This window comes from Antechinus flavipes, chromosome 4 (assembly GCF_016432865.1).
Source record: "Antechinus flavipes isolate AdamAnt ecotype Samford, QLD, Australia chromosome 4, AdamAnt_v2, whole genome shotgun sequence".
Lineage (NCBI taxonomy): Eukaryota > Metazoa > Chordata > Mammalia > Dasyuromorphia > Dasyuridae > Antechinus > Antechinus flavipes.
The window spans coordinates 197,729,181-198,223,944 of record NC_067401.1 but is presented as its reverse complement, the minus strand read 5'-3'; the positions used below and the strand labels follow the sequence as shown (position 1 = coordinate 198,223,944).

General features: G+C 35.6%; 1 protein-coding gene and 1 pseudogene across 4 annotated transcripts; both read right to left on the bottom strand.

The window, feature by feature from the left end:
• Positions 1 to 10,195: 10,195 nt before the first annotated feature.
• ZFAND3 (zinc finger AN1-type containing 3) lies at positions 10,196 to 334,580 on the bottom strand. Of its 4 annotated transcripts, none has more exons than XM_051996857.1 (7): positions 334,557 to 334,580; positions 333,627 to 333,923; positions 236,119 to 236,159; positions 110,913 to 111,095; positions 94,698 to 94,763; positions 52,574 to 52,741; positions 10,196 to 16,083 (listed from the first exon to the last, which is right to left on the bottom strand). In XM_051996857.1, exons 2-7 carry the CDS (start codon positions 333,695 to 333,697, stop codon positions 15,929 to 15,931), a joined length of 684 nt encoding a protein of 227 aa, XP_051852817.1. In that variant the 5' UTR covers positions 333,698 to 333,923; positions 334,557 to 334,580; the 3' UTR covers positions 10,196 to 15,928. The 4 variants fall into 4 exon arrangements, with proteins under 4 accessions (XP_051852817.1, XP_051852818.1, XP_051852815.1 ...); XM_051996858.1 differs by lacking the exon at positions 334,557 to 334,580 and adding an exon at positions 334,018 to 334,104; XM_051996855.1 differs by lacking the exon at positions 334,557 to 334,580 and having other exon boundaries at positions 333,627 to 334,178.
• Positions 176,355 to 176,470, bottom strand: LOC127563543 (uncharacterized; annotated as a pseudogene).
• Positions 334,581 to 494,764: the final 160,184 nt, after the last annotated feature.

Genomic DNA, 494,764 nt, shown 5'->3' with positions numbered 1-494,764 from the left:
AACAATACTGTATGAGGATGTATTCTGATGGAAGTGGATTTCTTTGACAAAGACTCAGTTTCAATTGATAAATGATGGACAGAAGAAAGAACACTGGGAAACGAATGTGAACTATTTGCATTTTTGTTTTTCTTTCCCAGTTGTTTTTACCTTCTGAATCCAATTCTCCCTGTGCAACAAGAGAACTGCTCGGTTCTGCAAACATATATTGTATCTAGGATATACTGCAACATATCTAACATATATAGGACTGCTTGCCATCTAGGGGAGGGGATAGAGGGAGGGAGGGGAAAAATCGGAACAGAAGAGAGTACAAGGGATAATGTTGTAAAAAAAAAAAATTACCCTGGCATGGATTCTGTCAATATAAAGTTATTATAAAATAAAATAAAATATTAAAAAAAAAAAAAAGAAAACTCATCTTCCTAAGTTCAGATCCACCCTTAGACACTTAACCAGTGTGATCCTGGGCAAGTCATTTAACCCTGTTTGCCTCTGTTTCCTCATCTGTAAAATGAACTGAAAAGGTAATGGCAAAAGACTTCAGTATCTTTGCAAAAAACAAAAACAAACCCCAGGAAGAGTTGGACAGGACTGAAGTAGTGTTAAGATCCCTGAGGCTCACGAATGGGGTGGTGGTGGGGAGGACACACAGAGTTGACTCTACAAGCAAGCTCTGTGTTTAACGGTTTTTTGGTGCTAGAACCATTCATCCCTAAGCTTCGGCCTTTCTCTGGCATTTCACTGCCTGTGACATGAAGTAGAAGACCAGACATGTCAACCTCATCCCCTCAATGACATGCTGATGGATGCTGAACAATTGGCTCTCCTGGGAGTAGGGGAGAGAGGGGGAGGGAGTCTGCTTGACATACTTGTAAGTTTAATGTATGTTATTAATATTTTCTTCATCACTTTCAACCAAAACAATAAATCAAGCCCAAATTTGTAGCATTTGTGGATTTTCCAGAGTGCAAATGCTCACACTAAGAATTTAAAGATTAATTTTCAAGAACCTGGTGCAAGCTGGCTTCAGCGCACCCCTACCTCCATTCTTGTAAAACCTTTGCCGTCTCCTGTGCCATCTGAAGAGTTCTTCTTCAGTCTGAAGGGTGAAAGCTAGGGATTCCCACGCACAGCCAGGAAGTGACAACAGCCCCTCAGAAACGGTGCTAGATCCAGAAAACAATCTCTTTGAGAATGACTGATTCCCTTCTTCCTCTTGCTGAAAAACCTGAAGATGACTCTACAGACTCTACAGCCTCTCAGAGAGGCTGAGTCTAAGATGTACTTTCTGGTGGCTGTGACTCAGTTATGATCATTTCAGATATATTTCTGCTCTTTTTTCCCTTGCTCTATCCATGTTCATGAGGGCCTCAAATTAGACCTTACTTGGGCTTTCAGATGCAAGCCCTTATGTAATTTATATTTTAAATATAAATATACTTAAAAGGCCCATTGCTTTAGCATTAATAGCTAGCCTGTCTCTTCTATGGAAGTCCTTAAGTGCCCCTAAAGAGCTACAATAGACAGGGATGACATCTGTGAGGGGAAACACCAGATAGAGCTGAACTTTGGCTATCCCGGTCCCGAGTTTCTTCCTGACCTCAATGGGGACAAAGAGAGCTCAGCTCTGACTACAGTACTACCATTCCTAGCCTCTTGAGACACTCAGATCTCCTTGGATCAAGTTCTTTCCTCCCTCAAATTCAATCAAAATACAGCTAGGATTTTTTTTTCCCAAAAAGAAACTTCACTGGCTAGTTTTCCTTGGGGTTTCGAAAGGGAAACAAAACAGAATAGAAAAGAGCAGACCCTATAAATTTGCTGACCAAACAGAAAACTTATCCTAGAACAACTATAGTCTAGAGAGACAGCTCAGTGTTGAAGCTAAAGGGCTGGTCACAGTGAAGTCTTCTCAGAAGACCTGGCTCCAATCTATTTAAAACTATCAGCAAGCAATCATATGTAATAAGCTCAGGGGTGAAACAAGGCTGCCCACTATCACCATTACTATTCGATATCGTATTAGAAATGCTAACTTTGGCAATAAGAGTTGAGAAAGAGATTAAAGGAATTAGAGTAGGCAGTGAGGAAACCAAATTATCACTTTGCTGATGATATGATGGTATACTTGGAGAATCAACTAAAAAACTGTTAGAGATAATATACAACTTTAGCAAAATAGCAGGATACACAATAAATCCACATAAGTCATTAGCATTTTTATATATTACCAACAAAGCCCAGCATCAAGAAATACAAAGAGAAATTCCATTTAAAATGACTGTTGATGGGGCAACTAGGTGGCAAAGTGGTTAGAGCACCAGCCCTGAAATCAGGAGGACCTGAGTTCAAATCTGACCTCAGACACTTAACACTTCCTAGCTGTGTGACCCTGGATGAATCACTTAACCCCAATTGCCTCAGCATAAATAAAATAATTATTGATAATATATTTGGGAGTCTTCCTACCAAGGCAAAGTCAGGAACTACACGAACGTAATTAAAAAATGCTTTCTACATAAATAAAGTCAGATCTAAACAATTGGAAAAAATATCAATTGCTCTTAGATAAGCTGAGTAAATATAATAAAAATGACAATACTACCTAAATTAATGTAGTTATTTAGTGCTATACCAATTAAACTCCCAAGAAATTATTTTACAGAGCTAGAAAAAATAATAACAAAGTTCATTTGGAAAAACAAAAGATCAAGAATTTCAAGGGAATTTATTAAAAAATGCAAATGAAGGTGGCCTAGCTGTACCAGACCTAAAATTGTATTATAAAGCAGCGATCTTCAAAACCATTTGATATTGGCTAAGAAATAAACTAGTAGATCAGTACAAGTTAGGTTCACAAAACAAAATAGTCAATGACTATAGTAATCTAGTGCTTGACAAACCCAAAGGCCCAGCTTTTGGAATAAGGACTATCTGACAAAAACTGCTGGGAAAATTGGAAACTAGAATGGCAGAAACTAGCCATTGAGCCACATCTAACACCATATACCCAGACAAGGTTGAAATGGGTTCATGATCTGGACACAGTGATATCATAAGCAAATTAGAAGAACAAAGCATTGTTTACCTCTCAGATCTGGGGAGAAGAAAGAATTGTGGCTAAAGAAGAATTGGAACTCATTATTAATCATAAAATAGATAATTTTGATTATATTAAAAAGTTTTATATTCAAGGGTTCTGATAAAGGCCTCATTTCTAAAATATATAGAAAATTGACTCAAATTTGTAAGAATTCATGCCATTCTCAAATTGATAAATGGTCAAAGGGTATGAACATACAATTTTCAGATGAAGAAATTGAAACCATTTCTAGTCATATGAAAAGATGCTCTAAATTGCTATTGGTCAGAGAAATGCAAATTAAGACAACTCTGAGATACCACTACACGCCTGTCAGACTGGCTAAGATGACAGGAAAAAATAATGACGAATGTGGGAGGGGATGTGGGAAAACTGGGACACTGATACATTGTTGGTAGAGTTGTGTACTATGCTCAAAAAGTTATCAAACTGTACATATCCTTTGACCCAGCAATATTTCTATTGGGCTTATATCCCAAAGAAATCTTAAAGGAGGGAAAGGGCAGCCCTCTTTGTAGTGGCCAGAAAGCCATCAATACCCAGAGAGAGACCTTCCTCTGTGGACCACAACATAGCATTCTCACTCTTTTTGTTATTTGCATTTTATTTCTTTGCCTTTTTGATCTGATTTTTCTTGTGTAGCAAGATAATCGTATAAATATGTATTTATTGGATTTAACATATTTCTACCATGTTTAGCATAAAAAAGACTTGACTTCAACAGAGGCCTGCCTCTCACGTACACTGATCAGTTTAGCCATTTCAGCTCTGGGGTCCCCTGGACAATCCTCCAATATGATCAGATATAAAGCAGCCATTGATTTACATGGGCAAAGGATCTTTCTTACTGTGAGGTTCTTATATGAGTAAAATCACTGAAGGAAAGAAAAAAGGCAAAAAAAGGGAGGGAGGGAGAGAGAAAGGAGAAAAGAGAGGGAGGAAGGAAGGCAGAAAGGGAAGAAGGAAAGCAAAGGTAGGGAGGGAAGCAAAGGAAGAAGACAAAGAAGGGAGGATGGAAGGAAGGAAGGAAAGAAAGGGGAGGGAGAGAGGGAGGAAGGGAAACAAAATGAAAAAAGGAAGTGAGGGAGAGAGAAAGGAAGGAAAGAAAGAAGAGAGGAAGGAAGGAAAGTAATGGCATCCAGTAACTCTAAGGTAAATGAAAATCCAGATTTTTTTCCCATCTGAATTTGTAGACCCCCACCTTGAAATCTGCCTATAATTCTTGGGCTCATGGTGAAGACTCCTTACACTAAGCTTTTGTTCCTTTTTAAAGGGATACCTCTGGTTTTCACCTCTTTGATAGAACAGAGATGACTGATAATCCTTTGGTTCAAGTGAAATGAGCATCTCTGTCCTGCCTCAGATTACCACTTCTTTATCCCTTTCCCCTTCCCAAGATTCTCTTCAGCAACTTCTTTTGAGCCCCTCCATCCCCTTTCCTCAACATTAATGTCCAGGAAGCGATCATTCCCAGAATACTACTGTAGTTAAAATTTCTACATCCAAAGACCCAAGTTTCTGTAGGACGACACATAAAATAATGTAACACACTCCAAAGTGAGCCTAACTATGGCCGTCTCTAAGAAAGGACAGGAAAGTTGTACTGTCCCAAGCATGCTCTGTGGCAAGAAGTCATACTCTGCACATGTTAGCATAAAAAATAAAATAAATTTCCTTCTTGTATTCAGATTTCTAGCTCTCTAACAGAGTAGCTGTTTTTGCCACCACCAGAAATGCAAGTGACTGGTGATTAGGACTGTCACAAACAACCCAGAGGTGAGGATTAGAGTACAAGGAAGTAGAATCCTAGAGTTTCTAATACTGTCTGACTCCTATTAGTAGTAGTAAACTGGAAGGGAAGACAACTTTCTCTCATTGTTCTTTTCCTGTTTTCTCCTAATAGAAACTAGCTCCTGGGGATACACGGACACACACACACACACACACACACACACACACACACACACACACACACTCTCTCTCTCTCTCTCTCTCTCTCTCTCTCTCTCTCTCTCTCCCCTTTGCTTATTGTTTGTTTTTTTCTCCTCTCTTCTCTCTTCCCCTTTGTAGTTCCTTTGTAGCTGACTATTTATAGTGCTCAGAATCACTTGGTTGTTCACAATTATTTCAAATAACATTACTTTTAGTGTATACAGTCTACTGTATATGCAGCATTCATTCTTCATTATTTCATGCAATGAAAAAATGCAAGTCTTCCCCCCCCCCTCCCAGGTAATTGGGGTTAAGTGACTTGCTCAGGGTCACACAGGTAGGAAGTGTTAAGTGTCTGAGATCAGATTTGAAGTCAGGTCCTCCTGATTTCAGGGCTAGTGCTCTATCCACTGATCCACCTTTTGCCCCTACATGGTTTTCTAAAAATCAAGCTCCTCCTCATTTTTTACAGCGCTATAGTTGTCTATCAATTTTATATCACAACTTATTCAACCATTCCCAATTTAATTTCCAATTCTTTGCCACCACTAAAAGTTGTTATATTTTAGAATATGTTCTTTTCCTTTTTTTCCCTGATCACCTTAGGAAGCAGACTTACTAGTGGTATTGATAGGTCAAAAGATACACATAGTTTTATAACTCTTTGGCTATAACTCCGGATTGCTCTCCAAAATGGTTGGATCAGTGTATTCTACTAACAGTGTATTAATGTCCCAATTTTTCCTTATTCCTTCCAATATTTGTCATTATCACTTTAACCAATCTAATAGATGTGAGTTGAGATTTAAAAATTGTTTTTATTTGCATTTCTCTGATCAATAATTCATGTGACTATAATTTTGATTTCTTCATCAAGAAAATTGCCTGTTAATATCCTTTAACCATTGTTCAATTGGGGATCAAATGTTTTTTTTAACATATTTAAAAAAACATTTTATAAAACAAAGTTCATATAAATATAAAAATATTTTTAAAAATTTTAAAACATACTTTTTTAAAATCATGTTAACAAGTTTTCCCTAATAGTTCCTTTCCATCTCTTTAGCGATAAGTGTTATTCTCAACTGACTTCTCTATTGTTCTTACCTTTACAGCATTTATTTTTTTTTTTTTGGTGATTATCTAAATCTTATGGTTGATCCCAAAGTCTTATTATTAAATAACACAAAACCCTCCTATTTTCCATAAGTACTCTTTCTTGAATCCCCTCTCCCCCCCCCTTCCTTCTGTTCTCATTTTTGGGAGGAAGAGAGATACCTTGAGTATCCCCCTCATCTTCATTTCACTTTCGCCCCCACCACTGGAAAAAGAAAAAAAATTCTTGTAACAAAGGTACATGGACAAGCAAAAACAAATCTCCACAATGATTGTGCTAAAAATGTTATATTTTGCATCTTGAATCCATCACCTCTGTCTTGAGACAGGTATTACGTTTTATCCTTGGGTTTCTGGGTTTCGTGAGAACCATTTTATTGATTAGAGTTTCTGAGGCATTCAAAATTGTTTGCATCTGGTTATGATTGTAGCTAATAAGCTACCAATCACATAGAGATGAGAAAACTGAGGTTAGGCAAGGTTAAAAGATCTCTAGCCCAGTGATGGCCCCTGTTCTTCCTGTCTATTGTCTGATCCTTGTGCCTGGGCTCAGAGCCTCTGGCTAAGGTCCTTCCTGGAGAAGAGCCAGTGAATTATACCATTCACGGGAAGAATGGCTGGGTCAGGATTTAGGAAGCCTGAGCTTGAATTCTGGTTCTGACATTACTACCTGGGTGTCCTTGAGCAAGAAATTTTCGCTCAATCTCAAATCTTTGTCTGCAAAATTAAGGGTTAGGACCACATGACCTAGAAGCCATCTCTTTCAGCTCCAGTTCTGTGACTGGCCTCCCCAGTTTCCTCTTAGCTCAAGTAACAAGAGTGCTAGGAGAATCCAGAAGATATGAATTCAAATCCAGCCTCAGGCACTAAACTAGCTCTCTGTAAGATCCTAGGCAAGCCAATTAATCTGTGTGCCTCAGTTTCTTTATCTGTAAAACTGAGATAGTAGTAATACCCCCGTCCCAGGATTGCTGAAAGCTGGGAGCTCATGTGAGCTGTGACTGCTAACACTTAATAGGCACCCGTGTTAATAGGCGAGTATACATCCTTTGTAAAGTACTTTGTAAATGTTGAGGTGCTGTAATATGGGGAGGGGGCAGAGCTGCAACCCACCCAGGATAGTAAATGACTTGACCGATATTACTCGCAGTTTCTGGTAGATGGAAGCTCAGGACTCTGCACTCCCAGCTCCCCTCCCCACCCCTTCTCTCCTCAGCTCACCCCAAATGCTCCCCTGGCCCCAGGGCTTGGCGGAAGATGGGGAGAGGCTGAGGGAGGCCGGCCATCTCCCGAGGTAGGGAGGCCCGGCCAACAAACGGCTTCCCTAGTCCATTAAACTTAACGAGGCATTTTATCGCCGGGCTGGCCGTTAAGTTATCGCTGCGTCGCCGAGATGTGTTAACATAATTGATGTCAGTCGCAGGGTCTAAGAATTGTCTTGTTTTCTAACAGTTTAATCATCGAAACATAGGAGACACGTCCCCGGATGTAATTTTAATGTCTAAGAGTCTTTTGGGCCGGCACCCAAAGACTCCCTCGGCCAGCTCCCCTCCCTTCTTCCAGACCTGGGGGGAGGGGACGGTCCCGGAGGGTCCGCGCGCGGCTGGGAGGGCGGCGGTCAGCCTCTGGGCACGTTTGTGCCTACTCCCAGCGTCTGTGCTATTCTTTCCCTGGCACTGCCCCCCACTCCCTCCCGAGAGTCGGCAGTTAGCCCTGGCCGAGGCCGGGGGAGACCCCGGGGCCGGCGGCTGCGCGCAGCCCAGGGCTCTGTCAGGCCGGGGCAGCGAGGGATGCCGACCTCCACCGGCTGCCACGGAGCCCACCTGCCCTCCGGGAAACCCCGCGAAGAAGGTGTTAGCTTCCCCGGAAATGAGAGGAGGCCCCAGCCTGAGCTCGGAGGCGGCGGACTCAGGCAGCTCGCGGGCTCATCCACTGCTTGTTCCAGGTGCTCCCCTGGACCCATTGACATTCGCCCTTCCCCCTGCCCTTGGCAAAAATGCCCATATTCAGAAATAAAGGAATTGATTTATGATTCAAACTATTCCTCAAGAAACTCTCGGCCTTTTGGTCCAGAAGGATTGGGCAGCTAGAATTTCCGTTAGGTTGTAGAATTGGCTTTTTACTAACAATCGACCTCCTGATTTCTCTGCTCCTGGGAGAGATCTGTCCCCTAAGGTGCTCGCTTACTTCTCTGGACCTCAAGTTCTTTCTGAGTAAAAAGGCGTTGGAACAAAACTACGGAACTTGAAAGACCGGGAAATTAAGATGACCAAGCTTAGATAGGAGAAGACACCTCCCCGCAGAGGAAGGAGGATGGGTGTCTCATACTGACTGAGGTCTTAGTTGATTTTGCTAGTCCCGCCCCCCCCCATCCTCTTTTTATTCATTATTTAGGGAGTAGCTCTTAGGGAGGGGGAAAGGATACATTATAGCACTAAGTGACCTGCAAACAAAAAATATCAGATTAAAAAAAAAAAGAAAGCGGTCTCTTTCAGGGTGGAATCGGTGGTCCTGGGTTTCCTAGATTAGTTTCCGAGAAGGGGTCGGGGCTGTCTGGCTCACTGCGCCCCTTCTTTTGCCTCTTTCCCGTTTCCCATCTTCCCTTCTTTTCCCTCCCCCTCCTTTCCCCCTCCCACCCCCCGCTCCAGTCCGTCGTACCTTCCCCTCCCGCAGCCTCATTCCGAGAGCCCCCAGGGTCCAGCTCGGAGTTGGAGGCCACATTAAGATCTGATTCTGTCCCCGGGCCTGCGAGCACGCACGTGGCCGGGAGGCGGGGGCGGGGGAGAACAAGCCCGCGTCCTCTGATTGCTCCGAGTGATTCCGCCGCACGCGCCCCCTCGGGTCCGGGCGGCCGCCCTGTGCCCGAGCACGGCGCGCGCGGCAGGAGGCTGCGTCTGCGAGCCGGGCTTCGTGGCTGGCTCGGCTTCTCCCCCGGCAGCGTCGGGCATCCTTGTTAGCCGGGCCGCGGGAGCCGCGGGCAAACTGATGGCTTTGCCGCCAGGAACATCTGAGCCTCGGCCGAGGGCGCCGGGGCCGGTTCGGAGGCTCCCGGCAGGAGGGGGGGCAGACCGCGGGAGCATCTAGCGCTCTATCCTCCCTTCCTCGGCTCCATCCTCCCTTCCTCGACCCTCCCCTCTCTGCCTCCTGCACTTCTGACCCATTTGACCCCAGACTCGCCGTTGCAATGGACCGAGAAGCTTAGTCAGGATGTCCCTGAGCAGGGCGGCCACCGCCCCAAGCAGCCCCGGCCATGGAGCTCACCCAGAAGCCGGTTAGGGCAGTGGGCACGGTTTTGGCCGAGGCTCGGGAGCAGGGGAGAGACGGGGAGAGCCCGAACTCCTACGGAAGGCGGGGTAGGGAAGGTCCCCTCGGCCTGCGCCTTTTTCTGTGGGGCAGAGGCCGGGGGCGCGGTAATGTAAGCGGGGCAACGGGCACGCCTCCACTGAGACCAAAAGACCTGGGTGGCGACTTGCAAACGAAGCCAATTTTCATTCGGCCGCGTCCTTCCTCGGGGGCCTCTGTCCTCCCCCACCGGCCTAGGGTGTCCCCCCAGCAATCCCACTATTGGTTAGCCAACAGCTAACTCGGACAGCTGCGGCCGGAATGGGTCATCCCTACCCTTCCCCGCGGCAGCAGGAGGCCTGGGTTTGGGGCCGGGAACAGTTCATGAGGGGGCTGGGCCCTTCCTCAGGCACATTTTAGAGCGCCCCCAGTTGGGTGCGGTGACTCTTCCCTACACTTAATCCACACCCAGGTTAGGTAGAGTCTGATGGGAAGGGGATGACTTTGAGGTCCGGTGGGCAGAGGCGGCGGCTGGCTACCCTCCCCCACTCTGATTCCCACTGAGGCAAGAGCCCCGTACTTCCCATGGGGAAGTCTAGACTGGGCCCGGGGCACCCCGACGTTGTGAGATTGGCCAGGAATCCTGGGGGCAGGGACTTGAGAGACCAAAGAGAATAGAATCGAGAGGGCCTAGGATGATCTCACCTTCGGCCCCAGGGGAAAGTACGGAGACCTTGGTTTCAAATTGTGGCTCACTCATTCATTCAACAAACATTTATTATAAGTGCCTCCGGGAGAGGCACTGTGCTAGGCTCTGGAGATACAAAGACAAAAATGAAACAGTCCCTGCCCTCAAGGAGCTTACATTCTAGTGTAAGGAAACAACATGTACACAGATAATACAAAATATATATACAAAGTAAATACAGAGCAATTTCAGTTGGGAGTGTGGGGAAGTAGGGTCAGGAAAGGAAGGCCTCTTGTAGGAGGTGGCACTTGAGCTAGGCCTTGAAGGAAGCTAGGGATTCTAAAACGGAGAAGAGAACATTCCAGGCACAGTGGCCAGAGACAGCAGGTCATGGCTAAGGAACAGCAAAGTTGGCCAATGGGACTGAAATGTAGTCGATGAGGGGGATGCCACGTGAAATAATTCTAGATGGGGCTATAAATGCCAAATGGTCAAGTTTGCATTTTGTCCTAGAAACAATAGGGAGTCACTGACACTAGGAGGGGGTGACACAGTCAGACCTGTGCTTTGAGAATATCAATTTGGCAGCTATGTGATAGACTTGGGAGTGCAGGCCAGAGACCACTTAAAAGGCAATTTCGGCAGTTCAGGTGATGATGAGAGCCTGAACTGAGGTGGTGACTGTGCGTGTTGAGAGGGACTCAGATATGTGACGTGGAGGTAGAAAGGACAAGATTTGGCAGCTGGTCAGATACGTGGGATGGAGAGTGGAGGGTGAGGTTGCAAACCTGAGCAATATGGAAGGAGTGATGTTCTTGACAGAAATGAAGAAATCAAGAAGTTGAGCTTAGGGGAAAAGATGAGTTCCATTTTGGACACCGAGTTTGAGAGGCCAATGGGGCCTTCGGCCAGAGAGGTCGGACAGATGATTGATGCAAGACTAGAGCTTGGGAGAGAAGTGAGGGCTGGAGAGAATCTGCATAGAGAAGGCAGATCCCTTGGGAGCAGAGATCGCCATTAAGAGTCATAAAAGTTGACATTTATATAGTGTTTTAGGCTTTGCAAAGTGCTTTACATACATTATTTTACTTGACCCTCACAATAATCTGGTGAGTTAAGTGCTATTATTCCCATTTTACAGATATAGAAGCAGGCTCAGAAAGGTTATTAAATGACACGCACACTGTCACACATCTAATGTTAAAAAGTAGAATAGAATCCACTTCTCTCCTGTCTTCAGGTTCTGGCACTTTCTCCCATCTGATCATGCTTACCTCACCCTTGAGGCAAGAACCCAAGATGAGACAGGCTGGTGGACGTTAGGGACCAGACTAAATCAGGAGAGAGCAATGACATGAAAACCCAGGGAAGGTGGGGACTGGGACACTTATTAGCCATTTCTGCAGAGGATCACGGCTCAACTTCTCTGAACTCATTTCGTGTATAAAAGGGGAATCGGTAATATAATACCTACCCTACTTTTGAAGACCCCTACCTACCAAGGGTTCAAGGATGCTTTCTAATTTTAATTTCAGGAGCGGGGATGGGGAAGGAGGAATGAAAATTTTCTCCCTAAGTAAAAACCCTGATCCTTCTCACCCCATGTAAAGCCAAGTCCTCATGATCCTTACTCTGGGGCTGGGAGGCAGTTCCCTGATACACTGATTTGTGACAGCATTCTTAACTGGGCTACACTAGGATAAAGATAAGGCATAGGGAATGACTGACAAAAGCATTTATTAAGCCCTTACTATGTGCAAAGCACTTTGCCAAGTACTTTGGATACAAATAGAAAAGGGACAGCCCTGCCCACGTCACCACTCCCTGGGGCCTCAAGGACCCAGGGATTTCTGGAATCGTGCTGATTACAGTTAAGGAAATTAAAATGAAGATATTGTGAGGAATGAGGCAGAAGACTGGCCTGGGAGCCAGGAAACTAGTCCTGGTCCTAGTCCTGGATCTGTCAGGAACTTGCACTGCAAGTTTGGCCAAGCTAATTCTGCTGAATGTTGTGAAATGATTGTTTCACTATACTCCTTTTTGGATGGAGAAACTGGGGTCTTTACATTTTTGATGTTAATCAAGTGTCTGATGTGTGGATTTCTATTTCCCATCCGGAAGTCTGGTGTGCTGATACGGTTAAGTTGATGGCTCTGCCATGATCAGTTTTGAATCAAGGAGCTATATAGTTCTCTGAGACAGAAACCTGTTGCTCAGCACAGGGATCCAGAGGAGAACCATAGGCTAAATCCTTCTTGATGCAGATGGAGATAAATGTCACACATGGAGACTTCTCCCCAGGGCCTACAGATGAGCTCGAGTCAATGGGGGCAACCAGAGTCCCCAGGAGAGTGCTCGGGGCTGTAGGCCAAGGAAGCGAATGCAGACAGAGGAGTTGGGTGAGGGTGAAGGTGCAGAGGGTATGACATGTTTCTCTATGTCATTACCCAAAGTTGGTTTTGGCTCAGAGGCAGGTCACAATCCTGAGATTTGGTTGGTGAGAAAGAATAATAGGAAAAAAAGCGGCCCATCATCTCCCTCCACCCCCCACTTTAGCGGCTGAATCCCTCACTAACCTACTCCTCCCACTACCTAAAGCCCAGAAAAGCAAGAGCCCCATATAAAATAAAACTTCAGGTTGGGCATTCAACTAGGCCAAATGGGATGGAGAGGATGTTGCCGGCCTGTGCTGCAAAGCAGAGACTTGGGGCTGTAGAAGAGACTTGGGTAGTGAAGGACACTCCCAGATCTGAATCCAAGGCAGTGCTGGCAGCAACATCCACTGTCCCAGGCCCCTCCTCCAGGGGCACATCACCCCCCCCACCAGGGCTGGCATCCTGGGACTACACATATCAGTCTCTTCCCGTCTGCTAAGGTAGCAAGAGTCTCCTCCACAGTGGGGGTGGAACAGAGAGTTCACAGGTCAAAGAACATTAAGCACTGATCTAAGAAAACTTATTGGGTGTTTTTTGCTTTGTCTTCTGGACCAGACCCCACCCAGCAGAGATAGCCAGGCACATATTTGCATGACTAGGAGATCTAGTGGGAAATGAGATCTCATCATTCACAAGTGAAAATAATTCTAACAAGTCTCCAAGTTTTCAAATTTCTATGCCAATTAAGTGTAGAGAACATGGGCTCTCTCTGAGCTCATTATAAAACTTGAGACCAGAACTTGGGTGGGGACAGGCACCAGACTACATCTAACCACACCCACCACCATCACAGAGCCTGGGCTGCTGGACATCTGGGCAGTTCTGAATAATGAAGGAGCTCTCAGATGGCAGGGACAAAATGTCAGCGGTGTTAAGTCACCACTGAGAGTCAATTTACCAAGATCAGATCACCCTACAGAAAACTTAGGGTCAGATACACCTACTACAAAGGACATTTTTGCAACTGATGACCAAGAGATAAGTTCTTGTCAGAACAAAAAGCCTTTGCCTTGGTATGGGTTCTGTGATTTGCAGCTCCCCAGATGGCCCCTAGTAGGCCTGGGGCCCGTCCAGAGAACTGGTGAAATAGAGAGGAATTCAAACTTTAATCTGATTGGTTTAATGGGTACTTTTTTTTTTTTAAACCAGGAGGAGAAAAAAGGAATAAAGTTACAAGATTATTTTAATATTTTCACAATGTTAAACTAAAACGGAGTTCTAGGCTACGTGTGTTAAGTAAATCTAGAACACAAAAGGGTTAAATAAAATTTTGTTTCCTTTTAAAGTTACAAGAATTTAAGCTTTCCTTACATTTAACAAACTTCATAGAACAAATACTTCGGAGGAACTACCTCTTTCCCCGGACCCAACTTGACTGTCAATAGAGTGAACATTGTCCATAATGCACTAGGGCCTAATTTGCCAAGGCAGCATCTCCCCTGTAGTGCCCAAGTGGGCACAGTGAAAGGGCAGTGAATGGAAGATCTTGGGAGGCAATGGGAGAGCTGAGGTCCTGCATCCTCAGAGCGACACGAACGGGATGCTGCTGTAGATAAGCTTAGTGGACAGTGTGCACTGAGACTGTTTTAGAACAATGGTAGGTGTGGGGAGCACACAACCAGGTCTCTTCCTTCTCAACTGAGGAAATGATACCGTTATTATGAAAATTATTAAGGTTGAAGATTTTTATAGTGGATTTTTTTTTTTGAGAGGGGCTCAAAGGAAGAGGGGGAAAGAGCATTATTTCCTATTTCCCACAGACTTTGGATTAAGAAACATTTCTAATTCCCAGATCTTTCAATGTAGTTGATTTGTATCACTGGCCTCTTGTTTTTTAAAACCTAAGTTGCTGGGGTTACTTTAGTAGTCTAAGTGTAGGGAGACCCAAAGTGGCCTCTTATTGTCCACAAGATTGAAATGGTTTTCGAATTATATCATTTTTCCTTACTCAATATTTCAAGTTCCAGATGATCCTAATCTTTTTTTTTTCTTCTCCACCCATTCATTTCCAGTCTTCATTCCCATTCCCTCTCCTCTCCTCCCCTCCCCATTTCTGCTACAGTACCTGGTTGATAATTCTCTTGCAACTCAGGGAAAACAAGCCAATTCCCTGCTTCCCTTTTTGCCCATCTAGTCCAACCCCACCCAGCCTTGGCCTATGCAATGAAACTCAATGAAACTTCCCAGTGCTCACCTTAGGAGATGTGACAGGACCCTTTTGCAATTTAGGCCCTGCAAGTGTGCTCAAACTGTCCCTGGCTACAAGAGTTGCTATCAGGAGATCCAAATTCTCCTGATTCTAAGTAACATGTTGTATTCTCCAACTAGGAGGCTGCATAGATTCAGGTGATGAGCCCATATGACTATCTTGGTAACACTTTGAAGATGAAGAGACAACCTGTGAGGGCAGCTGCTGCTCCTTCATTGTTCTCCAACACTGTTCCTGACTTCTGTTTGCTATGAAATATGTCTCCCCTTCCACCCTACCTCCCCTGCCCCCAGCCATGCCCATGGCTGCTGTGCTGTAATTTAGCCTTACGAATCAATTCTCAGATACCCACACCCAGCAAATCGTAAATAAGAAGTCAGTCGGGTTTCAGTTTCCCTGGTCTGATAGAGAATCTATAGATCCTAGGTAGAAAGACGTATTTTGTAGACTAGTCTGGGGGCTAATATTTAAAGCAAGGCTCTCTTTTTTTTTTTCTCTTCAAGTGTCAAGACAGATTTCCCATGCTAAGTCTGGTATAAAAGTTTTCACCCTCCTCCCTCTGCCCCCATCTTTCCAGCCTCCTGGGAGTTCCCCTGGGGGGAGTTCCCCCTCTCCAGCTTCTAGCTCTACAGTCACCTTAGCAGCCATGAGCAGCCCAGGCATGAGGAGCCAATCAGGAGCCCTGGCTTCTGGGGGCCGGGATTAAGGACAAGTGAAGAGGTGAAAAGGCTGTACATTAAACACAGAGTTTCTGGCAAGGCCATGTGCGTCTCAGGAACTGTTTTAAACACCAGTTTCTACTCCTCTATTTACTTAAAAGTCTCCGTCTGGACCATTTTCAGCTTAAGGCTTTTTATAAGTTTTGACTCCAGCAATGACATCTGCTTATTTTGTTTTAAATCCACTAGCCATGCTCAAAAAAAAATATTCTTCATGTTTTAATTTTATACAGTGGCTAGCAGGCACCTTCGTAACCAGCCAGAAATCAATTTCAACCACCATCAACCCCTAAACTACAGTACCAGGACGGCTGGCTAAAGAAAGGAAACGGATTGGCTGTAGTCTGAAACGTGCCCAGTACAAGGTGTCTGGCTGACTCTGTCCTAAATAAGGCTAACATTAGTGAACTAAGAACAGGGTTTGGCTGCCAAGCTTCGCACTCAGGAGCAGCCCTCCCCAATGCGCTGGCAGGATCTCCCCACTTTCCGGTCCAGTTTCACCATTTTCAGGATGGCTTCCTCGCGGCCGCGGCCCATGTGGTCAAACGTACAGTCGTGCTGCTCAGGGAGGCGGTGTAACATACAAAATACATAACCTGTAGAGAAGGAGAGTTGGAAACAGGCTATTAATGGAATTATTCAACCTGGAAATCCCACTCTGGTCCTGAATACTGGGGACAGGAGTGTGTGTGTCGTAGTCCGATTTTCTGAAATTATCTGATTTCACAATGCCCTCTTACCTTGATGGGTGTCCAAGCCCATCAGAGTTCTGAAGGTCTAGGAGCCCAAGGTGCCGCTGAAGTGAGATGGGAAATGTACAAGCCCCAAACCTCAGTGCCTCCAGAGGTCAGCTCAGCATTTTCTCTGACACAGGGGAGTTACATAAAATCTATCACAAGACACACCATCTACCAGGACATGCTATCTCTAGATAGTAGAAGAGGAGGGAGGAATAAACACATATTTATATAATTGCTCAAATTACATTTTGCCTCCTACATAGTAAGGGCTTAAGGGATGTTGGGAATAATGAAATTGCAACTGAGTAAGAGACTTCATAAAAAAAAGGATTATTTTGAAGTACCAGAAAAAAGTATTGCAAATAAATGCAGAAGGGAAAACCATTCCCAAGGGCTAAAATAGCTTCAATGATCTGCTTAAAAGAACCCACAGCCCTCAAATACCACCTTGCAAGAGGAAGTGGTCATGCTTGGGACTTACAGTCAAAGCAGACACTAAAAGCCCTATTATTCCCATGGGGCTGGGGCAAGGGAGACAAAGGGGAAGGGAAAGATGGTCCTATATGGTATATTTGTATGGGAAAAGGATTGGTGGTAGTTTGGAAGAGGAGCCACCTGAAAAAGATTATTAAAGATGAAATACCTTCCAGAAAAAGGTGAGTACCCCTACATTAAGGAATCAATTCATATTAAAAGACAGCCAAAAGACAAAAGAAAAGAAAAGATCTATTTCCCCTAGGATTGCAGTTCTCAGTTCTTCATTTTTCTGGGCAGGAGTAAATTGTTTAGTCCCAAGAAGCCTTAGCTGAGGAGTTTTTTGGACAGGAGTACATCCTTCACCATTTCAACCTCCTGGCAGTGTTCCCAAAGAGGTATGGTCTTTGGAGACAATAAGAATTATGAGGAACTGTAAAAATTTCTAGACCATGGTTTGCCCCACTCCAGTCATTCCTTTCAAAAACTTCCTCTAAAATCACCTTGTATTTCCCCTCCCCACTGCTTAGGCATCTCCAAACCACATCCTCCACAAGAACAAAAATTTTGTGGCAGCCATTTTTTGTAGTGGCAAGAAACTGGAAATGTAGTGGATGCCTATCATTTGGAGAATGGCTGAATTAAGTTATGGTATATGAATATTATAAAATATTATTGTTCTATAAGAAAAGACCAGCAGGAGGATTTCAGAAAGGCCTGGAGAAACTTAAATGAACTGGTGTGAAGTGAAATGAGCAGAACCAGGTAAAAACTGTACACAACACCACCAAGATTATGAGATGATCAACTGTGATGGACCTCGGCTCTTTTCAACAATGAGGTGATTCAGGCCAATTCCAATAGACTTGTAATGGAGAGAGTCATCTGTATCCAGAGACCAAATGTGGATCACAATATCGTATTTTCACCTTTTTGGGTTTTTTTGTCTCTCATTTTTCCTCCCTATTGATCTGATTTTTCTTGTGCAGTACTATAAACGCAGAAATATATTTAGAAGGATTGCACATGGTTAACCTATATTGGATTACTTGCTGTCTAGGGGAGGGGAGAAATAAAGAAGAAGAAAATTTTGGAACACAAGATTTTGCAAGCATGAATGTGGGAAACTATCTTCGCATGTATTTTGAAAAAGAAAAAGCTATTGTTATTATTTATAGCAGTTACCTACTTCAATAGCCTTCTCTCATATTTCTTCTAGTTTGTGTATCCTATTCTAGCCAAAAAGAAAAACCATGTCTCTTCTGGTCTTTACACCATCTCCTTACTCCATATTCTTCACTCAATATAGCTCCTGCCTTTGTTCACACTGTTCCTAATATAATCAAATGCTACTCTCCTGTAAAATTTTCCATGACCTGACTTTCCCACTCAACTGAGTATTTTTCTTCTTCCTACACATTTATCATATTCTAACAAGCACTATATCATTACCTAAGTGGGTCTATTCACTTTCATTAAATTATGAACTCAGTAAAGACAGGGACGATTGTCAAATGAATATTAATACCCCACAAAAACTTAAAGATCGTATTCTATGTATGCTGGAAATAAAATGATAAACAGCATGGGGACATCCTAAAAAAAACTGGGACTGATCTTTACCTGTTTACCTAGACCACCTACCTCAGTTTTTTAAACCTGGACTAAGTTTGTATATTGAGAGAAGTGATCAATGCTAACTCTGTATCAGTTTTGCCCCCAAACATTATTAACTTGTTATTCTAGGAGAGAAGGGTTTGACTCCAAACGAGACTGGTTTTAGGGAAAAGATGAAATTTTTATCTCTTGAGAAACAAGAGTTCCCACTTGATCTCAAAGCAAAGTGAAGATTAGTAAGTTTACATGGTATATTTACTGATAAGTTCATTACTTGAAGATATTAGATACCAGTTGTCTTTATCCTAAAGGATTACACTGTGGAAGCACAACAGTCTCGATATGCACACTCCATCTAACAAGCAAAATAATCTTTGGCTGCATATCTTTGACAGTCTTCCCAGGGGTTCAGAGGACTGGCAGGCAGGGGAGGGAGAGAAGTGTTTCAAGTGGAAGTTTCAAGTGGTGTTGGTTACTATTTTTTGTCACTAGCTAGTGGACTTTTTCTTGTGCTTCAAAGATTGGAGAAAAGAGCACCTGTCCCATTTTCCTTTTCTCTCCCTTCTTTAGGACAGCAAGCAAACTGAGTCAAAAAAAAGTCCCAGAGTCCCTCCTCTCCTTTGATGAATTGTGCTAGGTTAATAAGAACAGCAGGAAATAGATTGCAATGGGAATTAAGCTTGGCTCTTGGCAGTGCTTAATAACCTTATTAGTCAAGGGTAGGCTGAGGGAGAGAAAGGGTGTAAGGTCTTGTCCTTCCTGGACTAATTCTTCACTTCCTTTTCCTCCCCAAGCTTACAGTCCTTTCCTATCACCAATCTCAAAGCTGGCTGCTGACTTCCCACACTGGAAGGATAGATGTCACACCCAGGAGGAAAAAAAAGGCTGGCTACCTTAATAAAGAGTTCTCACTCCTCTACAAAAGCAATGATTAGAACACTGAAGCCACCACTGATTTGCCCCCATTTTCCTTAGCCATTATAAACTCTGGTGACTGCAGCTCCAGGATGTTCTATGTCAAAGGACCATGCTTCCCCGAAAGCACACCTACTCTTCCATACTCTGGGGTCTGCTTTTTAAAAGTAGCAAAAACAAGATAGGTTATCATAGCAGACCTATGACAATTAAAATAAATTTTAATTTTTTAAATTAAATATTAAATTAATATTTTAAATTAATTAAAATAAATGGCATTGCCATTCACTAGTGAAAAGTCCAGAGAAGTTTTAGAAAGTTAATTTCCCATCAAGACATTGCACAAAGGTTATTAGCATAAATTAAGCTCAATTCTCTTTCTATCAGGATTATTCACTGAAAGTGTCATGGCAACAAGAAGATTATATGATGCACAAGAAGATTATACAATGATCAATTCTGATGAATATGGCTCCTCTAACAATGAGATGATTCAGGATAGTTCCAATTATCGTGTAATTAAGAGAACCATCTTGGTGTACCAAGAGAGAGGATTGTGGGAACTGAGTATGGACCACAACATAGCATTTTCACTCTTTTTGTTGTCATTTCCTTGCATTTTATTTTCTCTCATTTTTTTCCCTTTTTTGAGCTGATTTTTTCTTGTGCAACATAATATTTGTATAAATATGCATGTATATATTAGATTGAACATATATTGGATTACTTGCCATCTGGGGAGGGGATAGAGGGAAAAAATTTGGAACACAAGGTTCTGCAAGGTAAACGTTGAGAAATTATCCATGCATATGTTTAGAGAATAAAAAGCTTTAATTAAAAAAAAGAAAAGAAAAGAAAGCAAACTACATCCTGGAACTTGTCCCAAATGCTGAGTGTGTATCATTGGCTGGAGACAGTCAGTAGCTAAATATATTTTCATATTAGATAGGTATAACAGAGCCTGTCTGAGATCACACATTCCTGGGGGACTAAAGAACACAGAGGAGGAGACCGGGGTGATCAGTAGATTTTAAGTATTTTTTCTAACTGCCCAAAAATCTGATTCCAAAACCACGGAAAGTATCATGAACTTTCAATTCTACTCATTATTCTTTGAACTTCAGAAGCCAAGATGATAATGAAAAGAAGAGTTCAAGTTGGTGGGAGGACAGCATATCATTGTTAACTAAATGATAAACAACACTCTAAAATCCAAAGATAGAAATGTCTAGTGCTCTTTCTCCTACATCATACTGGCTTACAATAATTTTGAGGGGAAAAATGCTGTGGTGGTGATGGCATGATTCAGTCCCCCTCACAAAAAAAAAGATTAAGAATCAAAAATAGTAAGCTAACATGGCAAAGGGAAATTGCCCAGGACTTGAGAGTTTGAAAATGTAGGATCAAAAAATCCATTATTTCCATCTGAGTGAGGTCTAACTCCAGGCAATTGCTCTTACCAAGGCTGTTCTGTCCTGATTTCTGCTCCTTGGTCAATACCTGCAACAGCCAGCCGATAATTTCTGGACAAAAAGACTGTAATGAAATCTTGATCCAGAGAGTACAGAAAAAAAAAAAAATCACATTTAGGCTGGGCAGCACTTATGATCTATTTTGGGTGAAACTATGAGAAGATTAAGAATTTATCTGAAATGACCAGCAGGATGAATACAGAGAGGCTTGGAGAGACCTACATGGACTGATGCTAAGTGAGATGAGCAGAACCAAGAGATCATTATACACTTCGACAACGATATTGTATGAGGATGTATTCTGATGGAAGTCGATTTCTTTGACAAAGAGACCTGAGTTTCAATGGATAAATGATGGACAGAAACAGCTACACCCAAAGAAGGAACACTGGGAAACGAATGTGAACTATATGTATTTTTGATTTTCTTCCCGAGTTATTTTTACCTTCTGAATCCAATTCTCCCTGTGCAACAGGAGAACTGTTCGGTTCTGCAAATATGTATTGTATCTAGGATATACTGCAACATATTTAACATATATAGGACTGCTTGCCATCTTGGGGGGGGGGGGTGGAGGGAGGGAGGGGAAAAAAGAAACATAAGCGAGTGCAAGGGATAATGTTGTAAAAAATTGCCCTGGCATGGATTCTGTCAATACAAAGTTATTATTAAATAAAATAAAATTTAAATTTAAAAAAAAAAAAAAGAAAACATTGAGAGGGGAGCGTCAGTTGGAGATTGAGAAGCCATGAGTTGGAGTTGAGCTAGAGGCAGAAGCTGGAAGAGCTAAAAGACAAAGTGCAAAAGCTCTTGGAACCAAGGAGGGAGAGAGGCCTCTTAGAAAGCTAACCAGGCCCAAGGAAAGAGACAAGACTTGGAAGGAGAAAATAAACGTTTGGATTTTATCAAAAAAAAAAAAAAAAAAAAAAAAAAGAAGTGCTATTTCTTAAAGACATTCAAGGAACTGGTCCTGGAATCTCATCTTAGATATAAATTATGGTCAGCTAGGTATAGATCGAAGAGATAGCATATTTGAGAAAACATACATTTATAGGTTGTTTTCCTTGACAAAATATAAGCTTCTTTAAGAAAAAAAAAAAAAAAAAGAATTTATCTGAATAGTCTGTTGCTACTTTTAAGAATGATTTTGAGTTTTGGGCTTAAAAGTAAAATGCTCAAATATAGATAAAAGATGGCATCTATGGCCCAAGACACACCTTGTGCACATATTTACTGAACTGACCATTTTAGGAACCAATGTTCAAAAGCCCTTTAGACAAAGGGCAGGACATACCAAATGAAGCCGAGCAGGAACAAATTGCAAACAAAAGTTTTAGAGGTATATCACAAATACTAGACATCTCAAAAGTATTCCTGTTACCCTTCCAAAGATTGGCCAAGTTCAGGAAGCTAATTTGCAAAAAAAAGAAAAAAATTGTGCCTGGCTGGGACAGGGTTTCTGTCTTGTCACAAGGCTTAGAATCTTATGATTTAAGAGATAGGTCGAACAGATTTAAAGAGGTATACAAAGAATCCTATTAGTGGGGAAAATGAAAACTAATGTTTCGTTCAAACTATTAAGCTCCTATGGAAGAGGAGGACAGACATCCCTGAACTGGATTCCACATTCAAGGGAAGATGCTTCTAAAGGAGGGAAGAAAAAAGGCATATGGATATGAAAAGTGAAAATCTTGTCCCGCACAGTAGAATCAGGACACTGATTTGTTGTCCTAGATGAATTTAGACCCCTCTTGCCCCCAAATGAGTCTTAGGATTCAGCAGGCTCTGGAGAAGGACTAAACCAGTAACTAGGAATAATACTTCAAGCTATTCTAAAATTAAATGAATGTAGAAGAATTACATTGTGGCTCATTCTTCTAAGACTAATAACTGTTTGACTCAAAGAAATTCTAGAAATGTTGTTTAACCTGAACACAACATCTAATGTGACCTATAGCTTTCAAGATAAATGTTTGAAACGCTTAAATTTTAGACAATCTCTTTCTACAACAAAATCTCCTTTCCTCTGCAACAGGAGCATGAATATTGAAGAATGCTTTATTCTATGATGGCACACCTTTGGAAGTAATTCTCACAAATGCTATCATTAGCAGAAGATGATACAATATACCCAGAGCATTTCTGTAAGTGCTATAAAAATTATAACAATATTTCCACTTCACTAATCTGAAAAAAACCTGTAATACTTTGAGATTTTGATTCAGTAACCACAGAAAAAGTGCAAAAGAAAAGACTTTATGCTCCATTTAGTATGAGGGCAGGAAAAGCTTTTGAATGGGTTTAAGAGGTGAGAAGCTAGGTAGACAAGACCCTCTTGTTTTTCTCTTTCCCCCCTCTCTCCTGTCATCTTCTACTTGGCTAACAAGAGTTAAGTATAGAAGGGGAAAAAAAGGTATAGGAAAAAACAAAACTCTTCTGGGGATAGAAGCCCTTTAGATCTTCAGGACAAAGTTACTGGAGTTAAAGCTCAGTGAGGATAAAAGCTAGACTTTTCCTTAAGATACAGAATCTCCTTCTTACATATCATCAGCCCTACTCCACAAAGACATACTCATTGTGAAAGAACTGATAAATACCAATATTTCCCCACAAAATGTTATGTCTATCTTTTCTTCCTTTCCTTCTGGAACACGGATTAAATTTTCCCTAAAAGGAGAATGGCCAATTTCTCTGACAAACTTTAGTCACATTAGGTCATTAAAAGGTTCCCATCCATGAATCCTCTAGTATTTCCATGTCTTGCCCTGATGACTAAATAGGTTTTCCATCTGGAGATGGGGATTGGGATAAAAGTATTTAAACTGTGGGTCTCATTCCCATAAGAGGTTAAGTTATCGAATATGAGGATTGCAAAAAATTTGGCAAGGTATAAAATATTCTGCCAAGACTTAATTCTTTATGAAAAAATAAATAAGCATATCCGTCTCATTAATATGAAAATTTGCTTTCATCTTTTAATAAATGGTAAATTTATATATGTATACCAAAGACTTGTTTTAAAATAAATTTCTTTATGAATAATTATCAGCAAATGTTTGATTTATATATCTATTTTATATACCTTTGTATCTGGGGTCACGTAAAAATTTCTTGGGCAAAAAGGAGTTGAGAATGGAAAAAATTTAAAAAGCCCTGGATTAGGGGATGTCAGAGAAACTAAGTAGCACTCTATCCTTGTTGCATAGCCTTGCTATGTTAGGGCTTTTTTTGTTAACTGTTCAATGGCTTCTGAGTGCCTCATTTTGTTCTAGCACAAAACAGAAATTGAGACAATGCTGTCACTAGAGCTGCCTCCATCAGTCACTCACCTTTCCTCAATTGTAGAGTGACTAGAAAATACCCTGGACTTAGAGTCAAAAGACCCAAACTAAAGTTCCTGCTCTAATAAGGAGAAGAAAGTTGTTTCCTCTATCTTGGCCTCAGCTCTCCCCCTCCCCCCTTTATAAGGTGTTGTCCAAGTGGACAACATAAAAATAATAAAAATAAAAGAGACTGAACTAAGTCTCTTTTAGCCCTGACATTTTATATTGAATGCTTCTACAGTTATGACTAAGGGCCCTTATGTCTCTGTTGTAGATGCTGAAGTTCCTGGCACGAGAGAGATCCTGTGTCACAGGATTGTGACCCTTCAGCCACAGGCTTTTCAGTTAAGACAGGGTCTTTTTGAAGACTAGCAAAATTCAATGCAAAATGCTTATTGACCCTTCCTCTTCAAAGTCTGTTATTTCATACTAGAGTTGAGGGTCAGAGATCCCTTGAAATCCCTTGGAAAGAGTAAATAGAAATTAAGCCAAAAAACAAAAAAACAAACAAAAAAACCACTTTGAGCCTTTGACATTTTTTATTCAATTTCAGCTTTGCAGAAATTGTTTGCCAGCTTTATTTTTGACTAAGAAGGAACTGTTTGTTGATGCCAGAACTATATAACTCCTGCCACTTTTGGACTTAAATTAATTACTTGTTTCTTTGCAGACACTCCATCTGGAGGCTTCTCAAAAAGTGGCCCTTTTAATAAAATGATAGACTTTTGTTCCAGGTCAAGATTCAGCTCCAGATGCTCTGGTATTCACTTGATTCACCTCACTTGCAAGAAATGCTTTTATCATTTTTTGAATTCTGAATTGATAAAAAGTTCAAGGGGAGCCTAAAAATGTTGGCCTGCCTTTAGGACAGAGATATTGTAAAGAAGACAGGCTGTTTCACAGAATGAGATTGACATATGTACTTACGCAGTTACATGGCTGTCCACCTCTTTCCATTTACTAGGATCTCAGAGTATATGCAAATTAAAAAGGAATGGGACTAATAGGATCTGCTATGCTGATCTAAAAGCATTCTGCCTGTTGTTGTTTTCTAGTGGGAAGACCTCTAAGCAAGGAAAAACATTTTTGTATCTAAGGAAATCCATATTAACACTTTTCACTCTTGGCTCATTAAAGTTCACTCAGCTTTGATTTCTTGTTTAAAAAAAAAAAAAAAAAGAAAAGAAAAAGAAAAGAAAAAACCTCTAAAACCCAGACTACAAGGCAACCCATAAAAGTGAACATCTAGCTCAACATGTCTGAATGACCTGTTAAGCTCATTCCAAAAAAGAATCACATCTCTATAGCAAGATAAAGGTTCCTTATAGCTCAAGACAGCTAGCTGACCTCTTAGCTCATTTGTAAGTACATGTTAGAAATAGCAGGTGGTCATAGGAAAGCTTATTGGAAAGCATGAGCCATTTATATACCCACAAGCAGCAATCCCCTGGATTACACCATAGCCGCTGACCCAATGCTTGAGGCACAATTTGTAGCACAGAAATGTATTAAAGGATCTTAATGTGTTTTATTTCACCAGGCCTATGGTACAAGCAAAGCAACTGCAGGTGCCCCGGGAATAAAGCACATCTACTTTACATTCAGCTCCATTCTTGGCTTTGCATGATACAGAGAAAAAGTCATTAAGCTCCAAGAACTGGCCTGGGTTCCTGCCTGGTTGTGCTATTTGACATGTATCCTACTGGGGTGGGAGCAGGTAACTAACGGGATAAGAAAAATTCTACCAGAAGTTTCCCTGTGGCTTGAGACTGCTTATCGAGAATCAAGTGACGGTGAAACCTCTCAGCCCCCACCCCAGCATAAAGAAGAATTGACATTTTAGAAAAAAATATACAATCCAACTTTTTAATAAAGCTACTAAATCATACTGAGTCGATTCTAAAACAGAGGCAATCAGCTGTTTTTCCCCCAAATCAATTAAAAGGCCAGTTAGATAAAAGATAAATGGTAGCACAAGAAATAATATGATACAAAACAGCTATGACAGCTTGTGAAAAGCTCTTCATCTCTAGCTCTAAGGATTCTGCTACAATCTAGTACATTCCCTGGGTATCTCCCACCAAGGCTCTGAGAAAGCTGATGACAGTAGGACAAAAAGTTATGCTACTGTCCGGCTTAAGGAAGCTCCCAACATGTACACACTGCCACTTTAAAAGCATAAAAATATTTGCCACAACTGCTGACACATTCTTTATCTCCAGACAACCCTAAAATTATCTCTTTCCTTTCTTCTAACCAGGAACAATCATCCTATCCCAGTACCATCTCTTCAAACAGCCTGCACTTTATACAATGTTCACTGGAGAAAAAGGCCCTGTTCCCTATCCCTATCCACTCTGCTATTCCTCCTTTCTGGAGAGCTAAAAACCACAAGTGTGCAATGAAATCTGAATTGCAAGAAGCCCACTTTAGGACAATTCTTTCACTCCTTCCCAACAAGGAAGAGGAGACAGTGTACACATTATGCTAAATTATTTTATCTAGAAAAAAACGAAGATTTAAAAACCAAGAGAAACTGGCTCTAGGCATTTTCTGCCACAGGAATAATAATTTGCTCTTTTGTTCATACCATTCCAGTAGCTGAGAAGTAAGACATCAATTAACTCTTTGGTGTTAGCATCAGCTTTCAATTGGTCAAAGCTAGAAGGTGCTTGGCAGTGTAGCCAGTGGTTTGGTTCCTAAGTTTCTAAGTGCTTCCTTCCACCTCATTACCATCACACTAGTAGCTCCAATAGGCTGGCTGTACCAGCAGATGTGTTCTGCTATTCTGCTGAACTTATTCTTTCAGGACTTTTTTCTCTGATTTGTCTGACTTTCCTTTCAGCATTTCATTGCCCTTTAAAAAATTCTTTTCAAACTAAGCAGAAGCACCCTAGAAAACTACCAACAAAGCTTTGGCTGAATGGAAGGATGCTCTTTTTCATCCAGAACCCCAGCTGAGGCTGTCTTGGGTCAGAGGGTAGCATGGCTGCACTCTGGAAAATTCTTCTAGAATTATTTCTGTGGCTGGTTGAGTCATCATCAGGGCACTTACACACACACACACACACACACACACACACACACACACTCTCTCTCTCTCTCTCTCTTCCTGCCCAAATAACAGAAATAGAAGTTTTAGGGTACTTCTAAATTGCAAATGCCAAACTAAGATTTCTGTGGCCGGGAGGAAAAAAGAGGAAAGTTATCACTTGTATGTAGCACTTACTCAGCATGCTAATTAATGGGAACTCTGTGGAAAAGAACGGAGTGAAGGTGGTTATTTCTTTCCTTTTTCTCCCTGTCCATCATCTTCAAACACAAACCATTTCCACAGAAGGCAGTGGGGCAGAGTAGAAAGATTGCAAGTTATTAGATTTAGATTTTGTTCCTGGCTTGGGGACCTTGGAGAGAAGCTTATTTTTCTTTTCTTTCCAATACAGGGTGCTAGAAAAGCAACATAGTGTTGGGAAGAATGCAAGACTAGAAATCAAGAGAATTGGGGTCTAGTCTAGACTTAGTCTTGAACTTGCTGTGAGACCCTGGATACCATTCTGGATTTGAAAGGAAGAAGTTGAACTAGTTCCTCTATAAAGTGCTTGTTAGCTCACATCACATTGTATTCCTATTGTCTTCAAGGTAGCACAGGATTCTTCTCCACCAATTCACATATCAAGATGAGGATCTTCACAAGTGACATGCGATATCTCCTGCTGCTCCCACCCAGACAGATCCCCGGGGGACACCTCTGTGCTTCTGGAGAAGAGACAACTCTTTTCCCTTCTAGCTCTGGGTCACCTTTTCTGAACAATTAGAACTGAGGCATGAGCTTCCTTTTTCTGAACATCATGTGGAGGTATATAGGCTTCATGACATGCTTGCCACTACCATGAACACCTGCCCTTGATGATGGCTAGAAATATATAATCAAAAGAAAGGTGACAAGAAATCTTTGGTCTGTGATCAAGGTTTCTGATCACAACATACAGATTTTTGGAGAAATATACAGAGAAGGCATGAGGCAGCTCAGAAAGTGTGTTTGGGATACCCTGAAGGGAGAAGGACAGGTTTTTAAAGACAGAAAAATACTGTGGAGACTCCCTAACAGGTATGGTAAGGGATTCTGCAAGCCTCTTTCAGATATAAAACCAGAGGATTTTTGTTTCCAAGTTCAATCATGTATTGCTTGTGTTTCAAAGTGTTTTGCGTCTATTTTCCTAGAGAAAGAAAAGCTGGTAGCTGTTAGAGACAGGATGAAGGAAAGTTTTCTAAAATCTTCTAGATTGTAGAAATTTTGCAAAAACAAACAAGGCTTTGGCCCAATCTATCAATATCAAGCCTACTTTGAGAGTTTATTTTAGAGAAGGTATTCATAAAATTTATCTTGAAGATAATATTCCAGAAAACTACTTCAAAATATAAAGATGTTCCTAAATAACAAGCTTTAAAATTCCACAAAATTTAGCTTTTCAATTAAACTGGAAGGATAGGAATTGGAGAAATCCCTGCTTCTTAGGTGTCTGAGTTTATTTAAATGCTTCCTCCCCAATCCAGACAGACAGATTTCCTTAGCTGTAGATGAATTTCATTTTTGAGGCAACAAGAGGTCAAATTTTTAAAAATTAAGAGTTATTTGGTGGAGTAGAATCGATAGATGTTAGGGAGCTCCCAGACTGAAAGCAAGTAAATTTGCCTGCCCAAGATTTGATTCCTGTTCCACATTTTAGGGAGAACTGTGAATGCAGTAAAGATGGATGGGGAAAAAGGAAGCAGGTAGTTTTCTAGGAAATTTAATCAAATTTCCAACTACTAGGCATGGGTAAGGAGTTCTATGGTAGAGAAGGAAAATCCTCTAATCTGGAGAAAGCACATTTATTATGTGCACCTGGATTCCTGTGTTAAAAGGGACAAGACAAATAAATACATCATTTTCAACTTAATACCACATTTGTACTATGTATGCATTTAGGTATAAGGAAAGAAAAATTTCTTATAACTGGCATTAAGTTATGGTTTTAAGAAAAGGTTTAATGTTGTTTGACAATGATCTCTTTAGTTGGATATAACTGTCTAGAGAATAAACAAAAAGGCTTCCATCTACTTCTAATTATCCAGTAGATACAGAAATGTAGTTGTACATAATGTAAATGACACTAACTAAAAACTATTTCTATCTGGTTTGAAAATGAATCAAAACATTTCAAAACAGAAGACTGTATTCCTTAATTATTGTTTTCAAATGGCTAATTTAAAAAAGTTTGCTTTTCTTGACCATCTGTTGGGGAAGTATCCCTCAGACATATGCAAAATGCAATGAAAATGACATCTTTGAATTTAAGAAGTAATCTATTCCAGCACAAAGAATTGAGAGGAGATATATTTCTGTGGTTATGCACCAGCATCCTGACATTCTGAATAGCAATTTCCAGATCCCCCTTACTGGAGACAGCTATCCAAATTCAAAGTACAGATAGCTTAAAATGGGGTAAGCAAGGTAAAGCAAGTTTGGCAACATTGTATTTTAAATATGATTGCTTTTTTCCCAGGGTAAAGTGTAGCATATACTTTAAGATCAATCATGTCTTCTTTAATTTTAGGGATGCCCCAAACCTAATGTTTGCTTACTCATAACACTATTACCTTCTAGCTATACCGGTGAGCTAAACATGACAGGACTGAAGACAATGAAGACAGGTTTCTGTACAAACAGATCAGTATCCTTCTGCTACCATATAAGTAAATATTGTATAAGTCCCTTTAATCTGGAGCCAAGATCACTTAGTCTATCCATTTTCAATTCCATATCTCTCTTCTTCCTTTCCGTTTCTTTCTCCTTGAGAAAGCTATCTTCCTTTCTTTTTCCTTTTTTTTTTTAAATTTAAACATCTTTAACATAGACTGTCTCAATTTTAATCCATTCTTTTATCTTCCTCAATAGTACTTTATTTTTCCAACTACATGTAAGGATAGTTTAACATTCATTTTTGTCAAGCTTGAATTCCAATTTTGCCCCCACCTCCTTTCCTAACTTCTATCCCTCCCTAAGCCAGCAAGTGATCTGCTATAGGTTATATATATATAATCATTTCAAATATCTCTGTATCTGTCATGTAGTGCAAGAAAAATCAGAACAAAAGGGAAAAAACTATGAGAAAGAAAAATCAAGCCAAGAAAGAAAGCATTAGTGAAAATAATATGCTTTGATACACCTTCAATCTTAATAGTTCTTCTGGATGCAGATGGCATTTTCCATTCCAATTTTATAGGAATAGTCTTGGATCACTGTGTGGCTGAGGAACGCTAAGTCTATCATCGTTGATCATTCATAATCTTACTGTTACAATGTACAATGAGCTTCTCCCTCTGCTCACATAGCATCAGTTCATGTAAGTCTTTCCAGGCTTTTCTGAAATCAGCTTCCTCATTTCTTATAGAATAATTATATTTCATTACCTTCATATACCATAACTTATTTTAGCCAATCCCCAAATGATGGGTATCCAGGGTATCCACTCAATTTTCACTTCCTTGCCATGATGAAAAGAGCATTTTTACATATGTCGGTCCTTTTTCCTTTTTTATGATCTTCTTGGGATATAGACCCAGTAGTGACACTGCTGGACCAATGGGTATGCACAGAACTTTGGGCATAGTTCCAAAATATTCTCCAGAATGGATAGACTAGTCCAACAATGCATTAGTGTCTCTGTTTTCCCATATCCTTTCCAACATTTATCTTTTCCCTGTGATCTTAGCCAATCTGAGGTATGAGTGTCTTAATTTGCATTTCTCTAATCAATAGTGATTTAGAGCATTTTAAATATGATTAGAACTCTTTTTAATTTCTTCATGCCATTTATCAGTTGGGGAATGGCTTGTATTCTTATAAATGTGATTCACTTTTCTATATATTTTAGAAATAGGGCCTTAATCAGAAGCATCTATGTAAAAATTGTTTCCCAGCTTTCTGCTTCCCCTCTAATCTTGCCTATATTAATTTTGTTTGTGCAAAGCCTTTTAAATTTAATGTAATCAAAATTATCCATTTTGCATTTCATAATGTTCTCTGATTCTTCTTTGGTTACAAACTCCTCCCTGTTTGACAGGGAAACTGCCTTGCTATATATAATCTGTTTATAATATCAACTTTTATGTCTAAATCATAAAGTCATTTCAACCTTATCTGCCTAGTTTCTGCCATATTATTTCCCAGTTTCCCCAGCCAATTTTGTCAAATAGTGAGTTCTTATCCCAGAAACTGGAATTTTTGAGTTTATCAAACACTAGATTACTGTAGTCATTGATTATTGTGTCTTGTGTACCTAACCTATTTCACTGATCCATTATTCTGTTTCTTAGCCAGTACCCAAATGGTTTTGATGACCACTGCTTTATAATATAGTTTCAGATCTGATATGGCTAGGCCACCCTCCTTTGCATTTTAATTAATTCCCTTGATATTCCTGACCTTTTGTTCCCTTCACTTTCAACTCTACAGTCTAGCTTCTGAACCCATCAGTCAACAGAAAATTCTCTCCCCAAAGTCCTCAATAATTCCTTAATTTACTAAATCTAAGACTTTTTCTCACTTCACACTCTTTCTAGACACTCTCAAGTTATCCTTTGATAGTATCAATTAACCTCTTTTCTTTGATACTGTCTTCTCTTTAGGTCTTCATGACATCATCTCAGGCTTGGGCTATTTAAACAATAGTTGGTTGGACTTCTAGCCACAAGCCTTCCTTCAATGCCTCCTCTAGTCAGCTGGCAAACCAATGTTTCTAAAGCAAAGATTTGAATCCTCTTTTCCCTTGTCCACTCTTCTCCCTCCCTTCTATTCAATAAATTCTCTGTTACAGCTAGAATCAAACATAAACATAACTTTTGCCCTGCTCCCTCCTCCCCCAGTTTTCTTCTTACATTGTATTCTCCCCACATGGATTCTGTGATCCAGTGACATTAGCCTCCTTGATGTTCCTCAAACAAGACAATCCATTTATTTCTTGACTCCAAGGATTTTCTCATGCTGTTCCCCCCATGCCTAGATACTCTCTCTACTCTTCAATTCTGCCTCTTAGCCTTCTTAAAGTCCCAACTTTTCACCTTTTAGGAGAAAAAGTATTTTCTGATCCTCTAGTACTTTCCCTTAACTGACTATCTACAATTTATAGTGTGTGTGTGTGTGTGTGTGTGTGTGTGTGTGTGTATCTTATTTGTTATACAAAACCTTCTTTGTATCCTCAGGACTTAGCACAGTGTCTGGCATGGAGAAGGAACTACATAAATGCTGAATGACTGATAGGTGCCACCCTGGAGTCTTACTCTTCATATCCAATCAGTTGCTAAATATGGTCAATTCTGCCTTTGTACCACCCCATATCAGACCCTTCTTCCTGCCGACCACTGTGACCCTGGTGTAGGGGTCATTATGTCATGTCTGGACTATCCCAAGAGCTTCCTGGCTGGTCTCCTTGGTTTCCTGACCTCTCTCTGCTCCAGCCCTGATTCCATTTAGCTGTCCTGAGCTTTCTCTAGTACCAGTCTGATAATGCCATTTCCCTTCCATTCAGTAAACTTCAATGGCTCCTTAACATCCCCAGGTTCAAACATAAAATCTTCAAGCACCAAAGTAGTGCTCCAGGCAAAGAGGCAACCAGAGGAGGCAGGGGAGCCGGGACCCAGCATACAGCACAAGCTCTACTCAACTCCCTGAGACTGGTACTGCATCATTCACCCATTCCATTACAGTTGAATAGAAGCACCAGTACCTACAAAAACAAAGCGCTCCATTCTAAGTGCCCAAGGAAAACAATCATGAACCAACAACATTCACTATTTTTTATCCATCCAACAAACCTTTCTTGAGCATCTACTAGAGTACAGAGTTCTGTGAATATAAAACAAGATCTTATATAAACCAAGCCAAACTGATAGAAACTTATGTAGAGATGCACCTTTAAGAGAGAGATTATAAAATGCTCCTATCTTGGTTAAGACTGGAGAATGATAGAAGGGAACAAAAGGCAGCCTGTGATACAAAAGGAGTAGAGGAGGAGGAGGAAAGAGAACATGCATTTATGTGCCAGGTACTGTGCTGAGCCTTTGCAAATATTGTCTCCTTTGATCTTCATAAAAACTCTATGAAATGGGTACATTTGAGTCAATTCTATTACTTCCTGCCACAGGTACCCCCTTCCCTAAACAACTTCTCTCTCTTTTTACTCTCTTCTTCAAATATCCACCTGCACATTAATTTTCTCTTTTGTTATGGGCAAAGACCTAGATTGGAGGTTCAGTTGTCCTACTATCTACCTGCGTGCCTTTGGCCAAGTTATCCAAACCTTTCTGAAAATGAAGGAATTGAACAATGAATAAATGAAAACCCATATTTAACACTCGGTGTGTGCACAGCACAGAACTAAGAGCTAGGATAGAAGCAGAAAAGTCATACAGTCCCTGACCTTCAGAAGCTGCCCTTCTAATGGGGGAAACAAACACACATGGAAAGTCTCATAGTCCCAAGAGTGCAGGAGGCAGACTGGTCGCTAAAATAACCAAATCTTTTTCTAATCAACTACTATCTAGCCATGCCTTGTCTGTAATGGACTTCAGGAACTAAATTTTTGAACCAAAGTGTAAGATGTGACATTTTTTGGGATCCTGATTGTGTCACCCACCGTCAATTTATAAAATAAAGGGGCTGAATATGACTTCTACTTCTAAATATATTACTCCCACACTTCCCACAACACATTTCTTTCTTTTTTTCCTTCTCTTTTTCTTTCTTTCCTTTCCAAAATATTTCTGCTTCCCCTTGTGGAAAACATAAATCTATTTGGTCTCACCCGGAAACAATACTCAGCCCCACCAAAGGCCCTACAGAGTTTGCTTGACTGCTCTCATAAAGGTGAGCAGAATGCCCTATTCAGGAATTCCCAAGCAGCAGTGTAATGTACACATGCATACATACATAGATACACATACAGGTGGAAAAGTCATGGTTGGTCATGTTGATTGTCATTCATGCCAGGTTACAAGGAAGAAAGGAGGGACACCTGCTGATCATCTCTATGGCAACCAGAACAAGCTTAATCTGCATCCTAGATTCTGATTTTATGCTTAAATTTAGAGGTCAGGCAGAACAACATCTATATAGACAGTTCTTGAGTTACATAAATTTGCATTTTGCAAATTTGACTTTATCCACATTCCAAAAAAAAACAAAAAACAAAAAACAAAAAACAAAAAACAAAAAACAAAAAACAAAAAAACCACAACTAAGTTCATTTTACTCTACAGCACTGTGCTCCCTCTGCACCATGGGCTTCTCTTACACCCCCCCCCCCCAATAAAAACTTTCTACAAGTGAAAGCAGAAAAATGGGGGTACTGAGAAGACTTTTGCCCCAGTTTACCCAGTCTGATCCCAGCATGGTCTTCCTCTCAGTCCTGGCAAGATCCTCACACATATAGTCCCAGTTCCATGTGCTCTTCCTTCTGCTTTCACCTCTTCATCCCCAGCCCCCACACATCCTTGAGCCTTGTGTAGACCTTCTTGCTCCACAGGCCTATGACCCATATCCTATCTCTTTCTCTTCCCCTTGTTTACAGGCAAATCTACATTACATAAAAACAGTTCTTTGTAGAGGCCTTCTGAAACTGCCCACTTACATCAGGGGAGAACATTGCAGAGACAAAGTGATATGGAAAACTGTAGTTTCTAAATAAGTCCAGCTAACCTATTTGTTCTTCCCTACTATGTGCCACATATATCCCTTTTGCCTCATCAAGCCAAGCCTTCCTCCTCCCCGCTTCATATCCCAATTAAATTACCTGGAAGATAGACTCAATTGCTTTCTTATTGTATAGTATAGACAGAATCTATGACCTCATTAACTATGTTAACCCAGACCTATCAGTTGGGGCTACATGATGAAATAGCTCTCACTGTATCTTCTAAGTAATGTTGCCTCTAATTCTATTTTGGGGGGTTGATGATTGGGTGGGTAAATAAGAGGGGATGGATTATATTCAAATAGACATCATGCCTACTAGTAAGATTAGCTCTTTAGTACTGCACGGTTTCAATTGCAGAAGCCTGGGCAATTTGAGTTTGTTTGGCCCCATGTCAATGTCTATGAGTTGACACACACATAACTTTTATTGTGGAGGGTCAGATAGTATTCTATCTCTGAGCATTTGAATTTATCCAGAGATCTGAACTTTCTTGCTACAATAGCTTTCTACATAGGTTTTCCCAAAGGTTTCAAGGCAAGTTATCTGTCCAACCAGAGCTTCAGTAGACTGAACTCAATGTCAGCAACAACAAATTTTCGTACTGATTACAACTGCTATCCTATTGTTACATGCTAAATGATCATTTGGGATTATTTCTGGCAACAGGAAGAAGCTGTAAACTAACAAGCAGCGGATTTCCCTCCCATTTACTATCTGGAAGCCACTCATGAGAGGAAAGTGGCTTCCATGGGACAATATGATCTGCAGTGTGTTAGGATGAAAGACCTTTCTGGTAGCAGAAAGAATTTCACTGATGGTGATGCCTTCAGAGGAAAGGTGCTATAAAAGTTTATTCTAATAAATCAATGATTCAGGTATATTGCTGTGTTATTAGTCCAAAAGACATCAGATTTCTTGAAGGAATGTTGAGTAAACGCAAGTTCTAAAAGAATTTAAAGATAAAGATTTGCAAAGAACAAGAGAGATAGAGGGTCAAAACATGCAAGTTAAATCATTATTATAAAATATCCCATAGTGACAGGTATCAATTAAAAAGCAAAGATGACAAGAACATGATTCCTACCCCCAAGAGATGCTTAAAGTCTAGATTACGAAAGAAATAATGCTCATACAAATCAAACAGAAAACAGGTTAGTAAAATTCTTTACAGAGAGTAAGTGGCATGTATTTTTTATTATCCAATGTTATACACACAAGAAAACAGAAAAAGGAAAGCTCAACATAGGTGAGTAATCAGGAAAATTTTTCATAGAGATAGTATTAAGATTTGAGGCTTTGGGGGAAATGTAAATTAGTTCTGGATAAAAAATATGAAAAGGGGAGAATACTTTGGGAACCAAAGACAGCATGAAGAGAGGCTTGCTGTGAGACAGAATCAAGGAGCAGTATGACATGAGTAGACAAAGCATATGTTAAGTGCTTACTATGTTAACCACTGAGAATACAAGAAAACATAGCAATATTTACTCTCAAGAAACTTACATTCTAATAGAATAAAGGGGACTAAGAGATTAATAGAATAAAAGGAATAAAAATAATAGAAAGCAGGAAGAAGTACAAATGGTTACCTCATCAGGAAGAATATGTCAGGCAAAAAGAAAAAAGGAAAGGGAGTTTGAAAGACAGTCCAAGCATAAGTAAGGTCCACCATGACTGGAGTCCTTCCTAAAATGGTGGTCCTCAGGAGGCAGAATCACTAATTAGGACAAAGAACCCTAAGGGAAGAGGATTCTCCATGGTAGCAATGCAACAGGGTGAGGGAATGGTCCAGAGACACAATCTACATTTGAGTGAGAACAAAAAAATTGATAGGAGAGAATGAGTCTGTTTAAAGGAGGGCTTTAGATTCTAACGCTATAGACTTCCTAAGAAAGACAATAATGTAAGTCCCCAAAGTGGGAAAAGGTAGAGATGCAGAAGCAAAAAAGCAATCCTATTCTGGTGGTAGAAAATAGAGTAATTTGCACAAAGTAAAAATCTGTGAAAGGGGAATCAAAAGAAATGAAATGGGTAAATCATAAAGCTATGAATGCCAAAGCTCTAGAGATAAAATTTAAAAAAAAAAAAAAAGTCATCCATGAGAATCAATTTGCCTCTAGATTTGATTCAAATAACCTATCAGTGGAACGAAATAAAAAAAACTTTCTTCAAAAAAACCAGATCTGACACAAATGTACACTTTACAATCTAAGATGTACACATCTATGTAGAAAACTGTCAAATTAGGGGAGAATAGGAGGAAGAAGAGTACAATCTGATAACACTTTTTGTTGGTTTTGTTCAGTTGTGTCTGGGTCTTTGTGACCCCATGAACCACAGCACACCAGGCCCTTCTATCTTCCCCTTTCTTTCTCTTAGTCTGCCCAAGTTCATGGTCATTGTTTGCATAACACTATCTATCTCATCCTCTGAAGTCAACTTTTCCATTTTCCTTTGTCTTTCCCAACATCAGATCTTTTCCAATCAGTCCTGTCTTCTCATTATGTAAACAAAGCATTTAAGTTTCAGCTTCAGTATTATGACCTTCCAGTGAACAAACTGAACTAATTTAAGTATTGACTGATCTGATCTCTTTGGATAAATATAAAATTAGGGGAAAAAGATAAATAACACTGAAGAATTACAGAACTCTGAAGTTAGAAAGGATCACGTAGTTCAATACTTTTGGGACATTCAGCGAAGACTAGATGTTATCAGATTTTGAAAATAATCTAATTTTTATTAATTTTGTTTTTATACTAGTATATGTATATGCGTATACACACACACGTAAATATAACACATATGTGTGTGTGTGTTTTAAACAGGATGTCCAAAAAGTCTTGGAGCAGTACCTAAATCCTGCACCAAAACTTTGGATTCATCATGTATTTTGAAGTGAAGTGATATGAAAAACAAAGCTTTAATACTTCAATAGCTATTTAAACTTAAATAGCTTAAAGACATCCTGTATAACCTTCTCTTCTCTCTTTATAAGAGAAAGTTTTTAAAAAGGAAAACAAACAAAAACAAACAGTTCTGCAAAACTAACCACATCAACAAAGTCTAATAGCATATGTTCAGCATATACTCTATGTAGAGAGCCACAGACAGTGGGGAAACCCTTGGTGAGGTATAAGACCATTTAGCCCAGAGGAACCTGCTAACAATGTCTGGTTTGGCTCTCACCTTTCCTGAGATGTGGCAGTGGGAGATGGGATGGGAGGGGTGTGTGATCATCTGTGTCTTATGTGAAGCAAGGGCTTCACATACTTAAAGTAAAGAAAGGCATTTACATATCAATAGCAACATGTTTTTAGTTAGCACTTGCAGTTTGCTGAGATGATGTAATGGTTCTATAGCTAGCACATGCTCAGTATGGTGTAGTAACATAGTTGTACTAAGGTATTTAGGGACTTGAAATAAATGGACTCCATCTTTGACCATTCTCATGGGTCCCTGCTTTATCACTCCTCCACTAAGAACAAGGATTTGGATTGGTCCCAAGATCCTCCAGAAAGCTAGTCCGGAGGGCATATTTTTGGCACCCTAGTTTGGGGACTCTAGAAAACATGGTACATTTTGGTGCCCAACAGGTTATTATCATCTCATATGAAGAGATCTATCCTGCTGGTCGTAATTAGATCCCCAGCAGCCACTAGCAGATGGCTCCCATGATAAATGGTGCCCGAACAGGGACACAACAAAGCACAAGAAACAAAGAAGCAGCAGTGCTCAAGAACTGTTCGTAAGTAGGATCCTCCCAGGAGAGTTCCTTCACTAACTTGTAGGGAAGGAAAGTGGGTTACTTAAGGAACTCTCCTGGGAAGGAAAGGGAGAAGAGACCCAGTAAGACTTTTTCAGTGAGAGTAATTAAAATGGGCCCTCACATCAAAAGGCCAACCAGGAGATGGATGAGGGACTTAAAAAAGTGCTTACAATCCAACTTCTCCTGTTTGTCAGAGTTTGTCTCCATGACATCTCACAAGATTCAACACCTGCTATAGCAACCCTGCAACCATCCAGAGGAATAGGACAGAAAAGACTTTGACAATGCTATCTGCATTTCTCAGCATGCAGACTCAGATAACAGCCACTTCACAATATTAAACAAACTTAATGACTATGTTGTTGAGGGGAAAACAATTGTGTTCCCATAAAACAGAAAATGGGGAATTGTTAAGGACCACACCTAAGTGTGGAGGAGGCAAGTCAATTCGCTTGGAAAGCCTCCACAACTGTGAATCATAACACACTTGAAGGAATTGCAAACCAGATTTTACTGACACAGATGTTGCTTGTGAATTGGGAATGAAATAAATCTGAGACAATCAGAAAGAGGAGGGAGGTCAGAGAATACAACTGCCTCTCAGTATCCTTGTACTGGTACCAATCTCTCACATGAAGGGATCTATTCTGCTGGTCAGAATTAGATCCCCAGCAGCTACTACCAGGAGGCTCCCATAACACCCAGCAGCCATTAGTAGGTTGCTCCTGTAACAACTCTACACCCTCTGAAAAGAAAATAAGCATTTATTAAAATACCTATGCTGTACCAGGCACTGTGCTAAGCACTTTAGATCTGTATCATTTGATATAAATATAATAATTTTTTTTCCAAACACATGCCAACCTTGTATCCCAAATTTTCCTTTCTTGCATAAAGAGCATGCAATCCAATCTAGGTTAAATATCTGCAATTCTTCTAAATAGATTTTCATATTTGTCATGCTACACAAGCAAAATTAGGTTAAAAAGGAAAAAAAAGCAACAACAACAAAAAGTGAAAATACTATAGCTTTGATCCACATTCAGTCCTCATAGTTCTTTCTTTGGATGTGGATGGTTCTCTCCATCTCAAATCTATTGGAATTGTCTTGAATCAACTCATTATTGAAAAGAGCCAAGTCCATCACAGTTGATTACCACACAATCTTTTTACTGTGTACAATGTTCTCTTGGTTCTACCTCACTTTACTTAGCATCAGTTCATGTAAGTGTCTCAGGCTTTACAATCACACAACTATTCCGAAAGGTAGATTATCCCTATTATATAGTTGAGGAAACTGAGGCAGACAGAAGTTAAATGAGCTAGTAAACATCTGAATCAGAATCTGAACTCAGAGATCTTCCTTACTCCAGGTCTGTTGATTGTGTTTCATACCATCCTACAGCAAGGTGGTGTGTGGAAAAGCAAATTTTGTCATTATAACTACATGTTGTTCAGTTTTCACTTTTTTTGTTCTTTCTAGTTACATTAATATGGTAATGATATATTGTTTTCCTAATTGTGTTGTCTTCATACAACATATCAATTCATTTAAGTTTTTTCAATTTCTTTGAAATTTTTAAATCATTTCTGGTGGTAGAGTTTTGTGATGTATCAAAATTTACTTAACCATTTCCTAAATGAAGAAGAGAGGGAGAAATTAAATTAATCATTACAATAGGAATTTTGAAAATCAAAGAGATCATAAAACTGAAAGCAGAAAAAAACACTATAACAACTATGGAATTAAAAAAAAAAAACCAGGAGATTAAAACTTGGCAATTGATAAACCCTAAGACTCCAGCTTTTGGGATAAGAATTCATTATTTGACAAAAACTGCTGGCAAAACTGGAAAATAGTATGATAGAAACTAGGCATTGACCAACATCTAACACTCTATACCAAGAAAAGGCCAAAATGGATTCATGATTTAAACATAAAAGGTGACACTATAAGCAAATTAGGAAAACAAGTAACAGATCTGTGGAGAAGGAAGAAATTTATGGCCAAAGAAGACCAAGAGAATATTATGAAATGTAAAATGGATAAGTTTAATTACATTAACATTAAACTGAAAAAAGGTTTGTACAAACAAAACCAATGCAGCCAAGATTAAAAGGGAAGCAGAAAGTTGGGAAAATTTTTTTTTACAAATGTGTTTCTGATAAAGGCTTCATTTCTAAAATACAAAGAGAACATATGGAGAATTTATAAGAATACAAGCCATTCCTCAATTAATAAATGGTCAAAGGATACGAACAGACAATTTTCAGGTAATAAAATTAAAGTCATTTCTAGTCATGTGGAAAAAAATGCTCTAAAACTCAATCACTACTAGTAGAGAAATGAAAATTAAGACAACACTGAGGTACTATTTCACATCTCTTAGACTGGCTAAAAGGCAGGAAAAGATAATGATAAATGTTGGAGGATGTGGGAAAATTGGAACACTAATATTTTGTTGGTGGAGTTGTGAACTGATCCAACCATTTGGAGAGCAATTTAGAAGCCAGCTAGATCTGTATCCCAAAGAGATCATAAAAAAAGAGAAAAGGACTCACATTTGCAAAAATGTTGTAATAGCCCTTTTTGTAGTACCAAGGAACTGGAAACTAAGTGATTGCCCATTAGTTGGGGAATAGCTAATAAAATATGGTCTATGAATTGTAATGGAATATTATTGTTCTATAACAAACGATGAACAGGCTGATTAGACTTATATGAACTAATGATAAGTAAAGTGAGGTAGAACCAAGAGAACATTGTATACAGCAACAACAAGATTATGTGATGATCAACTGTGATGGACTTGGTTCTTTTCAATAATGAGTTGATTCAAGGCAATTCCAGTAGATTTGTGATGGAGAGAATCATCTACATCCAGAGAGAGAACTATGGGGACTGAAGGTGGATCAAAGCATAGTATTTTCACTTTTTGTTGTTGTTGTTGTTGTTGTTGTTGTTGTTTGTCTCTCCCCTCTCTCCCCCCCCTTCCAATCCCCCTCCCAATTTTGTTTTTTTTTCTTTCACCTTCTGACCTGATTTTGCTTGTGTGGAATGACAAATATGAAAATCTGTTTAGAAGAACTGCAAATGTTTAATCTAGATTGGATTGCAAGCTCTTTATGTTAGAGAGGAAAATTTGGAATATAAGGTTTGCATGTATTTGGAAAAATAAAAGTTATTTTAAAAAATGAAAATGCTCCTTAAAAATAATAAGAGAAAATTTCAAAACTACTTTGAGGATTTACCTTATATTCATCAGAAATGGAAGGAAGAAAGGAAGGAAGAAAAGAAGGAAGAAAATAATTGTTGAAGAGAATCTGAAGCTAGACACTCATTCAAAATCAATAGAGTTACGAATGGGTCCAATTAGTCTGAAATGCAATTTAGAATCATACTAAAAAAAAAAAATCACTTTTTTATATCCTTTGATTTAGTGATACCACACTAGGTATACTTCAAAGAAATCAGTCAAAGGTATGTGTACACAAACATTTAATTAGCAGTATTTTGGGGGACAAAAGAGGAGTGCCTGTCAACTGGGGAATGGATAAGCAAATTATAGCATTTGAAAATAAGAGTATCATTGTGCTATTTAAAAAATGTAAGAGAAAATCTTCAGAAAAACTGAGGACTCTTAAGTGAAATGATACAGAGTAAAGTAAGCAGAAAAGAATCACATATATATGCATGCATACATATGTCACACACACACACACACACACACACACACAAAATATTCCCAATCTCCTAGGATTTCCACAATTATGTGGAAGAGGAAAAAGGCTCCTCTTGCTTGCTTTCCAAGGGGAAACTTAGGGCTAATTAATAGAAATTAGAGGGAAAGATAATATATAATTGAAGACCTGTTGGATGTGGCTTTAAAGAATCTAAGCTCACCTCCACAAAGTGGAGGATATTTGACATACCCAAATCAAAAGAATCACAAATAGGAGAAAAAATTCTTAACTACTATTATTTTCCAAAAATACAATGGGGCTCCCCCCTCAGTAGTTACTGAGCTCCCTGTTTTACTTACAGGTAATTCCAAAAAAAAAAAAAAATGCTAGATGAATACCTCTCAGAAATACAATAGAAAAGATTCTATTAGAAAGGAGGTTGAACTAGATCACCTCTGAGGTCATTTCAACCTCAAAGATCTTAAAACTCTTTAAAGTATAATAGGTTTTTATAAGTGGGGAATTAAAGGCTCCATGATAAAGGCCAGAATGTATCCAAGATGCCAAAGTTCCTTGATTTTCAAAAAGTCTTTTTTAGTAAGCTCTATCCCCTCTTCCTAGAGAAGATTTAATTAAAGACATAAGCCTATCCAATAATTTTAACTAAATCAAACATAAAATGCTATCCCTATCTGATCGTATGTATCTTACTTGATTTTCTTCTACAGCAATGAAAATGCAAGGCAGATAAGACTAGTGTAAAAAATAAGTAAATAATGATAAAGTTTCCTAGAGAAACCTTCCAGAAATGCTACTGTAAACCACTAGGGTCTTTATACCTCCCCACCCTCTCTGGTCTTCTGACTCTTCAAAAAGGTACATTATTTTAGTCATGTGGCCACTAATCCCTTTGCCAAAGTCAAAATCAATTAGTAAAGTTTTTATAAGAATTTTTTTAATTAATAAAACAAGCTATCCATCTGTTTTTTACTTCAATTTTTCTGAACTCAAACTTCTCTCCTAGGTTGACAGTTAAAATGTTACCAATGTTAAAACACTGTATTTAAGTGCTATAAGAAGAAAAAATACAAAATCAGAGGGAATTTGTCTTTCAAGAATTTACAGTCTAAGTAATAAATCAAAAGATTAAAAAAATGTACTTAAAAAAATGACAAACAAGTATTAACTGCAGAAATACTGCAGAACTGAAATTTGGCCCTTCCTAATTTGAAATCTGTGGTAAGTTAAGTTGGATATAATTTGCCTTCATATTATCTCTGAAGAAAGATGTTGGTAAGCCAATTCACAGTGTCAACAAGACTGTAGGAAGGTAATTGCAGAATCTCAAAACTGGGTCTTGCTAAGAAAAAATTGTTTCTATAGGATGTAAGAGTAAACACAAGCATAGCTTATGTATCAACTGAATATTAAGAGACTTATTTGTAATAAAAATCTTTATATGACTTTTGATCTTTTCTCCACTCAGGTATATTTGAAACATAGCTTATTCCTATGGGATATGGGAAATGAATGATGGAGAAAAATTCATCAATCGAAAATAACTTTAAAAAAAAAGCTCAAGGGAAGGACCAATAGGCTTTCTGGGAGAGCTGTTGAATATATGAGGCAAATTATCACTGGAATGTTAATTTGATATTTTTCTGATCCTCCTTTGCATATAAGAAATCAATTTACACCAAGTCCAAAGGCTTGTTTGCTGCATATTCTTGCTAAGCATTTCAAGCTGTTTTCAACAGAATATAATGGACATAATCTTAACCTTGTGTATATTTGCTGTCTCTTGAGCTGATAAAATCTATTCTACACCATTTCCAGTCAGTCAACTAGAATTTATTAAGTGCTTTTCACTACTGTTGGTTTGCTTGTTTTTTTCTTTTTTCATTTTTTCCCCCTTTTTGATCTGATTTTTCTTGTGTGAAAATATGTTTAGAGGAATTATGCATATTTAACCTATATTGGATTCCTTGCTGTCTAGGGGAGGGGGTGGAGATAGGGAGAAAAATTTGGAGCACAAAGATTTTGCATAGGTAAATGTTGAAACTATCCTTGCATATACTTTCAAAAATAAAAAGCTGTTATTATGAAAAAATTTTCCTGAAGAAGTCTCAAAAAAAGTTGAGTGTTCTGGCTCTGTCCTGGGCCTTCTTCTCTCAGTGACATCATTAGCCTCCCAAGTATTTTATACTGTCCATAGTTATTTCAAATGGAATTTCTCTATCTTTTTCTGTTGGACTTTTTGGCAATATGCAGACTTACTTACATGAACTGATGCTGAGTGAAATGAGCAGAACCAGGAGATCATTATGCACTTTAACAACAATACTATATGATGATCAATTATGATAGACATGACTCTCTTCAACAACGAGATGAACCAAATCAGTTCCGTTTGTTCAATAATGAAGAGAACCAGCTACACCCAGCGAAAGAACTCTGGGAAATGAGTGTGAACCACAACACAGCATTTCCACTCCTTCTGTTATTGTCTGCTTGCATTTTTGACTTCCTTCTCCGGTTAATTTTACCTTATTTCTAAGTCCGATTTTTCTTGTGCAACAAAATAACTGTATGGATATGTATACATATCCTGTATTTAATATATACTTTAAGATATTTAATATGTATTGGTTTACCTGCCATCTGGGGGAGACAGTGGGGGGAAGGAGGGGAAAAGTTGGAACAGAAGGTTTTTGCAAGGGTTAATAGCGAAAAATTACCCATGCATATATCTTGTAAATAAAAAGCTACAATATAAATTTAAAAAAAAAAAAGAAAAGAAAAAAAGAAAAAGGATTTTCCTTTTTCCTTTAGGGTTAGAGGGGGATAGAGCTATAATATTTTTGCAACTCACTCAAACCAATCCATCACTAATATTTCTTAAAATCAAATCATTCTACCGCAAGTTTAGTTTAAGATAAAGTGAACATGCTGCAAACTGACAGAATAAACAAGAATGGTTTGCTTTTGTACCAACTGAGATTTTTCACTTCAATAATCTGGGGCATCGCCACTTACTCCCTCCAATCTTGTAAGTAGTGATAATCATGCTCAATGTGTATTCTTCAAATGTGAACCTAAAATCAACCTATCCTTTTCCCAAGTCATCATTCAGAATGTTACCAGCCAGAAGGCCCAGGGAAGACTCATTAGCTGGGGTTCTCATTGTGAATGTAAAATTTATTCTAAAAACATAAAAAGTAGTTGTATTGCTTTGGAGATTAGTAAAATATTTCTAATCCTAAAAGGAAAGAGAAGCATACCTTTTAAATCACTGTTTAAAAAAAAAAAGTAAAAATTTATGTGCTCCCTTCTCCCATGTTGGTGTTTTTAAATTAACTATGTGGCTTAGAAAAGTAGTATTTTGGGATTTAAAAAGTCCTGCTACCATGCCAGCCAAGCTCTGTCTGGAGAATCTATCTCTAGTGACCCCAATTCCCTTTCAGAATTAAAAAGCCCATGACTCAGTTCAACTGCAGCAGAAAATCACAGGTAATTCTGGTGACAATAGCTAGATTGTAGTACAATATACTTTAGAGTGTTCTTGTTTTACTGTTCGATTTGGAACATTCTTGTCTGATTAGAAAATAAAATAAATAAGCACATTTTTGTTTTTATTTTCCTTATTGAGAAGGCAAATTGTGGATTTTTTATGCAACATAGGAGATCACACCTTAGCCTCACCACATACCTTGTTTAATTGGTAGCTGGAGTGATTTCATAGGAAATGGGTGTTACTTTAGTATTGTTGATTTAAAGGTTACCCAGTTACAGGGAGACAGACAATGAGAATTCATCTTAAAATTTCACCTACTCACTGAAGCCTGCAGAGTGTCTTTGCAATTAACAATTCCCATCACCTCTCCCAGTTTCCTGTGTGAGAAGGCTGAGAACTCATCTTACAAATTGCTCTTTTGAAGATCAAAGGGAAGCTGAATGTGTCTGTGTGTGCTCTCGATGAGATTGTAATTTAATGGAATTTTTAGAGAAGGCTTGACTGGCAGTGTGTTTGGATGACAGCCCTAGGGCGAAGGATTCAGGGGAGCTTGGGCCACTCTTCCCTTTGGAGCATTTTCCCTGCCTTTAATTGGCACCTCATTAGAAATTAATGAAAATGACATCCTCTGTTCTTCCTGCTCTAGGCATAGAACACTACAAAAAGGCCTATCACAATTCATAACACATTCAATTTATATAGCAATGGCTCAAGCATTATTTATGAGAAATGAATTTCTTGTCAGCAGTTAATAACCTGTATAGAGTGGAAAGGGATTGGAAGAAAAAGATTGTGAATGCATAAAAAAAATTTCCTATGTTGAAAAAATATTTTGAGTTCAAACCAACTTCTAGAGTTTTTCAATAGTAAATTGAAAGGGCGAAGGATTCAGGGGAGCTTGGGCCATGTTCTCCTCCAAACCTTCCAGGACAGTGAAGTGTATCTCTATAACACCAACATTATCAATAAACTGATTTTCACAATGACAACACTCCTTAGAAATAATACCAAGTGTTAAATGTTTGCCCTAAATTGTCCAATATTTTCCCTGAGGTTATCACCTTCTCTTAAGAAAAATCAAGTAACACTATTGACTTGGAGATTTTTAAGGAAAGTAAAAACCTAGCTAGGTGGCACAATGGATACCTGGGCCTAGAGTCAGGAAGATTCATTTCTTCCTGATTTCAAATCCAGCTTAAGATTCTTATTAGTTGTGTTACTCTGGAAAATTTCTTAATCTTGTTTGCCTCAGTTTCCTTATCTGTACAATGAACTAAAGAAGGAAATTGCAAACCACTGCAGTATCTTTGCCAAGAAAATACCAAATAGGATGATAAAGTATCAAATACGACTAAAATAACATAAAAAAACAAATAGGATTTTTAAAAACAACAAAAATATATTGCTGCTGGTGGCCTAATTCATGTTTTGAACTTTCCCTAGGCAACCTGATACCTAGAAACTTGGCTTTGAAACCTAGCCCACCTCTACTTCTGGTGGAAGAATCAAGCTCCCCAAACAACAGTCACAAAGTTGTTATTTCTGAACTTCACAAATAGCCCATTTGAATCTGCGAAGAATATAGACTTTTAAAATATCTTGATGTGAAAGCTCTAGGAATTCAAGACTCCCATAATATGTCAGGGTGAACAGCCACATAAGAATATAATAGACACAGCCAAAGTAGCCCCTCCTGAAAGTATACGCTTATCTCTAATATGTACATCTAATATGATACGAAAAGTATCAGGTTACTGCCAGAATGTTTGGTGCTGAAATGTGGATTTTCTTGTTTGCTTGAGAATGATGAATAGTATTAATCACTGCCAGAGGCAAAAGAGCACAGTTGATGATCCACCTTGTTTGATCCACTATGGCCAATCCTGTGTAATATCAAGGATTCAGTTATTCTTAAGAAATACAGGTGTATGAGGGTAAAGAAAAATCCTGTGTTTCTAATATGGAAGTTCAAGGAACACATTTCTAAATCAATAGACAAAACCAGTTGGAGAGCTGCAACGGGTGAAATGATGATACACGACAACATAATGTGTACCTCAATGAGCTAATTAGGCTGTTTAAGGAGCCTCTTTTGTGAAAACTAAAGCATAGATTCAGAGACCAAGTCTGGAAAAACTGTCATGAGATCCCTTAGGGATTCAATAGCTAGACACAGAACTATTGCAGAATCCCGATACCAAGAGCAAATAACCAAACCTGAATAAATGACACTACAGCATAAGTGTGAGATATAAATGACATAGGATTCAAACTAGAGAATAGTGTTATACAGTGGAAAGAGGGTTTAATTTGGAGTTTTAAATCCTCATTATGCTAATCTAATACTTTGCCCCTCTGGGGCTTATATCCTCATCAATAATTTGAGGGATTGGATTATTTGTTCTCTAAGGACATCTATGATTCTATGTGTATTATGTACATATGTGTATATTTATGACTAATTAACAAACATCAAATTTTGGGCATTTCACTAAGTATTTAAAACCCCAAAATAATTGTAAAACAGTCTCTAAACTGGGTGGAGGAATAGGACTGACATTGAGGAACAGGGGGAAGGGACACCAAATTTAAAATATAAATATAAAGTATGAACTCAAACTATTTTGAGAGGATGGAATGTGCTAGCAGCTGTGGGATCTCATCTGGGCAGCTTCTGCTTTTGAACCATGTTCCAAGCTTCCTACTTTCCCACTTAGAGCATTTCAGTAATAAAAGTAATAGTAAAAGGGTTTGATTTTTCTTATTTTATCAAAGTGGAGTGGTAGGGATGGAGATTACAGGAAGAGAAGACAGATCATTTAAAAATAAAATTTGAAGAAATCAAGCCATTCTCTAATTGATAAATGGTCAAAGGATATGAAAAGACAATTCTCAGATGAAGAAATTGAAACTATTTCTAGCCATATGAAAAGATGCTCCAAGTCATTATTAATCAGAAAAATGCAAACTAAGGCAACTCTGAGATATCACTACACACCTGTCAGATTGGCTAGAATGACAGGGAAAGATAATGCGCAATGTTGGAGGGGATGTGGGAAAACAGGGACACTGATACATTGTTGGTGGAATTGTGAACACATCCAGCCATTCTGGAGAGCAATTTGGAACTATGCTCAAAAAGTTATCAAACTGTGCACACCCTTTGATCCAGCAATGTTTCTACTGGGCTTATACCCCAAAGAGATACTAAAGAAGGGAAAGGGACTGTATGTGCCAGAATCTTTGTGGCAGCCCTGTTTGTAGGGACTAGAAGCTGGAAAATGAATGGATGCCCATCAATTGGAGAATGGTTGAGTAAATTGTGGTATATGAATGCTATGGAATATTATTGTTCTGTAAGAAATGACCAGCAGGATGAATACAGAGAGGACTGGTGAGACTTACATGAACTGATGCTAAGTGAAATGAGCAGAACCAGGAGATCATTATACGTCAACAACGATACTGTTTGAGGATGTATTCTGACGGAAGTGGATCTCTTCGATAAAGAGAGCTAATTCAGTTTCAATTGATCAAGGATGGACAGAAGCAGTTACACCCAAAGAAAGAACACTGGGAAATGAATATAAACTGCTTGCATTTTTGTTTTTCTTCCCAGGTTATTTATACCTTCTGAATCCAATTCTCCCTGTGCAACAAGAAAACTGTTCGGTTCTGCACACATATATTGTATCTAGCATATACTGTAACCTATTCAACATGTAAAGGACTGCTTGCCATCTGGGGGAGGGAGGTGGAGGAAGGGAGGGGAAAAATCGGAACAGAAGTGAGTGCAAGGTTTAATGCTGTAAAAAATTACCCTGGCATGAGTTCTATCAATAAAAAGTTATTAAAAATAAATGAATGAATAAAAAAGAAGATAGCAAAAAAAAAGAAAGAAAGAAAAGAAAAGAAAAAGAAAAAAGAAAAACAAAAAAAAAGAAATCAAGCCATTCTCCAATTGATAAATGGTCAAAGGATATGAACAGACAATTCTCAGACAAAGAAATTGAAACTATTTCTAGCCATATGAAAAGATGCTCCAAGTCATTATTAATCAGAGAAATGCAAATTAAGGCAACTCTGAGATATCACTACACACCTGTCAGATTGGCTAGAATGACAGGGAAAGATAACGCGGAATGTTGGAGGGGATGTGGGAAAACTGGGACACTGATACATTGTTGGTGGAATTGTGAATACATCCAGCCATTCTGGGGAGCAATTTGGAACTATGCTCAAAAAGTTATCAAGCTGTGCATACCCTTTGATCCAGCAGTGTTACTACTGGGCTTATATTCCAAAGAGACTTTAAAGAAGGGAAAGGGACCTGTATGTGCAAGATTGTTTGTGGCAGCCCTCTTTGTGGTGGCCAGAAACTGGAAACTGAGTGGATGCCCATCAATTGGAGAATGGTTGGGTAAATTGTGGCATATGAATGTTACGGAATATTATTGACTATCACTGACCACTGACCCCTTGACTAATGCTGCTCTTTATACTTGATATGTATGATTCCTTGAAGGTAGAGGCTTTGTAACTTTGAATTCTGTTTATATAGTCTCCAGGCATACAAGCCTATATTGACTTTTTCTTTTTAATTTTTAAATTTTATACAAAGCTACAGCTGAAGAGCCTGATTCAGGATGGTATATGGAAGCACAGTGGGCAGTACAATGAGAACTGATATTCTCTCTTCCTTGTTAAGTTTCTATGGAGAGGTTGGGGTCAATTCCTTTTTTACAGTGCTACTTAGGCAAAGAAGTCAAGGTTTCTCTTGAAGACACAGAATTCAGTCAGAACAGATGCCCCTATAACTAACATCTCTCAAATACACATAAGTAGAAACACCATCTAGTCACTTAGTCCCTTTGGCATTTATTTTAAAGTAATATAAGTTGAACTGTTAATCAAAATTTAATTTTTTACAAGTTTACAGTGAGAGGTGCTTTCTGCTGAAGGCTATAAAAAGGAGTCACCTTATCAGATGTTACCACTATTATGCTCTTATACAGGGGAGAAGGAAAAGGCTAAAGCTGATTTTCTCACAGAATAGGTCTGAGGCTTTTAATCTGTAATTCTGGCCTGGACAGCAGAAGTTTTAAAAGCAGAAAATAAAACCAGACCCTGTGAAATATTATGCTGGCCTAAAATACTATAACTAGCAGATTTTTGTCCTTATGTGACATGATACATGTGGCCAGAAGGAGAGGAGGAATGAATCTAAGTTTTGTACTGCTGTGATCAGGCAAAAAGTTTCTCTTGCAGCAATGATAAGAAGTTGGCATTATACACTAGAGTGGTTACACACTCTACCAAAACACATGAACATTTTAAAAACATTTCTGATGTTAGGCAAGCAACTCCAAAGAGTGATTAAAAGGTACTAATGTTTTTAGAAAAAAAGTTTGATTAAAGTAATTTGGGGAAGAAATTGACTTTTTAAACTAAGAAACCTGGCCTTAACACAAGTTCATTTAATTTGCTATTTATGGATAAATGATAGTATTCACTCAACTATTTTGGCATGTTTCTAAATTAGAGCACTCAGACTTAATTTCCCTCATACTGGTAGAGGAAAGAAGACCTAGAAGTGTAGGAAACAGGGAAAAGTCGAGAGTAGTTATCAATAGCTAAGTACCATAAATTTAAAGTCACTTGTGTTCTATAAATTGAAGGTAAAACTGAATTTTAAAAACAAAGCACAAAATCCCCAAATTCCTCTAAACCAGTCTTGCAGACAAATGAGAAAACCTGCCAATTCACTAAAATTTAAAATAACTCCTAAACAGATACACCTGCTCATTATCTTCACCTTGGTTTTAATCAATGCAATCGTATAACCTAAAAAAAAAAAAAAATTGCTCCGTAGCTGCATGAAGAATAGGACTTTAAGTGCTAGAAATCATATTTCTCATTTTTATTAAAGGTCTTCATTGACCTCTAACATGGTCTTTTTTTTTTTTTAGGCCTACTATAGTTTCCATCAGGCTTTGGCTTTGTTTGAATAACTTTTTTTTTTTTTTTTAAAGTAAATCTGACAGCCTGAGGCATTATTCAAAGTGCACTCAATTTGGGAAGTATAGTGATTGTGAGACAAGGATAGTAAGGACAATAAGAAACAGACCTTAAGGACAAACCACAATAGGGAATCAACAAAGGAAAAATTTCTATTAGAAAGTCTTCTGGTGAGCTCGGTATTCTATATGTGGAATGATCAGGACTTTGCAGGAAGAGAAAAGAAATCTTTTAATTTGAGTTCTCATAGGCAGGGAGGTCCTACAGTGATACCATGAACTTACACTTAGAGAGTTGTGAGATTCCTACCTGTTAAGCTGAACAGTGGCCCTATTCTCTAGACAGGATTGTAGAATTGAGGGGAAAGTTTGTTCAGAAGGCTTGTACTAGAGAACTGTTCGGTTCTGCAAACATATATTGTATCTAGGATATACTGCAACATATCTAACATATATAGGACTGCTTGCCATCTAGGGCATCTAGGGGGTGGAGGGAGGGAGGGGAAAAATCGGAACAGAAGCGAGTGCAAGGGATAATGTTGTAAAAAAATTACCCTGGCATGGATTCTGTCAATAGAAAGTTATTATAAAATAAAATTAAAAAAAAAAAAAAAAAAAAAGGAAGGCTTGCACTGCAGAGCAAGGATGATGCCTTAGCTCTTGTTCTCTCTCTCTCTCTCTCTCTCTCTCTCTCTCTCTCTCTCTCTCTCTCTCTCGGCAACATTTCTCCTCCAGGATCTATGTTTGTTTAGTGTAAAGGGATAAACACTCACCCCTCAAGAAAACCTTGGCTCCTACCTCCCACTTAAGGAGAAGGATACTCACCACAACGACACGATCCCAGTTCTTGCTGGACCAACTCGAGTTTCGTCTGGCACTGGAAGCAGCGGCGCCGACTCTTTTGTTTAGAACGGCCGGCTTCCTCAGGTCGGTCATTGCTGTCCAGTAGCCTTGGCCGCTTCACTGGGGAAGCCTCACTCTCAGACTGTGAATCTGCCCAGAACACAGATGTGGATATATTGTTAATCCTTGGCCAGTGAAGTGAGTCAGAAATTTAAGGTACTACTTGGTTTTTATCTTAGGCTGTATTCAGAATCCAAAGTTTTGTCTTATGACAAAAGATTCTGATTTTATCTTAACTTCGCTACTCAACCTCACATGACAAATTTAAATCTCTAGGCTTTTTTCAGGTAGGGGAGAAGATGGCTAAATAAAGTTTCAAGATTAAAAACTTGAAACAAAGTTTATTATTAGTCAAGTCTTTATGAAACCTGGAAACCTGAAAGCTACTGGATAATAGCAGGGGGTGAACACAATTCCTTCTTCCCCAATCCAACCCCTTATATAACCTTCAATATTTGCTACAGGCTACTCAATTGGCTCTAAAGATCTAATGGAACCATACCTTGGCACATCTCTGCACACCAAAAGCCCCAGCATAGTGTCTTGGTTTTACACTTGTATTACTGCTGGTACCCTAGAAATATTTTAGCATTAATCATCCTACCCAAAAAGCATGTCTACTGTGTTCACAAAGCATTTCACTCACACAACCACTAAGTAAGGTTAATAGTACAAGTATTATCATTCTTATCACATAGGCAAAAATACAGAAACTTAAGAAGTGCCTCGTCACAGCACTAATTTAAACCTCAGGTATTTCGACTATTTAATTCTATTTCATTAGCTTCTTTTTGCTACTTTTTCTGACTTGGGCAACTAGGTGGCACATAGAGTGTTGGGCCTGGAGTCAAGAAGACTCATATTCCTGAGTTCAAATCTGACCGCACACACTTTGTAACCATGAGCAAGTCACTTAATCCTCTTTGCCTCCATTTTCTGTAAAATGAGTTGAAGGAAACAGCAAGTCACCCTAGAATTTTTGCCCCCAGAAAACCTAAATGGGGTCATTATGAAGAGTGTAACATGACTGAACAACCTTTTTTTTGACGGTACATTTTCTTTCTTGGTTAAAAAAATGCTAAATCAGATGTTTCTACTTCCAAATACCTATAGGTAAATGATGGCAGGCATTTAGTATTAATGCCTCATATTCACTGGGAATTTTACATTTATTCTACTACTGTTGCTCTGATAAACCTGAAATCAGTAAATATTCAGTAATGAAGATGTACTTGTTTCACATTCTAAAGTAAATGGCTTCAAAAAAGTGACATTGGTATCATGACACTAGTAATAGTAGCTGATGTTAAAACTATGGAAGAATACTGACAAGAAGACTAGGCAGGTTTTTTTTTTAGCCTTAAACAAATTAAAATACAAAAATATTCATTAACCATGCAGGCTCCAAATACCACCCACATCATTTAAGCAAAGGTAGTACGTATTACTAAATTATACAACCCCTACTGCAAACCTCTACTTATTTTACAAGCCAATATTGCCCACTGAAGATGTAAAGCGGGGGGGAGGGGGGGGGATTCTGTTTAAGAACTTTTCTAGTAAGAATTTCTCATTTGTCCAACTCAGTGTCTCCTTTTAGTGAGTCATCCACCCTAATTATTTTCTTACATGAAGATAGTTTAACAGGTTTTTCTCTGAATTCTTTTTGAGTAAACTTGTAATTAACTTTATATCTCAAGAACCTTCTCCAAGACTCACTATGCTGACTATATTGTATGAACAGCTTTCAGGCCCTCTAGTACCTGGCTTTGATATATAAGACATACCATTCTCAGCATTTATAAACTACCACCCCCTCCCCCCCAAATCTCATTTAGTTCCTTTTGTAATACATGATATTTCCCCCTCAATACAAACCCACAATCCAGGTTTCTGAAGAAAACAACTGAAAGCAAGTTCAGTCTCTGTCCTGACTCGCTAAAGGAGCTGCCCAAGGCCCAAGCAAGGATGCCTAACTGTTGATGTGGTGGGATAGGCAGCCTACCTTACAAGCCTCTTATAGTTCCTCCCTCCCTTCCTCTGAGGACAACAATTTAAATGTAAATGATTACAGAGCAGCCAGCCAAACAGAATTCTCCGTGTATATCCAACATTGCTCTCCAGGGGGCCTTTTTTCATAGACCAGCAATGGTGCCATTTGTATTAATAACCTTATTTAGATATGCTTTCTTAAAATAGACGGATAAATTATAGAGAAAAGAAAGTAAGGAAAAATGTGTTTTGAGATGAAGATCTAATCTGGAGAACACTATAATTATTCGCATAGGACTTGGGGGTGGGTACAGCGGCAGTGCCTGAATAAGATGGAGAAATGGGGGAAGGAAGAAAAAATAATGGAACCCTTCCAATATAATGCTGTTATTTTGAGGAGGCCAGCATGCATAGCACTTGGAAAGGGGGAAGGAAATGGACGTGTTCAAACTAGAAGCCTCTTTAGTCATATTAGACAGTAGAATTAAGGGAAATCCCTGATCATGCATATATTTCAGATTCAAAGTTTGTTTTCAAAAGTAGTGGCTCCATAAACATCCCTCAAATTACCCAATGTGCTATCTAATCACCTTCATGTCCTAAGAGACGTGATGAATGATGAAGGCTAGGAAATCAGTTATATTAAGTATAGTAAAGAAAAAATGTGGCTAGCTAGCAGATTATGTGAGAAACACCCTGAGGGATTTTAGTATAAGTTTATTATTTTCAATGTATATGCATCTTAACATAATGAAGATGGTCATGATTTTTAGAACAAGGGGAAAAAAAGAGTTTACTGTACTCTGCATTTGTCAGACCATATTTTAGATATGACAACTGGGAATCACTGTCATTTGAGGAAGGTTGAAGGAACAAAGAATATTTAGCTAACAGAAGAGTTGATTTCTCAACAGGTTACTTGACTTTTTGAGAGATAAGCTGAAAAGATTTCCAATTCTGGTAGGAATTGAATTACACAGCCTTTGAGATTTCTTAAAACTCCAGAATTATTTAATCCCCTCCTCCCCCAAATTAAGCTAAAACAATTTTCTCTTTTTAAGTAAACAAGATAGTTACCCTCTGGGAAACGATATAAAACAGAAAATAATCTTATTGTATATAATTAATGTTTTGTGTTTGAGCATTCGTACTTTAAAATTACCTGCTACTTTGGCATTGAATGCTGCCTCTTCGCGAGACTCCCCACTGATAAATGAGCCATTTTTGAACCATTATCTAACATACCAGAAATATGATGATGTGCATTTTATGCTGAATTTTTCCATTTTTAGTTCATAAGTAGTACAGAGACTACTGGACATTTACTCTTAAGTTTTACCCAATTAATCCAGCACCAAACAGACCTTCAAATGGGCATTTCCCATTTTCAGATTTCCAGCTGAACTAATTGTCCTCCAAACAGGCCTTAAAACTGAACCTCACAATCCTGACAATTTAAAGCTAAGCCTGAAACCGAAGGCTAGCACATTATGGTTTTCAAGCATATGAAAAGTAGATGTTGAAAATTTTGACAACAAAACAAATAATGTATAATTAATTGAAGTAGCATTTCACTTGTTAAATTTTAGAGAAATTTTTTTGGGAGGGGGAAAAAGTGAAGGGGGTGAACACAGGCCTATTACAAGATTGCTATTATGGAATACTTTCATTTAGTAGATGTTCTATGAACTGAATGCTAAGGGGCCTCTAATGCCCCCTACTACATATAGAAAGATAAATGATTTATATAGATAAATAGATAATAGATTTATATAAAGATAAATGATTTATATAAATTTTGTAAAAACATACTTTACATACTACCTATTAAAGGTGACTATATCACAGATAACTTTCCAGAAAAGTAAACCACTCTTTGGCACATCATTCAACAATGTTTTAATAACTAGAAATTAATGAAATTATGCTTGCAAAAGAAATTCACATCTCCTCTGCTAATTAATGACACTATATGCCATAGGGTAGATTGCCTAAATGAGAGAAACAAATGTCCAGCATATGGGCTTCTAATTGCATAATAATGGGTTAAATGATTCAATTATAAATTTAATGCCAATTACCAAATGACTAATCTAAAAGATGGAAAAGTCAAAAAACAAACCACAAAATAAAACTAGATAATATTAAAGATATGAACTATCATTTTCTTTGGAGAAAACTAAAGAAATCGTTGTCTTCCTTTGTCACACTGGAATAAATTTAGAGGGCTTTGAATTTTTACTCACAAATGCCACCATGGTTACTATTAATTACTTGAACAACAAAATGGGGAGAGAGGAATGATCACCTACTAACAGAATGTGTACTTGTAATAGTGAAATATATACACAGAGAAAAGAAGGTGAACTGCAGTCTCTTTTATATAGCTCTAAGTGTTGGAAGGAATAAGTCTTGATAGCAAGCTCATTAGCCATGAAAAGCTTTGAAGAAAAAGGCTAAATTTTTTTTCAAAAATCAGGAATTATGAGTGTTTTCTAATTACAGAGATTTTCAGAGATCTAATATAGCTAATTCCCAAATGTCTTTTTGTAGATTAAAAAAAAAAAAGCTGGCCAGAAAACACATAATATCTGTATGTGGAGAGACTGGTGCCATTAATGAAATCACCAACTTACAAAATTGTTCAGATCCCATACCAAAATAAACTAACCTAGATGGTCATCCATCTTCCTCTTTATTTACTGAGTGGGAAAGACAAGATATCAAATCCTCATAGTAATATAGTGACATGATAAAAAGAAAAACAGTCTTGACCTATTTATGATTTTTTCCACTACCTAGTCAACATCATATCTTGAATGCAATTTCTCTTAAAACTGGCAATAGACAAATATAGTTTTAAAAAATGTATTCTTTTGAAAGAAAAGATTTTTCTAAATATAATTTCCTAGTCAAACTCAGAAAAATGTTCAAAGGTCCACAATTTGGAAACAAGTTTAATTACCTTGTGTGAATGCAATAGTTACTTCCTTTAAAATTCTGTTTTGTCTTCAATAGAAATTTATATTTGTTCTTTACTGTCGCTGTTCTTGTCTTTATTACTCATGTTTTCTCTCCCAAATTCCCAAATAAATTGTGTCAGGCCTGTCAGAATTGAATCTCAATCTCTCTTAATCTCCTGTCAGTGTTGGAGTTGGCAGCCTGCATACACCTGGGGCTGCTAACCACTGCTGTGGCTTGCCTGACATCTCGGGTGGGCTGTTAGCCTTCTGTACAAGTCTGCACTCACAATTCAAAAAATGAGTGGGGAGAAGCCAAATGGCAACAAAGAAAAGAAAACCCTTCTCTATGCCCTTCCCCCTGCGTCTCTCTCCTTATTTCTAAGAAAGAAAGATGAATCTGTTTAATCTTGGGCTCGATGACAGCTTTTGAGGCGCTCAATCAGTTTTTTTAGAACCTATCACAGTCTCTTGACAGATTGACATTTATGATCCCGACTGCCTGTGCAAACATCAGTAAGAGCAATAATTAATGAACCCTCACACATCACTGCTGTCTCTCCTCAGACCATTTAAAAGAAGCTTAAGCTGTTAAAACCTCTGTCCATGAAGAAAATGACACACTCACTGAAAAAACTGATAAGACTTCAAAAATTCTGTTTTATAGGCATTTTCTTTCTGTTCTGTATCCCTATGCTTGCTTGGTTTACAAAATATATGCAGTGCTTAGATTCATAGCCTTCTTGGCATTTTACACTCTGTTATGAAATTCTTTAGGGAAGAATTCTCATTATCCATTTTTTAATTTTTAATTTTTGTCAAATAGCAATGATTTTCCTCTGGCTTCCACTTCAATGTCTTCCTAATGTCTCCAAATGAACATATTTTAATCTAGGAACAATATGTTTGTTAACTGACATGATATAGACAAGAAAAACACATATCTTTGGAATGGGAGAAGCTTGAACACTTTATGGAACAGGTTGTCTCTTTTCATTAAACAGATGATAATGGTGATAGGTTTGGCTTCAAATATTGGTAATTGGACCTAAGATGCTATGTCCTAGATAACAACTATTTTAAAGGTCAGTTGTTCTCAACCCGTTAGACAGTGTTACTTTAAACATTAATCATTTTTCCCCCTAGAGGGATGGAGGATGGAGGAAAGGCATCCTTTTTTCCCCGGAAATTATCTTGCTAATAAATATATTGGTATGCTTTCCAGGGAGTTCGAAAGTGTCTTTCTACTGAAATCACAACATGGCAATAATAGCTTCTAACTCTTGCTGCCTGCTAAGCCCTACAATCTGTTCTTCCTTTGCTAGGGTCAGAAAACATTAGTAGAGGATACCTGTAGTGCTTCTCAATTTCTATTAATTAGCTAGATAGACACTGATTCTGCTGTCTGTGGATACTATTGGACAGCTGGGACATATGATGTCCTAACTCAATGAATTCAAAGGGCTGAAGTTTTCTGATGCCTCTTCCTACCATACATGTGACTATAGGACACAAAGGTCTTTGGTTCTTTAAGGGTGTTAGCCTTTTGTTTTGTGGTAAGATAGTTTTAAAGAGCATCAAAAAACACTGTTACCATGAGATGATAATCTCTACTCTTCAGAAGGCAAGTATCCATATACTCAAAAGATAGAAAGTTTTTGAACTAGGTCCCCTTCCCTGCCTCCCTCCCCATCCCCATCCTCCAGCTAAATATGAAATCTGAAGGCAGCTTTGATTATGACTTCACCAGAGGATCAAATACAGGAAAAAGCCAAAGAGCTGGGAGGTGTGCAGGGATGGGTAGGGGAGGAAAAAGTCTCTGAAAAACATAACCAAGATAGGTTGGGAAGGGATCAGAAAGTTCAAACCCATTTTATCTATTTTCCATCATATTTTGGGCTAGAAACATACTGATTAATGTCATCATATTGGAGACTGATTATAGTCAAAGCTAGGCACAGGTGTGCTCAAGTTCTTAACCCAAAGGCATAAAAGAAAGATATTCTATTATTTAAAGTACCTTTCCAGCAACAGGAATTTTAGGCAAATTTAATCAACTTAAGTCTGCTTCTTCCCTTACTTTCCATACCTCAAAATAATTCAAGAGTCTAGATGTAAAGAACCCTGGGAAGCTGTTTGTACTACACAATATCTTGCAGTTGAATAATTTTTCCACTGAAGAAAACAACTAAGATACCAACACACAAGCCTATATTGCAAAGTTTTAACAAAGTTTTAAAGGGTTTGAAGGGATACAATATTTTGATAGTACTGGATATCCCACTACAGAAGCTCCCTTCCACTAATACAGGTCAGCAATTTCTTTCTAGAGTTAAGGCTAGAAAGTTGCCTGAAGAACTAAGAAGTCAATTTATCCACCATTACAAAGTGATCACCCAATTAATGTGTGTCAGAGGCAGAGCTTCAACTCAACTCTTTCCTGACTCTTTCTGTTATTGCATTTTTTCTCTTAATTGTTATTACAACATAAACTTTCCACTACCTTAAAGTCCTCATTTCTTCCCACTCCAATGAATTCCTTCACTTATCCTCCTTAAAGTCTCTCAACCCACCCAGCATCAAACCCAAGTTAATGTACATGCTTGTCTTATGTAATGTACATAATGTCTTATGTCTGAGTCATACTTTTCCTCCTTCATATCTTCATATACTCTCCCATCTTGTCTTTCCACGACCATCTCTTCAAAAAGGTTTCTTCTTTAGATCAAAAATAAAAAAATCAAAAGTAAAGAAAACTTCAAATGGCAGTTACCATCATGACCCCATGATATATATGCACCCAAGACACTTTTCTGTTCCTAAAGGAACAAATTTCTCATAAAATAGTATCTAAACCACAGATGGCAAAAATTGTGAGCAGAAAGGACACCAAAATCGGACTCAAAAGATCAATACAGATTCTGCTAACTAGATCTCTATTATAATGGAGAAGTTGTGGATAGTGGGAGGAGAGATGATAGAAAGGGGGGAGTAAAGAGGAAAAAAGACTAAATGAGACCTTTAAGATCAAATCACATGAAATATAAAATGTTTTAAGAACTTAAGTACAATAAAAATGAGCTATTAAGGTCTCTTCAAACTAAACTCCTATGACTGTGACAAATATTTGTAACTTATATTAATCTGTGTGTGTGTGTGTGTGTGTGTGTGTGTGTGTGTGTGTGTGTGTGTGTGTTTTCCAGGTCAGGAATGCAGTTTCAAGTCTTCAACACTGAAAAATTATTAATAGTTATTGATTATTTACCATATTCTGCAAAGAGATCTTAGCAATGTATATACCAGCATTCATTCAATCACTCAGATACATAAAGATGTCTAGATAACAATAGCTAATTGTCCTAGACTGATTATTATTACATAAAGCCAGTGAAGATTTTATTTTTTATAACTAGATAGGAGAAAAATTCTTGATTAGTAGTGAAAAAGAACAAATAAATGAATGAATAAATAAAAGATATTACAATTACATAAAAGAGCTTTTGCATCGTTAAAACAATGTAGCTAAAATAATAACTACTGACTAGGGAAAAAAAACTTTAAACATTTGATGAGAAGCAATGTGGTATAGAGGGGAAAGGCAAGATTCAATGCCTGTGTGACCTTGAACAAGTTACTTAACCTGTCATCAGTTCCCCCAAAAGCTCTCAAGAATATAAATTGTAGAACTGCCGATCAGTGTCAGAAGGACTCCGTTTACTAGGTATTATGCTACAACACTGAAATCAGAGATTTGGACCATCACTTCTCTCTGACCCAGCCCCTATTCCCAAATCTTTTTAACAGTTCAGCACCAGAAATTTAAAGAGAATTGATACAATTATGTAAGATTTTAGTTTCACTCCTCAATAGTTGAGTGGTTAAAGGAGGCAGTTTTCACAAGGAAAAACAACTATCATCTGAAAAGTTTTTCTAAATTATGAATCCCAATATATGTATATTAAAATTAGTAGGAAATATCACTTTGGAGTCATAAAACTGGGAAAGATGACAAAAGAAAGAAAAACTTTATATTGGTGATACTTTGGGGAACAATTATATTAATGCACTGTTGGCAGAAGGTTGATCTGGACTATTTTAGAATTATACATTAAAAATTACCAAATTATTTATATCTCTTGAAGCAATGGTCCTAATAACTTTATATCTTAAAGAAGTACATGTAGGAAAAAAAGATACATCTGTTAAAAAATATTCATAATGGCATTATTTGAAATAAACAGCTAAAAGTTGAGAGAAAAAAACACAACTATGTATCTAATGTGATGCATTAGACTGCAAGGTCCTTGAGGACAAGAGTTCTTTTGCCTCTTTGTATCCCTAGCACTTAGCATGGTGTCTGGAATATAGTAGGTGATTAATTAAATCATAATACGTAGGCTGTCTCAAAAGTCTACTAGTGCAATTTTATCTTGTAACCATGTTAAATTGCACTAAGACTTGTGGAGGAAGAAATTTGTGACCAAAGATGAACTAGAGATCATTATTGATCACACAATAGAAAATTTTGATTACATCAAGTTAAAAAGTCTTTGTACAAACAAAACTAATGCAAACAAGATTGGAAGGGAAGCAACAAACTGGGAAAACATTTTCACAGTTAAAGGTTCTGATAAAGGCCTCATTTCCAAAATATATAGAGAACTGACTCTAATTTATAAGAAATCAAGCCATTCTCTAATTGATAAACAGTCAAAGGATATGGACAGACAATCTTCAGATGAAGAAATTGAAACTATTTCCACTCATATGAAAGCGTGTTCCAAATCACTATTGATCAGAGAAATGCAAATTAAGACAACTCTGAGATACCATTACACACCTGTCAGATTGGCTAGAGTGACAGGAAAAGATATGGATGAATGTTGGAGGGGATGCAGGAAAACTGGGACACTGATGCATTGTTGGTGGAGCTGTGACCGAATCCAACCATTCTGGAGAGCAATCGGAATTATGCCCAAAAAGTTATCAGACTGTGCATATCCTTTGATCCAGCAGTGTTACTTCTGGGCTTATATGGCAAAGAGATACTAAAGAAGAGAAAGGGACCTGTATGTGCCAAAATGTTTGTGGCAGCCCTGTTTGTAGGGGCTAGAAACTGGAAAATGGATGGATGCCCATCAATTGGAGGATGGCTGAATAAATTGTGGTATATAAATGTTATAGAATATTATTGTTCTATAAGAAATGACCAGCAGAATGAATACAGTGAGGCTTGGAAAGACTTACATGAACTGATGCTAAGTAAAATGAGCAGAACCAGGAGATCATTATATACTCCAACAATGATACTGTATGATGATATATTCTGATGGAAGTGGATTTCTTTGATAAAGAAAAGATCTAATTCAGTTTCAGTTGATCAATGATGGACAGAAGCAGCTACACCCAAAGAAAGAACACTGGGAAATGAATGTAACCTGTTTGCATTTTGGCTTTTCTTCCCGGGTTATTTTTACCTTCTGAATCCAATTCTTCCTGTGCAACAAGAGAACTGTTTGGTTCTGCTCACATATATTGTATCTCAGATATACTGTGCCATATTTAACATGTATAGGACTGCTTGTCATCTGGAGGAGGGGATGGAGGGAGGGAGAGGAAAAGTCAGGACAGAAGTGAGTGCAAGAGATAAAAAAATTACCCAGGCATGGGTTCTGTCAATAAAAAGTTATAATTATTAAAAAAAATTGCACTAAGATTCTAAGATTTTCTATATAAATACAACGGATAAAACAATGTTGTAAGATTCAGATATGAAGAATTTTAAGTATTATTGAAAATTATTTGAAGAGACAGAATGAAAAAATGAAAAAAAGTAGATGCAAAGAAGAATATACCCAGTAGACTTTGAGTTTAAATGATATTATTATTCTGGGAACAAGGATGCTATTATATTCACCTCATTAAAATATACATTTTTCCATTTTCTTAACAAAGGTAAAATAAGAGTAGTGCATTCAGAATCACATATTAAACACTCTTGTGCTGTTTGACTGAGTTTTCAAAAATAATTTGTTATTTCAGTGTTGATGCTTATTAGCAGTTTTCAAATAATTTATCAGTAATGAAAATGAATTCATCCTCTCTCTTCCAATGAATTTAACACTTTTTAATGAAGGGTTCCTGGGATTTCAAAGAGAGGTCACAAGTATTTTTGTTATTTTTTTTTTTTTTTGCATAGTTAAAATATTTGAACACAGAAAGGTGTTACAGAATTATATGACCACCTCTGCACTGCAAAGAATCATGATAAGAATATCATCACTGGATATGAACTGGAAAAACCTCAGATTCAAATACCACCTTACTACCTATGCTGTCTTGTAAAAACACAAGTTTTATAGACCTCCTTTTTATTTTTCTTCTTTGTAAAAGGAATAAGGGTTTTTACTTTTTGTTTTTAATTTTTGAACAGATAGTTTTTAATGTTTATTTTCATAATATTTTTAGACTAGACTCCTGACATTGGAATTACTGGGTTAATTAGTATGATTTTAATTAATTAATTTTTAATAATAGCTTATTACCTTCAAAATATATGCAAAGATAGTTCTCAACATTCACCCCTGCGAAACCCTATCTTCCAAACGTTCTCCTTCCTTTTCCCTCATCCTCTCATATTAAATGTGTACAATCTCTCTACACAAACTTCTACATCTATCATGCTGCACAAGAAAAATCAGAAAAAGAGGGGGGAAAAAAAGCAAGCAAACAACAAAAAAACATAAAAATACTATGTTGCAATCCATATTCAGTCCCCACAGTCCTCCCTCTGGATGCAGATATAGTTCCCTTCACATCACGTGTCCACTGGAAATGGCCTGAATCACCTTATTGATGAGAAAAGGGCCATACCCATAAGAGTTGATCATCACATAATGTTTTTTTAATTTTCTTTTTTAAAAAGCTTTTTATTTTTAAAACATAAGCATAATTTTCAATATTCACCTTGCAAAACCTTGTTTTCTGAAATTTTTTCTCCTTCTACTCCCCTAAATTGCAAGTAAACCAATACATGTTAAACATGTGCCATTTTTCTATATATATATATATATATATATATATATATATATATATATATATATATATATATATATATATATATATATATATATAAAAAGGAAATGGCTACCTGTACAGCATTATACTAGAGTTCAGGGGGGAAAAAAGAAGGGAAAAAAAGCTTTGGTTTTCAAGGAACTTATATGCTACTGGGAAACAGCAAGACAGCAATTAGACTAAATATAAGATTATGAGAGAAGGAAGAAAGCTCTAACTACTAGGGGGATTTCCTATAAAAGGTATCATCTGAGTTGTCCGAGAATTGGCCAAATATAAATCTAAGCTGCAGAGAAGTAAGAAAACTGAAAAAGGCAATTGGATATTAAGATATCATTAGCCACTCAATATTTGTCATGCCTGATATCTAAGACATTTAGGGAATTCATATAAATATATGAAACCAAGAACTATTTCCCAATAGATAAGTGCCTAAAGGATAAAGAAAGTTCCCAAAATAAGTACTATAGGTTGTTAACAATCATATGAAATCCCAAAAGAAACAAATCAAAAAACAACTCAGGTTTCAGTTCATATCCATGTTGTTGGAGTTGTGAATCAATTCTGGTAGACAATTTTGGAGTGGTGCCAAGAGAATGATAAATGTCCATACTCTCTGAACTCAGAGATGCCATTGTCAAAGCATAGAGACAAAAAAAGTCCCATATCTTCCCAAAATATTCACAGAAGCACTTTTTTTTTTTGTGGTAGGAAAGAAGAATATAGAAAAATGGCACATGTATATATATATAGACATATATATATATACACACACATATATATATATATATATATATATATATACACATATATATATACACACATATATATATATACACACATATATATATATATATATATTTCCCCAATTATCATGCTGAACAAGAAAAATCAAATCAAAAGGGGAAAAAATGAGAAAACAAAATGCAGGCAAACAACATACTATGTTGTGATCTACACTCAGTTCCCACAGTCCTCTCTCTCTCTTGGTGCAGATGGCTCTCTTCATCACAAAACCACTGGAATTGGTCTGAATCACCTCATTGTTGAAAGGAATCACATCCATCAAAATAATCACAATCTTTGTTGCTGTGTACAATGTTCTTTTAGTTCTGCCCATTTTATATAGCATCAGTTCATAAAAGTCTTTCCAGGCTTTTCTGAAATCAGTCTACTCGTGATTTTTTATAGAACATCATTCCATAACATTCATATACTGTTCCCCAACTGATGGGCATCTACTCAACTTCCAGTTCCCTACCATTACAAAAAAGGGCTGTTACATTTTTGTATATGTGGGTCTTTTCCCCCTTTTTTTGTGATCTCTTTGGGATAAACACCCAAGTAAAGACTCTGCTAGATCAAAGGGTATATGCACAGTTTGACAGCCCTTTGGGCATAAAGGAATAAAGAGTTTTAAATAAATCCAAAACTTAAGACACTTACTGTGACTCTGAAAAAATTGGAGAGCAGGTTCACCACAAACGTAAAACACTGCATATAGTTATTTACATATATGTAGGTCCTACTATGTGACAACTATTGTCCTAAGTGCTGGAAGAACAGAATACATGGGATTACTGTCTATGAAAGAGAAAGAAGACAGACACAGATGGAAATTTAGGCTTTGTAAAAACAGGTGTCTTGCTTTAAAAAAATAAAAAGGAAATGGCTACCTGTACAGCATTATACTAGAGTTCAGGGGGGAAAAAAGAAGGGAAAAAAAGCTTTGGTTTTCAAGGAACTTATATGCTACTGGGAAACAGCAAGACAGCAATTAGACTAAATATAAGATTATGAGAGAAGGAAGAAAGCTCTAACTACTAGGGGGATTTCCTATAAAAGGTATCATCTGAGTTGTCCGAGAATTGGCCAAATATAAATCTAAGCTGCAGAGAAGTAAGAAAACTGAAAAAGGCAATTGGATATTAAGATATCATTAGCCACTCAATATTTGTCATGCCTGATATCTAAGACATTTAGGGAATTCATATAAATATATGAAACCAAGAACTATTTCCCAATAGATAAGTGCCTAAAGGATAAAGAAAGTTCCCAAAATAAGTACTATAGGTTGTTAACAATCATATGAAATCCCAAAAGAAACAAATCAAAAAACAACTCAGGTTTCAGTTCATATCCATGTTGTTGGAGTTGTGAATCAATTCTGGTAGACAATTTTGGAGTGGTGCCAAGAGAATGATAAATGTCCATACTCTCTGAACTCAGAGATGCCATTGTCAAAGCATAGAGACAAAAAAAGTCCCATATCTTCCCAAAATATTCACAGAAGCACTTTTTTTTTGTGGTAGGAAAGAATTAGAAACAAAAGTGGGTATTTCCCCCCAATTTAGGAAGAGCTAGATACATGACTTTAATGGAATACTGAAAGATATAATTAATGTATATAAACAATGAATTCAAAGAAATATGAGAAGATACACGAATTGCTTTAGCAAGTAAAAAGAACCAAAAAATAATCCACAAAATGACAATACAAATAGACCCAATTAAAGGAATATTGTATAATTATAATGACCAAGGTTTAACCTGGAGAAGAGTCTGAGAAACAAATTTCTTTCTCTCTTACTGCAGAAGTAGCAACTTTACTTTGTGACCCTTATGGAGAAAGTTGCTGCTATCACTACCACCACTACTAAATGCCAAACAACTGCTAGTGATGGGCAGGTTAAGCCAAAAGATTAGGAATAGAAGGATTACCCCTTTCCTAACCAGTGCTCCTACTTCTAACCTGGACCAGACGCCAGAGATGTAACCCACTGGAGATACCTGACACAATTGCTTCTAGAGAGGTGCTACTGCCTCCACCTTCCCAGAATTCATGGTTATTGAAGATCCCGGAGAAAAAGTTCTCACTACTAAAGCATTTGGCATTTTCAAATAGTTCTGCATTAGAAAGAGATATGGCATTATCAATGGAAGTGGAATTAAGATTCATTGTCATTTGTTTTGCCACTGTGTCCTAAGGACTACTGGAGAATTTGCAGCTGAAAATTCCTATGTATCATTAGCATTTAGTAAAGTACCTTGCAAATAATGTTTAATAAATTTATATTTTTTCACTCATTTATTTTTTTCTAGTTTATCCTACAAATTTCACTGAGTTGTCATTACCTTGATTACTATGATTACGGCAACTAGGTAATAGTCCCTCTAAAAGTGAAAATTGTAATATATTCATGCCTTCTCACCTCTAACTTCTAGAAATCCTTTAGAAGCCAACCAACAAAATTGCTTATCTTTCTACAGATCTCCTGACATCAAGTGGATACCAATGAAACACACAAGGTTGTCATCTGTTATTTTTAACTATGTGATCTAGTTATCTTCTTTCTGATTATACATCTTTGATTAAATCTTTCACTCCATTTCTTAAATGTAATTCTTCTCTGACAAGTTGTAGCATTCCTAATTATAACCAAAAATATAGATCTTTTGAAAGCACCCTATGGGATCCAAAATCTGATACTTAGGAGACTATGATTCAGAATTATATAGATCACTTGAAGAATTGTGTTGTTAAAAATAATAGTTTTTACTTCAAGAAGAAGCCTAAGTTCACTAAAAGCATTGCATAATTTCCCTAATGCAATCTATCCTGACTTCTTATTCATTTCTAAAAGAGGAATATAAATAATGAGAAGCAGCACATTTGGACTCTTAAACATCGCAATCCAATGTATTACAGATAAGAGCTGAGATGGTACCAAAGAAAATGAAGAAAGGCAGAGAAGCTGGAACAAATAAAGTATATAAAAAGGGAGGTCTGTGTTAGAAGTGAATTTTCAGGGCACTGAAGAGCTGAGTCTTCTTTGAAAGACATCCAACATCTGCAAAAATCAGTGACATTATTACAACTGAAAAATGCTATCAGAAAAAAAGTAATAACTACTGACATGAAAAAAAGATTAACTCCAATATTACAAAAACTGCTTGAAAAAACATTGTAAAAAAAGAAGTGCTACAAAATTTCTTCTCTGATACATCAAGGAGAGTGAAAACAGAGAAAGAAAACTATAGACCAACATTCTTAATAAAGATTGATGCAAAAACTTTAAATACAATTTTGACTAGGCGAGAAAAATAACATCATAAAGATTATGAATTATGATCAGGTTGTTTTTACACTAGTTTGGTAAGAATGATTTCAATACTGGGCAAACAAAAAAAAAATCTGACTTTATTAATAATAAAAATATTAACAGATAAAAGTTTTTAACAAGATGACTAAGTTATTCCATTTGAAAACACTGGAAAATATAAGAATAAGTCAATATTTTCTTATTATATGAAGTAACTATCTAAAACCAGGCAGGAGTCAGAATTTTCTGTAATAGAAATAAATTGGAGCATTTCCAACAAGTTTGGGGTAGATTAAGGACATCTCATCACCATTATTATTATACTGCTAGAAATGCTAGCTCTAGTTATTAGACAAGAAAAATAAATTGAGGGGAAAAGCACATGAACAAAATTACCACTTTTTCCAAATAATATGATGGGTTATTAGCAATTTTAGGAAAGTTACATAATATAAAATACATGAAAATTATCAGCAATTCTTTATTTTACCAACATATTATGCTATATAAGAAATAATGAAGGCAAAAGTTCCCAGAAATTTGGGAAGATATGTATGAACAGATGTAGAATGAAATCATGCAGAACTAGGAAAACAATGGTAAAAACAATATTATAAAGACAAATAATTGTGAAAGACTTGAGAACTAGATCAATGCAGTGGCTCAACCACAATTGCCATCTGCTGACAGAAAAACTGAAGGGGTTCAGTATGCAGATTTAAACTTCTTTTTTTGTCCGGGGGATGGGAGGGAAGAGAAAAGAGATATTAGTTTAAAGGGATGAGAAAATTTTTTTGGTTATTGTTATTATTGTTGTTTTTGTTTTTTTGCTTAATGGTACATGTTTATAATATTTGCAAGTAGGTGGTACAATGGATACAGAGGCAGGTCTGGAGTCACAAAGTTACAAAGACCTGAGTTCAACTCTGACCTCAGATACTTGCTAGCTCAGTGATCTTGGACAAGTCATGTTTGTCTCATTTTTCTCATCTGTAAAATAAGCTGGAAAAGATAATGACAAACCACTCCAATTTCTTTGCCTAAAAAATCCCAGAAAAGGTTCATAAGGAGTTGGACACGATTGAAAACTAAACAATGACGAAATATTTATAAGAGGAGAGGTGAGAGAGATGGTAGATTTCAATTGACTAAAAAAAGTTAATTAAAAAATTGTAAACCCTTAAATCTAACTCTCCTCCTTTGTACAAAAATTTTATGACAGTATACATTCCTGAACAAATCAGATTATGTATGTACTCTATAAAATTTTAAGCACTACATGCTAGATATATTACAGTCTATACTATATAATATATCACATCTTTACAGTCACTTAACTAAAGAGATGAACACGGGCACACACAAGATCCTACAATTATTGCTTTTTGATTATTATAAAAGCATTTGACTTGGTAGTATAAAAATATCATCTTATAGATTCTTTTCCAAAAAGGTTTGCACATGTCAAAAATGTCCTGAAAGACCCAAAGAGATGACTTTATACATTGATTTTATATAAAAAATCTACTAGCTTTCCTGATTTTCTTTTAAGTCTCAATTAAAATCCCATCTTCAAAGAAACAAATGAATCTATATCCCTTTAACTATTATTAAGTTAATAAAAAAATAGAATACATCAGCTTCTCTGTGTGTATATATATAATATATAAAAACAATCCTGGTTGACCAAAGGGCAAGTGATCTGAAGATTATGTTCTGTATTGTAAATGACATTTTGTCCTCAATAAATCTTTCCTTTTATAATCTGCTTGGGAATTTAAAAATATGTTAAAGCTTTGATTTTTTAAACATATCATATTACATCAATATAGAAAATAAGGTAAAGATGTAAAACAGAAAAGAGATGAAGTTAAAGAGAAAGAACTGGACCTAAAAAACTGCATAGCCAAGTCTCTTTCTTCGTTTCTTCAACTAACAAATGACCAATGGAACTACAAGGATACAAAATCTTTTCCATTGCTTAAGAAATTGTGTCCTGCTTAAGTTTAGTCAGAAAACTCACATCTGTAACAACTAGAAATCACTTTGTCCAAAGGAACATACAAGAATAATAAAGTTTCACGAAATACTTACATATTTAGGTCTATTTACATTTATGCTTGTGAATAAGAAGGCTAATATCTCTACCAACTCTCATATTCCTCATTTATATTTTAAAAGCACCATAAGGGAAAGAACAGTCTTTCTAGCATTAGAATTTTATATTTTAACGAGTTATAACATATACACGTACCCCAAAATATGTGATAATGACCAGATATTCAAACTGAGCCAATTTCTTATAGAACATTTCTGAATGAATGACTTATAAAATGAACTGTGTCAATGATACCTCTTTCCTACTAGACACATTTCTGTATCTGGATAGTACTTTAGGGATGTGTTTGGGTAGTACTAATCTGATGGCTAGAGAGCTTAAAGAAGCTTTTTAGGGCAAAGAGAATAATTTTAGTGCTAGCAGTCTCCTAATAATATTTGGGGAACATAGCATTCCAAGTATCCCCTTTTTGGTTCCTAAAAAAAGGAGTAATCTGCCAGGGGTTCATCTTCTCTAGCCTTATGTATATCTTTTGCCATGAAGAAGTGAGTATTTTCCTGCATGGATAGTTACATCAAGGTAGAAAAACAAACCTTTGTAGATGTCTTATTAAAAGACACTACACTTGGAACAGAAGTTTTTGTAAGGGTCAATGTTGAAAAATTACCCATGCATATGTTTTGTCAATAAAAAGCTATAATAAAAAAACACTAAACTGAAATGCACTAATAACTCTCCTCCAAAATGCAAAACCAAACCCCATACCCTTTCATGTAACCATCTCACCCCTGTATAGCTTAATTACCCTCCCAGTGGGTGTTTTTAATCTTCAAATTGTTTTGTCTTTATGACTTACAATGCAAGCCTCTAGGGTAGGGGTAGAATCTTCTATGTTTAGTACTCTGCTGGTACACAACAACAAAATAATAATAATGAATATCTCTATAACAGGTGACAAGCTGCTAATGATGGTAATCTTGCAATGAGATACTGTCACCCTGTGGGTTGCTCTATCAGCTTAATGTAAAGGGAAAATATGTTTAAGCTGTTATATTTTGATAAAAAAAATCAGCTTGAATGCATATTTGAATAGATGCTAAAATTAAATAGCTGATTTGTTTTTAAACTATTTTTGTTTCTAATTTAGCTGCAGCTAAATTCAGTTTCTCTATCTTCCCATAAAGATGTAGCTTTTAAACTCCAATCCTCATTACTCCTAGTGTATACATATCTCCTGATCCCAGGAGATGCAATTCTGTTTTTTGGTCAAAGGGGGAAGATTTGGACCTGTGAGTTCATCCAGGTAAGGAACATCTCGTATGGAAAGTATGTCCAATGATGCAGATTGGTAATCTATAATTTATAGATTGGTAATTTATAACTTACTGTCTTGAGAGTTTATATGACTTAACCATGGACAAATAAAAAGATATAATTATACATCGGAGAAAGGATATTTAACTCTGACTTTCCTGACTACTCTTCTTTCCCCCAGCTAAATGGCACAGTGGACAGAACACTGGTCCTGGAATCAGGAGGACCTGAATTCAAAACCAGCCTCAGACATTTAACAGTTACTAACAGCATGACCCTAGGCAAGTAACTTAATTTTATTTGCCTCACAAAAAAAAAAAAAAATTACATATTACTTCTCTTAAACTTCTATACCCTATCCTAATTCTATAGACTTGAAGCAATACTAATGCTCATTAGTGCAGGAGAAAAACTATAAAAACCAATGAAATTGCATTCATTTAACATTAAGTACCTAATATGCACAAAGCCATACAACATTACTCCCTTTTTTACTCAAAGTATTCTAGGATCCAGCCAAGTTGACTTTCTGCGAGTCTCACATGATCCTAATCTCTTCTGGTCTGTGCCTCTGCCTTAAATATTCCTCACACAGGGAATACTATTCCTCCTCTTCCTCAACTCACAAAATCCAATACTATCTTCCACATGATGTCTTTGCTGTTCCATCACCCACTCCTAATTACTCTGAATTTAACTACTAGGTATTTTTTTTTCTGTACTTCCCCCAAATTTCTGAAATATTTGTTTTATTAGACTATAAACTCACAAGAAGTCTTTCATTCTTATTTGTATTCTCAGAGCCTGATAGAGAGTAAGCACTTAATGATTCCTACTTGTTGGATATAGATAGATCTGTGATACAGAGTACCTCTAGTAGCTGTGTGGACAATGTTGGGTTTAGAGCTAAGAAGGCCTGAATTCCAATACAGTTCCAGGCATTTACTGGCGATTCTGGCAAGTTAATGTCATTTGTCGGCCTCAAGTTCCTTCACTGTAAAATGGGGGAAAATAATAGCAGCTATCTATCTCACAGGGTTGTTGTAAGGATCAAATAAGGTAAAATGTTTCAAAAGGCACATAGCACAGTGCCTAACACATAATGGACATTTAATAAATGCTTATTCCCTTCCTATTCAAAAGACAGATGGTGGCCTGTTTGTACTATACTATATTTTATTGCTTGTGTTAGTTGTTGTTGTTCAATTGTTTCAGTGATGTCTGACTCTCTTCATGACCCTAAGGTTTTCTTGACGAAGATACTTCTCCAGCTCATTTTATAGATGAGAGAACTGAAGCAATGAGGGTGTAGTGACCTGCCCAGAGTCACACAGATAGTAAGTCTCTGAGGCCAGAGCCAAAATTTTATGCACGATGGCTGCCCCCTAGCGGCCCCTCTTGTTTATCTCCAAAAAATTTACACACACACACACACACACACACACACACACACAGAGTTTATATTTGATAAATATCAAAAGATCTATGAAGAGAAGAGGAGCTATGCATGAGCATTTATTAATCATACATTTTCTGCTGACATTCTTTTTATACTGAAAAATTCTTTGTTGACAATCAAACCATAAACATTTACTAAGTGCTTAGGTGTATATGCTGGGCCTGATCTGTTCATGACTCACTGAGTGACTCAACTCTTAATTCTAGATTTTCTCTTTCATTCTTCTCCCCAAATAACATGGCAACTCTGAAGGCAGGGGCTGTCTCTCTTTTTGCTTCTGTTTGTGTTCTCACTGTTTATCACAATAAGCACTTAATAAATGCTAGTTAACTACTGTGGCATTCCATTGTTTGTCATATACCATTACCATAAAAACACTGCAAAATTTCCAAAGACAAACATACAGCATGCTTTGAGCCAAAGTTCTCTCACAAAATCATCAAGGATCTTTTCTGATTCTATCAAGGACTACCTTCTTGGAAATGAGCCTTTTTAAAGAAAAGTTTTGTATTACCAAGTTATATACTTTTTCAGTCTACAAAAAAGCCCAATATTTTCTATGTTTTCAAGTCAACTGTGTGACTATAAAGATACAAATGAAAAAAATTGGGACTATTTGCCAAGAGTTTCTCTACTCCCCTCTTCTTCATCTTCTATACCTCTAACATTGTTCCTCCACTATTTTCCTCCTTTATGCTAGTATCTGAGGATGAGACAGTCCTTCTAAATATAAAAGTCAAACCCTCTACCTATTTTGATCCCATCTTCTCCAGTAGATTACCCCTACCATCATTCCTACAGCTTTCTCTAACCTCTTGTTGCTCTAATGGCTAATTCTTGATCCACATCCTCTTTTCTCTCTGCAGTATGATAGGCCAATCATCTCATCTCCTCCTGGATATTCACTCTTCTCTCTTGGTTTTTTTTCTCACCTGAGTGACCACTCCTCAATTTCTTGCTAATATCTTGTCATATCTAACAATTTGTTCTCCACAGTACTGGGCACTCCTTTGCTCTCTCTAAACTCTTTCAGTTTATCTCAATGGTTCTTTTGGACTAAAATATAATCTATATCCAGTGATTCCTAGACCTATTTGTTCAGCCATAGTCTCTCTCATAAACTATAGTCCTGTATCATCAACTGCAACATATCCAGAATAGAATTATTCACTCAAAAGCACTCCTTTTCTGAACTTCTCCATTACTATCAAGAGTTCTACTATTCAGGGCAGCTAGGTGCTGCAGTAGATAAGAGTACTAGCCCTGAAGTCAGGAGGACCTGAGTTCAAATCTGAACTAAGACACTTAACATTTCCTAGTTATGTGATCCTGGGGCAAGTCACTTAGGCCCAACTGCCTCAGCAAAAAAACAAACAAAAAAAGAGTACTACATTCTTCCATTTACCCAGCTTTACAATCTCAGTATCATCTTCCATTCCCTTTTTTTATTCACTATACAGATCCAATCAATTGCCAAATTCTGTGATTTGTTTCTTCTCTCACATAAATTCCCTTTTCTTCCATTCATATAAGCACTACTTAGTCAAGGTCCTCATCAGTTCTTGCCTAGATCAGCTTTAAGGCCATCTTTACTTTCATCCTACATAATACTGCCAAAATAATTTTCCTTAAGCACAGATCTAACCATGACTCCCCTGATCAACCAACTACAATGACTTCCCATTACCTCTAGAATAAAATATAAACTGTTTAGTTTTTAAAGTGCCACATTACCTAACCCCAAACTATCTTTTCATACACAGTGGATATTACTCTCCTTCCATTCTGTGATCTAGTCAAACTGGTCTCATCTCTCTGTTCCTCCTTCAAACATGACTCTCCATCTTTCAAGCTTCTACATTCTCCATCACAATGCTAGAATATGTTCTTCTTCCATCTTATTAAGGCCCTTCTCCTTTTAAAAAACAAGTCAAATATGGAAATATGTTTAGAAGAATTGCACAGATTTAACCTATATTGGATTGTTTGCTGTCTATAGGAGGGAATGGGAAAAGGGAGAAAAATTTGGAATACAAAATGAAGGTTGAAAACTATCTTTGCATGTATTTGGAAAAATGAAAAGCTATTTAAGGAAAAAAATACACAAGTCAAGTCGCATTCCTGTATGAGTATATATTGATTTAATTTGGATAATCTTAGTGAGTTAATACAGTTTTCTATAACTTCATTCCCTGCAATAAATGTTGATGTTAAGTTATAATTATTTTCATGATAGTTTATAATTATTTACCACAAACAAGGTGAGATGTGATTAACTAGCTGCCCACCCCCATGAAACAATGTTTCTGGTTGCCATCAAACTTAAAAACCAAATCTATCAACTCTTCTATATGCCTTTTCAAGGAGAAGCTGTGGGCTGTGCCTTTTATCCTTACATTAAGGGTCAATCTGTCTTCAAGAAAGTTGAAAATAGCCATTACCTCAAAGGATAAGTGGTCAAAAATTATGGGCAGTTTATGGGCAACTGTATGAAAGACCGCTCCAAAGCAGAAATGATCAAACTATGATACATGCTACATGATAGATAGTACTATACCATAAGTAACAATAAATATTAAAAATTCAGAGAAGCATAGGAAAACATATGAACAGATGTGAAGAAAAGCAATCGTACAATGATTTCAACAACATAACTTCAAGCAACAAAAATTATAGAAATCATGAAATTAGACGCTATATAATTATAATTGGGTCCAAAGGAGGATAAGAAAATGCATTCCCTTCATTCTTTTGCAGAAGTGGGATACAAGGAAAGGGAGTACTACATATACTGTGAGCTTCAATAAACTGATTAGTTCTGCTAAACTGCTTTCTGTATCTACTCTCCTTTTCATCTTAGAAACAAAATGGTGCAATGGACAGAGTGCTCGGCCAGAGGTAAAAAAAAAAAGACTTAAGTTTAAATCTAGCCTCAGATACATTTTAGCTATGTGATCTTGGGCAAATCATTCAACTCTGCCTCAGTTTCCTCAACTACAAAATAAGGATAATTGTGTCTACCTCCTGGGGTTTTCTGAGAAACAAATAACCTAATATTTGTAAAGTGTTTGGTACAATGCCTGATACATAGTGAAATCAATGCTAGATATTATTATCACTTTTTATAAAGTGGTAGTTCTCAGTAGAGGAAAGGAAAGAATCTATTTCAAAATAACATTGAAATTAAAGCAAAAGAGAGTAACAGAACTATTTTTAAAAATCTACAAGGGCAATATGTACAGACACAGAGGCTTATGTGATGTAGCCAAGAGTGAGTGCTAAATTAGGAGTCAGCAGAGTTGGATTTACATCCAACATATTAAACTTAATAGCTGGGTGGCAAATCACTTAAGTTCTTGGAACTTTCTATCTTCTTATCTACAGAATGAATCAAATGAAATAAGTCTGAAAGATACTCTGCTAATCTTAAAACACTATATGAGTATTTATTTATTCATTCACTCATTCATTCATTCATTCATTTATTTATTTTTGCTAAGGCAATTGGGGTTAAGTTACTTGCCCAGCGTCACACAACTAGGACGTATTAATTGTCTGAGGCCACATTTGAATTCAGGTCCTCCTGACTTAAGGGCTGATACTCTATCCACCACACCAACTAGCTGTCCTCAACACTATATAAGTATTAAAAATTATTATTATATACATAAGTTATTATAAGACTACAAGAAAGAAGCAAAGAAGAGAATTAGATAAAATGTTTCAGGAAAATCTGAGGTAGTTATTTTTCAATATAGTGGGGGAAGAAAACTAGAGAAAAGGCTTCATGGAAGACATGGTATTTGAACTGAACCTAAGAGAAGATGATTTCAGTGGTAAAGACATGGAAAGACTAAATCCCTGGCACAAGAAATAACTTGTAAAAATGCTGAGAGTACAAAATGGAGAACATCCTTCATGTCTGTAACACAGATTGTGTAAAAGGGAGAAATCTGATCTCAAATAAAACTGAACTAGGTTTTAAAAGCAAAGAAACAGCTGTGCTGGGCAAGTTTCTCAAATGACAACAGGGAGGTTTCCAGGAAGAGATCTATTTGTGCTCAAACAAAAGCACTGAGTATTCAGTGGATGTCAAGAACCGAGTTAATAGTTCTTTGCTATCAGTCTAAGGAAGAATGCAGAACAAGTTGCACAGAACTTTAATATGAAAAAAAATTTTTTTTACTGATGTGCTCTTTTCTAAGAGCTGCAGGAGTGAAATTAAGGGCAGGGAATTCCCTACTTTCTTTTCAACTAAGAAAATAACATTACAGATTATATTTGAAACAAGTTAAAGCAGGTTTTCCTAATTTCTAACTCTGTAAGAATTGTGAATTAACAGGACATTCACAGATGAAAACTCTGGTTTCATCACCAATGAAAAAATGAATTTTTGACTCAGACATTTCCACTGCTAAGTAAATAATTCAAGTATTACCTTACAGAGATGTTGTTGAGATCAATGAGATCCATAACCAATGAAAAACACTTTGTAAACCAAAAAGAGTGATTTAAATGCAAACTATTATTATTATTATTATTATTACTTCTGAACTATATTGAGGTATTAAAGGTTTTTTTAATTTTTAATTTTATTTTTTGCTGAAGCAATTGGGGCTAGGTGACTTGCCCAGGGTCACACAGCTAGGAAGTGTTGAGTGTCTCAGGCCAGATTTGAACTCAGATCCTCCTGACTTCAGGCCTGGTATTCTATCTACTGTACTACCTACCTGCTCCTGAGGTATTAAAGTTAACACCCTACTGAGCTTTATGTTTCTTAAATTAATCCTTGCAAATTAAGCTGATTTCTAGCTTCATTCAATCATTTCCTCATATTTGTACCAATAATGGTTCTAGGGAAAAAAAGACATCCAAAGAAAGATCCAATTTTAGTTTTCTAGAAATGGATTTATTATTAGGAAGTCAAGATTTGGGGGAGGAAAGAAAAGACAGGAATGAGCAATGCTCTTTTATTAGTTGTAGGAATGGTCATGTAAGCTAAACTAGTAAACAAATATCTCTGGCAAGGTGCTTTTTAATCTTTTTAATATTTTATACTACTGATCATCTTTTCTCTCTTCATGGACACTCTCTGCTATCTGAATTTTCACAATACTACTCTCCTCTGACATTTCCTTCTGTTACTTTAATGGCTCCTGTGTGGTGTTCGTGTTCTCTCTCTCTCTCTCTCTCTCTCTCTCTTTTTGAATCTTCAACATTACAGTGCTCCTATTTGTGCATCTTCCCTAAAGTTCGATTCTGGACACTCATTTCTTCTCTCTCTATATGCTCTCAATTACTTTATCAGTAATCTGAGATTATCGACTCTGTGCAAATTGCTGTTTATCCATTGTTGTTTTGAAGAGAACCAGAACATCAAGAAGGTGATGGCATGATCTGCAAAATGAATTGGATTTAAATGAGGCAAGGCTATGCTAAGCCACCAGCCTCACTTTCTCCTCTGAAGCCATCTGGGTGTCCAGTGGGCAAAATATAGATCCACATGACTGAAGAGGGCCCCAGATGATTGGATAAATAGGAAATAATTAAAAGAGGGAAAGCACTGTAATTAAGAGTTAAAAAATAATATATAACAATAATACTTCTGTGTACCTGTTGAAAGTAATAAAATATATGCTCACTGAAGGCAAAGACTTTTATTTCTATTTAACTCCATCATATAACATAGGTCCTGGTAAATAGTGATTGTAAAAGGTTAGTGCCTCAAATTTAAAATTACAAAGGAATTTCTTTGCAACATTCTTAAGGCCTAATTATATTGCACTTTTGGACATATAATCAAATGGCTACATAGCTATAACATCCTTGGAGAAAAAGCAATCCAAGTTTCTCAGGCTAAGAGAGAAAATGGCTCTGATGCATTTCTTTTGAGTGGATACTGGCTGGCTAAAAAGTTAAAAACAAAAAATAAAGCCCCTATATTCTTTATTTTCTGCTAAGATAACCAAGACAATGAGCTCAACTTTGAGTAAAATAATACAAAAGATGATTCAGTCTTTCCATTAAAAACACACAGATAGAGACACACAGATAGAGACAGACAGAAACACACACACACAAACAGGGAAGGGAGCAAAGATAGGAAATATATAGCATATGACTAATTCCCTTGTCCACTAAGTTAATGGAGATGTGGTTGAAATTCTCAACTGTGATTCTGCTACTTGGAAATAGTTTTCTGAAATTCTTTGGGTGGATACTGGTAATGAAACAGAGAATTCAGAGCATAAGGCCAAATAAGCTTTTATAACAGTATATATGTATGCTCTAAAAATAATTATACATCTGTAGTGAAGGCTGGATAACTGAATCCTTAGAAACATTTGCCTGTTTGAATAACTAATCACAATATAAAATTCCCCATGACAGAGATGGTTCCAAGATTAAATTAGTTGGTTTTAACCATCAAAAAGTGAGTTTATTAGATGCAGTACCAATAAAGAACAGTGGATAGAATATTGGCATTTGAAACTGACTAACAGGTTGGAATTCTATCTCAGGACACATATTAGCTCTGTGACTATAGGAAAGTCACTTCAACTAAGACTCAGTTTGCTCATCTATAAAATAAGGATATTACCTCTTTAATACCTACTCCAAAGGGTTGTTTTATGATTCAAATTAGTTAACATACACAGTTTTTTTTTTTTTGCAAACTTTAAAGGAATATAGAAATACTGTTATTATTGCTATTTTTTAAAAGTTTTTTTGCTTGCTCTGAATGCAGTGACTACTCTTATACCTTGGAATTTAACCATGAAAAATATTCTCCACTCTCCCATGCCAAGATACTTTTTGTTTGTTTTCCCACAGGGAAAAAAAAACAAACAAAATAAAACCCAAAGTTCTCAATAACAGTTAAAAAACTCAAAATACTTATTTTTGTAGGCTAGTTTGTGAAACCCCAATATAAGAAAAAAATGTTCTTTGCCACCACTTTAAATCCTTACCACCAGGCTCCTCAATAAGGATAAAGTTATAGAGGGGAAGCATCATTTTCCAAATAACCATTGTTCTTAGCAAAGTGCATGAGATGCTACTAAATTCTCTAGGAACCTCAGTGTTCAGAATTCTGGATATAATACTCTAAAGCAAATCAATTCAGCTAAACTCAATGGCTTACAGTTTGCAGACACTTTTCTTCCCTTCTTGGAAAACTTACATGTCACATGTAAGTTGCTATGGTTCAACAACTCTATCTGCCAATTCATCAAAGGAAATTAGCCAGGTATTCTCATATAACCTATCTTACTTTGGGCATTTGTCCAAAGGCGAAAGAGGGTGCAATGGAGCAGCATGCTGTATTTGTAGTTAGAGGTATTTGGTTTAAAAATCTGCCACTTATTCCCTATGCGGCCTAAAGGAAATTGCTTACCCTTAATGGGTCTCAATCTCATTGTAAAGTGAGGGTAGGCTCGACTTCTAATAATCTTTTTCCGTTCTAAATTCATCATTTATAATCCCTGTTAGCCACTTTTATCTTGTTATTTCAAATATGAAGGCTATTCTCCTTGGCAAAGAAAATTGATACTAAATAGGAAACAAGCAGTTTCTTTTCTTTTCTTTTTTCTTTTTTTTTTTTTTTTTAATTAAACTGAATCACCACACTATTGAATTCATCTTTGTTCTGCTGATCCCATTCCTGACTTTCTGGACTTCAAAATTGTGTCTTTACTATGATTTCATCCTAGAATTTTCTTCTGCATCTGGAGATCTCTTACCCTGGAACATCCCAGCACTCTTCCTGCACCTCACAGTGGATCTCTCACAAGGATCAATCCCTGTCACCCAATAAGGAGGTCTTCCCATTGCCTCAATTTTATGAAGGGGCCAAAATTAGACTAATTTTATTTCCATCTAGTCTTTGGTTCCTGACTTTCTGAACTTCATAATTATGTCCTAGGCAACTTCATATCTTGCCCGCCACCCCCTGCAAACAATGAAGAGACTTTTTCTTTTATTTGTATTTGTACTCCCAACACTTCGCCTACTGTTAACACACAATTAAGTGCATAATGCGCTTGTTTCCTTCCTTCCTTCATTTCCCAAAAAAGGTGAATTACTATTATTTCAGATCCTGTTACCAATATAGTTAAAAAAAATTTTTTTTTAATTCCTTGGATTGCCTGAGCTTTAGCTCTCTGATTTTATTTTTACAGATCTCTGCTATAAAATGATATGTATTGTGCTATAGTACCTTGATTCCTTCATTCATATACACACACACCCATAGTCCTTTCAAAAATTAAGTGCTGAATTCCTTATGCCTCCTACATCAGTCTCCTCAAACAATCCCCTGTTCCCCCTGCATCAGAATTATTTCTCCTTGTCTTCAGAATTTCATTCTTGAGAGTTTTCCATCTCTCCTGGGTTGACTTTTCTGTTCTTTTCTTGCTGAGGCAATTTGGGTTAAGTGACTTGCCCAGGGTCACACAGCTAGAAAGTGTTAAGTGTCTTAGGCCACATTTAAATTCAGGTCCTCCAGACTTCAGGACTAGTGCTCCATCCACTGCACCACCTAGCTGCTCCATGGGTTGACTTTTCTTAAGAATTTTAGTTCACTGGATTCTATTTTCCTCTCCTATTTGAATATTTTCAGCTATCTTAAAACCTGTGGTCAAACTATGGTTTTCATTTACATCATTACCATTATTTTCCTTTAAGATTCTTAAAATTTTCACTCCAGCAACTTCCCCATTAGTGAAAACTTCAGATGTATAGATATACAAATTCCTATATCATTACTATTTATCATATTTCTGTGCCAGACTTGTGACCTGGATTCCCAATATCTATTTCTTCATTCCATCCAAGTGGCTTGTAGCATTATACTTTGGCTTTTCTTCTTTCACTGATTTCAATGTTTTCCATTATACTTCACTCTCCTGGATTTCCTCTCGTTATCTTCTTAATATATAAAATGCCATATAATACTACTACATTTTAGCCTCCTTTTTCTTCTGTCTTTTAACCCAACAAGTTTTCTTTTGAATAGGTTTGAGCCACCCAAAGCCTTATTCAAGTCATGGATTTCATCCAACAAAGTTTCAGTGATAATTATACCTTCTTTTGTGGTAATCTTTGACAAAAGCATAGGAGATGCTGAAGGTCCAGATAACAGACCAGTCTGTTTGCATTACAAGTTGTATAAAGGAAAGTAATGAGAGATAAGGCTGGAAATGAATGCTATAAACAGGCTGTGTGGAAGGCCTTGACTGCCAGGTTAAAATACCTTAAGTTATTTCAGTAGACCAAAAAGAGTCCTTAGAAGTTTTTGAGAAGGTGACTGGCAGAAATGGTGTATCAGGAAAATTAACAAGGTAAAAGTGAAAGAAAAGCCTAAATCAGGGAGGTGAAAACACATTAGTGATTACAATAAGCAAGGCCCCTAAAACAATATTCATTTGCAAAACGGCTTCCTTTCCAACAAAGGTATCATTTTGTTCCTGGGTTTTTCAGGCTAGAAACCTAGAGAGCCATCTAATTCTGACCCATTCTAATGGGTCAGATTATTTAATGGACACTGATAATTTGAAATGTAAAACAATCCAAAAATGAAATCTTTTATAATGCTAAAACCTACTTTATCTTTCAAAGTGTGTAATGGTCACATATCAGATTCTCATACCTGCATGCAACTTTCGGATAAGGACTAGTAGTGATTCTTTGGCAACAATAAAACAACAACAAAAACCTGGTGCTTTCTTTGGGTCTGAATGTTACCATTTTTAAATAAGCTATCTATTTAAAAAAGCATTAAGTAACCAACACTCATAAACACTCAGAATATTTATAAACTCAACTCTCTAAAAATCAATCAAAGCTTCTTTTCAAAAGTATACTTTCTCTGGGCCTTTTCTACAGATGTCACCTACCACAAAAGTTTAATGAGGAAGATTCAGAAAAGGTTAGTGACCAAAGAGAAGCATTCCATTTCAATTTTCACCAAGTGCTTATGTGACTTTTGGAATTTTTTCCAAGATAACATTTACAGTTTTCAATTCAATGATAATTGCTATTGGCATAGTCCTAGCACTAAGTTTCTTCTACATTTTAATACATCAAAATGGGCTGGATCAATCTTTCTACTAACTTAAAGTGACTAAATTCCAAACATTTCCCTATGTCTTTATAAAAAAGGAAAAAATCCACTTTCATATGTACTGTTTCTAATGAGCCTAATAATCTACTTTTCCCATTTTTCTTCTGCAAATACATTTATCTATGTAGTTAAGAGTACTGCTTATGTTTGTGTATTACTTTTTTTTTTTTTTTTAATCAGTATAAACTTAGGTACATTACTTTTGCAGGGCTATGTCTTTGACATCTGTAAAGACTGTGTGGGTACATTCCACATAGGCATCAACTTCTGAAGCCATGATTTAGAACCATGATAGGTTTCCAGGGATCAGATGGCTGGCAATACAATAAGTTTATGGCCTTTAATTAGCCATGATTGTAAAATATTTTTGAAGGCCTATCCAGAGGTCGGATATCTTAGGAAATGGAGACAGGCACAAGAAGTACAAACACTGGCCCACCTGCTGGCAGGAAAGGCAATGGAATTGTCTCTCAGATAGATGTTTGAGTGAGGAAAATGGATAATACAACTCATCTTAGAAACAAGCTGCAAGATGAGGCAGTAAAAACCCATCAACATACATCATCCTATCATGGTACAGTGTCGTCCTCCAGCCTCTATTAGCCCTCGCTGCATCAGCGCAAGTCCCAGACACTTTATCCTGTTTATAATTGCTGATGAGCAGTAATAAGGCCTCCATGCCTCAGCTCCCCTCCGTTCCACTTCAGCACCCACCTATTAGGTAATAACTTTTATTTACAGCCTCGCTTGATGCGCTGTTCTATTAGTACAGCCAAGAACTGAGTAGGATAAAAAAAAAAGTCTCTTTAATGGGCAGTATCATTGCAAGGCTTGGATGATTTATAATGTAGCGTTGTGGCTGTTCTTTCACCACATTCTTCCTGCAGCTTTGGGAAGGTTGTGTTTCTAACACACTGCCCTCCAATAGCAAGACAAGAAAGACAAGACTAGCTAAAATAGCAAATGCAACCCTTCCTCTCTCCCAAAAAACAAAAACAACCTCTCAGACGTGCTAAAGGGGAAAAAAATTATTAAAACTCTTTTGATAATCTTTTTAATAATGTTAGTTCAGATACTTTTGCCTCAAAAGAGAAAAAGAATATCTAATTAATGATAGAGCATGGCTTTTCCTCCTTACTAAGATAAAATAAAGAACTTTAAAAGCAGATTTCAGTTGTAGTTGCATCAAAGAACGAAGTAAACTGAATTTTCACAAAGCATACCACCTTCAGCAACCCAATACTAAAATCTCCCTCCATACTCTATAGCATCTTTTTAAAATTTTTTTTTGCTTTTATCCTATAGCTCTTCAAAAACAAAAATCTCTTCCCAAGATTAATACTCTGGCTTAATATTCACTTAACTACTAAGGTTTCCTACAAAAGAAGGAGAATCTGGCTCACACATGTACATTTACATTGGCATTTGAACACATAAATATGTCTATTAATATTATGGATCTCCAAAATGAGTGGCAGAACAATAGAAAACAAGGAAGGCTCTCATTTTTATTCAATGGTTTAATTAAAAATAGCAAGTCTTCCCCCTCTGACCTTTCTTGAAATCTCAACATTAGCTCATTTACTTTATATATTAAGTATTTCAATCAAGTCATCTTCTCATAGTGATTCAATCCCCTAATTCTTCCCTTTCAACAAAAGAGATATTTAGGGAGGCAGACTGGTGAGAAGGGGGAAAAAAAAAAAACCTGAGAAAATAAACTAAAAGGAAGCAAATGATGTTGCTACCACCAGACTTTCTAACCCAGTCATTTGCTCACTATTTACACAAAGGCTATGATGTTCACATGAGGCACATATAAGACATTACCACAATCTACTGTAAGGAACTGTTTCTTTTCTGATAAACTCTTTCAAGGAATATTTTAGAAAGAGACATTCATACCCCAGGCGTGCGCTCTGCATTCTTGTCCAACAGACTGATTAAAATTAAAAATCTAAATACCCACATGTGAAGAATCAGTTGAATTCTTATGGGACCCTGGCTAATAAGTGTAGAAGGTAAACCAATTTTTTAATACTTTTTTCTCCTTTCCCTGACAGATTTACTGTTTTGATCTTTCTTCAATAGTTACATTAAATGCTAATAAAAATGAAAGGTTTATGTCTTTCTTAATATTCTCCTGATGGGAACTTGCATATTACACAAGTAGGTCAAATTTCTAATTTTCTGCCTCAAATGCTGATACTGCAGACCTGAGGGAAAAACTACACTTGGGAAAGGATATAAATGCATGCATCTTATATAGCAGAACTCAAAAGTTCAATAGAGCAGGGAAGAAAGTGCAATTCTTAAGGTTCCCTATTCTGTAGTCACTACCTTCCCGCTGTAGGGGTGATTTTGAGAGTTGAACTGTTAACTGTTAACCATGTAAACTTACTCTATAAGAGAGAAAGCCAGTGACTGTAGATATTTCTAAGATTTACAGAACCACTCTGAATTAACACCCACACCCTTTAGCTTCTATTTCAATGTAAAAGATCCTGGTAACAAACAATACTACAATGTAATGTTTCCCTTTAACTGATTCCTGAACACTGGAATGGGCTTGCATCTATCTAGCAAGCACATCAATTTTCTCTTAACTCCCAGGTGAAAGGGATTTCTTTACTCAGTTTTGTGAGCCCAATAGGATCTCACAGGCAGACTGCTGAAGAATAGCATAAAGACAGGGCTTAGGAAACAATGAACATTAAAAAACTATCTCAAAAGAAAAAAAAAATTTTGAAACAAAAAATGAATCCGTTAATGGACACGTATACTGAAAATAGTGGCAGGTGACCAATTCCAACCAAAAACAAAAAGATAACTTGTAGAACAAACAAACAGTCTTAGTGTCCAGCTGCCTTAACCTCAGGCAATACTGCAGCTTTCTGATGGCACTACAGATAGTGATTTAATTTGTGACTTGGATAATTATGATCACATTTTTAAACAGCATTTACTCCCCCAATCATTTTTCAATCCATTAGAGAAAGCAGTATATATTCAATATATGATGAAACTTAGTTAAAATAGGTCAACATTAACAATATGCAGGAATGTAATAAATAATTGGAAAAACATACTGGAACTGAAGTCTGCTAAGCCTAAGTCAAGTCTGCAAACATAACTTTCTCCCCCAATCATTTTACTTCTTTTGTGAAATAAAAGTCTTCAGTGTTTCAAGAGGAGCTATAAAATGTAATGGCAAAACAAAGCTCTGTATTAGGGGATAACAGTGATAGACTAGGGAGCAATTTCTCTCCTAGGTACATCCCAAAGGTCACTCATTCTATTTACTTGTGAAATGCAGTGAATGACCCCATTTATATGGGAGAACATAGGAAACAACTAGTCCAGTCAGCCATAGAAGTGAATGAGATTCCACATCCCATTTTTCAAGGCCATTGCTAGAGAGAATATATCCAAGCTAGAAGATACCTTTTCTCTGATCTTCATACTCTCAACATAATTTAATTAAATTTAGACCTCATCAACAACAAACTGATAAATGAGGGGATTCCTAGTTTACATAGATTGTCTTAAATAGCAAAACCCTCAGGTATAACTTGGAGTTACAGAAGAATGAAAACCTTGGCAGGGTAAAGTATTGTTTCCTTTACAGAATATTTGGGACCAACAAAAATCTGCAAGAATTAACAAAGAAATGTGCAAAACAAAGTGAGCTCTTTGAAAGAATATGATCTCTCCAATAATTTCAAATTGTGACATCCTTTGATTCTCAAATTCTTTAGGGAAAAAAAGAGTCAGTTTCCGATTTGGCAATACTTTTGACTCCTTCCTAACTAAACATATTTAGGGACTTTGAAAATTGTTTTTAAATGCAAATTATTCTATCTGCATTGACAATCTGAGGTTGCAACTGATTTTTGTATCTACTAAGCCATACACTTGTTCTAAAATTGTTGCTCAAATGAACTCCCTTTACCAATCCCAATGACAAGGGCAAAATGGAAATACTAAAAAAGCATTGATAATAACATTATGCCCTTTATCTGATTCCTGAACACTGGAATGGGCTTGCATCTATCTAGCAAGCACATCAATTTTCTCTTAACTCCTAGGTGAAAGGGATTTCTTTACTCAGTTTTGTGAGCCCAATAGGATCTCACAGGCAGACTGCTGAAGAATAGCATAAAGACAGGGCTTAGGAAACAATGAACATTAAAAAACTATCTCAAAAGAAAAAAAAAATTTTGAAACAAAAATGAATCCGTTAATGGACACGTATACTGAAAACAGTGGCAGGTGACCAATTCCAACCAAAAACAAAAAGATAACTTGTAGAACAAACAAACAGTCTTAGTGTCCAGCTGCCTTAACCTCAGGCAATACTGCAGCTTTCTGATGGCACTACAGATAGTGATTTAATTTGTGACTTGGATAATTATGATCACATTTTTAAACAGCATTTACTCCCCCAATCATTTTTCAATCCATTAGAGAAAGCAGTATATATTCAATATATGATGAAACTTAGTTAAAATAGGTCAACATTAACAATATGCAGGAATGTAATAAATAATTGGAAAAACATACTGGAACTGAAGTCTGCTAAGCCTAAGTCAAGTCTGCAAACATAACTTTCTCCCCCAATCATTTTACTTCTTTTGTGAAATAAAAGTCTTCAGTGTTTCAAGAGGAGCTATAAAATGTAATGGCAAAACAAAGCTCTGTATTAGGGGATAACAGTGATAGACTAGGGAGCAATTTCTCTCCTAGGTACATCCCAAAGGTCACTCATTCTATTTACTTGTGAAATGCAGTGAATGACCCCATTTATATGGGAGAACATAGGAAACAACTAGTCCAGTCAGCCATAGAAGTGAATGAGATTCCACATCCCATTTTTCAAGGCCATTGCTAGAGAGAATATATCCAAGCTAGAAGATACCTTTTCTCTGATCTTCATACTCTCAACATAATTTAATTAAATTTAGACCTCATCAACAACAAACTGATAAATGAGGGGATTCCTAGTTTACATAGATTGTCTTAAATAGCAAAACCCTCAGGTATAACTTGGAGTTACAGAAGAATGAAAACCTTGGCAGGGTAAAGTATTGTTTCCTTTACAGAATATTTGGGACCAACAAAAATCTGCAAGAATTAACAAAGAAATGTGCAAAACAAAGTGAGCTCTTTGAAAGAATATGATCTCTCCAATAATTTCAAATTGTGACATCCTTTGATTCTCAAATTCTTTAGGGAAAAAAAGAGTCAGTTTCCGATTTGGCAATACTTTTGACTCCTTCCTAACTAAACATATTTAGGGACTTTGAAAATTGTTTTTAAATGCAAATTATTCTATCTGCATTGACAATCTGAGGTTGCAACTGATTTTTGTATCTACTAAGCCATACACTTGTTCTAAAATTGTTGCTCAAATGAACTCCCTTTACCAATCCCAATGACAAGGGCAAAATGGAAATACTAAAAAAGCATTGATAATAACATTATGCCCTTTATCTGATCAATGTAGTCATCCGAGATTAAGAATGAAGACTGACTTATTAGCTAACTAATCACAGAAGAAACTTAAGTCTTTCTTTTTGTTGGTGGTGTTAGTCATGTGTAACTCCTTGTGACCCCATTTAGGGTGGTCTTGGTAGACACGTGATTAGATGTGGTCATCATGTTCAACAGAGACAGCAAAGATTTGAAGTATCATGACTTAAAGACAAATAGCATTCCCCAAAAAGATTTTTTTAATAGCTTTAAGACAAAGGGAGATGTTAAATAAGGTAAGGTGGGAAGAAAACTTTAAGCTCATTAAAAACAAAAAGGGTCTCATTCAATACTCACTAACAGACAATACTCATTCATTGAAAAATCTATTGGTCCCAATCGTTTCACCATAATACGAAAAATTAAAGATTAAGTAAATTAAGCAAATTAATTCACCAAATGTCAGAAACCATACAAATGAGAATTTTTTAAAAAATCATTTAAAAAAATGTTTAGAATTGTTCCTTAGAATTATTGAGTCTTAGCAAAGATTTAGTTTATTCATTTCTGTAACAAGACTCAAAAAAAGATGATAACCTATAGGTTTCAAAGAAAATAATTAAATTCATCATGCTAAATGGAGGAGTTCTGTCTCTAAGGATGCTAACTGAGATTGGGGTTGTTTGTGTTAACATTATAGTTTTCTAAAAAGTAGGCTCTTAAAAAAAATAAAGGTCAAGATTGGTGACTTTTTAAAAATTTCAGGCAAAAAAAAGTGCAATCTTTCTTGAAAGTTCTTAGCACTGATTCTTCTTCAAGGTAAGAATTTTCAATTAGAAGTATAACTAACCTAACTTAAATAAAGACTGGGAGAAAATGCCTTGATCCTCCTCTTTAATTCTTAAAACTGTAAAAGCCAAGTGCAATATAGTGAAGAAAACTATTGACTCAATTAACAAAAGTGGATATTTTCTCTCATTTTTCTTGTTAGTGTACTTCCCAAATGTTAAATAAACATCTACTGTACATATAACTCTATACAAATTCAGCAAGCACTTCTTATAAAGTATCAAGTTTTGGGAAGCACAAAGACAAAAACCAAACAGTACTCTCCCCAAAGAGCTTTATACTCAACTTCTGGAAAAACAGAAGATGTTCACGAGGTAAGTAAAAATAAAACACATATATAATAAACACAAAGCAATCCAGGTAAAGAAAAAACATTAACAAGGCACAGAGGGGAACAGAAGATTAGAGCCACCCTGTGTACAAAAAAGCACTTGGGGTAAACCCTAAGGTGGAAGTGAGGAAGAAAAGTGTTCCACATCCAGATGACAACATCTACAAATACAGAGAAGTAGAAATATCATGTATGGAATAGCAAATAGATCAATTTGGCTGTTACAAAAAGCATGTGAAGGGAATATATAGAAATATTCTAGAAAGGCAGATTTGAAATCATACTGAAGTGTTTTGAATGTAAACAAAGGGATTGGTACTTTACCTTATATGCAACAGGAAGCCATTAAAATGTTTCCTCATGTTTGTGATATGGTCAGATTTACGTTTTAGTTATATCAATATGATGTGTAGGGTGAGATTAGAGAAGATAAGAGTCTGCTAACAAGAATACCAATAAGATACTATTCCAATAGTGAGACATGAAAAAGGGTGGCAATGTTGTGAATAAAGAAAATAGTTTAGATGTGAGAGATGTTGTGAAAGCAGAGATGAGAAACTTTGGCAATTGAATGGATATGGTGATGGAGATGGGAGTTTGAAAGATAAAAAGAAAAGTGTGAAAAGTTGAGGAAGTTGCTGAAGTTGTAAACCTGGATGTTTGGCAGAAAAGTGGTACACCCATCAAAATAGTGATGTTAGGAAGAAAGAAGGTTTTAGCAAAGATGATAAGTTTCCTGGTGAAGTGGAAGGTGGAAACGAATGGAATCATCAAACCAGAAGAGGTCCTAGGACAGCCTGGAGTGAAATCCAAACAAAAGGGTGGGGTATAAATGATAGATGGCCCAGCAAAGAAATATGACATAATAAACCAGCTCATACAGTAGATTTCTAAACAACTCAGTAAGAGTTGTTATAAAAACCCAGCCAAGAGAGGGTTATTCAGAGAAGAAAGTGGCTGACATTGCTGAGAGGTCAAGAAAAATGAGGACTCGGAAAAGGTCATTAGACTTTGCAGTTCAGAGACTAAAAACCTGAGAGACAACAGTTTTAGTAAATCATAAGTAGATCATGAGGAGATGAAAACTAATTGGAAGTTAGAGAAATGTAGGCAATGAGGATAGACAATATTTCCTATGTATCTGGCTATGAAAGGAGAAGGAATTTTATATGATAGTTATTTTACGGACTGGCAGCATCAAGTGGATTTTTTTTTTTTTTTCAAATAGGAGTAATCTAGGTTTGTTAATAAGCAAGCAGAGAAGAAGTCATAGATAAGGTGAGATCTGAAATAAAAAAGGGGAGTAATCCTCTTTGGGATGGGATTGGAAAAGAATGGGATTAAAAATACAAAGTTTGGTCTCAGATTTTGAGATATGGCATGAAGGAAATTAACTCAATTTTTTCAGTAAAGTAGGAATTGAGGTTCTTTGTTGAGAGGAAGAGGAGAAAAGGTGGTACAAGTTGTCTGATCAGAAAGGAAAAAACAAGTTTAGAATAGGTGCTGTAGATTACATAATAGGAGACTCATAAGAGAAGAATAAAATGACTACTAGGCTGCACAAGTTCAGAGATTATTAGATAACAAATTCATTGTGAACCCACTCAGCAGAGTTTCATGAAGTTTCCTAGAAGGATTAGTGATAGAGGAGAACAATATAGATAATATTGGGCTGGGGTTTGAGAGGAAGAAGTAATGGTGAAGAAGAAAGACACGTTTAAGAGAGATGAAGCAGAAGATACTAAGAAAGGTTTTCATTAGGTACAGGATGTTCAAAATTCCAATGAAACCATGACAAGGTGACAATTTGACCAAGATTATAACCAAGTTCCTGTGTGACTGATGTCAATAAATTAAAGAGTTCACAAGAGTTTAGGAAGTTGATGGAACAAAGGGACCAGGGTATTCAAGAGGTCAACATCATACGTGTTGATCTCTGCAAGCAGGAGGGGGGTCAGGGTGGAAATTAAGTGAAAAGCATGAACCAGATAATAGACTCACTGAGAATAATCCCACACAACTAGAGATCAGTAGATGAGTGTAATAAGGAGTGGAGTTGCTTCAGGGATGGCCCAAGAAGTGTGCCTCCTCTTCCTCCCAGTTGATTATTTCAGGAAACATGAAGGGAGAAGCCAGACCTGGAGAAGGAGGCTAGAGCTATCACCCTGTAGGATGGCTGGGATTTCTACTGGCAGAATATAATGAACATATGAAGAGGTCGTCTAGGGATAAAGGGATTTTATAAAAAAAAATAAATAAATTCTGAAGGCATGATGGAATGGAGCAAAAGAGAAGCTGGACTGTGGAATAACAGGGCTATGATGAGTAGGGAATTAAGCATGAGCACAGAGAAGAGAGACGTAAGATTTTTGTCTCAGCAGCTGTTCATAAAGAAAAGGGGAACTGAAGCTAGAAAGTTTTTCATCATAGAATGGTGAATAACTAGTTGATATTAGTAACTAACTAATTAACTCCTCTCTCTTCACAGAATATGGAGTCAAAGATATCTTCTGATACCATCCTGCTGTTAAGCAATGTTGGATGGATATGTCTTTTTTGTCCCATTTGGTATGAGCATGACACAATTTATCTTTTCCTAGGGCACTGCACATCCTTGCCCCACTCTAGAATCTCTAGAACCTTAACAGAATAGTACTGCCATCATGCTCATATGCAATTCCACAAAATTGACCAGTTGTGAGGGAAATTAACCTGACTTTTTCCAAAAGAAAACTACTAAATTCCTTAGAAGCAATATTATGGAGGGCATTCTGAAACAAACTAAAACAGATTGACTACTCTAAAACTGAGGGGGGGGGGGGAGAGGGGGGAGGGAATGATGTTGCTAAATCAAAACAAAAAAAAAATCATGTGACAGTGGTTAAAAAAATTTTTTTTAATAAGTTAGCAGAGTTGTTGCAATTTCTGATAGAGAACTTTAAAGAAAAGATTTTGACAACTATGAAAAATACCTTGGTTGTGACCTTTGGAAGAACAATATAATTATTTTGAATTTTCCAAATACAATCTGTGAGATATTTTAAATAGCAAGCTGGCTTATTAGAAATGGGAAACACTGTTTAAAATAAATTAAGCTATGGAGGAAGAGAGCATTAGGCATTATTTCTGCTCTTTGGAAAGCTACAGATTTCATGACTTCGTGTTTAATAAAAATGCCACAAATGCACAAGGCTGTTTCCACCCTTGTGAGTAGAATAAGAAATCACAAAATAATATAAGAATGAGTGACTGAAAAGAACCACTATACTACAATGGTCAGGTCAAAATACTTATCAAATGCACCACAATCTCTCTCACTCTCTGGTACCCATTCTTTAAATAACAGATTTTTCTGCAGTTTTCTCTTTGTTCAGAAAAAGTAGCAACATGTCAAATACCAGGCAAAAAGCAATATTCCTTCTAAGCTTCAGGCCTGTGCAACATTCTTCACATATAAATCACTTGAGAGGAAGCCAAGAAACAAATATATGCAAGCATTCATATCCATGAAGTCAAACCCTACTTCCTGTTCTGGGGCCAACAGAAAATAATCACTGGAGAGGATTCAAACATACTTGAGGGTTTTAAACATCAGTTCTGATGCTTAAAAAAAGCTAATATTTATATGACGCTTTAATATTTGCTAAGCAGTCTACACAAATTATTAGATCGTCACCTTGTGAGATTGGTGCTAAAAGCAGTTCCTCTTTTTACTGGAGTTTTTTACTTTTTACTGGGCTTGTGATGATATTGGTGTTGGCAGTTCTTGAGGAGGAACTTCATCTACCAATGTAGATGAAAATATCTCTGCAATTTACAGTTGGAGAAAATTGCCTGAAGCCCAGAATGCCTAAAAGATCTCTCTGATCTTCTGACTATGTCCACACAGGTTAAGTGTCAGAGGCAGGATTTAAACCTGCATCTTCTTTATTCCAAATCCAACAATCTGTCAACTATTCCAAGGTGCCTTTGAGAACAGCAATCTGATCTCAGGCAGACACTTAACCTCCTTGGAGCTTCAACTTTCTCATCTTTAAAATGGAGATAATAATATTTGCATTATGGAGTTGTGAAGAAAGCACTTTGTGACCTATAAAGGTGTTTCATAAAAGAGAGTCATTATCATCAACTTAGTTGATATGATCCCATGAACAATAAATACTGTGATCTTTGTACTGCTACTTCCAAGTCATTTCAATCATTTCAAAAATCAAAGAAAAAGAAAAGAAATGTTTGAAAGTACACCATATGCACTTCAGTACCTAGACAATGGAAAGACTTTAGAAATGAAGAAATGATGTACATACCTGTGCCACAGGATCTTTTGGTTGGCGTGATTAATGAGACATGAGCTATATCTGTGCATGGCCCACCTAGAAACAAAAAGGCAGGGACATCAGTCAAGTAGCAGTCTCTATGAGTCTGCATGTTTGGAAGCAGGGGAAAATGCAATGGCAACATAACTAGGAATATGTGTGACCTAATTTTCCATTAAATGTGCTAAAAGAACTATGAAAATATAAGTTTAGTTTGGCTCTTAAGTAACAGCCCCATACTTTGTCTATATTATACCATCTTAGTTAGCATTCAGTATTGTCGGTCAATAAACACCAGGCACTACTACAACATGGCAAGCTTGCACTGTGCTGTATTCCCCAAAGCTTACAAAGGTCTCAGGAAATTCACAATCTGACTGTGGAGAAAATATGCAAACTATGTATATATAAACAACATACAGGACACACTGAAGATAAACAACAGAAGGAACTACCATTAAGGATGATCAAGAAAGTTTTCTGGTTGAAGGTATGATTTTAGCTGGGACTTGAAAATTGTCAAGGAAGTAGTGATGGGGAGGGAAGAGAATTACAGTCATGGAGGACAGAAAGAAAATGCAAAGTTTGATGGAGTGACTTACAGGAGGAACAGTAGGGAGACCAGTATGTCAATGGATAGTAGAATATGTGGGGAATTATTGGGGTTAAGGAGTAGAACATTTAAGAAGACTGAAAAGGTAGAAAGGGACCAAGTTATAAAAGACTTTGAACACTCAATAAGATTTTATATTTAATCTTGGGGATAACAGGAAGTAGTCTCTAAGAGGTTACTGATTGGGAGAGATGATGAAATATGATAAGAGTCAAATCAGTGCTTTTAAAAGATCAATTTGATAGCTGAGTAGAGGATAAACTGAAATGGGTAGAGATTTGAGGCAGAGACTAACCAGTAAACTATTTCAATAGTCTAAGCATGATATGATGAGGACCTATACTAGAAGGGCAATGTCAGAGGAGAGATGCTATAAAGGTAAAATCGATGAAACTTAGCAACAGACTGGCTGTGTGTGAGAAATTAAGGAGTTGAGATGAAAGCCTTGGATAACTGGAAGGATAATGGTAACCTAGACATTAATATGGAAATCTGAAAGAGAGGTGAGTTTGAAGAGGAAAGATAATGAGCTCAGTTTTAGACTCATTTAGTTTAAGTTATCTATTGTAAAGCAAAAAAAAAAAAAAAAATTAAAAATGTTATCAAATAATATATTTATATAATACACATACATAAAAACATTCAAGCCCAGAAAAGAATGAGTATATCTAAGAGCAGTATTTTTGCTCTTAAACAATGATTAAAACTGCTATCCCTTTTGGCCTGAGTTCTCTTAAGGGTAAAGACCAATCATTTCAATGATGTAAGGATCTTTCCATTTTGGAAAGTCTTCATTGATGAAGAATCAAAATTTGGTCTGATAGTCACCAGAGGACTGAGAGAATTTAAATGATTTGTCCACAGTCATATGGTTAGTATGTATCAAAAGCAGGACTTAAGTTTTTAAAACGCCAGTTTTCAATCCACTATGTCATTCTCCTTCTCATCAAGCAATTATAAATAATGAGGCTTGGTTTAAAAGGGAAATTTTCTCAAGAATAACAAACTAGTTGAGGTCTATCTTAAAGTGAAGAATATTGTGTTTAACTGGGAAATTTCATACTCAGAGAATGAGAAAATGTTTAGAACCGAAAGCACCATTAGAGATCAATTAAAAAAAAAAAAAACTACTAATTTTATAAATGAGAAAAATGAAGCCCAGAATAGTGAAGTCATTGGTCTAAGATTTATAAAGCAAAAATTAGCCTGATCCATTTTTCAGCAGATGGCTTCATGATATTAATTAAGATACTATGTAACTAATTCCCACTCCCCAGTAAAACACTGGAAAGGATCTAAATATTTTTAAAACTGCTACACAGTTCTAATTTGAGATAAGACTCTCAGCCTTCATTTCTTTATTTGTCAACAAAGATAGTAGTAAATATGGATGAAATAATTTCCAGCTCAAAAATGTTCTGATTCTGAGTCCTGAATTTTTGAGATTCAATTTTCTGGGCACTCCTGCATGTATACCATAACAAGATATTTCTTTACAAAACACATTTCTAAACAGATAGAATCAGAATCAGTGAATAAGGATAAAGAAGCACTGATTAAAATTTGTAAATCTGAAAAAGCCAGAGCAAAAGAAGCATGTGCCAACCAAAAAGAAGCATTTATTAAGTGCCTATATGTTATGCTCTATACTAGGAAATGGAGATACAAAAACAAAAACAGAATAGTTCCTGCCACCAGATTTCTGTATTCCAAATCAGCTAGGGGAGAAAAGGACACTATGCTATTTATAAATCAAGTCTTTTCTTTGCCCTCCCATCGATGCACATGGAAGAGAGAAGTCAAGAGTCTTAGAACTTATCATACCCTTACATTTTATCTCCTCAACTGGAAACTTCACAAATCAGGATCAGCATAGCAGCATCCTTCAGAGGATGCAGGATATAGCAAAAGAGAATGGAAGAAAAAGAATGGTAGCAAAATATCCAGTTCAATTCACCTGGTATTTATTAGATTCCTATTATTTGCTTAGCATAGTTCTAAATAATGGAGAATGTTTTAAAAATTTCACCACACTCAAGAATTTTGTGGCAGAGATGAAACTCAGACAAATAAAAGATATAATATATAGGGTGTCCCTGAAAGTCTTAGTACATTATATAGCTATTCAAAGCTTCCTGATAAAATTGCATAAGTTCAATGAAATCAAAACAAAAACTGCTGAAAGAATGTAACTGAGTTAACCAGAATAAAGTACTATGTAACTGCTCATAATTTAAAATGCTATAAAGTTTATAATTATAAATTATAATTATTAGATTCTTCATCTAATTTGGAGTGAGAGTATTTACCACTATTTTTTTCTCCCTCTCCTATACACTGGATTTCTGTAGGTTGGCAAATAATTAACTTTGAGGCTACCTAGCACATTTCAAGATGCATCATCATGAAAGAGTTCTCTAGAGACCTTGTTAAACTAACAATCCAAATTCAATGTATTCACTCTATTAAAGTACAAATAAAACCACAGTTGAGCTAAGACAAAATGATAGCAAGTGTAACTGACAGTAACAATACAACCCAACGTTGATAATTGGTTAATATTATAAACAGAAAGATTGTCATTAAGTCCAGTCCAGTTCAGTTCACCATTATTATGAAGTGCCCCATAATTCAAAATGAAAACAGGATTCTCTAGGGAGCAGGAGCAGTGAATTTATCAACAATATATTGTCTTTAAAGATATCCTCACTCCCAAATCAATCCAGCTGCTACAGAAAATTATGATTTTATCTACTTTTAAAACAATTAGCATAAAGTCAACATCATTAAAAAAATAGTAAGACAAGAAAATTGAAGGGATGCCTTTCAAACTATTTACAATAAAGAAATATGAAAAGTGGTTACATATTTCTAATGAAATGGCTGTTCTAAGTTGGAAATGATTAATATAAGAGAATGAAATTTTCTCATCCCTGGATTTTTTTGAACCACAACAAGACTTGGAAAAAATGTCTATCAAAGTTGTTATGAAAACAACTTTCCCCAAAATTCCATTCACTCATTAGTCATTTTTACCTAGTTTTGTAACTGATCTAGCTAGGGAGTATAGTGCTGAGGATCTATTTATAAGGAGATTAGCCAGACTAGGGAGTCAGTTTGGTGTAAATGGAAACAATGCTGCAACTGGAATAAGATTCTGGGTTCAAAATATAGCTCTTTCATTTATAGCATTGTGGTCTTGATCAAGTCACTTTATTTTGCTTTCTTCATCTATAAAAGGAAAAGGTTGAAGTAGGAATCTTCTAAGATTCCCTATGCCTCTAGAATTAGGGCTCTAAAAATAGGATATGCTTTTCTAGGACTTTCAATCATTTATTATATGTGAGACATGATTTAAATACAAAGACTGTAGAGATTAGTTCCCAGATATCATTAAAATCCATTGAGGTTTTAACCATCTTATTTCACTTAAATTTTCATTAAAAGCTTTTCTCTTCACTATGATAAATCTCTGGGGAGGTAAGAGAAAAAAGGCAGGTAGCGAAGGTAAGGCCAGCCAAACCACAGCTGAGCTAATTCTCAACCAATTGTGATAGTTTCTTGCATTTTTTTCTCTCTCAAACATATGAAACTCTTGATCTGTTTTCCTGTTTTTGTACTTTCTGGGGACATTCAATGGAAAGATACTATCTGGCAAGAAGTATTTTATCTAAAAATATTTTACTTTTGTGTGATATATCAAGTTTCAACTATTTAAACTTTGAAATGTGCTTACAAATAATGCATAGTGTATGAGGTTTATAACCAGTTAAGTTTGAATGCCTTCTGTACTCTCATCTAGCATTGCTTTTTGTTCTTGTATTAAAGTTGTCATGCATAATGCAGTGCCACTATGGATCCCATTTACAATTTCACACAGTAACTATGATGCTGAATTCTTTTGTTGTGCTCCCCCAACAAGTATAGATCTTTATACCACATGCAATTGGATAGCATTTTCCTGCACAAACAGTTCTAATTTCAATCCTGAAGAAGATAACAGTAGAGGTCAAATCCGCATATTCAGTGCATGGCAACCAGTAATAAAAAAGGAAGGTTAAGTAAATATATTCTATTAAATATCCACATTCACATCTCAAGACAAAATGGGCAGATATTTAAATTTTCATTCATACCATACTACAGTTATACTGTCTACATCAAGAACCACAGATTTGCTAGCATCAACTAAAAGGAGATTGATGCTTAAGGAGAAAGTGGTCCAGATAGCAACAGTATATACTATCCAGCAAGGGTTTTAGTTACATAAAAGCTAAGACTTATCCCATACAGAAGTAGCATTGTCTTTTAACATTGAAAATGCATACCAAAAACCTTCACAGTCTGTTAATGTAGCTGCAATGTTTGGTTATTTTTGGCTCCTAGTATCACTGGTCCTCCTTGGCTGCACTAAAAATATCAATTAGGAAAAACGGATTGTCAAGCAGTCAGTCAGCTAAAAATTGCCTTTAGCTCAATAATCAAACATTTTACTGCTGATCTCCTGTAACTCTGTAAAACATTAATACACAAAATAGCCATTCCTTTTGCAGATTTATTACAATTCAATATTCTTGCTTAATTAACATGACATTTACATAACAGAGTCTAATTAATTTCCAACTAAAGGCACTGTGGACTAATTAGAAATGCATCATCCCTTGTAAGTAGCCTGTCAATTCTACTTCATCATAATCTGTTGTATCTTCAAACATTTTCAACACCATTTTCTTAAAGGGAGATTTGTATAGCAGGTACAACTATTCCCCAGCACTCAGAGAAGATGAAATATTTAATCAGCAAAGTTTTTGACAGTTTTTTTGGGGAAAAAAAATCTTTTTAGTACAGATACCATTCATTTTTAGCTGGTTCTGTTAAAGAGTTTTACACATCTTTTTGAAAATCAAGGAAACACTTAATCATTTCTTTATTAATGACATTTTCTTCAAAAATCTTTAAGGCATTGATAATTTTAGAATTTAATACTGACTGAATTATTAAGGAACAAATAAATCTGAGCAAGCAAGAGATGAGGAATAATTTAGGAAAATTGCTCCTCCTATTTCCAATCATATTCTCAAACTTTAATTCAAAGTTTGCTTTTATAAGAGAAGAGAAGAGAAATATAATGAGGAATCCAAGAAAGAATTCAGCAGAGATAGCAGCCCTTCTTTTTCCATCAGATAAAAACTCAGAATTAAACCACTGGCAAAGATTATTACTCAATATAGACTAAATAAAATGTTAAGAATTTGTTTGAATACTAATCCCATTTCACCACATGATTCTGGAATCCATGAATGGATCTATATCAATTCAGTAGCTTCAGAGTGGGTTAAACTTGTCCTGTGGCGATTACTTTGCATACAGTGTGTGTGTATGTGTGCATTTAGAGAGCAAGAGAGAGAGAGAGAGAGAAAGAGAGAGAGAGAGAGAGAGAGAGCGAGCTAGAGAGAGCGTGAGAGCGCAAGCACTAGGCAAACACTATCACTCCCTCCCAATCAGCTCACTCTCTCTAGAGGAAGAAAATAAGTTTTCCAGATTTCTTCTTATTTCCATAGAAGTTACAATAAGTAGTGGATTGTAAGATAAAATTGGCTATCTTTTCAATTTGTCCAACATGGGAAGATTCTTTAAGGGATAAAGACCTACAAGAGCCTTCTTTGGCTATTACCACAGTTAGTAATTCACTCTGGAAGCCATTTGCAATGCTAATAGCAAGTATGACTAACACCTGAGAGATCAAGAGCAATTACCAGGATCATATTGTCATTTGGAAATGAACTGATTCAATGAACACAACGTAAATTAAAAGAATAGAAAACAAAACTGAACAATATTTATTCAAGGCTGGCTCTGAAGAAGAGAAGAAAAAAGATCTTTGGATGGAGAATACTTTGATTTGAGTGCCTTTTTGGTTAATTTTGTTTTTTCGTGTGTGTGTGTGTGTGTGTGTGTGTGTGTGTGTGTATGACAGAGAGAGAGAGAGAGACAGAGAAAAAGTTTTTCTAAAGAGTAGTATAATGACGACTAGAAAAGACTGGTCATGTTTCTGACATAGATTATTTAGGAGTTAATTTTTTTGATTCTTTCATACTATTGCATAACTTGGTTGATAGACAATGGTCATTGCAACTGGCAAAGATAGCCAATGATACTTTTTCTCTCTCTCAGTGAAACTGTTTTTTCTCTCACCATATAAACTGCCAAAGTGAAAAATGGACAAACTCTGAAGTCATAATTTCACACCAGGATAACTACATCACTTCCTCATGGAAGGAAGAATGAAAACATCAAACACTTGCTTCAATGAGAATCTAAGAGGTCCCAGGCATTCTTTTTTCTTTTCAAATCAATTTTTTATATAGCTTCAATTTCATGTTTCATCTGATGCTGACTAGGTAAAATACACAGCCACAGTAAGAATTCATTGCTCAGTTGTTCTATACTAGTAGTATTTCCATTACTAAATTATTTTAAGATTATTAAAGTTTTATATATAGGATTCCAAAGGATTTTTCAATATATAAAAACTAAAATCCCACATACAATTAAGTCCTGGAAGGTTAAGTGAAATGTAAAACATGCTACCATCTAGTGGTCTAAAACTGAAAAAAGTTATATTTTGGAAGGTCAGAATGCAAAAGGACTAATTATGTTTTCAGACAATCTTCTTGTAATAGTAAAACATCTGGTTGTCACTTCATCAATTTCCATAGCTGTTCTGCTCAATTTAGATATTTATATTAAATGAAATTAAAATGTTCTCTTAACTCTCTTAAGATGTTCATGTTTGGGTTTTTTCAGAAACACAAAAATGGTTTTCATAGCAACAGCAATAGAACCCTTTCAACACTGAAGGAGTTTTTAATCTTCTGACCTAGTCAAAGGCAGAATATTTTAGTGTCCTCAGAATTCCTGTCCTGTCTCTTGCTGAGAGAGGACTGCAGTGCCCTTTTTTTTGAATGGAAAGGGGCTTTGTGCATGCCCTTCAAGAAAGACTTCACAAAAGAATAGAAAAGATTACTTTCAATTCAGAACCAAGACATTATTAGAAAGGTTCTTTTTTTTTTTTTTTAAAGAATTCTGAAGAAACTCTTCTGTCTTCTTTATCCCTTCTGTAAAATTGCTGTTGTATATCAGCTGGAAGCAATGAGAGATATATCACTACAAGAGCCTTGTTTTGGCACTAATCTTAGAATATACCACATATTAGGTTATTTAGGAGGACAAGAGATTTTTAACTTTTACATTACTCCACACACCTCTCCTCCTTCTCCCAAAACAATCCAAAATATATATAAAGAATGGAAGATAGTGAACAATTCCATTTAACTCATTTTCATAATTAATAAAAAATTAAAGAGACTTGATGATGAAACACATACTCACAAATTCCAGGAACACCCATTCCCTTTTTGGTATGATACTACCCTTGTCACCAGGAACTACATTTCTATACATAATTAAAATGAGTCTATGTAAAGCAAAAGGGGTAACACTTTAAAAAACCAAACAAAATTCTGCAATTAGAGTCTAGTTTCCAGTCTCACATCTTTGAATCATTCAAGTCTAGAATCTATTTAAAACAAGCACTATGTGAATGTTTCTACATCTACCTAAAAAGTAAACAATAAGACAGACTATATGGAAGAAAGGAGGAAGGGCTGAAGTTGTGTTAAATATGATTGTTCACTGTGACCTTTACTTTCACAGCAAAGCAAAGAACATCTTTCAAAATTAGCACATAATGATATCTATTTGTGGGAAGTCATGTCATATATATTTGCATACTCTGCAGGGCATCTTTGCACATTTACAGCAAAAATGAACTGGTCTTTAGTTGTTTCAGAAGGAACCTAGATGGTAAAAAAATAAAAATAAAAACTAAAACTGGGATCTGTCCACCTGGCTGCTCCAGGCAAGCAGTCATGTGCAAGGCTAAGAAAGAGATGCCACTTTAAAGTCAGACTTCTGTCATCTGAAACTGAAGAACTGCTTCAAGTCAAATATTCAATCTCAAATTCCAGTACAGAAATGAATATTTTCTTTAACTGTTGGGGCTATAGTACCAATGACTGGAACACAGGTAGATTGCTTGATCAAGAGCAACTTGAATAAAAAATGCAGAAAGAAATGTTTTTTAATCGAAGTCTCAAAACACCAGAAGTTACCGAACAAAGGTAAAACTATACAATTAGTCTAAGCTCCTACCCAAGTTATAATCCTACCTAAAAAATGCCCAAACAAGTGGCCATTTGACTTTTGCTTGAAAATCTCCAATAAAAAGGGATTCACATTCCCACAAAACAGCTTATTCTACTTCTGGAAAGATGGAATTATTTTTAATATAGGCTTGGGTGAAGTCTGTTTAATCCATCATTTCACATTCTGGGACCAAGTAAAGCATGTTTAATCCCTCTTTTACAGGAAAATCTTTCAAATGCTTCAGAGATATCATTCATCATCTGTCCTTTCCTAAGGCTTTTCTTCTCCTTGATAGAAACCTACTTACTTTTGTCCATTTTCATGTGACGTGATTTCAAGTTCCCTCATCATCTTGAACTACCTTCTTTAAACAAACTCCTGACCCTTTTAAAACATAATGTCCAAAACTGGTTGCCAGACAAGGAACAATGGGGATAAAATAAAATACCATAAATGCCTTTGCTTGGGACATTATATTTTATTAATTCAGATTAAGATTAGGAACCCTAAAAACCTTAGCTAACATCCTACACTGCTGTAGGAACTTAGAGAACTAATCTAATAAATGTAATTTCTATAATCACATTATTGATAAAAATGTTGAAGAGAACAGGATAGAAAGCAATCTAACAGAAAGGAGTTGATAGCCTGAAAAGATATAATGCTCTCTCTTGTTCTATTTAGGGACAACATTATTTTTATCAATATAGGTGATGCAGGCAAGAGAAGACTGGTGGATGAGAAATCCAAAACAATATCTAGTAATCTTTGGATTCCATCAGTCAACCAGTTTGGAATCCTCTCAAATATACTATGATCTTTCCACAAAGCTATGTAAAATGCCTTCTAGATACATTACCACAGCAGGTCTGGTATTCTTTCCAAAAAAGAAAATGAGGTTAGTCTGGCATGTTGTCTTCTTAAACTTTTTAACAAGAATCTTCTCCAAAGTGATTACAAACCATATCTTTAATAATCTGTTTTGGAGGTGGTTCTCAAAGTCACTCCTCAGGAAACCACTCTTAATCCAGTCCTAAATAAATTAGAAGATATCAAAGAAATACAAGATACAGCCTCTATTCACAAAATTACAGTCTCATTGCAGAAACAAAATATACACAAGATAATGCATAATTAAAAGTCAAAATTAGTGATTAGATCAAATGAGATAATATTTTATTAGCACAATGCCTCACACATAGAATATTCTTAATAAGTGCTTGTTTCTCCCTTCAAAATTAGTAGTACAGAAAAGCATTAGTTTAAAAATTCAGAGAAATGAAAGTTCAGTATGGATTGGGTAAGTTTGAGATGGACAATAAAGTTTAGAAACAATCTGAATAGATAGGCAGAAAGTGGAGCAGAAGGCATTTTAGATATGGGGAAAATAACAAACAAAGGTTAGAAGCAGTAGACTGTTCTGGGGATGATAAAAAGATTAGCCAGGTTCACTAGAATTTTCAGGGTGGGCAACAATATGAAATAGGCATGCCTAACTCAAGAGATTATGCAAGTTGTTGTGATGCCAAAATGAGGGTCTAAATGTTCTGTTGGCAGTAGGAAGTTATAGATGATTCTTAAGTAAGACAAAAAAGTTAGGATTTTTAGGATTAAACTTATGCTTCTCCTTTCCAATTTAAGGGAAGACAAGTAAGTGGCAAAACAGAGAATTGTGGTATAAAGAAAATTACGTTTGCAATTAGAGAATCTGAATTTGAATCCCAACTCTACTAGCTACCACCATTGTAACCTTGGACAATTACTCTCCATGTCACTAAACCTCAGTTTTGTCACCTAAAAATGATAAGGCTGGCTTAAATGACCTCAAATGACCTCAATTCTAAATCCTGTTGCCCTATAAATGTTTTAAGTTGGTATGAAGATATAAAATATATGTTCCTGCTATTCAAATCTCAAAGGTTTAGGACAAGTGATATAGGGGATGAGATATTAGGGAAAAGATTTCAGTCTATAGATATAATTTACTAAATGCCATTATTATTAATAGTTATCTGGCCTGTGGGACCAGCAGATAAGATTTCTTTGGAAATAACCTCATCCACATAGAAGAGAATGCGGCATCTTATACCTCAGACTGCCCTAACTCTAGAGAACTGGATATTCTAAACCTTTTTCTTCTCTAACTCCAAACATATAAAGTTTAATGTGTACAGAAATAATACTTTTATTAATTTGTTTTTAAAAAATCATATCAACTTGGCACCTATCAGAAACTCTACCATGCCTTGCATGCTAGTTTGGAGATGTTCAAATCTATACTTACAAGAAATGAAGATAATAATGCCAAACAAAAAAAGTGAAAATGACTCATAAATTGAAAATCCTCCCATGATTAAAAAAAAGTACATTTAATTATCATAATACTAATAAACCTCTGACAAAGTATGATGATAAATTGATTTCAGATCTCTATAGAAAGATGCTTTGATGTGCCAAATTTAAATCAAAGTCTTAACAAGACCATATGGATCTTACGATGAAAACTAGAACATTTAAATAAGTTCCAATCCAGTTAGCATTATAGAAGAGGGGGACTGGAAAAGAAATACTTCATCTTGAATAATTTTTGTAAGAAAACACTGCTGAATGCGTTAGTCCTTTTACAATTTGACAGAGATTAACTTAATGCTCTCATACATTGATTCTCCCTGAATTACAGTCATTCTATTCAATGCAGCATGCAGCTGTACATCATCATACACTGCACTGCAAAATATCAATCTTCTTAGAACATGGCTCTAATGAAAGCAGTATGCTTTACAGAACTAGTAACAAGATAAATAAATGTATTTAAAAAACACCTTTAAATTAAAATCAAAAGAGACATTTCAAGTTTGGGCATTCTTCATTATGGGAAAGAATTTTCCACTTTGAGACTATTATATATCAAAAAAGCTCCATCTGTTGTATAATTATCTCTGATAAACAGTAAGATGCTTTGAGCTTCATTAGAGAAAAGAAAGAGACAAAGAAAACTGTAAATAAATCTCACCACTATATTTCACATAGTGCCAGCCCAGCAGGAAGTTATATGATTTTTTTTTAAGGTACTATTTTCCAAATGCTTTACTAGAAGAAACTATCCCCCACTTGCCAAATATTTGGTCCCTTGGATTTGATAGTCTATCTAAATGTTCACCCAAAAGAGAGAAAACAGTTTTTATTTCTGAAAAGCTCAGGAATTTAACATGTTTCTCATACACTTGTCCTGAATATCAACATCAGTGAAAAAGAACAAAATCTAATTTAGTCCAATGGTAACAATGCTAGTTTTCCAGAAGAGAGGTCTAGGTTTGTGAAACGTAAATGAAGATTTCTAGCCATTGAAGCCCAACACAAGGCTCAAGACTTAAGGAAGAACCTACCAAGGACAAGTTATAATATAACCCTTACCATCATCACCATTTATATAGAGCTTATTATGTTCTAGCCACTATAGTAAGTGCTTAAAATTATCTCATTTGATCTTTTCAACAACCCTGGGAGGTAAGTGCTATTATTACACCATTTTACATATGAGGAAATTTGAGGCAGAAGTCAAGTGATTTGTCTAGAGTCACACAGCTGATTGAGGCCAGATCTGAACTCTAGTTTTCCTGACCTGAGACCTAGTGTTCTATGCACTGTACTTCCCCAAAAGAGAAAACCTGTAAAGAACAGGATGGGCAACCAGAAAATAAGTCCTATAGAAACAACAATAAATTTCATTATTCAAATTAATTCAATTTTGAACACTGTCATCAAACCTACTATTGAAAGTCCCACTAAGCACCTACTATGTCACAGGTCCTATGATGAAATATGTTACTGAAGATGGTCAAAAGTAACATTGTCAAGTGAAAAATTAATCACTAAAAATTAATAAATTTTTCTGAAACATTTTGGTAGTATTCACATCCATTTTAGTCTTTGTGGTGGCTATTTTCACCCACTGTGCTTATCTTGTTTGACTATATTGTAAGATGATCTCAGTAGTCTTTACAGCACTAACTACTCCACAAAGTCTTTACTTTATAGACAGTACCTAATATTCCAAATAAATGCTTAATTAGCTTTTCAGAAAAATATGACAAAAATAAATGCTCCCTGATTTGGAACTATGCTCAAAAAGTTATCAAACTGTGCATACCCTTTGATCCAGCAATGTTATACTAGGTTTATATTCCAAAGAGATCTTAAAGAAGGGAAAGGAACCTGTATGTCCAAGAATGTTTGTGGCAGAGCTCTCTTTATAGTGGCCAGAAACTGGAAACTGAGTGGATACTCATTAATTTGAGAATGGCGGAATAAATTGTGGTATACGAATATTATGGAATATTATTGTTCTGTAAGAAATGACCAACAGGGAGATTTCAGAAAGGCCTAGATAGACTTACATGAACTGATCCTGAGTAAAATGAGCAGGACCAGGAGATCAGCATATACTTCAACAACAATTCTATATGATGATCAATTCTGATCTTACTGGGAATGGTTGCAATTTGTCCCCATTACATATGATGCTTACTGATGGTTTTAAATAGATGCTACTGATTATTTTAAGGAAAAGCCCATTTATTCCTATACTCTCAAGTGTTTTTAATAGGAATGGATGTTGGATTTTATCATGATGATCAATTCTGAAGGACCTGGCCCTTTTCAACAATGAGATGAACCAAAATCAGTCCCAATAGAGCAGTAATGAATTGAACCAGCTACACCCAGGGAAAGAACTCTGGGAAATGAGTATGAACCACTACATAGAATTCCCAATCTCTCTATTTTTGTCTGCCTGCATTTTTGATCTCCTTCACAGGCTAATAGTACCCTATTTCAAAGTCCGATTGTTTTTGTACAGCAAAATAACTATATGAATATATATATATATATATATATATATATATATATATATATATATATATATATATATATATATACATATATTGTATTTAACATATACTTCAACATATTTAACATGTCATTGGTCAACCTGCCATCTGGGGGAAGGAGTAGGGAGAAAGGAGGGGGAAAATTGGAACAAAAAGTTTTGCAAGTGTCAATGCTGAAAAATTACCCATGCATATATCTTGTAAATAAAAAGCTAAAATAATAAAAAAAAATAATAATAAAATTAAATGCTCCCCACTGGGGATTAAAAGTGCCTAGAAAATTTTTATCTATAGCATTTTCGCTCTTCCAAACACCTCACTGGAATATTTTAAGGATGATTTGGTCACTTTCTTCCATAAAGGAGAATTAAGAATCAACTCTATCTGCAAACATATGCTTTCAATAAAAATCCTGTAGGTAGGAGAGAGGTAGTAAACAAGTTTTCTTTTGGGTTTGTCTGATCTACATTTCATGCTATTTTCTTTTTTATAAAATATTACTGGAAATGATAAGTGGTTTCCCTCCCCAAACATTTGAAGTAATAAAATTCTGAAACATTTATTGTTTTTGTAGATACTGTATTAAGGACAAAAATATTCAAGAAACTCCTTTTTTTGGAAGAGCAAAGAAAGGATGACAAAGTTACCCAAGAGAGTAAACAAGGTAAAATGGACCTGTGTAGAAGAAACAGAATAATCATGGGTTTTAACACTTGTGAATTTTTTTATTAGTTTGATTTACTTAATCTTCAAAACTGACATTTCATCATTAAATGCTTTGTTTTCTATACTATCAATGCTTTTATTCCTTCCTTATTCTAAATTATTTTCAAGATAAGAATGTATACTTGTTTTCTCACTACTTCCTTTTAATTCTTTCCAATATACTCAGAAAACAAAACGTCACTGGGTAAACCCAGAGGATCCTCTCATTAGAAATGATTTGTGAAAATAATCCTCACTATAAACAAGTCCAATATTTTTGCTTACATACAATTTTAACTAATCTAGAAATGCTGCATTAAATAAATCAGTACCTAACTTTGAAGCCTTAAGTACCCAACTCCTAATCAGGATGAAGCTATAAGATACATTTACTACAACAAAATATTCAAAATGAAATGTGCAATCTGCTTAAGTCTTCCAAAGTTTCTCCAATTTCTCATCTTTCACCTATTTATTCTAAATACTTTTAAAACTGGAAGCAAGAGTTCTAACCACAGGGCTTCCAAGAGCCCTTTCAATCCTGAGATTCTGATTCCATTCACCCAATTTTTTATTCCCTATATTAATACTTGCTGCTAACATTGTACCTGAATTGTTCTGTTGCCATCAAGCTTATTCATCTCAATTTTATTCTATTCTAGGTCCCCCCCTTCCAACCAACTTTTGTTGTTTAATCCTATTTCAGTCGTGTGTTATCTTTTAGTGACCTCATTTGAGGTTTTCTTGAGTGATTTGCTATTACCTTTTTCAGCTCATTTGGCAGATGAGGAACTAAGAGTTGGAAGTTTAAGTGACTTTTTCAGGATCATACAGCTAGTAAGTGTCTGAGGCTGTATTTGAACTCAGGTTTTCCTGACTCCGGGTTCAGAGTTCTATCCTAATCCAACTACCTTTACTGCTTACCTCTACAATATCCTATGACACACCTTTTCTGTTATATTTTTTGTATTTTCCCTTCTATTTGAAACTGGGCTTTCCCATGAAAGCATTTTTACTGCAACCCTCTCCCATCTCAAAATCTCTTTACTTTTACCCATCATTCTCCGATATTCTTTTCTTACTATATTACCCCTCCAATGGTACTTCTAAGTTTGCTCCTAGAGACACCACAGATCACAATCTTACAGGCCAGAAATGACACATATAGTTGACCAGGTACTTTATACCCATTATTTCAATTGAACCTCTCAACAATCCAAAAGCAGTCCATTTTACAGATAAGAAGATTAAGGGCTCAGAGAAACTGGCCTTGGTCACATAATTAAATGCCAGAAGCACCAACCCAATTCAAACTCTCAACTTGGGTCTCTAAACACCAAATCCAGGTTTCTTCCCACTCAAACAAGCTACCTTTTTCTCACAGATAAACTGTAATATTTCTCCCTTTACTGGCTTTTTCTTTAGATCTAGAAACAGCTCTGCTCTTAAATATAACAATAACCACAAACACAAACCCTGCTCATCTCAAGGGATGTTTTCTAGAGAGCCAGGACCTCTTGTTCAGATCTCTTATCCGCTCAGAACTCTTAACTACAAGGCATCACCTGTACCTGGGAGGTGGAGGGAAGAAGGAGAGGGAATGTTCTCACTTACTCCTAACACATTCTACCCCTCCTCAACTTCTTCCTAACTTCCAGATTTCTAGGATTAGGTTTCTTGCTCTATTTTCTCTGAAGAGTATTTCTACTTGGACCTGGGCACCAAAAGAGAAGAGGTATTGGTCATAGGCTGTGCTCCACCCTTCTCCAACTTGAGGGGGTAGGGACTTACACTCCTCTTTGCCTGTGGAAGTTACATTCAATTCTGTCGAAAGCTGCTGCTGGTTGGAGTTAACAGTCGGTGTAGTTAAAGAGGTATTGCTGTTGTCACTGTTCATTTCTCCGGAAAACAAATCTGATTGGCTGTTGCTTGTACTGGGAGTGGAGTCATCATCTGGTTGTTTCTTCTGAAAATCTAAACAGAGGAAAAGTTGAGAAAATGATGTCAATTCAGAGAACCATTAAGAGTATACTTCACCTACTTGTAGAGAAACGATGGACCCACTGATGTATAAAATATATCCAGTCACACATGGTCTTGACTATATTTTGTTGTTACAAGGGTGGAGTTTATCAAGAAGCAAAGTATTATTTAATAAAAGCACCAACAAAACTTTTTTTTTAAAATAAAGTAGTCAATAAGCATTGTTGTAGATGCTTTGGGGACCAAAAGACACTGATAACTGGCTCTTTTGGGTTCCTCCAAGAACTTTTAATTTAGTTGGAAATTGAAAAACACAGAAAAAAAGCTAGAGAATAATATATAAAAATACAAAAAATAAATGTGATAACAAGAAGTCTAGAAATATGAAACTTTGCTTCCCTACTTCATCACTCAGATGCCTGCTTATCTTATTTAGAATAAGTTCTCATATTTAAAATAAGTCCTCAAAGAGTAATTTTAAAGCTAAAAAGAATCCTGGGTGTGCCTAGTGAGGAAAAAGTAGACCTAAGGACCTAGCTTGACCCCGTCTTTAATCTCAGGCTCACACATACCCAGCCCCCTAATCAACAATCCCCAACAGGATGACCCAAGGAGAAGTGACCTACTGCATTTGCTACCAAGGACAGTTAGGTGGAGCAGTGTTTTAGACTATCAGGCCTAGAGTCAATTCATCTTTGAAGTTATCAAATATGGCTCCAGACACTCACTAGCTGTGTGAATGAGCAAATCACTTAACTCTGTCTCAGTTTCTTCACCTGTAAAATGAGCAGGAGAAGGAAAATGGCAAACCACTCCATCTTTGCCATGAAAATCTGATGGCATCACAGACATAACTGAATAATATTTGAACAACAATGGCTTGAAAACGTATGCTTTCTTCACAATCAGCTTCTGCTTTTAGCTTTTACTTTCTGCTGTTCTCCTTGCTGTTGTTGTGACATTTAAAAAAAAAATACTCTTTATCTTAGGTTTTCATAAGTACTTCAAGTTCTTCTGAGAAAAGCTACCACATAAAATGTAATGAAAATACTGTGATAATTGTGCTTCCTCAAAGTCTGTCATGTCATTACTTCATCTCAACCTTATATCAATTAATCTTTTTTTCTCTCCCATAACAATTTTTCTAAGGTATTTAACACAAATTAAGACTGCAAAGAACAGTAGCTGAGTCACAGCTGTACTATGTAATCTTCATCTTCCCTTATAGCATCACATACTATTATAAGATTTAATACAGCTTTAAAAAATTCAACAAATATTAAAAGGGATTAATATACATCCTAAGAAAACATCTCAAAATGACACTATCTTCAATAAGTTTACTATGTTCTAGTGCAAGAATACAATATTGTACACAGACAAGTAAAAACAAAATAAAAACAATAATTTTTAACAAAATAATTTAATAAGCATTAACAACTAGGGCTGAAGGAAGTTAATCTTGAAGGAGATTAGAAATTCAAAGCCATAAAAGAGAGGAAGTGCACTCCAAGCACAGAGAACTCATCTGTACAAAGGGTATAAAAAAGCAAACTAAAATGGTGAATTTGGGAAATAACTAGTTGGACAGTTTTACCAAAATGTAGTGTATGTAATGGGGAATAATATGAAATAAAGCTGAGAAAATACCTTGAAATCAGAATTAATCAGAATTAAGCTTTAAATATTAAGCTTGTATAGTTTATGAATTATTCAAGATTAAACAAATCACAAGAGATTTTTGAGCAAGAGATAATATAGTTAGATATGCAACCTAAGAACATTAATTTGGTACTGATATGGAAAATAGACTGGAAAGGAAAGGACCTGCAACAAACAAGGAAATCAAGTAGAAGGTCACTATATTAACAATTGAGATGAAAGGTGACATGGGCTATAAGTATAGTAGATTATAGCAGGCTGTACTAATGGAGATAAGGGTACCGATAAAAGATATTTAGATAAGATTTTCAACTAATAGAAGATGGCAGGTGAGGGACAGGAAGGATTAAAGGATGACTCAGAGATTATAAACTTGGGTAAACTGCTAAAAGAAGATAGTGCTTTGAAAAGAAATAGGAAAATTAGAAAGATGAGATTGGCAGAAATATTTTATCTTGGGTATATTCAATTTGAAGTGTGTTCTTTGATAATATCCGATTGGAAATAAACATTAAGTACAACAAATTGATGCCAAATATGGTGCAAGAGTTCAGAAGAAAGATACAAATATTTTAAAAATGGATATAAAGATTTGGTAGGCAAATAGGAAGAATAACAATCCAAAAACAACAAAAAGTAATATTTCAAAATTACAAAGAAGTATGATCCCACAGAAGAGGTATGAGAAGGGGGATGAAAACCATGCTTGAGCAAAAGATGATACAAAGAAGACTTTTGCTGTTCAGCCATTTCAGTCATGTTTGACTTTTTGACCCTATTTGGGATTTCATTGGCAAAGACACTAACGTGGTTTGCCATTTCCTCCTTCTGGTAATTTTCTAGATGAGAAAACTGAGGCAAATGGAGTTAAGTGATTTCCCCTGGGTCACACAATTAGTAAATGTTTGAGGTAAGATTTGAACTCAGAAGATGAGTCTTCCTGACTCCAAGCCTGGTACTTTAGACATTGTGCCACTTAGCTGCCCACAAAAGAGATTAAGAAACAGCAATTAAATATAAAAAGAGAACCAGTGGAAAGAATTGTAATGGAAGCTAAAATAATAGTCAAGTAATCAATATCAAAAACTACACAGAGGACAAGAATATGATGAAAATCAAGAAAAAGTCATGGAAATTTTCTTTTTCTTTTCCTTTATTAAAGCTTTTTATTTTTCAAAATTTACGTGTGGGCAATTATTCAACATTAGCCCTTGAAAAACCTTGTGTAACAATTCTCCGTCCCCTTTCCCCCACTTCTTTCCCTAGATGGCAAGTAGTCCAATATATATTAAACATGGTAGAAATATACAATTATCTTGCAGTACAAGAAAAAAATCAAATCAAACCAGGGGTGGGGGGGTGGGAGGGAGGGAAGGGGGTGCAAAATAAAATGCAAGCAAACAACAACAAAAAGTGAAAATGCTATATTGTGAACCAAACTCAGTTCCCACACAGTCCTCTCTCTGGGTGTAGATGGCTCTTTTCATCATTGAACAATTGGAACTGGTCTGAATCATCTCATTGTTGAAGAGAGGCACATACATCAGAATTGATCATTATATAATCTTGTTGTCATATAAAACAATCTCCTGGTTCTGCTCATTTCACTTAGCATCAGTTCATGTAAGTCTCTCCAGGTCTCCCTAAAATCATCCTGCTGGTCATTTCTTACAGAATAATAATATTCCATAACATTCATAGACCATAATTTATTCAGCCATTCTCCAGCTGATAGGCATCCATTCAGTTTCATGGCACTACAAAAAGGGCTACTACAAATATTTTTGCGTATGTGGGTCCTTTCTCTCCTTTAAGATCTTTTTGGGATATAAGCCCAGTAGAAGCACTGCTGGGTCAAAGGGTATGCACAGTTTGTTAACTTTTTAAGCATGGTTCCAAATTGTTCTCCAGAATGGAGATCTGTTCACAGTTCCACCAACAATGTATTAAGTGTCCCAGTCTTCCCACATCCCCTCCAACATTGATCATTATCTTTTCCTGTCATCTTAGCCAATCTGAGAGGTGTGTAATGGTATCTCAGAGTTGTCTTCACTTGCATTTCTCTGATCAATAGTGACTTAGAGTACCCTTTTCATACAACTAGAAAAAGTTTCAATTTCTTCATCTGAAAATTGTGTTCATATACTTTGACCAATATACTTTGACCATTTATCAGTTGGAGAATAGCTTGAATTCTTATAAATTTGGTCAATTCTCTATATATTTTAGAAATGAGGCCTTTATCAAAACCTTTGAATGTGAAAGTGTTCTCCCAGTTTATTGCTTCCCTTCTAATCTTGCCTGCATTAGTTTTGTTTGTATAAAAACTTTTAACTTAATATAATCAAAATGACCTATTTTGTGATCAATAATGATCTCCAGTTCTTTTTTGGTCACAAATTCATTCCTCCTCCACAGATCTGAGAGGTAAACTATCCTATGTTCTTCTAATTTGTTTATAATATCATTCTTTATGTCTAGATCATGAACCCATTTCGACCTTATCTAACCATGGAAATTTTCAAGAAATTGCAGAGCAGAGCTTTAGTGATCACTTCTACATGTAAGAGTAAAAACAAAATGAAAAGGTCAATGAAATGTTTGAGAGATTATTAATATATGTATTGAAATCACTGAATAAGAAAGTAGGAATTGGAGAAAAGACCATGAAAACCAGAAATTGAATACCCTGAGAATGACAAGGACAGAAGTTTATTACAACATACCTATATTTAAGTGATCTAGACTTAGGGAGTTAATTTCAAGAGAGGTAATGGTAACAAGGTAATGGTCTAAAAGCAGCAGGGGGGAATGAAGAGAATGTGGATTTCTTCTGGTCCAGTTGTATGGTAAAGAGAATGGTGAGGAAGAAGAGAAGAAAAGGGGTGGGAGGGGAAAGGAGAGAAGGATTTGCACTACTTTGTAGAGCCAAGGATGGAAATTTCAGAGGGTGCCAGAAGAATGTGTGTGAGAATAAGTTTAAAAGAATATAATTAGGAGGTAGAGGGAAACAAAAAATGTTGATTGAGACCTCCAACGTCCAGATTCCTGCATGGAACTATTAGAACCTCTGGTTTTTCACTCCAAATACAAGGGGAACTGTGGGTTGACTTCAATCTGGTATCTAGTTCAGTTGTCTGGGTTGGATCAAATAGTTAAGGGTAAGCTTGTGGCCTCATAGCAACATAACCAAAAATGACCTCCCCTTTCCTCTCCTCTTCTCCCGAAAAGCACTCAGCATGTGGAATAAAGAGTCCTTTAGAAGGGCTGGTTCTTTTGGTATCCCCAACTATAAATAGGATTTCTGGTATAATTGCTCAAGATTTCTGTTGCTTTTTTTTTTCTTTTTCCCCCATCACCAGAGGCTCTATTCAAAATGTTAACAGTACAAAATGGGAAGAAGATTGAAGCACATTCTTCAGATATTATCACAGAATTTTGGAAAAGCAAAAAATGTCCCCACGGTCACAGAGTGACTCATAGATCTGGACATCAGTGTATTGAAGTCATTCATTTTTGATCTAAATATTTATTAAGTATCTAGTACATATATAAAAGGTACTCAATGAGGCACTTGGAATGCAGAAAGGAAAAATGCAATTTTGTGCTTCCAAATAATTTAAAAGGGAAACAGAGTTGAAAGATACTTCTAAAATCATATAATCTTCATTTTATACATAAGGTATTCAAAGACCAAAGAAAATACAAAACCACAAAAATTTGAGCCCACATCCTCTCAGTCCAAATCCAATACTTTTTCCAATGCATTACATTGTGACATGTACACTAATATATATAGCACAGAATAGAAAGTAAAATGGGCAAAAGAGAAAAGCAAAGTGCTTTCAGAAATTTTGAAGAAGCAATCATGTTTAGTTGACAGAGATCTCAGAAAGCACCACTGAAAAGATGGTAGCTGAGCCCTGTAGGAAAAATACTTCCAATGGGCAGAGATAAAGGCATGTACTCTAGGCACAAAGGAACTGCCTATACAAATGCAGTGAAGTAGAAGGGGGTTTGGACTAGATCAAGGGCTCTAATTTGTTTTTGTATCATGGGACCCTCATTCCTCCTCCCCTTGGCAATCTTGGGAAACTTAATAGATCTTTTTGGAATAATGTTTTTAAGTACATACATACAAAAGAGTTACTAAAGAAACGAAATTACATTGACATACAACTATTAATTAAAAAAAAAACAAGTTCATTAACCCCAGGATAAGAATCCCTAGATTCTAGTATTAACATTATAAGATACTATACTGTTAGGCGAAGATAATTTATCCTTTTCATTCTGACTCTTGGGTTAACACATGGTGTTTCTCCTTTTAAGTCTCCTCTTCCTTCCATCATCCAACTTGTTCAAAGTGCCCTTTAGTCATGAAAGAGCAAACTGGATTAGTATCTCTCATTACAAATATAATTGCTGGCTGAAAGATAAGATTAGAACTCTCAGGTTACCTTAAACAGCTAATAGAGGGGGTAACCTAAAGCTGAAAGAAAAGATATGATTACTCTACCAGTCATACAAATATACAAAAACATCCTAGGCCTAGAAGCAGGATCACTAAATAAGGGTAAATTCAGGCTGGATGCAGCAATGCTTTGATTTCCAGTACATATTTATCTTGCATTTGACTGCTCTTAAAAAAGTCAAAAACTAAAATCCAGAGAAGGAAAACAATTCCTATTACTGTATTGTAGTGGAACTCCTTGCATTTTTGTAAATCATTTATTTGATCTCTGTTCACAGATGCCAACTGTCACTTAAACTTAATGTACAAACTTTCAAAAAACATTAAATTTTCACAGAACCTTTTGCTTTATTTTCCACTTTTTATGAATCCTCGGTAAATTAAAACAAAATAAAGGGGTTTTTTCCCCCATTCTTACAAAGAGGAAAAACTTGGTATTTATGGCTAGATATAGTAAAAGAAAGCTGACTAAACTTTTATAGAAATAAAGCTATGAAGCCTGAGCTGAGACTTGTGAATAAAGCTTTTCAAAACAAACTAAATCCTCAGAACCAAAAAAAAAAAAAAAAAAAAGTTATATTTTAGATTCTGCACCAACTAAAATGGTCATATGGTATCATTGTCAAAATTAATGTTCTGGCAGACCCACTTCTGCAAAACAAGACCAATTAGTTTTCTAAGATTTACTCTTTATGTATTGACTATTTTCTCCAAATTTAAATGTCATCCACAGATCCAGCTTCCAGCTTCAAAACATACTAAAAATGGCTGATATATATGAGTAACCATCTGTCTTAATAATGTGGACCAGACATACTGGAGAAGTTTAATTAGGATCTTGCTTAATCATAAAAGATTCACTCTCAACACACTTAAGTTCCATCCTTGATGCTAGTAGGTTTTTAATATATTTCACTTTTCCAAGTACCCTAAGCTGTGAGCTTAATTTTAATGCTTTTTTCAAAGGCAGAGAAAAGAAGCAACAAACACAAAAAGCAACTCTGAAACACTTCAAAAATATTCTTATCATTCCTAAACTTAGTTTAAAAACAAATTCTCAATTTTCAATCCTAAAAATGTGTCTATAAAAAGTTTCAAGGTATGGTATTTACCCTTCAAGACTAAATCATGTACCCATTTTGACCTTATCTTGGTATACTGGTGTGAGATGTTAGTCTATGCTGAGTTTCTGCCATACTATTTTTTAGCATTCCCAGCAGTTTTTGTTAAATAATGAATTCTTATCCCAGAAGCTAAAGCCTTTGGGGTTTATCAAACAAACAATAGATTACTATAATCGTTGACTATTATGTCCTGTATAACTAAACTATTCCACTGATCCAACATTCTATTTCTTTGTTATCAAACAGTTTCTATGATTGTGACTTTATAATTTTAGATCTGGTTTAGCCAGGCTACTACCTTCCTTTATATTTTTCCCCCATTAGTTTCCTTGATATTCTTGATCCTTCTTCCTGATGAATTGTTAATATTTTTTCTAGCTCTATAAAATAATTTTTGGTAGTTTGGTTGATATGGAACTGAATAAGTACATTAATTTAGGTTGAATTTAATTTTTATCATATTAACTTGGTTTACCTATGAGCATTTTTTCCAATTATTTAGATTAGGAAAAAAAAGAGAGAGCTGGGAAACAATTTTTTTACAACCAGTGTTTCTGCTAAAAACTTCATTTCTAAAATATATAAAGAACAGTCTCAAATTTATAAGAATACAAGTCATTCACCAATCAATAAATGGTCAAAGAATATAAACAAGCAGTTTTCAGATGAAGATATTAAGAAGCAAGCTGTTTACAATTATATGAAAAATACTGTAAATCATTACCGATTAGAGAAATGCAAATGAAAACAACTCCAATGTACCATTTCACATCTATTAGATTGGCTAATATGACAGAAAAAGAAAATGAAAAATGTTGGAGAGGATGTGGGAAAACTGGAACACTAATTCATTGCTAGGGAAGTTATGAACTGATCCAACCATTCTGGAGACTAATTTGGAACTATTCCCAAAGGGCTGTAAGACTGCCCTTTGATCCATCAATACCATAAGTAAGTCTATATCCTACATGTACAAAAATGTTTGCAGCAGCTCTCTTTTTGGTGACAAAGAATTGAAAATTGAAGGGAGGTCCATCAACTGGGTAATGGCTGAACAGATTGTGGCTTAAGAATGTAATGTAATACTATTTTTCTACAAGAAATGATAAGCAGGATAATTTTAGAAAAACCTGGAAAGACTTACATGAACTGATGTAGAATGAGGTCAGGAGAACACTGGATGTAATAATAACAGCAAGATTGTGATAGTCAACTTTGATAAGCTCTTCTCAGTAATACAATGATCTAAGACAATTCCAAAAGACTAATGATAGAAAACACTATCCACACCCAGAGAAAGAACTATGGAGTCTAAATGCAGAACAAAGCATTTTTTTGGTTGTTTTTTCCCTTTTGTTGTCATTTTTCTTTTACAACATGACTAATGTGGAAATATGTTTAATATTATTGTACATGTAAAACCTCTATCAGAGGAAGTGGATTTCTTTGACAAAGAGACCTAACTCAGTTTCAATTGATGGACAGAAGCAGCTACACCAAAGAAAGAACACTGGGAAACGAATGTGAACTATTTGCATTTTTGTTTTTCTTCCCCGGTTATTTTTACCTTCTGAATCCAATTCTCCCTGTGCAACAAGAGAACTGTTCGGTTCTGCAAACATATATTGTATCTAGGATATATTGCAACATATCTAACATATATAGGACTACTTGCCATCTAGGGGAGGGGGTGGAGGGAGGGAGGGGAAAAATCGGAACAGAAGTGAGTGCAAGGGATAATGTTGAAAAAAATTACCCTGGCATGGATTCTGTCAATATAAAGTTATTAAAAAATAAAATAAAATATTAAAAAAAAAAAGAAGAAGAAGAAAGTATATGTTAAACTAAAAAAAAAAAACCCTCTATCAGATTGCTTGCTGTCTGGATTGATACTATAGGTTCTCCTAGTTTTCCAAAATAGAAAGCCCTGTACTGGACTTTTCATTGAAGAATTTTCTTTCTAATTCTTAATAAAGTTCTCAAGATTCCTTAGTTGGCATAATCAGATTATTTCACATTGACTGAGAAATGCTACACTGAAGATTCTATTTTGCTCTATGTTGCAATCAGAGATAAAACAATGATATAACTCAACAGTGATGATGAATCAAGTTTTTCCTTTTTTCCTCATCCATATTCCTAAACCTTCATGATGCAGGTAAAACAAGTTCTCTCATGAATACTGACCAGATCTAAATAGTTGTAAAATTAATTTCTGTATGAGAGTTAAGACTCAATTCTATGTAGCATCCAAATATTAGGCACTTCTGCCAAACACAGATGTTACAAAAAATTATTTCTAAGCACATGCTACTAATCATTTTCTTCGTATTATTCATCTAGTATGACAGGACCCAAAAGATCTCTTAAGATCCGATCCTTCTTTTCTGCTTAGAATTAAACTGTTTTAAATTATCAACTCTTGTAGTCATCTCTCTGTAGATCAATTAATGTGAATGCAGTAACAAAAGATATAACAGCCTAAAACTAACTTCAATTCTTAAAAAATAAATAAATAAATAAACCGAACCAGAAATGGACATTGTAGCTAATAAATACAGAGTTCAAACTCCTGCAAGCAATCTGGTTTTTTGATTAATTGATATTATCATTGCTTACTTCTTACCACTGATAATATCACTTTACTAATTTGCAGGACATAAATTAACATGGTAACATTACAGCAAATATCTAATAATCCATTAATATGACCATAACATGCACAAAATATTTCTTTAATTTTAGTCTAACTTCAAAAAAGATGTATCTGAATTTTTTTTTAATTTGGAAAATTTAAGTCTCCTGAAAAATATGTTGTTCAAAAAAATTCTAACAAAACAATTGAATATAAATATACAATCAAGGAACTATCCAATTAAAATGAGCAAAAATTACAGCTCAGGTATCTACAAGATTTTTTAAAAAGGGTTGGGGGGAGGAGAGTGGTAGTGGTAAGGAACCAAATAGGAATTCAAAGAAGGTACCTGATAAAAAAATTTCAACTCCTTTTTCAACATCTAAACACATTGGCACTATCTCTAAACATTTTAACCTCCTCCATAATAGTGTGTTCTATGAATCATTACCACAGAAATATATGACATTGATTACATGGTAAAAGTAAAAATGGAAAAATCAAGTTTATATACCATCAGATTAATTTTAGTCCAAACAAGGCCTGAAACAAATTATACTAGATTCCAATGAAGTTGAGCTTCAGAAAAATAGACAAAAACACATTTCATTTATCTGGCATCTAAGATTAACCAAACTACTCTGGGAAAGTTATGTGAATTAGATTATAGTAGAATCTATTGTAGTTTCATTAAGATTTAAGTATTTTAATACACTGGAATTTCATTAAGCTGCTATTGGCTTAATCAGAATAATATGTCAGTTTTAAAAAACTGCTCTTTTCTGGGCCTTATATAAGGTTCAGTAGCTAATAGAAAAATGCCAAATAACTTAAAGGTGGCTAATTCAAACTTTCCTGCATTTTAAATTATTTAATTTAGTCTTTTATTTTTCTCCTTTCATATTGGCTTTGGTGGAGAGAAAGGAGGAAAGGGGGAAAGCAATATTTAGGGTAGGAGAGAAAGCAGGGAATCTTGAGAAGGGAATTAAACTTAAGGAACAAAGTATAAACTAAGGGACCAAAATCTACTAAGTACTCAGCATCAAAACCATTCTGATTCATCAGATATGAGAGAGTATTGCATGTACAGAAGTACACACACATACAAAGTATATTCTATTTTCCACTTGAAAGCTTTTTCTTTTATTTTGATCCTTAAATGTCACAGGAACATCATCTACCTCCATGTAAGACTAATTTGTTATTAAAAGGCGATGAAGAAATAACCATAATCTATCTAGAGATAGAAAGCTAACAAGCAAAAAGATTCCATAGGCATACCAGAATATAACAAAATAATTTGTTATAGCATAGATCTAGATAAGCAAGCCACATAGATGGTAAAGAAATATTATCATGAATCATATGCTACTAGCTTGGGCTGGTTAAAGAAGGGGAGCTTGGTAAATGAAGAATGACTCAAGGCCACAGTTTCAGGGCCAGTCAAAGGAACCTCCATCACTATAGTCTACAATTTCCTAGTACAAGAAAGAGACATACTCATTCTATTGCAATTATTTCCTGGAGCCTAGGTAAATGACATACATAGCAGCAGAATGCCCAAACGCTACACACCACCAGGCTGATGCTGTAGATGTTTGTCAATACAGAACCTCTGGGTCTGGACTAGTGCTGCCATTAATGAAGAAGTTATGGAATCCCTGAAAGCTTCCAATAGGAAGTAAGTGGCAACAGCTTGATTTCCAAGCCTTCCAGGCCTTCCAGCCCTGGGGGAACACCAATGGCCAACTCTGTCTCTTCTTTCTTTGCCATGCCCTTATATTCTTTGTCCTTTCCATTTTGAAGAGGACCAACGACATCATGTGTGATGTTCTGACTTGTAATTGGATGGATAAAGTAAGATAAAAGATGCTTGTTCCTTAAAAGGAAAATTATGGCAAATCTGGACAAAACACTAAAAAAAAAAAAAAAAAAAACCAGGAATACCACAAATCACTGACAAAGTTCCAAATAGTCAAAGCCATACTTTTTCCAGTATCAATGTACAGTTATGAGATTTGGAATATAAGGAAAGCTGAACACTGCAGAACTGACACTTTCAAATTGTAATTTTAGTGAAGACTTTTGAGAGTCCCTTGGATAAGTAGATCATCAAATTAGCTAATACTTATCAGGCTACTCTCGCTGGAAGGTCAAATATCAAAACTGAAGCTTAAATATTTTGGTCATGTAATGAAAAGAAGGAATTCATTGGAAAACATCCCAATGTTGGGAAAGATTGAAATCAAAAGGAAAAGGGGATGGCAGAGGGTAAGATGGATAATGTTAAAAAAAAATAACAAATATGAAGGTGGACAGACTTTGAGAGACAGTGGAGAATAGAAGGGCCTGCCTGGCATGCTATGGTCCATGAAGTCATGAAAAGTTAAGACAAGATAGATGATCAACTGAACAAGGGGAATAGGCATGTATATTAGGGAGGTAGGGCAGGTATTTGGACTGATATCAGAGTAGGCGCTATTTTACTGATGGGATGATTGGATAGGATATAAAGCACGTTTATGGGACTTGGGGTTAATATTAGTGAATTTTCTTTCATTCACCAACCAAAAAGAACCACCTAGTCTCAGAGTAAAATACTAAAGCTACTGAAATTAAAAGATGTGTGAGAGGAGTGGAAAGAGAAAAGAAGCACAAATCCAAAAAAGATGATGATTTGGGAGGCTGATGCTCCAAGGGAGGAAAAAAGGAACAATGGCGAGGTAGTAGAACACGTCCATGTCCAAATAGGTATGTTCCATTCTGTATCTTCAATATAGATTCTTTTTTTTTTTTTAACCAGAGGAGGGGTGTCACAAATTGAGTCTTTCAAAATTGTCATTACAATGTTCTTGTCATTATATAAATTGTTTCTTTGTTCTGCTCATTTCATTCAGTCAGTTCATATAAGATTTCCCTGGTTTCAAAAAACCATCCTTTCTGTTCTTTCTTATAATAAAATAATATTCCTTTGTATTCAGTCATTTCCCAATTGATGGATTTCAGGAAGCAATCTAACTTACTGAAAAGACACTACTGTCAACATAGTGGGTAAAGTTTGCTTGTTTGCAAGAAAATGTCTAATAAAGACCCAAGAAAAATATATTCTGATAATAACAGACAGTGATATGATATTAAAGTCTACAAAAACTGAAAATTTGTGAATCATAACCTTGCAGAGTTTATTCTGGGCACTCTGATTATGCTGGAGTATTTTTTTTTTTAAGTAATAGGTAGAATGGGAGAAAAGAGAAAGAATTTCAATTACGGATCCTCCTACATACAGAATTCTCTTCACTGTCCATCTTGCCAAACTCAGGAGCTAATAATGAACTTTGCCATTCAAAAATATTTATTTTAAACTAATTTTTCTTGTATATTCTCCACAAATCCAATTTAAATGGTACATTTGCTTTATTTTTAGTCAGTAAGATTCACATCTTCAAAATATCTGTATCCAATAAAAAGTCATGAGGCTTTTCACAAAAAGCTAATGGGCTAATATGCTGAGCTAAAGATGAGACTCTTCTACTTTATACTAAATGAAAAGCTGTATTTCCCTCTAATTTTAATGGAAAGTATCATTTCTGTTCAATAGCTAAATAAGTAACCAGAGTCAACACCCAAGGCTACTCTCCCAAACAATTAGGTCCATAATTTTAAGACTTATGAAACTATGATTTATATAAACCAGATCCCTGTAAATATAAGTTAATTTTGGAATAATAAACACTAGGACAATTACAAGAATATTTGTTGTAAGAATCATGAAAATATGGAAATGGTCTAGTATAATCCATATAAGAGATGTGGACCTTCCTATTCTTCAAGTCATCATTGCACTCCAGCCTGCAGTTGTCTCTAAACTCTTTCTTTTAAGAGCTTTTTTTTAATTTTCAAAACATATATATAGATATTTTTCAACATTCACCCTTGTAAAATCTTGTATTCTGATTTTTTCTTTCTCCCTTTTTCTATCCCCCTTCCCTACATGATAAGTAATCCAATATATGTTAAACATGTGCAATTCTTCTATACATATAACACAATTATCATGTTGCAGAAGAAAAAGCAGATCAAGAAGGGAAAAAAAGGAGAAAGAAAACAAAATGCAAGCAAACAACAACAACAAAAGTGAAAGTACTGTGTTGTGATTCACACCCAGTCCTCACGATCCTCTCTCTGGGTGCAGATGGCTCTCTTCATCACAAAGCCATTAGAACTGGCTTGAATCACCTCACTGTTGAAAAGAGTCATATCCATCAAAATTGATCATCGTATAAACTTATTGCTGTATACAATGGTTTCCTGATTCTGCTCACTTCACTTAGCATCAGTTCATGTCTCTCCAGACCTCTATGAAAGCAATCTGATGATCGTTTCTTACAGAACAATAATATTCCACAATATTCATACACCATAATTTATTCAGCCATTCTCCAGCAGATAGCATCCAGTTTCCAGTTCTTTGCCTCTATAAAAAGGGCTGCTATAAATATTTTTGCACATATGAGTCCTTTTCCCTTTTTTATGATCTCTTTGGGATACAAGTCCAGTAAGTGTGCATAAATTCTTTAAATGAATTAAGAGAATTCATCTGAAGCCCTTCTGATCAATGTCACAATCCATGACCCAAAAGATCCAAATTCTGGAATGACAAGGAAGGAGCCTCAGACAACAGAGATTGGGGGGAAGAGGGAGTTTCCATTCAACTACTCATGCCAGGATTTCTATTCGACTAAGTCTAGATATTCTGTGACAGGCATCAGAAAGAATTCCTAGAAGGAATGACTTATGATCTTGTTATGTACAATGGTGCTATGGATCATAGCACGCCAATACTGTCTAAAGAGTTTTCTGAGCATCATAACTTATACAATGATGTAGAAAGATTTATCCCATTGCTGGTATTTTGTTATATATAACACTGTTTTGGGAAAGGCTAGTATTTTGCCAAACCCAACTCAGTTTTTTAGAAGAGACATTTAACTAAAAGTAACCAACGGATATATCTCCTAAGATACTGCTGCCAGCAGGATTTTATTGATAATTCAATAAAGAGGGTCCTCTGGATAATTAAATAAAAACAAAAGGTGAATTCTTAAAATCTGATATTGTGTTAGATAGTAATACCAGTTTTATGGACAACATAAGTGAAGTGTAATTAAAGAAGAGAATGTAACTTATTTTTCGATACAATTTATTATACAAAGAGCTCTCCAAGAAAAAACACTATTACACAAGGGAAGAACTTGGAGCCTAGAGTTTCTTAAAATTATAAACCTTTTTTTTTAAAGGTTTCACATTGATTTGGTTTTAGAACACTGAATTTGTAGTAATCTATAAATATCTTGACACTTATAAAAAGCCTTTTTATTTTTAAAAGATAAATGATTTATTTCCTGTCTTTAGAATAACCATCTGTAGTATCAGAGAAGAAAATGCAGACATCTTTACAATAAAAAAAAAAAAAAAATCATACAGTACCTGGATCTTTCTTTTTAAAACCCTTATGCATGTGTGTGTGTGTGTGTGCACGTGTGTGTGTATGAATGTATGTATGTATGTATGTTCATCCTCTGTGATTAACCAAGTCAAGATGTTGGGTTCAATAGGAAATAACAGTATTTGTGAACCTTCTTTAAAAGTTTCAAAATAAAAATGTCAATTCTTAAGTAAATGTGCGCACGTGTGCGTGCACACACACACACACACACACACAAAATCTTTGTTGCTTAGAAGCCAGTAGGTATGATCTAAATAAGCAAAATTAATTAGAAGAAAAACTACTTTTTAACATTATAATAAAGCAAGATCAGTGACAACTGTTTTATTTTGAAAATGAAATCTCAGTGTAAATAAACATGAGAAAGAGTTCCATAACAGAGTCCTTTCATTTTTTTTTTAATTTAAGAAAGTACTTCAATCTTTATTATTCTTGAGAAATATCTTTCAAACTCAGTTGTGGTTTAACAGAAAAAAGACTAACTTTTAATACATGAATAAAATTTCCATAGCCTCATGCATCAAAATGTCAAAAAACCACAAGAAAGAAAAACTGACCTACATTTATGAAGTCCCCAAAGGTCAATATGAAATCAACTTTTCAGTAAAACCATAAGGTGTAAAAACTTCATTTCCACTAAATTTTGAGTATAAAACACTGATCAGAGGGGCAAGGCATCTATTCTGAAAACCCTTGTCATGATAAAGAACACCAGATGTACAAATAAAAAGTTTTTGCATTATTTATCCCCAAAATGTAAGCCACTTGAAAGCGGGGACAGTTTAAGTTTTGTCTTTGTATTCCTAGTACTAATCACAGAGGCTGGCATATAGAAAGTAAACTAATTATTAATAAGTTTAATAGGTGCATGTTAAGCTCATTTCTTCCCAAACAGTATGTCTAAGAATAAAAATGAGTTTGCACCATATTAAAACAATAAGCATTTGTTAAATGCCTACTGGGAGTCAAATATTGTGCTAGGTACTGAGGATACAAAAGACAAAAAAAAGCTCCCTATCTCTGAAAAAGCTTATATTCCACTTGGTTAGCCCCATGTAAACAACAAAAATAAATAAATAAATAAATAAATGAATGAATGAATGAATGAATGAATGAATGAACGAATGAATGAACGAATGAATGAATGAATGAATAAATAAATGAATGAATGAATAAATAAATAAAAAGCACAAAGAAATTAGATGCAAAATGGTGGAGATAAAATACTGATGGAAACTTCCTGTGGAAGGTAGTGATCATGCTGTCCTAAGGGATAGAAGTACAATCAGGCTGAGAAAAGTTTTTAAAGCCAAAACAGAAGGGTCCATAACATATAGTTATTGTCATCAGGTAAATGTGAATTTCAAGAAAATTATTTTGGTAGCTGTGTGGAGGCTGCACTGAAGTACAGAGAGATCTTGACACAAACATTTGGGAAGGATGAAAACACTCTTAGCTAGGCAAGTAGAGGGAGCAAGCAAAGAGAAAGACTAAAAAGACTAGGGAAAGCTACACTAAAGAAGTACACCTGAGCAAAAAGGACAGAATACATTCAAAGGGACGGGAAAGAAATAGAGTTGGGGATGGTTACAAAAGTACATGAAATTGGAAAGTATGCTGACTTCAGGGAAAGGTAGTAGTCCAATCTGGTAGAAATGCAAAGTACTTAAGAAAATATAAATGAAGCAAAGTTAGATAAATAGGCTGAATTAAAACTGTGGAGTTAAATATGAGGTTAAGGAGTATATATTTTACTCTAGAGACTAACAGAACAACTGAAGATTTTAAGTAGATATACAAGATCATATCTGGATTGATGGGGATGGTGGAGGGGAAGAAGAAAACAAGATAAGGCAGGGAGATCAATTAGGAAGATATAATAGTAGATGTAAGAGAAGAATCTCAGCTGGGTTGGTAGCTGTATAAGTAGACAGATTTGAAAGATAGGGAAGTAGGATAAATGGAACTCTGCACATAATTACAGAATGTTGGTGAAAGTGAATCAAAGATAATTAAGGTTTTGAATAAGAATTACCATAGAGATGATGGTATTATCCCTATTCCCTATATAATCCCTAACAGAAAAAGGGACATTGGGCAAAGGGGAAGGGGTAGAGGAAAACTGATGATTAACTCCATTTCATATCTATTGAATTTGAATTTCCAGGTTTACATCAAATATTGAGATACAAATGGAAAATATGAAAGAAATCAAAGTTAGCTAGACATATTTGAATATTATATCTAAAAAGAGTAGAAGTACAGTTTTATGAATAGAGAACTATCTTTGGAGCCCAAAAGATTCAAGTCCAAGTCCTACCTCAGACACTTACTAGCTATGTGACTGGGGACAAGTCACATAAGCCTGTTTGCCTCAGTTTTCTCATCTTTAAAATAAGCTGGAAAAGGAAATGGTAAACCACTCCATTATCTTTGCCAAGAAAAAAAGAAAAACAAAACAAAATCACACACACACACACACACACACACACATACACACACACACACAGAGTCAGGAAGAACTGGCCATGACAGCAGTAAGAACAATTCAAATTTACAGCTGCAAAAACTCACTTTCCCCAAACTTATGACCTCATAACACTAAATTAGGCAAGTTAGCACTCTAATGGAGTTTGAGCACATTTCATTCTGCTAAATATAGCCCCCGTTCTTCTCTTTTCAGAATTGTTGGGACACTAGTCTCATCTGGTACCATGCACATCCCCCTGACTGTTCTTCTGCCAGTTTATCATTTATGTTCTACCCCTCTATGTATGGGTATACCCAAGCATTCTATTTAACAGAGGTCTATCTGTCCATTCACATCTGGGTGGCCCATCTCAATGCTTCTCAACTATTCAATTATGATTTCTGTTTACTCCCTGAAGTTGTACCTCTTTAAAACTCCAGCTCTGCATCAACAATGCCAAATGAATGTCCTGAAGGAATCTCAAAATCGGCATGAACACAACAGGATCCACAATACATGCCTTTTCCTAATATTCCTTTTTCTGCTGAGGGAACCATAATCCAGAGACACAGGTTTAAAATTTGGAGATTCTTCCAACTCTTCCCTTTCTCTAACCTTATCCTCATTCAATTGGCTGTCAAGATTTAATGGTGCCACTTCTGCTATATACTTCACATCCATCTCTTCTTTCTTCTCTACTGAATAGCGGTACCACTATTTCAGTCCTTCATCTCCTCTCATCTCATCTAGGCCATTACAACAACCTCTTAATTGATTTCCCAGACTTTGATTTTACCACTTTCCAACTAATCCTCAAGGATTACCAAAGTGATGTATGATTCTGTGCTAAGAAATTCCAATGGTTCTCTCCTGTCTACTGGAAAAAATTCTTCTCTTTGTTTTAAAAATAAAGGCTCTTTTAAACTCCCTTAAAAAATAGAGAATAATGGATAGAATAAAACCTAACACACATTTCACAATTTCACCAAGGTGGACTCTTTGATGTTCTCCATAAATAACATTAATTCCTATTTTGTGCCTGCACAGGTTTTCCTTCCATACCTGCAATAACGATCCTCTAGTATAAATCTCAGTTAAAGTGCCACCTTTTATGTGAAGCCTCCACAATGTCTACTAGAATTTACTTATTTACTTTGTATACATTTTGTATTTAATTTATTGAATAAATGATAGTCAATAGATTGTAAACTCCCTGAGCACAGGGATTGTGCATTTCTTTTTTATATGCTTAATACCTACTTTACTGCCAGAGATAACACGGTTGAAATGTTCATAGCAAGAATCAATAAATGACATCTGGAAAAGATAATTTGTTGGGTTAGGACGGAAGAATCGGATCTGAAGATAGCTGATACTAACCCAGCTTTGGCCACAGGTCTAATTTTGTATCACAATAACAATTATCTTCCTTTTTCCATTCTGAGTTTAGATTAAGATCTTTCTGATTTTAGCTCTTTAATATATTTTGGGGATTGTAATGTTAAAAATGTAAATTAGAAGAGAAGCCAGTTCTCATTATTTTTTTTAAAATGGTCTGAATTTGTAAGTAGATTGAACCCAAATTAAAATATAATGGAGAGACTTATACTTATAAAAGCAAAAAAAAGGCAACCAAGCCAAAGCAAAAATAATGTCCACTCCATCTCTAAAGTGGGGAGAAGAAATTTAAGTATAATTCTTCACTCAAAAATAAACACTCTCAATAAAAATCTCCTTAAAAGGTTAATGATATCATATATTTATATTAATAAATGTTTCTAAGAATTTATTAATACAACAAAAAGTATTTTCAAAATTTTACTTTTGAAGTACCTTTTTTTTAGGAAAAGATTTTTTAACTTTTCTAAAAAGTTTTGCAAACTTTCAAATACTACATCAAGATTTTTAGAATGGAGTATGAAGCTTCTTCCTAAATATCTGAATTTTTAATTCTAAGTGTTTTGTAAATTGTCTTTAGATGAATGTCTAAGAAGATACAGGAGTGGGGGCAGCTAGGTGGTGCAGTGTTTAGAGCTAGCCCTGAAGTCAGGAGGACCTGAGTTCAAATCTGATCTCAGACACTTAACACTTTCTAGCTGTGTGACCCTAGGCAAGTCACTTAACCTCAATTGACTCAGGAGAGAGAAGGGGGGTAAGGGGGAAAGGAACAGAGAAGATATAAGAGTATCTTATGATTGACTGACTTACCCCCTGAAAAGCTTCAAGAGACAAAATATTAAAAAGTACTTGCTACTTGAGCCACCCACAGCTATTCAAAGCACAGTTGCTAATTGTGTACTGAGTATAACAAATATGAACATTCCCAAAGAAAACTAAGAGGGGGATCGCCATGTAAAATTCAGTACAAATAATGGAAGAATAAATAATCCTTCCAGACAGAGTCGAATGATTACTTTAAGATATAGACTGTCACATTCATGCTGTTCTAATTACTTAGTAAAGCAAACCTGCAGACAATTACAGTGAGCCCTGAGAAAATTGCAAGCTTGGTCACAAAGGTTTCAATGAAGTAAGTAGAAATATTGTTAAGTAACCCGTTTTATTAAACATATCTAACAAGATACTGAACCAAAGTGTTAACTCTAGATAGGAAAAGCAATATGATGACATAATAGCAAGGCTCCTTTATCTTTTTCCTCTTGAAACCACTTTTTGCCCAAGAAATTTTTAATGACTCCAGATATATAGATATATAGATTAACAAATCCAACATTTATTGATAATAAAACATAAATTTGTTTTAAAAAGTCTTTAATATGCATATTAATTTTACCTTTTATTAAAGATGAAAGCAAACTTGCATACTAATGAGATGTGCATATTTATTTTTATAATCTTGGCAGAACACTGGATAACTTTTACTATTGCCAATTTTTTTATAACCCCCTGTAGGGTTGGGACCCACAGTTTAAGAAGCTTTGATATAATAGTGATAAGGTTTAGATTTAGGGAACCAAAATGAAATTAGGGTTTCTGGTGGTTGGGGAGTTAAATGATAAGGTCTAGTGGCAGGTTTGGGGTTCAGGGAACCAAACAGAGAGATTTGGTTCCCCTACATTCGGCGCAAGGATAGAGAGTTTTGGGGACTCCCTTCTGGTGGCACAGAGGTTCTCTGTAAAAGAATTTACAGACCCGAAAACCTAGATTGATAAAAGAGGTTTATTATGGGGATTGGAAATAAGGTTAGACATCCTGACAGAGAGGCATAAAGTCTGGTTAGGAAATAGGTGAGGATAAAGAGAAGATAGCACTGGAAAGAGTATTCCAGTGGACAGAAGCTCCTTGGCATAGTATGGCATAGTCTGGCATGGCATGTTTGGAACCTCTGCAAAGAGAGGGTTTTAGTTTGGCTCTTTTTTATAATGGGGGCTTTAGCTGAAGGGAACTTGTGAATGGAGTCCCAAGTTGGCTCATTGCTGGGTTTCAGCTTGAGCTGGAATTTGAATTGAATTCAATGAGTTTCAGGACTGAGCCCATCTAGATCACTAGGATGAAACTGTTTATCCCTCAGGGCAGGGTCCCTCACTGAGGCAGAGTTGAAGGAGATTTTCTCCTTTAAGGGTTTTTTAGAATTTCAGGGTCCCCTCCTCCACAGCAGAAAGAGAACTCTGGATGAGCAGAGGGGAAGAACACTGAAGATGGATCCACCATTAGGTGGAACCCTCTATTCAGAAGAGTTTCATGACTATAATTCTAGGAAATATTCTTAATTCTTTGCAAAACTAAAATTTTTTATTTCAAAAAAAGGTTCTTTAAAACAAAACAAAAAAGTAGGGATGTTCACTATGGTTCAGTATTTATTTTACACAGGCTTAAAGTCCTGTAACAGACTGAACCAAGTCCAAATGAAGTAGTCACTTTCTATTTTCTTGACATCTTAGCCCCAAAGGCCAAGGATTATGTATTTTCAAATTCAATTCCTGGAATTCAGTTCTTGAACTACAAGCATTTCTTTGTTCCTTTTTTGCTGTTGTACTTAAATGAAATCAAGGGAAGTTATTTTCATGCCTTCTATTTCTCTATAACACAATAAAATTTCCTGATGAACTTTTCCCTTATGATACATACATTATTAACCCAGTACTTTGAACAATGGCTAACATTTTTTGCACTTTTGTAACCCCTTTTTCTAGTCTGGTGAAGAACAAAATAACTTTTTAAAAGTACATAAAAATAAAAATAAAAAACCAGCGATACTGAAACAAAGTTATCAAAACATTTAAAGAAATTCATGACTCCAAGATTAAGAACACTGGATTACAAGAATTATTCAATATGGGTACTATTCTCACTTTTCCAGAATACAGTAAATAATCCTAACTGTCCTTTAGAAAACAAAACAAAATCTGTTATTAAAGAATTCTTTAGATCTTTAGTTAAAGATTATTCTTATTTTACATACAATTTCTACACATTGGGTTTCAAACTCAAGGCAAATTATAGTAACAAATTAAAAATGAGGAACAATCATAAGTGCTAAACACAGGGTAAAAACCCTATTCTAAGTGCTGTATTAATATGTATGATGAGAGAAAGTCATCAAAAAATTTTGTTTAGTATATTACAGAATAAGTCTCATGTGATCTTCTTCCATCAAATGAAACAACAAAAACTGGAACATTAGCTTGGCATAGTGGATTAGAAATTCTACCTTGCCTAAGAACCAAGACCCAGACTAAAGTCAGACCTCTGATAAAAACTGCCAATGTAAATCTGGGAAATCACAGTGAAACATTATGAAATTGTAGAAAACGTGCTTCCCAACATTGGAAGAGAAATTTCCTCATATGACAAGTATCAATTATACAAGTAAAACTACAAGTTCAGTCACTATTCCTAAATATTTGTAATACACACACACACACACACACACACACACACACACACACACACACACACACACTGGGGGGGAGGGGAGAAGAGAAGCCATTTCCCAATTGATGATCATTTTCTGAAATTTCAAGTTCTTTGCCACTTAAAAAAAAAATATATATATATATAGCTGTGTTATAAATAATTTTGGATATATGGCGTCCTTATCCTTTTATTTTAATTTTTTTGATGGAATAGGTCTAGTAGCAGAATCACTGTATAAACAGTGTGCACTGCTTAGTGATTGTGAGGGCACAGTTCCACATTTATTTCTAGAATGGCTGAACCAATCCATAGCTCCACCAACAGCATATTATATATACCCTACCCCTCCTTTTACAGAGATTTCTAAACCAACCTTTTCAAGTAAAATTATCCTTCCCATTTAGATATATGTCCTTGAATGTTCAACTCCAGTTTGAATAGATGATTTACAAAACATATGCATGGGTAATTTTTTTCAACAATGATCCTTGCAAAACCTTTTGTTTCAAATTTTCCCCTTCTTCCCCCTCCCCTTCCCCCTCCCCCTAGCTGGCAAGTAGTCTAATAAATGTTAAATATGTTAAAATACATGTTAAATCCAATATAGGTATATGTATTTATATAGTTATCTTGCTGCACATGAAAAATCAGATCAAGAAGGAAGAAAAAGAAAAATCGAGAAAGAAAACATGCAAGCAAATAACAGAGAAAGTGAGAATGCTATGTTGTGTTCCACACTCTGTTTCTATGGTTGTCTCTCTGAGTGTAGATGGCTCTCTTCATCACTGCACAAGTGGAACTGGTTTGAATCATCTCAATGTTGATCGTCATATAGTCTTGCTGTTGCTGTGTACAATGATCTCCTAGTTCTGCTCATTTCACTTTGCATCAATCCCTGTAAATCTTTCCAATACTCTCTGAAATCATCCTGCTGGTCGTTTCTTACAGAACAATAATATTCCATAACATTCATATACCATAATTTATTCAGCCATTTTCCAATTGATGGGCATCCACCCAGTTTCCAGTTTCTTGCCACTACAAAAAGGGCTGCCCCAAATATTTTTGCACATGTGGATCCTTTTCCCTCCTTTAAGATCTCTTTGGAATATAATCCCAGTAGAAACACTGTTGGGTCAAAGGGTATGCACAGTTTGATAACTTTTTGAGCATAGTTCCAAACTGCTCTCCAGAACGGAGATCTGTTCACAGTTCCACCAACAATGTATCAAGGTCCCAGTTTTCCCAAATCCCCTCCACATTATCTTTTCCTGTCTAAGAGTTGTGTAGTGGTATCTCAGAATTGTCTTAATTTGCATTTCTCTGATCAATAGTGATTTGGAGCACCTTTTCATGTGACTACAAATAGTCTCAATTTCTTCATCGGAAAATCGTATTCATATCCTTTGAACATTTATCAATTGGAGAATGGCTTGAACTATAATATAATATATGTTATATTATAATAATATAATAAGTTTATATTATTTGAATCAATTCTCTATATATTTTAGAAATGAGGCCTTTATCAGAATCTTTGGATGTAAAAATGTTTATTGCTTCCCTTTTAAGTAGATGATGATCCTTAAAGAGATAAAGAATCCTTCATGTATCTTCTTTCCTCTCTTCTCCTATTCCATTTTCTAGATACAACTATTTTTCTATCCTAAAAATCTTTTAACATTGAATCCAACTGTTACTTTAAGGATTTTCATCAGTATGGATTATTGAAGTGAGATATTTGGAACACTAGACCAAGACTATATCTGACAAATGTTGGAAGCATTACATAAATTCAAAGCTTCTAAATTTTTAGAACAAAAACAAATTTTCCTCCTCTATTCAGTCATTTCTATCCTGGGTTTAGTGATATCATTTTAAAAGATATCAAGCAATTAGGGATGAGGCATGCCTAAATAACATTAACTAGAAAGTATATATGCTATAAAATATTTTGGAGATGTGATGGTTTAAAAAAAATTAGGATCTTACAATTCCAAAAAAGGTTAGGAAGCATTCATATAGATCTATTTAGAATGGCACATAGGAAATGTTATATAAATGTTCATTACTGTCATTATATAAATTCTAGAGACTTAGTGACTGTTCTCATGTGTCTCCAAAGACAGTTCTTGGAGATCATGGTCTGTTTTTGCCTTCCTTTACATCTCCAGCAATTAACACAGAGCCTGATAAACTTAAAAAAAAAAATTATATTACACACACACACACACATACATACACACACTGGCTTGAAATCCAAATTTGAGAGTAAATACAGTTCCACATAAGTCATTTTTTAAAAAGTAAATTCTTGGGAGATAACTAGAAACTAAAGTTGAATGTTCTGAAGCTTAGAAGAGAAAAACCAAACAAAAATGCTAAGAATAAGGGTAGAGAGCAAATTTATAAGATGAATTCTAACTTCTGAATATTATGAAACCAGTGGACAGAAAGATCAATCATACATGTTAAGTGGAGAAATTTTAGGAGGCAATTTTTAAATCAATTTAAAGAATAAAAGTGAAGAAGTATGGGTTCCATACTTCAATGCTTTCCTTTGTGAGTCCCTATTTTTTTCTTGATGTGCAAAAATACACAAACAGCAAAAAACAAACAGAAAAACAATCAAATACTAAGCCAGGCTCAGATTTAAATTTTATTTTACTGACTTACTCTCAGATTTAGATTTTCATCTTAACTGACTTACTCATTGACCACGGCAGCTTCTTGGTATAAGAGATAGAAGACTAGGTTCAATTGTGACTTCAGATGTTTCTCAGCTACATGACTTGGACCAGTTAAGTCATTTAATCGTTTTGCCTCACTCAGTTTGGGAAATCAGGTTAACAACAGCATTTATCTTCTGAGGGTTACTCTAAGACTCAAACAAGATACAGATAAAACACTTTACACAGTGGCACATAGTAGATTCTGCATAAATGTTTATTCCCTTCCTCTTCATCTTTCTCCCAAGATTATTAGGAGAATTAAATGAGACAGTATCTGTAAAATACTTAGTACAATGCTCAAAACATAACAGGTACTAGAGCAAGATAGTAATTTTCTTGTTACAAGAAATGGGGATAGAAGACAGAGAAAGAAACTTCTGTTGGCATGCCATGGGTATTCATCACAATTATCCAAGATGATTAATTTAAGTATAAGAGCTATTTCTGGGATTTCTGGGGGGGAAGGGAGGAGGGGATGGCTAATTTATATTAAACTCTATAAAAATAATTCCTTATAGGTAATATGTGAAAGAACCAGACCACTAGAAGTGTCTTTAACTTCAAGTCTGTCTCTCCTCCCAGATCTCTTAGCTTTTATATACTCCATTATAAGTACATCATCACAGGTGTTAATCTTATAGAACTGTACTAAGTCCATGTAAACTAGAGAATCCTCCTAATTCCACTGAGTTAACACCTTGTTGTAGGATTAAATCAATCATACTGAACTAGAGAACTCACCTGTTAAACTAGATAACCATTGTTTTATCAATTCCACTGAGTTAACACTTTGCTGTAGAAATAAATCAGACTGAGCCTTAAGTATATTTCTTTAGAGTTCCTGCCCTTTACAGTAATAACAGAACTTGATCACAATTTGAATTAGAGAATATAGCCCCAGATAGCATTTTTAAAAGTAAAGAAAAAGCAAAATCAGCTCAACAGACAAAATTTATAATGTAAGTCGTCTGCAGAGGTCTATGAAATCCATCAATGATAAATAAACCAGTGGCCATGTCAAGGGATTCACCAACACCATAAGCCAAGGGTAAAAGTCACAACTTAGAATTAAATCACGGGCACATTAATTTTGTCCCCATTCTGCTGCCATGCTGAGGAGGAAGAGTCAATCCATGTATTCTTTACTACTCATAAGTCAAAGGCACTTTTTGTTGCAATGCAATGGGAGATAACCTCTTGAACTTAATCAAGCAGATCTACAGTTGCCTGAGGAAATTAACTCAGAACAAGGACATCAAAATCTTATAGTAAATATAAAATAGAACACAACCTAATGTACTTTCACATTTCTACTTGTTAAAGAAGCTGTGAAGGAGTGCAAGTTTAAGAAGATAAGTAGAAAAAAGAAAAATACCTTTAAAATTGTACCACCACACACACAATTTGTCATAATATAAATATAAATATAAATATAAATATATATATATAAGTAGCTAATAATATTTTCATATGATCAGAGATTTAGAAAGGGGTCTCAGGTGCCACTTATTCCAAGCCTCCACACCACAACCAGTAAGCACGTAAAAAACACAATTGAGAAATGTTGAACTTTCTTATTTAAAACACAGAATTTGGGGTACAGTACAAAGTCTGATTATAGTTACCATAGACTAAAAATTTAAATCTTCCACATGAGAGAATCTCTAATGGATAAAAGGGGGAAAAAAAGCAATGAATTTGGCAGATCCTGGATTTTGTGATTTTTCTACGTCAATAATATAAAGTACAGTCATACTATTAAAAGAAAAAAAGTGGACTAGAACTCAAAAGATCTGGGATTTGAATCCCACTGTTACTTAACACCCCCCTAGGACCACTTCAGGTCTCATTTTCTTGAGTGTAAATCTAACAGTATTGGAAAAAAGAACTCTTTGAGACATTTCCTGCCTCTATAACTATGATTCTCTAAAAAATGGGGAACTGAAGGCAAACTCCAAATGTTCTGCAAGCATATGAGCTTTCTGTTAAAAGAGGATTAATGGAGAGAATTTACACTGCCCATACCATTAGGAGAAATAACTAGGTTTATCAGAAAATGACATTCAAATTTCATGAAATGATGTCCTCTATAGAAGGAGAAACTGATGCTGCTCCAATGATGAGAATCAAGTCTACTTTGATATTTATCAGAGGAAAGGGAAAAAAAGCAAAAGCAAGTTCAGTCTTTGGTTTCAGTCAGCAAAGTATCTCACAGCCAGAAAACAATTCGTGGTAGAGTCACAACTGAGTCAGTCCTCTATTCCTCCCACCAATATCTAGACTGGTTTTATAGCCTTTGTTAAGACCATTAGTCTTCTGTACAAATATTAGTATTTTATACCTATTAGGCAGTCAGCCAGGAAGAAAGTTTTTCTTCAAAATTTTGCTTCAATTCTCTCCCTCTACTATTGAAAGCTAGTTAAGTTGTGAGCATGCACTCCCATACCCCACTTGGTTTTTCCAATCTTAGCATATTTATTAATATTTTACAAACAATTTCAGAACAGTATGTACCTATTTTAAAATGTTGTTGTATAAAGAAGTGTCTTAAGAAGAGTGAGCTATTGCTATACACAGATTCACAATGGAAAATAAATTTAATATTGAAAAAGAACACTAGATGCCCCACCTGATCTGCGGATCAGCTCCTCCTACCTATAATGAGGCAGCTTAGACTAGTGGGATGGGCAGTGGTTTTGAAGCCTTTGGGTGGTACCATTTTTGCCATATATAACACTGTACACATATCTCCAGAGACCTCTGTTTCTTCTGCAAAATGAGGGGGCTGTACTAGATGATCACTAAAGTTCCTAGTTCTAAATCTATTTACCTCTGATATCAAACTTAAGACTCAAAAAAAAAAAAAAAAAAAAAAAAAAACCAAGACTGTGGTCTCATTAGGGCTGAATTCATTCTTATATGGCAGGATAAAAGGAGTTTGAAAATTCATATTTGGAGGGGAGCCAATTTTGAGGAAGAAATCAGGCCATAATATCTGAAAGCTGGTTGTACATTGATTAATAACAAAGAGGAAGGGATAACATGATTACCAACTTCAAATATTCTAAGAGTTATAACAAAGAAAAGGAATGAAGACTTATTTTACTTGGTGTCAGAAAATCAGTATCAACTCAGAGTTACAAGGAGAACAATTTTTAATTCAACACATAAAACACATAAAAGCAGCCAGTTAGCTTGCTATATAAACCTTGGGGAGAGAGGGGAAAACAGAAGAATTAGCAACTGAGGCGATAAGGAAAAGACATATATCAGGTGGATTTGAGTTAAACTTAGCATTCATTGTATTAAATAGAGTTAAGGAGAGAGTACATTCAAAGTGGTCAGACTATGCCAAGGCAAAAGAGTAGAAAATAAGAATGAATCATGAGAAACACTAATATTATAAACAGGATTCTTTCAAGTTCTTGACCTCCTAAGTCCATTCCACTCTAAATCTATAATTCTGTGATGTGATGAAAAATGTCCATTAGTGTGAAGTCAGGGTTAGCTCCCTGGAGGCCTCAGAATCAGCCAGTCAGGATAAGCAAAAGTACTTGGTCCTTGTCCTCCTCCAAAGTAACTTTGGCTTGTCTTACTCCACCCCCTAATCTCTTCTATGATTATCTGTATACACCAAAAGATAGAGCCAGCACAGAATCCTGAGAAGGGCCATTTTTCCAAGCATATGCTAATAGAGTATTGTCCAATGTAAGTAATTAGCCTTAAGTGCTCGGTTATCTGATTCCAGTGCACCTATTCAGTTTCAACCCTTTACACATTAAGAATCACGAAGCTCTGGGCTCTTCCAGGAATGATGAAATAAAGAGATGAAATGCTTGCTTTGAAACAAAATTATAATCAACACACTAAACTTAGCTTGCCTCCTCTTTCCTTAAGAAATCAGTCCCCAATTCAACGATCTTTTAATAAGTGCTAATGCTAAGGACTAAGGATACAATGACAAAAACTCAAACAAGTCCTATCTTCAAGAAATTTCTATTCTTTTGGGGAATAAACAATAGGTACATGTGAGTAGCAAAAAATAAAATATTAAAAACATTTTTAAAACAAGAAAATATTGTGTATTATATAAATAACAAAATTCAAAAAGCTATATGACCGAGCAAATCATTTAATACTTCTATCCCAGTTTACTCAAGTATAAAATATAAATTACAGTAATTTCTACTCTACCTTGCACTCCTCAAATTCCCATCCCATCATTGTTGAAAGTATCCAAAAGAGATAGTTATAAAATACTTATTAAAAACCTGGAGCACATAGTTGCTTAGTTGTTTTCCTTGCTTCTTGAAGAGGATCAAAAAGATACCACTATGTTGGGAGCAAGATATGACATGTCCAAATGTAGCTGATCAAACCAATACAAGCTTGGCCAATTCTACCACAGGCCAGGCATAATGGTACATACAGAAATGTCTAAATCTGTACAGCTTTTGTTCTTTTGAGCAACTGCAGTTCTGCTTTACTTATAAAGCACGGAGCCGTCTTGGATGTGGGTACATAATGCTAGATGATCCTGTGTCAAGTATCACAAAGAAAAGGATTTCAAAGTTCTCTTAAAATTTTCTTCTGATCTTTCTGTGAACCCCTATCTTTCTTTTGCAAGTTCTCTGTCAAAGTCTTTTGGGCAAATATTTGTCATGGCCAGTTTATCACAATTGTGTTCTGTGCAACAGAGTCTGAATGCTTGGCATTCAACTCAAGAAAGGATCTCAGCAGACCTACATGAACTGATGTTAAGTGAAATAAGCAGAACCAGGAGATCATTATACATGGCAACAACAAGACTATACAATGATCAATTCTGATGAAAGTGGCTCTCTTCAATATTGAGATGATTCAAACCAGTTCCACTAGTTCAGTAACAAAGAGAGCCATCTACACCCAGAGAGAGAACCATGGGAACAGTGTATGGAACACAACATATCATTCTCTCTCTCTGTTATTTGCTTGCATTGTGTTTTCTTTCTCTTCCTTTTTGATCTGATTTTTCTTGCACAAGATAACTGTATAGATATGTGTACATATATTGGATCTAACATGTATTTCAACATATTTGACATATACTGGACTACCTGCCAGCTAGGGGAGGTGGTGGGGGGAAGGAGGAGAAAATTTGCAACAAAAGGTTATGCAAGAGTCAATGTTGGGAAAATTACCCTTGCATATGCTTTGTAAATAAAAAGCTTCAAGAAAGGGGGAAGGGAAAGGGGGAGGGGAAGGGAGAAAGGAAGAAAGGAAGGGGGAGAGAAAGGGGGAGAGGAAGGGGGGAGGAGAAAAGAGGGAGAAGGAGAGAGGGGGAGGGAGAGGGGAAGGGGGAGAGGAAAGGGGAAAGGAAGGGGGGAAAGGAAGGGGGAGGGAGAGGGGAGAGGAAGGAGTGGAGGAAGAGAAGGGGGAGGAGGGAGAGGGGAAAGAGGAGAGGTAGAGGAGGAGGAGGAGAGAGAGGGGGAGGAGGAGGGAAGAGGGAGAGGGGGAGGAGGAGAGAGGAGGGAAAGGGGGAGAAGGAGGGAAAGGGGGAGGAGGAGGAAGGAGGGAGAGGAGGAGGAGGAGGAGGAGAGGGAGGGAGGAGGAGGAGAGGGGGAGGAGGGGGAGGGGAAGGGAGAGAGGGGGAGGGAGAAGGGGGAGGAGAGAGGGGGAGGGAGAAGGGGGAGGGAGAAGGGGGAGGAGAGAGGGGGAGGGAGAAGGGGGAGGGAGAAGGGGGAGGGAGAGGGGGAGGGAGAGAGGGGGAGGGAGAAGGGGGAGGGAGAGGGGGAGGGAGAGAGGGGGAGGGAGAAGGGGGAGGGAGAAGGGGGAGGAGGGGGAGGGGAAGGGAGAGAGGGGGAGGGAGAGGGGAAGGGGGAGAGGAAAGGGGAAAGGAAGGGGGGAGGAGAGAGGGGGAGGGAGAAGGGGAAAGGAGAAGAGAAAAGAAAAGAAAAGGAAGAATTTCAGCGCCCAATAACATCAATTTTCTTAAACAATTCAAATAGAAGAGATTCAGTTTCCTGGAATGGCATTGATATACTATCCCAGCTTTCACAGGCATACAACAACGAAGTCAGCTCAATGGTTGAGTAGACTGTACTTTCAGAGTCTCTCAAAAATCCAGCTAGCTCTGGTAAAGTATGTTGTTTGCTTTATCATTTATGTGTATTCTCCCTGTAAAGTATGTTGCCAAGGTAAGTGAATTTTATCTACACAGCATTCAAAATGTCTTCATTTGCTATAACCAAAAGGTTTCATGTATGGGTGGTGTGGCGCTGGGTGACTGGCTCTGGTGTTTCTTGGTGCTGTAAGCCCAAAATTAGAACAAGTTGAAGAGAACTGATCCAACTCTGTTGTATCTCAGCTTCAGGGGCTACACTGAGTGAGTGTATAACCATCGACAAACAAAAACCATCTCTTTCTCCTCAATGATCTTAACTTATAGCCTTTTCAAAGTTAAATAATTTACTCAATGAATTGATTCACCATCAAAACTGATCTTGCAGTCTTTTTTCATTCCTTTTTGAAGGCTTCTAACATTACTGAAAACATCTAAAAAGCATGGGAGCAAGCATACAGTTCTGCTTCACTCCACTGGTGGTTAGGAAAGCATAAGAGCACATAGTAGTCACTTACTTCTTTTAGGGAAAAAAAAAAAAAAAAAAACATTTCCAGAGAGGAGGACTCTAGGAAATAGGAGAGAACAGAAGAAGAGAGGAAAGGGGAGAGAGAGAGAGAGAGAGAGAGAGAGAGAGAGAGAGAGAGAGAGAGAGAGAGAGAGAGAAGTGAGTACAGATTTTCTGTGGGAAATGTTACTTGAAATGATCCCTGAAGAAAACTTGGTATTCTACAAGGCAAAAAGGAAAGGAAGCTACTGAAGAAATGGAGGACAGCTTTGCACAGATAGGAGAATGTTGAAAAGAAAATAGGCTTAACTGGCCAGAATCCAGAGTGCACGAAGAATAACATGCAATTAAGTCTGAAAAGGTGGCTGGAGCCAGACAAAGAACTTGAGATTTTAACTGAGAAGTAAGAACTACTAGAGCTTCTTAAGTAGAGTATCAACATGGTAAGATCCATGCTTTAAAAATATTAATTTGACAGCTGTATAGATGGATTGATTTAGAGAAGTATTATGATTAGTGAACTATTCTGATAGTCCAGGTAACAGATGATAAATGGTCTGAACTTGAGTAATGGTAAATGAGTGGGCAGAATTGACAAGGCTTGTCCTTGACTAGATGCAAAGGGCATTTTATTGCTTTCATTAACATTAACATTGAAAGAAATATTAAATAATAGTGGACAGAACTGGTATATCCTTGCTTTACTCCTATATTTACTATGAAAGCTTCTAGTATTAATCTAATGTATATGATACTTGCTTTGGATTATAGATTATTAAATTTAATTTAAATTAAAAAGACCCTTTTATGTCTATAAATATTGTAGGGTTTTAGCATAAAACCAACTAAGTAAACTAGAGTATTTACTATACTTACTAATTTAGCTCTGAGGCTGTGGGGAAAGTCACAACTTCTGCTGACTCAGTTTTCTTATCTGCAAAATTGGAATAATACCATCTACCTAGAAGAATTGTGGGGATATCAAATGAGATAATACAAAATATACAATACACACACACACACACACACACACACACACACACACAACACTGTTCTTTTCTGTTCAAAAGCTTTTACAACATGAAGTGAAATTGTGGTTGTGGATTTCTGTTTATTTATATTATTTACATTATCACTTAAATAATGTTGATTTAAATTACACTGATTGTGTTTTTCTAATGCTGAATCACTCTAGCAGTCTGACAGGACTTTATTTAAAATTTTGAACTAAATTTCATTAATGATATTGGCCTTTGATGGTTCTTTATAATTTCCTTCATTTAGATATTAGCACTATATATAGCTCATAAAAGGACTCAACTATACTCATTTTTTGAGAATAAATTTCATAGTATTGGGAACAAATTATGTAGTATTTGTTCTTTAATAGTTGTTATAATTCTCCTGTAAATTCATTAGGACCAGTTTTTCCTTTAGTAGTTTCTTTACTACTGTTTAGCTCTGTTGTTTTTTTCTGAAATTATATTATTTAAGATATCTATTCGGTTTGAGTATTTTCTATTTCTAAAGGTAATCCACTATTAATTTTGAAGCTCTCAGTTTTGTTAGCATATCATTATACATATTAAATTCTGATAAGATTTTTTAAAAATTTTCTTCTATTTTTATTGTGATTTCACCTTGCTTATCTGATTTTCTGGCCTCTTCCTTTTAATTCACATAGCAAAAAAGTTTATGAATCAGCTTTTAGTTCCATTTAATACAAGACAGAAAAGAGGGTAGGAAAGGAGGAAGGAGAAGGAAGAGAAGAAGGGAGAGATAGAGAAGAAATGGAGGGGAAAAATGTTACAAAAGTACAAAATAGAAGCGTGATCCCAAAAGAGGATATATGAACAGACACTTCCTACTATTTCTCTGAAGAGATAGGAAGGGTCTATGTATATGGAACACTGTTGGTTTATTTGGGATGTACTAAGTTAGTGGGTTTTTTTTTCCCCCTTTTCGTTCTCTTTAATTTTAAAATTATTTTTTGTTATATGGAATGCCTCCCTAGAAAAATGGGGGGAGAGAAGGGGAAGAATAGAAGAGAAAAAATTAGGTAGCATAAAACCAAAATATATAAAATAAAAATTTATTTTGGAAAGAGAAAGATAAAAGAAAAGGAAGGATTGACTCCAATGTAATTAAATATCAGGGTAGCAAGTTAAATCTCTCAGAAATTTGATTTTCTCATCTTTAAGAAGGAGATTTTAAAAACTGTCTATATTATTACCTATCTCACGAGTTGTTTTAAAATTTTTTGCAAAGCATTTTCCTTCAATATAACTATGTAACTAAAAATTTTATTATTAGTAGCATGAATTGATCAATCTGAACATTTGGTTTAATTTTCTGTTTGTACAATTATTTGACTAACTAAAGACAAACATTTACTGTGAAATAAGAAAATTTTAATTACAAATTTAAATTGTTGCTATCTAGAATAGAATCTAGAATTTAGGATAGAAAAGTGTAATTCAAAAAACAAGTATTTGTAGAAACAGGCTGCTCTATATTTATATGCAAGATGGACTTTATTAAAGCATAAGAAATATTATACATACTACCAGTGGGTAGGGAAAGTTAACTTCCAGATTTAATAATATATAGCAAGCCTCACTCTAAATTATAAAAAAAAAAAAAACATTAAAATCAAAAATTATTTGGTTCTGAACTAAGATAACCAAAAAGATCTTTTAATAAGCAAGAAACTGAAAGAATCACAATTAGCAGTCCAACATTTGAAAAATTTAAGAATAAGCAGGTTAATTATGTCCTTTTAAGCAAGAATGGCTAATAAAACTGGAAAGCAGATTAACAAAAATAAAAATTTGACATCTTACATCATAAATCATATAAAAGCTCCAAATGGATAGACCTATGACTGGAGTTGAATTCTTAACCAAACAAATGGACAGAGAACAACTGTATAAAATTAAGTCAGCTTGCACATATCTGCAACAAAGATTATAAATAAAAACTTTCCATTTAAATTCTACAGAGAACTGATATAAATAACTCCAAGTTATTATATACATATCTAATTAATCAAAGGATAATACAATTTTCAAAACAAGAGTTGCAATCTATAAACATGAAAACATGCTCCAAATCACAATAGCAAAGGAAGCCAAAAATAAAACATTTCTGAGGTTTCTTCTCATTACAAATTGATCAAGATGAACAAGAATCAGAATAAAGGTTCGCTATCTGACAATATTCAAAAAAGTACTCTGAGAAAAAGTGTCAAAGAGCATTCATCAACTAGTTATCAGCTAAACAAACAATGATTTGTTATTGACAGGATGTTAAATTGTTCAATAAGAAGCTAGAAACATTGGGAATTTGGGGAAACATAGGCTGATTTGTACAAAGGTAGGCAAAACTAAATAAGACTTCAAGGAGAAACACAATATGTATTAAAAGTACACTAAAATCTAAGTTGGAAAAAATCAAAATGAAAGTACAGGTGAAAAAATTTTAAAAGAGCCTCCTCCTTTCATGGCTGAGAGATATAGGATGATTAGAGCAGACTAATGTATACATATGCATAATATATACATACATTATAAAAGTTTCTCCTCCAATTGATAAATGGTCAAAGGATATGAACAGACAATTCTCAGACGAAGAAATTGAAACTAGTTATAGACATACGAAAATATGCTCCAAATCATTATCAGAGAAATGCAAATTAAGACAACTCTGAGATACCACTGCACACCTGTCAAATTGGCTAGAATGACAGGGAAAGATAATGGGGAATGTTGGAGGGGATGTGGGAAAACAGGGACACTGATACATTGTTGGTGGAATTGTGAACACATCCAGCCATTCTGGAGAGCAATTTGGAACTATGCTCAAAAAGTTATCAAACTGTGCACACCCTTTGATCCAGCAGTGTTTCTACTGGGCTTATACCCCAAAGAGATACTAAAGAAAGGAAAGGGACCTGTATGTGCCAAAATGTTTGTGGCAGCCCTGTCTGTAGTGGCTAGAAGCTGGAAAATGAAAGGATGTCCATCAATTGGAGAATGGTTGGGTAAATTGTGATATATGAATGTTATGGAATATTATTGTTCTGTAAGGAATGACCAGCAGGATGAATACAGAGAGGACTGGCGAGACTTACATAAACTGATGCTGAGTGAAATGAACAGAACCAGGAGATCATTATATACCTCAAGAACAATACTGTTTGAGGATGTATTCTGATGGAAGTGGATCTCTTCGATAAAGAGAGCCTTAATTGATCAAAGATGGGCAGAAGCAGCTACACCCAGAGAAAGAACACTGGGAAATGAATATAAACTGCTTGCATTTTTGTTTTTCTTCCCGGGTTATTTACACCTTCTGAATTCAATTCTCCCTGTGCAACAAGAAAACTGTTCGGTTCTGCACACATATATTGTATCTAGGATATACTGCAACCCATTCAACATGTAAAGGACTGCTTGCCATCTGGGGGAAGGGGTGGAGGGAGGGAGGGGAAAAATCGGAACAGAAGTGAATGCAAGGGATAATGCTGTAAAAAATTACCCTGGCATGCGTTCTATCAATAAAAAGTTATTAAAAAAAAGTTTCTCTATTGGATGTTTTTACATAACTGATTTTGTCTCAAGGAAGAGACTAATCTAGAGAAATTACTGAAACGTAAAGATGAAAAGAGGCATACAAGTGGCGATACAGTGGATAAAGTGCCTGGCCTGGATCCAGGAAGACACAACTACCTGAGTTCAGATCTGGCCTCAGACACTTATTAGCTATGTGACCCACAAGTCATTTAAACCCTTTTTGCCTCGGCAAACTACTTCAGTATCTTTGCCAGAAAACTCAAATAAACCCAAACTCCAAGGGTCATGAAGAGTTAGGCATGACTGAAACATCTAAACAATAAAAGTTTTAAAAGACTTCAATTAGGGACAGCTAGGTGGCACAATTTTGAGCACCAGCCCTGAAGTCAGGAGGACCTGAGTTCAAATGTGATCTCAGACACTTAACACTTCCTACTTTTGTAACCCTGGGTAAGTTATTTAACTCCAATTGCCTCAGCATAAAAAAAGCAAAAAAAAAAAAAAAAAAAAAAAGACTTTAATTTTTAAAAAGCATCCTGAGTCCATAAATAGACGCTCTAAAATAAATAATAATGAATATGCATGTTATATATTGCATAGATACTTTTAAAAATCAAAAGGATAACTTCACGCATAGGTGAGATCAGATTCCCTAAAAAGTTTAATAAACACTTACAAAGTGACTTCCTGTACCTACAATGTTCCTTACATGGCATTAACATTGGAAGTCAAAAAATCAGAAGATAGTTTATCCTACTATTCTGGTTTATAATTTAACAGGAGAAACAGGATAAAGTACAAAATTATCTTAACACAAACTGAATAAGTGAATGTGGAAGAGGCAGAGTCCCTGAGCCTCAATTTTGAACTGATTCTAAAAGGTAGAAATGGATTTGCCAAGAATTTACAATGTAAATAGCTTACTTGTATTTTACATTACTTCACAATGAAGTGATATTCTTGACCTTACTTTTATGTAACTTAGTTATTATATTAAAATGAAACTTAAAATCTTCTATTTTAAATATTTAACAAGTTTTTCATTATATAGAATATTTTGATTTTTACTGATCTTTTGTCTTTATATTATTTCATTTCTGCTGTGCATTTATTTTTATATTTTTTCCTACTAAAGACATTTATTTTGTAATAAAGGATGAGGAAGGAAGAAAGGGAGGGAAAAAGAGACCAAGTTGAGCAAAATCACTATGTTGAAAAGATTTAACATTACATAAAATGTTTCACACTTGTAAACTAACTCAACACGAAGCATTGGGAAAGAAGAGAGAAAAGGATTTCTTACAAAAAATATTAATCTAGCAAAAAGAGGAAAATTATGTTTTGTGTCCAAGTAAAATATTCATGGCAATATGGTTCTCACAATGTTTCCTTAGGTTTTTTGTTTTGTTTTGTTTTTACCATTAGATTGGTATTAAACATTCTTCATTTGCCTGATAACTAAGAATCCCTGTAGTTAGAAGAAGCCACACCAGCAGTTAAAAGTAGATTTGGGAGTAGGAGGAATGAGGGGAGAACCAATTAGGGTTGAATAGCTTGCCTAAAATCACACATATATTCAAGTGTCTTAGGCTGGGTCCTCTTGACTCAAAGACTAGTTTGCTCATCCATTAAGCCACCTAGCTGTCCCAGAAACATTTTTTTTTAAATAAAGATAACCTATTTTTGTACTCAATTTGTGCCACTAATTTATTATACTTAAAATATGAATTCAAATAGAACAGTAAAATGTATACTATTCAAGAAAAGTAAAACGACATTGCTAGATGTTATAAATAATGAATATCCAAATGCTTTCAGAAAAAATTTAATCATTAAAAGACATATGAAGGAGACAATAAATTTAGGTATCTTCAACATAACTTTCTGTCCTAGACAAAATTTAAAAAAAAAAATTGTGTGAAAGATCTTTGGTGATTATGGAATTAAAATTAAATTATAATTATTTTTTACAATTGTTCTGTACTGCTTTTTAAAAAATGATTGTGTACAGAACCAAAAAAACTCAAATAAATACAGACAGAAATATTAAATTGATCCCTTATAGATCATAAAGTCGAAAAATGTAAGCAAGGGATATATGCACAAAAGATGCATATGTAAATGAGATTAAATAATATGCTAAATAACAAACAGATCAAAAATAAAATAATAGATGACAAATATCTTAAAAGAAAATGATTTTTTAAAAATAACCAAAATATATGGAATGTTTATGCTAGTACTTAGGCAAGCATTTTCAAATTTCAAAAAGCAATATTTTCAAATATTTAAATTAATGAGGAAAAAATTAAACATACAAGAAAAAGTCCTAAAAATCTCAAAAATTCAAATATATACATTTTTAAAATCAAAAGATAAAATTTTAAAAATACTACTGAGCAGATAAACAAAAAACTAGGTTTTTTGATTTCTTGTTTGAAAGATCAATCTCATTATCAGATTCAGAATCAAAGGGTACAGATCTTATGTAGGCCATAAAGATAAGAAAATTTATTTAAAAAAAAATTACAAATCCACTAAATTAATAAAGATAAAAAAAATGATGCCTCATACTTAATGGAGACTAAAATTTTAAATTTTCCATCCATTTAAAAAATAAATTATACGGTTTGACTTTAATATTCAAATCTTATATTGAATTTACACTTAATGTAGCTTATAGTAAAAAACATTAGTGTAAACTCACTTTCTGTTAAACTGTTTTTCTGTTATTTCAGAAGTTCTGCAACTGTAATAGCAAACAAGTGCTTCTTCCCCAACTAACTTATGTTTTTAAATATATCAAAAACACTGCTATTTCTGATTCTTCCTGATCCATTCCACTGATCTACTTTTTAATTAGCACTAAATAGTTCTGATATTTCTAAATAGTTCTAAAGTTTGGTAGAGCTATTCTTCCTTCATTCCTATTTTTCCCTAATTTTTTTCCTTGAGATTCTTAATCTCTGATTCCTTCAAATGAATTTTCTTATTATTTTATTTAGCTCTATATAAAGAAGGTATCCTTTGGCAATGTGATTATTGTAATACTAAATCTACAAATTTATTTACACTGGATCATCATTTTAAAATTATACTAGTATGGCCTTACCATAAACACAAGTACTACAATTATTTAAATCATTCTTTATTACATTAAGTAGTATTTTTAAAAATTATGTTTAAAAGTTTTAGATATTTTTGTTAAATTGACAGATATTTCATGCATTTTGGAGTTGTTAAATTCCAAACTCTACTCCCATTTCCCCTCCAGATTTTGTTAATGTGGATCTATTTTATATCCCAGTAATTTATTAAATGTATTGTCTCCACTAGTTTCTTTGCTAGATTCTTTTCTTTTTTTCTCCTAGGCTTTCTAAGTAAACCATAATGTTATCAGCAAATAGGAATAATTTTGTTTCCTTTTTTTCTTTATGTTTTTCATTTCCTCCTCTTGGCACTCTGTTATTGCCAGCATTTATACAAAAATAATGTTGAAATACGATGACAAAAATCATAACAAAAAACAAAATAGAGAGGGGAAAAAAATCTTTTTAACATTTCCAACCAAAGTTTGACAAAGTTTGTTATGTCAGTTCCTAAAAATAAGAGCCATTTGCTGTCAGACAAATGGTAAAAAGGCTTCCAGGGGGAAAAACAACAATAAATAACCTAAATTGTCATTCAAAATCTGGGAAATGTAAATAGCTGAAGGATCTGTGGCAAAGCAGACCAGATTCCATAAATTCATTGATGGTAGATCTATAAATTGTTCCAGTAGTTTTCAAAAACAACTGAATGCATGTTATTAAGTTGTTTAGACCTTTTGCCCCTGAGAGCTATTTCCCAAAAGAAGGCTATTTGTAGGTAGAAAAGACTTATATTTGCAAAAATCCTCTTAGCAACATTTAATCAAGGTGAGAGGGAAGAGAAGTAAAATGCTAAGTATCTTTTCTCCTCAGTCACTTCCCAAAATGTATATAACCTATCCCATTCCAGTTGAATGCTCCCTAGTGACAAAGAAAAACAAGTAAGCAAAACTAACCATGTCTGACAGCATAAGACATTCTACATTCATATTCCCATCTCTCTCAACTGAAAGATATGTTTTTTTTTTAATCCTCTAGAAATAAATACCATTCATTGCAATTAATCTAAATTTCTAGTGACAAAAAGCTGGAAATAAAATGTGTGCCCAATGATAAGAGGAAATGGGTAAAGAGTCTATGATAATGGAGCATATGAAATATTGTTATTCAGTTGTTTCAGTCTTGTCCAACTCTTTGTGATCCCATTTGGAGTTCTCTTGACATAGATACTGCAATTATTTGCCATTTGCTTCTCCAGCTCATTTTATGGAGAAGGAAACTAAGGCAAACTGTATTAAGTGACTTACCCAAGCTCACACAACTATTAAGTATCTGAGGCTGGATTGAATCTGGTCCTTCTCACTAGAGGCCTAATATTCTTCTATCCACTGTGTTATCTAGCTACCCACAAAGGGTCACAATGTACAGGAAATGTTTCCTGTAAGGAATGGGATTAAGAATAATACAAAGAAACATGAGATTATTTTTATGTAACAAATAAAGAGGAAAGAAAATGGTAGAGCCAAAAGGAAACAACAGGGTTTACAATTCAGCATTTAGAGGCAACAAAATTCATGTCAAATACAGTAATATTTGTAAATACCATAATGACAAAATTAAAGGACAAATAAATTTCTATCAAGAATTAATGTAGGAAAATAACATGCCACTAATATTTTCATAATACCATACATGTTATTTTTTTTTGCAAAAAGTTATAATTTTATATTGAAGAAAACTTTTTATTCTGTGTTTTATCTTAAAGTTGTTTTTTTTTTTTTTTTAAAGTACTACATCAATTGACACAATTTGGCTCAAGGAGGTATTCTTTAATACCAATCCATCTAGAAATATACTTGAGGGAGAAGAATATTTAGGCTTGTTTGGGTGTTCTTGGGAATTTCTGCAATATCAAGGAAAGAGAAAATATGAGTAATATAAAATTTTGCTTTTTTAAAATTTCAATTTCCTCCCTCCTAAGAAATCTATATGCATGCTTCCTATAGTGATGTTTAGACAGGAGTTTCCAGAGCAAGTTACAATAGAATATTTCAAGGATAGTCTTTTGAAGATGTGTAAGGAACTCCAATCTTCTTCACTGAACTGAATTATTTTATCACTTAAACATCTGAACTGTTTTAGAAGAGAGAAACATATTAAGAATTCTATTCAACAGGTGAAAAGCACCAGGAGTAATTATGAAGAATGAGATGATGATATCTACCTCTTCTTAGTAATGCCTACTCTAATATAGAAAACTTCAGACTTTCTAGGGGAGAAAGGACATTTATTATATTCCCATTTTAAAGGCAAACTAATTAATCCATTGTGTAGGGAAGGAAGTAGGAGATGCTATAGTAAAATAATAAGAATCCCAAGAATGAAAGGAATGTGTTTAGTAACAGTAAGGTTCATGTGAAATCCAGAAATCTCAGAACTGTGATTAAGTATATAAAACAGCATTGTAAATAAGAAATGCTTCAATTAAATGTGGGGTTAATGAAAAATGTAATCTGTATAAGGAAATACTAAAAACCATCTTGTATAAAGGGACACAAGATTACAGAAATAAGCTATTTCTAAAACTGGTCAACATTTTCTCTGGCTTCTTTCCTGATTTCCCCCCTCCCAGTAATAGAGGTTTTATAGCTACTACAGGGAAAAACATTAAAGGGCCAAAACTGTATGGGCAAGAAGAATTACTATTCCAATTATTTAAAATCTTTAAAAGGATCAATTTTTGGCCCAACTGTAGGAATTATTCTTGATCTTTCTATAGAAGTAGTGAACAGCTTCTGCTTGGTAACATGACATTTTTATTGTGGGTAAAAGAAAAATCTTTTAATCTAAACATTCTTTTCTTGGCAAGAAAAAATGTTTTCTATGTGTTTGTTGAAAAAGTCAGCTGTCTTTCAAAAGAAGCAGATTCTAGGTTTCAAAACCTATAATGCTATTCTTAAGAATGTAATTCTTTAAAAAGTAGAAACTTGAGGCTTATTTGTTAGAAATGTTCTAACAAAATCCATGTCTTTTCAAAAAAGGAAAAATATACTTACCTTTTCTTTCACATACAAAGACGAACATAATTCCTTCTGCACATAGCTTAAAATTTTTTTTTTTTAAATTTGCCTGCATAGAAGAGGATTTAGGTTGACACTTGCAATATGTTTTCCCTCTCCTCTTTCTGAAGTACACTTATATGTGAATTATAATTTGGTTTGATTTAACCCTCAAAACATACACATTCACAAATACCTCCTCATAGTTGCCCCAGAATCATAAAATTTCAGAGCTTAGGAGCAATGGTCTTCAAGATTATCATCTGGTCCAAATACTTTAATTTTATTGAAAAAGATAATTAAAGTTCAGTGAGAAATTTACCCAAATTCACGATCTAATTTTTACAGAGGAACTGACACTATAGCCCAAGCCCTCTAAATCTTCAAACCAATAGTTTCCCCACAATTGCCTTAAAGTCAATCATAACACTATCTCTATATAATTTTATTTGCCTACTCTTATATGTACTACCACACACACACACACAAAAAAAACTACAATAAACGAAATAAATCAAGTCATTCTCACTGTTGAATTTTGGTTTTAAATAACTTATTTTTATATTATATTAAATTTATTTATTTTTTATTTATATTATATGTAATATATAATATTTATATTACTAATATTCATAAATATAAATAGTGCCTCTATAAACATGCAGATAAATGCAAGAGCGGAAATGACATTAGACATCTTAAAATAAAAACAATCTGAGTAAATAACTAGAGAAGGAAGGCATAGCACAGCAATTTTCTCATCTACTCTGGACAATTAGAGAATTATTAATACTCATTGTTTCCCTATTAGTGAAAAAGCAGGCCAAACTGACTCCAGAAGATAATATAGGAAGACTAGTAATCAGCAGCTACCTTATACCCAAGGACTACTCCCTGTGATCTTTCATACTCTAAGTTCTTTAAAAACGAATAGGTGGTGAAAGTAAAAAGAAAGTATAATTTTGTGGGCCACCATCAAAAAAACAACTAATCTAGATTATGATACTACTTGATTTCTAAATCGCTGGATCAGAAGTGTTCCTACTTGTTTCATATATTAAGATACAGGACTGCCATAACAAAAAGATGAATGAATGGGGAAAATATCCTATATGAATCATATTTTTCTATCCAATAGTTACTACAGAATGCTATTTCAGCTTCCTAAAACCAACTACCTGAATAATTTCACTAATAACATCCATTTGCTTAGGAAACTGAGTGAGTGTATATATGCAGGCCCTATTGTTCTTTCCCTTCCCAATGTCAAAGGAAGCTCAAGTTTATCAAATCAATTTTATCTACATTGATTTACATTCATATATACTATGAAGTAAAATGGTACAACTTTAAATTTGTCTAAACTGCACTCCTATTATCATTTATCCATCAAAAATTTGAATGATGGTCCCAATACTGCCTGCAAGACCAAAGAAAGGAAAGAGAGCATTTGTTCATTATCTGGTTACAGTATTTTTATATTGTGTATCTAATTTCCTCTTTAACTCTTTTCATACTTTTCCTTCCTTTCACTAGTCACTTCCCCATTCCCTGTTATTTCTAAATTTGAGTACCACAAAAATGAAAAACAAGAGAGAAGGGAAGGGGTAGAATCAATGGTCTAAAAGAGTTCAATAAATATCTACAAAAAGCAATGTTCTACCTTTTTCTATCCCCCATCTTGCCCCTCCCACAAAGGACCCAATAGTTGGCAATGTTCTGTGACTTTCATAGACAAATAGTTAATCTTCATATTATTTATTTCAGCTAGGCTAATGTCTGATTTAATCTAACATTTTCATTTCAAAACCAATTGTTAAGCTCAGCAGGATGCTGTATACACTTTAATGAGAGCATCTTGCCCCAAGATTTGACCAAAACTCACTTGTTCAGATTTACTCAATTGTACTAGTTGAGGATTTAAAATGAAAAAAGATTAGGATAAGCAAAAGAATTTTAAACTGGCATTCCTTTTTCCTTTCCTTTCCTTTTTCATTTCCCTTTTCCCCTTTCCTTTCCTTTCCTTTCCTTTTCTCTCTCTCTCCCTTTCTCCCTCCCCTAATTCATCATAGGATTTCTGTTTACCTTTAGTACTCCTTGGACCAGCTCTACGAAACTCTTTTTTCTGACACTTTTACATTGTGCCACTGGCTCTTAGCAATTAATGCAGAGCAAGAGAGCAACCTTGTAAACTACCTGACAGCTGTTTATTAGGAGAGGGAGAAGGCAGTGGACATGTCCTGGCAGTGCACTTAATAGATACACAAACACCCACAGTCATCAACTTGAAGTGATACTGGCAGAAAATTAACTTAGAGATACAAAGCTCATTTAGTGAGGAGACCCAAAGCAATCTGGGCAATATCAAACTCTAATGGAGAAAGGGGCAAAGTAGGAAGATGTGTCTCGAGTTCTTCTTCAAGATGAAAGGTTGTCTTAAATTTTACATGTCACTGTTATCTTTCTTGCTTTAATAAAAACCAGCAATTATTTTATCTTTTTAAAGCAAGTGTTGCTATATATATATATATATATATATATATATATATATATATATATATATTAATGATTTTAAAGATTCAGTGGATAGAACTGATCAGACACTAGTAGTTAATTTCTTCTAAAATTTCAACAGAAAATTTTGAACTGGTTTAACTATCAACTTATTTTAAATTTTAATCATTGCCACAATTCAATCAGTAAAATTTACAAAGTTGGCCTACAGTATGAGAAGTGTGAAAGCTGTTTTAATAGTCTCCTATTTTAAATGTTGTAATCAAATTTTCTAAAGATTCAGAATTGGAAGAGATCCCAGAGAAATCACCTAAAATCAGCTAATTTGAATATAAGGAATCTGAGACCTAGAGAGGTTAACATGGTCACCTCAACAGGAAGTAACATAGCTGGTAGTAAAACCCAGCTTCTCTGAATGACTTTAAATTTAGAGTTCTTTTGGTAGAATGTAAACTCAGAGAGATCAGGGATTATAACATTTTTATATATGTATCATAGTCACCTAAAAGATAGTATAATAATAAATGCTTGCATTACTGGATATCTATTTCATAATAGGAAATTTGAAAAGATTCATTAGAATAGATAAACTTTTTCCATCACATACATGTAAATCCCCAAACACCAACTATTTGCTGACAGCTTTATTTTGGTCATCTATGATTTAATGAAGGTTGGAGCAGCATGGATTTCTTGTAATGTGCTTCAGATTACAAAACTAACTTGATAATGAATTTTGCCATTTATACAGGTGGATAATGCACAAAAAATATTTTTTCTTTAAAATAATAGCAGCTAACATTGATGTATCTTTATAAGGTTTGCAACATGCTTCACAAATATCATCTCATTTGATCCTCACAACAACCCTAGGAGATAGGTACTATTATAATGACCGTTTTACAATGGAGAAAACTGAGGCAGACAAAGCTTGAGTGACTTGCCTAGAAATGCATAGCTGGCAAGCCTTGGGTTGGATCTGAACTCAGATCTTTATAATTCGAGTTCTGGTATTCTACACCTAGCTATTATAAAATATTGCAATTTGCTTTTATTAATGAATTCAATTTTCAAGTAATATGAGTTGATTTACTCTATATCTGATGTCCTTTCTAGTCTCTTCTAATATAAAACTATGAAGTTACATAAGAAACTGTTTAATATAGCTTTATTTTAAAAATAAATCCTGTTCCACTTAATCTCCCAGAAGAAATGTCCTTAAGAAATATGAAAGCCAAACCTCTCAATAACTTCTACAATTATTCAGTCTTATATGTCATAGTCAAGTCTCTCATGAGACTTCTCAATTATATCTTATTGTATCTAATGCTTCACAATTGTGTGGAGGTGATTCTGGATTCCCAAAGGCTGTATCATCTCAACACAAGTTCTAGAAGGTTTCATCATGGCTTTGGGCACAAGCCTGACAACAAATTTAAAAAGCTTTGCTAGATCAGACCAGGAAAGTTTAGGGAGGCTCATCTATAGTACTATGAACAAGCAAACCATGAAACAACCATGAAACAAATACAAAACACTACTAACTGTAGTAATGGCAGTGGCAGAAGAGAAAACATGTTATTAAGAATCCAAATTTAGAAACTTGTCTAAAAAAGCTAACATCTGTTGATACTCTAACTGGAGAGACTTGTCCAATGACCAAATGGATACACTACAGACCCACGGGAGAAATGAACTGTAACTATCTTGATATTCATGATACAAACAAAATCAAAAGATATAAAGAAGTTAAATAGAGAGAAGGTGCATAAGAAGAAAAGAAAGGAGATACAAAGTTGGTTTTATCTTGCACCCCCCTTCCCAAGCAACAAAAGACAAAAGCATGGGGCTCTTTCAAAGCAAAGGTAGAATATGTAAGGGGTGTGTGTGGGGGTGTGTGGGGGTGTGTGTGTGTGTGTGTGTTAAAAAGACTGCAAAACATGGCTCAGTAATAATAAAAAATTTAAAAAGCCAGACTTACAGACAACAGCAGCGTTAACCAATACATTATAAAAACTTTCTCTTGTAAGTGTATTTCTCATTTTTTTAAAAAGCATTTTGCATGGTAAACACTGAGTAATATCTAAAACATGAAATGTTGATTATATGTTAACAGAAAAGTAATTATTCACTATTGAAGAAAGAGGAATTATTCCTGAATCACTTCACTTGAAAACAGATCAAATTAAAAGAAAAAATATCAAAATTAGTACAAAATTAAAAGAATAAAAATGAGAAAAGGATGCATAATATAATTGAAAGATTACAATCCGACCTATTTTATCAAGTTATTGGTGAAGAATAATGGACAGATCACAAAATTATAGAATCATAAAGCTATTACAAATATCTAAGTCAATTTCCAAAATGAAATAAACAAAAGGTTCTAAAAAAGTATCAAATTCAACAAATCTTGTCTTATTTTAAAAAGTAGGAGAGACAGTAGTTACAATACAAATTTTCAAAAAAGAAAACTACAAATAGAAGAAAACATCCTGGGGGAAAAAAAACAAAAAGCAAAGTAGAAGCACTACTTAAAAGACAAAAGTAGTTATGTTAAACCAACTATACATAGGGATCCATTCTGGAGACACCCAAAGTAAAATTGTGAAGAGAGAGAACATTTATTAAGTTGAAAAAGAATTCTCCAAGACGGCCTAGGATATTCAGCTGTTGTTTATGGATGACAATGTACTGTTTATATCAAATCCAGAGAACATATACATACAAGAAAAATCAAATGGATGAATACTTAAATTTTCCAGAATAAAGTTTGCAGCTAATGACCAAACCATAAAAATCTTAACACTGCATACATACATACACAACCTTGGACAAATGCTACAAAGTAAGCTCAAAACTGAAGAAAATATGTTGAACTGCCTATGGTTAAATATGTTTTCTTTAATGATTCCAAACTGCTCCTTACAACAAAACTTTTTACTTTTTACAACAGTATTCTGCTATGTCTGATGAAATATTACACCATCCAAAGATTTTAAAATGAATAGCATTTAGAGGGCAATGGAAGAGCACATTTTAATGCAATGGCTACAACATAAAAAGTATCAAATTGTGAAAAAATTGAATCTAAAATATCCAAAGAAATATGATCCCAAAAATGAGTTAGTTATGTGATAAGATGGTAGAATAACCATCAAATGGTCTATGTACTCATTTGATATTCTTGTGATACTTATAATACAACAAAAAATTAGGAATGAATATTAAGGGAAGACATGGATAGGACCAACATAGAAATTTGAAGGTTATTATATATATACATACATACATACATATATATATATATATATATAGATATATATATAGATATAGATATAGATATATCTAGATATATTAGATATATCTCCATTTATATCACTGGAGGAAATATTCATGTCAAAGACACCACAGATTTACTTTTTAATTTATTAAAAAATATTAAGACTAATATTGTGGTTAAACATTCCTCTCTTATCGTAACTAGCTATGACTCAGGACAGATTATATAACCTGCTAATTACCAGGTACAACTCCTTAAGATCTATATCAAATCATAAATTAGTTGCAATGATTATGACATGAGTCCTCATGTTGACAAAAAATACAGAGCCCTGAATATTTTTGCTTTCAATAAAGTCCTCATTATGGTTTGAAGATGACCTAAGGTTCTTAAAGGCTAAGTCAATGGGACTAAGCTTATGGCAGCCTAGAAAAGATTATCCATGATGATTGGCCATTATTATGCAGCTGTACCGTGTGGGTATGAAGTCAAAGGAAAATAGCCACAGCATCAGTTTAGTTTAGGGAATTCTACAGAAGCAAATCTCCGAATGAACCAAGAGGATGAAGAATTCACCAAAGCAAATCTCAAAGATTGTTTACTATAAAGGGATTTCTCTGACAGTTGAAAAAATATTTCACCAACCAAAAACTATGTCTTTCAAATACTGATATTTTGGTATATGGAAAATTTTTAAATAAAGTAAGAGGTGAAGCTGGTTGCTTGCTCTGAGGCATTATGTTTTAATCCTATCTGTTCTTGTCATTCTCTACTCCTGTTTAAGTCTCATAGGTAGCAGAGGAGGGGGAAAGCAGGTATGAAAAATGTCAAATAAGCTTATTTGACAACTATCCATTACATGCAGCAGCTCTGAATATTGAGCATAGCGAGACTGGATATTGATTTAAGAAAGAATTTTTTGTTGTTTCTTTTTGCTTAGAATTTTATGGGTTTCAGGAAACTTAACTATTTTTCGATTCCATTCGATATCAAATTTTGGGATAAAATCTTCAAAAATTAGAAAGGAATTAATCAAATCAGCTCTTTGGCCCCATATGTATAAGATGAAAAGGAAGATTGGGAAAAATCTACTTTATTGACAATGGCTTGAAATAAAGTCATTTTAAAACTAATTAACAGGCTTTGTTCTCATTTTCTGGTAATTTTTTAAAAAATTATTTTGTTTTGTTTTACAACTAGTTAGGCGTTATTGTCTCTTTCTGCAACTGAGTCAATAACACTTTTTTTTTTTCCCACTACACATTTCACTCACTTTGCTGCTTCATCACCTAGACCTTTGGCCATCCACTGGAATTGAATTTGGCCATCCAAGTGACCCCTGTACCCTTTAATTTAATGCACTTAGCTCTCCACCATGCTGAGGTCATACTATCCTAATGAGTGAATCACCATTAATTCACATTTTACTCCAATCATTTTTTTTTTTTTTGGCCATTCACAGCCTGCTTTCTATTGAATTCCCTCTACCAATAATGGATCTTACCAAATGTCTAGCAACCATATATGTACCTTCCCATCTCTTCCAAAAATCAAAATTCCTCTTCAACCTACTACTCTCCCAGGCCAATCAGATCCCTTCATTACATTACAATGGAAGATCCTTGAGGGTAAAGACTAATCTTTGGTATTTGTATCCACATATTTTGGTATATAATAAATGTCTAATGTTAATCTGATTCAATTCATTCATTTAATCATTACACAAACTATAAGAAAAGTATTTTATGATCCCACCTTACATTTACAAAGAAATTAATTGTTACTACTTTACATTAACTTATTTTTTATTTCTTTTCCTTTTAAACTAATATGTCATTGCTTACACATGTTCTCTTTGGAAAGATTTGGGACCATAGTTCAATCAAGGCCTGACCCATCAGAACTTAAGAACTATAAGACATTTAATGTTTATTGATATTTGCTGAAATTGAAGATAACCGAATGCAGGTTTCTTTTTAAACAGACAGTAACATGTCTGCACACTAAGAAGCAAAAGATAATTAGAAATAGAGAAAGATAGAATGAAAAGTTTCTGAGTGGTTCATTAAACACTAGTGAAGAAATGACAGGTGAATTGCAAGTTTCAAAATATAACAAAGGCAACATCAAAAGCAGCATGTTAAAAGACTCAAGATAGCTGCCTGAACAGTTAAGTAGCCCAACTCCCATACACATCAGGCTCCAGTGAAAACCTAAAAATAGTAAAGGACTAAATGAGAACCAAAATATACAATAGTAAATTGTAATGAATTACTTTATTCCAGAACTGCACAAAAAGATCAGTTAGAAGCTCACAACCAATAAAATACCTGGCAGTAAAGTTACCATAATATGAAGGATACACAGGTGACCAGAGATCAGCCAGAGACATTAAGAGCCTGCAAGATTCTGTATCTGGAGGCACTTAATGACTTGACATGAGAAAGGCCCAAATTGGTTTGAAATCTACATTGGAAGACTGATAGTCTACAAAGCTAGGACACTGCCAGGCCCAGGGACTCTGAGGAGCATAGTATTCTATCCTAAGATTCTACAAACTTTGAAGACAGTGTTCAAACATTCAGGAGAAGACTAAAACCTAATAGGACCATTAGTATAACTGTATTTTATGTGGTATAAGTGAGCATAAGAATCCAAATGACAGAGTTCTAGATGAAGCAGAGTTGAATATCAGACCTAAAAACAGAATCGGAGGCAGACAAAAAGATCTAAATCTGACTTAAAGGTTGAGAGACTATGGTTAAAAAGAATACACTGACCTAAAAATTATTATTGTTACAGACTCATCACAAGTCCATTGTAGAAGAAGAAAGGAACTTTACTATGATGGTAAGGAGAGACTAAAAAGGGAGAAAAATGGATTTTTCAAGAGACTACATGAAATGTGGACCAAATGAAGCAAATAAATTCTTAAAATTAAATAGGTGTAGGGGCAGTTAGGTGACGCAGTAGATAGAACACTAGTCCTGAAGTCAGGAGAACTTGAGTTCAAATCTGAACTCAGACACTTAATACTTCTTAGCTGTGTGACCCTGGGCAAGTCACTTAACCCCAAATGCCTTGGGGGAAAAAATAAGTAGTTTTGAAGGAAAGATGGAAAAAGCAAAAATAGCTTAGAATAGAAAGTTGCAAATTACTTAGATAAGTAATAGATTCCCTGAAAATTAGAATAGACCAAACAGAATGCAAAGACTCCATAGTCCAATTAACATATGTAAATATATTGTCAATATTTTGTTTTAATTAATATTCTATTTTAGTTGATAAATATATGAGAATAAAATGTAAGATTCATGTGGAAATAACAGGTCCAGGGGATATCATTTAAGAAATCTCAAATAATCAGTAAAGCTGACAAAAATAGATTCTGGAGAGAAAATAAGGATATTATTAATATGGGAAAATAAGCATATTAGTCCACTAATGGTGGAATTTTGAATTGGTCTAGTCATTCTAGAAAGGAATTTGGAATTGTGCGCCAAAAGTCACTAATGTTTGCTTCCAAGTCCTTTGACTCAGTGATACCAAAAAATCTAGGAAATAAAAGAGTCTTACCAGAGCCACATACAAAAATATTTATAAAAGTTCTTTTTTGGGGCAGCCAGAAATTAGAAATTAATGCAGGAAAGGGGAGGGATAGTCTTCCTACTAGAGGATGGCTAAGCAAAGTGTGGTATATAAATACAATGGAATTATTACTATACCATAAGAAATGACAAAATGGATACTTTCTAATAAGACTGGGAATACTATTAAAAACAGAGTAGAGACAACTTTAACAGACTCAATAATGCTGAATAAATATGATCAATTATAATTCCAGAGGACATATAATGAAGCATGCCAACAAGCTGACACAAAGATGATGAATTCTGAATATAGAAAGAGAGACATATTTTTGGATGGGACCAATATGAAGAATGTGGATTACTTGAATGTGCAAATCTGTGAAGAGAGATTTTTTTTTCCTTTTTTTTCTTCCCACTGGGATGAGAGAAGGGGCAAGAGGTAGCAAATGATTTTTCTTTCTAATTTTTAAAAATTTTAAAATAAAAACTGTCCAAATTTATTAGAATCAAAAGAATTAAAGATACAATAAGTCCCAGGAATATCACCAAAAACCCAGGACTAAATTATAACTTTGGAGGGGAGATTAAATGGGGTAGGGAAGAAGAACCAAAGAGGGTAAAAGAGAAAAGAATGGAGTTAAGGGGATGTTCATAAAATGAGAAATGGATGAATAAATTATGATATTAACAATAACACAGATGACATTTACACATAATGCTTTTTTTAAGGTTTGCAAAAGTCACTTTACATTTATTACCTCATTTTGGCATATGAACATTATGAAATACTGTGTTGTAAGAACTAATGAAAAAAATGTTCTCAGAGAATCCTGGAAAAATTGTATGAACAGATGTATAATGGAGTGAGTAGAACTAGGAAAATAATTTATACAATAATAAACATTGTAAAGAAAAATAACTTTTGAAAGATTTAAGAATTCTGATTATAGTAATGAGGAGCTATAATTCCAGAAAGTCTATTAAGGTTGTTCATCCTTCACTTTTAAAGAGGACCAATGACATTATAAGTTGTCTTGACTTGCACATGAATTGGATTTAAATGAGGCAAAACTGCCCAAAGTCCTCCGACTCATTCTTTTTTTCTGAATCAATGAAGTCCAATGGCAGGTAGAAAGTCAGAAAGACTAGGGAAGTAAAGCAGTGGATATAGCCCTGGAGTTTTTAAGGCCAAGCTACAGCATTCCACAGTATTGGCTTCAGCCAGCTTTGTGGTCATTGGAATAAACTCCATGCATTCTGCTAGGGAAAAATCTTCACATGCTTGGTGAACTAACAACAATAGGTTGGAGGCCTACTAGTTAGCCAAACCTGGTTTTAGCAAATCTGCAGAGAATGTTAACTAGGATGTGGCATGCTACTGAGAGCTTTTTGGAATCACAGGTGAGAGGGTGATAATAGTAGATACCAAACATGGATAAGCAATCCAGAAAAGGCTGTCACAGAAAAGGGTCACAGAATTTTTCTTTTTTAAGTTCAGAATGGAATATAGACAAGCAAGACAGCTTTGAAAGTAATGATTCAATTTGTACTTCTAAAAAATACAAGTTTTACAGAAAAGAAAGTGATATTTGCTATAAAATCCTCATTTGTGTTCTGTCTATGAAAATACACATTTTTCTGATATTTAAATTCAGAATAAGGCAAATTAAATTAAAAAAAAATTTAAGAGCAGCACACAGGTAGGAAGAATGCAGAATTTTACCAGCAGAAATGAGCTCCTAGAAATCTGTTTTCTTTCTCGGTATTTTTTACAGTATAGTTTCACCTGGGGGAAGGGATAGAAGTACCTAGCTGAAACCAGTATCTAAGAGATGAGAATTTTGAAACTTGCATTCATCTTTCAAGCTTACTATTTACAAATCGAGACCGTAGGTTCTGCAAACTGTATCTGCAGAGGAGAGAAGAGGAGAAGGAAAGGGAGGAGTAGAAGAACTAAGCAGACTTTATTTTAAAAACACTGAATTATCTCAGAAATCTGTGGATCATTGGGTACTTCAAATATTAGTCGAAGCAACTCTGAGATGGAAAGGCAGTATGAATAACTGAATGTCAAATAGCATATAGGGCTATCTGGCTATCTACCTCCTCTGCCTCTATCTCCTTTTCTACCCTAATACTGGCCCCTCTCTGCATGAATTCTCTTTTTGGTTTCTGGATTATCATTTACAAAATTAATTAGCATTTAAGAAAAGTGTAAAGTTGCCCAATGCTGTGCTCTCTGTTTCCATTTTCTTAAACTGTGCATGTGACCCTACCTCCAACCTACAGCTAGAATTTCTTCTACTAGAGAGCTTTTCTAATATATCTCTTTGCCTGAGATTTTCCTTGCTTCTCCCAGAATCAACACCAGATTCAAAAAGACTTGAGTGACAGAGCCCACAAATATCTGGAGTGTAATAAATTCCAGCAGAAGATATTTTGGAAGAACTTCAGGAAAGGTCTGTATCAATCTGTCCCAGTAAAGAAGCCAGTGGGGATCAGCAAAATGGCTGTGAGACCTCAAATGCAACTACCAAATGGCAAATAGTGAGCCCCTGAACCCCAGTATAACAAGTGGGACTTGCCACACTTACCCAACACACAGGATCTCGGCAGCACCAGCCCCAGGGCACCCTTGTCACCCTGTAGAAGAAGCTTGGGACAATCTTCCCATTGCCCTAAGAACAGAATTCAACCTTTAAAAATAAACAAAAAAGCAAAAAGAGCTCTAGTTCTGACCATGGATAGTTATTGTGGAGATAGGAAAGAGCAGACCTCAAAGCCTGAGGACACTAAAGGCAAAATGATTCCAGATGAAACCTCAAAGGATGATACTCAAAAGGCTCTCTTGGAAGAATTCAAAAAGGATCTTAAAAAACTTAGAAGAAAAATGAAGAAAGGAAATGAGAACTTTGAAAAATGAAAAACAGAAACTGTCTGAAGAAAACTACTCCTTAAAAATTAGATTTGACAAAATAGAAAAGGAAAATAACTCCCTGAAAAATAGAATTGGTGAAATGGAAAAACAGAACATTCTCTAAAAAAGAGAATTGGCAAAATGGAAAAAAAAAAATCCAATGAACAAAACAACTCATTTAAAAGTTCAAAAATAAGCTAGGTTACATTATATTTTGTTAAAAGTTACTTTAATCAGGAAGGAGGTACGGAATAAATCTTCTCGAAGTCTTTTCATTCTAATTCTATATATATGCTTATTAACATTTCTTATATGAGTAATTCCCTGAAACAAATTGTGTAATGAACTCGAATGAATGAATCTGAATCATACTCACTAACAGGATAAATGCTTAGTTTTTAGTGACCTAGCAGAGATGGGTAAGAGAGATAGAACCTGGAGCTTCGATCTTATTTCTTTTCTCATTCCAAAGATCATATAATCATAACAGTCAATCAATAAGCATTTATTAAAGCATAATAATTAAATTGCTAATTACTGCTAATTATCTGCTATGTGTCAAGCACTAGAAGTCAGTTAGCAGAAAGAAATTAAAAATCCTAAATGGCTGCTGAATGAAATCAAGATTAAGGGTATATTTAATCTCTGAATTAATATAGCTCTTTTTCAGGATTTTTCGTAATGTGTCCATAATGTGTAACCATTTTTGTTTCTGGCATATAACACTGAATAAAAAACTTCATTTCGTTTAGAGCAATAACAATCATCCTGTGTTCATTTATCAGTGTTCAAAAAGTATTTTCTTTTTAATATCCAGATTGAGGTTATTTCTTATAAGGGAGATTTTAATATTTCTTGATCGGGGAGGGAAGCTTATCCCTTTGATTTTTCAACTATTTTGTCTCCTTTTCTTGAGAAGGGAACTTAAATTTAGAGCTGAAAGGGAAGTTAAGTCATCTTGTCAATAGTCCCTCATTTTATAGATGAAGGAACCAAGGCCCAGAATTTGTCCAAGGTCATAAAAAGCAGGAAAAGTTAAAATGCTAGCTCTCTCCTGCTTTTTCCACTGTGGTAATGGGTTATATAAATGGCTATATATGCATAAAGTTAATTCACATCTTTTTCTTTAGGAAGTTATCCTCAATTAAGCCCAAGGTTTTTAGGCCTACAATGTTATCTCTTCTCTAGGTATTTGTTTAAAAAAGGTTAAGAACCAACACTAAAAGCTAAATGATAAAAACGAAGATCCTGCTGTCTGTCTCTGTTCATCCAGATCTACCTAATCTCAATCTAAAAAATTAGTATCTTCAAATTGTAATGCTAAAGAAAGCAGCCACTAGAGGGTGGACAAGTCAGACCCAGGTTCACTTCCATTTTTTTCCCCACTCTCATAAATCAAACATATGCTATTTTAATTAACATTGCTAGGCTTTGACATTCAGCTACAAAAATTACTTCTTCCTTCACTTCTTAATGACATTAAAAATTCTCAAACATAGTATGCAACAGCATGATTTTGTATTTCTGAAAAATGTTTCTTCTTTTACTTTATTTGGATATAAGATTCTATTTTGAATTCTATCATGGGAAATTTCCCTAAGATGTTAATGTTTGTTTATTGTTTATTGTTCTGGTGCATGATAAAATTTCACACACACACACACACACACACACACACACCCAAACAACAACAACAAAACATCACACCTGAGTCATATAAAATATAGTCATCTTCTTCATTAAGCATATTAGCCAAGACAGAGGTAAAACTTTTTAATACCATTTCCTAAAATAATTTACATGCTTCCTACAAAGATATCCTAACAATCCAGATCCTTTCACTTTAAAATAAACCTGTAATGACACTATTTTACAATATTTAAATCACATACAAAAAGTAAACGCCATTTATATTGCTAACCTGGAAATCCATTGCTTTCAGTGTTTGGAGAAAGAATGAAAGTATAAGTATATTCAAGATAAAATAAATGATGATCAAAAGTTTTATTTTAACACAATTATCAACAGCGTGTGTGTGTGTGTGTGTGTGTGTGTGTGTGTGTGTGTTGTGTGTGTTGCCCACTGTGAGTTTTCAAGTGCATACAGAAAAAGAAAGGGAGGAGTGGTAATATATTGCTGGGTACTCTGACAGACTGTTTCCTCCTGGGAATTCACTATGTAATGTGGGTGGCACAATTGAAATACATAATGTGTTGAGGATTCATTAAATTTTATGCCTTTTACATTCCATATACCAATAATAAGAAAGGATACAAATTGATTAATTAACAGGGAAGAAAGAGAAATTCAAGCAATTTGAAGATACTTGAGGCAGAGAAAAATTACTTTAAATTGTCTACTTTGGATTACAGGGCTCCTACCCATAGTTAATTTTTATGGGTTTGTATTTGTAAAGATAAGCTACATGTAAGACATTTTTATAAGTGGTGGTTAATTTACTACATAACATGGAGATTCATTCAGCTGCTACTGAATGACAATCTTATTTGTGTCACAAACTTCTTTGGCAGTCTGCTTAAGTCTATGGACATATTCTTTGATGGTTTTAAATGCACACAATAAATGCAATAAATAAAATACAAAAGAAACAAATTTTAATGAAATATAAATATAAAACTTTAAAAAAAAAAACTCGGGTTAAAAACCCTTATTATTTTATTGTATTAATCCCTGTTTTGAAAAATTTCTTATTATCTTGGTGAAAACCAAACTTTTCAATTTTGCTCCCTTCCTCTGAATCATCAAGTAGACTGGTGATAATGAGGAGCCCTAAGAGTTTACTGAGTTGGGAGTGGGTTGACAAGGAAGCACAGGAGAATAAGGATAGAATACTAATAACTACACAAAGGCTTCTCATAAGGTGGTGACACTTGAGCAATCACTAAATAGGACACTAAATATTGTAATAATTAAAAGAAAAAAATAAATACATCCCAGCAGGGAGCTACATATATGGTAGATAAAATGCCCAATTCAAGGAAAAGCTAAAAGGCAATTAGATGCATAAAGGAGAGTAATAGGTATAGTTCAGGATCATATATTAGCTTTCTTTGGATTGTACTATATATCACTGACTCAGATTAAATTTAACAGTTTACTAAAATGTCCAGATCATTTTCATTTTTACAAGGCCTACTACCCACATATACTTTCATCATTATCTTCTTCAGACTATAATGTGTATCTTAGGCCTTATCCTCTTCTATTTTCCTTCTTAAGTGATAATTATTTCTAAATAAATAGCTTCCAAATCCAAATATCCAATCATTCTTTTTCCAGTTCCATATTATGAATTACTTCTTAAGACATTACCACCAAGATACACCAGTGGTATCTTAAACTAAATCTGTCCAAAAGATAATTCTCTGCATTTCACAAACCCACTGGGTTTTCTAATTTTTCCATTTTAAGATGGTACCATTATTTTTCTAATGACCCAAATTTGCAACACTGGAATTATTTTCTTGATTCTTTTCCTCTCCCTTTTCTTCCCTTATCCTTCAAGTCCAATCATTTGTTAAAAAATCTTGTTTCTTCAATTACAATATATTTCACCATCTATCCTCTCCAATTCATACTTAAACAGCTTGCTGTTTCTTCTCTCCAATCTTTCTTTCACATAGATGTCAAAATAATATTCCTAAAACAAATATTATATCACATGTCCCTCCTCAAAAATATTCTGTGCCTCTTTGTGGAGCTAGAATAAAATGCAGAAACCTAAGCATTGAAATGCTTACAATATGAGACTCATCTTTCCAGTCATTTCATATTATCTCTTCTTCAGTTCCGGTTTCCTTGCTTACTGTTCTTGGTATACAATACTTCATATCCCTTGCCTCTCTAACATTGCACAGATGGTCCTCCAGACCAATACACAGAAAGCATTGTTTCCTTTATTCTGCCTTGAAAACTGCCTTGCAAGGAAGGAGCCACTTCCTAGTGAGTCTTTTTCTGATTCCACCAGGTGTCAGTACTCTTTTTCTCTTGAAATTACTGGACATACATTTTTCATTTACTATCCCCTGAACATTTTGCATCCATCTGGTGGAAAGTTAAAAAACCTCTAAGGTTTTGACTTTGTATCTTTAAAGGAAATGTAAAGAAGGAAGAATTTGGCAAATGTTTATTACTAAATTTAAAGTGATTATGGTATTTCTTTGCTCAGAAATCTTCAGTAGCTCCCTATTGCCTATTGGTTAAGTTTAAAAACAAACTAACAAATTATTGTTTGGCATTTAAAGTCTTTCACTGTCTGAAGTCAACTTATTATAGTTTTTCATTATTTCCTTCCCACATGATATTCCAGCCAAATAAATACTTTTTATCACTAGGACTTTTCCCTACATCCTCCATGCTTTTATTACATTTACCCCTTATTTATGAAATGCCTTTTCTCCTTTTCCTCTTTATCCATTTTAAGTTTATTCATCCTTGTCCAGTGCAAATGCCTCTTTCCTCCACCACAAACATAGAAAATCCCTCTGTTTTGTAGCTTTCATTTGTCACTAAATGTTGCCATTATTTATGTTCAGTCACACACACACGCGCCCGTTCTCTCTCATATATATATATATATATATATATATATATATATATATATACACAGAGAGAGAGAGAGAGAGAGAGAGAGAGAGAGAGAGAGAGAGAGAGAGAGAGGAAAAGAGCAGGAAGAGGGGGATGGAGATGGGGAGGAAGAGAAAGGAATAGGGAGAGGGGAACTTCAATCTGTATTCAAACACAACAAACACAACCAATTGTTTCTGTTAAGATTTTTCATCTTAAGTCCTTCGGAGTAGTCATGATCATTGTACTGCTGAGAATAGCAGTCATTTACAGAATATAGTTACATTTGTTACATTTCCTACAAGTAGAAAGTTCCATGAGGACAGGAACTAAATGTTATCTAAAACTAGTTAGCATTTTTTTCTGTGCCTAGTAGCAATAGCTGATGTTCACAGCTCAAGGTTTAAAAAGCACTTTACATTACCATCTCTCTCTTACACACACACACACACACACACACACACACACACACACACACACACGCACGCACGCCCCAGAGGAGGGGGCCACGAACTAGGCAGTGATTAGAACACTAGGTTTGGAGTCAAGAAGATCCATCTTCCTGAACTCAAATCTGTCATTTAAAATCTGTTTGCCTCAGTTTCTTCATCTGTAAAAAGAGCTGGAGAAGGAAATAGCAAACTACTTCAGTATCTGCCAAGAAAATTCCAAATGAGGTCACACACACACACACACACACACACACACACACACACAATTGTTCAATCATGTCTGACTGTGGATGTCCCTCCAAGGACCACAGCACACCAGGCCTTCTATCTTCTATCTCTCAAAGCTTGTCCAAGTTCATGTTCACTGTTTCTATATTATCTATCCATCTTATCCTCTGTTATTTCATTTTCCTTTTGCCTTCAATCTTTCTCAATGAGCCCCATCTTCTCATTTATGTGGCTTGTGTGCATCTATTTCACACATGTACATACACATATATACACACAGATGTGTGTGTATTCATATGCCTAGGTGCTAAATAAATGCTTGAATTGAATGTCTAAGGGTTATATCAAATTCTAAAATCATGATCTGTTGAATAATGCTTTCCTCTCCTATTGCCCAAAAGAACTATGGTAAAATTAGGAATTTTGAAGCTGATGAAGAACAATAAATGTCTATGTACTGGTGTATAAAAAATTTTTTTTCCCTCAGGCTTTGAGAAACATTTGGACTCCCATTCTTCAGGACTTTGCAAAGTATACATTTATGTCTCAAGTATATGGATATATAGACTACTTTAAAATAACAAAAAAGCAGAACATTTTCCCAAAAGCAATAATGAAGTTATCAAATATAATTCTATCCACGCTCAGATTTCACCATTAATCACTCTTACAAATTCACTAGGAATATCAGAAGATTTAGAAAACTGATGACTGCCAGATTTTATTAATAATTATAGGAACATTCTATTCAGGATTCTGAGATGATCACAAATGATTAGATTTGCAAAGCACAGTCCTCTGGGAGTACTATCTTCAAACATGATCTTGCAATTAAACATTCAGAAATTATCTTCTACATTTTATGTAAAATTATTCAAAAGAAAACTCATTGAAAAATAAGTAAATAAAACTGAGGTGTTTCTGAGTTTTTCAAAATCTTATTAGTATATTCTGAATGAAGCTCTAACAAAAACATGAAAAGACTGACATGGCTGCAGGTGAAAACAAAAGGTATTCTGATTAAAACAAGATCAGTTTTCAGTTAAATTTATTTCAGTTAATATTTCAGTTAAAATCCCACAATGATAATTTGGAGATATGGGATGATAGGATATCTAGTTCAGAATACTGCAGAGCTGGATAATTAACAGAATTGTAACACAAAAACTCCTCAATGATCAATATAAGATGTGGTGAATGCCAATGCTGAAAACTTCTTAAGTGGTATCAGGACATTACTAAAGAAGCTGCATTATCTTAAAAGATAAATTCAGAGATGGCATCTGAATTTGCTGCTGCAACAAAGAAAAGACGATTCAAATGAAACCTGTATGGTAACTAATTGTGTATTATGGACTGCCTTTTCCTAACAAATAGATGTATTTCAGAAACTGAGAATATTTTTTCATTTCATTTGATATAACAATTTAAAGTAAAATATTTAAATTGCAAACCAAGAAATTTTGAGTCTCTTCACCTGATCTGTAGCAGAAATGGGTACTTCAGGAGCATCATTTTCTTCTTCTGTAAAATCAGGGTTATTAAACATTATCTCTAAGATTCCTTTCAATTCAGAATGCTATAATCAGCCTAAAGCGACAACAGGCACAAAGAAGGATTCCAAAGTAAACAGTAATTTGTTTACTTTTCAAAGAGGTGGCAAGTGGCTAGCTCATCAAAAGTCAGGAAGAAAAGCTCAAATTGGGCCTTAGACACACTGGGCAAATCACTTAACCCTATTTGCCTCAGTTTTTCCACTTGTAAAATGAGCTGAAGGAAACAGCAAGCTCTTCCAGTACCTATGCAAAGAAAACTCCAAATGGAGTCACAAAGAATGAAACATAACTGAATAACAACACTTGTTTTACTCTACTTCTGTCAACAGTACTCAAGGTATCAAAAAGGCATCTTAAAAAGTTTTCTGATTATGTTCCAGAATTCTTCAAGAATTTTTTGAGCTTAAGTTACAAAAAGTTGTGAACTACAGACACAAATGAGTAAGTATATATATAGAAACAGTAGAGCAAAATACTGCCTTATAAAGCTTTTTGAAAACAAAATGTCTCCCCATTATCAAAATCATTAAGGATTCCTCAAAACATAATTATAAATATATATCCTTGTTCAACAACTTTTTGATCATAAGAAAACTGATAAATGTAAGCCAAAGTCACCACTATGTTGGAGAAGATCCAATAAAGAATCCAAGGTGAAGAGGGATTCCTTGGGGATCCTCCAGGTGCTATTACTTAGAAGGCAACATTGTGGTAATTCCATCAAAATTTGAAACATCAGAGAGCTTCCTGAGTATAGATATGTAATCCATTCAAAGAGATTTGACTTGACCATCTATATAGAAAAGATTAAGTTGACAAGCATTTGGATCTGCAATCTATAGTTTGTTCAACCAAATGTAAACCTGGCAAAGGCAGTATATACTTGGAATAAATTATGCTCAGAATTTGCTTTTGTTTTGTCTTCTGGGGAGGGAGGTTATTTTTAAGCCAACTAGACTACCTCTGGGAGATTGTATAACTCCATTAATTTAAGTTTCCCATAAAAGCAAAGACTCATCTTTTTAATACCAACATTCTATTAGTAATGTTGTATGGACACAGCAAGACATGGAATTCCAGGCTTTCAAAGAATTAAAAATGGATTATCACAAAAAGAACAACAGCGAAGTGCTTAATGATGTTAATAGGAATAAACATATAATCAATGACAAACTCTAAAGAATAACAAATTGAATCGTGCAATTGAAAGAGAAAATGAGTTGTTCAGTTTGTCAAGGGTAATAACAGAAAGATATGTCTCAATTAGTACCTGTGCACATCAGGAAAAAGTCCAGAAGGTCTTGTGTCTTTTGGGTGTATACCCTGTGACAAACTTACTGGTAAAGCAAGGAAAAGGGATGGGCAGATGTGAATGGGCTGGTATCCAAATTGTTGGAAGGAAACTACCAAATCAATGAGATCACAGATTCATTTGACTGAATATACATGTAAAAATTTACTGGACACATTTTTGGTTCCTTATTTACCTTCCTAAAAAGACGTATCCAAACACATAACTTTCAAAAAACTTGAATATGAATAATGTAGGCTTTGTTGTTCAAGAAGAAAAAAAATTTAAATCAAACAAGTTTTTAAACACCAATCGTGCCTAAAACTTCCACTAAGCCCTAACTTTCCTTCAAGGAGCTTTCTACCACGTGCTAAATTTTATGATACCTATTTAAGAAAGACAACAGGAAATCTGGAGACCATAGAGAGCAGCAAGGATAAGTAGTAAATGGAGAATACAAAAAATAAAATATTTATGTTCTATATTTAAATCTAAAATCATGCATAATAGAATTCTAACTAAATAATGTTTATGAAGGTTATCTGAGTTTAACTCTCAAAAGCAACCAAAACATTAACTATTTGGGACTCCAAGGATTAGAATCCACAACTGCAATTTTAAAACTCAATGTTCCTGACTAAAGGTGTACTTGATCACAATTGGCATTGAAGTAGAACAGCCTGATTCTTGCAGCACAAATTGCTTGGTTAAAAACTCCCCACTGAAGGAGATTCACAAACTGTCTTCTCTTTTTCTTTGTCTCCCTAGCATTAAGTGCATACAGTGTTTGACATCTAAATAAGCTCTTCATAAAGGCTTACTGATGAACTGATTATACAGACATCAACATCTGTTTTCTTTTTAAATTTAAAAAGTTATGATTTTGTAACACTTTGAAGATACTGAAACAAGTAATTGAATTTAGAATAAATTCCCCCAAATGCTTCAAAATTTGAATTGTTTTTGACTCAAGACAATTATATGATTTGATGCAAAATGAGATGACAAGAATCATATAAAAAAATCAATATCATAAAAACAATCAATTTGAAAAGATTTGGGAACTTTGATCAACACAATGATTAACCACAATTCCAAAGAACTCATGAACATACATACTATCCAGACAGAAAAACTGAAAGACTCAAGAGTGGAAATTGAAGCATATTGTCTTTTTTCCATTTTCTTTTGGACAGGCATAAAGTAAGAATTTGTTTTATATGAGTGTACATATTTGTAATAGGTTTTGCTTTTCTTGCTTTTTCAATGAGTGGTGAAAAAGACAATTTGAAACTTAAGATAAAATAAAAAATTAATACTATATACTATAATAAAAAGAATTGTCTTGCATAATAGAATTTGGAACTTAAGATAAAATTAAAAACAATAAATAACATATATTACAATAAAAAGAATTATCTGTTTGATTGACAATGTAATTTGTCCTATGTAGTCTTATGTTTTCAAGTCATTGGAGTGAATGGTAGCCAAATAATTGATTTTTAATTTTTTTTAAAAATCTATAGACACTGGAAGAATCTTATTTTCTCTCATTTAAATACAGGTATTTGCTTATTAATCTTTTGGAGCAAAATGTTCTCTTCACTGCAGGATGTTCTCCTATTAATAAGAAAATAGTTAAAAGTAATTCAGAGCACCCTTCCAAATATCTACTCAAAATATAAATGAAAAATTATTCAACACAGCTCTGGCACAGATCTGATAGATAGCCAGAATTTAGAAATTTTCTTGCTGATTTTTATTCATATTACTCCTATTAACGTAAATGTTATCTGTAGTATCTCAATTTCCACTCCAACACACGCTACTATATACTTAAAGCAAGCCTTTTCAATCATGTAAGACCAACTGTACAACTCTGGGGCTCAAATCAGAAGATATGTTTCGAATCTGTATTCTACCATTAACTAGTTTTGTGATTAGTAAAATCACTTAATTAGAAAATTGGGGTACTACTTGCATATGGTTGATATTTTATCTTTTTTTTTTTTTTATTTAAAAAAAATATGGAACGCTTCACGAATTTGCGTGTCATTCGTGTCATCCTTGCGCAGGGGCCATGCTAATCTTCTCTATATCGTTACAATTTTAGTATATGTGCTGCCGAAGCGAGCACATATGGTTGATATTTTAAAAGGAAAGATATTTTAAAGCTCTATAGAAAGGAATGATTAGTTATAGTGGTTCCTAGAACATGGATGATTTAGAAAATCATCATGGTGGAGTAGTGAAAACACGGGATTGAGATGCAAATGACATTTGCTTTCTGTGTGATTAAAAACCTCTTTGGACCTCTCATTGTCCTTATTTATAAAATGAGAAGAGTTGAACTAGAAAACCCTAAAATGTCTTCTGTCTTAAGTCAATAATCCTATAGGATCTCATTAGGAAATGTTCTTCTAAATTAACATTATCAATAGTCCTCTTTCCCATACTAAGATATTAGAATTGGATTAATCCTGAAAAAATATATCTTAACTATAATGACACATTATCACTGGAAACTTTTAAACATCAACAAATAACAGTCTTTGAGGGATTTTTTTAAATAAATGAGATGCGGGACAAAATGACTAACCTTTAAAGTACCTCCCAACTTTAAAATTCTATGATTTTTAACATAGAATCTATGATTTTATGATAGATAAAATTCTGATTTAACTACTCCCAATACCTTTAATTTCTATGCTAAGATTGACAGTCGTTCATTCTCGTGATTCAAATTCTTTTTTCCTAATGTCTTGACCATTGCTCCTAGAGGTATAATGTCATAAATTTTATCTATATTGGTACCAATATTAAATATCCATACAGACATGATCCTGTTAATCCCTCTCACCTCCCTAGGCCACATTTATGCTGATTCTTTTATTGATCAACTTATAGAAAACAGAGAGAAGGAAGAAAGGAAAAGTGAAAGCAGAGAAGATAAACAGAGCCATATAAACAGTTTTAGTGATCGAGAATATAAAGAGAAGTAAACAAACAAATGAGTTGCTAAAACCTTAAAAAGAAAAGAGGATTTAAATCAGGATTTTAAAAAAAATCTTTAATGTAGCTTCCACCAATTAAAAAGCTGTGATAATACTGAAATAGAATAAATGCTAACACAAAATCTTAATCTAGTTAGGAAATCAAGTTTGCCAAACAAATGAAAGTGATGAAATAATATTAAGCATTTTGGAACAATTTATATCCAAGAAAAAATAACTAATTCTATTAAAACAGCACTCTAAGCTCTTTATTTAACAGTCTTTGCTGGCCCAGTTTTAGTTACTTAAAAAACGAACCAAACTGTATTTCTTTAAAAATCTATATTTTGAAATTCCAATTCTGGGGCAAAAGAAACCTTAGAAATCTAGATGTAGCCCGATTTTGTTTCTAAGAAGATTGTTCCTAAACCATTTCTCAACAACTATAAGGAATAATTTTTCTATAAACTCTGTGAACTTCTAGTGTTTAGCTTGCAACATAATTCAAATTGCTTATACTGCAAGATCAAGTTATTTATTTTGAAATTTCGATCTATGGATTAGCAAAACTATGCATATTTCTAGGTAACTAAGATTTTGTTAATTTTTATTTCTGGTTGAAGATTAGATTCTTTTTAACTTTCCTTCATATTTTAGATACTCTGTTCCATCTTTGGGGATATCTTCTAGAGGTGACTTTGGTTATTTTCCTGGATCCAATACAATATCCAAATGCCACCATATTATAACTTGTGTACATCCTTCCAGTCAATACATTCATGCAAAAATGGTATTGATTATAGTTTTCTAAGTGTAATATCATTGTCGTTACTATACTTTGTCCAAAAATTCATGTTTCCTCAGTGAATCTATGCTTCAAACAGATCTTATTTATATGGTAAAGGAACATGTTGAGTTTTTTGTTTACTTGTGATGGAAGCTATATTTTCAGTTGAGTGGCAGAGATGATTAAGCAGGCAGTAATGTTAAAATTGAACAGCTGCAGTTAAAGGATAAAGAAAATTTGCATATATAGTAGAAGGAAATTCCTCTAAATTGGACAACTTTTAAGTATCGTAGATTTAGAGTTTTAAGAAACCTTTAAGATCATCTACTATCCTTAAAATTACCATTCTTCATTTTGCAGATGAGAAAACCAAAAATCAGAAGTGAAAGTGATTAACTCCAAATCTAACATTGTTTCTACATACTATGCTGCCTCTCAGATGCTCTACATTTAAAATAAAACAATTAGAATGAAATAAAATTAGGTGTAGAGTTTCCCATCATCTTCCATACCATTATAACAAGTGATAGAGACATTTAACAGCTGGTCAATTTAGCTTACATTTTCAGTTATTAAACATTACCCCTAGGTCCATTAAACATTTTTTCTCGCCCCTGAAAGAACAACTTAGAAATTGCTTACTGCAGACTAGACTGAGAGACTCTGACCTTTTTCTGAAGCCTGATATTTTCCAAGCTAAAGTCACCATTGTATGAAAGATGGAGTAAATAAATGATAAAGTCATACTAAACTGGTTACTAAGCTGGGATTATAACAGTCAATAGTGAACCATGGACACTAATCAAGACATGTCTTTGAGTTCATCTGTGTCAGGACTCGATCATTCGTAATCAATTATTAACTTTTAAAAAGGAATTTCAAATTTTGATTAATAACATCTGGAAATGTTCATATATTCATAGTTATAGACCTGAACATTCCTAGTTCGGTACATCCCATCATTCATCAAACAGAATGTCTAAAGCCCTTGAAACAAGGACATTTTCCTCATCTCTTTTCTTTATAGCTGCAGGACATTACATACAGTAGTAGCTTTATAAATGCTTGTTGAAATGGATTCCTGTTGAATCCATCTGAACTTAAACAGAATACCTACAAATATAGTAATGCTCTGGAAACACAAGCAAATTGAGTCTTTGGAAGATATATTTCTCCTTTTGGCAAGTCACAATTCATTAACTAAGCAGAATGTAACTATGTTAATTAAAATGATTTATAAAAATTCAGTATTCATACAAATGGAAAACAACTTATCAAAACTAGAAAGGAAACAAAACTTATTCTAACTTTAAAGTTCCAGAAGATTTGCTCTCCACACATCACAGTTTAACCCACAGAAACTATGATCACATGACACCTGATCATAACTTATTTATTAACATTTAGGCAATATAAATATATCCTATGGAGAAGTGATTTGGGTGGAGGTGGGGTGTCCTCCTTTGTAAAATGAGAGAGTTGGACTTCATAACATATACAATCCCTTCTAGTTCTACATTTATAATCTTACTATTAGATTTCCCAAAAGTTTCCTATTCCTTTCAAATATTAGGTAGCACTAAAAAGGTATTATTTAAACTTGATCCAATAGGTGCTTATAAAAAACAACCAACAATAACTTTAATTTGACTGATTTAAGTACTGATTAACTTCTAGAAATCTATTTTTAATGAAGGGGAAAGGGAGGAAAATATTAACTATTTTAAATCTAGATAACAAATAAAATTGGTATTTCAGTAACAGCAGAATAGAAAAAGTTTTGTACATAAAACTGCAGATTTTTAAGAGCTTTTCTTTTTAAGTATTCACAACCTCAATTTCAATCTCACATATGGTGTGGCTCTCTGAGACGGGAAGAAGAGATATTACAGTAATATTTAAAAAATAGAAATACCAATAAAAATTTATTTTTTAAAGTTATTCTTATTTCTTAAAAATTAGTTTAAAGGCAAACTAAAATTAGTTTAAGATTAATCCCTGCCTTAAGGATTTCTATATCGGTAGAGGGATTTTCCTCACCTGCTACTTTCCTGTATTAGGGCCCATATGGGTCTAGTGGCTATATAGTATTTATTCCTTAATCTAATGCTTTGAAAGGAAAATAAGGAAATAAATGCTATGTGGATACCCAGAGCTTCCTGAAAGGACATGCGAACTTAGGGGGCTAGATGGGCTAACAATTTCAGTGGTAAATTAAATAAAAAATATTTTGTTGGATATTTTTAATGCAAGTTTGGGATAAAGGCTGAACACACGATTTAATTGATACAAGAGAGTACTCAGATAAACTCCTAGTAATGCTGAATGGCCGCCTTCTCTGAAAACTTATATTCTTAAAACACTGAAAAATTGAATGACTTACTCAGGATCACATAACCATTATGTGGTAGAATACTTTTGTCATAAAAATGGTCATTCTCAAGTCAATGTTTATGGACATTGCTAGAAGGGACTTTGGAGGCCACAGAGTCCAATATCATATGCCCTTCTACTCATATAGAAATCTTAGTTACCCTGGGTTACACAGCTACTAAGAATTTGAACTCATGTCCTCCTTTAAAATTAGCAACTAATTTAAAACCAAAATACTTAGTTTAACAGGATCTTCACAGCCAACAACTGCCTTTCTGCCCTTGACACAGCACATTGCCTCGATACATCTAATATTATACAAATGTCACTAGTATTATGATGCTGTCAACTTCCCTCTTTTCTACTCTTTTATTCTTCCATTCAATTCACAATCACATTCAATAGAAAGGATCAACTTCTATTCTACTAGTAGCAACAAAGACAGTTTAAGCTTAGAATTATATTCATTCCTCTTTCTTAATAAGACATTATGCTGGGCTCCACTATATAAGTACTGTACTGGGGGGGGGGGGGGGAGGAGAAGAATACTGGCTAAAAATGAATATAGGGTAATTCTATTTTTTTACTTCAAGTGAAATTAAAATTGTAATAAACTGCTTAATCCAGTCAGATTTCTAACTAAGTAGCTGTGTTTTATTGATGGAAATTGGAAGGTAAGCGTTACAAATCACATACTTAATATCATAAAGGCATCCACAATCTATCTGATAAATAAAGATACCCTGGAAAAGTAAAGAACTCCCTTATACTTTGCTCAGAGCAAAATGTCAAGAGAGTGAAAAATGTTCAGACTTCAGCTCATAATTAGTCATTCTGCTGCTAGGAGGTGATGGCAGGCAATTTCTAGGGAAAAAGTAATGTCTAAGCTCTGGAAGAGGTAGTCTATCAGAGGAGTGGACATTTTAAGAACTGCTTCAGCCCACTCATAAATATTCTCATTTTCTCAGATACATTTACCAGGTGGTATAACACTGATTGATTCAGAGCAATGTCATATAGCACTCCTCATAATCTAATAGAAGAGTAGCTATCTATCTCCTTTGGAAACATTTCAGTTTTATCTTCTAAACCTCATGCTGTTCGTCCAACTTTAGAATCAACGGAAATTGCTTAATTCTACTAACAACTGATAGACTGGTATTGTCTAGTAGAAATCAAAAGACTGACTAACAAAAAAACCCGGAGATTTCATACTTGAAAAAATTCATCATTAGTAAGGTGACAAGCATAAAAAGCTAAAAATCAAATTTTGTCACTGTGGACCCTCTATAAAACCCATTAGGTCAGTGGTCCATTAATCTAAATCTATCAGCTATTTAGACTCTTTGGTAGAGAGTTTGCTGGTATTTAAGCTAAAATCTTTTGTCTAAAAATGATGACATACTATAATATTACCAGTTTATTGAATTCGATATGTCCAAACTAATATTAATGTACTTAGGTTTTTATGAGAGAGAAAAATGTTATTTAATATGCACTTGTTTAGATTTGGTTAGGATTTACATCACGGGGGTAGCTAGTTAGAGTAGTGGATAGAGCCACCAGCCCAGAAGTCAGGAGGACCCTGAGTTCAAGTATGACCTCAGACACTTAACACTTCCTGATTGTATGACCCTGGGCAAATCACTTAACCCCAATTGCCTCACAAAGAAAACACACAAACAAAATGATGCTTAGAGTTACCAAAGAAGGCAGAAAAAAATGTCTGTCCTCAGGCTACATAGTCTGTTGTCTAAATAGGGGGAAAACATTTCTTTTAATTATTGGAGAATTGTGGGAAGGTTCTAGAGAAAACAGTGGTTCTGGTTATTGATATTCATCCACTATTAGCCCTTTGTTATGAAGGACCTACAATTCCCATTCAAAACATCCTCATAATCTTCAGAACTTTGCTCACAGTTGCAACATATTTTCAGTTAAATGCTGACATTATCCCTGACTGCAATAAAGGATTCTAAATTCTTTCCCCAACCTTACATAGGTAATAACTGCTTATGAAAAATAAGAAAATGTTTATTAGAAAATAAATTTGAGAACCTGAGTGATCAGATTTAAAAGCTAAGGTTGGAAACAACAATTTAGGCCCTATTATACAATTAGCAAGAAAAGTTCTCATTGATCTGAAAAGTCAGCAGCAAGGGAAATGAAACTTTTCCCAAAAATGCAAATTTCATCCTCCATTTATAAATTTAAGTATGTTAAAAGAAATGATTATCATTTTCTAAAAGGTTTAACATTTTATAACTAAAAATGAATGCTTATGAATATAGAAATAGTTTATCATGTTGTTTTATAATATCTCAATTATTAGAAGATTGGAGTAAATTTATGGGAAGCAAAATAGAGTTGTAAAGTCATAGAATACCAGATTAGTAAAGAAAAAGGAAACTGCTTTGCACTCAATAAAGAAATTTACTTAAGATAATAAAACAAGGCACCAAAAAGAGTTAAATTTAAAATAAAGTTACCTTTCAACAAAATATCAGAAGGGTAGGGAGTTTTTCTGCTTCAAGTAACACCACAGACAAACTGGCAGCAAGGATGCTAGGATACCAAGGTTACATCAAAAAGAAATCATTATGATCAATTCCGATGCATGTATCTCTCTTCAACAGACTAGTTCCAATGGTTTGGTGATGAAGAGAACTATCTACATCCAGAGAGAGGACTGTGGGAACTGAGTGTGGTTCACAACATAGCATTTTTACTCTTTATTGTTGTTTGCATTTTATTTTGTTTTTCTTTTTTTTTTCCTGGTTTGATTTGATTTTTCTGGTGCATCAATATAATTGTATAAATATTCATGCATATTGGATTTAACATATATTTCTACCACGTTTAACATATATTGGACTACTTGCAATCTAGGGGAGGAGTTGGTGGAAGGGGGAGGTGAAAATTAGGACACAAGGTTTTATACAAGGGCTAACGTTGAAGAATCGTCCACACATATGTTTTGAAAAATAAAAAGCTTTAATAAAGGAAAAAAAAAAGAAATCATTAGTCCTGAGAGACTCTCCCCTTCATAAAAAAGGAAGGTCTCCTGAAGCAAGGTAGAGAGATTCTGAAATTGAGAGAATATAAGACACTTTTATAAAACTAGCTTCTGCTCATCAGGGATATTCTTTCTATAACTGGCTCCATTTTGCTACTATATGTAATAGGCTTCTTTATAAACATGGTTTGTTGAGTTAAATATGTATGAGGAAAAGCAAAAGAAAGTAGCAGCACATCAAAATTAAGAAAAAAAATAATATCCTGGAGGAAAAGGTGGTTAACAACAACACAACTAGTGATAAAATGCAACAGCATCAAATCATAATGATTTTAGAGACTGAAGGGCAGAGGGAAGCCTAGGGGTGGAATATACTACTTATTTTGAGGCAACTCCCATTGACCTATGGAGATTTAAGAGTAAACATTTTGTGGGCATTCAGCAACTAGATGTGAATGTGTCTAAATCAAGGTTATAAACTCATTTACTGCATTAGCATGCTTTTTACATATTGGGATTATAATGATCTTCTCCCTCTCTAAAGACTATAATTTGGGGGTTGTATAAAATCCATGCTGAAAAAACTACATGGGATCTTCTATACGGCATTTGGAACTGTGCCACATGAACCTTGATTCAATTAAGTTCAAAAATCTAAAAGAACAATCATCTTCTCAAGGAAACAGTCCAGGAATTGGGAATATGGAAAAAATATAACTTATGTATATACCCCAACTGATTTGCTGAGAACAGAGGAGTACTCTAACACTTTAAAAACTTTAAAAGCACTATGAGTACGTGTGTTATCATTCCTGTAAACTGGTACATTGGCATCCTCTCCCTGAATGTTATAGTCCACTTCAAGAATGAAGGACTAAGAACTCTCTCTGGAATATAAAGTAAGGGTTGGTTGAGTACCCTATAGAGTGCACCCTAGCACAGGAACACAGCAGCAATTGCAGTTCTTAGCATCATAATGACTCTACAACAAAGCTTCCTCAAACAGCAGAGGAAGACTTTGTGGGGTCTGACATGCAGAGGCACTGGCACAAAGAGTGATACAAGTTTCAGTGGAGTAATACTGGCATAGGCAAATAATTCCAATATAGACCACCTTTGCTTACTGTAATCAAGAAATGAGGAGGCCCCCTATATGTTGCTGCCAGTGAAATATCCAAAGGTCACTGAACATTCCTGGAGAGTGCTGGGGGCCCAAAAGATTCAATATTGGATGGTGGTTTGCTTTCTGGTGGTGTTGAAAGAAACCTCCAAAGATATGATATCTTCCCACTCTTTCCACTCTCCATCCATCTCCTCCACTCTTTCCCTCTCCCAATGTGGTTCAAAGGGAAGAGGTGATCCTGACTAGTGAAGTAGGAAACAATATGAATGGGTGGTGGTACAGGACAATTCCCATTACTGATCTTTGGAACTGGGACAGGATATATGCATAATGTCAATGATCTCTTAGCTATTTTATTACAGAAGATCACTAATGATTAGTAACTGTGCATAGTTCATATAACCCTTATACACCTTGAATCCTACCCTTCTGCTCTTTTTCACTGAACTATACTGGGAAAATCACTGAGAAATGAAGAGAGTAGGTATCTAATTACATGAACCACATTATTGAGATCAAGGACTGAGTTTTTATGAAGAGGAAAGAAGAAGTTTGTATTTCTGGTCTTTGTTCCATATTCTGTTACTTGCAGGACACTAACACTGCTTATAGTTAAATGGGATTGTCTATGTTTCTGTTTTAGTTCTTTTCCTTCCTGCCTGTAGTAATAAGATTAGAGCTATCCAATTAAGAACTTAAAAGGAATTTAAGCTGTGGAATACTTTTGGGATTTTGTCCACCAAAGAGTGGGGCAAATCAGAGACAATATCTGCTACATAGGCCGAGCTAATCAAGAGGTATTTAAAGTGTCTTTGACAGTTGGCAGGCCAGAGAAGTGAATAATAGAAGAATGAGACAGGACTCATTGCTAAGTGGTAACTCACTAACCTAAAAAAGAGATCCCAGTACTAAGCTCCCAAAAATCACTTGGGACAAGGATTTGCCCTGCATGGGATAAGTATAAGATTTTTTTTTGGATTCAGCCTTTAAAGGATCCTTATCAAAGGGGGAAAAAGTCAAAAATGAGCAATAGAAGAAAATAAGAGGGGAAAAAACCCAAAAAAAACCAAATTATCAAAAATCTCAAGAGGAATAAAATTCAAAGACCTTAAGCTTAAGCAGATGACCAACAGAAGAAAATCTGGCCTCCAGATCTAGTAAACAAGTTCAAGCACCTATGAATAAATATTGTAAAACAAAGAAAATCCAACATTTGATAAGACTGAGGATCCTGTGAATTTTGAGAGTACAGAACCATAACAGGCTGTTCCTGAATGGTTTAAAATAGAAATGAGAATTGGGAGAGTATCATTTATGGCACACATGGCAGAAATAATTGGCAGAATAGAAAAATCTGAATCCTGAAATAGAGACAAAAGAAAGGACAATTGATTGGGAATGCATATTCCAGAAGTGAAGAACAATCAAAAAAAAAGAAAAGAAAAGAAAAGAAAAAAGTAACAGCATCAAGTGAAAGCATGATCTCTACTTAAGACAAATCATATTTATCTTAAAGACAGTTCATAGACACATCCTGGGGATTAAAGGTCTCCCAGAACACAAGTACAAAAACCTGAATACTGTGATGCAAAAAATAACACAAGAAAACCATTCAGAACTTCTGAACACAGAAGACAAATTACCAATTGAAAGAATCCCTAAAATGTTCCCAGAAAACAACCAAGGCTGAAAACTCCAAAATATAATTAAATGTAACAATTTCACTTAAAAAATATTTCTGTAAGTAACAACAAAATGGGATCTTCAAATCACAAAGGAAAGGAAATTCGAAGAATTCAGACCATTCTACACACACCAGAAAATACATGAGGTAAGGAATAATGTGTTCCAAAGATCAATGGAGCTCACAATACAGTCCAAAGTGATCTACAATATAGCTAAAAGTGATCTAATCTACAGATTTGGGATTAATTGTAAGTAAAAAAGGTAAACATTCAATAAGTATTTGAAACATTTTTAGAAAGCTCAAGAGATTATGTGCTTCTCAAAAATCCCAACATAATTTAGGAGGGGTGAATAAATGCAGCCATCAAGGACACAAACAGCAACAAAATGATCACAGAGAAATGAATAAGAGACTTCTTTCTATGAAACACTAGTAAAGGCAGAAATCAAATGAAGGTAATGGAGATACAGGCCACTGGCTTTGTGGACAGAACACCTTCAGACAGCCTGCTAACAGATAATTTTTTTACTGTAGGACTATATTATTAGATAACATATGGAAGAGGAAAAGGAAAGGAGGCTAACAAAAGGGAGAATGTGATGCTCTCAGGTCAAGTAAAAGACTAACAATGAAGGATAGATAAAATTCCTATGGTGGTCTCTCAGGAAGAGAAGAATTGTAGGGGAGTGAGTAAAGAGATAGAGAAGGGGAGGAAGTAAAGTATTAAAATGGAAAAGGAAAAAAAAGAGAATCCTTGTTTTGGTAGTGGAAGGACATTTTGCTGATGAATGTTCTTATAGGTAAAGAAAGAAGGGAGATGGAGCAAACTTTGTATGTCCTTAAGGATCTGGTGTTTGAAAAGACCATTTATCCATGGGGGAGGGGAGATGTTGGAAAAGAGGAAGAAGTGAAGGGAAATAAGAGTACGCAAAATTAGGGAAGAGATTTTAAAAATATATTTCATTTTTTTCTAATTCGAGTAAGGTCAATTTTTAACATTCATTTTAAGAAATTTTTGAGTTCTAGATTATCTCCCTGCCTCCTTCACCACGGCCTCTCCTTAAGATGATTGGCAATTTAATATAGGTTATATATTTACAATCTTATAAAGCATTTTCCTGAATGAAAGTATCTAAATTAGAGCACACATGAAGAAATAATTGACAGAACAGAAAAACCTGAATCCTGAAGTAAAGAGATAAGAGTTGTATAATAAAAGAAATAGTCCAAAAGGGAAAAAAAAATCATAAAAAACCCAAAAAACTTTTAAGTGAAAATAGTATGTTTTGATCTGCATTCAAATTCCATCAGTTCCTTCTCTGTTTTTTCTACCATGAGACTGTTGGAATTGTCAACTGTATTGTTGGGAAGAGTTAAGTCATTTATAGTTAATCATTACGCAATGTTATTATTAAGTGTTCACAATGTTCATCTGTTTCTCCTAAATTCACTTTGCACTAGTTCATGGAAGCCTTTGAAAGTTTTTCTGAAATCTGCCCGTTTACCATTTCTTATATTATTCTATTACATACCAACCATAACTTGTCCAGTCATTGTCTGATACACCCTCCCCCCCCAATTTCCAAGTCTTTGCCATCCCAAAGTAAATTTTTTTTTTGGGGGGTCATAGAGGTCCTTTTCTCTTTTTTGTGTCTTCTTTCAGATAACAGACCTCATAATATGGGAAGGATCAAATAGTATACAAAGAAGCTTGATTGCCATGTGGACATAGTTCTAAATTGCTCTCCAAAATGGTTAGATGAGTTCATAACTTCACTAACAATGCATTAGTGTTTAAGGAAGAGATTTTAAGACAAATGGAGAAGAATGGTGACCAAAAGAGAGTATTAGGTATTGATTAATGGAGAAGTGGGGTGGTACTGTACCCTGCATGAGGCATTGTCTTCTCATCAGCAAAAATTAGCATTTTTCTTAAGTGAAATAAAAAGAGAAATTATTACTGGAAAAGTAGTGTTAGAAACTATTTATAAAGGAGAGCCAAGAATGGATACCTCAAAAGTTTTGATTCCATGAGGAGTCCAGGGAACAGAAAGAGAAAAGTATAAGACAGTATGAACCAGAAAATGAGGATCTAGAATAGACAGAAAAAAAGTGGATGATAATGAAAGAGGAAAAAAATCCTCTCTGAAAAAAGACATAAAAAATGAAAATTTAAAAAAAATAACTAATTATTAGCTGGCAGAAAGAGAGGAAGGATGAACCTATTTGACAGGAATGAGAAAGAAAAAAACCAAAGAGCCAGATAAAAGCAGAAAAGAAAGAAGGAATTAATAAGCAAAACTCCAAAGGAAAAAAGGTAACAAATGAAAGAGGGGTGTTGAAGCTAATGAAGAATCAGTAAAAGCAAAACCATCTTTAAAAAAAAAAGATTAAACTAAAGTAACAAGAGAATAGACAAAAATATTGTGCTCGCATTAGAAGAATTTTGTTTGTTTTTTTAAAATAACTGGATGGGGGAATCTTGAATACTAGAGACAAATATAAGAAAATATTAACCTATCCTCTCTCACAATTTTAAATATGAATGGATTAAAGAGTCTAATAAAATGAAAAAGAATGACATTGGGTAAGAAAATAAAACAAAATACTCTTAACTGTTCTCAGCAGTATGGTAATCCAAGACAATTCCAACAGACTCAAAAAGAAAAAATCCAATAAAACCTGAAGAGATGGAAGAAATTTTACTATATATGAAGTAAATACAAAAAAGCAGGAATTAAAATTATGCTCTCTGATAAAGCAAAAATGGACATTCAAAACAATAAGTTTGAAATAGAAAAAACCACATTATGAGCCAATTAGATGGTAAAATGTATAGTGTGCTGAGTTTGAAGTCAGAAAAAATCATTTTCATGAGTTCAAATCTGACCTCAGACACTTAATAACCATTCCAGGATATTTGCCAACAAAATTCCAAATGGGGCTACTAAGTGTCAGACAAATCTGAAAAAAATGATACAACCACCACATTTTATCAAAAGAAATCATAGACAACAAATCAGTATCAATAATAAAATTATATGCTCCAAATGTCTTCAAATTCATAAATGAAATTTTACTTAAAGCAGCTCTTTTCATTGGTGGCAACGACTTGGAAACTGAGGGATGCCTATCAATTAGAGAATGGCTAAGTTTTGATGTTTGAATTTAATGGAATATTACTGTTCTATAAGAAATGATGAATATGTAAACACATGAACTAATGCTAAATGAAGTAAGCAGAACCAAAAGAGCACTGTTCACAGGAACAAGATTGTGCGATGATCAAACTATAATGGACTTAGCTCTTCTCAGCAATACAGTAATCCAAGATAGTTCCAATAGAATTGGGATGGAAGATGCCATCTACATCCAGAGGAAAAATTATGGAGACTGAATGTGGATCAAAAGATAATATTTTCACTATTTTTTTCTTTCTTGTGGCTTTTTCTTTTTGTTGTGATTTTTCTTTCATAACATGACTAATGTGGAAATATGTTTAAAATGATTGTGTTATACAAATACTATGCTTTGATCCATAATCAGTCTCCACAGTTTTCTCTGAATGCAGATGGCATTTTCCCTTGTAAGTGTATTAGAATTACCTTGAATCATTTCATTGTTGAAAAGAGCCAAAAACATCACAGTTCTCATCACATAACCTTGTGGTTGCTGTGAACAATGTTCTCTTAATTCTGCCCACTTCATATAGCATTAATTCTTTTAAGTTTTTCTATGCTTTTCTAAAATAAGCCTGCTTATGATTTCTTATAGAACAATATTCTATTTATATATCATAACTTATTCAGTCATTCCTCAACTGATGGGCTTCTACTCAATTTCTAGTTCTTTACCACTATACAAAAAAAGGGCTACTATAAACATTTTTGAACATATAGGTCTTTTTCCCTTTTTTTTTAATGATCTCTTTAGGACCACTGTATCCGAACTAAAGTAAAGACACTGATGGATCAAAGGGTATACACAATAACTTAACTTATTATTTATTCATGACTAGAAATGGCTTTAATTTCCTCATCTGAAAATTATCTGTTCATATCCTTTTGACCATCTAACAATTGGGGAGTGGCTTATATTTTTATAAATCTGACTCAATTTTCTATGTTTCAGAAATGAGGCCTTTATCAGAAACACTGGATGTAAAAATTTTTCCCCCAGCTTTCTACTTCCCTCCTAATCTTGACTGCATTGGTTTTGTTTGTACAAAACCTTTTTTTTTTTAATTTAATGCAATCAAAATTTTGCATTTCATAATGTTTTCTAGTTCATCTTTGGCCATAAATTCCTCCCTTCTCCACAGATCTGAGAGGCAGATTGTCCCTCATTCTCCTAATCTGCTTGCATTAAAGGTGACCTTTATTCTATGTCATGAACCCATTTCAACTTTACCTTTACATGTAATTGGAAAAACTAAATTATTGTGTGAGGAATAAATGTAGTAATGCGATAGTGACAGAAGATTTCAATGTCTTTTTTTCAATTCTGAAAAAGTGTAACAGAAAGATAAATAGAAGAGAAAATATGAACTAAACAAACTGCTGAAGAAACTATAGCTAAAAAACATGGAGCATTTTCTAAATGGGACTTCAAATAAATCTGAACAGAAGAACAATTCCAGTTATATGCAAAGTAATAGAATGTATAATCAAAAATGAAAAATAATTTTTTAGGGCACTGACATTTTTTGACATGAGAAGGAAGAAAGGTTATAACAACAGATGGGGCAAGATACCAAGCAAGGACAAGATTTGGCAGGACTGAAAATGTCAAGTTGGAGAAAACTACTAAGGCTATATATTTACACAGTTTAACTGAGAGAGCAATACTAAAGTTCATATGAAGTGATACAGAAAAAAAAAATCTTATGGTTTTCTATGGTTATCTAGGAGGAAAAAAAATCCATCAATCAACACACTGGGGGATAATGCAATAGGACCATGACAGATACAATGTTTCTATGGCAACATTTGCTTCCACTTTCTACCACTCATTGGAAAAATTAATATTTTACAGTCATTGTGGCTTAAAGTTTTAAAAAACGTATGTCAAAAAACCTGAAGTCTAACCATAACAATGATTAGATTTTAAAACAAGAGGTGTCAAGAGAGAGAGTCTTATATAATAAATATGATTGTTTCCCAAATAGTGCAGACTTTATCTATTATTTTTGAGGCATACAGATTATGGATACATACATAATAGCAATTATGAAGTACTCCTTTTCAAAGATGTGAAAACATCTTTGCTTTAGCAAAGCCGGAAATAACTTTCTCCAAGAAGAGGAACCAAAAAATTTGTGTCTTAAAACTGGGTTCTTTTATACTCTACTATTACTCTAGGTATGAAGAGAAGCCAAATTGTCCAATGTGTAGCCTCATTCCTAAATTGAGTCATTGTATGGAGTAGCTTGAACTACTTGGGAAGAGGAGGACGGAAATGGGCAAAAATTCCCAGCAGGAATCTTAACAGCAGAGCAAAATGCTCCTATAAAATGCCCTAAAAGAAACAGAAATTTGGAGAGGAGGAGTAGGGGTAATAGAGAACAGGATCTGGCAAATGACTGAATATGGGGTCAATGATAATGCCAAAGCTAAGAGTCTGTTTGACTGGAAGGTTAGTGATGCTAGCAAAAGAAATGGGGGTTGAAGAGGAAAATGATTTGGGGGAATTTAATAAAATTACATCTCATCCAATGCCTGCCAAGCCTCTACTTGTTTTTGTTTTTATTTTTTTTTTTTTTTTTTTTTTTTTTTTTTTGTTAGAGGAAGGAAAAGAATATGGAAACCCTGGGATAGGGCCAAAGAATTTTTGCTTGTCATAAGTATCTGGGATGGAATACATTATTATGCTCTGAGATACATTGCCCTATGTGAAAAAGAAATTGGAAAGTATTTAAAAGGGACTGTTGTAGGTGTATTTCAGATAAATTTATGAAGGCAGCTAGATGGCACAGCGAATAGCACACCTGCCCTGGAGTCAAGAGGATCTGAATTTTTAAAAGCTCATGAATGGTTGAAAGAATTTGGGGTGAAGATATAGGGAGAAAGTAGGGGGAGGGACAATTCTGCCATTGACCACAACCTTTGGAGAGCACCAGATACCTTTCAAAACATACTATAGCTATGTTCCAGGAAAATAACGAAGTATTAAGGCTATCAACTTCACCAAAGTTACATGACAAAAAATTCTCTTCCGATACCCCCAACCCCAAACTGGGCAGTTATTACATAAATTTTCCCTGCTTTCATCAAGAGAACAAATGCCTAATTAGCTAACTTCAATAAATTGCCTTACTTCAGGGTGCTAAAATGAACAAATAACTTTCTCCTCAACCAAAAAAAAAAAAAAAAAAAAGAGTTAGAAAGGGAACACATTGTTATTCAGATTATCTTGACTTAACAAATTCTCTAATTCAGTGGAACAGAAAAGTAGACAAAATGGTACACAGGCTGGAGAACAAACTTCATGTACTTTACAATTTGCCAAAGGATTATCTTCCTCTTTCCAACCAAATATCTTTTAGGCCCTCTAGCAACACTAGGTCTCACTGCTTAGCCTAGCTTATGCCACTCAAAAACTAAGCATTTTCTCAGAATGTTGTTAAGCACATAAAACACCAAGGATTAAAAATAACTTTGAAAAACTGTTTAAAATATTAAAAACAAAAAAATTCACAGACCCTCATGTTAATAACCACTGCATTAAACCAAGGATTTAAGTGGGTTTTTTTCTTTCAGAAGTTTTTTTAAGTTAGAAAATGATAGTAATATTTTATTATTCATCACTAAGAACTAACTTTATATAGTTGCTTTAAGTTTTACAGAATACTTTACAAATATATCACTTTTTATAAAAGAGATAAATGAAGTAGACAAATAGACAAAGGTTAAATAACTTGTCCATAGTCAGACAATAAATGTCATCTGAACTCTTTACTCCAAGATTAGAACTATATTTTCACTGAGCTCCTAATTGCCTCAAATTAAATTAAGTTATAATTTGCATCACAAAAGGTTCTTTCCTTTTACAAAAAGATTTCTTTAAATGGAAACCTCCTGTAAGTTTTGTTTTATTACTCTTTTCTTATCTGACAGAGAGAATAGTAGGATTGTTATCCAGTCTATCCTCTCCTTTTCAAATACAAAAAGAAGAGATCTAGAAAATTCTTGTCTTAAGGCTGCACAGGAAATAAGCAGCAAAGATGACATTTTTTTCTTAATAGTATTTTACTTTTCCAAATACATGTAAAGATAGTTTTCAACATTCAAATTTGTAAGAATTTATGAGTCAAATTTTTTTTGCTCCCTCCCTTACCTCTCTCCCCAAGATGGCAAGCAATCCTATATAGGTTAAATACGTGCACTCCTTTTAAATATATTTCCATATTTGTCAAAATAGAGACCAAAATGAAAAAAAAAAAAAAAAACATGAGAAAGAAAAAAAAAAATAAGATGAAAATACTACACTTCAATATTCATTCAGTCTCCGTAGTTTTCTGAATGCAGATGGCATTTGCCAATCTGAATCAATTGGAATTTCCCTGAAATGCAGAGAAGAGAAAATTTATCACAGTTGATCATCACATAATCTTGCTGTTGTTATGTACAATGTTCTGGTTCTGCTCACTTCATCAATTCATGTAATATGTTTTTCCAAGCTTTTCTGAAATCAGCCTGCTCATCCTTTTTTATAGTATAATATTACATTACTTTCATATATCATAATTTATTCAGCCATTCTCCAATTGATGGGCATCCATTAAATTTCCAATTCCTTACCACTATGACAAAATGGCTACAAAAAAAGACATTTTGGGGCTTTTCCTCTTTTTTATGATCTCTTTGGGATACAGACCCAAGTAGTGATACTACTGGATCAAAAGGTATGTACAATTTAATAGTCCATTGTGTACAGTTCTAGAATTGCTCTCCAGAATGGGTGGTAAGTTCACAATTCCACCAACAATACATTAGTGTCTCAGTTTTCCCACATCCTTACTAACATTTATCATTTTCTTTTTCTGTCACCTAAGTCTATCTGAGAGGTATGAGATGGTACATCTTCAGAGTTGTCCTAATTTGCATCAAAAGTGACATTTAAACTCAATTTCAAAACTTTTTTAAGAAGCCAAGGCCCACTAAAAAGAGGGAAAAAAGAAAAAGGATAAAGCATGTTAAATATATTAAGAATAGTTTGTATAAATTAAATATGTATGGAGAATGACTGAACAGATTGTGGTATGTGATTATGAAGGAATACTATTATATTATTAAGAAATGATGAGCAAAAATATTGTTAGAAAAACCTGGAAAGACTTCCATGAGCTCATGCAATGTGAAATGTGATTCTCAGTACACAGTAACAACAATATTCTAAGAAGATCAACTATGAATGATGTTGCTATTCTCAGCAATACAATAATACAAGACAATTCTGAAAGGCTTATGATGAAAAATGCTATCCACACCCAGAGAAAGAACTGATTGTGTCTAAATACAGAATGAAGCATGTTTTTCCCCCACTTTATTTTTCTTGAGGTTTTTTGGGGGGGAAGGAGGAAATCTACATTTTCTTTCAAAACATGACTTTTATGGAAATGTTTTGCATAACTTTACAAGTGCTTTCTAAATGAGGGAAGGAGAGACTCTGGAACTCAAAAGTTTTAAATACAAATGTTAAAAAGTGTTTTATATATAAGTGGGGAGAAATAAAATATTAAATAATGAGAGGAAAATCTGTGGATATCTAGTCATTACAGTGATTTCTTTCCTGAATTCTGCCAGATTTTCTTAATTTCTTAAAGAGAGGGTTTGTTCAACCAAAGCTTCTTTTTCATAGTTTCATAGAGGCACCGACAAATTGATTCTGGCACAGTTTTACACTACTTTGTTTGGGAGAAGGATCAGAAGAAGTAATTTTTTCTAATTGTTGTTTATCTGGGTTTTAATTTGTTCTTGGCTTCTTGCTGTTCATGGGGGAACTGATGTAGGGCTACACCTGGACAACAAAAGTTTCTCTTTCTATCAGAAATTATATATATATCTTTCTATCAGAAATTATATATATATATATAGGATTCTACTACTAATTGGTTGTGTGACTAGGCAAGCAACAATCTCTCTGATTGTCAATTTCTTCATGTCAATTTCTTCATGTAAGGATACACTACCAATCTTCATTCTGTATGTAAAAATATTATTTTATACCAGGATTCTCAAATTTTGGAGTTGTATCAGTCTATTATTTTTTAAAATTACATTACACTGTGCTAATATAATTAACTGGTTTGAAAACTTTATTAAATCTTTCAGAAGACAAGCAAAAGGGATTCAGAAGGTGTATATCATAACAAGAGTTGGGGATTACAATATACTAAGAGATACAACATATAAGAATGTAATCATTGGGCTGGAACCAACTTTGGGCCAAGTTAAAAATGAATAAAAATCTTCTTTCCTTTTATAAATATGAAACAGTCACAGGAAAAGCTGCATTTTGTCCTCATTTTCAAGTAAGCAATGATCACAGGTCTCCTTTTTCTTTCTAAAGGCTCTGATTATACTGAATTACTATTTCAGTTCTAAATTTATCCTAATTCACGATGAATTTTATTCCTATAAACATGGGAAGATCAAGTGTAGCAGGTAAACTCCTTAAGTAACTAATTAAGAAAAACTGTCCTATTCCATCAATTCCAAAACATTTCTCAATTATCTTTGCTGAAATACAGTAGAAGGAAGCAGAAGCTAAGAATTTTTTTCACTTATCCACTGATTTTTTTTTTAACTTTTCCCAAAGTCCTAAACTCCAATTGAAATTCACAGTCCTTCATCTTTTCCTTTTCCTAAAGTATTCTCAATGTTTATAAATAAGAAGAAAGCAGTGGAGAAAAAAAAAATCATCTTCTCTTTTCATGAGAATTCTACTTCACCAAACAAGGTACTGCTTATCCTATAATTAATTTTAATATTCTAATAGGAAAGGTTTTTTCCCTCCCCTTTATGTTTTGATCTGGGAACAAGAACAAATCCAGTAATAGAACGTCAACATTAATTTGAGGAGAGATGAAAAATAACTTAATAATAACTGCAGCAGAATTAATATTATACAATAGATCATAAGAGTCATAAAACTTGACAATTTAATTTTTGTATCACTATATTCTTGCTAATAGGGCAGGGCACATATGAAATAAAGAGATCAGCACAAATAAAGAATACTGGGAAGCAAAGATGAAGATGAAGACCATTAGAAGCAAATTTTCCTGACCTACCTGCTACAATTTGTATACAACCACAGCATTGAAAAAGGAATACAGTTACAAGTGATTTCAAGAAGGAAGCTAAGGCTTGAAATCAAGAGACACAATTCACAAAATGAGTTTATGCTTTTATCAGGCAATGTGTCTCCACTTCAAGGCTCTCTAGCAAGGAAACAGGGAGAACAGCTAGTGATAAAGATTTTACTCAACCAGAAACAAATAAGGTGCCAAGCTGGCAAGAGAGAGAGGAAGGAGAGGAAGGAAAGGAAGAGAAGGAAGGGAAGTAAGGAAAGGAGGAAAGGAAGGAAAGAAAGAAGTGAGGAAGGAAGGAAGGAAGGAAGAGAAGGAAGGGGAGGAAGGGAGGAAGGGAGAAAGGAGGCAAACTGGCAAGAGAGAAAGGAAGGAAAGGAAGGAAAAGAAGGAAGGGAGGGAGGGAGGGAAGGAAGGAGGGAGGAAAGAAGAGAGGGAGAAAGGAAAGAAAGAGGGAGGGAGAAGAGAGAGAGAGAGGTGTGTGTGTAAATAATAAGCAACCTAGGCGTGTACAAGAAAGACAAGCATAGCACTACTATCAATTGGTAAACAAAAAGTGAAAGACAGCTTAGTATTAATGACATGCTCACATAGGAACTTGTCCTTTCCACTTTACTATTAATATTCTTTTCCCCTTTGCTTTTTATTTTTTTTAAGGCTTTTACAAAGCTCTCAGTAAAAGCATTTCTCCTGCTGGAATAATGTCCTCATTTCCCCCAGGTTTTTGCATTACAACTAGAGTGCTTTTACTTAATGAAATGTGTTAGAGAGCTCTTCTCACCAAACTGATTTTCCTGCAAACCTGTTTATCAATGATATATTAATGTAGATCAGGCTCAGAGTAGCCTTGTTTGGTTCAAGGCCTACTGTATACCAGGGAGGAGAGGAGCACAAATTACTGGTTTCCAACAAGCCTGTAGAAACCTTTCTGGTTCAAAATGACTTCCAGAGAAAGAAACAGACATTTCCATGTATTATTTATATGGCAACTCAATGCCACAGCCCTTATAAAGTAAAAAAGTACACTGCTTACTGCTGTTACTAAACTAGTGAAAAAAAGGCAGAATCAGAAAACTAAATAATTTGTGCTAGGGGCAAATCTGATGAAAGGCAAATATAGATTTCCTGTTCATGACCAGCCAGTTCCAGAGATTCGAGGGCCATGCCTCACTTCAAATAATGGTATATTCCTGAAAATGAATTTTTATAAAATGAAGTCTATTTTCACAGAAACCTTTTTTTAAACTGACTGCCAACTAATGAAGTAACTAATGAAGAACTAATAGGCAGTGAAGGATCTCTTTAAAGGAAGTGTTCCTTTTGTTAAACAGGATTCCTTTTAAAATACAAATAATCCATCATTAGTTCATTAGATTCTAAAATATCGTTAAGCAGGAAAAAAAAAATCTAGGCAGATTTTTCTGAGAAAATAACCAGTGACATAGGAGAAGTGACAAGATGAAGAATTATTTACTGCTGCAAAAACACAGTCTACTATTGCTATTTCCAAAACCAGTAACTTTGAGTAAAGGAAAAGTTGATTATTTCCCTGTAGGTAGTAAGCAATAAAGTCTCAGGTCACTAAAACTGTCTCCTTGAGATAGAGAGCTAACTTAATCTACAAAGCAACATAGCAGCCACTGTATTCCTCAACTGAAGTATCACTAAATGCTTTACTATACCAGAAAAAAAAAGAACACTTTAGAAATTTCCTAGGAATTTTTATTTGAAAACAAAACAAAACAAAAACAACTTAGGGAAGGAGAATAATCTTCAGTTTGTTTTGTGAGAGGACCAACAGTGAATCTAGATATTCCTGTCAATAAGGAGTACTTTTGTAAGAAATCAAATCTAAACCATCTTGGCCAAAGTCATCTTTCTTCCTCTTCACTCCCTTAAAAAAATTTTTTTTTTGCAAAGAAGAAGGAGGGAACACAGCAGCTGGGCTGTCAAAAGAGAGGTACATAATCTCAAACACATCACATGAAAAACCAGGCAAAGCCCTGACCTCATCATTCAGCAGCAGAGCTTGACCCAGGCAGCTCAAACTTAACACTGAAACTAGAAATACCTTCTTTTGACAGGGACTCCTGGGATAACCTATATGGAGAACAGCAATTGTACACAAGTCAGAGAAAGCCTCAGAAGAAGGAAAAAAATGCGTAGTCAAAAGGATTACCAGAGTAGTTGGAAAAAATGAAAAAGATATGAAACAAAATGGAACAGTCAGTAAGGAAAGAATGGCAAAGAGAAATGACACTTAGAATAGGATGTGGAAAACCTTATCTAAGAACCAAATGCCCTGAAAATTACAATGGGCAAGACAGAAAATAATTCAGTAAGACATGAAACATTAAATCAGTATCATTAGACTGAAGGAAAAAAAAGATGAAAATCTAGAAATACTGCATTTAAAAAAAAGATCAAGGATAGATAACCTACAAATTAATAGATGATCTGAAAATCCCCCAAAAAATCCGGGTCATCATAATTCAAGAAATTATAAATGAAAATTGTCCACAATTCTTAGAAGTCAATAGAAAGAATCCACTAGTCATTTCCTAAATGAAAATTCTCCCAACAACATCACTACCAGAATCCAATGTCTCCAGTTCAAAGGAAAACTACTACAAGAAACTACTACAAGCAGCAAAATGAAAGGGTTCAAGAATCAAAAAGTAACAAAAGCAAGAATCACAAAAGATTGCAGCTGCTATCAAGGAGCACTCAGAGTACAGTTTTCCAAAAGGCAAAAGATAACAACCAACCTTATAACCTATCCAGGAAAACTTACTGCAGGGGTGAAAAAATGGACTTTTACTCTATAAATGAAACAATGAAAGAGAGATTCCAAAGATTCCTTATTAAAAAGACAGAACTAAGTAGACATTTGAAATAGAAATGATAGGCTCCCAAAAAAAGCAACATAAAAAGATACATATATCTGGTTAACTGGAAGGGATTATGTAGAAAGTAATTATTTTCATATTAATAGGAGATAAGAAAGAAATGTCTTTTCAGAAGCCCAATATAATTAAGAATTCATTTTTTAAAAAAAGCTAAAATTGATAGAGGATTGTTTTGTTTTGTTTTGTTTTGTTTTTGTCTTTATACTCAAGGAGAAGAGAAAGAACTACAAATAAAAAGGAGGAAGACAATTTCATTTATATATCCTAAACATGTTAGGCAGAACATTACTCTTTTACCATCTTTATATTAATAAAGAGAAAGGAAGTGGTAGGGAAAGGCAGAGATAATGATATATCCTAAGAGGAATGGAATAAATTCATTCATAAAATAGAAAAGGATAGGCAAAGTGTATAAGAAAACAGAATCAGACAAAATGTTTTTACCAAAAAACAAAACTTGAAACACAAGGATTTGCACAGAATCAAACTGAAGAGATGGAATAAAAATTAATTATAATGCCTCAGTTGAACTAAAAAACAAAAGATAGTACTAATCATGATTTTAGGTAGAACCACAGTTAACATAAAGTTAACAAAAGACATAAGAAAGGGAAATTACATTATGCTTAAAGACACTAAAGATAAAATACAGTATCAATATTTAATATACATACACCTAAAAACAGACAAAAATTTAACCAAATTACAAGATATAGTAAAATTATGACAGGTTTTAAAGATAATCTCTTTTAGACCTATCAATCTAAACAAAAGAAACAAGATTTAGATATCATTTCTAGATCACATACATGAGAAGCAAGTTTCTTTATTTCTCTGACCATCTTTTGTTCTTAAACGTATAGAGAAGTAGAAACAAAGAAAAGAAAAAGTGTAAGAGAAAATGATGAAAGAAAACACACATTTAATAAATAGTTCACCCACAAAACAAAATATCAAAATGGATTAGAAAATAGAACTCACAATGTAGTTTGTTTAAAAAATAAAAATGTAGGGCAACCAAGATGGCGGTGTAAAGCGAGAAAGCTGTTTGAGCTCTCCCAATTTCCTAAAACAACATGAAACCAATCCTCTGAACATATTCTGAAATAACAGCACCTAAAAAAAGACAGAATGAAAGAATTTTCCAGCTCATGATAGTTTAGGACTACTTCAAAAAAGTCCTTCACACCACAAAGGTGGTTCTGAAGTTAGCTCTGAAGCTGTTTGGGGAAAGAAGGTAGGAGGGCCTTAAACTTATGATGTTATCAGCAAATGAGACCTTGCAATCCTAGCTCAGTAGAAAAGCAGATCAATGGGGCAGTTGCCAATTCCAAGAAAGAAAGCAAATTGCAAGGCCAGAAAATCGATTAAGAATAGAAGTAATGAGGGTGAACTACCCCCAGTGCTATGAGCAAGTCAAATGAAAGAGGCCCCTGTGCTTAAAGCCAAAGCTGCACAAGAAGCTTGGGACAATGCCTTGTGTCCCAGGAGAAGAGCTCAACTTCAAAAGTCATGAAATAGGAAAAAGAAAATGAGCAAGAAACCAAAAAAGAAAGCTAGTATGGTGTCAGGGAAGATCAAAATACAGCTCAAATAAGGACAAAATACTCACATAAGAAACCTCAAAGGGGGATATGAATTAGTCTCAGGCACAAAGAGCTTCTCCTAAGAAGTCATAAAGAACTTAAAAAGTCAAAAAGAGAGGAAGAAGAAAAATTGGAAAAAGAAATGAGATATGCAAGAGAGTGTCAGCAGGTTGGAAAGGGGGAATACAGAAACTGAATAAAGAAAATGATCCCTTTAAAAATACTAATCAAATAAAGACATACATATTATATATATATATATATATATATGAGAGACACACACAGAGAGAGAGAGAGAGAGAGAGAGAGAGAGAGAGAAAATGAAGAAAACACATCTAAAAGTAGAATTAAGTAAATGGGAAGGAAGAATAAAAAAAGTTAACTGAAGAAAACCATACATTAAAAACTAGAACAGGGCAAATGGAAGGTAATGACTGAGATATCAAAGATTCAAACTAAAAAATTAAAAAATAGAAGAAAATGAAAAATAACTGCCCAAACCTCCAAATGCCAGCTTCTAGAATAAGAACTCAGCATTTGACAAAAATTGCTGGGAAAACTGGAAAAGAGTATGTCAGAAACTTGGCATAGATCTACATTCTCACACCTCATACCAAAATAAGGTCAAAATGGATACATGATTTATGCGTAAAGGATGATACCCTAAACAAACTATAGAAGAACCTATCAGATTTTTGGAAAAGATCTGGAAAAGGGAGGAACTTATGACCAAAGAAGAAGCAGAGAGCCTTATGAAAGGTAAAATGATTACATTAAAATTAAAAAGTTTTTACACAAACAAACTCAACAGAAACAAAATTAAAAGGGAAGTAGAAAAGTGGGAAAAAATCTTTACAGCCAGTGTTTCTGATAAAGGTTTCACTGCAAAAATATATAAAGAATTGAGTTAAATTTATAAGAATACAAGTCATTCCCCAATTGATAAATGGTCAAAGTATATGAAGAATTTTCAGATGATAAAATTAAATCCATCTATAGTTATATGAAAAAAATACTCATTTGGAACTATGTTCAAAAAGTTATCAAACTGTGCATACCCTTTGATCCAGCAGTGTTTCTACTGGGCTTATATCCCAAAAAGATCCTAAAGAAGGGAAAGGGACCCACATGTGCAAAAATGTTTGTAGCAGCTCTTTTTGTAGTGTCAAGAAACTGGAAACTGAATGGATGCCCATCAATTGGAGAATGGCTGATTAAATTATGGTATATGAATTTTGTGGAATATTATTGTTCGGTAAAAAATGACCAACAGGATGATTTCAGAGAGGCTTGGAGAGACTTACATGGAGAGACTGATGCTAAGAGAAATAAGCAGAACCAGGAGATCATTATATATGGCAACAAGGAGACAATTATTCTATGATCAATTCTGATGGACATGGCTCTCTTCAACAATGAGATGATTCAAATGAGTTCCAATTGTTCAGTGATAAAGAGAGCCATCTATATCCAGAGAGTGGACCGTGGTTACTGAGTGTGGTTCACAATATAGCATTTTCACTTTTTGTTATGGCTTGCTTGCATTTTATTTTGCTTCTCTTTTTTTCTTGTGCTATAATTGTATAAATGTATGATAATTGTATAAATATGTATACATATATTGATTTAACATATATTTCAACCATGTTTAACATATATTAGACTACCTGCCATCTAGGAGAGGGTGTGGGGGAAGAGAGTAAAATTGGAATACAGGGTTTTTTGCAAGGGCTAATGTTGAAGAATTGTCCATGCACATGTTTTGAAAAATAAAAAGCTTTAATTTTAAAAATGCTCTAAATCACTACCGATTAGAGAAATGCAAATTAAAACAACTCTGAGATACCACCTTATACCTTTTATGTTGGCTAAGATGACAGAAAACAATAATGACAAATACTGGAGGAACACACCAATGCATTGCTAGTAGAGATGTGAAATGATCCAACTATTCTGGAGAACAATCTGGAACTATGCCCAAAGAGATATAAAACTGTGCATGTTCTTTGAACTACCAGTACCAGTATTGAATCTGTATCCCAAGGAAATAATAAAAGAGGGAAAAGGACTCACATGTGCAAAAATGTTTCTAGCAGCTCTTTTTTTGGTAGCAAAGAATTAGAAAATGAATAAATGGCTTATCAACTGAGAAATGGCTGAAAAAGTTGGGTACAGGCAGAATCAGGAATATATTGCATATAACAACAGCAAGAATGTGCAATCATCAATTATTAAAGACTTGATTCTTCACAGTGGTTGTGATCCAAAACAATCCCCTTAGATTTTGCACAGAAAATGCTATCTACATCCAGAAAAAGAACTAAGAAGACTGAATGTAAATCAACACATACTGTGTTCACTTTTTTTTTTTCTATTTTTTAAAATCTCTTCCATGGTTTTTCACTTTTGCTCTGATTTTTCTTTCCCAACATTATTCACAAATTAATATATGCTAAAAATAAATAAATGAATCAATGAACAAATGTTTTTAAAAGAACCCTACCCCACCCCAAAAAAGGTAAAGGAATGATTATAAGTAGCATGTTAAATTAGTTGTGTCCTTTGAATTCTCCCATAAAATGAAAGATGATTAAAAACCAGAGTGCTACAGTAAGTTTTTTACAAAAAACACACATTTGAAAATGAGATACACACACAGAGTAAGGGTAAAAAGGCTAAACAGAAATTATGTTTCTGCTGAACCAAAAAAAAAAAAAAAAAAAAGGCAGGAATAGCAATTCTGAACACAAAATAAAAGCAAAAATAGGTCCAATTAAAAGAGATAAGGAAGAAAACTACATCTTTTATTAAAAGGCAGAGACAATGACAGATCATAGACAATTAAGTAAAATTAATATTAAACCAAGTGGTACAGCATAAAATTATTAGAGAAATCACTGTCAGTTACAGGAAAATATAGACAGCAAAATTATACTAGTGAGAGATACTTCAACCTCTCCCCTCATAAAATTAAATGAATCTAACCTCAAAATAAATAAGAAGTTAAGGAGATCAATAGAATCTTTTAAAATTTAGATATGATAGCCTTCTGAAGAAAACTAAATGGGGACAGCAAAAGTTGCAGATTACAAAATAAACCCACATAAATCATCAGCATTTCTTTTTTTTTTTTAAGTAACTTTTTGACAGAATCATCAGCATTTCTATATTTTTACCGACAAAGCCCAGCAGCAAGAGACTGAAAGAGAAATTTCATTTAAAATACCTTCAGAAAACATAAAATATTTGGGAGTCTACCTGATAAGATAAACCCATGAACACAATTACAAAACACTTTTCATACAAATCAAATCAAATCCAAACAAGTGGGAAAAAAATTAATTGTTCAGGAATAAGTCTAACATAATAAACATAACAACTCTATCTAAATTAGTCTACTTATTCAGTGCCATGCCATATCAGACTACCAAAAATTATTTTACAGAACTAGAAAAAATAATAACAAAATTCATCTGGAAAACCAAAAGGTCAAGAACATCAAAGAAATTAAAAAAAAAAAAAAAAAATGCAAAGAACACCTGGCCTTGCAGTACAAGTCTCTATTATAAAATAGCAGTCATCAAAACCATTTGGTATTGGCTAAGATATAAAAGTGTGGATTAGTGGAACTGATTAGATATATAAGACACAATAGTCAATGACTATAACAATCTAGTGTCTAATAAACACCAGCTTCTGGGAGAACTCAAAAATTGCTGGGAACACTGGAAAATAGAATGGCAGAAACCAGGCATAGACCAATACCAAGAAAAGGTTGAAATGGGTTCATGACAGACATAAAGGGTGATACTCTAAATAAGCAAAACAAAACAAAACAAACAAATAAATAAATGGATCAAGGGACAGTCTGCCTGTCAGATCTGGAGAAGGATGGAATTTATGGCCTAAGAAGAATTAGAAAACTTAATGAAATGCAAAATGTATATTTTTGATTACATAAGTTTGTAAAGGTTTTACACTAACAAAACCAAAACAGAGCCAAGATTAGAAGAGAAGCAGGAAGCTGGGAAAATATTTTTTATAATCAGTATTTCTGATAAAAGCCTAATTCCCGAAAATACACAGAACTAAGTCAAATTTATAACAATTCAAGTCATTCACCACAATTGCTAAATGGTCAGAAGATAACATTTTCAGACAATTTTTAGATGAAAAAATTAAAGCCATCTATAGTTATATGAAAAAATGTTGTAAATTCCTATTGACTAGAGAAATGCAAATGAAAGAAAACAACTCTGAGGTACAATCTCACACCTCTCAGATTGGCTAAACTGACAGAAAAAAATGACAAATGTTGATGGGAATGTCAGAAAACTGGGACACTAATGTATTGTTGGCAGAATTATGAACTGATTCAACCATTTTGGAGAACAATTTGTAACTATGCCTAAAGGTTGTAAAATTGTGCATACCAGTGTGTCTACTGGGTCTATATCTCAAAGAGATCATAAAGAAGGGAAAGAGACCACAAATGCAAAAACATTTGTAGCAGCTTTCTGTGGTGACAAAGAATTGGAAAATGAGTAGAGGTCCCTCAACTGGGAAATGGCTGAATAATTTTTATTAGAATATAATGGAATATAAGAAATAATATAAAAAATATTATATAATATATAAATACATAAAATATTGTAATAAATATTATAAGAAATGATGAGTGGGTGGTTTAAAAAAGCCTGGAAGACTTACTTGAACTGATGCTGCGTGAAATGTGCAGAAAGAGGAAAACATTGTATGTTAGAGGGCTGGAACTATTTAATCAATGCACTGAGGTCGGGCCAATCCAGCGCATTGGACAATACTCTATGGGCATATGCTTGGAAAATACTCGTTTCCACTATCCGTACTGGCTCAACGATTGGTGTATAGAGGATGGTAGGAGGGACTAGGGGTGGAAAAATGCTAGCCAGGGACACCCTCTCCTCCATAGATGGGAAAGAGTGGGGGAGAGAGGTAGGAGGGGGGGAGGGGAGAGAGAGAAGATGCTCCATACTGTTCAATCCCCCGTCTGGGGACCAAGAATAAAGATTAAGGACTTTTGCTTATCCTGACTCCGGCTGATTCTGGGGTATCCTGGATGCTAGCCCAGTCGTTACAATTGTACACAGCAACAGCAAGACTATATAATGATCAACTACGACTTAGCTCTTCCCAACAATTCAGTATTCCAAGGCAATTTCAATAAACTTTGGATGGAAAATACCATCTGCATCTAGAGAGAGAACTATGGAGAGTGAATGAGAAAGCATGCTACTTTCACCTTTCTGTCCTCTTTGCTTTTTTCCCCCCTCCTTTCTTGTGTTTTTTTTTTTTCTCCTTTCTTGTGGTTTTTATTTTTTGTCCTAATTTTTCTTTGCCAACATGGCTCATGTTAAAAAATGTAAATATATATGTGAATGTATACATATAACCTAAAAAAAAAATTAAAAAGAAAAAAGAGAGGTGAATAGAACTTTAGAAAAATTAGAAATAATAGATCCATGGTAACCAGTGACAGGAAATAGAATGGAACATAGATATTTCTCAGATACACAGATGGAAAAATGTTTGCAAAAAATTTACTATGTATTGGGACATAATGACCTCTCCAAAAATATAGAAAAGTATAAACCTAAAAATTAGTGAACTAGTTACTCAAGTGAACAACAAATTCTACAATTAAGCACTGGAATAGAAATTCTAAAAATTTAATAAAACTGAAAATAAAAAGGTAATTGAGTTAATAAAAATGAGCTGGTAATGTGGAGAAAATCCTAATAAACAGATAGACAGATAGTTATTCTCATTTTTCAAAGAGAGGAAAACTAAATTGTTTGCACAAAAGTGGTGGAAACAATGGAAATTATCAGAAACTATTCAGTCCAAATATATGCTAACAAAACTGAGATCTTAAGAGGGAAAACATGAGTATTTACAATAAATATAAAAGTCTATTTATAAAAGATGACTAAATAATCCAATACCAAAACATTGGAAAAAATATTAGTAAAATTATCAAAGGAAAATAAAAGAATCTAATGAATGAATGAATTCTAAAGAGATTTGAAGAACAATAAATACTGATATTAAACTGTAATAAAAAAGAAAGCATTTTTCTAATCTCAAATATATATACCTAAACCAGGAAGAAACCAAGCAAATGGGGGGAGGAGGGGAACTTTACAACAGTTCAATATTCCTAATGAGATTCATGCAAAGATTTAAAAAAGATATTAGAAATCAGAAATTAAAACATCATACTAGAAAGAATTAGCATTCAGAACAAGTGGGGTTGTACTAGGGCTCATTCAGCAAAATAAACTATCAATATATTAGTAACAAAAGATATATGATTGTATCTTCAATCTTCAATTTTCAATTGAAATCTTCAATACGCATTTCTATTTAAAACTGTAAAGCATAGAAATAGAATCTTTTTAAAATATAGCAAATTACATATAACTTAAAAGGCAAACATTATATGTAATGGAGAAAAATTAGAGGCTTTTCCAATAACAGAACAAGGATAAAGCAAGGAAGTCCATTATCAACTTTGCTGTTCAACCCAGTGTAATAAATGTTAGCTATAGTAGACAAGAAAAAGAAACTGAGGTAATTAATAAGCACAGGAAAAAAGGAAACCACATGATCATTATTTTAAAGTGATTTACTTCAAAAAAAAAAAAAATAAACACCACTCAATCGGGATAGCTAGGTGGCACAATGGATAGATCACCAGCCCTGAAGTTAAGAAGACCCGAGTTCAATCTAGCCTCAGACATTTAATACTTCCTAGTTGTGTGACTGTGGGCAAGTCACTTACCCAATTGCCTCAGGGGAAAAAAAGACAATCAAAAAACTGGAATAATTTTTTTTAATTTGGCAAAGCTAAATAACAAAATAATTCCATATAAATCATCAGCATTCCTGTATGTTATCAACAGAACACAGCAGGAACTAGAAGGGAATACTTCTTTCAATACAACATGATAAGCTATAAATGTTTGGGAATGTATCCAAGAACTAACTATATGAATCCTACTATATAAAATCAAACCTAAATAAATGGAGAAACTAGATTAATAAAAATGACAATACAACTTAAATTAATTTTACAATATTTTACCAAATTATCATAGTTACAAATAAAAGAATCTTGAAATGCATATGAAAAAACAAAACTCAAGTATTTCAAAAATAATGGGGAAAAGTAGAAAGGAAAGGGTCAGCATATTAGTGCCAGATGTGTTAAAACTGCACTAACAAAGCAGGAATCATTAAAAAGAATTCTAAATTGCTTTTAAAAAAGAGAGGTAATCAGTGGAACAATTCAGTCACATAACACAAAGTTCCCATACTTAGCATGTGACAAAAACTGCTAAGAAAACTCAGAAACTTGTCTGATTGAAATTAGGGTTGGACTGACAACTCATAACACATACCAAAATAATCTCCAAAAGGATACATTACTTAGATATACAAAATGACATCATAAATTATAGAGGCCCAAGAAAGAAATTACCTCTCCAATCTATGGACAGAGAAGGCTCTTTACTAAATAAATGATGAAGTCGATTACATAACACAAAAGATTTTTAGAGATGACTTTGATTACATAAAATTAAATTACACAAAAAAAAATTACAAAAAATTAAATTACACAAGAAAAGCTAATATGCTTGAAATCAAGGTAAACAGGTAACACAATTAAAAAAATACAACAAATTTTTTCTGATAAAGGTCTCATGTTCACAATATATATGGAAGGTTTACATTTCTAAGATTATGAATTATTCTCCAAAAAACAAATATTTAAAGGATATGAAAAGAATATGAACTTTTCAAAGGAAGAAATCTAAGCTATCAATACTACATGGGAGAAAATACTAATAATTTACAAATTCAAATTAAACAATCCTGAGATTCCACTTCACATTAATCAAACTGGCAAAGTAGACAAAAATGAAAGAATGAGAATATAATGGAATTATTCAAAATGCCTCAATCTTTTCCCCAAAAGACCTTTGGGAGAACCAATTATTGTGTCATTTAGAAATATAGTTTCAAAGGAAACTGCGAAAACTTCTGAGGTGATGCAAAAGTAAATAAGCAAAAATAGGAGAATAATTTTTACAATGACACTTCAGAGAAAGACATTTCAGAACTCTGATAATGGCATGATGACATCAGTTCAGAAGACTGAAGAAACCTATCATTCATTTCCTGCCAAAGTAAAAAGTAATAAACTGCAGGTAGACATACATTTTCAGGGACAGACCAAGTGTTAATTTGTTGTATATACTATAGATGATTATGATAAGGGTGTTTAACTTTTCAAGTTTTTGTTCTTGATTTCAAGGTGAAAAGAGGGGACTCACAGATATTACAAATGCATGTAAAACTAAATGCATTTGAGAAAAAAGAAAAAGTTAAAGAAAAATACTCAAAATTAAACAAAGAATATAATATAAAACCAAAGCACAGTAAGTAAAATGTTGAAGAGCACTGTTCTAGATTTAAGATCAGTGTTCAAATCTGCTCAGGAACAATGAATCACAGAAGCCATATTCAAATTCCCATTTTGCACTTGAAGCATGTTCCTTCCCCTCTCTGGGCTTCAGTTTCCTCATCTAAAAAATAAGGGATGAACTTAAGGCTATCAATGACTTTAATATCCAAAAAATATTTAATTCTAATGACTCAGCATGGTTTCATAGTATAGATAAAGTAATGTATTTTCTTTCTTTACTTAGAGAGGTCTACCACCAGAGTCTCCTACCTCTCTGTCTGTGCTGTCGCATGTTTGTGGGTTGGTTTTACTTAACTTTCTTTGTTATAAGGAAAGGCTCACAGAGTAGAGAAGAGCTCTATACAGAAATGTCTTTCTTCTGTAAGTCATCTCCACCAAAGCCTTTAGAACTTATGGACAGTTCTGAAAAGCTTTAAAGTGACTAATTTTAGAGTAAGAAAAGAATTATCTTTCATTTACTTTTGGCCTTTACGACTGCAGTTTCTTTAAGAAGGACTCTTTATTAAAGGCCTGATACTTGCATATGTGATTTGCAGAGGCTTCCTAGCAGTGAAAAGAGACTGTATCCTAAAAACTTTCTTTACCTCAGATTTTTAACTACTGCAAAGTTCCATCAAAATCAAAGGTATTCAAACTCATTTGAAACATCTGAAGAGATGACACAGAACAAAATCTAAGTAAAAGTATAGATGTGTACCTGTAAGTAAGGAAAGTCATTTAATAATGCACAATACCAACAAAATTTAGGGCTAATCCCCCCCCTCCCAATTCTTTGCCTTGTTTTACTGAACTTCTCTTTAAATAGTAATTCACAGACTTTTTTTTTTTTTTTTTAAATAATTGAAGCTTTATGGCAACCCAATGTCAACAAGTCTATGGCACCATTTTTAAAATAGCATGTGCTCACAGCTTGTCTCTGCATCACGTTTTGGTAATTTTCACAGTATTACTTTTTCATTATTATGACATCTAACTAGGGGGTAATCTTGTGATGTTACTGTTGTAATTGTTTTGGGATACTACAAACCAAATGTAATATAAGAGGTATGTCCCAACTGCTCCACTAGTCCCCTCATCCTTAGGTTTTCTATTCCTGAGACATCACAATTGTGAACACTATTACATGAACTCAGCAACAGAGTTTGAGAAGATTAACCCCAATTTCGAAAGAAGTTCTATTATGGGTACGCTACAGAGATCTTTTATGAAAGGATCAAGTGAAGTGGCAAACTTCATCGTCTTATTTAAAGAAATTGTCAAAGCCATCTCAATCTTCGAAAACCCAGTCAGTTAGCAGCCATCAATATACGAAGGCCAAGACCCTCCACTAGCAAGATAATGATAATTCCTGAAGGCTCAGATGAAGGTCAACCTTTTTTTAAAGCAATAAAGTATTTTTAATTAAAGTATATACATTTTAAAGTCAAAATACTGTTGCATAGTTAATATAGTATAGTGTAAACATAACTTTCATATGTACTAAGAAATCAAAAAGTTCTTATGACCTCTTTTTACAGAAGATATGGTTTACCTTAAAGAACTCTACAGTTAACAACTAAAAACAATGAACAACCTTAGGAAAGTTGCAGGATATAAAATAAACCACATAAATATTCGGCATTTTTTTGTTACCAAGAAACCCAGAAAAAAGGAAAATCCCATTTAAAATAGGATATAAAATAAAATATTTGGAATTCTACTGGAATTCTACTCCTTGAAGACATACAAAGGAATAATAAGAATACAATTACCAAGCATTGGTAATTCTTCCCTTTAGCACAGATCTGACAGGTAAATTATTCCATGCTGCTTTAAGTGTTAATGAGATTACTCTTTATGTCTAAATCATGTATTCATTTTGACCTTTTCTTGGCATATAGTTTGGAATGTTTGTCTACACCTATTTTTGCCATACTGCTTTCCAGGTTTCCCAACAATTTTTTTGTCATATGTTAAGTTTTTGTCTCAAAAGTATGGATCTTTACGTTTTAAAAATTTTTGATTATTATGGTCACTGGTTAATGTATATTATCATCTAATTTATTCCATCAATAGTTTACTTCTTAACCAGTACCAGATTGCTCTAATGATTGCTGCTTTATAATATAATCTGAGATATGGTACTACTATAACATGCCTACTTTTCTTTATTTTTTTTAATTCCCCTGATATTCTTGACTTTTTGTTATTCTAGATGAATTTATCACTATTTTTTTCTAGCTCTATAAAATTTTTTTGGTAGTTTGATTGGTATGACATGGAATAAGTAAATTAATTTAAGTAGAATCATATTGGTTCAGTCTACCCTTCAAAAATTAATACTTCTTCCATTGTTTAAATCTGACTTTGGGTAAAATGTATGTTGTAATTGTATTCATATAGTTCCTGAGCTTGTCTTGGCAGGTAGCCTTCCGTGTCATTTATATTATTTACATTATTTGAAATGGAATTTCTCAATTTCTTGCTGCCAGACTTTACTGGTAGTAGTAGAAATGCTGATGACTTATATGATTCTATTTTGTATCCTGCAACTTTGTTGAATTATTTCAACAATTTTTTTAACTTGCTGCTCTAGAATTCTTTAAATATATCTATACCTATCTATCCATATGTCTATACATTTATAGATATGTTATCTGCAAAAAAGGGGTGGTTTTATCTCATTAACTATACTAATTCCTTCTATTTCTTTTTCTTATTGCTATAGCTAGCATTTCTAACAAAATACTGAATACAAGTGATTATAATGGGTTATCCATGTGTGTGAAACAGTGACCCCTATTCAAGTTAAAATCGGAGGCTCTCAAGATAAAAAGAAAAATAGAATTTATTATGATTGCATGAGAAAAGTCAACTCCCAACAGACAAGGTGTTAGTAGAGGAGTACTAGAAAGTGCAAAACACAAGATTATATAGCCCTTAACAAAAAGCCTCTTCCCGCTTTTCTGATCTTTCCTTCCATTGGCTGGCAAGTTCTAATTTACCCAGACTAAAAATATTTACCCCAGAACATACTTACCTATTAAGTCCTTAAATGTTAGTGAAGTGGGGGGTGAGAGAAAAAGACAGATAATCAAACATCTGCAGCTTTTAACCATAGCTCAACTTGTTAATTGTAAAGTCTCAAGTTACAATTAGGATATAGGCAAGGCCACATTCTTTTGAGAGGTCTTCATTCAGTTTATTCCATTCACATGAGTATCCTTGTTTTACCCCTGATCTTATTGGGAAGGCTTCTAGCTTACTACCATTACAGATAATGCATACTCAATGTTTTAGATATTACTACTCATCATTTTAAGTAAAATATGTATTCCTATGCTTTCTAGAGCTCTTGGTTTGGTTTTTGTTTTTGTTATTTACAGAAATGAGTATTATTATTTTGTTTAAAAAAAAAGTTTTTCTACATTTTCACAGATGATTTTTGTTCTTTTAGTTATTGGTGCAATCAATTAGGCTGACATTCCTTAGAATGAACAAGTCTTGGATTCCTGCTACAAATCTTACCTAGAAAAATCATAATATATGATCTTTGGAGAGGATTCTGGAAAGACAGTGGAGTAAGGCTGTTAGGGACTTTCCTTCTGAAAATTGCCATGTATGCCATGTCAGCTGGTAGGGTGGACCCAGGAGGTAAAAAGGGGCTTGGCCTCTGGGACAGGAGGTTGTATCTTACAGGTATTGAGGGGTTTGTCCTCTTGCTAGATCTTTTCTCAGAACCCAGCACTAACTCCAGGTGTCTCCCTTCTGCAGATCCACCTATGAAGTGCTGAATGGGCTAGGCACAAGGTAATCCCACAGGAGAGTAAATATAAATGGCTAGCTTTGCCATAGGAAGAGAAGGATGCGGAGAGAAGTAGAGAGAGGCAGAGATGTACAGGGATTCAGGGAAGCAGAAACATACATACCCTTGCTCTTGCTTCCTGCTAACCCCTGCTGAAATTACCAAAGAAAGGCTATTTGGCACCTTAACATCGGCTTCTCTTCATGTGTATCTGGGGAAGATTGGTATATATGGCCCTGGCAATCAGTAGCCTCAGTGGGAAGTTACAGAAGGTCACTTTTTCAAGCTCTCCAGACTTCCTCCACAAAGAGAACTAATTTGAGCCTCAGGTCAAACATAGCTTCAGCAGATCCACAGAAACTTAGGCAGCTTGCTGAATCAGGGGTCTGAGTTCTGGAAGATTGAGGGAATCTCAGCTGAATAAGGCAGGCCAGACCCAAATATATAGCAGATTCACACCTCAGGGCTAGAAGGAACCACAGCAGGGCAGGGACTGTCAGGCTGTGGACACTTGTAGGAGGGTAGAGCTATAGGCTTAGGGTTTCCAGTTTAGAGACATGAAATAAAAGTTAGAGATACCATCCCAAGCTACCCCATCATTAGAGGTGCTTACTACTAATATTTCTCATTTAAAAAAAAAGAAAAAAAAAGAATAAGTAGAGAACCCAACCATAGAAAATTACGATAGGAATAGGAAAGACCAGAGTTCATCTTCAGAGGACAATGAAGTTTAAAAAAACAAAACAAAACAACAACAACAAAAAAATCTCTTCTATCCCAAAGAGTAATGTCAAATGGCTCCCTGGCTCAGAGAGAATTTACAGAACTCAAAACAAGACTTTAAAAATCAAATGGGAGATTAAGAACTAAAAACAGATAAATAAAATAAAAATCATCCCAGAAAAACCCAAAAAGATTATTGAAAAAAAAATTAATCAACCAGAAAAGGAGATTAGAGTCTTAAAGAAAAAATTAATTCTTTGAAAATTACAACTGGGCAAGGGGAAGTCAGTGAAGCTATAAGAGACCAAGACAAAACAAAACAGAATATAAAGAATGAAAAAATAGAACTAAATGAGAAACATGTTATAAGAAAAACAATGGATCTGGAGAACAGTTCAAAAAGAAAAAAGGGTAAGAATAATTGAACTGCCTGAAAACTGTGACCAAAAAAACCCCACAAAAAACCTTGACACAATAATGCAAGAAATAATCCAAGAAAATTGTCCTGGGCTGACAGAACATGAAGGGAAAGTAGAAAGAGAAAAAAAAAAAAAATCCATCAATTATCACCCTCAAAGAGATCCTTTGTAAAAATCACCTAGGAATATTATTGCCAAATTTTTAAACTTCTAGATCAAAGAGAAAAATTTGCAAGAAACAAACAAAAAAAAAATTCAAATATTCTGGCATTAAAATAACTGTACAAGATTTATCATCAGCCACAATAAAAGATTGCAGGTTTTAGAATCGTATATATCAGCAATCAAAAGAACCAGACCTGTGGCCAAAAATATTATAGCCAACAAAATTATCCATAATTTTGAATGGGGGGGAAAGAAAAAGGACATTCAATGGACTTGAAAATTTTTCAGGACTTTTCTTTTAACCAAAATTGAACTCAACAGAAAATTTAACACTATCAAAGATCAATTTTAAGGAACTTTACATGGACAAATTGTTTATGTTTTTCACATGGAAATGCCTATTATATGTTATATACTGACATCAGCAATTAGCTCACAAGAAAGACTAGGACAGAATTGATTGACCTGACTCCAGAAAGCAAAACTGCATAATAGTACCATGAAAAACATTGGAAAACTTCAAAACACTAATCAAATAAATTGTTAACCAAATCAAAGAGGCTATATTTTTTCAGTGTTTTGATCTGTTTTGCTTAATGTCTTTAAAAAAACTTCCTGAAAAATAGGTTAAATTTTTTTTTGTTTATATCTGCTACATTTTCTCCTAGTGGACCATTCTTTATAATAAAATGTGCAAAAATTTTAAGTTTAGTAAAACCAATGAACATAAAGATGGATTCATATCTGTGGTCCACCACTTATACAAAGGAGAGAGGAGTCTCACATTTTAGCAGCAAAGCAATTCTTCTGTTGATGGGCATTTATTTTGTTTCTTTTTGTACTACAAAATGGAGTACATTATAAATCTTTTTTCTCTATGTGGGATTTTTCCCCTCTCTTTTGACCTTCTTGGGAGTATATGCCCTTCCTTCTATTCTTCCATGGCACCATTCCACCATCACGAATTACCTTATGTTTACTTAGCACATATTTTCTATCTATTCACATATGTATATGTTGTTTCCCCCGACAGAATGGAAACTCCATTAGTATATTGGCTTGTTTTTTCTTTTCACACATATAATCGATTCTAAACTCTAATAATGGTATCAATCAATCAATCAACATTAAGTGTCTATGTCAGAACTGTACTATGCTAAGCCCTGGGGACACAAAAAGAGGTAGGAAGAGATAGTCTCTGCCCTCCAGGAGCTCAAACAAGGATATACAAAGCAAGCACATTCACCATTTATTGTCTTCTTGGACCACTGTTAATTATACACTCAGATTTAAAGATGAATGGTCATCTACCTACTTCAAAAAACTTACATTTTATTACACAATCAAAATCTTTCACTAGACTCCATTTACCTATTCCTTTGTTTCTGCTCTGTATGTCTGGTAGATAGAAAGTCAAAAGTTAAGTTAGGAAGATGTGGGTTCAAGTCCCACCTTGAATCTATTCAGTAGATAGCTCTGGGAAAGTTATTTAATTTCTCAATGTCCCCAAGCACCCTTAGTCGGCAAGAAAATCAAATTGGTCAATATTTATATAAATTAATTCAAACTAATCACTGGAAGATCAAATACTGAAGGTGATACTTAAAATACTTGGCCAAATAATGAGAGAACTCACTGGAAAAGATGCATTTGGGAAAAGACTAAAGAAAAAGGAAAAGGGGAAAGGTAGAGAATCAAGTAGATAAACAAGGTCATATAAACAATGAACACAAACTTGGATAGACGTTGAGAGATTGTGGAGGATATATAAGGGTCTGGCATAGTCCAAGAGATCATGAAGAGTTGGACCCAACTGAAAAATAAGCTTAAATAATAAATTGAAGAATACCTAGCATTGGTAGAAGAGTTCATGTCTCCAATTTCCCATAGAACAACTGTAGTAGATTCCCACACCTACTCCTCCTCCCTCAAAATTCTAGAAGTCTAAAATCAAATTCATTACAATAGAAAAGAGTCAAAGGACCTGGGTTCAATTTATGCCTCTAATTAGCCCAGTATTCAGGTAGTCTTGAGCAAATTATTTTTCCTCCTAGGTTGTTTTAAGTGTAAATTTTAACTGTAAAATGAAGGGCCTTCTAAGTTTCCAGATATTTGATCTTATTAGCTTATTTAAAAGTTCCTTTCCCTACTTCTTTTGTTAAAAGTGATTACCTTTTGTAAGATTTGTTCTCCATCTCTTCCTTTTCTCTTATCAGACAGTATTATCACCACCCAAGATTTACTGAATTCTTTTTTATACTAAATTTCTTCTTCTCTCCTTACTTGTTATTCTAAAATGAACCCTCTACATTTGGGATTATATTAAAGAATACAGACGATTGGTATATGTGGCCCTGGCAATCATCCTCACAAGTTCTCCTCTCCCAAGATTCCTATCCCACATCCTACCAGATCATAGGAAACACATTCCATCATGTTACTCTTCCCCCTACTGATTACTAAATTAATTTTTTTAAACCCGCAATCTTTATCTGGGACCTAGCACAACATTAGAAAGGCAATAAGCACTTAATTACACCTTGTTCAAATAAATTAAGAAACTAATTATATCTATTCACTTCCCTCAGTGACACAGGTTAACAGCCGTCCACAATAAGCATGTTACAGATTTAAATGCAACTCCTCTAGGGTCAAACAATGTATCAATAAAAATAATTGTGTTTATTATTATAAGGTTAGAGATGAAAGAAATAATAGCACTCATTTAGCCATGTCAGAGACAGAAAGTTCTTTAGTGGCCACTGAGCTGGACCCATAATTGAAAAACATGTAAGGTTAAAGTAAGTAATAATTAGTAACCTGGACTATTCTCAAAGAGTAGGGCAAGTACACTAAGTGCTTCATAATAATACATATATAACTGTAACACAGAAACATAATAGCATAATAACTATAATTGTGGAGCATCTAGATGATGTGGTGGACAGAACACCAGCCCTTTAATTAGGAGGTCCCAAGTTCAAATATAGCAGCCTTACACTTCCTAGCTGTGTCACCCTGAGTAAGTCACTTAATTCAGTAGGAAGGAAGATGAGGAGAAAGAGAGAAAAGAAGAAAAGACTCCATAGATAACTGTAATTGTTGAGAAGTTTTTCCAGATATCTAGTCTAAACTTGTTTCTGCAAATTCTCCCTATTTTTCTTGGTTCTGCCCTTTAGGACCAAAGGAGATAAATCTAATTCTTCAACTACAAAGAAAGTCTATCAAATCCTCCATTCCCCACTTTCCTTGCAGCATTCTTCACAATCCATCCTTGATTTCTTCAATCAATCCCTATATAACATATGGACAGATATGGCACATGGCTCTCATATTCTGACGGCTCTTCTCTGTTGCTCTTCAGCTATCTATGATGTGGTATCCAGAACTTAACACGATACTCAACTACATTGTCTTATTTGGCTATTGATTTTACTAGTGACTTGTATTGATCTTTTAGTAGTCAAAAAAAAAAAAAAATGCTAAGGTACCTTTTTCCCAACTTACACATCAGGAAACCTAACCTTGGGACTTGCTCAAGAACTCAGAACCACAGTTCGGTGGACAGCAGAAGGAATTCAAATCCCTGGACTCCTAAGTTGCATGGCAGTACTCTTAGCACTATAATGCTACCCTCTCACTAAAAATATCCAATCTTTTGATCTTAATAAGACCAGCATAAATAGCTATTACACATTTTGTTTAATTATTCTATTTGGAATTTCTTCAAGGCAAGTCTTTAAAAATATTATGAGTTTTTTGTTCTCTACTCTCTTCTCTGTAGACAAGATTCTCCTAGTGGTCTCTCTTTATTTCTCCTTGAAATAGCTGTGATGAAACTGATGGGGAAAAATGATTTTTTTCATATTTATAATACATATAAAATTTATATATTCCATCTATATTTATCATAATATATTTAATATATTTTATATGCTTAAATTTTTGTATATTTTTTTTTTTACTATTTACTAACCATGAGAAGGGAAAGGAGATGAAATAGAACGCATAGTTTTAAATAAAAATTGTTTTTACATTTAACTTGGGGGAGGAAATACTAAATAAAAATATTAACTAGTCATACTGAGTACTTCTATGTTTTGCTAAAGCAAGCAAGAAAAAATAATAAATGAAGATATTTTATTAACTATTTATCTGTTTGCTCATCTGTAAAAATCAAGGATTGGACTAGATCTCTCAAGTCTTTTCCACTTCTAAATCTAAAGTATTTGATTTTATGTATTAACCTTTCAGCAAAGCCTGGGGAAAAAAAGTTAAATCCATGATAACAATCTGATTCCACAAACATTTTATTATCAGTTTATAGTGTATCATTTGTACCTCCCAATACACACACAAAATAGAATACAGATAGAATAGAAAGAGAATAAAGATTTGGGAGAGGGAAAATCCATTGTGTGGAAGCTTAATATAAACGGCATGTTCCTGATATTATGTTAAGACATACAGCACTCTTTAAAACGTGATTACTACAAAACAACAGCTAATTAATAAATGTTATATACAGCATATGTAGGGGCAAAAAGAAGAGAAATCAAATCAGGGTCTCTCTCACTGAAGTGAAGGCCTTAACTGAGAGCTGTAGAATTACAAGTGGCATCAACAGCATAGAAGCTGGAATGCTGACAATTTTTTAATAATCTTTCTTGGCATGGCAATTTCCCTCCCAAGTTCTACTTCTTATCACAGTTTTTTACTAGACTTGGCTACCATCAACTGCCCCTCTCTTCATAAATTATTTTTTTTCCAATTGTTAGAAATAAAGCCAAAACTAAAACAAGAAAACCTAAATGAAAATGAAAGAAAAAAAAACCCCAAATAATTTAAACTGTTAAATTTTTCCTTAAATCGTATTATACATATTCATTTTTAACAATGTTTTCTCCTCAGTAAACAAATTAACACTTTTTTTATTTTGTCTATTATCATGAATTTGGGTTTTTTTGGTTGTTGTTAGGATGTGGGAGACAAAAGAGTTGAGAGCAGATTGAACTCTCTGGAAAAGAAGAACTAACTTGGTCTTTCTATGTATTCCTACTGCTTTTACAAAGGCCCCACTATATATTGGGTGCTTAATAACTGTTGCCTGACAATGGCCTGGCAAAACATCAAAAAGAAAAAATGCAATTATAAAACTATCTTCATAAATATCCTACTTTATTTTGTACTTGCCATTGAGGATTTTAACTCCTCAAATAAAGAGAACTTCTGCTAAGTGTTATTTTTCTGTGTATTGCAAAGATGTGTGAGAATAAGTCCTGAAAATTAGAATGTGTCATTTTTCTCCAATGGCAGGGTCGAGCTGAGCAGAAGACAAAAGTACTAATATAATGTCAGGTGTTCCAGACACTACTAACTCTGCATATCCCTTATTAACCAAAAGTGAAAGAATTTCTGTTGTGCCACATGAAGCTCAAATACGAACAAATACATGAAATCTGACCTTTCCATTTTACTTCAAAAGAGCTCCCTTGATTGCAACTAAATCTCTCTCCTCCTCTCCTTTTCTTTCTCTGTCTCTGACACATTAGTATGATGCTTCCAATGTTTCCCAATTCTTTATTTCTGAATCTATACATTAAGTATTCTACATCTAATTTCTACATATATTCTGGGAAGTTTTAAATGAAAGTTTAAAATGTTAAAGAATGCAACAAAAATCCAAATGTACTGTTTTAATAGGCAGTGCTAGTTATGAATGTTACCTGTAGCCCCTTCCTTTGTCAATGAAACAACTATACTAGTCAAACACATATGGAAATATTTATGCATGAACTAGATATGCCTAGAATATTAAAAGAAGAAATGAAGCTTAAAATAAATTGAAGCTGTTCAACAGAGGCATACCCTTAAAATATTTATGAATGCATATGAATCAAATATTTCCTTTCTTTCAAAGACTCTCTCACAGGTGATAGAGCTGCTTTAAGTTGTTAGTGATCATTCAATGCAAAAACTCTACAGTTTTCCAAGAGGTTTTATATTCAATTAAAAAGGTCTCTAAATGAAATTCCACCCCTCAACCCAAGATAACAAATAAAGTAAGCAGAACTGTTAAAATACAGTGTGTAAATGGTTTCTCAAAAGCTTTCAGTATTAAACCATAAGTGGAACTGCCATTAAGTGCACTGGCCTTGTTGTCAGACATAGGGAATGTATCAGTGTGAAATAAAAGATTATCTTCACCAGGATCAACCTACCTGTTTTTCTCATGTGGTTAGGCAACACTGTCACTACTGATCAAGAGTTTTTATTAAGGGTGGAAAAAATAGCACTAAAGCAAATACAACAAAGAGTAGATGGTTGGACCAACAGAAAAAGGTATCATTCTTCAATCTAGTAATAACTCCAGATGTGGCAACTGCCACCAAACACATTCTATTACTGATTCCCTTTCTAAGGGAGACAAATAAAATAAATCTCAAATTGAGGTAAAAGAGCAAAACTTTCAAGCCCTCTTGTCAAAGAAGAAAGGAAAAACAGATTTACATTTTCGATTTTCAGTTCAACAAAGACAAACTTTGACCTGAAGCACAAAGTTTTTGCAGAGGGAAAAAAAAATGATCTCCCACTACAGTCTTCTCTTGAGAATACTAATGAATTATATACAGTTTTATTTTACAGAGCACTTTGCTGACAAACTACCATATGAGATAGGTAGCATAAGTAGTATTCTTATTTTATGGGTTAGAAAATAGTTTGAGACATGTAAAGTCACATATATAGGCAGAGTCAGATTAAGGACACATACTCAGGCCTTCTAAATCCAATCCAATGCTTTTTCCCTTCCAAGGAAATCATCCCAGTAGAATTCATCCAGGGAAAATGTGGTTGGTTTTTATCATCTCAAAACTCAACTTTGAGCATTAATTACTTGTTTTCTGAATGTAAAGATTCTTTGCCAGAGTTGCACATCTTAATATTTAAAATCATTATTATTTAACTATCCATCTGTCTCTAAAAATCAGGTCCTATGTGACATTAACAAACATTTGTGGTATAGCATTAAAATTATAAAATATTTTTTGGGTATATTATTATTTTTATTATATTGGCATATCCTTGCCACAAGTACATTTTTTTCCTCCAGATAGTTAAATTGTTCCTTATTTCTATTAAGAAAAAAAAAAAAAAAAAACTCTGTAGTTGAATCTATACAACTTTCTCCTGTTCTTTGTTAGACTGATATCTAAATATGTTAAGCATTTTATAATCATTTAGAATGGAATTTACTTTCCTATTATCATCATCTGTTTGTGCTCTCTCTGCAGTGGTTACTCTGTTTTTATTATGTTGTAGTCTTTAAATGATGTATTTACTATTTCTGCCTTTTTACATTTGCCATTTCTCTGTGCCCTAATACATGGTCGCTTTTTGCAAAAGTTCCATGTAGTACTGAGAAATACATATATTCTTGAGTAGTTTCATTTAGATGTCAAAGCTCTCTTAGCTCTAATTTTTCCAGGAATTTGTTCAGTTTTATATTGTTTCTTTTCTTTTATGTTTTTGTTAAGATTTATCCAAAATCAAGACAGGTATTTTAAAATTACCACTGACTACTATTATTACTTACTATCTAAGCCTTCCTAAAATCCAACTAATTTTTCCTTTATATTAGGACAATTTAAGGTTAAATACTAATAATCAGTTTGTTAACAATAGTTCTTTACAATGTAACATATTTTCTATGTTTATCTCTTTATGTGAGGACTGTTTTTGTTTTTGTTTGAAGGAGGAATACAACTGCTTTTCTAGAGTCACTCTGTGCATTTTAAATTCTTTCCCAAGCCTTCATTTTTATCCACAGCAAAAGGCATTTTGCTTTTCAAGAGCTGTTAACTACCTCCTGGAATCATCAACAAAATGAGCTGTTTTCAGAAATTAATGGTTTAAAAAAAAAGTATTTTTAAAAGAAACATAAATACTAAATTTTCATCATCCAAAAGCCCATATTTCCATAGGCTTTAATAAGCCAGGACTCTTAAAAAATTCTTTACTGCTGAGTTTCCTCAAATCCTGGTGCCTCTTGGCTATATTCTGACAGATCATTTGATCTGCCCATCTGTAAAAAAAAAAAAAAGGGTTCTTATTATCTTAATTTAAAGGTGGCCAGTAAGGTACAATTTCTTTCTGAAACAAAATATGAAAAAGTTTAGAATATCTCATTTATCAGCTATTCTAAATTTAGCAGTTCTATAACTACCATATATCCATCAGATGAGTGAAGTGACAAAAGAGGAAAATGGCAATTGTTGGAAAGGCTAGTGGGAAACACTTTGTTGAACTATGAATTGGTCCATAGACCAAGAACTCAAGAAAACATTCTGAAACTATACTTCAAATTTAATTAAATTATGTGCCACAGCTAGGCAAAGACATATATCCTAAAAAGTGAAAGACAGTAGGCAAAAGGGCAAAATGATTTTCATTAACAAGTTTTGTGGTACCAAAGAAATAGAAACAAAGCTAGTTGCCTGTAAATTAAGAAATGGCTAAAAAATACAATAGTATTATGGTATATCATGATATCTAAATACACGGCACTTAGGTAGGGCAAGAAGATAGCACAGTGGTGGTTACTCAAGTGAGGGGAGCACTAGATTTAGAATCAGGAAGATTCAATTTTCCTGAATTCAAATCTGTCCTTTGGCACTTAGCAGCTGTGTAATCCTGAACAAATCATGTAACCCTATTTGCCTCAGTTCCTCACCTATAAAATAAAAGTTGGAGAAGGAAAGCACAAATCATTCCAATATCTTTGCCGAGAAATCCTCTTGCCCCCAAAAATGCGGTCCTGAAGAATCACACATATCTGAAACCAAACATAACACACACACATATATACACACATATATAATATATATATAAAATATATATAATATGTGTGTGTACACAGATATGTGTCTATATGTATATGTAGATGTGCTGTGTATATATTAAATATGTACATTAAACATGTATACATACACACCTAAATATAATGTTATTGTGCCAGAACTATAAATGGGACAGAATTAAAGAAACCTGATATGAGTCATATGAACTGATAGAGCGGAAAACAAACAGAACTAGGATAACAATTTAAAATTAAAAAAAAAATTAAAAATATAACATTAATAATATTTAAAAAAAAAAAAAGTACAAGAGACTTCAGAATTCTGATCAATTCATGACCAGAATAATAATAGCAAGTATAGCTTGCATTTATATAGTATTTTAAGGTATGTAAGTTTTTTATAAATGTTATCTTATCTGATTCTCACAATAACTCTGGAAGCAGATATTATTATCCCCATTTTGCAGATGTAGAAACTGAGGCAGACAGTGGTTAAAGGACTTGCCCGAGATCACTCAGCTACAAAGCATCACAGACAAGATTTGAATACAGGTCTAGAGTTCTCCAAGGGGTTAACAGACACATCTAAGAAAAAAGGGATGACAAAGCATCCTTCCCACATCTTGTAAAGAAATAAAGATATGTTTTTAAACAAAGTCAAGTCAATGTGTTGATTTCTTTTGCTAAATTACACTAGTTACAAGGGAGAATGGGGAGAATTGGTAGGAAATGAATATGAGAATCAGTGAAATGCTAAATGACAGGAGAGCAAAATGAAGTTAATAAACAGAAACAATAAATCACTACTACTACAAATTATCACTACTACTTTCTTTTTTGCTCTTTATATATTGAAATGTTAACTTATGTTTATTGTTTTATAATTGGTCAATAAACACATATGCTAGACACTGCTAAAAAAAAAAAAAAAGTAAAACCCAAAAAGTCTCTGCACTTGTTGAGAACATGGTCTAATAGGAGAGATAACAAGAAAACAATGTGTAAAAACAAGATGTATATATAGGGTTAAACTGAAAATAATCAATAGAAAGGTGTTCTACAGCTGGGACATGAAAAAACCAGGAAAGCCAAAAGCATCAATGAGGAAAGAGAGAATTCCAAGCATGGCAGACAGCCAGGGAAAACGCTTGCAGTTTAGAGATGGGATTTCTTGTTTGAGAAATGGCAAAGAAGCCAGTATCACTTGATCAAAGAATATGTGGAGTTGGGGAGGAGATCTAAGGGGTAAGAAGACTCAAAAAAAGAAAGAAGCCAACTTATTAAGGGCTTTGGATGCAAAACAATGCATCTTATATTTGAAATACTTGATATGTGATATGTGATATGGTCAGACTTGCACTTCAAAAAATTCACATTGGCAGCTGAATGGAGAACAAATTAGAGTGGAGAGAAGCAAGGAGATCAACCAGCAGGCTACTGCAATTGAGTAAAGAGAGTTGCTACCTAAGACTGCAAATTTTAATGCCAGGCCTTTGTATCCATGCTAATAACAAGAACTATAAAGGTCGAGTAGGGACAAAGTCAGAAGGAATTTGGCTTCGAAGCTATAACTGTACCACCTGCTTTATATGTTCACCTTCCCTTGGAACAAATGGTTGGGAATTAGAAATCAGAGGAGACTGATATTCTAATAAAGAATTTTTATGTAGATACCCTATATGACCATAAAAAAGAACTGAACTTCGAAAAACAAACTTTTAAATATGATCAGTCACATGTGAAAAATTTACAATCTTATAAAGACAAATAAATTATCTTCATCTCTCCCTCTTTAAAAGGACTGATCTTAAACAGTAGCCTATTCTTTCTTAGTCCAAAAGTTAAACCATCTCTTTATTCCCCAGTGAGTGTCAGTCGCACTCAGAGGTGCCATGTTTTATTTAAAGCACACTCTCTCTCAGTAACCACTTTGTTCTAATTGGCAAGGCAAAGCTCGGTCCCCAAAGCACACAGCTCGTTACATTCAGTTTGGATTACAAAAACACGATGAAACAAACTGCATCGAAATGTACAAATTAACGGCTCAGGAGTGCACGACACGGACGTGGAATTAGATTGTAATATGGAACAAAATCCACAGGGAGGCTAGGGAACAAATCACTAGTGTCTCTATAAACTATACAAGGTTTCCAAATGAGCAAATACACAAAGCAGAGCACAAGCTTTTCCATAACTCAACCAAATTGCTACATATGAATAGAACAGGAAAGAAGAATTTTTTTCAACTGTTATGCATATATGTATTAGCGAATGAAGTCACAGACAAGAAAGTTTTAACAAATGAAACCTGAAGAGGTTCTACTATTTAAACATATAACTCATCTTTGCCTTCAGACTTGACAATAGCTAAGCATCATTGCAATTAAGTCATTGTTCCAAATTTTTTAAAAATCATTTGTGAAGCAGAAACACAGGGGACTAAATTAGAAATGGTGTTTCAATATGCAATGCAGAAAGCAAGGTTAATGAGCTTAAAGTTATATGAATAAGATATTCATGGAATAGCAAAGATGTTAAAAAATAGAGATCTCACCTAAGTAGAAAATGTACTAGACAAAAATACTTCCCCTTTGCAACAAATAAGCTGTTCATAACAACATTCCTCTAATTTTTTTTTTCATTTCTGACATCAAATAGCCACTGAGAGATCCCAAGATAAAACACACAGCCTTTGTTACCATATGAATTTTTGACACATGAAATGTAACACATTTATTCAAAATTGCTAATACATTCCCATATACATTTTGGGATCATCTTCAGGTTTATTTGCCTTCTGCTGCTTCATTGCAGGGTATTTTCTAGTGAACTTGTCATATACAATCATATACAATAGTTTGTCATGCTTTTGTACCATGATACCTCAGAAACATGCCCAGAATATATATTCTCTCCATATGCACAATTTACAAAATAGTTTTATAATTTGCTTTTGTCTTTTAAGACCACACAGACTACATTCTCACCAGAATAGGATACTAACCTTTTAGTCCATGAGTATCTTTACAATATTAATATTTTGTCCTAAAATCTTTAAAAAATCAATCCAAGCAAAATTATTAAAATTAAACAATTAAGGATAGTTAAAACATAGTGATCCCTTCATTCTAGAACTGGTTTTATTTTTAAATACCTTTTCCCCCAATTATATGCTAAAACAATTTCTTACTTTTTTTAAGTTTTAAATTCCAAATTCTATTACCCCCTCCCCCTTGGACAGTATAACCCATATAGGTTATAAAGGCGCAATCATGCAAAATATGGCCCTATTAATCATTTTGTAGAAGAGGATGATAGGGAGAAAGAATGCTTCAATGGTATTCAGACAACATCAATTCTTTCTCTGGAGGAGTAGCACATGTTTTATCTTAAGACCTTTGGGACCAAATCAGATCACTGTATTGATGAAACCACAATACTGCTGTTGCTACGTACAATTGTCTCATGATTCTACTCACTTTCCTTTGCATCAATTTATGTAAGTTTTTCTGAAATCATCATGCTTTCATTTCTTATAGCACAATTAATTTAGAATTGATGTTATTTAAAAATGACAAGAATGGCCAGGACTAGAGCATTTAAATTATTTTATATGTTCAAATACCTTAATAACAAACATATACCGGGATACTTTTTAGAAAACAGACTCTGAAGAACAAATAATATATAAAAGACATGAAACTAGGAGTTATTTTAACACACTAGATAACACAATTGGAATCCAAAAGGTTCACACAACAGGATAGAATGATAAGCCAAATGTAAAAAGATTTAATAAGAATACCTAAGTCCTACAAATATGTTTTAAAAAAATTATTTAAGTACAGACCAAAAAAGGCATGATTAGAGAATAGTTCATATGGAAAAAGGCCAGTCATTTTAATTCACTGCAAACTTGCTGACTGAATAGTGTAACAGCATCAAAAGAGGTAATATAATCTTAGGCTACGTTACAGAAATTCTAGTTCCTATGGGGAGAGAGAATTAACAGAATGAAGCACAACCAAAAGGAGATCAACAAGTGTAGAAAAATAAATTAAATTGAATTTTTTTAAAAAGGAAGAAAAAAATAAATTATCATATGAAGAAACTTCCTACTTGGGAGAAAGTATGGAGGAGTTTAAGATATCAGAATGAAGAAGAATAGGATAGAAAAATTTTGACTCTAAATAAAAAAAACTTTGTAATAATTAGAATTGTTCTGAAATGGAATAAGCTGTCCACTTGGACACTAACTTCCTCCTATCAGAGGTTCTTCAATTAAAGGCTAATAGATAAGTCATCATTTGGTAGCAATTTTTAAGAAGGTAATTATGTATTTGTGAGGATAGTACACCAAGCAACATTTTAGGCCCATTTAAATTTTGAGAATCTATAATTGTTAATGATCCAAACTTCTGACTTCCTCATTCATTCAGATTCATCTGAAATTTGTAATTTTAGAAAGCTGTTAGAGATCTTTAGAGATTAAGTGATCTATCCAGGGTATAAAAGACAAGAACATGAACCCACAACACTAATTCAAAAGTCAACCATCTGTCCAACATGCTACACCACCTCTCAAATTTATAAATAAAAATGAAACTTCTCCCTTCTTCAACCAACAGCTCAAGCAAGAAGGAAATATATGTTTTAGTTTTGTATGAAGTAGCTAAAGTAGTAGATCACAAGAGCTGAAGAGATCATCTAGCCTAGGGCTTTTCAAACTTTTTCCACTTGCAAACCCTACCTTTTTTCCAGAGAAATTTTTACATGACGCCAACACACAGGTATATAAAATAAGTACACAAATCAAACATTTTCTGATAGTAAATCATAATTTTGCGACCCTCCACATTCAGCCACAAAATTCCCATCTGAGGTCATTGTTTAAGTTTAAGAGGCTTTGATTAGCCCAATTCTCTACAGATGAGGGGGGAAAAAGGCCCAGAGAGATAAAAATGTTCCAAATCAGATCAGTAGCAAGTAGCCAATCTAGGATATTAATCCAGTTTCTGTGAATCCAAAATCCAAAACTTAATTCTACTGTTATACATTAGCTACCTGATGGACCCAATTAACTCTAAGCGGCACTAAGCTACTAAAAAGAGCACAGATAGAAAAGTTCTCCAGAACATCTATCTTCTCAAATAATAATCTGAAATAACTTTGCATACAACCTCAGAAAAGGCCCTTGGGTTTCACAGGAAGTTCCTTACTCATCTATTTACCAAAAAACTTCACTTAGCCCTTCCATCTAATCATATTACTTATCTCATATGTACTCATGAGCACGTGAACATGTAACTTAATATTTATCTGGTAACTGACCCCTTAAAATACGTCTTTCTAATTTGACATACATTGTCACTGAAAGTATTTACATAGAAATTAGGAAGGAAGCTCCAGAACAACATTCTAGGTTTTGAAGGGTTATTTCTATCAATTTGTTTGAATAAAGTTTATAACAGGCAGTTTTCTAAAAGAAACAATGTAGAGAATAAGAATAAAGCAAATGGAGATAACCAGAGCTACGTTAAAATAGAAACAAGAGCTATTGATTTCTCCAACTTCCCTATTAATGGACCTTAATGGACCTAAAAGGCACTTTGCTTTTCTTGCTATTTATCAGATAGTATTGAGACTGATTTCTCTTTAGAAAAGATCATTATTTTTGACATGATCTACATAACATCTTCAAAAAAAAAAAAAAATGCTTCATTTACCTTAAAGAGGACAGTGATTGACTATTAACTTAAAAGCACTAATCACTTGGTCCTCAAACTAAAGTAGCATTTTCTAGATACCAGGTGCTTACTAAGAGTTTCATTCTACTCACCATTTAAAACCTACTATTAGTCACCATTTTATTGGGCAGTGGGCAGGTTCTTTCTAGGGCATATTACTAAAGATATAGTTACCAGCTTTCAAATAAGAGATTTGAACTAAGAAAGCAGGAGGCTTTCTGAAACTCTACTTCAAAAATAGAGAACGTATATCAATAACCTGGACAAAAGAACTTTATTGGAAAAAACAATAAAATAATCTGATGTTTGGCAAATAGCAACAAGCTTCCTTTGTTTAACTGTGAGGTATTGCAGAGGTACCCTGCTGACTTCTACTAATAATCAAGATGTTACAGAAAGCATTTTGTTTTACATTAATATTATATAAGTTCAAAGAGTAAAGAACATCTTCTGTGTTATAATACTTGAGAAATGCAAATTAAAGAAACTCTAAAGCTTTATCTACTATCCATCAAATTGGCAAAGGTGATAAGAAAAAAAATAAAGATTGGAGTGACTATGGAAAGACGGGCACATTAAGACATTTTTTGGTAGAGCTATGAATGGCAATTGGGACCACTTCAGAGAAACCTGGGAAGCCTTGTATGAACTGATATAGAATGATGTGAATGAATGAAAACAATATTATATAATAGCAATACTATAAAAACAACTTTCATTTCACGATGAAATATGCTGTCCATACCTCCTGACAGTGAAGTAGGACATAGATTAATGGATTCAGGGTGCAGAGTGAGACATTTAAAAAAATAAATGAATGAATGAATATATCTACATATGTGTATATTTATAAATATATATATTTTATATATTTAAAACTAGTGTGCAAATTAGTTTTCTTTCAACATATTTTCACATACATATTTGTTACAAAGGTTTTAATTTTTACTTTCTTTTTCCCCCAATAAGGGCAGAAAGGAAGAGAAAATTAAAAAAAAATTTTGTTAATATATCATTATGTATGCATATCAAGGCATTCAAGCCCATTCAATATTTGTATGTACTGAAACTAGGAAATATGAATCTTTGAGTTCAGAGATGTCAAATTATTTATATGAGGTTATTTAGCAAAGATATAGCGTTTTAGTTGCACTAAAAATTGTTTATTCCTCATAACCGAAATATAAGCAAGTTTTCTTGAGATTTTTATAAGTTTTTCTGCTATTAGCTCCTATTCAACCATCAGTCATTACATATATAGTATTATCTCAGTAACTGAAACTCATGTGGAACTATATGAATTTATTAAAAATGTAAACTAAAGAATTTTTTTTAAATTTACAAAATACAAACAATACAAAAATAATATCCCCCAAAAGAAATCTTAATATATTTCCCATTTCTTCCCTTAGTGAGGGATTAAAGATGTGGAATGTTTTATATATGCAGTATCATATATATTGATTGGTTTTACTGAACTTTTTTTTTTTAATAGTTGATTTAAAAAAGAAATCCCTCATTTTAATCTTTCAATAAAAATATTGATTTGCTGATTTGAAAAGGGCATATATTCTGAAATTAAGGTAGGATTAAAAATAAAAAATCCCGAGTTATTTTTACCTTCTGAATCCAATTCTCCCTGTGCAGCGGGAGAACTGTTCGGTTCTGCAAATATGTATTGTATCTAGGATATACTGCAACATATTTAACATATATAGGACTGCTTGCCATCTTGGGGGGGGGTGGGGGGGAAGAGGAGGGAGGGAGGGGAAAAAAACGAAACATAAGTGATTGCAAGGGATAATGTTGTGTAAAAATTATCCTGGCATGGATTCTGTCAATACAAAGTTATTATTAAATAAAATTAAATTAAAAAAAAAAAGTAAAAAATCAATAATATGTCTTAGACACTTATTAGTTATGTAACCCTCGGGGCTAGTCACTTAACCCTACTTGCCTTAATTTCTTCATCTGTAAAATGATCAGGAGAAGGAAATAGCAAACTACTCTAATATCTGCAAAGAAAACTCCAATGGGGTCATGAGAAGTCTGATACAAATGAAAAACAAGTAATCTAAATTAATAAGAAAAAAGCAGAATTTGTTATAAGTACATTGATTATTTATATTAATAAATGGATACTTTTAGAGAAAAAGATACTGGAAAATAATTTATTCCTTTAATACTATTAAAAAATTCTTTCTGTAACTGTGTAAAACAAGAACTTTTTCTAAGTCTGTATATACCATGATAAACCTAGCCACAGTCCAAATTATTAAAAATTTCCATTCAGTCTCACCAGAATTAAATAGGTTTTATTGTCTCTGTGTATTCTCTATAAAATCCACACATAAAAACATCTCAACAGATGGAAAAATCCTTGCAAAGGCTTTAAGTGATTCTTGTCTCTCTTCTTGGATTATTCTTGGTCCTAAGAGAGATACTAGTAGGTGCCGAGACAGTTTTCTCAAGATATGTTAAAGTATGATTTTTGTGAGGGAGGGAACTGGAGGATTATTCAAAAGGGGTATGAAATAAGGAGACTGAAAGAGAAATAAACAGTGACAGAAGGAAAAGAAACATAAAAATTAGTTTTTAGGAAATTAATTTTAGTGGCATCCTATGGAAGTATTCATCTACTCATTACCTCTTGGAGGAAACAAAACCATAACACTTCAGGATATGATTAAATTGATTTATCCAGACTACTTCAGAACTTCTAGATAATTTTAATACAGTAATATTTTCAGGGTTAAACCTATAAAAAAGCAAAGCTCTTTAAAGAATGCACGTGCGCGCGCGCGCACACACACACACACACACACACACCCTTTCCCCCCTCCCCAACATCCATAAAGCTATTTAGGTAACCTCCAAATAAAGTCTAGTGACTTCACCATTTAAAGAGAATAGTTGCCAATCTCCAATCTGGGAATTTCCCATGGTTAAATCCAAGTCACAAAGTAATTTTCAAGTCCAGGTAATGAAAATAGACAACTGATAACTTAGACCTGGGAGAGATATCATATATATATTACAATCTAGGAAAAAAAACAAAACAGCATAAACAATTGATAAGGCCTTTTAAACATTAGCCACAATGGTTTCCTTTCAAGCTTCTCTAGGGCTACAACAATGAATTCAAATCCCTGTTTTCTCCAAAGTTGATGGAAATAGCCAGAACTAGACATTCTTCCATAAAAAATGGACTGCTGAAGGAAACTAGTTGCTGGGGTTTTACCTTCCCAAGCATTTTTTCATTAATTCTTTTTAAAAAGTAATCAAGTCTGCCTACCCTTTTGTCCCTTTTATTGCACTCTTGCTATCCAAGTAACATACATGAACAAGGGACTAATGACAACAAAAGAAAATGGCTTAGAAGTGGTATTTACTTTGGGAATCTTATCCCTTCTCCCTGCCTGACAAACTAGTAATGGCCTAACCCACTATTCTCAAGAAAAATGGTGAATACACTTCTCTGCTCTACACTTCAATAACGCAGTCAAAAGTATTATGGGAATTTCCATTACACAAATTTTTTCCAGAAGCAATTTCACAAATCTCACCAATCCACATTGTCACATGAAGTTTTGTTTGTTTTTAAGCAATTTTTCACTTCACCTTTAAAGCAGTGATTGGGAGTTTGACAAAAATAATTTTCAAATTGTGCACTCTTCTCCACTAGTGTTTCACAATTCTGATTTTTGCTACAATTTACCCCAGATGAACTCACCAAATGAGACTTTCAAATTGACTACTGTTCCTTCTTTCCCCAGCTAACTATATTCAAGAAAAGGAGGAGAAAGGAAGGGAAGAGGGGAGAGAATGACTCCTATAGGGAAGACATGGAATTCCTCACTCTAGAATGAAGATAACTCCCTTAAAATTCTAAACACCAATGATTTCAAGGAAAACTTGAACAGTCAGCAAATGCCATAAATGCCATAAAACCGCCAAAAACATAAAGATTTGTGGCCTAAAGAAACAAGAAACAATCAAACCAAAAGAGGAAAAGAAAAAAAAAAAAAAATCCAAATTACAATAGTTTTTTTGGAGGGGAAATAGGAATTTAAAGTTTTTGATCTGTTTCAATAAGAACTAATTAACTAATTTGGAGAACTTAAAAGTAGAACAAATTATTCAAAAGTAATTGGAGGCAGCTAGGTGGCACAATGGGCAACTAAGTGATTCAGTGGATAGAGCACCAGCCTTGAAGTCAGGAAGACCTGAGTTCAAATGGGGTTTCAGACACTTAAGACGTCCTAGCTGTGTGACCCTGGACAAGTCACTAAACCCCAATGCCTCAGCCAAAAAAAAAAAAGGTAATTGACTCTTCCAAAAGCCATGCTCATAAAAGGAATATCTTAGATAAAGTTTCAACATAAAAAGAAATACATATTCAAAGTTAAAGTTTATTATCAGTGAACATCCATTTATTTACATTTGTGACATATGTTCAGGTGCCAAAAAATATATAATTATATATATTAATTATATATTATATTTATTTATGTAAAATATCAGGAAGTGAATTAACTATTGTGTCTATTGTAAAGGTTAATTAGGAAATGATTAAACCATTAAAAAAATTCTCAAATTGTCAGCAGGTTGAAAACATTGATTTTTACCATACTCACCATGGTATATTGTGTTCATTCATTTTCCAGTCATAGATGATCCTTCATGACCTCATTTGGGATGATCTTGGCAAAGATACTTTTTTGCCACTTCCTTCTCTAGCTTATTTTACAGATGAGAAAATTGAAGCAAACAAAGTAACTTGCCTAGGATCACAGAGCTAGGAAGTGTCTATGGTCACATTTGAACTCAGATCTTCCTTATTCCACAGACAGTACTCTATCTATTTGTGCCATTCCTTGCTATACTCTCAAACTTCTAATCAAACATTCTTCATGACCTCTCTTTACTATTTAACATGTTGAACATCCTTTTCTCCTGAATAATCTCTTCTTTCTGGATTTTTGAGGCACCACTCTTTCCTATTTCTCCTATCTATCAGAGTACTCCTTTCTCAGTCTCCTCTGATCAGTTCTCATTCAGGTAACACCAATCTAATGATAAAGTATTCTCACAGGGCTCTCTCCTATGTTCTCTTCTCCCTCAAGTCTACCTATCCAGACATAACTTCTCGACCTCTAGTCTCATATTTCTAAAGGCCTTTCAGAAATCTCAAACTATATGTTCACACTTTAAACTCTAGATTCAAAACTGAGTTCATTATATCTTTCACTCCAAAACTTCACAGAGTACCATGATCCTTAGTCTGTCAGGCTCTCACTATTTTTCAAATCACAATTTTTCAAATCCTCACTATAATCTTACTTTCCCCTCCCCCAATCCCAGTACCCAAATCTGGGGGGCAATGCCTGTCAATTTCACCCTTGTAACATTTATTTTACTATTCCCCCTTCTCTCTGATAATGCCACTGCCCTGATAAGAATCCTCATCCCGTCATTTTAACAGCCTGCTGGTGTGTCTATCTGCCTCAAGTCTGATCCATCCTCCTTTAAGCTACAAAAGTGATTTTCCTGTAGCACAGATCCAACCATATTATTCCTTTACTCTACAAGTTCCCCTGGGCTCCCTAACTCCTGCCCTTCATAATCTAACCCCCTCTTCTCTTACCTTTCCAATTTTTTTATACCTTGGCTCCTCAAATATATGGGCTTCAATCTAATGACACCAACCTCCGAGAATTTTTTTGGACTGCCCTCTATGCCTGGAATGCACTCTTTCCTGGTTTCCCAGGTTTCCCTAGAATCCCATTCAAAATATTCCCAAACTCTCTTAATCCCAGTGTTTTCCCTTCTTACCGTTCCTATTTATACTGCACATAACTGGTTTGTTCACTTGCTGTATATACCCTGTTACATTATGAGTCTTAAAGGGTGGAACTGTCTTTTGTCCTTTTTGGCAATCCCAGCACTTAGTACAGTGCCTGCACAATGTAGATGCTAAATAAATAATTATTGATTGACATCTAGAGGTTCCAAGATTATAGTGTAATACTGAGATTATTTTCTCATGGAAAATCGAAAAGAATACAATTAAAGTAAGTGAAAATGAAGTGGAAAAAAAATGGAAATTAATTTTAGTACAATGAGACTCAACATTGGATAGGAAGGGCCTCGTTTGATAATAAAGATTCATAAACCAAGAAGTCAAACTATCCAAAATTTTAGAACTCTTTTAAAGGAACCTTAGAGAGTATATCATCCAAACCATTCCTCCACCCAACACACATGTGCGCACGCGCACATACACACACACACACACACACACACACACACAACTTTTTTATTTTAATAAATGAGGAAGATGACCCAGAAAAAAGAAATGAATTGCTCATGATCAAACAAAAAACTGTTTATATTGAGGGACGACAGCATTCCTCATTATGGAGTTAATTATTCAAATCAGGATGACGGGAAATATTGTCATATTAAAATTAAGAGTTTTACAGTTCAAGGTCATATCAGACACATCTGTAAATTGTAGCAAGTAAAACTTAATTGGTTCATATACACAAAAGGATCTTATATTTTATACATTGAAGGCTGTATCAACAATACTAAGCAAATAAATGAAGCAACAAAGTGAGGAGCATCTGATTTCACACAAACACTAAGAAAACAAAACCCCATGCATACACCCAAAAGAAGTGCCAACCATATGATTTAGATTGTCTAACGATAACAAATAACAAACAAAACAAAACAAAACAAAAACAAACCACCTTGTACTGCACTTACCAGCAAAGCATTTGGAACAGAGATTCATAGTCTTGCTGGACCTGGGGCAAAAAAAAAGAAAAAAAGAAAAAAGCTAAAAATTCAGTATCATTCTAATCAATACACAAGGAATTTGAAGGGTAGGTATGCAGAATATTTTCTGGCCAGGCACCTAGACACTAATAAACAAACAACAAGTCACTTCAGGGCAGAGAAAAACTCTTTATGTTCCGTTTCCCCCCCCTCACAAACTTGTTACTCAATTCTTTCCTAAAGCATAAATAAGCAGCTTATAATAATAAGCAGCAGCTTAATATAGGTAGGGGTTCAAAATACACAATCAACAATTCCCCAAAATTTTAAAGACATCAAATAAGACGACAAATGTCTGATTATTATCAAAGTAGAGAATACTGTTTTCTGTACTTAGAAAACACAAATGTTCTAACTTTAACCCACAGGGAAAAATATCCTTTATAAAAGTCTCTCTTACATGAACTGATGCTAAGTGAAATGAGCAGAACCAAGAGATCATTATATACCTCAACAACGATACTGTATGAGGATGTTTTCTGATGGAAGTGGATTTCTTCAACAAAGAGATTTAACTCAGTTTCAATTGATCAAGGATGGAGAGAAGTAGCTACACCCAAAGAAAGAACACTGGGAAATGAATGTAAACTGCTTGCATTTTTGTCTTTCTTTCCAGGTTATTTTTACCTTCTGAATCCAGTTCTTCTGTGCAACAAGAGAACTGTTTGGTTCTGCACACATATATTGTATCTAGGATACACTGTGACATATTTAACTTGTATAGGACTACTTGCCATCTGGGGGAGGGGATGAAGGGATGGAGGGGAGAAGTCGGAACAGAAGTGAGTGCAAGGGATAATGTTGTAAAAAAAATTACCCAGGCACGGACCTTGTCAATAAAAAGTTATAATAAAAAAAATTAAAAAGAAAAAAAGAAAGAAAGAAAGAAAGAAAGTGTCTCTAAAAGGGACAGGGAGAAGGAAAAGTTATCCTGGGACAAGATAAAAACTTTCACTAGATTCAGAACTTAAATCTTTTGCTTTCTGAATTTATTCATTTGCCAAACAAGATTTTCTCTTCTGCAAAATAGCTGAATCTATACATTTCTCTCTACTTCAGGGTTTTATCATAACAAAATTAGTATCATTTTTTTCCCTCTGGACATCTTTCCTCTGTTCTGCAAAATTATTTTCCATCTACAACACTACTCTGAACATCCCACAACTCTACAACATGTTCCCATCCTTCCCTATCCCAATTAAATCAAATCAAATGCTTTCCAAACTCTCAAACTGAAGGCCTAATTGTTCCAATTATCATTCTAAGGAATGATGGTCCCTCTTACCTTTTTTGAATTGTAAGGGGCCAAAGGCTAGCCCTCAAGTCTTACCAGATCTCAGATTTAGAATTTAGAAACTGATTAACACATTCATTTTATAAATCAAAAAACAGGTACCGAGGCCTAGCAGCCCAGAAGGTGACTCATACAGGTGGAAAACAACAGAATCTAAGACATAAGCTTAGTTCCCAGGACTATATGTTCAGCATTCTCTTTGACCTGTCCCCAATCTTGTTCTTGGCTGACACCTAACAGGCAAATTCGCCTTATAAACTGTACATGTTTTAATCTGGAAAATAATTAAAATATAAAACAAACTTTAATAGAAAAATTAAACTTGAAGTTATGTTCAATGAAGGCTGGTTTTACCATTTATCCTTCCCATAAATTTGATTTAACTTAAAATCCATCTTCCAGGAAGTTATTCCTACCTAAATTAACACCACCTCAATCCCAAACAAAAACACAATACCAGACCTTCTATCCACATAACTATGACAGAAATTAATGAATGAATATAGCATGTTAAGTGCTTTTGAACAATAGGGATATGGGAAGGAGAGAAGGGTAATTTCTGCTCTCAAGGAACTAACATTACAATAGAGGATACAACACATATGGTATGGAAGGTTTTGGTGGAAAGTCAGATGGAATGACCCCATGATTGGTTTTTTTCTTTTGGTTGTCCTTGAGTCATTTCAGTTCTGTTGGACTCTTCATGACCCCATTTGGGATTTTCTTAACAAAGAGTGGTTTGCCATTTCCTTATTCAATATCTCATCTGATAGATAAGGAAACTGGCACAAATAGGGGTAAGCAAATTGCCCAGGGTCACACAATTAATACTTGTCTGAGGCCATATGGATTTGCACTCAGGAAGATGATTCTTTCTGATTCCAAGCCTGGCACTCTATCCATGACACCATTTAGCTGCCCACCTATGAACCAAAGCAAGCAATGCCTTGTTCTTCAATATTATTGCCAATGATAAAGTTATATTCATTTCCAACGTTGAACCATTTAATAGTAACAAGGACTGGTGACAAAAAGATTCTTTTTTGGGTTATCAATAGCACCTACAGGAGCATTATACCTCCATAGGGATACAGTAATACTCTTGCTATTCTATACTAATTTGCACATGTTGCCCTTTTAAGGACTAAATTTATTGAAGTCAAATTATATTATTTAATTATATGTTTCAGAGAGCACTTGAAAAATGGTCTCTTAACTTAGTATAAAAGCTTTTTGATACTGTCAGACTCTTGTGATTTCATTCTGACTCAGATTAGAGGTCTGAATTTGTGGTAGGATAGGGCCCACTTCAGTGTGAACATTCTGCAAGTCATCACTAAGAAGTGTTCACACTAGCTTAAGTTCACAAAGATAAGAACTTTTGTTGTCAGTCACTCTACCTTCCCTGAGGTTCTTGTCAATTAGGCAAAAGAAAAAGAAAAAATGTTATTAAATGACATAAATTCTTATACTTGGAATGGCCTAAAGCTGTTGACATAGAATTACCAATCTGTTTATGCCCTAAAAGCTCAATCTAAAAGGAATCCCTCATAATTTTATAAAAAATTTAGCACAAAAATTTTATAAAAAATAGATTCACTATATTAGGAACTTTATTTCCTAAGACCCTGTTACTTAGGATGGTCTAGTTTTTCTTAAGGCCCTATTCCACACAGAGTAAGTCAGCCTTGTCTTAAAAGATAAATAAAACTGTCCTCAAGATTTTGTTGGCTCAGGTTTAAAAGGCTACATTTTTGGTGTCCCAAATTCAAAAACCCCAAGGACTTTAGGGACTGATTACAGACTGCTTAAGCTTGATGACTAATACGAAAATTATATTCATCTGAATCCAGGATGCTTACTTGGTGAATTAACCTGTACTTTCCTATGAATGTCTTTCTCCCTCTATGACTAAGAAAAGCTCATTTTGTTAACAATTAGCAGTATCTAATTTTGTTCCAATTGTGAGTTTATAGACCCTGACTTGGTCTAATGAAAAGTGGCCACTGTCATCTTGGAATATTTACTCTTAAGACACAAAATACTGTCCCACCATGATGTCTGTCAGACCTAAAACATAACAGAATTATGGTAATAAAAAAATTCACATTTTTATTGTCCATTTCAAATTTAGGTATCTACCTATAAAAAGCATTGCTTTGGTAGTTTCACTGGTATGGTGGTAAATAAATTAAGTACTACTGTTACTTTTATCATAATTATTGAACCTATTCTCACAAACAATGAATATTTCCCCAATTATTTAGAACTGTCTTTATTTGTGATTTGTTTCTCATTGTAATCATATAAATTCTGTATAGGTAGATTAGATTCCCAATATTTTATACAGTTGATAGGCTCCCCATAGACAATGAGAAATTAATTTAAGATCTCCTTTTTCTATTTTTTTTTCAAATAACTTTTGTGTATTGTAATTAATTCTTTAAAATGTTTACATAGAGTTCATTTGTAAATCTATCTGGTGCCGATTTTTTCCCTTCTTTTGGGAGCTCATTCATGGCTTATTCACTGAGTATTTATGAAGCTTTTGTTCTGTTCACCCCAGGCTTTCAAGATTTTGTTAATATTTAATCAATTTCATTTAAGTTGCCAGTTTAATTAGCACATAATTAGGCCAAGATGCTAATATTTCCTGTTATTACCTCTTTATTTGGTGGTAATTTACTTTTCATTTTTCATAATAGCAATTTTGTTTTCCTTTTTAAACCAAATTAACCAAATATTTACAAGTTTTATTATTGTTTAAAACCATCTTCTGGGTTTTGATTCATTCAATGGTTTTGTTTGCAATTTTGTTCATCTCCTTTTGACTTTCTATTTTTCTATTTTGTACTTAATTTTTGCTTTAATTTTCATAAGTGAAAGTCTAGGTACCCAATACATAAAAACAAAACAAGCAACAGTTGTGCTTTGAGAAGCCCAAAGAATCCAGCTATTGAGGTAAGAATTCATTAAATAAAATCCATTTGAAAAACGTTAAGTCAATGTCACACCAAATACCAAAAAAAGCTCCAAATGGATACATGACTTTGATATAAAGAATAATATCATAAGCAAATTAGGAGAGAAAAAGAAATTATTAGATCTATGGATAGGGAAAGAGTTTATGATCTAGTAGAGAGATACAGAACATCACAGACAATAAGAGATAATTGTGATTAGACATATTAAATTTTCACACAAACAAAAGCAATCCAGCTAAAATTCAAAGAGAAGCCAGTAACTAATCAATAGTCATTGTGATAATGCATAGGTTACATATAAGTGTTCAAATTTCCCTGAAAATTCTGTATGAAATTAAGAAAGATAAATGTCTTCCAATGTTGGAAGACTTTAGAAAGAAATTATGTTGTTGTCCAGACATTTTCAGTTGTATCCAATTCTTTCTGAACCCATTTAAGATTGGCAAAAATATCGGAGTAGTCTGCCATTTCTTTCTCAAGTTCATTTTACAGATGAGGCAGAGTTAAGTGACTTGCCCATAGTTACACAAAAGTTAAGTGTCTGAGGCCATATTTGACCTCATAGAGTCTTCCTGACTCTAGGTTTGGCACATTTCCACTGTGCCACCTAGCAGTCTTAGAAAATAATACCACATATAGATCAACAAGCTACATATAAAGATACAGAATAAGATATATATACATATGAACAACAGACTAGTCAAAAATTCCATTTTAATGTCACATTATCTCACACATCCCTCCTTTCTCCATTGTTGCAAAAGTTATGAGGAATTCCCAAATATTGAGTCAGCTTCCTGTTAACTTGGGAGAAAAAGCTATTATCTCACCCTGACCTCAAGTCCTCAGCAGCAAATTGCTAGTTCCATGTCAGTTCTATGGGAACCCTGAGGCTCCTCATAGACAATGAAAAACTAAAAGTTGGCACAAGGTTCCCAAGGGAAGGATTTTTTTTCTTGTTGCTAGGACAACTTGAGAAGCAGGCTCTGATGTAGTCCCTTGTCTCTTGTCCAAGCAATATCAAAGAGAGCCAGAGGGAATTGACAAGTCTGCCACTTTTCTTGTTCCCTTGCTCCAAAAGACATAGTGAGGAGTAGGTAGAAGGAATTCAAGTCAACCTGTATTCATCACCAAATGCCACAGTTTTAACACCTAAATTCCCCTCCCAAAAAATGGCACAGTAGAATTTTCCTAATTGTCCCCTTGGATCTCACAAATATACCTAAATCTAAGCATATAAGAAGGCAATGAGATTTATTATGTGATTATTATGTGCCAGGTAATGTGAAAGGAGTTGAGAAGAGACAGAGAAAGGAGAGAAACACAAAGACTTTGAGAAAGTCCATGTCCATCAAGGAGCTTACATTCTAATTGGGTAAAATACTCTGAAGAGGTATTATCTGTAAGGTAAATTCACTCCACACCCTGGAATTAGAGAACAAAATTGTAGTGATGTCTATAATTTGATTGAGAGATTAAGTTTTTTGGAGACAGGGACTATGAATGTCACTGTTCTGCATGGTGCTAAAAAAGCTCCTGTATATTCAAAATGTCTTTCAGAAAACTGTCACAATTCATATGGTTGTCAAATATGATAAATTTGGGACTAAAAACAAAATGATACCAACAGCAACTAAACAATGAAAGAGAAAGAACATTAGACATAGAATCAAAAGATCTGAGTTTTGATTCCAATTAGTTATTACACACACACACACACACACACACACACACACAAAGCTAATTTATTAGCTTAACTTCAATTTCTGTATCTTTAAAGATTTATGCTACTTAAACTACCTGCTTCATAAGTTTTCTGTTAAATTAGCATCTATTGCTCAGGATATTGTGACTGACAGTTGACAATTTCTTAACTGGTGGTAAAAATACTTTTAAGATCAAGTACATTATTCTAGAATATTTTTCCCAACTTAGAAAATAATTGGTTCAGAAAATATGCATTTGTTTTAATGTAGAATCAATCTACATAAAGCTCAATGCATTAAGGGAATCCAAATAGTTTTATAATTGTGAAATACACTAATGAATTCTCACACTGTCTTCTCACACAAAATAGAATGTAAGCGTAGAAACAGAATTTTGAACATGGTCCTTCAGGATCACTTCAGAGAAAATCTGCCAGCTATCATCTATACCTGCAACTAAAAAAGCCTACTTCCTTAATATGCTAGGAAGTATCAAATGACTTTGCCAAGCCATAGCGTCCTACTCACCGCCCCACCCTCCACCCCCCTTGCCTAGGAAGGAAAAGGCCAGCTTAAATGGATGATATCACAGTTGGCAATTTCAAAGAAGGCTTTAAATAGTTCATCCAGATTGTCTGAAATGCTACATATCATTCAATACTCTGAAACAACTTTTACAAAGACAAGAAGTAAAAAAAACTGATAAAACTGGATTTAGCTCACAGCAATATACAATCCAGATGCTAAACATTGAGAAATCACATTGGATATCCAGCTTATTTTATTTTTTAAAAAATATATCTATGAAACAGAAGTATTGATGTTTGTTAAGACTTTTCTTTTTAAATCTTGTAATCATGTGTTTATTTTTATATTTAAAAAGAAAAGCTGATGATAAGAACTGAAAAGTACAGTATAGGGCAGCAAGGTAGTGCAGTAGATAGAGCACCAGCCCTGAAGTCAGGAGGACCTGAATTCAAATCCAATCTCAGGCAGTTAACACTTCCTAGCTGTGTGACCCTGGGCAAGTCACTTAACTCCAATTGCCTCAGACCCAAAAAAAAAAAAAAAAAAAAAAGTGTAGTACAGGAGTATATGCCTTTCCTTGAGGAACGCTTGGGTGCATTTTTGTTTTGTTTTGTTTCCTGTATTGTAATTGAATCCACAGTTAAGTTTGTTTTTGCTCCCTGTTCTAGGCCGTTTTCCTATATTAATTACTAAAACGCTCAGATCAGTACCTAATCTGACAAGTTATCTAGAATGGTAAATAAGAATAGCTACAAACATCAATGAGTTCAGAGGAGGGGAAAAAAAAAAAAAAAACACTACTGTGAAGAATATTACAACAAATTAGAGTGGGATGAGGTGTAGGTTATCATGAAATAAAGGGGGGAAAATGTAATGGGCTGAGGCTTGAGTTGATGCACTGAGGTCCCAAGCACATGAGGCTAAATAGTAATTGGACCATACTCTATTAATACATAAGCTTGGAGAAAGAATGGCCCCCCACCCACTCTTTGTGCAAGTCCTGATGTGTTGTATAGGAAATGACGATTTTGGTGGGTGGAGGCAGGGGAGTGGAAAAGGAAGGGGAAGGAGAGACTTTTTTGGGATTGCTATTTGCCACGGTTGGCTCAGCTCACATCTCTCTCTGTGAGCTGATTTGTTTCTCACAATGTAATGACCGCGTGTTTAAAGTCAGCCGGAGTCAGGAATTCAGATTAAGGGAAAAATCTTCAATATTTATTGAAGTGAAGAGGTGAATAAAGATTGCTATAGCAAATATAGGCAAGAAAGATTGCGATAGCAAATATAGGCAGTTGCGACAGGAAGCCAGCTAAGAGAGAGCAACGCGAGCCGAGTCAACCATGGAGCCAACTGTGGAGGCAGCCGTGGCAATGGCCATCCCAAAAGTCTCCCTTCCCCTTCCTTTTCCACTCCCCTGCCTCCACCCACCAAAATCGTCATTTCCTATACAACACATCAGGACTTGCACAAAGAGTGGGTGGGGGCCATTCTTTCTCCAAGCTTATGTATTAATAGAGTATGGTCCAATTACTATTTAGCCTCATGTGCTTGGGACCTCAGTGCATCAACTCAAGCCTCAGCCCATTACAGGAAAAGTTTTTAAAAGGTCTCTAGATAAAATATCTATTAGTCTAATCTCACAACTATCGAATCTTAGAAATAAACTGTAATAAGCATAATTAATAACTAAATGCAATTAAAAACACATTAAACAGATTCAAGTTCCTATCTAAACTAAGGGAAAAAAACAAAAACCAATTCATCCTTACTTCTCTCTTTAGAGTGTAACAAACAAAAAACAAAAAATGCTACTATACTTTTTTGCTGAACCATCCACAGAAACAAATTCTGAGTAACTGCTGTGTTATAAAAAGAAAAGGCATACCTTTTAAGTTTTCATGTCAATTTGAATTTTAAACAAGCAACAAAAAGGTTATTTGCTATATTTAGAACTGAAGTTATCAAGGATCAGGAGAAGACTACGAATAACAGTAAAAACCACACAGCACATTTAAGGAATTTAGTATATTTCCATTTGTTCTATAATATGCATTTATACATATATTATAAAGATCCTCTTTTCTCTCACAGATCTAGTTTTTAGAAATCTAAAATATGTTAAGAATAGTTAGTAATAAAGGTTAGTGAAAATGTATTATGGAAATTTACAACAATTGTAATGTATGAACTCTATTGATTTAAAAAGCATCCCATCCTTTCTTCTGGTCATAAAGAGTTCCAATTATTCAATATAGTGCATCACTATATAAAAATGGGAACATTCGAAACAGACAAAATGTGAGCTTTTAGTCTTTTTCATCTTTTCCATTGAATTTTCTAATAATGTTATAATCAGTAATACAGTATCTCTAAAAAGAAGAAAATAAACAAGAATATCAGTCTACCAAAAAAAAGAATTTTGACACATTTCAAAACAATCTTATCCTATTACCCCCCCATTCTCTCTATATATCTTCTATTCACTATAAAATTATAAGCAAAGCTATCACCACACATTTCCCCCAAATACCATTCATATGACTGGGATGACTGTCACATTTTAATAAGATGTAAACAACTCCTTAATTTTTCCAAAAGAGAATGCATGTGTTTTATTTTTGAATATACATTGCATACTATCTCCCAAAATAATATAATCTCCTTGAAGGCAGAGACTGTTTTGCAATACCTTGCTAGTTGCTTATTGAATTAAATTGAAAACTTTGACCTAGATATTCCTCCTCCCCCATCCCCTAATTCTGAATACTTTCCTATAAAATTCAATGAAAAATTAGCCATTAAATTTCTGGGCCAGATCTGCTATGCATTTATCCCCTTTCACATTATTAAGATAATGTAAGCCTGTTGTCAATGGCACTCATATCCATATTTATAGGAAATTAGATGAAAGAGAAGACAATTTTAGTAAGAGATGAAAGGTAAACCTTTGGTATTATTTTTAGTTATTTCTTTGTTTGACAATAATCCATATAAGGGAGGATTGATAGTTACTTTTCTAGTCAGGAAAAATAAGATTAAATATGTTACTAAAGACACCTTCATGACTGATAAAACTAAAAAGTGCAAGACCCTTCAGGCATCTGAAAAAATCTCAAAGAGGAAGTTAGTAAAAGACATATATTACAATAAGTATTGCCTGCTAAAATAGAACGGAAGTATTGTCAAAGAATTGACTAAATATATAAATAAATATATATACATTTATATTGACTAAATATATAAATATAGGAGGTGTTACAAAAATAATAACTATGGATACTAAGAGCTTTATCATGCTTTTATGGTTTTAACAGTTTCTATGTTATAAAACAATACACTATTATGATCTAAATTTGATCTTCCCTTATTGTGATTGATATGCAAAAGGTCACAGGAATTATAATTCTGCACCCCACACAAGATTTTGCATTACAACTCTCACATTTTTTGTGTTCAGATACCACAACCTGTTTTTTAAAATTCCATCACAATCATTTAAATCATTAATTTCTAATTTAAATATCTCCTACCATAATAAAAGTCCTTTACACTTAATAGAAAAGTTTAGTTTTAGAGACTATTCTCTATAAAACAATTTTTATATATCTGAAAACTAATTTTACATTTTACCTTCAACCTTCTTTCCAGACAAATAAGGCCTATACATCTGAGCCTATCAGTTTTCCTTTATCCCTAAATCATTCAGTGAGTCTCAAGTTGTTTTTGTTTGCTTGATTGTTTGTTTGTTATCAATGTGTCTGAGTCACAACAGAAAATAGGACTGTTTTGTGTTTCCTCTTTCAAGTTACATTTTACTATTTATATAATGACAAAGACACTGCTGAATCATATATAATTTGTGACCCCACTTGCAAAAAAAAGTCATAAGCTTCTGCTGAATTTTCCTGTTTTAAACTGTCACCTCTAGTCTTCTTAAATGCTCTTATTTCTATTCTAAAACTTTTCTAAACAAAGACATTCTTAATTTTAATCCACTTTCCCATTGTAACATACTTATCCAACCCAATTGGGTATTATAGTACTTATTTAAAGACCATTTTCCATCTGCTCAGAGTTATAAATTAAAGTATTAAAAAGCAATGGGCTAACGACCAATTTGACAAGAACTCTTTCCCAACTTCAACTGGCTGAGACTGATCCAATGGGCCATGTAAAACATATTAACCATGTGAAGTGTCTTTTTCTTTGTAAAAAGCTTTTTATTTTCAAAATATATGCATATAAGAATATACATATAATTTTCAACATTCACCCCTGCAAAAAAACTTTGTGTTCCAAATTTTTTTCCCCTCTCTTAGATGGCAAGTAATCCAATAATAAGTTAAACATGCAATTTTTATATACATATTTCCACAATTATCATGCTGCACAAGAAAAATCAAATCAAAAGGGGGGAAAAAAGAAGACAAACAAACAAAAAATAAAGCAAATAACAAAAATTGAAAAGACTTTTGTGATCCCCGAGGTCCTCTCTTTGGGTATAGATGGCTCTCTCCATCACAAGTCCATTGGAACTGGCCTGAATCACCTTGCTGTTGAAAAGGGCAAGGTCCATCATAATTGATCATTGTATATAATTTTGTTGTTGCTATGTACAATGATCTCTTTATTCTATTCAATAGAACAAATTCAATGAAGTGCATCCTTGATAATGTAAAAGAACACATATCTGATTCCTACACAGACTTGGAAGTTGCTTTGTGAAGATATTCAGTCACAAACTGTACCTCAGATTCTTTGGACGTTTATCTAAAATAACACATCAATTACATGAGGGACAAATTGAAAGAATATGGATGAATAGGTACAATTCATTATAACTCCCACTGCTTCCAAAAACAACAATAACAAACTGCATCCAACAACAAACCACATCTTGTCCTGATAGGTTCATAGCAACACCTTTAGATTTAGCACACTGGCTAAAGACCCTGCTCTGCATTCTTATGTAGGAAACCAGAATCTACCCAATACAAGGATATTATTATCTGCCCAGCAATCTGACATACACACATTTTGGAATTAGTAATTAAATTAAATCAATTCTATGATAGTTACAAAAAGCTCCTATCACAATGAAAAAGAGAGGTGACAATTAGCAGCTTTTCCTCCTTCCCACCTACTCTCCCCGTAAATAAAAGATCAATGTAACAGATATACAATAATCAACCAAATTCAACATTGGTCATGTCCAAAAATAGTTGTACTAATTAGAATTCTTAAGTCTTTCAAAAGTTGTTTTCATTTCTTATGAGACAACATTATTTTATTGCATTCAAATAACTCAGTATGTTGCCAGATCCTTATTTTCTACTTATTTTGCCACTACCAAAATGAATCTAAGTATTTTTTTGAGTGTGCATGTGTATTGCGCACACACACATCCCCTTTTCCCTCTTTTTCTTTGATCTTTTTTTTGGGGGGGGCTATACATATTCTTATGGTATTATTGGGTCAAAAAATGAATTTTAGTGAATTTTTAGTTATACTTTTGAATTACCCTTCTAGAATGGCTGAACTTACCCATCAACAATGTCTTAATTTTTTTCTAATTATAAGGCAATGTGGAACATTTGTTTTTCCATATAGTTACAAAGAGCTTAAGATTTTTTTCCTTTGAAAACTGATTATCTTTTTGTCATTTACTTTTCAAATAACTGCTGACTATAATTTCTGATCATGTACCTATTGAGAAATGATCCTTGTTTTACAAATCTGTATCAACTATTTACACATCTTGGTAAATATTAAACCTTTATCAGAAAAATTTACTGTAAATGGGTTTTTTTTCCCCAGTTACCCGTTTCTCTTCGAATTTTAACTATACTGGGTTTTGGGGGGTTTTTTTTTTGACAAACAAAAACAAAACCTTTTCAATTTTATGTAATTAAACGTATCCATTTTATTTTATCCTCTGTGATCTTCTCTATCGGTTGGTTTGGTCATGGATATTTCTTGTACACAGATCCAAAAAAGGGTAACTTTTCCCTTGATTCTCTAATATATTAATAATGTGAGTTTTTATATCTAAGTTATATAATCATATAATACTTATCTTGGTCCATGTGTGAGATGTTAATTTAAATCTAATTTCTGCCGGAATGTTTTCTAACTTTTATTGAATGTTAATACTTAAAGTTTATAGCTTGGGTCATTAGGTTTATTGAACATTAGGCTTACTAGGGGTTAATTTGCTTGAGTAAGCTGTGTATCTAATTTGTTGCTACTCTTCCTACCCCCCCACCATCCCAAAAAGAAAAGAAAAATAGCAAGAAAATATTAGCAAAACAGATAATATGTGCAATATATCACACTAGTAGATTTCCCTCCCCTCTTTACCAATAAAAGAGGTAGAGTTTTTCCTTATACACCTCTTCTTTTAAGTCTTGCTTATCTTTGTAAATTCAGAACATTCAATTTTAACTATTTTGTAACTGTTCTTTTATTGACACATGGCTGTAGTCAATAGGTATGTTACTTTCTTAGTTCTACTAATTTCATCATATAGACCCTTCTCTGTATTTATCATAATCATTTCTTACAGTTTTGTATATTCCATTACATTCATGGCCACAAAGATTTATTTAACTATTCCCTATTCAATAAGTATCTATTTTGTTTCTATTTTGTGCTATCAAAAAAAGGTCTATTATAAGAATCAGGAGAACACTCTATACAGTAACAGCAGCATTATGCAATGATAAAACTTAGCTCTTCTCAGCAATACGATGATCCAAGACAATTCCAATGAACTTATTGAAAAATGCAGACTAAATCCAGGGAAAAAAAATTAAGGAGTCTGAGTGCTTTTCACTTTCTTTCTCTTCATTTTTCCCTTTTGTTTTCAGTCTTCTTTCACAATATGACTAATGCGGGAAGATTTTAACAGGCTTGTGTATCAGATTGCTTGCTCTCTTGGGGAAAGGGTAGGAAAAGGAGGGAGGATAAAAATTTTCTAACTCAAAATCTTATGAAGATGAATGTCGAAACCTATCTAAAATTGAAAAAAATAAAATACTATTAAGCAAAAATTAAAAAACAAATTCAATAATAAAAATGGTAGAAGATAAAAATGAAGGATGCTATAAATATTTTGGTATGTATGAAGACCTTCTTCTTATCAATGATTTCCTTAGCCTATATGAGGAGGAATCACCAAATAAAAGGATCCTTCCATTTTATTTTGGTTCCACCAACATACTAGAACTTACCATTCCATAATCTTGTAAATTCCTATCTTCTGCCATCTTTACCAACTTACAGAGAACTGCTTTGATTTGCATTTCTTTCTTAATATTCAAATATGAGAACTCACATATCACTTGATCACTATCATGGAATGGCTTTTAGACTTAGTGAAGTTTTAAGCTTTAAGAGCTTAAGAGGGGTATTTTTTAGCTAATAGCTTAAAATTACACAAGACTCTGGGGCCACCGTGTTATTTATTTATATCATGGATATCAAACCCTTATTGGAAAAATATGGTACAAAAATTTTTCACCCATTCAACTATTTCCCTTGTTATTCTAGGTACATTCATTTTGTTTGTGAAGAAGCCTTTCAAGTCCATATAAACTTTTAAAATTTTTAATAGAAATGAGTATATCAAAAACTTTTTATTCATAAATATGACTTGTTCTTATTAACATGATGTGTTATATTTATAATTTCTCTAATATTGAGTCAACCATACATTCCTAGTATACAAACCAACCTGATCAGGGTATACAATCTCTTCTGATATTTCACTTGTGCCTTTTGGTTGATATATGTATTTGAATATATACAATGCAACAGTTTACTCCATAGTGACTACCAAGCTTAAAGTTAACAAAACTATTCATTTTATCAAAAAAGGAATTTAGTGTACCATTTTTCCTGTTTTTATAGTTTATATAATATTAGAATTAACTGCCTTTGAATAGTTTTAATATTCATGTGACCTCAAGGTTTTTTCTTTATAAGTTCATTTATGGTTTGATCAATTTCTTTTTCTGAGATTGGTTAAGCCCTTTATTTCTTGCTGTCTTGATTTTATATTTATATTCCCATTAAAAGCACAGTGGTTGACAGATGTTAACCATTTCATAAATACTTTTTCTTTTGTGCAAGCCCAAGCACAACTTCCCCATGTTATGGCAGACTGACAAAAATGACCCAAAGAAAATAAGAAAGCATTACTTTTCTTTTCACATTAATGGTGGAGGAAATAATGGTTATTGTGGACATGTAATAATAGGTGGGGTACCAAATTCAAAGTCAAGTCTAGTATTTCAAGATTCTAGCCACAGTTAATTTACATGATGTAACAGCAAGCCATGAAGTTCCAAAATCCAATGCAATTCAAACAACATTTATTTAATAATTATAGAATACATAAAGCTACAGTAGTGACAAACTTTAGAAAAGGTATGGTCCCTGCCTTCATAGTTTGTATAGCATAGAGATAAAACTGATATAAACACAAATACCTATAATACAATATGAGTATATGAGAGATGTGCAACAAGTACTACTATGTAAAATAAAATAGGAATAAAGATCATTACTATTTGAGAGGAAGAATTGGAGAAAAATTTCTTGGAAAAAGGATATGAACTAGAATGTAAAGAATGAAGAAGAAATTCAACAAATAAAGGAAGTTAGGAAAATGAGGCACATTACAAAAACAAATAATAGTGAAGATGAACCCAAAGTATTAACATTATAGAGTGTGTATTAGAGATACACATACAAAGATTTTTACAAAAACAAATATATTCAAGAAGTCTCCTAGGAGCAGCTAGGTGGCGCAGTGGATAGAGCACCAGCCCTGAAGTCAAGAGGACTTGAGTTCAAATCTGATCACAGACACGTAACACTTCTCACAGTGTGACCCTGGGCAAGTCACTTAAACCCAATCACCTCGGGGAGAGGGGAGAGGGGGGGTGGGGGGGGAGAAGGGAGTCTCCTAGTAGATAGACCAACATTTACACATCACATGCCAATAAAGTCAAAATGGATAAACAATTTAGACATTAAGGATGATTTATCATAACAAAACCAGGAGAGTACAGAAAAAATATACCTGTCAGATATATGGATAAGGAAAGACATTATGATCAAATAAAAAAGAGAAGACTCCAAAAAGCAAAAATTATTCTGATTACATGAAATTAAAAAGCTTTTTACAGAAACAAATCTAATGCAGTCAAACCCAAAAGGAAAACAAAAAAATTGGGGGGGGGGGGGGTTTGGGAGAGGAAGAGAAGGGAGGGCTATTGAGGGGGAGGAATTTCCAACTGATTCTCTGATAAAGGCTTCATTTGTCAAATATATAGAGAACTAAGCCAATTTTATTTAAAAAAAAAATAAGAGCCATATTCCAGTTGATAGTTAAAGAATATGAAATGGCATAGTTAAAAGAAGCAAAAGCTATCAATAGCCACATTAAAAAAATGTTATCTCTACTGATTAAAGAAATGCACATTAAAATAATTCTTGAGATACTACCTACCTCACACCTATCAGCTTAGTGAAAAGGAAAAAGTCAAATGCTGGAGAAGACTTGGGGGAAAAAAAAGGGACACTAATGCATTACTGGTAGAGCTGTGAACTAGTCAAATTATTCTGAAGAACAATTTGGAGTTACACAGAAAGGCTTATAAATCTGTGCATACTCTTTGATCCAGCAACACTACTACTAAGGTAAAGAAAAGGGAAAAGGACCCATACAAAAATACTTATAGCAGCTTTTTTTTTTTGTAGTAAGAATAACAAATTGGGATACCCAATTATTGGAGAATGGCTGAATAAGCTGTGATATATAACTGTAAGGGAACGCTATTTTGTTATAAGAAGTTAATAAGCAGGGTGGTTTCAGAGCAACCTTGGAAGATTTATATGAATTTATGCAAAGTGAAGAGAGCAGGACCAAGAGAATACCACTTACTATGATAAAGATGACCAGCTGTGAAATGATCTAAGACATGATTAAAGGATCCATGATACTATCTCTATTAAAAAAATTGATGAACTTTGAATGCAGATTAAAGCATACTTTCTTTTTTACACCTGAGAGTAGTTTACTTTTTTCCCCAATTACATGTGAAGATAGTTTCCAACATTCATTTTCCCTTCTTAATATTATTTTTCCTTTTCTACAATGGGGGCAGCAATCTCCATACCTATCAGCCGCAGGTGCCAAGAAAAACTATGTAGAAAAGATTTGGTACCCTAGGGTGGTGAGATGAGCCCCAGCAAATTAGGATTGGGTTCTGGGAGCCACTAAATCAACAAAAGTGATTAGCAGTCACCACGGCAGTGACAGCAGCAGCTTTAGGGGATGTCAGCCACAGGCAGGAGGGCAGAGAACAGCTAGTCAGAGGGAGATTGCAGGGGCCTCTTTACTGGCACTGAGGAAAGACTCTGTTGTTTTGCCCATACTCAGATCTGTGTTACAGTGCTAGCATATAACAGGTTTCTAGAAGGAGTTTGAAAACAGTTGCACATCCAAATCATTATTGATCAGAGACAATCTGAGATACCACTACACAGATTGGCTAAGATGACAGGAAAAGATAATGACAAATGTTGGGGGGATATGGGAAAACTGGGACAGTGATATATTGTTGGTGGTAATGTGAATGGATCCAGCCATTCTGGAGAGCAGTTTAGAACTATGCTCCAAAAGTTATCCAATTGTGCATACCCCTTTGAGGCAGCAGTGTTACTACTGGGCTTATATCTCAAAGAGATATCAAGGAAGGGAAAGGGATCCGTATGTGCAAAAATGTTTGTGGCAGCCCTCTTTGTAGTGGCCAGAAACTGGAAACTGAGTGCATGCCCATCAATTGGAGAATGGCTGAATAAATTGTAGTTTATGAATATTATGGAATATTATTGTTCTGTAAGAAATGACCAACAGGATGTTTTCAGAAAGGCCTGGAAAGACTTATATGAACTGATGCTGAGTGAAAGGAGCAAGACCAGGAGATCATTATATACTCCAACAACAATACTATATGATAATCAATTCTGATGGACGTGGCCATGTCCAGCAATGAGATGAACCAAATCAGTTCCAATTATTAAGCAATGAAGAAAAGCAGCTACACCCAGTGAAAAAACTATGAGAAATGAGTGTGCACTACAACATAGCATTTCCACTCTATCTATTATTGTCTGCTTGCATTTTTATTTTCCTTCTCAGGTTATTTTTACTTTCTTTCTAAATCCAATTTTTCCTGTGCTGCAATGTATAAATATGTATACATATATTGTAGTTAACTTATACCTTAACATATTTAACATGCATTGGATTGCTTGCCATCTAGGGAAGGGGGTTAGGGGAAAGGGGAAATTACCTATGCATATGTTTTATAAATAAAAAGCTATAATAAAAAAAATTAAAACAAAAAAGAAAGAAAAGAAAACAGCTGCACAAAACCCCTAAAGCTTGGGACATTGCATCTTCCATCCTGGAAAATAGGCCTACTTTAACAAAGAGTTAAAAGTCTATCAATCGAATTGGAAAATAAGTAAACAGAAAAATATTCTGATCATAAAAAGTTGCTATGGTGACAAGGAAAATCAAAACACACACTGAGGATATGTTTTTAAAAAAAAAAAAATCAAAGCTCCTAAATCCAAAACCTCTAAGAAAAATCAGAATTGGTCTCAGGCCATTGAAGAGCTCAAAATGAATTTTGAAAATCAAGAGCGGTAGAAGAAAAATTATAAGAGAAGAACGCCATTCCCCCTAATGATAAACGATCAAAATATATGAACTATGCTGAAGGGGTTATAAAACTACATATATCCTTTGACTCAACAATACCACAACTAGGTATGAATTCCAAAAGAGATTAAAAAAAAAAAAAAGGAAAAGAACCTATACATATTTTGTACAACAGCTCTTGATTCTCAGGGCAAAGAATTGGAAATTGAGGGGGTACCCATCAATTAGGGAATGGCTGAATAAACTGTGATTAATTGATTATGATGGAAAATTACTGTTCTATAAGAAATAAGTATTATGCTCTCAGAAAAGCTTGGAAAATCCTCCATGAAAGAAAAGTGAAATGTACTATGTATATAATAATAGCAAAATTGTGGAATGATCAGCTATGAATGACTTTGCTATTCTCAGCAATAATAGTCTAAGATTACTCTGAAGGACTTTTTTTTTTTTTGGCCATAGGCCACTGGAGTTAAGCAACTTGCCCAGGATCACACAGCTAGGAAGTGTGAAGTGTTAAGTGTCTGAGGCCAGATTTGAACTCAGGTCCTTCTGACTTCAGGGCTGGTGCTATCTACTACACCACCTAGCTGCCCCACTCTGAAGGATTTTTGATAAAAATTCTATCCATACCTAGAGTAAGAACTGATTGGGTCTGAATACAGGTTGAAGCATACTTTTTTTATTCTTGAGGGTTTGGGGTAAGGTGTGTTGAGTTAGAAGGGGGAGATCTGTTTTCTTTTGCAACATAACTTTTACAGAAATGTTTCATATAATTTCACATTTGTCTCCTCAATTACTTGGGAGGAGGGAGAGAGAATCCAGAACTCAAAAATGTAAAAATTGTTTACATGTAACTGGGAAAAATAAAATATTAAAAAAAATCAAAAAGAAAAAATAAATTAGCAGATCTACTACTTTTAGAAACAAATGATAAAGAATACTCCAATAACAAATTTCTTAAAAATTTTCTTTAAATACAACTTCAGAGTATGTCACAATACCATGTATTTTGGGAGCACTTTTAGGATAACTGATATATTCTATCTTCCCCCTCCCCCAAAAAAGATGCAGTTCAAGCTATTGCATATGATTTCCTCTCCAAAAAAACAAGTCTATAACTCACCCTTCAAAGCAAAGAAGTTAATTTCCAACCTGTAACACTTTTCATTTTAGTTTCACTGCCCAAGATCATTTTTTTAATTATTAAAAATGTATGGATTATTATTATCTGTAAGAAACGGCCAACAGGATGATTTCAGAGAGACCTGGAGAGACTTACATGAACTGATGCTAATTAAAATGAGCAGAACGAGGAGATCATTATACACGGCAACAAGAAGACTATATGACAATCAATTCTAATGGACATGGCTCTCTTCAACAATGAGATGATTCAAACCAGTTCCAATTGTTCAGTGATGAAGAGAGCCATATACACCCAGAGAGAGGCCTGTGGGAACTGAGTGTAGACCACAAAATAGCATTTTCATACTTTCTGTTGATGTTTGCTTGTATTTTATTTTCCTTCTCAGGCTTTTTTCTTTCTAGATCCAATTTTTCTTGTGCAGCAAGAAAACTGCATAAATATGTATACCTATATTAGATTTAACATATTTAACATGTATTAGACTACCTGCCATCTAAAGGAGGGGGTGGGGCAGAAGGAAGGAAAAATTTGGATCAGAAATTTTTGCAAGAGTCAATGTTGAAAACTCGCCCATTCATGTTTTGCAAATAAAAAGCTATAATAATAATAAAAAAAAATTTTTTTTTAAGAATGCTAAATGTGTGTGTATATTTGACATTAGAACCAAAATAAAGTAAGTGGACAATAAGAAAAAAAAAATCATAGAAACCCTAACCTTTCTGATTTGGACACTAGGCATCACCTATGCTTTCCTAAAAAATGTGCCATTGTGTATATATATATATATATTTGTGTGTGTGTGTGTGTGTGTGTGTGTGTGTGTGTGTTAGAAACAGACTGCAGTCTTTAGTGTGCTCCATTATACTAGTTCTTATTTCCCAGACTGACACCAAACAAAAAAGTCACAAATGGATTTATTTGGCAGTACATACGTATAAACTTAACATTTTGTGCAAAAGTGATCAAAAATTAGATTATCCAACACAGAAATGATACATTCTTCCTAATGTTTGAAGGACATATTTTTATTGCAGCATATCTCAATCTTCATAATTCCATTCACTAAGCACCTACTTACATATAAAAAACAAGCAGTTCTTTTCTTCTTGTCTTCAAGTAATATATCAACTTTGATTTGTTCTAATTTTCTTACTGCTTCTTATTAAAAATCTACCTGTATCTTTATTTTATGTATTTAAAGAATGTCATAGCTCCTGAAATTAAGGCCTATACTCTTTTCTAGTACAATTAATTAATATGTAATATGCACATGACCTTTTTCAACAACATCAATATATACCTTCCTTGTATTTCTCTTTCTAAAATAAATGAATATACCACCTCTTTTCTGAAGCATTTCAATAATTTTCAGGTCTGATTCCTTTAAATTTCAATTAAGATGCACAGAGTAATGTTTGTCCAAACAGCACTCCATTACTATCTTACAGCAATTGGAAAATCTCAGAATCCACATTTCTATTGGGTTGAGACTTTCCAATATGCCTAATGATGATTTTTTAGAAGTTCCGATGAATTGGTAGTAAGAAAACATTGATTTGCTTCAGTGGCACTGTAACTGGAATAGTGATTAAATGCATCATGTTAAATTTACATTGGTCTTTTCCAGTATAGGAACTTATAAAGCAGGTTATCAGCATTAGCACAGCTTAAACCACTTTCTCCCTCTAAAATTATCCCACTCCTACATATCAAAAGTGACGCCTGAGTTTCCTCATTAATAATTGTATGGCTTAACAAATAAATAGCATGCTACTTCTCTATAACAGCAGCCATAACAGGAAGGACGCAGCTCAACAGTTTATTGTTATTTAGCAATATGGGACCACCTTATGTATGTTTGAGCAGTGCACTGGCACCACTATAGTTAATGGTCTGTCAGTATTTCCATTACAAAGCAATTTTCAAAGGTTTATTGCTCTGCTGAAGAATTTGCTCCGAGCTGAAATTTGGCATTCCAGAAGAGCAAAAACTATAGCCCATAGATGTTTATTTCCATCCAAGTAGGTCACTGGAAGTTACATAAATTGTGGGAAAAAAGGCAATCTGAGTAAATGCCAATTACTGATACCTATTAAAATCTACTACTCCTCTTCAAGATTAAAATTATAAACTCTCTCACCATTTCTCTAATCACTAATAAATTAATATTTTTACCTTTTCTGCCCTCCACTGTTCTCCCCATTAGTTAACAGATTAACTGAGTGATAATCTAAAAACAAAAAGTAACAAAGAGTAAGGTGTCACTTGGAAACTACAAAAAAACCAAGATAATCCAGACGAATAATCAGTCTTTAATTAAAAAACATGAGGACACATAGCATTCATCTGATTAGGGATAACTGGGATTATCCATTACATAATAAGATAGAAGAGGTCACACAATTTAACAGAAAAATCAATGACTCAAAGCCCAAGATCTAGATTCTTACCCCAGAGATCCACAATTATGTAACAGGCAAGGGACAATAGCTGACGATTTCATTTTCCACATTTGCTAAATAAAGTGGCTAGATTGGAATATCTCAAAGATCTTCCTTTATCTAAGACTCAAATTTCTGAGTATACATCCATTTTTCTAATAACCTTCTAAATTATGACCTATGATAGAAGAGTAAAAACTTTAATTAAGAGAATGTAAAGATTATATTATATTATATATTATGGTTTTCCATTTTAGTATTTTTATGTTCTTGTGACATAGGATCTTCTTTACTCATTTATTATAATGATTAATAATATAGTTGTTTTTAACACAAGAATAATTTAATGCATTTATAATCCAACACATACACATTTACACAAGAATTTGAAAATCATTTAGAAAGCTTACCACAATGATTATTAAATTAATGATCAAAATAATTCATTAAAAAACACAATTTTAGTACCTCTTCCCTTTAAGACTACCACCAATTTATCCTATATATCTCTTGCTTATATATAGAACTTTGCATGTTAATTCCTCAGAGTGTGAGCTTCTTGAGAGCAGTGGTTTATTTTTGCTTTTGTGTCCCTGATATTAGCACAATGGTTGGCACATAGTTTAACATATGTTAATGCAATGACTTTCTTCTGATAAGTCCCCACATATACAAAAATATTCATAACAGTACTTTTTGTGACAGCAAAGAATTGCTCACAAAGGAGAAGCCTATCAGTTGAGAACTACTAAACAAACCGGTACATAAATGGAATATTACTGTGTTGTAACAAACTGCTTTTGTGATGAATATATAGATAAGCATGGAAAAATCTACAAGAATTGATATTTTAGCAATTCTTGCAATATTTCAAACTTTTTCAATACTTTTATATCTACTATGATGATCTATGATTAGAATGAGCTTTGATGTTAATACTGTGATGCTTCTGGGATGCCACAAAGCGTCCATATAAATGTTGATAAATATGGTGGTGTGGTGTATTCTGAATGTTCCAGCAATGCCATTCCCCTATCACTATCCCTCTTCCTCAGGTAAATGGTATTGAAATTAGATCAATTACTAACTCTACAATAGTTGCTGGGTGTTCAAGTGAAAGGAAAAGTGAATGCAGCAAACTTTACTCTTAAGAGATTGCCTGGGAAATGAATATAAATTGCTTGCATTTTTGTTTTTCTTCCCAGGTTATTTATACCTTCTGAATCCAATTCTCCCTGTGCAACAAGAAAACTGTTCAGTTCTGCACACATATATCTAGGATATACTGTAACCTATTCAACATGTAAAGGACTGCTTGCCATCTAGGGGAGGGAGTGAAGAAAGGGAGGGGAAAAATCGGAACAGAAGTGAATGCAAGGGATAATGCTGTAAAAAATTACCCTGGCATGGGTTCTATCAATAAAAAGTTATTTAAAAAAAAAAAAGAGAGAGAGAGATTGCCACAGTTGTCCTAACTTTCAGATTACAACAATAAAGCAAATATTGCAAAAAAGCAAGTTACACAAATTCTTCTGTTTCCTAGTGCATATAAAAAAGGTTTGTTCTATAGTCTAAAAAATGTTAACCACCATCTCAGTCTTTAGAGAGTTGTAATCTTTTGGATGGTCTTGCCTCAGTGCTGACTGATCAAGGTGAGAGTAGCTATGTACATCACTTCAGCTTGTTAGAAATATTTCAAATCACCAGGAATATGCTAGGTAAGTGGAACAATGCTAAAAAGTTGTTATACAAAGATGAAAACCATGGACTCTCCAACTCAGTCAATTCATTTATGAGCAAAGATATTTCTAAGTAACAAAAATGACTAAAAAGTGCAGTTTGGACAGCAAAATAACCTATACCATAACACCTTCTGAATGTCTTAAAATTTAATGGTGAAGAAAAAAGAATATTGGAAAGGTAGTGGAAAGACAAGAACACTAATAACAGTGTTGGACTAGTCCAAACATTTTTAAAAAATAATTTGTGATTACTAGATTATTCTCAAAGGTATTATATAAAGGGAAAGGACTCATGTGTGGAAAAATGTTTGTAGCAGCTCTTTTTTGTAATGGCCAGGAAACGGAAATTTAGTGGATGCCCATCAGTTGGGGGAAAACTGAGTAAGTCATGATATATGAAAGCAATGGAATATTATTGTTCCATAAGAAGTAAAGAACAGGCTAATTTCAGAAAAGACTTAGGTGAAGTGAACAGAACCAGGAAAACATTGTATATAGTAACAAGACTGCATAATGATCAAATATAAGAGATTTAGCTCTTTCTCAGCAATGTGGTGATCCAAAACAATTCCAATAGACTTGGGATGGAAAATGCCATCCATTTCCAGAGAGAAAACTATGGAGTCTGAATATGGATCAAAGCATAACAAACATTTTTGCTTTTTTCTCTCTCATAGTTTTTCCACCCCTCTTTTGATCTGATTTTTCTTGCACAATATGGCAAATACAGAAATGTTTTAAAGAATTGCAGATTGGTTCCTTTCTTGGGGAGGGAAGGAGGAGGTAAAAAAGGGGGAAGAAAAGTTTGGAACACAAGTCTTTAAAAAATAATTGTTGAAAACTATACTTACATGTATTTGGAAAAATAAACTGCTAGAGGGGCAGCTAGATGGCGCAGTGAATAGAGCACCAGCCCTGAAGTTAGGACGACCTGAGTTCAAATCTAGCCTCAGACACTACACTTCCCCATTGTGTGACACTGGGCAAATCACTTAGCCCCAATTGCCTCAGCAAAATAAATAAGTAAAATAAAATACTGTCAAAACAAGGGGGTAGGGATGGGGATGGGAATGGGAGTGGGAATAGAATGATATCCCTAGAATAAGATTATGCTATCCAAAATATCTAATTTAGCATTAACTTTTTTTTTATTAAAGCTTTTTATTTACAAAACATATGCATGAGTAATTTTTTCAACACTGACCCTTGCAAAACCTTCTGTTCCAAATTATTCTCCTCCTTCCCCCCACCTCCTCCTCTAGATGGCAGATAGTCTAACACATGTTAAATATGTTTAAAAATATATGTTAGATCCAATATATGTATACATATTTATACAGTTACCTTGCTGGAAAAGAAAAATCAGAAAGAAAACTTTACAGCATTGACGATTGCCAAACCTCTTGGTCCAATTTTTCCCCTCCTTCCTTCCACCCTCCCTCCCCCAGATGGCAGGATGACCAGTAGATATTAAATATATTAAAATATAAATTAGATACACAATAAGTATATATGACCAAACCGTTATTTTGCTGTACAAAAAGAATCAGACTCTGAAATATTGTACAATTAGCCTGTGAAGGAACTCAAAAATGGAGGTGTGCAAAAATATAGGGGTAGGGAATTCAATGTAATGGTTCTTAGTCATCTCCCAGAGTTCCTTCGCTGGGCATAGCTAGTTCAGTTCATTACTGCTCCATTGGAACTGATTTGGTTCATCTCATTGCTGAGGATGGCCAGGTTCATCAGAATTGGTCATCATATAGTATTGTTGTTGAAGTATATAATGATCTCCTGCCCTGCTGGTTTCACTCAGCATCAGTTGGTGTAAGTCTCTCCAGGCCTTTCTGAAATCCTCCTGTTGGACATTTCTTATTGAACAATAATATTCCAAAATATTCATATACTACAATTTATTCAGCCATTCTCCAATTGATGGGCATCCATTCAGTTTCCAGTTTTTCTGGCCACTACAAAGAGGGCTGCCACAAACATTCGTGCACATACAGGTCCCTTTCCCTTCTTTATGATCTCTTTGGGATATAAGCCCAGTACTAACACTGTTGGATCAAAGAGTATATTGCACAGTTTGATAACTTTTTGAGCATAGTTCCAAATTGCTCTCCAGGATGATTGGATATTCCATTGTTGGTCTTTTCTTACAAAACAATATTTCATAAAATTTATATGCCATAATTTATTCAGCCATTCTCCAATTGATAGGCATCCATTCACTTTCCAGTTTCTAGACACTACAAAAAGGGTTGCCTTAAACATTTTTTGTACATGTAGGTCCCTTTCCCTCCTTTAATATCTCTTTGGGATATAAGCCCAGTAGAACACTGCTGGATCAAAGGGTATGCACAGTTTGATAACTTTTTGAGTATAGTTACAAAGTGGTCTCCAGAATGGTTAAAGCCATTCATAGTTCCACCAACAACATCATCAGTGCCCCAGTTTTCCCACATCCCCTTCAACATTCATCATTATCTTTTCCTGTCATCTTAGCCAATCTGACAGGTATGTAGTGGTATCTCAGAGTTGCCGTATTTACATTTTTCTGTTCAATAATGATTTAGAGCACCTTTTCATATGACTAGAAATAGTTTCAATTTCTTCATCTGAAAATTGTCTGTTCATATCCTTTGACCATTTATCAATTGGAGAATGGCTTGAATTCTTATAAATTTGAGTTCATTCTCTATATATTTTAGAAATGAGGCCCTTATCAGAACCTTTGAATATAAAAATGTTTTCCCAGTTTATTAGCATTAACATTATTAATAAATTATCTCATCATAAAGATGTGAAACCAATAAAAGGTAAAGTGGAACAAATGTTTGTTGGATTTGGAGTCTCGTTTCAAGTCCTCACTCTAACACTTAACTATCTATTTGCCTATATGACCTTGCAGTTATACTCTCTCTGGGTCCAACTCCTCACATAAAAAAAAAAAAAAAAAATAAAGAGGGCTAGACAAAATGATTTCTAAGAGCCTTTCAAGCTGTAAAGTTTTCATGATCCTATGATCCCATTGTAACAAATTCAACAAATATTTATTAAGCAGCTATATGTTTAATTGTTCTTTCATTTCACCAATCCAATCTGGCTACAAACTGATAAAATAATTTTCCTAATCCACATCCCTCACCAAGTTATGTCACTCCCCTGCAAAAAAAAACCTTCAATATATTTTACTGCCTCTACGATCAAAATAGCAATAGCAACAACAACAACAAAAACCTCAAAACCCATCAATTCCTCAATTTAGAATTTAGATAACTCCTATACATACATGTGTGTATGTATGTGTATCTTTAGCTTTTTCCTGAGATCACCAGTCCCACACATTTCTGTCTATTAAACATTTCCAAGTGGATGTTCCACATTTTAAACAAAACATATTCAAAATACAACTCAATATCTTTTGCTCCACACCCCCCCCCAAATCTTCTAAACTTTCTTCTGTAAAGGGCACCATCATTCTTTTAGTTATCCAGGTTTGCAAACTGTGTCATAAACTATTGCTGTTCCCTCACCTCACCTATCCAATCATTGCTTAATCTTGTCATTTCTATCTCTACAATTTTTTCTCATATCTGATTTCTCCTCACTGTTCAGGCACCTCTTTAGTTCAGTAGTTCTAAATCTCATCACCTCTTTATCTGAGTGGCTGCAATATTCATGCCTCATTTTTCACCTGACCTTCACAGTGTAGCCAAAGTGATATTCCTGAAGCAAAGATCTGATCATATCAGATTCTATTCAAATTCCAGTGGTTCCATAATGCCTCTGATAAAATAAAAACTCCTCTGCATAGCATTTAAAGACCTTTATAATCTGGTTCCAAACTACCATGCTATAGCCTTATTACAAAACAGAGTCCTTTTTTGTCACCAATTAAATGGGCCTTCTCACTGCTCCTCAAATATGGCCCTTCTATCTTCCATTCTTTAGGCCTTTGCAGTGTTTGTTGTAGCCCCATTCTCTCCTCTCTCTTCATACCTTTATTTTGAAGATACAGCTCAACTGTCATTTTTTAGGTGAGACTTGCTTTCATTTTAGCAGCTGCTAGTAAATACCACTATCCCCATGAAAATCCCTTTGTATCTATCTATTTTTCTATGTATATATTGTGTCCCTTGACAGAAATAAAAGCTTCTTGGGGCAGAAATTGTTTTACAGAGATTTGTGTTCCTAGGACTCAGAAAAATGCCTGGTACATGTAATTGTAATGTTTTATAAATGATTGCTCACTGAAGATTCTACACAATCTAGCTACCATACCATTTCCTGATTTGCTTCATATAACTTCCTGCCACACACACTGTACTTTAGTCAGTCTGGATGGACTATTTCTCAAACTCACCATTCTATTTTCCAATCTCCAATTATTTTTATATACCTGAAATGAAGGTCTTCACTTTTACCTCTTTGAATACTGAAGGAATTCTACCTATTCTAACTCAGGTGTCCCTTCTAGGGAGACCTCTTAGTGGTTACACCACTTCTACTGACCTACTCTACTCCTCCCTAAAATAACTTGTATTTATTTATCTATGTATTGTACTGTGGTGCAGTGGTGTCAAACCCAATTGAAAGAGAGGTCACTTAATTACACATAAAGACCAACACTGACTGAAGTTTTAAAATATAATATTCATGTTTTATTATATTTTTATTTCCATTGTTAAATATTTTCCAATGTTGTGAGCCAAATGTTGTAAACTTTTCAACTCTACCAGTAAAATATAAGCTCCATTAGGACTAAGATTGTTTTCTTTTCATTTTTGTACTTCTGGTGATCTTAGTATATATAGAGGCTTTCATATTATTAAGTAATAAACATTTGCTATATGTAATATGTGACTAGCCACCCAATGTATTAATCTATTAAAGAAGGGCATAGTAACTGAAGATGACCTCTTGAATTATGTTTTTCTTTTTTTAAAGAAAGATAAATAATGATCAGTATGTTATTAGAAGACAGCTTGGTCCATCAGCTAGATGGTTTAGACTTAGAAATGAGTTTAAATTCTGTCTTAGAAAATTATTAGTTATGACTAAGCAAGTCTCTTCAGAACTCTTTATCTCAGTTTCCTCAGCTATAAAATAGTCTTGATGATGCTAGATAATTGAGGTGCTTCTAAAAAAACTTTAAATGTCATTGACTCAAGAAATCACTTGCATTTCAATCATAACAAACCAAAGACCCAAACATGGTCCCCTCAAGCCAGAGTTGATGAAGAAATTATTTTGGTGCAAAGAATCTCTTTCTTGGTAACCTCTATATTATATTCCATCCATAAAGCCATTCCCAAATTAATTGGTATTTCAAAGCAATTCTGACTTTTCAAAATTACAAAGCTTTACAAACAAGTTAAAATGAAACATTTCAATTTCTCTTTAAAATTCTACTTTGCATATACTGTGACATATTTAACATGTATAGGGACAGGACTGCTTGCCATCTGGGGGAGGGGGTGGAGGGAGGGAGGGGAAAAATCGGAACAGAAGTGAGTGCAAGGGATAATGTTGTAAAAAATTACCCTGGCATGGGTTCTGTCAATAAAAAGTTATTTTTAAAAAAATTCTGCTTTGCAGTTCTAACATTAATGGGATATGGGTATGGGTGTATGTGGGGGGAGGAGGGGTATATGCAAACATACAGCTATTCAGAAAACAACTGCAACATGTTAATCACAAATGTTAATTACATTTTGCTAGATTAGACTGTTCATTATATGCAATGATTCTTAGCTCCTCCAGAAGAGACAAATGTTAGCGCTTCCTTCAAAAATACAGTTTTAGATGCCATTGTTAACTAAACTCCAAAGACATAAAGTGGTCAAGCCAAAACAAGAGAAAATAAACAAATGTTATATCTAGTTTTATTATTATTATTATTGTTATTGTTATGCATCATAGTAATCATTACATTAGTGATTGTTTTCCTTCAATTCTAATCCCTTAGTTGCAAAAGCATGCCCTCTCTCAAATTTTGCAATACTCTGCATTTTTTTGTATACTTATTTTCACTGTGTAGTAACAAAAATAGAATGTACTCTTCCTTGATGGTAGGGACTTTTCATTTTGTTGGTGCTGTTTCTTATCCCCACTGCCCTACCAACAGCATTAGCACATGTTAGGAAGTTAATGCTTATTGATTGATTACATACTGTACTAGCCCACTTATGGAAAACACTAGGAAAGATCTGTCAAAACAAAGCTAATTATGTCCCCCTATAAATGATGAACATAGTACTACAGGATTTCAGCTTGTTTTTAAAAGGCTAAGATATAAAGGAAATAATAAATTCAGCTGAGTCTTTAAGCTGGAAGCAAGCAGTCTTTAAACCAATATGCTATTATCAATCATATCATCATTATCCTTGTTTTACAAGTGAGAGAATTTTAAGTCACAAAACCATTAAATGGCAAAGAGAGAGGCAAGCAGAACCATGTCTCATTCCTAATAATGAGTATTTCCTTCCACTATACCATGTCTTTTAAGAGCTCCTCACAATATTCTAGTGAAATTTTATTATTTTTGAAAACTTAAAAATTTAAAAACTTCAGACCATCACAGGATCTCAGACCTAGAATTAGATAGAAGGAATTTAAGAGAGAACAAGTGACAAATGTGGGCATTGGACCTATGTCCTCTGACACTAAAGCCAGGGCTTTTACCACTCTATCACCCAGTCTAGACTTCCCAGCAAGGGGAAAATTGGGATGCTTTTAAGATTCAGCTTCTTACTTTACTGACCATGACTAAACCAGGAAGAGATTATTTAAATCTACACAGGCATTAGCTTCTTTTGTTGAAGACTTTTTTTTATATGATTGCTGTAGGGTTCTTCCTATTTTAAGATTACAAACTGCAGTTTTTAATAATCACTTGGACCCCAAAGTCTTCAATTCTTTACATTCTTTAGGTCAGATTCACTTTGCTAACTACCAGAGAAGTCCAAAGCCAGACACAAAGGATATGTAATTTATGATTAATGATTCCCTCAAATTATGAAAAGTTGGAAACACTGAAACCTCTTTAATTTTAAGATCAGTTCAAAGCCAATTTCAAATGGGATTTAGATGACACTTTTAGTAATTACATCCTAGATATTTTTCTCTTCTGAAGTCTGATTTTCCACTAAGTCTACTCTCAACCCTTTTCAGTTCTATGATCTTATTTCCCACAAATACGATTCTGACAAGTCTTCAATCATACTACTTTCCTTCCCCTTCACCATAAATCATATTTTTTCTTGGGAAACAATTAAGGGGAATTAAAAAACAACGTGAAATGCCTTGTATGTCTTTTTGGCACAAAATAAACAAAATATAACATCATTAAAAAACAAAACAGAACAAACCAACAAAATAACCTGGCTTTAAAACAATGATATAACTAATAAGTGAAGTGAACACATGTTACGACAGATACATTTAGGGAACAAAGAAGTATAAAAAGGATTATTTTTTAAATTTCCTACTGGTTCTAAAAAGTGAAACTATAATTTTATATTCTGTCCCTTTTTGAATTGGGGAAAGCGGAGAATATACCCATAAAAATTATTCTAAACTATGTTAAAAAAAAAAAAAAAAGATTGGTTAGGAATAGGTTTTAATCCTACTGTTTTTCCCTTTTGTTGGCTCATCTTTCCTCATCTCCCCAGCTGCCAATGCTTTCTCCCCCAAAATATTATGTGTGCTTAATGTAATTATTCTAGAAAAAAAAATTACTAACAATTTTACAACAAATCTTCAACATAACTTCAAAAAATCTGAAACTTCAACTAACTAGAAACCCCTCACATTCATGGTCTTGCTGCTATAAAATAATATCACTTTTGTTAAAATTCAAGATGGCTTAAGTACCTTTGTGAATTACAAAGACTTAACTAGACTCCGTGAATTATATCACGTTTGTGAATTATCTACTTCTGATCGAGACCATCAGTAAAAAATCACTATTAAAAACATGCTATTGATACACTACTAGCACATTTTGTATCAATACAAAAATTAGACCTTTCTATAAAGCAATCTAGAAACCATCAGTGACATACCAAGATAAGATAAAGCCAAACTCCCTGAAAAGCTAAGTAACAAATAATCAGGGATTACTATAATCAAACATGCCAAATTTATTAAGAACTATTCTCCAGAATAAGGATTCTTAAATTTTTTCTTTCTTTCTTTCTATGTTATGGATCACCTCCTCTGGCGGTCCAGTAAATTCTATGGACTCTTTCTCAGAATAATGTTCTAAAATAATAAAATACATGGAATTACAAAGAAAACTAAATAGATTGTGTTTAATTGAGAGATTGTGGGAATCAATTCTCCAATTTGTTATTCGTGTCCTTGAAGTCCAAAAATGACTTTATCAATGAATCTTAGATGGGAAAAGGAAGGAATGACATAAGTTTTTTAATCCCCTCATCCCTACCCTCCTCTCCATTTCACAGACTCTGAAAAATCTATTTCAAGCTCAAGCTCAAGAACCTGTGTTCTAAAAATATTTAAATATAACAGTGCATAAAATATTTGTCCAAAAAATATTTTCACTAAAACCAGACTAACTCCTAAATGAATAAAGGCTTTGCAAAACTGTTTACCTTGTGGAATTTCTTCTATGAGCACCATCATCCTAAATACACATCAGCATCCTAAATAAGTTGTCAACTGGATAGGAGAGTGAGCTCACTGAAAGAGAATATAACCACTATTTCAATGACCCAATCTACCAGTGGATAAGATAAGAACAAAAGTGAAGACTAGTGCAGTGAACGTGTAGAAAAATCCAGGATGAGGAAACTCCCTCTAAAGGCCTGTATGAACTTTTTTGGTAGCTGTAGTGTCTGAGCTCTACCTCAACACTGACATGGGTCACCGAGCTAGGAAGAGTCTTAAAGCTGATTTGAATTCAGATCATCCTGACTCCAAGCACAGCATTCTATCCACTGTACCAGCACATGTCTTGAAGGAGACACCATGCAAACTACTACATACAAACTATATGAGATAAATCAGAAATAAGCAGGAGGAGAGAAATTAGAATTAGAATTAAAGGGGATTCAGAAAGGATTCTGTAAAAAGTGGGGCACTTAGTGAAATTCCTAGAGCCAAGAGCATGGAGCACCCTTATGTGTGGAACAACATAGATACTAGTGTCACTTGACTGAAGACTACTGTAGCTGCGAGAGGACAGTGAGTAAGTTTAGAAGACTAGGAAAAGGAGGAGGAGAGGAGCAGGTTGTGAAGGACTTGCCAAAAAAAGAGATCTTTATATTTGAGTCTGGAATTAATAGCAAGCCAATATGAGTGGAAATGGGTTAGAAATCTGAGTTAGAAGACGCTTTTGACAACTGAATGTTGGATGAACTAGAATAGGGAGAGACTTATGCCTAAAAAAGTCTACCAGCAAGCTACTGAAATAGTACAGGTGGGAAGCAATGAAGACTAGGGGGTGGCAGTGTCAAAAGAGAGAAGGAAGTATTTATGAGAGATGTTACACAAAGGTAAAATCAATAGACCTTGGCAAAAGATTGGATGAGTGGGTGAAAGTGATAGTTGAGGTCGAAAGCCTGGATGACTAGAAAATTGGTGATGATTTCAATAGTAATGAGTAAGTTAGGAAGAAGGGAAAGTTTAAAAAGAAAAGTGATGTTTAGTGTTGGACATAATGACTTTAAGTTGTGTATAAGATTTCCAGTTCAAAACACCTAATAGGCAGCAAAATGTAGGAGACTGGAAAAGATTTTGACAGGTTACATATATAGATCTGAGCACTATTATATAGAAATGATAAACTAATCCATGGAAATTGATAGAATCATCAAGTAAAATAATATAGAAGACTAGAAAAGAGCAACTAGGACATATCCTATAGGATATGTGCAGTTGGTAGGTATAACTTGGATGAAAATCCAGCAAAGTAGACTAAAAAGGAACAATCAGATAGGTAAGAGAACCACAATTGAGTAGTGTCATGAAAACCTAGAGAAAAGAGAATTACCAAGGAGAAGAGATGATTATCAACAGTGTCAAAGGTCCAGAGAAATCAAGGTGGTTATCTTTCTTGGTTTAGGAAAGTAAGAAATTGATAATAACAAGACAGAGAAGTTTCTTATGCAGAATGCCACCATTATCTCACTAATCTTTACTCTACTGGCTCCTTCCTGAAGGACTACAAACTCTTCATCCTTCAAAATCCTGACTTAATTCTACCATGCATATATAACAGCTCTTATATGCTATGTCACTCCTTCCTTTTCTCAGCTACATTCATTGAGAAAGTCATCTGTGGACTTCCAGGACACAAATAACAAATTGGAGAATCGATTCCCACAATCTCTCAAACCTCTCCAAAATGGAAATTATGCACCCAAGATAAAGCAACTTTAGTTTTCTCCATGCTTTAGGACACCCAGAATCTAAAATAATTTTTTTTTAAAGGAACTCACACTGATCAACAAACAATCATAGCATCCATGCCCAACTCCCATGTTCCAATACAGGCTTATAACAAAACCCACCCCTAATCTGAGTAAATCCCTCCTTTCTAATGCCATGAAGTCCGGACTCCAAGCAGAATTTGCCTGAGACCACAACAGCCTGCTAGCTTGGACCCACGAGCACCAGCACTATAAAACTCTGAGCTACTGGTGCCTTGATACAAAATCCTGTGGCACCAGTGCTAGTGCCAGGGCAGAGAACTAAGGAATAATAAGGAGTAGAACAAGTCTACTTGATAGAACATCATGTGTGAGGGACACTAACACTCCAGCAAAACTGAAAAGAAAAGAGCACAGCACCAAGCTGGGGCTAGTTCTGACCACTCAAAAGTCATCTGGAGCAGAGACCTAAGTTAGTGAAATCATGAATCGCCTAATGTGAAAGAAGACTGAGATGCTAAGAGATCCAGTCTCCATGGAAACCACTATTAGAGGGGAGGGAGTTAAAAGATGAATAGGGGAAAATCAAAGGGGATAAAAAGATTGAAATTACCTAAGATCTCAGGAAAAGAAAACTCATAAAGACCTTGAACATAAGCAGAAAAATCAAACAGAAACAATATTAACAACAGAAGGAAATTTGACCTTCAGATCTAATAAACAAGTTCAGACATCAGCATTCAATGACACAAAGGATTGGAATGTGAAGAAAACAAGGAATAAATGACCACTTCTGAATGGTTCAAAATTGAGAAATAAGAATTGTAACTTAAGAATTGCATAACAAAAATAAAAAGAACAGAAAAACTGGAGTTTGTGATGACAACTCTTATCAAAGGAACAAAAGACAGAACAAAAATAGTAATGAAAATATACAGAAGTAAAGGATAATCTAAGAGAGCTTCTTAAATTCCCCCCCACTTGTGACTCCTTTATACCCGAAAAATTTATACATGATCCCAGATAGAGTTTATAAAATAGGTATACAACTCAAACATTTACTGATAATAAATCATAATTTTGCAACCCCCACATTCAGTTACAAGACCCCAAATGAGATTGTGAACCACTTTAAGAAGCTGGGATCTAGAAGAAAAGAATCAAACAATGATATTTAAAGAAAATATGTTTCTTATGCAAGCAAAAGATGCTGATCTTAAACACAGAGTGTAGAGAGACCCAGTAAGAATCATAGGTCTCCCAGAAAAACATGCCTAAACAAAAATCTTAATAAAGCAAAGCTGGAAACAATGGAAAAAAACTATTCAGAACTTCTGAACAAAAAGAAATGCCAATTGAAAGAAGTCAAATATTGTCTCTAAGGTAGGAGGCAAAACACCCTTCAAAATAAGCAGTTAAATTTAACAATTCAATCCATAAACAGTAAATTCTTCACAATACCAGGAAAAAACTTTTCAATATAAAGGAAAGAAAACTGGAATAATACAAGACTATTCTGCACTCATCAGAAAACAGAAGATGGAATGTAAACATGTGTAAAAAGCAAGAATTCAGGATACAGTCCAGAGTGAATTACTTACCCCCAAAGCTGGGCTTTTTCTTTTTTCTTTTTTTTTTTTTGGGGGGGGGGGGGGAGGATAAATTAATATGCAAAACCCAAAAGAGAATAACAAATGAGAGGAGGGAATATAAAGTGAGAGTGATCTCCTCCAGAGAGAAAAGGACCACTTTAAGAATAATAATTAAAGCAAAGGAACTTAGTGATGTCTTTGTCGCAGTAAGGGAAGGGGAGAGAGTGAGAAAAATCACAATTTAAAAAAAAAAAAAGAGACACAAGTGGAGAAAAATAAAAACCTAATTTTTATAACTTTAAATGTGAATGGATTAAACAACCCAATTTAAAAAAAAAAAAAAGAGTGAAGAAAACAAAACCCTACAATCTGTTGCTTATAAGAAATTTATCAACCAAAAAAAAAAAAAAAAAGATACATATAAAACTGAGATGGGGATGGAGGGGAGAGAAAATACTATGCACAAGTGAATCCTAAGAAACAGGAGTTGCACTCAAGTTGCCTGACAAAGCAAAAACAAACATTCAAAAAATAAAAAGCAAAAAATATAAGTCAAAATATATTATGCTGAAGTCAGAAAGACCTGAGTTTAAAACAGACACTTAGGACTTACTAATTGTGTGACCTGTGTGTGTCACTTAATCCCAAGTGTCTCACCAAAAAAAAATTATAATTGAAAAAAAAAACCAAAAGACAAAATATCAAATTGAATAATTACTAGAAAAACTAGAGTTAAAATTAAAAGACTTCTAAAGGAGACAGCAAGAGAATATACATATTTCTCAGCACCATATGGAACTTTTGCAAAAACTGATCATGTGCTATGGTACCAAGACATTGTAAACAAATGTAAAAAAAAGGCAGAAATGATTAATATATCCTTTCGATAACAATGTCATAAAAAATAGTTAATTAGTTGAGAAAAGGCTATCAACACTTGCCACCACGTTCCTCTCCTCTATCACTATTAATCTTCTGTAATCAGGCTGCTTTTATCAATCAACAGATAGTGCTCTCTTCAAAGTTGCTAATCATCTCTTTCAAATGACCAATTTTAATGGTATTTTCTTAATCTTTATCTTTTTTGACCATTCTTCAATATATGACACTAATAATCACCCTCTCCCTTCAATATTCTCTTCTGATTTACTGCTCTCCTCCAGGTTCTCTTGTCTGATCTATTCTCACCCTCATTTGCTGTTTTTTTATCCATGTCACTGCTATTAACCATGAATGTCTCTCGAGAAGACTACCTTCCTGGGCCCTCGTTTCTGAGCTCTAGTACATTCCTAGAGGATATCTCAAATTAAGTATCTCATATCTCAAACTCAACATTTCCAAAATAGAACTTTACTATGGTTTCTCCAAAATTCTTTCCTCTTTCCAGTTATTATCTAAGATCACCATCTACCAATTTATCCAGGCTTACCAAAAAAAAAAAAAAAAAAAAAAACTTTCATACTGACTTCTCAATCTCAGTCACCCCATGTATACAATTCACTTGAAAATCTTGTTAAATCTGTCTTATAAACTAATTAATGCACTGTTAGTGGAGTTGTGAAATGATCCAACCATTCTGGAGAGCAATTTAGAACTATGCCCAAAGAGCTATCAAACTATGCATACCCTTTGACCCAACAGTGCCACTATTGGGTCTGTATCCCAAGGAAATCATAAAAAAGGAAAAAGGACTCACATGTACAAAAATGTTTGTAGTAGCTTTTTGTGGTAGCAAAGAATTGGAATAGCTAAATAAGTTGTGGTATATGAAGATAATGAAATGTTATTCTATTTTTTTTAAATAACTTTTTATTGATAGAACCCATGCCAGGGTAATTTTTTACAGCATTATCCCTTGCATTCACTTCTATTCCGATTTTTCCCCTCCCTCCCTCCACCCCCTCCCCCAGATGGCAAGCAGTCCTTTACATGTTGAGTAGATTACAGTATATCCTAGATACAATATATGTGTGCAGAACCGAACAGTTTTCTTATTGCACAGGGAGAATTGGATTCAGAAGGTATAAATAACCCGGGAAGAAAAACAAAAATGCAAGCAATTTATATTCATTTCCCAGTGTTCTTTCTTTGGGTGTAGCTGCTTCTGTCCATCCTTGATCAGTTGAAACTGAGTTAGATCTCTTTATCGAAGAGATCCACTTCCATCAGAATACATCCTCAAACAGTATCATTGTTGAGGCATATAATGATCTCCTGGTTCTGCCCATTTCACTTAGCATCAGTTCATGTAAGTCTCGGCAGTCCTCTCTGTATTCATCCTGCTGGTCATTCCTTACAGAACAATAATATTCCATAATGTTCATATACCACAGTTTACTCAACCATTATCCAATTGATGGGCATCCATTCATTTTCCAGCTTCTAGCCACTACAAACAGGGCTGCCACAAACATTTTGGCACATCCAGGTCCCTTTCCTTTCTTTAGTATCTCTTTGGGGTATAAGCCCAGTAGAAACATTGCTGGATCAAAGGGTGTGCACAGTTTGATAACTTTTTGAGCATAGTTCCAAATTGCTCTCCAGAATGGCTGGATGTGTTCACAATTCCACCAACAATGTATCAGTGTCCCTGTTTTCCCACATCCCCTCCAACATTCCCCATTATCTTTCCCGGTCACTCTAGCCAATCTGACAGGTGTGTAGTGGTATCTCAGGGTTGTCTTAATTTGCATTTCTCTGATTAATAATGATTTGGAGCATATTTTCATTTGTCTATAAATAGTTTCAATTTCTTCGTCTGAGAATTGTCTGTTCATATCCTTTGACCATGAAATGTTATTCTATAAAAAATGATGAACAAACTGATTTTAGAAAGTCCTGAAAGATTTACAGGAACTGATGCTAAGATTACCTTAACCAGGAATGTATTGTACATAATAACAGCAAGAATGTGCGATGATCAATTATGAAAGATTTGGTTCTTCTCAGTGGTTCAATGATCCAAAGCAATTCCAATAGACTTTGGACAGTCTGTTGCCATATGCATCTAGAGAAAGAGCTAAGGAGATTCAATATAAATCAACACATGCTATGTTCATTTTTTTCCTGTTTTTTTCTCTTCCACTTTTTCACTTTTGCTCTGATTTTTTTCTCCCAATATGATTCAAAAAGCAATGTGTATTAAAATTTTTTTAAATTAAAAATAAAACCCTCTGTCTTATACAAGTGCTATTTTTTTCCTTTCAATACAAACTCCACTCTAGTTCTGGACTTCATCACCTGTACAACTAGTTTCCCTGGCTGATCCCTCTGCCCATTACAATTCATTTTCCAATTAGCTGATAGTGACTTTCTTATAGCACAAGTTTGACCATATTCCATAATACCACTTCAACTCCAGGAGTTATTACCTCCAGAATAAAAAATAAAGTTGCTCTGTTTGGCTTTCACAAGTTATTTTTAAAGCAATAGTGAATAACGTCTGATCCTAATTTAAATAAAATCTACCTCAGAAGAATGTGTTTTTGTTTGATGATACATATTTATAACAGGGCTTTTGTTTTTCTTGCTTTATCAACTAAAGGAAAGAGAGGAGGAAGAGAGTGCATATCTGAAAAAAAGAAAACATTTTTAAAAATTAATTCCAGGAAGACAATGATTATGTCCAAGGTCAACTAGAATGCACTATAACTTGGGTCTTTACCTCAAAAACATCCAGTGGGCAAACAATATCGCCCATTTTAATTTATCTCTTATCGCCATCATATTAATTATAATATAATATAAAATATTTACATTTTACAACATTCCAAATTACAACTTATGAATGGGCTTTTTTTTCTTGTACATTAATTACCCAGCAGCAACCCCAGAAAGCTAAGTAAAAGCAATTAAAAAGGGTGCAAGGTCAAATTAGCTCAAATCAAGTAACCAACAATAAATACCTATTTAAATCAATTTTTAAAATATGAGTTTACATATTTTTCAACTGCCTTTTTCAAGAATTCATCATGCTAAAGGGGATATTCTCAGGATTCATTCTACATCCAAAAATATACAGAAAGATTTTTTTTTCCTTTTCATATGTTTTAAAGAACATCACTATAAATATCAAGAATGATGGCATACTGTTAATACTTCAAGAAGTTGCACTGTCATTGTTGAGGGAACACACTCCACTTATGTGGATTACAACATTTTATATGACTTGACAGCTATTTCTCTATTAAGGAATCTTCAATCCTAGCTTGAAAAAAAAGATGCAATTCAATTAATAACAGCTGTTTTCAAATGTAGGGAGCACACTACTATAAAAATAGAGTAGTCCCCTCAGTTTAAAAAAATAAAAAGTATCACCATAATAAATGAATATCCCTAAATCTAAAAGGAAAAGAACACCTTGTATCTCTGTAAATTAGAGAAAGGCACTTTATTGTACCACAGATTAAGGGAAAATTCTATTTGGAAAAGGGAATATGAGAGTAACCAAAGCCATACAAATATGCACTTGAAATTTAAAAGGTATGAAAAATTAAGCCCCCAAAGTAGAAAACATCTCTTGGATAAAAACATTAAAGAATTGCAAGTGGTGTTAAAATTGAAGTTTCAAACTTCAATTTTAATGAAGGATACAATATTATCTAATTTCACTAAACTAGTACAGAGCTCAACCCTGCTGATCTATTACCCTGTCTTTAATAAATTCTGAAACGCTAATAAGCTCTGTATGACATTCAAACTTTAAATGTGGAGGAAAATCAATTTGTTATTTTTAAAGATCAAAATTTGTGAAGAACCAAATCACACACCCAAAATAAAGCAGTCAAAACAACAAATCATTTAACCCGTACCTTACAAAAACCAATACTTTAGTTATCAAGATGTGTTAGATTGAGTAGAATATTTTCCCCAAAGTAAGGGCTTTATAAAAATGGCCAAGTGAAATAAATTCATAACTCCATTAAAAATTTTTCTATGAAATAAAATGAAAATATAAAAAACTGCATTTTTACCACATCTTGTTAGTCCAGTAACAAAAGATCTCCTAAGGAAAAATTTTAGCACAATAAAAAAAGCAGTACCTGCAACTATCAATCTGTTTTCCAAGATTATTTTTCCCCCTAGAGCTGAACAAAATTTCTCTAAGATAAAAAAAGTATTTCACCTTATTGTCACATTTGAAAAAAAAAAATCTAATTGCAAGAGAAATTTTTTCAAGAGATAGAATATTTAATTTCTATTATTATACTAAAAAACAGCCCTATAAAAATATCAGCTAAACCGATACATATATTTTAGCCAATTAGTGAACAAGAAAACTCAATGAATCTTATTAAACTCTTATGTTAAAAAAAAGAAAAAGACTGTTTGGTCCAATTTCAGTATGACAATTACAATTTTATATTCACAACACAGATTTGAAATGAAAAACTTGCTCAAACTCCATTTTCTCTCAAAAAATACACTTAGGGAAAGTTACTACAAACTCACTCCTAACAGCCCTGATTTTCACTATTTTCTATAAAATATAAGTTTGTAATTCTTAAAACTCCAAGTTAAAACCCTTATTAAAAAAAGCAAAACCTGTAAAACTAAGGCATTAGTAATTTTAAAAAGAAATGTCATGACAATTTCATAATTGATAGAAATTCTAAAATGTGCCAAAAACAATACATTTTTTAAAACTATGAAATAGATCTGATGTACTCTTGCTACTGAAGAATTACTCTCATTACTCTGCAATTTCACTCCTTTTCAAGTCCAGAAACAAAATTTTTATCCTGAATGATATTTAAAAGATCAGAAAGCTTTTATCTTTAATCATACCTCTATATGTTGAATGTTTTCTTTCCTTCAAATTCCTTTTTCCCCCTAAGGCAATTGGTGTTAAGTGACTTGCTCAGGATCACACAGTATTAAGTGTCTGAGGTCAGTTTTGAACTCAGCCCTGATGATTTCAGGGCTAGTACTCTACCCACTGTGCCACCTAGCTGCTCCTTCCTTCAAATTCTTAATAAAATCAAATTAGGAACTGAAGGCATGACACAAAAAACATTTTATTGGCCTATTGAGGGAATACAGAATGGAGTACTCAAAAAACATATGTATATGTATATATACACACATATATTCGCACACACACAGAATTTATAAACATATCCCATTACATGGTCAAAGGATATGAACAGACAATTCTCAGATGAAGAAATTGAAACTATTTATAGACATATGAAAATATGCTTCAAATCATTATTAATCAGAGAAATGCAAATTAAGACAACCCTGAGATACCACTACACACCTGTCAGATTGGCTAGAGTGACCGGGAAAGATAATGGGGAATGTTGGAGGGGATGTGGGAAAACAGGGACACTGATACATTGTTGGTGGAATTGTGAACACATCCAGCCATTCTGGAGAGCAATTTGGAACTATGCTCAAAAAGTTATCAAACTGTGCACACCCTTTGATCCAGCAGTGTTTCTACTGGGCTTATACCCCAAAGAGATACTAAAGAAGGGAAAGGGACCTGGATGTGCCAAAATGTTTGTGGCAGCCCTGTTTGTAGTGGCTAGAAGCTGGAAAATGAATGGATGCCCATCAATTGGAGAATGGTTGAGTAAATTGTGGTATATGAACATTATGGAACATTATTGTTCTGTAAGAAATGACCAGCAGGATGAATACAGAGAGGACTGCCGAGACTTACATGAACTGATGCTAAGTGAAATGAGCAGAACCAGGAGATCATTATATACCTCAACAATGATACTGTTTGAGGATGTATTCTGATGGAAGTGGATCACTTCGATAAAGAGAGCTAATTCAGTTTCAACTGATGGACAGAAGCAGCTACACCCAAAGAAAGAACACTGGGAAATGAATATAAACTGCTTGCATTTTTGTTTTTCTTCCCGGGTTATTTATACCTTCTGAATTCAATTCTCCCTGTGCAATAAGAAAACTGTTCGGTTCTGCACACATATATTGTATCTAGAACATACTGTAACCTACTCAACATGTAAAGGGTAAAAAATCGGAACAGAAGTGAGTGCAAGGGATAATGTAAAAAATTACCCTGGCATGGATTCTGTCAATAAAAAGTTATTTAAAAAAAAAAAAAAGAAAAACATATCCCATTACAATGTTTTTACACAGATTCTGTTTTAGTAGAAAATAATCCTAAGGTGAGGTATATGAAGAAGCACTGAATTGAGATAAAGGGACTACATATATATATAATGTTAATATTTATATTTCATCTAAAGCAACCCCCCCTTCATTTTGTAAATGAGTCCAGAAGGTGATTTTCCCAAGGTTAAAGATGAAATTAAGTGGCAGATTTAGAATATGAACTCTAATACTTTAACTTCATATCCAGCATCTTTCCCACTTGGATGCTATGTAGTCCCTTCCAAACTATGGATATATTAATATTCTCTAAATAAAACCTATAGTTACATTCCATAGAGAAAATATCTGCCTTCCATCATGCCTTAGACTTGTAACACAATCAATTAATCAACAGCATTTATTAACTGCATTCATTCAGACACTGTGATAGGTGCAGGAAATAATAATACAAAGAATGAAATAATTCTTACCAAGAGAAGCTTATGTTCTAACACTTTATATTCTTTTATTTTTAATAACTTTTTATTGACAGAACCCATGCCAGGGTAATTTTTTACATTATCCCTCGCACTCACTTCTCTTCGGATTTTTCCCCTTCCTCCATCCACCTCCTCCCCCAGATGGCAAGCAGTCCTATACATGTTAAATATGTCACAGTATATTCTAGATACAATATATGTCTAACACTATATTCTAAAGGAGAGAAAACAAGTATATATAAAAGAATGCACAGAATATAAAAAAATATAAAGTTAGTTAAATCCAAAGCAGTTTGGGAAGAAGGGCACTAGCAATTGGGAGGATTAGGAAAAGCTTGATATAAAGGCACATCAAGAGATTCTATGAAGGAGAGATGAAGGCATAACATTCCAAATATGAGGAACTACAGTGATGAAGAGCCATCTACACCCAGAGAGAGGACTGTGGGAACCGAGTATGGACTGCAACATAGCATTTTCAGTCTTTCTGTTGTTGTTTGATTGCATTTTGTTTTCTTTCTCAGGTTTTCATTTTTCCTTTCTTGATCTGATTTTGTGTGTGTGTGTGTGTGTGTGTGTGTGTGTGCAGCAAGATAAATGTATAAATATGTATACATAGATTGGATTTAACATATGTTTTAAGATATTTAAAATGTATTGGACTACCTGCCATCTAGGAGAGGAATGGAGGGAAGGAAGGGAAATTTTGGAATAGAAGGTTTTGCTAGGGTCAAGGTTGAAAAATTACTCATGTATATGTTTTGTAAATAAAAAGCTTTAATTTAAAAAATTCAAAAAAAAATATGAGAAACTAGTGAAAAGAGAGATAGGACAGCATCACTTACAAAATGAAGATGAGAACGACAGATTATAAAAGAGCTTAAAAATCTAATTAGAAGTTCATATTTTAATTCAGAGGAAGAAATCAATAGTATCAAGAGTTAGAACTAGGTTTAAGGAAAATCACTTTGGTAGTAAAGCATAAATGAACTTGAAACAGAACAATAATATATCAAAATAGTCTAGGTGAGGGATGATTAAAACTTGAACTAATGAGGAAGCTAAGTGAGTAGAAAGAAAATATTACTGAATGCAAGATGATTTGGAAATAAGCAACAATAGGAACAAGGGGTAGAAAATGTCTTGTCTAAGTGGGGTGAGATATAATGAGCTATGGAGGATACACAAACCTTGGGGACTAACAGAAGAGATAATTAAACCTATGGAAGCTGAAGTGGTTGACAAGAAATATAAAGGGAAAGAAGAGGGCTCTAAGACGTTAAAACCAGCAAAAATTAAAAGGAACAATTAGGTAGAAGGAAAACCAAGAGAAAATAGTTTTCACAAAAAATCCAGAGAGAGTAGCAAAAAGAAAAGGTGGGTCAAATGTGCCAGATGCAACATGGTAGCCAAGGGAATGAAGCCTAAAATCTGGCAATTATGAAGTTTTGAATCTTTGGAGATAGAAATTTCAATTAAGTGATGAAATCAGAAACTTAACTGTACATGGCTAAGAAATGACAACAAAGGAAGTGGAGACAATGAGACTAAACTTTTCCTAGTCATTTCATTGACATAACTTAAGGAGTTTGATAGTGAAGATTTTTTTAAAGACGATTGAGAATTACTTATATTTGACAATAAAGAAGGAAACGATAGGGAGAGGCGGAGAGAGGAAAAAGAGAAGATATGGAGAATAACTGGCTCCAACCTTCATTCAAAAATGCCTCCATTATAAAGGTGTTGGTCTGTCAACTGTCACTTCCTAGTTATGCCATATGACACTGTATATTTCAATGAACCCTTAAAAAAATTTTTTTTTCCTATTACAAAGGATCAAGACTTGGGAAAGGCATTTTAAGTCATACTAGTAGGAAGTAAGCTCCTTGAGGGTAGGAACTGTCTTCTGTTTTTCTCCCCAGTGCTTGGCACAAGACACCTTGCCTATAGCTATTGCACTTAATACTTGAATTTAATTTGATCACACCCAGCATCCTTATTGTACAGATGAGGAAACTGAAGTCCATAGATAAAAGTTTTTTAATCAAATTGGTGGAAGGGCTACAACTGGAATTCAGAGCTCCTGATTCTGATTCTAATGTGCCCTACACTGCATTGTCATCCTATCATTATACTATATTGGCTTAAGTCACAGAGACACATACTTTCAAAGATACATTAATTTGATCAGTATAAGTACTTCCCTATACATCAACAAATACCTCAAACTCATTTAAATCTTGGCAAATTATCTTTGAAAGTTGAAACAGAAGAAATCACTCCTTTTTAAAACCATCCTCCCAAATGAGCTATAAACTATGCAACAACACAGTTTCATTATATGCTACTGTAATAAAATGTTTTTACTTTTAATCCTACCAAAATCTTTTTATGACACAGACAAGGTGCTGATACCTAAACCAGATAGGGTCAAAACAAGAGAAAGAAAATTATAGACCCAATTTCCCTAAGGAATGTTGATACAAAAATTTTAAATAAAATATTAGCAAAGAAATTACAGCAAGTTATCCCTAAGATAATACGCCATGACAAATAGGATTTATACCAGGGATGCAGGATTGGTTCAAATTAGGAAAACTATCAGCATAATTGACTATATCAATAACCAAACTAACAAAAATCATAATTATCTCAATAGATGCAGGAAAAGCACTTGATAAAATCCAATACTTATTCTTATTAAAAAATATTAGAGTTTATAGGAATAAATGGGATTTTCCTTAAAATAATCAATGTAGCATCTATTTAAAGCCACCAGCATCCATCACATATAATGGGGATAAACTAGAACCATTCCTAATAAGATCAGGGATAAAACAAGGTTGCACACTATCACCATAACTAGTCAATTATTGTATTACTAATGTTAGTTTTGGCAATAAGAGAAGAAAAAGGAGATTAAAGAATTAAGATAGCTAAAGAGAAAACCAAATTATCGCTCGCTGTAGATGATATGATGGTATACTTAGAGAATTCTAGAGATGAACTAAAAAATTACTAGAAACAATTCACAATTTTTTTTATTATAGCTTTTTATTTTCAAGATATATGCATGGGTAATTTTTCAGCACTGACAATTGCAAAACCTTTTGTTCCAATTTTTTCCCTCCTTCCTCCCACCCCCTCCATTAGATGGCAGGGTAGACCAATACATGTTAATTATGTTAAATACAACATATGTATACATATCCATACAGTTATTTTGCTGGACAAGAAGAATCGGACTTTGAAATAATGTACAATTATAACCTGTGAAGGAAATAAAAAATGAAGGCAGACAAAAACAGAGGGATTGGAAATACTAAGGAGTGGTTCACACTCATTTCCCAGAGTTTTTTCACTGGGTATAATTGGTTCTATTCATTATTGAACAAATAGAACTGATTTGGTTCATCTCATTGTTGAAGAGAGCCACATCCCTCAGACAAATTCACAAGTTGCAGGATATAAAATTCGCATAAATCCAGCAGCAAGAGATATGAAGAAAAATTCCATTCAAAACAACTGTCAATAGTATAAAATATCTGGGAATCTATCTGCCAAGGGAATTAAATGAACACAATTACAAAACACTTTCCATACAAATAAAGTTGGACCTAATCAATTGGAAAAATATCAAGTGTTCATGGTAGGCTGAGGGAATATAATAAAAATGACAATACTATTTAAATTAATCTACTTATTTAGTGCCATACCAAACTCCCAAGAAATTATTTTACAGGATAATTAGAATAATTAAGTTCACCTGGAAGAACAAAAGGTCAAGAATTTTAAGGGAATTAATGAAAATATATATATCAATGAAGGTGGCCTAGCTATACCAAACCTAAAACTATATTATAAAGCAATTGTCATCAAAACCATTTAGTACTGGCTAAAAAATAGAACAGCTGATCAGTGAAATAGGTTAGGTTCATAGGACTACAACAATCTAGTGCTTGACAAACCCAAAAGCCACAGCTTTTGGGATAAGAAGTCACTATTTGACAAAAACTGCTGGGAAAATTGGAAACTAGAATGGCAGAAACTAGGCATAGACCCACACCTAACACCATATACCAAGACAAGGTCAAAATGGGTTCATGATTTAGACATAAAGAGTGTAATTATAAGCAAATTAGAAGAACATAGTAAAGTTTACCTCCTCTCAGATCTGTGGAGAAAGAATTTGTGACCAAAGAAGACCTAGAGATCATTACTGAACACCAAATAGATAATTTTGATTAAGTTAAAAAGTTTTTGTACAAACAAAATTAAAGTAGACAAGACAAGGGAAGCAATAAATTGTGAAAACATTTTTACATTCAAGGACTCTGATGGTCTCATTTCTAAAATATATAGAGAATTGACTCAAATATATAAGTATTCAAGCTATTCTCCAATTGATAAATGGTCAAAGGATATGAACAATTTTCAGAAGAAGAAATTAAAAGCATTTCTAGTCATATGAAAAGGTGCTCTAAATCACTATTGATCAGAGAAATGCAAATTAAGAAAACTCTGAGATACCACTACAAACCTCTCACACTGGCTAAGATGGCAGGAAAAGATAATGAATGTTGGAAAACTGGGACACTTATACATTGTTGGTGGTACTATGAATGGATTCAGCTATTCTGGAGAGCAATGTGGAACTATGCTCAAAAAGGTATCAAACTGTGCATATCCTTTGACCCAGCAGTGTTTCTACTGAGTTTATATCCTAAAGAGATTTTAAAAGAGGAAAAAGGACCCACATGTGTAAAAATGTTTGAGGCAGCCCTTTTTGTAGTGGCAAGAAACTGGAAACTGAATGGATGCCCAACAGTTGGAGAACGGCTGAATAAATTATGGTATATGAATATTATAGAATATTATTGTTCCGTAAGAAACAATCAACAGGATGATTTCAGAGAGGCCTGGAGAGACTTACATGGCAACAACAAGACTAAATAATGAATAATTCTGATGGACGAGATTCTTTCCAACAATGAGATGATTCAGGTCAGTTCCAATGATCTTGTGATGAAGAGAGCCATCTACACCCAGAGAGAGAACTGTGGAAATTAAGTGTAGATCACAACATAGCATTTTCACTCTTTTTGTTGTTTGCTTGCATTTTGTTTTCTTTCTCAATTCTTTTTTTCCCTTTTTAATCTGACTTTTCTTGTGCAGGAAGATAATTATATAAATACGTATAACATATATTGGCTTTAACATATTTCAACATGTTTAACATATTTTGGATTACTTGCCATCTGGGGGTAGGAGAAAGGAGGGGAAAATCTGGAACACAAGGTTTTGCAAGGGTCAATGTTGGAAAATTATTCATAAATAAGTTTTGAAAATAAAAATAAAGAGAATCAATCAAAATAAAATAAAATAAAACAACTATGGGCAATATAAAATATTTGGGAGACTACCTGCCAAGGCAAAGTAAGGAACTATATGAAAACAATCACAAAACACTTTCCACACAAATAAAGTCAGATATAATCTCTTAGAAAAATATTGTGTTTATGGGTAGGCCAAACTAATATAATAAAATTGAAACTACTACCCAAATTAATCTACTTATTCAGTGCCATACCAATCAAACTCCCAAGAAATTATTTTACAGAGAGAGAAAAAATAACAAAATTCATCTGGAAAAATAAAAGGTCAAGAATTTCAAGGGAATTGATGGAAAAAATGCAAATGAAGGTTGTCTAGCTGTTCTAGACCTAAAACTGTATTATAAAGCAGCCATTAATCAAAATCATTTGGTACGGGCTAAGAAATAAAGAGTAGTTGAGTTGATCAGTGGAATAAGTTAGTTTTACAGGACAAAATAGTCTATCACTATAATAATCTAGTGTTTGACAAAAACTGTTGGGAAAATTGGAACTTAAGTATGGTAGAATGCCTAGTTTCTACCATGTTCAATTTCCAATTTTCCCAGCAGTTTTTGTCAAATAGTGAGTTCGTATCCCAAAAGCTGGGGTTTTGGGGTTTGTCAAACACTAGAATATAATAGTCATTGGTTATCCTGTCCTATTACCAAGATAAGATCAAAATGCATTCATTATTTAGACATAACGAGTGATATTATAAGCAAATTAAAAGAAAAAAGGACAGTTTCCTTCTCATATCCGTGGAGAAGGAAGGAATTTGTGGCCAAAGAAGAACTGGAGTACATTATGGAACGCAAAATGGATAATTTTGATTATATTAAGTTAAAATATCATCAGCAGGATGGTTTCATAGAGATTCATAGAGATTTCATAGAGATTCAGGGCAGTTCAAATGATCTTATGATAAAGAACACCATCTACACGCAGAGAGAGGACTGTGGGAACTGAGTGTGGATCACAACATAATATTTTCATTTTTTTGTTTGCTTGCATTGTTTTCTCTCATTTTTTTCCCTTTGTGATCTGATAATTCTTATGCAGAATGATAATTGTGGAAATGTGAAAAGAATTGTACATGTTTAACATAGATTACTTGCTGGGAGTGGGGAAAGGGGAAAAAATTTGGAACAAAAAAAGTTTGCAAGGGTGAATGTTGAAAATTATCCATGCATATTTTGAAAATAAAAAGCTTTGTAAGAAAAAATACAAATGACAAGAAGAACAAATAAGAATTTTTTTACTTTTTATTTCCTTTTATTGTTTTTTTTTTTTTTTTTTTTGGTTTGGAGTTCAGGATCATTCCTTCCGCAACTTAACTGAAAATCTGTCTTCTATTGATGTTAACACCTCACCTGACAAAAATTTATCCCACGGAATGTAAAAATTTACTTAAAGCTTTTAAACACTCTAGATAAGTCAGAGGAAGAATTTCAATTTTTTCTCTCTTCTGGCAAACATTTAAATATTTATTAATATTTAGCCCAATTATTCCTTAAAATAGCCCAATTGTGAACTCTCTAAATGTGGTTTAATCTATAACTTGACTTAGTTTATCAAGTTTGTTTAAATAGGTTTGTTTATTTAAAAGATTATGACTGTTGAACTTTTATCACTAAAAGAAGCACAGGATTAGAAATCTGTGTTTTCTTTAGCTTTTACAGTCTAAGAAGAATGTACAAGATTGCAACATGTGAAAGAATCATTTCTCTGTCACTGACATAATTTTGGTTAGAAAAGATCTTGTTAGATTTCTAATTATTGTACAGATTTACCGTTTTCTCCGAGACCTAAACCAACATTTGAGCATAACAATACAACCTCGTTTTTCATCTTTATTATTTTTGTGTTGCAGTAAATATATTTCAGCAGTAGTTATCTACCACATGAACTCAAAAGAAGTGATATTCTTCCACAATACTAACATACTTTTTTTTCATTGAAAAACTTAAAACAGCTTTATCTGACCTTCATTATCAAATCCATTCAACATAGAAAATTCATATATGAAAAGGAGATAAAACAGTATACAGTATCAAGAATAAGAAAAAGAAAACTGTGAAGAGAGATTAGCACAAGTGGGCTTAAAAAAACATCCAGCAAAAAAAATTTAAAACTGACACTGTTAAGAACAGGAAAAGAAAATAATGTTACATAGGAGAGAACCCAGAAATAGAGATTAGATTTCTGTTCTAGAGAAAAGGACATTATTCAACTTTTTAAAACAGAAAATTGGATGGTTTTATGGGAAAAAATGAACTAAGGTCAATACTTTATATCATATATCACAATAAACTATAATTTTATCAACAATATTTATTTTTTTTTCTCAATAAGAAAACAGAGGAGAAAAACACTGGAGAAAAAAGAAAAGAACCAAGCTGTTCTTTGAAGATAGGCTGTTTTTTTTTTTTTTTTTTTTAAACAACCCAAATTTATTTAAGGCCAAATTTCAATTAATCAATTCAACAAACTTTTTTTTCCTATAAAAAGGAAAGCAATTGTTATTTCCATTACATAGTTGGAAACTAGAGAGAAGCTACTAGATGAAAGCAACTGAGTGGTAATATGAAAAAGTCTCTATTTGGACTGGTTTTGATAAGTAACTACTTACTTTAACAAGAAGTTAAAACCTGGGTCCTTTTAACTTAAGTCACTATTGTCCATCTTAAACTGCAGATTTATTTAAAGAATTCTTAACTCATTTCATTAGTTCCTTTATTCCCTTCTTAATGATCTGCTTTATTTCCACATACAAAACTGTTACTTAGTAGATATTAAGATACCAAAGAGAACGGTAGCAATCAAAGCAAAAATTAAAATTGAGTATCCCCACTTTTAATACTTTGGGGTTTTTCCCCCCAACTAAGCTAACCTTATTTCTCCCCACCCCCACAGCTTTCCTCAAAACACCTGAATACAGAACACAGTATCATAAGCAAAATAAAATAAGTATTTTATCCTCTACTTTGAAAACCTAATTAAAAATAATCTTGTAAAATATAAGGTATAGAACTAGAAACAAACTAAAAATCCAATTACTAAACAAGCATTTATTAAACATCTATGCATGACACAATAGACCATGAGGATAAAAAGACAATCCACCTTCAAGAAGTTTATATTCTATTAGGGGAACAACAGGTACGCAGATCCATGAGGGGGAAGTGGATCCAAAAATGCATGGAGGACAAAAGAGGGAAGACAACTTGTAAAAAGAAGACATTTGAGGTGAGCCTTGAAGGGATTTAAAGTTATAGGTGAGGAGGAGGTATAATACAGACATGGAAAAAATGTTATACAAATGAAAATAGGAGATGGAATAATGTGTGCAGGAAACAGTAAGCAGAACAGTTTGGTGGGAGGACAAATGGAGGGCAGTACTGTGTAATAATTCTATAATCTTTGACCCAGATTGTGAAAGATTTTAAATGTCAAATGGGAGTTTGAATTTTATCAAAGATATAGTTAAGAGTCATTAGTCTTATGGGAAGGTGGAGTAACAAGGTCAGGCATGTACTTTAGAAATAGCACTTAAGCAGCAGGGTGGAGGATGGAATAGAGATGGAAGAGACAGAAGGCCAGGAGAGAAATTAGAGAAATATTGCAATAATATAGTAACATGTTAACATATTAAAAGGTGCAGGCATTTGAAAAGAAGAAAAGAAATTGGGTGATGGGAAAACTGATAGTGACACCTCAACAAAAATGGAAAAGTTTTAAAACAGAAAGGTTTGGAGGAACAAAAAAATGGTTTTGGTCTTCAATATAGGAGAGCAAAGAATCATAGTTGGAAAAAGGGTCTACCTTACCAAAAAGTAAGTTAGTACAATTCCATCATTTTGCATAGAGAAACTGAAGCCCAAAGAAAAACTAAATGACTTAGATAAATGACTCACATTACTTGACTCTAGAACAAATGTCATTTCTACTACACATTGAATTTAAGATTCATACAAAATAAGTCAGTCTGAAATGTCCAGAAGTCAGTTGGTGATGTGATGATGGGAGGTTCAGGAGAGAGATTAGAGCTGAATATATAAATCTTAGAATCATCTACACAAAAATAACTTAAATCATAGTAGCTGATGAGATATTCAAAGAAAGAGTTTAAAGAAAGAAAAATTGACAACTCAGGATAATATCTAGGGGTACACCCACCACAGTGGAGAAAAATACAGATAAAAAGGAGACAAGGAACAACCTGAGAAGTGGGAAAGAAATCGTAAATGAATAGTGTCATGATACTCAAGGAAGAAAGAGTATCTAAACGGAAAAAAGAATAAAAACTGAAAAAAAGGTCATATTTAGTAATTAGGAGAGATCATTAGTAACTTTAGCGAAAGCAATTTCAAGCGAGTAAACAAAAACAATATCTAACAGACTGAAAAGTAAGTAAAAGAGGAGGAAACCCCGAAGCAATGGATTTAAAATAGGACCTCTTATAGTCTTAGTGTGCTTTTTCTCTTCTCTAAGGAAGGAGAAATGTGGCATTAACGCTAGAAGGGATATATCCTGTAAGAAAACAAGGAACATGAAATATTCAAAAAGTTATTATGAGATTTTTGAAATGAGTGAGTGAAGAAAGATGAATCAAAAAGATACAATAAATATAGGGAAATAGGTTGGACCTACCAATGCAAATCAATCTAAAGGAGCTGTCTAGTGCACTAAAAATTTAAGTGACTTTTTACTTTTCATATAGCCAGAATGTATCAGAAGCTTAACTTCCAATCTAGATCCTTTTTATCTAGTTCCAGAGGCAGTTATTTATTCATTATACTACTGTTGTCTCCCAAATACATATATAATAGCAAAAATCAAATCAAACAAATAAAAACCATATAATAAATCCATACAAAAGAAATTCAAAAGAGAACAAACAAGTCTATGTCACAATCGCCTTATTAATTATTTCCTTGGAGTTTGAAGATTCCAACAAAATTTTGTTTTAAAATCTGTTCCTACATACATATTGAGAACCTATTTTCCAAATAAAATCTGTTTTTTCCCATTAGTTAGGGCAACTATTTTCAAAATTGAAATAAAAAAGATACAAGATAAAATCCTAATTCTTACCTCCTTTCTTCTAATTTCCTAACATGCCCACCAGCAAGAAAAGTTATTGCAAATATTAGGGGGCCCTTGAATATTTGTTAAAGTTATAGGGAAGAAAACTGGTTCTAACATCTATATTACTTCCAAGACAAATATACTCACCTTTACAAATACAACAAAAATTCTTTGAGAACTCCTTTATTAGATAAAATATGGATCATTAATGATTAGCAGACTCACTCCAAGAAATGTTGATCAGAATATTTTTTAACACACAAAAACAATTTTTAACATTCACTTTCAAAACTTTTAGAGTTTCAGATTCTCTCTTGCAATCTCATTTGTTCAATTCTAATATTTATTTAAAGAACAAAATATTTTCTTCAGTATGCTTTTGTACCTCCTTTTCCATTTGGCCCATTCTACTTTTTAAGAATTTTTTTCAACTGAAAAATCTCCTTCAATTTAGTCAATTCTATTTTTTAAGGCATTCTTTTCCTCGCTGGCTTTTTTGTACACTTCCCTTACTATTTGGCTTCATCTATTTTTTAAACTGATGTTTTTTTCAGTATTTTTGTGTGTCTCAAGATATTGACTTGTTTTTCATGATTTTCTTGCGTCATTTGTCCTCCCAATTTTTCTTACTAATTCCCTCACTTGACTTTCAAAATCTTTTTTGAGCTCTTCTATGGCCTGAGAACAATTCTTATTTTTCTTGGGGACTTTGACTGTAGGAAGTTTTGATTCTGTTATCTTCTAAGTGTGTATTTTGATCTTTATCACCACATTAACTTTCTATAGTCAGAATTTTTTTCTATTTGCTCATTTCTCCAACCCATTACTTGACTTTTAACTCTGTGTTAAAGTAGGGCTGTGCTTCCAGGGTGGAGAATGCACTGTCCCAAGTTTTAGGAGTTTTGTACATTTGTTTTCAAAGATATTTCTAGAGACTTAGAAGTTTTCAGTTCTTCCAAGGTGGTAAGCTCTAAGGAGAGGTATTTATTATTCTCCTGGCCTATGCTCTGGCCTATGAGTGACCACAAGCACTTTTTTTTTACCCTAGAAGGTAGATTCCAACTCCATTGCAGCTGTAAGCTTTGGTATGCTAGTGTTCCTTCTCTCCCTGGGACTGTGACCTAAATCCATGTAGGAAGAAAGCAACCGTGTGTCCTATCTCAGGACTAGGAAAGACTCCCTGTAATCACCTTCTGACCAGTTGTTTGACCACCTTACCATCTGTGACTTGAGAGCTCTGAACGCAGCTGCTGCTGATTTAATCAATTCCAAGGCCTGCTCCTGGTTTGCTGGGCAGGGGCTATGTTGACACAGGCTACACTGGATTGTTCTCCTCTCTCATTCTGGTGCAACCAACCTTTCCTGCAGATCTTCTAAAGTTGTCTTAGGTTGGAAAAATATTTCACTTTTTTGTTGGTTCTGCAGCTCCAGTATTTGTTTGGAATCTCTATTTAAAAGAATTTGAAGAGGTTGGGGAAAAAGTTCAAGCAAGGCCCTGTCCTTCTTCCACCATCTTGGCTTTGTCTCCAATTAGAATACTTTTATGGAAGGAGTAGCCTCTACACATTTTTTTAATATAATGAAAATGGGCTAAATTTAGTTCTGAAAAAATAAAATTACTGTATGCTAAATAGATAACTAGAAGATTTGCTATAGTAAATAAATCTCATACATAAGCAGTAATTTTTCAACAACTACCAATGAAAGGAATAAAATGTTTATAAACATCTAATTTTTTTAAAGCCTCAACTAATAAATCTATTGTCCATAATCATGTATTAAAGTTTCTATAATTCAATAACAGAATTATAAGCAAAAGAGAAATATGATTAAAGAGAAATTAAAGGGAATCACCATTCTGTAAAGAAATAAAATCCTTATTTTCCACTTTACAGATTTAGCAAGAGTTAAGTGAGGATTTTCTCTAGAAAGATAACCCTCCTATCACTTGGTTCAATTTGCAATGGATTGTGTTCTTAGGATGGATTGTCTCAAATGTACAGAATTGGCATAGAAAGATATAGCAACTCCACATCCCAGAAACTATAAATGACTGATGATATCAATCACTATATACTTTGAAAATGTCTAAAAGTCTTCAAAACTTCAAAACACTTTCCACAAGTGTTATCTATATATCTTCAGTATCCTACTGAAGCCTGATTTTTTTTTCCTCAAGCACCAATATTTGGGACAAAGAATTCTGTTTTAATTACTAATACTACATATATCACTAATTTTTACTGCCAATATATGGCAACTCAACCATATTAAAAGGGCTAGGAGAGAATTTTCTGTAATTTTCTTATCATGTTATTCATTTTTTCATAGTGCTAGTCATATTGGAATATTTTTGTGGTAGAATAACTTCTAAATTTATAAAATCTTTTATAATATTTAGAGAAAGGAAAAGTGCATTCATTTACAGTCATTTAACTTACTGTTTTAAAAAAAAAATTCTCCAGGGGCAGCTAGGTAGCGCAATGGATAGTGCAGGGGTCCTCAAACTAAGGCCCCTCCTCCCCCCTCCGCAGGCCAGATGCAGCCGCTAAGGAGGTTTATTACCCTTACCCAGGGCTAGGAAGTTTCTTTATTTAAAGGCCCACAAAACTAGGTTTTTGTTTTTACTGTAGTCCGGCCCTCCAATAGTCTGAGGGACAGTGAACTGCCCCTCCCCCCCCATTTAAAAAGTTTGAGGCCCCCTGGGATAGAGCATCAGCCCTGAAGTCAGGAGGACTTGAGTTCAAATCTGTCTCAGACACGTAATACCTCCCAGCTATGTGACCCTGAGCAAGTCACTTAACCCCAATTGCCTCAGTTTAAAAAAAAAAAAACAAAAAAAAAAAACCTCCAGGTCAGAAATTTTTTGTGTCATAAACTCCTTCTTCTTGGTGGAATAGGGCAGCTTATGGACTTTTCTCCACAGTAATGTTTATAAACACATAAAATAAAATAGAGGAGATTACTAAAGGAAACCAATTATATTGAAATAGTTATTTAAAAAAAAAATTTAAGATAATGAATTGCAAATTTTTACCCTTAACTCTAGAGAAAAACTACCGTATATACTCGAGTATAAGCTGACCCGAATATAAGTCGAGACCCCTAATTTTAACCCAAAAATCTGGGAAAACTTATTATATCAGTAGGTTTAGGTAGCGCACCGGTGCCCTCAGAGGAGGAAAGTGGGTGCCAGTATACGTATGTAGAGCGATTGCCAGCATTAGTATACAGTCTGGTTACCGACTGTGATACTATAGGAACAGCCACATCACTGTAGCAACGGTGGGCCCTGTAGTATCACAGTTGGCACTCGCGCTGTATACTACACAGCAGGAGGGCATTCAAAGGGATATTTACACGTTTTATCTAGTGACTCGAGTATAAGCCGAGAAGGGGATTTTCTGCCCAAAAATTGGGCAGAAAAACTTGGCTTATATTCGAGTATATACGGTAAGTCTGGAACATGCCAAACTCATGGCAATTTCCAAGATGACACACATGGTAAAAAATCAACAAACTTTTCACAGGAAAAAAAAGTCATTCCAATACCAAAGTGAACTCTTAACACTGCTCTGGCATAATTATAAAAATATCCATCTTGTCAATGTCTATATTTGGTCTCAAAAGGAAAGAGGGAAAAAATCCATTCCACAAACATTTATAAAGGACCTACTATGTATAAGATACTGTTTTAGGTGAAGAAAGCAATCTCTACTATCAGGGAAACTTATATTCTACAACATGAATGACAGTATAAGAAAAAAAAAAACCTGTCTATAATGGTGAAATAATAAAATTTTTGGCATAGTTACGATAAACTTTCTATAATTATATGCAGGATAATAATAACCACCAATTCAAATAAGCAATTTGAGTACCTACTATGATATGGCACTATGTCAATATGGGAATATGATTATATTTGGGAATTCAAAAAAGAAATATAAATGAGATAAATTACAAAATAATTTGAAAGAAGAATCTGTTGTCAATTAGACACAGAAAAAAGTTTCTTTTATAGGAAGTAGCACATAATCTGAGCAAGTTGGGGATTTTAAGAGGTAAGAGATACTAAAAGGAAGCTAAATATCAGGGGTTGGCTTTTGTATATTTTATATGTTAGAGGGGGAGAATTGTTTTTATTTTTTTAGCAAGAAGAATCACTGCTCAATAGCGCTTTGTTGTAGTAGCAAAGAATTGGAAATTGACTGGATATCTATTAATTGGGGTTGTCTGAATAAGTTATGACACATAGATGTGATGGAATATTATTATTGTTCTATAAGAAACAATGAGCAAGCCAATTTCAGAAAATTCTGGAAAAACATGAACTGAGGCTAAATGAAATGAGTAGAACCAAGAAAACATTATATATAGTAACACAGCAAGACTGTCATGATGAACTATGACAGACTTAGCATGTCTCAGCAATTATTCAAGACAATTCCAATAGACCTGGGATGGAAAATGCCATTTGTATCCAGAGAAAGAATTATGAAGATTGAATATGGATCAAAGCATAGGTATTTTCCACTTTTTTTTTTTTTTTGGTTTGTTTTCTTTCTAGTCGTTTGTTTCCCCTTTTGGTCTGATTTTTATTGCAGAATATGACAAATAAAAAATAAAAGAATTACACACATTTAACTTGTATCAGACTGCTTGCTGTCTTGGGGGGGAGAGGTAAGAGAGAAATAAGAGAGCAAGGGAGAAAAAAATTTGAAAGACAAAATCTTACAAAACTAGATGAAAGGTTAAAAGTGGAATATATAATACTCAGGTTTATAAATAATAAGATGTTATCTTTTCCTTTAATTATATCCCAATGGTGAGATTCCCTACCATTTAGAAACTCAAATGCCTACAAAACCTAAAGTAATTCTTAAATATTTGCACAAAACATTCTAAAGATTTACACATATGTTTACATAAACAAATACTCTTAAGATATAAAATTCATTTAAAATATAAACTCAAAACCCATTAGTCAGCAATTGAAAAGGCTTAACAAAGAGAGATTAAAATTAACAATATTTGCATCCCTTTAATAGATCCTAAAGGAAGAATGTTCTATTTTACATTAAAGGATTTTCAAAACAGAAGTCCAAAAAAAATTAATGATCATTAACATTAACTAGAGGGGGGGAGGGAGAAGAAGAAGAGAGACAGACAGACAGACAGACAAGAGAGAGGAAAGGGGAGGAATAAAAGAACAGTCTTAAAAGGTGCTACTAGTTTGCCAATATATATTAAGAATCAGACACTGTTTCAATGGATAAAAAACCCTGGTCTTGGAACCAGGAAGACCTGAGTTTAAAAATCAGCTTCAGACACTTAACTAGCTGTGAAACCCTGGCTAAATCACTTAACCTCTACATGTCTCCACGTATTCACCTGTAAAATGAGGAAAATAACAGCACTTGCTTCCCAGGCAAGTTATGAGGATAAAATGAGATAAAATTGTAAAATGGTTTATACACCTTAAAGTCTGCAAAAATGTAACTATATAAATAATAGTTTACATGGCACGAGAGACATCATTTTGTACAATCTTTTACAGCTGGCTTGAGAGAAGGGGAGGAAAAAATAGGGGAATATAAAAGACAGAAAGAGAGGAAAACAGAGGGAAAAAAAGAGTGGAAAAGAAAGGAAGCATGAAACACTAAAGAGCCTGTCTTGCAATTAGGAAGATTTAGGTTCAAGTCTCACCTCTTAACAGACTATTATCAGAGACTGAGCAACTCACAAACTATCAAAAGTTTTGGACAGCTCTCTAGAATTTTAAGTGGTAGGGCTAGGTGATACAATGGACAGAGTGTCATGCCAAACTCATCTTCCTGGGTTCAACTCTAGCCTCCTATACTTATTAGCTGTATGACCCTGGGCAAGTAACTTAATCCCATTGGTCTCAGTTTCATCATCTGCAAAATGAGCTGGAGAAGGAAACGGTGAATCCTTCCAGTATTCTTTGCCAAGAAATTTCCAAACAGCATTATGAAGAGTCAGATATGACTGTCTCTATTTTCCTGACCCCCCAACCTGCATAAAAGTGTATACACTTAAGCTTAGGTGAGCTAAAAGTTGCTGCTTATTTGTGGATGACTCTAAGCTCATTTTTTAAAGGGAGGTTTTTATTACTAAATGGAAAAAGATTTTTTCACCCATTTTTACAATCTCTCTATTTTAATGCTTTATCAACATTCATCTCCTGAAAGAAATGTTATCTTCCTTAATTAGTTTTCTGCCTTGTTTCATGAGTATGTTACTTGAAGACATACCTGTCTAGTAACATAATGTGGTGGTGCTTTTTATTTATGTATAAAGGATTTCCCTTCTTCAGGTAGAAAGTAGTAACACTTTTTTAAAGCCCCTGAATTTAAAATGAAGCAATCCTGTTAAAAAAAAATTTAAGGCATCTTTTTTCCCCTTCTGACAAGAAAAAAAAAAAAAAGAGGAATTCTTTCTGCAAAGAAGTACTTCATTTGACAGTTCTATATCTGAGAGAAAAAAAAAAGGAGTATAGTTTATTCAACATAACTGCATTATATTTCTATTATAAAATAGCTGATAGTCTAAAAATAAAAGAAATGCACAAATATTTCTAGACTGAATTTGGACGTGTATTTCTAATTCATTAACTATCAAAGGTTTAATTGCCCAGCTATTAAAATAGGACCACAACAAAACCAAAGAAAACATAGCCACTTAAGCTTTTCCAATGATTCACACATGTTCTACATGCCAGAAGTATGAATGCTGTTTCAATATCCCCCAACCTGTATCGTAGTGACAGCCCACAAGACAAGGGAAGGATTTGTTTTATATACCCTATATACTTTTATCCAAAGCATTGAGAAAAGTCCAAAAGCCTCTTCAAACAATTGATAATAGAACTGTCAAGAGATGAGTTGTTTTTGGTTTTTTTTTTTTTTTTCCAAAAGACCCCTTACCCTGCAGCTGGTCATTGGCCAGTCATATCTCTCTTTTTTCCTGCTTCCTTTTATACTCCTTTAAAGGTGAACATCTGACTTTGCTTCATCCTTTTTTGCCTCACAAAAACATTATACAGTTAAACTAAAATAAACAGTCTTCTTCATGAATAGAGCTGTCTATTCTGTGAACATCTCAGGTCTCTGGTGAAGCAGCCCAGATGTTAAATGATAATACAGTGCCCTTTATACATCAGTTCCTAAAAGGTTTGGAGATTTCCTTATCTGACCTTACTACTGCTAAAAGTCAGTAACCACAGAGTATCTCTTGTTGACATTTACAATGACTGAAGTAAAAGGAAGAATTTCTTTTCTTAAATGTACCTTACAAAATGCAAAGGTCATTGGAAAATAAACCACTAAGCACAGTATACCAGTCTTAGAATATCCATAATTTCATTACTCTTTAAGAATACTCTTGACAATGATAACACTCAGGTGTTTTATATCTGTGTTTTATCATTTGATCTCCATTACAACCCTGAAAAACAAGTTTTAAGCTATCAACATCTCCCATTTTTAAAAAGAAAATGAAGACAGAAAGGTCAAGTTGCTGGTGCAGGGTTCACATAGCTAAGTGAGAAGTGGCATTTGAACGTAGATCTTCCAGATAACAAATTTAGCATTGTGTATTCACTACTCTATCTAGCCGCCACATACAAATCATTGTATGATGGGTAAAAATGAATTTTTTCTAATTTTTAAAAATTAAAAATTCATTTTTTTTAATTTCCAAGGAACATTTAGACAAAAACAAAAGCTCTGTTTCGTGTACTTCTCATCTATTATTTGTTTTGCAGATCAACTAGCCTAATATAGAGGTCAAATGTGCATATACATGTATAATTATATACATATAATGTCCACATAAGCTTATCAAGATTATCTAATAAAATTTATACTAAAGTAGCTCTTCAAAAGATAAAGCAGCTCTACAATTACAAACTACAATGTCATACTCAAAAAAAATATAAATGAACCTTCTTCCATTTCAAAGAAAAAAGCAGAATTTTGATTACATAATCATACCATAAATGCCACTTCCAACCTATATACAAATGTTTTCCCTTTTTACATATCAAGTCTTATCCTATTTCAAACACTAAAACTTTTTATAAAAGAATTTCTTAAATCAAAGTCATTTCATCCCCTCAAATTTATCTCTTTTTGTCATTTTTAGAGAAATGTTAATTTAATTTAAGTAAAAAACATGGAAAACCTTTTCCCAATTAAAACTACGATCAAAACACATTTTCCTCCTCATCCCAAACATTGATCTAATAAACATCAGATTTACATATGTAGACATTCAGGAAATAGTCAAGATTACAAAGATCTTAATCATTGAATACCTTGGTTCTATAGTTTAGTTTCTCACTAAAACTGTTCACGTCACCAAATCATCCCAGGCAATGACTATACAAATCCTCTGTTATTCAGGTGCTTACTACATTATTTAAAGATTCATAGTACTATGTGCTTCTGACTCCTGTAGCCATTACACACTGCTAATGAATCTCATCTTGCAAATATGTAAAATACATTTGCTAGATCGTTAACAGAAGTAAAATTTTTATACAAAATAACCTGAACTTACAAAATGGATAGTGCCCCACACTAGCATATCTCCTCTTAAAAACAATGTTCTATGTAAGCAGTTATACTTCTGTGTCTGTTTGCTTAACTGTCTTTTTTTACAAGATGGAATAGGTGTTGGGGTTGTGAAATAAGAGTACAGAGACAGCTCTGTATTTAGAAATAAATACTTTTTTAGCAGTTTGTGATCGTCTCTATCCCATAATTCAGGGCAAATGCTAAATTTTAATAGTTCTGAATCTTAATACCCTTATGTATACTGTGCAACACAGTGGGAGCTTAATAAATATTTGATTTGGTTATTTTACCTGGCACAGTTTGCTCAAATGAGTAACCATGGATATCTATATGGCTTTCTATTGGTATCTCCAAAGATATGAAAGAGATGAAATGAAAGGAGGAAAAGTGAAATGCAAAACACTCAAATACATCCATTTTTCTATTGGTCAACAGAGAGTGGCAAGAGCTCTGAAACTCCAAAATGAGGGAATTCTCCTAATAATTTAGTTGCCTAGGGCAAAGGTTTATCAAACTTGAGTTTGCACCATTCCCAAATGTGGCCTGATTTAGATTATAATCAAATTGGGAAATTTTAAAATAAAATAAATAAAAAATGCAACATATTATAAGGTTAAATTGTGGATTTTTAAACCAATGTGTATCCCACAAAGATTGGTTTCTAATTAAGTTTGACATCACTGGTCTCAAGCTCAAGCTTTTCAACTGAAAGGCCAGCCTTTTATCCATTATTCCAGTATTTCAAAATTTCCATTTAATGGTTCACCAAATTCTTGGGGCTTCCAGACAAGAGGTTCATGCTAAAAATTCCTTAATGGCACCTAAAGTAGAAAAAATTGCCCAATTATGGTGCAAGTATATTTTTCCTTTGTGACAATAAGCAAGTACATGTTTGAAGCTATATTCTAGGTTTATTTCTGTAAAGTGATTCAAACCATTAAGGTCACGTTTACAACAATTTTGATGTTCATACAACAATTACATCAAATTCTTGGCTTCTTCTAATTCAACATGTTTTCTTGCAGTTTCTCTACCTGTCATCAAACTGCTTCCTTACTAGCAAACAAGGGAGTTTACTATTAAAGCTTCTGTACAATGCACTAGAATAGTTCCCTTCATGCCTTCAGTTTCTCTGTAACTATATTTAATTAGCTGTGTAATCACATGATTAAGACATTAGGAACATTTGTGTTATTACAACACAAACATCAAGCTATTTGAAAACCATTACTGAAAGCCACCTTGAAAACATCAGAGACCATCACAAATGTTCTGCAGAAACAAACCTTATACTAACTCTTAATATGAAGGCTGTTTTCCAACATAAACTTTTATGCCTATGTTTTTACTTCTTTCTGGCAAATTTTCAAATGAACTGTTTGGCAACACTAGTCAGTCATTTTGATTGGAAAGGATGAAAGATGAACATCAGAGATATTCTCCCAGAATATCTATTTAAGAAGGGCACCCAGGACAGTCGCTTCATTGTTTTCCGCCTAAGCTGCTCTCTTGAACTTCCTGATTGTCTTCAGGAATTCATCTTCACATAAAATCATATCACCTATAAAATTCACACCTCTCTTCAGAAAGCCCTAGGCAAGGTTCTTTCTCCTCACTGATCAGAGTCAGAGTATAGATCTCCTCCAAACTGTAGGACTTCATATAATGTCCTATGAAGCAAAGTCCCCTCCCACCCCACCCCCCACTTTTTAGCTTCATTTTTAGCTTCATTGTCTTTCCCCCATTAGATCATGAGCCCCTCGATCTTCTTCAGCTCAAATCTGATCTAAGACATTTACTAAGACATAACTATTACATAATGTAAATTTTATTTTGAGCTTTTGGAGGCAAAAGTTTTCACTGTAATTAGTGTAAGGACTTAATGAATAAAGCTAAAAGAATACTGTGAGTAATATAGTAAATTATACTCTGGATCAGGGGTCTTCAAACTTTTTAAATAGAGGGCCAGACTATACTAAAAACAAAAACTTTGTTTTGTGGGCCTTTAAAGAAACTTCCTAGCCCTGGGTGAGGGGGATAAACGTCCTCAGCTGCTGCATCTGGCCCGTAGTTTGAGGACCCCTGCACCCTGGATTTTTGTTGTTGCTGAAAGAAGTTCTTGAAACTGAAAACAATGGTAAACACTATACTATGCCATGTTATATCCTACTATTCTATATACTGATAAAATGTTTTGGAGGAAAAGGAGCACAGAATATAATAACTAGATTAAAAATAAAGTACCAGTAAAATCTGAGTTTTAATTGGCATTTCTTCTTCATTCTGGTAGGAGAAAAAACTGATATACTTCCTAGAAGTAGAATTGATTATTTTTAAGCCTCAGAATTCAAAAAGATAGAAAAATGGTACTAGTTACTGCTGCAATACGCCTTTAAGTATTATGTAATTCATTTTTTCCAAGATATCCATATTAAGAATCAAAACAACAACTATCAAAAGATATTAAGAAAATGTTACTATGTAGTCTAAAATGTATGTGTGTGAATAGGGTATTATGTAATAAAATGGCATAAATTAACTACAGGACTGAAAAGATTAAAATAGGCAAACCTAAGAATTTAACCTCACATTCTCAAAAGCATTCCTGCATGGCAATACTAAAACCACTGCTAAAGATCAATGTCCTAAATGGCAAATTTATTATAGTTTAAACTCTTCAGTGTACAGAATGGCATATGCCTAATATTAAGTAGTGAAGAAACTTTTTCCCCCTTAATGATTGCTGCCAAGTTTTTTTTTTTTTTTTTTTAAAGGAACATGTTCAAAACTCAGAGGACTTTATTCAGAGGAACCGGATTTAAATTCCAGTTCTGCAACTTAAAAGCTGTAGGACCTTATAGAAGTCATTTACCTAATGAAGTCATAAAGAAACTTTTGGGAACTCAATGTGATTAATGAGAAGAGATATGCCTACCCCTATTAGACTGTATTGTTAACCACACAAGTTCATGCCATCTGTAATTTCAATTTCTAAAACTGCCTAGTGCTCCCAGGTAACTAACAAGAACTGCCTTGTAATCACTATCCTAAATATGTTTAGAAGAATTGCACATGTTTAACATATATTGATCATTTGTCATCTAGGGGAGGAGATGGGGGAAAAGGAGGGGAAAAATTGGAACACAAGGTTCTGTAAGAGTAAATAATGAAAATTATACATGTATACATTTTGAAAATAAAAACTTTTAATTAAAAAAAAAGGCAATTAATATCCTTATCCAACTTCTGTGCTACTCATATCCCTGCTTCCAATCTTTTTTCCAGGACACCTTATTCCTCTTACCCCTAATCTCTTCAAACTAATCTTCTGTGAACCCATACAAGGTTTCTGTCTCTCATCCCTGAACATTTCTTTGGCTATTCCCTAAATACCTGTAATACACTTCTTCCTCATAGGAAAAAAAAGTATTCTCCTCTTTCAAGACATGGTATTTTCCTGATTCTCCAACTATAGTGGTCTTTACTCCTATCTGCTCTACATCTTATAGTAATTAGACCCATCTTCTATAATCTTTTATGATTTCTCCTGCAGGTTTTGCATACAGTGTCTATTCATTATTGCTAAAGTGATAATTTTATGGTTTGATTTTGAAATGCAATTATAACTAATTTTATATTTCCTAGGAAAAAAGAGTACTATCAATGAGGCAGAACTGAGAGAACAGAAAAAAACTAAGGAGAGTAAAGGCAAGGAACATAATATACTACAGGTAAGAGGACTCTTTTGTAAACTGAGAACACAATGAGATTCAAAAGGGCCCTAAAGCAGACAAAACAACAAATGAGTAACAGGAATAAATATGAGATGTAAGAGATACATTAGTTTAAGACGGGGCAAGATTCACTAAGTCTCACTCATAATCACAGTACATCCTTAGTTATTTTTTATATCCTTCTCTTTTTTTCTCCTCCTTTATTCCAGACTCAAAGATGACCTTTTTGCTCAACAGAACCAAACTTCTCAATTTATAACCTTGAATTCTATCTCATTTTGCCTCCTCCTGCCCCAGAATCACTAATCCCCATTTCTCTAATACTCTTCCCAATCTACTAGTTTTCCCTTCTGGTTGCTTGCAAATAAATACAACCAAGTCTCTTCCATCCTTAAAAACTTCTTACTTGACCCCACTATCACATCAAACTAACCTTATCTCTCCTCTCTCTCATAGACAAACATCCAGAAAAGGCTTCTCAAAGTCAGGAACTGTCTTTTGCCTTTTTTTGTACTGAGCAGAGCCAGGCACATAATAGGTGCTACATAAACAAGCATACAAAAAATGCTTACTGACTCACAGCTTCCACTTCCTCTCCTATCACTTCTCCACAATCTGGTTTTAATCTCACTCAACTGAAACTTCTCTCTCCAAAATTACAAATCATCTCTTAATTGCTAAACATTGTCCAGATGCTTAGCTTCCCCTTCCTTCTAACTATTCTTTCCTCTCTGGATTCTTAAACTGTTCGAAAACTCAGTCTCTTTTGCTAGATTATCATTTATCCTGCAGCCCTAATTCTATATATATATATAAAATACAACTTTTGGGCCCTCTCTCTCATGTTCTCTTTCCTAGCTCTCTTGGTGTTACAATTAGCTCCACTTACTGATCATCTCTACACAAATGAATATCAAATCTAAATATATAACCTTGGCTTGGCCTCTCTCCTAAGCCTCACACTCCCATATTATCAACTAATTATTATATATTTCAAAGTTTGTAGTCTGTGGGACATCTCAAATTCAATCTGACTAGGGTAGTAATCTTAAGTAATCTCAACTCCTCACTCTTTTGAGTCACATATTCAAACAATGTCAGGTCCTATTAATTCTATATTCCATACTGCTTTCATATCCAATTTCTCTCCACTCACAGGACCACCAACCTACTTCCTCATCACCTCTCACCTAAACCACTGCAATAGTTTTCTAATAAAGTATATAGCCTCCCAGTGCCTCTATGATCAAATATATAAACTTTGTTTGGCATTTTAAGACATTTACAAGCTATCTTCCAAAATTCCCTTGCTTTGCCTTCATCAACTCTTTGACCCTCCTTATCCCTGCCTCCCGTTGTTATGCCACAGTTCTCTTTAACTGTTCTGACTCAGTTTCCTTGTACAAGTTTTCCTTGTCTCAGTCTCCCTAATTACTCCTCTAAGCTGTAAATCTCCCTCTGATCCATGAAGGCTGAAGACCAATTACCCTAAGGTTATAAATTGTTAGCCCAAGTAAGATAAACAAGAAAGTAGACCTCCTGATTATCTTCTGTCCTCAAGAATTTATTATATCCCTCTAAAATATTTCACTGACATCTTTATCTCTGGGTATTCAGACATATATGCAGGTATATCTGCATAGAATAACATTATTGTTTTATGTGTCTTAGAATTATTCCAGTGTCAAAAAAAGTGGATCTGATTTTTTTTTTAATGAAGACATAAGCCACTTCTACAGGAAAGCGTGATGAATTTAGGACCCTACTTATCAAAAGTGGATCAAAGAAATTATACACAAAATGTTAACTTAAAGGAAGAAGTTAGAGGCTTTCTTCAAGAGTATTAGAGAAATGGGGATTAGTGATTCTGATTTTTTTTTTGGTTTATAGCCTTTTCCAGCTGGACAGGGACTTTCCCGCTCTTTCCCTCTTCTTTGTCTCCAAAGGTATTTAAGAAGTTGGGGTTCTCCTCCATTCATTTGCTGGAGGATGGCAGCTGGCAGCTGGGTGTATGCTGGACGCTGGATTCTTTGGGATGACAGTCTCCTCCAGACCTGGGACCAACATGGATTCTTTGGTCCCAGTATATCTTTATCTTTGTCTGGATAATTTGAGACAAGAGTCCTGTCCAGTCAATCTTACTCTCCCATTAATAAAATATTAAAAACTCTCTAATCTCTCTCCTGCCTCAGTTTCTCTGGCATTACACCATCATCTCTCATTTCCTTTAAAATTTGGCTTAAGTAATACCTCCCTCACAAGAAATCTTTCCAGATCAACTTAAAATGATAATGTACTACACACCACCCCAAAAATTTTTATTTGGATATATACTTATGCATGAATATGATCCTCCCCTGATAGAAAAGAAGTCTATCACACAGTAGGTGCTTAGTGTCTAATGTTCCTGTTGGAATACTGTTTTAAGCATATCCAATCACACATTTCAGAACTTTTTCCTTCCGGTGTAATAATCTAATTCATCTTAATAAAAATGGTTTTGGCATGACAAAACAGTCAAATGAGGTTTCTTTTTTTAACATATAGCATAAAAAAGAGAAAAGAACTAAGGCAAAACAATTAAAAAAACATTGCTCTGGCAAGAATGTACTTACAAATATGTTTTGCCTTGTCTCCTACCTTTCCCTCAGTCTCCACACTAAGCTATTATGTTCTGACCATTTGCTGAGATTCAGGATTCCTCTTAACTGATTCAAATTTACAGAGAAACTTACTATTAATTGTATGGTGTATATCTGCATAGAATAACATTATTGTTTTATGTGTCTTAGAATTATTCCAGTGTCAAAAAAAGTGGATCTGATTTTTTTTTTAATGAAGACATAAGCCACTTCTACAGGAAAGCGTGATGAATTTAGGACCCTACTTATCAAAAGTGGATCAAAGAAATTATACACAAAATGTTAACTTAAAGGAAGAAGTTAGAGGCTTTCTTCAAGAGTATTAACACAAAATGTTAACTTAAAGGAAGAAGTTAGAGGCTTTCTTCAAGAGTATTAGAGAAATGGGGATTAGTGATTCTGATTTTTTTTTTGGTTTATAGCCTTTTCCAGCTGGACAGGGACTTTCCCGCTCTTTCCCTCTTCTTTGTCTCCAAAGGTATTTAAGAAGTTGGGGTTCTCCTCCATTCATTTGCTGGAGGATGGCAGCTGGCAGCTGGCTGTATGCTGGACGCTGGATTCTTTGGGATGACAGTCTCCTCCAGACCTGGGACCAACATGGATTCTTTGGTCCCAGTATATCTTTATCTTTGTCTGGATAATTTGAGACAAGAGTCCTGTCCAGTCAATCTTACTCTCCCATTAATAAAATATTAAAAACTCTCTAATCTCTCTCCTGCCTCAGTTTCTCTGGCATTACACCATCATCTCTCATTTCCTTTAAAATTTGGCTTAAGTAATACCTCCCTCACAAGAAATCTTTCCAGATCAACTTAAAATGATAATGTACTACACACCACCCCAAAAATTTTTATTTGGATATATACTTATGCATGAATATGATCCTCCCCTGATAGAAAAGAAGTCTATCACACAGTAGGTGCTTAGTGTCTAATGTTCCTGTTGGAATACTGTTTTAAGCATATCCAATCACACATTTCAGAACTTTTTCCTTCCGGTGTAATAATCTAATTCATCTTAATAAAAATGGTTTTGGCATGACAAAACAGTCAAATGAGGTTTCTTTTTTTAACATATAGCATAAAAAAGAGAAAAGAACTAAGGCAAAACAATTAAAAAAACATTGCTCTGGCAAGAATGTACTTACAAATATGTTTTGCCTTGTCTCCTACCTTTCCCTCAGTCTCCACACTAAGCTATTATGTTCTGACCATTTGCTGAGATTCAGGATTCCTCTTAACTGATTCAAATTTACAGAGAAACTTACTATTAATTGTATGGTGTATATCTGCATAGAATAACATTATTGTTTTATGTGTCTTAGAATTATTCCAGTGTCAAAAAAAGTGGATCTGATTTTTTTTTTAATGAAGACATAAGCCACTTCTACAGGAAAGCATGATGAATTTAGGACCCTACTTATCAAAAGTGGATCAAAGAAATTATACACAAAATGTTAACTTAAAGGAAGAAGTTAGAGGCTTTCTTCAAGAACTCTCTCAATCATCTCTCTTAACTATTCTTGGTATATGTGATCCAAAAACCTGCCAGTAATAAAATCCTTTTTTAAAATAAAATTTTATTTATAAAATTCTTTAAAATAAAATTTCATTTATAAAATTCATTCTAAAGACAGATATTTCACTCACTAATCTATAAATAATCTAACTAGTTTTCAACCATCACAACTCAAGCATTTCCATTTTTTGGATTTCCTAATTTAAAACTCAAAAGAAATAAAACTTAACCAAAGCCAGAAAGAGGTTAGATTATAAAGTAGTCTGGAGGTAGGACAAAAAATACTTGACAGAGATAAAGCAAGCAGCCAGCCTCCCAACTTCAGTAATGTAGTGCGCCAAGATCCAATAATGATGCTTTTTCACTTATTTGAGATAAAAATGATAATAAAACTTCCTAGTTTCTGCAAAAGGTGATTTTAACTTTGTTGATATATGACAGACATGTATAGACTTTACCTGGCCCAAATCTGTCCAGTTTTTTGGCTGTCAATTATTACAACTTCTCAAAAGCAAATCTCAACATAAGCTATTATACTGCTTTTCTAAGTGCCAGATAAAATGGATTTAGTCAAGTTCAGCATGATAGAATAAAACAAAAAACTGAGTTTCCAATTGGAGCCATTAGAAGGCAAAAGCAAATGATAAGGAACATAAATTCAAAAACAAGAAGGAATCCTAGGCTAAAAATGTATTTTCAAATTTTATTGATGCAACATGGCACAAAGACCAAGTTTCAAATACTGCCATCTCAGATACTTGATGAATGACTATCCCGAGGATAAATTAACATTTCTGTGACTTAGTGTCCCACTCCGTAAAATGAAAGGTTAGAGCCAATGTCCTCTCAGGTCCCTTCCAGCTCAAAATCTGATTCTAAAAACAATTTCATTTTTATTAATAATCAGTCATTTCCCAATATAATCCCATCCCCAAAGCACCCTTCTTCATCTGCAAAAAAGAAAAATAGGCCCCACTTCTAGTAAATCAAAAGTGGAGTATTAAATTCCTATGCTTTGGTCTCTCATAATCTAAATTAAAATAATGAAATCTAGAAGCATGTAGAACAATTGAAATAGAGAAAAACACGGTGAGGGACCAAAACATTCTTCCATAAATTTTTGAATATCCTAACTTTACTAATTCTCCATTTCATCAGACCACATATTTAAAACTGGAAGGGGCTTCAAAAATCATGCAATTCAGCAGAGCCAAACTTAAATAGAAGATGATTCCTGGAGGTCATCTGGAAAATCATAAATTTATTTTGCCTATTGCATTCTTTTGTTATTTTTATTAATTTTGTTAAACATTACATTTTAATCTGGGTTCAGGCTGCTCTTAGCAGTCTGTCTCTGATCTAGTCAAAATGTCCAAAAATGATCTAAATTTCACTTAATTAAAAAATAAAATTAAAATTTCATTTAATTAAAAATTAGAGAGAATTCCACCAGAAGAGGGGGAAAAAAGTGACGTTATCGTCTAATTGGCACATAAGAATTTAGATTATTATATGTGGCGATTACTCCTTAAACTCAGTTAACAAGCATTTATCAAGTTTACTTTGTGGGTTCACTGTGCCAATCTGAGAATACAAAGAATCAATCTATAGCAACTACCTTGGGCCAGCACTTTGCTAGACTGTGGGAATATAAACACAATGAAAACAGGCTTTACTGGTGAGGACTTTACATTTTAACTGGGGAACATATTAAATCCATATAAACATATGTGCAGCTAAACAAAGTGAAGGTGTATTATACAAATATGTATAAGGTACTTTAGGAAAAAAGAAGAACTCTGAGTAATTGCATGGGTACCATTTCATCATGAATCTCCTGGTATTCTAGGGGAGAGGGAGGGAGGAAGTAAGGAGGGAAATAAGGTGGAAGGGAAAAAGGGTGGAAGGGAGAGAGAAAGGGAGGGAGGAAGGGAAAGAGAGAGAGAAGAAGGGAGGAGAAGAGGGGGAGAAAGAGAGAGAAGGGAAGAAGGAAGGGAAGAAGGAAGAGAGAAAAGGAGGAAGAAAGGAAGGCAGGGAGGGAAGGAGGAACTATGGCCAATTCAGTAATTTGCCTGACTATGCATATTTGCTCCTAAGGCTTTGTTCTGTTTTTGTTTCTTTCCAGTGGGATATAGGTAGAAAGGAGGAAAAAATAAAAATTAGGGTAGATAAACATGTCCTACACTCCTAAGAGATATACCTTTGAAAGTATAATAGTCATTTTTAGTCAGGCCACAAGCATTTATTAAACACTTACAATATGTCAGGCATCATGCTAAGTGCTGAGGATTCCAAGAAAGTAAAAAACAGTTCTAATGGAGGAGATGGCATGCAAATAATTATATACAAACAAGGCATATACATAGGATAAGTTAGAGGTAATTTCATAGGGAAGACAGTAGCCCTTCAGAGAAACACGGAAAGGCTTCTCAGGGAGATTTTATCAGATGTTTGAAAGACATCAAGGAAGCCAAGAAGCAGAGATGAAGAGGGAAAGTATTCCTGTAAAGATTCCAGGCAAAAACGGTTTTTTAAAATGTTTATCTATGTTTTGCAAAACTTCACATGTATAATTAATATCACACCTTTGGGTAGAGGAGGGACTGAAGGGAGAGAATTCAGAACTTGTCATGTTTTAAATATATATTAATTTTTTTTTTTAAAGAATCTTACCTGTAAAAACTTATCCAAGAGATATTTTCCCCAATACCTTAACAGACTTACTGTCACCTATAACATTTAAACTGTTTTCACAGAAATATCAACAATACCCCATTAGCTAATTTCCTCTCTTCATATGACACACTCAGATTAAGAAAGGCAGTCACCAGCCCAAAGTAAATAGCTATTTTTAATAAGTGAGAAACATACTGCATTATTTCTCCCCTCTAACTCCTACTATTCTGTTATTCTTCTATATCCCACCAACCACTTCATTTGCCATTTTATATCCATCCTGGTAACCAATGAACTTCAGTAAAGAACCTCCAGGAATAGAAGAATCTTAAATTTAAATGATACTTTAGAGAGCTCTGGAAAACTAAGCATGGTATATAAGTAAGAGTACTGACTTGGAATCAAAAGACTTAAAATTCAAATCCAGAATTTCATACCTATTAGCTATGACTTCCAGTAATCATTTAATTTTTGGAAACAGGTTCTCATTTGTAAATTGAAGATAATAATGGCTTACACCACACCTGACATGGCACCCAGAGTTTTGAGCAAAATATTTTGTAATCTTTAAAGTGGTAAATAATTCTGAGTTCTTATTTATCTCACTGCCTCTGTCTACTCAGTCTAATTTCTTGTTTCTTTAAAAAAAAAAAAAAAAACTTGCATTTCACCATCTCTTACCAGCTAATAAATATGATAATACACCCTACCCGAACCCCAAACAAGGTTCTGCACTCCATCCTGGGCCTTCTCTCTCTACACACTCTGCTCCACTTGATAATATTTTGGTTGGCTGTTCAAGTTATTCAAAAAACACCATCTGCATCTAGAATAAAAACTATGGAGTTTGAATGCAAATCAACATGTGCTATGTTCACTTCTTTTTTGTTTTTTTCCCCTCTCCCCTGGTTTTTCCCCTTTTGTTCTTACTTTTCTCTTCCAACATGATTCAAAAACCAATGTGTATTCTTTTAAAAAAGGACAAAAAAACAAAAACAAACAAACAAATAAATAAATTATTCAAGATGGAAAGAAGAAGCCATCCACATCCAGAGAGAAATCTATGGAGATTGAATGGGGATATCAAAGCATAGTATTTTCACCTTTTTTTGGTTGGTTGGTTTTTTTTTTCCTTTCTCATGTTTTTCCCCCCTTTTGATCTGATTTTTCTTGCCCAGTATGACAAATATGGAAATATGTTTAAAAGAACTGCACATGTTTAATCAATATTGGATTGCTTGGAGAGGGAGTAAGGGAAGGAGAGGAAGAAAAATCTGGAACACAAGGTTTTGTAAAGGTGAATGTTGAAAACTCTTTGCATGTATTTGGGAAAATAAAATCGTTTTAAATGAATATACATGTATAATCTAAAAAATTAATCTTTAACTCTTAAAAAAAAAACACCTCTTTTTAAAAAGTTATTTAGAACCCATCCCTTCCTACATTTCCAGGTTTCCTATAGTCTATTCTTCTAGAGACTGCACAATCCAATCATAGAAGGCTACCTACTGATCATCATATATGACACTCCATCTCTTATCTTTATACCTTTATACTGGTTCTTCTCCATGACTAGATGGAAGAAAATTCCATTCTCTGAAGGGAAGAATTCTCTCTTCCTTCAACTCTTAGAATGCCTGGCCTCCTAATGAGACCTAAAATACCCCAAAATCCCATCATTTTCCCTTTCCCCAGTTGCTAAAGCCTTCTCCTCTAAAGTTATCATCTGTCTAATCTGTGTGTATCACAAAGACAGAAAAATAGTCCCTGTTCTCAAAGGATTTCACAGTCTACCAGGAAGATGAAATGTAAACTGTAATGTAAAAATAGGATAACCTTCCTGATGTCATAGTCAGTCCTTTTTGAGAAAGACAAACAAAAGACAAATAATCTTTGTGAGTAGGAGTTGTCCCATTGAGGATCCAACATGGCTACTGTCCTTTGTTCTCGAAGAGGACCAAATGACATCATTATGTTAAGAGTCGAGTTACAGTGTGTCCAACTGTGGCAGACCAATATAACCTCCAAATGTTCTGTTACAGGTTAGAACCTATAAACATTTGGGGTGACTTTCTAACTTTGCACATCTCATGTTTCTTTTGAGCTACTTGAATTCTCCTTTGCTAACAGAGCACAAGACAGCACTTTCTCTCATGAGGACATGCCACACTGGGGGGTCCTGTGCCAGTGTTTGTCATGTCATATAATCAATTCTAAAGTTAAGAGAGACCCTGAGAAGTTCTTGTATTACTTTTACTGACCAGTTAGTGAACACTTGCCCTCTGTAAGTTCTTCATAAGTTTTTTTTGGGGGGGCAAGCGTACATTTGGCATCCCAACAATGTGGTCTAACACATAGCCAACTGGAATTGGCCAGTTGGGCAATAGTTCTTTCCTCTCCTTTAAGCCCTTTTCAACCCTAATTCTAACTCTAACCAAAATCACCCTGGCTCTCATTAACTGGCCACCAATAAGTTCACTGGTTCATTATTTGGGCCCTGACTGGGAGAGAGAGAGTAAATGTAAACAACAATTATTTCTATTTTAGCCAGAAACTCTGAAAGTCGTCTCCCTCTCCTATTTATTTATCTATTGTTTGGATTAAGTAAAAGAGGCCTTCAGTAACCTCAAAAAAGAGGAAATTCTTTGCCTCAATTGCTACCTAGCCTTAATCTCTAAATGGGTGCAGCCTCCCTCAAACAGACTTGTTGAAGAACTTAGTTTAAAAAGGCCAATGTCTCCTATTGCATCCAGCACCATCTCCAGTCATCTTGATCTTTATCTGGCCACTGGACCCAGCTGGTTCTGGAGGAGAAAGTAAGGCAAGTGACCTTGCACAGCTTCCCTCACTTACATCCATTTCACTTGCATGTCATGGCATCAACTCCCTGATGTCATGACCTCTTCAAGAACAATCTTGCATATACCTAATTCCTGTTATGTTTCCTTTACTAGAAGACACATACATATATTTTAGTGGTCCACTAATTTCACAGTTGAATCATTTTCCAATCTGATATTTCATTAACCATTTTTAAAAAGATATTAAGACTTCTACTGGAAGAAAAGAATATAATCTCCAAAGTATAAACAGCAACAAAAATAAAGTCATTGTACTAGTTATGAAAGCACAGCCCTAATTCTTTCAGTGTTCTCCTATGAGGTGTTTTAAGTATGAAAAAGATCTCTATCCTTCCCTCTTCCTCTCTCTTTCCCTCTTCCCCTCTCTCTTCCTTCTCCCTCTCTCCCCCCCTTCTCCCTCTTCTCCCTTAAACAGTGAAAAAGTGTGCAGGATCTGGAATCAAGTCAAACCTCTGACACCTGTGCAACAATGGTTAAGTCAAAACTTCACTTGGACTGATTTCCTAATCTATAAGATGAGGAAGTTGGACTAAAAGGCCCCTACAGCAACTCTAAAAGGATTCTTAAGACATCTTCAAAATCTAAATATATGATCCTATGAGCTACTTCAGTTCCTTATCACCTCTGATGTAAACTATTACAGTAATTTCCTAATGGCCTACCTCCTCTCTCCCAATTCAGCTTCCACAAAGATGCCAATTCAACATTCTTAAAAACAACAATCCCCTCCTCCCCCAATTTAAAATTTTTTATTCCCTCTTGTTTTTTATTCCCTATTTCTAAGATAAAATGCACAAGTGGCAAAGGAATAAGAGCTCATCCTAGCATTTTAAGTCTTTTATAATCTTGTTCCCATTTATCTTTCCTATATCATTTTATACAGTTCCCTTCCCACCCTTTTTTCTATGCCAGTCAAAATGACATACCAGCTGTTCTCCATAAACAATATTCTAACTCCCACCCTGTATTTGCAAAAAAGATGCCAATTCAATATTATTTCTATATATGTGTATAATCACACACATACATATATAACATAAATATATATCCATATACATACATAAATCTTCTCTCACTTAGTGACTTCATCTATTCCCATATCTAAATGACTTCCAGGTAATACAGCTCATTACCAGATTTCTATTAGACACCCAAAGTAGATGTCCTGCAGGTACAGCAAATTCAGCATATGCAAGCCAGAATTCATTACCTTTTCCCTAAACTCCACTCTCTTCCAAAGCTTCCTATTTCTTTTAAGAACAATATCATTCCAATCTCTCAAAGTCCCAAAGTTGGCATCATTCTCAAATACTTATTTGCCCTCACTTTACGTATATAATATGTTGCCAAACTTGTCATTCCTATCTCCATGACATCTTCATTCCATCTTCACTCACAGGCACATACTTAAGGCTCTCAATACTAGATAGTGGCCTCTTAGTCTTCCTGCCACAAGTTTTTTGCTTTTCCAATTCAGCCTCCAAAGGCAAAAGTGATTTTCCTGAAGTGTAGGTCTCACCCAAGTCTAATCAAACTCTCTTATGTGGCATTGAAAGGTCTTCAACATCTCCCTCTTGTTTATCTTTTCAATATTATTATACATCATTTTCCATAGTGCCAACCATAGGTATCTAATTTGGCCTTCTTGCTATTGACACACAAGCTATTCCATATTTCCATGACTGGATTATAATTTTACCTCATCTCTGCTTCTTGAAATCCCTGGGTCTCATCAAATCTTAGTTCAATCACCACCACATATTATCTCCCCATTAATTAGAATGTAAACTCTTTTAGAGCTGAAACTACTTTTCTTGTTGCATCCCCAGGGATAGGAGCGGTGGCATTTAGCAAATGCTTATTGATCAGATACTGAAATAGTTATAAATAGTTGTTTTCTTTACATCTATAGAGAAAGCACAAGAAAACAATGAGATTAAAGGAGAATTTCTGTTGGACAGAGAAAAGATTTGACTGTCAAAGGAATGAAGCCCTGAAACAGACATCCGAGAGAGTATGAAACCAACACTCAAGACCTTTTCTTTATTCATTAAACTATTCTGAATGTTTTGGATATTCACCTGTTTGAGTAAAGAAGACTGATAATCAATCCCACATGATCTTTTAAAATACTTTCTTGCTTCTACACACCAAACCCACATAATTTTTTAATTTACCAATTATACTTCTAATTATTAATTGAAAGGCAACAATTGAAGACAGTACATTCAGACCTGGATTCAAATCCTGCCTCAGACACAAAAATGATTGCGGTCAATTAACTCTCTCAGAGACCTCAGTCAACTCTATAAAACTATAAACAACAAAGCATGTGCTGCTCCTCTGCATAGATAAAATGAAATTTCCTTTTCTAGAGTTCCCAATACCCAAGAAATCACAGATCTACTTTTTAAAAATCAAGTCAACAAGTATTTATCAACTGCCTATTAATGTGCCAGGTTTGATTAATAATGTAATATTTGTATTCTAATAAAATAGATGGCATGAGATGCCTCCATATGCTCTTGATTCTGAAATCCATACCAATACTACATACTAAGCTCATTCAAAACCTTTTTGATCCCTAGCTGACAAAAGTCTAAATTACTTGTCAAGAAAAAAAAATTTCATGAATACATATATTGGATTTAACATCTATTTTAACATATTTAACATATATTGGACAGGTTACCCGCACCATGGGGGGGGGGGGGGAGGGGAAGGAGGGAAAAATTTAGAACAGAAGGTTTTGCCAGGGTCAATGCTGGAAAATTACCCATGCATATGTTTTGTAAATAAAAAGGTTTAATAGGTTCTGATAAAGGCCTCATTTTCAAAATATATAGAGAATTAACTCTAATTTATAAGAAATCAAGCCATTCTCCATGATCAAAGGATATGAACAGACAATTTTCAGATGATGAAACAAACTATTTCCACTCATATGAAAGTGTGTTCCAAATCACTATTGATCAGAGAAATGCAAATTAAGACAACTCTCAGATACTACTACACACCTATCAGATTGGCTAAGATGACAGGAAAAAATAATGATGAATGTTGGAGGAGATGCAGGAAAACTGGGACACTGATGCATTGGAGGAATTGTGAACGAATCCAACCATTCTGGAGAGCAATCTGGAATTATGCCCAAAAAGTTATCAAACTGTGCATACCCTTTGATCCAGCAGTGCTACTACTGGGCTTATAGCCCAAAGAGATACTGAAGAAGGGAAAAGGACCTATATGTGCCAAAATGTTTGTGGCAGCCCTGTTTGTAATGGCTAAAAACTGGAAACTGAATGGATGCCCATCAATTGGAGAATGGCTGAGTAAATCGTGGTATATGAATGTTATGGAATATTATTGTTCTGTAAGAAATGACCAGCAGGATGAATACAGAGAGGTTTGGAGAGACTTACATGAACTGATGCTAAGTGCAGAACCAGGAGATCATTATATACTTCAACAACACCGTATGAGGATGTATTCTGATGGAAGTGGATTTCTTTGACAAAGAGATCTAACTCAATTTCAACTGATCAATGATGGACAGAAGCAGCTATACCCAAAGAAGCAATACATGTTCTGCACACATATATTGTATCTAGTATATACTGTAACCTATTTTAACATGTAAAGGACTGCTTGCCATCTGGGGGAGGGGGTGGAGGAAGGGAGGGAAAAAAATCGCAACAGAAGTGAGTGCAAGGGATAATACTGTAAATAATTACCCCTGTCAATAAAAAGTTATTTAAAAAAAAAAGAAAGAAAGAAAAAAGTGATCTTCAAAACACTCCTGGAGAAAAGAGGCATTAGAATTTCATACATCTCAATCAAGACCTAAATTTTCTCTCTCAAACCACACACCAACCCAAAAGAAGCATGTCTCTACATGCCAAAATGTCAAACCCCCCTACACTACTATATATAGTCTAAAACATTTGATTTGACAAGTGGACATTTTTCTCTTTCAACAACACACCTTCAAAATGGCTCTCAAACTATACTGTCTTCTGTTACAGAGACAAGAAGTACAAGTACATAACTGATTGTTAAGTGGCCAAAGGGGATTGAGTCCACACTGAAAAATATTCCTTCTGGCAGCTAACTAGACACACATCTTCAAAAATCAAACTGTTTTGGTTGCATCTAAACAGAAATCTGCCTACGTACCTTACAAAATCACCCTCCCTCACTATTTAATAATTCCCATGTGTCAATGAATTACAACATAATGATCAAAAGTGGCATTAACCAATAGCCAATGGAAAGGAGGAAAGTGTTACTTATCACCAAAAGCTGGATTCTTTATAAAGATTTTTATGTCAGATTATCATAACCTATCAGATTTCTTTTCAACAAAGGTTCTGGCTCTAACGACATGCCTCTAATTTGGGACTCAGATTTTCTCTTCCTAGCAAAACCTAACACTGGAACAAAGTCAGCAAACTACAAACAAACAAAACAAAACAAAAACACAGATGTCTCATATTCAGAAAAATATGCAAAAACAGAGAGGTCATACAGATCAGGAAAATTTCCTGGGGTTCTCTGGTTTAGATATTCAAAATTTGTTAAATACATACTATTTTCAAGTCACTATTTCAGGCCCTCCTTAAGAATACTGAAAGCTAGTTCTGTTCATTCGGAACTTTGGAAAGAAATAAGACAAACAACTGTAATACAAAATAGAATATAATTAGTCATAAGAGCAAAGAAAGAGAATGTCATGAGAGACTTCCAAGAAGGAAATACCTCTAAGTCAGGCTTTCAACAAGAAAACACAGGAGGAGTTCACTCTATGTAAGAAGCCTAGCAGTTCCTGAATTCTGTGGTTCTTTGTAAGCACTCAATTTTACCGTAACTGACAATACAAGAATACACATACATATAAGAAGACAATACATTAAAAAGTACTGTACTAGATATGACCTAGCTCCAATTTGACCTCTCCAACTCTGTGTGTGCACCACAATCACTTCTCTGAATACTTCAGTCTCATCTGTGAAATGGGATTCTATTCCTCCACTCTATTTACCAGTCTATACCAAAGTGCCAAAGGCTTAGACATCATCTTCGGAAAAATACCGGGGTGCCCATGAACACTTAAAATGCTATGTTCACTTAAGAATATTTTCCAACACAAACGCTCCACAGTGATTTATGCCGATTCATATGGTTATCTGGATATTACACTACTCCCCAGTACACTGGACAGATCTCTTTTTAGTCTCTCCCAAAAAGCTCCAACAGCAACCCAATGGAGAAGTCAGATCTTGTTATGTGTGAATGTTATATGTGAATGTGACAAAACATCTCTTGTGCCTCCTAGGTTCATATATAACCACATTCAATTTAAAAGGTTGTAAGTATATAACCTGCTCTCATCCTGTAGTTTTCTCTCAAAATTCTGGTCTCCCCACAATCTCTCAGTAGCCAAGGACTGCATCAGAATTTCCTGATTTTAAGAAGAAAAGTTTCCAAAATCATTGTAATTACTTCTCAGTTTCAATATGATAAAATTCAATAAACATTACATTTGTGGGAAGATACTGGCTTTGGAAAAAGAAATACAAAAATCTCAATAATTCCTGCCTTCAAGAAACTGATAGTATTTTACTGGGGGGGGGGGGGGGGGAGGGAGGGGGAGAGAATGGAGAGAAAACAACTTGTATAGAGACAAGCATAATACATGGCAGAGTGTGATGAAAACAGGACAGATTTTTAAATGTTCTAATATACCAATACGTAATAAAAGTTAAACAAATAAACATACCACTTGATCCAATAATCCCAATGTTGAGAATATACCCTAAAAATTATCAAAAATAAAAAAGGGATACCTACTCAAATATCTTCATGGAAACAACAAATATCCAACAAGGTTAAATAAATTGTGGTACAGTAATTAACAGGATACTATAACATTATTAAAACTGATGAGTATGAAGAACACAAAGAAATCTAGAAAGATCTTTATGAAATAATGCAAAAGAGGAAAAAAAGCAAATCATTAGAAAGGAGGACATACCAACTACAAAATTCATTACTGCAACCACAGAGTTAGGGAAGAGATCTGTGATTTCATTGGCTTAGTAAATCTGTATTACCACTAATAAAAGTAATTAATATTTTTATAGTGCCTACTATGAGGAAGGCATTGTGCTAAATTCTTTTTTGTTTTTGTTTTGTTTTTTTGCTGAGGCAATTGGGATTAAGTGACTTGCCCAGGATCACACAGCTATGAAATGTGAAGTGTCTGAGGCCAAATCTGAACTCAGGTCCTCCTGACTTCAGGGGTGGTGCTCAATCCACTGCACCACCTAGCTGCCCTGCTAAATTCTTTCTATTATGCCCTTAGTTCTTTATAATAATCCTGCGAAATAATTATTAGACAAGAAAATTCACTTTATCAAAGGTCTTTTCTGAGGAATAAGTATTAGAGAGCTGCTGGAGTACTGACAGGTTAAGTGTCTAACCCAGGATCTCTGGACAAAGTGTCAGACACAAGATATAAATACAGGTCTTCCTAATTCCGAGACTAACTCTCCATCCAACTTGTCACACTGTTTTTACATATGATTACAAAAGAGGAAAAGTAAATGAGAATGAATCGACAAAGAATCCTGATACAAACTTAAAAGACTTGACTGTAAAGTTACAATATCTTGTCAAAATTAAGTAAATGTGAATAGCTCCTAAAGTTTAACTGGTTATATATTAAGGGTTAATATTGGTTTTTAACAGGTAGGTAGTCATGGATAGATAGATAGCTATCACTGGAGAGAGGAAACATCTAAAATTATATCATAAATAGGTGGTACAGTGAACACGGCATTGAACCTGGAGTAAATAAAACCTTGAAAGTCACCAAGAATTAGACACAACTGAAAACAACATGAATGTTATTTTTAATAAAACATTTTTTAAGTTCTCCAGAGAAAATCAAGACATGTACAACACCGACATTATTCATATTTAGGTTACAGAAGAAAATTTCTAAATATTGGAATCTATATTGATGAAGTTCTACAACAAACTGTCACCAAACTTTAAGTGACAAAACTAAAATACAAAATGCATCCACAGCTCAAATCCTGTGGCAGTGTGAGTAATGCTATGTGCACAGCACTGTGATAGATTAAAGTATAACCTTACCTAAAAGGGGTTTATGTAGCTTCATTATGAAGTCTGACCAATTATAGTTTATCAAAATGATCTACCTGACAAATAATCAAATACAGAAGTTGAATGGCTTCATAGTAGTATATATGCCATTATTTGAATCTCTGAGAGTGTGGAAGAAGGGGAAGATTCTGATGGAAAAGTGGTCACACACCACTAATACTCCCCCTGACGTCACGTTTCAGCACGCTTTCTTCTTCCCAGGGCTCTTAATGGAATTCAGTTGTGAAGGTGGTGAAGGAGGAGGAAGAAATCAAAAGTATTTAGCCGCCTGATACTGTGACTTATTAAAGTATCTATCCAACATATCCTATCTGTAAAACACAGGTCTCAAAAATATATTTATCAGTTAAAGTAATAAATGAAGGGATTCTTAAAATGCACATATTTTTAAAAGCAACATCTTATTGAAGCTTTCAAAGAGTTCTGAGGGGGGGAAAAAATCTAATCTCAATCATTTGAGTAGGGAAAAAAAATATCCATGAATAGAAAATGGCGAGTTTAATATTGATTTCAACTGTCACTACCTGCTGGAAATTTTTTGTTATTTTAGTCTTCACTAAATTTCACTAAAATTCACAAATAGCCACTATTTGCAAGAGTATATGAAGTCCTCAAATGAACTAATTAAATTATATTATTCCTCTTACCTAGGATCACAAAAGGTAATATTTAAACTCAGGACTTCGCAGCCAGTACTTTTTCTACTGACCTGACACTGAGCTCAAAAAGTTGGTTTCAGAAAGTCTTACCCCCAATGGCCATGTGGTCTTAGATATATAACTAAGCAATTAAAACATATATATATATATATATATATATATATATATATATATATATATCATACTTCCTCCTTACCCCAAATTATCTTCCCCTTCCCTGGTTAAATTTCCACCTAGGGGGAAGGAAGAACCTCTCTTGGGTACCTTTTCATCCTTTTCATCCCTCACACTCACTCTCCAGTTCTAGAATTATGTTGTTTGGTTGGTTTAGTCATGTTCAACTCTTCATGATCCCGTTTGAGATTTTCTTAGAAAAGATTTTGAAGGGATCCTGCCACTTCTGTCTCCAACCTAATTTATAGATAAGGAACTGAAACCAAAAGGATTAAGTGACTTGCTTAGGGTCACATAGCTAGCAAGTGATGCCAAATTTGAACTCTGGAAGATGAGTCCTTCTGACTTCAGGTCCAGAACTTTACTACACCACCTTGCTGGCCATCTGGAACTCTAAACCATCATCAAATCAAATTTCCAGACCAATCTGCAAATATGTATTGTATCTAGGATATACTGCAACATATTTAACATATATAGGACTGCTTGCCATCTTGGGGGGGGGGGGGGAGGGAGGGAGGGGAAAAAACGAAACATAAGTGATTGCAAGGGATAATGTCGTGTAAAAATTATCCTGGCATGGATTCTGTCAATACAAAGTTATTATTAAATAAAATAAAAAAAAAAAATTTCCAGACCAAAATGTCCCTCTTTAGCCATTACTTCCTTTAGCTTGTTGTCATCCCTATTAGAAAATAAGCTTCTTGTGTGTGAGACTATCTGATTTTTGATTTGTATCCCCAGCAGGTAACACAAGATTAGGCCCCATATTAAGTGCTTAATAAAACCTTTTTTATTTAAAAAAAAAAAAAAAAAAAAAAGATAATTCCTTTCCCTATCTTTTAGGTAAGTAGCAAAACAAGCACATATCAACCTTCTACATCCAAAATAATTTATTTTATGTAAGCTACAACAGCAACAACAGCTCACACTTATATAAGTAGTAAAACATAATAGAGACCTGGGCTTGAAGACACTAAGACCTTGCTTCAAATTCCACCTGATGTTTACTTGTTAGGCAAATCTAGGTAAGTCACAACCTCGCTGACAGTTTCTTTAACATCTACCTCACAAGCTGATCAAATGAAGTTTTATACAAACTTTAAGGTGGTCTACAAATGAACTGTTCTCATCACAAAGCTTTCCTCCTAACAACCATGTGAAGTAATGCAAGTTAATATTTTATAATTTTTTTTAAAGACTCAAATATTAAAAGACTTTGTTCATGATCAGATTGCGGAAGACCTAGGAATCATCGTTGTTTAGTTGTTTTCAGACACATCTGACTTTGTGAGTCGATTTGTAGTTTTCTTGGCAGATATACTGTGTTCTGCCATTTCCTTTCCCAAACCATTTTACAGATGAGGAAATTGAGACAAACAGGGTTACAGGACTTTCCCCAGAGTAACACACATTAAGTCTTAAATAGCATCCAATTTTTCAGAGCAATAACTTAAAAGCATAAGGTAAAGCCTCAATTACATCAATTTTATTGTTAAATATTATCTCGAGTCAAATTAACACATACAGCTCATTAAAAAAAATTTTTTTTTGGTTAGTGAAAATATGCAAAAAAATTACATCATTAATATTAACAAAAAATTTTGCCCCTCTCCTTGATCTAGGAATCTTCATATAATCAACAAGTAAAGATAATATATTTCAAATTTCACTGGACTTCAATAAATGACACCATTTCATATGTATCCTAAGACATCCCTTGAAACAAACATCTGTTAAGGCAACAAAAACACTGTTTTCATGGTGACTAGATTAGACTAGCCTTTCTCAAAAAGATGAGTGTGTTATAGGACAGTTAAGTGTTATAAGACACTGAGTGATATCTTCTATTTCTACATTTTAAACTATATGATGAAACATTGGGCTGTAATGCCTACATTCTTCATTTAATGACACTTGCACTATAATAAGCACTAACAACAGCCCTATCATCAGATGATCTGAGTACTTCTGAAATATTCAGTAAGCCTCACAAAAGTCTTATGAATTTAATATTGTTTTCCATAATAGAACAATTACACTATAATCACTGTACGAGACACCAAATAAAACCCAATGGTAGGGTAAAAAGTAACATTTTCTGGACAAGGTATAGTGTGTCTGTCATACTATATTCCTAAAACTAGTGAAAAGTATGTTTTTACTCTTCATTCTTCTGTTTCTTCACAAGTGTTACTTTTCAAATACTTCCCAAAAAGAAACTTCTTACTCCCTTCTATCTCTGATAAGACATTTTTTCAATGATCTTTTGTGAATGATCATTTCAAACTGACTTCTATATAAAGAACAAAATGTTAAGACAGCAGATGAATGGCTTTTGACCTTTTCAACAAATTGCAAATCCAGAATCATAGCTGCCTTCATTGTCCACCCTTCCTTTACAACAACAAAAAATTTTAAGGGATGTTAATAGTTTGTCCTTCCTTCTCGAAGAGAACCAAAGCATCAGGGAAGTGATATCATGACATGTCATCTGGGGCCAGTGGCAAGATATACATCAAGATAATTGGAGATGGCCTGGATGCAAAGTCTTCAACAAGGCTCACTTTGACTGAGACTGCACCCATTCAGGGATGAAGGCTAGCTAGCAATTTCACCTATTATTTAGTCCAAAAAAAATCGAAATAAATAAGTAAATGAATGAATGAATGAAATCTGGGAGGTTAAGTCCCTCAGGGTTTCTGGCCAAAATAGAAAAGATTGTTATTTACATTCAAAATGAGGAAATCAAGAACTTAAAAGACCAGATGGGGCTTGGCCTAGGATCTATTGATAGTCAATTAGAATCAGATTGGTTTTGGTTTTAAGACTTGGTCTGTAAGAAGGAAATCTAGCCAGTAAAGCCCAAGACATCTTGGGAGGGTTCAGAGGTGCAAAAGAAAAAAAAAATTTGCTTTTAGGTATGGTATGATACCCTATGTAGACAGAAGGAGGGAAGGAGAGAGAGGGAAAGAGGGAACAAGAGAGAGAGGAAGGGAGGGAGTAATTTTTGAGAAGAAAAGGAGATGTTCCTAATCCCCATATTTTAAAACAAATAAGTAAATCCAGAAAATGTTTTTTAAAAAAGGGGGGAGGAATGAAGAGGTGAGAAAAGACTAAAATTAAAAATGAGTAGTCTGACTCAGTAAGACTAGACATAAGAGTAGTGAAAGGTTCTTCTTACAGGTTATACTGATGAACAATGGGAAACCACTTAAATGCAGGATTTTAACCCAGGCCAAAATTCTAACTACTACTCTACATAGTGTCTCTCATAAGACTTGGGATCACTGAATCCAGACCCCTGTAATTTAATGTAATTTAATGAGAAAATTAAAACCTAGAGAAAATATAATAAAGTAAATATTTTATTTCCATTTTCTCTCACCTCACTCAAATTTATTCTTCAACTCCAAAGAACATAAAGCATGCATTCACATAAAGGTTAAAGACTGACGTCCACAATACCTAACATTCTTCTTTCTGGCTACCACCAATCTCATTCTATCTCATTGACCTCTAATGTGTTCATAGCTGCTACCATCTCTTTTCTCAATTGAGAAGCCCATCTAATCTATAATTTTTGCTTCTTTCTTTCCACATACCAATGTCTAAACATAAATTTACACACTTCATTCTTTATTCCTACCCCAGCAAAAAGTGCATTACACAATATTTATTCAATATTTGGGTATTCATACATAAATAGCAAAAGAAATTTCCTTCACCTCCTCCAAAAAAAAAAAGAACCCAGCCTTTCTCAGATGACCATAAAGACAGTTTTCTTAATTATTTGCAATCTCAGCTTCAGGCCAAAAATAGGATTAGGAGCACTACTTCCAACATAAACAATCTCATTATGCATACCATTCATTTTCTTATCAAATTGTACTACTTTCAAGTCTGGGACATTAAAGACAAGGTCCCTAACATGTTTTAAGCAATGTCATGGAATAATAATTTAATATTTTTCCTCCAAGTTTGAACTTCCCATTTACAGAAAGACTTGTGTTTTAGCTTTGTTAAAGTCACAAGTCCTTGTCCAATGTGTACTGTATACAGTTTAAACATTACAGTTGGTAAAATTACTGAATTCTGTGAAAAACAAAATTATCTGGTAGATTTTTCTCATGGATAATATAACAACCTTCCCCTCCCCCCTCAACCTTCTTAACCTTAACCAAAAGATTAAGATAATTTGCCAAGGCACACACTATTTGGATAAACAAATTCTCCATTAACAAGGTGAGCAGCTGAGCTGCTTAACTATTTAAGATAAACTAGTTATATATAATAAAATATTACACAGGCAACTAAATATATAGGCACATACAGAATGTTAAAAACTTTAAAAAAACTAAGTTTTCCAGATGTCAGTGGCATCTCAACAAATAAAAAATACAGCTGGAAAATATACCACACTAAATGTTACATCACCTAAGCCTTCATAGGTGGGGGTAATACAAATCATTAAAATGGGAGGATCCTAGAATTGGAAGGAACAAATTTAAGTGAATAAACTTCTACATGAAGCATGAAATTCCTAATCATTCCCAACCTGTGGTTATCTAGCCTCATACTAGATACCTCAAATAAACATTCTCCCAGTGCATAGTTGCTTGTAATTTAGTGGGAAATGCATTTATCTCTAATCTCATAAAAAGCTGTTATCCAAGGTTCAGATTTGTAAATATAATCTACTTCTACAAAAAACTATCCAAAAAGTAAATGCTTCCTTCTAAAGAGCAATTTGGAACTATGCTCAAAGTTATCAAACTGTCCACATCCTTTGACCCAGCAATGTTACTACTGGGCTTATATCCCAAAGAGATCTTAAAGGGAAAGGGACCTGTATGTGCAAGATGTTTGTGGCAGCCCTGTTTGTAGTGGTCAGAAACTGGAAACTGAATGGATGCCCATCAATTGGAGAATGGCTGAATAAATTGTGGTATATGAATATTATGGAATATTGTTTGGTAAGAAATGACTCAACAGGATGATTTCAGAAAGGCCAGGAGAGACTTACATGAACTGATGCTGAATGAAATGAGCAGGATCAGGAGAACATTATATACTTTAACAACAATAATATAGGATGATTAATTCTGATGGACCTGGCCATCTTCAGCAATGAGATGAACCAAATCAGTTCCAATGGAGCAGTAACGAGCTGAACCAGCTACACCCAGCAAAAGAACTCTGGGAGATGACTAAGATTACATAGAATTCCCAATCCCTATATTTTTGTCCACCTGCATTTTGGATTTCCTTCACAGGCTAATTGTACAATATTTTAGAGTCTGATTCTTTTTGTACAGCAAAATAACGGTTTGGACGTGTATATTTATTTGGTATTTAATTTATACTTTAACATACTTAACATGTATTGGTCCATCCTGCCATCTGGGGAGGGGGTGGGGAGGAGGGAAAAAATTGGAACAAAAGGTTTGGAAATTGTCAATATTGAAAAATTATCCATGCATATAACTTGTAAATAAAAAGCTATTAAAAATTTTTTTAAAAGAGAGAGAGAGAAGTGCTTATCCTTTTGTGCGATGGATGCTCTATATCTCTATATATAGTCTATCGAGCTCGTCTCAAAAATAATGTTTTTAGGGGCAGCTAGGTGGCACAGTGGATGGTATCAGGCCTGAAGTCAGGAGGACCTGAGTTCAAATCCAGCCTCAGACACTTAACACATCTTAGCTGTATGATCCTGGGCAAGTCACTTAATCCCAATTGCCTCAACCAAAAAAATAATGTTTTTACATGTATGAAACACATAGGATTATACAAAGGAAACCAATGATATTAAAATAAAGATGTAATTTTTTTCTTCATCTAAGTTCACTGATCCCCTGAAACATAGTATAGATGCCAGGTTAAGATTCTCTGACCTAACCATTAAAACAGTAACTTCACTTGGATCTGATATGGAGTCCTTTACCAAATAGAGAGGGATAGACTAGAAGTCCCTAGGATTGGGAATAAGTGCAATAGTCCCTGACTCAGAAGGAATTCTTCCAATCTTTGTTTTTAGCTTTATATGCCTACCTTGTATTTGTTATGCAGCAGTTCCATTTGTCTTCTCATTACAAAACTACAGAACACCTATAAATCTCTAGGCCATCCAAAACTGGAATGCTATCTAAACAAATCAAAAATTATGGCTATGGTTTCAATTCTTCTAAACAGGATGAAGCAGAACAGGGTAGCAAAGAGGTGTAATATACCCATCTTATACCCTTTTCATAAGTATATCTACTAAACATCAGTTTGTATACTATCAAAAAACCCTCTAGTCAGTCAAAACCTCACAACCAATTTATCTATAGAAATATCAAGCCTAATGCAGATGTTTAGTACTAAATTAAGAAAAACATGAATAAATCATTCATTAGCCAACATAAGAAAATCCCAAATTAAACTCTAAATTCTAATAATTTCATGAAAGATAAAGGGGATGATAGCTAGTTTAACAATTACATTCTTCCTCTAAATACTTAGACAAGAACACAATTTCTTAAACTGTGGTTTGAATCCTCATATAGGGTCTTATAACTGAATATAGGGGTTGTGAAATTATGATTTATCATCAGCAAATGTTTGATTTGTGTGTATCTGTTTTAAATACCCCTATGTACGAAGGGTCACATAAAAATTTCTCAGGAATAATATGAGCATAGAGCATGTTACATAACTTACAACAATATTATTTCTTATAATCTAGAATTCCATAGAGCTAAACAAGACAGAAATCTGAACATTTAAGTCAATATATATTATAACTGGACATAGCTGACACAGAATAAAGCATGGTTAAGTTAGATCAGCACTAGTGCAGAGAACAGCCACACTGGTGAAATAACCAATCCGAAAGACTAATTATAAGAGAAAGCTTTGCTTCCTAGTTTGGCCAAGACAAACCTTTTCCTGAAAGTAAAAGTTTTCTCTATACAGATAAAGGATGAACAGTTCTAACTCACAATGTTTATAATTCTAATTCCAGACAGAGTATGTGTTACAGGTCAACTCTATATAATGAAAAGAACAATCGGATCTATACTATAATTAGAGAGTCTAGATTCCTTCCACTTACTATTTATGGCCTCCTCTTTAGGCCTCAGTTCCCTCCTCTGTAAAATGAGAAGAAGTGGCCTCTCTAATCTCCAATATCCTTTTCTGTTCTAGATCTATGATCCTGATGTCAACAAAAAATTTAATCTTAGTAAGGGTAAATGAAACCTATTGAACAAAATATTTCTAGCTTATTTTGGAATCTGAACCTGAATCTCAAAGAAAATACTACATTTATTAGCCTACAATATGACTCTCAAGGTTTGTTTGCTTTTTTAAAAAATTATTCCAACAGTTTCTCATCCCTCTGATTTTTCCAGCCATGATTGTTTAGGAAGCCAAATGTTAAACTCTGACACCAATAAAGGTTTATGAGGAAATCTGTAGTCAAAAGTTTACTCTAAGACTCAGTCAAAACAAGGAAAGGTAGAGAACAAGGAAAAGTATGAACTTCTTGGATAGTGCTGAATATAAAGTCTTTAAAAAATAAAGGAAGCATCTATTTTATTACTGTTGTAATTCTATTATGTAATATATGTAATACATATTCTATTATACATCTCTATGTATCAAAGAGTATTATGTGCAAATTGTTCAGTTATTTTGTTTTTTCACTCATGTCCAACCCCATTTGGAGTTACTGGTACTAGACTGGTTTGCCATTTCCTTCTCCAGCTCATTTTATAGATAAAGAAAGTGAGGCAAACAGGATTAAATGGCTTACCCAGAGTCACAAAACTATTAAGTATATGAGGAAGGATTTGAACTAGGGAAGATGAGTCTTTCTGACTCCAGTTCTATTCACTAAGCCACCTAGCTTCCCATTATGTGCAAAGTCCTACACAATTGATGCATACCTCAAATGAAAAGGGAAAAGAAGCCAGTTTTTATGCACAGATACTCAATTTTAGTCTCTGCTCTATCTGCAGGTGTATATATAATAATCAAAGGTATAGATAACTGCATAAGCAAACTATATCTTATTTTTAAAAGAATGTTTCAGTGATTTACATAATCAAGAGCTAATCAGTGATAACAGGAATGAACATTTAACTGATTAGTGATTCATGTTGTGTTTAAAATGAAATAAAAAGCTGATGTTAAACTGCTAATGTATAGGAAAATGTTCCTACTTAGGAGACTTAAAACAAAATCAGATTCATCAATAATCATTTTGGTATAGGACCAACCATGCCAAGCAAATAATATATATGTCAGAGAGAGAAGTGATAATATTCTATATAAACTCAAAAACCTGATCTCAGCATAGATGAGCATATAATAGATTGATTAGCATCAAGTCTGCTAATTAACAAGACTAATCAGTAAACTTTTAACTGCTCAAAATGAAATGAGATGAAACTAACTGTAATATTTGAAACTTCCTTATTTCTATTTTTTTCCAAGAATGGAATTTATTCTGTATTTCACAATCAGTTCTCCAAGTTTTTAAAACTCTAACTTTACAATTTAAACCTTTTTTTTTCCTCTTCACCTTTTAAGATCTCTAAATTTTTGAGTAAACTTGTTCTTGTTTAAGATTTATGATGATTATCTTTAAAAAGCCTAGGTAGAAGGCAAATGCTTCAACTACAGTAGGACAAAAAGTAAAGCACTTCTTGGCAATTGCCTAAAGAAAATTTATCCTATATGATTTGTTTTGTGACACGATTCAGCAATATTGAAGCTTTCTCAGCATCTCAAAAAAGTTACATTATAAATTTAAATAACCCTGTAATAATTAGCATCCTATACTGTCCTTGTCTATACACTCAATCTGGTTATCTCATCAAATTTCAAATATTGTGGAATCTCATATCCAAGGAGATATATTGTGCAAAGTACAGATGTTAGCTCATCCATGACTTCTCAGCCCTTCTCACACTAGATTTTTCTATCAATCAGTGCTCTGCAGGAAACCTGGCAGAATTCTTCCTCTAGGATTTTCTACACTTAGAAAGGACAGTGAGAACACTCAAGCTATTATTTGTCTTTCATACTATCTGACCTGCCCACTTTCTTTTTGCAACAAAACATTTATTTTCACAGTGATATTCCTTACATGAGTAAGGACTAACTCAGTGGGCCACTTATTGACTAAGAAAATCACAAAACTAACATCAGTATTGCATTGCCTTTTTACTTTGTTAAATATTTCTAATTATATCTTTGCCTGCAATGTGAGTTCAACATCTATTCCTTATATCGCTGAAATGAAAGTCATAAATGAAAAGACGATGCAGCTTAGTAGGACTCAAAGTCTCTCCAATGCTCTTTGAGTCACAGATATTAAACAATATAGCTTGAAACTCATTTGAAATACATAAATTCTTAATACTCTCACATTATCATGATACAAATAAAACTCATCTAGTTACATGAACTGATGCTAAGTTAAATGAACAGAATCAGATTATTATACACAGCAAAAGATTATATGATGATCAATTCTGATGCACATGACTCTCTCCAACAATGAGACAATTCAGACCAGTTCCAGTGGTCTTTTGAAGAAGAAAGTCATTTGCATCCAGAGAGAGAACTATGGAGGCTGAGTATAGATCCCTACATAGCATTTTCACTCTTTTTGTTGTTGCTTGCATTTGGTTTTCTTAATTTTTTTTCTTTTTCATCTGATTTTTCTTGTGCAGCATGATAATTGTGGAAATATGTATAGAAGAACTGCGCATGTTTAACATAAATTGGATCATCCCATTTCATTTTGAGCAGTTAAAAGTTTACAGATTAACATATAATTGGATTACCCTAGAGACAGGGTGGGGAGAAGGAAGGGAAAAAATTTGGAACACAAGGTTTTTGCAAGGGTGAATGCTGATTATCCATGTATATAATTTGAAAATAAAAGGCTTTAATTAAAAAAAATAAATAAAGCTCATCTTTAAAATCTTCTAAAGAACAAAAATTTAACAAGTTTTGAGAACTAAATATCCAATATTATCATTTAACCTGCAGTACACAGCTCTCTTCCCCTTTATCACTTCTGCCTTTCCCGATTTCCTACTCAATCATCTTCTCCATTGGTCTATAAATACAGCATTTAATTCTTATCTTGTATTTATAATCTTTACCATTTTTTTTTCCCCTAGATCTGCCCCAAGTAACTATTTCAACTTTACTTTCAAAAGTCAATGTGAAGTTTATTTCATTGGTATATCTCTTATGTCCAAACTATTTAAGATGGTATAGACTTCATCCCATATCCTGCACAAAAACCTCAACATAAATCACTTATAACATTTCAGATTTGATAAATATCAACCAATCTATTTTGGGCACAATTATTTAAGCACAAGATAGTTATCAAATGATTCAGTGAGATGCAACATTCAAATTGTACTTCACTAAAAATCTGATTATGAAATAGAAATGTTGTAGATTATTTCATCCTAAAAACATCAACCTTGTTATAATGCTTGCTATGTAGGAGGGCAATTTTGGTATAAACTAGGTTGGGCTAGTTTACTTTAAGAACCCTTTCTTAGAATAACATTTTTAAATTTTTAAACACATCTTGTTTTAAGAATATTTGCCATTTAGCAATTCCTTTCTTAAAGGGGCTCCAAACATTTCCACGTTTAACATTTAGCTATAACTAGTTTCTCAAAGAGCGGAACAGTTTAAGGAATGGAAGTCAGATTGTGAATACAACAGAATCATTATTACAATAGTGGTTACTCTAAAGCAGGAGTGGGGAACTTTTTTTTCTGCCAAGGGCCATTTGGATATTTATAACATCATTCTTAGACCATACAAAATTATCAACTTATAAAACTCAAGCAATGAGAGACTGCTGTACCTAACTTTCAGCTCATCATTGCCTGCAGTTACCTCAGCAAATGATTTCTTAGTTCTTATGATATTCCTCATTCCTGCTCAAAAGGAATTAGTTTTCCTGGCATCCCTCAAGTCCTAACCAAAATCCCATCTTCTACATGAAGTCTTTCCAGATGCTCTTCCTAAATGCTAGTTAGAGTCTTCCCTCGGTCATTTCCCTTTTTATCTCATATATAGCTTGTTGGTACATAGTTGTCTGCATGTTATCTCCCACAGTAGACTAAGTTCCTTGAAAGCAAGGACTGTCTTTTGTCTCTTTTTGGAACCCCAATGCTTAACACAGTGCTTGATACATACATAATGGCGTTTAATATTTACTGACTCCAATAGCAGAATTTGAAGTTTGGGTCCTTCACTGATTTACTTTTTACAAGTACAACTCCCCAAAAGTGCCAAAATATAGAATAGTTTCAAAGAATCTCCCCTTTCCCAAAAGTGGAAAGGCAGTTAAAAATAAAACTGAAATTTCACTATATAAAATGCAATCCATACCACTTACTCTTATCAAACTTTTGTTTGGAGTTGAGCATCTCAAAAAACCAAAGTAAAAGAAATATGCTGAGTGACTGCCCATGTATATAACCTGTATCAGATTGCTTGCCTTCTTGAAGGGGGGGGTAAGGAGACAAAGGGAGAAAAAATTAGAACTTAAAAATCTTATTTTAAAAATGAATGTTGAAAACTATCTTTACATGTAATTGGGGGAAAAAAATACTGTTTGCAAAGAAAAGAAAGGAAGGAAGGAAGGAAAAGAAAATATAAGATGTTGGGGCAGTTAGGTAGCAAAGTGAATAGCATACTAACCCTGGAGTCAGGAAAACCAAAATTTAAATTCAGCCTCAGATACTAGCTGTGTGACCCTACACAAATCACTTAACTCCAATTATCTCCCAAAAAAGGAAAAGAAAAAAAAAAGTGTTCATAATTAGGTCCATTATTTCTAATAGAGAGACATTCTTTTGGGCCTATAAAAAACATCTACCGCTTTCTTCTATGAAAATACATTATTCTATGTTTTCATTAATGGAGATCAGGACCTATGTGACTTTCAATGATATATGGAAATCCAAAATAAGATAATTCTATCAAATCAAGTTGGCATCTTCCCTGCACCTTATATTCACAGAAAGTTGTGTAGATCACCGGGGTCAGAGTCAGGAGCAGAACAACTCAGGATTTCTTGGTTTGCAGAAGAGCTCTCTGTAACTACTACCATCTTAGGTTATTTCTAATGCTCCATTGAAAAATGCTTCTAACTATATATTAGTGATGGTCAGAGGATAAAAATAAGGTATCATTCATGGTTTTTATCAGCAGACCCGAATATAACATATGAAGTAAGGTCAGCACTTTTCACTTAGGAAACTGTGTACAGTTCCTCCTCCACAAATTAACGTCACAAAAATTTTCAGACTGAATATCAAAAACACAGGTTCTATTTGGCATTAGGGCTAGAATAGAAATAGCAACATTCTCTCTAGGTTTAATTCAGAAGAGTACTGATAAAGAAAAATAATTTCCTCAACAATTTTAAATGCTTCAACAGTGCTTTGAATAATGATCCCAAGACGACAAACTTGTTGCTAAGAAATTGATTTCCAAAATATTCTGGGTATCAGTTGTCATGAGCAGTTAGCTACTTTAAGCCTTACATCTTATGACAAACTATTATGGAGTAATTCTTGTGGCACCAATTTTTTAAAGACACTGAGTCGATGTTGCAAACTTGATACACAAGTTCTCTATTGGTATGAAAGACTTGTCAAAAAACACTGATTTGAAACCATTATACCTCAGGCCTTACCTTAAGCTCATTTTCAGACTTCCAACTTTAGCCTTAGAAGTGCTGACTGTACTAAAGCAATCATCTATCACCAAGTTTTAAGATTTCCTTTTTTTCCCACTTACAATGCAGAAAAAGAACAACCACATAGAGGGCCTGAAGTTCTCACTTTCACTAGACAGACTTATTAGGCAAGGTGTTAGGAGGAATACTTTTTCTATTTAAAAAAAAAAGACACTACCAAACAACTTTTAAGGAAACTCCAAAAAAGGCAGATTATTACTTTGCTAGGATGCCTCTCACACCAGTTCAGGGCTCTGCCCTCAATAAAGAAAAGCAAATGGGGTACTGGAATATAATTTAGGAAATGATTATACAAGTTTCAGGGGGACTGGGAGAGGTGGAAGGCAGGGAAGAGAAGAAATAGCCTCTTGCAGCTTGCGCACAAATCCAGACCCCAACTGAGATGCTTGGGGAATGAGAGAAACTCTTTGCTGGGGTGTGGAGAGACGATCCCCATCTGACATAGAGCTGCAACTATGCGCGGCATCCCCCCCCAAACAAGGAGGGCAGAAAAAGGGGACACAAAGGTGGGAGGGAGGAAGACACAAAGGTTCGGAGGGGGAAGGGAACAGAAAAGTGGGGGAAGGGACAAAAAGGTGCACGGACATGGGCCAGAAAAGTGAAGGGGTGGGGTAAAAAGGTGAAGGGGGACGGTGTAAAAAGATTCTGAAGAAGGGAGCAGAAAAGTCGGGAGAGAATAGAAAAGTGGGGGAGGGAATAGGAAGTAAAGTGAAGGGAGAGGTGGGAGAAGGGGGAGGAAGGAGGCGGCCAGGACACTCTCCCTCTCCCCCCTTCCCGGTCTAGGCCCAGCCCCAGGACACTGCCCCAGCTCCCCCCCCCCCCCCGCAGGCCCGACAGGGGCCTATCACCGCCCCGCTCCCAGACGGGCCCGGGCCGCCGCCCGCCTCCTCCGCCCCTCGCCGCCCTCGCCCCTGCCCGCCCCGTGCCTACCCCAGCGTCCCAGCCCCGACCCCAGCACTCACCCCCAGAAGCCGCAGGGGCATCGAGGCGGCAGGCTGGGCGCTTTGCTGCGCTCGCTCCCGGCGTCTCCCATGGTGCTCGGCGGCAGCGGTGCTCGGCGGCGGCAGCGGCGGCGACGGCGGCGGCCTGGGCCCGTAGGGGACGAGGCGGAGGCTGAGGCGGCGACGGCGGCGACAGCGGCGGCGGCGGCGTCGGGGGGCTCGAGGCGGGGGGAGGGGGAGCGCGCGGGCAGGCGCGAGTCCGGGGCTCGGAGCCGGGATTCCAGGCCGGTCAGCTGGAGGCGGGCCGCACCACTCGGCCTGCGGAAACGGGGGTGGGAGAGGCGGTGCGTGGTGAGGGGAGGGGAGCCCGAGAAGAAGGAAAGGAGGTGTGTTGATGGAAGGAGGGACCCACGGGGGAGGAGGGAAGACCCGGCGCCCTCGGCAGGTCCCACCGCCGCTTCCTGGCCCGAGAGATGTCCCCGTGCGGCTGCGCTGGCCCCCCTGGTCCCCCCGCTCTGGGCTAGCGGCAGCCGCGGCGGAGCCCCGGGGTCCAGCTTACTCCGTAATACACACACCCCTCCCCGCCCCTCCCTGGAGGCTGCGCTGACCGGACAATGGCCGCTTCCTCCTTCTTCCCCCCTCCTCCTTCCCCCAACTTTACTGCCCCACCCCTCCTCCCGGGTCGAGAATGGTCTCGCCCGGGGGAAGAGCCGACGCCAAGGCCCCAGCAGCTGATCAGCTGGGATCCGGGCGTGCCACTCTTCCCTAGCTCCGGGAAGAAGAGCTGGGGAGAGAAGGGGAGAAGAGAGGAAGGAGTCCGCGAGGGAAACCTCAGCTTCTCATAATTGTCATTTCGGGACAGGCATGGGAGGCTTGATATTTTCAACATTTTCAAAAAAAGCGCACTCGCGCTTTTTCCTCTAAGAAAAAGGGAGCAGGGCTCCTAAATACCTGGAGCAATTATCCTTATTTCCCCGCGTCTCCTCCAAGAGAGTGGTAGATGCAAGGAGGATGGAGGGGGGAAGGAGGAAGGAGGGAGTAGAAGCGGTTGTTTAGGGTGAGAGTAGGACCATTCCCTGGAGCAGAGGTTGGCCGATTGCGCATGCTTCCAGAGAAACTCTTTCCCCGCCTCCTTCGACTTGAGTCGGGAGGAGGAGCCGAAAGTCTCCTCCTGGAAGCGACTGGATGGGAGCTGATTCTTCCCCCTCTGTCTCTCCTCCCTTGAGCTTCTGAGTTGTTGATGGTCCCCTACTTGGAGCTTCCTTCAATTATCCTTTTCCCCTGAGCATCCTTCCATAACTCGAGTCGCCGAGAATCAGGAATCCAACCCAACCCCACGCCCTTTCCTACCTTTGCTCTTTTTTCATTCCCTTAGCATACAGCTCGTGGCTCTGAGTAGGCACTTTTTGACCTGGGATCCAGGGCTTATTTGTGCCCTAAGAGCATCCTGTCCTCACCTCCTCCTCTGAGATGTTTGATTCTCAGTATCACTTGAAAATTCACCCGTTTTTTCACCATCCCCGACGTATTATAGACTTAAGCTTTTTCTCCCAAATTTTCTTCTTTAAAAAAAAAATGCGCTTAAAAAAACTTCCTGATCATCTTCCCTCCCATTAACTCTCCGGAAGTAGCCCATCTATTTTCCTGAATCAATTGAAGTGGGAAACTTAAGTGCAAGGGAGTTGATTTTTGGAAAGGAGACTTCTGTAGATCTGAGCAGCTTTCGGGGAAGAGGGAGGAGGGAAACGGGAGAATCAGAAACTAGAAAACCGGCTTCATCACTTCCGAGATAACTGCCCTTTTGCCTTATGATGTTTCTTCTTTTTATTTTAAAAGCCGTTCCTGTCTCCAAGAGGAAGATAACGTCTGACATCCCTCTCCTCCAACCTCTTTTAATTAAAACCCATTAGTGGGCAATTGGTGGGCAAGTCTTCTCTGTTTACAATGTGTATTCTTGTTCTTTCCCATCTCCAGAGATGGTTTTAAGACAATTCGCAAGATTTTCTTTCCCTATATCTAACGTAAATATATTTCAGCCTTGCCATTTTATTCCTATATAAATATCTTGTCATATTTTCAATGAAAATTGTTATATTTTCAATGTCAAATTTTCATTTCCTCCTTGTAAAGAAGGAAAATGATAACAGTAAAATAGCTACAGCTAGGGTGTACCCTAACTTGACATACAAAATTGTTCTTGATAATTTAGAGACTAGAAACAAACATACAGTTTATAGGATTAATGAAGCCATAATAGGATCAACTCTCCTATTGCCCTTAAGTCTACACTGAAAAATGACATAAAATTGCCATATTCTTGAGAGGATGGATTTTAAGATTAGTAGAATGGGAATAAGGTTATAGGAACATTAGCATCTTAATGATTTGTAGTGGGGAAACATTATTAGAAAGAAAATACTGAGATTAAAAAACATACAACCTCATAAATTACTTAGTATTCTTGTAGTCACTAGCTTACCTGTCCCTACTGAGTGAGTAAGTTATAGCCAGAGATCTGAAACCAGGGAGAAATTGTAGCAAAATCAAGAATTAAGCTTCTGTTTCCACTTCTGTTGTAAAAGGTAATCATTTGTTAGTTTTAAGTGAAAGTTATAAGATGTTGAAGTCGGGTTGGGCTTATGAGAGTCCACCAAGCTTGTAAGAACTTGGGAGAACTAGGGCATCTCCTAGTGAATTATGCCCCAAGCTTAGGTCATAAAGGAAGTTCTGAAGGTTCCAGTCAGAAGCATTCTAGTCCTAGAGCTTTGGACAATCCAAATATTCAGGAAAGGGGGGTTGGAGGTGGTGGAGGAGAATCCTAATTGCCCTGTTGCCTTTAGCCATTATGTGACATATAGTTCTCTGTCCCCAGAGTGCCTTGGGGTAAATCAGAAATAAAGAGAAGTGTGCCATTATACATTATTTAAGTATCTGATTGCTGCCTTGAAAGCCATTGCCCAACCTATATGACCTAAAAGCTGAATTCAGGGACAAAGTCCTTCATAGCCAACCTAGATATACCCAGACTTAAGTTGTCTTCTCCCAGAGGCAAAGTAATGGAAAAAGTAGCTAAGTCTGGATGTTAGAGGGCCTACGTTTGAAACCCAGCTTTGCTACTTTGGGACATTCTCTGGGCCTGAGTTCCTTCATCTATAAAATGAGAACTTTCTTGTTCTAAATCTATGATTCAATTCACACTCCAGTGAAATGTTTGCAGTTAGCCTAAATAGGAGGAACAACAGATGGAATTGACTCACTTAAATACCTATGGAGAGGGAGGTGAGTTAGTCACTTGTAACCTAGTTAATCATTTAATGATCATTTTGGGTGGAGGGTGTTTTGAAATGGGTGAGGTTTATCCCAGCCCTGATGAAGTCTTTTTTTTAATATGTTGAGATTAGATAGAAGATGTCCCAAAAGATGACACTTTGAAAGCATTTGGAGTTGAATCTCTAGGTTTGAATCCCAGTTCTATTCTTTTAATATGTCATCCCATCTCTGAGCCTCAATTTCCAAAATAGTTAGTTGAATTAGATGATTTCTAAAATTCCAATCAGCTCTAATCTGTGAGACCAGGTCAAAACACTGAAATTGAAGAGAAATTTAGTTGGGGAGAAGAAACGCTCACAAGAGTTGAGGTGGGGAGAGGGGGAAGAAGAAACAGGATATTTATGTTGCCTATGCAAAAGAGCAGCATTTCTCAAAGTGTCATGTAGAGATTTCCAAGACATTTTCAGTGGGGTTTATAGGATCAAAACTTTTCATAATAATACTAATGTCATTTGCCTATTAAAATACTTTTTTCCCAGCTACCTATCTTATAAGAGATTAAGGGAAGGAAAAAAGATTTATTAAGCAGCCATTATGTGTCAGATCTGTGATAAGCCATTTATAAATATCCTCTCATTTGATAGATTTCAACCAAAGCGACATCACAACAGTTTTAAATGCAGAAGCAGATACATTCCAACTGTCTTTTGTTAAATCAGGAGTGAAAAAGAAATGCATATAAAACAATGCCACTCTTTTCACTAAATTTGGGGGGTTGGAAAATATTTTTTCAGAAAATATGTTAACATGTAATAGCTTTGTTGTTATTTTATATTAATAAATACTTTTAAGCCACTTTTATTTTCTAATAGAGTAAAAAAATGAAACGATTAATGATTGAGCCCTTTGAGATCCTCAGTTATTTTGAAGATTGTAGAGGGGTTCTGAAACCAAATAGTTTGCAAATCCCTGTGAAGGATACAGAACCTGCTTCCAAATCAAGAAGAGCAGCATTCAAATCCTGCCTCTAATCATATACTAAGTCAATTGGTACCTCAGGCAGTTCTTTTACATATAAATTATAGAACAGCTACTAGTGCCTTCCAATCCAAGGTTACCTTTTTTCTGCTTAATATGTGGTGTTTCATCACCATCCCATCCTCCATGGAACATGCTCATTTTAGCCAATCTTTTGTTGTTACTTCCTTTTGTTCTCATGTTCCCTACTATATTCAAGGTATCTTCCGATGCCATAATCAGTCCTTGTTGACTCATGGGAGATACATCATATAAAGGAATAGTTAAATACAAGATAATTTGAGGAGGGAGGGACCAAAGGGAAATCAGAAAAACCCTCTGAGCTGATTCTTGGAGCAAGCTAAGAATTATGAGAGGTGGAGGAAAGGAGGGGGGGATACATTCTAGAAACAGGCAATAAGCTACTAAGGAGGTGGAATGCAAAGGTCAAAGAATGGTGTGTCTGTTAATTTGCTGGAACATAGGGTTAAATATACTAGAAGCAATAGGGAGACTGAATATTCTTGAGCAGTGAAGAGCCATGAATGCACCTATGCTTTAGAAAGATTATTTTAACAGTTGAAGGAGAGTGAAGTGGAGAGGGGAAAGAGTTTGGAACAGAAAGTGTATTGAAGTCTGGGAGACCAGTTAGGTTTATTCCAATAGTTCAAGTGAAACGTGATGAAAGCATGTACTAGAATTCAGACTGTGTGAATCTAGAAAAAGATGGTTAAGAAAATAGTTTGGAAATAAATATAATAAAGACTTGGAGCCTAATTTATATGGAGTGTGAGGGAAAGTGAAGAATCAGATGATTGTGCATTTACAAATCTGAATGAGTAGGAGGATGGTGGCGTTCTCAACAGAAAGAGGTAAATTTGGGTAAACAATAGATTTAAGGGTTTGGAAACAATATAATGAATTCAGTTTTGGACATGTCAGCTTTAAAATGCCTTTGACAAATATCCTTGTGGAGATGACCAACAAGACCGGTAACAGTTCAGGAGAAGAGTATGACTATATATGTAAATTTGGGAGTCAACTTTATAATTGAGGATAATTAAACCCATGGAAGCTAATGTTTATCCAAATTTTCTGAGCACAGAGAGGGAAAAAGTTTATAGATACAGAGAATTCATATAGTCAGCCAGATTCAAATTCCAGACCATGCTTCATCTAACTCAGACAGCTCTTTGATATCCACTTTGCCTCTGTTCTCCCACTTTCTACCTCTTGGTATAGAAACAATAATTAAATAGAAACTGTCATTACTTCTAGAAAGGACATTTCAATGGATAAAGTGCCTGGTCTGCAGTCAGGAGTACTAATCTTCCTGAATTCAAATCTGGCCTCTGACACTTATTAGCTGGATCAAGTTACTTAATCCTGTTTGCCTCAGTTTCCTCATCTGTAAAGTGAGCTGAGAAAAAATAGTTAACCACTCCATTACCTCTGCCCAAAAAACTGCAAATGGGGTCACAAAGAGATGGACACCATTGAAAAATGATTGAACAAAATGGATTCATTCACCATTCCTGTGATTACAAACCACTCCCCTGGTCATAATTCTCATATATTGTTTCCCTGTATAAGATTGTAAACTCTGAGAGCAGAAACAAGCTTGCTTTGACATTTGTATTGGTTTAGCATTTGGCATAGCACTTGGTAAAAGCTTTTCATTCATTCTCTCCATGTACTTTCACTTTGGGAATAGAAGGGTCCCAGGTACTCTTGCAATGCCCTATTATTTAGTGATGTCTTTGAACTCCCATGACAGTTTTTCCTATAGTAATCAACAAGCTAACACTTTCTATTTGGTGAGACCTTTCCCATTCCAAACCCATTTTACCTTTTTTCCTGTGATACAAAACCAGACCAGAGTATTGCTAGTCTTGTCCTCAGTGTAAAGCCCCAAGCCCTCTAGCTCTTTACTTTCAATTTTAAATGTCTCTATCAGGATAGCGTCTCCATCAAGTATCTGCAGCATACTTGTTTAGTTTAAGAAAACCTTAGCCTACACATGGTTAGGAAGGGAGCAGAATTGAAGGCAAAGGTCATAACTCTTTATAGAACTGATTATGATCGGGACAAATTAATAGTCCTCCTAAGTTAATTACAAGCAAATATTAAGGAAAATAGCTACGTACCTATATTACCTGACCCATGGAGTATAGTGGAATTATCTTCCTATAGAAATTAGAAGTTTTTGGAAGCTATAAGCTACATATAAAGAACACAGCTGGTCCTGAGACTATCTAACAATTGCTGACAGATATCTATTTGAAGATTCACAAAAGCCATTCTTTAGTTTTAAACACAAGTACTTTTATGCACATATACACAGAGGAAGGCAGTGGATTTTTTCACTGATTCAAGAATGGGAAAGAATTGGGTGGGGGAAAAAAGAAGAGGAAGTAATGTTGTCTAATGAAGTAGATATCTCATACACCCCTTTACATACACACACACACACACACACACACACACACACACACACACACTGAGGCTGTATGACACTACACAAATCACTTAATCTCTGTATGACCCCAGGAAACTCTCTGATACTTTTAAGTTGTGGAAAAGCCAGCTATTTGCATGGATAAAGAAAGTCCTTCCCTGGAAGCTCCCTAAATGATGAGCACACATGTGGTCCCAAAATATCATATATATATATGGACATACATTTATATATATTTATACATTTTCATCTCTCTAGAGGTCTTCGCATATTAGAGATACCTCCTCCACTCCTGCTGCCTCTTCTTTAGCTGGAAATCCTTCATTGGAGGAAGTATTTACTCATCCCAGTTCAGCTTCAGCATCTCTACTCTTCCACCTTGTCCTTTGAGAAGTCTCTTCTCTGCACTTTTTCCCTAGGGACTTCTTCATCTCCCTTTTGTGTGTTGTCTTTATTTTTATTTGTATTCAGTCAGACAACAGTCAACAAGCATTTATTAAGCACCTACCACATGCTGGGTATAGTGCTAAGCACTAGGGAATACAAAGAAAAGTAACAGACAATCCCTGTTTCTCAAAATTTAGCACAATGTCTGGCATAGAGTAAATGCCAAATAAATGTCTAACTTATTTGTGTGTACATAGGTATGGGAGAATTAGTCTCTGACACTTTTCCCCACCGGGCTCCCGCCTAGCTTGCTGGGAATTAGTCAAAGAAAGTAAACAGGCATGTATTAACCATCTACTATGTGCCAGGATTTGTGCTAAGTGCTTTATAAATAAACTATTACAAACATTACATCAAAAAAGTCCCGGGAGGGGAAATGCTATTATTATTATTACCATCCCCATTTTACAAGAGAGGAAACTGAGGCAAACAAAAATTAAGTGACTCACCAAGCATCATACAATAAATATAAAATATAAATCTGGATTTGAACTCAGGCCCAATACTCTATTAGCTATCTCTAACCAACTGAATTAAAAAGGAAACCTGACCATTGCCTGAACAAGACTGGCCATGCCCCCCTCTCCCTTAAATGACATACTCTTTAAAGGTGATTTAGTTTGAGGGAGACTGGAAGCCCTTTTTTGTGGGTGTGGGGTTGGTTTTGGGGTGGGAATTGGTTTTCTCTACTCCTCTGCCCCCCAACTTGATCAACTATGCCATAGAGCAGAAAAATCTACAATATCCCATTTAGAAATTCAAGAGTTCAGACCAAAATCAACAGACTAACCTAATGGAGGAAATCCCTGGAGGGAGAAAGCCGCTTCAAAGAGCTACCCCTTTGGTGGCAAGGAAAAACTGAGGGCCCTTCAGGGTGGCTAGCTAGCCCTAGGCCCGGAGAATAAGACTGCATAGAAGATTCCCCAAAGAGAGAAAGAAGCGCAGAATCTAAGTCAAAAAGGACTTTGAGATCCATCTATCCTACCCATGCATCAAAGGACTTCCCCACTCATATATACAATGTATGGATTGTCCAACCTCCCCTCCAAAGAGAAGGAATTCATTACATTGTGAGTCCTAGAAGACAGGGACTATCTTTTGCCTTTCTTGTATAACCAATGCTTAAGTGCTTAATAAATACCTATTGAGGAGCAGGTAGGTAGCCTAGTAGAAAGCATACAGGCTCTGAAGCTAAAAGCACCTGAGTTCAATCTGATCTCAGCTAGTTATGAGCTATGTGATTGTGGGCAAGTCATTTAACTCCAATTGCTTCAAAATAAAAATACTTATTAACTGACTAATTGACTTCTCAAGTCAAGCCCATTCCAATTTTGAATAACTGGGAAAGTCAGAAAGTGATTGTTCAGATCACTGGGCTAATCCACAGACCTCCTTCTTTCTTTGTTAAAATTGAACCATTATCATCTATTCCTTGAGTCTGGCTTTCCATGTAATTCTGAATCCATCCATATGATTGTATATATATCCATATTTATGCACATATATAACACATATTTATATGTGTATATTTATCTACTAATAGCTAATATTTATATAGCACTTTAAGGTTTGCAAAAGGCATTATAGATATTCTCATTTGATCCTCAAAGCTGCTGCTATTTAGTAATTTTTCAGTCGTATCCAATTTTATATGACCCTACTTGTAGTTTTCTTGGCAAAAATATTGGAGTAGTTTGCCATTTCCTTCTCCATCTCATAAGGAAACTGAGGCAAACAGGATTAAATGACTTGCCCAAGGCCATACAACCAGTAAGTGTCTAAATCCATATTTGAACTCACAAAGATGAATGTTCCTGATTTCAGGCCTGGCACTTTATCCAGGTAGGTACCACCTAGGTGTCCCTGATCCTAAATAAGATGGTGGCATTTCTCATTTATGAAGTGAGAAAATTGAGTCTGACAGAGGTTATTTTTAAATTTTTTTAAATAACTTTTTATTGATAGAACTCATGCCAGGGTAATTTTTTACAACATTATCCCTTGCATTCACTTCTGTTCCAATTTTTCCCCTCCCTCCCTCCACCTCCTCCCCCAGATGGCAAGCAATCCTTTACATGAAAGACTCTCTAGTCTTTTCCCCCTTTATTGACTCTATAACAGAATTGTCAAACATGGGATCCATGTCACCCTGTATTAGTGACCCAATTTCTATTTGTTTGATACGACAGATTCTCTGGCCTACTTGCAATTCCTCCTCCAGGATACTCCATCTACCATGGCCTTGCCCTTAAGCCAACTGTCCCTCATATCTAGAATGTACTCAATAAATGATGTGTAGCTTTACCTAGTACAAATTACTATATCCACCTTAATGCCAAACCTAATACCGATTCCACCACAACCATAATCATTGACCAAACCTTTAACCGTACTTACATCTGTCTTTCTTTATTGCTTGCTTTTTTCCCATACCTACCCCCTTTCCTTCTTTGACACTCCTAGAAAATAGAGGACCCTTCATTTTAAGCTCTATAAGCCATTGGCCTCCGAGAGGAAAAAGGAATCAATATCCAAAAGAGGAAATTATGACACCTAGATTCTGGGGGGAGAAGAGGAAGAAAGAAATGAGATCAAGGCTACCTATTCAGGTAGTAGAGTTCTTCCCAGAAAGGGTAGTAGTTATTAACGAACTTAATGGATGTTCTTAAGATATAGTTCAAAGACAGAGCTGAGCAAATTCACTTGTATAACTAAGGAACCTTCCATTAAGGAGCCCCCTTTATAGTACCTCTCTAGGGTACTTAACACATAATATTGTGTGTTATAGTTATCTAGTTTTGTGTGTTCTCCCTCAAATAGATATATATTTTTTTGAGGTCATTGATCTTGTCTTATTTAAATTCTGTTCTGATTAGCTACTTAATGAATTTATTGGAAGAGCAGAATTTTGTTGCTGACAGTGAATTCAATTCATTTCAATTGAAAAAGTTCCACCTGTCCTCCAAGCAAATGCTTGTTGAATGAATGTCATATTGCTTTAAAAAAAAAAGAGTAGTTTATGGACTGAGTGTTAGAAGACCTAGCTCTGATTCTAACACTATTTGATAACGAAAAAGTCCCTTTCCTTTTCTAGGTCTAAATTTCATTCATTTATTTCTCGCAGCTCCAAAACTGAATGATTGTGAAGTCTGCTTCTTTGGCCACTTCCTTTGGTTCTTGCAAAATATTCCTTCTATAACAAGAGGAAGAAAAAGAAGGCAACAATTATCTCCCTTCCCCCTCTTCTACTTCCCTTAAGAATCAACCAGAAAAGCAAAAGAGCAGGACAGCTGAGAAAGAAGGGAGAAAAATTCAGGTCCAGAGCTCTGTATTTATATAAAGAATGGAATATCTCATCTCCTTGCTGGTCATACCCATCTTCCCATGAAATCCAAAGGATTCCTATATGCTTCTTGCCACAGATTCTAAGATGGGTCTTTCTAATTAGGCCAGTGGAAAAAGTCCTTCCTTTATTAAAGTTTGGGAGAGGCAAATGAGTTCTGGGACAAAAAAGACCTGCTAACTTTAGGCTTTGGCTTCTAGAAGCTTTCCAATTGGCTAACCATTATAATCAGAGTCTAATTCAAGATGGATTTTTTTTTGTTTTGTTTTGTTTTTGCCAACAAAGGAAGGTCCTGTCTTTTTTTCAAATTTAATTTAATTTTTTCCAGGAACAAAATTTTATTTTCCTACCTTTCCACACCTAGCCTCCCCATCCCAAGTAGAAAAAAGAGAAAAGAAAAAGAAAATCCCTGTAACAAATATGCACAGACAAACAAAATCTGTTCCTGTGTTGGCCATATCTAAAATATCTAAGTCTCAATCTGTATCTTGAGTCCCCTCACTTTTGACAAAAAAGAAAAATAGTAAATGTTCAATGAGCTTCAGGAAAACAGATACATTAATACAAGTTGGGGAAGTAGCTTCTTTTGTTAAGTAAAGTGAGTAGCATACTTTATTATGGGTCCTATAAAATTATGGTTTGTCATCATGTTGATTAGAGTTCTTGAAAGTTTCAAAGTTATTTCTTTCCAATGTTGTTATTTTATAAATTGCTCTCCTGTTCTGTTCATTTTGCTCTACATCAGTTCAGACAGGTCTTCCTTTGTTTCTTTGAAACCATTCTCTTCATTAGTTCTTAGATCACAATATAATCATATTCATACAATTTGTTCAGTCATTCCAATTCTTTGCCACTATGAAAAGAGCTTTTGTAAATACTTTTGTACAAAATCTAGTTTCGTTGCTCTCTTTGGGGCATAACTATATGTTATGTAACTATATTACTGGTCAAAGAATGTTCATGGTTTGATAGTCTTTTGATCATAACAAAATGCCTTCTAGAATGGCTGTCAACTTCACCAATAATATATTAATGTCTTTTCTGAAGCTACTCCAGCATTTCTTATTTTCTTTCTTTTTTTCTTTTCTTTCTTTCTTTCTTTTTTTTTTTTTTTTGGTGAACTTTGCCAGTTTCATGAATATGAGGTAGAACTTCAGAGTTTCTGATTTTTTAGTTCTCTTATTTTTAGTGATATGGAGCATTTTTTACATAGCTATTGAAAGTTTAGATTTCTTTATCTCAAAATTGCTTGTTCACATCTTTTAACTATTCACCAATTGGGTAATGGTTTTTGTTCCTATAAAAAAAATATTCCTATAAATTTGAATCAGGTCCTTATGTTATCTTGGAAATGAGAACACTAGTAGACAAATTTATAAGATAGAGGTACTTAATTTGGGATCATTTCAGGGAGTCTATAAACTTGCATGGGAAAAAAATTGTCTTTATTTCACTGGCCTCTAACTAAAATTTAGCATTTTCTTCAATTATTTAAAGACATTATTCTGAGATGTCCATAGGCATCACCAAATTGCCAAAGGAGTCCTTGGCACATAAAAGTGCAGAATCCATAACCTAAGGAAAGTAACCTTTAAACAGAAGAAAACAATTTAATTAATATCCTTTTACAAATGCATTAGAGGGGGGAAGGAAGGAGGACTAATAATATTAAACACAGTGGCTGAAGAAAAATTGAAAGGTCCAGAAGCATTAACAAGAGTGGGAGGAATGATTTCTATGTATGTGATATTAAATGAATAATGTGCAAACTTATACAAACTAATATGAGTTACCCTTGAAAGTTTGAGTTATTAACCTGAGCATTTTTATCAAGGAACTCAAGAGTTATACCATAGAGAAAGGGAAAAGGAAGAGATAAACATAGAAATGGAAGTATCCAAAAGGAATTTCTCTTGGCCCTAGCCCATTTCTATAATCTTTCCAATGCTTTAACCTGTAATGTTCTCTTCTCTAGAATTTAATGTTCTCTGGGAGCAGGTTTCTTGGGGAGCTTCTGGAGGCAGCCTTCGTTTCAGTTCTGTGTAATAATCTCAAATGCAGCCAGGAGTTAAAAGTCCAAATGCTTTATCCTTTATCCTTCAAAGTCTTATCTCCTCCACTTGGGGATCGGTTAGCTTTAATAGAGGCCTACCTTTCTCCTTGGTTCCAAGAGCTCCCTCCAAATGTGTCCGAATCCAAAGGTTTGTCCTTCAGCCTCCAGCCAGCACAATGGTGGAATATGGAATGAATCTGTCTTGCCTCCAAGAGTGGGCTTCTGGAGGTCTGTGGGCTTATGGGAGCTCCTTGCTTATATGCTGTACACTGAGTATACTCCAATCATTACAACACTAGGAAACCATTATTTATTGTAGGATTAAATCAATGCTAAATTAGATTTAACCATTGTCTCCTCAATTCCATTGAGTACCTTGTTTTTAAGTTCTGACCCATAACATCTCCTTGTAGGATCAGATCAATTCCACTGTCTTAGTACCTTGTAAGAATCATAACATCAACCCCCATCCTTGGCAGGTTAAGTTGATCACTCAGTTCTAGCGTAGGTTTTCAAGCCCTCCAGAAAATCAGCCTTGCTCTTTCTGTCCTAGTGTCCACCCTTAAATCATCGGGGGTGACCCATTTATGACAAGATGCTCCAACCATGGTTCACTGCCTAAGGATGGAGAAACAACCAACAACCTCTCTATTCCAACTCTGATTAACTTCTAAGACTGAGTCAGTTCTCAGGATGACCAGCATACATGTAATAGCAGCTGCTACTGCCTGGAACTGGACGTATATAAAAGACTTCAGGAGAGGGTAAAGTAAAGGGCTAAAACTCTGAGTTGACTGAGGACAGACAACTGAGCACTTCAGGCTAACTACGGATTTAACAATACTCTATAAGCATATGCTTGGAAAATGGCCCTTCCCACTATTCTGTGCTGGTTCAATTTTTTGGTGTATACAGATAATTGTATGAGGGATTAAAGGGTGGAGTAAGACAAGCCAGGACACTTTAGGCAGTAGAGGAAGAGAAAGAAGGTCCTGCGTCCATCCTGTTTACTTCTACCCCTAAAGACCAAGAATTAAAGACCAAGGACTTTTGCTTATCCTGACTTTGGCTGATTCTAAGGCATCCAGGGTGCTAACTCGGCCTTCACAGGGTAAGGATTAAGAATCAAGATTTTCCCAGATCCTGATTTTTGAGGGTCAAAGGAGTTTAGAGCATAGGGTCTATAAAGTCATAATTAGGAAATTAGGGTTTAGGGCTTATGTCTAGGGAGGGTACGGGTAGAGGGATAACATTAACATTATGGACTTAGAATTTGAGGAGAACTAAAATCGGGCAGCTAAGTTTGGAGTCAGGAAGACTTGAGTTCAAATCTACCCTTAGACACTTTCTAGCTGTTTGATTCTGCATAAGTCAATTCACTTTTTTGGCTCATTTCTTCAACTGTAAAATGAGCTGGAGAAGGAAATGGCAAGACACTCTAGTATCTTTACCAAGGAAACTCTAAATGGAGTCATGAGGAGTCATACATGACTAAACAATAAGAACAACAAAACTGAATGAGGAAACTAGTAGAGAGATGGTTTGGAAGTTAGGATTAGATCAACATAATTAAAGGCAACTTTTGAATCTTTTAGTCTTCATTAAGCTCTTTGTTTTGTAACACTCTAAAGCTCTAAGTATATAAAAAAAAAAAAGCACTTAAAATGTAAAATTGTGTCTTATAGCCTTCTGTGTTTATGGCTCAACTTCCTATTAGATAGCAAAGTCCATGATATCAGGGACTGGTTTTATCTAATCATCCAAATGAGTAATATTATCATATGCATTTCATAGATTGGGCTGTATGACTTGCCTAAAGTAATGTCACTAATTATTAGAGCTTGGATGATTAATTTCATACCTATGTATAATTCTTAAACTGGTTGTTCCCAGTTTTTGAACTGCAAGACTCAGTGATTTCCTGATATAAATATAATTTGTCTCTAGTTGTTGGCCATGTATCTAGGAAATGCAAAGTCAAAAGTGAAACAGTGCTTGCCCTAAAGGAGTTTATAGTTGTATTGGAAAGACAGAATGAATACAGATCATATAGACAGATACAAAACAGATATAAGACAATCTATATGGGTAAGAACCTAGCCACTTGGGGTTCAGGAAAGTTTTCATGTAAAACGTGGCACTTGAGATGAATCTTGAAGGAAATGAGGAAGTCTAAGAAACAGGAATAAGAAGGGAATACATTTCAATCATGAGGGAGAGGGGTTAGTTGGTGCAAAGGTATGGAGATTGGAGGTAGAATGTGTTATATAAAGAATAATAAGAAGGCCAGTGATGCAGAATTGGTGCGAGGGAGAAACATATGATAAGACTGAAAAGACAGGTAGGTTGGAAATAGATTATGAAGAAATGTCCAGCAGATGAGTTTATATTTTGAACCTGGAGATAACGAGAGCCACTGGAGTATATTTCATAGGGAAATGATATGTTAGGACAATTCCTGAATTTTAGGATTAATTAGGAGAGTGGGAAGACTGGGAAAAGGCCTTTGCCTTGTGGAGGAGAAATTTTAATTGGGGAGACCAACCAGAAGGTAATATCACAATAGTCCAAGTGAGAGGTGATTGGGATTTGAAATAAGCTGTTAGCCATGTGAGTGGAGAAGAAACAACTTTGAGAGATATTGTAGAGGTAAAAAAGATAATACTGGGCAACTAAAAGGATAGATGGGTTGATGGAATGAGGAATCAAATTCTCACCAAAGTTTCAAACCCTGTGATGAGGAGGTTGATATTTCCCTCAACAGAAATAGAGAAGTTTGATAGAATAATTCATTCTTTTTTGTTTGAATGGGTATGGGCAAGAGGACAAGATCATGAATTCTGTTTTAAAATGAATTTAATGTCCAAAAAACAATTAATGATATTGGAATGGAACTCAAGAAAGATGATTAAGCTCATGGAAATTGATGATGTTATACATAGTGTAGAGGGCAAAGGAAAGATGATCCAGGACAGAAGTTTGGAGTGCATGTACCATCAAGGATATAGAAAACTATCCAACAAAGGAGTCATAGAAGGATTGGTCAGAGAAGTAGAAGAAGAATCAAGAAAACTAAACTTTATTTTTTGTAATCTACATCTTTTTTATTATTTAAACATTTTATTTTCAAAACATATGCATAGATCATTTTCAATACATATCCTTGCAAAACCTTGTGTTCTAAATTTTTCCCTCCCTTCCCCCATCCCCTACCTTAGATGGCAAATAATCCAATATGTGTTAAACATGTGCAATTCTTCTATGCATGTTTTTCATGATTATCATGCTGCACAAGAAAAGTCAGATCAAAAAGGGAAAAAATGAGAAAGAAAACAAAATGCAGCAAGCAACAACAAAAAGAATGAAAATACTATGTTATGATCCACACTTAGTTCCCACAGTCCTCTGCTAGGTGCAGATGGCTCTTTTTATCACAAGATCATTGAAACTGGCCTGAATCATCTCATTGTGGAAAAGAGCCATGTCCATCAGAACTGATCATTGTTAATCTTGCTGTTGTCATGTACAATGATCTCCTGATTCTACTTACTTCACTTAGTAGCAGTTCATGTAAGTCTCTCCAAGTCTCTCTGAAATCATCCTGCTGATTGTTTCTTATAGAACAATAATATTCATATACCTTAACTAATTCAGACATTCTCCAACTACCGGGCATGCAGAAAACTAAACTTTTTTTTTTTTGCTGAGGGAATTAGGGCTAAGTGACTTGCCCAGGGTCACATAGCTAGGAAGTATTAAGTGTCTGAGGTCAAATTTGAATTCAGGTCCTCCTGACTTCAAGGCTGGCGCTTTATCCACTGCACCACCTAGCTGCCCCCAGAAAACTAAACTTTAAATCTCCTCCAAGACATAGAACCATGCAGTCGAAACTCAATAAATGTTTATTGTATTTGTTACTGAATCGAAAAAGAATTGAAAAGAGCAACATTTACTGATGTAAAATGGTGATTTCTAACAAAATTAGACAATGTGTTACACAGTAAAGGGTGTTTATTTGAAAGAAGAGGATCTAGATTTGATACCAGACCTTGGACAGTCATTTACCTTCTAGTGGCCCAAGTTTTCCCATCTTTAAAATGAGGTGTTTGAGTCCCTTGGTGCATTAAATCTATGATTCTCTGATTTTTGTATAGACTTAGGGGTTTAAATATGTAGATTTTCATGGGGGAGGGAAGTAATATTCAGAGTCAAGGAATTAGTATTAATCCCTCTGCACCTAAATTTTCTCATCTGTAAAATGAGGGGAATGAGCTAACTGACATGTGAGGTTCTTTCCAACTCTATATTTACGATCCTATAGATTTTGGGGGAAGAATTTGAGCACCAGGGTTTTGGAATAACCCCTGAAAGTTAGGATTAAAGAACAGGATTAGAGATTTGAGGTTTGAAATTAAATGAATCAGGTTGCCAGCATGAGGAGTGGGATTGATTTCGAAGGTGGTAAAGATGGGGAGATAATTAGAATTGGAGTAAAGTTTAGAGAATGGGAATAAAGGGACAAGTTTGTAGAGAATGATTAAGGGATTAAAGATAGGGTTCAGAGACCAGAGTTTGAGGGGCAGGGATGGGAAATCATGGATCCAATAAGATTGGGAATGGAGTTTCCATCTGTGTTCTGAACACAGTCACCCGTCCATGTCTGCTCCCTGCTCTAGGGGAAGAAGGATTCTGCTACAGCCCATTAGGCAGAATAAGGAGCTATGCCCTCTCTTGTGTCCCTACCCATGATGGAGTCAATGATTATGACATTCTGTGGGGGCTGCTCAGTCATGAACCACATCTAGTCCCATATGGTTTGCACTTTTTTTTTTGGATGAATAGCTAGAATGAAAAAGGCCCTACTCTTTTTGGCCTGGCAAGAAGCTTGGTTTATATATATACACATACAGGTAAATAAAAATGTATGTGTGTGTGTATACATATATATTACAACTATTTACATTTTCCTCATACATTTGTGCATGAATGTAAGGGATTATATGAATTCAATGTGAGCATATGCTTGAATATACATATGAATATATTTCTGTCTTCACCTTCTGTCCTTCCCTCCTTCCCTCCTTCCCTCCTTCCCTCCTTCCCTCATCTGATCAGTCTTTCACTGCCACCTCTCAGATCATATTAGCAAATGAGCCTTGGTAAATATTTAACTCTGATCCCAAAGACCTGAAAGCCTCCTCAAAGCAGAGTTATCATCCTGCTTGTCCTCCTAATATGAAATAAAACTGGAGTATTTGTACCCATTTTACAAGGAAGAAATAGTTCCAGGGGAATGAGAAGAAAGGGAGATGGCTACTGAGCCCAGGCTATCCTTGATCTATCATCTGCATTAGCTTCCTTAGCTTTGTGTTAGCATAAATCCTTGGAGAAATAGAGCCCTAGATGGCACAATGGATAAATCTCAGAACCAGGAGTAAAGAAGTCCTGAGTTCAAATATGGGGTACACTTACTTAGCAGCTGTGTGATCCTGTTTGCCTTAGTTTTCTCATCTGTAAATCGAGCTGTAGAAGAAATTGACAAATCATTCCAGTATTTTTGCCAAGAAAACCCTACAGAGGGTCACAAAGATTGAACATAAATGAACAACAACAAACCACATAAACATTTAATAAGCGTTTTTCATTCATTAAATGTAATAATAATAAACAGCTATCATTGATATAATACCTTAAAGCTTGCAAAGCACTTTACAAATATTATTTCATTTTATCTTCATAGTGACCTGGAAAATAGGCATTATTGCTATTCCCATTTTACAGATGAGAAAACTGAGGCAGGACTGCCCCATCAAAGTGGGAGAAGGGGAATTCAATATACAATATAGATCAGATATAGGATATCTAATTTTTTTGCATGGGACAAAAGAAATGCTAAACACAAAAATCTTAAGTTCACGTTGACAGAAAAATTTAAAAGAAGCACTTTAATAACATAACTATGGTTGTACTCTGTTGAGATAGTGTTACTTAAAACATCAAAACATGATTAGTGAGTTGACAAGCATTTATTAAGTGCCTACTATTTGTCAGGCACTGTGTTAAGTGCTGGGGAGACAGAGGTCTTCACAGAGCTTACAGTCCAGTGAAAGAATCTGATGAAGAAAACAATAAGGGAACAAATATGAAAATGTGTACAAAGATGATGACATTTATGGGACTACTAATTAAGTATTTTATATTTCATTTCTGCACTGTTCAAACAATTTTCTCCAGGTTCTCTTCTGACAGTCTGTTGTCATCCTCTGTGATACAGAAACTCTTACTGCCAATCAGCTCTGACTAAATGACTCAGGATCTCCAAAGCCTTTCAAACTCACAAGAATGTCTTGAAAGCTGGAACACTTTCTTCTTGTGATCACTGTTCAAGTCACCTATATTTGAGGATGAGAAGGGAACAACATTTATTAATCTTTCTCTATGTGACAGGAACTGAATTAAGTGCTGGAGTTACAAATATAAGTTAAAAGAAAGATAATACCTTCTCTTAAGGAGCATCCCTTCTAATAGTAGTGAAGTTTGGGATGTATGGGGTGTTTGGGGATAACTAGCGCCTCTGGTGTGAGGGCTTGCACAGTACTTTTCAGGACTTCTCATCCACCGTTGGTGTCCACCTTCACCTGTGGCTCCAGGACATTGTACACATCTTGATAAATGGTCTCAGCAGACGAGCCAAACTAGGTTGAAAGTAAGCAGTGGGACTCAAACCCATCCATGAGTCAGGGGGATGTCTACTTTAAGCATATAAAGACTTTTCTTGGTACAATAGGTGGATGAGAACAATTTTTTCCAATTCTTTTCAAGAAAGCGGCTGAAGCAAGCGCTGTGAAAAGCTTAGAGCTTGGTTGGATATTGAAGACATCAAGATTATCCACTGCATTGTGGGCCAATCTTCCTGACTTTTGTCTTTCTACTGGACTTCAAGTACTCTGGAAGAGAGTGAGAGTGATGACTGTGTAACTCTATCTTACTTAAATTCAATCACTCATGATAGCATTAATTCTCTTCAAAAACAAAGGACTAAAAGCATCATAGGGCTTCTGGAATTTACTGCTCCTTACTATAATTAGAATTTCTGAATCTTTCAAAGTTATTTTTCTTTACACTATTTGTTATTTATAAATAGATATCAAAGATGTTGTAAAAGCAATAAGTCAAATCAACAAGCATTTATTGATTACCTGCTGTATGATAAAACATTGGCTTAGAGCTACAGGTAAGATTAAATGTGTTTGGAGAAAAGAATGAAAAAAAAAAGGGAGGAGAAAGTTCACTCCAAAGTTGAAAACCTGGATGTCTGGAAGGATGGTAATACCCTAAATACATAAAGGGAAGTTTGAAAGAAAATCAATCTTAACGGAAAAAATAATAAATTATGTGTTAAGGTTTTTGGGTGTGAGATGACTTTTTTGTTATTCATTTCTATTAGATTTGCTGTGTCCCCATTTAGAGTGTTCTTGGCAGAAATACTGGTTTGTCATTTCCTTTTCCAACCCATTTTACACATGAGGAAACTGAGGCACACAGGGTTAAGTGACTTGCCCAGGGTCACATAACTAGTGAGAATCTGAGGCCACATTTGAACTCAGGGCTTCCTGATTCCCAGTCAGGAGCTCTATTCACTTCACTACCTGGCTTCTCTAGATGAAAAATATATGCTAATTATTAATATTATTATTACTTGGGTAGAGGTGATATTGGGATCCCACCAAATTTATAGGATAACCAAGAATAAGAATAAGGAATCAAGAAAAAAATGTTTTTGAGCTTTGAAAGATAATCTTAGTTCTTTTCTGCCCAGTCATTAATAGTAAACAACAAATCAGTTAATTTCAACTTCTGTAAATTATCTCATCTAGAAAATGAATGAGTTGTACTATACCAAGAAGTAGCAACTTTTCCAGTGGGCAGGCAAGGCAATTATTTTGGTAACATTCTTAGACTAGATTTTTGAAGAGTTGTATTCTGTGTATTTTACACACATATGTGTGGGTACACATATGAATTCATATTATATACATACTTTTCAAATTATGTAGAAGGAGGTTACATTATCAGTGTTTATGCACTTTTGTCATTTTATTTTATTTTATTCATGTGATTTAAGACAATAAAAATAACATTTATATAATGTTTTAAGGTATGCAAAGCACTATATATTATTTCATTTGATCCTCATAGTAATATTGGGAGACAGATGCTATTAGCTGAATTTTACAAATGGGGAAACTAAGGCACAGAAAGATTTAAGAACTTGCCCCGTGTTATATAACAATAAATGTCTTTTTTTGAGTTGTGTCACCTAGCTGCCTTATAACTAACATTTACTGTTTATAAAGAGTTTTACAATTATTATTTCATTTTATCCTCACAACAACTCTGGGAGGTAAGTAATATTATTAAAACCGTTTTACAGATAGAGAAACTAAAAAGAGAGGTTAAGTAACTTGCTCAGGCTCACACAGGTACTACATATCTGAGACAGGTTTTGAAATAATTTTATCCCTATTCTTGGACCACAGTCCTATCTGCTGAACCATCCAGCTTTCTCACACAAACATTAAATAGTAAATTTCATGGGCAGGTAGGTGACACAGTGTATAGAGCATCAGACCTGACATCCAAGCTCATTCAGTCATTTAAATCATGTCCAAACTCTTTGTGATCTCTTTGAGGTTTTCTTGACAAAGAAACTGGAGAGGTCTGCCATTTCTTTCTCCAGCTCATTTTACAGATGAGAAAACTGAGGCAAACAGGGTTAAGTGATTTGCCCAGGATCAAAGAGTTAATAAGTGTCTGAGGTCACATTTGAATTTACAAAAATGAGTCTTTCTGAATTCAGGAAGGATCTACTAGTATACTACTACTATCTACTCTGACACCTTACCTGGCCCCAGACTCAGGAAGATCTCAGACACTTACTGCGTGACCTAGGCAAGCCACTTAACCCCACTGGCCCCATAAATGAGCTGGAAAAGGAAATGGCCAACCACTTCAGTATCTTTGTCAGGAAAGCCCCAGCAGGAGGCAGGAAGAGTTGGACACAGTTGAACAATCACAGTATGACTGATCCCTAAGTGTCCCATCCCAATAAGAAATAACGGTAAGGATTGGAGGCAAGGGAGGAGTGGTCCTGCAAGAAGTGGCAAGCTTATGGGACAACCTGGATAGGATGTGAAGGGGAAGTAGAGTCTGGTTTGCTAAGAACTTGAACTCACTCAGTAACTGTCAGCTCAGAGCTCCAAAGAGGAATGGTTGAACTTAAAGGAGACAGGTTAAAAATTACATTATCAATACATGGTGCATCTTTCTTCTCTTTTCTCTGATATTTTTACTCTCTTTTTTCTCTCCTGTTCCATAATCTTTTAAAGGTCAATTCACTAGCAGCGATAATTCAGCTATAGCCAGGTACTGACAAGAAGCCACGAGAAGTTCCCTTTCCATACTTTACCTTGAATCCATGAATGGAGACAGAAAATGAATGTACTCCACCATCCCCTCCCCATTCCTGTTTTATAAACTGTTTTATACAGGCAGAAAGCCTTCTACCACCCTAGGGTGAGATGAAGAATGATCCTATCAAGAGGTTTTGTATATTTAATTTGTATGTAATTCCATGTTATTAAAATGATGCAATTATAACATGCTTAAATGTCTGAATTTATGAATACAATGGGAAATGATGAGAGAATAAAGGACTTAAGTAGGGTGGGGGCTGAGAGTGAATAGCAGATTTCACATTTTATTATTTCAAGCAATATGCTATGATATTCCACTACACTAAATCGAAATTTGATCATTAAGTAGTTAACTAAAGCAGTTTATTTTTCTGTGTGGCTACCAGGTTGGGGAGAAACAGCTAAAACTTTTGCATGCTCAGTATCCCCCTAATGGCCATCAGAAAATTGCAGCTTATTTAAAAAATAGCTATTTCTGTGAATTGAGCAGCTAGATGGCAGCACAGTAAATAGAGTGCCAAGAATATAGTCAGGAAGATTCATTTTCCTGAGTTCAAATCCTGCCTCAGATACTTAATAGCTCTGACTCTGGGCAAGTTACTTAACTTGGTTTCCTTATTTATAAAATAGGGTGAAGAGGGAAATCAAGAAAATCCCAAATGGGGTTATGAGGTTATGAGGATATGACTAAAAATGAATGAACAATAATTTGGCTGTAAAATGGCCAGAGATTAACTGACAAAACCTGGATTAGTAGAAGTTAGTGGAAAGCCCCTAGGTGACTAGTTCCAACATTCAAAAAAATCATAGAATTAGAATTGAATACAGAAGTATGCAGGGAAATGTTTTAACAACAGCTTCCCAATGGAAAAATCTGTGTACACAACACTGTTAAGTATAATCTGCATTATTAACATTTTCTCCACATTAAATCTAGACAGCCAACAAAATAATAAATCAGGCCCTGAACTGTAACATTTGCTAATTTTATAAGTGAAATTCCCTGTTCAAGGAGCCAGTAGTGAGCTAGTTACAGGACAGCACCGGCTGGAAAAGATCTTAGAGGCCATTGATTCCAACCTCATTTTACAGAAAAGACTGCAGAAGTTAATTAAGTAATTTGCCCAAACAGCAAGCACCTTCATCTTTGGCAGGATTCAAATTCAGATCTTCCTGTCTTCAAGTCCAGAGCTCTCTTTATCTACCACAGCCTCCTAGCTACTTCTAACATTCCACTCAATTAATACAGCCTTTGTATTGGATAATTAACATGGTAATTCTCTCTCTCAATTTGGCAACCTGAGCCAAAAAGAAGTGTTATAGAGTAAATGAGCAGCCATTCATTGTTTGAAAGGTAATACAACAAATTGATACACGAATATAGACTCATTCATTTATTTTGGCTAAAAGAGTTTCATAATGTGCATGCATCTGGCAAACTACCAATTGCCAAGTCTTGGCATTCACTGCAGCATTTCATATATTTCTTTGAAATGGGTAAGTCCCAAGGTAGAGTGGAGAGAGTCAGAAAAGGCCCAGGTTTGAGAGGCTTTGTGACTATGAGAAAGTCACTTAATCTCTCTGATCCTGGATTATCTCATCCATAAAATGAGGATATTTGTTGTTCTTTTTGTTTCCTAGACTTTGTCACCTCATTGGTGGTTTTCTTGGCAGTGATACTAGAATGGTTTGCCATTTTCTTCTCTAGTTCATTTTACATATAAGGAAATAGAGGCAAACAGGGTGACTTGTCCAAGGTCATACACAGTTAATGTCTGAGATCACACAGGCCCAGTGCTCTGTGCACTGAGGTGCCACTGAGATGCCCTAAAATGAGAATACTAATGCTTGGTGACCCATTCACCGATTCTGTGTGAGGCTCAGGTGCAATGTCTTCACACAAAGCATTTTGCACACATTATAATCTTACATAAGTGTTGGCTATTATTATTACTCTGAGGGTCCTTTCAGGCCTAAAATATTCCATGATTCCATAAACACATAAGTGCAGGAGGATTTGAGAATTAATAATAATTAAGTGGAGTTAATCATGAGATAGCTAGGTAGTACAGTGGATAGAGTACTGGGTCCAGAGTGAGTCTCAATTTTCTTATCTGTAAAATAACTTGTTGTAAGGTTGTTATAGTCCTAAGGCTGTTGTAAGAACTGAGTGAGGAAATAATTGTAAAGCACTTAGCACAATGTCTGGCACATAAGTTCTATGTAATGTGAGTTATTATTGTTACTATTATCGTTATCCAGTCTCAGACACTTATTATTAAATGTGAGCCTTGGCAAGTAAGTCACTTAACTTCTGTCTCCCTCAGTTTCCTTAACTGTAAAATGGGGACAATAATAGCACCAAATTCCCAGAATTGTTGTGAAGATCAAATGTTTGTCAATATTGTTGTCAATAATCATAAAGTATTTAGCAAAGCGCTGGGCACAAAGTAAGGACTCTCTGAATGTTGGCTGTTGTTGTTATTCACCCTTCATTCTTGAAGAAGACTAATACCATCAGAGGAAGGATGTCTTGACTTGCAAGTAAGTTGGATTTAATTGAGACAGAACCATGCAAAGTCATCAGTCTCATTCTTTCCTCCATAATGATCAGAGTCCAGTGGCAAGACATAAGTTGGACAGTTAGTTATTTTATCATGGAAAAGGGCATTTAAGAACATTGGCTTTAGAATCAGAGGAGCTGGGTTCAAATCTTGCCTCTGACACTTTCTAGTCTGTGTGAACTTAATCTCCCTGAACCTCAGTTTCCTTATCTACAAAAGAGGGAATTGGACTAGAGGGCCTCTGAGATCTCTTCCAGCCCTAGATTTATGGCCTATGGTCTATTACTAAAAACTTGGGAAATTGCACTAGAGATTAGGGGGTGAGATGAGAGGTCTTGTCTAATCAGATATCACATTTGCATCACAGGGTTTAACTGGGGCTTTATTCCTTCTGGCACCCCAAGCCAGCAACTGTTAGCTTTCAGGCATTCTTTGGAGGCCAGTGCCCAAAGTTGTCCTTTGTGAGGTAACTTCTGTCATAATTCATAAAAGACCTCACAGATTGAAGGAGCTCAGGGCCCGTCCTCCAGGACACTCTCAATCAACTTTCCCTCAATTTATTCCTTTGAAATGACTCTGAAATGCAAATAAAATTAAATTAATACTACTGTATTTGTCTCCAGTTACAGATGTAATGGGGCTGAAGTAATGCTGCCTTACAGGGCTGGGAGTGGTGAGTCTTGGCAATGGAGTTTCCCTTCCTTTTTCCCTGGCATCCTGGCTTCTATTCCTCTGCTTCCTTCCCCCTTCCCCCACTTCATATTAGCTTTGTTCATTTTCCAGATCTTCAATTCTTTTATTCCCCAATGTCCTCCTCCCCCAGGGAAGGTTCAGATCTCTCTGACTCAGTACCCATTTGCTCCCACACCGCTGAGCAGATATTCTCAGGAAACCTTAGTCTACTCCCACATTTTTTCCCTGTGTCTCCCTGGTCTCACGCCCCTATTTTTCACCTCTCTCAAGGACAAGATTAATTTTTGATGATATAGTTGTAACTATGTGACCCTGGGCAAGTCACTTAACACCAATTGCCTCAGCAAAAAAAACAAAGAAAAAAAAAGGTATTGAGACCATTCTTAACACTTGGTTGTTCCATTGGATTAAAGGTTCAGTCTTTTGATGACACTTTTTCATTGTTTGAATACAAATGAGCATCTCTATGCTTGCTTTCTGATATTTGACTGGTAGATCAAGGCTGGTACTGACTCAAAAGAATTTCCTTCAGCTGAATCAACTTTAATGTTTATCCTTGTAAAATATCCTTTTCTTGTTATAACTAAGTAAATGTCTTGTGTTGATTGTTGAATGATCTATAAATGTCTCATTTTGTTCCAGTTTTGAAATAAATTACCAGGGGGCTCTCTTGAGTCAAGTATAAATCCAGCCAAGAACATCCCTCAATTTGCATAGAATTAAATAGATTTTGTGTATGTGTGTGTTTTTTGTTGTTGTAATTGTTTCTAGTTATTTATTTAACTTACAGCTACAGTTTTCATTTGTGGCTATTAACATGGTTCCTGTTAAATTAGGGGGAGAGAGAGGGAACACAACAACAACAATAATAACAACCAAATATTTAACTACACTTTAAAATGTTTTTATAGTATTTTATTTTTTCCATTTACATTTAAAGACAATTTTTAACTTTAATTTTTACAAAATTTTGAGTTCCAAATTTTTCTCCCTGTCTCTCTCCCCTTCTCTCTTCCTAAAATCACAATCAATTTGATATGGATTATACTTGCATAATTATTTTAAATATATCTCCATATTAATCATGTTGTGAAATAAGAAACAGACCAAAAGGGAAAAAAAAACTACACACACACACATACACAAATGAATGTGAAAATAGTATGCATTAGTGTTTCTACTGGACTTATATCCAAAGAGATCATAAAGGAGGGAAAGGGATCCACGTGTGCAAAAATGTTTGTGGCAGTCCTTTTTGTAGTGGCAAAAAACTGGAAACTAAGTGCAAGCCCATCAGTTGGAGAATGGCTGTATAAGTTACGGTATATGAATGTTATGGAATATTATTATTCTATAAGAAATGATCAGCAGGGACTTCCGGCCAAGATGGCGGAGAGGAAATACACTTCTGTGTAATCTCCGTGTTTTTCTCTCACTATTCATTTCATTTCATGCCTCTGAATTAATGCTCGACTGAAAAAAAAACCATACAATTACTTACCAAGAGAAACCATCCTTGAGACTCGTCAAGAAAGGTCTGTTTTTGCGCGAGGGCGGGGACGGTATTTGGAAGCAGTCTGCGGGTAGCAGCAGCTGCAACCAGAGCACAGATAGCAGCTCAGAACCGGTGGAGCGGAGAGGGGGTAGGACCGCAGCCGTCTCTGCGGTGAGAGCTTTGCTATAGGAGCAAGTCAGCAGCCCAGCAGAGAAGCTAAAAACACCGGGGGTGAAGAATACAATCCCAAACAGCGGAGTTTCTAGGGACCTGGCCACCCCTCCCCCACAGTGTCTTAGCCCGCTCGGATCTCAGAGCGCTCGGATCTCAGTGCGCAGGCGCCATAGCACAGTAGGACCTGTGCCTCACGAATACCCTGCCCCTCCCCCAAAGAAAGCAGCCTCCATTCAAGGGGTTTTTTTTCCTTCTGTTTCTTTGATAGTTTGTCTTTGATAAATAGACAGAATGAGCAAGAAACTGAAAAAGAATTTAACCCTGGACAGCTTTTATACAGATAAAGAGCAGACTCCAAACCCTGAGGAGACTAAAAACAAACAGTCCCCAGGTGAATCCCCGAAGGAGGAGACCTTATATCCCTCAGCACAGATGAATCTCATGGAGGAAATTAAAAAGGCTCTCACAAGGGAGCTAGAAGAAAAATGGGAAAAGGAGAGGGAGGCTCTGCAAAAGGAGAGGGAGGCTTGGCAAAAGAGCCTGGAGAAGTCAGTTAAAGAGAGAGTGGATAAAGAAACCAAATCCTTGAAAAATAGGATTGGTGAACTGGAAACAGAAAACAGCTCTCTAAAAAACAAAATTGGCGAAATGGAAAAAAATTCCACAGAACAAAAGAACTCAATTGGACAATTAGAAAAAGATCTTAAAAAAGTGAGTGAAGAAAATACCTCACTGAAAATCAGGGTCGAACAATTGGAATTGAATGACTCGAGGAGACAAGAAGAATCAGTCAAGCAAATCCAAAAAAATCAAACAATGGAAAAGGATGTGAAATACCTTCTGGGGAAGACAACAGACCTGGAAAACAGATCCAGGAGAGACAACCTGAGAATCATCGGACTTCCAGAAAAGTATGATGAAAAAAAAAGCCTGAACACTATCTTCCAGGAAATTATCAAAGAGAACTGCCCAGAAGTCATAGAAACAGAAGGTAAAATAGACATTGAAAGAATTCATCGATCCCCTACTGAAAGGGATCCTAAAATCAAAACACCAAGGAATATAGTGGCCAAATGCCAGAACCCTCAGGCAAAGGAAAAAATACTGCAAGCGGCTAGAAAAACCCAATTCAAGTATCAAGGAGCCACAATAAGGATCACCCAGGATCTGGCAGCATCCACATTAAAGGATCGAAGGGCCTGGAATATGATATTCCGAAAGGCTAAGGAACTTGGTATGCAACCAAAAATAACTTACCCAGCGAGATTGAGCATCTTTTTCCAGGGAAGAAGATGGTCATTCAACGAAATAAGCGAATTTCATCTATTTCTGATGAAAAAGCCAGAACTTAACAAAAAATTTGATCTACAAGCACAGAACTCAAGAGAAATCTAAAAAGGTAAAGATTAATCTTGGGAACTATATTTCGGCTGTAAAGATGTATAAAAAATACATGTATACCTTGTTCTAGAAACTAGTTGAGGAAAGGACATTGTACTAGAAAAAAGGGAAAGTGGGGGTACTACATTTCATGAAGAGGCAAAGAAAACCTAGTATATCTGAGAGAAAGAATGGAGAGGAATGAAAATAGTGAGTATTTTACTGCTTTCAGAATTGGCAGTAAGAGAAGAATTTTAGACATATTCAATCTATGGTGAAACTTCTCCCACCTCATTGAAAAGTGAGAAGGGAAAAGTGAAAAAGGAAGGAATAAGCTAAGTGGAAGGGAATACGGGAACTGGAGGGAAAGGGGTAAGTTGGGGGGGGGAACTCTAAGGGGAGGGGAGGGATACTGAAAAAGGGAGGGCTGTGAGAAGCAAGGGGAGCTCACAAGCTTAATACTGGGAAGGGGGGTAAGGGAGGGGGTAAGGGAGTAAGAAGGGAGAAAAGCATAAACCGGGGTCAACAAGATGGCAAGTAATACAGAATTGGTCATTTTAACCATAAATGTGAACGGGGTAAACTCCTCTATAAAGAGGAAGCGGTTAGCAGAATGGATTAAAAGCCAGAATCCTACAATATGTTGTATACAGGAAACACACCTGAAGCGGGGTGATACATGCAGGTTAAAGGTAAAAGGTTGGAGCAAAATCTACTATGCTTCAGGTGAAGCCAAAAAAGCAGGGGTAGCCATCCTGATCTCAGATCAAGCTAAAGCAAAAATTGATCTAATCAAAAGAGATAAGGAAGGGCACTATATCTTGCTAAAGGGTAGAATGAATAATGAAGAAGTATCTATATTAAATATATATGCACCAAGTAGTGTAGCATCTAAATTCCTAAAAGAGAAATTAAGAGAGCTGCAAGAAGAAATAGACAGTAAAACTATAATAGTGGGAGATCTCAACCTTGCACTCTCAGAATTAGATAAATCAAACCACAAAATAAATAAGAAAGAAGTCAAAGAGATAAATAGAATACTAGAAAAATTAGATATGATAGATCTCTGGAGAAAATGTAATGGGGACAGAAAGGAGTACACCTTCTTTTCAGCAGTTCATGGAACTTATACAAAAATTGATCATATATTAGGACATAAAAACCTCAAACTCAAATGCAGTAAGGCAGAAATAGTGAATGCATCCTTTTCAGACCATGATGCATTGAAAATTACATTCAATAAAAAGCCACAGGAAAGTAGACCAAAAAATAATTGGAAACTAAATAATCTCATACTAAAGAATGATTGGGTGAAACAGCAAATTATAGACATAATTAATAACTTCATCCAAGAAAATGATAATAATGAGACATCATACCAAAATGTATGGGATGCAGCCAAAGCGGTAATAAGGGGAAATCTCATATCTCTAGAGGCCTATTTGTATAAAATAGAGAAAGAGAAGGTCAATGAATTGGGCTTGCAACTAAAAATGCTAGAAAAGGAACAAATTAAAAACCCCCAATCAAACACTAAACTTGAAATTCAAAAAATAAAAGGAGAGATCAATAAAATTGAAAGTAAAAAAACTATTGAATTGATTAATAAAACTAAGAGTTGGTTCTATGAAAAAACCAACAAAATAGACAAACCCTTAGTAAATCTGATTAAAAAAAGGAAAGAGGAAAATCAAATTGTTAGTCTTAAAAATGAAAAGGGAGAACTCACCACTAACGAAGAGGAAATTAGAGCAATAATTAGGAGTTACTTTGCCCAACTTTACGCCAATAAATTCGACAACTTAAATGAAATAGAAGAATACCTCCAAAAATATAGCTTACCTAAACTAACAGAGGAAGAAGTAAATATCCTAAACACTCCTATCTCAGAAAAAGAAATAGAACAAACTATCAATCAACTCCCTAAGAAAAAAACCCCAGGACCAGATGGATTTACATCTGAATTCTATCAAACATTTAAAGATCAATTAACTCCAATGCTAAATAAACTATTTGAAGAAGTAGGGATTGAAGGAGTCCTACCAAACTCCTTTTATGACACAGATATGGTACTGATACCTAAACCAGGTAGGCTGAAAACAGAGAAAGAAAATTATAGACCAATCTCCCTAATGAATATTGATGCTAAAATCTTAAATAAAATATTAGCAAAAAGATTACAGAAAATCATCCCCAGGATAATACACTATGACCAAGTAGGATTTATACCAGGAATGCAGGGCTGGTTCAATATTAGGAAAACTATTAACATAATTGACTATATCAACAACCAACCAAACAAAAACCATATGATCATTTCAATAGATGCAGAAAAAGCATTTGATAAAATCCAACAGCCATTCCTAATAAAAACACTTGAGAGCATAGGAATAAAAGGACTTTTCCTTAAAATAGTTAGGAGCATATATTTTAAACCTTCAGTAAGCATCATATGCAATGGGGAAAAACTGGAACCTTTCCCGGTAAGATCTGGAGTGAAGCAAGGTTGCCCACTATCACCATTATTATTCAATATTGTATTAGAAACACTGGCCTCTGCAATAAGAGTCGAGAAAGAGATTAAAGGAATTAGAGTAGGCAATGAGGAAACCAAACTATCACTCTTTGCAGATGATATGATGGTATACCTAGAAAACCCCAGAGATTCTACTAAAAAGCTATTAGAAATAATTCACAATTTTAGCAAAGTAGCAGGATACAAAATAAATCCCCATAAATCCTCAGCATTCTTATACACCACCAACAAAATCCAAGAGCAAGAGATACAAAGAGAAATTCCATTCAAAATAACTGTTGATAGCATAAAATATTTGGGAATCTACCTACCAAAGGAAAGTCAGGAATTATATGAGCAAAATTACAAAAAAGTTTTCACACAAATAAAGTCAGACTTAAATAATTGGAAAAATATTAAGTGCTCTTGGATAGGCCGAGCAAATATAATAAAGATGACAATACTCCCTAAACTAATCTATTTATTTAGTGCTATACCAATCAGACTTCCAAGAAAATATTTTAATGATTTAGAAAAAATAACAACAAAATTCATATGGAACAATAAAAAGTCGAGAATCTCAAGGGAATTAATGAAAAAAAAATCAAATGAAGGTGGTCTAGCTGTACCTGATCTAAAATTATATTATAAAGCAGCAGTCACCAAAACCATCTGGTATTGGCTTAGAAATAGATTAGTTGATCAGTGGAAAAGGTTAGGTTCACAAGACAGAATAGTCAACTATAGCAATCTAGTGTTTGACAAACCCAAAGATTCTAAATTTTGGGATAAGATTTCATTATTTGATAAAAACTGCTGGGATAACTGGAAATTAGTATGGCAGAAATTAGGCAAGGACCCACACTTAACACCACATACCAAGATAAGATCAAAATGGGTCCATGACCTAGGCATAAAGAACGAGATTATAAATAAATTAGAAGAACATAGGATAGTTTATCTCTCAGACTTGTGGAGGAGAAAGAAATTTGTGACCAAAGATGAACTAGAGACCATTACCAATCACAAAATAGAAAATTTTGATTATATCAAATTAAAAAGCCTTTGTACAAACAGAACGAATGCAAACAAGATTAGTAGGGAAGTAACTAACTGGGAAAACATCTTTACAATTAAAGGTTCTGATAAAGGCCTCATTTCCAAAATATATAGAGAACTGACTCAAATTTATAAAAAATCAAGCCATTCTCCAATTGATAAATGGTCAAAGGATATGAACAGACAATTTTCAGATGAAGAAATTGAAACTATTACCACTCACATGAAAGAGTGTTCCAAATCACTATTGATCAGAGAAATGCAAATTAAGACAACTCTGAGATATCACTACACTCCTGTCAGATTGGCTAAGATGACAGGAAAAAACAATGATGAATGTTGGAGGGGATGCGGGAAAACGGGGACATTGATGCATTGTTGGTGGAGTTGTGAACGAATCCAGCCATTCTGGAGAGCGATCTGGAATTATGCCCAAAAAGTTATCAAACTGTGCATACCCTTTGATCCAACAGTGTTTCTATTGGGCTTATACCCCAAAGAGATACTAAAAAAGGGAAGGGGACCTGTATGTGCCAAAATGTTTGTAGCAGCCCTGTTTGTAGTGGCTAGAAACTGGAAAATGAATGGATGCCCATCAATTGGAGAATGGCTGGGTAAATTGTGGTATATGAACGTTATGGAATATTATTGCTCTGTAAGGAATGACCAGCAGGATGAATACAGAGAGGCTTGGAGAGACCTACATGGACTGATGCTAAGTGAGATGAGCAGAACCAGGAGATCTTTATACACTTCGACAACGATATTGTATGAGGATGTATTCTGATGGAAGTGGATTTCTCTGACAAAGAGACTTAACTGAGTTTCATTGGAGAAATGATGGACAGAAACAGCTACACCCAAAGAAGGAATACTGGGAAATGAATGTGAACTATTTGCAATTTTGATTTTCTTCCCGAGTTATTTTTACCTTCTGAATCCAATTCTCCCTGTGCAACAAGAGAACTGTTTGGTTCTGCAAATATGTATTGTATCTAGGATATACTGCAACATGTTTAGCATATATAGGACTGCTTGCCATCCTGGGGGGGGGGAGAAGGGAGGGAGGGGAAAAAACGAAACATAAGTGATTGCAAGGGATAATGTCGTGTAGAAATTATCCTGGCATGGATTCTGTCAATGCGAAGTTATTATTAAATAAAATAAAATTTATTATAAAAAAAAAAAAAAAAAAAAAAAAAGAAATGATCAGCAGGATGATTTCAGAGAGGCCTGGAGAGACTTACATGAAATGATGCTAAGTGAAGTGAAAACCAAGAGAACATTGTACATAGCAACAAGATTATGTGATGATCAATTCTGATGGACATGGCTCTTTTCAAAAATGATTTAGAGTATTTCTCTTTTTTCACTTAATAATAATTTGGTTTTTTTCCAAATTGCATATAAAAATGGTTTTCAACATTTCATTTTTATAAGATTTTAAGTTCCAAATTTTTTCTCCCTCTCTATCTTACCTTCCTTTTCCCCAATATAGCAAGCAATCTGATATAGGTCATACATGTACAATCATTTTAAACATTTTCCATATTAATCATGTTGTGAAAGAAAAATCAGAGCAAAGAGGAAAAACCATAGGAAAGAAAAAAAAGTGGAAAATAGTATGCTTTGATCCACATTTAGTTTTCATAGTTCTTTCTCTGGATGCTGATGACATTTTCCATTCCAAGTGTACTGGAACTTGTGTTATTGAGAAAAGCTAAGTGTATAATAGTTGATTATCACATAATCTTACAGTTACTGTGTATAATGTTCTCCTGCTTCTTCATACTTCGCTCAGTATCAGTTCATGTAAGTCTTTCAGGCTTTTCTGAAATCAGTCTGTTCAGCATTTCTTATAGAACAATATTCTTTTACTTTCATATGCCATACTTATTCAGTCATCCCCCAACCATTGGCCATTGACTCTTTTTCCAATCCTTTGCCACGGTAAAAAAACATTTTTGCACATATGGGTCCTTTCTCCTCTTTTATGATCTCTTTGGAATACATACTCAATAGTGGCACTGGATCAAAGGGTATGCACATTTTTCTAACCCTTTGGGCATAGTTCCAAATTGCTCTTCAGAATGACTGGATCTATTTCCAACTCCACCAACAATGCATTAGTGCCCCAGTTTTCCCACATTCGATCCAATATTTATCATTTTCCTTTTCTGTCATATTAGGCAACCTGGTGTTGACTAATGGTATCTCAACGTGGTGTGAAACGGTACCTCAGAGTTGCTTTAATTTGAAATTCTCTAGTCACAGAGTATTAGAATATTCATATGTCTATAATTAGCTTTGATTTCTCCAACTGAAAACTACTTGTTCATATCCTTTGACCATTTATCAATTGGAGAATGATCAAGAACTCTTTATGAAGACGATGGAAAACCCTAATGAGGATAGAGTCCTACTAGATTTGGAGTCAGAGAATTTGAATTTGAATCACATCTGACAATTACAGCCTATATAATTCTGAGTGATCTAAGTGAGCCAGCTGTCCTCTCTGGTCCTTGATTTCTTCATCTGAAAAATGAACAAATTGGACCAGGTACTCTCCAGGCTCCTTCCAATCTCTTAATGTCACAATGACTTTCAACTTCATCATTCAACTGAAAATGTTTTTTCCCAAGTCACCAGTGATCTCTTAATTGCTAACATTGTGGTCTTTTCTCAGTCCTTACCCATTCCCTTCTATCTGCTGCATTTGACACTGTCGGCCACTACATACTTTCTTTTCCTATATACTTTTTCCTTATTGATTTTTATGGGATAATTCTTTCTCTGTTTCTGTCTCTGTCTGTTTCTTTATCTCTGCCTTTCTCTTCTCCCTCCTTTCTTCCCTTTCTCCCTTTCTCCTTCCCTCTCTCCCTCCCTCCCTCCTTCCCCCCTCTCTCTCTCTCTCTCTCTCTCTCTCTCTCTCTCTCCATCTCTCTCTCTCTCTCTCTTTCTCTCTCTCTCTCTCTCTCTCTCTCTTTCTCTTTTTCTTTCTCTCTTTCTCTTTTTCTTTCTCTCTTTCTCTTTTTCTTTCTCTCTTTCTCTTTTTCTTTCTCTCTTTCTCTCTCACAGTTCTCCTTGCATTTGTCTGACTGTTTCTCAGACCCTCTTCTCAATATATTCTCTCTTGATAACTTCATGACCTCTTATGGATTTAACTAACTCATCTATGCAGATAATGCACAGATATATAAATATATAGACATGCATACATATATATGCCCTAATCTCTTCCTAGAGCTTAATTTCCACATCACCACTGGACATTTCAAACTCGATGTTATTTTTATTTTGTTATATAAAAATTTGAATTCCAAATTTTCTCCCTCCTCCTTTCTCTTCCCTCTCCCTAAGATGGTAAGAAATTTGATATGTTATATATGTACAATCTTGTAAAACATACATTCATATTAGTTATCAGACTAGATATTCTAGAAACATCTCGATCTCAATATGTTCAAAAATGAATTTAGGACTTCCTCTCCCTAATCCCCTCCCCCCAAAAAAACTTTTCTCTCTTTCAAACTTCCCAATTTTTATGGAAGTTCTTGTCTTCCTTCTAATCTCCCAGATTAATAATATCAGCATTGTACTGAGATCCTCACTCTGTCTAATCAGCTGAGAAAGTCTTACCTTTTCTACCGTTATAATATCTCTTGAATCCTAACCTTTCTCTATTCAAACAGATGCAGCCTTGGTTCAGGCCCTCATCATCTCTTGTCTGGATTATTGCAATAGCTACCTAATTAGTCTCCCTCACTCAGCTCTTTCCACTTTAGTCCATCCTATATATTGCTGTCAAAGTAATTTTCCTTAAATGGAGACCTGACTTTATGATTCCCCTACTCAATCAACTCCAGCAGTTCCCAGTTGCCTCTAGGATAAAATATAAACTCTGTTTAACTTTTAAAGCCCTTCACAACCTGGCCCCAGCCTATCTTTCCAGGCTCATTAAACATTACTCCCCCTGATGTATTCTTCCATCAAACCAAATTAGCTTTCTTTCTGTTCTTTACACATGATTCTCCACCTCCTGTCACTGTGCCTTTTTTCCTGGTGGTTTCCCATGCCTAGAATGCACTCCTTCATCACCTATTAGAATCCTCTGTTTCTTCAAGATGCAGTTCAAATACACTTTCTACATGAAACTTTTCCTGATTCTCCCAATTGGTAGTTCCCACCCTTCAAACTGTTGTTGTTTATTAGTTCAGTTGTGTCCAAATATTCATGACCCTTTGTGAGGTTTTCCTGGCAAAGATACTGGAGTGATTTGCCATCTCCTTCTCCAGTGGATTAAGCAAACAGAGGGTTAAATCACTTAATTAGAGCCATATAAGTAGTGAGTATAAGAAGCAGATTCAAAACTCAAAATAAAAAGAGCCCTCTAGCTGCTTCCTCTTCCAAACAATCTTATATTTAACCATTTTTTTCACTATATGTACTTACATGTAACTTGGTACTTTCCTTATTAGAATGTAAGCTGCTTTTCATTAGGAATTATTTCATCTGGTACATTTGTATTTCAGCATCTAGCACAATGGCTGATATTTAATAAAGGTGTGTTGATTGACACTTAAGATAAGTTTTTAATTGAGAATGTGTCATAGCATAGGGATAAGCGACCAATTATTGATCATTGACACAATCAAGATGTCGAAATACTGAACCTCCTCATAAGTAATAAATGAAATCGAATTCCTTGTTCAGATTATGCAAGGAATTATTATTCCAAGCCTTTGTCGATAGAGATGTAACCCTGTTTAGGTTACTACCTAGACCAGGTTCGGTGGGAGGCCATTGGGCTGGAATTCATGGCCATGAAGAAGGAGGTCATTAATATCCTGTTGTCTTATACAGGAAAGATAAAAAGAAGGGGAAATTATAATGCCTGGGTGGGAAGAAAAGGAAGAGAGCAAGACTGAGAATAGGTTTTTAATATAGGAAAACAGATGGTGCATTATAAAAATAGGAGCTGGAAAAGGAGAAATTTCAGTCATAGATTTAGAGGAAACAAAGAGTTTGAAAGGTTCACACAAGTAGTGGACAACTGGGTGGTGCCATGGTACATGGAGTGCTGGGTCTGGAGTTAGGAAGATTTATCTCTGAGTTCAAATCTGACCCCTGTTTCTAGCTGAGTGACCCTGGGCAAGTCACTTACCCCTATTTGCCTCAGTTTCCTCATCTGTAAAATGAGCTGGAGAAGGAAATCGCAAACCTCCAGTATCATTGCCAAGAAATCTCCAAATGGGGTCACAAAGGTTTGGACATGACTGAAAATGATTAAACAATAACACAGATAGTAAGTAGTAGATCCAGGATTCAAATCTAGACTTTATAAAATCAAACTTAGTGTTCTTTCATTTTCATCACAGTAGGCTTTCTTGAAATCTAAATTGATTAAGTTCTGAGACACTGAAATAAGTTCCAGACATGGTGACCAAAAGATGGGTTCAAATCTCATCTGTGACATTAGCTATGTATCTCTTAACCTCTCTCAATCTTAGTTTCCTCATCTGTATAATGAGGATAAAAATATCCTCATCAAGTCTTTGCAGGATTAAAATGATTAATGGATGTAAAAGTATTTTCTAAAACTTTAAAACTATGTAGATATCAACTAGCAGCTTTCTGTTATTTTATCCTTATTCTGTGTCACTTTTATTTGACTTTGGTTTACAAAGCACTTATCCCACAGTTATGCTATGAGGTATGTAGTATAAGTATTATGATTATTTTTATAGATGAGGAAACTGAGGCTTAACCAGGGAAAGTGATTTGCCTAAGGTCATCCAGCTAGAAAGTTTTAGAGTTGGAAAGACTTAAATGCACTAATGATGAAGTGAGCAGAACCATAACACTGTACAAAGTAATAGCAACATTGTGTGATGATTAACTATGATAGACTTGGCACTTCTCAGCCGTGTAGTGATCCAAGACAATTCCAATAGTTTTGAGATGGAAATTGCCATTCACCTCCAGAGGGAGAACTATGAAGACTGAATACAGATTGAAGTATACTATTTTCACCTTTTTTTGGCTTGCTTTTCTTTCTTGTGGTTTTTTTTCCCTTTTGTTCTGATTTTTCTTTCACAACACGACAAATATGGAAATATGTTTAAAATGATTGTACATGAATAACCTATATCAAATTGCTTGCTGACTTGGGGAGGGGGAAGTAAAGATGGAAGAAAAAAAGAAGTTGGAACACAAAATCTTAAAAAATGAATGTTGAAAACTAATTTTTATATGTAATTGGAAAAATAAAATACTATTAGAAAAAAAAGAAAGTTTCAGATCTGGGATATGAACCAAGCCCTTTTGATTTTAAGCTAATTACTCTTTCTACTATATCACATTTCTCCTGGTTCTTTTTTATCCTAAAGAGTCCCTAATATAAGTAAGAGTAAATGCTTAGCTTTCCTTAGATTGGACAAATAAATGCTTACCCTGGTAGATCATTTTAGGAGTTTCAGTTGGCTCAGTCAATAAAAAAATTAAGACACATTTCTGAAGCTTCTAGCAGAAACCAGATACTTTGCTAGACATTGGAGGTACAAAGAAAAGGATGATATAGCCCCCTGCTCTCAGGAAGTTTATATTTCATCAGTATCTGGCATATAGTAACTGCTTAATATGTGCTTGTACTCTTTCCTACCTGTCTATAAGGAGAGACAACATATTCTTACTACTACTACTACTACTACTAAGAGCAGCTAATAGTACTATGTACCAGTTACCAAGCAGAACACTTTATGAATGATTTTATTTCATTCTCACATCCACTCAGGGAGGTAGGTACTTTCTCCATTTTACTATTGAGGAAACTGAGGCAACAGAAGTTAAGTGACTTAAAACTTGCCCAAAGTCATACATCAAGTAACTGGTTGAGTCCAGATTTGAACTCAGACTTTCCTAATTTCAGGTCCGACAAGCAATTTACTATGCCATCTAACTCCCTATTGAATATAGAAGTAGAGGCAGAATAAAAACAAGGCAGTACTAGTTGTGTGGATCAGCAAAGTCTTTTTTTTTCTTTTTAAAAATCAAATTATTATTATTTAAAAACAGATACCTAATCCAGTCAAGCTTTTGAAATTTTATTTTGATTTGGTACTTAAATTAAACTTTTCATTTATTCCTATTTAATTTTGATTCATTTTATTCAGTGCAATGACATAGATGTAAAGTTTTTTTTAAAGATCCTGATTCTCTCACCCAATGATTAGGTAAAGGAAAAAGACCCTGAGTGAAGATGGAATAAAAAAGGAAAGTCTTGTAGAAAGTGGTGTTTAGACTATTAGAGGCAATAAGAGATTTGTAAGGTAACTGTGAGGAAGGAGTGTATTCTAGGCATGAGGGACAGCCAGTACAAAGACTTGGAGACTGTAAATGTAATGTCCTATGTGTGAGGGACAGAGAGAAGTTCAATTTGGTTGGAATGTTAAATTTAGGGAGAAGAGTAATTAATGATGACTAATTTATAATAATTTACAAAGACAGATTTGATCAGGTTGTGAAGAGCTTTGAAAAACAAATTTGAGTTTATATTTTGTCACTTTGGCTGATGGATGGAGGATGATTTGGAATGGGGAGAGGCTTGAGTCAAGTGCCAATTATGTCAATTAGGAAGCTATTGCTCTAGTAAGGGTCTGGAAGAAGGTTGTGGTTACAGGAATAGAGAGGTGGTTCAGTCAGAAGAGATGTTGTGGTGATAGAAATATCACATAGTATGTGATACACAGTATGTATCTGAGGCCAGATTTGAATTTGGAAATATAAATTTTTCTCACTGAAACTTTATCTAAGCCACCTGGCTGCCCATCAAGAAGAATAAGGACTCTGGAAAGATAAAGCAATTTGGAGATTATTGGTAATTTGGGGCAGACCTATTTCAGTTGAATTCCGACTTGAATTGCAAAGGATTAAGGAGTGGATGAGGGGAAAAAGAAGTAGAGGGGAAAAAGACAGCATTTTCTAGGAGTTTAAGAAAGAAAGGAAAAATATAGTGTGGTATCTTGAAGAAATAGAAAAGTTTAGTGAAGGTTTGGGGTTCCTGGCTGCTGTAAGGGTTTGTAAGGCTATTACCTTACCTTAGTCTTGCCTTAGTCAACCTATTCTTACAAGTTATGACAAAGGAGTTGGAAAAAAGACTTTTCAGGATATCTTTTCTAAGACAGTCAGGGTTAAGCGACTTGCCCAGCCAGGGTCACACAGCTAATAAGTATTTGAGGCTGAATTTGAACTCAAGTCCTCCTGACTTCAGGACCAATGCTCTATCTACTCTGCCACCTTGCTACCCCTTCAGGTTCAGGATTCTTTATTTTTTTTTTTTAAGGAAATTGATGTATATGAGCAGGAAGGGTTGATGTTCTAAATATGAAAAAAATTCAGAGGCAGGACTAGGAGTCAGAAGATTCTGATACTTAATTTGCCACTAATTAATCATTTCACTTTGGGCAAGTCATTTATAATATTTGTTTTATCTAATTCAAAAAATTGCTGTGAAAATCAAATGAGGTTATATGTATGAAATTGTGTAGTGTTCCCATAAAATTAAAACAGACATTCTTTGTCTTATTGTTCTTTGCTTTATTATTATTTATTTACCTGCTTCACAGATATTGCTTTAAAAAATTTTTTTTGGGGAGCAGCTTTTTATTTTCAAAATGTATGCAAAGTTAGTTTTCAACATTCACCCTTGCAAAACCTTGTGTTCCAAATTTTTCTCTCTCCTTCCCCCACCCCTTTCCTTAGACAGTGAGTATAGTAATCCAATATATGTTAAACATGTATAATTCTTCTACAATTATCATGCTACACAAGGAAAATCCGATCAAAAAGAAAAAGAGGTGAGAAAGAAAACAAAATGCAAGCAAACAATAACAAAAAAAGTAAAAATACTATATTGCGATCCATATTCAGTTCCCACATTCCTCTCTCTGGATGCAGATGACTCTCTTCATCACATGTCTATTGGAATTGGCCTGAATCACCTCATTATTGAAAAAGAGCTACGTCCGTTATAATTGATTATTACATACCCCTCTTGTTGTTCTGTTGGTTCTACCCATTTCAATTAGCATCAGTTCATGTAAGTCTCTCTAGGCCTCTCTGAAATCATCCTGCTGGTCATTTCTTACAGAACAATAATATTCCATAACATTCATAAGCTTTTGCATTTTTTTTACAAATTGGTTTGTGGCAACACTGTGACAAGCAAGTCTATCTGTACTATTTTCCCAGTAGTTTGTGCTTGCATCATGTCTCTGTGTCATTTTGGTAATTCTTGCAATATTTCATACTTTTTCATCATTATTATTATATATGTAGTCAGATGTTACTTTGATATTGCTATTGTAATTGTTTTGGGATGCCACAAATCAATAAATGCTGTACATGTTCTGACTGCTCCACCAACTGGCAGTTCCCTCAATTCTTTCTCCTTCAACCTGAGACATAATATTGAAATTAGACCAATTAATACCCCCACAATGGTCTTTCAGGGTTCAAGTGAAAGGAAGAGTCAATTGATGCAGCAAACTTTATTGTTGTCTTATTTTAAGAAATTGTCATAACCATTCCAACCTCTCAACCTTCGGCAACTACCACCCTGATCAGTCAGCAGCTATTAACATTAAAATAAGACATTCTACGAGCAAAAAAAAAGATGACTCATTCAAAGCTCAAACAATGGTTAGCATTTTTTGGTAATAAAGTATTTTTAATTAAGATATGCACTTTTAAAAAGATATAATACTATGGTATATGTAGCAGACTACAGTATAGTATAAGCATAGCTTTTATATGTACTGGGAAAACAAAAAATTCATATGACTTTATTTTATTAACATTATTTTTATTTTGTTTATTCATTTATTGTGGAGATTTGGAACTGAACTTACATATCTCTGAGGTATGCCTATATTAATATTATTATTATTATGAATGTCTCCTTGTCTTTCTTCCATTCTTCTTCCTTCCTGCCTCTCTCTCTCCCTCCCTCCCTCCTTTCTTTCTTTCTTTCTTTCTTTCTTTCTTTCTTTCTTTCTTTCTTTCTTTCTTTCTTTCTTTCTTTCTTTCTTTCTTTCTTTCTTTCTTTCTTTCTTTCTCAAATAGGGTTAAGTGCCTAGAGTGATACAGCAAGTCAGTGTGTGTGGTTTGATTTGAACTCAGATCCTCCCGATTCCAGTTCTGATGTAAGAAGAACAAATTTAGAGAAGCCCTCCAAATTTTCATAGGAACTATTTGTGTCTGACCTGTGGCAGAGTATACCAAGCTCATATTGGTCTGATCAGCCACAGTTGGAAACACTGTAATTCAACTCTTTTTTTTTTTTTTTTTTTTTAGCACAAGGGACAATAACCATCTAACTACTGTACCTCCTAGCTGCCCCTTTCTCTTCCTTCTAACTGATCCCCTTTTGACATCTCTACTTACTAATCCATTTTCCACTCAGTTACCAAAATACTTTTTCCTAAAATTTAAGTGACCAAGTCTTATTTTCCCCATCTTGTCTATCCCCTTCCCCTATCTCACCCCATCTCTGCTTTAGTGGACTCTATTGTCCTCTTATTATCTCCAGGATCAAATATAAAATACCCTGTTTGGCATTTAAAGCCCTTTAAAATCAGGTCCCTTCCAACCTTTCCAGTCTTTTTTATAATTAACTCTCCTCCATGGCATCTAGCTATGTTGTCCTACTTGTAATTCCTTAAATGGGACAGGTCACATTCCTTCTCTATTGACTATTTCTGTGATTGGAATATTCTACGTGATCACCTGGATAGAGATAATAATTAAACCCATGAGAGTTGTTGATGTCACCGAGAAAGAGAGTAGAGAGAGAAGAGGGCCCAGGGACCAGCCTGTTTTTGTCTCCAATTCCTGGATTCCCTGATAATGCCCAAGACTCAGCTCAATTACTACCTTCTGAAAGAAACCTTCCATTTATGTTACATACATCTTGTATGTCAGGAGCTATCTTCATGATTTTCTCCCCCACTAGAATACTAGAATGTGACATTTTTGGGAGAAAAACCTGTTTTTGCTTTGTATTTCCAACCAATTTGGTGCAGTGGCTGGCATATAGTAAATACTTGAAATTTATTAACTGTGATTTAACTAGAAGTTCAGAGTTTCCTATACAAACACACAAATATTCTTTCTCTAAAAATGTCTGTATTTGTGGATCATTCTTAAATGAACAATGAAAGGGAAAAAAGCCACTTGAAAAGTATACGAAAGAAGAAGGGCATGTTGAAAAATCCAGATTGAAGTAAAGGAGAAATAAGGATGCTAGTCCTTTATTTGGAGCTTCCTTAGGGATTAAAACTCCAAAGGGCTGGCAGACACAGAATTCTTAGGAGGGTTGATAAATTCCTCTATAATGTCACATGAGGTGGGGCAAGAAGAAAAAGCTTAGCAGAATTCTATTCTGTCCTACTATCCCCATTTCTAATTCTGTCTTCTGGAGAAAGTAGCATTCAGTACTGACCAAAGGAGTATGTTCCTTAAATTAATTAATAAAATTAAAATACTTTAATTTCAGGGGAGACAGCATCATTAGAAACCTGGAGGAAACATTCATTAGAAACAGAGGAAAGCCAACTCTCCAAAGCAGTGTTCATGTCACCAACCCAGAGCAATAGGAGAAGGGAAGCTACAGAATGGAAAGGGATTGTCAACTATTAATAGAAAACAGTTGAATTTGACTGTGTAAGATTAAGACTCAATCATTTCCCATTTAAAGACTCAGTTCCTTAAGCTTCCTTTTGGATTGGACACAGCTCTCTGGGGAGCAGCTTTCAGACTGAGAGGGCAGAAATCCTCAAATCCTCTTCTGGGATGATTGGGAGAAGGTGGGAGATATTCTGCCTTCAGACAGCAGGAGGAGTAAGGGAGCTTTTCAGGAGCAGGGTGCTGAAAGGTGGAAGGGAGAAGTTGGGGATGGGAGTGAAAGTAGGAGAAGAGAGAATGTGGGGGTATTATGAATGGAAATAAAGGATGAGAATTGAGATTAAAGATGGAAGGAAGAAGAAGAGAAACTGGAGGTCAAGGATGACCCTACCCAGGAATATTTCTCTTCCATTATGTCTTTGTTGTTCAGTTCTCTTTGTCCTCATTGAAGACATTTGACAACATGGCTGAAAACCTCATGCTATACAAACACACAGCCTTGTTTCACTCCACTGGTGACTGGGAAAGCTTGAGAGCAATGTCCAATTGTCCAGAACCTGGGCAAGCATGCCATCATGGAACTGAATTATTATATTGATTATTTTGTGGAAAACTCACACAGAGTACCTCAGAAAAAATGCAAGATGCACAAAATTAGAGAAGTACCCCAAATGTTCATAGGGTTATTTGTGTCTGATCTATGGCAAAGCATTCCAAGATCGTGATGGTCTGATCAGCTACAGTCAAAAACACTGTAACTTGACTATAATGTGTTATTTGATCATCTTTAAGAACAAAAGACAACAACAAAATTTAGTACAATTTTAAAATAATACATAACCAATTGACTCTTTGTGATTCCATTTGGAGTTTTCTTGGCAAAGATACCAGAATGGTTTGCCATTTCTTTCTCCAGATCATTTTTGCAGATAAGGAAAACCAGATAAATAGGATTAAGTTTCTTGCCCAGGGTCACATTGGCAAGTGTCTGAGGCCAGATTTAAATTTAGGAAAATAAGACTCCAAGGCCTTTGCTCTATTAATCTTCCCTATTAGTACTCCCTTATCTCCCTTCCAATCTCCTCTCCACTCTTGCTCTTAGAAAAGAATCTGATAAACTCTTTTAGACTGAGGTGTAAATAGTTGAAGAGGATTATCAGGTGATAGTCTCCTAGAATAATTTGCACTTGAACTTAAAGCTTTAAAGTCAAAGGAAGATTTCAGGCTTCAGTCACAATTGAGTGAAGCAGCCTTTCAGCCTTCCATTCAACCCCCTTCATCCTTCCTGACTTTTAAGACACAGCTCAAATCTCATTTCCTTTGGGAAGCCTCCTCTAGCTTACCAGAATTTAGCCACAAATCCAGCTAATACTATCCTATATTTGTACAGCACTTTTTATTTCTCAAAACCTTTCCATATCCATTATATCCTTTGATTCTCTCAACAATCTTGTGAAGTGGGCAGAGAAGGGATTATAAATCCCAATTTTATAGCTAGGGAAACTGAGGTTTATAAAGATGAAGTGATTACCAAAGTAAAATAGCTAGCTAATGGTATAATTGTTTCTAGGACCTAGTCTGAATGGTGTTTACAAAACAAAGTTTATACTATACCATCTTCCAGATAAATTCCAGATAAACTAGCTTAGCTTCTCCCTTAGGAAGTTGATTGTTGATGCTTCTACAACATGTATATAGCCCAGAGACACAACATAACTCCTGAGCCCCTACTGATATATCTGTTTTTATCAAGCTAATCAGATATGATACACTAGTTTCAAGCAAGACATTCAATCAAATAGTATAGTAAATTATGTGAAAATTTAATATTTCCCCCATGCTTTCAAAGTTACAGTCTTTCATAGGCTCCCAATACTAGGGAGACATACCTACACATATACACTGAACTTAGAGAAGATGTTCCAAGGCGTATGTAAAGACAGACACCTGTAGGAGGACATGGGTGGGCAGGGTGCATTCACAGTTCCTTACATCTCTAATGCTATAGAACTGCCAGTATCCTCTGGGGAGGATGTCTCTGACATTTCCTGCTAGGTATTATGTCTTCACACTTTCTGGATTTTAAGTAATCTCTTCTAGGTATTTCTGATGGTCTATAACTGCATACTTGATGAGTTACCCTCTGCTACCATCTACTGGTTTTTAGTCCCTTTGGGCCATTTGCTGCTCTCTGCTAACATCTGCCGGAACACATCAGCTGGTAAACCTTTCCCTTAGTAAGGAAGACTAATGCTCTTTTGGTTCACTTAGCCTAAGGCAGTACTTTCCAAACTTAATGTAGCATTGCTCTCTTTTTAGAAAAAAAAAATTACCATGCCTACCCATATTTTTCACAAAATAATCTATAAAATAATTTTAACTTGTATTTTGTCCAAATAAAATTAAAAATTTAATACAATTTTAAAATAACACGGAACAAAATCTTAGGCATAAAAATGCGCATTTTAAAAGGAACCAGCTGATTGTATTGTACTTACTAAAATGAATGATATCAAAAAATGTAACATATTTTGGCACTTTTAGTTTCTTTGCAAAGAGTGTTTAAGGAGGCAGGTGGATGGAGTATTGGCTAGAATGCCCAACTTTTTAAACTGTGTCATGACCCCATATGGGGTCTTGTACCTGAATATGGAAGCCATGAAATTATGATTTGTTATCATTAAATGTCTGATTTGTATACCTATTTTATATACCTACATACCCGGGGGCACATAAACATTTCTCAGGTGAAAAGGGATTAGGAATGAAAAAAATTTCAGAAATCCTAGGTTATAGCACTGAATTTGGAACCTTTGGAAGATCTGGGTTAGATATTTTCCAATTTGCTGTATGATCCTAGAAAAGTCACTTTAGCTCTTGATTTCTCAGTTTATCTATAAAATAAAGGAAGCTGTTCTCTATGGTTTCAAAGGTCTCTTAGTTTAAACATATATATATATATGAAATCCTGTGAACTTCCAGAATATTTCACATTCAAAAGCAAGTCATGTATGACTTTAGCTTGTTACTAATGGACAGTGATTTCAAGGAGGAGGGAGTGGAGTTAGTCACGTGGCAAAGGCTCTCTCCCTCCCACAGCTGTTGGCCACACAGCATCTTCACCTTGGAAGGGATCTCATTGGACCTCATTTGCTACGGCGTATTAAGTAATCATCGCACTCACTGCATTCACTATTGGAACAAATTTGCCTAGCCTCTCTTTTGTTGACTGATTTGAACTCTGTTTTCACTGAAAGGAGAATGTATTTGTGTGAGAGTTGTACTAGAAAATAATCAGTTACTTTGGCCATTCCTCCAAGCCCCAGTCCCTCTTCAGAGTCTTACCTTACTGAGTTATTTAGGCAGTCGAAGCCCTCAAGCCAGGATTAAGATTGTTCTTTTGGCTGATCCTTTCTCTAGGCCCAGTCAATTATCTGATTTAAGAAAGATTATTTTAACTCTTGTCAGATTCCTCCTCTGCATTGGGGCAGTTGGATGGCACATAGGATAGAATTCAGAACCTGAAATCAGGAAGAGCTGAGTTCAAATCATTTTATTAGCTCTGTGACTCTGGGCAAGTCATTAATTTAATTTCTCTGTGCCTCAGTTTCTCCATCTGTAAAATTTGGGGTAATAATAGCACCCACTTCATAGAATTGTCATAGGGATCAAATGTGTTAATACAGTTTTTGTTGTTGTTGTTGTTGTTGTTGTTATTCCCTTAAACCACTTTGGAAACCTCATCCAAAAAAAAAAAAAAAAAAAAACAACTAAGAATTTGACTTCCTCTCATCTTTCCCAAAGACCCCATAATGCTACTGAGTGTTACTTAAGTAAATCTGGGGACAAAAACTGAAGGATGAGGTGAAGCAGGGTTTTTGTCCTTGTCCTTAGGACTTTTGTTTACATTCTGGACATTATCATGTGTATCACCAGCAGCAAAATTCCTCGTCTTTATTTAACAATCTGACCAGCTCAAAGTTCAGGTCTTGCTATATGTATTCATATTCATTAGGTGATTGTCTAAGATATGGATAAGGGGAGGAGTTTAAAGTATAAGCAATAATTCTCAGGGATAAATGGGTCATGAGGATATAGAATCCTCTCTCCATCTGTGCCTTTCATTTTATAGGTTGTAGAGGTGGAGGCTTTTTGCAAGACTTCTAGGGCCTATTCCATGCTTTTCTATTTCCTATTTCTATCCTTATAAAACTAACTAGCTGCCTTGGATTATACCAAACTGTGGTAGATGTGAAATCACATTGATATCATGAGTATTCAAGAGGCAGGACCTGTCAGGACCTATATCCTGGTTTCATTGGACAGTAGACAAAGATTGCAGTCCAGCAAGCCCAACTATCTAGTCCCAGAGTCTTTACATGGACCTAGAAATTTAATATTTATCTAGACACAGACATAGAAAGATAGGCCTGCAAAGCATGTTAAGGAACTTCTAATCTAGAAATTTTCAAAATGAGAACTCCTCATTTTGTTTAGGAGTTTTCTTGGCAGAGATACTGTATGGTTTGCTTTTTCCTTTTCCAGTTCATTTTACAGATTAGGAAACTGAGGCAAACAGGGTTAAGGGACTTGCTCACAGTGTTTGAGTAAACACTAGTAAGTGTTTGAGGATAGATTTGAACTCAGGAAGATGATTCTTCTCTTCAAGCCCAATAGTCTATACATTGTGCCATCTAGCTAACCCTGGAGGTCTCTAAAACCCTCTCAATGGGTCTGTGTGGTTAAATCCATTTTCATAATAATACTAAGAAATTATACAGCTACTAAAATATTTTACTTTTTTCCAGCTACATTTTTATGCGAAGCTGATTTTCTTCATATACTTCAATTAAAACAGCAAATCAAAAGATACCAAGAGACCAAATGCTGAAGCAGATACAAGAATCCAGCTGCTTTTATTAAATCAGACATTAAAGACATTTGCAAAGATATGGAAAACAGTGACACTTTTTTATATTGCATATTTTTATATATGCATATTTTTTTTTAGTTTTGAGAACTGGAGTTTTAAAATAAAAAATATAATATGTACATATATACATTTAGTTATGTATATATTATATGTATATATGTAATGTGTTTATTGTTGTGGCTTTAAAAGAGTCAATAAAAATGTTTAGAAATTTTTATCAAATTTCTAATTTAGTAAATATCAATAGATGTAAGCATGAATATGTTGGATACAGGTGATACTGTCTCATAAAGCAAATTGTTAAATTTTCAATTTGAAGACTAACATCTTAAAAATTGTCAAATGCTACAAATCAAGGTTTGATTTTTTTGTTTTGTTGATTATCTGCACATAAGAAAGAGATGGAGAAAAATGTTAAAAATACAGATTAAACTTCAGAAATGTATCAAGTATACATTTTCTCCTGAGAGTCAGTTATTTAACATTTCCAGTATACCGCTGGAGATATAACCTACATAAACGAAAGCTCTTTGGAGCCCTCAATAATTTTAAAGAGGGTTACCTAAATCAGATAGAGCAAAAACAAACAAACAAAAAATTATAGGTCAATTTCCCTAATGAATACTTATGCAAAATATTTAAATAAAATACTAACAAGAAGATTATATCAATTCTATCTAAATTAAATACTTATTCAGTGCCATATCAAACTATTAAAGAATTACTTTACAGATCTAGAAAAATAGTAACAAAATTCATCTAGAAGAGCAAAAGGTCAAGAATATCAAGGGAATCTAGGAAGAAGAATACCTATAGTAATCTAGTAAACACTGGATAAATCCAAAGGTCTAAACATTTTTGGCAAGAATTCACTATTTAAGAAAACCTACCAAGAAAACTGGAAAGCAGTTTGGCAGAAACTAGGCATAGACTAACATCTTATATAATATATTAGAATATTTCAAAATGGGTATATGATTTGAACATAAATGTTGATGTTCTAAATAAATTAATGGAGCATGGAAAATTTTTATTCATAAGATCTATGGATAAAGAAAGAGTTTGTGATCAAACAAGAGATAGAATCATAATAAATAAAATGAATAATTTTGATCACATGAAAATAAAACATTCTGCACAAACAAAACCAAGGTAGCCAAAATGATAAGGAAAGCAGGAAACTGGGGAAATTTTTATTATAATAATTTTCTCTGATAATGACATCATTTCTCAAAAGTGCAGGATTTTGAGCCAAATATACTAATATAAGAGCCATTCTCCAATGGACAAATAGTCAAAGGTTATGCCATGCAATTTGTAGAAGAAATCAAAGCTACAATGTCACATAACTCTAAATCACTATTGTTTAGAGAAATGCAAATTAAAACAACTCTGCAGTCCTAATGCATATCTATCAGAGTGGCTAACATGACAGGTAAAGGAAAATAACAAATGCTGGAGAGGATATGGAAAAAACAGGAACAATAATGATAATAGTAATGATAGCTTTTTATGTTTCAAAATACATGCAAAGCTAGTTTTCAACATTCACCCTTGCAAAATCTTGTGGTCCAAATTTTTCTTTCTCTCTGCCCTACCTCCTCTCCCCTAGACAATGAGTAATCCAATATAGGCTGAATATGTGCAATCCTTCTAAACATATTTCCATATTTATCATGCTGCACAAGAAAAATCAGATCAAAAGGGGAAAAGTGAGAAACAAACAAACAAAAAAAACAGGCAAACAACAAAAAGGTGAAAATACTATGCTGTGATACACATTCAGTCTCCATAGTTCTCTCTCTGGATGCAGATGGCTCTTTCCATCAGAAGTCTATTGAAATTGGCCTGAATCACCATATTGTTGAAAAGAGCAGTTCTATCACAGTTGTTCATCACATAATCTTGTTGTTGCTATGTATAATGTTTTCTTGGTTCCACTCACTTCCCTCAGTGTCAGTTCATGTAAGTCCCTCCATGCTTTCTGAAAACAGCCTGTTTTTCATTTCTTATTTAACAACAACATTCTGTAATATTCATAGACCATAACTTATTCAGTCATTCTCCAAATGATGGAGAATCCACTCAATTTCCAGTTCCTTGCCACTACAAAAAGGGCTGCTAAATATAAGCATTTTTGCACATCTAGATTCTTTTAATAGGGACATTAATATACTGTTGGTAGAATTGTGAACTGGTCTAATCATTCTAGAGTACAAATTGGAATTATTCCGAAAAAACTATAAAACTATGCATATTTTTTTTTCATTCAGCAATACCATTATTAGGTCTGTATCTTAGAGAGATTAAAGAAAAGGAGAAAAATCCAACACGCACAAAAAATATTTATAGCAGCTCTTTTGTATCAAAGTATCAAAGAACTGGAAATTGAGGGCATATCTATAAGTTAGAGAATGGCTAAACAAATTGTGATATATGACTGTGATGAAATATTAAATGACAAGCAAGATCATTTCAGAAAAACCTGGAAAGAAATAAGAAGTGATACAAAGTGAAGAGAATAAAAGTTCAATATTGGACACAGTAACAGCAATGTTGTAATGATGATCAACTGTATAAGATTTAGCTACTCTAATCAATACAATAATCCAAGACAATTCCAAAAGACTCATAATGAAAAATTATATCCACCTCCAGAGAGAACTGATGAACTCTGCAGATTAAAGCATACTTTTTCACTTTCCTTAATTTTTTTTTTCATTTTCAACATGGCTAATATGGAAATACGTTGTGCATGACTTCACATAGAGGAAATTAAAATTATGCTGTATCATTTAATAATTGATTCTACTCTGTAATTGAACCTATTCCCCATTTTGTCAAGCCCCATTTCTCAGTTAAACTAAAATATGTGGTCTCTCCCAGTCTAAATTGGCTTAAAGGTATGATTGGAAGGGAATGGTATCTTTTCACCTAGTTCCTGGGACATATGATTGCTAAAACAATTTACCTGGGAACCTTTGTTTTGCTGTCTGTAAACAATAACCAGTTTAAGTTGAGTCCTTCCCTAATCAGCCCTAATCTCTTTTTGTGAAATTAAGATAGTTTGGTCTTGTTCAAGGGGATAACTAACTGGGTGGTCCTGATTGTTTTTTTTCTGATTTTTTTAAAGCTATGATTACTGGAGGGAATTGAGGCCATAAAGCAATTCCTTAACTGTCAGAGGGGTATGATTATCCACATATGAAAACCAACCCCATTTTCCCTAGTGTAGCCAATTATAACATTCCCCAATTCATCCAGAACTTTTATTTTCCTGTGTCTCAATAAAAAGGGTTTTCCTATGCTTATTGTAGCCCCTAGCTTGACTGAGGTGAACAGAGTGACCCACTTTGTTACAGTTATCCACATTACTAGTAATAAACTATTTTCTTGCTTAGAGAAAAACTATCTCAGTTTATCTTTGTCACAGTCTACTTATTGAAATATATATAATAGATATGTTATCTGCTTTCTCAAAGGGTGAGGGAGGGGCTGAAGGTGGGGGAGAGAATTTGGAACTCAAAATTAAAAAAAAATGTTAAAAATAAATTAATTTAAAAAAAAAAGGATATGTAGGGGTCCTGAGATCAGGCGATCTGCTACTTATTCCAGATATTTTCCCTGGAATGCTGTTTCCTCATCTTCATCTTTTGGTTTTCCTGACTTCCTTCAAGTTCCAGGTAAAATTCTATTTTCTACAGGAATCCTTTCCAAATCCATTTTAATTCTCATTATCATTACTTCAAATCTGGTCTCAGGTACTTACTAGCTGTGTGAACCTGGGCAATTCACTTAACCCTGTGTGACTCATCTGTAAAATGGACTGAAGAAGTAAATGGCAAATCGCTCCAAGAAAACTCCAAATGAGTTACAAAGAGTTGAATGTAATTGAAACCAACTAATCAACATAATTTATCCTGTATATAGCTAGTCTGTTCATATTTGATTGCTTGTTGTCTCCTCTGTAGATTTTGAGCTCTTTAAGGTCTTTTGCCTCTTTTTGTTGTATCTTCAACATTTTGAACAGTGCCTGGCACATAGTAGGTGCTTAATAAACAAACAAATAAACAAATGCGTATTCACTGATAGAATGATTGATCTAATCCCCTCTTTTGATAAGAGAGACTGAAGTCCATTGAAGCAAAATGACTTGTTGCCAAGAGAATTGAATGATTCAGCAAGGAGTTGGACTAATTAGCTTCTGGGATTTTTTTTTGCAAATCTGAGATTTTAAATCTCTAAATCACACAAGAACTTGATATTACCAGTACTAGAACATGGGATCTTTAGACTCGCAACCTAGTATTTTTCTCAATGCACAGTAATATCTTTTCTGTTCCATCAGGCTTCTTCCCACTGAGAGAGAATGCTGTCTGTAGCAGCATAGTCTCTTTGTTTCTCTCTCTAGGATAGATCTTTCCTTTCTCCAATTCCATTCCCTCTGCCCTCTGAACTGAGCTGTGAGTAGTATTATCCTTAGACTGACAATGTACTAGATTAAGAAATTATTTTTCCTGATGGATCAACAGTCAGTTGGCTGGTCATTTATTAGCTCGGCTGGCAAAAGGTCCCTCTAAATCTTCCTCACTCAGTTTACTCTCCAAAAACAGGTTAATTCTGAGACCCCCTTACCTAAAGTTAGGGGAATCTCTGGAGATAAGATTGTTTCCAAAACCATAAAATCTTTGACGGTAGGAATGTTTCTTAAAGGTTCATAAACTGCTAAATGGCTCAAGGTCTGCTTCAAAGCTCTTATGAGTTTAATTGGTTTCAGAGTTGCTGGTTTTCTGCATGTCCAGCTAGGCTTATCCTCAGTCACTGCAAAGGATTGTTGGTATGCCAGTCCTCATAGGGTATCTGGATAATTTGGGGCTCAAGCAAATCATCGTATCCATTTTCACAATCTCAAGGTATTTTCTCTTAGAGTCACTTAATGTTTCAAGAAATCATAGTACCAAACCCTCTCATTACAACTGAACAACATCTTTCTCCAGTAAGTTTCTTTCCTCTAGCCCAAGAGTCTTAAGGATTTTTATTCCACTTTTTGATTTCAAATCCCTTTATATCCTTAAAAATTATTGAAGCATAAGTAGGTGCTTAATATATGCTTATTGGATGATTGATTAACCTAATTCCCTCTTTCGATAAGAGAAAGAGCTTTAATTTATTTGGGTCATATCTATTGACAAATCATATTTAAAACTCATAAATTTTTAAATGTTTATCAATTTATTTAAAATAACAATGATAATTCCATTGCACATTAACATGTATATTTTATGAAAAATAAATATATTTTCCAAAATCAAAAAATGAGTGAAAAGGGCATTGCTTTACATATTTTTTGCAAATGGAACATTGCAAATTGTTTTTGCACCATCAATGCAAATGTTATTCTAGGATAAACCATGAGATTCAAAAAAGGTGAATATTCAACACCTCTTATGTTGGTTGTCAAGCATTCACATAAAAAAGATCTTCTTTGATGATTAGTTGGTGCTGATGCCCGTTGAATACAAGAAAAACAGCAAGTCCAGACTTGTTGGAGATATATCCATTTGTAAGGCAAAAGTTCAGTTCTGCAGATGAGAAATTAACTCAGTCTTCATGTTTACAGCTACATTTTTAATTCACGGATCTTGCAGGCTCTGGAAAACTTCATTGTACCCTGGTGAGAGAATAGGAGTGAAAAAGGCAAATAATGACTTGCTATGATTATGAAAATAGTTTTGACTTTATGTATTGCCTGAAAAAGTGTAGGGGACCATCAGTAGTTCCCAGACCACAGTTCGAGAACCCCTGCTTTGCTCCTACTAATTGCTTCTAATCACCTATATACCTATTCTCATTTCTCCCTCTACCTTCCTCCCCAACCTTCCCCAGGGAAGCAGGATCCAGTTCCTTTTTCAACTTGAAAGATATGGTGATGAGGACATACCGTGCAGACTCTCAGATCTCTTCTTTAAATTAATGAAAATACATTGCTAATCTTAACAGCCTACCCACTCCCCCAACTATTCCTTAAGGTGTATAGCTGTTACATCTTTACTACAAGAAATTATTTTCCTCCTTTTATAATATTTTAATTTTTCCTCAAGTACATATAAAATATTTTAACATGTGGGTATTTTTTTAAATTTTGAGTTCCAAATTTGATCCCTCCTTCCTTTTCCTTTCTTGGACATCATGGTAAACCATCTGATATGTTACATGCAACCTTGTAAAACATTTCCACATTAGTCATTTTATGCAAGAAGACAAAAAAAAAAGGAAAGAGAAAGAGAAAAATCATATGCTTCAGTTTGTATTCAGACAATATCAGTTCTTTTTTTGGAAGTAGATAGCATTTTTCATTATGAGTCCTTTGGGATTATCTTGGATTGCTGTGTTGTTGAGAATAAATCATTCACAATTCTTCATAATATAAGGTTGTTGTACTGTGTACAACATTCTCCTGGTTCTGCTCACTTTCATTTTGTGTCATTCTTGTAAGTCTTTCCAGGTTTTCCAAAATCATCTTGCTTGTCATTTCTTATAGTATAATAATATTTCATTACATTCATGTACCACAACTTGTTCAGTCATTCTTCAGCTGATGGACATTCCCTGAACTTCCAATTCTTAGCCACCATAAAAAGAGCTGAGCTAGGGGTCCTCAAACTACGGCCCGCAGGCCAGATGCAGCAGCTGAGGATGTTTATCCTCCTCACCCAGGGCTATGAAGTTTCTTTATTTAAAGGCCCACAACACAAAGTTTTGTTTTTATTATAGTCCGGCCCTCCAACAGTCTGAGGGATAGTGAACTGGCCCCTTATTTTAAAAGTTTGAGGATCCTGTAAAGACAATGAGATGATTCAGGCCAGTTCCAATGATCTTGTGATGAATAGAACCATCTGCACCCAGAGAGAGGATTGTGGGAACTGAATGTGGATCACAACATGATATTTTCACTCTTTTTGTTGTTGTTTGTTTGCATTTTGTTTTCTTTCTCATTTTTTCCCTTTTTGATCTGACTTTTCTTGTGCAGCATGATAATTGTGAAAATATGTATAGAGTAATTACACACATTTAACATATACTGGATTACTTGCCATCTAGGGGAAAGAGTGAGGGGAAGGGATGGAAAAATTTGGAACACAAGGTTTTGCAAGGGTGAATGTTGAAAATTATGCTTATGTTTTAAAAATAAAAAGCTTTAATTAAAAAAAAAAACCTGTTATAAATATTTTTGTACAAATAGGTCCTCCCCTCCATCTTTTTAAATCTTTTTGGTATACAGACCTAGCAGTGATGTTTTTGGATCAAAGAATATGAACAATTTTATAAACGAAAAAGGATTTCAAAAGGCAAAGGGAAGGGGGCTATGCTAACCAAAGTCAGTGGAGCAGAGAGGGAAGGATTCCTCTGGGTTTTGCAGAGAAAGGAAGGGAGATCAAGCCCTTATCACCTCTGTTGCTACAATAGGCTCCTAATTGCTTTCCCTGCTTCCATTCTTTGATCTATCCTCCATACAAAAATTCATCTTAAAGCATAGGTCTGACTATGTCACTTCAATGACTAAAAACTTTCTGTGGATTCTTGTCTTTCAGTGACACTGATCTTCTGGCTTTTCTTGACACAAGACACTTCATCTCCTTATTATAGGCATTTTTACCAACTGGAATTTCTTGCATGGAATTCTCTTTCTTGGCCCCTTTATCTTCTTTCATGTTTCAGCTAAAATCCCACCTTCAACATGAAGTGTTTCTTGATCCACCTAAATATTAGTTCCTTTTCTCTGTTGATTATTTTAAATTTATCTTGTATAAAACTTGCTTGTACATAATCATTGAATGTTATTTTCTCATTATATATTGTAAGAGTAGAGCTTCTCAAGTCCCTTCACCCTCACACCTTTCTTTATATTCCAACACTTAGCACAATGCCTGGAACATATTTGTTATTTGATAAATGCTTGCTGACTATTTCTTCTTGGATAAAATACAAACTTCTCAGCCTGGCATGTAAAGTCTTTAAAAATTTGTCTCAAGAATACCTTTCCTGACTTATTTCACAATATTCTCTTTTCCTCTACTCATGTTCCAGGAAAATTAGCTCAGTTGCTGTCTATACCTGCATCTTGAAAAGACTGTGGGTATGCTGCTATTTTGCAATTTATTGTTTAATGCTTTTATTTTTCTTATAACAAGAATAAAACACCATAGTCAATGGAATATATTCTATCTAAAGTATTCTATTAAGCCAAGATCATTCACCTAAGGCTCATGAAGCAAGTTCAGGGAAAAGGTAGTTTTGTCAATAGGATTTTTACTGAGAAAATTCACACTAATTTTTGGCCCCTAGACTATCAAGTCAGGGCAGTCACACAAAAGGAGGCAGAACTGGGTCATCTTTTCTCTGAAAACAATAGAGCATGGCTCTTCCCCAGCACTTTTGCTCATCAGAGTGAAGTCAAAATTGTCAGAGTGGGCATGGGATTCCCAGGTCAGCTGAGCAGAATCAGCTTAGGGAATAACAGCACCATCTGGTGTTTAAATAAGCTTTCCATTCTCTGTCTCCATGACTTTGCAAATTGTTCCCTCTGCTTGGAAAGCAGTCTGTCCCAACCTTCATCTGTGAGAATTGTTAGCTTCCTTCAAAATTAATCCTCTCCTTCCAAAGAGTATTTTCTCTTTCTTCAAGTTATCATATACATATGCAGCAGAAAATTGGTTGATCAGGGAATTTGTGATCAACCAAATCCCTCCAAATCACTTGATGAAATTTTAGGATTGGGGGCAGGTGAGAGAGATAAAGATATAATGAAATTACTTTGAATGGTAATATTCACAGTTATCCTTTACGGATCTTGAGTTGTCCATTTGCTACCTGCAGTAGTGTTAAAAAACAACTCAGTGGGGACTGAAAAGACAATGGGTCTGCCCAAGTGCCCTTTCTCTACCCATTCACAATTGATAAGAGTGAGCAAAAGGCACTGAAAATTTAAACATAGAAGAGCTCACTCTGGAATTATTCCGTTTGGGAGAAGAGAAGTGAGAACTCAGTTTAAAGAAGCTCTTGAGATTTTACTCTTCACCTTTTCTCTTGTGTCCCTAAGAGAGTAAAATAAAGAGGGGAACAGGATTTCTTTCCACTTCCCACCAGTAGTGGCAACTTGAAACAGAAGGACATGGCAATGACTTGCAGAGTAGTCCAGCTGTGGAGCTGAGTTTAGAGGGTGGCAGGAGCAAGATTATTCCTTATCTTATAATGTGAGTTGTAGTTATTTCCAAAGCTATCTAGAGGTATCCTAAGTCAGGGGATCAGATGAGTCCAAGGAAGGAGATGGTAATGACTACAGCCAGTGAAGTAGCATCCATCTGAAGAGTATCCTGAACTGACAGGTAGGGCAGAATTTGATGGAGATTTGGAGACTGAGGCTGGCAGGAGCAGGGAAAGGGCAGCCCCACTTTAGTAGTGTAAGTTGTTGTTCCTTCCACATGCCTTAGTTGCATGAATTCTCTACATGTGTGCTTCTCCATGAATGAATTCTATATCTATCCACTCTTCCCACGACTCTGATTGTAACTGTAGAAAAGCTCAGCCCAGGTATACGGTGGAGATGTTTTGCTGCTATTGTTCTTATTGTGTTACTTGAATAAATACTTCCTTTTTGGAGTTAATTAGACGGCCAGAGACAAGATAAACATACTGGGGAGCTACAGTGTTAGGAGCATGGCCATGGATGGAGACTTTGAACCTGGAGCAGTTTCCCCTAGGGAACTCAATCTGTGAGTATGAACTAATGGGGATTACCCAGTGAGCTGTTATATCAAGATTTATCTGTTTGCATGCTGAATTTCCTCAGCAGAATATTAGCTCCTTGCAGACTGGGACAGTTTTTGCATTAATTTTCTTTGTGTCCCCAAGGCCTAGGCACAGTGCATTATACATTGTGGGCACATAATAAATGTTTACTGGATTGGATTGGATTAGATTGAACCTCCTGACCTGGAGGATTCTTGTGAGTGAATTCTTAATATAGGGACATCTGGATTCTTAATATATAAATTAAGAACATTGAACTTGGAATAAGAAGGCTGGGGTTTGATGCTGTTTAGGAACTGTGTGACCTTGTGGAAGTGATTTTTTTCCTTTCTTGAACTTGGTTTCCCCAGATGTAATATGAGAGCATAAAATCAGCTGATCTCTAAGATTTCTTCCAGCTCTGACATTCTGTGATTCTTTAATTGTGTGGGCAGGAAGTTGTGAGGAAGATGAGATCTGAGACAGTCTCTGAAATCTGCGACACAGAAAGGTGAGCCAACGTCCACCATGTCTCTGGGCCCACCCCTTTTACTGTCTGCTCCACCCTGTCCCTCCCCACTTCCATCCCTGTAAGCACGGTCGTGGGCTACGCTGAACAGTTTCATTATGACTTGTGATTTTTTTTTTCTGGTTTAAGAGGATTTCTTAGTGCGGCTACAGTTATCAGAGGCTGTGCGTGTACATACAAGGAATGAATAAGATTACAGAGACTAGTCAGGGTGTGTGGGTAGGAGGTGTCGAATTGAAAAGGGGAGGGGATGCCTCAGAATATTCTAGGGATATTGGAATAGAGGGAGGGAGGGCTTCTTGTGGGAAAGATGGGAATAGTTTGCAATCAGTCACTTATTCAGAAGGTTGGAGTTCTCCAAAGAATATCTTGCCCAGACTAACTGCTTATAAATTGACCTGGAATGAGCTTAAATAGAGTAGGGAGAGTCAATTGTTAAATTTTCAATGTGAGCTACTTAAGAAACTGGCTAATGCTACAAATCATAGCTTGATTTATTATTCTGTTGATTGTCTACACTTAAGAAATTGATAGAGAAAATGTTAGCAATGCAAATCAAACATGAAAGTATGTTATGCATAAAAAGGGTTTCCTGGAGATCTAGTTGTTAACCATTTATCCTTATCACATATCCAATAGCTATCACATTGACGAATGGGACCAAGAGAAATATCTCCTGATCCTCCTTTCTAGGAAGTTCTCTCCATTGTCTAACAAGGATACTCTGTGCTATAGTTTTAGTTCTTTTCCTCCATAGTAGACTGAAGAACAAGAAGAGGATCAATGGAATAGGGTACCAATGAACTACTGACCCCAGATAAATTTATCTTAGTTTCTGCTTGGGTGGCCCTGACTCCTCTCACAACCATTCATCCTTTCTTCCCCTGTTAGCTCTATAAGAAAAAAAAAAAATTAAAACCTATATTGTAAGAAAAAAATTACCTCTATTCAGACATCCCAAAGCATGATTTCTTTCTCTCCCCCTCACTCAATTGTATTTTATTTTTTCCAATTACATGTAAAGATAGTTTTCAACAATCATTTTTGTAAAATTTTTAGCTCCAAGTTTTTCTTCCTCCCTCCTTTTTTTCCTCTCTCCCCAAGGCAGCAAGAAACTGATATATTTTATACATGTACAACATTTTAAACACATTTCCATATTAGTCATGTTGTGAAAGAAAAATCAGAACAAAAGGGAAAAACCATAAGAACACCCTCCCCTCCCAAAAAAACACACAAAGTGAGAATAAGTATTCTGTGAGCTGCATTCAATATCCATAGTTCTTTCTCTGCATGTGGACACCATCTCTTTCTCGGAACTAATTCATGGGACTCTTGCCCAAGAATCTTCCTAGATTAATGTCTAATTTCTAGCCTCTGACTTCGGATACTGAATCATTGACCCTCTTGGTCATTTAGAATGGCTCCAGGAATTTAGCAATCTTCCCTGCCTAATTGTGGATTATCTTCCCCACCCTTTCTTCTAATACTGCCAGCATGTTTTGTTGCTTTGCTACAATACTCTCTCCAGTTTGCTTCTGTTTTCCTGCTGCCACATCTTCCAGGCTATAAAAGTGTGCTGAGAGGCAGTGGTGGATAAAGTGCTGGACTTACAATCAGGTTGCATTCAAACTCTGACCTTTATTACATGTATGACCTTGGCCATATCCATTAAACTCTTGGTCTTATTTCTCTTCTGCAAAATGAAGTAACAGTTATATCTCTTTCCCCAAATAGTTGTGTTGATCACATATGTAACATGCTATTAGAATATCAATTATTTTTATTATTCTTGTGTTCATTCATAAGCATGCATATAAAATATAAGGTGTCTCTTTTGTATGTGGGCATTTGATTTGATGAAATCAGACAGCTGGGTAAGAAAAGCAGATTGAGATAGTTCTGAGGTTTTGAGCAAAAAATAAACAGCTCTTCAAATAAATTTACTCATAGAATCTGTTTGAAAGCAGCTTAGAGACAAAAGCACTGAGGCAAAACTGGTTACAGTGCTTTGTTGTCCATCAACTCATTTGCATGTAGTATTTTCAGGATTTTAAAGGCTATAGCTGAGAAAAATACAAATCAAAGAACTGTTTGAGGACTATAGGAAAATGGTATAAACTATTTTATCATCCTTGATCGAACTGTGGATTTTGTATTTCTTATGGGATAGGGCTAATTTGAAGCATTGTAAGCCAGAGGAAAAAAGAGATGAGAAGCTATATGAGATCAGAAGAAATGAGAAGATACAGCAAATGCTTAAAGAGAAGCTGATTAAGCAGATAGAAACAGAGTGGAAATTGCTCCCTCCCGCTTAAAAAAAAAAAAGAGTGGAGAAGATTCAGAAGAACAATTGCTTTGAGATGAATTCACTGAGAGAACTGATTGATGCCAGACATGGTTTACAAGTGCTAGGAACAAATTAGGGGAGATCTCTGAAGCTTCTAGGAGATTATTGGAGGAAGCTGAATCTTCCTGATGTGTGAAGAACTGATTGGGTTTATCTCTATGCTCTTTAGTTCCTCCTAGAATTGAGAAAGACAAATCACTTGCTGATCTGCTGGGAGCTGTTTTGATTGGAGGAGAATTTTTGTAGTTTCTGAGAGCTCACTGGGGAAAGCCCAATCCTGCTGTGTGAAGAGTTAGTTGGATTTGTTAACTTTGGCTTTTAATACTTATTGCTGCCTGAAAGAGAGGAAACTCTTCAAAGTCCTTTTCATTGCCTCTAAATTCCCTCTATATTTTAAGAAAAGACAATTTCTCATAGCCCAAAAAGCAGAACTGAAGGATTTTACAGCTCTTCAGTTTGAGGCTGAATAATCTTGTAGAAATTGGTTCTCCTTTTCTGGACTTAATTTCCCTAGATGTAAGATGAGAGATGATACTTTGTGTTTCTTTGACTGTGTGGATAGGAGGCTATGGGAAAGATGATGCTGTGGGAAAGATGATGCTTCTATATTTACAATATAGAAAGATTAGCCAGCATCCACTATGTTCCCCCTTGTTCATGTTCTACTTCTTTTGCTGCCTTCTTCACCCTCACCCATATGGACATTGGATCTATTGGTGGAAGCATTTGAAACAGATTTAAGGGCAGGCTGTTATTTTGATTATTTTTTTATTTTTCTTTCCACTGAGTAAAGTTAAAGAAGTTTAAAACTTCTTGTTACTGAAATAGCTTAACACTTCTTCAAGGTGCAGCCAAGAGAACAGCTTAGGAAAGCCAAAGACTGAACTTAGAGCTGCTGTTTTAGTGAAAGAGAGAAAATAGCTTAATATAATTTTAATGGTCTGAAAGTAGCAGAAAGGGTTCAGAAGAACTCTGCTGCAGGTTGCTCCATAAGAGTCATGGCATATGGCTTTCTATACTTACATACTAAAATGTTAGATTTCTGTAAGTGTGTTTCCAAACCATCCTCCACATAGCTGTCAAAGTGATTTCCTTCTATTTTCCTCTTATGGACATTGGATTCAATGGTGAGAGAGTTTGAGTCAGATTAATGAGTAAATGATTATGTTTTGATTACCTCCTTTCCTCTCATTTTATTGAATAAATGTTATGTTATGATTACTTTTCTTTAGTCATTTAATAAATATTTCAATGGTATAATACACAATTACTGACTTGTGTAAACAGAAAATATATGCTTGGTAGCTCTTGAGCTACAGTCACCAGTACAGATGTATATATTTCTCACACCAGGGTTATTCATAGGACTTTGAGTGAATTATACATGGACATCATCCACAACTCCTACCCTCTACCTTTTGAAAGTTGAAATGAGTGATACAGCCCAGAGAGAGGAGAGTGATAGGAACCACTGGAGATTACTAACTAAACAGGGTAAAATGGTCAGACTTTTTACAAAAATTATCTTGGCAACTTATAGGGGCACAAATTGGAGAGGAATGATATTTGAGGCATGATAACCAGTTAGAAGTTTATTGAAATAATTCAGGGCAGAAACATTGAGGGCCTGGGTGAGTGAGGACAATGGAGGCTGTGTGAATAGAAAAAAGGGGGCATATATAAGAGATATTGCAAATGTAGAAATGATAAATTTTGGCAATAGACTGGATATGTGGGATGAGTGAGAGTAAAGAATTAAAAATGACACAGAGTTTTCAATCCTAGATAATTGAGAGGGTGGTACTGCCTTAGATAATAATAAGGAAAATTGGAAGCAGAGAGGATTTGAGGGGGAGAAAGATTCTGAGATCTGTTTTGAACATGTTGAGTTTGAAACACCCATGGGACATCCAGTTCATTTACTTCCTGTATCTAAATTAGAGTGAAATTTCTGAGAGCAAAGGCTGAATTTCATTCATCCTACCTCTTCAAGGGCAAGCTTGTCTCTCTCTCCTAAGGTCAAAAATATTCCATTAAACTTATCCTGAAAAATTACAGTGGTCTACCCCAATTCCAACCTACCCCATTTTTCCTTCCCTCTTTTCTTCTAACTTCATGGAGCAGAGGATTTTGAGTTTATCTCTAAATTCATGGGATTTAGAACTAGAAGGGACTTTAAAGAACATTTGGTCCCCAATCCTCATTTTACAGATGAGGAAACCCCTGAAGTTCAGACTTCAAAATAACTTGCCCCAAACCATTTAGGTAACATTAAATTGAATCAGTCTTCAAGCCCAGACTCTCAGGACCCTAAATCCAGGGCTCTTTCCTGTATTACATGCTTTCTTTTAAATGGGTTTTCCTACTTCCTGCCCCCTACATCTTGTTCATCCCTATGGACTAGTATGGTGAGTCTTGTCTACAACAAGGTCTGTTGACAATGTTCCTTTATAGAAAACAGGGAATGGGAAATGATGGGGGTAATTCTAGGATTAAGAAAGCCAAAAAGAAGAAAAAATTATCATCCTGAAACCTTATTTGTGTCTCCAATAATCCAGAGTCCCTTTCAATGTTCCATTTGCATCTTAAATAAAAAGAAGGCTTGGTGTGTGTGTGGGGTGGAATGCTGTGCTTATTATATTGGGAACAGAAGGGGCCACTTTCCTCCCCCACCCAAATCCCATCCTACACCATCATTAGCACTGGCCTGGCCAGATGCTGCTCTCACTCCATTAGCTTTCAGAAATAAAAAGAACGATTTCTTAAGTCAAGAATAATTATTTCAACCAGCTTTTCTCTACAGCGCACTCTCATGTTCGCTGGGGCTCTATGTTCAAGCTGACAAATTAATTTCTATTATTTATATTGGGCTGGAGAGGAACCACACACATGTCAAAGATGGGGGAGGGCGGGCGGAAGAGAAGCACACAGAGGAAAAAAGAGAGACAGAAAGGAAAATAGAGAAAGCCTGGGAAGCAGAGAGAGACAAAGACACTAAGGGGGGAGACAGACAGACAGACACCTGGAATGAGGGAAAAACCAAGAGAGACATAGATCAAACCAGAACCTATTAAGAAATGATTAATAGACACATGAGGCAGAGAGAAAGGCAGAGATGCACAGAAACTGAAAGGCTTTCCTGTGGATTAGCAGAGGGATACTGAGTTGGGCCAGGGTGAGGGTTCCTTTGGTGTGGGTGGCTGGGGTCTCTGGACAGAGGTACAGTTGGACCACTTACCTCTCTGTACTTTCTAGGACCAGCACTACTACAGGACCTTTCCCTTCACCTGGGGAGGGGTCCCATGATCTATGTCTTCTTCAAATTTGCCTGGCTTTAGAATAAGAGAAACAAAGGGAAAAGGAGGGGACCACCCTTCTCACCCCCCACCTCACTATGGAACTTTAAGTTCATTGGGGAAAATATGACTCAATCTCTGCCTTCCTCTTGCCTCTCTTAGTGATCTCACCAACTCCTGTGGATTTAATTAGCACCATTATGCAGATGCCTTACATATTTATATACCCAGCCCAGTCCCCATTTCTTTTCTGAGTTTCATTACCATTTTCCTATTGGACATTTCAAATTGGATATCCTAAAGGCATGTCCAAAACAAGATTTTCATTATATTTCCTATTTATCCTCTCAAAACTTCTTCCAAACTTTCCTATTTTTGTTCAAATCACTACCAAGCAGTATCATGCAAAGTGTCCCAGAGTTGACATCTGGGTTTAACTTGTATTTATTAAATTTTTTACATTTGATGTATATACTTGTAGATGTATTTGTCTCTCTTGTTAGATTGTAATATCATTGAGAATATGGCTTATTCCGTTCTTAACACCTAGGATGGGGCCTGGCACAAAGGAAACATTTAATACGTGATTATTGATTTTTGAGGTAATTGGGGTTAAGTGACTAAATGTCTGAAGTCATATTTGAACTCAAGTCCTTCTGACTCCAAAGCTACTGCTCCACTTAGTTGTCCCATGATTATTAATTGTTGATAAGTTGACTCTCTATTTACCATTCTCACTGTTTTTGATGTGATTTATTACATATTAAAATAAGAAGAAATTATCTTATCCTTATCCTGCCCCCACCTTCTCCATTTCTCTTTTCTGAACTGCCTTTCTTTCCTAATAACACTCTTTTCCTCTTTTCTTTCCTGAAGATGAGAGGAAAAAAACCCCAAGGCCAAATTGTCAACCCTTTTCTGTTTCCCCCAGTTGCTGTCAGGGCCCCAGGAGAATGGGACTGGCCTAGATATGCTTCAAATGTTCCTAAGAATACTGTTATTACTTCTGCTCCTGCCTTTTCGTCCTCCTCCTCCTTCTTCTGTTCATCATTCTAATTTATTTTCCTTCATAGGTCTATTCTTTCTTGTTAATCTTTTTTCTTTTTTGATTTCTTCTTCCTCTATCTCCTATTTTCCTTTTCTTTCTTCTATTTCCTCTTTTCCTTCCATCATCTTTTCTTTCTCCCTTCCTGTTTTCTTTCCTCCTCTCCTTTCATGTAAAGGGGATTGTGATTTAGATTTGCTGCATGTTTTGGTTCCAGCATTAACACTGGTGCTTTCTGTGCCTCTCAGGGCCCCAGGATCTATGCACATTTAATATCTTTAATATTTGTAACAATTGGGGCAGGGGATGGTATAAGTCACAGATGCAGAAGATACAGAAAGAAGTTTTAGTCTTGCATCTGACTTTAATATATTTTTATATTACCTTATTAATTAAAAAATTTCAATAATATTTTGTAATTCCAACTGCATATAAAGATAGTTTTTTCAACATTAATTTTTGTAAGATTCTGAGTTCCAATTTTTTCCTTCCTTCTTTTTTCTTACAGCAGCAATAAATCTGATATAGATCATACATGTACAACAATTTAAAACATTTTCATATTAATCTAACATTTCTTTTATGCCAATTTCTCTCAGTCTTTTCAACTATAAAATAAAGGATAGACTATATAAGGGCTCTCAAATTTTTGAAGTTAGAAAGACATGAGTTTAAATCGGCCTCAGACATGTCCTAGATGAATGATCCTGGACAAGTCACTCAATCTCTGTCTCAGTTTTCTCAACTGTAAAATGGAGATAATAGCCCCTACCTTCCAGGACTGTTGTGAGGAGGAAAGGAGGTGACATTCATAATACATTTGTCACTATATCTGGCATTTAATAGGTACTACATAAGGGTAGCTATTACTATTATTTTAGTATTAGGATGCCTTTACACTATTGAAATTATTGAGAACCCAAAAATCTTTTGTTTATATGGGTTATATCTCTTGATATTTATCACATTAGAAATTAAAGTCTTAGTATTATTATGAAAAATAGTTTTGGTCTTTAAGACTTTCTGAAAGTATCTCAGAGATTACCAGGGACTCTCAGAGGGCCTTTGGAGAATGACTGGACTAGATAATCTCTAGGTTTCTTCCAACTCTGATACTCTTTGGTCCTTTGATTTATCATACCACAGCCCCCATCCCCAGGAGGCCAAGTTACAGGGTGGAGTATCCAGGGACTCAGGTCTTTTTTACTTATTCCCTGGAGAACTGACAGCCAACCCAAACAGGGCAATTATTTCTACCTTCCCATCTTTCCTCTTCTTCTGACTTCCCTAAATCAGTTAACATCTTTAGGTCTCAGTTTCCTCATCTATAAAATGGAGCACCCATTTCACAGAATTATGAAGGACAGATGAAATTATATGTGTAAAGCATTTTATAACCCTTAATGAAATATATAACATCAGCTATTATTCTTTTTTCTTGTTATGATTATTATTATTGTTATCTTTTATTATAAGTAAAGACTGAAACTCTCTTCAGTGGTAGTAACTAGAAAAATTTCCTGGAAGTGGAAGGGAGGAAACAAGCATTTATTTAGCAATTTCACTAGCTCTTGATGTTATTATTATCCCCATTTTACAGTGTAAGAAACTGAGGTGGACAGAAGTTACACAGGACAGAGATGCCCAGGAACACACACAACTAATAAATGTCTGAGGCTAGATTGAATGAAGTCTTCTGGATTCCAGGTGCAGCACTCAGTCCACTAAACCACCTAACTGCCCCATGATTAACTCCACTTGATTATTATTTTAATCTATTTAGGATTCTGAGTGCAGGAATAGAGTATTTTGGCACTAAGAATCATATTTTATATAATTCCCTGATTCTTCCTTCAGTTCTCAGCATCAGTTGTATTTAACTGAATCCTCTTTTACCTTTCCAGTCTTCTTACACCTTGCTTTTGTCACACACTCTTTGATCCAGTGACATTAATCTCCTTGATGCTCTTCAACAAATTGTTCCACCATTTGGCTCTGAATATTTTATGTGCTTGTCAACAAAGATGGGTGTACTCTATCTTCTTAGTAGAGAATTATAGGGATCTTGTAATATTAGGAGCAGAAAATAGTAGGAAGAAGGAAGACATAAAATGACCTGTTGCTTTTGAACTCCTTTTTTTTCCCCTGAAGCAATTGAGGTTAAGTGACTTGCCCAAGGTCACACAGCTAGGAAGTGTTAAGTATCTGAGATCAGATTTGAACTCAGGTCCTCCTGACTTCAGGGTTGGTACTCTATGCACTGTGCCATCCAGCTGCCCCTGAACTCTGGTTTTGAGCATCCTTCTTTTCAACTTTTTTCCAGACTTACCTCTCAGGCTGTGCCAGTCTCGGATGAGAATATTTTTTAAAATAATTTTCTTTTTTATGATAAACCTAATAACCATCAACCAACACTCCCATTTCAATCTACAAAATGGAATGAAGAGAATTGAATTACAAACATATGTACAATTTTTTGCGTATAAAGAATTTAATGAAATACTACCAAAATTGCTCAGTTTGTATCTCTTTCTTGCATTCTTTTTTTCCTTTGTGTATTTTTTATTTTTAAATGATCTTTTCTTTTTAAAATGTCTATCTTGATTCACTAACTTGCCTTTCCCCCCATCTACTGCAAGCATCTCTTTGTAACAAATAGTGTCAAGTGATATAAAGCAACGCACTGGCCACATTTGAAAAATTTGTCTCATTCTGCACTTGTAGCCCATCAAGTTTTTTCCAAGAGACAGGAGGCACATTTCACCATCAGTTCATGATTGTTCATTGTTCATTGGAGATATGATTGGTCATTGAATTAATCAGAGTTCTAAAGCCTTTCAAAATTGTTTTTCTTTATATCACTCTGGTAATCTTGTAAACATTGGTAAGTTGCTCTCCTGGTTCTGAATAAGAATCATTTTTTTAAAAGCTTTTTATTTTCAAAACATATGCACGGAAAGAAGCATTTTTAAAGGCACTTGGAGAGGCAGAGAGAAGCCTGTGCCCAGGAAGGGCAAATGAGATCAAAAGGAAAAATGGAGAGAAAAATGAGGGAAAATATTGGGGATGGGGTGAAGTAGAAAGAGTGCTGGTCTGATTTCTGGTCTTAGCTTTGTCTGACTATTTCCTTCCCTTCTCTAGACCCCAGTTTTCTCATCTGTGAAGCTGAGGGAATGGATCTGGCTGATCTTAAACCTCCCTATTCCCCTCTCATGTAGGAGAAACAAACATGCACACATTCCAGTAGGGAACTCTAATTTACCTTCCGTATATTGAGTCGAGCAGTTGGGGTAGAGTTGAGAAGCAGAGAAATACTTATCTAGCACTCCCATCTGGGGAGCCGGACAGAGTGGGAGGCCTTTAACCTAGCTCACTCTCCATCCCACTCCAGCCCTTTTACCACTCCCCTCCCCTCCCCAACTAGTGAGCTTTAATTACTGGAATAAAGAATGCTAATGAGCTCACTAAGGACCTTGGAAGGGTCTCTAATGGTGCTGAAGGGTTTCTTAGAGGCAGCTTAAAAGTCCCTGACAGGCAATGAAGGCTCCATTAGCACCAGGATTAATTACGAGACAGATTCCCTCCTCTCCCCTCACCTCAGGTCTCTCAGCATGGGGCAGCTCTGACTCTGTGGCAAACCCAGCGGGCAAGCGGGAGTGAGGGAGCAAAGACAGAATGACTAGTGTTAGAACCAGGACTTTGGATTCAAGGGTTGGTGAAAGTGAGGGGACAGAAACTCGGGGTCAGAGGAGGGCACAGATGAAACCTGTAGGCAGGGCTTCTTTTGTCTGGTAGATAAATAAGGGGATGGGAGGTTCTGGTTATTTAGAGAAAATAAAAAAGAGATGGGAAAGGAAGAGCTCAACTCAGATTTTCCCAGATAGAGGATATAGCTGGTCCAACCTGATATACTCAGGTTTGAGGGTAGAGCACAGGGGAAAAGTATAAGAGTCTAGGGAAAAATTGGAGGGAGGAGGTTGTGAGATAGAGGAAGAAGAGAGATGACTGGAAGAGGCTGTAGCATAGGGAAAGGAGGGGTTATGAATTGAGGACATTTAGGTTTGAGGTTTGAAAGAACACTGGAGGAGCTAGATGGGGGCCAGGGAACACAATGGGAGAGCAGAGAGACTGAGAAAAAATGAAGGGAAGAGGTGATCACTGGGGAAAAAAGAAAGGAATGGGGGATTTTTAGGGGGAAGAAAGAAAACCACTGGGGGGAGATTTCGGCAGACTGAACATAAAATGAGTAGCATACAAATTATATGCAAAATTTGCAAGCCATTAATCATTAGCTTTAGGTCAACAGCTTGGGTCATTTTGATAATAAGTCAATAACTGTATCCTACGCTTCTGATTGGTCCTCTCAGGAGCAGGAGCAGGAGAGCTACTTCTCTCTCTCTCCTTCTTTCTTTTATACTTTCCCTCCTTCTCTCCCCCTTCCCTTTTTTTTCTTCTTCCCCCTCCTACCTGACCCAAGTCCCAGGATACGATCAGACAGAAGTCCCATGGAAAGAAGATCTCATATCCTCCATTTCTATTAACATCACACATAAAGACACAGCCATCTTCATCCAGTGAACCCCTAAGCTGGTCAGGCGTCTTCCTACATGGCAGGTCACTTGGTAGAATGTCTGGGCACTCATTTAGCTAAGGGATGAAAAAAATCCTCCTCCTCATTTTATTTTATTTTATTTAGGTTTATTTAATTTTTAATTTTTTTTATTACAGCTTTTTATTTACAAGATATATGCATAGGTGATTTTACAGCATTGACAGTTGCCAGACCTTTTGTTCCAATTTTTCCCCCTTTTCCCTCCCACCCCCTCCCCCAGATGACAGGTTGACCAATACATGTTAAATATGTTAGAGTATAAATTAAATACAATATATGTATACATGTCCATACAGTTATTTTGCTGTATAAAAAGAGTCAGACTTTGAAATACTGTACAATTAGCCTGTGAAGGAAATCAACAATGCAGGCGGACAAAAATAAAGGGATTGGGAATTCTATGTAGTGGTTCATAGTCATCTCCCAGAGTTCTTTCGCTGGGTGTATCTGGTTCAGTTTATTATTACTCTATTGGAACTGATTTGGTTCATCTCATTGTTGAAGAGGCCACATCCATCAGAATTGATCATCATATAGTATTGTTGTTGAGGTAAATAATGATCTCCTGGTCCTGCTCATCTCACTCAGCATCAGTTCATGTAAGTCTCTCCAGGCCTTTCTGAAATCATCCTGCTCCTCACCCTCATTTTAAAAACATGCAGTTCCACCCTTGATCCTGGGCTTGAACAGGATATGGCCACAGAGGGCACACTTATATCACAGCCTAGAAAATACTAATCAATTTTCCTGAACTGGAATTTTCCTAAGATTGCTTGTCACTCCTCCTCTCCTTTGCCTTCCTTTTCCCTCCTCTTCCCTCCTCTTCCCCTTCTCCTTCTCTTGCCCATCCCTCTGCCTTCCCTTCCCTCTCCTGATGTCCTTTCTTCATCCTCCTCTCAGTGCAGTCTCCACTCTGGTTACCTTTTCATTTAAAAGCTTTGGTCTTCCTGATTAACTCCTGATAATCTCTGGCAGGATTACTTTTCCATTGGCAAGATCTTATCCATTCCTCAGACTCAGTTCCATGGCTCAGAAATACTCTCCTAAGGAAGCTGATGGACTCCATGGACTTTAAATATATAGACATAATTACATGATATTCTGGAAACAAGCAAGAGCCATTTTCCCTCATTGTTATTCAAAAGGATATTATTTGACCTCATATTCCATAAACACAAGTAATCATTTTAGAGATTTCTTCTTTCTATAATACACCATCTTTACAGAAGGAGACTCTAGAGGCTCCTAAAGATGTCCCAGGCTAGCACCTCACACTTGGAGACTTCTGATAATTTTCTCACTGCAAGCTAAGTATGAGGTAGTTTGATCTTGATGCCCAAGGAGGTAAAAGACAGAAAAAGGTCTCAGATCATTATAGCAATCCTTTTTATGGTAGCAAAGAACTGGAAACAAGTAAATGCCTATCGATTAGGGAATGGCTAAACAAATAACTGTCATATACAAATGTGGTACATTATTACTACTGTATAAAAAGTGATGAGTAAAATGGATAAATAAATAAAAGAATTGATGAAGCCCTTACATAAAAAAGCAATGGGGTTCCAAATAAAAAACCAGACAGCCCTTGCTCACAGAGCTCACATTCTAATGGAAGAGCCAACACCTAAAGAAGGTTTCACAAGTCAGATGGAAAGGTCTCATGGTCTTTTGGATGAAGCAGCAAAACAGATGATAATGACTCTTCCTTTATGCCATTTTCATTAATAAAATTATATGAGTTTTTGATGGTGAATCATTTGAGACTGCCAAGGACTGTGGCATTAAGAACTTTCTTTTGGGGGGTCTTTAAGTAGCTATGGTTACTGAGGAAGTTTCAGATTTTACAAAAGAAGTTCCCTGATCAATTTTTTACATTAATTGAGATGATGGCTATGGGAGTTAGACTGGGCAGTAGGTTCCTTGGGCTTATCTGCCCATTAGTGTCAATTGGTAAGTGATTCATTTTTGTGGGGTTGAGGAAGGTGGGGGTTCCTTCTCAACAAGGATTATTCCCCTCATTGATGGTCAAAGGCTGGAAGCAAGTCTAGTGCTGTTCCTAAAGCCCTTGGACTCAGGTCCTGAGATGTCTCTTTTAAAATCTGAAGGGAAGTAGAGGAGTTTCTTTGACTTATTTGAGAGTTATGAGAAGATTTCTATGACCCGATCTAAAATGAAACAAGGAAGGCAGAGAAGAAAATGTGCACATGTACACACATACATACACACACTGACCATAGTAATTTAAATTGAAAAAAAAATAGTAACAATAATTGAAACCATTTTGTGATGAACCAACAAATCTGAAATAGAGGTCTGAAAATGAAAATTTTCCCTTTTTTGAAGAAGTGTTATCTATAGATATGGAATATTGGGTTTTTGGACTAGTTACATGTATTAGTTCATTTTGCTGAATTATTTTTTTCCTCCTTTCTTCCTTTTTTTCTGAATAAAAGATGGCTTTCTGAATGAATAAAAGTGGTACAAACAGAAGAATACTTATTAAAAACAAAAAAGAATAATTTTTGAAGTCATAAAATTTAATATTAGTTGAGGGGTAGCAAAGAAAGCTAAGGGCAATTTTTCAAAGAAGAAATCAGAAAAGCATCATGGGGATGCATAATTCTAGACCAAGAATTGCGGGGAGCCTAGATTGTTATTCTAGCTCTGATGCTAACAAACTGTATGACTCTGGGCAATTCACTTTTTTTTCTGAGATTTAGTTTCTTCCTTTATAAATGAGGATACTACTCTTTACCTTGCCTCTCTCCCAGGATTGCAGTAAGAATCAGATAAGAAAATAGACATGATTTGTAATTTTTGGGATTGTAAAGTTCTCTGTAAAAATGTGAAGAATGAGTTACCTACTTTGGTTTAAAACAAAACCCCCAAACAAACAACTTATTATTTCAGAGTGCAGTGGATAGAGTATTGGGCTTACAGTTAAGAATACCAAATTCTATGCCCATACCTTTTAATCGAGCAATATCACTTCTCAAAGTATCTCAAAGAAATCATTAAAAAGGGGAAAGGACCTACATGTGCAAAAATATTTATAGCAGCCCTTTTTTGTGGTGGCAAAATATTAGAAGCTGAGAGGATGCCCATTAATTGGAAAATAGCTGAACAAGTTGTAATATATGAATGTAATAGAATACCATTATACAGTAAGAAATGATGAGTAGGCAGATTTCAGAAATATCTAGAAAGAAGTGAACTGATGCAAAGTGAAACGAGCAGTAGGAAAACATCACATACAATATCAGCAAAACACATGTGCAACAATGTCTGTAGCGGCCCTTTTTAAAAATTTTTTTTATTTTTTAATTAATGATTACTTTATATTGACAACATTATTCCTTGCACTCGTTTCTTTTCCGATTTTTTCCCCCTCCCTCCCTCCACCCCCTCCCCTAGATGGCAAGCAGTCCTTTATATGTTGGATATGTTGCAGTATATCCTAGATACAATATATGTTTGCAGAACCGAACAGTTCTCTTGTTGCATAGGGAGAATTAGATTCAGAAGGTATAAATAACCCGGGAAGAGAAACTAAAATGCAGATAGTTCACATTTGTTTCCCAGTGTTCGTTCTTTGGGTGTAGCTGCTTATGTCCGTCATTTATCAATTGAAACTTAGTTAGGTCTCTTTGTCAAAGAAATCCACTTCCATCAAAATATGTCCTCATACAATATCGTTGTCGAAGTGTATAATGATCTCCTGGTTCTGCTCATTTCACTTAGCATCAGTTCATGTAAGTCTCGCCAGTCTGTAGCGGCCCTTTTTGTAGTGGCAAATAATTGGAAACTGAGTGGATGCCCATCAGTTGGGGAATGTCTGAATAAGTTATGGTATATGAATGTTATGGAATATTATTGTTCTGTAAGAAACGACCAGCAGGATGAATACAGAGAGGCCTGGAGAGACTTGCACAAACTCATCCTGAGTGAAATGAGCAGGGCCAGATCATTGTACACAGAAACAGCAAGATTATACAATGATCAACTCTGATGGACGTGACTCTTTTCAACAAAGAGGTGATTCAAGTCAATTCCAATAGACTTGTGATGGAGAGAGCCATCTGCATTCAGAGAGATGACTATGGGGACCTGAATGTGGATCACGACATAGTTTTTTTTTACTTTTTTTGTTGCTGTTTGCTTGCTTTTTTTCTTTCTCATTTTTTCCTTTTTGATCTGATTTTGTGTGTATGTGTGACATGACAAATGTGAAAATATGCGTAGAAGAACTGCACATGTTTAACATATATTGGATTACTTGCTGTCTAGGAGAGGGGGTAGGGGAAGGGAGGGAGAAAAATTTGGAATACAAAATTAAAAAAACTATTATTATGAAAAAAATAAAATAAAAACATTAATGACTTTGCAGGGAAAAAAGAAATGCTAACAAATTTTGTGAGAGAAAAAATTAATTTGAACTTCTACTTTATTCAAATCAGTATAAATCAATTTGATAAAATCATATCAAAATTCTGTCTATAAAGTCCCAAAGCTGTGAGCTGCAGATTCTAAGTTCACTTGTTTAACTATAGGAAGTTAACTAAAGGTTCTTCACTCTTGTTTTTGCTCTGTGATGGTGACCAAGCCTAGCATGGCAGAAATCACAACTACATGGGAAGTCCCTCAAAATATTTTTGTACTTCTGGACTAATCACTGGTCCCATAGGAGCAAGTGGACCATTCAATCCATTGACCATCTTATAACCACTTAGGCCACTGATTGTGAAAGCTTCACCCAAATTGTGACCCTGCTGATATTTTAGCCTATGGATTATATGTTAACCAACAAAATTGCTATTCTATATTTAGCATAACTGTAACCATATAAAAAGTTTAACACTAAGGGGAGGTGACATCTCAGATCTGAGATCCACTTCATCAGAGGGGACCATGGAACCTTTAATAAAATGCCATTGTCTCAGACCTCTGCCTGCCCCAGGACACCTAACTGCCTCCAAGATGCAGGTTAAGTGACTTCAAGGTCACACATCTGATATGTGTCTGAGGCTAGATTAGAACTCAATTCTTCCTATCTCCACTGAGTCATCTGGTTATCATCCTCAACTGTAAAAGTGAGCTTGTAATAGCATCCATCTCCCAGGGTTGTTGAGAGAATCAAATGAGCTGATATTTGTAAAGTAATTAGCACAGTATTTGGCCCGTAGTAGATATTATATAAATGTTGGTTATTATTATTATTAGCCACTGGTAGTTCTCATATTTTAGAACTTCTCAGTTTTATACCAAATGCTTCTCAGCCTCATAACTTTGATAAATACAATAAAGGATAACATGAGACAACATTTGTAAGGTGCTTTGAAAACCCTAAAGCATTATATAAATGCTGGTTATTATTATGATTGCTTCTATTACACTGCAGCCTCCTGACACATCTTAGTCCACCACCTACCTGAAGTTGATGGGTTATGCTGCTATAAATCTCTTTTCCACAAGAGCAACTGAATTCTCTTCATGGAACCACGTGTTGGCTACAGAGTTTTATAAATAGCCTCAGACTAGAACCACTTTCAACTAGGCGGCACAGTGGATAAGAGTGCTGGGTCTGGAGTCAGGAAGAATCATCTTTCTGAGTTCAAATCTGGCCTCAGATTCTTATTAGCTGTGTGACTCTGGGCAAGTCCCTTTTTCCTGTTTGCCTCAGTTTCCTCATCTGTCAAATGAGCTGGAGAAGGAAATGGCAAACTATTCTAATATCTTTGCCTAGAAAACTCTAAATGGGATCAGAAAGAGTTGGATATGACTGAACAACTACAAAATTACTCCCTTGCCTCAATCAAAACCTGTTCTTTCTCTGGCTTTCTGCTTCATTCTCAACCCCTCTCCCATCTCCATGGCTGACTTGGCTTCTTGTCTCCCTCCATTCTACTCCACTCCCTCCCACTAACTTTCCCCTATTTGACATTGCTATAATGGCTGGTAACCAGACTCCCACCCCAGACCAGCTCTGGGCCCCTCTCCAAGCATTGGAAAAGCATCTGCTTTCCCTATTGCCTTCTCAGGCCCAGACGCTTACTTCGGATGACCTTCAGGCAGCAGAAGTATCTTCTTACAGCACTCCCCTCCTGCTCAGGCCCTTGGGGGAGGGAATGGCATCTGAGAGGAGTTGGCTATTTCTGCTGCCCTGAGTGGGGAGAAAGGGTAGGACTGAGTCTCCCCTTCCCTCTATCACACATGCAAGGGAGCCCCACTCCTCAATAGGAACCTTCCTGCATGAAGGCAGGGACAAAAAGGAGAAAGCCTCTCCAGGATCTGTGGGGAGGATATCAAGAAGACTAGTTTATCATTAGTTAAGGAGAGTTAGCTGGAGAGGGGAAGAGTTGCAGAGGAAGGGAGGGATGGTGATATGGAGGAGAAGGCCATCTCTTTCTATTTTGTGGCTTCCAGGTTCCTCTGTCACAGAAAGCTGATTGATTAGGGAGGAAATGGACAACAAGGAGCAATGATATAGAGAAAAGTCTTTGGGACTTAGGGCTTGTAAAGAAAAAATTTCTGGACTGGATGGGGAGAACAAGGAAAGAGTTTGGGAAAGACTAAAAGGAATAGGTACCTACTAATTCCTTTTCCAAAAAAACTGGACAAAATCCTAATATGGTAAGTTGAGATTGGCTGAATTGGAGAGAATTGAGCTTAGGGCTACAGGCTAGGGAGATGGGGAATGGAGTTTCTATCGAATGGGTTAAAATCCTGGTTTTAAGGTTTAGATAGTGAGATAATGAATGAATTTGACAGATTGAATGACCAATTTTGGTATGATTATTAGACAAAGTTCCTACCTTGCTACAATTAATTTCATTATTATTTTTGATGGCAAAGTTGATATTTACATATCACTTTAATATTCACATAATACTTTACAATCCCTTACAACAGCCCTTTGAAAGTATATTTATTTTAGAGATTAGAAAACTGAAGCTCTAGGAGGCTGAGACTTGCACAGAGCTAGTAGAGTCAGAGGCATGATTTAAATCCAGGTTTCTCTTGACTCTGGTAGCATGAGGGTATTTCAAATATACAGTGTTGTTTCAAGTGTCATGTATTTGCATTGTTCAGAGCATAGCTCTATTCAATTCATTTAAATTCATTCTTTAAGTATATACTGTGTATGTAATACCTTGAACATTAGGCAATGGGGCAGGCAAAAATCTCAGTGCAGTTTTAAGTTATTAAATTATATAAGTGCACTGAGACTTTTGGGACACACTATTATTGGACAAAAGGAATGACTAATGGGTTGGGGCATCTAGGTAGTGAAGAGGATAGAATGCTGAGCCTGCAGTCAGGAAGATTCAATTTAGTAGCTTACCAGACACTTACTAGCTGTGTGACCAAGAGAAAGTCATTTAACCCCATATACCTCATCTATAAAATGAATTAGAAGAGGAAATGACAAATCACTCCGAGATCTGTCAGGAAAACCCCATTTGGAGTTACAAAGAGTTGAAAACAACCAAAAAATAACTGAACAACAACAAAAGTGAGTTTGTAGAAATGTCTAAACAAGAACCCAGATTTCAGGAGTTCTTAATTATTGTCTGGATTAGGACACAGACAGAAACTCACTAAATGTCCAGAAACTCACTAAATGTCCTCTTAAGTCTCAGTTTCTCATCTATAAAATTATAAGTTTGAATTAGATAGTTTTAAAGATCTTTTCAAACTCTAATTTTCTATGGCATCATTGCTCATTCCTGAAGGATGGGAATTGTTTCATTCTTTGTGGTTTTTTCTATCTCTAATATCTACCATGGTGCCTGAAACATAGTAGGCACTCAATCCAGTAAAATTTAGTTAATTGATTGTTTATTAAAAAAAATACTTCAGAAATGACCAGAAAGATGATTTCTCAGAGGTCTGGAGAGACTAATATGAACTGATGCTAAGTGAAATGAGCAGAACCAGGAAATCATTGTACACAGCAACAACAAGATGATCAATCCTGATGGATGTGGCCATCTTCAACAATGAGATGATTCAAACCAGTTCCAATTGTTTAGTGATGTAGAGAGCCAAGAGACAGAATCATAGAAACTGAGTGCGGACCATAACATAGCATTCTCACTCTTTCTGTTGTAGTTTGCTTGCATTTTGTTTTCTTTCTCAGTTTTTTTTCCCTTCTTGATCCGATGTTTCTTGTGCAGTACGAATAAGAGCTCTTACTCAAATATGTCAAGAATCAGGAAAAATCTCTTACTCTTTCCAAAGGTTGTCAAGGAATACTCTGCTGTAATATACCTTAACTTTCCTTAGAACCTATAGAGTCCAAATGATTTATCAGTAAAGGTAGAGGACTAAATTATTTCTTAGTGCATGTGATTTCTTACTATATGGATTCTTCCTCTTTGAAACCATTAACTTGGTGCAACTGCAGGTGACTCTCTAGGTCACAGTGAAATTGGGGATCTCTGTCTCTTCTACCTTTTTTCCCACTGAGACTCAGTTTCCACACAGCAGCTCTATGAACTTGGGTCTTTGTAGAAGCCATTCTCTTAATCAGGGATGTCAAATTCAAATAGGAACGAAGCCATTGACCTACATAAGAATGCCTGCAAGTCACATATTGACAGAAAACTTTATATTAACTTTATCTTTTATTATGTTTTTTATTTCTTTTGTTAAATATTCCTCAATTGCATTTTAATTTAATTTGAGTCTTATGTTTGATACCTCTCCTCTGGATGTAGATGAAGCTCCTGTTCTTTTTATGTATCTGGATATGTGTCTCTTTCTTTATGTATCACCATCTGTCTTTGAGTTTGTACCAATGTCATCTCTCTTAAAGGTCAGGTAGCTCAGGTATTTAAAGTCCATTATTCCTGCAGTAGCAACACATGATCTTTACTGATGCTCTCACTCCTGTGAACTTGATTCAATAAGAGCATTAAAACTTATACTGGGTCAGTGTGGACCAAGACAAAGAGAATTTTGTCTGGGAGAGACTGGGGGAGAAGGGAAGGAGGAGCTGATTCTGTTTGACTTCTGCTACAACTCTAATACAAAATCATGTTGCAATAAGGACAGGATTTATGATTTCATTGATACAGGGAACTCCCAGAGGAGGAAACTCCCTCTACCAGTGCAGGTCAATATTTTGTAATTTATAATCTTAGAGAGTGAGCCCTAAAGTACTGAGAGGTTGGATACTCAGGGTGATGCAGTCAAAATGTCAGGGGCAGCACTTGAACTCAGATCTTTTAGGATCCAAGGCTAGCTCTTTATATAGCTGGCATGCTCTCTACCAATAATACAAAGTAATATATAATAAGTGAATTAGAGTTGTTACAAAGCAGTGCTTTTGTGAGATTCAATGGTAGTAAGGATGTTAATGACTAGGGTATTAGATAGTAGGAATTTTTGAACTCAGGGTACATTTGGTTGTGAGGAGGATTGAGGAGATAGTCCACTTAGTGGGGAAGGTGGGCAAGTCCTAAGAACAATATTGGGACAGGACTTTGACTGAGGTGGCCTGAAGCAAGTGAAGGAGTGAAAGTGGTTGCACCATATGGCCTGAAGAAAACATTCAATTGGAGAATCATCACAGAATGTTGTTTGTATTTCCTCTAGTATTTGTGGCTTATGGCAAAGCCCTATTAGCCTCTTTCCCCTCTCTCCCCCCCTCAGTTTTAACTCTGGGGTAAGGGAAGTCTTTTATTTTAATTTTTTAGGTTATACATGCACATTTTTTTTCATATTTCCATTTGAGTCATGTTGAGAGAGAAAAATCAAGAAAAAACATGTACATTTACTTTTTTTTTACATATTTCCATTTGAGTCATGTTGAGAGAGAAAAATCAAGACAAAAGGGAAAAACCACAAGAAAGAAAAAGGAGAGAAGAAAAGTGAAAATAGTTTGCCTCAATCTGCATTCAGTCTCCATAAAGCTCTTTCTGGATACAGATGGATGCATTTTCCATCCAAAGTTTATGGGAATTGCCTTAGATCATAAAATTAGCTGAGAAGAGCTAAATCTATCATAGTTGATCATCACACAAACTGGCTGTTGCTGTGTACAATGTTTCCCTGGTTCTGCTCACTTTACTCAGCATCAGTTCATGTAAGTCTTTCCAGGCTTTTCTGATATCAACCTGTTCATCATTTCTTATAGAACAGTGATATCTCATTACTTTCATATACCATAACTTATTCAACCATTCCCCGACTGATGTGTATCCACTCATTTTCCAATTCTTTTCCATCACAAAAAAGAGCTGCTACAAACCTTTTTGCACACGTGGGTCCTTTTCTCTCTTTTATGGAGATCAGGGAAGTCTACTTTGAGGAAGTAGACTTTCAATTAGGTTCTAAAATATAGTTGTCACTTTCTGCCTAAAACCCTGCCAATTGACTACCAAGTAAAGTTAAAAGACTAGTAATGACCTTTCCCATCTCAGACCTGACATAGCGATTAGATTGTTACCTCTCTAATGCCATTATCATTAATTTTTTATATTATCAATATTCACATATGGATCCTAGCCCTATATTAGATGGATTGTGAACGCCAGTGTTTGGAGTAGCACATACTAAGTGCTGCATAAATGCTTTCATTCATTAATAATAATAATAATGATAATTTCAACAACTCAACATTTTCATGGGGCTTTGAGATAGACAAAGTGCTTTCTTTATTACAATCCCTACAATCCCTAGAACAAATTGGTATTTCAATTTTTAATATTCCCTTTTTTCAACAAAGCAACTGAGGTTTTGAGAGGTGACTTGCCTGATGGGCCCACAGTTAGAAGCAGGGGATTCAAAGCCAGTGTCTTCGACACTTTGCCATGCTTTAGAATTTGGACTGTATCTTCCCTGTTAACTAGCACAGGGGTCTACACAGGCTGCATTTTTAATAGATGCTTGTTAAATAGAATTTAATCCAACAAATACTTATTAAGTTCTTTCTTTGTGCACATCACTGGGCATACAATGGTTCCTTTCGTGGATGGAAAATTCCATGAGGGTTTGTAACACAGAAGGAGTTCATACTGCTGGGTCAGTTTATCTCTTCCTGACTGGGTCTCAGGGGCGATGCTGAAGGGCTGATGAAAAATGAGAAATGAAGAAAGGACTTCAGCATTTCCAGATGAGGGACAGCTGCAGATGGGGGTGAAGGACCGGCTGGACTTCCTCCCTCTCCTCCTTTGCCAATTAACCGCATTCCTTCCCTCCTTGTTGCATCTCTGCCTTAGGACAGCATGACCTTCCTAGAGTAACTGAGCATATATTCCCATTAACTCTCTCCTTCAGGAGGCAAGGCCATAGAGTAGAATAGGTAGGAGCTTAGGCCATTGTTTCCTGTCTAATATTAAGGAAAAGTACAGGCAGATCAAGCTCATCTATCCTTCCCCAAATTTATACAAAAACATCCTAATTTCATGATCACATTTGATCCTCATCCTCTACTCCACAAGAGAGCTCTTTTACAGCTAAGGGATTTGAAAGGGAGCCTGAGTCTGACATATATTTCCTTTCTTGTCTCTCCTTCATTTTCTTCTCACTGGTTATTCTTCTGCTCTCTCCATCTCCCTGCCCGCTTCTTCATGTCTCCTGCCCTCTTCTTCCTCCCCGCTGTTCTCCCATCTTTCTCATCTCTCCTGCTCTCCCCTCCTCTTCTTCATCTCTCCTGCTCTCTTCCTGCTCTCCCCTATTTTCCCCTTCTCTTCCTTGTCCTTTCTTATCTCTCTTGTTCTCCCCTCCCCCTCTCCTCTTCATCCTCTTCCCTGCTCTTCCCCTCCTCTTTCCTCTTCCTCCTCTTCCCTGCTCTCCCCTCCTCTGCCCTCTTCATCAGCCTTGCCCTCTTTCTCCTCTCCTTCATTCTTCCTTCTCTTCTTTGCCCTCTTCCTTTTCTTCCCTGTTTTCTCCTTTTACTCTCCCTGGCTCTCCCCCCTTTCTTTTACTATCCCCCAGGAAGCAGTAGATATAATCAGTGACTTCATTTTATTTTTTAAGAAAAAGGCACTTTAGGACTCTTATCAAAGAGGCCAAGACCCATTAAGAAACAAATTAAGTCTTTGTGGGAGCAGTCTGAGTGCAGATTCCTTGTGTGCAGAAGCCTCCTTACCAGCCCCCCTCTGCTTTATCCCCTCCACACTGGGTCACAGGGCTCCTCCTCTGTCGCAATATCCTGTGCCACCCCAGGATTAAAGTGACTCTTGGTTGCTATAGGGAAAATTAATCAGTCTTTGCTTTTTTGCCTAAAATAGGTCAGGGGGAGAGGAGAAGAGTGAAGGGAAAGCAGAGATGAAGAAGAGAGAGGAAGAAGGGTGAGGAAGAAAAGGGGGAGCTGTAAGAAGGGCAATGGAGAAAAGGAGGAGAAGGGAAAAGACAGGGGGAATGAAGGGAACGAGATTAAATGGAAGAACAGGATAAAGAACAGAATGTGAAGAGGAAGAAGAAATAGAGAGCAAAAAAGGTAGAGGGGAAAACTATAAAGGAAAGAAGAGAGGAAGAGGAAGTGGGAGAGAAGATGAAGGGAGGAGGAGAGATCATTCCTATGTATGGGTGGAGCAGGAATAAGAATAACTAGCATTTATTTAAGGAAGCCCTTTACTTATATAATCTCATTTGATCATCACAACATCTCTGAGAGATAGGTGCTATTATTATTCTCAATTTATTGATAAGGAAACAGAGGCAAGGAAAAGATTATGACTTGTTCAGAGTCCCATAACTAGGAAGTGTATGAGGCATTATTTGAACTCAGGTCTTCCTGAATCCATGTTGAACACATTATTTAAATGCATACATAAAATACATAGGAATAAAAAGAAATTACATTGACATAGTTATTAAAATATTAAAAAAAGAAAAATCCATGGACCCGATGTTCAGAATCCATGGAATTGTTAAGGGAACCAATTAATTGGGAGGGAAAGTACCTGACAAGTCAGCAGAGATTACTTTATTTAATCCACTCATTAGCACCCAGAGTCACCTGCTCGGAGCAAGGCCTCAGGCCATAGAAATCTAGAGAGAAGAAAAGCTTTGGAGCTCTTTGACGCTTTAAAGTAGGAGACTTTGGATGCCTGAGGAGTGGAAGAATCACTGTCAGGAAAGCAGGGCCCTCTAAGCAAATTGCAACTTCATAGTTTAAATGGATAGGCCCTGGACCCAAATTAGAAAGACCAAAGTTCAAATCCAACCTCAAATACTTACTCATTGTATAATCCTTGGAATGATCTCTCTCCCTGTCTCAGTTTCCTCATTTATTAAATGGAGATAAGAAGAGAGCTTGCTTTCCAAGGTTGCTGTAAAAATAAAGCAAACTCATATTTGTATACTTTAAAGTGTTCTACCAATTCTGTTATTATTTTTATTGGGGCAGCTAGGTGGTGCAGTAAGTAGAATGCCAACTCTAGAATTAGGAAGACCTGAGTTTAAATCCAGGCACTTATTAATTGTGTGATCCCAGGTAAGTCATTCAATCCTATTTGCCTCAGTTTCCTTGTCTGTAAAATAAGTTAGAGAAGGAAATGATAAACTACTCCAGTATCGATGTCAAGAAAATCCCAAATGGAGTCACAAAGAATTGGATATGACTGAACAATGACATGATTATTGTTGGAGACTGACCTAATGACATATACATCTAAAGGCACCTAAATCTGAAAACACCCACTGCCAATTGAGCCAAACCTCTGTACCTATGCTGATTATCTCTCTCTTCTACCTTCAGTCTTATTGTCTTAGTCTCTTCTCACATGTCCTCCTTAAGCAATGCAAGTTACAAAATTCTATCACTTCTGCCCATAACTGTGAGATACTCGTCTCAGCACCACGGACAGTGACTGGAGGTGGGGAGAGTCTAAGCAAGTCATTTAAAGAGAAACATAGAAGCAGACATAGAGATGAAAGGAAACTGAGACAGAAAGAGAGAAATTTGTTATGTGTACTTATTGAAATAGAGAACGAAGGGAGATAAAAATTTCACAGCCATATTAAGTAAATCAACAAGCAGTTATGGAGTATTACCTGTGTTCCAGGTGTTGTGGCCGTCAATGGGCATCCAAAAACAAAACGTTCCCTTGCTTTCATTGAAGTTATAGTCTGTGGCGGTGGAAGAAAGAAAGAACACGTACATTTATTAAATAAATACAAAATGTTACAAAGTAAATAAAAGAAGTGAGTAGGGGAGGTATTAGTTGCTGGGGGAATCAGCTTGAGTTGAGCTTTGAAAAGAGTAAGGGAGATGTTAAAAGGAGATGGGTTGTAGGGGGCAATGTGTACACAATTACAGAGAGAGGAGATGGAATGCTATTTAGAAAAATAATGGGCAGACCGGTTTGAAATGCTGGATTCACATTGTGAAGGACTTAAAATGATAAAGGAGTTTGTATTTTATCCTGGAGTCAAGAAGCCACTGTCCATTCATGAGAAGGAAAGTGTCATGGTCAGACCATGGGATGTCCCTCTGGTGGTTGTTTGGAGGATGGATAATTTGGAGGGAAGATGTGAGATAATGGGTCAGTAAATTAAAGTATCTCCTCCATTCTTCCTATCACTGGGAGCTGTCCTTTAGTGTAGTTTAGTGGAGTATTTCTCAAAGTCTAGTTTGAATTCTCTGAACACATGGGTCTTTCTCCAACTGTCAAGGCCCTGAGGGCAGTATGAAAACTCACCCTTGTGATTGTTCAGTTGTTCCAATCATGTTAAACTTTTCCTTCCCCGTTTAAGCTTTTCTTGGCAAAGATACTTGACATTTCCTTCTCCAGATCATTTGATAGATAAGGAAACTGAGGCAAACAAGGTAAAGTGACTTATCCAGAGTCACACAGTAAGTCTCTGAGGTTACATGTGAACTCAGGTCTTCCTCAATCCAGGCTTGGCACTTTATCAACTGTGCTACCCATGCAGCACCTAGTGCCCCAGGTGCAGAGAAAATTGGTGGTGAGAAGAACTGGGAAGGAATGACATAGGATGTGTAGAGCATGAGAAATGAGGAAGGAAAAGAATGTAGTGTTCTTCCCCTTCCAGAATAAGTCACTGACAGGGTAAAGAGTTCAAAGACTTGGATTCTAGTTCCTGTTCCATATAAGATCTAGTGTATGGTTTTAAGAAAAATATTTCTCTCTGGGTCATTATTTTGTTCTTTTTTTTTTTTTCACTCTGGATATCAAGAACAAATAAGCCTGGATAACAAGGATTAGTGTGCTGTTCATTGAGGACATGAATGAGGATATGCTTAGGACATCAAAATTCTCCTTTCAGTTTCTCTAAATCCCTCCACTGCCTTCTCTCTTCAATATTTTTTCTTTCTTGGTCACTGCCTGCCACCTTCCTTTTCTTGTCTTCTGTTCTTCTTCTGTTTTTATATCCTTCCCTGTCCCCTCCTCCTCTTTTTTTCAAGCTAGGGGAAATTGTAGAGGTTGTTGAGGCTTTATTGAAAAGCAATCTTCTTGGATTATTTCCAATTGAAGTTTCTCTGGTTCTTTCCCTTTCTTGGATAGAGATGGCTATATAGTATAGTAGATGGAGCTATTGTTATTGTTCAGGTATGTCCAAATCTTCATGACCTCATTTGGGATTTTCTTGGCATAGATACTTAGAAGGGTTTGCCATTTTCTTCTCCAGCTCATTTTACAGTTGAGAAAACTGAGGCAAACAGGGTTAAGTGACTTGCTCAGGATCACACAACTAGTATCTGAGGCCAGATTTGAATTGTATCAGGAATACAATTTCCCCTGGCTCAGTGTTCTATCTACTACTCTACTTAACTCAGGCAAACCAGAGTTAAATGTGACCTCAGATACTTACTGGTTATATGACCCTAAGTAAGTCATTTAATCTCTGCCTTCGTATTCTCATTTTAAAAAAGGAGATAATAGCACTTACCTTTTAGGTTTGTTATGAGGCTCAAATGAGACCATATTTGTAAAGTACTTTGCAAACCTTAAAATATTATGTAATTTTTAATTAGAATTATTGTTCCATCTCTTTCCTTGCATTTTCTTTTTAAAATTTTATTTTTTTGTAATTCTTCACTTAAATATCAAAAAATGCCATTTCTGTATACAGTAGAACATAAAGAAGAGTTTTTATGATGCCATGAATCTCCAGTTCATGTTGCTTGTTTTTACAATATTTGTAAATATGGGGCAGCTAGGTGTCACAGTGGATAGCGCACCAATCTTGACATCAGGAGGACCCAAGTTCAAATCTGACCTCAGCTACTTACTAGCTTTGTGACCCTAGGCAGATCTCTTAATCCTGATTGACACACACATAAAAACATAAATTTTATGTAAAACTTCATTCCCTTCTATGTACTTTAAAAAACTTTTTTTTTTGAGGCAAATGAGGTCAAATGACTTCACACTGTTGTTAGGGTCACACTGTTGTTAAATGTTAAGTGCTGGATTTGAACTCAGATTCTCCTGATGTCAGGACTGGTGCTCCATCCATTGTATCATTTATCTGTCCCCCTGCCCAATAGACTTCTTATTTTTATTTTTTTCATGGCTATTGCTAATCCTCCCTTTTTTCTGACACCTGCCCCAATTAGCCAAGAATAAGAAGGGAGGAAACACTCTTATAAGGATAGTCAAGCAAAATGAATCTACATAGTAATCATGTAATGTCTCTGTACCTGTGTCTATTAGCTCTTGGTTAGGAGAAGGGTAATACTCTTTATCATAGGTTCTCCGGAGCTTGTCATTTTTCTTTTGCTCCATCTCTTTCCCTGCCTTCTCCCTAGCCCCCACTTCTTCTCTAAATACCTATCTCTGTTATGTGATTCTAGAATGAAGTCCTCATCTGCCAAGCAGAGCTGGGCATCAAGCTGCTGGTCCTGCCAAGAGCCCCAATCTGTCAGGCTCCACTACCTTCTCCTCCGGCAATGCTTGCTGTAATTAATTAATCTCTCCATCCCAGGAGCTGGAGCAGTAGCACTGTCTCATGGTGGAGCTAAATTGGGAAGCAGAATTCCTTAAACTGAGTTAGACCCACAAAGGTGGGAAGTTTCTGGGAATGGGGGTGTGGAGCTGGGGACTGGGGTAGTGACTCCTCTAAAGGCATTAAGACAGGCTGATGAATGGAGGGAAGGGAATGTCCTATGTACAAGAAGGAACTTGCATCCTCATGGACAGATGTATATTTTACATGTATGTAAGTATGAAAGAAAAGAGGTTTTCAGTCTGTGGATCATAGGTTTAGAAGGGACCTTAGAGGGCATTGAGTTGAACTATTTCATTTTTACAGATAAGGAAACTGAGGCACAGTATGTGTATGTACGTGAGACAGAGGATCATACACTCAATATGTGTTAGACGTGGAATGGGACTTGAATCCAGCTTAAATTTCCCTTTTCCTAAACTGCCTATCTTGGGTAATTAACAGTCAATTAATAAGTGACTTGCTTAGGGTCACACAGTTATGTCTAAGGCAGGATTTGAATGTAGATCTTGCTTATTCCAAATCTAGTGCTCCTACCCACATAGATTAGCACCATGTTGCATCTCGATTAAATAATCATTAAATCATTAAATAAATCAATTTTTCAGTGGATATATCGAAGAGGGATATCACAGCCAGCTTTCCATCACTGTAAACATCTCTTTTTCCTTAAGAGGAGTGACCTGAGCCCTAGATACTTTGCCCTCCCATCGGGCTTCCTTGGGGGACAAGGAGGCAGCATATAATGGGAGAGGCAATGATTTGACTGTTTTGATTTGGCCTCCGGGGTAGGGGCTGAGAATGTTGGGGGGCGGTATATGTGCAGCCATCAGCTCCGGGCCCTGAGGATCCATTAGGAACTGGATCCCGGCCCCCAGGCTTTCCTCACGCCCTGGTCTGGCTGCTTGCGCACAGCCTCAGAGTTCTCCGTAATGAGTCTGCTGCATAGCTGGACAGAGACTTATGGCTTATGGTTGCCCAGCCGCCTCCTCCCGCTTGTCCTCCATGGTTATTTATCACATTTGTCCCGGCGTAGCGGCAGAACCATCGCTTACACAGCTCCGAGCAGGGAAGGCAATAAAGCTGGTTGGACAGGCGGCCCTGAGTCCTGTCACCTTCTCTGAGGTGCTGGAAAGAGGTAGCAAGCCTTGGAGTGGGGGTGGGAGCTGCTGGGGCTGGGGCTGGGATTGGGCAGTAAAATCACCACTGGCAACCAGGAGGCAGTTTACAGAAAGACTCATAGTTACCAGTATTTGCTATCCGCACCATTCCCCCGCGTCTCTTCCAGCTCTAATATCCTATTATTCTCAAGCCACGCCGTGTCCTGGAAATGGAGAGAACCAGATCTGAATCTGAACAATCCTGGGCAAATGGTTTAACTTTTTTGTGCCTCATCTGTAAAATGGGTCTAATAATACTTACATGATATGTCTCATCAAGATAATCAAGTGTGAGTGATTAAATATAATTAAATATAGCCACTGTTATTGATTTTGTTTTTGTTTTAGCCTTATGTTTTCATAGAGATAAGAAAAGTGCATAGAATCTCCCTCTTCTAATTTCTGGTCCCAGGGAATTGCCTGAGAGTAGCAAGGGGTAAAGAGAGGATCAGGATCTTTTAGTCAATATATGTTAAAAGTTGAACTCATCTTATCTCCCTTCTGTCCATACTACCTGTCTTGGGTAGCCACTGTTAAAAATTGATAGTCTGATTTCTTAAGTATTTTAAGGTTTGGTTTAAAAAGCAATTTCCTCTCCACACCCCTTGAAGTAGATAGTGAAATTTATTAACCCCATTTTACAGTTGAAGAAACTGAGGCTTGGAGAGTCTTACTTGCCCACAAACATACAGTGTCTGGGAATCTATTGGCAAGATACTGAAACTCTTAGAAAGCCCTGGAATCCAAACCCAGACAATTCTCCCTATCCTAAATCCAGAGCTCTTTTTTTTGTTGTTTCTATTCATGTTGTTTCAGTTGCATCCGACTCTATGATTCCATCTGGGATTTTCTTGGCAAAGACACTTGGAGGGGTTTGCCATTTCTTTCTCTAGTCAGGTTCTTCATTTTACAATTCAGAAAAATAGGGCTAAAGTGACTTCCCAAGGTCACAGCTAGTATGTGTCTGAGCCTGGATTTAAACTGGGGTTTTCCTGACTAGAGGCCCAGTGCTCTAACTACTGGGCCACTTAATTGCCCTATAAACTCTTTCTACCGAAATGTAATTGGCACATTTAGGTGTGGTGAGTAGTTTCTAGACCAAAGCTTTTGAAACTCTGGGTCACTGCTCCGTTTGGGATGATGTAACTGAATGTGAGGGTCATGAAATCATGATTTATTACCAGTAAATGTTTGATTTTTATAGCTATTTTATATACTTAGATACTCAGGGTCATGTAAAAATTTCTTGGGTGAAAAGGGGTCATGAGTAGAAAAAGTTTAAGAAATCCTGTTCTAGACAACGATGGGCTGCTTCATTGCACTGGGATAACTTTCTACTGCACTGCCCAGAAGATCAGGATTCTTTTCCAACACCCTGCTCTTGGAATCTTAGTTTTTCCTCTTTCTTTTCTATTTTTGGCACCTCTACTCCACCTCTGAGGGTTAGACCACAAAATCTACTCTATTGTACAAAGTGAAGACAAGGGGATATAGAGTTGGGTTGGTCTTGAGAGATCTGGTCATTCAATCCCCTCCTTTCACAGATGGTTAATCCAAGGCCTAGACAGGGTAAGTGACCTGCTTGTCATGTGGATAGTCAAATCCAGATCTTCAGTCTTCAAATCCAACACGATCCCCAACTTTCAAATACCTGATATATGAATGACTTATATTTGAAAATTTTCCTCCCTATTTTACCCCTATTCCACCATTAAGGCTTGAAACTTAGATGTCATCCTTAACCTCTCATTCTCTCTCATCTCACCTTCATCCAACCCATTGTCAAGTCCTGCTGAATTTATCATCCCAAAATTTCTCATAGGAGTAGGTAGGAGCACCAGCCCTGGAGTCAGGAGGATTTTATTCAAATTGGACCAAACAAATAAAAACCCCTAACAACCTCCCTCATACATATTCCCCATCTCTCCTGTGTCACAGTTACTGTACTGGTATATGTACAGTGCAATGAAGCAGCCCGTAGTTGTCTACAATAGGATTTCTTAAACTTTTTCTACTTATGACCCTTTTTTTTAACCCAAAAAATTTTTATATGACCCTAGGTATCTAAGTATATAAAATAGACCTACAAATCAAATATTTACTGGTAACAAATCATGATTTCATGACCCTCACATTCAGCTACGCCACCCTATATGGGGCTATAACCTAGAGTTTTAGAAGCTTTGGTCTAGAGACTACTCACGGACACTTAAATATGCCATTTACAGTGTTGTAGAGTTTACAGGGCAGTTAAGTGGCGCAGTGGATAGAGCACTGGACCTCTAGTCAGGAATCATCTCACACGTGGATTGTTGCAAAATCCTGTTTATTGGTCTCTCTATATCATCTTTTCTCATTCCAGTCCATTCTCTACTCAGTTGTCAACCTGATTTTCTTAAAGCATGGGTCTGACCATGTCACCTCCCCTCTTCAATAAACTCTAGTGGCTCCCTAGCACTTCCTTAATCAAATAGGAAATCTTTTGTTTGGTATTTATAGCACACCCCTATATACTCTGCAATTCATTAAAGTGAAGTTTTCATTGGTCTCTCTTAATTGTTGCTAACAGAAGACACTCCACCTTCTGCATGTGGGTATTGACTATTCTCATTTCTGGAACTCTCTCCTTTCTCATCTTTGCCTCCTGGCTTCTCTGGCTTCCTTCAAGTCCCAGCTAAACCCTTCTCCCCTGGTAAAAAAAAGCCCTTCTGGATCCCCCTTAGTGTTAGGGTTTTTTTTTCCTATTGATTATTTCCAGTTTATCCTTTATATGTACAACTTATTTGTAGATAGTTTTGTTTGTATGTTTTCTACCCTATTGGGTTCCCTGAGATCAGGAATTGTTTTGTATGTTTGTGTCCATGTACACATGTGCATGTAAACGTGTGTGTTTCCTTTTTTCTGCATTTTTATTACTTAGCATATAGTAGGCACTTAATAAATGCAAATTGACTGACCACCTCCCAAAATAGGAGACAACATGAATTAATTTGAAGTTTTGATAGAATATGTGGGTTCAGAATAAAAAGATGAGAAGGGATTGCAAGGATTGATAATATCAAGTGCTCGGATTATAGTAGGAAGGAGATGATTCAGGAAATAGAATTCTTGAGTAGGACAAACTGCTTATGTATTATTGGTTTTCTGGACTCAAAACATTTTTCTCCTACACTGTCTGAATTTCCATCAATTAGAGATTTATTTGTTGTTAAAAAGGTTTCATTCAAAATAAAATCTACCCTGTCCCACTCCTAAGATAAGGGGTGTTGTAATTTGTTCAACAAATATTTGTTAAACTCCTACTGTATGCAAAAAAAAAATGCTGGGAAAGATACAAAGCTAAGGAGGACTTGGTTTCTATTTTTAAAAAATTTTTTATTATAACTTTTTATTTACAAGTTATATGCATGGGTAATTTTACAGCATTGACAATTGCCAAACCTTTTGTTCCAATTTTTCCCCTCCTTCCCCTCATATCCTCCCCCAGACAGCAGGTTGTTGGTTTCTACTTGCAAAGCACTTATTTATAATAATTGATGGGACATAGCCAAATAAATCAGATGAAAGAGAAATCACTTCCAGTTATAGGAATCAGGGGAGATTTGGCAGAGAAAGTGTTATATGATGGAAATAGCTTTGGATCTAAAGTCAGAAGAACTGGGGTCTAATCTAGTACTTATTATCTGTGTGATCTTAGGCAAGTCATATCAGTAAAATGAGTGAGTTAGAATAAATCTCTAAGGTGACTTCTATCTTTGCACCCTATGATTCTATGAACTTGCATTTGAATTGGACCTTAAATGTTAACAAGCAGAGATGATAATTGAGGACATTCTAGGAATAGGGTTCAGCATAAGCCAAGGTAAGGAGGTAGGAGAGTATGAGATGTCATGGAGCCATATATTAGCATAAAGGCATTAGGGCCTAGGAAAAGGGGACAGTAGGAGGTATAGCAGGAGAGAAGTAAAGAAAGAAAAATGGGAGAAGAATGAAATCAGACTTCCTCCTGTTTTCTAATTTTGCCCAAGTTTGACCCTGCATCTTCCCCTCCCCATGTTTCCTTAAGCCATATGACTCTTGGCTCCTGGGACCCAGAATTCAGGTTGCTGCTGTTAGCATCATAGTTTAGCTGCATTATAGATTTTTTTAGTGGATTCATTCATTCATTCATAAAATATTTATTAAGTGCCTGCAATCTGCAAATGTTAGGAGAAATACCAAGTTCAGAAAAAAAAAAACCACACAATATTTCTTCATTCCCTTTACAGTCTTACTCTTATCCCTTCCATTATATAGAAACCTCTTTTTCCAAGGTCACTACTTCTTGTGACACTATTTACCTTCCCTGCTTCCTGGATCCTACTCCCTTGATTTCTACTGACAATGATCTCTTCTTTTCTCTTTAGAAAGGTTCTGAGTGAGCCCTTAAAAGGTTCTCCTTTCTCTTTATTCTTTTTTAGTTCCTCTTGGTGGTTTATTCATTCATTCATCCAACAATCTCACAAAGCAACGACAGTGTGCAGAGTACTACACCAGGTACAAAGGGTGAAAATGGTTTAGATAAGACAAAGCCTCTGATTATCCTGAAAAGGGCAAGAAAAGTGTTTTTTGATTTCTGGAAATGGGGTGGGGAGGGGGAAGGAGTGAAAAAGCTCATTATCAACTGGGAAATCAAGAAAAGCTTCATGGGGAACAGCAGTGGACAGAGCACTAGTCCTGGAAAGAGGAAGCCCTGAATTCTAGTCCAATTTCAGACACTTACTAACTGTGGAACCTTGAGCAAATATTTAATCCTAAATGCCTTAAAAAGAAAAGGAAAGCTTAAAGGAGGAGATAGCATTGTTTTGTTCACTTTGGTACTTGGAGTGTTAGGTCTGCAGTTAGGAAGATCTAATTTTGAACCAAATCTGGCTTCAGATACTTGCTAGATGTTTAGCCCTGGACAAATCACTTAAATTCCCTTTACTTCAGTTTCCTAATTTGTTAAATGGGGATGATAATAGTACCTTCTGCCCAGGGCTGTTGTGAGATCAAGTGAGATATTTGGAAAGAGTACTTAACACAGTGCCTGCAAGTAGTAGGCATTTTATAAATGTTGATTATTATTATTATTTTAAAAACTGAACTTTTCTAAGTGTATATTAGAGAAATCCTAAAAATTTATGAATGGGTGATAGACCCTAATCTGTTCAGAAGGATATGGGCTAGTTTCAGAACCTAATAAATACTTCTTTTTTTTTCAATAGTATTTTATTTTTCCAAATACATGCAAAGGTAGTTTTCAACATTACCTTTGCAAAACATTAAATTCCAAATTTTTCTTCCTCTCTACCTTCCTCCTCCTCCCCAAGATCAAAATTACTTTCAAACCATAATTTTTTTCTGCAGGATTTGGGGAAAAGAATACAGTTTTCTCAAGGAGAGACTACTCATCTCTACTGCCCCCAAAACAATTTGATACAGTTAAATGTGTAATTCTTCTAAACATACTTTTATCTTCATCATACTGTACAAGAAAAATCAGATCAAAAGGGGAAAACACGAGAAAGAAAAAAAAAGCAACCAAACAAATAATAGAACAACAAAAGGTGAAAATACTATGCTTTAATCCATATTCAGTCTCCACAGTTCTTTCTCTCATGCAGATGGCATTTTTCATCATAAATGTATTGGAAATGTCTTGAATCACCTCATTATTAATAACCACTTCTATGTTTCTATGGAAAGACAAAATTTGGGGTGCTCAATCCATTGGTCACATGGGAGCTGCTTGAACTAGAAAGGTAATTACAAGTTTTTTCTTATTAATTTAATTTGTCACAGGTTTGCATTATATTCAGATTTTAAAATAACTGTTAAGATTTTCTACTTTTTAGATCACCTTTATTTCTAATTATAATCCAAACATGGGTTCTTCTTTAATATGCTAGTTTTATAGTATCTAAGGTCTGGAAGGGACTTTAGAGGTAATTTAGTCCAAATCCCTCATTTTACAGATGAAGAAACAGCATAGAGAAATTAGGTGATTTGCCTAAGGTCATACAGGTGGTAAGCACCAAAAAATGAGATCTGAATTCAGATCCTCTGGTTTTAGTGCCAGGGTACTTTTCCCACTGTACCTATTTATTTCATTTTCTTCTAAGACCCCTAGGAATCTAAGCTCCTTCCCTCAGAAACTCTCTTACCATTTGTCCACAGGATTTCACATTCCCTCTTTTAAGGGCTTACTCAGAACCTTTCTTTTCCCAAAGAAAATCCCCTCAAATTCCTCCTTACCTTTGATTCCATCTATCACCATCCACCTACATGAGAGAGGCCAGGTCTTCATTTACAGGTCTTATTGTCTTCTCAGTACAATTATGAGTGTAAATATTGCCATATAAAAAACTCAATTACATTTTGATTACTCTTGCTCTGTCTAGATCAAGGTTACTTTCAAGCCATATATATATTTTTTTCTTCTGCAGGATTTGGGAAAAAGAGTACAATTTTCCCAAGGAGAAGCTGCCCACTTCTATCACCCCCAAAACTGCTCCCAGGGATAACTGAGACTGAGGAAGAGCCTGTTCACAGAATGACAGAAGCATAAATTTGCAAGGAACTTAAAAGTCCCTTGATTCTACCTACTTCTGGAATCTCCCCATAGGATCACAGATCTGAGATTCAGGGAGGTTAAATGGCATGCCCAAATCATTTACAAGTAGTAAACATCAGAAATGAGATTCTTTGCCTTGAGAGAAAACTCTTTTTTTCTGTTTTATCACATTTCCAACATCACAAGAGAGAGTTTTCTCTCATTCACAACCATCCCTTAAATCATTGGTTCCCAGTTTCTCAGGAGATATAGGGCAATGGGCCATCCTGATACTTTTCCCAGCCTAGAGTTACTCATGAAGCATATGAGTATGGTATAGAATTCAGTTTCTTTTTTTAAAAATAGCTTTTTATTTACAAAACATATGCATGGGTAATTTTTCAGCATTGACCCTTGCAAAACCTTCTGTTCCAACTTTTCCCCTCCACTCCCTCCCCTAGATGGCAGGTAGTCCCACACTTTAAATATGTTAAAGTATATGTTAAGTACAATATATGTATACATATTTATACAGCTATTTTGCTGCACAAGAAAAATCGGATTCAGAAAGATAAAAATAACCTGAGAAGGAAAACAAAAATGCAAGCAATTAATAACAGAAAGAGTGGAAATGCTATGTTGTGGTCCACATTCATTTCCCATAGTTCTTTTGCTGGATGTAGCTGGTTCAGTTCATTACTGCTCCATTGGAACTGATTTGGTTCATCTCATTGCTGAAGATAGCCACGTCCATCAGAATTGATCATTATATAGTATTGTTGTTGAAGTATATAATGATCTCCTGGTCCTGCTCATTTCACTCAGCATCAATTCATTTAAGTCTCTCCAGACCTTTCTGAAATTATCTTGCTGGTCATTTCTTACCAAACAATAATAGAATTCAGTTTCTTAAACTGTACTTGTCATCCCATGTGAATGTGGGAATTATGAAATTATGATTTATTATCAATAAATGTTTGATTTGTATATATATTTTATATATCTTTATACTTGGGGGTCATGTAAAAATTTCTCTAGTGAAAAAGGGTTGTGATCAGGCCAATTCAGTATCAATTCCTATGATAGAGAGATCATCTAGAGAGAAGTCTATGGGGACCGAATATGAATCGCTGCATATTTTTCTTTCTCATTTTTCTCCTTTTGATCTGATTTTTGTTGTGCAGCATGATAAACATGGAAATGTGTTTAGAAGAATTACACATGTTTAACCTATATTAGATTACTTGTTGTCTAGGAGAGAAGAAAGGGGAGAAGGGGAGGAGAAAAATTTGGGACATAAGGATAATTGTTGAAAATTATCTTTGTGGATTGGAAAAAAGAGTAGATGCTCACCAATTGGAGAATGGCTGAACAAGTTGTGGTATATGAAGGTAATGGAATATTATTGTTCTATAAAAAATGATGAACAAACTGATTTTAGAATGGCCTGGAAAAATTTACATGAACTGAGGCCGAGCAAAACAAGCAAAACCAGGAATACATTTTACACAATAACAGCAAAACTGTGCAATGATCAACTATAAAAGATTTGGTTCTTCTCAGTAGTTCAGTGATTCAAGGCAATTTCAAAAGACTTTGGATAGAAAATGCCATTTACATCCAGAAAAAGAACTATGGAGATTGAATGTAAATCAACACATGCTATGTTCACTTCTTTTTTCTGTATTTTTTTCTCTCTTCCATGGTTTTCCCCTTTTGTTGTGATTTTTCTCTCTCAACATGATTCACAATGTATATTAAAATGAATAAATTAATTAAAAATAAATTAAATAAATTTTAAAAAGAAAATGATCTTTATATGTATTTTGAAAAATAAAAAGCTATTTTATTTTTAAAAAGAAAAAAAGGGTTTGTGAGTAGAAAAAGTTTAAGAAGCTAAGGTATAGAAGATAGAATGGTAGACATAATCAGGAAGACCTGGGTTTAAATTCTGCTTCTGATATGTACTAGTATGTGACCATGAGCAATGAGTCAGTAAACATTTATCCAAAGCATCATAATAATGATAATAGGGTCAGCTAGATAATATAGTAGATGGAATACTGGCCCTAGAGTCAGGAGAACCTGAGTTCAAATCCAGCCTCAAATATTTAATACTTCCTAGTTGTATGACTCTGGGCAAGTCACTTAATTCCAATTATCTTGCAAAAATAACAATAATATAATAGCATTTATGCAACACTTTAAAATGTGCAAAATGCTTTACAAATTTTATTTGATTTTATTCTCACAACCACCTGAGAGATAGATGCTTCTATTATGCCCATTTTACAATCAAGGAAAACGAGGCAGACAGAGATTAAATGACATGTTCTAGGCTCACACAGCTAATAAATGGCTGAAGCTGAATTTGAACTTAGATCTGATTGACTCCAGGTTCAGCAATATATCCACTGTGCCACCTAAACTGCTTCTATTAAGCATTATATTTTTTGTTTGTTTTCAAAAGTGTTTTATTGTTCCAAATACATGTAAAGATAATTTTCAACATTCATTTTTGTAAAACGTTATGTTCTAAATTTTTCCCCTCTCCCCAAGACAGCAAGTAATCTGATATAGATTAAATATGTGCAATCCTTTTAAACATATTTTCATATTTGTCAGGTTGCCCAAGAAAAATCAGATCAAAAGGGAAAAAAAAACACAACAAAGGAAAATCAAACAAACAAAAAAGGCAAAATTATCATGCTTAGAATCACATTCAGTTTCGGTAGTTCTCTCTCTGAATGAGGATGGCATTTTCCTTCTCAAGTCTATTGGAACTACCTTGAATCACTGCATTGTTGAGAAGAGCCAAGTCCATCGCAGTTGATCATCACATAAATCTTGTTACTGTTATATTTTAGATCTTGAAGCTGACTTCAGAACCTCCTTCCCCTCAATTAATCAGCAAGTAACCATCAAGAACCTTCTATGTTCCAGGTATCAAATTCAATACCAGGAGAAAGACAAGAAATAAAGGAATTCTACAGGGAGGTAAGGTGGGGGTACAGAATTTCATAGCTAAGTAAATATTGGATCAATGCAAAATAGATTATTGTTGAGTTGTTTTAGTTGTGCCTGACTCTTATGACTCCATTTGAGGTTTTCTTAAAGGCAAAGATACAGGAGTTTGCCATTTCCTTCTCCAGCTCATTTTTCAGATGAAGAAACTGAGACAAATAGAGCTAATGTATTTGCCTAGGGGCCAGGTTTAATTTAGATATTCCCAAACCCAGGCTCTATCCACTGTACCCACTTGCTGTAACATGATACTTTATCTCTGTCGGCCTCATTTTCCTTGCCTGTAAAAGTAGCATCTATCTCCCAGGTAGTTGTGAGGATAAAATGAAGATTAAATTTGTAAAGTGCTTTTGAAACTAGGGGACAGAGTGGAAAGGAATACTAACAACCAGGGGAACCAGGAAAGACCTGAAAGGGTGGAACTGGAGATGAGTCTTGAGGAAAGAAAGATAGGGATTTTGAGAGATGGAGATGAAGAAGGAAGGACTTCCAGACATAGGGGAAAATTTATGGTAGGAAATGAAGGTGAGAAATGGAATGGGGTCAATGGGGAGCAACAAGTAGGTCTATTTTTTTAATTTTCCCCAAGTAAAATACAAAGCATCTGTTTTCAAACTCTAAGTACATTTCTCTGAGGCAACGAGGTCCCAACCCTTGCACATTTCCCCAATTAGGGAATAACATATAAGTCACATTTTTCTACCTTAGTAATCTTTATTATCTCCTGGAATTTTGGAAAATTTTAGTTTAAGAAGCCTAAGGAAAACAATCCAGGGGAACCAGCCTATTTTCTTCTCCACTGTGACCTTGCCCTTTTTGACCTTTTCAGGGATTAGTCATGCAACTTTTTTATTCTGATGGTCCACAGAGCTGTTGTTTGGTCCTAGGGCACTCTAATAACACTCATTTCACCCCAATTTCCATTTTCTATACTCATAAATCTTGTACCTTCCGAATACTAGACTGAGTATCATAGAACCTACCATTGCTCATCTGCTGAGGCAGGGTCCTTGGGCTTACCTATGAGCTCAGCCCCCAAATGATGTACAAGGCAGGAAGCATCCGTGCAAGAAGGAGACAGCATGGTTTAGACACCTGCCAGGCGGGCAGGTCACCATTGCTCCTGGGTTACAAGGTACTTCCTTGTCCTTATGCTTCTCATCACCAACTCTCTGTTCTCTAGGAGTAGCTACAGGAGTAGTCAGGGCTGGAGGATCTTTGGAGCTGAGGTTTGAGGCTGACATGAAGGGATATTCCAGAAAAAGGGCAAATCCCACTCAGTTTAATAGGATGGTCTGGTTTTACAGCAAATGAGCTGACAAGGAAAGTGCTGGCTTCTTTTAAAATTCCAGAAATACAGAGGTTTTTGTGCGGTCCTATAGTACAATAGGAACTTGGAGAGGTATAGATAGACAAAGCCAAGAATCCCACTGAAAAAGAGCATCTCAAGTATGCCCTGGAGGCACCTTGTGGCTTGGAAACAAAAGATTTTCTCAGATGTAGACAAATGTAAGTCTTCAAAAACAGCAAAAAGAGGGAAAAAATCCAAAAGCATGAGTGATGGCAGGTAGTACATAGTGTTAATGGGATTTTTGAAGACTTTTATACCTTTTAAGGAGAAACTAATTTAGCCTAGATAGAACAGGGCCTTAGATATTGTTCTCAGCAGAAATATGTTTACAGAATAGATTTTATATTTTATATATATATGTATATATATACACACACATATTATATGTATACATGCATATACACACATAAATTATATATATTTGAACTTATGTCTTGGTTTTCCCATCTGTAAAGTGAGAATAATAGTATATAGTATCTACTTTGTAGAGCTGTTGTGATGAAACAATATTTGTAAATCATTGTGGGCAGCTGGTGGCACAGTGGCCCTGAAATCAGGAAGGTTCATCTTTATGAGTTCAAATCTGGCCTCAGACAGTTTAATAGCTGTGTGACCCTGAACAAGTTAGTAAACGCTGTCTGCCTCAGTTTCTTTATCTGTAAAAATGAGTTGGAAGAGAAAATGGCAAACCATTTAAGTATCTTTGCTAAGAAAATCCCCAGCAACCAAACAACAACAACAATGTAAAAAGCATTATGTGTCAGTTATTACTGGGGTAGGATTAGGGATTGAGGTGGGAAATGCTGGAGAAACTTTAATTAAAGATTAGAATAACTTCCTAGTCAAGCCTGGAAAATATCTTTCATTTTTATAGATAATCAAAATGATTATCTGCAACCAAAATATCTTATTATTTCTTTATATCACTCTTTTCCAGTATGAATAAACCTGGGAAAACACATGCTTATTTGATAGTACTGGGGGGAAGGGAAAGAGGGAACATGTGTTAGAACCATAAAGAGAGATTTGGTCTGAATCCAATTCTCCCTGTGCAACAAGAGAACTGTTCGGTTCTGCAAACATATATTGTATCTAGGATATACTGCAACATATCTAACATATATAGGACTGCTTGCCATCTAAGGCATCTAGGAAGTGGAGGGAGGGAGGGGAAAAATCGGAACAGAAGCGAGTGCAAGGAATAATGTTGTAAAAAAATTACCCTGGCATGGATTCTGTCAATATAAAGTTGTTATAAAATGAAATAAAATATAAAAAAGAAGTTTCAGAAAACCTAAAAAAAAAAGAGAGAGAGAGATTTGGGTGATTACCATAGGAGAAGAAGGAAAGGTCATTTGGTGACAGCAATAAGCAGTAGCTCCTAAACCATTGGGAGTCAAGTGAACCCAGGGACCAAAAAGGTCAAGGGAGCTTAATGCTGCCAGTCAAGAGTTAGAGATCAATGAATATGGTAGGAAAAGCAATAAAAGGAGAAATCCTTGGGGCAAAGTCCAGTTATTCTGAATCTGCTCTCAAAAACAGCTTCTTCCAGTTTCAGGTTCATGTACTGAGCAAGTTCCAAGACCAAAAGCTGGATCCTTCATAAGGCCTCCATAATAGGGAGGGAAGGGCATATATATCTGTGGGTATATTGTTTCCAGCATACATGGCTAAGCTGAAAAAGACTAATATAATATAAATTCATATTTGCTATTTAGGGGAGTGAGTGGGGAAAAAGGGGGAAAATTGGAACACAAGGTTTTGCAAGGGTTAGTTGAAAAATTATCCATGAATATCTTTTGAAAATTAAAAAACTTTAATTAAAAAAATAAATACCACACCAAAAATAAAACAAAATAAAAAACAACATGAATTCACACCTCATGAAGAGGAAGAACCAGTGGGATTTGTTGTGAGTGGATTTTGACTTGTCAAAGGATAGAAATGAGTCAGACCACTTTGAAGGTTCAGGTAGATATAAAAGTAATTCCAAGTCTATTCCTGTATCCATTGTACTACTCACCCAATAGAAGACTTAGACACAAAATGACTCCCTAAGACTTATCGACTAAGTCATAAGGTGGAAACTTTTTTGTTAGACATTTAAAGCTTTATACAACCTGGCTTCTTCCTAACTTTCCTGCCTTCTTGGATTTTACTCCGCGTCACACATTTTATGTATGGTCTGGCCACACTGATGTTATTGTCATGTGCTTCATCTCTTATCTCTGGACCTTTGTATTTTCTGTCTCTTTCAGAATATACTCCTTCTTCACCTCTGTCTCTTGGAATCATTGGCTCCCTCAGACTAAGGGCCACCTTCTTTAGTTTCCCAAGTTGTTAGTGCTCTGAATATTATTTTGTACCTGCCTTGTTTACATTTTGGGTGTATGTATACATACATATGGTATACATGCACATATACACACACAGATTGATTGATAGATAGATTGTCTCTGCCATTACAATGCAAGCTTTCTGAAGGTAGGAATTATTTCATTTTCATATTTATATCCCGTTCATGTAGCACACTACCTGGTACATAGTAAGAGTTTTATTTGTTACTTGATAATTGATCAATTGATAGAAAGGCTGGGAAACTCTGTGACAAGTAAAGGAGGTTCTCCTCCATCTGAAATAAATGAAGCCAGTCAATGAACAATAATGAATTCCTGATTCTATGATCTTGAGATTCTGTGATCCTACAATTTGTCCTGTGCAAGACTCTTAAGAGGAGTGAAGCACTGGATAACAAGGGATGAACCAGAGATGGCCTCTCTGAGACCTTCAAGACGCACCTTCCCAACTTCGCCAATGTGGAAAATAACCCATGGTAATGGAGAAAAGGTGCATTTGTTCCAGGAGTAAATGATAGTAACTGATGGTAATTTCTAGTAATTAAACACTAATTAATTCAATGAGTGAGTCATGTACTTATTTATGATTTTCTCGGTCGTTCCCTTATAAATATTGGTATTACTTTTGTCAGGCAATTAAAATCCTGGAAAACCCTTGAAGATCTGAGGAGGTTATAGGAGTTTTGCTTAGTTAGGGCTGGGCTGGGCTGGGCTGGGCTGGGAGCTTAGTGTGGAAACTGAATTAATTAACACCCCTTAACCTTCTTCTATTCTAATTTTCCCTTTTTCTATCAGAAGCACTATTGTCATTCTTCCAGTCCTCCAAGTTCTCAACTTTCTTGTTATTCTTTACTCCTCACTCTCCCTTACCCCATCTATCCAATCAATGGGCAAATCTTGCCATTTTTTACTTCCCTACAATCTCTCACATCTGATTCCTCTCTACTCACATAGATACCATCTCAGTGCAGGTCCTCATCACTTCTCATGGGAATTATTTCTGCAGTTTCCTAATTGGTTTGCTTTCTTCAAGTTTATAATCTGTTTTAGACACAGTTACTAAAATAATTTTCCTTAAATGAAGATAAGACCATATCAGGCTCTCCTATTCAAATCAAACCCACTGGCTTCCTATTGCTTTGTAATAACTAAATAAACTCCTTTATTTAGCTTTTAAAGCCCTTCTAGTTTTTGGCCCTAATCTCTCTTTCCAGTCCCATTGAATGTGACTCCCTCCTCTTACTATTTGTGCTTTTGCCAAAATGGCCATCTCTTTGTTTTTCCCACAATGCAATCCATCTGTCATCAATGTGCCTTTGCATTGGCTTTTCTTTTTATTTTTTAATCAATAAAATAATGTATTTATTTTTCTTCATTTTGTATCTACTTGTCTCTATACGTTTATACTCAGTAGAATATAAGCTTCTTTTTTCCCGCATATTTTATTTTTTCCAATTACAACAATTTCAAGATCCATTTTGTAAGGTTTTGAGTTCCAAATTCCTTCCCCAATTCAGCAAGCAATAGAATATAGGGTACACATATAAAATCATGTTAAACAATAATGCAAGCTTCTTGAGGGCAGGAACTATTTCATCTTTGAATCCTCAACAGCTAGATGGTGAAGAGATAAAACATTGAGCCTGGAGGAAGAGCTAATTTCCAATTTGACCTCTGATAAATACTAGCGCTGTGATCTTGGGCCTGGAATATGTTCCCTCCCTTACCTTCACCTGATAAAAGTCCCTCTCCTTTTAAAGTTCAACTCAAGAATCATCCTTAGAGTTCATATAGCACAATAGATGAGGAAATCAGGGCAAAGAGGTCACATATGTATTAAGTGGCAGAAATATAATTTGAACCTACTTCTTCTGACTACAACTCTATGTCCTACATCATGTAGATTTTCTAAGATGGCCTTGATCTTTGTTCCGCCCAGGACTGGCCTTCTATATCGAGGGTTGAAGAAGTGGTAGTGGAATAAATTCCTTTGTTCCAAGGATGAAGACAGAGTGGAAAATGTCTTTCTCTGGGGATTTCTTTTTTTGTGGAGTAGTTCTGATTAGTCTTTTCTGTCTACCCTGGAGAAAAGGGAGGGTATAGACCAAAAAAAACTTCTGGGGGAATCCATGCCAAGAAAAACTTTGTATTTCTAAAACCCCATTATTTGATGCCTATAAATTCAAATTCCCTTATTGAGCACCAACTGTAAGCCAGTTACTGGACTAGGCTCCCAGGATACAAAAGCAAAAACAAAACTTAAAAAACTCTATCTGTGCTTGTACTTTCAAGGAGTCTACATTCTTTTGGGGGTGAAAGAGAGACATAATTTAGAAGAGGGAGGAGGGAAGAGATCAGGTAAAGATTTACCTAAGCTAAACTTTATTTTAATGATGTGATTTAAAAAATTTTTAATAGTATTTTATTTTTTCAAATATAGGCAAAGATAGTTTTCAACATTCACCTTTGTAAAACCTTGTGTTCCAAATTTGTCTCTCTTTCCTCTCCCCTCTCTCTTCCCCAAGTCAACAAGCAATCTGATATAGGTTAAACGTGCAGTTCTTCTAAACATATTTCCATATTTATCATGCTCCGAACTGAACTTTGAAGCATTCTAAGGAAAGGAGATAAGGAAGAGAATGATCAGTACTTGTGAGGATCTTTTAGTTCTGGCAAAAGTCTGGAAGTGAATGAGAGTATTTTATGTAAAAGGAAGAGCAATTTGTCTGGAAATGAAATACATGAAGTAAATGCCATATGGAGACATTGCTATTGTTTAATCATTTCAGTTGTTTCTGCCTCTCCATGACCCCATGTAGAGTTTTCTAGGCAAAGATAGTGAAGTGGTTTGCCATTTCCTTCTCCAGCTCATTTTACAGATGAGGAAATTGAGGCAAAAAAGGGTAAAGTGACTTGCCTGGGGTCACACAACTAGTAAGTGTCTGAGTCCAGATTTGAACTCAAAAAGGTGAGTCTTCCTGCAAGTTCAGTGTTCTATGCATTTTGGTACCACCTAGCTGCCCATGCATTTAACCTGTCTAAATCTAATAGGATACATTTCATGATAAACTTCATAAAAGTTAATTCCAGGCTTTAGGAGAGTCAGGAAGACACACACAATGAACTGACTTACTACAAGCAGCATGGGAGGGTAGAAAAATAGCTTTGGGGATTCAGAAGATAGGAATTCAAACCCATATGTTATCTGTTACTGTAGTCCAGAGCTTCTCAAGGCTCTGAGCTTACATAAGACAGCCTCTTACTTATCTTAGGGGATAAGTCAGAAGAGTAATTTTTCTCTTTGGCTTATATTAATCCTTTAATCAAGAATTTCAAAAAGTATTCCAGGAAAAAATTTTGATATGGCTTTCACATATATGGTTATAAAGGGTACTTAGCTCCTGGATAAGCATTCAAGATAATAAATGCATATTGGGTAGAAGGCAGCTTTTATTTTGTCACATAGATAATCCAGTAGTTACAATGGACTTTCACAATAAGAAAAGAAAAAACACATAAAGCTATTGAAATAGTTTTTCTTGGAAAGAACTGAATTCAAGTTTACAAGTGGTATAACTATATTTTAGTGAATTTCTAGGTTCTTTCATAGAATCTTACATAATCTGAACTATAGTAATAGTTTCCCTGTATTTTGAACTTCTCCCTAAAGACATACACACACTTTGGAGACAGTTTATAAGCAACACCTTGATAGTCCGATGAGTTCTTTATATCCCCAGGGATACATTCAATCTTATGATACTCCAGAGAAAGCTTGAACTCCCTCAGTTCAAATAACTCTCTATCTATGGGAACTTCACTCTCTAGATAACTCACTATAACTGCAGGGGGTGAGAAGTTGCAACCTCTTGCCCCCTTATGATTTTAGTCATTATTTCTCTAGCAAAAAGAGTCAGGTGTGGGGGTCTTCTTTCTCTAAAAGCCATGTGGCTGAGGAAATCTCCTTTCTCTAAAAGATCTGATCTCCAGAATTAAAAAAAAATTATACAAAGTTATTAATAGCAATTCTTTCTGTGGTGGCAAAGAATTAGAAATTGAGGGGATGCCCATTAATTGAGGAATGGCTGAATAAGTTGTAGTATATGAATGCAATGGGATACTATTGTTCTTTTTTTTTTTATTTAATAATTACTGATACTATTGTTCTATAAGGAATTATGAGCAGGTGGATTTCAGAAAAACCTGGAAAGACTTATATGGACTGATGCTGAGTGAAGTGAGCAGAATTGGAGAACCAAGTTGCACAGTAACAACAACATTGTGTGATGATCAACTATGATAGCTTTATCTGTTCTTTGCACTGAAATGATCCAAGACAATTCCAGTAGACTTGGGATGGAAAATGTTGATTGCATCCAAAGAAAGAACTATGAAGTCTGTGTGCAGATCTAAGGATATTCCTTTCACGGTTTTTGTTTTTTTTCTTTCTTGTGTTTTTTTCTTTTGTTCTGAGTCTTCTTACACAACATGACTAATGCAGAAATATGTTTAACATGATTGTACATATATTACCTATATCAGATTGCTTGGGCTCTTGGGGAGGGCAAAGGAAAGGGAGAGAGAGAAAAAAATTAGAGCTCAAAATTTTACAAAGATGAACATTGAAAACTATCTTTACATGTAATTGGAATAAAAAATACAATAATATACTATTTTTAAAAAAGACATGTCTCACCCAAACTCTTGAACTTTCAAGTTACTTTCAAGGTGTCCTGTCAAGCTTGACTGTCCAAGAAATTCTGCTTCTCTGTATGGAAGGCTAGAGTCTGTATTCAGGCTGCTGAGGGAACCAAAATACTCCCTTCTACTACACGAGATTGAAGCTCGAGGACATTGTCCATGACATTCTTTCTCAGGCTGAGTGGGGAAGGTATCTGTTTCTGCCTCACAAGAACCCTACTATTACTCTTCAGCTTCTGTCTTTAAATCTGGGAAAATCTAGTCTCAAGTTTCTGGTCTCTCATAAACTGCTGATGGGCCTGGAGCAATTATTACATGCTTCTGACTAGAGGCAATCATTTATTAGTCCTTGGGATCATAGATTTATACTTGGAAGGGATTTTGGAATCCACTGAGTCAAGTCTTCTCATTTTATAGATGAAGAAACTGAAACACAGAGAGATTGAGTGACTTGGGTCATAGGTCCAAGAGTCACATAATTCTAGGCCAGGATCATAAAGCTAATAAATACCTGAACCCACATATTTGTTTCTTTTTTAGAAAAGGATTCAATGAAAAAATTTTCAGTTCCAAATTCTTTTCTTCAATCTCTTCCCCACCCATTAAGAAGGCAATAAATATGATATCCATTATATATATGGAATCATACAAAACATATTTCCTTATTAGCCATGTTGCAAAAAAAAGCAAGAAAAATAAAGTAAAATAAAACATACTTCAATCTGCTCTCAGAGTTGATCAGTTCTTCTTACTCTGGTAGTGGATAGCGTTTTTCATCAAGAGTCCTTTGGAATGGACATGGACCAGTCTTTCAGAAGTGATTATGATTACAATAGTTTTGTTACTGCATACAGTGTTCTCTAAGTTCTATTCACTTCACTTTGAACCAGTTCATATAAGTCTTTCTGTACTTTTCTGATGTCATCCTGCCAATCATTTCTTATAGCACAATAATATTTCATCACAATATATGCCAATGCTAATTGATGGATATCCTGTCAATGTCTAATTCTTTGTCACAAAAAACCGTTATAGATATTTCATATGTGTATGTATATATGCACATATGTATATATGTGAAGATATACATGTGTGTATATGTGTATTTATATATGTGTGTGTGTGTGTGTGTGTGTGTGTACACACATATGCACATTTTCATTGATTTCTTTGAGATACAGACCTATTAGTGGTGTTGCTGGAATCAACATATTTTTGACTCCAAGACCAGCCCCCAACCTACTATTCCATACTCCTTGCAGTTCCTGGGGATTGACGTCTTCACTATTCATTTCCAAACAGGTCAAGTCTCAATTTCTTCACCTGTAAAATGAAGGGAAGGGTGGATCAGATGTTGTTGTTTAGTCTATCTGATTTTTTTCTGAGCCAATTTGGGGTTTTCTTGGCAAAGACATTGAAGTGGTTTGCTATTTCCTTATCTGGGTCACTTTTACAGATAAGGAAAGTGAGAAAACAAGCTTAAGTGACTTGCCCAGAGTCACACAGCCAATAAGTATCTAAGGCCAGATAAGAATTTAGTGTTTCCTGATTCCAGGCTCTATCCATTGTGCCCACTCAAATGCTCTATCATCTAGGCAAATTACTTTTTTTTTTAATTAAAGCTTTTTATTTAAAAAACACATGCATGGATAATTTTTTTCAATATTGACCCTTGCAAAACCTTTTGTTCCAAATTTTCCCTTCCTCCCCTTACTCCCTCCCTTAGCTGGCAATTAGTCCAATGCATGTTAAATATGTTAAAATATGTGTTAAATCCAATATATGTATACATATTTATACAGTTATCTTGCTGCACATTGAAAAATCAGATCAAGAAGGAAGAAAAAGAAGGACTGAGAAAGAAAATAAAATGCAAGCAAATAACTCTCTCTGGGTACAGATGGCTCTCTTCATCGCTGAACAAGTGGAACTGGTCTGAATCATCTCATTGCTGAAGAGGGCCATGTTCATCAGAATTGATCATCATATAGTATTGTTGTTGAAATATATAATGATTTCCTGGTTCTGCTCATTTCACTTAGCATCAGTTCATGTAAGTCTCTCCAGGCCTTTTTGAAATCATCCTGCTGGTCATTTCTTACAGAACAATAATATTCCATTGCATTCCTATACTATAATTTATTCAGCAATTCTCCAATTGATGGGCATCCACTCAGTTTCCAGTTTCTTGCCACTACAAAGAGGGCTGCCACAAACATTTGGCAAATTCCGTTTCTTCTCTGGGCCTCTAGTTCCCTGTCCTCAATATAACTAAATTCATAGTTTCTAATTATCCTTTCAGCTTTAAATTGTATGAGCTCATTCTGTCTGAGAAACATAGTTATGGAAAAATTAATCTAGGCTTATTGAAAGGAGATTTTCTACATAAAATTGAAAAAGACTGGAAGAAGTGGGGGAAGACTAAAGAAGGACTCATTGTTTCAAAGCTTTTTATGACAAAGGTTTAAAAATGGGCTTCTGATCTTGACCTAAAGCTTTTTGGCCATTGCAGAATCACTCCTGCTCTCACCCTCTAGCTTTCCTTCCCTGTCTTGCCTATCATGGAGTCAGAAGAGAGAATTGTTTTTCCATGGTCCCCTGCTTTTCATGGCCCCTTTTGGCAGGTTGTTTCTTGCTGTTTTCATCTGTCTATTTTTTGCTCTCTTGCTATCTTATTTTCTTTCCCTACTCTGTTTATCTTCCTTAATTATCCATAATATAGAACTGATGTGTCTTTTATTATTTGTTTTACTTATTGAATAAAGTTTTATGTTTTCTGTTCTTAATTTTAAAACAAGATTAGTGGAGTGTTTTACATTTTTTCCTTTAAAACAAATTACGAGGGAAATGTAGGAATGGTATGAAATTTGGAATTAAAAGAGCTGGGTTGGAATGCCAATTCCAGTGCTTATTAGCTGTGTAATTGTGGGCAAGTTACTTAATCTCTCAGAACCTCGGCTTCTTCATCTGTAAAATTATGGTAGAAGCTGGGCTAGATGATTTCTAAGGTCTTTTCCAGCTTTAAGATTCTATGATTCCAAGGTATTACTTTCCTGTGCAAAGCACCCTGGCAAGTCAATCCTTTGTCAAACCCTACTTTAGTCCCTCATATGGATATTCATGACCTTCCAGAACAATTCTTGCTTCCAACCTGGGTCTCACAGCCATCACTGAAGGAAGCAGTCACCTTGGAGAAAGAAGCCCACCTTTCTTTCCTCTCCCCCAACCAATTGCTGATCAGACCCTTCTGTGGCTTACAGCCCAGCCTCTATAGCCATTGTGAATTGGGAATTGACCCATATGAAGATGTGATCTGGCAGCTGTTTACTCAGGTGCTACAAAGACCCATAAAGAAAAGTTCTTGTCACCAAAGTCCTTGGCACTATCAAAAACTTTAGCACCAGAAACTGATATGATTTCATCAGTGGAAATGACATGAAAGAAGAGACATTAACATTTGCTTTGCCAGATCCCCTAAGAATCATGGGAGTTTTCCATCTGACTTGCAGTTGAAACCTTCATACGTCTTAGGCTCTTCCTTTAGAATGTAAGCTCCTTAAAGTCAAGGACTATGTTATTTTCCATTTGTATCCCCAGTGCATATAGTAAGCACTGAATAAATGCTTTTAAATTAATTCATTGTTTTGTGTTGCCTCAACCCTTAAGCAGCTCTCTAAAATTAAATAAATTATAGAGCAGATACAGATATGTAGTGATAGGATAAGTTTCCTTACTGGAAGTATTCTAATGCCAATTAAATTATAGGTCCAAGTTCTTGTCAAAAAGTTAACCCTCAGTCTTCTCCCTGTGAATCAAGTGACCCTTGTTAGAGAAAGATTTTCTTACCCTAGTCCTACTAATGAGAGAATATGAAGATACAGGAGATGTAAGTTGTCATCCTGACTTTATCCTTTTTAAGCTATGTGATGGGGGGATACGTTGCCTAACTTAGTTGTGCCTCAGTTTCCTGATAAATGGGAATAATAATACCTCATCTGCCTAACTCACAGGATTGTTGGGTATTAAATCAGATAATGATTATGAAAGCACTTTGGAAAATATACAGATCTAGTAGATTATTATTATCATGATCATTATTGTTATTATTGGCTCCCAACCTAGACACTTTCCCATTTGAATGCAGTACTTTCTTCATGCTCCCACCCCTCCATCATGTCAGGTCTCTCCCCCAGCCCCAGAGGCACTCAGCTCAAACAGCTATTTATGATGCACTGTCGATATCCGTCTTTACGGTGAAGGAGCGTACAGGGGGACGAATGGAGCCTTGGGCCCCATTCATCAGCCACTTTGCAGCAAACTCTAAACAGTTTTTAATTGGGAGCCCAGATTTACTCCCACCATGGACAGCAGCAGCCTGACTCTATCTAGGGGAGGGGAGGAAGTTAAAACCGAGCTGCTGTTTGCCTAACGGTCGGATTGTATCAATGCTGAGAAAATATTAGTTGCCGCAGAACAATAAGGCCAGTCCCTGGAGCTGCTGCCGGCAAAAAGCAATTCCTATAAATCCCCTTTGACAGAATGCCTGCTTTCTCCTGGGGCTGTGCTGATGCAATTCCCAGCTCCCAGAACTGTTGCTGACTAGCCCCAGATACGGATTCAGAAGGAAAAGGCAAGGATGTGATGGCCCCTAGACTGGGGAGGGGGGAGAAATTGAGGCACAGAGTGATGGAGTGTCACATCCCCAGGTGCCCTCCTCAGGGGGTAGGCTTAGGATTCCTGGGCAAGGGGTGAATGGATCAGACCTTGTCAGATAGGGGAGACAGTACAGGGTCCTCCCCAATTATGGACCCTACTGACATCAACAACTATTTATTAAGTGCTTACTTTCTGTGTGCTTTACACTGTGCTAGATATTGGGAATACAGAGTTAAAAACATGATCCCTGTCCTCAAGGAGCTCACATTCTTTTCTTTCTTTCTTTTTTTTTTTAATTTTAATAGCTTTTTATTTACAAGTTATATGCATGGGTAATTTTACAGCATTGACAATTGTCAAACCTTTTGTTCCAATTTTTCCTCTCCTTCCCCCCCACCCTCTCCCCTAGATGGCAGGATACCAGTAGATGTTAAATATATTAGAGTATAAATTAAATACAATATAAGTATATGTGTCCAAAGAGAATCAGACTCTGAAATATCGTACAGTTAGCCTGTAAAGAAAATCCAAAATACAGGTGGGCACAAATATAGGGATTGGGAATTCAATGTAATGGTTCTTAGTCATCTCCCAGAGTTCTTTCGCTGGGTGTAACTGGTTCAGTTCATTACTGCAAGGAGCTCACATTCTTAGCAACATGCAAATAACTATGTAGATATTAAATGTAGACCGTATAAATGGAAGCTAAGCTCCGAAATAAGGGAATGGCTGGGTTGGGGCAAGGGGGAGTAGAAGCCTGAGGAAAACCTCTTGAAGGAGGTAGGAATTCTTAGTATGGACTAACCACTTCTCCAAATATTGAGGAAACAAAGACAAAAATCTCTATTTCCTGCCATCAAGGAGCTTCCATTTGATAGTAGGAGACAGTGTCTTTCTCCCTCCCTTTTTTCCTCACTCTCTCCCACCTTCCTTCCTTTTTTTCCTCCCTCCCTCCACCTTCCTTCTTTCTTTCTTTCCTTCCCTCTCTTCCTTCCTTCTTTCTTTCCTTTCTTCCTTCCTTCCACCCTTCCTTCCTTCTTTCCTCCCTTTCTTCCTTCCTTCGTTGCTCCCTCCCTTTCTTCCTTCCTCTTTAACTCCCTCCTTCTTTCTCTTTCTTTCTTCCTTCCTTCCTTCCTTTCTTCATTCTTTCCTCCCTCCCTTTCTTCCTTCCTCCTTCATTCTCTCCTTTCTTTCTTTCTTTTTCTTTCTTTCTTCCTTCCTTCCTTCCTTCCTTCTTTCCTTCTTTCCTTCCTTCTTCCTTCCTTCTTCCTTCCTTCCTTCCTTCCTTCCTTCCTTCCTTCCTTCCTTCCTTCCTTCCTTTCATCTTTGCCTAAACCTATCTATTTTTAATCTATTTGTACCAAATATACACAGGATGAATATAAAATAATTGGTAAAAGGAGGCATTAGCAGCTAAGGAGATGGGGAAGGCGTCCCATTGGATTTGGCATTTTATCTGAATTCCAAAGAAAGTTAGGAACTTTAAGAAGTGGAGGCAGAGAAGGAGAACATCCCAGACTGTACATATAGAGTATTATGTGAAGAAAAGAGAAATGGAGAATCCTGTATAAGAAACAATATGAAGCTCAGTTTGGCTGGATCATAGAGACCATGAAAGGAAATAATTTATAATAATCATGGAAAAGTAGGTTGCTTCAAGAAGTAATAGGGAGCTTTTTTGAGTTTATTGAGCAGGAGAATGACATATTTAGACTTGGTCTGTAGGAGTGTTTACTTTTGCACCTGTTTGGAGGCTGCACTGGAAAGAGAGAAGACGTCATAGAATCACCAAATTTGAAGATTGGAAGGTATGCCAGTGTACACTTAATATAACCCCCTTATACAAAAGGAATTCCATTACAATATACCTAATCTGGTCATTGCTTGGTGACCTCTAAGGAGGAAAAATCCTTTGAGCCAGACTGCTTGAACCTCCAGAGTAATATGGAAATATTTCTTAGTATCAAGTCTACACTAGCCTCTTCTCAACCTCCACAAACCACTCCTAATTCTTCCTTTTGGGACCAAATAGAATGAGTTTAATCATTCCTTCACATGACAGACCTAAGAATACCTGAAGGGAATTATCATAGTTCTTCCCCTTCTCCCTAAGCCCCACCCCAGCATCTTTTCTTTTCTGGGCTAAACATAACTAGTTCTATTAATCAGTCCTCATATAAAATGGACTCTCTTCAGTCATCCTGGTGATCCTCCTCTGGACATTTTCTAGCTTATCATATAAGTTTCCTTCTAAGTGTCAACCTGAAGTAAATATGATACTCCAAATGAAGTCTGATGAGGATTGACTACAGTAGGACTCTTGCTTCCCTATTCCTAGAAGATATATCCCCTCCTTACACAGCCTGAGACCATAGTACCCTTTTTACTGCCATATTCCACTACTGATTAATATTGATCTGGCAAGGGGCAGCTAGGTGGTGCAGTGGACAGAGCACCAGCCCTGAAGTCAGGAGGACATGAGTTCACTTATATCACTTAACACTTCTAGCAAAGTGTTTCTTCCTATTTTCTATCAAAAAATATTGATCTGGTAGTCCACCAAAATCCCTAAATCCAGAAAATTTTCTTTCCAGAAAAACTACTATCTATCCATACCTTTCCCATTTGATCCATATAAGGTCTATTCTTTTTGTACCCAAATATAAGACTTTTACATTGATTCCTATAGAATTTTGTTTTATTAGGCCCAGCCTAATGCTCAACCCTTTCAAAATCCTTTTGAATCTTGGATCATCATACAATATGTTAGTTATCTCTCTTAGTTTGATATCATCTCTAAGTCTAATGAACATATCATCTATGTTTTTATCTAAGTCATTGATAAAAATATTAACCATCAGAAAATCAAAAACAGATTATGATGGTATTCCACTGAAGACCTCCTGCCATGTTGAAATTTAACTATTAACACTTATTCTTTGAGTCTGAGCATATGACTATTTTAGAATCTATGTGATTATATTGTTGTCAAATACATCTTTCTGTCTTTTTATACGTATATATAAATATGCATATGCATACATACAAAAATACATATAACTGGCAAATAGATTTTTATCAGACTTTGTTAAGTATATTCTAGTATATTGAGCAGCATTCACCATCTCTTTATTATAAATCATGATCCAGAAATCTGAATCCATTCTTAGACTTCTACCCAGTCATCTACTTCCCAATTATTTTTTCCCTTAAGGAATCAGGAAGGCTAATTAGGAGGAACCTATTAGATGCTTCTAGGACCACCATTTAGTGTTGTGGGATTAGAACTCAGGGTAAGGACTAAGTAAACCTAGCGATATAAATTTGATACATGCTCTTATAAATCTTTCAATCCATGGGAATTGTTGAGGTCACTAGGAGAGATACAAGTGTTTGGGACAGAGTCAGCAGAGCCTGGAAATCAGGGGGACCCTGTACAATCTTGCCTACCTCAGCAGATCAGGAGCAGTAGGGTTCTGGATACCGGATTCTCTACCCTTTGTCCTGTTCCCTTAAATTCATGGATTATACTCACAGTTAAGAGGTATGAGATGAATGATGAGCCAGCAAAAGAGACTGAGCAAAAGTAATCAGACAGGTAGGAACAGTGTCATGAAAACTTAAAAAGGAAGAAAATTCAGGAAAAGAGGGGCTCCCTTCTTTGTGAAGAAAAGCCGGGAGGGTTGAATTGGTAGGGGAGAATCTCCTTTTCTGTCTTTTTGGTTGTGATTTCCTTTCACACAGTTCAACAATGTAGGCCACTGTTGGCAGAAGAATAAAAACATACCACAGAGGGGTGTGTGTGTGTGTGTGTGTGTGTGTGTGTTTTGCCTTATTATTGTTCTCAGGTGGAGGGTATCTATATGTATAAGGAGCAGAGGAGAGACACTGCATGTATCCTCCCACCAAGAGAATATCAGTGTAGCTGATAAAGGAGAAATTCACTCCTGAGATGATGCAGAAGACATCCCTAATCTGACCACAGAGAAATAAGTCACAGAAAGAGCTGGGAGGGAGTTTGGCTTTCTCTCCTTTTTTGGCACATAGGAAAGAAAAATACGGATAATCGGACCAGCACTAATATGGTGAAAGATGTCACTCTGAATTAACAGGGCATGAACTACTATGGCACTGTTTTGGTGAAATATGTAGTAGTCTCCCCTTTTATTTTGTGGTGAGGGGCATAGGTGCTGGGATTTGAGCTGAGAGATGAGGAACAGGAAGGGGACCATCCATCATCCTTCATAGATGATGATCAGGGTGACCTTTCTGGTTCTAGGTTACCACATGAAAACTGGGAGGCTATATTTGCCTTTGTCTCTCTTCTGGTGACAGCCCCACTCAATGACATTCCTTCTCATTAAACTTCCAGTGCCCTTTCCCTCTATAACACAAAACCAAACCAAATAAACAAACCAACCATCCAAGAAAAGTTCTGATATCAATCATTTTACATCTTAGTGTGAATTTAACCTATTTCTGACTCCCAGGAGTATATGTATTTCAAGACATTTCTCACTGTAGAATGAAATACTGGTAGAATACAAGGCAATCCAGACTAGGAGACCTAGTTTCTAGTATCTTACTGCCTTAGGCACTAATGAGTTACTGTGACTTAAGGCAATCCACTGAGCTTTTCTGGACCTCTTTTTCCTCTTCTGTACAATGAGGGATTTGGAGTAAGTGGTCTCTAAAACACTCCTCCCCCTACCAAGATAATCTTAGGCATCAAGATCAAAGTGGGAAACATTTTATTTGAGTAGTGAGATTTGGAATTGGGGGTGTGCTGGTAAATGTTTAACAATTAGGCTCTCTGAAAAGAAAGAAAAGTATACACATATTTTAAATCGGTATTATTAACCTGCATTATTGATTCTTCCTTAAATCTAGACAAGTATGAGACAATAAATCGTCTTGATTTGTAGGGATTGCTCATTTTTTGAGGTGTAAATGCTCACTAAAAAATTGAGAATGGGCTCTCTAAAGAAGTGAGAGCTAGCTCCTATATTTCCTGCTAATTCTTTTAAGCTGCTACTATGTGACACATATGCAAATTACTGGAGAAAACAAAGAAAAGCAAAAAAAAAAAAAAAAAAAAAAAAAAAACAAACAATCCCTACTCTCAAGAACCCCCCAGTCCAATAAGGAAGACAATACACAAACAACCATGTACAAACAAGATATATTTGGGACAAATTGGAGATAATCTCAGTGATAAATCACTAGAATGAAGGGGAACTAGAAAGGTTTCTTGCAGAAGGTGAGGTTTTTACCTGAAACTTGAAGGAAGTCAGGAAAGTCAGGAGAAGAGAGAATGTTCCTGGCACAGAGAACAGCCAATGAAAACGGTCGGTTTGGAAATGAGGTGTCTTGTGCAAAGAACAGCGGGGAAGTCAGTATCACTGGACTGCAAAGTGTATAGGAGTATTAAAACATAAGAAGATGGCAAAGTAGGAAAGGGCTAGGTGTGAGAAGTTAATGAGACATTAGGGGGAGGTCATTCTAGGACTAGGAAAAAGAGCATTCATTGTCTTGAACACTAGCAAGCCTGATTGCTAGTCCTGGATATATACTCTCCTTGCTGAGTGGTCTTGGTAAGACATTTAAACTCTTTGGTCCTTTGGAAATGGGATAGAGTCATTTGACCTATATCTCAGAAATGGTGGATGAAAGAAACAGTCGGATTCCAATTTTTGCTTCTCAGATGGGAGAAAGTAATGTTCTGTCACTTTTCCTCTCTTCTTGGAGTGAAAGTTAAAGTTGGTTCATGGGGTTCAGTAATTTGTGTAGCCAGAACTAAAGTCCCAAGACTGAAACTCAGAAAAAAATGACTAGACCAGGATGAGAGAAGAGCAAGAAGTCTGAAGCATATTGTTGTTGTTAGTAATAACTGGTTGTCCTGTAATCAGGAATTTTCATCTTTCTGAGTTCAGATCTGGCCTCTGAATTTACTAGCTATGATAGGCTGGACCAATCACTTCAATCTTTTTGCCTCAGTTTCTTCAGCTATAAAATGAGCTAGAAAAGGAAAAAGCCAAAATTCTCCAATATCTTTGCCAAGGAATTCCCAAATGAGATCACAAAGAGTTGGATACAAGTGAAAAACGACTGAACAACAACAAAGGAGGTTCAGAGATTCAGAAGACTATAGCTCTGATTCCACCCCAGAAAAAGCAAACTCTCCTAAAGGGAGTATCCCAGAATATAGATCACATTATTCTTGGAGGTGTCTCAACTTAAGAAGCACTTATTACTGAAAGGGGCAAATGTGGTAGGAGGAAAGAAGAAACAGATGGAGAGATGTGTAGAGACAAGAGAGACTGGCAGAAAACATAGAGAAAGGGGGGAGAGAGAAACAAACAGGTAGAGAGACAGATGGGGAAGAGAGAAAAACCAAGAGGGAGCAAAATGGAATGGGACAGACAGGCAGGGAGGGAGAAGGGAGGGACAGATGCAGACAAATGAGGAAAAGAGACAGACTGAGAAGAGAAAAAATAGAGAGAGATGAGAAGAAAAATGCAAAGGAACAGACAAGGCGTGGGGCAGACAGAATCAGAAACAGACAAAGGGGAGTCAGAGATGAATTGAAGCTATTATAGAGAAATTGAAAAAAGAAGAAAGGGAGTTGTTCAAGTGGAAGACAGAGAGAAATAGAGAGACAGAGAGAGACAGAGACAGAGAGACACACACACAAAGAGAGACAGACAGAGACAGACAGAGGCAGAGACAGAGAGGGGGGAGGAGAAGGAGGGGGACAAGGAAAAAAGAGGAGAGAGGAAGAGAAGAAGGGGAGAAGGAAAAGGAGAGAGGGAGACAGAGACAGAGAGAGGGAGAAGAGAGAGGCAGAGATAGAGAGAAAGACAGAAAGAGAGAGACAGAGAGAAACAGAGAGGCAGAGACATACATACAAAGAGAAACAGACACACATATATAATACATACATACATATATGAGAGAGACGGAGTGAGAGAGGGAAGCAGACAATCACAGAGAAAGACAGAAAGGGAAGTGAGGAAAGAGACAGACAAGGCAGTAGTATTGGAGAAAAATTAATGATATGAGGGAGAAGGGAGTTGGTTCAGATCTTGAGAATGGGATAAAGAGCTACTAAATAGAGTAAGGGAGATGAGCCAAGTATCTTCATGAAACCTCTCTGAAAAATTGTAAGATGAGCAATGTTTGTTCTAAGGTTCCTTCTTCTCCCCTTCTGATGTTATCACCTTTTGTGCTTTTCCCTTCTTCCCCTTTCCTTTATTCACAACAGACATGAAGACAAAGACATTTATTAGAGAGAAGAGGACACAGTATTTTTATAAGATAAGAAAGGGGGAGAAGACCTAAGTCTGAGGGTTTTTTGAGCAAAGGAAAGGTGAGAGAGTGAGCAGAGAAAAGACAGAGATAGAGATAGAAACAGAGAGTCAGAGAGACACAGAGAGAGACAGAGCTGCTCATGTTCTTTGTTATTTTATTGTCTGTTCTTTGTCCATTCTACCTCTTGAGGGGATTTGGGTCCCTAAAGCACTCTGTGACTTGCACTTCCTATAGGTTTCTTCCTCTCTCCTTCATCTTCCATGCCTCTTCTGTGAAGTTCTGCAACCCTCAAAGCCCCTTAGGAGTCTAGTCAGCTTAGAAGCCATCTTGTCTACACTTCTAGAGAATCCAGCTGAGATCAAAATTCACACTGGCTCTGCTCTCTATCCAATCCTATCTTATTTCTAATCCTCCCCACCTATGGGGGGTGGGGGGAGACTCACACTTTGATTCCATCAGTTTAAGGAAATCCAGGTGTGGAGACTCTCCTGTCAATGCAATTTAACATCTAAAAATCTTACAGAGATGCCTGGGGCACTGGAGATCCCCTTCCGCAGGATCCTGTGTATAATGTCTGTTCAAGGCAGGCCTGTCTGACTCCAATGCTGGACCTTTATCCACTATTGCACACTGCCCTTTGGGGTTGATAAATTGGGATAGAGCACTTTCCAGGGTATCTGGGAGCCTAGGAAGGGTCAAAAGCGTCTGCAAGGGCATAATGAAGGAAAAGAGCCTTCCTGCTTCATGAAGATTACTCTGCCTCCTCCCCACCCCCATCCCATCCCTTCCTGATCCCTCAGAAGGTCACCAGCTGGATGTGTTGTTTCCCTCTTAGTCTCCAATTCCCTTTTATTGATCAGAAGGGAAATTCTATCCTGAGGACCTGAAGTCACCTCTGTCTTGGAGGGGATGGAAGGGGTAAAAGGGGGAAGGAAGGGAGAAGTTTGGCCCAGCAGAGCCAGATCTCTGGCTACCTACAGAGAACAAATTTCAAGATAGAGACCCTTACCCCCTGCCTGCCCCCACCCTAATGTACCAAGCTGCATCAATCCACAGAATCTCCTCAAACTGAAGAACAGAGACCTCCAGAATTGTTTTGCAATTATTTGCCTGGCAGCTAGTCCCCAACACCCTCCACATTCCTTGGACATTGATGCTATCTTATTCATTTTTTTTCTGTTTTTCCCTTGCATGGAGAGTCCTTCAGGACAAAAAAGTATAATCCAGACAGATGCTTGACTCTGATGATATGTGTGTTATTTCAATACCCAGTGAGGCTATTGTAGCAAAACACTTGAACTTGGCCAGCTCTCATCCCTCTTCCCTCAGACTCTGATCCTAGACACAAGGACAAATAGTGGGAGTGGACTGTTTCCCTCCTTCTCCACTGGAAAAGCCTTGGTTACAATTCAATACACATTTGTTAAGCACCTACCATTATGGCATGCTCAGGCAACTAAGTGATACAAGGGACAGAGTACTGGACCTGCAATCAGGAAGACTCTGAGTTCAAATCCAGCTTTAGACACTTGCTAGCTGTGTGACCCTGGACAAGTCACTTAACCATTCTGTTTGCCTCACTTTCCTCATCTATAAAATGACCTAGAGAAAAAAATGGCAAACTCTTCCAGTATCTTTGTCAAGAAAACTCCAAATGGGGGTCACAAAAAGTCAGACACAAGGAAAATAAAAGCTACTGAATAACAAGAAAAATGGCATGTTGGAAAGAGTTCTTATTTGGAATCAGAGGACCTGGGTTCAAATTAGGCTCTGCTACTGGTATGATATTAGTCTAATCATAACTCTCCAGATCTCAATTTCCTCTATAAAACAAAGAGCTTGAATTCCATGGCCTATAAGACACATAATGTTGAAATGAATTATCTATCCGCCCCCCCAAAATGATTATCTTAAGTACAGAGGTAGGTCCTTCTGTCAATAGAGAGGAAGAGAATTAGGATCTCAGTGCTGCTGGAGCATTCTTTGGGATTTGTGTGATAAAATACTCTATCATACTTGGTAATAAATTTAACAGAGACGGCTGGAATCTAGCCTTCATCATCAACTACTTGGCTCTTGACCTATACCTGGTCCTGCCTTCCAAGGACAATCTCCAGGCAATTGCTAAGTAAAAGAAGGAAGCTCTTTGAGGGCAAGGGATTTTTTCATTTTTGTCTTTGTCGTAAAAGATGCTTAATGTTTATTGAACTGAATTAAGCTTGGGTTACAGGAAAGCTCTTAACTTTAGACAGCATTAAAATCCTTCCTCCTTTTTGTAGATGAAGAAACTGAGGAAAGTTTAAATGACTTACCCAGGATCACACAACTAATATTTGAGATAGGACTTGAATCCAGGTCTATTTGACTCCAAATCCTGCTCCCATATGCACTATGCCCTAGGGAGAGGGGTGAAGAAAAACATCCCTTTTCTTCTTAAATTCATGTTTTTTAGAAAATAATTGCTTTAGGTCCTCCCAGTATTCCCACAGCTATTGAAGAATAGTACTTCAACATAGGATTTTATTCTCCTCTGTGTTGTGTCAGAAGGCAACCAAAATATTTCCCATTAGTTCCTTGTTTTTATCCTTAAACCCCTGTGGCTAGCCCCTGCTGCTCCTACCCTAGTCCCCAGGTCCTGTTCCTAGAACAGTCTGCTCAGGAACTGCATCACTCTTACCATAAAATAACTAAGATTACAGGTTGGAATGGACTTTGGAGGCTTTCTGATCCCTCCCTTGCTTCCCAGACCAAATTGCTCCCTTCACCTTTCCAGGCTGTGTTTTACTTGGCCTGCCCATCACGTGTGTGCTCAGTGCTGATCTGATTGCAGTAATTAGTTAATCAGTAACTGGCATAATTTCCCCCTGATTAATGCAGGAATAATCACCCACCAGAGCTGCCAGCAATTTGCTTATCAGAGTCACTTTGAAACAGCTTTGAAAATAAGCGATTTGCACCTTGCTCCAGGTTAAAATTAGAGCTGTCAGAGAGGCTGCCCTCTGCTGTAAGGAATTTCCGTGTATTGGATTGGGAAGGGGTTGGGGGACTGACCCACTCAGAAGGCTCCCTTAACCCAGAGCACCCTTTGTCCCTCTTGTCCACTGACCCCAGAAGAGATGGGGCATGAAAGCCATCTGAAGGAAATGCACTCTTGGGGTTACTCCATTTGATTAGGAGAAACACTGAATCCCACCCTGTTCCCTGACCACCCCCCCCCCCAATCTCCTCCTCCACCCCGAGTGTGAAGTGGAAAATTGGCTAGGCTCTGAGAGCTGTTAATTAGGGTTTCCTTCTGAGTTTGGGACAAGGAAAACCATAAGCAGTTTTTGGTCACATTACAGCAAAGCCTTTGACTTCCTAATGTCTTGTACATAGTAAGTGCTTAATAAATGTTTCATCAGGCGAGTTTTCTTTTCTTTATTGAATTATGATGGGGTTGCTTACGTTTTTGTGTCTTGAACCTTTTTGTCAATCTGGTGAAACACACATAATAATGTTTGTAATGCATAGAATAAAATACATAAGATTACGAAGGAAAGTAATAATATTGAATAGATTTTTTTCCCATCCAAGAACATAGACTCCATGAAATCTAAGCTAACCACGGACCCCTAATGTGCACTTCAGGTTAAGAACTACTGAATCAGGACATTTGCTCTGGCCTCTTGCTATATAAATGCTGTCAGCAGTTATACACTTAATCCCACTGTAATGAGAGAATTAGAGCATTTATCCAAGGGGGGGGGAGTGTGTGGAATGGCAGGGGACATTTATGATTGCGATGCTAGTTTAGAGAATGATGGAGAAAAATGGTAAATGAATTAGGAAACCCTTTATGGGAAGGGGGGCTAACGCTGTACTGTAAAAGAGGGAGGCTTTGGAGAAAATCTGTTTTAAGTAAAAGGGACCTTGGGACAGAAGTTTGGAGGTGTTGCTGAGGAAGAGGTTGGGGCAGGGCTTTACTTGGATAGATGGAAAGCTTCATGGGTGAACAGGTTGGAGGATATTGCCTAAGAGTAGCCTGGGAAGCGTATCAACTATTCTGGCTAGTAGGCTTCTGTCATATAAAACTTAGGTCTCTGATTCAATTTGACAAATATTTGTTAGTGTGTCTGATGGAAAAGGCACTATGTTAGGTGTCATGGGCACTTCAAGGACTTTATAGTCTCTAGGAGGTAGCAAATATGTGAATCTAGGGACACTATGAATTCTCAGGGTAAATCCTTCACAGATGGCTACTTCAAGCCCAAGGTATTCTGTGGTTCTGTATTTATTAATGAGCCTTCACCAATATGTTCACCTTAAATAGTCAGCAGTAAAAACAAGCAGTTCAAAGCAAGGGTATTTAATGAAATAGGGTAGTAAGAAAAGTAGTAATTAAAAAAATCTAAGAGGTATGCTACCATAAATACACAAATCTTCAGCGGGCAGAATGGATACACATAAAGATCATACACATGGGGCATGTGTATGGCCAGGGCACACACACAGGTGACACATACATCTAGGATACATTCATAGACATCCATCCTCATAGGGAGCAGGTGATATCAGGTCACATACAAGGAGGGACTTTTAATGAACCAGACTTTTCCATGCATCCCTACTTGATCCCCAAGCCTCAGCTGTTCTCAATTGTAAAATGAGAAAGTCAGCCTATACTCAGTTTTTTGGAGCCTTGGGTAGAAGGGATTTCATGAGCATTAGATTATTTATCTCTGATAACGCCTTGAGATTTTCTTTGTATTAAATTTCCTGGTCCTGGGGCTTAAATTTCTTTGTGGGATATCTCACTCTTGTTCATGGTAACTATTGCCACGTACCTCCCCATTTTAATCTCTGAAGACTAATTTCTGAAAAAATTTCTGTGGTCATTACTCATATAAAATTATTGACCCAATGATTACCAAACAACTTGTAGATTCCCCAATTTAATCAACTCCAATTCACCTTTTCTCAGTAGAGGAGATGAGTACATTTGAAAAGACACAAACTCACAATCCTTTCATAGCTAGGCAGATTTCAGTTGTTCTTCAGTCATGTCTGATCTTTCGTGATCTGATCCATTTGAGGTTTCTTGGCAAAGATACTGGAGTGTTTGTTATTTCCTTCTTCAGCTCATTTTACAGATAAAGAAACTGAGGCATGATATGACTTGTCTAGAGTCATTAATTACCAGTTAAATATATGAGACTAGATTTAAACTCAAATCTTGATAACTTCAAACTCAGAACATTATACATTGCTTTCTTGAAAGAGGGTCATCTCTAGTTGTCTTTCTCTATATTTTGCCACTGGATCCTCCTCCTCTTCCTTTTTCTCTCCTCCTCCTTCTTTCCTCCCTCTTTCTGTTTCTCCTTATTTTCTTCTTTCTCCTCTTTTTCCTCCTCCTCCTTCTTGTCCTTTTTCTCTTTTTCCTCCCCTTCCTTTTCTTCTTCCTCCAGAGGAGAAAGTGAGACTGGGGACTTTGCACAGCTCTCCCTCTCTTAAATCCAATTCATATGTCATGGCAACATCTTGTTGAGGTTGGGAAGGGACTCAAAAGGTTTGGGGTCATAGACCAGTGTTGGGAAGTATTTCAAAAGAATTGGCAGGCTTGAATCCATATCCAAGTCAAGGGCAAAGTTTATTGTAATTGTAGCAACTGAAGCAGGCTAAATTCCAAAAGAATTTAGCAAAAAACCTGGAGCAAGAAGACAAATTTATCCAGTTCTTCATATCATTGATATGCTAATTTTATGGCCTAGAGGTAGAACTGAGGAATGGTCTCAGGAATTTGGTTTTCACTGACCAGCAGATCTAAGACTAAGGTCAGAAGACTTTAGAATCATTGACAGAACAATAGCATGCTTAGGTCAGAGAATCTCAGAATCACTAATGTATCTTCCCTAAAATCTAAGGGAAGAAATATTATTATATTTCTAGGCCAGAGGATTTTTACAACCATTGACAAACAGATTGCCAGAACAATAGCACTCCAAGGTTGGGGAGGGGGGAACCTCAGGATCACAGATTCCAAAGCCAGAAGACTTTAGAATCCTTGACAGATTGTTGGGACAGAATCCCCCCAAGAGTAGGGGGACCTCCCTAGTGCTGTCTCCCTTAGAAGCTATACTCCTTCAACTTCCCTGATGTCAGTGCCTTTTCAAGAATGAAGGACAAACAACAACAACAACATCATTTAATGACCCTTCTTATTTTCCTCAGCGAGTTGATGAGCGTTATAGAGCAGTATATGTATAGGGGTATGGTTAGAATCAAGGGAAAGGGCCTGGGATTATAGGTGCTCAGCACAGTTACATTGTTCAGCCTTGTCTAGATTAGGAGGCTAAATCTTAATATAGGAATTTTCTTAGGTCTTTATTCTCTTTGTCCAATTTCCCAATCTCAGTCTTTCTTAGCTTAGGTCTTACTATAGTTTCTGAAGGAGTCTGGTTAAACTCCCCCCAGTTAAAATCTCATCCCTTCTGATGAGTCCTAGGTGCAGTTGGCAGAGAAAGCCTGAAGTATGATGGAATTATTCCCTGAGGCAAGCAGGGAAGGGCACTGATGGTGATGCAGGTGTAGTCCCTTTAAGATTTCCTTCTTTCTTTCTTTCTTTCTTTTTTTTTTTTTTTTTGAGTTAAAACCAAATACTTTATTTGAATTTAAAAGCATGAATCAAGGTACTTCTTTTTTTTTAATTTTATTTTATTTAATAATAACTTTGTATTGACAGAATCCATGCCAGGATAATTTTGATTTCTTTCTTTCTGATTCCCAACCCCTCCTAGTTAATGTAATTATTTTTTGATTCACAAATCCTGGTCCCTTTGAATTCCAATGGAAGATCCAGATCTGAGCCAACTTGGGACTCCACCCACAGGCCCCTCTAGCTAAATCTCCTATTATAAAAGGGGCCAAGCTGGGACCCCCTTTTTGCAGAGGTTCCAAACATGCCAACCTTACGCCTGGCATGCCAGGACCCTCTATCCACTGGAATCCTGTTTCCAGTGTCCTTTTATCTCTACCTTTACCTATTTCCTTAACTATACTTTAATCTTACTTCCAAACCCCATAACAAACCTCTTTTATCAATCTAGCTTTTCGGGCCAATAAATGATTTTATTGGGAACTCGCGCCACCACTAGACCTTATTTAACTCACTATCCTTGCGCTGAATCCAAAGGGATTGCAGGGGAGCTCCATTTGACTCCATGTACCCCAAACTGCCACTAGACCTCAATTAAACCCTAATTTCATTTAAGTACCCCAAATCTAGACCTCATCAATGGGAATCAGTTTATTCTCATACTAGCGCTCCAGTGGAGATTGTGGACAGCCACATTTTGCTAAGTCCAGTCAGAAATTCGAGTTATGTCAAACTCCTGAGCTTAAATTTCCCTTATAAATATGTCCATGGCTCACTCCATCTTTGCTGAACCCCCTTTGGCTCAGTCTGCCATGGTACCCTGCCTCATGGCGACCCTTTTCTCATTCCTCCAGCATGCCTCATGGTATCTTTCTCCATCTTATAGCTAATTCTTTTAGGGTGCTAAATCCTTTAACTATATGTTCTCCCAACTCTATTTTATATACACTGTTCCTGGTGTCTATTGTATCTGCAATCTCTTCTCCTAAATAAACCTACCTTTTGCCAAAGAGAATGGCCATTATGAATTCTTCACATGACCAAACCTCAACATTTGGTGTCTACATCAACTTCATTATTAGGACTGAACCCTAAACACATCGTTTGGAACTAGGAATTGCTCTCCTAAATTACATAATCGCCACATCTCTTTCTTTCCTTTCTTTACTATTTATTGGGAAAGCAAGGTATGATTCTCTACCTGTCCAAATCTCAGGAAGTCCCATGCAATAACTTTCCCCCTCCAAGTCTCTATTTACTCCCCAAACTAGAACTTCTCAGCCTTTCCACACCTCTGAATTTTCATGAGCTGCTCCTTCCTGGTTTTGACTCATTCTTCTCTCTCTTTCATCTCTCATTGCTTACTCTCCTCCTTTTTGTTCCCTCCCACCCACCACCCCAAGTCTGTCTTCCTCTGATTGTTCTGCTCCTTTGCAGTCAGTCTCCTGACTGATAAATTAACATTCATAAATGTACACATTTCCATTGAACATGGAGAAGATGGATTCTTCTTACTGCCAAGGTGTATACATGACCTTCCTTTCCAGGGAAAGGGAGTCGTCATCACAAGGGGCTCCAGGGAGGATCAGAGCATGTGGAAAGCTTATGGTACAGGTGGGAACTCAGTGAGGTTCCCAGGAGTGTAGAGATGCAGGAGTAGGTGAAGCCGGCATCATTGCTTTTCATTAATATTTCCTCTTCGTGCATCTTCTTTGCAGTCTCCATTCAAAAACAGAGGGAATAATTACAGATGATGCAGCCCCTTGACTAAGCATTAAATATTGATCGGCTTTAATGTTTCATTCTGTTTATTTTAAATATACACCCTTGTCTCCTGCTTCTTCCTTTAGTGGAGGTGAGATGGAGAAATGAGAAAGCTAGTAGCTATTGAGAGAAATGGAAAGGCTTTTTGGAGGCTGAAGGTCCCAGAATTTTGGTCAAAGTGGATCCCAGTGAATAAAAGTGTGGAAAAAAGCCAAGTAATCTCCTTATCTTTGGATGGGTTGGCTATATTTTGGACCTGATTTCAATCCATTTCATTCAACCAAATCGATAAGCTTTTAAGTGCTAAGTGTTGGGGAAACAAAGGAAAACAAAAACAATGGCCTCAGGGAACTCTCACTCTAACATGGCAAACAGTTCTGTGCAAACAAGATATACACAGGATAAAATGGAGATAATCAATTGACTTCTGTGTTTTCAGAACCTCATTTTGATGTGTTCAGGGTAGCAATTCATAGTTCCAAATGATGGGTTTGGGGTTCAGCAGCAAATGATGAGATTGATGTAGGTACCAGATGTTGGGGTTTGGTCATGTGAAGATTTCACAATGGCCATTCTCTTTGGTAAAAGGTAGGTTTATTTAGAAGAAGAGGTTACAGACAAAATGAAGAGATAAAGTAGGCACCAGGAATGGTAAATATGAAAGAGTTGGGAGAACATAAAATAACAAGGAAAGGGTTTTTAATAATTAACAATGGAAAAGACAAGTTCCCTAGTGAAACAATTAACCAGAAAAAAAGGGAATACACCGTGATATGGGAGCATGCTGTTAACTGGCAGGCTAAATTCATAGAGGAGTATAGTATGCACCCGAAAAGAGTTAGCTATAAGAAAGAGAAAGCTACCAGGAGGCAGGCTGGTGGGAGAGAGGAGAGTCACCATGAGGGACTGACCCAAAGGGGGTTCAGCAAAGATGGTGTGAACCATGGACAGCTCTATAGGGGAAATTTAACCTTAGGGGTTTGACTTCACTTGGATTTCTGACTGGACACCACAAGGTTGGGGCTACCCATGACATCCACAGAAGATGGGACTAGAAGGTTGAACTGATCCCCATCAGTGCTCTTCCCTGCTTGCTTCAGGGAGTAATTTTATCAGTCATTTTCTGCCAACCCCATCTAGTTACTCAAGATCTCATCAATTTGTGGGAAATATAGAAGTGGAAGATTCAAGGAGCCTCTTGAGTCAGTTTGGATGGAGGGAGGGAAGCAGATACATAGATACTAGGAACATAGCTGAAAAGTTTGATTAGTAACAGAGATAAACTGACAGTTGCAGAGAAGAATGCAGAAATGTTAAAAGTCACTCTATTCTCTACAGAGAGGACTGGCGAGACTTACATGAACTGATGCTGAGTGAAATGAGCAGAACCAGGAGATCATTATATACCTCAAGAACAATACTGTTTGAGGATGTATTCTGATGGAAGTGGATCTCTTCGATAAAGAGAGCCTTAATTGATCAAAGATGGACAGAAGAAAAAGAACACTGGGAAATGAATGTAAACTGCTTGCATTTTTGTTTTTCTTCCCGGGTTATTTCTACCATCTGAATTCAATTCTCCCTGTGCAACAAGAAAACTGTTCGGTTCTGCACACATGTATTGTATCTAGGATATACTGCAACCCATTCAACATGTAAAGGACTACTTGCCATCTGGGGGAGGGAGTGGAGGGAGGGAGGGGAAAAATCGGAACAGAAGTGAATGCAAGGGAGAATGCTGTAAAAAATTACCCTGGCATGGGTTCTATCAATAAAAAGTTATTTAAAAAAAAAAAGTCACTCTATTCTCAAGTGCAAAATGAATCCAAATAGGGTCAAATTGAAGGGACCCTGAAACTCTAAACCTCCTTGAAGAACAAATTCTCCCTGAACCCTGCCACTGTAAAGACCCTGCTGCAGGACAAACAGCTTCACTGTGTAATCTAGGTGGGGCTAGCTGAGTCCAGAGTTGGAGATACCAATCCCATTGAACTGGAGAAACACCCATTCATTTCTATTTAATTCCAGCTCAAGCTGAAACTCAGCTTCTAGATAAAAAGAGCCAACTTGGAACTCCATCCACTACCTCCCACTATCCCCTCTTTGGCTTGTAGCCAAAGCTTCTATTATAAAAGAACCAATCTAAAAACCTCTCTTTGCAGAGGAGCTAATATTCCATCCTTGGTATAGCAGCAAAACTCTGCCGGCTGGGATGATATTCTCTTCCAGCGCTATCCTCTCTTTATCCTCACTATTTTCCTAACGAGACTTTATACCTCTCTGTCGGGATTTCTCTGCAAGAAACTTTATATCTCATTGTCGGGACTTTGCCACTAAGGAATTCAGTCTTTCTATTCATGCATAGCAAAGTCTGACTTCCCAATGTCTATAATAAACCTTTTTTTTTTTTTTAATCAATCTAGGTTTTCGGGTTTGTAAATTCCTTTATGAAGGACCTTTGTGCCGCCAGAAGGGGGTTCCCCAAAACTCTCTACTCATGTGCCGAATCCCAAGGGGATTTAGGGGAGCCAAACTTCTTTATTTGGTTCCCTGAACCCTGAACCTGTCATTAACCTCATTATTTAACACCAGAATCCCTAATCTCCTCATTTTAGTTCCCTAAATCTAGACCTCATCAAAATTATATTGGGTTTCCAGGACCTCCCCATATGGGCCACCAAATGTTGGGATGCTGGGCTTGAACCCCAAAATACATTGGGGTTTCCAGTCAATGTCTCAATGTCTTAGAAGAATTTATAGATTTAGAATTTCTCCAAATTATGAAGGAAAGATTTTATTATTACACCATTGTCTGGCAAACTAAATTCCAAAAGGGTGTTAGCACTTAAGAAGGGAAAGACACAGGCTAAGTTCCCTACTTGGACTCACAATTAAAAAGGGGGAAGATGCCATAAGATGGGACAAAGTTCCTAGAGAATTTATTGCTATAAGCTAGGAAGTTATTAATAAACACACCATTATGACATTTAGTAAGAGGGCTAAGTTCCTGAAAAGAATTGGGGAGGGATTACACCATTGACTGGTAGGCTAAGTTTCCAAAAAAGGAGTTAGCAAAGAAGTGGGGTACCAGTTGGTTCTCTTATAGAAGAAAAATAATTTCAAAGCCTATACATCTATAGCCTGGCCTTCTGATAGGATATAGTAACTATGGGGTCATGATAATTTTGTCACTGCAAGGAATTCAACAAGGTCCCACTGAAATAAAGACCAATTTAGGGCAACAAAAATCTCTTAAGGATAAAATAATTCTGTCCCTACTTACCTCAGAGAGTAACTGTCAGAATTCAGCTAAGGTCTAAGGCAACAAAGCCTATTTAAATTCCATTTAAATTTAATAAAGGCCCTTTCCAGTTAATGCCCCTTGGTATAAAAGACTTCATCTTGCAGGGGTCTTATTCACCCTATTACCTGTGTCTGGCATTTTATTGTGTGTGTGTGTGTGAGAGGGAGAAAGAGAGAGAGAGAGAGAAACAGAGAGAGAGAGACAGAGAGAGAGAGACACACAGAGAGAGAGAGACAGAGAGAGAGACAGACAGAGAGAGAGAGAGAGAGACAGAGAGAGAGAGAGACAGAGAGAGAGAGACAGAGAGACAGAGAGAGAGACAGAGAGAGACAGAGACAGAGACAGAGAGACAGAGAGAGAGAGAGAGAGAGACAGAGAGAGAGAGAGAGAGAGAGAAAGACAGAAAAATAGAGAGAGAGAGAGAGATTCAGAGACAGAAACACAGATGAGGAGAGAGAGAGCAGGGATAGAAACAGAGATGCAAAGATGGAGACACAAAGACAGATTGAGACAAAGAGAGCCAGTGAGAAGCAGGGACAGAGAATCAGAGTATTATGGCCCAGTCTGCAAATGGGCCAGCTCACATGAAAACTGTCAAGTAACAAATGAGAAGAAAACTTGATTTCAGGATTGAATTCAACAAACATTTATTAAATACTTGCTATTTGCAATGCATTGTGCTTGAAACCATAACATTAATTTTTAAAGTAACTATTGGATTTTTAAAAAGTGATATTACTTACTAAACTTTAAATTATTTTTGAACTCAAAGAACTCCCCACCCCCCAAAAAAATAAACTTGATTATGTCCTAAGCCCCAGATCACTGTGTTCTACAAGAAGTGTAATGCTTATGCCTTCCCTCTTGGCTAATTTCTATTTATCCAGCCTATATCTTGTTTCTGTATAGTTGTTTGCATAATGCTTCCCAATTAGACTGTAAGCTCCTCAAGGACAGTACATTTCTGTTTGTTTGTTTACTTTCTTTGCATCCCCAAGATTAAGCACACTGAAGAAGCTGCATAAATACTTATTGACTGTTGGGGGTGTTGGAGAAATTCTTATTTGCTAGTTTGTTTGTTATGAAAAAATGCTATTCTTTATTCATGTGAATATGAATTTCCTGACTCATTGTCACTGTTATTGGCAAGACTCTGAATCATGGAGGCCATGTAGAACAAAGAAAAAAGCATGGGCTCTGGAGTTGGAAGACTCATGGTCAAATCCTGCCTCTGACAGTTTATTTGGGCAAGTCACTTGTAGGATTATAGGATTATAGATTGAGAGCTGAGAGGTACTATTTTCTTCATTCATTTCAATCCTGTCCAATTCTTTGCCAGGGCATTTGAGGTTTCATGGCAAAGATACTGAAGTAGTTTATCATTCCTTTCTCCAATTTATTTTACAGATGAAAAAACTAAAGCAAACAGGGGTAAATGACTTGCCCAGGACTAAATGGCTAGTAAATATCTGAGGCTGCATTTGAACTCAGTTCTTTCTGATTCCAGACCAAGCATTCTATACACTGTGACATCTATACACTGCCTTGGAAGGGACCTTAAAGTAATCAAATCCAACCTCTTTATTTTACAAATGAGGAAAATGAGGCACAGAAAAGTTGCCTAATTTGCTGAGTTATAGTTAATAATTATCTGAAGTGAGACTTGAACTCAGGTTTTTCTGTTCATTGTTTTATTGGGAATATTCTATGTAGCTTCCACTTAACTTCCTTAGAGCTTAATTTTTCATCTGGGAAATAGAGCAATTTGATTAGATGATCCCTAAAGTACATTTATGTTTTTATAATCCAATGGTAAGTTTGGGTTTGATGAGGTGTGGGAAATTAGCTAGGCCCGAAAAACCCTAAATTTAGCCAGCTTAGGGAGCGCCACAAACAATGCTGTCCAAGAGCAGTAATTTAATATTGATTCTGTTGCTCAGTAGCTGTAGAACTCAAAGAGGTAGAACTATCCCACTCCTACTGATGGGAGTGAACCCTGAAACTAGATTTGGGGTCTCAGACCCCCCAAAATCTGGGGAAAGTCAGTGATAACCTTTGTTATTTCTCTGACAGGACCTCTTGCCACCAAGGAGTCTGTCTTCCTAGCAAAGCTGCCTTTTCAGTGCCAATAAAAATCCCTTTTGCCTTTTCGAGTTTGCAAATTCTTTCACATTGGATCTGTGCCGAACAGAAGGGATTCTCACATCAATTCTCCACCACTAGACCCGCATTACTACCATTCCTCAATAGTTCCTCTAAACCATAATATTAGCATATCAACCTAATTTTCATTTCTCTTTCCTACAAAATTATCTTCTTGATTCTGCCTCTTTGCTAAAACTCCTCTGGAACTAAATTCCACTGTCAAGCAGCATAATGTCTTTGCTAAATTCCCTTGGAACTTTAGCCCATTTCAATTGGTATTAAAATTATAATAAATCTTTGCCCTTTAACTTGGAGACTGGCTGAGTTTGTGAACTCTGCCACCCATGACACCGACCAAGGGGGACCCTAATCTTATTTCCTCAACATTTTGGTGTTCAGTATGGGACCCCCAAATTTTATGTTCTCCTTTTTAAGGTAGGTCCTTTTCACCCTGATCCTATAGTCAAGGGACTTCCCAAGCTCCTAGGAAAGCTTCCCTGGATCATCTGAGCTCTGCGCTCTTCAAATTTTCCTTGCCAAGGATACCAGACTTGGAATGTCTTGCCATTTCTCAGCAAAGTTCCTTCTTGACTAAGGAACCTTTGCCTGTTTTTCAACCTCCCTGGGACACTAGTGGAGATGAGATGCTACAGGTCTAGGAATGCAAAGGCTTGTGGCAAAGATGGGACAATTCACTTCTATCCCTAAATCTACTGAAAGTAAATTGAAAGCAGAAACCCAAGTGTCTCTTCTGAGACTATCCCTTTATCAAGATCTGGACCCTATATCCAGCAATACTTCTTCAACTCAGTACTGTATGGAATTAGCTGAGTGAAGACACTCTCATGGGAATATAGCCTTAAGCTATACTTTAACTGTGTCTTGAGACTTTATAATAATAGATATATAGCTAAAAAAGAGATATAGTGTTTGTCCCCTCCTGTATCCCACCACCTAATTAGCATTTAAACACTTCTTTAAAAGGTGATGGCTTTGAATTCTCTTACCCAACGATAGCAGTTCTCTAGGGAAATTTAAATTAAAAGTTTATTATTATTGAGTTGTATTCTTTTGTTTCTAGATTTTTGAGTTTAGGGTATAAGGCTGGATTCCCCTAAACAATGGGAGAAAAGGAACAGGTGGGGGGTCGTTTCTATTTAATCTGATGTTTTGCAGTTTATGCTTTGTACTCCTTTTGCTGATAAATACCTTGTCAGATGGGAGATGCCCTTTCTTGGGAGACTATAACAAACCTCTTTTTGCTTTTTTTTACTCTGAGAATCTCTGATTATTTTTGTGGTTGATACTGAACCACACAGTACCCTTCCCCTAAATCTTCACCTCTTAAACTGAAGTTTGAAAACTCCTGGTCCCTGATCTCCTGTCTTTCTCATACTAGGAGCAGGATCCCTTTTTCTCTTCCTCAGGAACCTGATTCAACTATCTCTTCTAAACTCTCTAAACCATTGGGAAAAATAGCTTTGTTGTCGTTGTTGTTGTTAACAGACTCTTGGGATGGAATAACTAAGGTGCATATGCCTTTTTTCAATGTCAGACCTTTCACAAGTTAAAGAAAAACTTCCCTTTTACTTTGAGGACTCCTCTAGATATATTGAGGACTTTAAAACCATCTCTCTTCAATTTGCTCTTATGTGGGGAGATGTTAACATCATTATTTCCTCTTGCTGCACCATAGAGGGGGAAAAGAGAATCTGAGATCTAGCTCAGAAGTTTATGATATGGCTAAATCTTCTGATAGATAACGCCAGGGGCTATTGCTGTCCCAGTCTCAGCCCCTGGATGGGATTATCAGGAAGGAAGCTGAGAGAGAAGAGATCATTTTCTAATCTGTCTCACTGGAGGTAAGAAGAAAGGAATTAAGCAGGTTCATTATGAAAAACTTTAGTTACCAAGGAGCTAAGGGAAATCCTGCCCTCTTTCAGGGGCTCCTTGTAGAGACTAAAGAAATACACAGACCTGGACCCCATTTCTGCAGAGGGGACCACTGCCCTCAGGATGCACTTTATTAGTCAGGCTGCCCCAGACATTGGGAGGAGGCTGCAGAAGTTAGTCATGGGTCCTCAAACTCCCCAGACACAGCTGTAAGAAACGGCCTTTAGAGTGTTCAATAATGAGGTTCAAGCTGAGGCAGAAGAGAACAAAGGCAGAGCCAGGGTGAGGATCAGAAAGCAGGCTCAAATTTTATCTGCTGCCATATCCAGGAACTTTGGAGGTTTGTGCCTCAGATGCTTGGCCAGGACCATTGGGCTCATGATTGTTCTGGAAGGAAACTCCAGACCTGTGCCCTAAGTGCCACCAGAGGGGCACAGGAAGAGAGACTGCCCACAATGGGGTTGGGTCTCCTCTACCTGAGGTTCTGTCCTCTGGTCTCCTCAGGACCAGGAGCGGTGCCCAGGGTTTGGCCAGTCTTGCTCCATCACCCAGGGTAACTTTGGATGTGGCAGGAAAGTCCACTGACTTTGACTTTATGGGAGCCTCCATTTCTGTCCTGTCCTGGTGCTCTAGCTCCATCCAACCCTCTTAAAGTGATGGGAATTGAAGGGAATAGTTTTGAGATCTTCCCTCTGCCTTGTCAGTTTGGCGACTTGTTATTCAAACACTCTTCTTGTCCTTTCCCCCTCCTTGGGGTGGGACTGAATGGTGAAACTGGAGACCGGGCTTTCTCTTCTCAGACCTCTGGGTGTGTTTGGTCAGGCACTGGCTAAAGATTTCAGAAACCTGGAGTCTCCTTATTTGTAGCCCACCCGGAAAGGCTTCTCTGCTGCTGCTATAAAAACCTGTCTAAACTCCCCAGGCTATAAAGTTTCTTTGTCTACAGCCCACATGGCCTATCAGTCTGGTAAGGATTTGGGCCCTGAATTACTCCCATGAGGAAACAGGTGATCTTGTAACTCCCAGAACCTGCTCAAAGAAAGCTAAACTGATCTCTGCCCCAGCGTTAGCCCTGCCTGATTTAATCCCAAGAACAGACCCTTGCTACAAACACCCTTTCTCCTTCTGAGTGATTTCAAACACTCTCAGACCAATTTCTAATCCCAGAAGCTAGCCAGTGGAAACTGCTTTGGTTTGCCCCAAGCTACTCACTCGGGAAAATTCTCCAATCCCTTGGAAAACCTATTTTCACTGGTCAATTAGACAGGTCTGCCTCATCCCAGCTTTCTTTTTTTTTATTGGTCTCAGCCTCCACTTTCTCCAAGATAATTGTTTTCTCCCCTACTCCTAGTGAGCTTTGTATCTTCCAGACTCCAGGCCATGAACTTCCCAACCTGAATGTCATCAACTACCTAATCCTAAAACTCAGCACTCCCTGGATGCTGCTGCTTCCACCATCAAGGCTCCCCTGCTCAATCTGGACTCAGCGGGGAGGGACAGCTCTACACCCTGGTCAGCCTGAAGCAGCTCCAGAAGGGCCTAGCATCTCTTGTAACTAATGATAGCTACTTAGGGCTGTTAGTGGTCAGTCGAGCTGGGTGACAGAGTATGAAGAGAAAGACACCCCAGAATATTAGAGTCCCCTCCAGTCATGTCCTGGGTTTGGCAAAAGAACTCACACAGTGAATCGGTCTCCGAGTTAATGGGCAAAGATTTATTACACTGCTTGAGAGCTGGCTAAAATTCCAAGAGTTTAGCAAAGAGTCAGAATAGGGAGATAATTTTGAGGTCAATTAAAATGGACCAAAGATCCAAAGATAGGAAAGAGAAACAAAGATTAAGTTGATAGGATAATATTATGGGTGAGAGGTACAACTGAGGAGTGGTAGAGGTAGGGTAGTTTGCATCATTGAGTTCCACAACTTACCAACCAACAGAATCAGTATTAAATTACTGCTCTTGGCCAGCATTGTTTGTGGCACTCCAAGGCCTGCCAGCCTTAGGGCTTCTTGGGAATTGCTGCTTTCTCACTCCTCTTCAGGAGTGCTCCTGAGTTTAAGCTTGACTCATCTAGATATATATTCAACATGACCTCACTGATACCACATTAGACTAAGTAGTAGCCAGAGTGCCAAAGAAAGCTCAGAATCCATGGGAAGAGAGTGATATAACATGGTGTCAGGGCAAAGAAGGGAAAAGTCTATATAAGAAAATATAAACAAATAGCTTGTCATCAGTGTTACTGTAATTGAATTTAATATGTACAATCATCCCATCCACATTCCAACTTTCTCTATCATGGTTTTGATATACACTAGATTAGTATAAGAAATTAAATGGGAATTTTGGGGGAGTTTTGTGGAAGCCTCAGATAGCATGCAAAAATGCTCAGAAGACAGAAAAATTTAGAAACTCAGAAATGCATAAAATAGATGTATATATAAATACAAATATAAATATATATATATATATTATATACATATGTATGTATTCAATCCAAATTTTATAATGAGATACTGTAAACACTTCATAAAAGAAAAAGAAAAAATTCAAGCTTCTCTAGTACAAAGGGAAGGCCAAAAAATTTTACTTGAATTTTCCATGCTCCTGACCTCCTAAATGTAGAAGGGGATAACTGTACCTTTAAAGTACAGAAACTAGATTTAGAGTTTCATATGTAAGTCTCTTTTTATATTTTATGCATTTGGATATGTTTGTGTTATCAAATTTACAGGAAAAAAGAGAAAAATCATTTCCTCCTTCTCCTTAGGGCAGTGAGGGATTTACTGCAGCAGATTGGGGATGAAGCCCAGGTCTGGAATTTATCCATTTGGGTGACTCTGGAGGGAAGTAGTAATCTGGTTATGGAACACAGAGGGCCAAAAACCTTATCAGGCTTAGTAGGCGGGAAGTTCTTCCCTCCAGGGCCCTAGTTTTAGTATGAATGTGGAGGACTCTGCTCTGGGAAGAGCAAGACTTTGCTGTGCCCTTTCTAGGCAAGGAGTTAGAGTTGACAAACTATGGGTAAAATGATCCAGTGTTTGTAGGGGTGAAATTGAGTTGCACTGAATACCAAGAATAGCCTTAAAGACAATGACAACAGTAATATAATAATAGCTAATATTTGTTATGCTTTATGATTTTCAAAGTGATTTACATTTGGCATTTTATTTGCTTCTCATAACAACACTGGAAGATAGGTGTTATAATTTATCCTCATTTTACAGATGAGAAAATTGAAGTGAAAAGAGGTTAAATGGCTTGGCTTAAGTCACACAGCTAGTAAGTGTCTGAATTAGGATTCAAACTCAGGAGTTCTTGACTTCTTGCTGAGTTTTCATATAGCACTTTGAGGTTTGCCAAGGTTTTGTCTATATTGTCTTATTTGAGCCTCACAATAATGCTGTGAAGTAGATCCCATTATTATTCCCCTTTTCCAGATGAGAAAACTGAATTACAAAAGTATATATTGAGGGATAGATGTGAAAGCAGGGAGTGTGAAGGCCATCTCTACAGCCTTTATATATAAGTGGAGAGAGAAAGGATGAAGTAGATTGAATTTTCAGCTTCTTTGCTCAAGACCTCTTTTGAAGATGGTTCATCGTGGTGGAGAAGTGAACTTGGGTTTTCCAAAGTGATTCTTTAGGGGCAGCTAGGAGGCTCAGTGGCTCAGTGGATAGAGTACCAGTCCTGGAGTCAAGAGAAGTAGAATTCAAATCTGGCCTCATATCCTTATTTTTTTCTAGTAAATTTATTTTTTTAAATACATATTACTTTATGAATAATGTTGGGAGAGGCAAAATCAGAACAAAAGGGACAGAAAAAAGAAGTGAACATAGCATGTGTTGACTTACATCCAGCCTCCTTAGTTCTTTTTCTGGATGCAGATGCCATTTTCTGTCCAAAGTCTATTGGGATTGCTTTGGGTTACTGAACCTCTGAGAAGAACCAAGTTTTTCATAGTTGATCACTGCACATTCTTGCTATTATTGTGTACAATGTATTCCTGGTTCTGCTTGTTTTGCTCAGCATCAGTTCATGTAAATCTTTCAGGCCTTTCTAAAATCAGCTTATTCATCATTTTTAATAGAACAATAATATTCCATTGCCTTCACATATCACAATTTGTTCAGCCATTTCTCACTTGATGGGCATCTGCTCATTTTCCAATTCTTTGGTACCACAAAAAGAGCTATTTTTGCACATGTGAATCCTTTTCCTTCTTTAAGATTTCCTTGGGATACAGACTTGGTAATGACACTGCTGGATCAAAGGGTATTATGCATTGTACTACTGGGCCTGTATCCCAAAGAGATCTTAAAGAAGGGAAAGGGATCTGTATGTGCACGAATGTTTGTGGCAGGTCTTTTTGTAGTGATGAGAAACTAGAAACTGAGTGGATGCCCAGCAATAGGAGAATGGCTGAATAAGTTGTGGTATATGAATGTTATGGAATATTATTGTTCTTTAAGAAGTGACTAACAGGATAATTTCAGAAAGGCCTGGCGAGACTTACATGAACTGATACTGAGTGAAATGAGCAGGACCAGGAGATCATTATACACTTCAACAACAAGATCAATTCTGACCGACTTGGCCCTCTTCAACAATGAGATGATTCAGACCAGTTCCAATTATTCAGTGATGAAGAGAATCAGCTACACCCAGAGAGAGGACTATGGGAAATGAGTGTGGATCACAACATAGCATTTCCACTCTTTCAGTTATTGTTTGCTTGCATTTTTGTTTTCCTTCTCAGGTTTTTTCTTTCTTTCTGGATCTGATTTTTCTTGTATAGCAAGATAACTATATGTATCTTATGTATGTGTATATGTATACATGCATGTATACATATATTGGATTTAACATATATTTACCATATTTAACATGTATTGGACAATTTGCCATCCAGGGGAGGAGGTAGGGAGAAGGAGGGGAAAATTTGGAACAGAAGGTTTTGCAAGGGTCAATGTTGAAAAATTACTCACGCATAAATCTTGTAAATAAAAAGCTATAATAATAATAAAAGGGTATGCACTGGCCTCCTCCTATGCTTCACGCTTACTAGCTATGTGATCTTAGGCAAGTCCTTTAACCCCAATTGCCTTGCAAAAAACCTAAAAGCAAGCCAAAGTGATTTTTGGAGGTATAGCAGATCCTCTTAAGATGGAAAACTTTAGGTACCGACTAAATGGGTCTGTCATCTTCAGATTGTCTACCTGTTACAAAGACTCATCAAGAAGAATGACCACCAGGTGAAGTATTTTGTTTTTCAGTCCTAGCCATTCACAAAGCCTATCTATTAAAGTGTAGAAGGGTCACAATCTGCATCCATGGAGGGAGCATCCCCGTAGCAAATCACAGGTCCTTGAAGTATGGAAGTTAGATAGATAATTCTAGCGAGTGGCAGTACCATGAAATGGAAAGAGCTGAGATTGGGATCAGAGGATGTGGATTTCAGTCCCAACTCTGCTACTCACTACCCTAGCTTGGGCAAATATTTAATTTGTTCAAGTCTCTTTCATTTTCAATAAAGGGTTGGATTAAATGATCTCTATGGTACTTTGCAGTTCTACATCACCTAATGATTTTACCTATGTGATCTTGGAAACTTACCTTTTTTGGGCCACAGTTTCTTCACTTTTAAAATGAAGGAATTATAGAGCACCAGCCTTGAAGTCAGGAGGACCTGAGTTCAAATCTAGTCTCAGACACTTAACACTTCCTAGCTGTATGACCCTGGGCAGCCTCAGCAATTTAAAAATTGCCTCAGCAAATTTAAAAAAAATAACTAAATAAAATGAAGGAATTAGATCAACTAGATTATCTCTAAATTCTTTCTATATGGCTGTATCTAAAGGATTTTTAAATTTTTATTTTAAGGTGGGGAGGAGCTATCTCCTTTTATTGTTTTATTAATATGTTTCTTTTGGAGACTATTTGGTGAGGGATAAGAAAGGTGAAGAGAGGCAGCCCTTTCCCATAGTTGGAGATAAAAGGGGGCAACATTAGTGTCCTAAAATCCTGGATATTCTATTGTGTGGGATGGCTACCTGAGGGGACATCTGTATTATTTTAGCTCAAGTAGGGGAGTAATTTCAATGCAGAGGAGAAGTGGAAAGTCTTAGAGCAGGGAAAGAGGCTGGGATTTAAGGTGAGGAGTATGGGTCTCAAAGAAGGAACGTGATCCATCCTGAGGTCATCTTTTTTTTTTTCTTTAATACCCCTGCCCCACATCTTTATTATCCCTATTGCCTCTGCTTTAATTCTATTCCTTAACTTGCCTTGCTATTACTTAACCTCTGTCCACCTATGGATCTCTCCCTTGCCTTCTTCACTCATCCTTTACTTTCTTATCTGTCTATTGCTCCCCCTTAATTCTTCATAGATTTTGGTGGGTGCTACAATCTTCAGGACATATATGTAGTGTTGCCAATTTAGTCCATTCCCAATTAGAGTAGATTTTCAGAATTATGAGCCCTCTTTGCCCTTCTAATGTTTCTATTCTTCTTCTGTAACTCATTTGTATAACATAATTACTATTTTTACCTTAACTCTACCCCAATCTTTCTTTGGAGCTACCTATTGTTGATGTCAATCTTAAACATGTGGTGTACAATTCCCATGTTAAAAAAATAAACAATTTGTTCATGTCGAGTTTCTTGAAATAGATCTTTGATATTGACTTTTATATGCTAAATTTTCTATTAAATTCGGATTTGATTGATAGAAAGTGCTGAAAACATGCAAGTTTTTTGAATGTCTATTTTTTCTCATTTAATATTATAGATAATTTTTTTGGATATGATATTTTTGGCCATAGGCTTAGTTCTTTTGATTGTTGGTAGATATGATTCCAAGACCTGCAGTTTTTTATTGTGATTGATAAGTCCTATCCAATTCTAATTGTAGCTGCAGTGTGTTTGAATTTTTTTTTGTTTCTTGCAAAATTTTCTCTTTGATATGGGGGTTTTGAAATTTGGCAATAATATTTCTATGTGTTTCCCACAAAGGAGCTTGTTGAGGTGGTTGGTGATCAATAATTTTTTTCTATTTCTGTCTTCCCCTCATGTTCTAACACTCCAGGACAATTTTTTTTTATTTCTTGCATTATTATATCAAGGATTTTTTTGGGGTCACAACTTTCAGGCAGTCCAATTATTTTTATATTTTCTCTTTTTGATCTGCTCTCCAAATCTGTTATTTTTCTTATAAGATGTTTCACATTCAGTTCTATTTTTTTCATTCTTTATAATCTGTCTTGTTATTTCTTGTTCTCTTACAGCTTCACTGTCTTTCCTTTGCCCAATTCTAATTTTCAATGAGCTATTTTTATCTCTATATCTCCTTTTCTAATTGGTTTTTTTCATAACCTTATTTTTTATTTTTATTTTTTTTTAGTTTTTTCTCAGTGTCTCTCATTTGGTTTTTAAATTCTTTTTTGAGTTATTCTATAATTATTTCTGGACAAGAAACCATTTTACATCACTCTTTGGGGTAGAAGCTTTTTTTCCCCAGCTTTCTAAATAACTTTTTATTGATAGAACCCATGCCAGGGTAATTTTTTATAGCATTATCCCTTGCACTCACTTCTGTTCCGATTTTTCCCCTCCCTCCCTCCACCTCCTCCCCCAGATGGCAAGCAGTCCTTTACATGTTGAATAGGTTACAGTATATCCTAGATACAATATATGTGTGCAGAACTGAACAGTTTTCTTTTTGCACAGGGAGAATTGAATTCAGAAGGTATAAATAACTCGGAAAGAAAAACAAAAATGCAAGCAGTTTACATTCATTTCCCAGTGTTCTTTCTTTGGATAGAAGCTTTTTAAAAATTTACTTCAGTGTCCTCCGCTGAAGATGAACCCCAGTCTCATCTCTTCTCTATGCTTCCATGGTGGTGTTCTTTCTTCTTTGCCAGTTCATTTTAAAAAGAGAGAGAGATATTAGTGTTAGCACCTTTTATTGAGGTTGGGGGGAACAATGCTTCACTTCAGCTCTCTCCTTTGCCCTGGAACCCTGAAACAAAAGCTCCACCCTTCAGCCAGTGCCCACAAGCAGCAGTGTCCCTGCCCCAGTGCTTCCGTACTCTCTGTGTGCTGGTTCCTTCTTGCCACGTCTCAGGAACATAGCTGGACCTGGCATTTCCAGTCATCCTAGGTTTCCTCAGTCTTCCAAGACTCAGATCTAGACTCCACATAGGTGAAAGTTTTTGTGGTTCCTGCTAAGGCTGCAGTCAAACCCAGCTAGCCCCAGGGCTTCCCACTCAGCCCAGAGGTGTTTGCACTTCATCTGGGTTAATCCTGAGCCATTTGTTTTTTGTAGTTTTGTTTTGTTTTTGCTTTTGTTTTTTCAGATGTTCTGGGGTGGTACCCAGAGGACCCCTGTTCAACGCCAAGACTTTTTGTTTTTCACCAGTACATATTCGCTCTGAGGCACAAATTTGTTCTATTTGTGGGGGAAATCTGGAGAGCTCGAAATTTATCAACCTATTCCGACATCTTCCCAGAGTCCTCTTCCGAGATCATCCTTTTTAACAAAGTGAATGTTTTGAATTGATTCTAAGTGAGACAAGCAGAACCAGGAGATCATTATGATGAGGTGTGAGAACTGAGGGTTGGGAGATCCCCTGACAACAATGGGATCCCCGTTGGCCGGTTGCAGACTTTGTGAAAGAATTCGGAAACCCCAGTGAATACAAGCTTAAGGTCTGTGGCAAAAATGGGTTTATTTATGCTAAGAAGACAGCTTTCTTAGCGGGCAAGATCCTGTTAGGACTATTGCAAAAATGGATTTGCACTGAGAAGAAAATGTCTTCATCAGTGGGCAAAATCCCATTAGGACTTCTGCAAAGGTTTACACAGACTCAGCAAGCTAAATCCAGAAGGGCATTAGTAAAGATTCGGGGTTCTGAGTCGTCTTTGTCTTCTGAGGTTTAAGGCTGAGGTAAGAAGTGGGGAGATTAATGGCTAATTTTCAATTCAATAGAGAGTGTTGATTATACCCCAAGCCAAGATCTCCAATTGAATGAGGTGACTTATCTGGGAATTTCTCTTATGAACCAAAGGGAACAACTTTGTTCCCTTATGAACAAAGGAGTATAGCTAGACAAGTAAATCAACATATCGATCATGTCTTAACAACATTTTCATCATTTTCCCCATAGTGCAACTACAACCCAAAAACTTTTTGCCCAGAAAAATGGGGCAAGTTTCATAATTGTTCCTTCAGAGTTAGTATTGGCCACTTCATTTGCAATGTTTTCCTAACATTATTGTAGTCATTAAGTAGACTTGTTCTCCTGGTTTGTTTACTTTTCATTGCATCTGTTCATTGGAATCTTCCCAATTTTCTTTGAATTATTTATTGTCATCATTTCTTATGCCACAATAATATTCTATTACATTTGTTATTTATAATGTGTTCTGCTATTCCCCAGCCTATGAGTACTCACTTTTCTTTCGGTTCTTTGATGCTTCAAAAGTGCTGGTATAAATGTTTTTGTATGTATAGGACTATTCCCACTTTCTTTGACCTCCTTGGGCGAGTAGGGGGATAATAATTCTTAATAGTAGTATCATGGCATCAAAGGAAATATACAATTTGACGCCTTTGATAGTTTAATTTCACATTGATTCCCAAAGTTGTTAGGCTAATTAGCTGCTCCATCATCAGTGCAATAATATGCCTCATAACTGTAATAGTTAACAGTTTTGTCTTTTGCTAACTTTGCTACTCTGATATGTATAAGTTAAAACTTCAGAGTTATTTTAATTTTAATTTCTCAAATTATTAGTGATTTGGAGCATTTTTATGTGATTATTGATATATTGCATTTTGTCTTTTTTTTTTTTTTTGCTACTTAAGTTAATTTTTATAATAATAGCCTTTTATTTTCAAAATACATGTAAAGAATGAGCAGAACCAGGAGATCATTATACACTTCGACAGCGATATTGTATGAGGATGTATTCCGATGGAAGTGGATTTCTTTGACAAAGAGACCTAACTGAGTTTCAATTGATAAATGAAGGACAGAAGCAGCTACACCCAAAGAAAGAACACTGGGAAACGAATGTGAACTATCTGCATTTTTGTTTTTCTTCCCGGGTTATTTTTACCTTCTGAATCCAATTCTCCCTGTGCAATAAGAGAACTGTTTAGTTCTGCAAACATATATTGTATCTAGGATATACTGCAACATATCTAACATATATAGGACTGCTTGCCATCTAAGGGAGGGGGTGGAGGGAGGGAGGGGAAAAATCGGAACAGAAACTAGTGCAAGGGATAATGTTGTAAAAAAATTACCCTGGCATGGATTCTGTCAGTATAAAGTTATTATAAAATTAAATAAAATAAAATATTAAAAAAACAAAAACAAACAAAAAACAAAACAAAATACATGTAAAGATAGTTTTCAACATTTACCCTCACAAAACCTTGAGTTCCAATTTTTTCTCCTTTCTTCCCTACTTTTCCCCTCCCTTATATAGCAAGTAATCCAATATAGGTTTAAATATGTGCAATTCTTCTAAACATATTTTTACATTTATCATGTTGCACAAGAAAAATAAGATTAAAAGGGAAAAAATGAAAAAGAAAAAACCAAGTCAGCAAACAACAACAATAAGGTGTAAAGACTAAATTGTGCTCCATATTCAGTCTCTATAGTCCTCACTCCAGATTGCATTTTTGAAAATTGCCTCAACAGCCCTCTTTGTAGTAGCCAGAAACTGAAAACTGAGTGGATGCCCATCAATTGGAGAATGGCTGAATAAATTGTGGTATATGAATATTATGGAATATTATTGTTCTGTAAGAAACAACCAGCAGGATGATTTCAGAAAGGCCTGGAGAGACTTACATGAATTGATGCTGAGTGAAATGAGCAGAACCAGGAGATCATTATATACTTCAACAATACTATATAATGATCAGTTCTGATGGAAGTGGTCCTCTTCAACAATGAGATGAACCAAATCAGTTCCAATAGAGCAGTAATGAACTGAACCAGCTACACCCAGGGAAAGAACTCAGGGAGATGACTAAGAACCACTACATAGAATTCCCACTCCCTCTATTTTTGTCCGCCTGCATTTTGGATTTCCTTCACAGGCTAATGATACACTATTTCAAATTTTTGTACAGCAAAATAACTGTTTGACATGTATACTAATATTGTATTTAATTTATACTTTAACATATCCATCCTGGTGGAAAGGGTGGGGGGAAAGAGGGAAAAAATTGGAACAAAAGGTTTGGCAATTGTCAATGCTGTAAAATTACCCATGCATATAACTTGTAAATAAAAAGTTATTAAAAAATAAATAAATAAAGATTGAAAAAAAAAAGAAAAAAGAAAATTGCCTCAATACCTATATGGATTGAAATAGAAAACACTCTTTAAAAAATAAAGAACTTAAATAATTAGAGAAATATCCAGTACTCATGGATAGACTGTATCAATATAAAAATGATGATATTATCAAGGTTAGTTTACAAATGTAGTGGTTTAATTAGTATACCAAGAAATAATTTATAGAGCTAGATAAAATAATAACAAAATTAATTTGGGGGAACAAAAGATCTCTAGACTAACAAGAGAAAGAAATGATAAAAAGTAAGAATGAAAAGAGAATAATACTTTCACACCTCAAATTATATTAGAGAGCATCAATCATTTAAATCATTTGGCACAGGTTAAAAAATAGATCAATGGAACAGATTAGTCAAGGGAGAATATAATTGTATTCAATAACTCAGTGTTTGATCAACTTGAAAACATAAATTACCAAGGAAAGAATTTTTGATTTGATAAGAATTGCTGGTAAAACTGAAAAGTAGTCTAGCATAAATTGAGTTCAGACTAACACTTTATACATATTTCACAATAAATTCAAAATGGATAATTGACCTGAATATTAAAGACTGTGCCATTTAAAATCAGTAAAGAAACAAACCACATTCCTTTCACAAGTGTGGGGTTAGAGTGAATTCCTAACCAAACGAGTGATAAAAATAAGTGCAAAAGATAATACAGATAATTTTGATTACATGAAATTGAAAAGCTTTTGAACAAATAAAATAGTATACTTTTAGAATCTGAAGGGAAGCAATCAAGTGGGAGGAGTGAATTTTTGTGTGAAATATCTCTCATAAAGTTTTAGTACCAAGATATATGAACAACTGACAGAAACATTTAAGACCCCAAATAATTAAATGGTCAAAGGATACAAACAGTTAGTTCTCTAAAGAATTGCATTGTGTTAGCAATCATATGAAAGAATGTCCCAAATCACTGATAATACAAATCAAAACAACCTGAGGTTTCACTTTACATCTGAAAATTGGCAACAATGTCAAAAGATGGGAAGAGTCATATTGGAGGGTTTGTAGAGAGATACAATAATGTATTGTTGGTGGAGCTGTGACTTGGTACAACCATTCTGGAAAGCAAATTATAATTATGCAAATAAAATATTAAAATGTCTATACCCTTTGATATAGAGGTTCCATTATTGGACTTATATATGTCAAGGAAAGTCACTGACAAAAAGATTCCCTTTAAACCAATAGATTTATTGTAGCACTTTTGTTTCTAGTAAAGAACTAGAAATAAAGAGGATATCCATTGATTGGGGAATTGCTAAATGAATTATGGTACAAGAATGTAATGGAATATTACTATGCTATAAGAAAGGATAAACATGAATACAGAGACACATGGAAAGACTTATATGAACTAAAACAAAGTGAAATAAGGAGAAGTTATGTTATCCCCATAACAATATTAATAGAAAGTACAATAACCAAAAAAAGCCATTGAAATTGAGGTGATTGGGGCAGCTAGGTGGTGCAGTGGATAGAGCAACAGCCCTGAAGCCAGGAGATCCTAAATTCAAATCTGGCCTCAGACACTTAACAGTTTCCTAGCTGTGTGACCCTGGGCAAGTCATTTAATCCCAATTGCCTCAGCAAAAAAAAAAAAAAAAAAAGAAAGAAAAGAAAAGAAATTGAGGTAGCTTGTTTTTATTTTTGTTTTTGAAATTGTTTTTGAGACTGATATTATCTCACCCAGGTTTGTAGTGCATTATCTGGTCACATGATCTATCCTACTTTTGATCAGTAGGGAAGTTTTGAATTGCTCTGTTTTTGACCTGAGCTGGTTTACTCCTTTTTAGGTAGCCTGGTGGATCCTTAATCTTGTGGGATTATTATATTTCCTTGTGCAGACTCTGGATCAGCACAGCCCATTGTGGTTTAGAATTAGTGAACTCAAGCAATTCACTGGGCTCAGTAACCCTAAGAACAGGAATGTCATAGATCTGAGATAGCATGGTCTACTGAAACCCAATGCTGCAAAATTAAAATGACTGATGTTGGCCCCAAGAAGATATATGAAAAGATATCTCCTTTCTCCTTTGCATAAGTGGAACATTTTAATAATATCAATTATTTTCACTCTATTGATTGTTTTGCCAATTTTTTTCCTTTTCTTACTCTTTAAAACAGTTCTTTACTATAAATGATAGTTCTCTATGTGAGAGGAGGGAAAGGATGCAAAAAGGAAATGTTAAAAAAAATCAATAAAAGTATATTTAAATTATAATTTTTTTCCTGATCATATCCTTTGGTCTCTTATATCTTGGATCTCAGTTTCCATAAGACAATATGTTAATTTTTTTATTTAATTTTTTTTACTTTAATAGCATTTTGTTTTTCCAATTATATGTAAAAATAATTTTTTAGCATTCATTTCTACAAAATTTTGAGTGATAAATTTTATCCTTCTCTCCCCTGTTTCTAAAATGGTAAGCACTTTCACAATTTACATATTGACAATCAGGTAGCATGTTAATGTTCCCAGCTGTCATAATATGTGTTTGGGGGTTCTCCATCTATAAAAAGGACAGTCTTTCTGCCCTATCACAGGTGTCCTTAGGTTTTCAAATAAGTAGAGAGCAACAATGAACTATGAAGGAGAAGGCTTCTAGATATATCAAGGCCTGAGTGAAGGAATAGAGGCTACCTGGAAAAAAACTTGTATATTCACACAGTTCTTACTGAATTTTCTATTAACCCTGAGCCTGAAGTATCCAGGTACTAAAACCTTTTACACACCTTTTCCCCTTCCCATCCTAAAAAAGAACAGTCTTTGCTGTCCTCTTTACCTCCTGCCTTCAGACATTTCCCTATCACTATTGTACACTCCTCTTGAAATGTTTAGTGCCTTTCATTCCTTTCAGCTCCAAAGTTATATAATTTTATTGTCTCCTCCACTAAGTCTTTCTCTGATACCCCATCTGGGATGGAATCTCAAATGCTATCAAAGAGTCTTTAAACTTTACCAACAAGTCTCAACTGCCTTATTACTCTATAACATTTTCTGTTGCTGTAGTTTCCTTCTTTCATTGCTGAATTTCTTCATGAAGCGCTCTCTCTCTCTCTCTCTCTCTCTCTCTCTTTCTTTCTTTCTTTCTTTCTCTTTCTCTCTCTCTCTCATTAAATCCAAAAATTTAATGGTATTTTTCCCAATTACATATCAACACAATTTCTAGCCTTATTTTTACAAGATTTTGAGTTCCAATTTTTCTCCCTCCCTCGCCTCTTCCTAAACAATTTGACATAAGTTATATTTGTGCAATCATGTAAAACATATTTCCAAGTCACAATTGTGAAAAAAGAAATAGGTCAGAAGGAAAAAAACAACATGGAAAAAATAAAATGAGTAAAAATAGCATGCTTTGATCTGCATTTATAGTCCATCAATTCTTTATCTGTATGTAGATAGCATTTTCTATCATGAATCCTTTGTAATTGTTATGCATCATCATATTGCTGAAAAGAGCTAAATCATTCATAGCTGATCATCATATAATATTGTTGTTACTGTGTGCAATATTTTCCTGGTTCTATTCATTTCACTTTGTATCATTAGGAAGGAGAGTCTAGGCCATTCATCTTTCATTCCTCTCCCAGCTCTGCTTCCAACTCTCTGACTTTCCACACTGTGACATCATTTGGATGCTTGACCCCACTCCATTTATAATCTCTTTTTTATGTGTTGTCTTTCCTTATTATAATATAAACTCTTTGAACTTTCTTCTTGCTTCTTTTGGCAACTTCAGTGCTTGACCCATATTAAGCTCTGAGTAAATGCTTGTTGACTAATTACTGAGATCAAGTTCTGGCAAGTTTTACCATGTTAAAAAAAAGCTTAAAGTATGGCTAGTTGACTATAAAAAGGCACATCACCAGTAGGCTGGCCACCAACTGATGAATATTTTTAGCCATTCATAAAAGTCATGGCTTTCAGTACCATCAGGCTCTATATTTCTTTGCTGAAAAGAGAGCAGAGAGTGCTAAGAATCATAGTTTTAGACTATCAAGAAATTTCCATTTGACTCTTGTTATCCTTTGTTCAATAACCAGTGATTGCCAGTGGAAGTCCTGGCTCTTATCAATGTTGACATTCTTGCTAAGAATGCAAGAAGAAGAAAGAGGAAAGTTGGAGCTAAAATAGAAGGATAGTTTACAGGCTTTCTTTGGAGAGGTAAAAAAAGGAATTGGCAGAAATGGTCATTCCCCAAAGACAATAAGACATGACATTTAGTCATCATGTATTGTAGTCCCTGTGACTAGTAATAGAAAAAAAGCTAGCATGTTATTATTGTTTATGTAACAATAGTTACTGAGGATGAAGTGGTAGAGAAATTCTACAGGAACTTGTGATAAAGCTCTCCAAACCAAATCAACATATATTCTGTTACTTAGTGACTCCAATACAAAGATGGGAAAAGGTATGGACCAAGAAGAAGAAATAAAGAAAGCCAAGCATCCGCAGATTTCACAGGTCTTCATCACTCTATCATGAACACTTTGTGAAAATAATTGTTAACTTATGAACTTTTTGAGCACCAAATAATAAGATGAAATAGCCTATATTTTGATGGAGAAGAGAAGACTTTTTATTGATTGGGAGTTACTTGAGTCAGATGTGTATGTACAATTAGACCATAATGGTTTTCTCAGAGCTAAGATCAAAATTCATTTTTAAAAAAAGGAGGAAGGAAGAAGAATAATGACAAAAACATACAGCATAGAAGTGAAACAAAAATTAAAAAACCAAAATGATAAATTGACATAAAAATGACATACACACAAACTTTAATGATTTTATCTGGTTTAACCACTGTAAATTAACACAACAAGGGAACCAAAAGAACTTCTAAAGGAAGAGAATATTTAATTTTCTTGAAAAATGGAGAGAGTAAATAGCCAAAGACAATCCTGGATTAAAATATTGACTTCTTTTGTAAATTTTTATGAACAAAGATGATGGAGGATGGACAGTATCATTCTATAAAACAGAGAAAAAACAGGGGAAAGTAAACTCTGTTTAAAGAAATCTTGACAAGATAGCTAAGTAGTCATTCCAAAAACATTAAAGGATGCTAACAAAAGACCACAAAGAAAAGAAAGATGGAAAAGATTTGAAAAATCATTGTAACTTTCTAACAGACTGTTTTCTTCATCAAAGACAGTAGAATCACCACTCTCAATCCCAATTGTGATTTGGGGGGAGGGGGAGGCACCAAAGAAAACATAGATGGGAAAAACAGTTGGGTTGAATGAAATGTATATAGAGAAGATCCATGCTGTAGGCAACACATTGAGAGACTGATATACAAGATATCTGAAAGAGGGAAAAATGCCAAAGACACAGAAAAAATATTGGGCCTCATTAATATCAGAAAAATGACCCGGAGAAGATCAATAACTACTGACCTATATGCCCATTCTCTCGTTAATACAAAATCTTTATGAGGGTCATCTTTATACAGATTGAGGGCATTCTCAGTGAGGGTATTAGTAGGGAGCAAACAAGCTTTCAAAATCAATATTTAACAAAGTACTACCTCTCTTTACCATTTCACAATTAACTGAAAGATACAGAAAATATAAAATCCCATTGTGTTTATTGCTTGCTGATTATTTTAAAAAGGAAAGAAAAAAGCCCCCCAAACTTAACCACACACATTTAATTTGATAGAACAGAATGCTGCCTTACAAGCTTTTTACAATATCATTCAAGATTCTTTGGAAGAGATAATAACAGAAATAACCTTGTTCAATGACCCTTTGATAATAAACATCAGGTGACACATAAAACAGGGAGATGGATGTTCACTTGTGTTACTGTGATGAAGAAGATTCAGTGCAAAGTCCAGTTTGCTGAGAAAGTCTCTGGATTCTGAGATTCCCCTAAATGTTCCTGTTTGCCATTGCTATTATATTGATTGCATCCTAAACATTCCAGAGTTTCCTGGAAGAGATCTGTAAGCAATAGGATCACAGATTGAGAATATGAAGGGAATCTTTAGAGGCCATGGAGTCCAGTCTCTTTATTTTATAGATGAGGAAACTAAGTTTGAGAAAAGTTAGATTACTAGGTCAGAGTCATTTTAAGGCCTTCCCAACCATTTAAAGAATGTCTGTGACCTGGAATTCAAAGGCATTTGGATGAATAATATATGGAGCTTGTCCATCAATATTATATATTTGGGACAGATAATATAGATGGACAATAAAAGGAGTCCAGAGTAGAACAGGAAGAAGAGAGGGCTTCATTTCTTTGCAAGAAGATGCAGAAATGGAAAACTTCCTTTATTGATTCCAAATCTTGCATAAAAGCAAAGGCCCATCTTTTTAATATTAACATTCTATAGAGGTTGCTATATGTTAGTTAAATAGGAGCGTTGGTATCTCTGAAGAATTAAAAGTAAGAATTATATAGAAGCAATAGAAAGGTTCATGGTGGTTATAACCAATGAGGAACTCTGAAGAACAGAATTGACAGATGACATCAAAGATTTATTGTTATTTGTCTTTCATTTTTGAAAAGGACCGATGATATCACAAGAATAGTTAAGTGACATGGTGGACAGAATGCTAGGTCTGGAGTTAGGAAAACTCATCTTCCTGAGTTCAAATCTGGCCTCAGACACTACCTGTGAGATCCTGTACAAGTCACTTGATCCTGTTTGCCTTAGTTTCTTCATCTGAAAAAATGAGCTAGAGAAGGAACCATTGTTGTCGAGAAAATCATAAATGGAATCACAGAGAATTGGACATGATTGAAAAAGAGCGACAACAAATATATTTAAAAGATTTGCATTATTGAAAGAGAAGATGGGCTGGTCTCACTGCAAAAAACCAAGGATGACAGCTAAATAGCCTGAGTGTTCCTATGGTACCCTAATATGGGGAGGGGAAGGGAAGACTGGAGGAGGAGGAAAGGAGACATGCCCTCCTGTTACCTGGGCTGGAGTTTTTGGGAGGGCTGTTTGCTTTTCATTATAGATTGGTTTGAAGGTTTCTGTTTGGAATACTCTTCCCAGCTTTCTGAGAATTTTTTAGCAAGCATACAGCAGCCCATGTAGCCTGTTTTTTTTTTTTTTTTTAAACAGGGAAAGAATCTCTTATGATTGAATAGCAAAGAGATCCAGGTGTAGGAGACCTGACCTCTAGACCTATTCTTCTTTTTTTTTTTTTGTAAGATATATGCAATGCTATTGTATTCACAGAGAAGCAGCTCATAAGATTTCCCATTGCAGAAATAACTGTATAGATATTAAAAAATTATCAAAGAAGGCCTCCAGCACATTGTGAGGAACTCTTGTATTGAACTTAGGGGAGGACACAGACAACATTAAAACAGAATAAGTTGGAATGGACAGTGATGGAAGAAATAACCTAAGGCTCTGCCCAATACAAATTAGGCTGGTTTTTCCTTAAAAGGAATTGAAACTAACCATAAAATTTTAATTGGCTCAAAAGGTTCAGCCTCAGGCTATTTCCATGGCTTCCTTGTCCTTGAGTACAAGAAACCACAAGAAGTTCCAGTCAATGCTTAATGCTTGACCAGCAGACCACTGTAGGTGATAAAGAAGCAGGGGAGCTCTGCACTGTTAAATCATTTTTGTGTCTTCTATAAATATCCTTATTGAAAAGGACATAATAGTTCTTCTCCTGTAATAACTAAATGAACCTATTTTTAATTGTCAGATCTTCTACAAATATTTCCGTTTATTATAATATTGAACCTAAATGATAAGAGAATTGTCCTGGGTCAAACCTGGTCTACAGCAGATAGGTTGCAATTGATATCACTGGAAGAAACTTCTAAATAGATGACAACATGGATTCATTTGAACATATCTTTCCTCCTGGCTGCTTGGGGAAAAGGCTGATGTCTCAGTGGATAAAGCATTGGGCTTGGAATCAGGAAGATTCAAAGCTATTTCTTAACTGTGTGACTCTGAACAAGTCCCTTAACCTGTGATTGCTGACAAAATGGATACTGGAGAAAGAAATGGCAAATTACTCCAGGGTCTTTACCAAGAAAATTCCAGATAGGGACATGAAGAGTTAGACATGAGTAAGACTAAACAACAAATAATTCCTCCTGTCTGCCTAGGGGTCCCATTGTGATGTCCCACTTTCCTTAAGCAAAGTCCTGGATTCTGGACTTATAGCTATCTCTTTTCCCTGTTTGCTTTTCAAAGCTATCACACATTTTGTGTCATTTCTATTAGGGAGCTCTTTTCTTTTCCTGTTTTTTTGGAAAGTGATAAAACAAAATTATTCCTATTGTGTTGTCAATTACTTATAATATGATTCTTCTCGGGAATCCCCTGGAGACAACACTTTTTCTCAAAGGAGTGCTTATAATAGTAGACATCTTGGGTATTAGGACAATCTTGAAAGAATGAAACAGGATATTTAGTTGTAGGTATGATTCCCTGCTACCCCATTGCTCTTTCTCTATAAGCCATGACAATGGATAAAAACGTTATGAAATAAGAGCTACAAATATTCTACTTCTCATTTTCTATTTAAGAAAGTAAATTCCTCCTATCTTTCTAGTTTTTTAAGACCTGATTCCTTGACTTATCAGTCAGTCTTCTTCAATCCAATGATACTGATCTCCTGGCTGTTCCATAAACATTCCATCTTTTAGGTCTAGTGATTCTCTCTAGCTGACTTAAGTTTTTAAAAAAAATTTTTAATTAAAATTTTTTCATAATATCTTATTTTTAAAATACATGCAAAAATAGTTTTCAACATTCATCCTTGAAAAACCTTGTGTTCCAGATTTTTCTCCCTCCCTTCTCCCTTCCTTCTCCCCTAGATAGCAAGTAATCCAATATAGGTTTGACTACTTTGATGACTGATCTTTATTTCCCTCAGTCTACAGGAAAGCCTTCCCACCTACCCTTTAATTCCGGTGCCTTCTTTCTAAACACCTATTTATCATATGTTAGTTTGTGTATTGTCTCCTCCATTAGATTGTAAGCTTCTTGAAGACAGGAACTGTCTTTTCCATCTTTTCCATAGTGTCTAGCATAGAGTATAAGCTTAATAAATACTGATTGATTAAAAAAATTCAAGGCTCAAATTTGGAACTATGCTCAAAAAGTTATCAAACTGTGCATACCCTTTGATCCAGCGGTGTTTCTACTGGGCTTATACCCCAAAGAGATACTAAAGAAAGGAAAGGGACCTGTATGTGCCAAAATGTTTGTGGCAGCCCTGTTTGTAGTGGCTAGAAACTGGAAAATGAAAGGATGTCCATCAATTGGAGAATGGCTGAGTAAATTGTGGTATATGAATGTTATGGAATATTATTGTTCTGTAAGGAATGACCAGCAGGATGAATACAGAGAGGACTGGAGAGACTTACATAAACTGATGCTGAGTGAAATGAGCAGAACCAGGAGATCATTATATATCTCAACAACGATACTGTTTGAGGATGTATTCTGATGGAAGTGGACCTCTTCGATAAAGAGAGCCTTAATTGATCAAAGATGGACAGAAGCAGCTACACCCAGAGAAAGAACACTGGGAATATAAACTGCTTGCATTTTTGTTTTTCTTCCCGGGTTATTTCTACCTTTTGAATTCAATTCTCCCTGTGCAACAAGAAAACTGTTCAGTTCTGCACACATATATTGTATCTAGGATATACTGCAACTCATTCAACATGTAAAGGACTCTTGCCATCTGGGGGAAGGGGTGGAGGGAGGGAGGGGAAAAATCGGAACAGAAGTGAATGCAAGGGATAATGCTGTAAAAAAAATTACCCTGGCATGCGTTCTATCAATAAAAAGTTATTAAAAAATTAAAAAAAAATTCAAGGCTCAGAGAACAATTGACTTTCTACTTTCAGATGACTGGTGTGAAAAAGTAAAGTCAGAACTTGAACCAAGTTTTTTTTTTTTTTTACCAAAATCAAGTGTTCTTTCTATTATATTATGCTGCTTATAGATTTCATTGGCTCTTATAGGAGCCTCTGCTTTGTTCTCTGCTCCTTCTTCCCATTACGTACAATATCTCTGAGACCTTGCTGATGTGTCTAGAATAAATAGAGTATTTACCTATCCTCTTTGTCTTCTGAAAAGTTTCATAGGAAACCTATCCAGGTGAAGGATATAGAGAAGAGGTAACATTTTAAATTTCCTATACAATCTTCTCCCCCACCCCAACCCACCACCTTTGAGAGAAGTTTCAGTTTTGGACTCTAGAAATATATTGATACTCAGAGCTCAGCACCTAACTACATCTTAAGGAACCATTATAAAAACTCCATAAAAGGAGAAAAGGATTGTCAGTAATTAGGAATCACCTCACCATGGTACTCTAATTTTGAGCCCATTCTGCTCAAAAACTTTGTATTTGGGGTGATTTTTTTTGCAACCACTGTTTTTGCTGTACTTTTCAAGAAATACTCTCTTCCCTTTTTGATTTTGTATCTTATTTTACCCCAATATGTGTAAAACTAATTTTTAACTTTTTTTTTTCAAATTTTGAGTTCCAAATTCTCTTCCTTCTTTCTCTCTCATTGAGAAGGCAATTTGACATAGGTTGTACATATATACGTAGGCATGCAATACATATTTCCATGTAAGCCATGTTATGAAAGAAAACAGAACAAATCCCCTCCCCCAAAAAAAGAAAGAAAGTAAAGAAAAAGTATATTTGATCTGCATTTAGGCTCCTTTAGAATTGTCTTGGATCATAATATTGATGAAAATAGCTAAGTTATTCACATTAGATCACGATACAACATTGCCATTACTGTGGGCAATGTTCTCCTGAATATCTCCTGAATATCTTTTCCTTAAAAGTAAGTAGGTAGTACAGTAGATAGCACTTGATTTGGAGTCAGGAAGACCTGAATTCAAATTCAGCCTGAGATACTCAGTAGCTGTATAAACCTGGGCAAGTCATTTAATCTGTTTGCCTCAGTTTCATCATTTGTAAAGCGGGAATGGTGGTAGCAACTGCCTTCCAGACATTGTAAGGATCAATGAAATAAAAATTGTAAAGTACTTAGTACAATGCTTATCACATAGTATTATATAAATGTTAGCTATTATTATTATTAAAGCTAATTGAGACTGCTGGTTGATAATACAAGGAGTACACATTATCACCAGTGATCATACCAGAAATCCACCCCCTCAAAATTACTCCCAAAACTCTGAAGTATAATCCAGTACCACCTTCTGGGGACCTGCCTGCCAATTCAAGTGGAAATTGAGGAATTAGTATTTCAAGAGGTGCTACAAAATAAATATTTCTGAGGAGAAAGAGGAGGAAGAAAAATAGGAGGAGGAAGAAAAGAGATGATGGGATGATAATGATAGTAGCTCACATTTATAAAGGAATTTAAGGTTAACCAAGCACTTAGAATTGCTTGATTCCCTCAAGATTCAGCTCAAGCATTATCTTCTACATGAAACCTTTCTTGATACTTATCCCAACTACTGATGTCTCCTAAGTAGTTTGTATTCATTTTACATATATTGTTATTGTTGTTCAATTGTTTAGTCAATTTTCATTACCCCACTTGGGGTTTCTTGGCAAAGCTATTGAGTGATTTGCCATTTCCTTCTTCAGCTCATTTTACATATGAAGAAACTGAGGCAGTTAAGTAATTTGCATTTTTATTAATGCTTTAAGTTCTGTAAAGCACATTCCTTTTAACAGTACAAGTAATATTATTTGTTTTACAGATAAGGATACTAAGGCTCTGAGAGGTTAATGTCTGAAGCAGATGCCAGTCTCTGGACTATAGGTTTAGTGTTTTACTCCTGAGACTACACTGCTGGGGATGATATACAATGCATGTGGGGCTAATGTGTATAAAGTATGTGTAGGAAGTCAGGCAACACATGGATAATACATGGGAAGGGAGTAAATAGCATGTAGATAGTGCATAGATAATGTGTAGTAAGCATATCATATAGAAGACATGTGGCTATAATGAAAATTGTATGTGGTTAACATGGAAATAGTTGATTGGAAGCATAGGGGATACAGTTAGAAGCTGGGTGTTTGCTGGGCTGCCTGGGGCTCTGTGGTGTGTAATGATTTATCTGATTTCCCATCCCCAATGCCTCCCCTCCTGGCGGCTGCTGACTGCATCTCATACATACCAAGGCTCTCATCACATCAAGAATTCATAATCATCCCAAAATATTCAATGGGGATATGAAATATTTACACATGAGGTGCCAGCTGATGAAATGAAAAGAACCTATTGCCGGTCCTTGTTGGGGATTGTTCTCATTTGGGGGGAATGGGGTTAGGGCTACAGGGAATAGGGTTTGGGAGGGGTCAGGAATCTATCCTCCCTTCTCTTGGGATCTATGCTTGTCTCGACACATTGCATTCTGGGGAGATAGTGATGTTCTCCCACTGACTGGGAAAAGCAGGATTCTCAAGGTTGTTCCCCCCAATTAAGCCACCCCAGGTGGTATGCATCCTGTACCTCTAAAGCAGATCTTATAGTCCTGTTTGAATTTTCTGTGTCTGTGTGTGTCTGTGTCTAAATGTAGCTTCTATGTGAAAAACAGGTTTCTAAGCTGGGGAAATATCTATAATCTGCTGGATACATGAATATTCGGTACTGTCTCTGGGTCAAGGGAGGGAGTGATGACATATTACTGAGGTAGGGAACATATAGTTTGGGGGGGGAGCAGTATGCCAGAGGCCAGCAAAGTGTCTCTATGTTTTACTGATAGACTGACACTGGCTTGGAATTATAAACAAACTTGTAAGCTATGTAGAAGAGTGTGAGGTTTTTTTTCCAGCCAGTCAGTACCAGGGGGTTTGTTACTGACAGATAAACACAATAAAGGCAAATATGTGTGCCAGGAGGGTGGAAGACTATGACCTTGCTTCCTTTCTTTGCTTTGCTTTTGTTCTAATCAAATTCATCTGTATGCTAAACAAGAGAGGATGCTGGGAACAAAGTGAGTTTTGTAGTCCAGATTCCATTCAGTTATTGTGAGGTGTCTTTGGCAGAACCCACCAAAATGGGTTCTGGGAGCATAGAATTCCAGGAGGTTAAATAGGTATAAGGAATTTCTAATCCTAAATTAGGTCGTTTTCTGGTTCAATGGACTACAATTCCACTCCAGACACAGGGAGTGTCTTAGCCATTTCAGAGAGAGGCACCCTACCTTCCTTTAGTTCCATCTGTCCATTACTGTACTATCAGCCCACCATCATTAGGAAGAGGTTTTCTACTCATTGTTGACTTGAGCAGTATATTGCCAGAATTGACAAATCCTAGAAGATGGGAGCCTATTAATGTAGGCAACCAAATGCTCAATGTAACTACCTAGTTGCAATCAACAGACCAACACCCATTGGAGACCAGCAAGACTGTGTCTCTTAGGTATATCTTCATATCCTGTGCAGTATGATTTCCAAATATATTTTTCATCATCTTGGAGGATTCCAACTCAGAGTGCAAATGGAAAATGGATTCTCCATGATTTGTGAGGTCCTTCAAATATTTTTGTTTGAAGATGACATTGTACTAATTACTACACTTACTAGCTGTGTGAACTTGGGCAAGTCACTTGTTCCCTGTTTGCCTTAATCCAATGGAGAAGGAAATTTCAAACTACTCTGGCATTTTTGCCAAGGGAATCTCTTGGACAATATTGTCATATTATAGTTCACATGGTCATAAAGAATCAGACATGACTAAATGATTGAATAGCAATAATTTAATCAAATTCTGATACTCTGAAGAATAACTCTTAAAGGAGATCCATGATTACTCAGAAGAGTTTGGATTAACCAACAACATAGGAAAATTAAGTAGACAGAGAATACATTTTATCCAGAGAATGACAAACAGACAGAAGAATAACACAGAATGGATACATCGGAACACATATATCCAAGACATATGACTAATGGACAATGAGCTAGAACCAGAATTGAAAAGGGATGGATTGTAAGTGGGAAATGTAATGACTGAAACAAATACCTTCTTCCTGAAACAAAGACTTATCTTTTGAATGATGGTAGAGGTTTGTTTGTTTTTGATGCTATTTGGCATCATGGAAGCACACAAGTCTTGAACAACTAAAAGCTAGGTTATCCAAAGGACTATCGTGGAGAGCGTCATGGTGGATATGAGAAGGCTATACTATATTACTGAGGAATAATGCACAGTAGAAATATTATAAAGCATGCTATTAGAAATGAATTCATGCAGGGAGCTGCTCATGAAACTAATCAACCAAGGTGTATTTATTAGATGCTTGCATATTGATCAGGTAGGGGCAGCTAGCTGGTGCAATGGATAGAGTACTGGACTTGGGAGTCTGGAAGACTCAACTTCCTGAATTCATGTGTAGACTCAGACATTTACCAGCTATGTGACTCTGGGTAAGTCACTTAACCCTGTTTGCCTCAGCTTCCTCATCTAGCAAGTGAGTTGAAGAAGAAAATGGCAAACCACTCCAGTATTTTTGCCAAGAAAACTTAAATGGGATCATGGAGAGTAGGACATGACTGAAATGACTGATCAATAACAAATGTGTCAGACATTCATTGGGATAAGCACTGGAGGTACAAAGACGGAGAAAAAAACATTACCCCTGCCCTCAAGGAGATCCCATTCTAAGTGGAGAAACAAAATGCAAACAACAATATACAGAGTAAATAGGAGGTGATCTCAGAAAGGAAGTGCTTGTAGTGGGGGGCAGGAAAAGACCTCTTACAGAAATGTCAACATGTGGGCTGAATTCCATGAGATGAATTTATGGGAAGACATGGACAAGAGCCACTCGGGAAATGATGAGAAATGTATATGGGTTGTACAATTGGGAATTGGAAAGGGAGCATCAGTAGTGGCTGTTGTACATGGTTGGTTTTGGGAATGGGATCCACTCCAATACCTCAATTCAGTTCCTTCTCTTCAGGCTGTCAGGAAGCTCAAGAGGTTTGCCTGTCTCCATATTTGTCCTTTCCCTCCTCCCTATCCCAACCTCATGTCTGGACAAATGGTTGGAGCTCATAGGCTTCTCTAATGGGCCCCTTTGTTTAATTAACATGTAACTAGCCTGATTAATGTTTTAATAGCATGCTTAATCTTCTCATTTGTCATTTAGGGGTAGGGACATGGACAGACAGACTGCCAAGATGGGATACAGTTTAACAGAGCACATGCAACCCGTAGATAGTGATTCTAGTTGAGAAAAGGATCATGACACCTTGAAATTTAGAAAGTCCCAGACCACCTGGGGTTTGTGATAGGGGTAGTATAAAACAGAGCTAGAAATGTAGGTGAGCAGAGCCAGATCATGTTAGAAATTTTTTTGATCAATAGTAAGCTAAGAAGTGTGTCTATATTTTTTAGCTTATAGGCAATAAGAAGGCAGGAACACTCTTGAGCAAGGGAGTATAATAATCATATCTTTGCTTCAGGAAGATTATTTTGTCAACTCTGTGAGGAAGGGACTCATGAAAGGAAAGAAGAGAATAGGGAAATTGTCTTAAATCAATAATTCCTAGCTGAGATATCCAGGGATAGACTCAAAGAAGACCTTGTGATGACCAACACCTTATCAGTCATCATCACTCCATCCTTTATTCTCTTCACTTTGATTATATAGATCTTTCCCCTCCCCTCAGAGTCTACAGTAGTAAGATTTAGGGAATGATGGATTCTCATCATTGTTTTCTTTCTTTCTTTCTTTCTTTCTTTTTTTTTCCAGAAGGCACTTCTTCCTCATTTCTGTCTCATCAACTCCCTTGCTTCCTTTAGGACTCAGCTCATGCATCACTTCCTAAGGGGTTTCCTG

Coding starts and splice junctions, on each gene's coding strand:
- ZFAND3 (XM_051996857.1), bottom strand. CDS start 333,697: ATGGGAGACGCCGGGAGCGAGCGCAGCAAAGCGCCCAGCCTGCCGCCT. Junction 52,742..94,697: donor CAAAAGATCCTGTGGCACAG/GTATGTACATCA, acceptor TGTTCTGGGCAG/ATTCACAGTCTGAGAGTGAG. Junction 16,084..52,573: donor ACTGGGATCGTGTCGTTGTG/GTGAGTATCCTT, acceptor CCTTCTCTACAG/GTTATGTATTTTGTATGTTA.